Below are 576716 nucleotides of genomic sequence, written 5' to 3'. Positions count from 1 at the left end.
CCATTCTAATGGTTTTTAAGTAATATCTATTATTTTAATTTGTCTTTCCCACATTGGAAGTTTACACATTGTCATATAGCTTTTAACCATTTAAATTTTCTTTTCTGGGAATTAACTATTAATATTCTATGCCTATTTTCTCAATGGGTAGCTTTGGTTTTCCTGACCAGTTGTGTGAACTGTATATAATCTCAACTGCACCTAGGAAGCTGGTGATTTAAATTCATCCTACTTTATTCCCACTCTGTTTACCTCTACTAAGCCAAGCAGCCGAATGCAAGGAAGCTTCAGGTTCTATGGGAATCTCAAAGAAGAGGCCCAGTAGAGGGCCTAGGGAAAGGACTAAGAAGCTGACCCATAGAAAATTTGGAACCCCTCAAATGTCTTTACCCCAGACGAATGTTGACATCAGCCTGGCCTCTTGGCTGAGTCCTCCCTACTCTTGAGTAGAGATTTCTTTCTGGTTTCTTGGCAGAGGGCTAGCAGCAGCTTGTTTGCTGCCTACACCTGCTACACAGCTGTCATGGTAGAGAAGGGTCAATTTCTACTACTTTAGGACTGCCAACACAGCTTCAGTGAATAGGCAGGAAAAAATAATAGCACATCTGAAGGATCCACCAACCAGAAAGGAATATAAACTAAAACTATCAGGTCCTTAACAAAATAGAGCTGCTAGAGGAGAAATACAACTGGAACAAAGTAATATGAACACAGGATTCAAAGTGCTGTATTAAAAACTCTGGAGTCTAAAACCGTTATGTATGAACCAAATACAGTAATAGGCTAAGTGGAAGAGAATATTCACATGGAGCCCTAAATGAATTGCCTGGGGAATCTACTGGACAAACTATTTTAACACCTTGAGCAAAAATTCAAAGGAAGGGTAAAGATAACAGATTTCAAGGACAGAACCAGGAGATCTAACTTATATAGTTCTAGAAGGAGAAAAAAGGAACAAATAGAAGAGAGACACTTATTCTTGACCTAAAAAAAGCCCTGAGTATATGGGTTCAAAGGGCATGCTGAGTTCCAAGCAGATTTTGTGGTAATAAAAGTAAATGATAATTACTCAGTGCTCAACCTGCTAGGCAATATTCTAAAGGCTTCACATTTATTAACTCATTGAGTCCTCAGAATAGCCCTGACAAAGTAGGTATTATTATCCCCCTTAATCAGCTGAGGGAAAAAGAGGTTAAGTAGATAGCCAGATTGTGAACCTAAGAGGTCTGACTCCAGAGCCTTGATTGAACTGCTTCAAAGTACAAAGAGCTGTGTTTAAGTGTGTGCTAAAATTTATGAACTCTAAAGATCAAGATAAAAAAGTCCAGAAGAGAACAAGTTATCAGCAAAAGCAAAAAAGACTGTCATCAGCATTCTCACCTGCAGTAGTTTAAGCCATAAAACTGGGAATACTACTCTATTACTGTACTACTTGAGATAAAAGGACCAAAACTTCTCTAATCAGCCAAAATATTTATTTACCTATCTGGGTGAAACAGATTTGCTGATTAACACAGTTGAGCACCTAACCCCACCCACTCTGTGATGAAAATACTCAAAGAAAAGAGAAATCTAATAGTATTTAATCTTGGTCTTTGCACATGCTATTTCTCCTGCCTGGAATAACTCTTCCCTTTCTTCAGCAAATAGCTCAGATTCTCCTAGAAAAAGTTATCTTTTTCCCGGAAATCTTTTGCAATTCCCCAAGTCTAAGTCTTTTGCTCTTCCAAAATGCTGTAGCACCCAGTACTTTCTTCATTTTAGCACTTAACCATAATATCTTACAATGACCTTCCACTTCGTTGTCTTATTTTCCCCATAAGATTGTAAGCTCTATGAGGGCAGGGGCAGACCTGTCTTGTCACAGTGGTAGCCCCCACGCCTAGCACAATATCTGCAATATATTAGGTTGATGGTGTGACTGAATGTTTATATGTAGTCCAAATTTGCATATCTTTTTTGCCGCTCAGATTGTTCTGGTAGCTATACAGGGAAAGGAAAGCCTTAAGTTTTTCTTCAGTGGATACATCCTATTCAGGTAGACCTATCGGGTATGTGTATATTTCTGTATTCATCTCATGACTTTTACAGAATTTTATTAAATTCACAAAATTTATATGTAAATGTATGAAAATCCATATAGATTCAATTTACACAGGTATATTTACAATGCATTTTATCCATGTTTGCTTCACACTTCTGTTATTTTTGAAAGTAACAGAAAAATTAATAAGAAACTATAGGGATGAATTTGCAAAGTTGGTTAAAAATTGGTCAAAAATTCAGACTGATGCTCTAAAAAAATAGTATTAATTCTATATTTTTCTGTTTCTCTTCAGATTAAAGCTAAAAATTATGACAAGGTTGAAAAGGTGAGTCCTCAAATACTTTGAATTTTATATTGAAGTTTAACTTAAAACCTAGTATGTATAAGACAGATGTAGTAAAATGTTAATAATAATTGAATCTAGATAGTGATTTTTTACAAGTTAATTGTACTTATTCAGCTTTTTTATATGCTTGAAAATGTTCATCATAAAAGTTTTGGAAAAGGAAAAGAAAATAATTATACTCCCCTGACAAATCATGAGAAGCATTTTAATTATCTAAACTGAAAATGGGGAAATTATTTGCTTTTTATTTATAAGAGATAAATTCATAAAGGGAGCTGAATTTGTGTTTTTAATGTTCCATTTCATCTATGTCCATGTGAAATTTATTTAACTGGATTCTGATAATATATTCTTGTATTTAAAGCTATTTCAGAGATGCCTTATGAAGGTTTTGCACATTGATTTATGGAAGTGTTATCTTTCATATGTCCGAGAAACCAAGGGTAAACTACCAAGTTACAAGTAAGTGAAACCAGGATCTTAAGAATGCAAGTCATCTCCAGGCACACAGTTAATCCCACATAAACTCACACCTTCTGTTAGCCCCAAGTGGGAAGAATTATCAGGATTTGAAAAGTCAGGATTTCCTAAGAATTAGTAACCTTGAAAAAAGTGCTTCAGAGAAAGTCACTGGCATGAGTCTTACTCTGGAGAATTGAATCGCCCAAGCCCTTTCTATACTGAAACACTGTATAATTGCAACACCAAACCACTTTGTTGACAGACTTGTCAAATTTTTTCAAAAACCATCTTCATACTTGTGCTAGTACCACTTTTGTGAGGTCACAATGCAATGTGCTACTTAAGTGATCTAAGGGGTCTCTGACATTTGTAGTGATATAAGGGATCTCTGACAATTGTATTGTGAAGTTGCCATCCCCACTCCGAATTATACCCACCTCCCCATCTTTGCCAAATCTAAATAATGGACCTTCTTCTGAGGTGCCATTTTTCTATGTAACTAACAGGCAAGTTATGTCTGTTACTAAAATTCTGTCTTTATTGTCTTTTCCTGATTATACTTTTTGTTATGATTTTTGTGTTTTGAGACAGAGTTTCAGCTCTGTCGTACAGGCTGGAGTGCAGTGGCACAATCACGGGTTCACTGTAGCCTCAACCTCTTGGGCTCAAGTGATCCTCCCACCTCAGCCTTCCAAGTAGATGGGACTACAGGCAAGAGCCACCACACCTGGCTGATTTTTTTTCTATTTTTTTGTAGAGATGGGGTCTCCTTATGTTTGAGACTCCAAACGTAGCAGGGTCTCAAGCATAAGTTAATGTCCCTAGGCTGGTCTCAAACTACTGAGCTCAAGCAATTCTCCTGCCTCAGCCTCCCAAAATGCTGGAATTACAGGCATAAACCACCACACCTGGTCTGTTTATTGTCTTATATTGAAGTGGAAGTTCTTTTTCCCTAATGTACCCTTTACATTTTAACATAAGTTGCATTTTAATAAAACTATACTTTCCAGATTTCTACATTTTACTTTAGAGCTAAAGATCTTAATGTCTCATTAATGAGAGAACCACAAATTTCCACATTTGAATCTGCTATGTATAGAATTATGCAACTTAAATGATATAAAGATAAGTAAGACATGAGCCTTATTTTTGATAAGCTCACAAGCAGTAGATAAAGGAAACAATTTATGATCTTGACAAGCTTAACATCAAAGAACGACTTTATATACTTAAAAGATGTCTTTAATTTATGTTTATAGAGAATGTTCAAGTGTTGTTCTGATCCTGTGATCAGAAGCTACATTTTAGTTATATATACATTTATTATTTATTTATTTATAGAGACGAGGTCTCACTGTGCTGCCCAGGCTTGTCTCCGACTCCTGGCCTCAGATGATCCTCCTGCCTCAGCCTCCCAAAGCATTGGGATTCCAGGAATGAACCACCACGTCTATCTTCAAATAATAATTTATTTTTAATTTTTTTTAGAGACAGGGTCTTGCTCTGTCACCCAGGCTGAAGTGTAATGGTGCATTCATAACTCACTGTAACCTTGAAATCCTGGGCTTAAGCACTCCTCCCACCTCAGCCTTCCGAGTAGCTAGGATTACAGGTGCACGCCACCATGCCCAGCTAATTTTTTTAATTTTTATTTTTTTAGAGACTGGGTTTTGCTATGTTGCACAGGCAGGTCTTGAATTCCTGGTCTCAAGTGATCCTTCTGCCTCGGCCTCCCAAAGCAGTGGGATTACAGGCATGAGCCACCATGTCTGGCCTAATTGTAGATAAATTTTAATAACAAAAAAATTTAAAAACCACGTCTTTCATGTTCATTTCAGAGAAAAAATGGCTCAAGCATATGACTTTGCACTGGATAAAATTGGAATGGAAATTATGTCCTATCAGGTAGAGTTAAAACTTTTTAATGTATGCACTTAAATGTAAGAATACCAAGAAAGATATTAACATTTCATTTTATTTCTTAGATTTGGGTGGATTACATCAATTTCCTAAAAGGCGTGTAAGTATTTGTATAGTTTTTTTTTACATCTACAGTTGATTTAGCTAAAATATAATTTTTAGTTCTTTGAGAAATCTCCATACTATTTTCCATAGAGTTGTTCTTTGGGTAGATATCCAGTAGTGAGATTGCTGGGTTGAATGAGATTTGGTTATAATATAATTGATGGCATTTCTTATCCAATCTCAGGGAAGCTGTAGGATCTTATGCAGAAAATCAAAGAATAACAGCTGTCCGAAGAGTTTATCAACGAGGTTGTGTTAATCCGATGATCAACATTGAACAGCTCTGGAGAGACTATAACAAGTATGAAGAGGTAAATTAGGTCAGAGTAGTTGTTTATTATAAACCAAGCCATTTTAATTTCTATGCATTGTGGATTTGTAGATTATAGCCTTTCTGTATCAGTGTTACACTTTTTTTATTGATTGTAATGAAAGCACTATAATGTTTTTGCAAGGTTTGAGAGTCTCCATATAGTGTTATTTTTTAGAGGATACTCTGAAGAACAATAGTTCTTATAAAACTATTTTTATTCTTTGCTAAGCCATATCCACACATTCATACACACACATACACATTGTCATTGACCTATAAAACAGTACCTTTTGGGAATTATGTTTCCAATAGTACCTTTTGGGAATTATTTTTTGGTTGCTGTGCACCTTTTTCACCTGATTACAGTGATGTGATGATTGGTTTGAATTTGTGAAGTGTGTGGCTACAATCCAAGATCTTTGTGTTATTGGTATCTACTTTTAATAACTGAGCTAATCAATCTGAATACATAAATACACATGCCAAATAAGCTCTAGCATTAAAAGGAAGTTCCTTGGCTGGGCATGGTGGCTTACACTTGTAATCCCAGCACTTTGGGAGGCCGAGATGGAAGGATTGCCTGAGCCCAGTAGTTTGAGACCAGCCTGGGCAAGATGGTGAGAGCCCGTCTCTAAAGAGAAAAAAAGAAAGTTTTTCGTATGTATATTGTGATTTGGAAGAACTATATAGGGTAGTGAAATTGTTCCCTCACAGGCATCAGCTGTGGTTTTCAAACTTTATGGTTTTTGGATTTTAACAGTTATTGAAGATCACAAAGAATTTTTTGTTTTTATTTTTTTGAGACAGGGTCTTACTCTGTCACCGAGGCTGGAATGCAGTGGCACAATCACAGCTCATTGCAGTCTCAACTTCCTGGGCTCAGGTGATTCTCCCACCTCAGCCTCCCAGGTAGCTAAGACTACAGGCATGCCCCACCACTCTCAAGCTAATTTTTTGTAGAGATGGGGTTTCTCCATGTTGCTCAGGCTGGCCTTGAACTCCTGAGCTCAAGCAATTAGCCCGCCTCGGCCTCCCAAAATGTTGGGATTACAGGCACGAGCCACCATGCCTGGCCAAAAACTGTATTTTCCAAAACAAAAAATGTAGTGTGTAGTGAGAAGAGTGGCATTGTTTTATATTTTCACAAATCTCTTTCATATCTAGTGTAATAGAAAACAGCTGGATTTTCATATCTGCTTCCATTTAGTGTGTTATAATACTAAATGTCACGTAGCCTCTGTAAAACTCCTGTATTTTATGAGAGAGGCAAATAATGTCTTAGTGTTATAATGACAACTATTTTGATCTCATGGACTCCCTGAAAGGGTCTTAGAATCCTTGGAGTACTCACTGAGTGGTAATGTTTATCTTTCCTTGCTACTTCTGTTTGTCTTTTTAAAAAGTGTTATACAACAGAACTAGTTAGAAAAGGGCTATTAGCCAGGTGTGATGGCTAATGCCTGTAATCCCAGCACTTTGGGAGGCTGAAGTGGGAGGATTGCCTGAGGCCAGGAGTTTGAGGCCAGCCCAGGCAACATAGCAAGACTATGTCTCAACAAAAAAAATTTTTTTAATTAGCCAGATCTGGCAGGGCACACCTGTAGTCCTATGTCTGAGGCAAGAGGATTACTTGAGCCCAGGAGTTCAAGGTTCCAGTGAGTTAGGATGGCACCACTGCACTGTAGCCTGGGTGACAGAGGAAGACTCTGTTTATAAAAAAGAAAAAGAAAAGGGCTATCAAAGTCAAGCCATGGCTATTCACCCAGATGAATCTGTACATATTTTTTTTTTCTTTGAGACAGAGTCTCGCTCTGTCGCCCAGGCTGGAGTGCAATAGCATGATCTCAGCTCACTGCAACCTCTGCCTCGCCATTTCAAGCAATTCTCCTGCCTCAAGCTCCCAAGTAGCTGGGATTACAGGCGCACACCACCACACCCAGCTAATTTTTTTGTATTTTTAGTAGAAACGGGGTTTCACCATGTTGGCCAGGCTGGTCATGAACTCCTGACCTCAAGTGATCCACCCAACTCGGCCTCCCAAAGTGCTAAGATTACAGGCATGAGCCATGTCATTTTTTTTTCAGTAGAATCTTATATGAAATTATTGAGCCTTTTCAAATGATTCTATCTTTAAAAGTTCCTGATAAATGGAAACTTACTGCCAGCTCATAAGACATAAGCACATCCTCCTTGATCTTGGAAATGTATAATGTGATTGAACCTTTTTTCCCTGCTTTTCATGAGCTGTATGAACCTTTATTAAACAAGAAATCTTTTAAAATAAAAATTTAAAGTTATTTAGTAAATGAATAAATTAACTGTATTGTACTAATTTTTAAGAAACTATACTTAATTTTAAAATATTTTTGTTTTTTTCTAGGGTATCAATATTCATTTAGCTAAAAAAATGATTGAAGATCGGAGTAGAGATTATATGAATGCTAGACGTGTAGCAAAGGTATGGAATTCCATCAGGCTATTTTAATGATTATTATGAGTCTGTTGTTTACAGCAGAGCTTTCCCTGTCTGGTATTACTCTTGATATTTTCAGTCATTAGCAATCTTAACAGCAATTAATTGCAAAGTCTGAGGAGATGACATATTTGAAATGAAATCTCTCTTTGTAAGAACAAAATATAATAAATTGGGTTTAGAAGAAATTGTTTTTTAAAATATGGAAACAGAAGACATAGAGAGAGACAAGGCTCTACTTAGAATTGATGAAGTAATTCTTTTCCCTCTATTATTTGGGTTCATCTGAATATTGTATTACTCTGTGGTCTAATAACATAGCTCTCAGGGACACATTTTGATTGTGTGCATACCTTTCCATTCATTGACACTCTTGGAAGTTAGGAAAAATAGCCTATTAATACAAACTATTGAAATTTTAAAAGACAGTTTCTCCAAAGATGGCAATAATAATGCCACCAGATCTTCAATCCTATTGATCTGTCAACTCTTACATCCTGGAAAGTAACCTCCTAGATCACTTACAGAGAGGGCCCATGGGTGTTTTGTTTACCCACTCCTGGGAACCTGTTCTTGAGTGGGTAATACTCTTATCTTTCTCTCTACTCTTAAATAGTTTTTAGATTATATTAACAAAGTGGTATTTGGAAAAAGTAGGCATCTTGAACAGTCTTCCAAACTGATCTACCCCATCCGCCATATATCTCAGTTGTTCCTGGCTCACCAAAGAATTCTAAATCCTTGTTGTCTAGGAATATGAGACAGTAATGAAAGGCTTGGACCGTAATGCTCCCTCGGTGCCTCCTCAGAATACTCCTCAAGAAGCTCAACAAGTAGATATGTGGAAGAAATATATACAGTGGGAAAAGAGCAACCCTCTTCGTACAGAGGATCAGACCCTTATAACAAAAAGAGGTAACATGATTAACCCTCATGGGACTTCAGTTACATGTATGTTAGGCCACTTGGTATCCCCATAGGTTACTAAAATTTTCTTACCCCTAATCTTTTTTTCTTTTGTTCTTCAGATTCAATAATTCCTATAGATCTATCTCCATATTCACTGAACCTTTGTTTTCATCATATGCAGTCTGCAATTAAGCCCATCCAGTGAACGCTTTATTTCAGATACTATATTTTTCAATTCTATAAATTTCCATTTTAGAAATTTTTTATTTTTTATATTTCTTTTTTATGGTGTCCATTTCTTAGTTGAGATTCCTTGTGTGTTCATTACCATCTTTTTCTTTGTTTCTTAGAACATATTTATAATAGTAGTTATAAAGTCCTCATCTGCCAATTCCAACATCTGGGCCTTCAACCACCATGGAGTTTATTTTCTTTGATTGCTTTTTCTCTTGACTGTGGTTTACATTTCCCTATTTCCTGTTTAAATTTTTTCTTTTAGATATTGTACAAATGTACAAATGAAACATTGTAAAGACTGTAGATTCTGTCATCTTCCTCTGAAGAATGTTTTATTTTAGCAGGAAGTTAAATACTACTGTCAGATTACTTGGACTTTGTGGAGGCTTAGTTTTATACTATGAAGACAGGTCTGTTTTAGTTTTACCATTAATCTCAGATTAAATACCTTATTCTTGGGACATAGTCTTTACTCCTAAGACAATGAAAAGTCTAAGGTGTTTACCCCAACCATCTAATTGGATCGGACTCAAATTCTAAACTTCATCTCCCTTAGTTGCTGAGGTATCTATTTAACTCTTTCTGCCTTCCAGCTTTGTTTTCTGCTGGTCTGTTTGTATTCTTCCCTGTGTATGTACATTTTAGGGATCAGCTGAGGATTTGAGAACATTTATGCCCAGATTTTCGGGATCTGGCTTTCTCCTTTTGGGGATGTCTCCTCAATTTCCAGCTGCTCTCATAGGCCAGAACTCCATGTTACTTCAAGACAGTAAGACTGCAGCATTTGACTTGAGTTCTAGCTATCCCAGAAGTGCACAACATGGGCATGCGTTTGAAGGGAAAAGCCATATTTAAATATGGATCTCACCTAGTGTTGTTCTGTCTTTTTAAGGGCTCAGTCTCCTGATTTCTGCTTCTTTTGGTCATTTCCAGTACATTTAGATAGTTGCTTTTGTATTTGTGTTTTGTTTATTTATAATTTTTACTTGCTGAGGGTTGGTCTGATACAAACTACTCTGTCAGTGCCAGACTCTTAATTTGGAGCTTTATTGAATTCCTCAATCTTGCCTTGCTGTTGCCTTGCTATCTTACTTGCAGGTCTTTGCAAATATTGTTTCCTTTGCCCACTCCATTTTTGTATCTACCCCATCCTTACTCCACTTCACTTATTTGCCTCTGACCAGCTTCATCCCTTCTTCAGGTGTTGTGCTAGATGTCAGTTCCTTAGTGAAGCCTTTCTTGAGTCCCTAAACTATGTTAAGTCCTGCTGCTGTAAGTTTTCAGAGTATACTGTACTTTCATCATCATAATCCTTTTGATCTTTGCTTTCTGTCTGTCCTCCCCGTATACTGCAGACTTCTTGAATATAGGAAGTCTTACTCACTGGTATATTCACCGTGCCTTCCACATTCCCTGGCATATAGTTGGTGCTCAATAAGTATTAACTTAGGCTGGGTGCAGTGGCTCACATCTGTAATCCCAGCACTTTGGGAGGCTGAGGCAGGAGGATTGCTTGAGCCCAGGGGTTCAAGACAAGCCTTGGCAACATGGTGAAACCCCGTCTCTAAACAAGATTTTTTTTTTTTTTTTTGAGATGGAGTCTTGCTCTGTTGCCCAGGCTGGAGTGCAGTGGCGTGATCTCCACTCACTGCAAGCTGTGCCTCCCGGGTTCATGCCATTCTCCTGCCTCAGCCTCCAGAGTAGCTGGGGCTACAGGCACCCACCACCATGCCTGGCTAATTTTTTGTATTTCAGTAGAGACAGGGTTTCACCATGTTAGCCAGGATGGTCTCGATCTCCTGACCTTATGATCCGCCTGCCTTGGCCTCCCAGAGTGCTGGGATTACAGATGTGAGCCACCGCACCTGGCCACAAGATTTTTAAAAATAAGCCAGATGTGGTGGCACACGCCTGGTCTCAGCTACTTGGGAGGCTGAGGCAGGAAAACCACTTGAGCCCAGGAGGTCGAGGCTGCAGTGAACCATATTTGTGCCACTGCACTCCAGCCTACGTGACAGAGACCCTGCTTCCAAAAATAAAAAAAATTAATAAGTGATGGATAGATGGAGGGAACTTGGATGGATGATGGTGCCAGAAATCACTAAAGCTTTTTATTTCTAATTATCATTAATTTTTGAGGAGCCTAATTTGGTTATGATATTTACATTGATAGTTTTACAAATAATAATTATTTTAATTGAATATTGTTTGTTAATTTCTTCCCTTAGTTATGTTTGCTTATGAACAGTGCCTGCTTGTGCTGGGCCATCACCCTGATATTTGGTATGAAGCTGCCCAGTATCTTGAGCAGTCAAGTAAACTGCTCGCAGAAAAGGGAGTAAGTGTTCCTTCCCTATCCCCACTTTGATATTTTTGTGGTTTTGATATAGCAATTATTTACTGAAAAATATAACTGAATTTTGGTAATAAAGCATAAGTATTGAAAATTTAAGTTTACGTTCATATGAATCTTAGTGACACTCATATAATTAGACCTCCTTAGAATTAAAATAAACTGGCAGTTTTTTAACGTATCAAAGTAATGAATCATTTAGAGTACTTGCATGGTTATTTTGTAAGTTAAAATAATGAAAGGAGTTTTTGGAATTTTTTTAGAATCCAGAAATGCATATGTGTTTATGTATGTGTGTGTGTGGATACATATATATGTGTGTACATACATGTATGCTTTCTTAGACACATAAATAAAATAAAGTAGATGTAACTTTATTAATTTTATTCTCTCACAACTATATTAAAATTATTGAAGATGAGCTTTCTTTTTTTTCTACCAGGATATGAATAATGCCAAATTATTTAGTGATGAAGCTGCTAATATATATGAAAGAGCCATAAGCACTTTATTGAAGAAGAATATGCTTCTTTATTTTGCATATGCAGATTATGAAGAGGTAAGTAAAAATGTTTAGAGCCTTCTTATAATTCAATTTTTTAGTGCAGGACTGAACTTTTTTTCTGGCTGCTTGTTTGCCAGGCATATTGCTTTTGGTAGACAGAGATGATGCCAAATGAACAGTTATTAGTTGTCAGCTTATACTATATTTATGCTCAATGGAGATGCCATTGGGGGTGGGAGGTTATAGCCTTTGGATTCCTTGGAGCTCAAATCCTGCTTATTTATGACCATATGTTGATACTCACTTCTTCTGTACCACCTTAGAGTCGCATGAAGTATGAAAAGGTTCACAGTATATATAACAGACTTCTGGCAATTGAGGATATTGACCCTACCTTGGTGAGTAACTTTACAAATCTTTTTTTCCACCTTTACAGTCTTATCTAACAAAAAATAATTTAAATTTATATACAATAAAATTCACTGTTTTTGTTGTATAGTTCTATTAATCTTGACAAATAACATTGAGTATGGGATCCCCACCACAATTAAGATAGAAAACACCTCCACCATCCTCCAAAAATTCCCCCATGTGACCCCTTTGTAGATATAACCCTTCCCTCTGCCCTTACCTCTGACAATTACTGATCTGTTTTCTGCTAGAATTTTTTCTTTTTAATGCAGCAGTATAAAATAGATACAGAGGCACTTTCTCTAACACTTTCTTTGTGATCATGGTTTGAAGTCACTTTATGCCACAGAATTGTTGCTTAATAGATATTTCTTTTTAAATGAGGCGGGAGAAACCGACATCCTGGGAAGAAATTAGACTGAAACTCACTTTATGCTAAATCCTGCTCTATCATAGTGGTTTTCAAAGCCCCAAGTGCAAAAGTGCAGTGATGCTCTCCCATTGGGAGAGGAAGGGGACAGGCTTGTGGGTGTGTCTCTAGAACCTCTGCCTCAAGTCAATTATAGCTACACTACTTTTTCTTGTTAATGATTTATATTGGGATTCCACTGCTATAATTCCTACATTTATTCATCATCTTATAATTCATTCCACAAACATATCTGGCAAATATATTGCTAGAGTCTATGCATTGTGCTAGACTCCAGCAACATTAATGACAAACTAGATGAAATTCCTTTTCTTGAGGAACTCATAGTCCATCCATCCATCCATCAAAACTGGGTAATATAGCTAGACATTATCAATACTGGGCAAACCAGGACCCTACTAATTAGTCATTTGTTCACTAAACAAAACTGCATACTCATGATGTACTGGACACTCTGTAGGTGCTAGGTATAAAATGGCTCATAGTTTATCCATGAAGTTCTATTATATGTTGTTCGGAAAATAGAGTAGTGGGCTTTTAAAAAGAAACCAAGAAAATGTGAAGTTAAACATGTATTGCAGGCTGGGCGCGGTAGCTCACACCTGTAATCCCAGCACTTTGGGAGGTCGAGGCAGGCAGATCACGAGGTCAGGAGATTGAGACCAGCCTGGCTAAAATGGTGAAACCCCATCTCTACTAAAAAACAAAAATTAGCCGGGTGTGGTGGCGTGTGCCTGTAGTCCCAGCTACTTGGGAGCCTGAGGCAGGAGAATGGCTTGACCCCAGGAGACAGAGGTTGCAGTGAGCCAAGATCGCACCACTGCACTCCAGCCTGGGCAACAGAGCGAGACTCCGTCTCAAAAAAAAAAACATGTATTGTAAGACGTGCTTGTATTAAACCAACCCTTGAGTTTTTTAGATATTGACATTCATTAATGGAGTATGTTCTAGTAGTGTCACACTTTTCACTCTTAAACTTTAATTTACATATTCTAGAATTAGATAATGGTGATGATTGCACAACCTTGTGAATATATTTAAAACCACTGAATTGTAAAGGGTGAATTTTGTGCTATGTGAATTATGTCTCAATAAAAAAATAAATTAATTTGCATGCATCTCTAATACCAGAAAAAAATTAGTTTGTGGATTTAAATAGAATATTATCTAAATTCCTACTTTCTAATTTATTGGGTATTGAGGATTGCTTTCTTATGCAGGAAACATACTGTCTAATTTATAGAACACAAATACTTTCTTTTGCATAGGTATATATCCAATATATGAAATTTGCACGGAGAGCAGAAGGCATCAAATCTGGAAGAATGATATTTAAAAAAGCAAGAGAAGATACCAGAACCCGCCACCATGTCTATGTTACTGCAGCACTCATGGAATATTACTGTAGTAAGGTAAATACTGAAATACAAGTGTAAAGATAAAACAACTTCCTTCATCTGAGGTTCGTAAAAGAAAGGTGATTTTAGCTTCTGTCATTAAGCTTTTATTGCTCCATTTTGTAAAGGCAGTCTAAGTGTATCTGTGTAAAATTTTATGGAGCATCATCCAAATCCCCAACTACTTGCTAATTTATGCTTCATTAATCACTATATTTCTAATTTGTGCTTTATTAATCACTATATTAATCACTATTTCGTGATTTCTAATCACTAAACTCCTTTGAATAGTTTCTAGCTCAGCAATTTTTACTTAACATGATTTTAATTTGTTTTAATTCTTACATATTTTGTCATATGTAGGTATAATTTTAATATTCTTTCAAGTGTTTTTTATCTGACATTTCATGGAAATCTGTACTTTACTTTCTTTACTTGTAGGACAAATCTGTTGCCTTTAAGATTTTTGAGCTGGGGCTAAAAAAATATGGAGACATTCCAGAGTATGTCCTGGCCTATATTGACTATCTTTCTCACCTCAATGGTAGGTTGATTCTAGAATCTATAATGATTACTTAATATTAAACCATGTGGAATTATGTTGCTAGATTTCTTCCTTCTTGAATGTATTATAATTTTGACATAGCAGACAGGCACTTGTTAGGCACTCAAGAAATACTTGTGGTATATCAACCATGAATATATTTACTGAGCAATGGTAGATGTTTTTTGACTCTGCAGAACTGTCTTTATTCAGTAAAGTACCATCAGTAGTGGGATAAAGCTTCAGAGTCAGAGTCAGGAGACACAGAGTTGTTTATATTCATCTCTGATGACTCTGGGCAGATCATCTCCTGTTTCCTGGAAGGAAAACAAACAAACAAAAAACCCTCTAGCCACCAAAACTCAAACTCAAAAGATGCCCAAATAGTAAAGTAAAACACTTTGAGGATACTGGGGAAAAGATTCAAAAAGAAACATTTTGGTTTTTAGTATTTATTTATTTATTTATTTATTTATTTATTTATTTGAGACAGAGTCTCGCTGTCGCCCAGGCTGGAGTGCAGTGGCGCAATCTCGGCTCACTGCAGGCTCCGCCCCCTGGGGTTCACGCCATTCTCCTGCCTCAGCCTCCGGAGTAGCTGGGACTACAGGCGCCCGCCACCTCGCCCGGCTAATTTTTTGTATTTTTAGTAGAGACAGGGTTTCACCGTGTTAGCCAGGATGGTCTCGATCTCCTGACCTCGTGATCCGCCCGCCTCGGCCTCCCAAAGTGCTGGGATTACAGGCGTGAGCCACCGCGCCCGGCCGGTTTTTAGTATTTATTTCCCTATTCTGTTGTACGAATAACACTGGCCATCCTTTATTGAGTTCCTACCAGGCACTGTGCTAGATAATTCATATATGTATATCATTTAGTCTAGTTAACAACAGTGCACAATATGTAATTTCTTAACAAAAAAAGATGTAGTATAAAAGTTGGTTTTTTAGCTAGGTGTGGTGGCGTATGCCTGTAGTCTCAGATACTTGGATCACTTGAGCCCAGGAATTGGAGGTCACAGTGAGCTGTGATCACGCCACTGTACTCCATCTAGCCTGGATGACAGAGCAAGACCCTGTCTCTAAAAAACATTTAAAAATAAATGAATAGGCCGGGCGTGGTGGCTTATGCCTGTAATCCCAGCACTTTGGGAAGCCGAGGCAGGCAGATCACCCAAGGCCAGGAGTTTGAGACTAGCCTGGCCAACACGGCGAAACCCTGTCTCTACTAAAAATATAAAAAATTAGCTGGGCGTGGTGGCAGGCGCCTGTAATCCCAGCTACTGGGGAGGCTGAGGCAGGAGAATCGCTTGAACCCTGGAGGGGGAGGCTGCGGTGAGCCGAGATTGCGCCATTGTACTCCAGCCTGGGCAACAAGAGCGAAACTCTGCCTCAAAAAAATAATAATAATAAAGTAAATAAATAAATATAAATAAATACATCACTAAAAGTTGGCTTAAGAAAGAAATATGCAATTATATGTCATGTAAATGATTATAGAATTAGATATCATAGGTATAAATCAGTAATTTTAATATTTCAGAAAAATAGAGCATTCCATTTACCTAAATAATATAAAAGAGTAAAACTTAAATATGATTTTGTATTTCAGCTTAATGATTCTACATTCTGGGAAAAAGACTTAACTCCAAAAAATGAGATAGTGGGGCATTTAATATTCCTCATAAATCTTAAATTGTTTTGCCTAATTTTTTTTTAAAATAGTTACTAGTATATGTATTTTTATTTTTTTAAAAGGAGGATATCTGGTGTTAGCACTATTGTCTTCCAAAATCAGTGTCTTAGATGATTCTTTCATTCATCTATCCATCTATCCATCCATGAAACATTTATTCATTACCTTCTGGTTACTAGAGTCTGGGAATACAAAGATGAATAGGATCCAGAAAAACGTTTTTGTGGGGGAATCCAATGTGTAAATATAATTGCATCATCATTTGATGTTTCACTGTAGCATAGTTCTGAGGTTAGGTGTATAATCTTAAACTTCAGTTTTCTCATCTGCATAATGGTCATAATAAGAATACCTTTCATAGGACTGTTGAGAGGGTAAATGAGTTTTTGCATGTGTTTCACTTATATATAGAATGTTGTGATTATTCCATAAATGTTATGATGAGGGTGGTGATCATTAAAAATGTGCTAAATACTGTAATAGATTCCTGAAGGAAGTACTATGGAAGCACAGAGAAGAGAGTATAATTTAAGTTATAGAGCTATGCTGCACAATTATGGTAGTCACTAGACTATTAGGTATTGAGCACTTGAAATGTGGATAGCCTGGGCTGGGTGTGGTGGCTCACACCTGTAATCCCAGCACTTTGGGAGGCCGAGGCAGGCAGATCACGAGGTGAGGGGTTCCAGACCAGCCTGGCCAATATGGTGAAACCCCGTCTCTACTAAAAATATAAAAACTAGCCGGGCATGGTGGCGTGCACCTGTAGTCCCAGCTACTCAGGAGGCTGAGGCGGAAGAATCGCTTGAACCTGGGAGACAGACGTTGCAGTGAGCTGATATTGCGCCACTGCACTCCAGCCTGGGTGACAGAGTGTGACTCCATCTCAAAAAAGAAAAAAGAAATGTGACTAGGCCAAAATGAGTTGTGGTGTAAGTGTGTAAATACATACCAGATTTCAAAGACTTAGTACAAAAAAAAATGTAAACTATCTTAACAATTTTTCATATTGATTACATGTGGAAATAAGATTTGGATATATTAGGTTGATTAAATATATTAATTTCACCTGTTTTTACCCATTTTATTAAATTCCATATGTGGCTTGTATTATATTGCTGATGGACAGTAGTGTTCTAGAGGGTGTCATAGAGAAGGGCACATGAGTTGGATTTTGAGAGATGAGTGGTAGTTAGCCAGGTAAAGAAAGATAAATGCATTATTCCAGGCAGAGAGCACAACACATAGGCAGGCAGTGTGAAAGTTCTGTGGAATGGTAAAAAGTGTGTCTGGAGCAAAGCTTGGGATAAAACAGAAAAAGATAAAATGTAAGATTTGTTTAACATTTTTTAAAGTATAATATGTTAAATTGAAGAGAGAAGCCAAAAAAATAGCGCCATCTTCTTTGGTCTAATATATTTAATTTCTTGGTTTTATTTTGCTTATGGACATGTAATAAACTGAATAACTACTCTCAGGCAATAAAAAACAACTCCTCTGCTGGGTTAATTTTTCTTTTGAACAGCTTTATTGAAGTATAATTTGTATACTATAAGTCCATCCATTAGGTGTACAGTTCAGTGGTTGTTAGTAGTAGATTCAATGGTTGTTGTTACTGTTAGATTCTTAAGTTTTAAAAGATAACTTAGAGTTTAGCAAGAAGTGTCATTTTCCCACTTCCAGATATAGAGGACCTCCTGAGACTCTTAAAATTTAATACACCTCTGTCAACAATTCTTAATTCATTTACATTTCCATAGTTACCTGCCAACCTAGATATTGTACCTCTGCAAGAGTTAAAGTAGCTAAATATAGCATAGTCCTGGTGCCTCAAAATAAGAAACTCAATTATTTCTAAGTTTGAGTTTGCCATCCTTCCATGTTCAATGTATTTAAAAAATAGCAGTAGTCTGACTAATGTCAGCAGATATGTACTTGTCATTATTTTTAAAAGGCAAATGGGATACCTGGTTCAGACGGCACTGTTATAAATGGTTTTGCATTAGAACTGCAGTATAGTAGAGGAGGGCTGAACTAGAAGGGAAAAAAACATGGCTTGCAGTTACTGCTCTGCTACTCAATCACCAAGAGCCAGATCAAATCTCTTAATCTTTCTGAAGCTCAAGTTTCCTCATCTATAAAAATCAAGTGTGATAATAGTTAAACCTTTCTGCATAGGATTTTTGTAAGGATGAAGTGAGATAATGCATATGAAAATATTGTTGCATCGTAAAAGTGAATTAAAAAAATTAAAATCTTTTTCAATATCCTAGAGGACAATAATACCCGAGTTTTGTTTGAACGAGTTTTAACATCTGGAAGCCTTCCTCCTGAGAAGTCTGGGTAAGCCATTGTGAAAAGTTGTTGATCAGGTTCTAAAGACAGCTTTCTTACCTGAATTGTGGTCTATGGGGTGAATGTTTGCTTGAGTATGAGTTTCAAGAGAAATTTCCTTTCCTTCTCAAGTTTTATTTTACCTATCAGCAGTACTTTTATACCTGTTTAAAATTATTTTTAAATTTCTGCACAGTGATTAGAATTGTTTTTAAGAGATGCCATAGCAATTTATTATCATCTTTCTTGTATACTATATATCCCTAACCAGAAATTGTGGCTCATGTCTGTAATCCCAGCATTTTGGGAGGCCAAGGTGGAAAGATGACTTTAGCCCAGGAGTTTGAGACCAGCCTGGGCAACATAGTGAGACCCAATCTATACAAAAAATGTTAAAAATTAGCTGGGTGTGGTGGTGCATGCCTGTAGTCCCAGATACTGGGAGGCGGAGGTGGGAGCTGGAGGACTGCTTGAGCCCAGGAGGTTGAGGCTCCAGTGAGCTGTGATCACACCTCTGCACTCCAGCCTGGGTGACAGAGTGAGACTCTGTCTCAACAACAACAAAAAAGATACCTCTCTCTCTCTCCCTAGAAATTGATATTAACATGTTAAGAGAGGCATTCTGAAATTTTCACCTCCCTTACTCAAAAGCAAAGACTCTTGTAAATTCAAAGTTTGTTTTACATATTATGTCTCTGACTTACGGTTTTGTCTCGTGTTAGTTTTACCATACAGAGGAACAACACTGTCAAGTGGTACAGCGGAAATATTATAGTAAGGCTTTGGAGTCTTGGGTTCAATATCCAGCTAGATGGCAAATTTCATAGCTATACCAATCTTCACTTTCTTATTAACAATAATGTCCACCAGTGTAGGATTTTTTGTGATAGCCACATATCTGGTATATAAGAGGCACTTAATATATTACTTTAGTACAAAGGTGCATAATGACATTTAAGTAGTCTCAGAGCATTAATTTTAGCTGTTAGAACAACGATGAGGCACCAGTTTTTCCCCAGTGATCCACGTTAATGGGAAACAATAGCGTAATCATATTAGATTTTGGAGTATATTTCTATTCATATATTAGATGAAGAATGTATTCTACATTATAATTCCTGCCACTTAAAATGAAGCCACATTATTCAGGAGAAATTAGAAATCTGTCTAGGTTCCTTTTCCAACTTCTCCACCTAGAGTTTATCCTCTCTAAGGTAAGTCTCATGTTGACCACAAAGAAGCAGCAGCTATACTAAATAAGTAAAAACTCAAAAATGGGCTTAAATACTGAAGTGATAGGTTTATAATTTACTTTGAAATACTTAAGCAAAAATAAGATGAAGCAAATATGGCAAAATATTAGCAATATAGGTAGTGGTATATAGGTATTCATTATACTATTCTATTTTTCTATAGTCTAAAAATCTTTATAATAAAAAGTCACTTTTTATAAGTTAAGGGAAAAAGAGAGAGCTTAAGGCGTTTTTGTAAATGAACTCCCTGCCCTAAACCCAGAATAATTAAAGTATTGATTGTATTTCTTTTCTTGCAGAGAAATCTGGGCCCGATTTCTAGCATTTGAAAGTAATATTGGTGATCTAGCTAGTATACTCAAAGTGGAGAAAAGACGGTTTACAGCATTCAAAGAAGAGTATGAAGGGAAAGAAACGGCTTTACTAGTAGATAGATACAAGTTCATGGATTTATATCCTTGCTCTGCAAGTGAATTAAAAGCACTTGGTTATAAGGTATGTACTTAGGATCAAGATGTGGAGTGTCCTCACTTTTCCAGTGTTTTAGAAGAGTTCATTGATAACCTGCACTCTAAATTCTGAAATGTGAATCTAGTTTTAGAATAGATTTGCAGGAAGCAAGAAAAAAGTTCAAAGATTTTCCTTGGGTTTAGGAAATCCTGAGTGTCAAAGTAGCTGAACAAAATGAGAATTGAAATGGGATTTAATAGTTTCATTCTGTCCCTGAAATTGTCAGTGCCTTATATCTTATATCTGGTGGGCAAGATGGAGGGAGTGTGGAGGGAAGAAAAACAAAAGAAAATCTGAATGTCATCTTAGGTATTACTTTTTTTTCCTAATAGTTCTTATCAAATTGATAAATATGTTTTGACAGATCTTAAACCAAATGTAGTTCCTGTTGCATATTTTGTAAGATATAATGAAGAAATATTACAGCTTGTTAAATCCATAAAGTTCCTTGAGGGATTTGTATTCTTAAAACAGTGCTCCTTCAGTGGCCTTTGGGGGAATTAGCTCATCTATGAATAGAACTCTTCTATACAGACTACTGAGTCATAAGAAAACAAATCTGGCACCTGAACCTGTTCAGGCCACAGGGAGAGATTAATATTTACAAAGCCCCAGTAACAGCCCTTGCTGATAAAACCACTGTTATATCATCTCTTAATCTTTCTGTGACATGTGAACAAAGACTAAGATGGAAATTCACAGAGAAGTCCTTGGTTGATCTCTTTAAGCCAACCACCATTAGGATGTTCCTGACCATCATTCTCCTTTTCCTCACTGCCCTCTTTTAGCCTGGGTCTTGCTCTGTCTGATCCAGATAAAATATTTTGAGAAAAAACTACCCATAATTGATATTCAGACATTTTTGTTAATGGAAGCCCTATTTCTGTGCCAGATGCAGATTCCTGGTATGAACCATAGGATTACTGCTCAGGGATAAGTAGTTTCTGCTTCTAGTTTTAACTACTTCTCAATGAAAAGTCAAAGATAGTTTAAGACTACAGTAAATCCTCATTTAACATCATTGATAGGTTCTTAGAAACTTTGACTTTAAGCTAAATGATACACAGCGGGTCCTCAAATAACTTTTTTGTGTTTAACATGGTTTTGTTATAACCTTGATAAGAAAAAAATTGGTTTTCCTATACATCGTTTCTGTCTTTTTTTTTTTTTTTGAGATGGTCTCACTCTGTTGCCCAGGCTGGAGTGCAATGGTGAGATCATGGCTCACTGCAGCCTTGATCTCCCTGGGCTCAGGTGATCTCCTGTTCAGCCTCCCAAGTAGTTGGGATTACAGGCAAATGCCACCACATCTGGCTAATTTGTGTATTTTTTTGTGGAGATGGGGTTTCACCATGTTGCCCAGGCTGGCCTCAAACTCCTAGGCTCAAGGAATCCACTTGCCTTGGCCTCCCAAAGTGCTGGGATTACAGGCAGCAGCCAACACGCCTAGCCCATCATTTCTCTAAAAGTTGCAGTTTCCTAGAACCTATACAATGTTAAGTGAGGGACTTACTGTACTTTGTGCAATTGCTAGAAAAAGCTATTTCAACTTTTCCAAGATGAAAATGAAAATTAAGGCAGTTAATTAAAATAAAGATCTGCCAGGCACAGTGGCTCACGCCTATAATCCCAACACTTTGGGAGGCTGAGGCAGGCGATCACTTGAGCCCAGGAGTTCAAGACCAGCCTGGGAAACATGATGAAATCCCATCTCTACCAAAAAAAGAGAGAAAAATACAAAAATTAGCCAGGTGTGGTGGCGCCTGCCTGTGGTCCCAGCTATTCGGGAGGCCAAGGTGAGCCCAGGAGGGAAGCTGAGCCTACTTTAGTGAGCCGTGATCAAGCCACTGCACTCCTGACTGGGTGACAGAGTGAGACCCTGTCTTAAAAAAATAAAATAAAAAATAAAAATAAACAGAAAAGAAAGATCTTATAGTGGCCAGGTGTGGTGGCTCACACCTGTAATCCCAGCACTTTGGGAGGCCAAGGTGGGTGGATCACCTGAGGTCAGGAGTTTGAGACCAGCCTGGCCAACATGGTGAAACCCCGTCTCTACTAAAATACAAAAATTGGCCGGGCTTGGTGGCGGGCATCTGTAATCCCAGCTACTCAGGAGGCTGAGGCAGGAGAATTGCTTGAACCCAGGAGGTTGTAGTGAGCCAAGATAGCACCACTGTACTCCAGCCTGGGTGACAGAGTGAGACTCTGTCTCAAAAAAAAAAAAAAAGAGAGTAAGTATTCAGGAGTAGAACTACTTCCTGAATATGATGTTTTCCATCTTGTATTTCTATTTCTACTCTTTTGTTTTTTGGGGAAGGATTAATGTGCTTCTGTGTTTAACGGTGGGTGGTATGGTATGTATGTATCTGTGAGAAAGATTTTTAAAAAGCGATACCCAATGTGTCTACCATTTAGATTTGCTTATATAATTAATACCAGATGTCACCAACTCCATTTCAACAAATTTTGAGAAAGTGGAATGCTTTTATATCCCTTGATGGCGGCAAAAAGGGGTTCTTTTGTTTCTAGACAGACAGAGTAACACTGGGTTGTCTGGAGCAGAGGAGCTCCTCTGAGATAGGGCCTCTGTTCATAGGTGACTGTATTGCTTCCTTTGGCATATCTTGTCTCAGCCCTGGCAGGGCAATGCTAGTGTACTGAAAAGAAGACTGTGGATGGATTTGAGGTCAGAGAGGCCTGCCCTCCCAATCCTCCTCTCTCTACTTCTTATTAGCTGTGTGACCTGGGAAATATCAAAACCTTTGTGAGCTTCAGTCCCTTCTATATAATGGAGATGTTACTATTTCCCTCATTAAAAACAGAATGGCTAAAATTGCCTGATGAATAGTGTCTGCTCAGTAAATATTCCTTGTCCCCTGTAATAAATAGTACATTGGAAATAATTTTTCATTGCATTAGCAAAATCTTAACCGGTGTGATGCCTTCACAAAACAGGAAGTCACTTAATCCAGCTTCTTCATTTAATGAAACTGGTGTTCAATTCTAATGGAAGGGAGGTGTCAGAAGATCTAAAATCTTGAATTTTCCTCCAAATTATCCTGGCCTCTACTTGGTTCCCAGTCTGACTACCCAAAAAAGCTTGTATCTGTCCTACAAATGTCCTGCCTGGCAACACTAAGTTTAATGACTTGTAACTTGTGTGGGGTAAAGTTATGATACACTGAGTCTTAGAACCAAATAGCTTTCCTTGTTGAGTAACAATCTTTACCATCATTAGAGTCCTTGCTTATCCGTCTCCATTTTCTTTCTGTGGTTTTGACCCAGATATTCACACTGTATCCTCAAGGTTATTGCATGATTATTCTCTAGTAGTCCCTTTTTCAGGTTTAGGATTCTTCTGTTCTGCATTTTCAGGATGTCTCCCGTGCTAAGCTAGCAGCTATAATTCCGGACCCAGTTGTAGCTCCTTCTATAGTGCCTGTTCTGAAAGATGAAGTGGATAGAAAACCAGAATACCCTAAACCAGACACTCAGCAGATGATTCCATTTCAGCCACGACATTTAGCACGTAAGCCATGACTTTAGATCCAGTACTGAGACGTTGGTTTGTTTGTTGATTTAAATCCAAAGCGTGGGGGTAAAGTGACATGGCCTCTCAATTGTGGGTTAATTATTAGACTTAGGATCACTATGACAAGTGATTTAGCTTTAATCTTTGAACTAGATTAACTAAGAATGTCCTAAAAACAAAACTTCAATGATCCAGATTCCAGGAACCCATTTTGGCAGTAATACTTGGTTTTCAGAAATGCTGCTATGGCCAGGTGCAGTGGTTTACACTTATAATCCTGGCACTTTGGGAGGCCAAGGCAGGTGGATCACCTGAGGTCAGGAGTTTGAGACCAGCCTGACTAACATGGTGAAACTTTGTCTTTATTAAAAATACAAAAATTTTCTGGGCCTGGTGGCATATACATGTAATCCCAGCTACTTGGGAGGCTGAGGCAGGAGAATCACTTGAACCCGGGAGGCGGAGGTTGCAGTGAGCCAAGATGGTGCCATTGCACTCCAGCCTGGGCAACAAGAGCGACACTCTGTATCAAAAAAAAAAAAGGAATGCTGCTATGTGCAGATTACCTGAACAGCTGGTGGAAACTTTCTTCACTGATAGATTTGGTTTCTTTACTTAGGAATGGGTTAGTAGCCTCTCTAGATTCTTTTTGAACAAGGCCCTTCTGATTAAATACACTGTTGAATAATTGACTTGAAACAGGATTGCTAAACAAATGACTTGTGTAACTCAGAAACACTCTTTGACAAAAACTGACTTTAGTTCAGTCCCTGGTTGTCTTACACAAAGTCACTTGTCTACTTCTCTGCCTCCCAGTGGCCACGGCATTGAGACTGCTGTCTCACCCACTTTGGTTTGGTAAAGCCCTAGAAGTATTTTCAGTGTCCAGAACAAAGCAGCAGACATGGAAGATCTTTATGTGCAAGTCACTTGATTTTAGCTCTGTGTAGAAATTCTTCCATTCCACTTGATTCATACTTTTCTTTTTCTCACAGCTCCAGGTTTACACCCTGTACCTGGTGGAGTGTTCCCAGTCCCTCCTGCAGCTGTTGTTTTAATGAAACTTCTCCCTCCTCCTATCTGTTTCCAGGTTTGTTCACTTATTTTCATGGTAGATACTGGCTCTGTGGGTCATAGTAATTGTGTATAAAGTTACTACTACTTTAACTTGTCAGATTACTGGGATTAAAATTTATTCATGTCAAAAATAGGGTCCTTTTGTACAAGTGGATGAACTGATGGAAATTTTCCGAAGATGCAAGATACCAAATAGTAAGTAACAGAAGCTCCATTTCAGAGTGTCATTCCACGTTGTTGTCTCATAGGCAGTAGAGATTATTATTCTCTGCCACTGAAGTTTTCGAAACCAGCCAGCCAATTTGAAGTGCAGTGAAACCCAGGAGTTACCCAAACCCTCTTTGGCAGAGAAAGGCTTATTCACATTGAATTCCACTAAGTAAAATGTCATAAAACTTTATCTTTTCTATTCATGTGAACATGCACTATCAGGCTTGGCTTATGAAAATTATTAGTTTTAACAGCAGCTTTTGTCTTTTTCTTTAATTATTTAGTATCAGTAGTACTATCCCATGTTTTGCTAAAATAGTAGGCTATGAAATAAAGTATCCACAGTTGAACATACATACCCTTTCATAGTGGAATATGTTTTTACGTTTTGTTGTTTTGTTTTAATAGCTGTTGAGGAAGCTGTGAGGATCATTACTGGTGGGGCCCCAGAGCTAGCTGTAGAAGGCAACGGCCCCGTGGAAAGTAATGCAGTACTCACCAAGGCCGTCAAAAGGCCCAACGAGGATTCAGATGAAGATGAAGAAAAGGGAGCCGTTGTCCCCCCTGTTCATGACATTTACAGAGCACGGCAGCAGAAGCGGATTCGGTAGGGTTTTAAACGCCTCTGCAGAAAACTCCTGTCCAGGATTCCTTTTGCCTCAAGTGGTATGTTTAAAAGAGACAACGCTTTGTTACAAGGTTCTTGGAAACAAAGTTGTATTGTCATTGGTGCCTCTATCACATGGTTCTTGAGAAAAAACAAACCAACCTGTGTGAATTTTAGAATACGGAACAGACCTATGCTCTAAGCAAAATTAGGTTTTCAAAAATGTGAGAACAGTACAAAGTGGCAGAACCACATTTTGTTCCCTCTTCAAGGGTGTCTTGTATGTGCCGCTTGAAGATTTGTGAGTTTTTCAACAGTTTTATTTTAAAAACTGGATGGCTTATGATTGTAAAGCATTTTATCACATTTTCTGAAAACAATTGTTCTTGGTTTGCTTATGTAGAGTCCTGCCTTATTGTTTGTTTTTATTTATGGCAGAATGTATGAAATCCGTTTTGTAGTTTCAAATTTTAAAAGTCCTTTAAAAAATAAAAGGATTCAGAAACATCATGCTTCCTCTGCTTCTTTCAGATTTTATTTACAATAACTACTTATGTTATTTATCCAATACCATTTAAAAATAAATGTCAGGACAAGGAAAAGTCATCTTGTATTTACTGAATGTATTAATCACATACTCTTTCCTGGTCTGTCTTTTTTGGTGCTAACTAAAAACATTTTTAAGAGGCAAATTAAACATTTTAGAAATCCTCAAATATGAATGCATTTGCTCCCCAGTAAATCTGAGGCAGATTAAGATCCTGTTAATACTTTTGTCTCTCTTGAAAGCAACCTAAGTGTGGAAATTCCTTTAACCACCTGCTGTCTTGTTCTCACATAGAGTATCTCTTATCTAAAATACTTGGGACCAGAAGTGTTCAGGATTTTGGATTTGTTCAGATTTCAGAATATTTGCATCATACTTACCAGTTCACCATCCCTAATACAAGAGTACAAATTCCACAAAACTCCACTAAGCATTTTCTTTGTGCATCATGTTGGCACCGAAAAGGTTTTGGATTTTGGAACATGTTGGATTTCAGATTTTCAGATTAGGGATACTCAACTTGTATATTTTCACAGGGGCCCAGTGCTCAAGAACATTTTTTTTTCCATGAGCTAAACATAGATAACATTAAGGAAAATGACATTTATTTAACTAAATTCTAATTACAGTGAGCAAAAACTTGTCATGCAAATTAAGTCCAAAGAACTAGACTTTGCTCTTTGGTAACAACATTACCTCCTCTTCTCATTACTAGTTAAAAACTAAAAAGCAGGAGGGAAACAAAAAGGAGGGGAGGACAAGTATTATGATTATAAAGAAATGATCTTACATATTAGAAACAATTTAGTTTAGAATTTGAATTCAGATGTGATTAAATAATCTGACATTTAAAATCAGCTTCAAATGTCCCATAAAAGTCTTACTTGTAAAAAAAGGTTATGCTGAATCATTTACTCATATAAATTTATATGTAGCAAGGTTATATAAATTGGTCAAAAGTGTGTTTAGTTTCCAGTATTTTCCCATTAAAGCTAAAAATCGCCTCTCAAAACAAAGTCAGCTGCCTCTAATTCAGACTTTCTTATCCTTTCAAGCATCACTTTCAAGTTGTGAGTTTTTTAAAAATATCAGTTACCATCAAAACTTAAGACACAAGTAGGCCAGGTGTGGTGGCTCACTCCTGTAAATCCCAACACTTTGGAAGGCCGAGGCGGGCAGATTATTTGAGGCCAGGGGTTCAAGACCAGCCTGGCCAACAAAGTGAAACCCCGTCTCTACTAAAAATACCAAAAAAATTAGCTGGGCGTGGTAGCCCAAGCCTATAATCCCAGCTACTTGGGAGGCGAAGGCAGAAGAATTGCTTGAACCTGTGAGGCAGAGGTTTCAGTGAGCCGAGGTAGCGCCACTGCACTCCAGCCTGGGTGACAGAGCAAGACGCTCTCCAAAAAAAAGACAAGTAATACCATATGGCATAGACTTTAAAATACAGAGATGTAGGCTGGGCGCGGTGGCTCTTGCCTGTAATTCCAGCCCTTTGGGAGGCTGAAGATTACTTGAGGCCAGGAGTTCGAGGCCAGCTGGCCAACATAGTGAAACCCTATCTCTACTAAAAATACCAAAAAAAAAAAAAAAAGTTAGCTGGGCATGGTAGCACAAGCCTGTAGTCCCAGCTACTCTGCAGGCTGTGGTGGGAGGATCACCTGAGCCCAGGAGGCCAAGGCTGTAGTGGGCCATGATTGCACCACTGTACTCCAGCCTGGGCGAAAGAGTGAGACCCTGCTTCAAAAAATATATAGAGGTGTAGACTTGTTCCTGAAGTGCCATTTTTGGTGGTTAGTATCGGGGGTGAGCAGCGACTATCTGGGGCTGGTGGTGTGGGGGTAAGAAGAATTTACCAAGACAATAGTAGGTAGAGAAAGGTAGATTAGAGAAGGTATGAAAATGCACTGCAAGGTTGGAACAGGCAGAGAAGATGCTTGTCTGCAAAGAGACAAAGGCTTGCTGGGGATTTTATAAGATAGTGCCATGTGCTGAAGAGGGTTTTATGTACTACTGAGAATGCCAGTGTTGCAGTGAGCTAACTTGCAGGTGTCTGGTGATAAGTTGGGTGCAGTACGGCTACATGTCCTGGACCATGAAGAAAGGCAGACTCATAATTTATCTGCTTTTCCCTGCTCCCACCAGCCTGACTCCCTTTCCCTAATTAGGACTCCACAGTTAGTGTTTTGAAGACAAACAGGCCGGGCGAGGTGGCGCACGCCTATAATCACAGCACTTTGGGAGGCCAAGGTAGGCGGATCACCTGAGGTCAGGAGTTCAAGACCAGCCTGACCAACATGGTGAAACCCTGTCTCTACTAAAAATACAAAATTAGCCAGGTATGGTGGCACATGCCTGCAATCCCAGCTACTTGGGAGGCTGAGGCAGGAGAATTGCTTGAACCTGGGAAGGAGATGTTGCAGTGAGCCGAGATCGCACCATTGCACTCCAGCCTGGGCATCAAGAGCGAAACTCCGTCTCAAAAAAAAAAAAAGAAGACAAAACAGTTTCAAATACCTGTAAGTGATCTGCCAAAGTGTTCCCACAGACAATAAAACAAAGCCATGCGAACATGTGTGAAAAACCATTTTTTAGCGTGTGTGCGCGTGCGTGCGTGCACACACGCACACACACACTTGGTGAAAAGTGTCTTTAATCACTTTATTAGTCCATTCCCACAATGCTATAAAGAAATACCTGTGACTGGGTAATTTTTAAAGAAAAGAAGCTTAACTGGCTCATGGTTCCGTAGGCTGTATAGATAGATTAGTGGCATTTGCTTCTGGAGAAGCTTCAGGAAATGTATAATCACGGCAGAAGGTGAAGGGGAAGAGGGACGTTTTACACGGCCAGGGCAGGATGAAGAAAGGGGGGAGGTGCCACACACTTTTAAACAACCAGATTCCATGAGAACTCACTGTCACAAGAACAGCACCGAGAGGATGGTGCTAACCCTTTCATGGGAACTTCACCCCCCTGGACCAACACCTCCCACCAAGCCCTACCTCCAACACTGGGGATTACAATTTGACATGAGATTTGGTGGGGACACAGATTCAAACCATATCAATTATTATTAAGGCTACTATGTATATTATAATTGTTCCTATTGCATTTATTTATAGGATTTTTTTCTCCTAGAAATGATCAGCTCTTTGAGCATAAAAAGGATTCTCATTAGAAGAAAACATTTTCGAATGTTCTAACTGCTAGAGATATGTATGAATTTTTAGTTTTTAAGGTGATTCTGCCTGATATTTGATAATTCCTTTTGTTAAACAGTTCAACAAGCAGCATGATGTTAGACATCTGAACTTACCTTTGGAAATCTAATGTGCAGACTCATGGGATAATCAGTCCTACAATTCCAAGGACTCATATCAGTATTGCTGGACCCAAAGAAATTGCCAAAAGATATCCATCTTTTTCCTGTTTATAAAAGCAATGACAGCATCTCCTCAAGATTCTAGAACTAGACAAAAGTTTCAAGGACTATATGTATGTCCTTCCTAAACAAAAATTAGTCAAACTCTGGCCTTTACCACTAAACTTCAAACAAGAGGTTGCACCTATGTGGCCACATCTAGTACAGTAAAAGGTTAATAGAAACTACTAGTAAACTTTCTGAACAACCAAACTGTACCAAAGAAAAAGAAGGAAAAACACATCATTTCTGTTAGTATATTGACCCTGGTCAATAATTATGAATTTATTTGATATTATAACCCTGTATTGGCCTATAGTTAATAAATGTTGAGTTCAATTTTATTAAACCATAGTCATCATGGTCATAAATTATTATTATTATTTTTTTTAACATGGTAGTTCTTTGACTGTGGCAATGAGCAAGTGAACTTACGTTTTACTTAATAAAAATTTCAGCCAGGCACGGTGGCTCACATATATAATCCCAGCACTTTGGGAGGCCAAGGCGAGCAAATCACCTGAGGTCAGGAGTTCAAGACCAGCCTGGGCAGCATGGTGAAATCCTATCTCTACTAAAAATACAAAAATCAGCCGGGCATGGTGGCGCACACCTGTAATCCCAGCCACTCGGGGAGGCTGAGGCAGGAGAATTGCTTGAGCTTGGGAGCTGAGATTGTGCCACTGCACTCCAGCCTGGACAACAGAGTGAGACTCCATCTCAAAAACAAACAATCAAAACAAAAGAAAACAAAAATTTTCATAAGTCTTTTTGTTTGTTTTGAGACATGATCACAGCATAATCCTCCCACCTCAGCCTCCCAAGTAGCTGGGACCACAGGCATGCACCACCATCCACCATACCCAGCTAATTTTTTAAATTTTATGTAGAAACAGGATCTACCTGTGTTGTCCAGCCTGGTCTTGACCTCCTGGGCTCAAGCAGTCCTCCCACGTCAGCCTCCCAAACTGCTGGGATTAGCCACCATGTGAAGCCCTTCTTTTTTTTATTTTTTATTTTCTTGAGATAGGGTCTCACTTTGTCACCCAGGCTGGAATGCAGTGGCATGATCTTGGCTGAATGCAACCTCTGCCTCCCGGGCTCGAGCAATCCTCCCACTTCAGCCTGCTGAGATGGGAGCACAGGCCTATGCCACCACGCCTGGCTAATTTTTGTACTTTTAGTAGAGACAAGGTTTTGCCATGTTGCCCAGGCCGGTCTAGAGTTCCTGGCCTCAAATGATCTGCCTGCCTCGGCCTCCCAAAGTTCTGAGATTACAGGCGTGAGCCACCTTGCCCAGCCCCTCTTGTTTTAAGGTTACTTTTAAGTCAAGAAAAGTGACACTCCATCGAACCAGGCCTATAGCTTAGTTCTGGTTCTTAAGTTCGGTAGGCAATAAATGTAAGTCAGGTGTGACAGAAACCCACATGAGGGACAGTTTTAAGTAGAATTATATGTTTAGACTTTTAACACATATTTTGTAGAACTCTGGCTATTTCTGAAAGTACCAGTGAACACTTGATCGTTTAATAAACAGAGCTTACCTGGGCTTAAAGATTATCCCCTTCCCCACCCATTGAAGTTGCTTTGAATACTATGACTAAAAAGGCTTTCCATTAAAATAATTATATAATGCAAAATCCAATATAAATACACACTTGCAAATATCATTGTAGTTATTTATTTAGATTGTTTTTAAATGAGATAGTGCCTTTAAATATGACTTCATAGCCCATTATCCATTACCATTCATTCATCCACTCATTTGTTCATTCATGAATTCATTTAGTTCAAATAATATAGAGGTGGAGATGGGGAGAAATCACTGGGGTGGGGGTGGATGTCAGGAAGTAAGCAAATGTAAGACTGCAGCTCTAGTATAGAAGAGATGATGAACATAAACAAGTCTTAGGAGAGGACAGGAAGAAAACCTTCCCTGTAGGCCCGTAAAATGTGCTTGAATGAAGGGAGGTTGGGCGCTACCAGTGGAACGTAACACCACAGCAAATGTGCGCCCACAGGTAGAGGGTTACATGTTCGCCTTTGTAGTTAAAAAAGAAAGGTATAGTCCTTTTCCATGTACAAAGCATTCTATCATTCATTACCAAATGTAATCCTCACAGCAACAGTGTGAATTAGGAGTGTTCCCATTTAACAATGAAAATGCCGAGGCCTTGGGGAGAATGGCTGGTCCAATGTTGTACAACCGGTAAGGCGGCGATAGAGGAGAAAAGACTAAAACCCAGATCTTTCTCTAAATTAGGAGCTTTGTGCACAATCCTGCTACCACCAAATGTTAGAATCGGAAGGGAGCTTAAAGACCAAGTCTAGTCCTTTCATTTTAAAGGAGTTGGGAATGGGCCCTGATTTGCCCCAGCTGGTACATAACAGAGTGGAGATCCAAGCCTTGGTTTCCTGACAGCTCCCAGTCTTTCCACTCTACCACCTGGCCTCAAAATGAAAAGAAACACAAATGTTCTACCTATAAATCAGAGCTCGCCAAAAGGTCACTAGAAATCAAACAGCAAACACCTATTCTCTTTGAAATTCACCAGCAAAGCTGGTGGCAGCAACATTTCCTCTATTCCCAGGAATCTTAAGGCTTTGGAGAAATGAGAATAAGCACCTCCACAAAAACAGAACCGCTGAATAATCCATTTAGAATCTTGGCCAGTATGTGCATACTATAGGCCTATTAAGTCAAACTTATTAATAGCTTTTCTTCACAGAGAAAAAAGTTCATATATACCTACTGACTGCATTTGATCAGTAAGATATCATGTCAGTGTCCTTCTTACCTGAAGTACATTTATGGCTGGGTCATATCGTGACATAAATAATCACATTTTGTAGCTTGCTTTAGACGGAATGCGATTTTTTTTTTTTTTGAGACGGAGTCTCGCTCTGTCACCCAGGCTAGAGTGCAATGGCGCAATCTCGGCTCATTGCAACCACCACCTCCAGGGTTCAAGTGATTCTCCTGCCTCAGCCTCCCGAGTAGCTGGGATTACAGGCACGTGCCACCACACCCGGCTAATTTTTGTATTTTTAATAGAGATGGGTTTTGCCATGTTGGTAAGGCTGGTTTCGAATTCCTGACCTCAGGTGATCTGCCCGCCTCAGCCTCCCAAAGTGCTAGGATTACAGGCGTGAGCCACCGCGCCCGGCTGGAATGAGATTTTTAAAAACACCAGGACTGAGAATCCATCCACCCAACCAAGAGCCAACAAAGTAGTAGTTACTTTAAACATTCACTTATCCATGAGACTACTGAAGAAATCCAAGAGGCTTGGTGATACTGACCTCACTCTCAGTTCTATCCACAAGTAGTAAAGTACTGCCAAATACACTTAGCAATTTCAGGAAAAGACACTTGTCTCCACAACCTGTTACTGAATGCAGCATATAGAATCCATTCGATTCTGGAGGACAACACACTCCAAAGGATGTTTCGTTTTGGAAGGAGAGCTGTAGGGGAAGGTACAGGGGGATGCTTAGCAATGCTTCCTGAGTGACTAAATGAACGAAGTGGATCTCCCTGGCCCTTAGTAATAATCCTATGAGATTCCAGGAAGAAAATTAGCTTATCTTCATAGAGCAACAACAAAATGATTCAATATGAATATTGTGGTTCTGAAGTTTGCTTCCTTCATTCTTGACTTTTGCCAGTTGCAGAACTCCACCAGTGGACACCGAGGTAGTGGGCGGCCAAGAGTCTGTGAAGCCAGTTATTCATGCATCAAGATTTCAAACGGTCCAAATGGAACTCTGGCAATGTAAGAACTCAGGAGGGGAAAAATATCTTGCAAGAATCTACTCTTACAAAAGAAGAGTTTTTGAGATTTAGGAAGAATGACTGCAGGAAGTGGTGATCAGCGCTGTGCAGTTGGGGTTAAGCTCCTCTCCTTCAGCCTTGGAGCGGCAGGAAAAGGCCCCAAACACTCTGAGGCTGAGGCTTCTCTGCCCAGGAACCCAGGATCATACAACCGCCAGGCACAGTGGCCACAGAGCAGCCTCCACCTTAAGGGAACAATTCCAGACACGACCTCATTGAATACACCATGGAAGATGTTATCTTCTTTAAAAGTACCCTCATGGCAGGGCGCAGTGGCTCACGCCTACAATCCCAGCACTTTGGGAGGCCAAGGCGGGTGGATCACGAGGTCAGGAGATCGAGACCATCCTGGCTAACACGGTGAAACCCCGTCTCTACTAAAAATACAAAAAAATTAGCCAGGCATGGTGGCAGGCGCCTGTAGTCCCAGCTACTTGGGAGGCTGAGGCAGGAGAATGGCGTGAACCTGGGAGGCAGAGGTTGCAGTGAGCCGAGATCGCGCCACTGCACTCCAGCCTGGGCGACAGAGCAAGACTCCATCTCAAAAAAAAAAAAAACCCTTACAAGGAAAAAGGCAGGCAACTGCCATCTCCCAGTCACGCATCCCCAGGAACTTGGCTGTATTATATCCTGCCTCAGAGACAAACTCATCTATTGTAGGCCTGGCCTGGATTGCTGCCTTTGAAAACAAGGAAAGGTCAGCAGAATATCAACCAAGGCATGGAATTTCCAGGGAGGTCTCATTTCAAAATGTCATCAACAAGAACCACATGGACCTCTGTGAGAGGGATGATTAAACTAGCCTGAGTTTGAATGAAAGGATTATGTGTACCCAACCTGTAACAAACACCAAGGAGGTAAAGTGGCAGAGGGTCTTGTATGAGCAACAGCCCTTTCCTGATAACTTTGTGGACCGGCGGTTCCTGGAAGAGCTCTGGAAAAACATCCATGCTCGGAAATACCAATATTGGGCTATGGTATTTGAGTCCAGTGTGGTGATCCCGCAGCTGTGCAGTGTTTTTGTTTTTCTGGTTATCTGGTGGTATATGGATGAGGGTCTTCTGGCCCCCCAATGGCTTTTTGGGACTGGCCTGGCTTCTTCACTGATTGGGTATGTTTTGTTTGATCTCACTGATGGAGGTGAAGGGCAGAAGAGTGGGTGGACCCGGTGGGCTGACCTGAAGAGTGCCCTAGTCTTCATTACTTTCACTTATGGCTTTTCACCAGTGCTAAGACCCTGACAGAGTCTGTCAGCACTGACACCATCTATGCCATGTCAGTCTTCATGCTGGTAGGCCACCTCATCTTTTTTAACTATGGTGCCAATGATGCCTTTGTATCCACTGTATCCAGCACACTATCCTTGAACATGGCCATCTTTGCTTCTGGATGCTTGGCTTCCACCTTCCCCAGTCCCTGCATGTCTTCATCATGGGAACACTTGCCATCCAGATTTTTGTCCTGTGGCTCATGCTACAGAAGAAACTAAAGGCACGGACTCCCAAGGGCTATGTGGTGGTCACACTGCTTTTTGCCTTTTCGGTCTTGGAAGGCCTACTGCCTATTAGTGCTGTGGGAGCCGTACTCTTTGCCCTTCTGTTGATTTCTATCTCATGTCTCTGTCCATTTTACCTCATTCGCCTGCAGCTTTTTAAAGAAAATATTCAGAGGCCTTGGGATGAAGCTGAAATCAAGGAAGACTTGTCTAGGTTCCTCAGCTAAATTAGGGACATTCTGATAGACTAGCCTCCTAACTAGTATAAAACTTAAAGACAGGCCGGGTGTGGTGGCTCACGACTGTAATCACAGCACTCTGGGAGGCCCGAGGCGGATGGATCACGAGGTCAAGAGTTCGAGACCAGCCTGGCCAACATGGTGAAACCCCGTCTCTACTAAGAATCCAAAAATTAGCCGGGCATGGTGGCGCGTGCCTGTAATCCCAGCTATTCAGGAGGCTGAGGCAGGAGAATCGCTTGAAACCGGGAGATGGAGGTTGCAGTAAGCTGAGATCGCGCCACCACACTCCAGCCTGGGTGACAGAGCAAGACTCCGTCTTGAAAAAATAAAAAATGAACCAAAGGCTTGGGTGGTGAGGGTGCTTATCCTTTCTGTAATTCTGTGGATGAAAAAGCTTTCTGGGACCCTCTTGAATTATTCGCTGTAACAAATGAAGTGATGTGGTTTCTATTAAAAAAATAATAATGCATTCAAACAAACAAAAATAAATAAATATGAATAAAAGTACCCTCACAAAATGCAGCCAGTCTGCCAGATTACAGTGACCCAGATTCTCCAGTCTCCTGCCTGGGACCCAAAAAGATACATCTGGCTCTACTTTTTTTTGTTAAGGAGAGACAGGGTCTGGCTCTGTCACCCAGGCTGGAGTACAGTGGCATGATCATAGTTCACTGCAGCCTCAAACTCCTGGGCACAAGTGATCCTTTTGCCTCAGCCTCAGCTTGTAGCTGGGAGTACAACTGTGTGCCACCACAACAGGCTAATTTTTTTTGTATTTTTTGTAGAGACATGATCTCACTATGTTGCCTAGGCTGGACTTGAAATCCTGGGTTCAGATGATGCTCCTGCCTTGGCATTCCAAAGTACTGGGATTATAGTGTAAGCCACCATGCCCAGCCCTGTTTTTTGTTTTGTTTTTTTAATTTATCACATCATTATAGATTAGAACCAACATCAGTGCTGATCTGCATACATGTAATTTCTACCTGAGTTTCTATAGCCAGATCCAAGTCCTTGTATAAACCCTGGGACCATCAGCAATCTCAAAAATCCTGAAAGCAGAATGTATTCTGACTCTACCAGGTCTGAAATCCTTCTCATGGAGTATCTGATTTCCTCCCCATCAGTCCTATTGGAATACCTACCCAACTGCTTCTTCAAGTCTTCCTTCAAAACACAAAATCACTGCACTTCCTTACAAAGAAGGATCAGAGAAAACAGCTGCTTGCAGTAAAATGTAGCCCTTCCCCCTGGTTGTGCAGGAGTGGCTGCTGGCCTTCCTGGAGTCTTTCTGAAATGGCTTCCAAGTTTCTTTTCTTTTTTCTTTTTTTGAGACAGAGTCTCACTCTGTTGCCCAGGCTGGAATGTAGTGGTGCTATCTCAGCTCACTGCAGCCTCTGCCTCCCGGGTTCAAGCGATTCTCCTGCCTCAGCCTCCCAAGTAGCTGGGATTACAGGCGCGTGCCACCACACCCAGCTAATTTTTGTATTTTTAGTAGAGATGGGGTTTCACCATGTTGCCCAGGCTGGTCTCAAACTCCTGACCTCAGGTGATCTGCCTGCCTCGGCCTCCCAAAGTGCTGGGATTATAGGCGTGAGCCACCACGCCCGGCTAACTTGTAAGTTTCTCTTAGCTTCCTGTACAGAAGGCTTCAGGTGCCGATATTACTGCATTACTCATACAGTAATATAGTCTTACCCCTTGCTGTTGTGGCAGTTGGTCATTCCAACTTCATGGCTCTGCTTCTAATATAACATCCCTGTCTAAAATGCAGACATACATGTGTACACTTTAAAAAAAAAAAAAAAAAAAAAAAAAGAACAGATCGTCTATGAGACCCAAATCACTCACGCTCAGAGGACATGTCAGGAATTCTGGTCACTGAAGTTCCTTGAAAAATAATGCTCAAACACCAGGGATTTCCTATGACTTCCTCATCTAGGAGATTCGTGAACTCAAGCTATTTTATCTGAAAACAGTTAAATCTAATTCCAGAATTTAATTCAATCATCACATCTGTGTATTGTCTCAGGGTCAATTTTTCAGTAAGAATTCCAGACATTTCTCTTCGTTCACATTACAGTAAACTATTTTTCAATACATTTCCTCCTTGACTTTCAAGGCTTGAAAGTCAAAGACTTTCCTTTCACTAGATCTCATAAGTCATAACTGCTCTCAACCAGATGCAGGAGTAATTTTGTATAAAAGAACAAGCTTTTTAAAGTCCAATAACTGTATCTTTGGGGGAAGGTTAAAAGAATGTTTAAATACAAAAAAGAAAGTAAAAAAAAAAAGAGAGAGAGACAAATAACTCTCCTCTAGAAAAAAGGGCTTGGGAGCCCTGGCTAGGCCAGGCAGGGAGGAAGCAATAAATAGGGGGAGAAAATGGCAATAAGACGTTATATAGCCCTTCTAACAAAAATACCAGAAGGGAGGGGTGAGGGACAAGGCTGTCTGAGGGAGGGCAGGAGGTGAGGCCATGGCTTGGTCTCTTTTGCGCTTGGATGGCCGTCAGCTCAGCATGAGGCATCTGAAAGAACTACCCAGATTGCAGAAGAGAGAGGTCCCAGCCTCCTTGGAAGGACATGATGGGGGAGGAGTGGAGACAACAGCTGAGTGTTACCTGTAAAACTCGAGAACAAAATGCTTCTTTGATTTGTAAACTTGCACTCATAAATACAATCTCTCAAAATAGAATTCAGTGGATTTCTCAACAAGTCTTTTCAACAGTGATACACAATATTCTTCCCTTTGGAATCGGTGCTGTTAAATAGACATGTACTATATAGCCATTTTCCAATGCAACATTAGAGTACAGAACAGGTATTCTGTGGCTAGTGAGTAATACTGCTGCTGTAGGGTGCATACACGTTAGGATCGGACGAGGATCTTACTCAGGATTGCATCGTAGTAGGGACAGAAGACCATCTTGTTATAGTTGACCAGGCGAGCAAATTTAATAGCAACTTCCTCCAGCTCTCTCTGAACTGGACTGAGTCCCCCAGGGACTGTGGGCAATGGCTTCTGATGACCCGAGGCAAGGTAGGTTTCTAAGAAGGTCAGGATTCGAGATTCTGTGACAAAAAAGAAAGTGGTCAGTTGTTTCTTGTCCTTCACCTTACAAACCTTACTGTGCTTCAGTTCTTAGCTTAACCATCACCTCTTAGGGGAAGTTGTCCCCGATCAATACTCCCAGACCAGATACCCACAGCACCTTGCACTTCTGCATATTCATCCCATTTATAATGTTTTCTCTCCCCTCTAGATGGTTAGTTTCATGAAGGTAGGAGCCATGCTCATCTTGTTCATCATGTCTCCTCAGCACTCAGCACAGTGACTGGCATGAGACCCAGCTCCCAGGAGAAGCTCAAACACACTTGGAATGCAAGAATGAATGCATGAGTGGCCAGGCGCGGTGGCTCACGCCTGTAATCCCAGCACTTTGGGAGGCTAAGGTGGGCGGGTCACCTGAGGTCAAGAGTTCGACCAGCCTGGCCATTGTGGTGAAGCCCCGTCTCTACTAAAAATATAAAAAGTAGCCAGGTGTGGTGGCGCACACCTGTTGTCCCAGCTACTCGGGAGCCTGAGGCACAAGAATCACTTGAACCCAGGAGGTGGAGGTTACAGTGAGCTGAGATCATGCCATTGCACTCCAGCCTGGGCGACAGAGCCAGACTCTGTCCCCAAACAAAACAAAACAAAAAAAATGAATGAATGCATGAGTGAGTAAAGGAAGACTGGAGACATGCTCTGCTCTCCGAGGAGCAACACATCCTGAGACCATTGTTAGCCATCGCTGACGATCACATAAAAAGGTGGAAGATTAAAGCAGGAATTACAGGTTCAAAAAAGACTTTTTTCCTACTAAGCCTCCATGAAAGCAGCTCGTGCTTCCTTCTCTGATGCCTGCATGGAAGTCATGGGCATTTGTAAACTTGTCCTACTTGGAGGAATAATTTAGGTTGATGCTTTTCTAGTCCATTCCCCTTCACAATGCTTTTGTACTCTTGTGTATCCTCATGAAAAAAGATTTGATCAAGCCACACTTCTTGCAGATTTTATCACAAAAACAACAGAGACATTTATATGGAATAGACTTTTTCAAACTACATGCCTTGCCTCCTGCCTGGGGAATCCTCTCAGGTGCAAATAACTTATACCCTCCTGAGCCTCACAACACAGACAGAAACTGCTGACAGGACAGGGCCTAACACCCTTACTCTTTTTTTTTCTCGAGACACAGTTTCACTCTGTCGCCCAGGCTGCAGTGCAGTGGCACAATCTCAGCTCACTACACCTCCGCCTCCCGAGTTCAAGCGATTCTCCCCACTCTGCCTCCCGAGTAGCTGGGATTACAGGCGCATGCCACCATGCCCAGCTAATTTTTGTATTATTAGTAGAGGCGGGGTTTCACCATGTTGCCCGGGCTGGTCTTGAATTCCTGACCTCAAGTGATCCGTCTGCCCCCGCCTCCCAAAGTGCTGGAACTACAGGAGTGAGCCACTGCACCCAGCCCTATCACCCTTCTTCTTTTTTTTTTCTTTTTTGAGATGGAGTTTCCCTCGTCTCCCAGGCTGGAGTGCAGTGGCGCGATCTCGGCTCACTGCAACCCCCGCCTCCTGGGTTCAAGTGACTCTCCTGCCTCAGCCTTCCGAGTACCTGGGATTACAGGCACACGCCACCATGCCCAGGAAATTTTTGTATTTTTTGTAGAGACGGGGTTTCACCATGTTGGCCAGGCTGGTCTCAAACTCCTGACCTCAGGTAATCTGCCCACCTTGGCCTCCCAAATGCTGGGATTACAGGCATGAGTCATCACACCTGGCCCTATCACCCTTATTCTTTTTTTTTTTTTTTTTTTTGAGACAGACTTTAGCTCTTATTGCCCAGGCTGGAGTGCAATGGCACAATCTCGGCTCACCACAATCTCCACCTTTCAGGTTCAAGCGATTATCCTGCCTCAGCCTCTCAAGTAGCTAGCATCACAGGCATGCACCACCATGCCTGGCTAATTTCGCATTTTTAGTAAAGGCGGAGTTTCTACATGTTGGTCAGCCTGGTCTCGAACTTCCAATCTCAGGTGAACTGCCCGGCTCGGCCTCCCAAAATGTTGGGATTATAGGCATGAGCCACTGTGCTCAGCACCCTTATTCTTAAGTTAGTTTGGTTCTCTAAGGTTCCCAGGGCTGGCAGCCTCACTGAAGTAGAAATCTTTGTATTGTTCCTACCCAAAGACTGGTTTTTCTTTTCTTTCTTTCTTTCTTTTAGAAACAGGGTCTTGCTCTGTCACCCAGGCTGGAGTGCAGTGGTGAAATTGTAGCTCACTGCAGCCTCAAACTCCTGGGCTCAAGTGATCCTCCTGCCTCAGCCTCCCGAGTAGCAAGGACTACAGATGCATGTCACTAACCTGGCTAATTTTTTTTTTTTAATTTTTTGTAGAGATGGGGTCTCACTATGCTGCCCAGATAGTCTCGAACTCCTGGTTTTAAGTGATCCTCCCCTTAAGGGCTGGTTTTCAATCTGTCGGTAACTGGCTATTACAAAACAACCCAGGCAGCAGGATGAGTAGCAACTTGCTGGCCACAGGTCTACTTACAGGCACTTTCCTGCCTCCCTATGAAGGTTGTGAGTATAAATCTTGGCTGGATGCAGTGGTTCGTGCCTGTTAACCCCAGCACTTTGGGAGGCTGAGGCAGGCGGATCACTTGAGTCCAGGAATTTGAGACCAGCCTGGCCAACAAGGCAAAACCCCATCTTTAGAAGATATACAAAAAATTAGCTGGGTGTGGTGGTGCATGCCTGTAGTCCCAGCTACTTGGGAGTCTGAAGTGGGAGGACTGCTTGAGCCTGGGAGGTGGAGCACAGAGGTGGAGTGCAGTGAGCCGAGATCGCATCACTGCACTCCAGTCTGGAAGACAGAGTGAGACCCTGTCTCAAAAACAAACAAACAAAACTATGTATTCACAGCATACAGCATGATGTTTTAAATGTATGTATATACTACAAAATGATTAAGTCGAGCTAATTAACAGAATTTTTCATAAAGCCATTGCTGTGATAACTAATAGCTAATATTATAGAATATTTTAAATATTTTATAGAATATGCATTAAAATATTTTAATACTTCAAGTTTATTATAAATTTTAAATAGCAATATCTTAATATTACCATTTTAAGTTATTATATTTGATATGTTAATAGTATTACATACTAATATTTAATAATATTTTAATAGTATTTTTAAATAACATCTTCATTTTACTATTCAGCTCTTTTCGTAACAGCTCCTATTTACTGAGCACTTACTATGTGCTGCCAGGCACTACGGAAAGCGCTTCACCTTCTCATCCCAGGGAGTTCCTGCAGCGACCTTGTAAGGTTGCTGCCCTTATTCCTGCTTTAGAGATGAGGAAACTCGAGTGTCAAGTTACACGCCCAAGCTGCCCTGGGACACTGCTTGTGAACCCAGGAGAGTGATTCCAAGGTTGCAGCCCTTAGAACAATGATGGCTGCCTGGTCCTGTGCCCATCTGTTGGGTGGCCCTGGTCTCTCTGTGGTGCTTCATTACACCATCTCCTCACCCATCAGCACCTTAACTCCAGCTGAGCCCTCAGGTTTCTTCAGATGGACTCGTGCTCCAGCCCCTCAGAGGGCACATCCCTGCTGCCTGCCTTCCCCAAACGTACCCATGATCCTGCGAATGGGGTCATCGGGACTGGCCACGGCCTGGATCTGGCCCTTGAGCACGGTCTCCTTGTCCGTGGTGAAGGGAGAGGACCCACACAGGGAGAGGCAGCTGCTCACCTCCAGGCACACCTTCTCCCCGATGGTAGTGAGGACGTCCTTCAGATGGAAGGAGCTGGGGCAGAGGAGGGGAGAAAGGGCCTATAAGTAAAATACACCTCTAACCAGCTCCAACCGCCCACACCCGGGTGAGAATGACGGCACCAATAACTGGATTTGTGTGTTCAAGGGACAATTTGAGACTCTTTTCCCTGCCACCTTACCTCTCAGGCTGTGCATACCTGACCAGGGGGACTTTCTTTCTCTCCCTCTGCTAGAAAGGACAGTGGGAAGGGCAGGGGCTCAGAGTATACCAGGACCAACGACCCAAAGCACAACTTCCTGCTAGCCTCTGTGTGATAAAATCAGCCTGGAATGACCTCAGAATATCTTGATATACCTCTGGAGGAATACACAAGAAAGCAGGCATTTGGTAGCTGTGGGACAAGAGGGAGAGAGAAACTCTTCATTGGATGCCCTTTTGTACCTTTTGATTTTTGAAACATACACATGTATTAACTAATTTTAAAAGAATAAAGAGGCCGGGCTCAGTGGCTCACGCCTATAATCCCAGAACTTTGGGAGGCCAAGGCAGATGGATCAGGAGTTCTAGGTCAGGAGTTCAAGACCAGCCTGGCCAACATGGTGAAACCCCATCTCTACTAAAAATACAAAAAGATTAGCTGGGCATGGTGATAGGTGCCTGTAATCCCAGCTACTCAGGAGACTGTGGTAGGAGAATCACTTGAATCCAGGAAGTGGACGCCGAGATCACGTCATTGCACTCCAGCCTGGGCAACAAGAGTGAAACTCCATCACAAAAAAATAAAAAAATATATAAAAATTAAAAAATTTTTAAAAAATAAAAGAATAACGAAAAGTGAAATCCTAAAGTTAAAAAAAAAGAGTACCTGGATACCCTGGGTCCCCCAGGCTCTCCCAGGGTGCCTGTGGGGAGCCCCCATGCTGGCAGGCATGCTGTGAGAAGGTAACTGCCTCTGTTGTGGGTCTAGATCCTTTGTATGTAGAATTACTGGGGGGCATGGGAGCAAGCCCTGGCACTCACCATTGGCACCAGCTCTGTGCCCACCCCTGGAGGACCAGGGAGGATATGGGAGTGCAAGGCTGGGCTCCCAAGAAAGCACTGACCTGGATCCCACCCTCAGCGGGAGCTTTGACAGAGTAGTTCTCCAGGCAGGGGACCTAGGTGACAGCCCAGAGCTGTACCTGTGCAAAGGCCTCAGGCTAGGCCCTCAGCTGAGCAAACAAGTTTCCTGGCCTCTCAGCAAACTAGTTTGACTGTCAAAACTGTTGAGGCCCTAGTCACAACTTACGGACACGCCCCACACTGCACTGAACACAGCCATGCTTTGTGAAAATTCAGCAGTAAAATTCCTCCATTTTGTAAGGATGAGAATGTTTAGGGGGTACTTCCCTTGAAGAAGTCTCTGAATTGGACCTTGTTAGATAGAGCATTTACTTAGAACCACTCAAAGATATTCTATAGGCTGGAAACCATAGAAGTCACCCAACATGACTCCATGGTAGGAGCGGTCACTGAAGCCTGCACGCGTGCAGATGCGGACTCGTGCTGGGTAAGAAAATGATGCATTACACTGAGCACAGAACGCCTACAGGGAACAAGCAAGGGCAGAACACTTCAACCACATACATGCAGCTCTGCAGGAATATAGCTGGTTTCTCTCATGACCTTCCTCTAGGGCTCTGCTTTTCACTGTTAGTCGGTTATGAAAGCAATTCAGTGGGTAGCAACCAATTTTTTTTTTTAATGGAATAAGAATAGAGTAGAAACAATCAGGCTGCATTAAACACAGTTAGGGTCAGTTCCAGTTTGAGAAGTTTTCGTTTCTGTTACACGTGTGTTAAGTGTGTACTAGGTCACAATGGAAAATGAATTTCTTACTGCAGGTCCTAGTCACAAACATTTTTGTCCCAATTAATGTCTCTGGGTTCCAGTTTCTTCATAAGCTCCAGTAAGAGTTTAATACATTTGAATGGCTTTGGGAGAGGAATAAAGCACTCAACAAACAAACACAAGAACCTTGGAGGTCAGGAGACAAAGACAACCCCATTAAAGAAGGAAGGGGTCAGACAGCATCCTGCTCCCTGCGTAGGGAGAACAAATGAGTTGATGGCACTCAACACCGAGCCAGGCCCCGGGAGGAGCATGCTAACAGGGAATGGAGGGCCGCGGGACCTCTAAGCCCGGGATCTCCAATTCCTCAAGGCAAGCAACCATTGGTACCAGCGCTCCCCACCCTGCTCATGGCTTACCCCCCAGCCCGAGCCACTTCTTCTCTCGCCTCCTAAATGCTCCCTCACATCTACTATGTGCCCCATGCCAAAATTTAAACTTAAGGGCATAAATCTAATTACGTTCCCCCTCTTGCTTCAAATCCTTCAATGGCTCCCTACTGCTCTTAGGACAATAACCCAACTCCTTGGTGTGGCCTCTAAGGCCCGACAGGCTACTCGGCTAGTCACACACATTTTGAAGCCACTATCCTAGAGCTCTGCTAACCCTGCAGCAGATTCTAACTTTGACCCTATGACCCTAAATAAACTCTGCTGGGGTCTTCGCCAAGTGAACCAACTGAGACAGCAAGGTTTCTTCTCAGTTCCTAGAGAGTGGCCCTGGGCTCTGCCTTACAGTGGGAGACCCCTCTGGGAGACTCCAGTCGGCTCTCTGACATCCACTGCGTCCCATCCACGCATCAAAGTTCCACTTACGGCAGGTGCATATCTGTTAGCAAAATCTTCACAATCATCTTGAGTTTCTCAGCAAAGTCGGCCTGGCTGGAAATTCCTGGCGCTGCCATGCTGAAGGTGACCAGCAACACAGCCCCCAGGATGGTCAGTTGTTCCAGCTGCAACTGGAGCTCGTGGAAGCGAGACTGGTCCATTAAAACTGTCTGTAATGAATAGAAGAGGCCATCGCTGAGCTGCAGGTCCAGGTTGGCCAGCAGAGGGCGGGAGCGCCACAGCCCCCACACCTGCCTCTGCAGCTTCCCTCAGGGTTTGCGCTAGTGTGTCAGAGCTTTGAGGGAGTCTGGTGTGAAATAACCCCTCTATCTCAGAGCCGTTCCTCCTGAGCAAGGATGCAGTATAGCGCCCTCACTAAGAACACAGACAGGCCTGGGTGTAAAGCCAGGCTCCGTGCTTAATACCATGACCTCCCCGGCTGGCCGCGGTGGCTCACGCCTGTAATCCCAGCGCTTTGGGAGGCCGAGGTGGGCAGATCACCTGAGGTCAGGAGTTCAAGACCAGCCTGACCAACATGGTAAAACCCCATCTCTACTAAAAATACAAAACTAGCCGGGTGTGGTGGTGCATGCCTATAATACCAGCTACTCGGGAGGATGAGGCAGGAGAATCTCTTGAACCCAGGAAGCAGAGGTTGCAGTGAGCTGAGATTGCACCTTGGTACTTCAGCCTGGGCAACAAGAGTGAAACTCCTTCTCAAAAAAAAAAATAGCATGACCTCATGCATGCATCCCCAACTTTGTCGGGCCTCTGCAGAATGGGGACTCCCACATCACAGGGCTGTTTTAAAGCTGAAGAAAGATGCTACATATAAAGTGGCTGGCAGAGCCAGCACTCGATAAATAAAAGTTATACTTATTGTTAGGAAGAAAAGTATAATGAGGCACAGACCTAGGGTCACCAACTCCTCCCAGTTTGTCTGGGACTGTCCCAGTTTTCAAATGGAAATTCCCAAGTCCTGTGAACCCTCACTCAGTCCCTAGCAAACTAGGACAGCCAGTCACCCTGTACAGAGCAATGGAAGGCCAGGTGCGATGGTGGGTGCCTGCAGTCCCAGCTACTGGGAGGCTCAGGCAGGAAGATCACTGAGGCCGGAATTTCGAGGCTGCAGTGCACTACGATTATGCCTGTGAATAGCCACTACACTGCAGCTTGGACAACATAGTGAGACTCCATCTTAAAACAACAACAACAAAAATCCCAGAGCAATGGAAGGGAGGACTGCCTTGCAGGCAGAGCCTACACTTATTCATCTTGGTATCCGCTCAGCACCCAGCACAAAGGAAGCTTGTAAGAACTGGCGAGTAAATAAAGAGGAAGAGAAAGAAACAGGAAGCACAGAGAGTAGAAGTGACAGAGAACAATCTAAAGCCTCCCGGAAAGCAAGCACATTCCCATGACTGCCTCCCCCATGTTAAAGACAGTCCTGGGTCCTACCATGCCAGCGCCCCCACCCGTGTGGCTGAGGGAAGGAGAAGGGAAAGGCTGCACAGATGGGAATCTGATCTGAGAGTTTACAGGCTCATCGAATGGACTCTAAGGACCTTTCTTGCTGTCAGAAACTGAGATTTGCCAAGTCAAGACATGAACAATGTGGGTCACAGCCAAGAAGTAAAAACCCTGAGGATTGAGAATCCTCTGCTGATACAAATACAATCCCAAGGACTCATCGTCGGCCTGTTTTCTGACTTCACATGGCTTTGTGGCTTCCCAACAGCAGGACGTGAGTTTAGGATGCAGATTGCCAAGGATCAATTCCTGGAGTAGACAGCTGTCCCCAGGGACCATCACCATCTTCCCCACAGCGTTTCTTTTCTTTTCTTTTCTATTTATTTTTTTTACGAGAGGGTTTATTCATAAGACTGCCAAGTGAGGAGGCTGGAGAACAGGTCTCACATCCCCCTCTCCATAGAGAGGGCTTAGGGATATTTATGGGATGAAGAAGCAGGGGTATCTAAGGCCTGGGGAAGATGATCAGCGGTGGGGAAAAGGGAGGTATTGGATGGTCTCCCACAGCTATTTTTAAATAGACATGTCAGGCTGAGAACTTCCCTCCAGAAGAGAACATGCCACAGTTCAAAGGGAACATTTTCCCATCTCCAATTTGACATTCTCTTTAGAGCTTCCTCCAGCACAAAACGGGGAACTCAGAGGCAAGAGGTGAAACCTTAAGCTCACAACTTCTTGAAAGGAAAAATAAGGAACTTATAAGAAAGATATTTAGAGAAGTATCTGGATCTGAGGCTAGTGATAAGAAGCTCACGTACCCCCCAAAAAGAGAGGGGGAGTCTACATAACAAAACAGCTATTTAGAGAAACACTGGGGGAATCCCTTCTTAGTCATCTTCTTAAAGAGGTCTTGCAGTTAGAAGTATGTATTGTGAAAAACATAAAAAGAAAAAAATATTGTTCAGCATGGAAGGGGAAGAAGTTTCTTTAGATAAAGCTGTGAACAACCACACCTCTGTTGTGGTTTCCATCAAGATGAGTAAAAACAGGAGAAAAATTCAGCAGCACAGACTGGAGCCTCATACATTGCTGGTGGGATGGTAAAATGATGCAGCTGCTTTGGAAATCAGTTTGGCAGTTCCTCAAAATGTTAAACTTAAGAGTCACCATGTAACCCAGCAATTCTAATCCTAGGTACGTAACCAAGAGAGGTAAAAACATATGTCCATGCAAAAACTTGTACTGGAATATTCACAGAAGCATAATTTATAATAACAACCCAAATGTTTGTCAACTGATGAATGAATAAACAAAATGTGGTACATCCATACAGTAAAATATATTATTCAGCCTAAAAAAGAAAGGAGGGCTGGGCATGGTAGCTCATGCCTGTAATCCCAACACTGGGAGGCCAAGGAGGGAGGACCACTTGAGGCCAGGAGTTTAAGATCAGCCTGAGTAACATAGCGAGACCCCTGTCTCCACAAAAAACACACTTAAAAATTAGCTGGGGGTGGTGGTACACTCTTGTAGTCCTAGCTACCCAGGAGGCTGAGGCAGGAGGATCACTTGGGCCCTGAAGTTCAAAGTTACAGTGAGCTGTCGTACCACCTAGCCTGAGCAATTCAATGAGACCCTGTCTCTAAAATTTAAAAAAATTTTAAAAAACCCAGAAAGGGAACACTGACACATACTACAACATAAATGAACCTTGAAGACATTATGCTAAGTAAAATAAGCCAGACCCAAAAGGACAAAGATTGTATAATTCCACTCATATTAAGTACCCGGATTAGTCCAATTCACAGAGACTCAAAGTAGAATGGTGGCTGCCAGGGGCCAGAGGGCGGGGGCAATGGGAATTACTGTTTGGTGTGTTTGGTGGGAAGACAGTTTCACAGAAGGAAAAATGAAAATGTTTTGGAGGTGGCTGGTGGCAATGGTTGCACAACAATGTGGATGCACTTAATGCCACTGAACTGGACAACTAGAAATGGTTAAAATGGTAAATTTTATGTTATGTGTATTTTACCACAACAACAAAAAAAACACAGTGGAAAAGAGGACTAAACTACTGCTATATGTGCTACAACGTGAAAAAACATTGGTGAAAGAAGCCAGGCACAAAAGGCTGGTAGTGTATGATTTCATTTAAATAAAATGTCCAGGATAGGCAAATCCATAGAGACAGAAAGCAGATCTGTGGCTTCAGGCGTTGGAGGGAGGGGGGGAGGGCAGTGACCGCTGATGGATGCAGCGTTTCTATTGGAGGTGATGAAAATGTTCTCAATTAAACAGTGGCAATGGATGCGTAACTCTGTGACTATACTAGAAAACACTGAGTTGTACACTTTAAAAGGGAGAATCTTCTGGTACATGAATTATATCAGAATAAAGCTATTCTTTTTATTTTTTATTTTATTTATTTACTTATTTATTTTTATTTTTTGAGACAGAGTCTCGCTCTGTCGCCCAGGCTGGAGTGCAGTGGTGCAATCTTGGCTCACTGCAAGCTCCGCCTCCCAGGTTCAAGCAATTCTCTGCCTCAGCCTCCCAAGTAGCTGGGGCTACAGGCCCCTGCTACCACGCCCAGCTAATTTTTTGTATTTTTAGTACAGAGGGTGTTTTGCCATGTTGCCCAGGCAAGTCTTGAACTCCTGACCTCAAGCAATCTGCCTGCCTCTGCCTCCCAAAGTGCTGGGATTACAGGAGTGAGCCACCGTGCCTGGCCAAAGCTATTCTTTTTAAAAAGTTCAGCAGCACAAAAACAAATATGAGTAGTGAGATGGCTCAGGAGACCTACTTCGGGGAACGGCCTCTGGAGGTGGTCCCACTTCAGAAGCTTCAGGTAAGCGTAATTCTGGACAGCAACAGGGCTCAGCCTGGGCATGTCCCCAGAGCCAGCAGCCATTCCCCCCACTGGCAGGGCGTGTTTATACTTCTGAGTCATAAGGTCCTCTGAGGCTTCTTCCAGCCACTGGGTGACAAAGTCCAGGGAATCTGTGAAAAACAAAGCTGCACACATTACCTTGACACCAAGAAGGGATGCTTCTCGGAATTACTTAAGGGACAATCGATGTCCTGGTGGAGTGATAAAGTATAAAGTATGAACTTTGGAATCAAATAAAACTTGGATCAAATCATAGTAGTGCCAATGACTAACTGAGGGATCTCAGGCAAGTCATAATGTGTCTGAGTTTCAGATGCCTGATATAGGCAAATTTACAACACCCACCTCACAGGCTGTTGTGAGGATTAAACAAGATAATGAATAAGCCAGGCATGGTGGCTCATGCCTGTAATCCCAGCACTTTGGGAGGCTGAGGTGGGAAGACTGCTTGAGCCCAGGAGTTCGAGACCAGCCTGGGCAATGTGGCAAGGCTCTGTCTCTACAAAAGATACAAAAATTAGCTGGGCATGGTGGCACATGCCTGTAGCCCCAGCTAGCTGGGAGGCTGAGGCAGGAGAATCACTTGAGTCCTGGAGGTTAAAGTTGCAGTGAGTGGTGATCACACCACTGTACTCCAGCCTGGGGGACAGAGCTAGACCCTGTCTAAAATAATAATAATAATAGTAACAAATACATGACACCTAGCCAGGCCTTGCCACCCACCTGGTATTTAACAAACCTTCCTTCCCTTCTCTCCCATCCTGACCACTGCATGAGATGGACCCCAAAGCCCTGGCAACTCCAGCTCTAGAGACAGATAGGATGAGACACCAGCTAGAGTTTCCCTGTGTAAAGTATCCTCTACACTGATGATGAGGCTTTTCCTTGTTTAGATCTTAACCTTGTATCAATCTGGCTTCCTTTCAACCTGGGGGAAAGTGAACTCTGTCAGGGAAGCCCCATCTGGCTTTCAGCAGCCCTCCTGCACCCCTGCTTTTCTAAGCTTGGTAATGCAGGGGGCACTCTGAGGGATACAGAGAGAGAGCTGGAGGATCTCACACATCATCTGATAAAAACTGCACCTGTCAGGTCCCAGCAGGTGTTGCAGCTCTGTTAGTGGAGGCTTCCTGCTTCCTTAAAACCAAGTGGGCGGCCAAGGTCACAGCTGTGGTTTGCTCTTCACTGGGGCAGGGGGATGCAGCTCCAGTTTACCCTGAGCTCTCGGTCATGACTCCTGGGCCATCTGGCTTCACCCTCTCTTCTGCTGATAATATTCTCCGTAACCCCCCAGCTTTGGGAAACCCAGGCTTTCATGTTGTGAGTTAAGTGCTAGATGCAGGCACTGTAGCTGCTTCCACCCTACCAGTGAGTCCTCCACTATGCCCCAGCTTCCAGGTCCAGGCCTTAATATTACGGCTCTTCAGGCTACAAAACTCTGCCTAGCGGAGGTTGCAGTGAGCAGAGATCGTGCCACTGCACTCCAGCCTGGGTGACAGAGTGAGGAGACTCTATCTCAAAGAAAACAACAACAACAACAAGAAAAAACTCTTCCCAGTACTCTCACAACACTGGTGAGAGTGTGAGCTTGTGGTCAATCCATTCTGGTCAAAAATCTCCCAAAACCTGTTTCCAACATCTGTAAAATGGGATTAAAAAAAAGGTGCCTGGCTCATCAGCTTACTGTGTGAGGATTACATATGATCATGTACATCCAGCCCTTGGCACAAGCCTGGCACTTAGTAAACATTACCAAACTTCTTCTACTTCTACCTCTACCCTGTCCTTTCTCAACCTGCCCCGGCCCCAGCACTACCTCAGACTCCTCTGCCTGGGGCTGGATGAATCAACTGCATGGGGCATTCACTTAACTAATCTGGTCAGGCAACCCAACCAACCCAGAGACTGCTGTTTTCATCTCCTCGTCAGCAAAGTTAGAGGCCAAATGGAATTCATCATACATTGAATCTGAAGACTGAAATTTACCCAGAATGTCAGTTAGCAATGCAGAGACCATAAAAAGCACCCTAGAAATACAACGTAGTTTTAGATTCTGAGAGTCGTCTGTTTTCTGCAGTCATCGGAGAGGTTCATAAAAATGAGACTCTTCCTGGGTATGAAACAAGAAGATTTATGCATCCAGAACAAAAGCAAAGTTAAATTTCCTGCTGTGCCACACAGGGAGAAGAAAAGTGAATTAACATTCACAGGATGTCTGTCATGTTTTCAAAAATCAAGACCAAGAATGTATTTTACTTCAAACTGGTGTTTTCATCAAAAAACCATTTATAATTTAGGAATTCATTGTTTTTAATTTCTATTCTCATAGCCTACTCACATTCCTTTTGCTTGTGAATTAAGTTTTCTTTTCAATGCTTAACAACTCTAGATGTAGTCCCAACATTTTGTGCTTTTCCTTCTTCAAATTAGACTATTCTCCTACTAAATTTTAGTTTTGTTCTGAAAATAATATTATGCAACAAGCTATGGCAGCTAAAATGAAAAACCACAGACAACAAAAAAAGTACCACAAAATATTCAACATACTTGGTTGCCTCTCCAAAATCTCTTGAAACTTCTTCCTTTCGTATTCAACTGACTGCTGCATGAGATGAGGCCTGATGCTACTGATAGCAAAGTTGGCCATGTCCACTTTCATTAGGTCCAACACAGAAAAAATTTCTCTGAAAGAAAAAAGGATTTAGAAGCAAGCATTTGTAAAGTAAACATAGCATTAAAGGAAAAGAGGACCAGACGCGTGGCTCACACCTGTAATCCCAACACTTTGGGAGGCCAAGGCGGGAGGACTGCTTGAGCCCAGGAGTTCCAGACCAGCCTGGGCAGCATAGCAAATGTGACAACATGATAAAAACTGATGGATCCACATGAAGGGCTTGTGAGTGTTGATTGTACTGTTTTTGTAACTTTTCTGTAGGTTTGGAATTTTTCAAAAGAAAATGTTGAAGGAAATTAATGTATAAAAAATATATCTATGTATCAAAATGATAAGAGTGATTATGCCTCTGAGAGGTAAAATTATGAGTAAATGTCTTCTTTTTACTTTTCTGCATTTTACAAATTTTTTTTTTTTTTTTAAATCCATGAGTACCAAGACTTCAGGAAGTTTAAATTGAAAATAGTTCTGGTCTGGGCACAGTGGCTCACGCCTGTAATCCCAGCACTTTGGGAGGCCAAGGCAGCCAATCACGTGAGGTCAGGAGTTCGAGACCAGCCTGGCCAACGTAGTGAAACACCATCTTTACTAAAAATACAAAAATTAGCTGGGCACGGTGGTGCGTGCCTATAATCCCAGCTACTCAGGAGGCTGAGGCACGACAATTGCTTGAATCCAGGAGGTGGAGGTTGCAGTGAACCAAGATCACGCCATTGCACTCCAGCCTTTGCAACAGAGTGAGACTCTGTCTCAAAAAAAAAAGAAAAGAAAAAAAAGAAAATGCCTCTGAATTGTAGTTGCACGGAGTATGATTAACATATTTCCATACCTGAAAAGGGGCACTATTTCCTTAATGTCCTTTAGTTTCTTAACTTCCTCATCTCGAGCAGGTGCACACAGTGTCCCCATCATGCCAATAATGAATTCTGCCAGCTTGGAAATGTCTAGCGCCCCATTCTCTGCTTCCTGCTTTATCAGATCCAGATCCAAGACTTCTGTTATCTGGTTTCTCAGTCTAGTATGACCAGGCAGCAAGAAAGATAAGAGAGTCTACAAGAGAACACAGCTACGTTTAATCAAAATTCTTTAGACATCATTTCTAATTATATGTAATTTATAACTATCCAAATAAGGGCTTCTCAATTGCTACGTAATATTGCACATATTTTACTTCTTATTCAACAAACCTACAGAAAAACATGTTTACAAATCATTTACAATAGCTACTTAAGCTTCCATTTAAGCCCTAGGTAGCAATTAAATGGATAGAAGAAAAAACTGTTAATGGTGAAAAAAGAAAAGCATGTTTATTAATGTGAGCCTGTGAGCCAACCATAGCTGATGACAATTTCCATGCATACATTTCTTCTTTGATGCTACTGCTAAAGGCGCTGCAAAAACAGTCCCTCCACCTAAAGCTTTCTCTGTCCCAAAGGCTGAGTCACTTTTTGGCCATTATAAATGGAATGTGTCCACACCTATTAAAATTTATAAATAAACTAGATTTTGTGAAATAACTTTGTTGTCTTAAATGCCTTCAGGTTATCATGGTTTGCTTAAAACTTTTTTTTAAAAAAGGGCATTAAGCCAAAAACACTCTTGATCCACCTTCTGGCAAGTACTTTAACTTCTTGATCCTTCAATTTCTTTAAAGTCTTCTGGTGGTGACACAAGAAGTTGAATAAACACTCCTAACACACCAGAAAAGCATCACAATTCACTCTTTGCCTCACCTCTTTGATTTCTCCTACAAGTTTGATAGCATGGTCATATGCTGGGGGATCTTCACTTAGCTGCACACTCAAGCAATCCCAAAACGCTTTATGTACAATCTCCTTTACTCTCTTCTTCAAGCTGGGGCAGTGAAAAAAAAAAGGAGGGGGGCAAAAACCAAAATATTTGAGTTTCAAATCACTTTCAAAAGCACAAATACTATGGGTTTAGGGTAAGATCAATCCCAGTGATTTGGACCAAGGAAAGATTTCCCAGGCATACTTCAACTGAGGGCATACTTTATTTTAAAAGTTAGTGATTTTTTGCAATAAGCATCTCATTGGAAAGAATCGCTCTCAACTAACTGGATAGCCAACATTAATCCAAGAAACAGCATATGACAGTGCCATATAATAAGAATATTGGAAAGTTCAAAGCTGTTAATTTTAGTTCCCTGTTACTAGTAAGTTTCCTAAGATGTTTATAATTAGGTAGTCTAAGATAACAATTTAGGCTGGGCGTTGTGACTTACGCCTGTAATCCCAGCACTTTTGGAGGCCGAGGCAGGCAGTTCACCTGAGGTGAGGAGTTCGAGATCAGCCTGGCCAGAGGTTGCAGTGAGCCGAGATAGTGCCACTACACTCCAGCCTGGACAACAGAGCGAGACTCTGTCTCAAAAAAATAAAATAATAATAATAAGATAACAATTCAGTATGTAGTAGGTTGAAGGACTTTATTTCCTAAAAATATCATATTTCCATGTGATACATGGGACAACTGCTTAACTAGGTACCAAACTGTAACAACTTATATATACAACATAACATTTCATTAAAACCAGTATTGGCCAGGTGTGGTGGCTCATGCCTGTAATCCCAGCATTTTGGGAGGCCAAGGCGGGAGGATCACCTGAGGTCAGGAGTTCAAGACCAGCCTGGCCAACATGGTGAAATACTATCTCTACTAAAAATACAAAAATTAGCTGGGTGTGGTGGTGCATGCTTTATAGTCCCAGCTACTTAGGAGGCTGAGGCAGGAGAATTGCTTGAACCTAGGAGATGGAGGCTGCAGTGAGCTGAGACTGCACCACTGCACTCCAGCCTAGGCAACTGAGCAAGATTCCGTCTCAAAAAACAACAATGGCTGGCGCAGTGGCTCACACCTGTAGTCCCAGCACTTTGGGAGGCTGAGGCAGATAGATAACAAGGTCAGGAGTTTGAGACCAGCCTGACCAACAAGGTGAAACCCTGTCTCTACTACAAATACAAAAATTAGCTGGGCATGGTGGCGCACGCCTATAATCCCAGCTACTCAGGAGGCTAAGTCAAGAGAATCACTTGAACCTGGGAAGCAGAGGTTGCAGTGAGCCAAGATCATGCCACTGTACTCCAGCTTGGGCGACAGAGCGACACTCCATCTCAAAAAACAACAACAACAACAATAAAAATGTCTTTCTGTCTTGAGCACAAAACAAGCAATTCTTCACTATTAAATGCAAAAAAGTACCATCTTTGCAGATATAAGAAATCTCTGTGAAGTCATATTTAGAAGCTTCTTGTGGGAGACACTTGCCAGCACAGCAGCCATTCCTCCTCCTTTTGTTAACAGAATCCCAGTGTTTTTCAGGGCAACAATATACTCTGCCTGTGACAATAAATCATGACTAATCTAATAAGCCCATCACAGCAGTTCATTCCCTTTTAGCCAACTTAAGCTCTCCAGGTTCACTTATAGCAAGGGTAGCATGTGACTAAATTCTGATTAACAAAATATTAGCAGATGTCTGTTTCATGACTCCAGGGGAAGATGTTCCTCTCCAACAAAAGGAGAGCCCTAGTCCTCCCAAACTTTTTGCTCTTGCCAGGAAGGCTGATGTATTATGGGATGCTTGGAGCTGCAGCATTCATCCTGCAACCATGAGGACAGGCTAAGAGACTCTCAGGCACCATCCAGAATCCTGACTTTGGTGAGCTGCTGACAGAAAGGCACTTGCACGCATATTTCCTTGATTCTAAAACAAACTCCCCCCTCCCCAATATTTTAATCTCTCAGAAACTTGGATCTTTCTTAAAATCAATGGCATTTTTATAATTATAATGGGCAGTGTTTCCTCTTTCTTATGACAGCACATTTTTAAAAGGTGCACCTTACAACCAATAGAGTTTTTGATTCAATAAAAAAATGGTTAAGTGCCAGGCACTAGGGACACAGAGAATAACCCACAGTCTTCGCCTTTGCGATGAAACCAACAACTATAGTGCAGTGTGATAGTTTCAAAGAAGTGAATGAAACAAGGCAATGAAAACACAAGATGAGGCAGCTAGATCCTACTGAGTAGGCAGACTTTCACAAAAGATTTTTAGAGCTTTTATTTGATTTTTAGGTTGTTCCTTGTTCAGGAATATTTTTTAGCAATAATGTACAAAAGGAAAAATACGTTTGAATATATTGGTATCAACTGAAGGAAACATTTTCAAAACTGGGAAATGACAGTGTTCTACTAAGCAAGATAATTTAGCAACCACCTTACCTGTTTTCTGGTAATTCAACTGGTTTAATCTGAAAGTCTCCATTTACTACAATTTCATGGGCTAGAGCCATGTTGGTGACACCTCTCGCTGTCTCTAGAAGTTCTTCTACTGTCACAAAGCGAGGAGGACTAGCTGTAACAGAAACTCACTGTAAGAGATTTGCTTCCCTGGATCTGAATTTCTACTAAAATAAGAAAACAGTGGTTCTGGTACCAGACAATAATTTCAGTTATTGCGTCTATTAAAATGTTTGTTCTGGCATTTTCAAACAGCAACAGAATGTTACTTCATATTCATTTTTTACCCTTGAATCCTAAAAGCAGAGATCATTTATTAATACTCAAAACATCTGGTTTTTACTAAGACTGGTCAAAGGAAAATAATTACAGTAAACTGAAACCTAGGAAAACTTAAGTTACAGATGATCATCTGTCCCATAAGCTGAGGGTTTATTTTCTAGTCTTTCTGCCTCCTGTCTACCCTAAAAGAAAAAAAAAAAAAAGAAGACACCAGATTTAAGATCTTCTCTTTTGCTCCCATTAGCAGTTTACTTTTGCACTACCACTAACACTGCCACAAATGAATCTCCCCAAATTAAAATAGCATCAAGGCTAGGCACAGTGGTTCACACCTGTAATGCTAGCACTTTGGGAGGCCGAGGCGAGAGATCATTTGAGGCCAGGGGTTGGAGACCAGCCTGGGCACCATAGTGAGATCTTGTCTCTACAGAAAAATGTAAAAACTAACCGGGCATGGTGGTGCATGCCTGTAGTCCCAGCTACTCAGGAGGTTGAGGCTGGAGGATCGCTTGAACCTGCAGTGAGCTATGATCATGTCACTGCACTCAAGCCTGGGTAACAGAGCAAGACTCTGTCTCAAAAAAATAAAAATAAAAAGTTGTAAAAAATTAAAATACCATCAAGTCCTTTAGGGTGCCGATGGTGCTGTTTAAACAATGCTAAAACCACTATCTTGTACAGGATACTGTGACAGAATATGATAGCTCTGCAGTGGTCAATGGACAGATCAAAAGATGTGTGACACAAGAATTTTCTAGAATGCTGATCCAGTGAATCAAAAACTTTGAAAAAGAGTCATCTCTGATTTCTCTCTTTCCCCTGCTCTGTTATCCAAGTCCTGTAGATTTTACTTCTGTATCGACTGCTGCAACGGCCTCAAAATTTGTGTCCATACTTCTCTTTTGATAAAGCTTGAGACTGATCATTCAGAAAGAAGGTTCTAAACCAAGGAACAAAGGGGAATTCTTACTCTTAAAAGCCTATGATAAGGCAAGGCTCACACCTGTAATCCCAGCACTTTGGGAGATCAAGGCAGGTGGACCACCTGAGGTCAGGAGTTGGAGACCCACGTGGCCAACATGGTGAAACCTTGTCTCTACTAAAAATACAAAAATTAGCAGGGCGTGGTGGTGCATGCCTGTAATCCCAGCTCCTTGGGAGGCTGAGGCGAAAGGATTGCTTGAACCTGGGAGGTAGAGGTTGCAGTGAGCGAAGATCACACCATTGCACTCCAGCCTGGGCGACAGAGGAAGATTGTCTCAAAAAAAAAAAAAAAAAAAAGTCTCTGATAGCAATTCTCAAACTTTAGCCTATCATGGAGTCAGAGGGAGGACTTGTGAAAACAGATTGCTGAGCCCACCTCTCAGGGTTTCTGATTTAGCAGCTCTGGAGCAGGGCCAAAGAATCTGCATTTTTTATTTTTCTATTTTTTTTTGAGATAGGGTCTTACTCTGTCACCAACAGGAGTACAGTTGCACAATCATGGCTCACCCCAGCCTCAACCTCTCAGGCTCAAATCATCTTCCCACCTTAGCCTCCCAAGTAGCCAGGACTACAGGCACATGCCACCATGTCTGGTTATTTTTTCTATTTTTTTAAAGACAAGTTTCGCCATGTTGCCCAGGCTGGTCTCGAACTCCTGAGCTTAAGTAAGTGATCCGCCTGCCTCAGCCTCCCAAAATGCTGGGATTACAGGTGTGAGCCACAGCAGCCGGCCCAGAATCTGTATTTCTAACAAGTCTCCAGTTGATGCTGATGGCTCCAAACACCACAGTTTGAGAAGTACTGGCCTAGAAGATGAATATATTAATTTTATGTGATAGTGATAAGATCTGGCCTTAAAATTAGATAAGTAATGTCACTGGTTTGCCCAGGTTTAAAAGATCTTCTTACATTGGTGAAAAGTTATTTTCTTTCCTTTTTCTTTTGCGCACCAAAAAAAAGAAAAAAAAAAAAGGAACCAAATCGAAGAGCTGGTCATATCCTGCCTGGTAAAAAACTTTATTTGGTCACAAGGGGAAGTTGGGAAAACTCAGAATTCTTCCTCACAACATTCTCAGCATTTCCAAAGAATATGAATAAGAATACAGAATAAATAAATCTGGCTTTGTTGATATTGCTAAAATATAGTAAATATCCAAAATCAAAGCCCAATATATCTTTTCAATTAAAAAAATTTTTTTTAACTTTTAAGTTCAGGTGTACATGTGCAGGTTTGTTATACAGGTAATCTCGTGTCACGGGGGCTTGTTGTAGAGATTATTTTGTCACCCGGTTATTAAGTCTAGTACTCATTATTTTTCTTGATCCTCTCCCTCCTCCCACTCTCCAGTAGACCCCAGTGTCTCTTATTCCCCTCTATGGGTATATTATTAAGATGTCAATTTTCCCCAAATCAATCTATTGGTTAAATGAAATCCCAATCAGAAGGCTTTTTTGTTGAAACTGACAAACTAATTCTAAAATGTATAGGGAAACACAAAAGACCTCGAAAAGCCAAAACTATTTTGAAAAAGAAAAATAAAGCTAGAGGACTGACACTGATTTCAAGACTTATTATAAAACTATAACAAGACAGTGTATTTTTCCCATAAGGATATATAGAAATTCAGGGCAGAAAATCCAGAAATAGACTAATATACACACACATATATATATAGGTGGTCAACAGACAAGGATAGGCCGGGCACGGTGGCTCATGTACTTTGGGAGGCTGAAGCAGGTGGACTGCTTGAGGCCAGGAGTTCGAGACCAGCCTGGACAACACAGCGAAATCCTGTCTCTACTAAAAATCATTTAAGCCCAGGAGACAGAGGTTGCAGTGAGCTGAGATTGTGCCACTGCCCTCCAGTCTGGGTGACAGAGCAATACTCTGTCTCAAAAAAAGAAAAGCAAGGATAGTTTTGTTTGTTTGTTTGTTTTTAATCAAATGGTGCTACAACAATTAAGTATCTATATGTAAAAGAATTACTCTATCACGCCTGTAATCCCAGCACTTTGGGAGGCTGAGGCGAGCGGACCACAAGGTCGGGAGAACAAGACCATCCTGGCTAACACGGTGAAACCCCATCTCTACTAAAAATACAAAAAATTAGCCGGGCGTGATGGCAGGTGTCTGTAGTCCCAGCTACTTGGGAGGCTGAGGCAAGAGAATGGCGTGAACCCGGGAGGCCAAGCTTGCAGTGAGCTGAGATTGCACCACTGCACTCCAGCCTGGGCGACAGAGCGAGACTCCGTCTCAAAAAAAATTAATAATAATTACTCTAGATCCTTCTCTCAAATGATAAACAAAAATGAACTCAAAATGGATTGCAGAGCGGGGCATGGTGGCTCATGCCTGTAATCCCAGCCCTTTGGGAGGCCAAGGTGCAAAAATTGCTTGAGGCCAGGAATTTGAGAACAGCCTGGGCAACATGGCGAAACCCCATCTCTACAAAAAATACAATTAGCCAGGTGTGGTGGCATGCTCCTGTAGTCTCAGCTACTCAGGAGGCTGAGACGGGAAGATGGCTTAAGCCCAGGAGGCAGAAGTTGCAGTGAGCCATGACCCCGCCACAGCACTCCAGCATAGGTGACAGATAGAGACCTTGTCTAAAAAAAAAAAAGAATCACAGATAGAAATCTTTGCGATCTTGGATTAGGCAAAGATTTCTTAGATAGGATACAAAAAACTCAAACTACAAAATAAAAAATGGATAATTTGGATTTTATCAAAATTTAAAATGTACATTCCATGATAGACTCTATTAAGAAAATAAAAAGGTTTTTTTGTTATTTGTTTTTTGAAATAGGGTCTTATTCTGTTGCCCAAACTGGAGAGTGGTGATCACAGTTCACTGTGGCCTCAACCTCCCAAATAGCTGGGACTATAGGTGCACACCCAGTTCAGTAGGGATCTCCTGTATATATACATATGTATAAATATATGCTTATTTTTAAATTATTTCTGTTATCAGTTATCAGAAAATGAAACTTCCACTGTGGGTACATCAATATCAAGCATCAGGTGTTATTATCAAGCATCAGGTGTTATTATCAAGCATCAGGTGTTATTAAACTCCACCAAGGTCTTACCCCTTAAGAAGAAACTCAGAGATTATTAGGGCTCCCAAGTTTTTTAACCTTGCTTTTGCAAAAAATTGTGGGGAAAAGAGAGATCAGACTGCTACTGTGTCTATGTAGAAAGAAGTAGACATAAGAGACTCCATTTTGTTCTGTACTAAGAAAAATTCTTCTGCCTTGAGATGTTGTTAATCTGTAACCCTTGTCCCAACCCTGTGCTCACAGCAGAGACCTGTGCTGTGTTGACTCAAGGTTTAATGGATTTAGGGCTATGCAGGATGTGCTTTGTTAAAAAAGTGCTTGAAGGCAGTATGCTTGTTAAAAGTCATCACCATTCTCTAACCTCAAGTACCCAGGGACACAATACACTGCGGAAGGCCCTCCAGCAGGGGCCTCTGCCTAGGAAAGCCAGGTATTGTCCAAGGTTTCTCCCCATGCAATAGCCTGAGATATGGCCTCCTGGGAAGGGAAAGACCTGATCATCCCCCAGCCCAACACCTGTAAAGGGTCTGTGCTGAGGAGGATTAGTAAAAGAGGAAGGCCTCTTTGCAGTTGAGATAAGAGGAAGGCATCTGTCTCCTGCTCATCCCTGGGCAATAGAATGTCTTGGTGTAAAACCCAATTGTATGTTCTATTTACTAAGATAGGAGAAAACTGCCTTAGGGCTGGAGGTGAGGTGCTAGCGGCAATACTGCTCTTTAATGCACCCAGAAGTTTGTATCCGTGCACATCAAGGCACAGTACCTTTCCTTAAACTTATTTATGACACAGAGACCTTTGTTCACAGGTTTCCTGCTGACCCTCTCCCCACTATTACACTATTGTCCTGCCACAACCCCCTCTCCAAGATGGTAGAGATAATGATCAATAAATACTGAGGGAACTCAGAGACAGGGTGCAGGTCCCCTGGGCCCACTTTTCTTTCTCTATACTTTGTCTCTGTGTCTTATTTCTTTTCTCAGTCTCTCGTCCCACATGACGAGAAACACCCACAGGTTGTGGAGGGGCAGGCCACCCCTTCAAAAATAATCAATGTCTTACCATCTGAAATTTATGAAAACAACAGAAATACATCACATCAAGTCCTCTGGGTGAATTTTTTTTTTTTTTTTTTTGAGACGGAGTCTTGCTCTGTCACGAGGCTGGAGTGCAGTGGCGCGATCTCGGCTCACTGCAACCTCCGCCTCCCGGGTTCAAGTGATTCTCCTGCCTCAGCCTCCCAAGTAGCTGGGACTACAGGCGTGTGCCACCACACCCAGCTAATTTATGTATTTTTAGTAGAGACAGGGTTTCACCATGTTGGCCAGGATGGTCTTGATCTCTTGACCTCATGATCCACCTGCCTTGGCCTCCCAAAGTGCTGGGATTATAGGCATGAGCCACCGCGCCTGGCCGGATTTGTTATTTCCCAATAATTTTAGTCATCTGGGTAATAATAGGCACCGTTACTATGCTGCCTAGTCATGAAACACAGTGGCTGGAGCAAATCAGGAAGGAATTTCACTTCCTCTGGACTCTGTTGAGTACGGCCTTGAACAAGTCACTTAAATCTTGCAGGGTCAGTGTTTCTCCATATGCAAAAAGAAGAGACTTAAGGGTGTGCTATGAAATATAAGAATCCTCCGAATTTTAAACAAGTGCATTCTCAGTGTTTTGGGCATACTTGGAAAAAAACAGCTTGCACCAAGTACTAAGAACCTCACCATTAGGAAGAAGAAAATTTTCAGGAACTGTCCAAGTTAAGAGACTACTTAAAATCAAACTTATCAATGACAGGTATCTGATCATGATAGATAAAAGCTACAGTTCTAAGATATGATCAGGACATGTTACCGATGTACATACAGAGGAATTATTCACTGCATACAAATTATAGGGTTGTGGGGATTTTGTTTTGTGAGAGTTCTCAAATTTACCAATTTCATAAATGAAAACTTGGTAAGGATTGCATAAAATTGCATAAAGATGCAATTTGGTGGACAACACGTCTTCACCTCAATTTGTTAAGAGAACCTGGGTTGTAATAAGAGCCATGAAAAATGGTAAGGTCAACTCAGACATGGTGGTGCACACTTGTAGTCTCAGCTACTAGGGAGGTTGAGGTGGGTGAATCACTTGAGCCCAGGAGTTCAAGGCCAGCCTGGGCAACATAGAGTGATCCGGTCTTAAAAAAAAAAAATGTAAAGATACATGTAACTTACCCTGGAGTTTATCTTACGTGATACAAAGCTAAAGTTGTTGCTAAATTTTGTTATTTTGTTACAGCATTTGCGCACTGATGCCCTGTTAGAGAAACTGAAAACCATATTAGGTTAAACATGACTTTAGAGAGGCTGGCAGACAGATTCCAAAATAAAATGAAGTTCTAATTTAGAATGGTTGTACTCTCTATCTTTACTAAGGTGTCCTGAGATGCCTATACACTCTGAAAAGATGCTGTTAGTTACATAAGTGGACGGACATTTATGGAGGGCAAGATTGCAACTGTCACCCAAACAGCTACTATAGAATGAGCACAGTAAAACCAGGGTACAGATTACCCATAGTACTTATTATGTTGTTGGAAACTGCTTGTTAATTTGTCTTCCTGGTCGCTAGCCTGCAAGCTCCATGAGGACAGAGACAATATGTGCCTGGTTCACTGCTGGATCCCTGACATACAGTATGCACTCAATAAATATTTGACTGACTGAATACAGAGACACCATAATTCAAAGTCTAGTCATGAGCTTTAGAAATGTAAGTTCTCGTGTCATCTATTCATCTAAAGATGACTGGGATCTACTAATTAAATTCACAAGGACCTGATCCAATAAACAAAGGTCCTAAGTGGGAGATATTAACTGGAATAACAATTGATGTTTGTCATCTGAATATAGCATCTTTTACTGGTCAACTAGGTGATTAAACGTTAGAACAGAGGGTATTTTGTGAGAAGAGCATTAAAGTATAAGTAGTAGAAGATTTTAGAGAAAACATTGTTAAGTTACAGTTGACTGATCCTTACTCTGTTTAAAGAACAGATAATCTTTTACAATCAAATCACCACCTCAAATCAGTACCAATAAATTTTTTACAAGCCAGCCATTTTTCCTTTTTCAATATTCTGCATCGGTTACATCAGAATTCTACTCTTTTTTTTTTTTTCTTGAGATGAAGTTTCGCTCTTGTCCCCTAGGCTGGAGTGCAATGGCACAATCTCGGTTCACTGCAACCTCTGCTTCCCAGGTTCAAGTGATTCTCTTGCCTCAGCCTCCCAATTACAGGCACACACCACCACTCCCGGCTAATTTTTGTATTTTTAGTAGAAACAGTGTTTCACCATGTTGGCCAGGTTGGTCTCGAACTCCTGACCTCACCTCAGGTGATTCACCTGCCTCAGCCTCCCAAAGTGCTTATAGGCATGAGCCAATGCGCCTGGCCTAGCAACTCCACTCTTAAAGTATTACTCTGTGTTATAATTTAAAACAATAAATGTTCTCTTTTTGCTACTTACGTTTTAATTTGTAGAATTCCAAATATGATTTTAGAGTTACTTTAAACTCAGTAGCTACAAATTTACAGAGTTTGGGGGAAATGTCTGTAAACTGTTAATTCCATATTTTGTAAATCCTTATTTATGCTCTATGTGTTCAATAATGCTTCCTTACCTGATGCCCAGATAATGAGGTCTTAGCTTTATCTTTTGGGTTTATAGCCCTGTACCTACCTAGCACTACAGGAGAAATAGGAAGGCAGCCAAAAGGAATACCTTAGGGCATTGATTTTAAACCTTATTTTGGTACAGACTACTAAGAGAACTTAATGAAAGCTTCCACGACCTTATTCCTAAAAACATGCATATACAAACAAATGTTGATATACTTTTTTGGTTATTACTAGATCCCCTAAATCTTGATCATAGGTCCCAGGATAAGTATTCTTGCCTTAAGGGCATAACTACACACAATTTCAGATAATGTAGCTTAGTACTGGTTTGACATTAATTTGGAATCATGCCATCAGGCTGACAAGATGCCAAAGGCGAAGCCATCAACCAAAGAATGGCTGAACCTATAAAAGTTAAAATTGTTTAAAAAAATTAAAACCAATCAACCAACTGTTGGGAGAAGCTAAAGCAGGGCTTGCATGTCTCACTTAATGTAAAAGAGTCTTGGAACATGTCCAGGGTCCAGGGTCTAAAACCCCTCATGGCCTTGGGAACACCAAGCTCTGTGCTAAAGGGCAGAAGGCTGCCCTGCAGCACCATAATCTAAGCCCAGGGCATAAAACCCTTCGTGGCTTGAATGGAATCCAGGGCTCAGGGCGTGGCCTCTGGAATGTGTCTAGACTTGCTGGCTCCTTGCTTCTAGCACTCCTAGGCTCATAGATCTATTGTATCTTAAACTAGAACATGTTTCCCATTATCTCAAGTAGCAGAACATGTTCCATATGCTGCAAAGAAAATGCTAAACCGTCACAGCTGTAGATCATGTGCTTGATACACTGCTTTCTTTCAACCCCCACATCCTCACCACCTGCTTCTTTGTTTCATCACCAATGAATAGTGCAGGCTTCCAGAGCTCGGGGCCTTCGCAGCCTCCATACTAGCATTGGCCCCCGGACCCACTTTATGCACTCTTAAACTTGTCTTTTTCATTCTTTTGACTCCACTGGACTTCGTCACCTCCACGTTGGGTCTGGCCATCCCAACAACCAACCAACCAATAAAGGGTGACTGAAGACCTAAACCAAAAGTTCTTCTTTAGCAGAAACTATAGGTTGTAAAGCTATCATGTTAGCCATATACATCTACATTACAGCAATCAATCCTGGCCTCTTTATTTTTTTTATTTTTATTTTTTTGAGAGAGGCTTGTCTCACTCTGTCATCCAGGCTGGAGTGCGGTGACACAATCACGGCTCACTGCAGCCTTGACTTCCCCAGCTCAAGTGATCCTCCTGTCCCCGCCTCCCAAGTAGCTGGGACTACAACCACGTGCATGCTCAGCTAATTTTTTTTTTTTTTTTTTGAGACAGGGTCTTACTTTGTCACCCAGACGGGAGTGCAGTGGCGTGATCTCGGCTCACTGCAGCCTCCACCTCCCAGGCTCAAGTGATCCTCCTGCCTTAGCCCCACAAGTAGCTGGGACTATAGGCATGCACCACCATGCCTGGCTAATTTTTATTTTTTGTAGAGATGGGGTCTCATTATGTTGCCTAGGCTGGTCTTGAACTCCTGGACTCAAGTGATCTTCCTGCCTCAGCCGCCCAAAGTGCTGGTATTACAGGTATGAGCCACCATGCCTGGCCAATCCTGGCATCTTTAAATGCAATAGATGACATAATGTTAGTAGCAATAGTAGTAACAACAACTAATGTTTATTAAGCATTTATTACCTGTGAAGCACTGTTCTAAGTGCCTTATAGGAATTCATTTAATCTTTACTGCTACCCCAAGAAATATTGTATTTTCCTCATTTTAAAGACAGGAAAACAGAAGCTTTCTAACTACACATATTGGAGTCAGGCCTGACAAATGCATGATAGACTGTGCTAGCAACAACATGTTTCCTTGGACACAATTTGACCTAATAGTTGATTTATTAAAATCTATGTGATAATAAATCAGAATAAAATAGGGTCCATTAATGTTTGCTAGAAGAATAGTATGTTGACTAATAAATTGCCCGGGAAGGGCTTTGATCATTTTAGAAGAAACACACCCCAAAACCCAAAAATGTCTGTACTTTTTCCAAATACGTACAACTACTGATCATCTACAATTTAAAGGGATAACATCAATACCGACATTCTTAGACTATGACATTCCCTCTTAAAAACTTGCATTTTTGGACTCACTTCAAAATGCTTAAGGTACTCTTCATAAAAGACGTGAGTTGAGGCAACCACTGGGAATGCCTGAAGATATTGCCACCCTTTCATTTAAGAGGCTTGCTCCTTGCCAGGGATCTGAAATGACTTCACCACACACATTTAGCAAACTGAATCCCCTCAAGCTTGTGGGAACTAAGCCCCCAGGCAGAGAATTAGGGTGTGGTGAACTTACTCACATTTTTTTTTAACCTGCACAAGCACAGTCCTGGCTGGAATTAGCCTCAGACTTTTCAAACACTCTTTCAATACAAGCTGCAATTTATACTCCACCCTCCTATTTCTCAGAGCACTTCAGAGACTGGAGTGTCACTGAGGCTGGAGAAAGACAGGAACGTTCTGGACATTATTCTAAATTGTTAATTTCCCATGCAATTGAAAATCCACAAGTAGCTAGGCTGCCAGCTGAGGAACTGCTATTATTCCTAAATGCTACATTGGCAATGTTATATTATTAGAACCTAGCTCACGGCCACATGCACAAGGAGGCCTCATAAAACCGTCACCTGAAAACAATGACAATATTGCATCTAACCAAAGTCAAATTTGCTTACAGTGAGGTCTCTGCACTCTTTGGGGGCTGGAGGAGTCTGACTTTATTGCTTTTTGTAAGGCTTCATCAGCACCTTCCACAGCATCTTCGAGGCCTTCCTCAGAATCATTGGATTTTGATTTTCCTGCTTCATTTACATTGGACTTGTCAAGGTTTTCAGACATTCTCAATTAAGTTTATTCACTTTCCTAGGAAAGAAAAAAACAAAAAAAAAGAACTAAAAGTATTCTAGCTCTGTCACCAACTAGCAATGTGACTCAGGGCAAATCATTTAACCTCTTTGGGTTTCAGTTTTCTCGTTTGTAGAATAAATGAGCTTGCTAAGATCTTATCCAGCTATATTCTACTTCAATGACTAAACAGATACTTGTAAAATGACATTTGTAATTTATCAGATTTCTGGATCTCACGTAGTAGTTAGTTGGAATATTTTTGTCCTACTCCTAAGTAGCATGTTTCAAGAATACAGGGCCTTAAACTATTAGAAGACACACTCTAAACTACCTGCTGCTACAATTTTAATCAGTGATTCAATCTTAAATTCTTTACTTTCATTCCTAAGAGCAGATAGGTAAACTCCTTGGAAATAATGCTTTTAATTGGGCTTACAAGTGAATACACTGGGCTAAAGGGTTGATTCCTTGATATTATCATGTGAATAAGATACCCAGAGATGACAGAAACTAGAATTTTTTTTTTTTCCAGATGGAGTTTTGCTCTTGTTGCCCAGGCTGGAGTGCAATGGGGCAATCTCAGCTAACTGCATCCTCCGCCTGCTAGGTTTCAGCAATTCTCCTGCCTCAGCCTCCCAAGTAGCTGAAATTACAGGTGGGTGCCACCACGCCCAGCTAATTTTTGTTTTGTTTTGTTTTGAGACAGAGTTTCGCTCTTTCATCCAGGCTGGAATGCAGTGGTGCGATCTCAGTTTACTGCAACTTCCACCTTCCGGTTTCAAGTGATTCTCCTGCCTCAGCCTTCTGAGTAGCTGGGATTATAGGCGCCCACCACCATGCCTGGCTGATTTTTGTATTTTTAGGAGAGATGGGGCTTCACCATGTTGGCCAGGCTGGTTTCGAACTCCTGACCTCATGATCCACCTGCCCTGGCCTCCCAAAGTGCTGGGATTACAGGCGTGAGCCACTGCGCCTGGCCTAATTTTGTATTTTTAGTAGAGACGGGGTTTCACCATGTTGGTCAGGCTGGTCTCGAACTCCTGACCTCAGGTGATCCACCTGCCTCGGTCTCCCAAAGTACTGGGATTACAGCCATGAGCCACTGCGCCCTACAGAAAACAGAATCTTATGAAATGTTTAAGAGGAATGTGTGGGGCAAATATTTTTATTACCTTCTTGCCAGTAATTAGGAAAAAGATTGTGAGTAAGAAGCTGCAAACAACCATAATGTATGCAGTTGGGTGGGCTTTTTATTAGTTGCTGATCAGAATAGCAATAACACTTGACACTGTGCTTTGGAGCAGTTAATAAAAGGTCTGCCTGGGCCTCCCAAAGTGCTGGGATTACAGGCATGAGCCACCGTGCCCAGCCTAAAACAGGCCTAAAACAGGCGGATCATGAGGTCAAGAGATCGAGACCATCCTGGCTAACACGCTGAAACCCCGTCTCCACTAAAAATATTAAAAAATTGGCCTGGCATGGTGGCGGTGCCTGTAGTCCCAAATACTCAGGAGGCTGAAGCAGGAGAATGGCATGAACCCGGGAGGCAGAGCTTGCAGTGAGCCGAGATCGCACCACTGCACTCCAGCCTGGGCAACAGACTGAGACTCTGTCTAAACAAACAAACAAACAAACAAAAAAACCCTGTTTTAATTACAGTAAAAGTTTTAGTCAATTCCTCCACTCTCCCTTTTCCTAGGGTGTTTCTGGGAGAGAAGACACAATGTTTCTGCATTTGCTGAAAATAATTAACATTTGTAACATCAGCACTTGAAGATCACAAAACATTTTCATAAACACTAATTAGACTTTCTTACACACATGGAAGGTAATCAGGTGATCAAAAGAAATGTCAACTGATTTAGGGAGTTTGGCAGACTGTGTTCTGCATATTAGAGAGAGGTGAAGAATCACCTGATAGAATTATGTGAAATTTCAGAGAACTCCATTAAATAGAATGAAGTTACTGGGATTGAAATATTCAGGCCTGTTTTTTTGTTTTTTTTTTGGGGACAGACTCTTGCACTGTTCCCCAGATTGAAGTGCAGTGGCACCATCTCGGCTCAGCTCACTGCAACCTCTGCCTCCCAGGTTCAAGGGATTCTTCTGCCTCAGCCTCCCCAGTAGCTGGGATTATAGGCGCCCACCACCACGCCTCGCTAATTTTCGTATTTTTAGTAGAGATGGGGTTTCACTATGTTGGCCAGGCTTGTCTCGAACTCCTGACCTCTAGTGATCCGCCCGCCTCAGCCTCCCAAAGTGCTGGGATTATAGGCGTGAGCCACTGCACCTGGCCCAGGCCTGTATTAATATGAAAGTTGTTTTCATGTATTTTCCCTTTCGAGACCCATCTTAGCTTCCAACACCCCACTGGAGACACCCATCTCCTCTGTGTCCTAAATCCTATTAGGGTCAGGAAATGCTCCAAGATCCAAAGGATAACATTACCAGCATATTCTGTGAGAAACGACAAACAAAACGCTGCTAATTTTATTATCTTCACATGCTGAGAAGGAGCCCAGGAGGGATGAAGTAATTCATTCTGTGCAGTGAGGAGGAAAGGGAGGATTTCTAGGTCTCTAATGCTCAGCTTAGTAAACTAACCCCATCCTTAAGATTGAGTTCAAGTCCTGTCTCTTCCCAGGACACTTCCCGGACCTCACCAGTGATTGCACCTTTCTCAACTCCTGCAGGGCTGGCTAGTTGACATTTGGCATTTGTCACTGCCTTAAATTCAATTCAAAGCGTGCTTATTTAAATAGAAAGATGCAAATACATAGTCTAGAGGGGGAGGCAGACAGGCTTACAAGGAGCCATAATGAAACTTAAGTGGCATTATGAAATTGCCCAGGGAATATAGCAGAGGAAGAAACTAACTCTGCCTGGGAGGAGATTGAGAAAACCTTCCCAGAAAAGATGACATTTGAACTGATCTTTAAAAGGAGTAGGATTTCACCTAGTTAAAACATGTCTGGAGGGGGAGAGGAGGGGGAGAGGAGGTGAAAAGGAGGGCATTTCACTCAGAGGGCAGAAGCCAAGGCACAAGAAAATGAGAAAAGGAAGTGGCTAGAGATGATGGAAAGATGCGTTGGGGCCAGATGGTAAAAGTGCTAGTTTTTATTTTAAAATTCCCCACCTAGATTTCGAACTTCTTAAGAGCCAGGACCAGTCATATTCCCCACTTATGCTCCATCTGTATATCCCCCAAATAGACACCCACAAGTATCTGTTGATAGAGATGAATCCCTACGTCATCTCTGTGATGTCACTGTATCTGGGAGGCTGGGCGTTGGTTTCAGACATACCTGGGCCCCAATTCTGGCTCTTTACTAGCTGTGTAACTTCAGTGTCCTCCTCTGTAAAACACAGCTACCTACCTGCTCGGTTTGGGGGGAGATGAAACGAGGGATTGTGCACGGCAGGCCTTCTACAAATGGTAACTCTAATTAAAGGGCTCTAGGATGCGGCCACGAACCATTTAATTTGCTTATATCGCGCGCATCCATTCAACCCCCACTGTGTCTAAAAAGAGAGCCGAGGGGAGGAGGATCCTCGCACTTGCCAAGAAGACGGTCATCCGTCGGCGCTGCACGCGGGCCTAGGCTGGACACAAGAGGCTCCCCAGCAGAAAGGGTCTTTCGGCAAAAGAAAAAAGGGGCTCTGTCCCCCGGCGCCGGGAATCCCCTCCTCTGGCACTGAGCTCCACTCGCGCCCGGCGTCCGGATTCCGTTGTAAACAGCTGTTCAGGCCAGCGAGGGAGTGGCAGGGCCGGGAGTAGGGGAGGACGCGGGCGCGCCGAGAGGACAGCCTCGAGGGGTGAGCTCCACCCGCCCGCGGACCCCGCCTCTTCCTCGCCTGCCCCCGACATCCCGGGATGGGATCCGACGGGAAGAGGCGAAGAGATGCCTGCGACTTGGACCGCGCGCCTCCCGGACGGGCCCCGCCAGCCTCCGCCCCAGCTCCCGCTCTCACCTGCCACGGAGTCGGCGTTCTCCCTCCTGCCGCTCCCGCCGCGAATCAGGCGCGGGCTGGCGCCGCGGCGGAAGCCGGAGGGATGCGCGGCAGGCAGGGGCGGTTCAGCCTCTGCCCCTCCGAGGCCGCATCCCTCGCCACGCGGCGGGCGGTCCTCCCAGCCCGACTCGGGTGGGCAGCGGTCAGAGCGGCCGCTTCTCAGCATCAGGAAGGAGGAGACTGCTCTTGGCCGGGAGGCGCCAGCCCAATATAGGGCAGCGCCATGTCTTCGTACGGAAAGGCGGGAGGGTCTTTCCCCTGCTTGCCGAAGGGGTTCAGTAAGCGGTGACTCGCAGCTGGGCGGCGCCGTGTTTCCTCAGGGAGAGGTGGAAAACATGGCCGATGACCGCTCAGGGGGCTCCGTGGCCAGTGGCTCCCAGCCAAGAGTCGCCCGCCGCACGCAGTGAGGCGCCATGTTTTCGTACGGAAACGCGAGAGGCATGGCCGAGTGCCCGCCGATGAGTCTCAGCTGGCGGTGGCTCGAAGCTGGGGATGGCCCGCCCCTAGGCGCCATGTTTCCATACGGAAAGACGGAACGCGCGCCGCATCCCAGCCGCTGGTGCGGGTGACGCGAGGAGAAAGGGAGGCGGAGAAGGCGCGGGTCAGTCAAAAGAAGGAATAAGAAGCCATTGCATCTGAAACCTTCCCCGCCCGTTCTTTGAAATTTAATTTTGCCATCCTGTTTGTAGCTACACAAAGTTTATTCCCCTTCTCTCATTTCCTCAGCTTTAAAAAAAAGTTAGTCCGGGCGCAGCAGCTCACGCCTGTAATCCCAGCACTTTGAGAGGCCGAGGCGGGCGGATCACGAGGTCAAGAGATCGAGACCATCCTGGCCAACATGGTGAAACCTCGTCTTTACTAAAAATACGAAAATTAGCTGGGTGTGGTGGCGCGCGCCTGTAGTCCCAGCTACTCGGGAGGCTGAGGCAGGAGAATCGCTTGAATCTGGGAGGCGGAGGTTGCAGTGAGGCGAGATCGCGCCACTGCACTGCGGCCTGGAGACAGACCGAGACTCTGTCTCAAAAACAAACAAACAAAAAAAAACTACAAAAAAGCAGATGGGGTGACATTGGTGCTTTCAAACACTGCTTCTAAATAGATCACATGTGGGTAGTTATTGCTAACGTATTGAAGGCCGAGTGCAATACCAGACCCTCAAACCATTTACTAACTTGCACATTAAAGTCTTTGCTTTAAAAAAAAAAAAAAAAAGACAAAAACAGAAGTTCTCTGGTGAAGATTCACTTTTTGGAGGAAAAAACACCAAAAACCCTTAAGATACTCAACTAAATGGAACTGTTAAGATCTACAAAGAATGGCTGGGCGCGGTGGCTCACACCTGTAATCCTAGCTCTTTGGGAGGTCGGAGGTGGGTGGATCACAAGGTCAGGAGTTCGAGACCAGCCTGGCCAATATGGTGAAACCTCGTTTCTACTAAAAATACAAAAAAATTAGCCGGGCATGGTGGCATATGCCTGTAATCCCAGCTACTTGGGAGGCTGAGGCAGGAGAATTGCTTGAATCCGGGAAGCAGAGGTTGCAGTGAGCCGGGATCGCACCACTGCACTGCAGCCTGGGTGACAGAGTGAGATTCCGTCTGAAAAAAAAAAAAAAGATCTGCAAAGAAAACATGCAGTTCTTCTGAGTCTAAACTCGTACCATTAAGTCTCTAGTGTTTTTCAGCCCTGACTACAAATACAACTTGGAATCTCAGGGGCAGGGGTTGGAAAAGTATCATCCAAAACTCCGGGGAGGGTGATGCCAGACAAGTTTTAAAAGCTCCCTGGGGAAGCAGGCTAGAACCTTCCTTAAAAGATTAATATGGCTGGGTGCAATGGCTCACGCCTGTAATCCTAGCTCTTTGGGAGGTCGAGGCGGGCGGATCACCTGAGGTCAGGGGTTCAAGACCAGCCTGGCCAACATGGCAAAACCCCGTCTCTACTAAAAATACAAAAATTAGCTGGGCATGGTGGCAGGCGCTTGTAATCCCAGCTACTGGAGAGGCTGAGGCAGGAGAATCCCTTGAACCCAGGAGGCAGAGGTGGCAGTGAGCGGAGATCGCACCCCTGCACTCCAGCCTGGGAGACAGCGAGACTACATCTCAAAAAAAAAAAAAAAGGTTAATATAACCAATTTTCACTTGGTTAGGAGCAAGTGAATGAATATACTCAAGTTCCACCTGGAGAGGATACTGCAACAATACCAAAATCACTGATTTAATTTGGGATATTTCACTTGTAATCTTTTAATGTTTTGTACTGTTTCAATATTCAAAAAATACATATAGACACATTCCATTTTGATCTTTGGCTGCAAGGACTGGAAATTCAAATTACGTTAAGGTAAAGGGAGTTCACTGCAAGGACATAGGACTTGGAGGGAGAAAGGTGGCAGCCACTCTAGAGGTCGGCTACTGCTCCTGTACACACAGGATCCCTCTTGTCACATCTCTGCTTGCTGTAGTCCATTCCACTCTTTATGCTACAGGCTGGTTTCTGTACTTTCTTAATTGACGCGCCTCATAATTTAAATTTACCTATATAGAATTTGATTGGCCAAACTGATTTTTGAACAAAGTTAGTCTCATTAGCCTCCAGGGAAGCTGCCCTTGGATCAGGTGCTCAACCTTGGTCTACTCTGCTAGGATGATGGCAAGACTTACGGTCAACTAGGCATTAGGTGTCTATGTGGGAATGGGTCCCCAAGAAGGCGTCATGGGTGAATGAATGAGAGCACACAGCAAAAGATAATCAACAGTTCTAGTGACTGAGGAGGGTTGCCCAAGGCTTTCAAGGTAGCACTGGACCTGTAGTTTAAAACCTTGACAATGGTTGCAGTAAACATGATCGATTTTTCTTTTTATCCTCCTTATAAGGCCTAAGGTAAATTGATTTTACTAGTATATTTTCCCTGAAATTATCATTCTATTAGAATGTTGCTTCTCCTAGAAGCATGAATGTAACTAAGCAGTTCTGCCTTCCCCTGAAGGTTGTCAAATAAATATGCTATTCAATTATGTGCAAAATAAAGGTTACAAATCAGATAGCACACGGTTGCTCTGCCCACCGTGCTGATCTCACCACAGTTCCAGTAGCTTGTTTCTGAAAACTTCCTCTCACATTTAAATCATAAACTTATCTTCTTTTTCCCCTCACTGTAAAGAGAGCTGCCTTCCCCTTTTTTTTTTTTTTTTTTTTTTTTTTTTTTTTTTTTTTTTAAGAGGGAGTCTTGTTTTGTCGCCCAGGCTGGAGTGCAATGGCACGATCTCGGCTCACTGCAACCTCCGCCTCCTAGGTTCAAGAGATTCTCCTGCCTCAGCCTCCCGAGTAGCTGGGATTACAGGCACCCGCTACCACGCCCAGCTAATTTTTGTATTTTTGGCAGAGACGGGTTTTCACCATGTTGGTCAGGCTGGTCTCAAATTCCTGACCTCAGATGATCCACCTGCCTCGGCCTCTGAAAGTGCTGGGATTACAGGCGTGAGCCACCACGCCCAGCCCTTCCATTCTTACCTATCCAAAAAAACGGAGTTATTCCCTGAGTTATTAGAACTGGTATCATAGGTATTTTATAGATATTAGTCCTCAACCTTTATCTACTTAGACTAGGCACTATCAGTTATACCTAAGGGGGAAAAAAAAACATTACTGACATACTAACATATTGGTGCATCATTTCAGTTTTCCCTACCTCTCATTAAAGTCAGTTAAAAGACAAAATTCAGTATTTAATCTTTTGGCTCTATTACTATTAGGATGAACAACTTCAAACTGTATTATATTGCTTGTCTATTTATCAAATACAGTTGACCCTTGAACAATGTGGGGGTTATGGGCATCAATCCCCCTGCACAATCAAAATTCTACATATAAGTTTTGACTCCTCTAAAACTTATTAGACTACTGTTGGCCAGAAGTCTTACCAATAACAGTCAATTAACACACATTTCGTATGTTACATTATATATAGAGTGTTTTTTGTTTTTTGTTTTTTGTTTGAGACATGATCTCGCTCTTTCACCCAGGCTGAAGTGCAGTGGCATAATCATGGTTCAATGCTGTTTCAACTTCCCAGGCTCAAATGGATCCTCCCACCTCAACCTCCCAAGGAGCTGTACCACAGGTGCATGCTACCATGCCTAGCTAATTTCTTTTTTTGGGGTGGGGTGTTAGAGACAGGGTCTCTCTACATTGCCCAGGCTGGTCTCAAGCAATCATCTCGGCTTCCCAAAGTACTGGGATTACCGTTATGAGCCACCGTGTCTGCTCTAAATACTGTATTCCTACCTTAAAGTAAGCTAGAGAAAAGAAAATGTTATTAAGAAAGTCACAAGGAAGAGAATATATACTATTCAAAGTGAAAGTGGATCATCCTAAAGGTCTTCATCCTTGTCATCTTCACATTGAATAGGTAGAGGAGGAGGAAGGCTGGTCTTGCTGTCTCAGGGGTCACAGAGGTGGAGGAGGTGGAAGGAGAGGAAGGAGAGGCAGGAGAGGCAAGCACACTTTGTATAACTTCTGTTTTTAAAAATCCAAGTGGACCTGCGCAGTTCAAACTTGTGGTGTTTAAAGGTCACCTGTGTATCTTCACAGTGCACTCATTCCAAATAATGATTAACTTGGTTAAAAAGGTATTAAAAACTTTAGCTCTAATGCCCAATTTACAAGAACTATAGGATACAAAGGAACATGATAAAGGACAGCCCAGACTTGTCATCAGAAAAATTCAGACTGAGGAAAACTCAAGAACAACTGACCAAGTTTATTTAACAATAGAGACATACACACAGACAAAAAGACAGAGAGGGGAAAGGTGGAAGGAGAAAGGAGTACTTACATTTTTATTTATTTATTTATTTTTTTGAGACAGAGTCTTGCTCTGTCACCAGGCTGGAGTACAGTGGTGCGATCTCGGCTCACTGCAACTTCTGTCTCCTGGGTTCAAGGGATTCTCCTGCCTCAGCCTCCTGAGTAGCTGGGACTACAGGCGCGTGCCCCCACGCCCAACTAATTTTTGTATTTTTAGTAGAGACGGGGTTTCACCATGTTGGCCAGGATGGTCTCGATCTCTTGACCTCGTGATCCGCCCATCTCAGCCTCCCAAAGTGCAGGGATTACAGGCATGAGCCACCGTGCCTGGCCAAACTTACATTTTTTTTTTTTTTTTTTTTTTTTTTTTTTGTGAGACAGAGTCTCACTCTGTCGCCCAGGCTGGAGTGCAGTGGTGCATCTCAGCTCACTGCAAGCTCCGCCTCCCGGGTTCACGCCATTCTCCTGCCTCAGCCTCCCGAGTAGCTGGGACTACAAGTGCCTGCCACCACGCCCAGCTAATTTTTTTGTATTTTTTTTTTGTAAAGAGGGGGTTTCACCGTGTTAGCCAGGATGGTCTCGATCTCCTGACCTCGTGATCCGCCTGCCTCGGCCTCCCAAAGTGCTGGGATTACAGAACTTACAGATTTTTAAAGAGAGACTTAAACACACTAACCAATTGCAATTTATGGACATTATTTGAATCTCCATTTGAATAAACTGTCAAAATCATTTGAGATCATCATAAGATTTCAACACTAACTGCAAACCTGATTGATATTAAGGAGTTGTAGGTTTATGTGAAGGACAATGGTTTCATGTTTTTTTTTTAACGTTCCTTTTTGTCATACACACTGACATTTTATAGAGGAAATGATATGATATCTGAAATTTGCTGGGATGAGTGAGGAGTGAGGGAGGGTACAGATTAAACAAGATTGGCCATGAGTTGGCAGTTGGCAGTATTAGTTAATGGGTACAAGCAAGAGTTCATTACTCTATTGTCTCCACTTTCATGTATGTTTGAAATTTTCCACAATAAGCTTAAAAAATTTTGTTTTCGGAAGCATTAGGACAGTCTGATTTCTGATTTGTCTACAACTTAAGGTAATCAGCAAATTCTTTTTATTATAACCTAAGTTTCTATCTTGCATCTTTAAGGAGTACCTTTCAAAACACAAACCCCACTCCTATTAACATGTAATTATCGTTTTCTTTACTGTTTAATGCTTTCTTATATAAATACTGCAATGTCATCTAAATCTCTATTATGTTCTATAAAGCACTGAGCACAGTAATTATAAATCAACTCAAGTACTTAACAGCAATACACCATATGACTAATAGCTTCTGACACACGAAGTTATACAAAAAAATTTTTATTAAGTACAGTTTCAAATTTAGAGCTTCCACGCTTACAAATGTGATTGGATATTTAGGATACATAATTTATTCTTAAAATACACAACTTATATACAGATATTAAAAACTCAGTCTCCAAAATGCTCAATAAAGATGTCTGGGTGACACTTATAGAATTGACCTAGCAATTTTTTCTTCTCTTTGGCAGAAAGTTTTGAATCCTCATCAAGAGTTTTTAGTAAATTCAACAGCTCATCTTTGGTTGTCTTCTCTGTATTGTTGGAATAGTCACGTTGATCAATTCTCTGGCAATAAATATATCCTTAAAGTTTAAAAGTAAAAAGTTCAGTTAATGACTCAATTCCTCATATTTAAGCAGAAAAATCAAGCAATATTCTTGTCTTTATGTTTTTCTTCCCCATTTTGTAATATGCACTGAAGATGGTAAGCACTGCTGACTTTCTAACACTTGTAAAGTTGCTTTGTATGAATAACTCTGAGGAGAATGTTTTAAATTTGGTTGAAATTAAAGTCCAACTACTTATAGCAAAACATTTTCAAAAAACACCTGAAATTTGTCTTTGGAAGATCATGAAAATAATATTTCTCAGATTACCTGCATCTCTATTTGGATCTCTTCCGTTCTGTATGGCCATAAGCTTAACACTTACAATTTTATGTAGAGTTCCAGGAATCTTAAGAAAAAGAAGGGACATGGGACATTATTCAAATGCATTTTAATCTAGTGATCTATTACATAAGCTCAATTTAACTACTTTCACAATTTTACCTTAAAAACATCTTTCTGATGATCCATTAAAAAGAGTACCAGAAGATCTGTTTTGCCTTTGGATAAATTTTTATTGTCAACAATAGCTTTTGAGAATATCCTTTTCACAACCATTCGGTTGTCACTCTATAAAAATAAAACAAATATATCCAATAGTATATATTTAAGAGACAAGTTTAATATAAAAGGGAATATTAAATATTAATAGCTATTATACATTTCAGCATACTTGATGCTGAAGATGGAATAATCTAATACTTAACCTGTAAGTATTAAGGATATTAAATACAACTAACAGTTAAACAAAAGACTTACTTCTTTCTGTAATTTAAACTCAGAAGGATTTGCTGCAACAGCCATGAAATACAGTAGTCTTCTAAATTCTTCTCTATTTTGGAAATCTAAAAGCTTTAGAAGGAGCTGGGTAGCTTCTAAAGCTATTTCCGTCTTCCCATTCACTTTAGCCAAAAGAAAAAAACTGCTTTTAATTGACCAAATATGACTATATTAAAGGGAACAAAACTCAAGTTACAGTTTGAGTTAAAAAGTGCACTTATTCAAAATTATTTCCAAAAGCAAAAGCAAGACTAGGAATTAACAATGAATGGTGAATACCATAAAGGCAGCTTGTTCTCAAATTGGCAACTAACAGCCTAAGTCCCTGTCATATAATATCTTCTGGCATTAAATCTAACTCTTAGCTTTGTGGATAAAATCCCATTCTGTTTTTCATTAATTCAGTACATTTGGGAGTATACCATGTGTACAATACTCATGTATCCAACTCTCCTTGAGAAAAATAAGAGAAATTTTCTGAAACCTCCAATTTGTTTCCAACAAATTATGTGGCTCATTGGTAGAGAGACAAAGCAGAGAGTCTGCCATTTTGAAGAGATTGAAAGGGGAGTAATGGTGGTGCTGATAACTCTTCTAAAAAAAGAGAATTGCTGCTTTATGCTTAAGCTTCCGGTGAATGAGAGCAGCATTATACTCCTGGGTAACCAGAAGTTTCTGCATAACTTTAGAGCTTGTTAAAGCCTCTTTCCAAATGACCCCTAGAAGTTTTTGAACAAACATACTTTCCATGAATTAATCCAGATCCACTCCCAGCTTGTAGTAGTACTATTCTGGTTCAGTTTGAGAACTAACTTTTTCTTGTTTCCTCCAAAAGATAAATGCTAGTATCCAGTTAGATCTTACTTACCTAAGAGTTCTGCAATTCCATTATGAACGTCAGATAAGTGATTTAACAGAGGTTCCCTACTACTGTAATATCTGCCAATGGCATCAAACAGAAGTTCTTTCACTAAGTCTGTTCGGTCTGGTTGCTCAGGAAAGCTTCTGCTTATTTCCACCACCATTTGGTCTGGAAGGTATTCTAAACAGTCAATTGCTGCCGAGAGCCACTCATCTTCCCTATAGGGGAGAGGGGAAGATTATTTAAAAGGCAAGGGAAGATTATTTAAAAGGCAAAGAATAACAAATATACACATGGTACCTAATTCAGTAGCTATTTCAAGCCATCAGGATAAATTTCTACATGAGCTTAAAAGATATGTGTAGTTCTTTTTAATATATAGCTAGATCACGTATCACATTTACAAATTCAGCTTAATGTTTTCCCTTTACTTTTTCCTTTTTCACGAAAACAAACTCTCCACCACAACACAGAGGTGAAAAGAGCGTACAAATTCAAACTCTACTCTTGCTCTTCACATTTACGATGGAGACCCAGAAACTCCAAGTTACTTGCTCAGGCCTCAGGCAGGACTAGATCTCAGATCTGAGTTCTGGGCCAGTATTTCTCCAACACAATGTTGCTTACTTCAGACCTCTGTCTATGATCTATTAGCTCTCCCTTTAGCTAGGACAGATTAAAGGAAGAAACATTTCAAAATAATTACACATCAGGCCTGGTGCGGTGGCTCACACCTGTAATCCCAGCACTTTGGGAGGCCGAGGCAGGTGGATCACATGAGGTCAGCAGTTCGAGACCAGCCTGGCCAACAGGGTGAAATCCCGTCTCTATTAAAAATGCAAAAATTAGCTGGGTGTGGTGGTGCGCCCCTGTAATCCAAGATACTTGGGAGGCTGAGGTGGGAGAATTGCTTGAACCCAGGAGGCAGAGGCTGCAGTGAGCCAAGATTGAGCCACTGCACTCCAGCCTGGGCAACAGAGCGAGACCTCATCTCAAAAAACAAACCAACAAAATAATTAAATATCAATTATCATCTACAGTAAAATCCTGCTGGGTAACTTCAGAAAAATGTTACATTTCAAGAAATAAAGTAGTAAACTTTTAATATTCCATTTTTTATATCTATCTATCTATCTATCTATCGTTAAAAAGCAATCAATCATGTCCTCTACTGCCATACTGCCATGGACTCAGGACAACTAATTCAGCCAGGTGAGGTATCTCAGGCAGGTCATTTCACCTCTCTTGACATCAGCTTCAACTTTATATGATAAGATGATCTTTAAGGTCACTTCTAGCGCAAATTCTGATTTTGTATATAAAAATTACTAATTACAAGGCTGGGTGCAGTGGCTCACGCCTGTAATCCCAGCACTTTGGGAGGCCAAGGTGGACAGATCACAAGGTCGGGAGTTCAAGACCACCCTGGCCAATATGGTGAAACCCCATCTCTACTAAAAATACAAAAATCAGCCAGGCATGGTGGCGTGCGCCTGTAGTTCCAGCTACTTGGGAGGCTGAGGCAGAAGAATCGCTTGAACCCGGGAGGCGGAGGCTGCAGGGAGCTGAGATCATGCCACTGCACTCCAGCCTGGGCGACAGAGAGACTCTGTCTCAAAAAAAAAAAATTTAGTAATTACACAATGTTTCACATGTTCCTTTAGGTTATAGAAATGTGTTATATCTGCAGAATTCAGTAACACATATGTTGGGATTAACTTTTTCATATAAGGCTTTAAGCTGCCTTTTGGCATTCAACTGTTTATAGTATTAATAGTTCTTTGGAACGTAGAATTAGTGAAGTACTGAAAATGTAATTGTATTCCTTTCAAACATTTTCATCTCCTTAATTAGACTGGAACACTATCTGCTAAGGCAAAATAATAAAAAATTAAGCTAGAAAAATCTGATAACTTATTTTAACCGACAATAATTTTTATAGAAGAGCCTCAAAGTTATGAGTAATACAGAACTCGTCTTTAAGGAAAAAAAAATTTTAATTCCCTCAGCACCTAAAGTTAAGCCTTCAAACCTTAGGATTTATATTCAAGAGAGGAGTAACTGGAATGAGAGAGTTACTTTCATTTTTTTTTTTTTTTTTTTTTTGAGACATTCTCACTCTGTCACCTAGGCTGGAATGCAGCAACATGATCTCAGCTCACTGCAACCTCTGCCTCCCAAGTTCAAGTGATTTTCCTGCCTCAGCCTCCCAAGTAGCTGGGATTACGTGCCACCATGCCTGGCTAATTTTTGTATTTTTAGTAGAGTCGGGGTTTTACCATGTCGGCCAGGCTGGCCTCGCACTCCTGACCTCAAGTGATCCACCCACCTCAGCCTCCCAAAGTGCTAGGATTACAGGCATGGGCCACCGCACCCGGCCTTATTGTATTTCTTTAATACAACTAGTTAACTAAATACATATGTAACAGGCATTCTAGATATGTAATCAAAGGATCTCAATAATCTGTCAAATCTGTTTCTATTCTTCCAGGTCCCTTTGAGGAAATCTTGAGAGTCCAGACAGCTCTACATTTTAACAAAGATAAGAAGCTAAAGCATAATCATTTTTTTTTCACTTAATGTGCAAGTTACATGTGAAACAAAAATGAATATGAAAAATGAAACAAATCTTTTTCTAATTTTGACTAATGTAATTTTGTTCTTCACATTCTCAAATACTGATAATATCAACTAACAATGCATATCTGATCCTATAGAAAAAAGAATAGAACAGATTACCTTAAAACCATTATCTCAATCTACCTACAAACACACTCAAATTATTATATGTATTTCCACATACTGAGAGTCACTATAAGCCTTGAGAATCCCTCGATCCAGATAGTTACTGCTGTTGACCATGGTGGACTGCCTCTTAGGTTGAGGAATTTTAGGTACAGCCTCTTGCTGTTTCAGTAAGGAGTCAAGAAGTGGAAGGTCTACAAGTTGTAGTAGACGCCCAATTGTTTCTTCTTGCCACACTTCATTAATAACTACACAGGAAAAATGACAAGGTGAAAAGTAACAATTAATAGTTACTATATGCTCACCATAATATTTTTCTAAGCAGGTCTAAGCTAGTAAATTTGTGGCCAAAAAGAAAGAAAAAGTCAACCTTACGAAGTGCTTTCTTATAACAAAGTAAAACAATCCAAGATTTGTTTAGAGTGTAGGAGAATAGGCTTTGGACAACAGGAATTCTTTTCATTCTTTGTACTGTAAAAAGCAATCTGTCAGAGATAAGAGATCAAGTCATGTAACATGTTAATAAGGACTCTGGAAGAAAGAATGATTCATTCAAGCTAAAAACTTGTTTGAAACTATTGGTTGCAGATTATTCCACTCAGGGTTTCCACAACTGGAATGGGGGAAAGGGTGGAAATTAAAGTCATTAAACTATATTCCATTGCTACAGACAAGGAAGAACCGAAGAATTCTGTTAATGTTTTAATGTAATTTTCAAATTTTACTTGACCTAATAAAATCTTAGGAAAAGAAACATCGGAGAGCATATTTTCAATACAAATCTGCATGCAAAACATCTCAGATCTGAACCTTTGCCAGCTGATCGGACAAAAGTCAGTGTTCAAGAGTTCTAACACTGATCTATTTGTTAAAGATAATAGACTTCTGTTAAAATTGAACATAAACAGCTTTAATACATAGTGCACTCTTTCTCTGTACTTTGAATATTTAAAATCTAATAAAGATTAAGATTAAAAAATTTTAAATAACTTTGAAGTTTGTCTTCTACTTCTTACTTTGCTTCATCCTTAGCTTACCTTGTGGAGACAAGGTTGCAGAGATATTTACATGAGGGGAGTTGGCAGGCTTTAAACTCAGATTTTCCCACAGGTCCTCTAAACTGGCTGATCTGATATCGGATGACTTAAATAATGCATCTGCATACCTAAAATGAATTTATTTCAGAAATGAACATTTACTAAGCCCACAGAAATATTTTAGTATTTGAGAGCTAAGAGTTTTCTACAGAGTTATGCATTTCAGAGCAAAAACACAACAAATCCAAATTCTAAGAGTAGAATAAATTATAAAAACACCCACCTTCTTTCTCAAGCATAAACATATTCTGTTCTCCTTTGAATATTTTCTTAGATTTAACTAATTCAATGACTAAAATCTTAGTCACCAGTTTAAAAATGCGATCAAACATAACTGGACTTCATTATGCTTACTGGGTTTATCAGTTATCTTTTTGTGGGGCATTCTTTGGTGAACAGTACTTATCGTTTTCTAAATACAGATCTACAGCCCTTTACCTGCAATTCTGAAACCCAAAAAGCTTTGAAAATCAAAGGTTTATTTAGAGCTCATATCATGACAAAATCTGTCCCAAGACTATGATAGCTTTAATTTATCCCGGTAGTATATTCTTTTGTTTACCACGGAAATATCATTATGCTTGATTACCAGATGCTGTCCCAGATGCCTCCAGGGATGGTGAACCACATAAATGTACAAGATAACTTTTCTAAATGCTCCAAAGTTCCAAATTCCTAAATGCATCTGGTCCCAAGGATTTCAGATAAAGTGTGTGGACCTGCATCTGAAAGTTTTGACTGTGCCTTACTTTATCCTCATATTTCCTTTCTACACAAAGAGGTAAATTTTATCATGTTTTAGTTTGGGTCAAAACATGTAAAAATGGGCCAGGCGCAGTGGCTTATGCTTCTAATTCCAACACTTTAGGAGCACAAGATGGGAGGATCACTTGAGCCCAGGAATTTCAGACTAGCCTGGTCTTGAACCATAATGGGATTCCGTCTCCACAGGAAAAAAAAGAAAAGAAAAGAAAAGAAAAAAAATTAGCCAGGCATGGTGGTGCAAGCCTGTAGTCCCAGCTACTGGGAGGCTAGGATGATCGCTTGAGCCCAAAAGGCAGACAATGCAGTGAGCTGAGATCACACCACTGCACTCCAGTCTGGGTGAGAGGGTAAGACCCTGCCTCAAAAAAGTACACACACACGAAAATGAATACACTAAAACTCTGACTTTAGGTCAGATCTGATATAAGAGCTTCAATTATACCTCTGTGTCACCACTGCACAGTTTAGCTGAGGGTAACAAAGGGGAAAGGGTAAAGTTGGTTTACTTCATGACAAATAGCTGTAAGTTCATTATGCATTATCACCCACATCCATTTCAATCACTGGATTCCACAATTCTGTCTCCCCAGTTTCCCTTTAAATAATTCCTTCTTCTCTCCCACCGCAATCTGGGTTTCTCTCTGCCTGCCTTCGCTATGTTCTCATACCAAGTGGTATGAGAACACTTTTTACACTGCAACTATAACCTGAAGCAGGAAAATCAAAGTGTGTTGACTGCTTCTGCTAAATATAAAATATGACTAGGAGACACCCAATAAAGCTAACAAAATTTCATCGCACTTTATCAAATTTACCCACAGACCCATATTTTAGCCACATTTACTGCTAAAAATGTAATATAAAGCCAGTAGGCATCTCATAAAAAGGTAGACAAAATCCTGCCAATATTCCCGTGATAATCTAACATTATATACCAACCTGGCAGGTGAATATAGTTTGTTCTCTTTGCCTAACTGACTGTCTTGGTTAGGTATTGTGGTGAATCTATAAAGGCTGCAACTACTATCTTCAAATGTAGGTTTTTTGTCTTTTCCAAAGACTTTGGTTGGAACTGCTTCAAATACTTTGTAGTCCATAAGCGCTTGACACACTCTCACCACTTTGGCTCGAGGAATATCTACATCACCAAAATACTTATTCTGAATTAGGTGAGAAAAAATGACATCCACAGCTTCTGAACCAACAAAGCAGTCATTATGTCGTTTTAAACGGTGCCTTCGTTTTTTCACTTCCACTTGTGTTTGAAGAGTGTTTATGATGCTGCTCCATACATACGTGGCTCCAAATGGCTTCTGAGCTACACTGAAACCTAGAAGGAGAAAAATCATAGAGAAACTGGGATTTAGTACCTTGTTCATTTGTAATAAGGTCTAAGCAATCCTTAGGCAAAAATGTGGTAATTTCCAAAGTTATTGATAAGGAGCAATTATGAGGGTAGCTTACTGAAATACTGTTTTAATAGCGATTCATTTAAAAATTTGGTACTTATATGCCAAACACTGTTCTATATGCTAAGATGCAACAGTAAGCAAAATAAGATTCCTGTTCTCAGGAACTTAAGACTTTGTAGGAAGATAAAGACAATCCATACGTGTTAGATCAATGCTGAGAAGAAAAATAAAGCTGGATAAGATAAAGAATGCGACTTTAAATGGGATGTCAGGATAGACCTGTGTGATAAGGTTATACCTGAGCAGAAACTCAAGTAAAACCAAGAAGCAAGAAGCAAGCTGTGCAGACATCTGGGGAAAGAGCAAATGCCCTGAGGTGGGAGTGTGCTCTGGTAGGATAGGAGGGAGGTCCGCACAGCCAGAGTGGTGTGGGGAGGGAGAGAAGAACAGGAAGTTAGATCAAGGAGGGAGAGGGGCTGGAGTTTGAGACTGGGAGTTAGGAGGACACATCAAGTAGGACCTTGTGGCAGTTACCAGTTATGTATAAGGATTCTATTACACATCTTATGTAAATTATCTAACCTTCAATAGCAACCTATGAGGTACGTATCATTTCCATTTGAGAGATGGAAAACAGAGTCACAGAGGTTACATGGCACTTCCAGATATTATATTGAAAGAGGTAGTACTGGGACTTAGCTCATGTTTTATATGATTTTGAAGTACTTATGAGTCATACACACACACACACACACACACACACACACACACACAGAGTCATGCATCACAAAACAACATTTCTGTCAACGATGGACCACATATAACAGTGGTCCTATACAATTATAATGGAGCTTAAAAATTCCTGTTCCTATCTCTTGCTGTACCTTTTCTATGTTTAGATACACAAGTACTTATCATTGTGTTACAATTGCTTACAGCATTCAGTATAGCTCTGCAGGTTTGTGGCCTAAGAGCAACAGGCTACACCACATAGCCTAGGTGTGTAGCAGGCTATACCATCAAGGTTTGTGGAACTATACTCTATGATGTTTGCACAACAATGAAATCACCTGACAATACACATTTCTCAGAACATATCCCCGTCATTACACTACGCATGATTGTATACACACACACACACATACACATTGATACACACAATCATTGCAGGAATAAACTAATATTTTTAAAGCCTCCTATTATGCAGGCTTATGAGTTAAATACTTTGTATGCGCGGTAAAGTAACAATTTGGTTCCTGCCCTATAGGAGCTTATGACCTATTGCAAAGACAGAGTACGCACAGAAGAAAGCAAGATTTTTGCCAAACACAAAAGGAGAAAAACAAACTTTCAAAAATATCCTATCACATTTTTCCTCATTGTAATTAGCAGATATTTGGAAATCAATAGGAAAGAAATCAGGTCTTGGGTTTTTGTAAACCGATGGAATGGATTCCAGTGAATCACTCACTTGGTGGCTGGCTGGCTCCCTCCCTTTTTTCCTTTCATAAAGAGTAGGCCCTTTAATGTGTTACACTTTTCAGTGATCCTCTGAAAATTCAGCAGTCTTAATTTAAGCCCCCATTTATGTTAAGTATATTACTTCCTTTATTTTTAGATATTTTGGCAGAGAAGGTGAAGTTATTACTTCCTTTAAGATCGTCTAGAAAGGAAAACCATATGCATGAGTACAATGGTAAGGAAAAAAGGGAATTATAATTAAAGAAATTGCTACTTGAAATTATCTTCCTACTTTTTTAGGCAAAATAGAATGTTTAAGATGAAGAAAGCATAAGATAAGCTCCTGAAGGACATTATTAAAACTCCTTTACAGCCTGCCGAAGGTGGTGAAACCCTCTCTACTAAAAATACAAAAATTGGCCGGGCGTGGTAGCAGGCACCTGCAATCCCAGTTACTCAGGAGGCTGAGGCAGAGAATTGCTTGAACCTGGGAGGTGGAGGTTGCAGTAAGCCAAGATAGTGCCACTGCACTCCAGCCTGGACGACAAAGCAAGACTCCGTCTAATAAATAAATAAATAAACAAAAACTCCTCTTAGTGCACTAGAGCCATAAATTATAAGTGGGTCATTTGAAATTCATCTCTTACGTTGCAATAAATATAAGGAGTACACTGAACCACTACACTGATTTCACTTGTAGCATAATTCTGTAGCTACTAGCAATTTAAACATCTTTATAGTGAAAATGAATAGCATATACACAAATACACAGTCCTTTATTGTTTATTTGTATATTTCTAATACCAAAAGTAGATGGGTAATTTACCACCTACCCATTATTATAACGTTGGTTTAAAATGATCAGCAAGATTTTTTTTTTTTTTTTGAGACAGAGTCCCTCTCTGTCACCCAGGCTGGAGTGCAGTGGCGTGATCTCGGCTCACTGCAAGCTCCGCCTCCTGGGTTCATGCCATTCTCCCACCTTTAGCCTCCCAAGTAGCTGGGACTACAGGTGCCCGCCACCACGCCCGGCTAATTTTTTGTATTTTTTTTTAGTAGAGACAGGGTTTCATCGTGTTAGCCAGGATGGTCTCGATCTCCTGACCTCGTGATCCACCCACCTAGGCCTCCCAAAATAAGCAAGATTGTTTTTAATTGTCAAAATTGTATTTTAAATTTGAAGATATTTCATAAGCCAGTACTAAACAAAGATGGAAGTAATTGTTGCCAGTCTTCCAAATATAATGTGAGCTATTTCAGGAACTGAATTATGGAGAATTGACTAAATAAATCAAGCTGGAATTAGATCTACTCTTGGTACAGTATTTAGTCTCTGTTGAACAGAGCAAGAATGAGGCATTTGATGGAATCTCAGAGTAAGTCCAGGTCATTTCTGGTATCCAGAACTCAGGAGTAGTTGTACTATTTCCAGCCACAATGCCTAAACATTGTTAGCGACTAATATTCTTAACTTCCTAAAATACCAGAGATTATAAATAAGATTTAAAATAAACAATTTCTGCTTAATTTTTCAAATCTTTATTATTAATAGCTAACATTTGAGTATTTACACTATGACAGGCTCTGTCTTCTCGCATTTAATTCTGATAAGCTTCTCTGCAAAATGATTATTAATAATCCTATTTTGAGGAAATTGAGGCTCTGTGAGTTAAATGTGCCCACAGTTACACAGCTGATAAATATATACTAGTGTTTCCTAGTACTTAAACATAAATATATGAAAAGTCAGCCATCAGATAAGTTGTTTAAGCATTAACCTTTCACTGGAAACTTGGATTAAGTGAAACAGCTTTAAGAGAGCCAAGAGATAAAACAAACTCTAAGAACCCTTAACCAAGCTATTTAAAAACAGTAGTCACTACTCATAAAATAAGGCAGGATATCATAAATTCTGTAATAAATACTACCACAGTACACAGGGTAAGACAGGAAAAGGAAGACATGCAAGATTCAAACTTCAATCAGACTGCCTTTTAAGAACCAATGAGACAGACTTTTGGACTAGTGATAATATAAAGATGAAACACATAAGTCATAACACTTGAGCTATAAGTAGGTTAGCACACAAATCCTAAATGACAAGGCTGAGTCACTTATTAATTACAGATCAGTAAGACAGCTGAAGAGGGCGGTGAGAGGGGATATTTGGCCTCAATGAGTAGAAAAGGCTAATCTTCACAGAAGAATTAAGAGGTAAAGAATAAATTTCCCCATATTAACTTGTGGGAAATCAGGAGGTTCTGCAGGTTGTATAACACTGCATAAAAGATTAAAGAACTAGTTAGAGCAGGAGAGTAGACACCTGTGAACCACAGGTTTCCAGAGTCCTCCAGGCATGATACAATGCAGCCCTCACAGGTCCCCTCTGTTCTCACTGACCATTAATTCCCAACCATTGCATCCTGGGATATTTCCCTTCAAGCACCACCACCCACAAACTAGCTCATGTTCATACAGATGCTTTCATACACAATGTACCCTGGACTTGACAAGTAAATGTGCCAAAACCCATACCAGGATAACCTGCTTTTTAAAATGCTGACTTCACCAGCTGAACATATATGGTTTGAAACTTATTTATCGTCATTTAAAAGCTGAAATGAATATTGGTATAGCAGATCATGGCCCAGTAAGATGACTTACTGTGATTTCTAAACAGGATTTAAGAGACCAAAAATAGACAATGAATGTTTTTTAAGTCTTGCAATCAGAATTAAGGGTTCAGCTTGTCCTCAAACCTCACTTTCATATGAGCTAAACAACCTTTTAAAATCCATCACTATCTACATCTTGATGCTTCCTTACATTTGGTCAAGCATTTTCTTTTTTTTCTTTTTTTTTTTTTGAGATGGTGTCTCACTCTGTCGCCAGGCTGGAGTGCAGTGGTGCGATCTTGGCTCACTGCAACCTCCAACTCCCTGCTTCAAGTGATTTTCCTGCCTCAGCCTCCCAAGTAGCTAGGATTACAGGCACGCGCCACCACGTGCAGCTAATTTTTTTTTGTATTTTTAGTAGAGACAGGGTTTCACCATGTTGGCCAGGATGGTCTGGAACTCCTGACCTCGTGATCCACCCACCTCGGCCTCCCAAAGTGCTGGGATTACAGGTGTGAGCCACCACACCCAGCCTGGTCAAGCATTTTCTAAAAGCATCATAACAAATGGAATCAAAGAGTTTAGAGATCAGCTGTAAAAACTCTGGATAAGAGACAATCTCTGTAAGTAGGTTTCTTTATCTACTGATAAAATAGTTGAACACAATATTTTAGGTTAGTTTCAGGTCTAAACTGCCAGGGCAGGCACAGTGGCTCATGCCTCTGACCCCAGGACTTTGGGAGGCCATGGCGGGAAGATTGCTTGAGGCCAGGAGTTCGAGGTTACAGTGGGCTAGGATCGCACCACTGCACTCCAGCCTGGGTGACAGAGTGAGATCCTGTCTTTAAATAAACTGATTATAGGAATGTAAAGACTGAAATTATATCTCCTCCATTTAGATAAGGACATTGAACACCAAATATGGCAGATCTATAGGCAAGAAAGGAAGCATATGGACAAATTTGACCCTACCAGATACAAAACCTTTTGGAAGGTTGCCTAAGGAGGCTCAGGAATAATTTGATTATCTAGCCTTCAACACATAGTCTCAAGCACTATATAAATCTAGGCTAGTTAACCTTCATTTTTCAAGCAGTCTCATCCTTATTTGCTTGAAAACAATAGCTATTTTTCAAAAGCTGCCCTTCACATGTATTTGAACTCTACCATAAAAAACGTTTACCAAAAGTAAAAGTTAAACTTCTAAGATAATATTGAACACTTATATATACGTGTAGTACCAGTAATAATCATCCTCACTTCTAAGAATTCACACTAAATAACTGAGTCATAATAATTCCCTAAAAATGTAAAGAAATTACATTTACCCAAAAATTAGGGATAATCAGCATCAACCATAATCCACCCTGTCAGCAACCCTAGTCCTACTGTGAAAACCTATGAAAACCTATTTAAAGGGAAAACAATTGTATAATCACTTCAAATAGTAAGATTATATTAAATCTTTAGAAGTAGATCAATATACACATTATAAAATTGGATCCCAATGTAAGGTAAACATACACACAGAATTAATAAAACACACTACCTCTTAATGAACATATAACAAATTTGTTTCCATTCTCGGTCTTTAGACTGGACTTAAAAAAAAAAAAAAAAAAGGAACTGAATCCAGACAGTTGATGTTTCTCCATAAAACTTTTAAGAGATGGTGAGCTAGTGCCCGATTTCTTTCAGATTTCCTAGCGGTTTACAGAGGTTTAAATTATTTAATTGCCTTACAGATTGCCTCAATATAATACAATTGGTTAGTCAATATTTGTTAGTTGTTAATTATTGCTAACTACTAAAAAACTTACTTTTTTTTCTTTTTTGAGACAGAGTCTCACTTTGTCATCCAGGTTGGAATGCAGTGGTGTGATCTCGGCTCACTGCAACCTCTGCCTCCTGGGTTCAAGCGATTCTCCTGCCTCAACCTCCTGAGTAGCTGGGATTACAGGTGTGCGCCACTACACCCAGACAATTTTTGGATTTTTAGTAGAAATGGGGTTTTGTCGCATTGGCCAGGCTGGTCTCAAACTCCTGGCCTCAAATGATCCACCTGCCTCAACCTCCCAAAGTGCTGGCATTACAGGTGTGAGCCACTACACCCCGTTCATAAAAAAAATTTTTAAAGGAAGGTTAACCCAGTGGTTCTCAGTGGGTGATTATACCCCCAACAGGACATGTCTGGAGACATTTTTGATTGTCACAATGAGTGTGGGTATTGCTGGCATCCAGTGGGTAGAGGGATGCTACTAAACATCTTACAATGCACAGACAGCACCCACAACAAAGAAAACGTCAGTAGTGCCAAGGTTAAGAAACCTTGGGTTGACTGAATACTGTTCAGACATGGAAACTTGAGTTAACGCAGCAGACACAGTGCTAGGTGCTGTGACTACAAAGAGTTAGACCAGTGTGGACTCTGCAGTCCCAGGGACCTGAGTTCCGTTGTTGGGTCCATCATTTACTAATAACACGATCTTGGGCAAACTGCCTAACTTTTCTGTTGCAAAACAGAGCTAACTCCACTTCTCTCACTCATTGCGAGGATCATGAGACAATATGTTAATGTGTCTCGCAAAATGTCCAGAAATTAACAGATGTATCACTAAAAACAAAAGGAGCAAACTGTCACAGTCTAGAAGAGTAGATTCATTACATGACAACTGAATGTAATATAATATCTTGGATGGGATCCTGGAAGAGAACATTAGGCAAACACCAAGGGAATCTAAGTGTGGACTTCAGTTAATAATTATATGTATCAATATTGGTTCATTAATTATGACAAATGGACCATACTATTTAGTGAATCTAAAATTTTATTTTAAAAGTAGAAAGAAAAGGGAGGTATCTTTCTTCCTCTTCCTTCCTCTGAACTCAGAGGACACAGTCCCCAACCTTAGGAGTTTACCTTTTATTTACTCCTACTACCTGGATGATAATGTCAAGTTCTGAATAGTATTCAATCACATAAAGGCCAACAGGAGATGAGAAGACAAGATGTGACACATACCAGAGGATTTAACTTTTCATCAGAAAATAACACATCTATAAATCCTAGACCATTTAGGATTTAAGAGAATTTTAAGAAAGATTTTTTCAAAAGAGGTTTTAAAATATTACTCACACAAAGAATTGTCAAGACAACAAAGAAAAAGGACATTTGTTGGATAGTAACCAAAACCTCATGAAAATATTAATAGATAAATGTAAAGAGAATTGTGTTTATGGTGTTAAAACTTGACAGTTGTGACTGAGTGGAAAAATTTTCTATACTATGATCCCAAGATTACAACACTTTTACTGGATATTGGTTCTGGTAGTCCAAAGTTTATTTTCCTGCTAGTTGGCATTAGAGGCGTCATGCTGAAGACTGCGATTGCCTCTGAAAAGAAGGCTGCAGGTAGGTAAAAGAAGTCTACCAACAAGAAAAATTTACAATATCTACGAGAATTATCAGCAAAAGCAGACATTGGTCTCTGCTTTAATTCACATACATTAATGAGACAGCATATGGGAAGTACTTTGAGCTCCCTGGAAAAGTGATACCAGGCAAACTCAAAGAATTAGGTTACAGTATAAAGGGATAACAGGATAACAGACTACTTTCTTGTTTGTCGTATTAAAAGACAAGTGTTTTTGACATACTGGCTGAAGACTGGCATATAGATCTCATTTCTTGTACATAAATCAGGTCCCTGGTCATTACAGCCCCTTTAAGGTAAGTGAGAGTTACTAATCGGTGGAGAAACAAAAGTACAAAGCTGCCTGCCAGAGCACACAGAAAGAGAATGGCAAAGAACCAATAACCGTGTGCTCCCACTACCTTGCTCACTGGAACTATGACAAGGCAACTAAAGGGTGAAAGAAAGGCTAACAAATGTTACCAGGTCGGGATTCCAGCGGTAGCAAGCAAAACGAGTGAGAACAACAGCGGGCCCCTCTCCGTCCACTGCAGCTAGTGTGCCGAGGACAGTGTTCCTTTGATTCCTGATAACCAGCACTTCAACTCTTCCCTTAGAGAGTTATCTACTTAATTTCTGAATACATACTTCCTTACACCATCTAAGAACCTGTTCACAAATGCCCAAAGCTCCAGAATTGGTATTTCAGCTATTAGAGAAAACAGGGTACCATGTTTTTATTTTAAGCAGGTGACATTTGGGAATTTCCTTCACTGAGTAAGTGGGCCCAAAAGATTTCTCAAGACTGTTTTCAATGTCATTTGGTTTTAAATTCCCAAATGTCTTAGCATTTGTCTTCTCTTCACAACATAAATCAAGGAGACATTCTCAATGTGGCCACTATGTGCTTACCTGAATCCTTTACATGGAAGCAGACTAAGGTCAATATTATGATTTTTCTTAGAAAAGGACAAGTGAAAAATGGTTCTCTACCATAATCTGTCGTTAGCATTTTGAAGATTAAAATGAGCATTAGTGAGTAAGTCAAACACAAGAGTGGGGCCACTGAGAAGCACCCATTTGACCCAGAGGAAGGAATCACAGTTTCACTGGTTGGTGTTTTTACAAATGAAAGGCTTTTGTCAGAAAGGGAACTAATTCCTACGACATCCCAGACTGGAGCTCCAGAAAGGGGAAAAAGTTGTAACTTAACCAAAAGAAAAAAGCCAAGGGTTATCTGAGTATCTTAACAGTTATCTGAGTCACCCCTATTAACTGGGTTGTAGATCTGCTATAACCAGCATTTTAGAAGTGATATCCGATTCTCTTCATGTGTTTGAACATTTAAAGAAACCAGAATCCTAAATCAACTGCCCCCAAAAGACACGATTAGGCCCGTGGCAGAATTTGCCAACTTCCCTCCTAATTTCATGTAACTGTTTTTTTAGCCAAAAACTTCTATTCACTAAAATACTGCTTATACATAAAGTGTTAATAAATACCTTTTATGCCAAATTCCTGCCAGTAGAACTCACATAAACCTCTCATCCCTCCCAGGAAGAGTCTGGGGAGACAAGCTGACTCTTGACTCCTAGCAGTCTGGAGAACAAAGTGGGCAAGGGAGGAGCTCGGCCCCTGGCCATACTGTGTCGTCAAGGTTTGTGGTTGAGACAGGGGGCAAAGAACTACACAAATTCCAGATACCACACTTGTCACCGGTAGCACCGCGGAGCATATCCCGGAGCTCCCCGGCGCGTGCCTGGCACGTTAGCGGGCGCACAGACCAACGCGCGGTCAAGTTGAGAGTCTGGGTAGAAAGAAAAAAGCTGGGCTGTGCGGGCGGGCTCTGCCGCTTGCAGCCCACCAGCCAGAGAGGAACTCGATCCGCCCGCTCGGCGGGGGCGTTGGCCAAGTGGTCGCAGCTGTGCTGTGCTCGCCCAGCCGGCCGTTGACAGGCGCAGGCGGCCGAACGCCCCACGCCGCCCGCCCCGCGCCGGGACCCAGCCCGCGCACCCCAGCCCGCCCCGCGCCATCCCAGGCGGCAGTCCTCGGCACCTACCCGGAGGCCTGTGCGCGGGGCTGTGGAGAGCCGAGAGGTTCAGCGCAGCAGCCTTCTCCTGCACGGTGGCCATGGCCCTTGCTCCCCGGACGCCAACTCCTCCAGCAGCTTCACAGCTCCCTAGCTCCCTGAGCGCCCGTCTGTTAACTGTGCGGGGCGTGGCTCCCTGCAGGCCCCGCCCCCGCTGCCGGTCACGTGTCTCTCTGGCAACCACTGAACGTAGCCCGCGGCGCCAGCGATCCAAGTTTCCTCGGGCGCGATGCCACGCGAGCGGTGGTCGGGGACAAAGCGGTTCCCTGGGCCGGCACTACGCGGCCCGCGGCTCACACCAGCGGGATTCGAACCGCGGCCTGCCGTAGATTAACTCGGGACCAGGCCGGGCGCGGTGGCTCACGCCTGTAATCCCAGCACTTTGGGAGGCCAGGGCAGGTAGAGCACCTGAGGTCAGGAGTTCGAGAGCAGCCTGGCCTACATGGCGAAACCCCTTCTCTACTAAAAATACAAAAATTAGCTGGGCTTGGTGACAGGCGCCTGTAATCCCAGCTACTCGGGAGGCCGAGGCACAAGAATCGCTTGAACTCAGGAGGCGGAGGTTGCAGTGAGCCGAGATCCACCACTGCACTCCAGCCTGGGCGACACAGCGAGACTCCGTCTCAAAAAAAAAAAAAAAAAAAAAAGAAATAGAAAAAGTCGGGAACCTGGCAAGCTGCCTAACTGCTCTGTGCGTCGGTGTCCTCACCTGTGATGCGGGGGTAGGTTTAGTACCTGCTTCACTGAGATGTTTGTTTGTTTTTTAACGAGGTTTATAGGAACCAATTCAGGTTCAGCATTTAGTAACTGCGTCCGGAACGTAAGTGCTTAAAATTATGTCATAGTAGTAGTAGTAATAGTGATAATAACAATAATAATCGAGTTTTTCAGACATCCCTACCTGTGCAGAACAAACAAATCCTATGTGGCCCAGGAGAGCAATGTCTAGAGGTCACAGGAGGGCAGCAACGAAAGACCCTGGGACTGGCTGCCAGGAAATCTGTGCTGCCTCCAAAGGAACTGTGGGTCGGGTGGGTAGGGACAGTTTGCTGCCGGTTGGAGTGAAGGTGAGGAGAGAAAAGGAGGAAGGGCTATTAATGGGACACATCTTAGTTACTTGGAAGTTGAAGCCAGGCCAGGGATCCAATGCTGGATACCTCTGAAAGGATGAGTGGTCTTAGAGACCAATAATCCAATTGCCAGACACTTGCCCTTTTTTTTTTCTTTTTTTTCAAGTTTGGGAATTTTGCAATGATTTTCAAAACGATTATGACGTCTTCTTAGAAGGAGGATGCTTGTGTGATTTAGGTGTAAATTAGAATGGTGTTTAAGTGGGAGTTCATTATTTAGCTTATTGGAAAGAGCTTCTACATGGGATTGTTTCAGAGAATACATACTAAGAAGCTGCCCCTGGGGACTTGGGTTTGTGGGTGGGAGGTGGGGGCCAGTTGCTGCTGCTTAGTGTTAGAAAAAGCTGGCCAGGCACGGTGGCTCACGCCTGTAGTCCCAGCACTTTGGGGGGCCCGAGGCAGGGGGATCTTCGAGGTCAGGAGTTCGAGAACAGCCTGGCCAAGATGGCGAAACCCCTACTAAAAATACAAAAACTGTCCGAGTGTGGTGGCAGGCACCTGTAATCCCAGCTACTTGGGAAGCTGAGGCAGGAGAATCGCTTGAATCCAGGAGGCGGAAGTTGCAATGAGCGAAGATTGTGCCACTGCACTCCAGCCTGGATGACAGAGTGAGACTCCATCTCAAAAAAGAAAAAAAAAGGTTGCCAACCAGTTGGCAACCTTTTTTTAATGTGACCTCTTCCCCTGATGGTAGTAAAACCCTGCTTTACTTCTGTTTAAGGATTTTCTTTGTAATCTCTCAATTGGCTGCTACACACAGAAAGAGGATGCATTCAGGGCTGGTTTCAGGCACCCAGTATACCAATGAACTTTATCCCGTGCTGTATAACTGAATGAACACACAAGTCCTCCCTCACTGCATGGGAGGGGGGAAAAGCTCATCTGTCTCAGAAGACAAATCTTGAAAAACACTAATATTTGAAAAAGCTTGGTGACCTCAGTGACCATTTTGATACTTTATATAACATTTCAGAGAGTTTTTCACCAGGTTATGCAATAATTGTTTACCTCTTCTGGAATGCTGAAATGTTCATCTCTACTCAGATACTTTCTACAACCATGGGATAGGAAATGCCTATCCCTTTTCCCACTTTCTTCCCTGGACAGATTTTTCCAGGTTACCCGGGTGTGTTTTTTTTCTCTGAGCACCTGTGGCACTTATCAAATGCATTACTATTCATCTCCTGCTTGTATTGATACTCTCTGATTATTACAGCACACACATATCTTTTTTTATTATAATTTAAGTTCTAGGGTACATGTGCACAACATGCTGGTTTGTTACATATGTATACATGTGCCATGTTGGTGTGCTGCACTCATTAACTCGTCATTTACATTAGGTATATCTCCTAATGCTATCCCTCCCTGCTCCACCGACCCCACGACAGGCCCCAGTGTGTGATGTTCCCCTTCCTGTGTCCAAGTGTTCTCATTGTTCAATTCCCACCTATGAGTGAGAACCTGTGGTGTTTGGTTTTTTGTCCTTGCGATAGTTTGCTGAGAATGATGGTTTCCAGCTTCATCCATGTCCCTACAAAGGACATGAACTCATCCTTTTTTTATGGCTGCATAGTATTCCATGGTGTATATGTGCCACATTTTCTTAATCCATTCTATCATTGATGGATATTTGGGTTGGTTCCAAATCTTTGCTATTGTGAATAGTGCTGCAGTGAACATACGTGTGCATGTGTCTTTATAGCAGCATGATTTATAATCCTTTGGGTATATACTCAGTAATGGAATGGCTGGGTCAAATGGTATTTCTAGTTCTAGATCCTTGAGGAATTGCCACACTGTCTTCCACAATGGTTGAACTAGTTTACAGTCCCACCAACAGTGTAAAAGTGTTCCTGTTTCTCCACATCCTCTCCAGCATCTGTTGTTTCCTGACTTTTTAATGATCGCCATTCTAACGGGAGCACACACATATCTTAATTGCCTAAGAAAATTGGAAAATTGCCGGGTGTGGTGGCTCATGCTTGTAATCCCAGCACTTTGGGAGGCCAAGGCTAGCAGATCACCTGAGGTCAGGAGTTCGAGACCAGCCTGACCAACATGGAGAAACCTCGTCTCTACTAAAAATACAAAATTAGCCAGGCGTGGTGGTGCATGCCTTCAATCCGAGCTACTTGGGAGGCTGAGGCAAGAGAATCACTTGAAACCGGGTAGTGGAGGTTGCAGTGAGCTGAGATAGCGCCATTGCACTCCAGTCTGGGCCAACAGGAGTGAAATTCCATCTCAAAAAAAAAAAAAATTGGAAAATTGTCCAGGGCATGGAGCATATTTTAACCTCTTGGACTTCTTTCAGCATTTGTGCATTGCTGGGCAAATAGTAGATGCTCTGATTGTCCCCATCAAAATACAGAGCTTTAAAAAATATCAGTTTCCTACTTTTTAAAGTTTAAAGTTTAGTAACTTCTAATAGAAAAAGTTCTTTTAAAAATCCCACCTGGGTGGTGGCTCATGCCTATAATCCCGGCACTTTGCGAAGTTGAAGCAGGTGGATTGCTTGAATCCAGGAGTTTGAGACCAGCCTGGGTAACATGGCGAAACCCCATCTCTACAAAAAAATACAAAAAATTAGCAGGGCATGGTGGTGTGCGCCTGTAGTTCCAACTACTTTGGAGGCTGATGTGGGAGGATCGCTTGAGCCCAGGGAGGTAAAGGTTGCAGTAAGTCAAGATCGTGCCACTGCACTCCAGCCTGCGTGACAGAATGAGACCCTGTCTCAAAACAAAAACAAAAACAAAAACAAAAACCCTTTCATAACTAACAAGTATCACAATCACACAGTTTATGACGTGAAAGGAAATTTCTTTCATCCCTTTCTGATTAATCAGTGCACAGCTGCAAAGACTTTGGCCTTTTTTGTTTTCAGTGCCATAAAACTACCAGCAGCATACACCCAAGCTGTAATCTTTGCATAGTATTTTTTATTTTCACTTACAGAGTGCTTTAAAACCACTTTTATTGATTATTTCACCAACAAGTGTGTCAAGTCAGTATATGTTTAGCATATGGGAAAAACTTCACTTGATCTAAGCTTGTCTAAGATCAAACTTGTCTAAACCTATCAAGAGGTAGGAAACAGAGCAGAAAGTTTATGATTCACTAGTCTGTTCTGGTGCAATCCAAAATTCACCCAAAAAAATGTTTAAAAAACCACCAACCCACTTCCTGTTTCTGTGGCACTGTAAAACAGTGATGAGTAAAAACTCTTCCATAGTTTTTTTAACTTTGTTATTAAGATGGCAATATAATATCATCCTTTCACTGTTAAAACATCCAAGTTGTAATCTTTAAATTTCCATCTCATATTTTTGCTGACTCAAATTTCAGGCTCAGGCCAGGTGCAGTGATTCATGCCTGTAATCCCGACACTTTGGGAGGCTGAGGTGGGTGGATCACCTGAGGTCAGGAGTTCAAGACCAGCCTGGCCAACATGGCAAAACCCCGTCTCTACTAAAAAATGCAAAAATTAGCCAAGTGTGTGGTGGGCGCCTGTAATCCCAGCTGTTCAGGAGGCTGAGGCAGGGAGAATTGCTTGAACCCAGGAGGCAGAGGTTGCAGTGAGCCAAGGTCATGCCACTGCACTCCAGCCTGGGCAACAGAGCAAGACCGTGTCTCAAAAAAAAAAAAAAAACAAAAAAAAAAAACAGAAACAAAACAAAAAAAAAATTTAGGCTTATACCCTAATCAAGGCTCAACCTACCAAAAATTGCCATAGTAGTAGACTATTTGAGTTTAGGAAACTTGCCCCTCTCATATACACTCCCAATTTTGGTGCCAAATGGTAGGGCAACTGGGCACTGAAAACAGAAGGGAATAAAACCTGTTTTCTAGAAAGGATGATACATAGCAAGATTTTCCTCCATCAAATAAATTTTGAGCAATAGTACATTACATGATGGATGTATTTGGAAGGGCAAAGGTAGCCTTGATACTAGCCTTGAGGCTGACTTTTTTATTTTTATATCTTTACTTTTTTTTTTTTTTTATTGAGACAAGGTCTTGCTCTGTCACTCAGGTTGGAGTGCAGTGGTGTGAACACAGCTCACTGCAGCCTTAACCTCCCCGGCTGCACCTCAAGTGATCATCCCACCTCAGCCACCCGAGTAGCTATAGTCACGCCTGTAGTAGTGCACCACCATGCCCGGCTAAATTTTCAAAAATTTTTTGCAGAAAAGAGATCTCACTTTGTTGCCCAGGCTTTCAATATTAAATATACACCACACTGAAAATATTCTCTTCTGTCCCTTAAGAAAGAAGATTTTTCTCAGAGATAGTTTGCATTATTTGGTACACATTTGTTCAAATGACTGCATTTCAACAGGTTTACATCCATCTGCTCATAATTTGGAAGATATAATTTAGATTTGGATGTCCTTATGATGGCCTTTTAGATGCACTCAAAGACCCTGGGTCTATGAAGACTTTAGAAATACTCAAAAACACATTCAAAGAGAAAGTTTTCTAATGATAGTGTGTATAGAAGCCATTAAAAATGTAGCTTTCTGTCCCCCACACTGTGTTCTGATTTACTACTTCTGGGGTAGAAACCCTGAGAATCTCTGTTGTTTTCTCTTCCGTTGTGATAAAATACACAAATTTGCATCTTTTTTTTTCTTTTTTTGAGACAGGGTCTCATTCTGTCTTCCAGGCCAGAGTGCAGTGGCTTGATCACAGTTCATTGCAGCCTCAACCTCCCAGGCTCAAGTGATCTTCCCACCTTCGCCTCCCAAGTAGCTGAGACTACAGTCATGTACCACCATGCCTGCCTATTTTTTTCTAGTTTTTTTAACCTTCTTTTGTAGAGACGGGTTCTTGCTCCGTTGCCTAGGCTGGTCTTGAACTCCTAGGCTCAAGAGATCTTCCCCCTTGGCCTCCCAAAGTGCATGAGCCACTGTGCCTGGTCTGCATATTTTTTTTTTTTTGAGACCGGGTCTGGTTCTGTTGCCCAGGCTAGAGTGCAGTGGTGTGATCTTGGCTCACTACCACACCTCTGCCTCCCAGGCTCAAGCCATCCTCCCACCTCAGCCTCCCGAGTAAAATTAGCCTGACTAATTTTTGTATTTTTTATAGAGACAGGGTCTCACTTTGTTGCCCCTGCTGGTCTTGAACTCCTGAGCTCAAGCAATTATATGAGGGGTAATCGCCTTGGCCTCCCAAAGTGCTGGGATTATAGGCATGAGCCACAGCGCCTGGCCCCTGCATCATTTTTTTTTTCCCCTGAGATGGAGTCTTGCTCTGTTGCCCAGGCTGTAGTGCAATGGCACGATCTCAGCTCCCTGTAACCTCCATCTCCCAGGTTTAAGTGATTCTCCTGCCTCAGCCTCCCGAGTAGCTGGGATTACAGGTGTGTACCACCACGCCCAGCTAATTTTTGTATTTTTGGTAGAGATGGAGTTTCACGTGTTGGCCAGGCTGGTCTCAAACCCACCCACCTTGGCCTCCCAAAGTGCTGGAATTACAGGTGTGAGCCACCACGCCCGGCCCTGCCCCCACCCCCCGCATCATTTTTAACATACACTGCAGATGATTACAATACAGAATTTCAAAGAAGCACATTTTGAGGGATATTCTTCTTAACACCTCATAAAGTTTCCTTTTACCTAATAAGGATTTTTTTCACAGAATGTAAATCCCAAGACAGGAGAGATTTTTATCTTTTCTCGTCACTGCTATATCCTTAGTAGTTATTAGTTCAGAATCTGGTTCATAATTGGCTCGCAATAATTTTTGTGAATGCCTGAATAAATAAAGTATTTATTTTAGATACAGTAAGTTTCAATTTAAAAAATTTCAAATATACAATTTTCTGTATACTATATATTTATTTGATATAATGGTATATCCTAAGTTTTCTTCAGAAAGAAGCATAAAATCTTTAGTGTTAATTTCTGTACATGTTTACTTGTACATGTATATTTAAATCATAGAAGACTGAAGAATAAATTAGTCTTAATAATGAATTACCCCTCATATAATTTCGAATACAAGACTTTAAAAGTTTTCTTATTTGTTTGAATCTATGGGTGCTATGGAAGAATTAGAATAAATCATATTCACCATAGGTATTTTGCACAAGTATTCCAGTTATCCGTGGTCCACCCCCTTTTACCTTTGTATAAGTCATAAATGAATAATGACCCTTCTCATGGGGTACATTAAAGGTCTGTTTTACTCTTTTGTTTTATACAAGCTTCAATTAATTACAAACTAATAGATATGATGACCAATATTTACAACATAATGTCTACAGTAAAGTTCTGTGACATTTTGAGCTGGTAAACTAATAAATAAACTATGACAATTGTAATTTTATTGAGGCCCCCAGAATTTGGCTTAGATCAATTATTTTCTCTTTTACAAATGGAGTTTCTGCTTTTCACCTTACAAAATAGATATAGCTTTATTTTTCTTTTGAGCTAACATGTAAAGTCTGAAAAATTACTACTGAATATTTAAAGCTACAAAAATTTTAAAAAATTTCAGATATTGATTTATTTATTTGAGACAGGGTCTCCCTCTGTCACCCAGGCGGGAGTATGCGGCAGGATAATAGCTTGCTGCAGCCTTGAATGCCTGGGCTCAAGCAGTCCTCCCAGTGATGCCTCCCAAGTAGCTAGGACTACAGGCATGCACCACCACACCCAGCTAACTTTTTAAAAAACATTTTGTAGAGACAGGATCTCTCTATGTTGGCCAGGCTGGTCTTGAACTCCTGAGCCCAAGCAATCCTCCTACCTTGGCATCCCAGAGTGCAGGGATGACGAGTGTGAACCACCGTGCCTGGCCCATAGGTATTTGACTTCCCTTAAAAAAAAAAAAGAGACCAGGCACATGGCTCACATCTGTAATTCTGGCACTTTGGGAGGGTGAAGTGGGCGGATCACTTAAGCCAGAAGCTTTAGGTCAGCCTGGCCAACATAGCAAAACCCCATATCTACTAAAAATTCAAAAATTAGCTGGGCGTGGTGGTGCACACCCATAATCCAAGCAATTCGGGAGGATGAGGCACAAGAATCGCTTGAACCCAGGAGGTGGAGGTGGCAGTGAGCTGAGATCATGCCACTGCACTTTCGCCTGGGCAACAGAGAAAGATCCTGTGTCAAAAAAAAAATAGAAGAAGAAGAAGAATTTGAGTTACTGTTAATAAATTGTCCAACAGTCAATATCCAGTCAAGAATAACCATAGTTCTACAGTGAGCCGTGATCACACCATTGTACTCTAGCCTAGGCAAAGAGCAAGACCCTATTTCAAAAACAAACATGCAAACAAACAAAAAACAGAATAACTATAGTTGAGAGCCATAGCCACACACTCAGAGCTGAGTACTTGGCTTCCAGAACATGATTCTGAGGATTTCTTTTATCTTGCTGGTTGTTATTTCTTGGTCTCCTTTCCTTTGACATCTCCTCTTCTCCCTGCCTATTAATGTTGAAGTGTCCCAGGGCTCAGTCTTTTGTCCTCTATTCACTCCCTCAGTGATCTTATTCAGTCTTGTGGTTTTTAAAACCGACTGGATATGGTGGCCCATGACTCTAATCCCAACACTTTGGAGTCTGAGGCAGGAGGATCACTTGAGGCTGGAAGTTTGCGATCAGCCTGAGCGACAGTATGACCCTGTCTCTACAAAAAATAAAAAATTAGCCATCCAGCCTGGGGAACATGTCAAAACCCATCTCTACTAAAAATAAAAAGTTTGCTGAGCATGGTTGCACACACCTGTAGTCCCAGCTACTTGGGAGGCTGAGGTGAGAGGATTGCCTGAGCCCAGGAGATAGAGGCTGCAATGAGCCATGATCGTGCCACTGCACTCCAGCCTGGGTGACACAATGAGACCCAGTCTCAACCAATCAATCAAAATATTTGAACACTCCCAAAATTATATCTGTACTCTAAACCTTTCTTTGAACTTCACCCTCATTATCCTACTGCCAACTCCACTACATCTCCACTTGGATGGCCAGTAGGCATCCCAAACTTAACATGGTCCCACACTGAACTACTTATTTTTCCCTTCTAGGTCTGCTCCACGGGAAACTTTCTCCAGCTCAGTTAAAGGCAGCTTCCACTCTAGTAGTTCAGGCAAAAAAACTTGGAGTTATTCTTGACTCCTCTCTTTCTCTCATACCCTCCACCCAGTTCATGAGGAATCTGACCATGTCCCACAACGTGTATTCCTACCACCCTGGCCTGAGTAACAGTCACCTCTTACCCAGATTACTGCAGTACCTTCCTAATTGGTCTTCTTGCTTTTTTTCCTTGTTATGCCACCCTTTTTAGTTTCCTAACAAAGCAGCAAGAGTAGTCCTTAAAACATAAGTCACGGAGACCATCCTGGGCCACATGGGGAAGCCCCATCTCTACAAGAAAGACAAAAATTAGCTGGGCATGTTGGTGTACGCCTGTAGTTCAGGCTGCCTGGGAGACCGAGGTAGGAGGGTCACTTGAGCCCTGTAGGTGGAGGCTGGAGTCAGCCATCATTGCCAGCCTGGGCAAGAGAGTGAGAACTTGTCTCAAAAAAGCAAAACAAAACAAAAAAAATTAAGTCTGATTATTATTCTTTTTGGTTCAAAACCCAGCAAAGACTGCCTAACTACCCTTCCCTCATTCCATTCCAGCCACATTAGCTTCCTTATCTGTTAACACCTCAGGCACACATTGCTACCTTTAAGGCCTCCAGACATCTGTTCACTCTGCCTTAAATTTTCTTTCTTCCAATAACCATGGCTAACTCATATTCTTCAAATCCTGGTTCAAATGTCACCTTATCAATGAGGACTTCCTTAAGAATCCTGTGTAAATATTGCAACCATGATCCCACCTCCCACAGCTACCCCTCAGCACTCCAGATACTCCGTATCCTGGTCTTCTTCTCTTTTCCACGTTTCTTATCCCTTTCAATACATATACTGACTTAAAAAAATTATCATATCTATTTTTTACTGTCTGTCCTCTCCCTCTCCCAATATAATCTCCATGTGGTCAAGACTCATGACGTATCCCAAGCACCTAGAACAGTGCCTGGCATACAGTAGGCATGCAGTGAATCTTTGATGCAATAAGGAATGAAAAGCAGATGATTTTCCCTTTGCTACCAGGATTTCTTACATTGCAGAATTGTCCCACAAGTTCCATTTTGAGTTTTTTTTTTCTTTCTTTCTTGAAAGAGGAGAGGTCTATACAAGTCTAATTTTGCTTAAAAATAGGAGAAAGAGATCCTCCTTGGGTCCCCACATTATACATTGTTGTGTTGTTGAGTACCTTCTCTCAGATCTTTGGCCAGAGAGCACATTGGCATAAATTTACATGACCAGGTCTACAGTCTAACGTCCTCAGAGTTTCTTTCTTATGTTTGGTAAAATCTCTGTATCAGGATCAGCTTTCCAGCTTTTCATGTGGTCTAGCTTTCACTCATATATATATGGTGTTTTCATTGTCTTTCCTGTTGTAATTTCCTCCTGGGTGAGGAAACACCCTTTCACCTGTTGGCTGGTGTTTGATGTGGGCATGCTTAGACTCAGGCCTTCCAACTCCTGTGACTTTCAAAGGCCTTTTGAGTTTGGAGAGGGTGTGTCAGTTGGACTGCCCCCTAAAGTCGTGTGACCTATCCTTTCTGCCTCTCATTATTCCTTTAAGTTAGGGGTTGATAGTTAGATTCTGTCAAATCTATATTTACTTCCCATACAAATATCCTGCTTTCTTTGCAAGAGAAGTTAAACATCAGATCTGGTGTCTTTTTTCACTCTGGTGTGATTCAATACTCTGTTTAGCAGACATTTTAAAATGTGGAGCATTTGGTTGACATCCTCTTTATTGATGCAGATTTTTTCCCCTTTGTTTATTAAGTTCATTTGGCCTTTTCACTTGTAGTTTGGCAGGGGCCAGTTATAAATTGGTGCTTGAAAATCCTGAGGTATATACTTCCAATAATTCCTGGTAGGCATGTGTTCAAAAGTTTTCCATCTCTTCTGCACTTAGGAATAAGCTCTCTAAGTGATTTCAGTATGCAGGTAGATTGGGGGCTGCTGGAATAGATGATCAGTGAGACTTACATGAGGGTTTAGAGGAAAGGTGAAATCTTGCAGTGGTAATAACTACACCTCAGAACCCTTAAGCAGCATCCTTAATGCATCACCATTTAGCTGTTTTTTTTTTTTCCTGGAAATTCTTTTTGTTTTTTTGTGTTTTTTTTCCACCAAAGCCTAAAGGCATTACCCAAAATATCAAGATACTGCAGATACCTGGTTATCTTCACTGCTTGTGAGGTGTTTCAAATTAGATTTTTGTTCCTTGTAATTTTTCAGTGTTTCAAGGGAACCATTTTTTTCTAGGATTCACCATCTATTACTATAATTTCATGAGTTCCTTATATGGAGTCTAATCATTTATGCATTCAAAACATATTTATTGAGGTCTTATAATGTGCCAGATACCAGAGGTGGATTCAGGTTCTGTGGAGCCTGAAACTTACTACAAATTTGTGGGCCATCTTTGAAAAAAGAAGAAAGGTTGGTCTGATGGGAGTGGATTATCAGAATTTATTAACATTAATGTTACTAAAATTGGTTTATAGCCCCCCACTGCTAAATTTGACTGGCTTTTAAAAAACAGAAAAACAAAAATAAGGAAGGGAAGGGAGAAAAAAAAAGAGGGGAAGGGGGGGAGGGGCAAGAGAGGACTATGAAAACAATGACAATGACAGTGGTAGCAGTTTTGATAAAAGTACAAATTCAAAATTAGGTACAGACTTCTGCTTCTAGGAAGATGTAATAGAAATACATTTCCCCATTCCTTCTACTAAGTACAACTAAAAACCCTAGTTACTATCTATAAAACAAACATACCTGGACTCTGAAGGATGGAGAAGAGAAGACAGACCGAGGCACAGCCTCAAGACCCAAGACAGGCCTTGGGACCCGAGAATGACGTGGTGATAAGTTTTCTTTTACCTTATATATCCAGACAAAGCTGAAGAAGCCAGCAACCTGAAAACACCAATGGGCACAGACAGAAGAACCTGCTCGCTCCAGCCAGAGACGTATGAGGACTTGTAGGTAAGAGGATTGTTTCTAGTCCTGGCTCTGCCATTAACAAATGGTAACTTGGTAGATAACTGTTTCTCCAGCTCTCCGTGGTCAGCCAGCATTATGATTGAAAGTTGGGAAAGGAAAGGAGTTGTGTTTTAAGCAAATTTTAAGAGTTTACTTTTTTATTGCTTAATATAGAAATAACTGCATATTGTAGAACATTTGAAATGAAAGAAATGTATAATGAAAAATTTCAGAGCCGGCCCGGTGGCTCACGCCTCTAATGCCAGCACTTTGGAAGGCCGAGGCAGGCAGATCATGAGGTCAAGAGATCGAGATCAGACTGGCCAACATGGTGAAACCCTGTCTCTACTAAAAATACAAAAATTAGCTGGGTGTGGTGGTGGGTGCCTGTGATCCCAGCTACTGAAGAGGCTGAGGCAGGGGAATCACTTGAACCTGAGAGGCGGAGGTTGCAGTGAGCCGTGATTGTGCCACTGCACTCCAGCCTAGTGACAGAGCAAGATTCCATCTCAAAAAAAAAGAAAAGAAAAAAGAAAAATTTCACTATTTAGAATATTTAGAAATAAGCATTATTAACATTTAAGGCATTAAAAAATTCTTTTAAATGATGTGTTATGCAATTGAGGTCATACTGGATATAAAATTTTGCATTTACATTTTTTGCTTAATGCTAGAACATATTACAAACTTTTTAATAAAACATTTTTATAGGCTAGGCATTCTTTTATCACATAAATATACTGAAATTCACTTAACCATTTAAATAAATATATATATATTTTTTCAAAGTAATTCATATTAGCATTTTTGTGGTATTTAAATACCTGTTACTTTTAGTTTACATTTCTTTGGGTCATTGACCAAAATATTTGACAAGGCCTTTGGAAATATAAAGGGTCATTTGGATGTGTGAAATTGGGCATTCTTCCTATGTTTTTAGCTAAGGTCTGTAACTAACGATCTGTAGTGGTGGGATTTTAATAAATGGCATAAATAATTAAGACAGCCTAATAGAAGTAAATTAAGTAAATATTAAAAAGAAACTTATAAATTAGGACTTGGACAATTTTGGATTGGAACTGCAATTTTGCTTCCTTTGTAAATCTTGTTTTCTGGTGTGTGTGTGTGTGTGTGTGTGTGTGTGTGTTATGAGACTGTAAGTGAAGCCTCCATGTAGTGTAATTCCTCATAATTAAATAAACATTTATTGGGAAGCACTTTCAGAATGACAGAGTAAGGACTTCCAAAAACTTATTTCTCCATAAAAGCAATAAGATCACTGGCAGACATTCTCTAGTTTTTCAGAACTCTAGAAAAAACCAAAGACATTTAACAATCTGAGGAGTGCTTATTGAAGAAAAATGGTGAAATCTCAGACAGTGAGATTTGTAGTGTTTAACTTGCCCTATGTCAATTCCCCCCTCCCCAGCTCCATGGTAGTCTTGAAACCCAGCAATCTTGAAACCACAGTATCTGTGAAAAGCAGCAGCCTAGCAGCCGTGGCCTGAAATGGTTATATCAGTTGGGGCAAACAAGAAGCTGGCTAAAAAAAAACTTAAAAGGAAAATCTAGCAAGTGAGATGTCCATAGGGGCTTTGAAAAATTCTGTGGGGCTGGTGGCCAAGATGGTGTATTAGAAGCAGCTGCGGTCCGCAGCACTCATGGAGAGGAATGAAAGGGGCAAGTAAATACAGCACCTTCAACTGAAATATTCAGGTACTCTCATTGAGACTGGTCAGGGGAACAACTCAGGCAGGGTGGGGCAACGGCCCACCTGGGAGTGACACAAAGCCAAGGGAACCCTCACCCTTAGCTGAGGGAAGTGGTGAGTGATTGTGTGGCCCTGGGAAACCGTGCTTCTCCCACGGATCTTTGCAACCTGTGGATCAGGAGATCCCCTCGTGAGCCCACACCACCAGGGCCTTGGGTCTGATACACAGAGCTGTGTGGCGTCTCAGCAGAGCAGCCACTCAGGCACATGCAGAGACCCAGGAGTTTTATATACTCTGGCCCCAGGATCCCTGGCAAGGTGGGAGGCCTGTACATATCCCTAGGAAGGGAGCTGAATCCATGGAGCCAAGCAATGTAGTTCTGCGGGCCCCACTTCCACAACACCTTACAAGATAAGACCCACTGACTTGAATTGCAGCCAGCCACTGGCAATAGGGTAGAGCCTGCTGGAGATGGAATAGAGCCCTCAGCGGGAGGGGCAGCCACCATCTCTGCTGTTTGGTTGACTCAACCATTCCAGCCTGCGGGCTTTGGAGAGTCCAAACAGTCCGGACAAGCTCAGCTCAGCACAGCTGCTTTGTCAGATTGTGACCAGACTGCTTCTTTAAGCCGGACTCCAGTCCATTTCTCTTCACTGGGTGAGACTTCCCAGTAAGGCCCTCCAACCAGCCCCATGCATTTTCTATGGACAGAGATCTGATCTGTCCCTGGGACAGAATGCCTGTGGGAGGAGAGGGCCACCACCTGAGTTGCCTGGACGACTCAGCCATTCCAGCCTGCGGGCTTTGGAGAGTCCAAGATGATGGAGCAGAGGCAGTTCCCAGCACAACAAGGCTATCTTATTGAAGTATGGCCAGAATGCTTCTTTAAGTGGGACCCTGATCCACTCCTCCTTATGGGCAGGTCCTCCCAGCGAGGGCCTCCAGCCACCTCTGCCCATGTTCTACTGCCAACCAAGCTTAATTTCTCCCTGGGACAGAGTCCCTGGGGAGCAGGGCAGGCTGCCACCTTGGCTGTTTAGGGTTATCAGACAGTCCAGCCTATGGGCCCAAATCAATTGGGGACCAAAGGGATCCGCAACACAGCACAGTTGCTCTACCAAAAAGCAGCTAGACTGCTTCTTTAAGAGGGCCCCTTATCCCATTTCTCCTAACTGGGTGAGACCTCCAATTGGGGTCTCCAGCCACCTCCTATAGGTGCCTTCAGGCTGGCAACAGGTCAGTACCCCCTGGGACGAAGCTTCCAGAGGAAGGGGTAGGCTGCCATCTTTGCTGTTTCGCAGTCTTCACTGGTGATGTCTCCAGGTACAGGAAAAACTGAGGCAACTAAGGTCTGGGGCAGACCCCCAGCAAACCACAGCAGCCCTATGGAAGAGTGGCCAGACTGTTAAAAGAGAAAACAACAACAACAATGACAATACCCACAAAAACCCCACGCAAAGGTCAGCAACCTCAAAGATTGAAGGTAGATAAGTCCACAAAGATTAGAAAGAATCAATGCAAATACTCTGAAAATTCAAAAAGACAGAGTGTCCCTTTTCCTCCAAATGACCACAACACCTCTCCAGCAAGGGCTAAGAACTAGGCTGAGGCTGAGATGACTGAAATGACAAAAGGAGGCTTCAGAATGTGGATAAAAATGAACTTCACTGAGCTGAAGGAGCATGTTGTAACCCAATGCCAGGAAGCTAAGACTCATGATAAAACAATGCAGAAGCTGACAGCCAAAATAGCCAGTTTAAAGAGAAACATAACTGACCCAACAGAGCTGAAAAAAACACTACAAGAACTTCACAGTGCAATCACAAGTATTAATAGCAGAATAGACCAAGCAGAGGAAAGAATCTGAGAGCTTGAAGACTATCTTTCTGAAATAAGACAGGCAGACAAGAATAGAGAAAAAAGAACGAAAAGGGATGAACAAAACCTCCAAGAAATATGGGATTATGTAAAGAGATCGAATCTATGATGGATTGGGGTACTTGAAAGAGACAGGAAGAATGGAACCAATTTGGAAAACATACTTCAGGATATCATCCAGGAGAACTTCCCCAACCTAGCAAGACAAACCAACATTCAAATCCAGGAAATGCAGAGAACCCCAGTAAGATAAGATACTCCACAAGAAGATCATCCTCAAGACATATAATCATCAGATTCTCCAAGATCTAAATGAAAGAAAAACTGTTAAGGGCAGCCAGAGAGAAAGGCCAGGTTACCTACAAAGGGAATCCTATCAAACTAACAGCAGACCTCTCAGTGAAAAGAGATTAGGGGCCAATATCCAACATTCTTAAAGAAAAGAATTTCCAACCCAGAATATCATATCTGGCCAAACTAAGCTTCATAGGCAAGGGAGAAAATGGGCTAAATGCCCCAATCAAAAGACAGAGAGTGGTTAGCTGGGCATGGTGGTGCGCACCTATAGTCCCAGCTACTCAGGAGGCTGCAGCAGGGGAATCACTTGAACCCAGCAGGCAGAGGTTGCAGTGAGCTGAGATCATGCCACTGCACTCCAGCCTGGGTGACAGAGCGAGACTCCGGACACAGAGTGGCAAGCTAGATAAAGAACCAAGACCCGGCCGGGTGCGGTGGCTCACCCCTGTAATCCCAGCACTTTGGGACACCGAGGCGGGTGATCGAGACCATCCTGGCTAACACGGTGAAACCCCGTCTCTACTAAAAATACAAAAAAAATTATCTGGGTGTGGTAGCAGGCACCTGTAGTCCCAGCTACTTGGGAGGCTGAGGCAGGAGAATGGCGTGAACCCAGGAGGCGGAGCTTGCAGTGAGCCGAGATTGTGCCATTGCACTCCAGCATGGGCGACAGAGAAAAAAAAAAAAAAAAAGAACCAAGACCCATCAGTATGCTGTCTTCAAGACACGACACCCATCTCACATGCAAAGACATATATAGGGATGGAGGAAAATGGAAAACAGAAAAAAGCGGATTGCAATCCTAGTTTCTGACAAAACAGACTCTAAACCAACAAAGATCAAAAAAGAAAAGACAGAAGGGCATTACATAATGGAAAAGGGTTCAGTTCAACAAAAGAGTAACTATCCTAAATATATATGCACTTGATATAGGAGCACCCAGATTCATAAAGCAAGTTCTTAGAAACCTTCAAAGATTAGACTCATACACAATAATAGAGGGAGACTTTAACAAAGCTGCCTGACTATATTAAACAGATCATCAAGACAGAAAATTAACAGAGATATTCAGGACCTGGATCAAGTTGACCTGATAAATATCCACAGAACTCCCCACCCAAAAACAACAGAATATACATTCTTCTTATTGGTACACGGCACTTACTATAAAATTGATCACATAATTGGAAGCAAAACAACCCTGAGCAAATGCAAAATAACTGAAATCATAACAATCTCTCAGGACCAATGGTCAATCAGATTAGAACTCATGATTAAGAAATTCACTCAAAACCACACAAGTACATGGATATTGAACAACCTGCTCCTGAATGACTTTTGGATAAATAATGAAATTAAGGCAGAAATTAAGAAGTTCTTTGAAACTAATGAGAACAAAGAAACAATGTACCAGAATCTCTGGGACACAGCTAAAGCAGTGTTAAGAGGAAAATATATAGCACTAAATGCCCACATTGAAAAGCTAGAAAGATCTCAAGTGAACAACATAACATCACAACTAAAAGAACTAGAGGACCAAGAGCAAACAAACCCCAGAGCTAGCAGAAGACAAGAAATAACGAAGATGAGAGCTGAGCTGAAGGAGATAGAGACATGAAAAACCCTTTGAATAATAAAAAAATCCAGGAGCTGTTTTTCTGAAGAAAGTAATAAAATAGATAGACCGCTAGCTAGACTAATAAAGAAGAAAAGAGAGGGCCAGGCGCAGTGGCTCACACCTGTAATCCCAGCACTTTGGGAAGCCAAGGTGGGCAGATCACGAGGTCAAGAGATCGAGACCATTCTGGCCAACATGGTGAAACCCCGTCTCTACTAAAAGTACAAAAATGAGCTCAGCGTGGTGGTGCTCACCTGTAGTCCCAGCTACTCGGGAGGCTAAGGCAGGAGAATTGCTTGAACCCGAGAGGCGGAGGTTGCAGTGAGCCAAGATCGTGCCACTGCGCCACTGCACTCCAGTCTGGTGACAGAGCAAGACTCCATCTCAAAAAAAAAGAAGATTCAAATAAACACAATCAGAAATGATAAGGGGAATATCATCACTGACCCCACATAAATATAAACAACCATCAGAGAACACTATAAACACCTCTATGCACATAAGCTAGGAAATCTAGAAGAAATGGTTAAATTCCTAGACACATACACCCTCCCAAGACTGAACCACAAAGAAATTGAATCACCAAATAGACCAATAACGAGTTCTGAAATTGAGGCAGTAATAAATAATCTACCAATCAAAAAAGCCCAGGACCAGATGGATTCACAGCTGAATTCTACCAGAGGCATAAAGAAGAGCTGGTACTGTTTCTACTGAAACTATTCCAAAAAATTGAAAAGGAGGGACCCCTCCCTAACTCATTCTATGGGACCAGCATCATCCTGATCCCAAAACCTGGCAGAGATGCAACAAAAAAAGAAAACTCCAGGCCAATATCCTTGATGAACATTGAAGCAGAAATTCTCAGCAAAATACTGGCAAACTGAATCCAGCAGCACATCAAAAAGCTTATCCACCATGATCAAGTGGGCTTCATCCCCAGGATGCAAGGTTGGTTTAACATACGCAAATCAATAAATGTCATTCATCACATAAGCAGAACTAAAGACAAAAACCACATGATTATCTTAATAAATGCAGAAAAGGCCTTTGATAAAATTCAACATCCCTTCTTGTTAAAAACTCTCAATAAACTTGGTATTGAAGGAACATGACTCAAAATAGTAAAACCCATATATGACAAACCCACAGCCAATATTATACTGAATGGGCAAAAGCTGGAAGCATTCCCCTTGAAAACTGGTACAAGACAAGGATGCCCTCTCTCACCACTCCCTTCAACATAGTGTTGGAAGTTCTGGCCAGAGCAATCAGGCAAGAGAAAGAAGTAAAGGATATTCAAGTAGGAAGAGAGGAAGTCAAACTAATTTGTTTGCAGATGATGTGATCCTATGTCTAGAAAACCCCATCATCTCATCCCAAAATCTTCTTAAGCTGATAAGCAAGTAAAGCAGAGTCTTGGGATACAAAATCAATGTGCAAAATTGCTAGCATTCCTATACAGTAACAACAGGCAAGCCAAAAGCCAAATCACAGATGAACTCCCATTCACAATTGTCACAAAAAGAAAAAAAATACCTAGGAATACAGCTAACAAGAGAAGTGAAGGACCTCTTCAAGGAGAGCTACAAACCACTGCTCAAATAAATCAGAGATGACATAAACAAGTGGAAAAACGTTCCACACTCATGGATAAGAAGAATCAATAACATGAATATAGCCATACTGCTGAAAGCAATTTATAGATTCAATGCTATTCCCATTAAACTACCATTAACATTCTTCACAGAATAAGAAAACAACTATTTTAAAATTTGTATGGAACCAAAAAAGAGCCCAAATAGCCAAGGAAATCCTGAGCAAAAAGAACAAAGCTGGAGGCATCGCATTACCCAACTTCAAACTATACTACAGGGCTACAGTAGCCAAAACAATATGGTACTGGTACAAGAACAGATACATAAACCAATGGAACAGAATAGAGAACCCAGAAATAAGACCGTGCCCCTACAACCACCTGATCTTCAACAAACCTGACAAAAACAAGCAAGGAGGAGAAGATTCCCTACTTAATAAATGGTGCTAGGAGAACTGGCTAGCCATATGCAAAAAACTGAAACTTGACCCCTTCCTTACAACACATTACAAAAATCAGCTCCAGATGGATTAAGGACTTAAATGTAAAATCAAAAACTATAAAAACCTTAGAAGAAAACCTAGGCAATGTGCCATTCAGGATATGGCATGGGCAAAGATTTCATGATGAAGATGCCAAAAGCAATTGCAACAAAAGCAAAAATTGACAAAATCTAATTAAACTAAAGAGCTTCTGCACAGCAAAAGAAACCATCAACAGAGTAAACAGCCTACAGAATGGGAGAAAATTTTTGCAATCTATCCATCTGACAAAGGTCTAATATCCAGCATCTATAAGGAACTTAAACAAATTTACAAGAAAAAACAACCGCATTAAAAAGTGGGCAAAAGACATGAAGAGACACTTTTCAAAAGAGGACATACATGCATCCAACAAACATGAAAAAAAGCTCAACATCACTACTTATTAGGGAAATGTTAATCAAAGCCATAATAAGAAACCATCTCATACCAGTCAGAATGGCTACTATTAGAAAGTCAAAAAAACAACAGATGCTGGTGAGGTTGTGGAGAAAAAGGAACACTTTTACACTGTTGGTGGAAGCGTAAATTGGTTCAACCATTGTGGAAGACAGTGTGGTGATTCCTCAAAGACCTACAGGTAGAGATAGCATTTGACCCAGCAATTCATTACTGGGTATATACCTAGGGGACTATAAATCATTCTATTATAAAGATACATGGATATGTATGTTCATTGCAGTACTATTCACAATAGCAAAGACATGAAATCAACCTAAATGCCTATCAATGAGACTGAATAAAGAAAATGTGGTACATACACACCACGGAATACTTTGCAGCCAAAAAAAGGAACAAGATCACGTCCTTTGAAGTGACATGGATGGAGCTGGAAGCCTTTATCCTCAGCAAATGAACACAGGAACACAAAACCAAATACCACATGTTTTCACTTATAAGTGGGAGCTGAATGATGAGGACACATGGACACATGGGGGGCAAACAACACTCACTGGGGCTTGTTGGAGGGTGGGTGGTGAAAGGAGGGAGAGCATCAGGAAGAATAGCTAATGGATGCTGGGCTTAATACCTAGGTGATGGGATGATCTGTGCACAAACCAGCATGGCACACGTTTACCTAACCTGTACATCCTGTACCTGTACCCCTGAACTTAAAATAAAAGTTGGACATAAAAAAAAACACCTCTGTGGCTCATGCCTGTAATCACAGCACTTTGGGAGATCAGGGTGGGAGGATCGCTTGAATCCAGGAATTCGAGACAGCCCGAGTAACATGGCGAAAACCCATCTGTACTAAAAATACAAAAAATTAGCTGTAGTGGTACACACCTGTAGTCCCAGCTACCCGGGAAGCTGAGATGGGAGAATCACTTGAACCCTGGAGATCAAGGCTGCAGTGAGCTAAGTTGCACCTACTACACTCTAGCCTGGGCAATAGGAGTGAGACCCTGTCTCAACAACAACAATAACAACAACAGGAAAAACTGGAATATTCTGGAGGCCATGTGCATTTTGCACACTGTACACATGTCCAGAAAAAAACCTGAGAAGGTTCTAATCTCTCACCTCTGGCTGACTTGTAGGTGCTGCAGAAGAAGGAAGTGAAGATGAAGGCAGAGTTATAAATTGCCAAAGCATTGATAGCATGCCCAAACACACATAGAGATCCTTGGTAAAGGGCAGAAGACTTATTGGTTCAAAGCATTTAAGGAAATGTCTGTGCAATCATTGGCTGGTCACTAAGCTAAATGAGCAGAGACTTCTGTGGCCACACATGGTAAATACTACAAACTTTATAGAATTATACCAGGAAAGTTACTAAACAAATAACAGCAGCAACCAGAACAAACACAAACTACAGCAAAACCTGGCTTGAGGTGGGTATATATCCAGATTTACCACATTATAGTGCTTAAAATATTTAATTATCAACAAAAATTAAGACATGCAAAGAAATAAGAAAGGAGAACAAATGTACAGGATAAAAATTATCAGTAGAAACTGACCCTGAGGAAGCCCAAAGACTTCAATTCACCCATTATAAATATATTCATGGAATTAGAAGAAAAGATGTTTAAAGAATTAAAGGAATGTATGAGAACAATGTCTTACATAATACAGGATATCAAGAAACAGAAATTATAAAATAGAGTTGGGGCCGGGCACAGTGGCTCATGCCTGTAGTCCCAGCACTTTGGGAGGCTGAGGTGGGCAGATCACTTGAGGTCAGGAATTTGAAACCAGCCTGGCCAACATGGTAAAACCCCGTCTCTACTGAAAATACAAAAATTAGCCAGGCGTGGTGATGCATGCCTGTAATCCCAGCCATTCAGGAGGCTGCGGCATGAGAATCACTTGAACCCAGGGGGCAGAGGCTGCAGTAAGCCGAGATTGCGCCACTGTACTCCAGCCTGGGCGACAGAGCAAGACTCTCTTAAAAAAAAAAAAAAAAAAGAGTTTGAAAGCATAATAACTCAAGTGAAAAATTCACGAGAGGGACTCAACAGCATATTTGAGCTGGAAGAAGTAAAAATCAGCATACTTGAAGATAGATTGATTGAAATTATCCAATATGAGGAATAGAAAGAAAAAGAAAGAAGAAAATGAGCAGAGCCTGAGAGACCTGTGGGACATCATCAGGTGTATGAAGATGCCCATAATGGGGTGGCCAAGAAAGAAAGTAGAGAGAGAAAGGAGCTAAAAGAATATTTGAAGAAATAATGACTAGAATGCCATGGTCTGAATATTTTCCCCAAAATGTATGTGTTGGAAACTTAATTCCCAATGCAACAGTGTTGGGAGTGGGGGCTTAATGGGAGGTATTTAGATCATGAGGTCTCTGGCCTCATGAATGGATTAATGCCACTGTAAAAAGGGTTTGTGGGAATAGGTTTACTTTCTTTCATTCTTTTGCCATGTAAAGGCACATTGTTCATATCACCTTGCCCTCCACCTTCTTTCATTCTAAGGCACAGCAAGAAGGCTCTCAACAGTCACCAGATACAGGTACCTTGATCTTGGACTTCCCAGCCTCTAGAACTACGAGAAATAAATTTCTGTTGTTTATAAGCTACCCAGTCTGTGATATTTTAATATAGCAGCACAAAACAAAGACAAAATTCACCACAATTTGATGAAAAATATGAATCAACACATTTAAAAAAACTCAATACTAAGCTGGTTTTGGTGGTGTGTGTCTACAGTCCTAACTCCTCAGGATGCCGAGGTGGGAGAATTGCTTGAGCCCCAGAGTTTAAGACCAGCCTGGGGAACATAGCAAGATCGCATCTCTAAAAACAAAAACAATTGTATAAAGCAATAGTCAGTAATTATAAAACTGTGTTGCTCTTGTTGCATAAGGCAATAATCAGTAGTTTTAAAACTGTGCTGATCTGCGTTGATGGACTTTCAATGTATAAAAATAGATTTTATGTAACAATAGCACAAAGGAGGGGGAAGTGAACAAAGTGGAACTATGTTGGAGAAATGTTTTTATATATTATTTAAATGAAATTGTCATTAATCTGAACTAGGCTGTTTTAAGTTAAGATGTTAATGATGATTTACAGATAAACCACTAAGAAAATAATTCAATAAATATATAGTTAAAAGTCCCAGGGAGTCAGGCATAGTGACTCACACCTGTTATTTCAATGCTTTGGGAGGCTAAGGCAGGAGGATTGCTTGAGACCAGGAGTTTGTGACCAGCCTGAGCAACAGAGTGAGACCTTATCTCTACAAAATAAAAATAGAAATAAAAAATGGCTGGACATGTTAACATGTGCCTGTAGTCCTAGCTACTTGGGAGGCTGCTGAGGGGGCAGAATCATCTGAGCCCAAGAGTTTGAGGCTGCAGTGAGCTGATTGGGCCACTGCACTCCAGCCTGGGTGACAGATTGACACCTTGTCTCAAAACTGAACATAAAGCTCAGGGAATTAAGATGGTACACTAGAAAATCTATTTAGCACAAAAAAGGCAATAATGGAAAATGGAAAAAGAAAAAAGACATAAACCTTTAGAAAACAAATAGCAAAATGTCAGAAAGAAACCCTACTTTATTATAATGACATTAAACATGAATGGATTAAAAACTCTACTCAAAAGACAGAGATTGGCAGAATGGCTTAAAAAAAAGCATGATCCAACAATATACTGTCTGCAAAAGATACAGGTTAGATTCAAAGACATGGATAGGTTAAAAGTAAATAAACATTATCAGGCAACTAATATGTACTTAACAGTGTGCTAGGATTGAGGTATAAAAAGAGAAATAGGACACTATTACCTGTTTTCAATTTCCATATGGTGGGAACAGCTAAGATGTCTAAAAACAATTCCATGGCCATGTGAGAAGTGATAGAAAACAGGATGCTCAGAATTATTTGGGATCACAGGAGGAGTTTCTCAGACTGTCTGAGGGAAAATAGTAGTCTTCTCTATGGAGCTATGTTAAACTTGAGTGTTAAAGGATGTTTACTGGATAGAAGAGGAAGGGGAGGAGGAAGACTTCTTGGTAGGCAGAAGAAATATGGTCAATAAAAGCATGAAAGCATGCTTAAAATGGCGTGCTCAGCAAAAACAAAGAAAAAAACTTGTGTAGCTTCAGAGTTGTGTCTATAATTATAGAGATGGGAGATCTAATGGGAAACTAGGTAGGAAATATAAGGTGGGCCACATCATGACCAGTCTGGTAATCAAGGAGACAAATTCTGGTGACAGTGTGCAGATTAGATTGGAGGATTACGAATCTGGGGGCAAGCCAGATGCGGTGGCTCACGCCTGTAATCCCAGCATGTTGGGAGGCCAAGGCAGGCAGATCACAAGGTCAGGAGTTCGAGACCAGCCTGGCCAATATGGTGAAACCCCGTCTCTTCTAAAAATACAAAAATTAGCTGGGCGTCGTGGCATGTGCCTATAGTCCCAGCTACAGGCTGAGGCAGAAGAATCGCTTGAACCCAGGAGGTGGAGGTTGCAGTGAGCCGAGATCGTGCCATTGCACTCCAGCCTGGGTGACAGAGTGAGACCTTGTCTTAAAAAAAAAAAAAAAAAGAATCTGAGGGCAAGGAGACCAGTGAAGCATGAAAGAGACAGGTGATAAGGACTTGGTCTAAAAAGTACTATTAGTTTGTACTGAAGGGAAGTTAGATGGAGGTGGGGAAGGGAAAGTTGAACAGATTTCTTCCTTCCTTCCTTCTATGCGTATTTCTTCTGCACCTATTAATTGATGTGTATGGTGCTCAGTGAATGTATAGAACTAGGTGGATGATTAGATGTGGTCAGAGAATGAAAGTATCAAAAATGATTTCTATTATTTCTAGCTCAGTCAACTGTGGATAGGGAGGGTATCCTCACTTTTAAAATCAAGGTAAAAGAATTAGAGGAAATTTCCAAAGAATTTAATTTATCAATATATCAAACTCAAGACCTTTTATAACTGATGGCCATTAATTTTGGTAAAAAACACATAGTATAGACTTTTACCCTCTTAATCTTTATTTATTTATTTATTTATTTATTTATTTATTTATTTATTTATTTATTTTAGACAGGGGCTCACTCTGTCACCAGGCTGGAGAGAAACCACATGATCATGGCTCACTGCAGCCTCAATCTCCTGGGCCCAAGCAATTCTCCCTCCTCAGCCTCTCAAGTAGCGTAGACCACAGGCATGAACCAACATGCTGGGCTAATTTTTTCTTCTTTCTTTTCTTTTTGTAGAGATGGGGGTCTCCCTATGTTGCCCAGGCTGGCTGTTTAACTATTTTAAGTATACGGTTCAGTGGTGTTAACTATTTTTCACTTTCTTGTGTACCAGATCTCTAGAAACTTTTTATTTTGCAAAACTGAAAGTCTGTATCCATCCCACAACTCCTTTTTTCCCCTCTCCCAGCCTCTAGGAACCACAATTCTGTTTCTATGATTTTGACTACTCTATATACCTCCTATAAGTGGAATCATACAGTATTTATCTTTATGTTACTGGCTTATTTCACTTAGCATAATGTCCTCAAGGTTAATCCAGGTTGTAATATGTGGCAGGATTTCCTTGTATTTTTAAGTCTGAATAATATTCCATTGTATAGATATACCATATTTTCTTTATCTGTTCATCTGTCAATGGGCATTTAGGCATTTTTGTAATTGTGAATAATGTAATTAATATGGGTATGCAAATATCTCTAGACCCTGCTTTCATATCTTTTGGATATGTATCCAGAAGTGAGATTGCTGGATCATAAGGTAATTCTATGTTTAGTTTGTTGGGGAATATCCTTACTGATTTTCCATGGTGACTGAACCATTTTACATTGCCACCAGCAATGCACAAGTGTTCCAGTTTTTCCACATATGCACCAACACTTATTTTTTTTTCTTTATACAATTTTTAAAAAATATATAGAGTCTCACTGTGTTTCCCAAGCTGGTCTCAAATTCCTGGGCTCAAGTGATCCTCCTGCCTCGGCCTCCCAAAATGCTGGAATTACAGACATCAGCCACTACTCCCTTCCCTCCACTCCCCTCCCCTCCACTCCCCTCCTCTCCCCTCCCCTTCCCATCCCTTCCCTTCCCATGGCCATCCTAATGGGTGTGAGGTGATACCTTGTTGTAATTTTGAATTGCATTTCTTTAATGGTTGGTGATGATGAGCATTAATTCATATGCTTGTTTGTATTTGTATATCTTTTTTGGAGAAATACGTGTTCAGGTGCTTTGCTTGTTTTTTAAATGGGCTACTTTTTTTTTGTTTTTGAGTTGTAGGAGTTCTTTATGTATTCTGGATATTAACCTTTTATTAGATGTGTAATTTGTAATTATTTTCTTTAATTCTGTAAGTTGCCTTGCACTTTGTTCTTTCCTTTGGTATGCAGGAGTTTTTGAGTTTGATGTAGTCCCATGTATCTATTTTCACTTTCATTGCCTGTGCCTTTGGTGTCATATCCAAGAAATCATTGCCAAGTACAATGTCATGAAACTTTCCTCCTATGTTTTCTTCTTCTAAGAGTTTTATAGTTTTAGGTCTTATATTTAGGTCTTTAATCCATTTTGAGATAAAATATCTTATATAGTGTAAGGTGAGGTTCCAACTTCCAACTTTCATGGGTGGATATTGTTCTATCAGCACCATTTGTTGAAGACACTGTCCTTTCCATATAGTGTGGTTGTGGCACTCTTGTCAAAAATTATTTGTGCAAAAGAACAGAAGAAAATTCAGTTGACCATATACATGAAGGATTATTTCTGGGCATTCTATTCTGTTCCATTGGTCTGTGCATTTGTCTTTATGTCAGCACCACACTGTTTTAATTACTATAGCATTGTAATGTGTTTTTAAGGGAGGAGACCACCCCTCATATTGTCTTATGCCCAATTTCTTCCTCCAAAGAAAGAAGAAGTAAAAACTAAAAGGTAGAAATGGAATCCACAGGCAGATAGCGCAGCACCACGCCCTGGGCCTGGTAGTTAAAAATCAACCCCTGACCTAACTACTTGTGTTATCTATAGATTTCAGACATTGTATGGAAAATCATTGTGAAAATCCCTGTCCTGTTCTGTTCTGTCTGATTACCGGTGCATGCAGCCCCCAGTCATGTACCCACTGCTTGCTCAATCGATCACGACCCTCTCATGTGGACCCCCTTAGAGCTGTAAGCCCTTAAAAGGGACAGGAATTGCTCACTATGGAAGCTCGGTTTTTGAGATGTGAGTTTTGCCGATGCTCCTGGCCGAATAAAGCCCTTCCTTCTTTAACTTGGTGTCTGAGGGGTTTTGTCTGTGGCTCGTCTTGCTACATTTTGAACAGACTGCAATATTGATAGGGTCATTACTTCTGGTATTTAGCAGATGATTTAATAGAAATTCATCTGGGGTCCTGCTGTCATTTATGGCAGCAGTCCCCAGCCTTTTTGGCACCAGGGACCAGTTTCATGGAAGAAAATCTTTCCACAGACCAGGAGTGGGGGTGATGGTTTTGGCATGAAACTATTCCACCTCAGATCATTAGGCATTAGTTAGATTCTCCTAAGGAGCATAAGATTCTAGATCCCTTGCACGCGTGGTTCACAGTAGGGTTCTGCTCCTATGAGAATCTAACGCCGTGACTGATCTGACAGGAGGTGGAGCTCAGGCAGTAATGTGAGCAATGGGGAGTGGCTGTAAATAGAGACCAAGTTTCACTTGCTTGCCAGCCACTCACCTTGTGCTGTGTGGCCTGGTTGCTAACAGGCCACAGACTGGTATCGGTTCACGGCCTGGGGGTTGGGGACCCCGATTTACAGGATATTGAACTAATATTTCTCTTCGTGTTTAGAAAAAGTAAGCTAATGTCTGGGTGCAGTTGCTCATGCTTATAATCCCAGCACTTTGGGAGGCTAAGGTGGGTGGATCACTTGAGGTCAGGAGTTTGAGACAGCCTGGCCAACATGGTGAATCGCTGTCTCTACTAAAAATACAAAATTTAGCCAGACTTGGTGGCTGATGCCTGTAATCCCAGCTACTCAGGAGCCTGAGGCAGGAGAATCACTTGAACCTAGGAGGTGGAGGTTGCAGTGAGCCAGGATCATGCCATTGCACTCCAGCCTGGGGGACAGAGAGAGAGACTTCGTCTCAAAAAAATAAAAAATAAATAAAAAATAAAAGCTAACTTTGTGTGTGTGTGTGTGTGTGTGTGTGTTTTAAGATGCAGTCTCGCTCTATCACCCAGGCTGGAGTCCAGTGGTGCAATCTCAGCTCACTGCAACCTCTGCCTGCCGGGTTCCTGCCTCAGCCTCCCAAGTAGCTGCGATTACAGGCATGCACCACCACACCCAGCCAATTTTTATATTTTTAGTAGAGATGGGGTTTCACCATGTTGGTCAGGCTGATCTCGAACTCCTGACCTCAGGTGATCCACCTACCTCAGCCTCCCAAAGTGCTGGGATTACAGGCATGAGCCACCACACCCGACCAATGCTGATCATTTTTCTGTATACCTGCTAGTCATTTGTATGTCTTCAGAGAAATGTTTACTTAGGTCCTTTGTCCTTTTAAGAATTGTTTTCTTACTACTGATTTGTTTCCCTTCTCTCAAGATTACTGTCCTGTGCTGCACATTGTTCAATGTTTGAAAACAATTTTCACTTCTTTTGTCCTCACTTTTAAGTAAAGCAGAAAGATACATCTGGCCCTGTTAGTCCATGATGGCTCAAAGTAGAAGTTGCCATTAGCATTTTTGCCTTTATCCTAACAACAGTAGGTAGCACTGATGGATTTCCAGTGGGACTCACATGATCAGAGTTGTTTGAAAATCAGACGGCTTTGTGGAGAATGGACTAAAGGAAAGCAGTTGGGAAGGGGGAGGCAGCAGTTCAGAGATTATTATAGTAGTCCTGGCATGAGATGATGGTGGTTTGGACCAAAAAGAAGACAGAGGAGAGAGATAGGGAAAGGTAAGATTTATTTAGGAACTGACAGGATACAATTCCCTTTGTGAAGTTCAAAGAATATGACTCAATGGCAAAGGTCTCTACTACTGGTCTTTATAGTCTGTGCTAAAAGTTAATCTGTGAACATCTGAAAATCCTACAGCAGAAGAGAAGAGTGTAAATAAATGATGTTCTTGCTTCTGGATAGACTAGAGAGAGAATTTTAAGCCCATCAGTGATGACTATCTGCAAGGCTTTCACCTTTTCTGTGCTGTAGCTGACACCTCAGTCAGTGGTTGTTATGGACCTCATGTTTGTGTACTCCTGCAATTCTTATATTGAAGCCCTAACCCCCAATGTGATAGTATGTATGTATGTATGTATGTATGTATGTATGTATTTATTTATTTATTTTGAGACTGAGTCTTGCTGTGTCGCCCAGGCTGGTGTGCAGTGGTGCCATCTCGGCTGACTACAACCTCTGCCTCCTGGGTTCAAGAGATTGTCTTGCCTCAGCCTCTCAAGTAGCTGGGACTACAGGCGCCCACCACCACACCCAGCTAATTTTTGTATTTTTAGTAGAGATGTGGTTTCACTATGTTGGTCAGGTCGGTCTCAAACTTCTGACCTCAAGTGATCCTCCCACCTCAGCCTGGCAAAGTGCTGGGATTACAGCTGTGAGCAACCCTGTCCAGCCCCAATGTGATAGTATTTAGAGATACTTTTGAGAGGTAATTAGAGTTTATTGAGGTCATGAGGATGGGGATCTAATTATGGGATTAGTTCCCTTATAAGAAGGTACACCAGAGGGCTTGCCATCTCTCTGCCATGTGAGGGCTGTCTGCCAGCAACTGACCCTGCCAGCCTTGATCTGGGATTTTTAGGCTCCAGAATTATGAGAAAATGAATTTCTGTTGTTTAAGCCACCCAGTCTATGGCATTTTGTTATGGCAGCCTGAGGAGACAAAAATAGTGAGGCTCTCAGCTATAGCAGCCACAGCGATGACTTTTCTTTTTCTTATCTCTTTTTTTTTTTTTTTTTTTTTTGAGACAGGGTCTCGCTCATTCAGGCTGGAGTGCAGTGGCATGATCGTAGCCCACTGCAGCCCTAATGTCTCGGACTCAAGTGATCCTCTTGCCTTAGCCTCCCAAGTAGCACCACCACACCCGGCTAATTTTTAAAATTTTTAGTAGAGACAAGGTCTTGCTTTGTTACCAGACTGGTCTTGAACTCCTGGGTTCAAGCAATCTGTCCACCTTGGCCTCCCAAAGTGTCGGGATTACAGGTATGAGCCACCATGCTGGTGGACTTCTTGTATTTCTCATTTGGATGGCAGAATATTTGTTCATGAGCAGTATGGGCACAGTTAAAGCAAGTTTTTGTTTTGTAGTGCCTTTAAAATATGCTTTAATATGTAATCTTTTTGATAGTGGATTGTTTGCAAACTCCTGTAATAATGTTAATGCATTCACATTAGCGTCAGCTATGAAAAACCCTAACTTCTGACTTCTACTTAAGTCAAATATTATCTTCTAACAAACTCAATGGAGGACTGACATTATAAAGATCTTCTACTGAGTGACCCATAAACAGTTCTTAAGTCATTGATAAATTCTAAGTAAACAAGGTTAATTTTAAAACTTCATTCTAAAGCCAGGTTCTTTCTGTTAGCCTGTTGCTAGTGTTTTGAATTCTCTTGCTTCACTGCTCCAAGATACCTGCTCTCTGATGATAGCCCATTCACTTCCATGGATTAAATAGAAATTCAAAATACAAATTAGGAGAATGGACTCTGGTATGTTGTGAAGTAAGCAGAGTGAGGAGAATTAAAGAGTGATATGAAAATAATTGGTAATGTAAGAGAGGTGCTTTCCCTTAAAAACAGAAAGGGAGGCTGGGCGCAGTGGCTCATGCCTGTAATCCCAGCACTTTGGGAGGCCAAGGTGGGCAGATCACGAGGTCAGGAGATTGAGACCATCCTGGCCAACATGGTGAAACCCTGTCTCTGCTAAAAATACAAAAATTAGCCAGGGGTGGTGGCGGGCACCTGTAATCCTAGCTACTCAGGAGGCTGAGGCAGGAGAATGGCTTGAACCCGGTAGGCGGAGACTGCAGTGAGCCGAGATCACGCCACTGCACTCCAGCCTGGTGACAGAGCGAGACTCCCTCTGGAAAAAAAAAAAAAAAGAAGAAAAGGAAAGCAGGGAATGTACCACTGACAACAGGGTATTTTGACCTATTTTAAGAGGCCAGTTTGAAAACACTTTAAACTGATTCCAAGTAAACTCTCATTTATATATTCACCCATCTATGCAACACACACCTATTAGGTACCTATGGAGTGAAATACTTTGTGCTGTTGGAGATATAAAGATGAAGACTATGTACATAGACTCTAAGCATTTCAAAATTGACTGGCGACACGACGTCTCTAATTAATTTTACACTAGTGTCACAAGATGAACTAGATTGCTAAGGTGTGTGTGTATGTATAAAATAGCTGATTAATGGTTTTGAAATGAATCTTGCAAGATAGTGAAAAATGTAGTAAGACCTTTCCATTCTTACTATTCTGCTGCTCTGATCTTCTGGTGCTGCTAACTGAGACGCTTTGCATTTCTCCCAACATTCCGGTCTATCTAGAATCAAAGAATATTAATAGCTTTAAAAGACTGTTTCTTACTTCACTTTCAGGATGAGAAAACAGATTCAGATTAGGTTTCACATGGCATGCCTGAGGATCGAGCTAGTTTCGTGGCAAAACTGGAGGAGAAACCATCCTCCTGAAAACAAAGCATTATGCCTTCTTTGTCAGCCAGCTCTGTTGTCTTCCTAACCGCTGAGGTTCAGCTAATCATTGTTTCCATGAAATCTTCCCTTACCCTCCTCAAATAGATAAACTCCCCCTACCAGAGTGTTTTGTTCATGAGTCCATCTCACAGAAACTTTATTTTTTTAAGACAGGGTTGCCCAGCTTGAGAGCAGTGGTGAATCATAGCTCACTGCAACCTTGAACTCGGGCTCAAGCAATCCTCCCGCCTCAGCCTCCTGAGTGTGACACCACCTCAGGCTAAAAAATTTTTTTTGACAGTACTTTCTTCCCCAATTATTCTATTGGAGAATCTCAAGCCCCAGATAGAGGAATGTATGTCCTGGTCCCTGAGCTCTTTCTGCATGTGAGGGCAAAATGTAAAAAATGATGGCTACTGCATTTCACTTTGATAAAATGTCAGCTATTTTTGTTGATGTAGTCATTTTCTTCTGAAGTTGCAATTCTCCTAAAGTTGTGTCTTTATTACAAAATCCAACGAATACTTTCCTGTTCTTAACCTTTTTAATATTCCCTGTGACTTTTTTTCATATGTCCAGTTATTTGCCAAATGTTTAATGAGAATATACTATGTTCCAGACAGTGCATGAGATGATGGGGATGCAGTGGTGAGCAAAACTCATAAGTCCTATTATCAGATGATAGGACCCAGCAGCAAAGAAAGTCCAGCAATCACACAACCACAACAAAGCATCATAAATGCTATGCTGGAGGAACTGAGGGCACTTAATCTGGTCCATTGGATTAAAACCTAATCTGGGCCGGGCACAGTGGTTCACATGTATAATCCCAGCACTTTGGGAGGCCAAGGCAGGAAGATCTCTTAAAGCCAGGAGTTCGAGACCAGCCTGGGCAACAAAGAGAGACTCCATCTCTACAAAAAATTTTAAAATTAGCTGGGTGCAGTGGTGTGTGCTTGTAATCCCAGATACTCAGGAAGCTAAGGCAGGAGGATTGCTTGAGCCCAGGAGTTCAAGGCAGAAGTGAGCTGTGATGGTGCCACTACACTCCAGCCTGGGTGACAGAGCTGAGATCCTATCTCAAAACAAGGGAACAAACAAACAATAAAACCTAATCTGGTTCAGTAGAAGTGAAGTTAAAGTGAAATCTGAAGACTGAGATGTGAAGAAGACTAATTCAACAGGAGGAACAGGAAGGACTGGAGGCAAGGGAAAAACCGTATACTTTCAGGGAATTTAGATGCCCTCAGGCCTGGGCCACCATGGGGGAGGGCAGGCAGGTGAAAGATATTCCTGGATGCGGTTTTAGAAAAACATTTCTACTATGCCCTTTATTTTTTAATCTATGTCTTAAATTTTGTTGTTGTCTTATTCTAAATACCTTAAGGAGTAAAATTAAAAGAAAATCTATACTTTAGGTGAAAATAGTAAACTTTGCCCACGGGTAAATTATATGCAAGACACATTATTTCTGTAAAGCAATATCTTGACTCCTGATTAACATCATAAAATAGATAAGGTTTAACAACAGACCAATTGGTAATTGTATCTTCCTTTTATTTGAAACCAGTCAGCTCTAAATTATTCATCCTACCTAAAGAAGAGATATATACATAACCTAAAATGATCAATAACCCATATCATTTTTTTATTTCACTTTAGAATGTGCTTTGTAATTTAAACATTGGTATACCAAATTTAGGAATTCACTTAAAGCTATGCTACAGAAAAGGAACAACCCATAGTACCAAATCTTGTAACCCATCCCATATTGAACTGAAAGCATGTTTTAGGCCAGTATCAAGACTTAGTATGGCCAGGTGCAGTGGCTCAGGCCTGTAATCCCAGCACTTTGAAGGCCTAGGTGGGTGGATCACTGGAGTCCAGGAGTTTCAGACTAGCCTAGGCAACATGGTGAAACCGCATCTCTACAAAAACTACAAAAATTAGCACGGTGTGGTGGTGCGTGCCTGTAGTCCCAGCTACTTGAGTCTGAGGTGGGAGGATCCCTTGAGCCCAGGAGGTGGAAGCTGCAGTGAGCAGTGATCGCACCACTGAACTCCAGCCTGGGCAATGGAGGGAGACCCCACACCACCTTAAAAAAAGCCTCCACTGAGAGTAGCTTATCTCTTTCTTTACACTTTTCCCTATTGTTTTGAGTTTTTAAAAAACAAGCCAGAGTAGCTTTACTATTTTACGAGTAATAAAATATTTCTATTTGGAAAACCAAAGAGTAGAAGTAACCTCTTTCACTTCTTCCTAGAGAAGGTTCAGGTTCAGTTTATAGAGTGTGTCTGAGACAAAGTATAGTAAAACAAACAAAACCAGACAGTAGGCCAGGCGCAATGACTCACGCCTGTAATCCCAGCACTTTGGGAGGCTGAGGTGGGCAGATCACTTGAAGCCCAAAGTTTGAGACCAGCCTGGGCAACATGGCGAAACCCTGTCTCTACCAAAAATACAAAAATTAGCCAGGCGTGGTGGCTCGTACCTAAAATTCTAGCTATTTGGGAGGCTGAGGCTGCAGTGAGCTGAGATCGGGCCACTGCACTCCAGCCTGGGCAACAGAGCAAGGCTCTGTCACAAAAACAAAACAGAACAAAGACAGTAACAAAACATTAACAGAGCAGTGTAGTGTATGTGCTGTCATTCAGGTTTATATAGATCACTTGAATAATGACTATTTTCTAAAATATTTTGAGGAAAATACTAAAATGAAAATATTAAAATTTCAGCAAACAATGGAGAATAAAACAGATGTCATAGAACCAAAAAAAATTTTTCAGACTTTACTGAGATGATAAATATTTGATGCAGATCATTTATTACAATATTTATTTTCTAGCTGTATAAAGGCATGAAGATTCAGTGCTTTTATAATCCAAACTACAAGAGAGCAAGCACATTTGACAGTATCTTCACTTGAAATACTTAATATGCTAGAAATATTATATGAAGATTAAGGCAGAATCTTACTCAGAAAATCAGCTCACTAGTCCAGTCAGGACACGTTTTTATTTTTTTAACTTACTCAATAGTTGTATAGAGATGACAGAAATAGCTTGATATTATCAATTACTTCTAGCTATGGACTATTTTCAGATAAACAAAACTAGGAAGATGTAAGTTAATGGATTTATAAGTTAATGGATTTATACTTTTTTTTTTGATGGAGTCTTGCTCTGTCACCAGGCAGGAGTGTAGTGACGCGATCTTGGCTCACTGCAACTTCTGACTCCCTGGTTCAAGCGATTCTCCTGCCTCAGCCTCCTGCGCAGCTGGGATTACAGGCACGCGCCACCACGCCCAGCTAATTTTTGTATTTTTAGTAAAGATGGGGTTTCACCATGTTGGCCAGGACAGTCTTGATCTCCTGACCTCATGATCCACCCACCTCGGCCTCCCAAAGTGCTGAGATTACAGGTGTAAGCCACTGCACCCACCTGGCAGATTTATAACTCTTTATAGGTGGAAAAGGACTAAAAGAGTTATATCTTAAAACAGAAACTCTTAAATATGGTCTGCCATTGTTAGCTAAGGATGCATATTCATCAAATACTAACTTAAAATAATCTGAGAAAATAATGGGTGGGCCCTATGCCATTTGTAACTAATAACTGTTTAGTTTGTGTGAGGAATCTGTAACATGATGATGATTTTGCCTATATGATACCTGTTTTCAATTCTTAAAAAAACAAAAGAAACAACAACAAAAAAACCCCAAACATTCTGATTTTCTTGTTTAAAAAAATTGTTTTCATTTTAATGATCTGAGTTAGTAACAAACAAATGTACAAAATTGTCTTTCACATTTCCATACATTGTGTTATGGACCAAATGAAAACGCTGGACTACAAATGCAGGTTTCTTTATATCCTTAACTTCAATTATTGTCACTTATAAATAAAGGTGATTTGCTAACACATGCATTTGTGAACACAGATGCCAAAAATTATACATGTAAGTTAATGCACAACCAAGAGTATACACTGTTCATTTGTGCAGTTATGCGTCAAATGCGACTGACACAGAAGCAGTTATCCTGGGATATTTCACTCTATATGAAAAGCATCTTGGAGAAATAGATTGAAATACAGTTTAAAACAAAAATTGTATTCTACAAATACAATAAAATTTGCAACTTGCACATCTGAAGCAACATTTGAGAAAGCTGCTTCAATAACCCTGCTGTTATATTGGTTTTATAGGTATATCTCCAAAGTCATGGGTTGGGATATAGCTGCTTTAAAGAAAATAAATATGTATATTAAAAGGAAAATCACACTTTAAAAATGTGAGGAAAGCTTTGAAAACAGTCTTAATGCATGAGTCCATCTACATATTTTCAAGTTTTGGAAACAGAAAGAAGTTTAGAATTTTCAAAGTAATCTGAAAACTTTCTAAGCCATTTTAAAATAAGATTTTTTTCCCCATCTTTCCAATGTTTCCTATTTGATAGTGTAATACAGAAATGGGCAGTTTCTAGTGTCAACTTAACTGTGCTAATTCATAAGTCATTATACATTTATGACTTAAGAGTTCAAATAAGTGGAAATTGGGTTATAATGAAAATGACAAGGGGGCCCCTTCAGCAGCCACTCATCTGAACTAGTAATAAACACCAACACAAAATGATTTTTTATATTAAATTTTTTTTAGATCTCTAAAGGTAGGAAAATCCAATCTTTCTTAAAAATACTTTCCTGGGTTGTGGCAACATGTGCTTTACCTCTTTAACTCTACCTAAAACCTAAAGTTATTTCTATAGTATAAATTTCAAACTCCCTGGCAAGGAATGTAAATGCTAACCAGCTAGGTATTTATAGTCATGCGCCGCATTACAACTTTTCAAAGACAGACCGCGTATTTGACAGTGGTCCCGTAAGATTATAATACCATATTCTTACTGTATGTTTTCTATGTCTAGATACACAAATACCATTGTGTTACAACTGCCTACAGTATTCAGTACAGTAACATGCTGTACAGGTTTACCATATAGCCTGGGTACGTTGTGGGCTATGCCACCTAGGTTTGTGTAAGTACACTAGGATGTTCGCACAACGGAATTGCCTAACAATGCATTTCTCAGAATGTATCCCTGCTGTTAAGCAACGCATGACTGTATTTAACTTCATACAAAGCGATAACTCATGGACGGCTGTCATAATAACATTTCCACTTTTCTCTAAGGCCTGAGGTTGACATCTTTGCCTATGCTCTATGGATCAAATGAGAGAAGATGATGCATCTACACAATAGGGTCTCTTTGAGGCAGTATCATAGACTTGGCCTCCCATATTATGAAAACCTTTGTTGTACTAAAATGAATACAACTGCAAGCAGTTTGAGGGCAACTGCAGTGCCAAAGGAAATGGGTTATTTTCTATGGGAAATGTAAGATTCATCTTAAGGAAACATCTTTGTTTGCCACGAGGCATATCATGAAGAAAATGTGGCTAGTGAATTCAAACATCGATTCCAAGAGCTACCTAAATTAAGGTGGCTTTAAAAAATATTTAAATTATCAATGATTTAGGAACGTAGGCTGGAAGAGTAATATAAAGATGTATATTTACAATGCCACATTAGGAAATGTAGTTCCCTACTCTGCACTTTGGAAACGAAAGACATCAATTCTGTCCAGAGTCAATACTATCATATGGCTGCTTCCTACTCCTCTCCACTTGGAAAATTCATTTTATGATGCTCCCACTGTTGATACTCTGCATCTCTCATATGAGTTAGGCAAAATGAATCTAATAGGTTACTTTTGTTTTCAAAATAAACCACCCAAACAGGTTTTTTAAAACTTTCAAAAATGGAACATTTAACCCTTGAGAGAAACTTCCATTACTGAGTACCTAGTCTAATGGCAAGTACAGTATTAAGGATTATTGCTTTTAATAAGATAACCATCAGAAATAAATATGTAAGCTTAACTCAAATACTCATTTTTCACCCAATGCTACAATGTTTTATTCTCAAATCAAATCACATTACCTTCAATTCTTTGCCAGTTTACTGAGGTTTTAAGTATAAAAAGTTGGCCTGTTAACTCAAAAGCAAGACAATAGCAATATCCGCGTGTCTTATTTGGGCATTGAGCAGTAACACTGCTTTCTTGATAGGATTTAAGGCACTAAATGGTGGTAAAATAAACAAAAGGATGATGATTAACTTCTTTAGAATCCTAAAAAAGGAGATAGTTTAGAATGACACTAGTACATCTTTTTCTCAAACAAATAAGGCATCCTGTTGGCAAACACAAATAAAACACAAGGTCATGTTGAACCTAATACATTCACTGTCTCAGCTAAACTACTTGAAACGCTACCTATCAAACCTAAGAAAGCTACAATAGTGTGTATAAAGGCTGGAAAGGCACCAAAAGGAGAGCTCTACAACTTCCAGTTCTAAGAGTTAAGGAAGCTGTGTTTAACACTGCAAATAGTCTAATTATCAGTTTTATTCTTCAAAATGTAAATGTAGTTAGATTTTTACCTCAACAAGTTAATCAAGTGCTAGTTTAGTAAGAAGTTTATTTTATGAATTAGAAAATTACTGCAGTGTCTAACACAGCCCTATTTATAAAGCTAAACTAATTCTAGTACTGAATGCATATTCTGGATAACACTGAAGCAAATCTGTATGAAAAAAATGGTTACCTCAAGATAGAATTCACATTAGAAATTCAACATATAACTAAGATTTACTGAAAATAACAAAAGGTGTTGTAGAGATATATCAAACGTAATTATAACCACAACATTTTCCTTGTGAAAAATACAACTATCAGTGAAATAAAATGTACAATTGAAAATTTTCCAAAGGAAAAAACAGTATAAACGAAAATACTTTTCTTTGCGATAGGGAAAATAGTATGTCATTGTTTTTTTATCACAATATAATTTGACACAAAAAGCAGTCAGAGAATTGCACCAATTCCACATCCAGTTTCCTGAACATGTTAAGAGTAAAAGGAGTCTGTAAAGCAGAATAGTTTCCAAATTTTATATTTTAAATTGATGATATTCTTATACAGGATGTCACACCACACCAGACCTCTTTACATAATGTACAGTATTTCTGGTTTTGTGGCCAGATGTGAGTACAAACATATGGTTTCTGCCACTTCTCTGTCATTCTGGTGTTTAGCCGGAGTCAGAAAAAAAAAATCGTTACTTTAAGTGTTACTTCTCTAGCAATAAAAAAAAATTATACTTAGTGCATGCTTCATCATTTGTCAAAAAATGTTTCTGAAAATATGACTCAAGTTACCCAATGGTTTACAAAATAGAAAAATCATTCATTAGGGTAAAAATGTGGTGGGATTTAGGTCCATTTCCAGAGGACTAACTTCGTTCCTAAAGGCCGCACCACTGTCCTTCAGCAGAGGTGGTAATGACAGTTCCATGATGGAAGCGGCCGGCCTGCAGAAGGCCACTACTTGACATCTGATTATCTTTGACCACCCCATATCTGCCATTTCATTAGTGCTATAAAAAGATGGGATTTTTGTGGAAAAGTCAGGAACATTTCTGCTGTACATGATTTAGAAGTTCTCCAAATTTTTCAAAGAGGTCCTCCACCCATTTTACATTTTTCATACAAAGTTGAACAATTTCCTCCTGTCCTAAATCTTCATTTTTTTTCTGCACCGAAGAAATCTAAAAAAAGAAAATCGCCAAATTAGCTTATACTTATCACATCATATTTAAGTTCAACTACAAGTACTGGTATTTTATTTTTTTCTTAATCCTATCCATGGAGAATGATTATTTCAGCTAAATTTGGGTGAGATCTCATCCTCTCATCTTTGGCTCCAAGGTGGCAGAAAGGAAGGCTAGAAAAAGTACTTCAGACTTTCTCCATTTCTTCCAATTACGTTAAAAGTCAAATGACAAATTTTGGAGTCGATTCTGCATTTTAGAGCATTGTAAAAACAGTGAACCTATGTTGCATCACCATCTTTGCTTTCTCTTTTGCTATATAAAGGTTAGATTTATGAGCATCTTTCCATACCAGACTACTGTCAAACACATTAGATATAGCCTTGGACCCTTTATAATGAAAAGAAGTGATAGTGCTGGTCAAATAAGGTAGTATTGTCTACAACCATTTAGCATGGCTGTGGAAATTAATGCTTATATCCCATCCATGAGGTGATATTTTGTCATGTATAATCTCTGAACAACTTAAAAGCTACAATTAAATTTTAACTTTCAGTTTTTCATGCCAAGGCACAAAACCCCACTTCTCTGCAATTAAGTGGGATAAGGCCATTCTAAGTAATAAGTAAGGCAGTGAGATGTCAAAGCAGTGACTGAAGTGAATTAAAGCAAGATCATCATACACTGTGAGAGAACAAAATGCAATAAAACATCATTTATTATGGCGATGTAAAGCAAGCACCAACAGCTTCAAAACATTACCAATTATAGCTCCTACAAGAGGTGGTGAGGCTCGGGTAAATCTGAGCACAAAACATAGCAGAGAGACTCAGAACAATAAATCAAGTCATTATTTACAGAATACATAGACAAAATACATACACACATGTATTTCACAACTCTCTTTAAAACACTCCAAAATACTATGGCTAGAGTCTCCTTAACATTCTGAAAAACATTTTTTTTAAGTAAATGAGAAGAAATTACCTCATCCTTACATATCAGATAAACATGGTACTTATAATGATGGAGTGAATGATACAAAGAATACAACTGTATTTTCTCTGGATCGACAGCAAACTCCTATAAAAAGAAAAAAGTTTATAGATACATTTCATGGAGTATCTGAGCTAAGAACACTTTGAGGAAAATACTAGATCAAAAGTCTCAATGGCAATGTTGAAAATGACATATATGGGTAGGTATTCAGTTGGGTTAATATGGAGAGACTTATTCAAAATAAGAATTTAAATTATATTTTAAAATCTTATTCTTTATCCTGCATATAAATATGCATTATTGAAAAAACTTAAGCATTATAGGAAAATTTAAACAATAAACATATGAGATGATTTATAAAATAAAAGCTCCCTATAATCTCCTGCTTCAGAGCTAAACAAAGCTAATGGCATGTTATATATTTTTTAATGTTTTCCCCCAGGTATAACATGTATGTTAATAACACTAATTTTGTAATGAGAAGGGAATCACACTATACATATTGTCTAGCAACTTTTCTTCTTTCTTCCAACGTGTTTTTTGACCTAACTAATAATTGGCTATCTTTTCATTTAGTACATATAGCTGTCCCTCCCCATCCTCCCCAAATACAAACTATATGAGGGTAAGGACTTTTAACCAGTTTTCACTGTTGTATCTCTAGTACTTAGAACTGTACTTGGCATACTATAGGCACTCAAAAAAATTTTTCTGAAAGAATGAACAAATCTATCTCTTCTTTATAAAAAGCACGTAGTATGACATTACGTGGCTCTTCATTTATCTAACCTCACACTGGTGGTACATAATTGGATTGCTCTTACAAACAATTCCACAATGAGCAAAGGTATGTATTTTTATGCATTTCTGAATCTATTTCTACAGAATACTTTTTTTTTTTTTTTTGAGACAGTGTCTCATTCTGTCACCCAGGCTGGAGTGCAGGGGTGCAATCACAGCTCACTGCAGTCTCAATTCCCTGGACTCAAGCGATCCTCCCACTCAGCTTCTCAAGTAGCTAGGACTACAGGTGCATGGCACCATGCCTGGCTAATTTTTTTTTCTCCCCCCAGGGTAGACATGGGGCCTTGCTTTGTTGCCAAGACTGGTCTCGAACACCTGGACTCAAGTGATCCTCCTGCCTCAGCCTCCCAAAGTGCTGGGATTATAGGCTTGAGCCATTGTGCTTAGCCCTGAATACATTTTTGCTGTGAAGTTGATATGTTGCCAAACTGTTTTCTGAAAAGGTTATAACAATTTATACTATGTTTGAAGATGAACAAATTCCAATTTTAATGACTTTGCAGATATGAAATAAACATTTCATCTTTTTATGGAATGTGTTCTGCACACTTACTTATCTATGTGCATGCATATACAATTAAAAATATACCTATATTACAAGTAATGCATATGTTAATGAGTTTGAATTAGCCATTTCACAATGTACACACATTTCAAAACATTTTGTACATAATATATGCAATTTAAAAAATGAAAAACTACCTACAAATATATAAACATGAGCACGAGATGATTTCTTCCATATTAGTCAATTTAAGAAATTTGTGAGCACATATTATATGCCTGATACTGTGCTATAGAAAAACAATAAACCACCATGCGTCCCTGTTCCTCAGGCCAGTGACGCTTATTCCTACCTGAAAAACCTTCACACTTAATGACAACATAGTAAAATATTTGCTTGTTTCAATGTTTTAAGTAGGAATTGTATTAACAATTGGAAAAGGTATAGTTACATTAATAATCAATTACACTTACTTGTGCAGATTTGGTGGTTGTTTTAGAAGTCCTTAGAGTTTTCTTATTATAGGCTTTGCCATTCATTTTGATTTTAGAAATAGCAGTTCCTCCACTCTTTGCTTTAGAATCTCGAGTAATTATTGTTAGTTCAGGAAAACTTTCCAAAGCATTCTGGAAAACAATGAAGCAAAATAACTGACACCAGAAGAAAACTAACCTAAACTACTTCTAGCTATCTAAAATTTAGAAGTGTGTGTGCACACAAACACCTATTTGCAGAGAGGTGTGTGTGCACACAAACACCTATTTGCAGAGAGGTGTGTGTGTACTGATGGGATATGCATACATATACATACACAGGTTGGGGTTTAAACATGGTCATAAGCTCTTTGCAGCCCTTCCTATTGGATATGTAATCTATTTCCCTTAAATCCCTTAAATCTGAGCCAACTCTATGACCTGCTTATTTAAGCAACAGCACACCACACTGGGAACCCTTAACAGGGCCAAGAGTTCTTTCTAGTAATGTCTCTGGCTTCAAGGCAGGAGAAAGGAAGACATACATGTTTCACTAAAGCCCTACCACTTAAACCACTGCTTGCCCCGTGAAATGTGGCTGGGCCTTGCTATAAAGAAGTCATCTGCCTCTGGTGAAGATGACGACAGAGGAGAAGCGGCACTGTAGTGCTTCTCTGGCTTCACTCTTCTCTTGCTTATTTTGACTGCAAGACAAGTACTTGTAAGATAAGATCCTAAAACAGAGCATGATGGGTTTTTTGACAGTGGTTATGTGGCAAAACCAATTCCACTCCATCCTTTAAAAGCCACTGGTGGCCAGGAATGGTGGCTCATGCCTGTAATCCCAGCACTTTGGGAGGCCAAGGTGGGCAAATTACTTGAGGCCAGGAGTTCGAGACCAGCCTGACCAACATGGCAAAACCTTGTCTCTACTAAAAATACAAAAATTAGCTGGGTGAGGTGGTGCACACCTGTAATCCCAACTACTCAGGAGGCTGAGGTAAGAGAATCGCTTGAACTCGGGAGGCAGAGGTTGTACTGAGCTAATATCATGCCACTGCACTCCAGTCTGGGTGACAGAGAGAGACTCTATCTCTAAATAAATAAATAAATAAATAAATAAATAAATAAATAAATAAATAAGCCACTGGCCTATTTATGCCCTTACCTACTTGGCAAATCATTCTGCCTGACTGAAAAGCTACAAACAATAACTGAATGATACTTGTGGCAACATTTAACTAGTTTGATTATGACTTTATAAAAATTAAATCGAGCTCCTACCATCATTTATTATTTTGACACTAAAAATGTTGAAGTCCTCCTATTATATTTATGATTCAGAATGCAGTCCAAATTCGATAAGCGCAAGTGTTTTATAAACAGTTACAACCTTTAAAGCCACTCTTCTCCAAACTCATCTATTGTTTCCAAGCACCTGGTATTGGGGCCCTGAAAACAGTACTGTTTTGTTTTTTTTTTTTTTTGAGATGGAGTCTTGCTCTGTCATCCAGGCTAGAGTGCAGTGGCGTGATCTCGGCTCACTGCAAGCTCTGCCTCCTGGGTTCACGCCATTCTCCTGCCTCAGCCTCCCGAGTAGCTGGGACTACAGGCGCCTGACACCACGCCCGGCTAATTTTTTGTATTTTTAGTAGAGATGGGGTTTCTCTGTGTTAGCCAGGATGGTCTCGATCTCCTGACCTCATGATCCGCCCACCTCGGCCTCCCAAAGTGCTGGGATTTCAGGCGTGAGCCACCGCGCCAGTCCCGAAAACGGTACCTTTTTAAAAACAGGCAACCTAAATTTTTCTTAGTATAAGTGTAGAAGGGCACTAAATTTCATTTGATAGAAACAATAACACTTTTGGCATTTTCTACCACAGTGAGCTACCATCACGTTCGAGCTTCGTTCCTTTCTCAGATTATTTGTGCACTTATCATGTACTCTGGTGTTTTCTATTTAAAACATGCACCTTGACAATTTTTGGATCCAGAATTATTATTTGCAACAAATAGAATTTAAAGTCTAAAGATTCTAAATTTGGAAACAACACACACTAAGTCAGTGGAGATGAAAGAAGAAAATTTAAATCTTTCCAATGACCACAAAATGCTTAAGATGATCTGAAGTACACAGATTTCAGAAAAAGGCAGAACATCATTACCTTGAAAAAGCTTCAGGACTCCTAACATCACCAAGATCAACATAGGAAAGCACACTAATTATTTCTAAAGAACAGAAAAATCTTTCTTTCTCTACTATTTGTAATATTTTACTTCAGATCAGTCTAACTCTTAATATTATGTAATTTTGCTTTGAAATGCAAATTGCTAAGGCTGGGCATGGATTACACCTGTAATCCCAGCACTTTGGGAGGCAGAGGCAGGCAGATCACTTGAAGTCAGGAGTTCAAGACCAGCCTGGCCAACATGGTGAAATCCTGTCTCTACTAAAAATACAAAAATTAGCCAGGCCATCCCAGCCACTCCAGAGACTGAGGCAGGAGAGGAGGAGGTTGCAGTGGGCGGAGATCGCGCCACTGCACTTCAGCCTAGGAGACAGAGCGAGAGTCTGTCTCAAAAAAAAAAAAAAAAAAAAAAAAGCAAATTGCTTTATATGACAATTATCAAAATTAATAACTAATAACAGAATTAGAAATCTTGTTAGAGAACTGGTTTGACATTTCAACAGTGATTAGCCAAACCTGGTAATTTTTAAGATTTAGTAAATCTTTAGAAAACACCTATCTAAAAATGTTCCCTTGTCTCCACAAAATATAGTATTTCACAAGAGAATATTTCATTTATTTAAAGGCAGCAGTTAAGCAGAAAACACTGGGCTAGGGCTGGGTGCCGTGGCTCATGCCTATTAATCCCAGCACTTTGGGAGGCGGAAGTAGGCGGATCACTTGAAGTCAGGAGTTCGAGACCAGCCTGACCAACATGGTGAAACCCTGTCTCTACTGAAAACACAAAAATTAGCCAGATGTGGTGGTGCATGCTTGTGGACCCAGCTACTTGGGAGGCTGAGGCAGGAGAATCTCTTGAACTCAGGAGGTGGAGATGGCAGTGGGCTGAGATCACACCACTAGACTCCAGCCTCGGCGAAAGAACAAGACTCCATCTCAAAAACAAAAACGAACAAACAAAAACTGGACTAGGAGTCAGGAGACCAAATTCTTAGTACTGGATTTCTTACTAGCTTCTAAATTTTTTTTCTTCCTGCGAATACATGGCAGTGAAGAATACATGACTACTATGATAGTTTTGTGTCATTTAATTTTGAATGCAATCTAATGGCCTCAGTTTTCACCTAATTGAAATGAAGTCAATACTCACTTTTACATGGAGTTCACATAAAACAGGGATGTGAACAAGTTATACAAATGTATAATATTGTTACCATCAATTAAAAAATGTTCCCTAAGGTAGATATAACCAAATGATTCTTGATGTGATATTATACTTTGAATAAGAAAGGCTACGGAGTAATCATTCTGTGATTCTCTCCCATGTGCACGTTAATAAATTTGCATGCCTTTTCTCCAACTGAAATAAAAAGCTCGGCCGGGTGCAGTGGCTCACGCCTGTAATCCCAACACTTTGGGAGGCCAAGGTGGGCGGATCATCTGAGGTCAGGAGTTCGAGACCAGACTGGCCAACATGGTAAAATCCTGTCTCTACTAAAAATACCAAAATTAGCCAGGTGTGGTGGTGGGCACCTGTAGTCCCAGCTACTCAGGAGGCTGAGGCACAAGAACTGCTTGAACTCAGGAGGCAGAGGTTGCAGCGAGCCAAGGTTGTGCCACTGCAATGTAGCCTGGATGACAGAGCTAGACTCTGTCTCAAAAAAAAAAAAAAAAGAAAAGAAAAGAAAAAAAGCTAGAAATTTTTAAACTACCAAGTTAGCTTCTATGAAAAATTATCTGAGTTGAGTTTAGATTAGCTTTTTCTATATTTCTGATAACACCAAAACCAACTTATATTGCCAAGATATATTAACATATAGAATTATATACATTTCCTACCCTTATAAAAATCAGCGTTTCCTCTGATATTGAATAAATGAGGCAAGTACGGTGAATTTTGATAACTGTGCTAAGGAAAAGCTAATTTTAATTACAGACAAAATGTAAAAATTTTGAAAAGCGTTAAAAGAACATTTGGAAATTATTTTATAGAAGATATAATAGATAACTATAAATGCCTAAAAAATAAATTTAAGTGGAGAAAAGCAAGTGATTAACACTAAGCAGACAAACTAAATGGACTTACAATGAATAAAAGCCAAATTTTCATTAGGTGAAAAATGTTGTAAGTGAATAATTTTCATAAATTTCCTTCCTATTATACTTAAGACTATGACTGCCATTGAGTTTTGCTAATAAGTCATCAGAAGGAAATACCTTGAATGATTGATCCAAATGAAGATTCAAAAGAAGTCTCTTTCGGTTATCATTTAGCATGCCATCTATTTTTTTCATATGAGGTAAAAGTAGCTCATCTGAAACAACATTATAATTTAACAGGATAAACTATCAATAAATATTTTTGAAAAAAATCCAACTTTTTCTCAAAACATTTATATATTAAAATACACTAAATTCATTGGCATATGTAAAATACTGATTGCAAAAAAATTGGACATGAAGCTTTCTGAACAAAGGTTAACTTGAAAAGTAGGTTTATAGTAGCAAGTGAGAAAGAGGCAGCTCAGTATGATGATGGGATGAGCACTACATGAGGATCCAAAGTTCTAAGTTTTAGCTGAACTACAACTGCTGGATAAACTAGAACTGGATTTTAACTGAATAGAACTGATATGTGGCAGCTATGTGACGAATAGGCAAGCTGCCTAATTCCTCCAGACCTCATTTACCCTCTGAACAATCTGAACAATTACAAAATACAAACTGATCTAACAAAACACTGAGTATGACCAAGGGATATTAAGTCACTTTAACTTGAAGCAAAGAAAAAGTAGGGGAAGAAAAATGATCAAAACCCAGTACCAAAAATATGAATCAAAATAGTTATTTTAGAAAAAGAGGGGAGAGTAAAATTATGACAAAGATTCCTATTCAAAGCTTTTGGCTTTCAGTGTCACCACTCTGAACTTTAAGCTCCATTAAGAAAAGTACTTTTAGAATATAATTAGTTTTGGTGTAGCATTAAACATTTTAGATTATTAGATTCTTTCTTAATTTACCAGCATAGTACTTTATTATATTTTATAATACTAACTGCCTCTAATAACCTTCTGAAAAAAAACAACAACCCAGAATCCAGGTCACAAGTTTCACAGCTAAGTAAAATGATTGTTTACATAGTCTTTCTATTAGTGATTCAATCTGTTCTAATACTGTATTTACATTCTACAAAAGTAAGTTTTAAACATTTGTGATTTAAAAATAATCTTAAAAAATTTTCTCCCCTTAGAGAAAAATCAGAAAACACTGATAAGCAATTTTTAAAAATCTTTCAAAATACAACTATACAGAAATGACTACTACAAAGAGAAGCATATTTTATGATGCAAGGAATATAACATTTAATAGCAAAAATGCTGACCTGGGATTAGCTGAGTTTTAATCATGGTTCTTCAACCTCTAACCTGTTCTTTAACTTTAATCTCTTTTGAACTTTAGTTTACAAAATAAATGTTTCAGACTAGGTAATATCTAAAGTCCCTTCCAGCTCCTAATTACTTGAAAATGACTGATATACAGGTTACTGTCTCTGATTAGGTGGTAAGAAAAGCACTAGACCAGAAATTAGAAGACTTTAATTTTAATCCTTTCTCTGCCAGTTTCAAGTTTGTGGGCCCTTAAGCAAGTCACTTAACCTCTCTGAACCTGTCTTAATCCACAAAATGGCTGTCTAAGTTGTTTTAAGGTTAAATTAGAATATATGTCTAAGTATGTGAACATAATAAAACAGTATATAGTCATGCACTGCATAATGACATTTTTGACAATGACAGACCACATATACAATGGTGGTTCCATAAGACTATAATGCCATATTCTTACTGTACCTTTTATTTTCTTCTTTAAAAAAAACTTTTTAAAAATTTCAATAGCTTTAGGGGTACAGGTGGTTTGGGTTACATGGATGAGCTGTATAGTGGTGAAGTCTGGGATTTTAGTGCATCCATCACCCAAGTAGTGTACATTGTACCCCATAAGTAGTTTTTCATCCCTTACCCCTTTCTCACCCTCTCCCCTTCTGAGTCTCCAATGTCCATTATACCACGCTGCCTTTGTGTACCTATAGCTTAGCTCCCACTTATAAGTGAGAACATGTGATATTTGGTTCTCCATTCCTGAGTTACTTCAGTTAGAATAATGACCTCCAGTTCCACCCAAGTTGCTGCAAAAGACATTATTTTGCTCTTTTTTATGGCTGAATAGTATTCACTATATTTTCTTTATTCACTCATCGGCTGATGGGCACTTTCCATATCTTTACAGTTGTGAACTGTGCTGCAATAAACACATGTGCAGGTGTCTCTTGGGTATTATTTATTTTCCTTTATGTAGATACTCAGTACTGGGACTGCTGGTGAGAATGTAAATTAGTGCAACTGCTATGGAAAACAGTATGGAGATTTCTCAAATAACTAAAAGGAATAATATTAATTGGTATAACCCAGTGCATTTACTGGTTTAATACTAATTTTAACTGATTAGAAAATAATTGCTATGATGTATCTTTTACAAAAGATACAAGTATATGATTTTAATCTTTATGCCACTTTTATCTGGTTCATCTTTCCAATTATTGGAAAATAAAATATACTGACATACAGACCTTTCATGTAATACTAACACTTAGTAAACTATTTATGAGGATGATTAGATTCTAGAATTGGAAGAAACTGGTTAGAAGCTATACAATTTTCCCATGAGTAGAAAGCAATAAAAGTTCAAATATTCAGAGAATGCATGAAAAGATATGACCATTTTATGGAATTAAGATGCTATATATTTAACTGACAATTTATAGGTATATATTACACAAGTCACATATAAACATATAACTAACAGACAAGATTTCTTTTTTTAATTCCAGGAAGTACTACCAAGGAAGTACTACTTAGAAGACTGTACCATTGCTCTTCTCTAAGGCTTGCATTGTGTCAGGGTCCAAGGCAATGCTAACAAGCAATTCCATGTAGCTCTTAAAGGTTTCCTTCATTGCTCTTGTGTTCAAAAAGCGAGTGACAAAGGGAGCGGGAGGTTCAAATTCTGGGAGGGAGAAAGGGTTAAATATTAAATTTTCCTTCCTGACAATTTTAAAAACACTTTTCTCTATAACGAGACCCTAGAAGCAGATTGCAGATACAATTTCTTCAAATTCAAGACTTTCTCACCTTACCTTTAAAAGGTCTGAGGTTCTCAAAGCTGGTTTGCACATGACAATGACTGAAGAGCTTTGTTAACAATAGAACAAAAACCAGATTGCTGGACTTCCTAAAACAGAATCTTTGGTAGTGGTGGTGGTCGTGGTAGGGTGATGAAGCTTAAGTATTATGCTCTTAAAAAGCTTCCTAGGTGATTCGTGTGTGTGTGTGTGTGTGTGTGTGTGTGTGTGTGTGTGTGTTTTGAGACAGAGTTTCACTCTTGTTGCCCAGGCTGGAGTACAATGGCGCCATCTTGGCTCACTGCAACCTCCGCCTCCTAGGTTCAAGCAATTCTCCTGCCTCAACCTCCCGAGTAGCTGGGATTATAGGTACACACCACCATGCCTGGCTAATTTTTTTAGTAGAGAGGGGGTTTCACCATGTTGGCCAGGCTGGTCTTGAACTCCTGACCTCAGGTGATCTGCCTGCCTCAGCCTACCAAAGTGTTGGGATTACAGGCGTGAGCCACCACGCTTGGCCCTTCCTAGGTGATTCTGAAGCCCAACACCAGAAAAAGTAGACTGGGTAAGAAACTATTTGTCTTCTGCTGGATCCCACCACAGACATCTGCTGCTAGGTGGTGCTACTGTAGTCTTGATGGTTTCTCTGTTTAGTAGTAAAGAAATTGTATGACATCCAATGTATGAGTAATACATAGATTTCCTTTTTATTCCTAGACATAAATTACTATAAAATTCTTGCCTAGGATGTATTAAAAATGTTTAAAGTATGGCAGGTGCAGTGGCACGTGCCTGTAATCCCAACACTTTGGGAGGCCAAGGTGGGAGGACTGCTTGAGCCCAGGAGTTTGAGACCAGCTTGGGCAACATAGTGGGACATCGTTTCAATTAAAAAAAATATAAATTAGCCACGTGTGTGGTGGCATGTACCACTATTCCCAGCTACTCAAGAGGCTGAGGCGGGAGGATTGCTTGAGTCCCGGAGGTTGAGACTGCAGAGAACTGTGACTGCGCCACTGCACTCAAGCATGGGAAACAGAGTAAAGACCCTGTCTCATAAAGAAAAAGAAAAAAAGAAAAAAATCATTTTAATGTAAACACAGCCTGTGCACAGAGAAAATTTCATTCAAATCCAATGGAAAGAACTATGACATTAACTTGTTGGGTGCAGTGGTGCACACCTGTAGTCCCAGCTACTTGGGAGGCTGAGGTGGGAGGATTGTTTGAGCCTGGGAGTTCAAGACCAGCCTGGTCAATATAGCAAGACTCCATCTAAAAAAAAAAAGTTTGTTTCAATTTTGACTTTTTGTATTCAAATATATAATCAAGTCACACCCTTAAATAGCAGTTTTTAAAATATTTTTAATGTTGTGGGTATATAGTGTGCGTTTATGTGTGTGTATGTGTGTGTGTGTGTGTGTGTGTGTGTGTGTGTGTGTGTGTGTATATATATATATATATATATATGGTGTTTTTTTTTTTTCTTAGAGATAGGGTTTCACTATGTTGCCCAGGCTGGTCTTGAACTCTCAGCCTCAAGTGATCCTCCTGTCTCAGCCTCTGAAAGTGCTGAGATTAGCTGTAAGCCACCGTGCCTGGCCTATAGTAGGTGTATGTATTTTAAATAGCAGCTGTTAAAGTAACTGTACCCCAGGGGGGACCCCAAGACCCTTTTGGTGGTCTCTGATATCAAAACTGTTTTCATGATAATATTAAGATACTATGTACTTTCTTCACTGCATTGCCATTTGCAAAACTACTACTGGGTAAAATTGATGGTGCCTTACCCCACGAATCAAGGCAATGACAACAAACTGTACTAACAGTAATATACTTTGCATGACTTTGTCATGTCACTCACTACCATGTATTTGGAGGGGGAAAAAGTTTCACTTAGGAATAGTCCTAGGGGCTGGGCATGGTGGCTCACACCTATAATACCAGCACTTTGGGAGGCCAAAGTGGGAAGATTGCTTGAGGTCAGGAGTTCAAGACCAGCCCAGGCAATATAGTGAGATCCTGTCTCTACAAAAAAAAATTTTAAGTTAGCTAGGTGTGGTGGCATGCGCCTGTAGTACTAGCTGCTTGGGGGCCTGAAGTAGGAGGACTGTTTGAGCCCAGGAGTTCAAGGCTGCAGTGAGCTAAAAAGGTGCCACTCTACTCCTGCTGGTGATAGAATAAGACCCCATCTCTTAATTAACAACCAGAACAGTCTTAGGGCCAGGTGAGGTGACTCATGCCTATAATCCCAGCACTCTGGAAGGCTGAAGCAGGACAATGGCTTGAGGCCAGGAGTTTAAAACTAGCTTGGGCAACATAGTAAGACCCAGTCTCTACAAAAAACTTTAAAATTAGCTGGGCATGGTGGTGCATACCTGTAGTCAGTCCTAGCTACTTGGGGGACCGAGGTGAGAAGATTGCTTGTGCCAGAAGTTTGAGGTTACAGTGAATTATGATTACACCATGCACTCCAGCCTGGGTGACAGAGTGAGACCTCTCTCTAAATATACAAAATTTAAAAAGAGCCTGGGCAAGGCTGGATGCGGTGGCTCATGCACGTAATCCCAGCATTTTGGGAGGCCGAGGCGGGTGGATCACGAAGTCAAGCATTCAAGACCAACCTGGCCAACATAGTGAAACCCCATCTCTACTAAAAATACAAAAAAGTAGCCAGGCATGATGGCGGGCGCCTGTAATCCCAGCTACTCGGGAGGCTGAGGCAGGAGAATCGCTTGAACCTGGGAGGCGGTGCAGTGAGCCGAGATCGCGCCACTGCACTCCAGCCTGGACGATAGTGCGAGACTCCGTCTCAAACAAACAAACAAACAGAGCCTGGGCAACATGGAAAAACCTTGTCTCTACTAAAAAATACAAAAAAATTAGCGCCTGTAGTCCCAGATACCCAGGAGGCTGAGGTGAGAGGATCACATGAGCCTGGGATATTGAGGTTGCAGTGAGCCTTGTTTGTACCACTGCACTCCAGCCTGGGTGACAGAGTGAGACCTTGTCTCAAAAAAAGATAAAACAAAATAAAAATTAATAGTCCTTGACGAAGAAGTAATTATTAATTTTATGAAATTTCTATTCTTGAATAGATGTCTTTTTAATATTCTGTGTGATGAAATAGCAGGTACACATAAAGCACTTCTGCATAAATATAATGGGTATGACCAGGAGGAGCACCCATACAGTTGTGTGAGTTACAAGATAAACTAGCCATTCTTTCCCCCAAGAAAACAAGATTTTTATTTGAAAGAATGACTGACAGATACACTATGCCTATCCAGACTTGGGTATTTGGCAGACCTTAATTTATTCTTAAAAATAAATTAAGAGAATCTGCTCATTCAAGGAAAACAACTGATGGTATTTGTTGCCAATGATAAAATTTGAGATTTCAAGTGAAAATTAGAGTTCTGGACATCTTCTATCCCCACTGTGAGTCTGAGCTTCCCAATTTGTAAAGACTTCATTAATGAGATCATTCATAGAATTGATGAGTGCTATTTTTTGATAGTGTAAAATGAAATATCTGACCTTAAGAGCTAGAACCATAAAACTCTTAGAAGAAAATGTAGGAGTAAATATGTCCTTGGATTTGGCAATGGATTCTATGTGAACAAAAGCTGAGTAACAAAAGAAAAAATAAGTAAATTGGGCTTCATCCAAATTTAAAACTTTTGTGCATCAAAGGATATTATCAAGAAAGTGAAAAAGACAACCTACAAAATGGGAGGAAACATTTTCAAATTATGTATCTGATTAAGGGTTTAATATCCAGAATATATTAAAAAACTCCTACAACTTAACAACAAAAAGACAAATAACCCAGTTTAAAATGGGCAAAGGATCTGAATAGACATTTCTCCAAAGAAGATATACAAATGGCCAATAAGGACATAGAAAAAATGCTCAGGACATGGAAAAAATGCTCAACATCATTAGTCACTAGAAAAATTCAAACTGAAACCACAATGAGATACCACTTCACACTTGCTAGGATGACTTTAAAAAGACGCACACACAAACAGAAAATAACAAGTGTTAGCAAAGGATGTGGAAAAATTGGAACCGTCATGCTTTCCTGGTGGGAATATAAAATGGTGTAACCATGTGGAAAACAGTTTGATGGTTCCTCTAAAGGCTAAACATAGGATTATTATGTGACAATAGTAACAATTCTGCTTCAGGTCTATGCCTCCAAAATTGAAAATAGGAACTTAGATACTTGTATGCCAATGTTCATTACACCAATTATTCAGTTAGCCAAAAGGAGGAAATAACCCAAATACCATCAATAAAATGTGGTGTAAACATACAATGGAATATTACTTAGCCATAAAAAGGAATGAAGTTATGATATATGCTTTTACATGGATGAACCTAGAAAACATTTTGCTAAGTGAAAGAAGCCAGACACAGAAGGAAAAATATTGTATAATTCCACCTATATGAGATATTTAGAATGGGCAAAATCACAAATACAAAAAATAGGTTAGAGGTTACCAGTAGCTGGAGGAAAAACAGATTAGAGGTTACCAGTAGCTAGAGAAAAAAGAGAATAAGTAGTTGTTGCTTAATGGTTACAGTTTCTGTTTGGGATGATAAAAGTTTTGGAAATATAGGTGAGGGTTATACAACAGTGTGAATGTAAATAATGCTAATAAATTGTACACTTAAAAATGGTTAAAAAGGCAAATTTATATTTAACCACAGTGTTTTAAAGTGTGAAAAAAATTAATTATTGGAAGATCTATATCACTGAGCTAACTAATATTTTCACATGACCAATGAACAATGTTATAAAACCATGCATGGATGAGAGATATGTAAAGTTAAGACAAACCAATAGATTTTAATGTAATAGCATGAAAACTCAAGAAACTACTACTTGTCAGTATCAGGAGTATCTATGAGTATCTGAGAAGGCAATTGAAATCCTCCTCCTTTTCCTAACTACATACAGGAGGAGTATTTCCATTGCTTTCTCAGTTAAGTACGGATATTCTTGATACTTTAGCCAAAATAACATATAATAACAAACTGAATGTAGAAGCAGATATGCACTTATCTCACTAAATACTGTTAGTTTTGGAAAGTATAGTTGTTTTAAAAAAAACACCTCACATTAATAAGTAATGGGTTCATTTTAAATAAATATTTTAAAACTTTGAATTGGTATTTAGTAAATTTCAATAGATTTAGCACACATAAACCAAAGTATCTGGAATCCTCAATGTGTTTGAAGATTCCATTGGAGTCCTGAAACAAAGAGTCTGAAAATCACCAGCCTATGAATATATGTTTATTATCAATATTTGACTTCTTAAGAGAACTAAATACATTCTTTAGCCTGAGAATGTAAAGCAAGGAACAAAAAGGCCTAAAAATGTTTGCTTAACTATTAGTGACACCTAGTGGTCACTCAAATTACCAAGGGAAGAAAATGTTACCTTGTCATTTGAAGAAACTATAATTGAGAGCAAATTCAGAACAAACGTTTTGATTCTAAGCAGTAGGCAAGACTGCTAACTGCAAAAATTATGTATAATGCCTTCTATGCATATTCAAGGCACTGAATTTCCTTACCTATTCTGATTATATATTTCTTTTTTCTTTTTTTTGAGATGGAGTTTCGCTCTTGTTGCCCAAGGCTGGAGTGCAATAGCGCAATCTTGGCTTACTGAAACCTTTGCCTCTTGGGTTCAAGTGATTCTCCTGCCTCAGCCTCCTGAGTAGCTGGGATTACAGGTGCCTGCCACCACACCTGGCTAATTTTTTTGTATTTTTAGTAGAGACAGGGTTTCACCGTGTTGGCCAGTCTGGTCTCAAACTCCTGACATCAGGCGATCCACCCTCCTCAGCCTCCCAAAGTGCTGGGATTGCAGGCATGAGCCACCATGCCCAGCCTGATGTATATATTTCTAAACAACCATTTACAAATAGCTTTATTTTTTATTATTATTTTTTTAAGCTATGGGGTCTCGCTATGTTGTCTAGGTTGGTCTTGAACTCCTGGGATCAAGCAATCCTTTCTCCTGAGCCTCCCAAGTAGCTGGGTGTGTAGATGTGCACCACTGCACTTGCCCACAAATAGCATTTACAAACAGTACATTTAGACTGGGCACAGTGGCTTATGCCTATAATCCCAGCACTTTGGGAGGCCGAAGTGGGAGGATTGCTTGAGCCCAGGAGTTTGAGATCGGCCTGGGCAACACAGTGAGACCCTGTGTCTACAAAGATTAAAATTTAAAAATTAGCTGGGTGTGGTGGTGCCCACCTGTAGTCCCAGCTACTCAGGAGGCTGAGGTGGGAGGATCACTTGAGCCTGGGAGGTCGAGGCTACAGTGAGTCATGAGTGCACCACTGCAGTCCAGCCTAGACAACAGAGTAGACCTTGACTCAAAAAATAAAAAATAAAAACGGTAAATTTAAAGTAGACTTCAGCACTGAAGAATTTTTTTTATTATGGTTCTATTTCTAATCAGATAATTTCTAAGATAATCTCTCAAGCAATGATACTTGTAATGTCAGAAACCATCCTGGACATCAACTTCAACCATAGCCCCAACAACTAATTCACCATTCAAGTTCTGCCAAAATTACATCCTGAATATCTCAAAACTGTCCCCTCATCTCCATCCCTGCTGCCACTACTTAGGTTCAGACTCAATTTATGCCTGAATTATGTCTTGTAATTCAAATTTAAATTTCACCATATTGTTTCCCCCTTATAAATCCCTCTAAGGACTTTCATTTGTTTACAGGATCACAAGCTTTTTAGCTTTATTATGGCATACAAGGTCTTTCATCATCCCTTCCTCTTTTCTTAAATTCTACTTTATGTTCTAGAAAAATAGGGGCCAGCAACCTTTTTCTGTAAAGGGCTATAGGTAAATATTTTAGATTTTGTCATATGGTCTCTGTAGAACTACTCAAATCTGCCACTGTAGTGGGAAAGCAACTGTATGGAAATATGCAAATGAATCTATGCGGCTGTGTTCCAATAAAACTATAAAAACAGGCTGAGGGTCAGATTCAGTCTGCAAGACATTTGGCAACCTCTGTACTACACTACTAAACCACCTGAAATTTCTTACATATATTGTACACCATGCTTTGTGTGCTGGTATATTCTTATGTATTACAACTATCTCAGTTTTAATTTCTAATATAGTAAATATCAATAGATATACCTACATAAATGCATTTTAGGATCCTCAATAATTTTTAAGAATGTAAAATGGTTCTAAGATCAAGAAGTTTGATAACAAATTATTTCAACCTTTACATTTTATAAAACAAGAAAACTAAGAGAGGATATCCTACCTTCGTTATAGGTACATGATTAGCTAGTGGCAGATATATAGTAGTAAGCATTTATTAAATAATGTAGTGGCATACGTTATTAAATATATTACTATATTATAATTTGAGTGCCCCTTTCCTAGGCTTAGTTATTCTTTTCTTCTAGCATAAACTTAGACTCAAATGTTTATGCTAGGTGGGGCGCAGTGGCTCATGCCCGTAATCCCAGCACTTTGGGAGGCTAAGGCAGGAGGACTGCTTAAGCCCAGGAGTTTGAGACCATCCTGGGTGACAAAGCAAGAGCCCATATCTTAAAAAGAAACATTAGCTGGGCATGGTGGTGCACACCTATAGTCCCAGCTACTTTGGAGGCTGAGGTAGGAGAGTTACGAGCCCAGGTGTTCGAGGCTGCAGTGAGCTAGGATCATGCCATTGCACTTCAGCCTGGGCGACAGAATGAAACCTTGTCTCAAAAAAAAAAAAAGTTTAGAACTAGATGATTCTTAGTAATCATCTGATCTAACCTCCATCTTATCCAGAGTTGAGATAACTGGCATTACTAAGGTAAGTTCTGCCTTTTCTATTTACAAGGCTGCATGTGTGGGCCAACTGTGCTTCAGTTGGTATGTTCAGGGAATGTGAACTTACTTTCATAAAAACCTAAACAGAATTTATTAGGTAGATAAATTCCCTGAAAAGTAAATACATTTTGAATTGTCAGCATCCTGCTCCTCACCACTCATGTAGATAATCTAAAGTTATCAGGGTAGCCATTTCACGGAAAACTCACCCTCATCGTCACTACTACTAGTATGGATCTCAGGAGATGAGTCAGATTGGGATGATGAAAATTCTTCTTTCCATTTTTTCCGTTTCTTTGGTGGTGGCTCAGCCTTTACTTTTGGCTGTTTAACTTTGGGTTTCACGGAAGGGGCTTTTGTAGTTGTAGTTTTTGATGCTAGAGGATCAGAAGTTTTACTGCTACTACTTGGCTTAGCTTGAACAGTTCTGCAATGTTATAAACAAACTTCATTAACACACTGAAATCTTGTTAAACTAAAATAAAATAGAAAAATAAAAGAGAATCACAGGAGAAGATTATCTAATTACTCTCACCAATACCTTCAAAATATACAGTCCAAGTCCTATATACATCTCAATGGTGATTCCCATAAAATTTTCTTAAAATACATTCTTTTCACCAGAAGCATTCAATATTCAGTTATTAAGGGACTTTTAGTTCAGTCCTTATTTCTACTTCTTCATTGCCCTCCTTGATTTATGGACTTATTTCCCAGAGACTATGAGGCTGTACAACAGATGATCAGTGGGCTTAGGAAGGTAATGAATGTTATAACCGTAATTGCCATATCTAGCTCTGACCCTAAGAAACTCTCACAGGCTCTGGTGGTGTCAGGTTTTGATGTAGAAACCCAAATGCGGCGCGGTGGCTCATGCCTGTAATCCTAGCACTTTGGGAGGCTGAGGTGGGTGGATCACTTGAGGTCAGGAGTTCAAGACCAGCCTGGCCAACATAGTGAAACCCCATCTCTACTAAAAATACAAAACCAGCTGGGAGTGGTGGCGGGCGCCTGTAGTCCCAGCTACTCGGGAGGCTGAGGCAGGAGAATCGCTTGAACCCGGGAGGTGGAGGTTGCAGTGAGCCAAGATCACGCCGCTGCACTCCAGCCTGGGCGACAGAGCAAGACTCTATCTCAAAAAAAAGAAAAAAAAAAAAAAAAGAAAAAAAAAGAAAAAAAAGAAAAACCCAAATGCATCTGTCCTAGAGTCCCTCGAGATTTGCTGTATGCCAGCTGGGTATGGTGGCTCATGCCTGTAATCCCAGCATTTTGGGAGGCTGAGGCAGGCAAATTGCTTGAGCCCAAGAGTTCAAGACCAGCCTGAGCAACATGGTAAAATCCCATCCCTATAAAAATTAGCTGGGCACAGTGGTGCACACCTGTAGTCCCAGCTACTTGGGAAGTTGAGGCAGGAGGATCACCTGAGCCTGGGAGGTCGAGGCTGCAGTGCCGTGATCATGCCACTACACTGCAGCCTTAGTGACAGGGTGAGACCCTGTCTCAAATAAAAAAGATTTGCTCTCTTCCAGGTCTGAAGATTTGAGTGGATAAAATTCCATCATAAAAATAAGGTAAGCTGCTTCCAGTAGGTGGGAATGTTAATGAAACTGGACCTACTTGGCACTGGAGTAAGAACATCTACGGTCATACCTGCTTCTCATGCAGACCACAGGGTCAAGTCAGTTATCTTCCAGATTCATGCTCCAGACAACCCAGAGTCACATTAATACACAATAATAATTCTACTGTGTACACTTGTACAGTAATGTAGTTCTTATAGTTTTTTTATCAATAATTATTTTAAATTTAATTTACTTCATTATATTATTTACATTTTATAGATGAAAAAGGGAGCTTCAGGAAAGCTGTCTTCTCTAAGTCACATAAAGCTGGACTCAAACTTTTTGCCTCTACAATTTTTTTTCACAATACTGGGATGACACCAAAAGGACTTAGGGAAAAGAAAAGGGCACCCACCCACCACAGATAGCCATGAGCTTTACAGTGCCCATCTCATGCCTTCAAAAGAATCACTTATTTCATCAGGCACTGAAATTTTTTGACTTGTGTATAATAAAAAAAATCTATTTAATTGATATGCTCCTTTGTACATTGGTATCATCAATAATACACCTATATATATGCACAAATATATCACCTAAGAAAACAAATACCTGATAGTTTGTGAAGGTTTATTTCTTGGCTTTTTAGAACACACTCTGACATATTCCTTCTTGTTTGCATTTTCAATGAACTTCACATATATTCTTTTGTATTTACTCTTTGCATCTCCAAAATATCCAAGATACTGAGGAAGGAAACACTTTGAGTTACATAATTGAACAATCTAGATACAAATGCTACTTTGTTTGTTCAATTGACTATCCCATAGCCAACCTTCAAGTTTTCTAAAATGCAGCTCTGGCCAGGCTAATTTTACCCTCAAAAACTGATCCCAGGCTCATTATTGATTTCATATGTACAAGCAATCTCATTTGGCATATTCTTACTTCCAGCTACATTAAGTATGACAGAATAACTTCCATCAGTCTTCTGGTAAATCAGGATATTTGACTAGTAGAATAATCAATATAAAGGAGCCTCTGAGTCAATCTGAACTCTTCATAGGCTAACATTAATCCCTTTCCTTTATTAAAAAAAAAAGTTAAACAATAGTACAAGGTCATTTAATTTTAAATAGCTGATATTTAACAAATGACTTTATTTTTATATTAGACTATCAAAGAGCATCAATATTCTAGTTCAAATTATATGCTACTTTATATCAAAAATATTCAATATAAAATACTTCTATATTTAAATCATTGTTTTTCTCAGGACCACTGTCAAAATAAGGCTAATGTAAACATGCATTTTACTTACACTATTTGTAGCAGCAAATTCTCTTTGACCATCTCGAATTTCAGGAACAAATTTCTGTAATAAAGCTTTTTGTACTTTCCAAATAGCTGGAGGTTCTTTTCCTGTTTTTAAAGCCTCCTGTAATAACCAGAATTAATGATACTTACAAAACACAGCAACATATTTTAGATCTTAGAATATTAGAGATGAAAGGAATCTGAAAGGCCTACCCTAGCTCAACCTTTTATCTCACCTCTCTATCTGATATTCTGCAATAATTCTTATAAGCTGGTTAGGTTATTCAGTCTCTGCTTAAATTATTCCAGAAATAGGGAGTTCATTAGCACACAAAGTAGCCCATTACCCATTTGTGCAGCTAAAACTATTGGAAAGTTTTCTGCTAATGACACTGTCCTATGTTACATATGCAATTTTATAACTATGTATATATACATATCTTAAAAGACCATAAACAAATACATTAAAATATTAAAAGTAGTTAACTGTGAATAGTGAGAATACAGACACTTGAATGTTGGATTCTTCACTGCACTTTTTAACGTCATTCCCATGTTTTTTAAAAAGGCAAAAGTGGCTGTATGCAGTGGCTCATGCCACTGCATGAGGATTACATGCCTGTAATCCCAGCACTTTGGGAGGCCAAGATGGGAGGACTGCTTGAGGCCAAGAGTTTGAGACCAGCCTGGTCAACATAGCATGATCCCATCTCTATTTTAAAAAATACATAAAAAGGCAAAAAAGCAAAGCAAGCAAACAGAAACCCCAAAATATGTTATTTTAAACACAGCTACAACTTTCTTACATAAAATTATTACATTCTCTTCATGGTTATACAACTTGAAATTATGAAATTAAATCTAATTCTACTTTTACATGATAGTTCTCTGTTATTTTTGTTTAAACTTTTAAATTATATAAATAACGATTTTCTCCAAACTACTAATAATGAATTGGGAACCTTGAAAAAAGTCAACATTTTAAAACTACTATAATTACTAATACTGAAATGCAACTGACTACATTTGTACAGAAATACGTACAACTAAGTTAAGGTTAAAATTATCTTCAATGATATCTGACATCTACTCTTAATATTTTGATTTTATCAAACACTTATAATGCATAAAACTTCCCATAATTCAAAGTAGATGCATGCTATTGAAGTCATAATGAAGGCTATCGCAGGCACACTAACTAAACTATGACCTTTACACTGGTGAACACTGACATCACCTTAAAAGTCTCTATGTCTTCTATCTTTACCACAAATTCATCACGCTCTCTGTATTGGCCTTCTCCTCCGCTTTCTGTGTCCTCCTCATCTGTAAAACCTTCTATGGCAACAGTGTCCTGTCCTTTTGCAAACTGGTCTGAAGGAAGACCATCAAGTTCAATGGGCTTTGAGGATTCTGAAGAGCTTATATTTTCCAGAATATTTACTGCATATGAAGTAGAGTGGAGAGGTTCTTGCTTAACTGCACCCACAGTGGTTGAGGAAGTAGTAGCAGTACCAGTAGTATTGGCAGTTGGGCTAGTAGTTGCCACCTGTAGGGCTTCTGAAACAAAACCAAGCAAATGCAAATCAGTATTACAAATATTTAAACACTTGTTTTGTGTAAAACTCAAAACAGTTTAAAAAGAAAGACTTGATTATTTTGTAATCAAACTGGTTGAAACAAAACCACAGGAAGAAATTAGACAACAGATGTTAATTTCCAAGAATCAAAGATGTGAGAATTAAGTCTAGATGACAAGTAGACTGCAAACCTGCAACTATCTACCTATCCTCCCGCTGCCAATTCCATGTAAGTAGAGCAAAATTATTTTTAAAAGAAGAGGCTGGGTACAGTGGCTCACACCTGTAGTCCCAGCCCTATTAAAAAAATAAAAAATTAGCCGAGCATAGTGTTGTGTGCCTGTAGTCTCAGCTAATCAGGAGGATGAGATGCGAAAATTGCTTGGGCCCAGGAGTTCAAGGGTTACAGTGAGCTATGATAGTGCCACTGCACTCCAGCCTGGGTGACAGAACAAGACCCTACTTAAAAAAATAATAATAATAAAAATAAAGACATGAAAGTGATAGAAGATAAGGAAGGGTCGGCCAACCAAAACTGTGACTCTTCATAGAAGATGAAAAACCAAATACATGTGGGAAAAAAAAAAACCCAAAACATTCTGAAACAGCACTAGAAGCTATCAAAATTAAAATGATTATAAAGTAATACTATGAAAAACTGTATGCCAACAAATTAAATAACTTAAGATGAAATGGATAAATTCCTAGAAAGACACAAAATACTAAAAAAGATTGGGGCCATGCACGGTGGCTCACACCTGTAATCCCAGCACTTTGGGAGGCCAAGGCGGGCAGATCACGAGGTCAGGAGTTTGAGACCAGCCTGACCAACATGGTGAAACCCTGTCTCTACTAAAAATACAAAAATTAGCTGGGCGTGGTGGTGCGCGCCTTTAATCCCCGCTACTCAGGAGGGTGAGGCAGGAGAATAGCTTGAACCTGGGAGGCAGAGATTGCAGTGAGCCAAGACTGTGCCACTGCACTACAGCGTGGGCAAAAGAGACTCTGTCTCAAGGAAAAAAAAAAAAAAAAAGACTTGGGAAGAAATAGAAAATCTGAATACCCCAATACAAAGTAAAAAAAAAAAAAGTAATTTTAAAACATCCCACAAAGAAAAGCACAGGCCCATATGGCTTCACTGGATAATTCTATCAACAATTAAAGAAGATATCAATCTTTTATAAACTCCAAACAATAGGAGGAAACACTTCCCAACTCATTCTGTGAGGCCAGTATTATTCCAATACCAAAACCAGACAAAAACAGCATGAGAAAACTATAGACTAATATCCCTTAGTATATAAATACAAAAACCCACAATGAAATACTAGCAAATCCACCAACATACAAAAAGAATCATACAATATGACCACGTGGGATTTATCTTAGGAATGCAAAGTTAATTTAACACCTGAAAATCAATGTAATACACTGTGTTAATAGAAAACAGCATAGGAGCACAGGATCATTTCAATAGGTGAAGAAAAAGCATCTGACAAAATGTAATGCCCTTTTATGATAAAAACATTCAACAGCCTGGGAACTTCCCCAGCTTTACAGAGGACATTTAGAAAAAATCAGTAACTAACATCATACTTAGTGGTGAAAACTGTATATGCTTTCCTCCTAAGAAGGATATCTGAAGAAGCAAAGCTATATTTGCAGATGATATGATCTTGTATATAGAAAATCCCAAGGCCTGGGCGCAGTGGCTCACGCCTGTAATCCCAGCACTTTGGGAGGCTGAGGCGGGCGGATGACCTGAGATCAGGAGTTCGAGACCAGCCTGGCCAACATGGTGAAACCCCATCTCTACTAAAAATACAAAAAAATTAGCCAGGCATGGTGGTACACACCTGCAATCCCAGCAACTTGGGAGGCTGAGGCAGGAGAATTGCTTGAATCTGGGAGGCGGAGGTTGCAGTGAGCCACGATCTCACCACTGCACTCCATCCTGGGCAACAAGAGCGAAATTCCATCTCAAAAAAAAAAAAAAAATCCCAAGGAATATACTAAAAAACTATTAGAACTAAAAAATGAGTTCAGCAAGATTGCAGGGTACAAGACCAATATATAAAAATCACATGTATTTCTATACATTTGCAGTGAACAACCCAAAAAATAAAATTAAGAACACAATTCCATTTCTAATAGCATCAAAAGTAATATTTAGGAATAAATTTAACAAAAGAACTGCAAACTTACATTGTAAAAACTATAAAAACACTGTTCAAAGAAATCATAGAAGATCTGTATAACTGGAAAAACATCCCATGTTGATGGATGAGAAGACGCAACACTGTTAAGATGGCAGTGTTCCCCAAACTGACCTATGGAATCAACCCAATTCCTATAAAAATCTGAGCTTCATTTTTTACAAAAATTGACAAATTGTTCCTAAAATTCATATGGAAGTGAAAGGGACCCAGAATAGCCAAAATGATCTTGAAAAAAGAACAAAGTTGGCAGACTGACATTTCTCAATTTCAAAACTTACCATAAAGCTATAGAAATACAGACTGTGATACTGACACAGACATAGATACAAATCAATGGAATAGAATGAAAGTTCAGAAAGAAACTCCTATACTTATGAGCAAATGATTTTCAAAAAAGGTGCCAGAACCATTCAATAGAGAAAGAATAGTTAACCATCCTACTAGGATGATTATAATTAAAAATATAGACATTAACACATGTTAGCAAGAAAGTGGAATGAATGGAATCCTTATAGATCACTGATGAAAATGTAAAATGGTACAGCCACATTGGAAAATAGTTTGGCCATTCCTCTATTAACCATGCAGATATATGACTGAGGAATTCCACTTCTGGATGTGTACCCTAGAGATAATAAACATCCATACAAAAATCTGTAAATGAATGTTTACAGATTTATTCATGATAGCCAAAAACTCTATCAATGGATAACTGAATATACAAAATGTGGTATATCCATATTATTAGGGAATAAAAAGGAATCAGATACTGATACATGCTACAGCATAGATAAACCCTGAAAACATTATGCTAAATGAAAGAAGCCAGTTACAGAAGGTCACTTATTATAGGATTCCCTTTACATGAAACATCCCAAATAGGCAAATCTACAGAGAGAGAAAGATTTGTGGTTGCCTATAGCTGGGTGTGGGTATGGGAATGGACTCCTTAATGGATACAGGGTTTCTCTTTGAATGATACAAATGCTGCACAAGTCTATGAACCACTGAACTGTACACTTTAAATGGGTGGATGTTATTGTATATGAATTATAATTCAATAAAACTATTAAAAAATACTTCAAATACCACAGCTGATAGAGGAACTTTGGGCTAAGGAACAAATATAAATAACATGTAAAATTCCAGTGGTAAGTCTGAATAATACTGATGAACTAAAATAATCACATATACAACAATAAGTAAATAAAAATGGGAAAGCCAGGCCAGGCACAGTGGTTCATGCCTGTAATCCCAGCACTTTGGGAGGCCTGGGTGGGCAGATCACTTAAGGTCAGGAGTTCAAGACCAGCCTGGCCAGCATGGTAAAACCCCGTGTCCACTAAAATACAAAAATTAGCCAGGTGTGATGGCAGGGGTCTGTAATCTCAGCTACTCGGGAGGCTGAGGCAGGAGAATCGCTTGAACCTGGGAGGCGGAGGTTGCAGTGAGCCTAGATTGCAACACTGCACTCCAGTCTGGGTGACAGAGCAAGACTCCCTCTCAAAAAAAGAAAAAAAAAGGGAAGGCCAGTGATCCCCTTAATTGTACTAAGCTGTAGGCAGAAGGGGTGTTTGACCATAGGCTAAAATGCAAAAGCTGTACTCTGAAGAGAGTGAATTCTACTTGCCTAGAGTGGTGGAGGAGCTGAGAGAAAACCAAAGCAGGGCCTGAGGCAAATCCAGACTTCCAACACAGAAAAAGTGGAAATGCAGACTGGCAGGGGAAATCCATGAACTAAAGTGCTTGACAAATAAAGACCTCCTTGTTGCTACCAGCCAGCCTACCTGTTCTTGTCCCAAATTAAAGCTATTCTCATATATTTATACATTTCCCACTCAAGGGAAAAGACCTGTTGAGGAAATACAGATGAATATTCTAATCACGTTAGGAGCCCATACTATGTTATTTTATCCTAACATATTTCTATAATGCTATAGTTACATTGTCATACTTTTCTGTCACAAAAATATGTATGTAAATGGAAACTGATTTGTCTTGTAACTGAAGGCTCAAAATGTTAAACATTTCTAACATTATACAATTGCATAGTTGATCCAAATTATACTATCTTTTCACATTTTGACAAGTATTAAATGTAAAACTCATGCTTCTGTTGGACATGGCACTTAAAAATTATTCATACATGGATACATGGACAGTACTTATTGAGATAGATTTTACAACCAATTTTATTTGTCCTTCACTTTTATTGATATAAAAACTTAGAAACCATGTTCATATAAATAATGGGTAAATTAAGGAATAAAAGTGACTTTGTTATAGCAATGTCACTGACTTCTACAAATACTTTCTAAGTTATATGTCAAAACAAGTCACATAGTTATCTGTGAACAAAAACAGAGATGCTGCAGCAGACTCTGAGAAAAGGAAATACTAAAGGTATTTTAGTATTTAGTCTGCTTTAGTCAGATAATCCCAAGGAGAAGCTATGAGATACAAGAATGAATGAAGGGTAAACTGGGAAATATATAAGTAAATGTAAACAAATGACTATTTAAAAGACTATTAATGATGATAGAATTAAATATGTAGTAACAATAACATTTATGTCAGGAGGGGATTAAATGGAGCTCCAGTGTTAAAAAATCTGTATTATCCAGAAAAAGGAAGATATTGACAGATTTGGAGAAGCTAAAAGTGCATGTTGTAATTTCTATTGTAACCAGGAAAAGAAAAGAAATATTTCACCAAAATAATCAGGGAGTGGGCACCTAGATAAAGGTATGAATCAAGCAAGATGGACCACATGATTATTGAAATGGATGATGCCCCCAGAATTGGGTTTCATTATGCCAATCTCTGTACTTTTGTATATGTTTGAAAATTTCTATGAAAAAAGCAAAATTTTTTTAAAAAAAGAATGTATAACTTCTAGTAGAGGGAAAGTTCATCAATACTTTATTTATATGCCCTTTGTAGGAAGTTTTAAAACAAACCAAAGAATAGTTTTGTTTTGTTTTTTTAAGAGATAGCATCTAGCTCTGTCACCCAGGCTGGAGTGCAATGGTGTGATCCCAGCTCACTGCCCCCTCAAACTCCTGGGCTCACCCGATACTCCTGCCTCAGGCTCCACATTAGCTAGGACGACAGGCACATGCCAACATGCCCACCTAACTGTTTTTTTGTTTTTTGTAGAGATAGGCTCTCACTATGTTTCCCCAGCTAAAAAGTATAGTCTTTAGAGATGCATACATAGATGGTAAAATTATATTAAGTAAGGAAGTGATTACCATCCAAGTCAGTTAGTGATTTGCTCTAGAGGTTAAGAGTGAGTTTAATTTAATACTCAATTAATTTCGATATTTTCTTGCTTTCCAGTGAATGACATTTAACACTATAAATTTGCTTCTTCACATCACACTCTGGCCACATCCTATTAGTTTCAGTATACAGTGCTCCACTGTCCATTCCAATTAGTTTGTCATTTCAGTTTTGGTTTCCTTTTTAAGCCAAGAGTTATTTGGAAGGGTGAGTTTTTCTTTGTTCCTTTCTTTGTTCTTTCTAGAAACGGCTGCACTGTACCCAGGGAATACTGCTTGAATAATGTCTGCATTTTCAAATCTGTGGAAGTTTTGTTTTGTATTTTTCTTTATGCATGTTTGATTTTCACATGTGGGTTGTATTTCGCAAGAAAAAATGTTCCAAAAGAAAACATAGATATGGAAAAATACTAAAAAAATGCTAATAACAACATTAGTATGACAGTATTAAAAACAGAAATCATTAAGTGGGAAAAAGAGATTTTATTATGATAAAAGGAAATTTAACTGTAGTAAAATTTTATGCACTGAATTACATGGGTTCAAAATATCAAGTAAACAGTATTAGAAAAATAATATAACATAATGGAAAACTTTAACACACCTTTCTCAGGAATCAACAGATCAAGCAATCTAAAAACAAATAAGGGTAGAGAGGAGTTTTAAAACTTTTTATTATTATAAAATTTTAGACTACACAAAAGTAGAGAATACAAACCCTACTATAACCCAGCTGTAACAAGCACAAACATTTTGGTTCATCTGTTTAATCTATCCATCACTCCCTTTTATATTTGCTGGGCTATTTTAAGCCAAATTCCATACATGTCATTTATCTCCAAAATATACACACATATAAACATTTTCTTAAATAACCTAATATCATTTATTAAATAAAAAAGATATAAAGGATTTGAACACTATTAATGAAATCTATTAGTACTTAGTATTTATAAAAAGTGGAATATCTATAAAAATGGACCATTTACCAAACTACTAACAAAATTTCCATAAATTTCAAAATGTGAACATATTCCCTGAACACAATACAAAAGAGTCAAATTAATAATTAAAACAGGGGGAGGAGCCAAGATGGCCGAATAGGAACAGCTCCGGTCTACAGCTCCCAGCCTGAGCGACGCAGAAGACGGGTGATTTCTGCATTTCCATCTGAGGTACCGGGTTCATCTCACTAGGGAGTGCCAGACAGTGGGTGCAGGTCAGTGGGTGCACGCACCGTGCGCGAGCCAAAGCAGGGTGAGGCATTGCCTCACTCGGGAAGCGCAAGGGGTCAGGGAGTTCCCTTTCCTAATCAAAGAAAGGGGTGACGGACGGCACCTGGAAAATCAGGTCACTCCCACCCGAATACTGCACTTTTCTGACGGGCTTAAAAAACGGCGCACCACGAGATTATATCCCGCACCTGGCTTGGAGGGTCCTACCCCACGGAGTCTCGCTGATTGCTAGCACAGCAGTCTGAGATCAAACTGCAAGGTGGCAGCGAGGCTGGGGTAGGGGCGCCCACCATTGCCCAGGCTTGCTTAGGTAAACAAAGCAGCCGGGAAGCTTGAACTGGGTGGAGCCCACCACAGCTCAAGGAGGCCTGCCTGCCTCTGTAGGCTCCACCTCTGGGGGCAGGGTACAGACAAACAAAAAGACAGCAGTAACCTCTGCAGACTTAAATGTCCCTGTCTGACAGCTTTGAAGAGAGCAGTGGTTCTCCCAGTACGCAGCTGGAGATCTGAGAACGGGCAGACTGCCTCCTAAAGTGGGTCACTGAACCCCGAGCAGCCTAACTGGGAGGCACCCTCCAGCAGGGGCACCCTGACACCTCACACTGCAGGGTACTCCAACAGACCTGCAGCTGAGGGTCCTGTCTGTTAGAAGGAAAACTAACAAACAGAAAGGACATCCACACCAAAAACCCATCTATACATCACCATCATCAAAGACCAAAAGTAGATAAAACCACAAAGATGGGGAAAAAGCAGAACAGAAAAACTGGAAACTCTAAAAATCAGAGCGTCTCTCCTCCTCCAAAGGAACGCTGCTCCTCACCAGTAAGGGAACAAAGCTGGACAGAGAATGACTTTGACGAGCTGAGAGAAGAAGGCTTCAGACGATCAAATTACTCTGAGCTACGGGAGGACATTCAAACCAAAGGCAAAGAAGTTGAAAACTTTGAAGAAAATTTAGAAGAATGTATAACTAGAATAACCAATACAGAGAAGTGCTTAAAGGAGCTGACGGAGCTGAAAACCAAGGCTCGAGAACTACGTGAAGAATGCAGAAGCCTCAGGAGCCGATGCGATCAACTGGAAGAAAGGGTATCAGCAATGGAAGATGAAATGAATGAAATGAAGCGAGAAGGAAAGTTTAGAGAAAAAAGAATAAAAAGAAACGAGCAAAGCCTCCAAGAAATATGGGACTATGTGAAAAGACCAAATCTACGTCTGATTGGTGTACCTGAAAGTGATGGGGAGAATGGAACCAAGTTGGAAAACACTCTGCAGGGTATTATCCAGGAGAATTTCCCCAATCTAGCAAGGCAGGCCAACGTTCAGATTCAGGAAATACAGAGAACGCCACAAAGATACTCCTCGAGAAGAGCAACTCCAAGACACATAATTGTCAGATTCACCAAAGTTGAAATGAAGGAAAAAATGTTAAGGGCAGCCAGAGAGAAAGGTCGGGTTACCCTCAAAGGGAAGCCCATCAGACTAACAGCGGATCTCTCGGCAGAAACTCTACAGGCCAGAAGAGAGTGGGGGCCAATATTCAACATTCTTAAAGAAAAGAATTTTCAACCCAGAATTTCATACCCAGCCAAACTAAGCTTCATAAGTGAAGGAGAAATAAAATACTTTACAGACAAGCAAATGCTGAGAGCTTTTGTCACCACCAGGCCTGCCCTAAAAGAGCTCCTGAAGGAAGCGCTAAACATGGAAAGGAACAACCGGTACCAGCCGCTGCAAAATCATGCCAAAATGTAAAGACCATCGAGACTGGGAAGAAACTGAATCAACTAACGAGCAAAATAACCAGCTAACATCATAATGACAGGATCAAATTCACACATAACACTATTAACTTTAAATGTAAATGGACTAAATGCTCCAATTAAAAGACACAGACTGGCAAATTGGATAAAGAGTCAAGACCCATCAGTGTGCTGTATTCAGGAAACCCATCTCACGTGCAGAGACACACATAGGCTCAAAATAAAAGGATGGAGGAAGATCTACCAAGCAAATGGAAAACAAAAAAAGGCAGGGGTTGCAATCCTAGTCTCTGATAAAACAGACTTTAAACCAACAAAGATCAAAAGAGACAAAGAAGGCCATTACGTAATGGTAAAGGGATCAATTCAACAAGAAGAGCTAACTATCCTAAATATATATGCACCCAATACAGGAGCACCCAGATTCATAAAGCAAGTCCTGAGTGACCTACAAAGAGACTTAGACTCCCACACATTAATAATGGGAGAATTTAACACCCCACTGTCAACATTAGACAGATCAACGAGACAGAAAGTCAACAAGGATACCCAGGAATTGAACTCAGCTCTGCACCAAGTGGACCTAATAGACATCTACAGAACTCTCCACCCCAAATCAACAGAATATACATTTTTTTCAGCACCACACCACACCTATTCCAAAATTGACCACATACTTGGAAGTAAAGCTCTCCTCAGCAAATGTAAAAGAACAGAAATTATAACAAACTATCTCTCAGACCACAGTGCAATCAAACTAGAACTCAGGTTTAAGAATCTCACTCAAAACCACTCAACTACATGGAAACTGAACAACCTGCTCCTGAATGACTACTGGGTACATAATGAAATGAAGGCAGAAATAAAGACGTTCTTTGAAACCAACGAGAACAAAGACACAACATACCAGAATCTCTGGGATGCATTCAAAGCAGTGTGTAGAGGGAAATTTATAGCACTAAATGCCCACAAGAGAAAGCAGGAAAGATCCAAAATTGACACCCTAACATCACAATTAAAAGAACTAGAAAAGCAAGAGCAAACACATTCAAAAGCTAGCAGAAGGCAAGAAATAACTAAAATCAGAGCAGAACTGAAGGAAATAGAGACACAAAAAACCCTTCAAAAAATTAATGAATCCAGGAGCTGGTTTTTTGAAAGGATCAACAAAATTGATAGACTGCTACCAAGACTAATTAAGAAAAAGAGAGAGAAGAATCAAATAGATGCAATAAAAAATGATAAAGGGGATATCACCACCAATCCCACAGAAATACAAACTACTATCAGAGAATACTACAAACACCTCTACGCAAATAAACTAGAAAATCTAGAAGAAATGGATAAATTCCTTGACACATACACTCTCCCAAGACTAAACCAGGAAGAAGTTGAATCTCTGAATAGACCAATAACAGGATCTGAAATTGTGGCAATAATCAATAGCTTACCAACCAAAAAGAGTCCAGGACCAGATGGATTCACAGCCGAATTCTACCAGAGGTACAAGGAGGAAACTGGTACCATTCCTTCTGAAACTATTGCAATCAATAGAAAAAGAGGGAATCCTCCCTAACTCATTTTATGAGGCCAGCATCATTCTGATACCAAAGCCAGGCAGAGACACAACCAAAAAAGAGAATTTTAGACCAATATCCTTGATGAACATTGATGCAAAAATCCTCAATAAAATACTGGCAAACCGAATCCAGCAGCATATCAAAAAGCTTATCCACCATGATCAAGTGGGCTTCATCCCTGGGATGCAAGGCTGGTTCAATATACGCAAATCAATAAATGTAATCCAGCATATAAACAGAGCCAAAGACAAAAACCACATGATTATCTCAATAGATGCAGAAAAGGCCTTTGACAAAATTCAACAACGCTTCATGCTAAAAACCCTCAATAAATTAGGTATTGATGGGACATATTTCAAAATAATAAGAGCTATCTATGACAAACCCACAGCCAATATCATACTGAATGGGCAAAAACTGGAAGCATTCCCTTTGAAAACTGGCACAAGACAGGGATGCCCTCTCTCACCACTCCTATTCAACATAGTGTTGGAAGTTCTGGCCAGGGCAATTAGGCAGGAGAAGGAAATAAAGGGTATTGAATTAGGAAAAGAGGAAGTCAAATTGTCCCTGTTTGCAGATTACATGATTGTATATCTAGAAAACCCCATTGTCTCAGCCCAAAATCTCCTTAAGCTGATAAGCAACTTCAGCAAAGTCTCAGGATACAAAATCAATGTGCAAAAATCACAAGCATTCCTATACACCAACAACAGACAAACAGAGAGCCAAATCATGAGTGAACTCCCATTTACAATTGCTTCAAAGAGAATAAAATACCTAGGAATCCAACTTACAAGGGATGTCAAGGACCTCTTCAAGGAGAACTACAAACCGCTGCTCAATGAAATAAAAGAGGATACAAACAAATGGAAGAACATTCCATGCTCATGGGTAGGAAGAATCAATATTGTGAAAATGGCCATACTGCCCAAGGTAATTTACAGATTCAATGCCATCCCCATCAAGCTACCAATGCCTTTCTTCACAGAATTGGAAAAAACTACTTTAAAGTTCATATGGAACCAAAAAAGAGCCCGCATTGCCAAGATAATCCTAAGCCAAAAGAACAAAGCTGGAGGCATCACACTACCTGAGTTCAAACTATACTACAAGGCTACAGGAACCAAAACAGCATGGTACTGGTACCAAAACAGAGATATAGATCAATGGAACAGAACAGAGCCCTCAGAAATAATGCCGCACATCTACAACTATCTGATCTTTGACAAACCTGAGAAAAACAAGCAATGGGGAAAGGATTCCCTATTTAATAAATGGTGCTGGGAAAACTGGCTAGCCATATGTAGAAAGCTGAAACTGGATCCCTTCCTTACACCTTATACAAAAATCAATTCAAGATGGATTAAAGACTTAAACGTTAGACCTAAAACCATAAAAACCGTAGAAGAAAACCTAGGCATTACCATTCAGGACATAGGCATGGGCAAGGACTTCATGTCTAAAACACCAAAAGCAATGGCAACAAAAGACAAAATTGACAAATGGGATCTAATTAAACTAAAGAGCTTCTGCACAGCAAAAGAAACTACCATCACAGTGAACAGACAACCTACAAAATGGGAGAAAATTTTCGCAACCTACTCATCTGACAAAGGGCTAATATCCAGAATCTACAATGAACTCAAACAAATTTACAAGAAAAAAACAAACAACCCCATCAAAAAGTGGGCGAAGGACATGAACAGACACTTCTCAAAAGAAGACATTTATGCAGCCAAAAGACACATGAAAAAATGCTCACCATCACTGGCCATCAGAGAAATGCAAATCAAAACCACAATGAGATACCATCTGACACCAGTTAGAATGGCAATCATTAAAAAGTCAGGAAACAACAGGTGCTGGAGAGGATGTGGAGAAATAGGAACACTTTTACACTGTTGGTGGGACTGTAAACTAGTTCAACCATTGTGGAAGTCAGTGTGGCGATTGCTCAGGGATCTAGAACTAGAAATACCATTTGACCCAGCCATCCCATTACTGGGTATATACCCAAAGGGCTATAAATCATGCTGCTATAAAGACACATGCACATGTATGTTTATTGTGGCATTATTCAGAATGGCAAAGACTTGGAACCAACCCAAATGTCCTACAATGATAGACTGGATTAAGAAAATGTGGCACATATACACCATGGAATACTATGCAGCCACAAAAAATGATGAGTTCGTGTCCTTTGTAGGGACATGGATGAAATTGGAAATCATCATTCTCAGTAAACTATCGCAAGAACAAAAAACCAAACACCGCATATTCTCACTCATAGGTGGGAACTGAACAGTGAGATAACATGGACACAGGAAGGGGAACATCACACTCTGGGGACTGTTGTGGGGGGTGGAGGGGGGAGGGATAGCATTGGGAGATATACCTAATGCTAAATGACGAGTTAGTGGGTGCAGCACACCAGCATGGCACATGTATACGTATGTAACTAACCTGCACAATGTGCACATGTACCCTAAAACTTAAAGTATAATAATTAAAAATAATAATAATAATAATAATAATAAAAACAAAAACTACTAGGAAACAGACAAAGAACCCCTGACCATTCTTCATAAATCCTGGGCTAAAAAGGAAATCAAAACTGAAATAATAAGCCAGTTCGAAAAGAAAGTGAGAGCATTATAAACTGAAACCATGAGATATGGTCAAAGTGTGGTGCAAAGAAGAAAACTGACAGCTTAAATGCCATTCATTAGATAAAAAATACAAAAATAAACTAAGTATTAAACTCAAGAAGCCAGAAAGAGATGATCAAATTATACCCAAGGAATAAAGGGCAAAAGAATTAAGATAAAACCAGACATTAAGAAAAAAAAGTAAAAAATAACAGGAGCAAAAAAATAAAAGTAGTTTGGTTCTTTAAAAAGAACCATTTATTAGGCAAAAACCTTTCACAGACTGACAAGGAAAAAATGCAAATAATCATTTAGAGGAAGAAAGAGGGTATAACTACAGAGGTAGAAGAGACTAAAACTTAAGGATTACTATGGACAACTTTACAACAAAGTTTACAATCTAAATGAATGATTTTCCTAGAAAATGTAACTTTCTTAAATTGACCTAGACAGACCAAGCGACCTCAAGAAAAACTGGAAAGACAGTTAGTTAGATCTATTCTTAGAAAGTTTTATCAAATCCCTATTATGTATGATAAACTTTCAAAGCTAGGATGAACAGAAAAAAAACCTCCCAGTTTAATTTGTATGACCAACATAATCCTGAATACAAAAGTGAGTCAGATTAAGACAAAAAATACTATAAGCTAATCTCACTTATGAATCTAAGTGTAAAAATCTCAAATAAAATACTAGCAAGTTAAATCTTTCAACAGATTAAAATAATCTGTCATGACCAAGCAGGGATCATGATAGTCCCTAAGCAAAACTATACAACACAAAAGCAACAAAACTTCAAGAAAAACCCTAACTTTCTGGCCAGAGGAATGGGTAAAGAAGCCTTGTGCAAGGCTAACAGTAAGGGGAAAATCTGTTTCTTTTTTCTCTTTTTTGTTTCCAACTCTGTCCAGAGAGAGGCCCAAGTCACAGAGCTGAAATGCAGTAATAATGAATCAGAAATCTAAAATCCTAACAGAATGCTTGTCTTGTTGGCAAAAGGAACCTAGAAACAAGGCCCCTAAGGCATCAAGAGAATAGGGAGAATCCCTGTTCCTTCATTTCTTTCACTGCATTGCCCCAAGGGCAGTCCCAGTTGCAGAGAATTATGTCAAAGCCTGGGAAGATAAATCTCAAAAAAAAAAAAAAAAAAAAATCTCAGTCTTCTAGGCAACAGACTAGGAAAAGGGACCCTGGGATCTGGACAGTGTAGGGAAAAATCCCAGGGAAAAGGGAGCTGGAGAATGGGATCTTCTCATTCTATGTATGGACCCACACAAATCAGCGTTTCATACCTAGGATGCACAAGTGTAAGACAGACCAAAACTAGCAAAAGAAAGGCTTTGAGATCTGAACTACAACATAGTCTACAACCCACCCAAGTTCTAGGCTAACTGCTAAAACAGACCTACAACAGCAAAGCAAAAGCCTTGAAAACAGAACTGACACTGGAAACACCATTCACAAAAAGTAAGACAGAACTTATGTTCTGACTGCCTGCTAAAACAGAACAAAATAAATCAATATTCTTCAGAGGATGTTAATAGAACCTACAGTTTTACAATACAGTACTCAAAATGTCCAAGATAAAATCCAAAATTACTCAGTATACAAAGACCCAGAACATCCCAGAATGCCAAATAAATTTCAGAGACAAAGAACTAAAACAAACCTTAAAAAAAAATTAAAACCCAAATTTTAAGTTTTAAAAGATCTTCAAGGAGCCCAGAAAACTGATGGTGGTATTACACATTTTTTTAAGCTTTCAACACATTTCAGCCAAGTCCATTTTATCCAGAGATGCAAACAAAACTGAAGGGAAACACCACTTTTGGTTTCATTACATTCTTGAGATCTGGGTGCCTGTGAAGTAGGGGCTGAGTGCTGTTCGTCAGTTTGGCCTTCATTTTGAAAAAACATACCAGTCACTTTGAATGAAATCAAATTGTAACTAGACTATATAGCTCTAACATTCTACTTCCACTGACTTGATAATAGTAAATTACTTGATACAGATTCAGAAACATTTTAGTAGTGCAAAAACTAGTTTTATACTACATTTTAATTCAATCTGAAAGGAGTAAGGAATGGTGAAAATAGCACCTAACCCTAGTTTCAGGATTCAAAACTAGGGATGGGTTTTTATACTCCATTGGTCTTTTTAATGCAAATATAGAATTCAGAGTGTTAGACAACTGTGTACCATCTTGCCTAAAAGAGCCCAGGATTTAGTTTATGTTGATACAAGATACAGTTCCATTAGTTTTTTTTTTCTTAATCCAACTCCTATACTGCAAGTAAATATGTAAATAATTCTTACTTTATAATTATTTTATCACAAACTTTACTAGAAAACTTTATTATTTTAGAGCAAGGAATATGCCCTTTAGGCATCTGAATAATTTAAAGTCAAAAAACAGGAGGAAACAGGTGCAACTAAAGACATCTTCATATGCTCAGAATGGCTACAGCAGTCCACAAAAAACTAACAGCAAGCCTATGTTCCAGAAAATATTACAAGTATTTGGAAACTAGCATCAGTGGAAGATATACTCACGTTTAAGTTATTTACCATGGAACTGTGAAATGTGGAGTACCACAGGCTCATCATATATCTCTGTGACTTCATTTAAACTGTTTGGGACTGTGCAACCTATGTGCAAAAGTCAGAATTCTACTCACAAAATTAAAATCAAAACCTGGCTACTTTAACTCACGATCACCTCAATGTTCTACTTTTCTTTTACATACCCTCACTCATTATTTGAGTACCTGCTACACTTCAGGTCTTGCAAATACAAAGATGATTGCAGTATAATAACTACAATTAATGACTCAGGTTGTGCATGACGTTCTTTATGTCCCTGAGTCCTCTCAAAAACCTGAGAGGTTACTATATACTGACTGTATCACCATGTCCCATTTTACAGATGAGGAACATGCCCTAAAGTCACAGCACTATGATTCTAGAATTTGAACCCAAGGTGATTTAACTCTAAAGCCTAAATTCTCAACCATAACCCTTCACTAGCTTGAAGGAACTCACTTTCTAATGAAATATACAAATGTAAATGAACACATTAAAACACAAAAGTAAATGCTTTCATTGAAATTTAAGAGCTGTGGGAATTCAAAGGATAGGAGCACTAATTCTGTCTGGAATAATGTCTACAACATGACTTTGAAAATAGTCTTTAAAGATCAATAAGTATCTTCTAGACTAAAAACTGGAGAAGAGAGTAGTCTACAAAGAGAAAAATGTGTTCAAAGGTTCACAACTGTAGAAGGGGGAGAGACATCCAAGAAACAATGAAAAATTCAATTGTCACAGCAGAGGGACAGTGGAAAGAGAGTAAAACATGGAAAAAGGAATTTTTACATATAATCTTTATTTTTCCCATGAAGCACAGAGGTGTTTTGAAATAGAAGTAACAATCAGCTTTCCTTTTTTATAAAGTTGAATCTGTTGACAATGTGGAGGATGGACTGGCATAGAGACTGGCGAGAAAAAATTCTAGGCCAGGCGCAGTGGCTCATGCCTATAATCCCAGCACTTTGGGAGGCCAAGGTGGGAGGACTGCTCGAGGCCAGGAGTTCAAGACCAGCCTGGGCAATACAGCAAGATCCCATCTCTACAACAGATTAAAAAAAAATTAGCCAGGCATGGTGGCATGTGCCTATAGTCCCAGTTGCTCAGGAGGCTGAGGAAGGAAGATTGCCTGGGCCCAGGAGTTTGAGGTTTCAATGTGCCAAGATCACACCACTGTACTCCAGCCTGGGTGACAGAGCAAGACTCTGTCTCTTAAAATAATAAAAAAAGAAAAAAAAGAAAAGTCTGTAATGAGTAATCAGTTGCAATAGTCCAAGTGACAAATGATAGCTTTTTTCAGATGAGGCAACAGGGATGGTGATAAGACAACTTCAAAGACCTAATAGTAAGGATCGGGTTTATGATGATGATTTTAACTAAAAATGAGATAACATATCTCTGGAAGAAACTAGTTTTAGACTCATGTTTTAGAACAGAGATTTCAAAAGGTTCATTCTGGGAATGTAAGAGGGAATATAATAGCGATTGCAAAGCACTCTGAACTGGGTGAGACGTTATAAAACCATATTAGGATTAGACACATCCATGGTAGTAATGTCTTTGAATCTGAGACTGACTTTCTATCATGTTAATTTCCCTGTGTAATGAAATGAGAATTCTTTAGAAATGTATTATCAGATATTTATGCTAACAGGTTATTTGGATACCAGCTGTCTCGTAACACTTTAGTAGTTAAAGGTAGTCAAGTCCAGAGAGAAGCTGGGAAGTATGTTACAAAACAAGGTTTAAGTCTTAAAGCACCACCCTATTTATCCTAAAGAGCTGAGAAAGAATGTAGGCTCTAGAACCAGAAAAACCTGGGTTCAGATTCCAGCTCTGTCACTTACTAGAGGTATGGGCCCACATAATTCATTTATTCTCAGTTATATCATCTGTATATTGGAGATAACAATGTGTATCTCACAACATTGCTACTAGTTCCTGGCACAGAGGTGGTAGTTATATTATTGTTACAAATAAATTTTTCCTTGGCATGTTTCTTACAATAGAAAATACCATACTTACTGCCAATTGTTTACATAAGTCATTGCTTCTTAAAATATGCCAAATGTCCAACAATGATAGACTGGATTAAGAAAATGTGGCACATATACACCATGGAATACTATGCAGCCATAAAAAAGGATGAGTTCATGTCCTTTGTAGGGACATGGATGAAGCTGGAAACCATGATTCTCAGCAAACTATTGCAAGGACAAAAAACCAAACACCACGTGTTCTCACTCAGGTGGGAATTGAACAATGAGAACACATGGGCACAGGAAGGGGAACATCACACACCAGGGCCTGTTGTGGGCTGGAGGGAGGGGGGAGGGACAGCATTAGGAGATATACCTAATGTTAAATAACGAGTTATGGGTGCAGCCCACCAACATGGCACATGTATACATATGTAACTAACCTGCACGTTGTGCACATGTACCCTAAAACTTAAAGTATAAAAAAAAAAATTTCCTCTAAAGCTCCCTTAGCCACAGAGTAAAGTGAAACACATACCCAAAGATTTGGGTATATAATCTGAAGCCAGCATAAAATTTTTAAGTTTTATCTTAATTATATTAGTGTGCATGCTGCACATAACCACATTTAATGGTTCAGATTTTAACTCTATAACATCCCTGTTGCCTCATCTGAAAAAAGCTATCATTTGTCACCTGGACTATTGCAACATATTTAAACATAACCATATTTAATAATAAAATGTTAATCTTCAGATAAAATTGGCAAACTAAGAAAATGTACCAGGTTTATACTACAGCAATGCCCACAATACAGTGCCTCAATTACCTCAAGATGTCTCAGATTAGATGGCATACTGTACAGATTATGCTGCCTTTGGCAAAAAGCCAAGAAAAAGCAGAACTACTTAACCTAAAACATAGACCTTTCCTATAGGCAAGAAAAATTTAAAAAATAAGTCCTTAAGATACCTACCTATACATTTTGTCCTGAAAATGTACTTGCAGACCTGCTTTAAGTGAAAAAAGCTTAAAATGTGGGCTATAGCTGGAAAAATAGAAGAAAGTAATAATTATGAATCTAAATTGTAAAACTTTACCTGTTTTCTTCTTTTTATCAGAAGTAGCATCCAAAGTAGTTAAGGGAGTAGAGACGCTTTTATAAGCATCTTGACTATATCCAGGATCATCTTCATCAGAAGAAAATGAAGATAAATGTTCCAAGTTTTTAAGTTCATTATCAACTTTATCTGATGGACTGTTACCGCCAGTTTCAGACACTAAAGGTGTGGGTGTTGTAGATGAAGGCTTGGGAAGTGGTGGGGGACAAAATGTACGAACCATCTGGGTCCCTGGCCGTCTAGTCCTGTTAGGCATTCGTACAGCAAGAGTGGAAAACTGCTGCTTGGGCCCGGATTTCAGAAAATCTAAGAAAGAAGCAATAAATCCTGTTTTGACTTCTGGTTGTTTTTCCTCCACCTCTTTGATCTTCTGTCTCATTTTTTCTTGATGCTGATAACCATCATGGCAGCTTTCTGAGGAAGGAGGAGTATACGGTAAGTAAATATCTGTTCCCCTTGGATTCTGGCGTTTGCCTTGGGCAGGTCTTTTCAGCTGTTTCTGATTACTGTTGTCTTCCTCTTTAACTTGCCCTTTTCCTTTAGCTCTTTTCTTTTGAAGGTTAAAATGCATTAAATCTTGGTTTTCTTCTTCAATCTTGACACTGACTGCATCCCCAGATTGGGCCATGGCCAACAGTGCAAGTGCACTCCTAGCTGGGTTCATTGACACACCACTGTCGTCACCCCCTAAGGTAAATTCACTCTCTGATGTAGCATTCTCTCCACTTATACTTCTACTACTAGAAACAAACTCTTGGTTTCTGTTATTATTTAATGTACTATCAACAGGAGCTTCACTGTCTTCTTCAGATTCAAGATTGGTAGCAGACTGTTTCTTGAATGGGCCAGAACTTTGCTCCTGGACTTCATGACTTGGTCCAACCACTGCTGAAGTTACTTTAGTTGGTATATTTTGACCAGGTGTTTCAATGTGCTGTTGATCAAGAGTCATTTTTGACTGAAGGGCAGGTACTGGTGAAAGGTTCACAGTAACCTGATTTCCATTTAAGGAAGTATCATTTATATTCTGTGGCTTTCCTACTGTAGCTGTCATAGAGTTAAAATCTGAAGTCACATGCCTGACATCTAATGACTGCTGAAAATGAGATTTAGAATCACCATCTTCAACAGCCTGCATGGTTTCATTTGAAGTTGACTTGGAAAAATCAGTAGGTGTAACTCCACAAGCTGCTGCTGTAGCTGCTAAGATATCATCTACATTTGATAAAATATTTCTTTCATCACTAAGAAGCACTGCCTCTGGGAAACACATCGATCCAAGAGAAACAAACTGATTCTTTGAATCATGTTGATTTGTTTCACTAAAATGGCCCTTTGTTGTTAGATGTTGTTGTAATGGTTTTGAAGACTCAGAGAGGTCCATTTTCATAACTTCAGAATTTTGAGGATGGAGTTGCTGCTGAGAATGATCACCATTGCTTTGAATAACATGACCTTCCATCTGAAGGAAGGGATGTACTATTTGTTGAGGGCTTTGAACACGCTGTGCTTGTAAAGATGCCTTTACTTGACCTAAACCTGCCTGCAGTATTGACTGCTGAAGAATTTGTAAATCACAGGCAGAATCTAAAAGGACCTGTGTATTAGGAAGAGATGCCTGATGGCCATGCCCTAAAGCATGATTTGGAATTTGAATCTGAGATGAAGCATTAATTATTTGATCGTGCTGTTCCTGGACCTTGGACTCATGCACCTTAAGTATGAGAGGATGTTGCTGCTTTAAGTCTTTAGTATTCAACCTTATTTGTGGAGTCTGTATTAAATTAGTTGAGTTCTTAAGATCAAGGGTAGCTGCATTATTGACTTGGCCAATTTGTTGGTTAAGTTGTGTCACTGAACCAACAACACTTTCTTCTTTTTTTGATGCTTGCAGAGCAACCCCAATAACTTGATCTTCAAGACGGGAATTACTTCTGATTACACTCTGAGAATATCTGTCATCTGCCTTTGACACCTTATAAGTTGATTCTTGAGCATTAATTTCTCCATCAGATAGCCTTTGGGTTGATGACTCAAGAGATGCTTGTGGCTGCAACACCTGTAACTCTTGCATTGGAAAACCATCTTCTTGCTTTGAAGATGGATACACATCTGAGTCAAGCTTTCTTTCAGCATAAGACTTTGGGTCAGGGGAAGTTATGTTATTTTGTAATGTCTGACAATGAGTAGAGGATGCAAAAGATGATGACTGGACAGCAGGCAAAAACTTCTGGGACTGGGGAGATGATGACTCTTGAGTCTGAACATTTTGGGAAGAATGCATAGAAATATAATTCTGGGTCGGGCTAGAGTCTGGCAAATTCTGAGCCCGAGAGGCAGAAGAATAAGAAAGAGAAGGGGCTGTTAATGTTAGGGACTCCCCTGAAGCATAGCTTTCTGAAAGACTAACAACTGACAAAACTTGTGATTGAGATGAATAGCTAACCTGTGTCTGGCTAACTGGTGATAAACCCTGAGAGTGACCAGATGAGTAACTTTGAGACTGACTTACTGAAGACAGATCTCTTGTTTGAGCAGGGTAATTCTCATTTGTAACTGAAGACAATACCTCTTGCTGATTAGATGAATAATTAAGCGTCTGATTTTCAGGAGTTACAGTCTGAGATGACCCAGAAAAAGTCAATGTTTTATACAAGGGTGGCAATTTCTCAACCTTGCTGGACCTATAAACCTGTGAATGAACAATAGATGGCACATTATGTGGCTGTACTAAACCGTAATTTTGGGACTGACTAACTGATAAAAGGCTTGGTAGCTGCGCTGTAGAATAAATTTGTGCTTGGCCCGATATTACAGAACTCTGATTATGTAAAGGTTTGGAATAGCTTAGTGTTTGCACAGGAGGAATTATACTTTGAGGTTTAGGGGTCTTGGTTGATGTCAGTGGTTGTTCTGTAGAACAGCTTTTTATTTTTGTAGTAGAAGGAGGATACCCTGATGATGGAATCGCAGATGAGTAAGACTGAGCAAGTTCCACTGAGACCTGGGAGGTCTTCTGTTGTAATCCTCCGTTGCTCACCTGAGTGGAATCTCCAATTGGGCTACAGGATAAAGATGACTGCCTGGTTGTTTCCTGAAAATTAACTACACTTGAATTTGATAGATAACTATGTAAGGAGTGCTGTGAACCAGTCAGTTGTGCCTGAATTGACTGGGTACCTGAAGGCCGCTGATGGTGTTTAATAACACTACATTCTCGAAGAAGAGCTCTTTCAATGGAAGCAGTAGAACTAGTAAAGAGAGTTGAACTGTAGGCTTGAGGAGTCTGCTGGGATCCCCCAAGTGCTGAAGGCAACAAACTAAATTGAGGTTGTAAAAGATGGGGTGCAGACTCTTGAGCTGAGCGGTATGTTGAAGACTGAGGTGGTATGCTGTTACTTAATACAGAACTGCCCAGGCGCTCAAATGCCAAAGCAGTTGGAACAGTTCCCTGGGAAGTCTTGATTTGTAGCAAAGGGTCATGATGACTTAAAATTCCATTTGATGTAGTGTTAAAAGTTGAATCCTGAAGCACCAAAGGTGAAGTGGTAGCAAAGTTTCTATTGCTGAAGGTGGTGGGATGCTGATAAGCAGAGAGAGATGGTGGAAGTGTTCCAGTGCTTGGCAAAGGTCCAGTAGCAAACAGCTCAGTTGCTGCTGAGGAATGCATGCCTATGAAGAAAAGGCACAAAGATTTTTATGTAATTATGGCACAATTACTTTATGTTTTCATAGTAATGACTTACATAACCCTCAACTCATCAAAATGTCTTAAGACTGAAAAACCTGACCAGTTAGTTCTGCATGTAAATTTTGAAAATTACATTTCAAAATAGCTAGCTTCTTTCTTTCTTTTCTTTTTTTTTTAAGAGACAGGGTCTTACTCTGTTGCCCAGGCTAGAGTGCAGTCTTGCGATCATAGCTCACTGCAGCCGCAGTGTCCCAAGTAGCTGAGACTACAGGCGCATACTCCCAAACCTGGCTAATTTTTAAATTTTTGTAGAGATGGGGTCTTGCAATGTTGCTCAGGCTATCTTGAACTCCTGGGCTCAAGTGATCCTCCTATCTCGGTCTACCAAAGTGATGGGATTATAGGTGCAAGCCACCACGCCTGGATTAGCTAGTTTTCATAGAGTAAAAATGAAGTTACAATGATATCAGCAATTCATATCTGTAATTGTTATATAATTTATATATAGTTTGATAAGGTCATAGGAAAATGAAGAAATCAGTAAAAATGTACATATCTCTAGTGATTAATTTATCCCAAAGTACCAACACAAAATACCAATGGACAAACCAAAATGTACATAACATTAAAATGGAAAAAAAAAAGCTAAATTGCCTACATCTAACATGATAAATAAATATAAAAAAACAGTGAACTGCAGTTTCTTTTACCAAAATATATTCACTTTAAAAATCTCTTGCATTTCAAGCTTTCACTTCCTATGAACAACTTCCCAATCATAATAGATGCATGTTTATCATGAAAAGTTGATCAGAAATTAACAAAGTACTGTCAGAAAGAGACTGTTAACATTTCAGGACAGCATTTTAGCCACATATAGCAAAAGTAAAAATGGGTTTACCCTTGTGATCTGAAAGTTCTATAGAAATTTATTCTAAAGAAATGAGTGCATACAAAAATATTTGTACCAGATATTCATTATAGTTATTGTTTACAGTAAGTAGAAACAACAAAAAGTCCATAAACAAGGGATCAATCAAATAATTATGGCATACCATAATAATACTATTGCCATAAACATTAAGGTGGATACATATGTTTTGACATAGAAGGATATCCAATAAAAATAACAAACTGTTAATTCCTCTTTGAAAAGTTAGGAACTATCACTTTCCACTTTATATACCTTTTTACTATTTAAATGTTTTATGTGAACCTCCATTAAATTTTTTTTTCATTTTTGGAAAAATGGGGAAAACAATTCTCTGGCTCTTTGAAAAATATTTTCCTACTTTCCATTAAATATCCAAAAAGAATTATTACTACAAAGATAGAAAATATCTAGTGGCACTTGAAAGAATAAATAACACTTAGAAATGTTTAAAATAATACACTGAACTAGAATAGACTTTTGAGATAACATAGTTCAACTCCTTTGTTCTAGCAATTAGGAAACTGGGGTTGACAGGTGATGTGACTTGCTGAGGGTCAAGTGATATTCATGAAACTCTAATCAATTGACTCTACTGCTCTTTACCAGAGATCTCCTATTGTTCTTTTGTGTGTGTTGCGGTGGGGGGTTTAAAACATAATAAGTAAACAGTAATAAAGAACCGACATTTAACTAAATGTAAAGTTACAAATAATGGATTGATTCAGTTTTAGTCGTTATTATGAGGTGTTTTATGTCACATATGTCAAATCATGTTTAAAGAACCAATTGTAATTACATAGTGACTGACATTATCACAGTTATGCCTAGAATGAGGAAGAGGCTAGTTAGAAAGGACAGAGAATATCTGGGGCTTAAAGTGGTAGTAAGGAGCTTCTATTTCTTGAAATCCTTCTATCCAGTAGAGTGATAAAAGATCTTTCTCACTTCACTTACTTCTGCATGATTTATTAGATTAATGTAGAAGGGAGTCACAGAGGCTAGCAAATTCCCCACAGTATGCCCACAGACGATATTTTGAAATGCATCTAATGATCATATTGTAATCTCAAACATGCCAAAAGATGATGTTCCTTATCCTAACACACTAACACTAATACCTTCTTCCAACTAATGGTGTATTTATATGTTGTGTATGTTTTTGTCTCAATTTCATTTTTATTTCCCATTTAGAGTACATTAGTTTAGGTCCAGTTTAATGTGCTCAAAAATCCATTAAATTCCTTTTAAATGGCCGTATGATAGTAAAATCAGTCGTGCTCTAAGAAAAAATAAAAATAAAAAAACTTCTACCTACTAACCTGGGAGTCCAAGCCCTTCTGAATGCAATTCACTTATGGGATCAGATACAAATTGCAAAAATGAATTGTTAAAAATTGAATCCTAGGCCGGTCGCTTTTGGGAGGCTGAGGCAGGCAGATCGAATGAGGTCAGGAGTTTGAGACCAGCCTGGCCAATGTGGTGAAACCCCGTCTCTACTAAAAATGTAAAAATTAGCTGGGCGTGGTGGTGCATGCCTGTAATCCCAGCTACTCAGGAGGCTGAGGCACAAGAATCACTTGAACCTGGGACGCAGAGGTTGCAGTGAGCCAAGATTGTGCCATTGCACTCCAGCCTGGGCGACAGAGTGACACTCTGTCTCAAAAAACAAAACAAAACAAAATTGAAACCTAAAAAACCACAAAAACTTTAAAAACAAACTATACAAGAGTAAAAACACTTCACAGAAATATTAACAGATTTTCTTTTGTTTTATTTTAAAACTTCTTCAACTCTCAAGTTTCAGCATGAATATACTGATAGGAAAATCTAACTAAATACATGAAATATATAATTATTTCAGGAAGTAAAAAATAAAGCTATGTTTTAAAATATTATTTTATTTCACCAAATCATTGATTATCCCCTTAGAAGCAGGAAAAAAAATGTTGCTAAGGCAAACTGAGAAACTTCTATTAGTGGAATTTACATCAGAATGTTAAAATACTATTTCCTATACCTATCCTTTAAAAACATATTCTCAAATAAACTATGACATTTCTTAAGACAAAACTCCAAAAAAAATTCCTGTCATACTACAAAAAACAGAAATATATAGATATAATTTCTGATGAGAAACGGTTGAAAAGTAAAATAAGAAAAATGAAATAGAAAAGCACATTATAGACCTTGTAATTATTGCTGGAAAATGGGCACATCATAATATCAACTTGTAATGTCTCTTATTAGTGATTTAATCTATCCAATTAAGGATAACTTTATATAAAACTAACAATGAAATGAGTCCCAAGATTTTTTTTACTATAACACCTACCCATTCTGAAGTCACTAAAATAAATTTTAATCTTTGCTTCTTTCAAGTAGACAAGTAATTGCTAGATATAAACCTTATATGAGACCTTCTTTAATCATTATCTACCCCTCAATGTCAACTTACTAGTTTTTGTCAGAATGCTAAAACTAAATTTCTGCCAGTAATAAATTCTTGAATTTTATCCACCTGAAAATTTTGAAAAATTCCAGGTCTTAAAGTTCAGTGGAAAATCAATATTGTAACAAAACTCCCAGCCACAATGACAAGGCCATCAAATGTATATGTTTCATCAGCATTTTTATAGGACTTAAAAATTCTAGAAACAGAAAATCACCTGTCTGCCAGGATGGAGCCCTGAATTGTGGTAAGAGAGTAGTTCCTGAAGCAGCAGCCTGAGCAGTTCGGGATTCAGCAGTAGACAGAAAATTCATCACTGAAGACTCTTTAGTGTTACTGCTGGCACTGTTCACACTAGTATCAAATATTCCAGAAAGACCTAAATTTGAAGATAAAATATATCCCAAAGTAAAAAAAAAAAAATTTACTTGTATAAATTATATTCCTGACTCTATTTTAAAATTTCTGAAAATTAAGGCCAAAACATTCTACAACCCCAGATGGTTTTATTTTGATAGTAAACATATTAATTTGACCAAGCATATTTATAATTTAAAATCTCCAAAGATGCATGAAAGAAGATCTTTTAATTTATTAATTATATAAATATTCCGTTGGTAAAAACCAAAGCTTTGGTCGGGCGTGGCGGCTCATGCCTGTAATCCCAGCACTTCTGGAGGCCGAGGTGGAAGGATCACAAGGTCAGGAGTTTGAGACCAGCCTGGCCAATATGGTGAAACCCCGCCTCTACTAAAAAATACAAAAATTAACCGGGCATGGTGGCAGGTGCCTGTAGTCCCAGCTACTCGGGAGGCTGAAGCAGGAGAATCACTTGAACCCGGGAGGTGGAGGTTGCAGTCAGCCAAGATCACGCCACTGCACTCCAGCCTGGCCGACAGAGCGAGACTCCATGTCAAAAATAAAAACAAAAAACAAGCTTTTACTCTCATTTCATTTCCCATGGCATGAGTATGTCCTATACATTCAGAACTCAACACATGAAAATTGGTTTTTCTTCTTATTCACTAAATGTACCCAGACTCGTAGTATAATTCACAAGAGAATTGTTACCAGTAGGCTGAGGTGTGGGAGCATATCCAGGAAGCTGATGAGAGGCTGCAAAACTCTGTCTCTGAAGGAGATCTGTTTCAGAGTGTGAGGGATGTCCTTCTTCATAGCTTAAACTAGAGGACATTAAAAATCAGTGACCAAAATACACAGTCCAAACCATCTGATAAAAAAAACTTCTAGAAGAACAACTATAAAAGTAGTAGAAACCTTTGACCAATTTCCTGACCTATAGATTCGTGGATCAAACACAGTCTGACAATACTATCACAATGGAGGAAATATATTTAAGATGCATTAGTAAGAAAAATAATACACAGTATTTTCTTTAATTCAATTCTACCTCAAACAAGAGTCTTTTTACTGGGAGAGGTAATGTGGTACAGAAGAAAAAGTAATATCCTGGACAACAGAGAGGTGAATTCATTGTACAGGCTCTACTTCTGGCTTACAGTGTAATTTAAATAAGGGACTCAATTATTGTTGGACTAATTTCATCTGTATAAAAAAAGGACCAGATGAAATAACCTCCATAACCTCTCTAATTATAGTATTCTATGGAATAACAGATAATTCAAATAAATAATTAATACTATTTCCCAATAACTCACTGAGAAAACTTCAAGCTCAAACATTTTCAGAGTAGCCCAAAACAAGATTTTTCCCCCTCTTCTTGGAAAGGAAAGGTTATGTTTTTATTTTGAATATTTTAAACCCATAGAAAGAAATCAAAAATACAATGAACACCATATACCTGTCCCTTAAGATTCAACAACTATTAAGATTTTGTAACATTTATTTTCCTCTATACACACATACCCACTTTTCTTTTTTTTGCTAAACAACTTGAAAATAACTTGGAGATATCATCAGTTGCATCTCATAGGAATAAGGACATTCTTATATAACCAGATATCATTATCAGACTTAAACACATTTAGCATTAATTCAATAATCATGTAATATATAGGTCATATTCCAGTTTCCCCAATTATTGCCAAACATCTAAAAGTTTTAAGCTCTTTTTAACTAGGATCCAATCAAAATTCAGTAATTTCATTTGGTTATTTCTCTAACTTAGTATCAGTGCCTTCACCCAACCCCTAATCCCAAATCCCTTGACCTTTTGAAGAATCCAGGGCAACTAAATTATAAGATGTCCCAAATTCTGGATTTGTCTTAAGAAGACAGGGTCTCTGTCACCCAAGCTAGAGTGCAGCAGCTGGATCATAGCTTATTGTAGCCTCCAACTCCTGGGCTCAAGCAATCCTCCTGCCTCAGCCTCCCAAGTAGCTGGGACTACAGACATGAGCCACCACACCTGACCTGTTGTGTACTTCTTATTGCATCACATGAGGAGGCACACAGTGTCAGTTTGTCTCATTACTGACGATTCTGAGCTTGAAGTCGTTAAGGTAATGTATCCTTATTAATGTCTGCAACACAGCCTGTTGTGGTGGCTCATGCCTGTAATCCCAGTACTTTGGGAGGATGAGGCAGGCGGATCACTTGAGGTCAGGAGTTTGAGATCAGCCTGGCCAACATGGCAAAACCCCATCTCTACTAAAAATACAAAAATTAGCTGGGCGTGGTGGCATAGGTCTCGAATTTCAGCTACTCTGGAGGTTGAGGCACGAGAATCACTTGAACCCAGGAGGCAGACGTTGCAGTGAGCTGAGATTGCACCATTGCACTCCAGCCTGGGTGACAGAACAAGACTCTGTCTGCAAAAAATAAATAAATAAATAAATAAATAAATAAATAAATAAATAAATAAAAAAGCGATGTATCAACATTCCAGTAGTTTTGCATCTTTGTCAATACTTGATCTTTTCAGTCTTCTTAATTTTAGCCATTCTAGGTGGGTTCAGTGGAGTATCACTGGGCTTAATTTGCATTTCTCTGATAACATACGAGGAGGTGCATTTTTCTGTATGTTTGTAAGGCTATTCTTTTAGCTTCTCTAGTGAAGTTTATTCAAATCTTTAGCCCTTTTAAAAGATCTAGGTTGTCATCAATTTCATTACTGGGTATACATCCAAAAGGAAACAAGTCATTCTACCAAAAAGACATTGACTTGCATGTTCATTGCAACATTATTCACAATAGCAAAGACATGGAGTCAACCCACACGTGCCCATCAACGGTTGACTGGATAAAGAAAATGTGGTACACAAACATCTTAGAATACCACACAACCATTAAAAAGAACAAAATCATGTCCTTTGCAGCAATATGGATGCTGCTGGAGGCTATAATCCTAATCAAATTAATGCAGGCACAGAAAACCAAATACCACATGTTCTCATTAATAAGTGGGAGCTAAACATTGCGTACTTGGAAATAAAGATGGCAATAATAGAAACTGGGGGCTACTAGAGGAGGGAAGAAGGGGGTAAGGACTGGAAAACAAACTGTCAGCTACTATGCTCAGTACCCAGGTGACAGGATCATTTGTATTCCAAACTTCAGCATCATGCTGTAACAAACCTGCACATGTACCCCCTGAATCTAAAATAAAAGCTGAAAATAAAACCAAACCTGGGTTGTTTCCCTTCTTATTGGGTTTTAAGAATTCTTTACATACCCTGGATCAAAATTCATTCTCAAATATATGTATTGGGAGTATTTTCTCCCAGTCTATTGGCTTGCCTTTTCATTCTCTTTCATTTTCCAGTGTCTTTATTTATTCCTTTTTTTTTTTTTTTTTTTGAGACAGGGTCTCACTCCGGTCACCCAACCTCAATTGCAGTGGCATGATCACGGCTCACTACAGCCTCCACTTCCCGGGCTCAGGTGATTCTCTCACCTCAGTCTCTCGAGTAGCTGGGACCATAGGCGTGCACCACCACCACCAGCTAACTTTTTGTAGAGACAAAGCTTGTCCATGTTGCCCAGGCTGGTCTGGAACTCCTGGACTCAAACAAGCAATCTACCCACTTTGGACTCCCAAAGTGCTAGGATTACAGGTGTGAGCCACCACACCTGGCCTCCACTGTCTTTAAATAATGAGGTTTTAATTTTTGCTCAGTGTGAATTATCAAGATTTTTTGTTTTATAGTTTGTGCTTTTGGTGTCCTAAGAAATCTTCACCAACCCAAAGTCACTAATACATTCTCCTATTGTTTTATTTTGTAAGTTTTAATGTTTTTGCTTATATGTTTAGGTCTGTGACTCATTTTGAGATCTTTTTGTGTGTATGGTATGAGGTAAAGTTCAAGGTTCAAATTTTTCACATTTTCGCTTTTTAAAAATTAGGTATAATTTGCATAGGTAGAATTCACCTTTTCTAGGGCTTTTTTAAATGAGATGGAGTCTTGCTCTGTCGCCAGGCTGGAGTGCAGTGGTGCGATCTCAGTTCACTGCAACCTCCACTTTCCGGGTTCAAGCGATTCCCCTGCCTCAGCCTCCTGAGTAGCTGGGACTACAGGCACCCGCCATCACACCCGGCTAATTTTTTATATTTTAGTAGAGATGGGGTTTCACCATGTTGGCCGGGATGGTCTTGATCTTCTGATCTCGTGATCCACCCGCCTTGGCCTCCCAAAGTGCTGGGATTACAGGTGTGAGCCACCGTGCCCGGCCTTTTTTTTTGAGACAAGAGTCTCACTCTGTTGCCCAGGCTGGAGTGTAGTGGTGTGATCTCGGCTCACCACAACCTCCACCTCCTAGGTTCAAGCAATTCTCCTGCCTCAGCCTCCTGAGTAGCTGGGATTACAGGCGTGCACCACTGCGCCAGGCTAATTTTTTTTTGTATTTTTAGTAGAGACGGGGTTTTGCCATGTTGGTCAGGCTGGTCTTAAACTCCTGACCTCAGGTGATCTGCCCACTTCGGCCTCCCAAAGTGCTGGGATTACAGGCGTGAGCCACTGTGCCCAGCCCTCTAGTGTGTGTTTTCATACCTGCATAAACAAACCACAGAAACCAAGGGAGAGAACACTTCCATCACCACAAAGATTCCCCCTGCCTCTCTGCAGTGAACCCATCCTACCACCAAGTCCCCAGATCTGTTTTCTGCTTCTGTGATTTTGCCTTTTCCAAAATGTCATATAGATGGAATCATTTAATATGTAGTCTTTGTGTCTGGCTTTTCACTTAGTGTAACACCTCTGAGATTCATCTATGTTGTTATTTCTATCAGTGATTCATTCCTTTTTATTGCTGAGCAGTATTCCATTGCATGGTTGTACCACAGGTTGGTTTGTTTTTTAAAACCTTCTCACCAGTTGAGAGACATCTGGGGCAATCATGAATATAGCTGCTATACACATGTGCATAAGTTTTTGTGTGAACATAAGTTTTAATTTCACTTGAGTAGAGAGATGGCTGAGTTATACAGTAATGTATCTTTAACTCAGATAAACTGCATGTTTTCCAGAGTGGCTATAACATTTTACATTCCCACCAATAATGTATGTCTAGTAACTCTGCATCCATATGGGCCCTAGGTATTGTTAGTTTGTAAGTTGTTACTTAAAAAAAAAAATAGGCCGGGCATGGTGGCTCACGCCTATAATCCCAGCACTTTGTGAGGCTGAGGTGGGTGGATCGCTTGAAGTCAGGAGTTCAAGACCAGCCTGGCCAACATGGCAAAACCCCATCTCTACTAAAAATACAAAAATTAGCCAGGCATGGTGGCACAGGTCTGTAATTCTAGCTACTCGGGAGGCTGAGGCATGAAAACCAATTGAACCTGGGAGGCGGAGGTTGCAATGAGCCGAGATCACACCACTGCACTCCAGCCTGGGTGACAGAGTGAGACTCTGGCTCAAAAAAAAAAAAAAAAAAAAAAATTAGCCATTCTAATTGATGTACAATAAGTATCTCACCATCTGCCATGTAGAAATCTTTAGTAAAAGTACTACTGAAATATTCTGCCCATTTTTATTGGGTTGTTTTCTATTACTGAGTTTAGAGAGTTGCTTATATATTCTGGAGCAAGTTCTTGGCCAGTTATGTTTTGCAAATATTTTCTCCCACCCGGTGGCTTTCATTCTTGCAACAGTATCTTTAGAAGGGCAAAAGCTCTTAATTTTGATCAGTTTTTAATTTATCTATTGTACTTTTGGTGGTGTACCTAAGAAATCTTTGCCTAATTTAAGATCTCAAAGATTTTCTGTTTTCTTCTGGAAGTTTTATAGTATTAACTTTTCCATTTAGGGCTATAATCCATTTGGAGTTAATTTTTTATACGTGGTGTAAAAGGTTGATACTCATTTTTAAAATTTCAATGTGCGATGGTTCCAGCACTATATATTGAAAAGATTATTCTTTACCTATTGAATTGTCTTGGCACCTCTGTCAAAAACCAATAAACCATATATATGGGTTTCTATTTCTTGACTATAGTGTTACACTGACCAATGTCTGTTCATATAAATCAATCCACAAATAACTATATTTTTATACAACTGTGTTTATAGTGTCTTCAATTCAATAACACAAATCTTCCAAATTTGTTCTTTTTCCAAAATTGTTTTGCTGTGCTAGGTAGTTCCACATACATTTGAGTTAGCTTGTCAATTTCTATGACAACAAAAAAACTGTATTGAATCTAAACATCAATTTGGGAAAAACTATACCATCTTAAAAGTACTGAATCTTTTAAGCCATGAATATGGTACAGCTGTTTCTGGTCTTTAATTTCTCTCAACAATCTTTTGTAGTGTTTAGTGTATAATTCTTACATGTATTTTGTTAAATTTATCCCTAAGTGTCTTTTGCTATTCTGTTCTAAATGATTTTGTAAAAAAACAAATTTGGAATACAACTTTCATACCATAAAGGTCACCCTTTTAAAGTATGCTAATCAGTGGTTTTTAGAATATTCAGACTTGTCCAACTGTCACCACAATCTAATTTTAGAATATTTTGATCATCCCCCCCAAATAAACGTGTATCCATGAGCAACTGGTCCTATTTCCCTCCTCTCTTCTGCCCCTGGCAATCACTGATCTACCTTCTGTCTCTATGGATTTGCCTATTCAAAATAACTCATAAAAACTGAATCATACTACCTGTGGCCTTTTATGACTGGCTTCTTTCACTAAATATGTTTTCAAGGTTCACCTTATTACAACATGGATATATCAGTACCTCATTCCTTTTTAGGGCTGAATATTCCATTGTATGGATATACCACATTTTGTTTATCCATTCATCAGCTGATGGACATTTGGGTTGTTTCTACTTTTGGGCTATCATAACGATGCTATGAACATTCATGTACAAGTTTTTGTATAGATGTATGTTTTAATTTCTCTTGGGTATATATATCCAGGAGTGAAATTGCTGGGTCAAATGAAAACTCCATGTTTAACATTTTGAGAAATGGCCAAACTGTTTTCCAAAGTGGCTGTACCATTTTACATTCCCACCAGCAAAGTATAAGTTATAATTTCTCAACATTCTCACTAATATTTATTATCTGTATTTCTCATCTATAGTAGACATCCTAACAGGTGTGGAGTGGTTCTGATTTGCATTTACCTCATTATGACTAATAATGTACAGCATCTCTGCATGTGCTTACTGACCACTTGCATCTTCTTTGGACAAGTGTCTACTCACATGCTTTGCTCATATTTTAACTGGGTTATCTTTTTATTATTAAAGTATAAGAGTTCTTTAAATATGCTGGATACAAATCCCCGATAAATCTGATTTTTAACATTGTTTTCCATTCAGTGGTTATCTTTTCACTTTCTGATGGTATCATGTACAGCACAAAAATTTTTTATTTTGAAGTCCAATTTATTTTTTCCTTTGTCACACTCATGCTTTTGATAGCATATCTAAGAAATAACTTGTAATCCAAGGTCATGAAGATTTATGCCCATGTTTTCTCTAAGAGTTTTTTAGTTTTAGCTTTTACATTTAGGATGACAGATCCATTTCAAATTAATTATTTTATATGGTGTGAGGTAGGAGTCCAGTTTCATTCTTTTGCTACTCAAAGTATAATGTAGAAATCCCTTAATACAAAAACCCAAATGCCCAACTGCTATTTTCAAAATACTCTTACGATTTTATATGCTTTTAAAATGATCATAGCAATCATTCTCTATATTAAAACAAGCTACATGTGTATTTCCTTACTCTGGCGGACAGAGCCCAGAAGCAATGACACTCCAGCAGCAAAGAACATACCTAGTGCCCAGATTGGTTTCTCGTACCATTCTCCAAGAAAAAGGAACCAAGGCTCCTTGGAGAAATGGCTGATTCTAGTACTGGGGCAGGAAATATACAAGATGAGTCTAGAGTATCTTGTAGTGCCAGAAAGTAAGAAAGTGCTAAAAAGAAAGGGGGCAGAAAGGGAGGGAGAAAAAAAGAAAAGACATTTATGTCAAAGGAACACACAAGCTATTTGAAAAGAGTTCCCAATGACCAAAGCAGGAACATTTTGAGCAACAAAATAGTACTGGCTTGTAACCCGAAGTATAAAATATATATCCATGGGTCCATACTGATAAACGATTGAATAAATAGAGAGGAAGAGACAAATTCCCCTTGAAGAATTCCCAATTAATTTATGTAGATTCTCTACCCTGAAGGAGGGAGACCATAACTCCCCACTCAGGTGTGGACTGCACACAGTGACGCCTTTCCAAAGAGTATAGTATTGAAAGGAGGAAAAAAAGAGTAACTTTACAGTGTAGAAACCTGACAAGAATCGACCAGGTGATAAAGGCTTTATCAGTAGTGATAAATCACGTTGATAGTATGTACCACTGACAGGATGTGATGAAAGTGACACTTTGCCCCTGTGGTCTCCCTCCTCAAAACCAGTAACACCGGTCTAAACATGAAAAGAAAAAACATTAGGCAAATTCCAAAAGAGGGGTATCCTACAAAATACTTGCCCAGTACTTCTGAAAACTGTGAAGGTTATCAAAAGCAAAGTAATAAGAGGTTGAGGCCAGAGAAGTGCTTGATACCAGACTGAGCAACATAGCAATACTCAGTCTCTAAAAAACTTTTAAAAATTTGCCAGGCCTAGTGGTGCTTGCCTGTAGTTTCCAGCTACACATTTCGGCCCAGGAGTTCGTAGGTGATCATGCCACTGAACTCTAGCCTGGATGACAGAGCAAGACTCTGTCTCTAAAAAACAAAACCGCAACAACAAAAACAACAAACTAAGCTGGAAAAACTGTCACAGATAAGAGGAGACAGAAAAAGACATTAAGTAAATCTATGGAAATCTGCATAAACTATAGGCTTTAGTTAATAATACTGTATTAATATTGGTTCATTAACTGTAACAAATGTCCCATACCAATGCAAGATGGTAATAATAGGGAAAACTAGGTGGGGGGTGTATGGGAACTCTATACTATGTTCCTGATTTTTCTGTAAATCTAAAACAGTTCCCAAAAATGAAGTCTACATTTAAAAAAATGTAAGCCATGCTAAATCTAAACACAACTTCCTAAGCGTTAGAATAATTATTGATCTAATTTATAAATATCAGGGGTTTTTGGGGGGAAGAGGGTGTTCCTTATAAATCTTTGCTAACTCCAATCACTTCTTGAACAGACAAGGAATTATTATACCTAACTGGTTTCCTTGCCTCTGCTCTTGCCCCTCCTTCCCCTCATCCTCAGCCTGAGTCATTCTCTTAAAAAGGTAAAATCAAATCATGAAAAACTTTCCAACGGCTTCCCACCTCACAAGAGCCACAACTTCTTACAAAGTTCTCAAGGCACTACATGATCTAGTTGCTGCTCCCTTACACCTCTGATTTTAGCTCCTATTTTTTACTCCCAGCCAGACAGGTCTCTTGCCTCATCCCTCAAACTCACTCCTCATTTCCCCTTAGGTCTCTGCTTAAATTTCACCTCTCAAGATTTCCCTGACCACCCCATAAAAAACAACATCCTTACTCTGTCCTCTCTCTCCACATGCCCTAACCCTCTTTATTTTTCTCCATGCATTAATAAACACTCAACATACTATATGTATTTACTATATATAGTATGCTAGTTTGCCCAGTATGCACTGAAAGGTAAACTCCTTAAGGACAGGGCCTTTGCTTTATTCACTGGTACATCCCAAGCACCCAGAATAGTATGTGGTACACAGCAGGTAGTCATAAATAATTACAACCCATGTACAGTTTCGGAAGAGAAATCAGCTTCAAGTTAGAGCTCAATAATCTCTCAAACTTCTACTGAGTGCCTACTTGACTGGGCAGGCATCCTGTTAAGGACTAGGGATTCAAAAATGAAAGATTAAGCCAGTAGGTCACTCCATGCTAATTAAAAACTGAATTATCTGAGACTTAATATTATTAATTTTAGGCATTATATCAGGATTTCATATAAGGCCAAAACCTACTTGAGCTACCATCTAATGATATTAATTACTGAAGCACAAAACAAGAGAGCTCCACATCATAAGTCACAGAAAGCAATACAGAGAAATGCTGGTTTTTTTTTTTTTTTTTTTTTTTGAGACAGAGTCTCACATTGTCACCCAGGCTGGAGTGCAATGGCACGATCTCAGCTCACTGCAACCTCTGCCTCTGAGGTTCAAGCGATTCTCCTGCCTCTCCCAAGTAGCTGGGACTATAGGCCGGTGCCACCACGCCCAGTTAGTTTTTGTATTTTTAGTGGAGATGGGGTTTCACCATGTTGGCTAGGCTGGTCTTGAACTCCTGATCTCAAGTGATCCGCCCACCTCGGCCTCCCAAAGTGCTGGGATTACAGACATGAGCCACCACACCTGGCCATAAAATAGGGTTTTTTAGTATCTTGTGTTCAATGGGATAAAGATTACATTTGACATTAAGTTAGCTGTGAATAAAGCAACAGTAGTTAACTGAATTAAGAAAATATTAATAAAATCTCATGCCTCCCTCAAAAAGTTAAACATCATTACCACATGGCCCAGCAACTCTACTCCCATATACCCATGAGAATGGAAACATGTTCACACAAAAACTTGTACATAAATGTTCATAGCAACATTATTCATAATAGTCAAAAGGTGGAAACAATCCAAATGTGCAAAAACTAATAAATGAATAAACAAAACGTGATGTAGTCAAACAAAGGAATACTATTCACCCACGAAGAGGCACAAAATACTGATACATGCTACAACCTGGAGGAATCTGGAAGTACTATGCTAAATGAAAGAAGCCAAACACAAAAGACCACATATAATTCCATTTAGAGTCATGCCCGGCCGGGCGTGGTGGCTCACACCTGTAATCCCAGCACTGCGGGAGGCCGAGGTGGGTGGATCACCTGAGGTCAGGAGTTCGAGACCAGCCTGGCCAGCATGGCAAAACCCCGTCTCTACTAAAAATACAAAAATTAGCTGGGTGTGGTGGCATGCATCTGTAGTCCCAGCTACTCAGGAGGCTGAGGCAGGAGAATCGCTTGAACCCGGGAGGTGGAGGTTGCAGTGAGCTGAGATCACGCCACTGCACTCCAGCCTGGGCAACAGAGCGAGACTCTGAGACTCCATCTCAAAAAAAAAAAAAATAGAGTCATGCCCAACATAACAATGTTTCAATCAACAGACCACATGTACAACTTACAATACCTTATTTTTACTGTACCTTTTCCATGTTTAGGGGTGTTTAGATACACCAATACTTACCATTGTGTTACAACTGCCTAGAGTATTCAGGGCAGTAAGATCCTGTACAGGTTTGTAGCCTAGGATTGACAGATCATACCATATAGCCTAGGTGTGTACAGTCTACACCATCTAGGTTTGTGTAAGTATACCCTAAGATGTTTGCACAGTGATATAATTACCTAACGACACATTTCTCTGAACATACCCCTTTTGTCAGGTGATGCATGGCTATATATGAAATGTCCCAAACAAGCAAATCCATGGAGACAGATTACTGCATTTGCTAGGGTCTGGGGAGAGGGGAAACTAGGAAAAGACTGCTACTGGGTATGTGGTTCTTTATTAGGTAATGAAAATGCTCTAGAAATTAGATAATGGTGATGGTTGTACAACCTTGTGAGTATTCTAAAAATTATTGAATTGTACGATTTAAAATGGTCACTCATCCATGTAAATTGTATCAATAAAAATTATATTCATCCAGCCGAGCGCGGTGGCTCATGCCCGTAATCCCAGCATTTTGGGAGGCCGAGGCAGGCGGATCACCTGAGGTCGGGAGTTGGAGACCAGCCTGACCAACATAGAGAAACCCTGTCTCTACTCAAAATACAAAATTAGCCGGGTGTGGTGGCGCATGCCTGTAATCCCAGCTACTCGGGAGGCTGAGGCAGGAGAACTGCTTGAACCCAGGAGTTGGAGATCACACCATTGCACTCCAGCCTAGGCAACAAGAGTGAAACTCCATCTCAAAAAAAAAAAAACAAAATTATATTCATCCAACCTTAGTGATCATTTTTAATTTTTCATGAACTACGCAACACTACCAAAAGAAGGTGGTTTCTAGATAAGCCTTGCTGTCATGCATGTATTCAATCTTTTATGGTTGGCCCATCTCCATATACCATATAATAATGTTTTTTAAAAATCTGTGCTTTATGGTTTTAAAATCAATTTCAGAAGGTATTAATCTTAGCAATAATAATCTGATAGTACTGGTCTGTTGAGATTGTTTATTTTTTAATCAAAAGCCAGAATTTCTTTTTTATAATCCTAAAAGGAAAAAGCATGCCTCAAAACATGGTCTTGATTTGTAATTCCACGTTTGGACCAGTATAGACTCGTCTTTGAATATAGGTACATTTATGTAAGATAGGACCTACTGTGGCCCAGCATAGCCCTTCTTAATCCCCAAGCCCTGGGTAGTCGTGGTAGGGAGAGAATAGTAAACTTTTACCATCACCTTACAAACTCCAAGTATTACCTCAGCTAAATCCTAGAGGAGAATGAACCAAGTCTCAATCTTCATATTCCCAGCCCTAGCATAAAACAAATCTTCTATCTCCTCCCCACACTCATGAGTAAGGTATGAAATTGAGGACAAGGAAGGTTAGAATTTTGCAAAGGGAAGTATCATCTTCTTTCCGTCACTGTCACATTTTAAAAAAAAATTATAATTTTCTCAAATAACCAAAACAGGCCAGGTGCAGTGGCTCACACCCATAATCCCAGCACTTTGGGAGGCCAAGGCTGGAGGATTGTTTGAGTCCAGTAATTCAAGATCAGCCTGGGCAACACAGTGAGACTCTCTACAAAAAATAATTAGCTGGGCATAGTGGCACCTGTAGTCCAAGCTACTCAGGGGGGCTAAGGTGGGAGGATGGCTTGAGCCCAGCAGGTCAAGGCTACAGTGAGCCATGATCAGGCCGCTACACTTCAGCTTGGGGAACAGAGCAAGACTGTCTCAAAACAAAAAACAACAACAACAAAAATTGAAACAAACCAACAAAGATTAGTTATCAGATTACCACTCTCTACACTGTTTAAGTGTGACCATTTTTTAGTCAACTTCACTATAACAAAGAAAATTAATTTCTAAAGCAGATATAGCTGAGGCAAAAAATTCATCTAAAATGTCCACTCATGCAGTGAAGATGGTATATGACTGTAAGATAAAATGCTTTTAAATATATGCTCTTATGGTTTATACCCAGATATTAATAACATATAAACCTACTCCTTGGGTAGCCTACTCTTATGTTTATGATGCTTAAGAAATAAAACACATTCCAGGTTTAAAAATCAATTAGCAAATGTTTCACGAAATATGTTAAATCTGAGAAAACAAGCCAGTACTTGCACACAAGTAATAAGTTACTTAAGCACTGAATAAATGATTTTGCCTTAAGTAGTCATATCACTTTGTTCTTTTTGTGTTAAATAATTTGGTCACAAATACCTAGAATATAATAAAAATAGAATTCTCTTTAAGCTTTGAAAATATTGTTACAGTTTTAGGTATATCAGCTTTTCATAGTTGAGAAAGATAAACATTCTGGATTGGAAGTTAGGAGCCCCAAATTCCAGTCCTGATTCTGCAAATAAATGCTACAAGACTTTGAGCAAAGTACATAATCTTGTAGAATACTTGTTTTCCTACTTATAAAGCCTAATGTTCTTTGTAGTTCTAATATTCTCAGTTAAGATAAATATTTTTACTTTATTTAGCACACAGTATTCTTTGGTATAAAATCCGAATAGAAATAAACACTAAGTCCACTGAATTAAATCTGTGTGGAACTCTAGCATATACCTATCCCATTCATACCTAAATGCCAAATATTTTAAAATCTTTGTTTTAGCTAATCCAGTTTGATAATTTAAAAGCAAAAACATGTAGCCTAAGAATAATCAGCTCTTATTAAGAAATTATTTATCATGAATTTGAAAAAATAAACGAGGGAACTTTGAAACAACTGTGTAACAGCTGTATAAAAGCATAGCTCTGCAAACAGGCCACAGGATTCAAATCCAGTTCTATATAAATTCTGTGACTTAGAGGCTAGCCACACAGACAATTAGTTAGACTTAACCAAGTCTCCGTTTCCTCAACAGTAAAATATGGGTAATAGTAACACCTACCTTCATCAGGTTGTTGTGAGAGTAAACAATAAAGCACATACGGTCAGCAGCAACTAGCACAGTCCAGCAACTGGCGCATAATGAATGCTGAATCAATGCTACTATTGTTGCACCTAAAGGTAAGTTCTGCATTTATACAACTGACATTTACTGACTGCCAAGTGTTATGCTAGGAACTAGAGAAATAAAAGAGCATAAGTAAATAAACATAACACAATCTGGGAAGACTTCCTCTAGGACATGACAACTGAGTATTAAAAGGACGAGGAAAGACCGGGTGCGGTAGCTCGCACCTGTAATCCCAGCACTTTGGGAGGCCAAGGTGGGCGGATCATGAGGTCAAGAGATCGAGACCATCCTGGCTAACACGATGAAACCTCGTCTCTACTAAAATAAATACAAAAAATTAGCTGGGCATGGTGGCGCGCACCTGTAGTCCCAGCTACTCGGGAGGCTGAGGCAGGAGAATGGCATGAACCCAGGAGGCAGAGCTTGCAGTGAGCCGAGATCGCGCCACGGCACTCCAGCCTGGGCGACAAAGCAAGACTCCATCTTAAAAAAAAAAAAAAAAAAAAAAAAAAAAAGGAAGAGGAGAAATTATCCAGGGAAAGCAAAAGAAAAGAAGGTTCCAAGAAGATAAAAATCACATATATGAAGACCTAGAAATATCCCTAAGATGGCACATTAGAACTGTAGTAATTCAGCATGGTTGTATTGGAGAACAGGGATATGAGGTAGACAGGAACCAAACTATGGAATATTATATACCAAAATAAGGATCTCACATTTTATCTTCAAGGGAATCAAGAGCCTCTCAAGAATTTTAGTAAGAGTTAAATTTATACTTTTTTGAGACAGGGACTTGCTCTGTTGCCCAGGCTGGAGTGCAGTGGTGTGATCATAACTCACCCTAGGTGTGACCTTCCAGGCTCAAGCAATCCTCCCACATCAGCCTTCTGAGTAGCTGGGACCAAAGACGTGCGACACCATGTCTGGCCAGTTTTTTAAATATCTTTTTATAGAGACAAGGTCTCCCTATATTGCCCAGGCTGGTCTTGAACTCCTGGACTCAAGCGATTCTTCCACCTCCACCTCCTAATGTGCTGGGATTAAAGGCGTGAGCCACTTTGCCTGGCCTAAAGAATGGTCTGTAACCAGGCGATGCTCATCAGCATCGCCTGGTTAGTTTTTTCAAACTATATACATCCAGATCTCCCTTTCAGAAATTATTGATTAGTAGTTCTGACATGTGACATGGGACCCTATAAGTTCACTTTGAAAAGTTCAAAAGAATCATTATCTTAGATAATCTGATAAATACTGTGCAGAACAGAACAAACCTTAAAGAGAGAAGGCCAAGATCCTACTGCAGAAATCCAGGTAAGAAATTATGAGGGCAAAACAGTGGCAATAGCTAGATACTTAGGAATTCTTAAAAAATACAATTGAGAAGACTTGCGGGGAAGACAGGAATCATGAATGACAGTGAGCCACCCATAAGGCTGAACAAACATGGACGGTTTCAATTTTGAAAGCACTGAGTTTGAGGTGTTAAAGAGACATGTTGTGAGAAATAATTGAAAGAGGGCTAATGAATATTCCTACTTAGGACTCAGAAGAGAAATCTGAGCTGGAAATAAAAAATTGGGGATCGTTACAAATTGAGTGTTTTTTGAAGTCATGGAAGTAAATGAAAATGTCCAAGAGTGAGTCACATCAGAAGTGGGCTAAGGGCAGAAATTATAGAGACACTGCTTTACACATATGACCAAAATACATTAATTTCCTGCTTCTCAAGGATGTTACTTATCTGCAAATCAAAATTCCTTGCAACTCAACTGAAGTACCACTCTTCCCTCTTCCACTTAAGATATCACAGAAATAAATGAGTAACAATACTATTATAGGGTGTATTAGTCCATTTTCACACTGCTATAAAGAATGATGTGAAACTAGGTAACTTAAAAAGAAAAGAGGTTTAATCGACTTACAGTTCAGCATGGCTGGAGAGGCCTCAGGAAACTTACAATCATGGCAGAAGGTGAAGGGGAAGCAAGGCATGTCTTCACAAGGTGGCAGGAGAGACAGCAAGTGCAAGGGAAACTGCCACTTTTAAATTGTCAGATCTCACGAGAACTCCTTTACTATCGTGAGAACAGCATGGTGGAAACCACCCCCATGAGCCAGTTACCTTCCACATCAAGGTCTCCCTTGACATGTGGGGATTACAATTTGAGATAAGATATGGGTGGGGACACAGAGCCAAACCATATCATAGGGATCAACTCTATCTTATTTAAAGACAATGAGTAATCATTCATAACTTGGTACTTTTTTATTTTTTTATTTCTTCTAAAAAATAATGGGATACATGTGCAGAACATACAGGTTTGTTACACAGGTATACATATGCCATGGTGGTTTGCTGCACCTACTGACCCATACTCTTAAGTTCCTTCCCGTCTTCCCCCACCACCCCCAGGAGGCCCTGGTGTGTGTTGTTCCCCTCTCTGTGTCCATGTCATAACTTGGTACTTTTAAAATCAATTACCTGAGATGCAGATTTAAGGGAAAGGTAGAGGAAGAGGAAACCATAAGGAAGAATAAGAAAGTTTAACTAAAAACTTAAGAGGAAAACCAGGAATGTCTCCAAAAATCAAAGGAACTGTAAGTTTCAAGAAAGGAGGACTAACTGCTGCAGTAAGATTAGACAGCTAGAGAAACCGTTTGAGGAGACAGTAATAATAAATCAAGCACAGCTATAACACACATATTACATATACATTACCTATACAATTATTACATTGTACTATCTCCTCCCACAACCCCTCGCGCTACAAAGTTCTGTGGACCAGAAGGCTAGGACCAAAACAGAAAAAGCCAACTGGAACAATAAAGTAGTTATAACAGTGGCATGAGGGAGGTAGGAAAAGGTATGGAACAGGAAGAAGAAAGTGCTTGTAAATCCTAATTTATGGCCTAGATCTAAAATGTCCATTTTGATTTTTACTCTATTTACCTTTGATCTTAAAGTTTTTGTTTAAAAATTCTCATTATATTGGCAGTGTAGCTGCAGAACATTTCTAAGGTATCCATTTCAACATGCTCAACATTATTTTCAAGGGAAAATTTCAACTTAAGTCTCTATGTCTTTACTGAGTATATGCATGCAAAAGGTAGGAGTGAAAGGCATACACAATGACAAAGTTCCTGCCATCATGACCTATTGTTAACTATGGGGTATTAAACCGCATACAAGTGTCTAGCCAATTCTACAAAATAGAATAAAACAAATATATGGCAGAGCAGGGTAAATTAATTTATTCAACAAATATTAGATATTATGTACCAGGCAATGAGCAAGGCACTGGGGATATAATAAAAGGATAAGTCTTTGAAGAGCTTACAGTTTAGTTGTGAGACAGGGTGGTAAATAAAAGGAAACCAACTAATAAAACAATTATAAACTCTATCAAATGAATAAAGAAGAAAAAAGTCTAAATATAGAGATTATGGGAGAAAGAGGACACAGTAATCAGCAATGCCTCCTGAAGAAGGGATCTTAAGCAAGCCCTGCCCCAAACCAAAGGAAGAGAAAGAACAGTTAGGAAAAGGCCTGAAGTGGGAAGAGTCTGGAACATAGAGAAGCTGAAAGAAGACCAGCATATTGTGAGTGTACTAAGGGAAGTGGGTGAGCAGTAGGAGATCGTGGAAAGGTAGTAGTTAACGGTCAGACATGGAAAACCTTGTGGGCACAATGAGTCTGGATTTCATTCCAACTGCAATGGAAAACCAAAGGATTTTTAAGCATGGGAGTGTCTAAATTACATTTTTTTAAACATAGCTACCTGCTACACAACTTCCCTTAGTTTCCGAACTAAAATCGATACCAAGGGAATCCTAAAATCAAAATACACCTTATAATGTCATGACCACACCCCCCCCATACACACGACTCCCAAGTAGCTCCAAGTTTCATGAGAAATTGCTTTTAAAATAAATGTTAAAGGATCTAGAGTTTAGGACAGGCGCAGTGGCTCACGCCTGTAATCCCAACACTTTGGGAGGCCAAGGTGGGTGGATCACCTGAGGTCAGGAGTTTGAGACCAGCCTGACCAATGTGGCAAAACCTCGTCTCTACTAAAAATACAAAAAAACTGGCCAGGCATGGTGGTGTGCGCCTGTAGTCCCAGCTACTTGGGAGGCTGAGGCAGGAGAATTGCTTGAACCCAGAAGGCGGAGGTTGCAGTGAGCCAAGATCGTGCTACTGCACTCCAGCCTGGGCCACAAGAAGGAAACTCTGACTCAAAAAAAAAAAAAATGATCTAGAGTTTAATGAACTTGGCTACCAACTGCTGAATAATCTCACGTCATCTTTTAGTTTAAAAAAAAATCAGTGAAAATATCAAATCGATAAAGCTGTTGATGATAAAAGATACTTCCCTTCCTTGAACCCAATTTTAGAGAAAATAGAGGTAGAAGAGGCAGATGAGTCAAACATGCTAAACTTTTCAAGAAATGAATGAGCAATAATAAAAAAGACAATCACAAGTGTGGCACAGACATGGGGAAATTGGAACATCCATATATTTCTTTTCATTTTTTGAGATGGAGTCTTGCCCTGTTGCCCGGCTGGAGTGCAGTGGCGCGATCTCAGCTCACTTCAACCTCCGCCTCCTGGGTTCAAGCGATTCCCCTGCCTCAGCTTCCCAAGTAGTTGGGACCATAGGCGTGTACCACCACGCCCAGCTAATTTTTATATTTTTAGTAGAGATGAGGTTTCGCTCTGTTGGCCAGGTTGGTCTTGAACTTCTGACCTCACGAGATCTGCCCGTCTCAAACTCCCAAAGTGCTGGGATTACAGGCGTGAATCACTGTGCCTGGCCCATATATTTCTGATAGGAATACAAAATGGTACAACCACTTTAGGGGAGAAAAATTTGGCAATTCCTCAAAATGTTAAACATAAATTTGCAACAGTTCCACTCCCAGATACTTACACCGGAAACATGTTCATACAAAGTGTTACATGCAAATGTCCATAGCAGCATTATTTGCAATAACCAAAAAGTGGAAACAACCCAAATGTCCATCAAAAGAGTTCGGATAAACAAAATGTGCTATGTCTATGCAATGAAATATTATTCGGCCATATACATCATTAATGATCTTTACCAAAAATCCTATTTTGTACAAATGATACACTCAAGTTGGTTAAACAGAAGATGTTTGTTTTCACTAAGAAAGGTCAAATTAGTAGTATGGAATTTCCTATCTAGTGGGGTGGCAGAGTATATTAAAAAACCAATATATCAGTTCCAAAGAGTATTCACAACAAAAAGAGACAGATGTTGGCATTTGTAACTGATGCCCAAGAAAAATACTGCCAAAGTCAAGGCAGCTAAGAATTTCTGTCTGCTGTTTCACAGGGAAATAATGAAATGTGATGGTGATATGGCATATGCTTGGCTACATCCATGATAACAAGAGCCACCAAGGCCTGGATTGGACAACTCCAAAATTGCATTTCATCATCTTCTTTTTCTATTTGTCATCATTTGCATTATCAATCTTTCTTCTGGACAAAGACAAGATTTTTTGGTCCCAAGTTTTCCCCTTATTTCCAATATTTCAGTATTTTTTTTGTAATGCTTTCCTTTTCTTTTGAGAAAGTGTCTCATTCTGTTGCCCAGGCTGGAGAAGAGAGGTGATCATGGCTCACTGCAGCCTTGACTTCCTGGGCTCAAATGATTCTCCTGCCTCAGCCACCTGAGTAGCTGAGACTCCAGATGCATGCCACCATGCTCAGCTAATTATGTATTTTTTGTAGAGACGAGGGTCTCCCTATGTTGCCCAAGCTGGTCTCATACTACTGGGCTCAAGGGATCTGTGCCTGCCTTGGCCTCCCAAAGTGCTGGGACTACAGGCATGAGCCACCGTGCCCAGCCTATGCTTTTCTTTTAAAAGAAATACATCCATCAAAGCAAATTATTTTGTGTTTGCATGTACTAACTACCTGTAAATACCAGGCATGTTTATTTAGGAGACAGACAAAAGTGGTTATATGGGCCCTGGATGGTTATCTCTTATTTTGGCTACAAAGGAATGAATAAAAATGAACTAACATATAGCTGGTTACTTCTCAACATGTAACACAGTTCATATTTCCATGATTCAAATGTATGGGTGCTACGAAATGTTTTTTTCAGCTTTTTCAATGTATCCTTTTGTTTGTGGCTTAGTCTTTCATTTACCAAATTAAATTTTCTCCCTTGTTTGAGAAAACCGTAGAGTCAATTTTTCACTACAACACAATTTTATGTATTATTATTAACATAGTCTATTATTTCTGGCATTAGATAAAGGAAATCTGTCCAAAAATACATTTATCACAATTCACATCTGAATATGAACTAGAATTACAAATGTTTTCATATCTTTGGTTTAATACAAGAATTTAATAACATTTTAGGGTAGAAAAGAATATGTTCAGATGAATCAAAATCCAAAATTGTATTACTCATTTTATACTCAATGTGCTGTTCTTTCCTTACAAACTTTTAGAAAAGTCATCTGAAATCATCTAGAAGCTTAAAAAGTTTGATGCTTCTGTTTTCCTAAGGAAATGTCCACAAATTTGTAAGCCAAAGACTTATAATAAAACCAGTAGTATTTTATCCTGTTGTAACGGTACTATACTACTTATACTATTTTAATTGTACTATACTATTAGAAGATTGACTTCAAGTACTAAAACCAATGAAATATGTATAGGTTGCCTTAAAATATCCTACCTATTGTAGTTATATCAAAAAAATTTAAGTCTTTATCTTTCAGAGTTCTCTTTCATACTATGGTTGAAAGAGATACATAGCCTGAAATTTGCTTTGAAATGATACATGGGAGTTGGGAGAGAATGTAGGGATATGCATGAAAGAAGACTGACCATGTGCTAAAATTGTTGAAGGTGGGTAATGGATACTCAGGGGTTCATTATACTTTTCTCTCTAAATTTGTTTGGTTTGAAATTTTCTGTACAAGTGTTGTTGTTGGCCAGGCGCAGTGGCTCATGTTGATAATCCCAGCACTTTGGGAGGGTCAGGCAGGAGGGTCACTTGAGCCCAGAAGTTTGAGACCACCCTGAGAAAATAGCAAGACCCCATCTCTACAATGAACAAAAACAAAAATATACCCGAATTTAGCCAGGCATGGTGGCACATACCTGTAGTCCTAGCTACCTGGGAGGCTGAGGTGGGAGGATCACTTGAGCCCAGAAGCTTCAGGTTACAGAGAGCCACTGTACTCTAGCCTGGATGACAGAGTAAGACCCTGTCTCTTAAAAAACGGAGTTTTGCTCTTGTTGCCCTGGCTGGAGTGCAGTGGCGCCGATCTCGGCTCACTGCAACCTCTGCCTCCTAGGTTCAAGCGATTCTCCTGCCTCAGCCTCCCAAGTAGCTGGGATTACAGGCATGCACCACCACACCTGGCTAATTTTGTATTTTCAGTAAAGACAGGGTTTCACCATATTAATCAGGCTGGTCTTGAACACCTGACCTCAAGTGATCCACCCGCCTCAGCCTCCCAAAGTGCTGGGATTACAGGTGTGAGCCACCATGCCCAGCCCAAATTTTTTTAACTTAAAAAAAAAAAAAAAAAAAACTAAAAAATAGTCTTTTTTATAGTAGAGAAAATCAACTTTAAGGTGGCTAATTCTTGTTCTGCATTATTAATTCACAACAAAGGCTAATGTAAAGGAAGAAATTATAATGAATTTTAGAGGAGTATATATTTTGAAACAAGTTACACACCAAAAAAAATTATAACATATTAATCAAATGTCATAACACACAAGTTTACTATCTTTTAAATTTTCCCTAATAAGCATATCTGTTAAGAGCAAATAGTAGACATACTGTGAAATATGCTTGATATCTATGAAGATGGTGCTAACATGACCTTCTTAAAAGGCAGCCCAGTAGATCAAGATTAATTAGCTGGTATACTAGATTAGCTTTTAAAAGCAAGTTTGGAACTTTCAACTCCTATGCCTTATTAAAACACAACTTACGAGTCTTAGAAACAATTCTAATCATTACCATGTTAGAGGATCAGATTTGAGTCAAAAACTTGCTGTTTAAAAAAAAGTAATACAAAGGTATTAACAAATAGCAAAAGACCATCTCTAAGTTTTGGGTTTCTTGAGGAGTTGGAGTTTCTGGCATAGGCACAGTTCTACTTAATTCCCATCCTTCCGAAGGGTTCACACTTTTACTTTGACATCATTCCACCAGTCCCTTGTGGCTCTGGCCAAATCAAACTCTGACTTGAAGTAGTTTAATGTCTAAAGTTTTAGTGAGAATAGTACCAGCTGCTTTACCAGAGTAATGTTCATCTTGCAGTTTTGCTCAACCTGAGAAATGTTTTAAAACGTTAAGCCATCTAATTTAAGCAGATCCAAGCAAAAGTATTTTAGCTTATCCACATATTTGTGTTTGCTTCACTGGGTCAGACAAATCTGGTCTCAAGTTACTTAAACAGGATCAGTGATCACACAGTAATGAGAATGATGGCATTAGGCCATATGAAAATTTCATTATTTTATGTTTAGTTACACCCCATAAATGCCTACATGCCTAGCAACATAGGACAAGCTACACGGTCAGGATCCCTAAAGAGTTGTTAACTTACAGAGGCCAAATTTAAACTCTGAAATATTAGACAAGTAAAAGTAGAATATCCCCCATTAAACATATTCTTTATTAAATCAGTATTCATTGAACAGTTATTATATGCCAGGCAAGTGGGGGAAAACACAGCTGAAGTTCTACTGTCAAAAAACACCCAAGCTAAAGGACAGAGACTACAATAAACAAGAACAGAGAAGTATTTATATCAAGGATTGATAAATGTTATGAAGAAACCTTAAGCAGGGTTGATGGTGATGGGGGTGCATACCATTCTTTTGAGGGTACTAGCAGAGGCCACTGATCAACATGAGGAAGTCACGCAGATTATCTCAGGGAAAAGTGGTCCTGGCACAGGAAAAAGCACAAAGACCCTAGATAAGAGCATTCCTAACACCATTTTAGGAACAGTGAAAAAACTGTGTTTCACTCAAAGGTAAAAGAGAAGATGGTTCTGCAAAAAAAAAAAAAAAAAAAAGAGTGGATATGCTGAAACCAGGCCCACATCCTCTCATTTACCTCTTCATATTATACAGCATCCATACACATATTCATATTCACGGCTAGCACATTAAGAAATGCTTACTACTGGCTGGGCGCAGTGGCTCACACCTGTAATCCCAGCACTTTGAGAGGCCAAGGTGGGTGGATCACAAGGTCAGGAGTTAGAGGCCAGCCTGGCCAGCATGGTGAAACCTCGTCTCTACTAAAAATACAAAAATCAGCTGAATGGGGTGGCGCATGCCTTAATCCCAGCTACTCAGGAGGCCAAGGCAGGAGAATCGCTTGAACCTGGGAGTTGGAGGTTGCAGTGAGCTGAGATTGCACCACTGCACTCCAGCCTGGGTGACATAGCAAGACTCTGTTCCCCTACAAAAAAAAAAAAAAAAGAAAAAGAAATGCTTACTATTGCCTTGACTGCAGAAAGGCCTAGACTGGAAAGCCCTGGCTAGACTGGCCTGAGTCAATGTAAGGAAACTGTGTTAGTAGCAGCCTAGTAACAAAGTCACCCAGCATGTAGCCGAAATTAAAACACCAGAAGCAGCAATAGGGATAAACATTAAACAAAGAAATAAGATTTCCTGTAAGCAAGTTAACCCAAGGAACAGATAAGTTTTTTACAAAACTTGTAGTCTCATTTGAATTAGGGGCAAAAGAAACTTACTGGGGCTGGGTGTGGTGGTTCATGCCTGTAATCCCAGCACTATGGGAGGCCAAGGCGGGTGGATCACTTGAGGTCAGGAGTTCCAGACCAGCCTGCCCAACACAGTGAAACACTATCTCTACTAAAAATACAAAAATTAGCTGGGCGTGGTGGTGGGCATCTGTAATCTCGGCTACTTGGGAGGCTGAGCCAGGAGAATTGCTTGATCCCAGGGGTGGAGGCTGCAGTTGCAGCAAGCTGAGATCGCGCCACTGTACTCCAGCCTGGGCGACAGAGCAAGACTGTCTCACAAACAAACAAACAAACAAACAAACAAATAAAAAACTTACTGAAGCACCCTGTTTCCCAAGGTAACATTTTTTCTTCTCATTTCAAAAGTTAGCACTTCCAAGTCATTGTTCAATCATTTCAATGAGCCTGCCCAGTCCACTTTGTTTGTAAATCTGCAACGCCTCCTCCATCCACATCCCATTCTGCCTAATTCTGCTTTTCTTTTTCTGGTATCACCTCCCAACATACTAGATAATGTACAGTTATGTTCATTTTCTAATTAGCTGTCTCAACCCATTCACCTCAGGATCTTGGTTTTGTTCTCTCATGTATCCCAAGCCCCCAGAATAGTGTCTAGAATATGAGAGGTGCTTCAGTTAAAATCTCTGAACTACCCATACCCTACGGCAACCATTCAGTCTGGTATAAGCCCATGTCCCCAAGTTTTCTGCAAAAACTTTTGGCAAAAGTATGCTCTGGGAAAATGATTCTAATTTTTTAAATAATGGAAAATATAACCTCCCAGCATAAATGTTAAATCCCAAAGACCCAACATCCTTCTTCAAAGTATTCTATCATTAAACCTCTTTCTGACTTCATTTGCCAATTCTATTTAATCCTATACCCTCAACTTCCCAAAAGGATTTTTCCCTGAAAGCTTATGATTAATAGCACGGTCTCTGAAGTTACACCTCCTGGGTTCAAATCCTGCCTCTGCCACTTACTAGCAACGATATTGGACAAATTAATAAATCTCTCTTTGCTTGAGTTTCCTTGTCTATATAACGGGCTAACAATAGTACCTACATTCTAGAATTATTATGAGAAGTTAAATGAGATAACACTATAAAATTATTAGGCCAGTGCTCAGCACATAGTAGGCATGTAATAGACACTATCACCTACAATGGCAAAGGCTCAGTTCTCAGCCCTTCATTCTTCACCCTCAAAGACCTTAATCTCTGAGATTCCACTATTGTCTCTATACACATGTCCAGTCAGACTCCTAAACTCACCTGTCTGGTCTTGTCAGCTAAGGAAAAATACTTTGGGGAAAACAGAAGCGTTGGAACAAAGGAAACCTGGTGGGACTTTAGATCTGGTGCTCAAGGAAGTTCTTTGCGAAGAGATGATATTTAAGGAGATAAGAATGTCAAGAAGCCAACACTGACAAGATCCAGGTCAGTGGTTCTCAAAATCTCCTCACTGGACAAGCAGCATAAGAATCACCTACAAACTTGTTAGAAATGCAAATTCTTGAGCTCCACCCAAGACCTATGGATTCAGAAACTCTGGAGTTGGGCCCAGCAACCTGTGTTTCAACAAGCCCTCTGGGTGGTTCTGAAGTACCACTGAGCTACAGCAAGATCCTGCCAGGGAAGGGAACTGCCAGGCTTGTTCCTGCCTTGCGACATTTGCACTTGCTGCTTCCTCAGATCTCAGGGAAGTGCACTTCCTCTAGGAGAAAATTTTCTCAATAATTTGCCTGCCCGACTCCTTCACCCAAGAATGTAAACTCCACAAGAACAGAGATTTTATGTGGATTTTTTTGTTGTGTTTTTGAGACAGGTCTCACTCCCTATGCCCACACTGGAGTGCAGTGGCACAATCATGGCTGACTGCAGCCTCCACCTCCCAGGCTCAAGCGATCCTCCCACCTCAGCCTTCTAAGTAGCTGGGACCACAGGCGCATGCCACCATGCCAGGCTAATTTTTGTATTTTTGTGGAGACGGGGTTTCACCATGTTGCCCAGGCTGGTCTCAAACTCCTGAGCTCAAGCCATCAGCCCATCTCAGCATCCCAAAGTGCTGGGATTATGGGCACAAGCCACCACGCCTGGCCATTCCCTATCCTTTAGAGTGGAGAGACTAAACTCCATGATCTGTCATCAGAAGCCCTCTAAAATCTAGTACCAACGCTCTGTGGTACAGTGTTACTCTGGTGAGCTCCCCAATGAACCACACCTTTGTGTAGTTTCCCTCCCATGACAATTCTGCAATGGACCAGGGACTGCTTTGACCAACAGACTGGCAGAAGTGATGCTGTGCCAGTTCAAGGCCCAGCCCTTAACTGGCCTAGCAGATTCCATTTCCTCCCTCTTAGAACACTTATTCTTAGGAGCTCCTTCTTTGTACTAATCCCTTATTCCACTATGCAACATTAGCAATAATTCAGATCAGTTTGTATGCAATCTACTTGACAAATGCTACCATGATCCCCTTGAACTCAATATAATTTTCCCCACTAAGTCCCTGAATTATTTTTGTACCTCTGGAATAGTCTGGCAAGTATTAATAGCAGTTATTTCATTCATTCATTGAATGTTTAATGGCACAATGCATCAGACATTTTTCTCAGTGCTGACAATAAAGTTAATAATCTATATGCTATCCTATATGCTAGACATCACTCTAAATACTTTTCTAAGTTTTTCCATTTAATCTTCAAGAATTCTAAGTGTCCTCATTTTACATAAGGAAACTGAGGCACAGAGAGGTTAAGAAACTTGTCTAAGATCATACTGCAAGTGGTGGAGTCAAAATACAAACTCAAACATTATAACTCCAGAGCTTATGCTATCAACTACTATACTAACCTGCCTTGTACAGATGTGAACAAGACAAAGAGCCCTGTTCTCATGGAACATGCATTCTATCAGTGATGGTTAGTGGTATCGGGAAAGGGTGGTAATAAACGATACATATAAATCAACAAAATTACTCCAGAGAGTGAGAATGCTCTGAAGAGGTAAAACTGTCATGTGTCAGTGATGTGCAGTTACTTTAGACAGGGCAGTCAGAGAAGGCCTTTCTGAGAAGGTAACATGTGGGGAAAGACCTAACAATCAGCAAAAGCAGAAGCAGCAAAGCAAAGACCTGCAAAGAAAACTTCAGTTAAAGAGAATAGCCGGTGCAAAAGTCCTAAGACACAAATAATCTTAGCATGTTTCAGGAACAGAAGTAAAGCCAGTATGGCTGAAGGATGGTGGTGGGAGGGGAATGACATGAGGTTGGAGAAATTAGCTGAGGCTTAGATCATGCAGGGCTTTGTAGGCCACGATAAGTCATTCGATTTTTTTTTTTTTAAGATGGAGTCTTGCTCTGTCACCTAGGCTGGAGTGCAGTGGTGTGATCTCAGCTCACTGCAGTCTCCGCCTCCTGAGTTCCAGCTATTCTCCTGCCTCAGCCTCCCGAGTAGCTGGGACTACAGGCACCTGCCACCATGCCCAGCTGATTTTTGTATTTTTAGTAGAGACAGGGTTTTGCCATGTTGGCCAGGCTGGTTTTGAACTCCTGGCCTCAAGTGATCCTGCCTCAGTCTCCCAAAGTGCTGGGATTACAGGTATGAGTCACCACACCTGACCAAGTCATTGGATTTTACTGATTAACACTGGAAGGTTCTAAGCAGGGTAATGACATTACCTGACCTATACTTTTGAAAAGTTAATTCTGGCTGTTGCATACTTAATAAATTACAGAAGGCCTAAAAGGAGGCAAGAAAAGCAACAGGAGGCAACTGCAATTATCCATGCAGGAAATTATGGATATGGAGATTGAACCAACAGGATTTGCTGAGGGACTCAATATGGGAAGGAATGAAATGAATCATGGATGGCTCTAACCTTCTGGACATAAGCAATGGAGTAAATGGTGATAATAATTACTGAGGTGGGGAAGGCTAGAGGAGGCCCAGGTTGAGAGGGTGACAATCATGTTTTGGATATGTCATTTTGGAAATACCTATTCAATATTCAAATGAAGATGTCAGATGCTAGATATGAATCCAGAGATGTAAATTTGAAAGTCATCTCACATATATGGCAACTACACCTAGGGTCAGTGGAGAGAAAAGAAAAAAGGACAGAACTCCAAGTTTCTGAGCACTTCAACATTTAGAAGCCAAGCAGAGAGGAAGCAAGTGCATTACCCTCTCACCCTCCAGATCACAAGTTCTTTCAGAGGCAAGACAGTGTTTTTTTTTTCATTTTTGTGGCACCCTGCAGAACTCAGCTGAGAAACAGAAACTGAGAGATGGCCACTACATTTTAATGAGTGATTGCATGCTTGTCACTTGATTTCTCAAGCTTTCACTGCAGAAATATAACTCAAGGAGATACAGGTAACACTGCCTTAACAATTGCAGGTACTCAAATATTTGTTTAATGAATAAAAGAAAACTGTGTTTTGGTAGACATACTTTAGTACTCATTGTTCCAGAGAACATACCAAGGAAAGGAAGAAACAAGTAGTAGCCCATATCCCCACCCTGCTAACCAAAGATAATCACAAACTTACCCTTCATCTTGGTCCCAACTACAGGGTAGAGGGGGAATGGCATTAGAGGCTGCAACAGGAAGAAAGGGGCTTCCAATTCCCACACTGAAGCAGAGTTCTGGCTTTCATGATATAAGTATGTATTAAGCACCAACTATATGCCATGGATTAAAGTAAATACTAAGTACTACAAATATAACAGCAAAACACATAGGGGTTCTTCAAATAACCTCCATTCTGAAGAAGATACGTATTACATAAACAATACATAGGTATATATTTCTAAGAATATGAAAGTAAAATAAAATATTCTGTGAAAACATATACCATTGCACAAAGCAACAAGGAGTGAGGGTTGAAAATACTGCAGGTTTCTCACATGAGATACCTTAACAAGTCAGTCTGGGAGGTGGGGATAGGGTGAGAGTTATCTAAGTGAAGGTAAGACGATGTATGAAAACCTTAAGGTAAGAAGGAATTTAGGATGATTCAAAGAATTTAATACAGGCCAGTGCGAGGCATGGTGGCTCACGCCTGAGAGGCCAAGGCAGGAAGACTGCTTGAGGCCAAGAGTTCCCGACCAGCCTGGTCAACATAGCAAGACCTCATCTCTACAAAAAATTTAAAAATTAGCCAGGTGTGGTGGCACATGCCTGTAGTCCCAGCTACTTGGGAGGATCACCTGAGCCCAGGAGGTCGAGGCTGCAGTAAGCTGTGTTCATACCACTGTACTCCACCCTAGGCAGCAGAGTTAGACCCTGTCTCAAGAAAAAATAAAAAAGAAAATAAATTAAAAAAAATTGGTCAGTAAACGCAGAGCCATACAGAGCACATTACAATGTGTGTGTGTGTGTGTGTGTGTGTGTGTGTGTGTGTGTGTGTGTGTGACAGGTTCTCACTCTGTCGCTCACACTGAAGTGCAGTGGCACCATCACAGCTCACGGCAACCTCCACCTCCCAGGCTCAAGCCATCCTCCCACCCCAGCCTCCAGAGTAGCTGGGACCACAGGCGCACGCCACCATGCACGGCTAATTTTTTCTATTTATTTTTTGTAGAGATAGGGTTTCACCACGTTGCGTAGGCTGGTCTCAAACTCTTGGGCTCAAGCAATACTCCCACCTCAGCCTCCCAAAGTGCTGGGATTACAGGCGTGAGATATCACGCCTGACCATATTACAGATGTTTAAAAATGTGACCCTAATATGTAGGAGTAGCCATGGAAAGGCTTTAAGCAAAGGACCAAGAGCAAACTTGTAGATCTGTGTTTTTAAAAATCACTCTGGATGGTATAAGAAGAATGAATTGAAGAGAGGAAAGAAAAGGTCCAAGATGACTAAGTTAGGAAGCTACCACAGTTGTCCAAGTGAAAAATAATGGTGGCTTGGACCAGCTGGAGCAGTGGATACAAAAGAAGCAGACAGTTTCAAGACATTAGATTCAAAACAGTAGGTCTTAGTGACTGAGCACACACAACTCCCACCATCTGGCCTGGGCAACTAAGTGGACAGAGGTATGACTACTGAGATGGGCCTCACTAGAGAAGCAGAGGTGTGATGGGTGGGGAAAGCATATCATTAAGCTCAAGTAAAAGGTCAAAGAGGTAGTTGGTTATGTGATCAGGTTTTCAGAAGAGTCTGAGGTCCTGAGAAGAGTCTGCTCAAATATGGGCATCTCCACTGAGATAGTATTTAAAAGCATGGACGTGGATGTGAGTCCGCAGGAGAAAGCAAGGAATGAACAAGAAATTTATCAATCCCAAGCCCTGAGGAAACAGTAACATGCAGAGATTAGACAGAAGAGGAGTAAACACCAGTGAAGAACAGGAAAAAGCGTTGGGCCAGAAAAGTAGGAGGAAAACCAGGCAAGTACAGTGCTATGGAAGTGAAAAGGAATGTATTTCAACTAGGTAATGGTCAACGGTGACAAAGAACACTTAAATAAGGATATTAATGATGCTTAGGTTTCCAGGCCAACTCACAGAAACTCATTTCACATATAGGTGGATTACAGCATTCCACTATCTTACAATAAAGCAGTGCAGTACACTGGTTATCACATAGGCTCCAGATCTGCAATGCCCAGGTTTCAATCACAGCACCACTATTTACTAGCTATGTAGCTGTAGGTATAAATTACTTCATGTCTCTATCCCTCAGTTTCCTCATCCATAAAAGGATGGTAAAAAGAATGCCTACCTCAAAGGATTTTTATAATGAATTTTGATAAATGAATGTATGTATTCATTTATTCATGATAAATGAATTTTGATAAATGAATGTACGTGTGACTTAAAACAGCTAGCACAAATTAGTTGCTAGTGATGTAAATGACAGCTACTATTACTTACAACACGGTTTCCATGGGAAAAAACTTTCTGAACTCTAACAGTGGAAGTTTGTCTGAAATAACCTTTCATTAACTTGAGATTGTTCTTACGCCTTACAAATTATGATCTATAAGGCCTTTTCCCAAAAACCTTGAGGAAAACTCTAGATTTGAAATGTATCAAACAAATGTCCATCATATAGAAACTGACAGGTTTTAGAAGAGCTAATCATTACTTTGGTTTTTCAGAGGAGTATTTATCATACTCATTATACCTCATACTAAAAAAAAGTATGCATTAGGAATTCTAAAAACTGGTGCCAAAAGTTATTTCAAGTTAGAAAGGCAAAAAACAGGCCAGGCACGGTGGCTCACACCTGTAATCCCAGCACTTTGGGAGGCCAAAATGGGCGGATCACCTGAGGTCAGGAGTTCAAGACCAGCCTGGCCAATGTAGTGAAACCCCATCTCTACTAAAAATACAAAAATTACCAGCCTGGCCAATGCGGTGAAGCCCCATCTCTACTAAAAATACAAAAATTAGCCAGGTGTGGTTAGCTACTCAGGAGGCTGAGGCAGGAGAACTGCTTGAACCCGTGAGGCAGAGGGTGCAGAGAGCTGAGATCACGCCGTTGCACTCCAGCCTGGGCAACAAGAGCGAAACTCCATCGCAAAAAATAAAATAAAATAAAATAAATAAACCTATTTAAATACAAAATATTTCCATTCCCTTACTTTCTGGTGCATATTCAAATACGAACACATCGATTATCACCATAAAACAGCCTGCCTCTTCCTGTTGTGACCAAGATATAAGTATCAAGTACAGAATGCGGCAATGGATCTGCAGACTCTTGATGACCTTCTTATTTCCCAAGCTATGCAAAGGTATTTACAACATCCAAAACTGCACCCCAAAAGGTATTTCCAACTGCGTGGTGTTCAGCAAAGGACATGTTCATTCATTTAGTTCCTAAAACGAACTGAAATTAGCATAAATAAATGAAGATTTATATGGCCAGTCCTTATCCCTGTACTTTCCAAGTACCTAGCAAGTACTCTGAGAAATATTCAAAAATCTTTCTATAAGCCCCATTTAAGGTATAATGCTGGAGTTTCCCACTCTATTTTTCCACTGTTAGTACAATAAAACTACCTAATAACTAACAGAGCTGTTGTATTCAAAAAAGTATTGTTTCAAACTCATGAAAAGCTGTTTATCATGTACCTTCCCATCAACTGATGAAAATGATGTATTTCAAGACCAAGAAGGCATAAAGTAGGATGTTAGATCCCTGTCGGCAACAACTGAATGTCATTACCATCTGTCAGCTTCTGAATAGGTTACAGGAAACAAGGTGACAGACAGGCTAATTCTTTATGGATAAGTATCCATATTACATCATCACAACTAGTACTCATTTGCACCTTCACAAGAAACTGCCACAAAGGGGAACAAAAACATTCAACTGATATGTGCATTATGAAAAAGCTTTTTAAAATGGTATAAAAATATAAATAAGCTTCTGAAGTGTAGAATATTTAGACTTACAAGGCATATTTCAGATTTGCCATTTTTGATATAACTGAAATCAAAGGGAATATTTGCACAGTTTGAGGAATAAAATGAGGTATAATTCAGAAGTGTAACTCTGTACAGATGGCCTGATCCCAATACAAGATGTTAACAAAGCAGGCTGGCGGGGGAGGGGGGTAAACCTGCATTTTCTATGCTGTATTTTAGCTGATTCCCCCCACCGCTTATTTTTTAAAAAAGCAGGGGGAGAGGGCATGAGGGGTAATATTTAAGATTCAATAACTTCTAGTAAACAGAAAATAAATCTCCTTTAGATTATGTGTGCCAAGTGAATCTACTTACTGTTTTCAAGTGTGTTTGGGAAGTCATTTCGTGTTACTCTGATAAATAACATTTGGAAAATATGACAAGTAGATTTTAGTTTCTTGCCTCAGAAGTATTCTACTAAAAGAAGTAACTAGGTAGTATTTCAGTTCCATTTACCTAATAAATATTTTTCATTTAAAAGATAAAAAATGCGGCACAAATACCTATCATGCTGTTCAATGATGAGAAAGTAATTTTCATTTGTAAATTATCCTAGTCAATGCAAAAAGCTACTTGAAAAAGATAGTCAAATTACCATCAGCAAGAAATAATGGGTGAAGTGCCAAACGTCTTTCATGAAACTCCTTAAAATGGCTTACTTGTATGTAATACAAAATTATGGCTATTTCTGAAAGGTTTCAGCATTTAATTACTTAGCTCCAAATTGGCACATCACATTATTTTTGTTAACTCCCAAGTCTTGAAAACAAAGGGCCTAAAATTTTCTGAGAAAGCTTATATTCCTATTCTTGAAGCAAATTTTTCTCATTCTTTCACAATCGTCCCAATGGACAATCTAAGACAAAGACCAGCTACCCTTCACACTTATTTGCTCAATCATGAACGTAGAACTTTCGTAAAAACAAAGAAGATAACCTGGAACACGGTAATGTATAAACTTAAAACAAAAGTTCACTTCTGTCGTGAAAAATAATGAAGAAATCTGATGAGATCATAAAGCCACGAAGCTTCCTGTTGGTAGCTGAGGATGAAGTCATTAGCAACCCAGGATTCCCTGGTCCATGTAATCAGAAGCTGCACCTACCAGATTCTGTATTGTTCGGGAGAGGTGGCTTTAAAACACCCCGCTCACCAATTCTCCAAACCAGACCACGCCTTCCAGTTATCATTCAAATGGGACCGTTTCACAGTGTGGCACTACTACACATTTCCCGCGAGCTTAAATATCAAGTAGGAGTCAAAATTTTAGATTCCCTTGGTCATGCAAGATGAACTCTTGAACCCCACGCTACATAATGCACCCGGACCTTAAAGGCCGAGATGGAGAAGCATGCTTTGGTTCTTCAACCTTTACGGCCTTCACTACCCCCACCCCAACCCCCGCCCCATTTCTTCCCAACTCTCAGTCACCCCGAGGCATAGAAGGCAAAGAAAGATTCCTTACTTCCTGCTGTTGTTAAAAGGGGAGGAAACCTAAGAGCAACTTTGAACGCGTGGAAGAAAAATCGCCTAAATCTTGGCCACCAGCGCAAACATATGTCACCCGGCCCTGGAGCCGCGTTCGCGCCCTGCCGGGCCCCCTCTTCTGCCCTGCGCCCCGGGGATTCTCCCGTAGCCCAGCCCTCCCGGGCCCCCCAGTGTCTCCGGGACGCGGTTCCGCGACTCTTCCTCTCCCGCCTCCGCAACCCTCACACGCCGGAGTCCCCAAGACCGCATTGTCGGCCACCCAGGTTCCAATACAATGGATCGCCACTGCCCCAAACTCTCCGGCGCCCCCTTCGGACCCCCGGCGCCAATCCTGGGTCTCACAGATCCCGAGTTCAGCCACGAGCCCAAACTTCACCATGTGAGAGCCCAGGACCCAAGAGGTGACGGAGCCCCACGACTCCCGCCCAGCTATTCCTTCACCCGCCGTCCCCAGGCGCGAATCCTGCACCGGGCGCCCCCACCTACCCGCGACCACCCCGTAGGAGTCATCAGCCGCCTCCCCCGAGCTGGCCGAGGGCGAGCGGAGGGCTCCCCGCCCGGCCCAGACCTCTGGGCGGCGCTGCAACCGAGCGAAGGCCCCAAACGCATCCCCGGCCTTTCCTGGTCCACCGCGACCCCGCCGCCCACCCTCCCTACCTGGCCTTGAGGCTGGGGCTGCTGCCGCTACTGCAGCTGCCACTGCTGCAGCTGCTGCTGGCGGCGGCGGCGGCGGCTCGGGGTTCGTACGCCCAGGCTGGGGCGGGGGGCTGCGCAGCGGCGCTGGCGGGGACGGGGGCGGCGGGGGGCGCGGGCGGCGGCGGCGGCGGCGGCTCGGTGAAGCCCGAGGTCGCGTAGTTCCTGTCCATCGTGGGGGTGGCGTAGGGAGGGCGGGCAGCAGCGGGGGATCCTCCAGGGCTCCGTGTGACGGGGGCGGGCAGGGAGAGGGGGCGGGGGAGGAAGAGGGGGCGGCGGCGGTGGAGGGAGCTGCCCCCTCACATGGCCCCGGCGAGCAGGCGGGAGAAGGGCGCGCTGGCGAGTCTGGGCCGCAAAGACCCGGGCCGCGGCGGGCGGCGAGGCCCCAGCTGGGCGTCAGGGAAGCGGAGGCACCCGCGGCCGGGACTCGCGGCGACGGCGGCGGCGGCGGCGGCCGCTGCGCCCCATGTTGGTGGATTTCCCAGGATGCACCTCCCGCCCCCCTCCGCCCCGCGGCCTTGCCCCGCCTCCCCTCTGAGCCCCGCGCTTGCCGCTCGCGGGGCTGGCGGGCGGCCGCGAGGCCTCCGCCACCGCAGGACGCTTCGCGAGGGACAGTTGGGGCCGAGAAGGCGCGGGTCCTGCGGGGCCCGGCCGACTTCAGGGACTCCGAGGGGCGCCCGCCAGCCGGAGCCCGCGAACCGCAGACTTCCCGCCTTCCGCAGCCCGGAAGGGAGCTGTCCGCACTCGCCGCGGCCCGCGTGGGAAGGGACCGCGCCTGGCTATCGCCCCGCGCGGGGGAGGGGAAGTGGAGTGGAACCCAGCGTAGGGCGCTGCTCAGGGGTAGCCGGGTCAACGCTTTGCTTGGAGCTCACTATTTGACCCTTCGGGTTATTTTGAGGGACTCCAGTACTCAGTTCCCTGATCGCGATTTCTTTCTCTGCGCCCCAATCCAGAAACAGCTGAGCGAGCTCTTTTGCAGTTCCGCTTACTCCCTCCCCAAAGCTTGCTGGGCTAGAGGACCCTTTTCCTGCTGTTAGGGGAGATTTATATTCAAAGAGATTCAAATTCAAACGTATTATTTTCCAATCCTCGCTGAAAGGGCCTTTCCCAAGGGCTCTTATTAACTGTCCCCACCCCCACCTTGGGGATTTTTCTCGCTCTGGGTTTCAGAATCTTCTATCCCAAGATAGATAACCACCTCTTCATTGATTAATCCAACTACCATCTGGATGACTTTAATTACAATAAATTTAAACTCACCATGCACTCTGATGTTGAGGGGTTTTGTTTGAGACTTGGAACTTCAGCAGGACTCTCTCCCCAAACATTTCCTATCTGATCTCCAAGCTGCTTGGTGTGCGGTAATTTAATGACTATTTGCGGTTCTTCTGTTGCATAGCAGAGTTGTATTTCTTGTAATAACTCACAAGTATTGAAACTAGGGAATCGTACAAATCATCGTTTGGCCCTTGGGCCATAAATTTAAAGGTTAAAATAACAGTAAAATTTCTATTTAATGACCACCTCCTTTTAAAAATCAATATTGGTTTAACACCTATTATGTGCTTAGCACAGAAATCTATCCCTCAAGATAAGCATAACATAAAGGTTTAAGCAAATCAGCCGTAGTGAAAGACCTAATAAACTTGATACGCTATCTCTGATGACCATTGAAAAAGTTTAAACTTTGGTAATAATCTGGTGTTGGATCTGCTATGCCTTGCGAGATTAATTTTGTTCTGGAAGATCCTGTTTTCCTCCTGGCGCCTACATCCTTTTGTTCCTATTCATTCCTTTTTGCAAGTCTTTCTGCACCTGTGATGCTTGGAGCCTGGTCCCCGGGTGGGGAAGCAAGGAAGTGAGTAGTCGTTATTTACACATGAATTCAAACGTGTAGGCACAGCGACTTTGCCAATTTTATGTTAATTACAAAATGCATTTACTGAGGATATCTTTGAAAAGTGGTTTTTCTTTGAAAAGGAATTTGCGAACTAATCTGAGTTCATGCAGAGAAGTAACGTAAATCTTCATTACATTTATTTTTCTTCCTGCAAACTGGAAATGTGGGATCTAAATTAAAAAGTTTTCACAACTAGCTATTATATTTATAAGTACTTTTGTGAGCGCTAAAGTTTTGTCTCTATGAAAAGTATAGGAAATGGAGTGGCATGCTATAAATGTTTTATGACACTTAGTTTGAGATACCCACAACTGGCACTCAGAGTGAGTTACGCAGGCAATACCAAACAAGTGGCAATAAAACCTTTATAGTCCCTCACACCATTATGTAGTTTGTTTATGTCACATAAATCAGGGAAAGATATTAAGGGAAAATTCTAGTGAGTATTTTTAGTAATATTACTCTGTCACCATATGTTCCTTTGCCATTTAAATGAAATTTCCTTAGTTCACTCTAAATCAGTACAATTATATTTATTTTCAAATGTTACATGTCTACAAATAACATCATTACATTTTTTATCAATACTATTTTTAATTGACAAATCATAATTGCATACATTTATGGGGTACAATGTGATGCTTTGATATATGTAAATAAATCTTTTAAAAATTTTGTACACTTGATGATACTATCTGAAGAATGTCTTCTTCCCTACTGAAAATATACTTCCAGCTCTGTGAACGTTTCGGGATCTCTCAAATGATTCGTAACCAAGCTGCTTCAAGTCTGATCTAGGTAATGTCAAACTCTAGAATGAGCATTGTTGGTCCCGTGTTTTTGTTTGTTCGTTTTTTCAGACAGTCTCGCTCTGTCGCCCAGGCTTGAGTGCAGTGGGGTGATCTCGTCTCACTGCAACCTCCGCCTCCCGGATTCAAGCGATTCTCCTGCCTCAGCCTCCTGAGTAGCTGGGAATACAGGCGCATGCCACCACGCCCAGCTAATTTTTTTGTATTTTTAGTAGAGACGGGTTTCACCATTTTGGCCAGGCTAGTCTCGAACTCTTGACCTCAGATGATCCGCCTGCCTCAGCCTCCCAAAGTTCTGGGATTACAGGCGTGAGCCACCGCGACCTGTGAAATACGTATTGATTTTCTAATGGGATGGGAGTTAGGGTGGAAAATGTGGGGAGATTGTTCATGGGCATGTTCTAAGGCATGACTAACTCTAGACAATAAACTCAGAAGGAAGTGGGAGATGGAGGTGAGGAAGAAGGAAAGAGTTTTTTTTGTTTTTTTTCAGACAGGGTCTCGCTATGGTGTCCAAGGCTGGTCTTGAGCTCCTGGCCTCAAGCAATCCTCCCACCTCAGCCTTCCAAAGTGCTGGAAGATTCCTTCTTAAGTGTAGGATTTACTCCAATTCATCTTAAAACCAAACTGCCTTTGATTTAATCAATTTTCAAATCTTGCCCCGATTTTAGAATTGAGATAGAGTGTTTTGGTTTTTCTTTTTTGGGGGGGAAAGGAAAGGAATATGTAAATGACTAATTGGAACTTCTGAATGGGCATTTTTTTTTCTTAGATAGCGTCTTGCTCTGTCGCCCAGGCTGGAGTGCAGTGGCGCGATTTCGGCTCACTGCAAGCTCTGCCTCCTGGGTTTTACGCCATTCTCCTGCCTAAGCCTCCCGAGTAGCTGGGACTACAGGTGCCCGCCACCACGCCCAGCTAATTTTTTGTATTTTTAGTAGAGACGAGGTTTCGTCGTGTTAGCCAGGATGGTCTCGATCTCCTGACCTCGTGATATGCCCACCTCAGCCTCCCAAAGTGCTGGGATTACAGGCATGAGCCACCGCATCCAGCCTGAATGGGCATTTTTAAAGTAGCTTACATATTTATTCATTCAATAGATATGTATTTAGAGCCTAATACAGTGCCAAGCATAATACTAAATGCTGTGAATACGAGGGTAAATTTAATACAACGCCTGTCTTTATGGAACCTGTAATTTATGAGGAAAAGAGGCAGACACACAACTAATTGTAATGCAATAGGATAGTGTTAAATATAATAGAAATTGGAATAAAGCACCAGAGGACAATTGAAAAGGAAGTAATTGATTTTGCCTCTCAAAAAAAAAAAAAAAAGAAAATAAGTATTTCAACTGGTAGAAAGATTGTAGTTCTATTGAGTACATAGTTCATTGCCTTCCTTTTGTAGTTGAGGAAGCTGAGGCCTGGTATTGAGTGACTTGCTTTAAGATGATGGAGGGAATCAGTTGGGGTGAGACCCAGGAAACCCCATCTTCACTGAGGTGGCCTTGTTCATTAGCTTGTTGGGAAATGCAGAATTTGGGGTTGCCTAACTAGAAATGTAGTCAGTAAGTCCACACATTCCTATGTTATAAATAGACCAACCATCAAGAAGAAAGATCCAAGAAGGTCAAGTTTGTGGTTTCACTGAGAATACAAGGAATATGTGTGTGAGAAGTGATTTGAACAGGGAAAGAAGATATGGTTTTAAATTTTTCCCTTCTCTTCTGGCATTGAGGGAAACTATAAGCCCTGTCTTTGCCAGAGCAGCCCTGGTTTCCATCTCTTAGGTCAACATCATAAATTAAATTAAAACATCAGAAAGGAAATAAAAATTAGCCAGGCATGGTGGTGCACCTGTAGTCCTGAGAGGTGACAGCGTGCTGGCAGCCCTCGCTTGCTCTCGGCGCCTCCTAGGCCTTGGCGCCCACTCTGGCCACACTTGAGGAGCCCTTCAGCCCACTGCTGCACTGTGGGAGCCCCTTTCCGGGCTGGCCAAGGCCAGAGCCGGCTCCCTCAGCTTGAGGGGAGGTGTGGAGGGAGAGGCGGGGGCAGGAACCGGGACTGTCCGGGGCGCTTGCGGGCCAGTGCCTGTTCTGGGTAGGCGTGGGCTCGGCGGGCCCCCCACTCGGAGCTGCCAGCCAGCCCCGCCAGCCCTGGGCAGTGAGGGGCTTAGCACCTGGGCCAGCAGCTGCTGTGCTCGATTTCTTGCCGGGCCTTAGCTGCCTCCCCCGGGGGGCAGGGCTCGGGACCTGCAGCCTGCTATGCCTGAGTCTTACCCCCTGCTGTGGGCTCCTGTGGGGCGGAGCCTCCCCGATGAGCGCCGCCCCGCTGCTCCATGGCACCCAGTCCCATCGGAGGCCCAAGGGCTGAGGAGTGTGGAGCACTGCGTGGGAGTGGCAGCCAGCTCCACCTGCTGCCTGGTGCGGGATCCACTGGGTGAAACCAGCTGGGCTCCTGAGTCTGGTGGGGACTTGGAGAACCTTTACGTCTAGCTTAGGGATTGTAAATACACCAATGGGCACTCTGTATCTAGCTCATCTAGTGGGGACGTGGAGAACTTTTGTGTCTAGCTCAGGGATTGTAAATGCACCAATCAGCACCCTGTCAAAACGGACCAATCAGCTCTCTGTAAAGTGGACCAATCGGCTCTCTGTAAAATGGACCAATCAGCAGGATATGGGTGGGGCCAGATAAGAGAATAAAAGCAGGCTGCCCGAGCCAACAGTGGCAACCTGCTGGCATCCGTTTCCACGGTGTGGAAGCTGTGTTCTTTCGTTCCTTGCAACAAATCTTGCTGCTGGTCACTTTTTGGGTCCACACTGCCTTTATCAGCTGTAACACTCTCCGTGAAGGTCTAGCTTCACTCCTGAAGCCAGGGAGACCACGAACCTACGGGGAGGAACGAAGAACTCCAGACGCGCCGCCTTAAGAGTTGTAACATTCACCGCAAAGGTCTGCAGCTTCACTCCTGAAGCCATCCAGACCACGAACCCACCAGAAGGAAGAAACTCCGGACACCCTCCGTTTAAGAACTGTAACACTCACTGCGAGGGTCTGTGGCTTCGTTCTTGAAGTCAGTGAGACCAAGAACCCGCCAATTCCGGACACAGTCCTAGCTACTCCAAAGGCTAAGGCTGGAGGATCACTTGAACCCAGAATTTCGAGGTTACAGTAAGGAATGATCATGTCACTATGCTCCAGGCTGGGCAACAGAGCAAGACTCTGTTTCTAAAGAAAAATTAAAATAAAAAAAGTTAGAAGGAAACTAAGTCCCACTATAATTTTCTCTGTCTCTGAGGCTTGACCCTATCAATCATCTTTTGACTCTGCTCATTGTTGTCTGCCATACCCCTCCAGGGAGACAGCAATGGAATCAGGAAAGCTGCTGTTTAACCCTGCTTCTCTGGAAGCTGCAGCCTCACTAGGGGGTGTCCCTGAAAGAGCTTCAAGAAACATACTTGATCATCAATTTTGTGCGGAGAGGTAGTTTTCTGAGCTACGGATATGGAGGGACTTTGGGGCACTGATGAATGGTTTCGTTGATCAAGGGCCTGCAGTAAGCAAGGTTGAATGATTAGAAACCAGGAGGTCTGGGAAAGGAGTACAATTTAAGTATGAACTGGAAAGACAAGGCTGTGGCCTTGTCATGAAGTCTTTCACTGAGAGGACATTTTATCTCCCTAAATAGATTACAGGAGATTTAAACCTGTAGGTGAGAGTGATTCTCATAAGAATAACTGATACATATTGACAATGTATGTCTTAGGTCCTGTGCTAAGGGCTTTATGTGGAATTGTCACAATCCTCCTAAGATCCTTAAGATGTGGATATTTTTTATTATTAATCCGTTTTACAGGAAATTGAAGCTTAGTGAAATTAAGTAACTTTCCCAACATTGTACAAGCTAATATAAGACAGTGATGCAGGCAGGGCCTGGTGGCTCACGCGTGTAGTCCCAGCACTTGGGGAGGCCCAGGTGGGCGGATTGATTGAGCCCATGAGTTCGAGACCAGCCAAGGCAACATGGCAAAACCTGTCTCTACAAAAAATACAACAAGTAGCTGGGTGTGGTGGCGTGTGCCTGTATACCAGCTACTTGGGAGGCTGCAGCAGAAGGATTACCTGAGCCTGGGAGGCAGAGGTTACAGTGAGCTGTGATGTTGCCATTGCACTCTAGCCTGGGCAAGAGTGAGACTGTCTCCAAACAAAAAAACAAACAAAAAACCACAATGATGCAAGTGGAGCTTCAAATCAGCAATTTGACTCCAAACCAAATAGGCTTGGTTAAAGGAGTTACTGCCAGATTTCTCCTCTAAAGAGTTACTACATTTTACTTTGTAATCAATAAGTATTTCGTGGATACTTGAATATTGTGTAAATTCCTGAGGCCGGTGCAGTGGCTCACTCCTGTAACCTCAGCACTTTGGGAGGCCGAGGCGGGCGGATCACCTGAGGTCAGGAGTTCGAGACCACCCCGGCCAACATAGTGAAACCCCATGTCTACTAAAAATACAAAAATTAGCCGGGCATAGTGGCGGGCACCTGTAATCCCAGCTACTCAGGAGGCTGAAGCAGGAGAATTGCTTGAACCCGGGAGGCGGAGGTTGCAGTGAGCTAAGATCACGCCATTGCACTCCAGCCTGGGCAGTAAGAGTGAGAATCTGTCTAAAAAAAAAAAAAATTCTCAAGGCATCATTCTTTCACCTCTGCTTTAAGCATATGTATTACTGAAACAAGCATGTTCCGTAATCCCCCTCGAAGGACGTGCGACAGGGGTGTGGCTTGCCTATTTGATTGCCACCACTGCTCAAACCCCTGATGGGAGGGGGAGCACGCAGACAGGCAGGTGCAGGAGCGCAAGTGGGTGTGTGTTACCGTGTGCCCTTTTAGCCTTGCCGTCTGCAGACAGCTTGAGTGTTAGCCAGCTCAATGGACCCTCTGCCTTTCTGCAAGAGCAGAGGGCCAGTGTGACAGCTTTCTGTATCCTGAGCTCTTGTCCAGCGTCCCAGAAGAATGAGGTCACACACAGGCTTGAAGGATGAATGTGGGGTTTTACTGAGTGGCGGAGGTGGCAGTCAGTGGGATGGATGGGGAGCTGGAAGGGAGGATGGAGTGGGAAGATGATCCCCTAAAGTTTGGCCATCCAGCAGCCAAACTCCTCCCTGACTGCCCTCAGTTGAACTCCTCTTGGCGTTCAGACATTCCTCCTCTTCTCTCTTTCCCTGCTGTGCTGTGCCACAGCTCATCTGCTTGTCTCCTTGTCTCCTCGTCTGCTTGTCTGCTCATCTGCTTCTGGAGCCTGGGGTTCCAGGTTTATATGGGTAAGAGATAGGGGGCATGGTGGGCCAAAAGGCAATGTTTTGGGCATGAAAACAGGAATGCCTGTCTCCATTTAGGGCCATGGTCTACAGGCTTGAAGGTGGGGCCTTTGCCAGGGAACCACCCTCTTCTACGCAGAATTTCCCGATCTCCCTGTCTCCTGTTCATATCATTAGTTTCCTATGGCTGCTGCAACAAATGACCTCAAACTAGGTGACAACAGAAATTCATTATCTCACAGTTCTGAAGACTGGAAGTCTGAAATCAAGGAGTTGGCAGGGTCATGCTCCCTCTAGAGGCTCTGCTATACACATACAGAGGACCAACTGTAGTGATTTTTCTAACTTCATCATTCCTTCTACATCATTAGTTATCATTCTTCAAGAAGGATTGTTCCTCATCCCTGTTAAAAAGAAAAGCCTCAGACAAATTAAATTTAATAGAGTTTAATTGAGCAAAAAATAACTTGGATTGGGCAGCCCCTGGATCAGAATAGGTTCAGAGAGGCTCCAGCACAGCTGTTTGGTGGAAGAAGATTTACAGACGGGAAAAGGAAGGTGATATACAGAAAATGGAAGTGAGTATTGATATCATTTGGCTCTGTGTCCCCACACAAATCTCATGTTGCATTGTAATTCCCAGTGTTGGGGGAGGGACCTAGTGGTAGGTGATTGGATCATGGGGGCGGGTTTCCTCCTTGTTATTCTTGTGATAGTGAGTTTTCACGAGATCTGGTTGTTTAAAAGTGTGTAGCACTTCACCCTTTACTCTCTCTGTCTTAAGCTGCCATGTGAAGAATTGCTTGTTTCCCCTTTGCCTTCTCCCACAATTGTAAGTTTCCTAAGGCCTCTGAAGCTTTGCCTCCTTTACAGCCTGCAGAACTGTGAGTCAATTAAACCTCTTTTCTTGATAAATTACCCAGTCTCAGGTAGTTCTTTATAGCAGTGTGAGAACAGACTAATACAAGTATAAAAACAGCTGATTGGTTACGGCTCAGTGTTTGCCTTATTTGAACATGGTTTGAACAGTTGGCCACCCTTGGTTGGCTAAAACTCAGTGATTGGCACAAGAATAGGTACAGTCTGTTTACACATCCAGTTAGGTTATAGTTCACCATGTACGGAGAAATTTTTAGGCTGACCTTAAAATATGTAAGGCGGCAGCTTTAGGCTAAACTTAATTTAACATTCCTTGTTTATTTATATCAATATGTACTCATGGATTTTTATTTTATTTAGCAGATTTGTAAAGGATTAACTCAGCAGGTGTGGGTTGTTCAAACCCTGTACATTGCAAAGAAAAGTTTGGCCCTTGCCTAGTTTCAAGGCTCTTAATAAAGAGTATTTTTGTTTAGTTAAGGCCTTGGGCCACACCAGATCATTCATGCTAACAATGCGATTTATAGTGGGCACTTTGGGCCACATAATATCAGCTTGACCTCTAGAGGGACTGGAGAATTCAGGTCAGCCATAGGAGCAATTACTATGACTATGCAATTGACCCCCAATAAAAACCCTGGACACCAAGGCTTAGGTGGGCTTCTGATTGACAATACTTCACGTGTGTTGTCACATAGTATTAATGTCCGCACAGCTCCACTGAAAGAGGACACTGGAAGCCTGCATCTGGTCTTTCTTGGACTCTGCACTATGTGCATTTTCATATTGTTGATTTTAATTTGCATCCTTTTACCATAATGAATCATAACCACGAGTATAACAATGTGTCTGAGTTCTTTGAGTTCTTGTAGCAAATCATTGAAATTGAGGGTGGTCTTAGGGGTCCCCAACCATAGGATTATAATCCATTACCACATTTGTTTATTTTGATGTTCAAATAGTCCCAGATTTGGACCATCATCCAAACATATAAGTACTTTAGTATACTTTCTCACAATAGGGAGCCATGAGAACATTTTAAGCAGGAGGATGAGTTGATCAAAGCTATGGAAAACATTCTCTTGCCCTTCCTAATGTCCCACTCTAGTCTACATCTTCAGCCTGGTTGGAACTGGTATGCCAAAAGACCCTTTATAGATTTATACACACATACTACACACACACACATACACACACACACACACTAAGAAAAGAAAAAAAAAACATTTCATTACCTAGGACAGTCTCATTGTACACCTGTTGTCCCAGTTGTTTGAAAACACAGCTTGAGGCAAATATTTTTCAGAGGGTTTGCCTCCAGAGGACTGAGCCCCAAACTAAGGGTGGTAGAGCATGTATCCTCAAGCCTCAGCTTCTCTTTGCTACAGCCTGGCCTAAGACACCAAAGCACACTCTGCCCTCTGCACAGCTGGTTTATATCCTCCCCCTTCCCTTAGGTACTTCTCTGTTCCCTTTATCGCAAAGCCCCAGATACGGTGGTGATAAAGGAAGGTTGTTGGGAGAGATCTAGACTTCACTTAATTATCATGCATGTTAATTTTTTTTTTTTTTTTGAGACAGGGTCTTGCTCTGTTGCCCAGGCTGGTGCAGTGGTGTGATCTTGGCTCACTGCATACTCCACCTCCCAGGTTCAAGCAATTCTCATGCCTCAGCCTCCCAAATAGCTGGGATTGCAGGTGTGCACTACCACACCTGGCTAATTTTTGTATTTTTAGTAGAGACGAGGTTTCACCATGTTGGCCAGGCTGTATGTTAGTTTTAGTATATGTAGTCTAACTGATATAGTTTGGCTATATGTCCCCACCCAAATCTCATGTGGAATTTTATTCCCCATGTGTCAGGGGAGGGACCTGGTGGGAGGTGACTGGATCATGGGGGTGGATTTCCCCCATGCTGTTCTCTTGATAGTGAGTGAGTTCTCATGAGATCCGATGGTATAAAAGTGTGGCACTTCCCCACTTGCTCTCCCTGTCTCTCCTGCTGCCATGTGAGATGTGCCTTGCTTCCCATTCCCCTTCTGCCATGATTGTAACTTTCCTGAGGCCTCCCAGCGATGCAGAACTGTGTGTCAATTAAACCTCTTTTTTTTTTTTAAGATGGAGTCTTGCTTTGTCACCCAGGCTGGAGTGCAGTGGTGCAATCTCGGCTCACTGCAACCTCTGCCTCCTGGGTTCAAGCAATTCTCCTGCCTCAGCCTCCTGAGTAGCTGGGATTACAGGTGCGTGCCACCACACTGGGCTAATTTTTGTATTTTTATTAGAGACAGGGTTTCACCATGTTGGTCAGGCTGGTCTCAAACTCCTGACCTCGTGATCTGCCTGCCTCGGCCTCCCAAAGTGCTGGGATTACATGCATGAGCCACTGCACCCAGCCACCTCTTTTCTTTATAAATTACTCAGTCTCAGGTAGTTCTTTATAGCATTGTGAAAACAGACTAATACACTAGCTAAACATGTCATTGCTTAATATCAGGTTAAATTTTGTCGCAGGGATTTTTCTGTTTCTTAAGATCCAAAAAGGTAGACTCAAGCTCTTGTGGAAATCCAAAACCCTCTCCCAAATATATACAAATTCTTGAGAGGCTTACAGTCTCTTGTGCAATATGTCTTCAGCTTTCTGCTTCCATGAACGCTTTCTGTGTTCAGTGGAAACATTGAAATTCAGCCTCTTCATAGAGTCCCCCCTCCACCAAAATACACTCACATAGAACATTTATGAAAGTAACAAAGTGAACACTGGACTATTCATTACACCTGTTTAATTTTATCGCACCATCAGTCTGTTCATGTATACTCATTTTGCTCCTGCTCATGGAATATCGTTGCTTACTCACAACTTTAAAAACTCAGAGGAACATTGCTCATGGCATGTTGTAACAGACCCCTCAAATGCCCACGTCACATCCCCTGACTCAATTCTGAGACAGCTCTAAACCTACTTCACACTCACAGCATCTTTCCTCAAGATGCTGCCATGTGTCTTTCTACATTCTGCTTTATCTTTTCTTTTCTTTTTCTTTTTTCGTTTTTCTTTTCTTTCTTTCTTTTCTTTTTTTTTTGAGACAGTGTATCACCTGATGCCCAGGCTGGAGTGCAGCAGCTCAATCAAAGCTCACTGCAGCCTTACCCTCCTGGGCTTGAGAGATCCTCCTGCCTCAGACTCCTGAGTAGCTGTGACTACAGGCACACGCCGCCACGCCTGGCTAATTTTTTTTTTTTTTTTTCCTGTAGAAACAGGGATCTCCCTGTCTTGCCCAGGCTACTCTCCAACTCCTGGGCTCAAGTGATCGTCCTGCCTTTGCTTCCTAAAGTTCTGGGATTACAAGCATGAGCCATGGTGTCCAGCCTTTTTTTTTTTTTTTTCTTTTCAGAGACAAGGTCACACTCTGCTGCCCAGGCTGGAGTGCAGTGATCATAGCTCACTGCAGCCTTGAACTCCTGGGATCAAGTGATCCTCCTGTCTCAGCATCTGGAGTAGATGGGACTACAGGTGTGCATCACCACACTTGGCTAATTTATTTTAATATTATTATTTTTGGTAGAGACAGGGTCTTGTTTAGTTGCCCAGGCTGGTCTGGAACTCCTGGTCTTAAGCAATTTGCCGTCCTTAGCCTCCCAAAGGCCTGAGCCACTGTACCTGGCCTTTATTTATTTATTTATTTATTTTATTTTATCATTTTTTTTTTTTTGAGATGGAGTCTCGCTCTGTCACCAGGCTGGAGTGCAGTGGCGCGATCTCAGCTCACTGCAACCTCCGCCTCCTGGATTCAAGCAATTCCTCTGCCTCAGCCTCCTGAGTAGCTGGTACTACAGGTGCATGCCACCAGGCCCAGCTAATTTTTTGTATTTTAGTAGAGATGGGGTTTCACCGTGTTGGCCAGGATGGTCTCAGTCTCCTGACCTCGTGATCTGCCCGCCTCAGCCTCCCAAAGTGCTGGGATTACAGGCATGAACAACCACACCTGGCCTATTTTTTTATTTTTTTAAGAAACAATGGTCTGGGAGCAGTGGCTCACGCCTGTAATCCCAGCACTTTGGGAAGCCAAGGTGGGCGGATCACCTGAGGTCAGGAATTTGAGACCAGCCTGGCCAACATGGTGAAACCCTATGTCTACTAACAATACAAAAATTAGCCAGGTGTCATGGCACATGCCTGCAATCCCAGCTACTTGGGAGGCTAAGGTAGGAGAATCGCTTGAACCCAGGAGACAGAGGTTGCAGTGAGCAGAGAGTGCACACCACTGCACTCCAGCCTGGGCAACAGAGTGAGATTCTGTCTCAAAAAAAAAAAAAAAGAAATAAATAAATAAAGAGGGAGGGAGGGTGCAGAGGCTCACGCCTGTAATCCCAGCACTTTGGGAGGCTGAGGTGGGTGGATCACCTGAGGTCGGGAGTTCAAGACCAGCCTGGCCAACATGGTGAAACCCCATCTCTACTAAAACCACAAAAATTAGCTGGGCGTGGTAGCACATGTCTGTAAGTCCCAGCTACTTGGGAGGCTGAGGTAGGAGAATCGCTTGAACCCAGGAGGTGGAGGTTGCAGTGAGCCAAGTCTGTGCCATAGCACTCCGGCCTGGGCGAGAGAGTGAGACTTCATAAAAAAAAAAAAAAAAAAAAAGAAAAAGAAAAAAAAAAAGAAAGAAGGAAGGAAGGAAAGAAAAGAAACAGTGTCTTCCTTTGCCACCAGGCTGGAGTGCAGTGGCACAATCACAGCTCACTGCAACCTCAATCCTCCCACCGCAGTTTCCAGAGTAAGTGGGACTATAGGTGCATGCCACCCCCCACCAGGTTAATTAATTAATTATTTGGTAAAGATGGCTCCCATTTTGTTGCCCAGGCTGGTCTCAAACTTCTGGCCTCAAGAGAGCCTCTAATATGCTGGGATTATAGGTGTGAACCAGGGCACCCAGCCTGCTGCTTTTTTTTTTTTTTTAAACACCACTGAGCTCTCTGGAGTGCATCTCCTTCCCAACACACCCCACAAAGCAAAAGAAATCCTCAATTAATAGAGAATGGAAGTCAATGGGTAACTGCTGCAGTCTCCCAGCTTCCAGGTGGGCTGTTCTAGGAGGCATTCTGCGCCCTTCTCTAGGAGGCAACCTACACCTCTAGGAGGCTCACAGAAGTGAGCACTTGTTGCCTACAGCAGCAACTTTAATAATGTACCCCTGGCTTGTCCATTTTCGCTGTCTCTCTCCCTGTTCTGTCATCCTTGCTTCCTTCCAAATAAGCTACCTGCACCTAAATCCTTGTCTTGGGTTCTGCTTTTGGGGAAACATTGCTTGCATTACTGTTTGATATATAATTTTAGTTTTTGTATTTTAACTTTTTAGGGATGTCCTTTCGTAAGGGGCTTTCCCTCAAGTCTAATTACTTATTGGGTCTTCTGTCAGCTGTGGGTTGATAAAGGGACAAGGTAAAGTAATGTTGCTGAAAGTGCTAAAAGCTACATCCTAAAAGAATATTCAAGAGGTCAGAACTAGGACAATATTAAAGAAGTTATCAATATAGAGGGTGAAATAGGTGAACTTGGTCTTTTTTGTTCTTTCATTTTTTGAGACAGGGTCTCACTCTGTCACCCAGTCTGGAGTGCAGTGGCGCCCTCACACTTCACTACAGCCTCAACCTCCTGGGCCCAAGCGATCTTCCCACCTCAGCCTCCCAAGTAGCTTGGACCACAAGCATGTGCCACCACGCCCAGCTAATTTTTTTATTTTTGTAGAGACAGAGCCTCCCTATGTTACCCAGGCTGGTCTCAAACTCCCAGGCTCAAGTGATCCTCCTAACTTGGCCTCCCAAAGTGCTAGGATTACAGGTGTGAGTCACTGCACCAGGACCATTTTTTTTTTAAACATTGCAATCCTTCTAAACAAAAGCTTATATGCTACTTCAGTATAAAAAAGTGATACAAGTGGAATCCCGAGGTGTATGGGTCCTCTCTCTTGCTCCTCACCCACAGCTCCCAAGGCACCTGATAGAACTCTGAAGGCCCTAGGCAAACAGTTTGAAAACTATTGCGCTAGACAAGCAGCTACAGCCCAGCGGGAGAGCAAAGGAGGACACAGAAATGAGAGTTGCTAGGCCAGGCGTGGTGGCTCACGCCTGTAATCCCAGCACTTTGAGAGGCTGAGGCAGGCGGATCACCTGAGGTCAGGAGTTCGAGACCAGCCTGACCAACATGGAGAAACCACAACTCTACTAAAAATACAAAAACTTAGCCGGGCGTGGTGGCGGCACATGCCTGTAGTCCCAGCTACTCAGGAGGCTGAGGCGGAGGCTGCAGTGAGCCAAGATTGCGCCATTGCACTCCAGCCCAGGCGACAGAGCGAGACTCCGTCTCAAAAAAAAAAAAAAATTAGCTGGGCGTGGTGGCGCATGCCTGTAATTTCAGCTACTTGGGAGGCTGAGGCAAGAGAATCGCTTGAACCTGGGAGGCAGCGGTTGCGGTGAGCTGAGATTGCGCCATTGCACTCCAGCCTGGGCAACAAGAGCGAAACTCCATCTCAAAAAAAAAAAAAAGAAAAAAGAAAAAAAAGAAATGAGAGTTGCTGATATGCAGGAAATAGGAGGGTGATTCTTGGTGCTACAATTTTTATCTGTAAGGTTTCTCATTTCAATAAAATTCTGATAACTATATTTCAATCTATTATATTTACATGCCATAATTTAATCCTTCAGCTGTTGTTGGGTGTTTGTTTCCAGTTTTTTGCTTTATGAACAATATTGCAATAAGCAACTTTCTGCGTACATCTAATTCATTTGATTTCTTTAGGGTATAGTCCTAGAAGGAGACTTTCTTTGTCATGGAACATGAATGCTCTCCCCTCTTTTTTAGAGTCAGGATCTCGCTGTGTCACCCAGGCTGGTCTTGAACACCTGGGTCACACCATCCTCCCACCTCGGCCTCCAAAATTGGGGGGATTCTATGTGTGAGCCACCAAGCCCAGATCCTCAATGCTCCTTGATGTCTTTGATGCCCATTGTCAAATTATTCTCCAGAAAGATTGTTATCAGTTTCCCTACCATTCACAGTATATCAGAGTACTGTTTTGAATGCATATGTGCCAGCACCAAGTGCATGAATACCTTTGAAATTATATTATTGAAAATAAGGTTGCAGCTGGGCATGGTGGCTCACGCCTGTAATCCCAGCACTTTGGGAGGCGGAGACAGGTGGATCACGAGGTCAGGAGTTCAAGACCAGCCTGGCCAACATGGTGAAACCTTGTCTCTACTAAAAATACAAAAACTAGCTAGGCATGGTGGCGTGTGCCTGTAGTCCCAGCTACTTGGGAGGCTGAGGCAGAGAATTGCTTGAACCCTGGAGGCAGAGGTTGCAGTGAGCTGAGATTGTGCCACTGCACTCCAGCCTGGGCAACAGAGTGAGACTCCGTCTCAAAAAAAAAAAAAAAAAAAGAAAATAAGGTTGCAACAGCCATATTTGTGTCATTTATTACGGTTTTGATAAGCTTAGAATCATAACTGGGGACCAGGCATAGTGGCTCATGCCTGTAATCCCAGCACTTTGGGAGGCTGAGGCTGGCAGATCGCTCGAGTCCAGGAGTTTGAGAACAATGTGAGTGACATGGCGAAACCCCATCTCTACAAAAAATACCCCAAATAAGTATAAAAGTTAGCCGGACATGGTGGCATTTGCCTGTAGCCCAGCTACTTGGGAGGCTGAGGTGGGAGGATCACATGAGCGTAAGAGGCAGAGGTTGCAGTGAGCCAAGATCACACCACTGCACTCCAGCCTGGGCAACAAAGTAAGACCCTGTCTCAAAAAACAAACAAACAAACAAACAAACCATAATTGGTCCCTTTTTTCTCTACAGTTAGTGCTAGACAGTGCTATTGTTACACAAAGTCCCTTTGCCTCAAGCTCTACACCAGACATCCTCTTGACCTGAGCATCTTCACCTTCTGTGCCATCTTATTTAGAGTGACAACACTCTGCCACGTTTTCAGACACTTATCTATCAAAGTCACTAAAGTTCTGTGGTTCTTCTCCAGCTATTACATTTAAGTTCCTGGACAAATGAATAAACAAACAAACAAAACCTGAGGCCAAGAGAAATTCTAGTTGAAGAACATAACCTAATGGGAAAAATTAAGTTAGAGGGGCTGAGATTATGAAAGTTCCCGTGAATGTCCTCATAAACTAAATAAAAACTAAAGATATACTCTTTGGATAGACAGAATAGCATAGTGGATAAGGGCAAAGACTCAGAAGCCAGGCTGCCTTGATTCAAATATTGCTTCTGCTAACTACAAATTGTGTGATCCTGGTAAAGCTACTTAACCTTCCTGTGCCTCAGTTTCCTCCTTTGTAAAAGTGGGTAAAAATATCTGCCTCAGAGGGATGTTGAAAGAATTAAATAACTTAAAATATGCTTAGAACAGTGTGTGGTACATAGTTTCTTTCTTTTTTTCTTTGTAACTATTTATTTTGACATAAAGAAGGTTAAAGAATAGTACAAAGAACTCCCTTATATCCGTTATTAACATTCCCTAAATATCAATATTTATATTAGCTATCAATCACTCTCTGTCTTACCATTCTATTCAACATTGTACTGGAGGTCTAGCCAGAGCAATAAGGTGAGAAAAATAAATAAAGTACATATAGGACAAAAATTAAAAAGTAAAACACTTTTTATTTGTGAATGTCATAAAAATCTGAAGGAATCTAAATTTGAAAAGTATAACTGATTGTCTTAGTTCATTTTGTGCTGCTATAACAAAATATCTAAGGCTGAGTAATTTAAAATAAACAGAAATTTATTGAGTCATGGTTCTGGAGACTGGGAAGTCCAAGATTGAGGGGCTGGCATCTTGTGAAGGCCTTCTTGCTGCATCATCTCAGGGCAGAAGGCAAAAAGACAAGAGAGAGAGAGAAAGGAGAGAGAGAGAGAGAAGGGGTTCAAACTTGAACCTGCCATTTTATAACAAACCCATTCTGAAATAATGAACTTGCTTCTGCGATGATGGCCTTAATCCATTCATAGGGTTAGAGCCTCATGGCTTAATCACCTCTCATTAGGCTCCACTTCTCAATAACGTTACATTGAGGATTAAGTTTCCAACATATGCTTTTTGGAGAATACGTTAAAAACATAGTATTCTATCCTTGGCCCCCCAAATTCACATCCTTCTCACAAGCAAAATATATTAATTTTATCCTAATAACACCAAGTCTTTTTTTTTTTTTTTTTTTTTGAGACGGAGTCTGGCTCTGTCGCCCAGGCTGGAGTGCAGTGGCACAATCTCGGCTCACTGCAAGCTTCGACTCCCGGGTTCACGCCATTCTCCTGCCTCAGCCTCCTGAGTAGCTGGGATTACAGGTGCCCACCACCACGCCTGGCTAATTTTTTGTATTTTTTAGTAGAGACAGGGTTTCACCGTGTTAGCCAGGATGGTCTCGATCTCCTGACCTCGTGATCCACCTGCCTCAGCCTCCCAAAGTGCTGGGATTACAGGCGTGAGCCACTGCGCCCGGCCAACACCAAGTCTTAACTCATTCCTGCACCAGTTCAAAAGTCCAAAGTCCAGAGTCTCATCTATATTAGATATGGGAGAGACTTATGGCACAATTCATTCTGAGGCATACTTCTTCCAGCCTTGAGCCTGTGAAACCAAACATGTTCCACTATGCACTGTCCTAATGGGGACTCTGTGATGCCTCCAGGATACTCTCTGCTGTGGCTCTGACCCTGCACCACATTTCTGCCTGGGACCCCAGGCTGTCCGAGATATTCCTTGAAATCTAGGTGAGGGCTGCCATGGCCCATAGCTTGCACCCTCTTGGCATCTGCAGAGTTGGCACACATGTGAACACTGCCAAGATTTAGAGCTTGTGCCCTCTGGAGCAGCATCACATGCTGCACCTGGCCACACTTGAGCCAGGGCTGGGGTGGCCAAGCAGTGCTGTGCTGGAATGCAGGGAGCAGAGACTTGAGGGAATGCAGGTAGTAAATGCTGATTATCTGCTGGTGCTTCTCTGGAAAGCTCACCCTCAATACCCTGCTCTTGCCTGTGATGGGAGGGGCAGCCCCATTCTCCCATTGTCTTTGTGGGATAAATAGCATCTGACTCCCCTCCATCCCTACTAATCCCTTTAGTAAACAGTTGCTTTGCCACACCCTTGGTTTGCTCTTCTAAACATGACTTTTCACTCTTTACATGGCCAGGCTGGACATTTTCCAAGTCTTTCTATTCTGCTTCCCTTTTAAATGATAAATGCCATCTTTAAATCATGCGTGTCCACTCTAAATTTACCACATATAGTTAAGAGAAGCCACGCAGCTTCATAATGCTTTGCTTCTTAGATTTTACTTCAGCCAGATGTCCTAGTTCATGGTTCTTAAGTTCTGTCTTCCATAAAGCCCTTGAGCATGGACACAATTCAGCTAACTTGTGTGCCACTTTATAACAAGGATGACCCATTTTCCAGTTTCCAATACCTTGCTCCTCATTTTCATCTGAGACTCATCAGAATAGTCTTCACTGTCCACATTTCCACCAACATTCTGGTCACGACCATTTAAGCAGTCTCTAAGAAATTTCAGACTTTCCTAACAGCTATCTCTTCTTCTGAGCCTTAATGCTCTGTACAGGTTTTTTTTTTTTTCTAGGCTTCTCCTCCAAATTCTTCAGCTTCTACCCATTACCCACTTCCAAAGTCACTTCCACATTTTCAGGTATTTGTTATAACAATACCCCACTTCTCCGGTACCAATTTTCTATTTTTGCTTTTTTGTGCTACTGTAACAGGATGCCCAAGAACAGAGATTTATTTGGCTCATGGTTCTGGTGGCTGGGAAGTCCAAGACTGAGAGGCTGGCAAGGGACTGCTTGCTGTGTGATCTCATGGCAGAAGGTAAGAGGGCAAGAAAGAGAATTTTACAATGAACCCACTTCTACAATAATGAACTCACTTCCACAATAACATCACTAATTTATTCATGAGGGTGGAGCCCTCAAGGCCTAATTGCCTGTCATTAGTTCTTACTTGCCAACACTCCTGCATTGGGGATTAAGTTTTCAATACATGCTTTTGGGGGAACACATGCAAACCATAGCACTAAAAGTTGAATTTAGCAAGATCGTAGGATACAAGTTCAATAACCAAATATTAATTATATTTTTATATACTAACAATAAGCAATTGGAAAATAAATTTTTTTAAAATCAAGGTATAATTCGTGTACCATAAAACTCACCATTTAAAAGTATACAATACAGTATTTGTTGCTTTTTGTTTTTGAGATGGAGTCTCCCTCTGTTGCCCAGGATGGAGCGCAGTGGCACAATCACGGCTCACTGCAACCTCCGCCTCCTGGGTTCAAGCGATTCTCCTGCCTCAGCCTCCCGAGTAGCTGGGACTACAGGCATGCCCCATCACGCCGGGCTAGTTTTTTTGTACTTTTAGTAGAGACGGGGTTTCACCACATTGGCCAGGCTGGTCTTGAACTTCTGACCTCGTGATCTGCCCATCTCAGCCTCCCAAAGTGCTGGGATTACAGGCATGAACCATTGTGCCCGTCCAGTGGTTTTTAATATGTACTTAAAATTGTGTAAACATCACCAGTATCTAATTCTAGAGCATTTACATCACCCTGAAAAAAAACCTCTTATCTATTGGCACTTGCTCATCATTTCCCATTCCGCACAGTTCCTGTCAATGGCTAATCTACTTTCCATTTTTATGGATTTGCTTATTCCGACATTTCATATAAATGGAATCACCCGATATATGTGGGCTTTTGTGTCTGGCTTCTTTCACTTACTGAAATGCTTTCAAGGTTTACCAATGTTGTAGCATGTGTCAGTACTTCATTCCTTTTTCTAACTGAATAATATCCCCTTGTATGTATATACTACTTTTTGTTTATTCACTCATAGGTTGATGAACATTTGGGAGTTTCCACTTTTTGGTTATTACGCATAATGCTGCTATAAACAATTTTTTATGTGAACATACGTTTTCAATTCTCTTGAAAACATAATTGGAATTCTCTTGGAAAGAAAGTTGGAAAATTAAATTTTAAAGATGTCATCTAGAACAGTGTAAAAAGACATTAAGTACTTAAGGATGAATTTAACAAAATAGACGTAACTCCTATATACCGAAACCTATAAACATTGCTGAGATAAATTTAAAAGATCTTAATACATGAGAAAACATACTATGGGCTGGGCACAGTGGATCACACCTGTAATCCCAGGATTTTGGGAGGCTGAGGCAGGCAGATCATTTGAGGTCAGGAGTTCGAGACCAGCCTGGCCAACATGGTGAAACCCTGTCTCTACAAAAAGTACAAAAATTATCTGGGCATGGTGGCATGCACTTGTAATTCCAGCTGCTCAGGAGGCTGAGGCAGGAGAATCACTTGAACCTGGGAGGCAGATGTTGTAGTGAGCTGAGATCGCACCGCTGCACTCCAGCCTGGGCAACAGAGCAAGACTTTGTCTAAAAAAACAAACAAACAAACAAAAAAACTATGGATTGTTTAATACATGTAAGTTTTTCTATAAATTAAATGCAATTCTAGTCAAATTTTCAGCAGTCTTTTGATTTAGAAATTGACTAGCTAATTCCAAAATGTATGCAATGTTAAATGTATTAAATAGCCAAAAATTTTTTGGGAAAGAACAAAGTTTGAGAACTTAGACTACTTCTTTTGAAGACTTATGACAAGGCTACAGTCATCAAGATAATATGATATTGATATAAGGATAAACTATGATCAGTAAAACAGAACCCCATATGTGTGATCAATTGATTTTCAGCAAAGGTACCAAGATAATTCAGCGGAGAAAGGACAGCCTTTTAAAGATGTGTTGCTAAAACAACTGCATAGTTGCATGGAAGAAAATGAACTTCAGCTCTTACCTGATAAACATAAAAATTAGACTTACATGTAAAAGCTGCATTTATAAAGTGACTAGAAGAAAACATTAAAAAGAAATCTTCTGGCTGGGTGCGGTATCTCAACGCCTGTAATCCCAGCACTTTGGGAGGCTGAAGTGGGCAGATTGCCTGGGCTCAGGAGTTCGCGACCAGCCTGGGCAACACAGTGAAACCCCATCTCTACTAAAATACAAAAAAAAAAAAAATTAGCCAGGGGTGGCAGCATGTGCCTGTAGTCCCAGCTACTCGGGAGGCTAAGGCAGGAGAATTGCTTGAACCTAGTAGGTGGAGGTTGCAGTGAGCCGAGATGGCGCCACGGCACTCCAGCCTGGGCGACAGAGCGAGACTCCGTCTCAAAAAAAAAAATCTTCACAACCTTGAGTAGACAATGATTTCTTAAACATGAATTCACCATCTTCTTGGTTTTGCTGGCTTTCCAAATAAATCTGGCTTTTCCTCCCACCAACCCTCATTTCTCGTGTCTGGTTTTTGAGCAGCAAGCAGCCAAACATAGGTTCAGTTACAAAATTTGGCACCCAATGTGGGGCTGTGTGCCCTCTGGTGGTCTAGCCTGCCTGGTTTCCATGGATGGAGCAATTGGCTGCAGCAGTGCACCAGGGCTTACCTGTTCATGTTATCAGGCAGAGCAGCAACCGCTTATGAGTGCTAGTTGCTGCTCATGGCTAGCTGCCTCTGTGGCTGGGATTCCAGGAGTGTCCTAGCAGCAACTGAGAAATCTTTTGTCTTGGGGACCCTCTCTTCTGTCCCCTTCATGGAATCAGCAGCCTGTAACACTTTGGTGGTGCAAGTGGTATCCAAGGGAGTTGATGGGCCCCAAGACTGGGTAAGTCAAACCAGGGCACACACGGGGAATCCTCTGTCTATGCTATTTGAGCTTTTGTGTCATTTGGACATAGCATGGGTTGCTTGTGTATCATTTGGTGTAAGATAAGATTCTTGATAACATTTCTGCAGTGCCCCTTTTCAGGAATGAGTTTGGGAGTGTTACATTTGTTTTGGTTTCTATGTGTTTATTAGTTTATTATTATTATTATTATTTTTTTTTTTTTTTTTGAGATGGAGTCTCGCTCTGTCACCCAGGCTGGAGTGCAGTGGTGCGATCTTGGCTCAATGCAACCTCCGCCTCCCGGGTTCAAGTGATTCTCCTGTCTCAGCTTCCTGAGTAGCTGGGATTACAGGCAGGCGCTACCACACCTAGCAAATTTTTGTATTTTTAGTAAAGACGGGGTTTCACCATGTTGGCCAGGCTGGTCTTGAACTCTTGTCCTCTGGTGATCCACCTGCCTCGGCCTGCCAAAGTGCTGGGATTACAGGCATGAGCCACCGCGCCCGGCCTAATTATTATTTTTAAATTTTATTTTATTTTTATTTTTTGAGATGTAGTCTCGCTGTGTTGCCCAGGCTAGAGTGCAGTGGGGCAATCTCAGCTCACTGTAACCTCTACCTCCCGGGTTCAAGCAATTCTCCTGCCTCAGCCTCCCGAGTAGCTGGGATTACAGGTGCGCACCACGATGCCTGGCTAATTTTTGTATTTTTAGTAGAGATGGGGTTTCACCATGTTGGTCAGGCTGGTCTCGAACTCCTGACCTCATGATCTGCCTGCCTTAGCCTCCCAAAGTGCTGGGATTACAGGCATGAGCCACTGTGCCTGGCCTTAATTATTATTTTTTAAAAGAATTTCAGGCCGGGCGCAGTGGCTCACACCTGTAATCCCAGCACTTTGAGAGGCCAAGACAGGCGGATCACCTGAGGTCAGGAGTCTGAGACCAGCCTGGCCAACATGGTGAAACACCGTCTCTGCTAAAAATACAAAAATTAGCCGGGTGTGGTGGCTCGCGCCTGTAATCCCAGCTACTCCAGAGGCTGAGGCAGGAGAATTGTTTGAACCGGGAAGGCGGAGGTTGCAGTGAGCGGAGAATACACCATTACACTCCAGCCTGGGCAATAAGAGTGAAACTCCGTCTGAAAAAAAAAAAAAAAAAGGAATTTCAGTTAGTTTATCTTGAGACATAGCTTACATTAAAATTATATTAAAACAAGCTTTAATTTTGAGCCATACATTGATGGATTATTTTATCACAAGTAGTTCTTTATTTCTACTCACATTATTTTATTTTATTTTCACTTTATTTTATTTTTTACTCTATTGTTTTACTTTTAGGTTCAGAGGTACATGTGAAGGCTTGTTATATAGGTACACTTGTGTCATGGGGGTTTGTTGTACAGATTATTTCATCACCCAGGTATTAAGCCTAGTACACAATAGTTATTTTTTCTGCTTCTTCCTTCTTCCCACCCTCCACCCTCAAGTAGACCCTAGTGTCTGTTGTTCCCTTCTTTGCGTTCATGAGTTATTTAGCTTCCACTTATAAGTGAGAACATGTGGGATTTGGTTTTCTCTTCCTGCGTTAGTGTGCTAAGGATAATAACCTCCAGCTCTATCCATGTTCCTGCAAAAGACATGATCTTGTTCTTTTTCATGGCTGCATAGTATTCCATGGTGTATATGTACCACATTTTCTTCATCCAGTCTATCATTGATGGGCATTTAGGTTGATTCCATGTCTTTACTTTTGTGAATAGTGCTGCAGTGAACATTCGTGTGCATGTGTCTTTGTGTTAGAATGATTTATATTCCTCTGGGTGTATATACCCGGGAATGAGATTGCTGGGTTAAATAGTTCTGTTTTTAGTTCTTTGAGGAATCGCCATACTGTTTTCCACAATGGTTGATCTAATTGACATTTTCACCAACAGTGTATAAGTGTTCCCTTTTCTTTGCAACCTCACCAGCATCTGTTATTTTTTGACTTTTTAATAATAGCCATTCTGACTGTGCGAGATGGTATCTCATTGCGGTTTTGATTTGCATTTCTCTAATGTTCAGTGATATATTTTTTTTCTTATATGCTTGTTGGCCACATGTATGTCTTCTTTTGAAAAGTGTCTGTTCATGTCCTTTGCCCACTTTTAATGGGATTATTTTTCTTTTCTCTTTTCTTTTTTTTTTTTTTTTTTTTTGAGATGAAGTCTTGCTCTGTCACCCAGGCTGGAGTGCAGTGGTGCAATCTCGGCTCACTGCAACCTCCGCCTTCCAGGTTCAAGCTATTCTTCCACCTCAGCCTCCCGAGTAGCAGGGACTACAGGTGCATGCCACCATGCCCAGCTACTTTTTGTATTTTTAGTAGAGACAGGGTTCCACCATATTGGCCAGGCTGGTCTCGAATTCCTGACCTTGTGATCCACCCACCTCGGCCTCCCAAAGTGCTGGGATTACAAGCGTGAGCCACTGCGCCCAGCCTGATTGTTTTTCTATTGTAAATTTAAGTTCCTTATAGATGCTGGATATTAGACATTTGTCAGATGCATAGTTTGCAAGTATTTTCTCCCATTCTGTAGGTCCTCTGTTTACTCTGTTGATAGTTTCTTTTGCTGTGCAGAAGCTCTTAAATTTAATTAGATCCCATTTGTCAATTTTTGGTTTTGTTGTGATTGCTTTTGGTGTCTTTGTCATGAACTCTTTTCCCATTCCTATGTCCAGGATGGTATCACCTAGGTTGCCTTCCAGGGTTTTTATAGTTTTGGGTTTTACATTTAAGTCTTTAATCCATCTTGAGTTGATTTTTGTATATGGTGTAAGGAAGGAGTCCAGCTTCAAACTTCAGCATATAGCTAACCAGTTATCCTAGCACCATTTATTGAATAGAGAATCTTTTTCCCATTTCTTGTTTTTGTCAGCTTTGTCAAAGACCTTGTGGTCATAAGCGTGCAGCCTTGCTTCTGAACTCTCTATTCTGTTCCCTGGGTCTATGTGTCTGCTTTTGTACCAGTACCATGCTGTTTTGGTTACTGTAGCCCTGTAGTATAGGTTGAAGTTGGGTAACATGATGCCTCCAGCTTTGTTCTTTTTGCTTAGGATTGCTTTGGCTATTTGGGCTCTTTTTTTGTTCTGTATGAATTTTAAAATAGTTTTTTTCTAATTCTGTGAATAATGTCATTGGAAGTTTGATAGGAACAGCATTGAATCTGTAAATTGCTTTGGGGAGTATGGCCATTTTAGTGATATTGAATCTTCCTGTCCATGAGCATGGGATGTTTTCCATTTGTTTGTGTCTTCTTCGATTTCTTTGAGCCATGTTTTGCAATTGTCATTGTACAGATCATTCACCTCCTTGGATAGCTGTATTCCTATGTATTTTATTCATTTTGTGGCAATTGTGAATGGGATTGCCTTCCTCAATTTGGTTCTCAGCTTGGCTGTTGGTGGTGTATAGGAATGCCAGTGATTTTTATACATTGATTTTGTATCCTGAAACTTTGCTGAAGTTGTTTGTTTATCAGCTGAAGGAGCTTTTGGGCCGAGACTATGGGGCTTTCTGCATATAGAATCATGTTATCTACAAACAGGGATAGTTTAACTTCCTCTTTTCCTACTTGGATGCCCTTTATTTCTTTCTCTTGCCTGATTGCGCTGGCTAGGACTTTCAGTACTATGTTGAATAGAAGTAGTAAGAGAGAGGAATGCTTGTCTTGTGCCAGTTTTCAAGGGGAATACTTCCAGCTTTTGCCCATTTGGTATAATGTCAGCTGTGGGTTTGTCATAGATGGCTTTTATTATTTTGAGGTATGTTCCTTCAATACGTAGTTCATTGAGAGTTTTTAACATGAATGGATGTTGAATGTTATCAAAAGCTTTTTCTACATCTATTGAGATAATCATGTGGTTTTTTACTTTAGTTCTGTTTATGTGCTAAATCACATTTATTGATTTGTGTATGTTGAACCAAATTTGCCTCCTGAGGATGAAGCCTACTAGATCATAATGGATTAGCTTTTTGATGTGCTGCTGGATTTGGCTTGCAAGTATTTTGTTGAGGATTTTTGAATCAATGTTCATCAAGGATATTGGCCTGAAATTTTCTTATTTATGTGTTTCTCTGCCAGGTTTTGGTATCAGGATCATGCTGGCCACATAGAATGAATTGGGGAGGAGTCCCTCCTTTTCAATTTTTTGGAATAGTTTTAGTAGGAGTGGTACCAGCTTTTCTTTATACATCTGGTAGAATTTGGCTGCAAATTCTTCTCATCCTGGGCTTTTTTTGGTTGGTAGGCTGTTTATTCCTGATTCAATGTAGGAGCTTGCTATTGGTCTGTTCGGGGGGTCAATTTCTTCCTGGTTCAGTCTTGGGAGGGTGTATATGTCCAGGAATTTATCCATCTTTTCTAGGTTTTCTAGTTTGTGTGCATATAAGTGTTCATGGTAGTTTCTGATGATTATTTTTATTTCTGTGGGGTCAATGGTAACATCCTTTTCATCATTTCTTTTTTTTTTAATTTGAGACAGAGTCTCACTCTGTTGCCCAGGCTGGAATGCAGTAGGACCGTGTCAGCTCACTGCAACCTCCGTCTCCTGGGTTCAAGCAATTCTCCTGCCTCAGCTTCCCAATTAGCTGGGATTACAGGTGCCCACCACCACACCCAGCTAGTTTTTATATTTTTAGTAGAGATGGGGTTTCACCATTTTGGCCAGGCTGGTCTCGAACTCCTGACCTCAGGTGATCCACCCACCTCAGCCTCCCGAAGTGCTGGGATTACAGGTGTGAGCCGCCTTACGTCTTACCAGCGGTAAGACCAGCCTGGCCAAGATGGTGAAACCCTGTCTCCACTAAAAATACAAAAAAATTAGCTGGGCGTGGTGGCGGGCGCCTGTAGTCCCAGCTACCCGGGAGGCTGAGGCAGGAGAATGGCGTGAACCCGGGAGGCGGAGCTTGCAGTGAGCCGACATCACGCCACTGCACTCCAGGCTGGGCAACAGAGCAAGACTCCGTCTCAAAAAAAAAAAAATTTTTTTTTGGTAGAAAAGTTTATAAAGAAAAAAATAATCGTATATAAAAAAGGATCCTGTATGGTAAATATTTGTCTTAAAGTAATATGGTTATTTAAAAAAGAAAAAAATGTAGGACAAATCAGAGTGTCCAAGCAAGTCATGGGTGTTGTGTATAAGCTGTGATAAGGTTTGTGAAGGGGGATTTACAAAAGGAATTTTGTATGTGACTAAGTTGACTACAATTTAAAAAGAATTATTCATAATAGTCCTTCTAATATTGGTCCCCTATATTAAAATAAGATTTTCTTAAGGTATTAATTTGATCTTAGTGATTTTTTTTTTTTTTTGAGACGGAGTTTTGCTCTTGTTGCCCAGGCTGGAGTGCAATGGCGCCATCTTGGCTCACTGCAACCTCTGCCTCCCAGGTTCAAGTGATTCTCCTGCATCAGCCTCTTGAGTAGCTGGAATTACAGGCACCTGCCACCAAGCCCAGCTAATTTTTTGTATTTTTAGAAGAGACAGGGTTTCACTATGTTGGCCAGGCTGGTCTCGAACTCCTGACCTCAGGTGATGCACCTGCCTCGGCCTCCCAAAGTGTTGTGATTACAGGCATGAGCCACCATGCCCGGCCAATCTTAGTGAAATTATAAGACATTTTGATTTTTAATTCTGAAACTGTTTCTTTTGAAAACTTTTCAGATTCATATCTTAGAAGTTCAGCTTTTGTTGTGTCTCACTGCTTTCAGCTTATTCTCCTCTTGAGAAGGCCTGAAATGAGAAATCTCTCCTTCTGCTTTTTTATCAGCTTCTGTAACTTTTTTCCTCTGGTTCTAACTGTTGTTGTGGCCTGATGCTGAAAAGTGGTATCTTGAAGGTCTGAAAAAGCAATGCTTTCCTCCAGTATAGCTTGATTCTGTACTCTTGACTTTTCTTGATATGTCTAAATTTTTAAATGTAATTAGGAAACTTCTCATGCAATTACTAAGAGTCATGTATTCCCTTGCTATGCTATACTCATAACTTTGAAAACACTCTTCCTGTGTCTGATTAAGTTCAGGTACTCTATTCTTCAGGTTTGATTTCTAGGTTATCTAAATGGGCTTCTCATAAGGAGAAGCAATCACACTGCAAATGTTTTCTCTTTGCCTTTCTGGCAAATGGCTTAAGAAACAAGATTTTGCATTTTATTAAGATAATTCCTGGCCTGGCATGGTGGCTCATGCCTGTAATCCCAGCACTTTGGGAGGTCAGTGTGGGCAGATCACTTGAGGTCAGGAGTTCGAGACCAGCCTGGACAACATGGCAAAACCCCGTCTCTACTAATAATATAAAAATTAGCCAGGTGTGGTAGCGCGTACTTGTAGCTACTCGGGAGGCTGAGGCAGGAGAATCCTTTGAACCTGGGAGGTGGAGGTTGCAGTGAGCCGGGATAGTGCCACTGCACTCCAGCCTGAGCGACAGAGCAAGACTCTGCCTCAAAAAAATAAAAATAAAATAAAAAAGATAATTCCTATATTGTCTGTATTAATTTTTTGCTTCCTTAGGAAACTTGAGCTTTAAAAGAGTTAAGGCCAATCACAGTGGTTCATGCCTGGAATTCCAACACTTTGGGAGGCCAAGGCAGGCAGATCACTTGAGCTCAGGAGTTTGAGACTAGCCTGGGCAACATGGTGAAACCCTGTCTCTACAAAAAAATATTAAAAAAATAGCTGGGTGTGGTGGTGTACGCCTGTGGTCCCAGCTACTCAGGGGAGCCTGAGGTGGGAGGATTGCTTGAGGCTGGGGGGCAGAAGTTGCAGTGAGCCGAGATCGTGCCACTGTATACCAGCCTGGGCAAGAGTGAGACCCTATCTCAAAAAAATAAAAATAAATAAAATGGTTAAAATTTGTATCTTCATGTCACTTTCTGTATTGCTCTTGAAGTATTTTGACTGTCACTCTTGATTAAATGAATAACTATTCTGTTTTTATCAAATATTTTGAGGCTTTTTACATCTTTGACAAATGTCCTCAAAATCAAATAAACATTGCTAATTCTTTCAACATGTAAAGCTTTTACATAAGTCAATTTTGTAACCTTGCCTTTTGGTTTTTGGTTTTTGGCTCTTTTGTTACTTAAAAGGGTTTTAAGGGTTAAGTGTCTACTCACTTCCATTCCCATCTGGCTTAGAATGATTAATTAGCTATAAGTTTTTTTACTCTAAGTCCCTTGGCCATAGGGATCCCACCAAGGGACATGATGGACCTGGGTCAGGTAGCCACACCATCCTGGCAACAATATGGGACAAAATAAAAGTTTAGCCATTGATGCTGCCTCTGGCATATCTTGATCAAAAAACAGAAATTTAAACTAAAAAATGAAGTCCTAAGCACCCCACCAATCGAATGGATCCCCCTTGACCAAGTGAACCCCCAAGAAAAAAAACTTAAAAAAAAAAACATAGTTCCCAGCCATGAGAGGACAGGAGGTCAGACACACTTCATTATACCCTTTTCCTTTTATGGTTTAGACACAGCAACTGACCAGAGTTAACATTAAAACATAAACTCTTTGTGGCAATAAGATACCAAAGTATAAATAGGACCTAAGGCCATGCCAGGCAAGAGTTAAGTCTCCACTCCAAGGAAAACATGGGTCATATGTTACATATATGTTTGTTCAATATGCATGTGTCAGGACCACCTTCATAAATATTTATAGTTCCTTCTGTAACCTGCTAAATATGTATATTTAGCCAACCTGTCAATATCCCCACAGGGGCCCTGGTTACAATTGAGAGTGAGGAACAGGTTTATTTACTTACGGATATGAGGGCCACATATTCTATAGCTAGTACCTATCTATGCCCTGATTCACAGAAGACTATGATGGTTATGAAAATGTCAGGGAAATCTATGACTTGCTCCTTCCTTCAACCTTTAGATTGTCATCTTGGAGACCATGATCAATGGGAAAAACTAAAAAAAAAATGAACCAAACTCGAAATAAATAATTTAGCAATTGCCAAATATGTTAAGACTCTAGGCACTATACTAAATTCTATTCATGAGTTTGCTTCTAGCAGGATCACTTATTCCACAAACATGGCCCTCCATCCTTCTCAACTGGGAGATCAGGTCCTCCTAAAAACCTGAAAGGAACAAGGACCTGAACGTCAGCTTGCTACCAGGTCAAATGGTTTGGTTTCACAGTTGCCCCACATGAACCTTGTTCAACAGGGAGTAGCCAGATGAGAGACAACATCCCATTGTCCCTAATTCCACAAGACTGTGGAATGAGCCTTTCACAGTGGGGAATTGTAACAGTGAAATAGCAAAGAACTAACATAACTAACTCAATTTTTGTTTAAGTGGCCTTCCACCATTCCAGCTAATTTTAGAGCACTGAAATAATATGCAAAAACAGTAATCATGTAATTTTTACAACTAAGTCTGGGATTAAAGGGTAAGTATCTAAACAACTAACTATGTTTTGTTAAAGATTTACAGGAGCATTGTGAACTGACCAAGGGCAAAGAAGTTTCCAACCTCCTCTGACCCTTGCTGGTGCCCAGATATCTGCAGTCCTCGGTCACCTCTTGATCCCAACCCCCTCCTCTTCGCTTTATTCCCCTCCCATAAAAACTCTCCAGCCAACCTGAAAATTTAAGATGGTGCTTTAGCATACAGTTCACCATCTTGTCAATTTTGCTGGTTTTCTGAATGAACCTGGTTTCCTCCCATCAACCCTTGTCTCTTGTGTCTGGCTTTCTAGCAGCAAGCCGTTGAACCTGGGTTCAGTTACACTTATGCTGAAAGTAGAACAGAGAAGGAAATGGAAAATAGTGGATCAATCAAGGAAGTACAATATTCAGCCAATATGAATCGCAGAAAAAGCAGAGAAAACAAAGGTAAGGAAACTAGCAAAAAATTACACAGGAGTATTTCCTAGAATTGGAGGGCACAGATCTCTAGAATAAAAGGAGGTATTGGATGCCATGAACAATAAATGAAAACTTATCCCAAGCCTCAGAATCATAATTTTTTTTTTTTTTTGAGTCAGGGTCTCACTCCGTCACCCAGGCTTGAATGTAATGGTGCAATCTTGGCTCACTGCAACCTCGGCTCACTGCAACCTCCACCTTCCAGGCTCGGTTGACCCTTCTGCCTCAGCCTCCCGAGTAGCTGGGACCACAGGCAGGCACCATCACGCCTGGCTAATTTTTTTTTGTATTTTTGGTGGAGATGTTGTTTCACTATGTTGCCCAGGCTGATCTTGAACTTTGAGCTCAAGAGATCTGCCTGCCTCAGCCTCCCGAAGTGCTGGGATTACAGGCATGAGCCATCGCACCCAGCTATTTTTTTTTTTTTTTTGAGACAATGTCTTGCTCTCTTGCTCAGGCTGGAGTGTAGTGACCCAATCACAATTCACTGCAGCCTCAACCTCCCAAGCTCAGGTGATTCTCCCACCTCAGCCTCCAGAGTAGTATGGAGTTTGTACCATCAAGCTAATTTTTAAAAAAATTTTTTGTAGAGACAAGGTCTCACTATGTTGCCTAGGCTGGTCTCAAACTCGTGGGCTCAAGCCTCCTAAAGTGTTGGAATTAGAAGTATGAGGCACCATGCCTGGACAGACTCATGAATTTGAGATCACCAGGGATGAAAAGATTTGAAAGGTTCCAGTGGGAAATAAAGGGTCATGTGCAAAGTCATGAAATCAGAATTATTGTTAGAATTCTTGATTGCAATCAAATGCTAGAAGACATTAGAGGAATATCTACAAAATGCCAAGGGAAATGATTATTAACCTAGAACACGATACACAGCCATGTTATAAATCAAATGTGGGGTAAAGAAGACATTCAGGGATATGCTAGGACTGTGGGTTTGATCTGATCTTCTTCAGCTCCTTTCCATCTGGGTGAATCTGCCTTGGTCAGCTAAGGAGTAGGACCAGTTTCCCAAGCTGCTCTCAATTTATTGTCTCTGATATAAGCACTTTAATCAGTTTATGGCTATTTAATGCTAGGAATTGTAGAAAAATGAACAGGTAAAATTAGTAAATAGTGAGACATTACAAGGTTTTCAAGAAACAATAAGATATTAGCATTAGTTGTTATATGATATTTATATGACTTTACAATTGAAAGACTTTTTATTTATTTATTTATTTTTTGAGACAAGGTCTTGCTTTGTCACCCAGGCTGGAGTGTGGTGGCCCAATCTTGGCTCACTGCAACCTCTGCCTCCCAGGTTCAAGTGATTCTCCTGCCTCAGCCTCCCAAGTAGCTGGGATCACAGGCTTATGCCACCATGCCTGGCTAATTTTTGTATTTTTAGTAGAGATGGGATTTCACCATGTTGGCCAGGTTGGTCTCCAACTCCTGACCTCAGGTGGTCCAACCACCGCAGCCTCCCAAAGTGCTGGGATTACAGGCATGAGCCACCATGCCCAGCCTGAAAGACTTTTTAAATATGCTTATATGAAAGGAAAGATCATATGGAAGGCACATGAAGGCCTAGAAACTGGCACATGATAGGGCCTTTGGTGGACAGAACCTAAAGTGATTCTCAAGGCTTGCTCACTTCTGGTATTTACTCCTTTGTAGAATCTTCTCCTGATGAGTTAATAAAACCCATGACTTCTTTCTAACCAATAGAAGGTGATGAGATGTCACTCTTGTGAAGATGTTATATTATATAAGGCCTCATTTTATAGCAGGCACACTCTAGAGGTCTCTTTGCTGGCTTGACAGAGTGAGGGCCATGAGGAGGAAGCTGATGTGGCAAGGAACTACAGGTAGGTTCTAGGAACAGCAGGCAGCTTCTGGAGCTATGGTTGCCTTATTGTCTCCTGCCCATAAAGGGTTTCAGTCTTACAGATGCATCAGAATGAATTCTGCTAATAATTCAAGAGAGACTTCACAGTGGAGTTTTCTATAGTAAAGCCTCCAGATGAAAACACCTTGACTCCAACCCTGGCCAACACCTTGATTCCAACCCTGTCAAAGCTTAAGTAGAGGACTCTGCTAAGCTGTGCCTGGACTCTGACTGATAGAAACTGTGGGATGTGTGTTGTTTGAAGCTGCTAATTTGTGGTATTTTGTTATGAAGCAATAGAAAACTAGTATAGTGTTCAATACATGCTAACTCGCATTGCCTAGAAAGACAAATATCATATTATCTTACTTATATGTGGAATCTTAAAAAGTCATACTCCTAGAGCCTGTAAACCCAGAAACTCCAGAGGCTGAGGTGAGCAGATAATGTAAGCCCAGGAGTTTGAGGCTGCAGTGAGCTGCAGTGAGCTATGATTGCACCACTGCACTCCAGCCTGGGCAACAGAGTGAAACCCTGTCTCTAAAAAAGAATTAGAAAGTCTTTCTCATTCCATTGTCTGGATGTGCCACAGTTTATTTATCCATTCACCTACTTAAGAACATCTTGGTTGCTTCCAAGTTTTGGCAATTATGAACAAAACTGCTTACAAACACCTGTGTGCAGGTTTTTGTGTGGGCCTGAGTTTCCAACTCTATTGGGTAAATAGTAAGGAGCATGATTGCTGGATGATATGGTAAGAGTATGTTTAATTTTGTAAGAAACTACCACTGTCTTCCAAAGTGGCTATACCATTTTGCATTCCCACCAGCAATGAACAAGAGTTCCTGTTGTTCCACATCCTCACCAGCAGGATGTTTTGTGGTGGTAGTGTTTTAGATTTGGGGCATATTAATAGGTGTGTAGTGACATCTCACTGTTGCTTTCATTTGTAATCCCCTAATAACCTATGATGTCAAACATCATTTCATATGCTTTCTTGCCATCTGCATATCTTCTTTGGTGAAGTGTCTTAGTCTTTTGCCCATTTTTAAATTGACTTGTTTGTTTTCTTGTTGTCGAGTTGTAAGAGGTCTTTGTTTATTTTTGGACACATTTTATCATACATGTCTTTTGCAAATATCTTCTCCTGGTCTGTAGCTTGTCTTCTCATTCTCTTGATAAAAGTAATTTTAAGGAGTATAAATATTAACATTCATGTCTAACTCATTTGGATCCAAAAAAATTTAAGGTGGTCTAAATGTTTAACATTAAATAATACTGAATAATAATCAATGTTCACTTATGTGTATGATACTTCGTATTACTTCTTTTAAGCTGGAAGTCTTGCTATATTACTCTTATAATTTAGCATAACATTACTACTGATTTTTTCAATTATGTATAGATATAGCTCAAAAAATAACTTTAGTATTAAGGAGTAATATATTTGCCTCAAACACTATATTAAATATTTAAATTTTGTTAAAGAAAATACCACTTTCACAACTGCAACTAAATTGTCTAAATAGAATGCTAGCCCCATTGGGTGAAAGATATACATTGACATCATGCTATAAATATTGTTTTGAAAACACTCAATGTGTTGTTCAAATTTAATTAATATAATATCATATTTCATTATATGCCATTATATGAGGAAGAATGCTTAAATGAAACAAGCAATAAATACTCACTTGGTATAAAGTTTATTTGCATGTGTAAAAAGTGTATATAACAGGAAACCTCTTAAAATAAAAACATAGTAAAGTTTTAGGAAAAATATGAATTTAGAAAATGGGTTGCTTTTTCAGATCACAAAAATACTGATATATGTGTACTAAATTACCTTAAACTGTTGAGGTGTTAGAGAAACATTTTTCAAAAAACAAAAAAAGTTGGAGGTTGGAGGAGACACAAAATATAGAAGAATGAAGGTACTGATATATGTCACACATGTTTTAAAATGACCACACAGGCAGAATCTACAAAAGAATCAAATTCTTTAAAAATACAGAAATGCTAGAGATTCCCCTAATAGTGTTAATGGCATACATAACATTCCAAATCAAATAACTAATAAAAATTTAATTCACATTCAATTAAAACAAAAACAATATGAGTAATGTGAAATTGAGTTTTTGTTAAGCACTGACAAATATTTAGCATTAAAAAGTCTCTTGTACGTCTAGGAAGAGTACACACACATAAATTATCTGAGAAGTAGAAAAATATGGATTAGAATTTTAGAGGCAAACTTGAAACCTAAGACATGGAGGACACTGTTGCTCTGCAGGTTTTAATTGTTCTGAGAGTTTTCTCTATGTATTTGTTCAGAGGGCATTAAAAGATGCAAAACTTGGGGCCAGGCACAGTGGCTCACGCCTGTAATCCCAGCCCTTTGGGAGGCTGAGGCGGGCGGATCACCTGAGGTCAGGAGTTTGAGACCAGCCTGGCCAACATGGCAAAACCCCATCTCCACTAAAAATACAAAAATTTGCAAGGCGTGCTGGCAGGTGCCTGTAATGCAGCTACTCAGGAGGCTGAGGCAGGAGAAATCCTTGAACCTGGGAGGCGGAGGTTGCAGTGAGCCATGATCACTCCACTGCACTCCAGCCTGGGTGACAAAGTGAGACTCCTTCTGGAAAAAAAAAAAAAAAAGATGCAAAACTTTGACACAGCAGTCCAGTGTGGTGGCTCATGCCTGTAATCCCAGCACTTTGGGAGGCCGAGGTGGGTGGATTCCTTGAGCTCAGGAGTTAGAGACCAGCATGGGCAACATGGTGAAACCCTGTCTCTACAAAAAACACAAAAATTAGCCAGGTGTACCGAGGTGCACCTGTGGTCCCAGCTACTTAGGAGGCTGAGGTGGGAGGATTGCTTGAGCCCCGAAGTTCAGGCTACAGTGAGTTGTGATTGCACCACTGCACTCCAGCCTGGGTAGCAGAGCAAGACCTTGTCTCAAAAAATTAAAAATAAAAATACTTTGACATAGTCAAAGTTTGTGCTCTCTTTAATTTTTTTCATTATCAAAAGAGAATATTCTATATGGAATTGTCTGTCCTACCAAAGGTATGACCTTGTAAATGTGTATTTGTCTTTTCAATCCAATTCTCCTTTTATATCCATATTTTACTCATTTCTTAATTGTAATAAAGTGGAAAACTGATCTAATTATATATAAAACCTTGTGTCAAAATAGATTTAATGATTAACACTAATCAATTGCCAGGAGACAAAACACAAACAAAACAGATAAACCAAACAAAACTAAATCTACCACCAAACTTACAACAGGAATAGAAAATGGTGAAAGCAACAGAAATATATGTGACTGATACAATGTTGAGATACTTTCCCTTCAATCATTATAAGCATTTGTCAATAACAGTTCTATCATATTTTCCTTTTTATATTTAAAGTATCATGATCTCCACATTGGATGCTCTATAAATATCACAATCTTAATGATGAATTCTAGACTCATTCAAGTTAGAGCAACTGCTTTACACAAAATGATAGCAGTAGACAAATCTAGGCAGCTGCTTGGGTGGGGTGGGGTTCTCACAGGTTCTGAAGCTAGCTTGCAGTTAGAATTTTGGGAGTCAATAGAAGTAAATGAATTCATGAAATATTTCAAATTATGATTCAGTGCAAGATACATACATATCTTATAATTCTATTCATCATAAATATTTTCATATGTATATGAGAATACATCTAAATATATGTAACATGTACATATATAAATGTATGTATATATGAGAAATGCTTGTAAATTTCTGTCCCAAACTTAGAATTATGTACAAGATCCCTGAATTTCATAATTCGAGGCAGTGTAATTTTATAGGCATGACATGGGACTAGAAAAGTGTGCTCACTCATTCTAAACCCAGTTGTCACCAACCTGCTAGATTCTGGGCAAGTTGTTCTTCCATGCCTTAGTGTGATTATGGCAAAGTAGAATTTGCCTGTAGCCCTTTAAAGAGGATTAAAATAAGTGCAAAGTGCAAAGTCACATGAGCAAAAGTGCTTATGTAAAGCCAAGACACAAGGAATAGCAAGATTTTTATATGCAACGTGGGTAACTTTTAAAAGCAAGTTAGATTTCCTAATTAAATGTAAATGTTGCTAGATGATTTATTTGCAACAAGCAACAAAGAGACTGAGAATCTAAAAGGATAAAGTCTTTGGCAGTCTGTAATGATTAAGGACTTACTTTTATCTGCCTTAAGATGATGCATCTTAAAAGAGAGACATACACTCACATATGCACTGTAATATGATTTATGCTTTCTAAACTTTTAATTTGGTAGGAACTATCAAACATGTGGGTTTGCAGTCTCACTCCTGTAAAAATTATAAAACAAAATAAACAATGATCATTTTATAAGTGATCCTAAATGATAAGAAAATGTAATAGCCTGGCAAAAACATAAAGCACAGAAATTTCTATTCTATTTTTCAGGAGTATGTTATTTCTTGAGCTCCTGGAAGAGGAAACAAACTCACATATACCTACATACCCACCCAGATAAATTTGTGTGCATATACTCCAGAAATTTATAGCTTATATGCTGCTACATTCTTAAGGAAAAACTGGTTATACATATGATTTAGAAGAAGAGACAAAGAATGGGTTTATATGATTATGGTGTTTTCCTTTTGTGTTCAGACATATTAAGAGATGCAAAAGGTTTCTGGTAACATTAATCAATATTATTTTAAGAGCAGAAAAGCAAATTACTTTTTCCACATTCTCAAACTATTACTTATGAAGTTTAACAAATTTCAAAATAATCATATGTAGTTATACAGAGAGATAATTTTGCAACGAAGATGGGAGTATTTACTAATCAGTAACAGGGGCAACTTCATTAAGTTCTAGTGTCTCCTAGATTTTAGGTCTGTTTATTTGATAGCATAACAACCCTTGCAAATCCTTTTCATTGCAAACTTGTATCTTCTGAAGAACTAACTTCATAGCAAATAGTATTTTTTAGAAGAAGAAAACTACTGACCCCACTACCTATAATAAAACATGACTGACAGCAAGAGTTAAGAACTAAACTCTGCAAAATATGATGACTGCTGTGCAATAATTTAACATATAAAACCAAGTGATTATATTAAGGTCACAGATTTATACTGAAATGTCAAATTCTGTGAAGTATTTCTAACCCCCCGCCAAAAAAATCCTAAGAAAGAGTAGGTCCAATATCTTTTTGGATAATCTTTTTTTTTTTTTTTTTTTTTGAGATGGAGTCTCACTCTGTCGCCCAGGTTGGAGTGCAATGGCACAATCTCGCCTCACTACAACCTCCACCTCCCGAGTTCAAGCGATTCTCCCACCTCAGCCTCCCCAGTAGCTGGGATTAGAGGCACCCGCCATCATGTCTGGCTAATTTCTTTTGTATTTTTGTAGAGACGGGGTTTTGCCATGTTGGCCAGGCTGGTCTCAAACTCCTGACCTCAGGTGATCCGCCCACCTATCCCTCCCAAAGTGCTGGGATTACAGGCGTGAGCCACTGCGCCCAGCCTGACTTTGGATAATCTTAATGGTTAGACATCCTTGCTTTTTTAATATTCAACACAAGAAATCTATAACCTTTATCTGTACAAAGGATCCAAAGAGTTCACTAATTCTACCTATGCTCTTTATAAGAAAGATTTTTTTTGAACCATTAAAACAAACATTACAAAAAAGTGCTTTCTTCTTAACTGCAAGGATATAGAGTCAAAAAGTCTCTTATCAAGCTGATAATGATCAAGTTCAGGTCCAAGATGCAGACAGAACTTCTGTGGTACAGTACATGGACTTATTCTTCCTTTATTCCTTGCAGTTTGTCATAAAAAGTTGGATAGTCATGTCTTTTGTGGTCTTCTTCTTCTTCTTCTTCTCCTTCTCCTCCTCCTCCTCCTTCATCTCCTTCTCCTTCTTCTCTTTTCTTCTTCTTTTCTTTCTTTCTTTTTTTATTTTATTTTTGAGATGGAGTCTTGCTCTGTCGCCCAGGCTGGAATGCAGTGGCGTGATCTCAGCTTACTGCAACCTCTGCCTCCCAGGTTCGAGCAATTCTCCTGCTTCAGCCTCCCAAGTAGGTGGGACTACAGGCATGCCCCATGACGCCTAGGTAATTTTTGAATTTTTAGTAGAGACCGGGTTTCACCATGTTGGCCAGGCTGGTCTCGAACTCCTGGCCTCCCAAAGTGCTGGGATTACAGGCATGAGCCACCATGCCCGGCCTATCAAATAACACAAATTTCTTATACCAAAATGACAAGGTAGTCAGTGAGATGGGAGAGACATAGATTTTTTAAATACCCTAAATCCTTTTGTGTGCCCAGGATATGGTGGTGGTGGTGAAACACTGTGTTTTCTGGTCAGCGCCACTGCCTGTTCATAAGAAGGTAATCCTGCATCCTCCACAGAAGGCGGCAATGGAGACAAGGCAGCCTCCTCAGGTCTTCTGAAAATGATGGAGGGAGTGTGCCTCCCCCTTTCATAGACGGCTGAAGAGCTAAGCAGAGAGACAACATTTAGGTCTAGGAAAGGTAGCATTTTTAGGTTGAGAGGACAATATTTAAAAATCCAACCAACTATCTTAATAAACATTAAACACAATGTATTAATATAACAGTTTTATTTTACCCCCAGACTCTGAAAGTCTTGGTACAGTGGAAAGACCAAGAGCTTTGAGTCAGACATGGGTTTGAAATCTGATCCTGGGCCGGGCGTGGTGGCTCACGCCTGTAATCCCAGCACTTTGGGAGGCTGAGGCGGGCGGATCATGAGGTCAGGAGATCAAGACCATCCTGGCTAACATGGTGAAACCCTGTCTCTACTAAAAATACAAAAAAAAAAAAAAAAAAAAAATTAGCCGGGCATGGTGGCGGGTGCCTGTAGTCTCAGCTACTCGGGAGGCTAAGGCAGGAGAATGGCGTGAACCCAGGAGCAGAGGTTGCAGTGAGCTGAGATCACGCCACTGCACCCCAGCCTCGGGGGACAGAGAGAGACTCCATCTAAAAAAAAAAAAAAAAAAAGAGAAATCTGATCCTGTCATTTCCTAACTATGTGACCAAAGGCAAGTTACCGACCTCAATTTTCTCCTCTCTATAATGGGTCTAGTATCAGCTGTCTCCACAGAGTTGGTTTGTGTGGATTGAGCAAGATGCATGGAAAGCTTCTAGCAGTGTCTGGTGCACTAGAAAAAGGACTCAAAACAAGTGAATTCCCTTTTCTCTTACTCCTGGATTAAAACTTTTTGAAAGTATGATGTGAAACCAAAACCAAATTCAGGCTTTGTTGAAAGGTGGCGCAATTCCAGACCAAGGAAATAGATGTCACAGAGGTAATCACAATAGGCTGATGCCTGTCTCTCTCCTCCATTCCCTCCTGCAGTCCTGCTGCCTGGCCAATCCTTCCTAAGCAGTACTTTCTTCACGTCATTCTTCTCCTCAGAAGCCAAACCCGCAGCATACTTCCAGCTGAGTCAAGTTCTAAGTCCCGTGCCTTCTCTTCAAAGCCTCTCTTACTGCAGCCACACCTTATTTTTTACAGCTCTCTGCTCTACCAAGGCAGCTTCTTTACACTCCCCTGCATGGGCAGTAAGTTCTCAGCCCTTCTCTGTGCTTTCACTAGTATCGTTCCCTTTCTCCAAATATCATCTTTTCTCCCCTCAGCTCTAATCTAAGCCTAACACTTAAAAAAAAATATATGGCTTAGTTCAAGTCTCACCATTTTCACTAAACCTTGTCAGCCAATGAAATGCAACATGGGCCTGGGGTCTTAAACCTATGGTTTTCCTTTCTCACTTGTGAAGTACAAATTATGATTTAGACATTAATAAATCAATCTATTTAGGCTATTTATAAAGTATCTATACATACATTAACCTCCTATAGTTATGGCTAATGAAATAATTAAAATGCATAGGGGATGGATAAGCCATTCTCCATGATGTGCTTATTTCACATTGCATGCCTGTATCAAAACATCTCATGTACCCCATAAATATATATACCTACTATGTACCCACAAAAAAAGGAAGAAGGAAAAAAATGCATAGATAACCCCTAACTTCTAGTCAATATTTACAATATTCTTCCCATCAAGAAATAGTTTAGCAGGCCCAAAATACTGCCAACTTTTCCAAATTAAATCAGTCAATATGTCTCTTAGAGCACCATTTTTCCTTTTGAGGTAATAATGAGATCTGAATTGGAAGGGAAGGAGAGAGAAAAATTGCGAGAAAGAAGAAAAGCAAAAGGTCTGTGTAAATCTAGGAACTGGATAATTGGCCCTTCAATAGTTGAGAGGTGACTGAGAGGATCACAAGTTTACTTAGAGAGCTCAACACAATTCCTCCTCTGTCAGAAATCTGGAATGTATTCATGGTAGGCAGTCACTTGCCACATTCATTAGCTCATGATGAAAAGTTCTATTTGTTTGCTTACAAGATAAAGGAGGAGACAGATATTTTATTTGAATAAATAAATTTTTACATGTTGACTTTCAAAATTTAATGTATGGAAACAATGTAATAATTACATCAGTCATTAAATATCTACACAGTGCTTTCTTACACATCACAATCTTACATGACTGAAATCAGAAAGTATGCACTAATAACATCTCAAACTGGCAACATCCTATGATGCCTGTTTTCCTCCACAAAATATAGGAACTAAGAAATGAAAAGGTCTTTTCATTTCTTGGCTTATTATTATTATTATTATTTTTGCGACTGAATTTCACTCCTGTTGCCGAGATTGGAGTGCAATGGCACAATCTCAGCTCACTGCAACCTCCACCTCCCAGGTTCAAGTGATTCTCTTGCCTCAGCCTCCTGAATAGATGAGATTACAGGTGCCCGCCACCACACCCGGCTAATTTTTGTATTTTTTTTAGTAGAGACTGGTTTTCACCATGTTGGCCAGGGTGGTTTTGAACTCCTGACCTCAGGTGATCCACCTGTTTCGGCCTCCCAAAGTGCTGGGATTACAGGCGTGAGCCACCGCTGCCAGCCTCTTGGCTTGTTTTTACAGATGAATGAGGCAAACTTTTCTGACGATGATCTTATTTTTTATTCTTTTCTTTCTCAGCTTCTTTGTCCCTCCCCCTACTTTCAGATTTGCAAAATATAGAAACAAATAACTCTGCTGGAAGAATTTCTTGGGACAATAGATGAAAAGTACTTTAGTAAGTATTTACCAGTTAATGCTAACATAAGAGAATGTCTAGTAAACCAAGTTTGGAATATCCTCTGAAACTCAGAGAGTTGCTGAGGGGAACAAAGTGAGACAATGGATATAAAGATGATCTGTGAACAAGAAGCATTACACTGTGCTAATGTTAAGTATAACTAATCGTACTTTTAAAATAAAAGGTATCCAGGGTTTTAAATTTTATAATAACACACCCGGAAGACATGTCATAATCACAGTGCCACTTTACTTCCTGCACTCGAATTCTGCTCCATCCCTTATGCAGGGAAGAAGCTAGAAATGTTTCAGGGGAAAAAAAAGGTAAAAGGTGAAAAACATAGTGACGCAGAAAAGTTGGAAAATGAAGAAAAGCAGGGGAGAGAAGAAAGTGTAAGCACGAGGACACTAAATAATGACTGTGCTATTCACAGTCATTGAGTGAAACTATTGCATATGAGGACATACGTGAACTTTTTTGAAAAACATTGTGAATGAGGTGAAAAAGAAGAAAAGAAGAATGTCTAAAGACAAATTTTGCCTATTTCTTCATTATCTTGTGGATTACTCCCAGCTTGTGGAGAAAGTCACACTGAATAAAATCTTAGTGAAAAGTCCTAGAAAGACCTTGCTCATTTCCTGTCTGCTAAATAGGGGAAATGAATAGAGGTCTGCTAAACAAATTCTTCCTTACTTTCTCTAACTTCTCAAATTTTTTATAGGCTTTATAGGGACAAACTCCTTAGTTCATGCCCATAATTCACATAATGCATTGGGGAACTTTTCAAGAATTCCAGCATGGGGCTAGAATGACCATTTATGTTCCTCTTCTGTCTTTGCTGGCAGCTCCTCTTCTTTCTGCACCCTTATTGTGGGCATCCTTCAGGGGCTTTGTCCTTTTCCCTTCTGTCCCTTTACTTTATTTTTTTATATTTTTATTTTATTTATTGAGACGGAGTCTCGCTCTGTCTCCCAGGCTGGAGTACAGAAGCGCAATCTGGGCTCACTGCAACCTCTGCCTCCTGGGTTCAAGCGTTTCTCCTGCCTCAGCCTCCTGAGTAGCTGGGATTACAGGCGCGCACCACCACGCCTGGCTAATTTTTTGTATTTTTAGTAGAGACGGGGTTTCACTATGTTGGTCAGGCTGGTCTCGAACTCCTGACCTCGTGATCTGCCCGTCTCGGCCTCCCAAAGTGCTGGGATTACAGGCATGAGCCACCATGCCCGGCCAACTTTATTTTATTTTATTTTTTGAGAAAGGGTCTTGCTCTGCCACCCAGGCTGTAGTGTGGTGGCGTGATCTTGGCTCACTGCAACTTCAATCTCCCCGGCTCAATCAATTCTCGCACCTCAGCCTTCCAAGTAGCTGGGACTACAGGCATGCACCACCATACTAGGCTATTTTTTGTGTTGGTAAAGATGGGGTTTCACCATCTTGCCCAGGCTGATCTTGAACTCCTGGGCTCAAGCCATCCATGTGCCTCGGACTCCCAAAGTACTAGGATTATAGGCGTGAGACACTGTGTCCAGCTCCTTTATTACACTTAGAGAACTTACCTACCCTCATGACTTCACCTTTAATCTTCCAATAGGTGAATCTTAATTTCACACCTGTTGCCTTAAATTCTTTTTTTTTTTTTTAAGACAGAGTCTCACTATGTTGCCCAGGCTGGAGTGCAATGGAGCCATCTCGGCTCACTGCAGCCTCCACCTCCCTAGTTTGAGTGATTCTCCTGCCACAGCCTCCCGAGTAGCTGGGATTACAGGCACCTGCCATCATGCCCAGCTAATTTTTGTATTTTTAGTAGAGGTGGGATTTCACCATGTTGGCTAGGCAGGTCTTGAACTCCTGACCTCAGGTGATCTGCCTGCCTCGGCCTCCCAAAGTTCTGGGATTACAGGCATGAGCCACCACCCCTGGCCAAATTCTTACCCTTTCTTTTTTTGTTTTCCAAGTAAAAAGACTTTGTGGCTGGTATGTACATATATATATATATGTATACATATACACATATTATATACAATATATAACATTACATATAATATATAAAACATTAAATTTTCCATTTTAATCATTCATAAGTATACATTTCAGTGGTATTAATTCCACTCACAAGGTGCAACTATTTCCATTATCTATTTCCATAACCCTTTCATCACCCAAACAGAAACTCTGTACATAAGAAACAATAACTCCCCATTCCCCTTGCTATGATTTGAATGTTTTTGCCCCGCTCAAAACTCATGTTGAAACTTAATCCTCAATGCAACAGTATTAGGAGGTGGGGCCTTTTGGGAGGCTTTTAGGTCATGAGGGTCCTGCCCTCATAAATGAATTAATGCTGCTATAAGAAGGGGTTGCAGGAGTAGTGCCCTCTCTTTCTTCTGCTCTTCTGCCATGTGAGGAATAATGTTCCTCCCCTCTAGAGGATGCAGTGTTCAAGGCACCATCTTGGAAGCAGAGACTGGGTCCTTATGAGACATACAACCTGCTGGTCCCTTGATCTTAGACTTCCCAGCCTCCAGAACTACAAGAGATAAATTTCTGTTCCTTATAAATTACCCAGTCTCAAGTATTCTGCTATAGCAGCACAAATAAACTAAGACATCCCTATCCTCCCAGCCCAAGGTAATCTCTAATCTACTTTTTGTCTCTGTGAATTTGCCTATCCTAGATCTTGCCTATCCTAGGCATTACATATAAGTGGAATCATACAACAGTTGTTCTTTTGTGTCTGGCTTCTTTCACTTGGTATCATGTTTTCAGGGTTCATCCATATTGTAGCACGTATCAGAACTTCATTATTTTTTATGGCTGAATAATATTTCATTGCATGGATATACCACATTTTGATGGACACTTGGGCTATTTCCATCAACCCTTTGGTTATTTGAATAATGCTACTATGGACATTGGTGTACAAGTATCTGTTTGAGTTCCTGTTTTCAATGCTTTTGGATACAAATCTAGAAGTGAAACTGCTGGGTCATACAGTAATTCTACATTTAACTTTCTGAGGAACTGTCAAACTTTTCCACAGTGGCTGTACCGTTTTACATTCCTACTGGCAATGTGAATATGAGGTTCCAATTTCTCCATATCCTCGCCAATACTTGTTATTTTAAAAATTATTATTCCAGCTATTCTAGAATAGCTGGAATTACAGGTGCATGCCACTGCACCTGGCTCTCACTGTGGTTTTGATTTAATTTCCCTTTCCTTAATATCTAACAACATTGAACACCTTTCAAGTGCTTGTTGGCCATTCATATATTTTTAGAGAAATGTCCATTCAAGTCCTTCACTAAAAAAAACGTGGGTTATTAGTCTCTTTGTTGTTTTATCCTTTCTTGAGCTATCTTTAAAATATAAACTATTTTGGCCGGGTGCAGTGGCTCACACCTGTAATTTGCCATTGCACTCCAGCCTGGGCAACAAGAGCGAAACTCTGTCTCAAAAAAAATAAATAAATAAAATATGAACCATTTTGTCCTGTCAAATCCAAATTTTGTTTTCTTGCTCCCAGCTTCCATACATATATTTCTTCAGCACAGAAGCTTAGGTTCAAGTCATATTGTTCCAACATTCCCAAGTTCTTTCTTTATTTTTTTTTTTGAGACAGAGTCTCGTTCTGTTGCCAGGCTGGAGTGCAGTGGCGGGATCTCGGCTCACTGCAACCTCTGCCTCCCAGGTTCAAGCAATTCTCCTGCCTCAGCCTCCCGAGTAGCTGGGACTATATGTGTGTGCCACCATGTCCAGCTAATTTTTGTATTTTTAGTAGACACGGGGTTTCACCGTGTTGGCCAGGATGGTCTCAATCTCTTGACCTCGTGATCCGCCTGCCTCGGCCTCCTAAAGTGCTGGGATTACAGGCATGAGCCACCGCGTGTGGCCCCAAGTTCTTTCTAATCAGGCATCAAGTTCTACGACTTCTTTTTCCTTGAAGACAGGTTCAAACTCATTACCTCACATCTGAATTGCCATGCTAGCATCCTTGTTGGTTTTCCTCTGTCTTCCTGTTTCTCCCAGCTCTAGTACACATTACTTAAGAAAACCAGACTATAAGAGCCATGGGGGCAGACACTATGCTTGTTTTACTCACCGCTGTGTTCCTAGAACCTAGTATATTACCACATTCTCAAAAACCTTCCCCAAAGGCTATTTTTCCTTTTAATCCTCTGCTTAAGTGGTCCACCTCATGTCTGGCAACTCAAATGTAAATTCGTGGCTGCCATTCCAATTATACAACATTTCCCAAGTCACTCACTACTCTTCATCACAGGTCTTAAATCTCTGGTCAAGGGCTTGGCCCCATGGCTCATGCCTGTAATCCTAGCACTTTGAGAGGCAGAGGCAGGAAGATTGCCTGAGGCCAGGAGTTCCAGATCAGCCTGGGCAACATAGTGAGATCCTGTCTCTACAATTATTATTATTATTATTATTTTTTATTATTAAGACAGGGTCTCTCTCCCATTGTCCAGGCTGGAGTGTAATGGCATGATCACGGCTCACAGTAGCCTCCACTTCCTGGGCTCAGGTGCTCCTCCCACCTAAGCCCGCCTAGTAGTTGGGTATAAAGGCACACACCACCACACCTGGCTAATTTTTTTTGTATTTTTAGTAGAGATGGGGTTTTATCATGTTGCCCAGGCTGATCTCAAACTCGTGGGCTCAAGTGATTTTCCTGCCTCGGCTTCCCAAAGCTGGGACTACAGGCATGAGCCACCGTGCCTGGCCTTGGCTTACAATTATTTTTTTAAAAAATCTTTGGTCAAGACTATTTTGCTTATCATCTCCTATATGAGCCTTGGTAGTACCTGTCTTTGCTCCTGTGGGTCCACTTTCTTGAAACACCCCTTCCTAGTTAATTCCTCTAAAACCCATGTCCGCCAAAGTGACTAGTTGTATCCCACACTGATGGTATGCCTGCTTGACTTGACATTCCTAGCCATTTATAAGAACAGTGTTATCTTTTTTTTTTTTTTTGAAACGGAGTCTTGCTCTGTTGCCCAGGCTGGAGTGCAGTGGCACAATCTCAGCTCACTGCAAGCTCCCGGGTTCACGCCACTCTCCTGCCTCAGCCTCCCAAGTAGCTGGGACTACAGGCACCCGCCATCACGCCCGGCTGATTTTTTTTTATTTTTATTTTTAGGAGAGACGGGGTTTCACCGTTTTAGCCAGGATGGTCTCGATCTCCTGACTTCGTGATCCGCCCGTCTCGGCCTCCCAAAGTGCTGGGATTACAGACGTGAGCCACCGCACCCAGCCGAGTGTTCTCTATCTTACAAGTTTATATCCAAGTTGCTTTTTTGTTATGTAGTTGCCTCACTCAAATGGTAATCACTCCATGTAATCTCCTTTATGTGCCATAATACACTATACAAATACTGAGAGTACTAAATGAGAAGGTAGTGTGAAAGTGGTGTACAGTATATGGTTAGCAACAGCAGGTGATGTGGAAGATGGTTATAAATACAGCTAAGGGAGATTTTTTTTATTTTTATTTTTATTTTTTTTACAAGATCATAAAGGTCAGGTAAGCTAGGGAGATTTCATAGGCCAAATAAAATTTTTGTAGATCTACCAAATTTGAAGAAAACTTATTTGCAATATAATACTTTCTGATTATACTATCTATATTACCTTCTGATAATATGTTTTAATTTTATATGAACACTGGAGAATCTGCAGTTCATTTACAGTCTAGACATATTTTTAAAGAAATACAAATATTGGATGGGAATACATAAACATTCCAGTGAAAGCTTTTTAGAAAAATCTTAGTTTGCAAATTCATAATAATAATAGCTGGGCCGGGTGCAGTGGCTCATGCCTGTAATCCCAGCACTTTGGGAGGCCAAGGCACGAGGATTACTTGAGGTCAGGAGTTCAAGTCCAGCCTGGCCAACATGGTGAAACCTCGTCTCTACTAAAAATACAAAAATTAGCTGGGCATGGTGGCAGATGCCTGTAATCTCAGCTACTTGGGAGGCTGAGGCAGGAGAATCGCTTGAACCCAGGAGGCAGAGGTTGCAGTGAGCCGAGATCATGCCACTGTACTCCAGCCTGGGTAACAGAGCTAGACTCCGTCTCAAAATAATAATAATAATAATAATAATAATAATAATAATAATAATAATAATAGCTAACATTTATTGAGTACTTGCTACTCTTGCTACCAAGCACTCTCTTAAGTACTTTTTGTGTATCACGTCATTTAAATCCTGTAAGTCCCTTATGACATACATACAGTTATTATCTGAGCTACCATACTACACAAACCAGAGGGTACCATTCATACAGTAGCCCATGTGAATGGCAACTCTCTGGAACTATGTAGTGTGGTGGCTCAGATTATTACCTTCAATTTACTCACAGAGAAACTGAGGCAGAGTATAAGTTTAAGTAACATTTCCAAAGTCAAACGGCTAGTTAGTGGCGTACCAGGGTTTTGAATCCAGGCAGTCTGGCTCCAGAGCTCACACAGTGAACCACTATACCATATCTATTTCTAGGATAGGGAGAATACACCTTGGTGGTCTCTTCCAGAAACAGGAGCTGGGCTAGGACTAATGTATTTTAGAAAGGAATCACATCTTACTATATTTTAGAATTTAAAAAAACTTCATCAAACATAAATGAAATGCTGTAATAAAACATTTTGAAGAGACTCTATTAATGATTTAAAATTACTGCGCTAGATAAGCCAGTCAAAAATAGACTAATACTGTATGATTCCACTTACATGAGGTGTTATTGTAGTAAAATTCAGAGACAAAAGGTAAAATAGTGGTTGCTAAAGCCTAGGGAGAGGGGAGAATGGGAAACAGTTTGTTCACTGGGCACAGAACTTCACTGTTGCAAAATAAAAAAAAAAAAAACAGAAAAACGGGAGATTGGTTGCACAACAGTGAATCAACTTAATACTACTGAACTGTATACTTAAAAACGGTTAAGATGGTAAATTTTATGTTACATATATTTTACTATTTTTTAAAAATGTACTGCACTGGAAATATATTTAAATTATATTGTTCAGTGCCAAAGGCAAGTTGCAGAGGAGGACATGTAACGAACATTTCTTTTGAAAACATAAAATATGTTATTAGGTTGGTGCAAAAGCAATTGCCAGTACTTTAAATGGCAAAAACCGCAATTGCTTTTGCACCAACTGAATAGTATATGCATAGAAAAAAATCTGGAGTTTTACATACCAAATTCATAATAGTGGTTATTTTTGAAAAGTAGGATTATGAGGACTTTCATTTTTTATATTATACCTTTCTATAATATTTGAATTTTAAAATAATGCATGTATTACTTTTGTAGGCAAAAAACAGGATAAAATCTTTTTAAAGACCTCAGCCTCCATAATCAGCACATTTTCAGATGCTCTTATCACAATGGAAATGATTTTTTAAGCAATTAACACCAGATGAAATGAAACAACCTACTTTAAACTTTCTTCTGGCTGGGCACGGTGGCTCATGCCTGTAATCCGAAAACTTTGGGAGGCCGAAGCAGATGGATCACTTGAAGCCAGGAGTTGGAGACTAGCCTGGCCAACATGGTGAAACCCCGTCTCTACAAAAATTAGCTGGGTGTGGTGGCACACGCCTGTAATCCTAGCTACTCAGGAGACTGAGGCAGGGGAATTGCTTGAACCCAGGAGGCAGAGGTTGCAGTGAGCCGAGATCACACCATTGCACTCCAGCCTGGGCAACAGAGCAAGACTCCATCTCTAAATAATAATAATAATACACTTTCTTCAAGAGAAAATATTTTTATTAAATTTTAGAGGAAAATGTATCTTTTATATTTACTAATTTCATTTACATGTGTATATATGTAAAAGCTTCTTTTTAGTTTTTAATTAATTAATTAATGTTTTGAGACAGAGTTTCACTCTCGCTGCCTAGGCTAGAGTGCAATGGCTTGATCTCGGCTCACCACAACCTCTGCCTCCTGGGTTCAAGTGATTCTCCTGCCTCAGCCTCCCGAGTAGCTGGGATTACAGGCATGTGCCACCACGCCTGGCTAATTTTGTATTTTTAGTAGAGACGGGGTTTCTCCTTGTTGGTCAGGCTGGTCTTGAACTCCTGACCTCAGGTGATCTGCCCGGCTTGGCCTTCCAAAATGCTGGGATTACAGGTGTGAGCCACTGCTCCCAGCCAAGCTTCTTTTTAATAAATAACTTTAAAAACTCTAATTCTGACAATATAATCAAGGGCAAAAAATTTGTTCTCATCTTTGGCAAAATAAAAAAATATTAAGGAACTTTAAGAGGAATCACAGTCTATTCCTTTCATTCCTCTTTTAGATGAGGAAAGATCTTAAAAAAATCAAGGAATTTGCTTCAAGCTCCATAAATAGTGGCAAAATTAACATGAGAATTTTTGCCTCCAAATTCCTAGTTTGGTGCCCTTCCTATACATGTCATTCTATTTTCATTTTATATCTGGATATGAAACAATGAAGAAAAACTTTAAACCAATTAAACAGTTGTGATTAAAGTCTTCCAGTTTCTTATAGGCCTATTTTTATATTGTATTTAGACTTGAATAGTTGTACAATCCTCTTTTAAAATGGACAAAAACTCTAAATATTTAACCAATTAAAAATAATTTTTGATGCCATGTTGTTGTAATTATCTTCTGTTTTTTACTGACTGCCAATAGAATTTTAGAACCACTACAGAATTAAGTATTTTGAAAAGATCTTCACATAAATTTGGAATACTTAACATTGGTTCATTACTATTATCTAACATGTAGCTATATCCAAATTTTCTCCTAAATTTTCCTTTTTGTTGTTGTTGTTGTTGTCCAGGCTGGAGTGCAGTGGTGCAATTATGGCTCACTCCAGCCTTGACTTCCTAGGCTCAGATGATCCTCCCACCTCAGCCCCACAAGCAGATGAGACTACAGCCTCAGGCCACCGTGCCCAGCTAATTTTTGAATTTTTTTTTATAGAGATAGGAGTCTCACTATGTGGCCCAGGATGGTCTTGAGTCTTGAACTCCTGGCCTCAAGTGATCCTCTCACCTTGGCCTCCCAAAGTGCTGGGATTATAGGTGTGAGCCACCATGCCAGGCAAATTTTCCTTTTTAGCAATTCATTTTTTTGGTCTAGGATTCAGTCCAGGATCACACATTGCATTAATTGTCATGTCATTTACTTTAATTTGGAACAGTTATTTCTTTAGCCTGTCTTTGTCTTTCATGACACTGACATTTTTTGAACAATATAGGTCAATTGTTATGTAAAATTTAAAGTTTACTTGATATGAATTGAAAGCTATTATTAATTTAGAAGACAAAGAGTCTTCTAATATATATGATAAAGAATACTTTCTATTCTTTTGGAGGGATACAAAAACACTGCCCATTTTGCTGAAAAGATAAGTAAAATGATCGTTATCATAAAAGAAAGTAACATGATCGCCACCTTGAGCTTGTTCATAGAATTTGAAAGTGTGAATAGTGATAAATAAGTATCAATTTCTAATAGCCTGTTTAGCATCTGCTGCTTTTTTTTTTTTTAATAAGATTGTTTCTACGCCTACTCAGCCATACTTACTGGGAAGATAATCAGTACTTTTTATTTCAATAGGGATGCTGAGCTTCTATTATGCAAACAATTATGGCCTTTATGAATCTTTCTGAAGCTTTATCAATGTGCTATTATCCTCAATTGGTAAGCATTTTATTTTATTAACTTCAATTTAAAGTGTTAATAAAAATAGTTGAATTTAAAAGCCAGTTACACTGTTTCTATTTGGGTAGCCATGTGGATCTGTTAACTCTGTGACTCAGCGTAAACTATAGGACTTCTTGCCTCTGGAAATAATGTGAAGACACTGGTATCTGCCTCTTGCTTAAGAAGGAAATACTGAAAAATGAAGCTGACCTATGTGAAACTTCTTGTATTCTTTCGAAGGACCTTAGAAATAGCATCATTAGGTTGTTTATGTAAATGTTAAATTAGGAGACCAGACAATTGCCACAGACTGGGAAGACATGACAGCTAAATGCAATGTGGTAACTTGACTGGATCCTGCAGCAGAAGGAAAACACCAGTGGGAAAACTGCTGAAATCAAAGTCTGGAGTTTAGTTAATAGTCATGAACCAATGTCATTTTCTTAGTTTTGATAAATCTACTATGGTAATACAAGATATTAACAATGTGGGAAATTGGGTGATGGATATGTGGGAACTCTCTGTATTAACCTTTGCAACTTCCCTATACATCTAAAATTCTTCCAAAATAAAAGGCTTATTTAAGAAAATAGGCAGCCATTTGCTTGACCCATTGTTAAAATAATAATATAGAATGTCTAGTGATGAATTAAATAATTTCACTTAGTACTTACCATGGATGTTGTAGCCTATTACACTTAGTGATACAAAGATAGTAGCCAAGTAATCCAAAAATAACCAAAAATACTCCAGCAGCAATTAATCCAGTCAGAAGGCCCATAACATCTATTTTCTCTCTGTTGCCATCTTAAAATAAATCATTAAAATAACATAAATATAACAACTATATAGCATCACCTATGATTTCAACAAATTTAATCCTGGTTCTAAACACATTATACAGCATCTAATCATTGATGTTGACTTCTTTCAAGTCTTTGTGCTAGAGAATCTACCTGAAAAAAATTTAAATGACACTTCTAATAGCCCTAGTTATGGTTATTCTTTTATTTATTAAAATATAAATATATTTATTTATTTAAAATATATATATTTTTTAAATATTTAAAATATACTACTTATATTTTAATAATATTTAAAATATACTATTTATATTTTAATAGTATTCAAAATATATTTATATTTTAATAATATTCAAAATATATCTATATTTTAATAATATTCAAAATATATTTATATTTTAATAATATTCAAAATATAATACTTATATTTTAATAATATTCAAAATATAATACTTATATTTTAATAATATTCAAAATATTTTGTTATTTAAATTTATTTATTTAAAAATTATTTATTTAAAAATATTTGAAATATCCATTTATTAAATGGATAATATTCAGCATTAAGTGGGATAAACATATTCACTGCTCAACTAGACATACTTTGGTATTAACCACTGAGATAATATTTATTAAGCAACTCAGGGTAGCTATGCAACATAACCTGCCATGGAGGGGGCCCTACCTAAGAGGAATGAAAGAATAGCTGGCGAAAAAAACACCTGACTAAAATGCAGCTAGAGATGATCAATACAGATGAGATAAAGATCTCCCCTCTCTACAAGTTACTTAATTCGATCCAACAATCTTAATTTATCTAGCATAAATGTTCCATCTGCCTTTAATGGTAAAAAAGAAAAAAAGTTAAAATAGCTTACATCTTGAAATGAATAGAATCTGCTTTTATTCTGTGCAAGTCTTGACTTAGCTGAGCTGTTTAAAACAGCTTTAAGCCCATTATCTCATTTTCCTAGTATCTCACCAAACTTGATTTTCAGTGTATTAAATAGATGAATCTGTCCTTTTCTGTCTGAGATAGCCCGGTGCATAGTTGAGAAATCTCCTTGGATTTATAAGGTATGTATGTTGCGCAACAACCAAACTCAAACAATAAAACTAAAATGTATTACAACAGAGAGAGGATGAGAAAAGCATTAAATTTGATCAATTCTTGTTTTACCTGATTTTGTGGTTGGTCCTTTAGCTGAATATTCCTGCCAAAATGCAATCTAAAAAAAAGGTAAAATTCCCAAGTTTATTCAATATCTTTATTATCACATTTCATTTGGTCCTAATGACCTAGACTAGGGGTAGTAAACTCTTGGCATGCACCATAGGTAGGAGACCAGTTCATTCAAGCTGGAGGGTGTGACTCACTCTAATTAAATCACTACCACCCACAGCTGCCTCTGCCATCTCTCTAATTGTCAAGGGATTACTGCCAGTCCCAGCTCTTTACTACTGTGCCTACTATTTTCCCTTCACCTGACTGGAGCCCCCACTAAAGCATTGGGGGAAATTATTGCATTAGAGAGTAGGTGAAAGTACCAAAGGTAGAAGTTGAGGCTGTGGACCCACTATCATGATTGAACAGGAGACTGAAGTTTTCTATGGGAGGTAAGCCCTCAGTTTGTCTCAGGAGATTTTTTTTTTTTTCCGGACAGGATTACTCTGTTGCCCAAGCTGGAGTGCAGTGGTGTGATCATGGCTCACTGCAGCCTTGACCTTCCAGGCTCAAACGATCCTCCCACCTCAGCCTCCCGAGTAGCTGGAACTACAGGCGCCTGACACCACGCCCAGGTAATTTTTTCTTTTTTGCAGAGATGGAGTTTCATCGTGAAGCCCAGGCTGGTCTTGAACTCCTGGGCTCAAGTAATCCTCCCACCTCTGCCCCGCAAAGTGCTGGGATTACAAGCATGAGCCACTGTGCCCTTCTGGGAGATCTTATTGAAAGGTATTTATTGATTTGGGAAGACATTGTTGAGACAATTTTAAGTTCAGTGCTACTTGAGAGAATAGAAATGAATTTTAAGGAACTATGATAAAATTATAAAAGATTTGTGAAAAACAGAATAAAATTCCAACAGACACAACTACACAGTATATGCTTCGTTTTCCTCCTTAATAGAAACAGCAAATACTTGTAGGGAAGGATACCTGGGGAGGTTCTTATTGAACAAAAAGTAAAATAGGACTCTTAAGAAAGGGAAAAAGGAGCTAGGGTTATGAAATCTACAAAAGTAAAGAATTTAGGGCCAGGCATGGTGGCTCATGCCTGTAATCCTAGCACTTTGTTAGGCCGATGGAGATGGACTGCCTGAGCTCAGGTGTTTGAGACCAGCCTGGGCAACATGGTGAAACCCTGTCTCTACTAAAATACAAAAAATTAGCCAGGCGTGGTGGCATGTGCCTGTAGTCCCAGCTGCTTGGGAGGCTGAGGCAGGAGAATGGCTTGAACCCGGGAGGTGGAGGTTGCAGTGAGCCGAGATTGCTCCACTGCACTCCAGCCTGGGCGACTCCGTCTCCAGATAATAATAATAATAATAATAATAATAATAATAATAATAATCATCATCATCATCATCATCATCATCATCATCATCTCAGTTAGTTAACATTTTTCAAGACTATGCCAGATTATCACAGGCACAATGCCATCTGTTTTGTACCTTATCAAGATTAACAGAATTTAGTTATATTCTAAGAAAGAACTTTTAAAAATGTTTCCCTCAAATTACACTGATAGACCAAATAATATACTTCCGAATACAAGGGCTATATGTTTTGTATCCTCAGGTTCAAGGAGAATACCTGGCACATAGCAGACTTCCAGTAAATACTTGAAATACAAATATGGGTCATCAAAAAAGGTAAGGTCACCGATAGGACAAATTACTCAGTCATAAATGATTGAAGCCTGAGTTAGAGCACTAACCATAAAATCTTGGAGTTAAATTCACTCCGCCATAAATGATTGAAGCCTGAGTTAGAGCACTAACCACAAAATCTTGGAGTTAAATTCACTCTGCCCCATGATTACTTTTAAATATAATAAACATTAAACACACAAAATCACAACAGTCAATAATTTACTAACTACTATGAAACCAGTTAATTAGGTGTAAAGCCAAGTCTAAATAGGTTAATTACCATTTTAAGGAAGTAGAAAGAGATAGCAGGTACATAATCCTGATTGTGTTTAAGGCATAAAATCTCTAATAACTGAAAGTGCCACTTTCTTAAGTACAATTTAACATTTCCAGCCAATTAACATAATCAACCACATTACCGTTTTATCTTCATCCACAAAAATCTCTCTGGCTTCCTCATAATTGCAAAGTTCTTCATTGCACTCTCTTTCTAGGTTGCCGGGAGTGAAGAGCTCCAGATCAAATCTATTATACAGAAGGCGTCTATGTATGAAAAAGTTTGCTTCTTCTTTTGATGTAAACACTAATAAAGTAATGAAAAAGACTTAAACATTGATCAAATATAGTCAAAAAATTCCTGTTTTAATTGTGGAAAAAAGTGAATAGTTCTCTTGATGTGGCTAAATTATACCAAACTTTTTTGTAAAGTTTTAAAATCTAACCCAAAAAAAGAAAGAAAAAGCATCAGTGAAGATAATTTCTGATAAATGTGAAATACAAAGTTAGCATAATTCCACTGGAGTTGATTATGTCCAAAATTAATAGTATAAGTAAAAATTATTTAAATATCTCTTTTCCCTCCAGATAATTATTTTTCCAACAATTGACAGGTCTGTTTCTAAAGAATTGGTTCCCTATTATCTTGACTGAGAAAAATTAGTGGGGCATCATGGACAACATATTGAACTGAGAGTTAGAAGACAGCTTTTTGTTCTGATTTAGCTTAAGTTATCAGGTGTGTATTCTGAGATAAGTCACTTATATTCTTTGGGCTGCCATTTCCTAATTTATAAAATTGGGAATTAAATAATCACTAAGATCTCTTTAAGTTATTAATTATTATTATTATTATTATTTTTGAGAGGGGGCCTCACTCTGTCACCGGGCCTGGAGTGCAATGGCACAGTCTCAGCTCACTGCAATCTCCGCCTCCTGGGTTCAAGTGATTCTCTTGCCTCAGCCTCCCAAGTAGCTGGGACTACAGGCACGTGCCACCACGCCCAGCTAATTTTTGTATTTTTAGTAGATATGAGGTTTCACTATTTTGGCCAGGCTGGTCTTGAACTCCTGACCTCATGATCCACCCACCTGAGCCTCCCAAAGTGCTGGGATTACAGGTGTAAGCCACCGTGCCTGGCCAAGTTCTTAAATTACAAATTAATACTTTTATATTAAAATTGCTGTATTCAAGTTTATGCTAAAACTTATAAAATTCTAAACTTCTAAATTAATAAAACTATAAGCTAATTATAAGATTTAACTAAAGACATTTAGTCCTTTCCAAAGTAGCAGCTCCCTCTACGGTACACCCCAAATACGTGTCTATAATGTTTTATAAGGTTCCCTTTACATTTGACGGGAAGGTAAATGGTAAACACTACAGGTTAAGAACAGGCTGACACAAAACCAAAGCATCCAACCATGGTAGTATTTTCAAAACCCACAAACTTTAAACTTGTTCTGGTGTCACACAAACAAAGCTTAAGAGATTTTGCTTCAGATCATATTACTGAGACTGGAATTCAGAAACTGAGAACTACATCACAATGCTTAAAAGAATTTAAAAGTGCGGATACTTTTCACTGCTCACCATTTCTAAAGAAAGAATGTATTAAAGTAGGCAATTGAAAGACTGTTCATGAGAGATCATGGTCTGGAAAACTCATACTGATTTTTGAGTGACCTCAAGTTGTACATTTATTTTTGGCCCTTTGAGAACAGTCACATTTTGTCCAAGATATTTTTTCCACAAATGAATTATCTTTCCAAACAGGTCTGAATGTTCTAAAACTATTTTGTCTAATATGGTAGCCATTAGCCACAGATGGCTATTGAGCACTTGAAATGTAGCTTGTGGCTGGGAGTAGTGGCTCATGCCTGTAATCCCAGCAGGCTGAGGCAGGTGGATCGCTTGAGCCTAGGAGTTGGAGACCAGCCTGGGCAACAAGATGAAACCCCGTCTCTACAAAAAATACAAAAATTAGCCCGGTGTGGTGGTGCACGCCTGTAGTTCCAGCTACTCGAGAGGCTGAGGTGGGAGGATCACTTGAGGCCAGGAGGCAGAGGTTGCAGTGAGCTGAGATCATGTCACTGCCCTCCAGCTTGGGTGACAGAGCAAGATCCTATCTCTAAATAAATAAATAAACAAGAAATGTGACTTGTCTGAATTGAAATGTGCTGTAAGTGTAAAATACACACAAGGATTTCAAAGACTTGGTGTTAAAAAAAAAAAGAATGTGAAATGTCTCCATAATGTTTTATATTGCTTATATTTTAAAATGGTGATATTTCAGACACAAGATTAAATTAAATACATTCTTAAAATTAATTTCACCTATTACTTTTTAGTTTTAAAATGTGGCTATTAGAAAAATTTAAATTATGTATGTAGTTCACATTATATTTTGGGGGAGCAGCAATATTCTACAGTGTCCATTTCTATATTATAAATAATAGATAGGGGCTATTTGAACCAAGCAGGAAGCTACAATGGGATAATTGGTGATAGTTGTTTTAAAAAGTATTCTAAAAGGTAGATAGAGGGGCTAGTGTGATGAAATATTTCTATTCTGTTTCCTCCTTTGTCTTCTTGTAGATTTTATATTACCACCAAATGGACATAGAATGAAAAATTTTCCAAGCCTCCATCACCCCTCACTGGGATTCCTACAATGGTCTTCCATGGGTCTCCTTGCTGCTCTACCATCTGTTTTTAACATAACAGCCAAAGAGGGCCCTTTAAAAGACAAGATAGACTGTTCCTACTTTGCTTTTTAAAAACCTTCTAACAGCAATTCCACCCCCTGCAGAGTAAGAGCCAAAGTCATTACAGTGGCTTACAAGGCCCTTCTCTGTCTGGTCCCCAAGCCCTTACCTCTCTAACCTCATCTCCCACCACTATCCCTCACGTATTCTGTTGTAGCTATGCTGGCTTCCAACACACCTGGTTCTCTCTGGCCTTTGTACTTACTGTTTCTTCTGAACAGAACTTTCTTCTTTCAGTTTGCTCTCTCACATCCTTCAGGATTTTGTTCAATGCTACCTTGAAACCCCATCCCTACCCACCCCTGGCACTCCCTGTCCACACTCTGCCTTTCTCCATAGTACTCATCACCATCTGGTTTTCTATATGCTTTACTTATTTGTTACCACTCTGTTCTCCTCACTAGAAGAAAAGCTCCATTAAAGCAGGGATGTTGGTTCTTGGCCCATAAGAGGTGCTCAAAAAATTACTGACTGAATGAACAAACTCAACTTTGCTATAGTGGGAGGAAACTCTTGGACCTAAAGTCTACCAGTTGAAGCAATTCATAGGTATAGTCTGGTGTTTCTCAGCTCGGCATAGGTTTAAAGTATAAAACTATTGATTAAGCAACCCATAGCCTGCCTCACTTAGCTATACTTACTGCATGAAATCTAAGTTCAGAATGGAGAATTAGATATCTGCCTCTGTATACTTCTCAAATATGTCCAGATCCTTACATTTTATTGGCTAAAAAGAGCAGTGCCAAATTTCTCATGACAGTCTTCTGTTCCAGTAGGTTGAGTTATTAAAAATACAACCCCATGGAACTCAAAAGCTACTTTGATAGAGGAAACAGAAAAAGGGAGAGCCACAAACATTTTTATTTTTCCTGAAATAATATTTATGCCAATATCATAAATATGATATTTATGATTAATCATGCTATTATGATTAACACTGTATTAAATCCGCCTTCCAGGGGCTGCTGCTTGCCACTTCCCTGAGTGTGCAAGTTCTGATTCTGTCACTGACTGACTTTTGGTGCCAGATCAAATTTTTCCCTGCATCCCTTAGGATCTCAGGAGAAATATTGTCTTTTGTTACTGGATTCTAAGTAACCCTGAACTTGCTTTTAATTGAAAGGAAGCAAACTTCCCTGCCCTTGAAACACCCTTGGCTTTTAGCAAGAGCTCCTATTTTCCCCTTGACCATGGCTGGAGGATGCAATGGCCTTGGCTCTGCTTCCTTAGATTCTCTACCCTTCTCTATTTTTCCTGTCTTAGACTATCCTAAGAGGCTGTCCATGCATTTCACTGCTATAAATTCACCAACCCAGATATTCCGTTCTTCTCCTCACTTCTATCTCCTCATGTTTTCTAAATAGCTCCTTTTCAGTCATTTCAACTCTACCGTCATGCTTTATCAGATTTTAGGGCCAGGCGCGGTAGCTCACGCCTGTAATCCCAGCCCTTCGGGAGGCCGAGGTGGGAGGATCACCTGAGGTCAGGAGTTCAAGACCAGCCTGGCTAACATGGTGAAACCCCGTCTCTACTAAAAATACAAAATAAATTAGCTGGGACAGTGGTGCGCACCTGTAATCCCAGCTACTCGGGAGGCTGAAGCAGGAGAATTGCTTGAACCCAGGAGGTGGAGGTTGCAGTGAGCCGTGATCACGCCACTGCACTCCAGCCTGGGAGACAGAGCGAGACTCTGTCTGAAAAAAAAAAAAAAAAAAAGAATTTCACCAAAGGTCCTTTATTTCCAGTTACTTTTCATATCTCCATTTATTATAGCCCATTTGCAGATGGAAGGCATTGGCTTCTCTGCCATACAACTCTCTTGAGGCAGAGTTACTGCTACTCACTCTTTCCTCTGCTCTCAGTTCTGTGTTCTGGCTTCTGTTATACAGTTGATGGAGATCGTCTGTTTAACAAACACCCTGCCTCCCACACAGATGAAGATGTCCTCCAGGGCAGAGATTGCAGTCTTTCATTTCTATGTCTCCACCACACAGCACGGGGCCTGGCACTTAGCATGTGTTCATCAAGTGGTGACTGACTGAACAAGTTGTCTTTTCAAATGTGTCGGATCCCTCATTCACATTTCCACAGACATCTCCAGCCCTCCACACTCAAGTATGATCTCTAAATTCCTTCCATAGCTTGTGGTGTCCTTGAGACTGTCTTTTATTTATTTATTTATTTATTTGCTTTTATTTTTATTTTTTGAGATGGAGTCTCACTCTGTCGCCCAGGCTGGAGTGCAGTGGCACGATCTCAGCTCACTGCAGCCTCTGCCTCCCGGGTAGCTGGGATTATAGGCACGTGCCACCAAGCCAGGCTAATTTTTGTATATTTAGTAGAGACGGGGTTTCACCATGTTGGCCAGGCTGGTCTCGAACTCCTGACCGCAGGTGATCCACCTGCCTCGGCCTCCCAAAGTGCTAGGATTACAGGTGTGAGCCACCGTGCCGGCGAGAGTGTCTCTTATACCCGTGTCATGTGAATGAATGATTGCACTCACAATCATTTTAGGGAAGAGCATCTGATTATGGAACCTTATAAGTGCAACCTTCTAAGTGGACTTACATATATGGTGCAGCTTGAGAGGGACTAAAAAGGATCCTCTTCCAAAATCTCTCCCTCTCTCTCTAGCTAGCCTATCCAGTTGCTAGAATTCTGTCATCAGAGTTTCACGCCTTTGGGTTAATGGATTGTTCTAGCTCAACACACACAAACACAGCTGTATTAATCATTAATAAAGTCAGTTAGGAGTACTAGTGTAACAGATCCTTCCCAAATGAAAATGAGCTGAGAATCGGATCTGATGAGAAGGGATAAGAGACAGGAATGTGTGGGGACGTGGATCCAGAGTACTGACACTGAGTGGGGAAGCACCATGAATAGTCAGGGAGAAGGATGCTGAGAGACAGAGGCTTTTTTTTTCTTCTGGTTTTACTAGGTTAGGCTTTTAAGATATAGGCAGGAAACAAACTGTTAATGATCTGAAACCTAAAAACTGTGGACTTCCAGGTTAGCAAGCCCCAAACCTAATCTTTTCTCAACTAGCTGCTTTTATCTAGACAACTAGACCATCTGAAGTCAAAAAGGACCTCAGAGATCATTTTACGCCCCACCCGCATCACTTTTACAGATGAAGACATTCAAGCCAAACGGGATTAAGTTATCTCGCCCAGGGTCTCGCAAGTCCAGACTAGATCCTGGACTCCCCGTTCGCCTCTCCAGGAAGAACAAGTAATTATGCTTATTATAATCGCCACACAGCTTCATCTAGAGAAATGTCACTCACTGATTTTCAGAAGCTGAAATAGGTTTTCCATTCAATTAACCACAAACTAGGTCTTACGTATATACTTATTAAAGGAGACTCACAGACATCAAATTCTATAAATTGCAGTTAAAGAACATAAAAAAACACAACCTTGCCAAATATGCCACAAATTAAACTAAAGGATATTTTAGTGTTTCTATGATTGCTGGGGGTATGTAATTTCAAATACTGCACTTTCTCACTGAGATCTGTGCTATGCGGCTCTGGGTTCCAGGGACGTTTTAGTGCTTACCTTCTTCTCCCGCATGCTTAGAAGCCTTTGGACCTCTTGCGCAATGAGGAAACCCCAGGGTAACTGTGGGCAGTTGGCTGAGTAGAACCAGAAGCGTAAACATAGTCTGGCAACTGTCAAACAAACTAAAACAAACAAAAAAAAATATTAAAAAAAAAAGGCCCCTAGCTCAGCACTTTGAGTTTCTGTCGAACTGAATCACCAACCTGTTGTACTCAAAGCCTAGGCGCAAGAGCGCCCGGCGCGCGGTTTCGGTCGCCGGAACCCGACGCGCGCCCAGGAAGCAGCCCCTGAGAGCGCCTGGGACAAACGCCGTGCCCAGTGACCCTGCCGAGGGCTGATCGGGCACCTGTCGCCGCGGGCAACCCTCGCTATGTGTTCGAATCCAACCCAGTCCGCCGAGGTGGCCCCTTCCAGGTAACCCCCTCCCCGCCGAGGTCCTGCCGCCAGGCCTCGTACCTGTGTCCCCCCGCACATGTTCCAGCAGCCCCCGGGCCAGAGGCTCTTCTTGGGGCGGTTCCTTCGGCCGCCAGGCCCTCGGTCTCCGGCGCCCTCAAACCTCGGCGACGCTCCGGGCCTCGCTCTCCGCAGGGTCTGGATGGCCCCCGCGCGCAAACCTGGGAAGGGCCTGGGGTTCGCAGAGGGGCGCCCGGGGAACACGCGCGGGGTGAGGTCCTGCCTCGGTCCGGGGAGGCGGCCGACGGAGGACGGGAGGAGGCGGCTACCTGGGGACACCTGGCCGCGCCCCACCTCCCGGGGGCCGGGCCTACCTGCGGCGAGCGGGCGGGCAGTGGGCCGGCGTCTCCCGGGAGCCCGCGCTGCGCTCTCAGCCGCCCCAGCTTCTGCCCCATCCCCGGGCGGGCCAGCCGCCTGCCGCCAGTTCTGGCCCCGCCTTGGCGGCGCGGGTGGCTGCTTTTCGATTTGTGTCTGCACTCGGCGTTCTCAATGATCCTAATTCAGGAAGCATTTCGGTTCTCAGTCTTAAGCAGAGCGCCCTCGGCGCGTCCAGGGCTTTTCGCTTTGGGTCCCACTGGGCCAGGAGTCCTGTGGTTACCTTAGGTCAACTGTTCTCAAAAGGGTGGTCCGGGGACGAGGACAAGATATTCATCAGACAAAATACCCTTTATTCGTGATAAGAAATGGAAATGACCTTACAAGTAATTGATTACATTGGTTCTCCAATGGTGGTCCGCCAGGTCTGGGATGTCTCCAAGATCTTTTCCAGGGGTCTCTGAGGGCAAAACTATTTCCATTATAGTAACAATAAATGATTTGCCATTTTCACTTTCATTCTCTCAAGAGTGTACAGTGGAAATTTCCAGGGGCTATTTGAAGTGTAATAACGTCATCATTCTGTCTCCTAATAGAATACCTGAGTGAGCGTGCTTGTATTTTCTGGTATTTTCCATAGTAGTATGTTTACATTATCAGTATGTACATTTTATAGAGATTTATGTAGATTTATAGAGATTAATAAAATTTGTTCTCAGTACTTGTGAACTTAATTTTTTTTCTTTCCTTTTTTCTTTTTCAGAGTAGGGGGTCTCACTTTGTTGCCCAGGAACTCCTGGGCTCAAGAGATCCTCCTGTCTCATCCTCCAGAGTAGCTGGGACTACAGGTGTCCACCAACTCTCTTGGCTACTGCTTTTGTACTTTGATTAGTTCTATTTGTTCATATCTACTAGGATAGCTATAACCTCATTTTTCTGAAGTAATTATCTTGAAATCTTGATCTTTTCCTTGAGTCTATGCATAAACATAACAAAAAGTAAGCTTTGTTGTCTTGATTTCAAATAATATTTTGAAAATTTCTCAGTTTTAATGTTAGATAATAAATATCATTAGATAAAATTCACATAAGTGAAAGCTCTTTGGGGTCCTTGATAATGTAAAAGAGCGTAAAAAGGTCTTGATTAAAGACTTCAAAAACTGCTGCATCAAGTAATGAAGGCAGCAGGTGGACAGAGTACCTATGCCAGGTGATGGTCACATCCTTCTTTATCCAAAGAACGTGCTTAACAGTTCTTTGAAACACTATTTATGCTTTGGTCGAAGTGGTCTGGCACTTGCTGGGGACCAAGGGAAACATTTTTTCCCCCTTCATTTTTTTTTTTTTTTTCTTGAGACAGAGTCTTGCTCTGTCACCCAGGCTGGAGTACAGTGGCACAATCTTGGCTTACTGTAACCTTCGCCTCCTGGGTTCAAGCGATTCTCCTGCCTCAGCCTTCCGAGTAGCTGGGATTACAGGCATCCACCACCACGCCCGGCTAATTTTTTGTACATTTAGGAGAGAGGGGTTTTCACCATGTTGGCCAGGTTGTTCTCAAACTCCTGACCTCAGGTGATCCACCTACCTCGGCCTCCCAAAGTGCTGGGATTACAGGCATGAGCCACTGTGCCCGGCCTCAAATTTTTGACTAATTCAATTTTTACCAAATTCTGTTTTTCTCCTCCCAAAGGATATTGTCTATTTTATTATTATTATTGATAATCAACTGAATTATTCCTAAGTTTTCTGCAGAAATTTTGTTTTCACTGATTCCTTCTAGGCAGTGCTTTTCCTTTCCCTTCTTCCAATCCCTTCCTCTTCACTTTCCATTTGTCTACCTCGTGGTCTAAACTATTTCTATGATGGATTCTTCTTTCCCTCTTATTCAAGCAATTGGGATCAGACTATGAAGAGGCCAGACATGGTTTATTGTGGTTGAACACAAGAATAGGAAACATTTTCACTAGAACACCCATTTTCCTGTTTATTCATTGAGTCAACCTACAGCACTGAGACCTCCTGGTGGGGAGATGGACACCACAGCTTCTGTTGTGGAGGAGAACTTAATCTGACTGAGACCTATATCTGAGAATGTGGGCCTGTAAAGTTCTTATCAAGTGCAAGAACTGACTTATTCATTTTTGCATTCTCGACAGTACCCAGGGGAGTGCTTTCTACATTGTTCGTGCTGAATACATTTTCATGGAGTGGAAGCAATTTATCTTCAGGTAGGAAAAGTGCTTCATTTCCCACTACTTTGGGGAGAGGCCAATGGTCAAATGCCTCATGCTATGGAATCAGCAGTTGTGAACTTTGATGACATTCCTTGGTAAAATGAGTCTGCCCACATATCTGGATATTTGGACCAAAACAAATGAGGCCTTGTGCTGACATCAAATATCAGAGTTTATAGACAGAGAGGGAGGCAGACAGAGAAATGAAGTCTGTTTCTCAGTAGTGAATTACATCCCTGTGTGTTTCCCTGTAACATTGAGTCCTAGAGAATGTTACAGCATTTGGCAGCATGCACACAAACTTCAGTCACTACGGAGCTGCAAGATATTTTGAGGTTAGATGGCAAAGAGAGAAATGAGAAAAGCCAGTAACAACAATGCCCAAGAGAGCTGATTTCTTCTATTATTTCCTTGCTGTATTAATTTTATTTTGTGCCATCTGCTATTTAAAGTTATAATATTCTTGGTCGGGCACGGTGGCTCACACCTGTAACCTCAGCACTTTGGGAGGCCTAGGCGGGCAGATCATGAGGTCAGCAGTTTGAGACCAGCCTGGCCAACACAGTGAAACCCCGTCTCTACTAAAAATACAAAAAAAAATTAGCCAGGCATGGTGGCAGGCACCTGTAAGTCCAGCTACTCGGGAGGCTGAGGCGGGAGAATCGCTTGAACCCAGGAGGCAGAGGTTGCAGTGAGCCGAGATCGCGCCATTGCCCTCCAGCCTGGGCAACAAGAGTGAAACTCCATCTCAATAATTATAATAATAATAATGTTATAATATTCTTATGCCTTTCTTCCAAAGCATTTTAAGTGTTCTCACAGATGGTATTTTTCTTATACTGGCTATCTGTGGAGTTGGGCTAGATATTATAATTCTCATTTTACAAAGAGGGATATTGAAGCATGAAGTAAATGAATAGTCATCGGCCAAGTAGTAGCTTGGTTCTTGACTCTGGGTTTTTTTTTTTGTTTTTTTTTTTTTGAGTTATTATCAAGCAATAAAGGGCAGTAGGTAAAGAATTATTTAGTTCAGAGGGAATAAGAAAAAAAATTGGAGCAATGAGATTAATGGACTTGGATTAATGTGATAATGCATCTCTGAATTTGAGCACATACCCGCCCACTTACCTGTGTGAATTCAAGAATGAAATGAAAACTCACTTTACTGTGTGGGCATGAGGATGGACTCAAGGACTGTGACAGGAGATGTTAAGATTGCAGCCATGAAGCTCTGTAAGTAAAGTCACCTCCACATCCTTAAAGGCACATCGATGACTATCATTAGCCTCTTGAAGAGATGCAACTTTATTAAACTTGCTGTTGCCGTGACATTTTAGCCTTGACATTTCAACATCAATTGTTTGCTGTTTTAGTTTATCTCAGTATAGTCAGCAAGTGAGAAATGAAAGACTCCTACTGTTCCAGGTTGATTATATATCTACATGCAGGTATTTTCAGATTCAACAAATCAGTAAAGGGGTTAAGAATTTTATTTTAAACATTTGCTTAAAGCCCTTTAAGGACACTTTTGAACAGAACTTTAATTCTACTATTTAAGAACAATGATTGTTAATAACAAAAAAGTTAAATAAAAGAACAGTGTGAGGGGTCATCTGATTTCATGTCACACTGTGAGTAGTAATAAGGCCTACGTGTCATGTTTAAAATATATTAATCTTTATAGCTCTTAGAGCGCACCGGAGCTGCCCCCAGGGACCTATGACAGGGACTTGTGTCATGGCTGGCCACAGAACTGTCACTCTGTGTACTGATGTTGGCATTTTTACACCTATTGTACACTTATCAGCCTTATTTTCTCATCATAGTCTTACTTTCTGATTGCCACACAATTTTTGGCCTTTTTTTTGTGAACTCATATTCAAGTGATCATGATATTCTAAGCAAAGATTATTTGGCATCAGTTGCAAAACTATACTTTCCAAACACATGTGAAAAAGGAGTTTAAACAAATTAGGCATTTCTAGCTATGCAATTGACGGTGTTTAAGAATCATTTGTTAATTCTGCATCAGAGGCCAAGCGCTCACGCCTGTAATCCCAGCACTTTGGGAGGCTGAGGCAGGTGGATCACCTGAAGTCGGGAGTTCGAGACCAGCCTGACCAACATGGAGAAACCCCATCTCTACTAAAAATACAAAATTAGCCAGGTGTGGTGGTGCATGTCTGTAATCCTATCTACTTGGGAGACTGAGGTAGCAGAATCGCTTGAACCCAGAAGGTGGAGGTTGCGATGAGCCGAGATGGTGCCATTGCACTCCAGCCTGGGCAACAAGAACAAAACTCAATCTAAAAAAAAAAAAAAAAAAAAAAAAAGTCTGCATCAGAAAAAGATGATAATGAAGTGTTAATGTTGTCGGTACTGAAAGACACACATTACATGGAAGTTCTATTAGGAAATATACCAACCAGGATCTGTTTATCCTCCTTTGGTGAAGGATTCTCCTTTGTTATTTTATGTACCGCCCTGGCTTGACACTCTTGAATGAAGTGTAAACTGAGAGTTTTGTTTTGTTTCGCTTTTCTGGAGACAGGGTCTCACTCTATTGCCCAGGCTGGAGTGCAGTGGCAGTTTCACAGCTCACTGCAGCCTCAACCTCCTGGGCTCCAGCGATCCTTCTGCCTCAGCCTTCAGAGTAGCTGGGACCTCAGGCACATGCCATCATGCCTGGCTAATTTTTGTATTGTTTGTAGAGACAGGGGTTTTGCCATGTTGCTCAGGCTGGTCTGGAATTCCTGGGTTCAAGGGATCTTCCCGCCTTGACCTCCCAAAGTGCTGGGATTACAGGCATGAGCCACGGCACCAGGCTTAACTGAGTTTTGAAGTATAAAATATGGATTTTAAAGCGTGGTTTCTTTTACTGATGCTTACTAATGGCTTTAGTAAAGTTTATGGATGTTCCTTACCCAGCCTGGACACTTCAATCCTGACAGTCCCTTGAGAGCCAAGGAGCAACATTTACCCATGTTTGTATTTTTGCTGCTTAGTACCTCACCTGGCTGGCATGTAGCAGGACTTCCTGGTTTTTAAGTGAATGAAACAATAAATAAGTTCTAGTCCTAAGTCTGCTTCTCCCTAGCTAGATGACTTTGAACAAGTCACTTCTCTGAATTCTCTCTACCTCTTCTGAGACATTGTGAGTTTGGTCTGCATGAACTCTAAGATTCCTTCCTGTTCTAAAATTCTATTTAAGTAATTTTCTAATTATTCTTTCTCATTCTGGATAGTCTTGAATTACTTGCTTTTATATAATTTGTATATTATATAAAAGGCAATCAATCATATACAAATAAAAATTTTAGAATTTATCTGTAAACACAAATTATATATTTTATAAGTTTTTCACCCACAATTATATAAAATGGGAAGTTGATGGGAAATCTCTATGTGACAAAAGATACAAAAACATTTTTAGGGGCTGGGCGTGGTGGCTCACACCTGTAATCCTAACACTTTAGGAATCTGAAGCAGGCAGATTACTTGAGGTCAGGAATTCGAGACCAGCCTGGCCAACATGGTGAAACCCCGTCTCCACTAAAAATACAAAAATTAACTGGGCATGGTAATGCATGCCTGTAATCCCAGCTACTCTGGAGGCTGAGGCAGGAGAATCATGTCAACCTGGGAGGTGGAGGTTGCAATGAGCCAAGATTGCGCCACTGCACTCTAGTCTGGGCAACAGAACGAGACTCTGTCTCAAAACAAAACAAAACAAAACAAAAACAAACAAACAAAAAACATTTTCAGGGAGGCTGAGGTGGGAGGATCACTTGGGCCCAGGAGATCAGGGCTGCACTGAGTTATGATTGCACCACTGCACTCCAGCTTGGGCAATAGAGCAACATCCTGTTTAAAAAAAAAATTTTTTTTTTAGACTTATCTTCATTGGCCTCTGTACTGTGATAATTCGATTTGATTCCTGTGTTATCAGGTGATATTATTACAGAATTTTTCTGTTATCAGAACTTCTACTTTTTTTTTTTCCAATTTTGCTGTTTTTCTTGGGTTTGTACTGAATTTGTATATCTTTCTTGTAGTATATCTACTATTATTTCCCTGTTTTAGCTCTGCCACTGCCTCAAATTTTTTTTATTTTCTCTTTATCTTCAGAATTTATTTATTTATTTGTTTATTTTTGAGACAGAGTCTCGCTCTGTCGCCAAGGCTGGAGTGCAATGGCACAATCTTGGCTCACTGCAACCTCCACCTCCCGGGTTCAAGCGATTCTCCTGCCTTAGCCCCCTGCGTTGCTGGGATTACAGATGCCCACCACCATGCCTGGCTAATTTTTGTATTTTTAGTAGAGACGGGGTTTCACCATGTTAGTCAGGCTGGTCTCAAATTCCTGACCTCAGGTGATCCACCCGCCTCGGCCTCCCAAAGTGCTGGGATTACAGGCATGAGCCACCATGCCCAGCCTATCTTCAATATTTTAAGATTTAGAATTTTAAAATATTGGGAATATTGATCTGTCTTTCATCCTTTTTCCTTTTCCTTTTTCTTTTTTTAGAGATGAGGTTTCACCATGTTGGACAGGCTGGGCTAAAAATCCTGGCTTCAAGTGATCCTCCCACCTCAGCCTCCCAAAGTGCTGGGATTACAGACATGAGCCACTGTGCCTGGCCCTGTTTTTCATCTTTAAAGAGAACAATGTCTTTTCTTTATTTTGAGGCATGTATTGAACCTACTATGAGGTTGTTTAGATAGATACAATAAATACTGAATGAATTAATTCTTAAGATGGTACCAATTTTTATCATTATATGCTTTTCTTATTTTCTTCTATTTTTGTTTGTAGGTTCCCTTTTTCCTATTTCACAATTTTACGTTTCTTTCTCTTTTCCTTCCCTCTTATTTCTTCTAAGTCATTACTTCAAAAAATTTTTTCTTATGATTCTCAATGCTTTCTTGTTTTCTTTCCCTAAGACGTTTCTATAATTTTCTTAGGTTTAATAATATGAAATTGCCACTTATGTAAATAAAAAAAACAGCCAAATATCAGCAATTTCATATGGTTCAACATAATTGCTTTCCTTAGGACCTGGCAGATGCTAAATTAATACTTACTGAATGAATTAGTAAATACATCCTCCTTTTCATCATTTTTGGTCAAACTATTCCAGGACATTTATATTGCAGAGCTCAAGGGCCTAGATAGCATTAGGCAAAAGGCTCCTTACCAACTGTGGACTCAGAAGTCTTTAGTCATAAATGATCTTCCCAAATGTGCTGATTCTGTTAGTCCATGTCATCAACATGCTACAGATAAACCTGAGGATACCCTTGTGAGCAAGCATGTGGTTACCTACATCAATGTTATTCTGTATGTATTTGCATGAATGTTAGTAAACATCAATTTATGGAGTATGCATCTTTTTAACGTCTCAACAAGCTGAACTATGGTAGAAGAGAAAAGAAAGTTTGTTCAGACATTGTGGAAACTGAAAGGAAGGTTAAGTTTCTTAAAATACATTCCCATTTCAATCTCATTAGCAGTAAAATGACGTATGTGTTATTCCCAAACCATTTACCTCTGGTATTCCCCTCCCTTCAATGGGCCTTTGAGAATTTATGCACAGTGAAATAACAGCTGAGCCCTGAAGAAGAGATGTATTAATTAAGGAAACATTTCGGGTTTCCTGAGTTGCTGATGACTGCCGTTGCCCATCCTGTCCACGGAGATTTTTAGTTCAAAATGTTCTTAGTACTTTAATATGTTAACTAGCCCATCATTTCTAACAGTCAAATAAGATCTTTGTTTAATGCATTGACAAACAGGTGCAGAAATTTTACTAGCTTGCACAAGGAAATTTAGTAAGTGAATCAGGAGGAGCATTGCAACTGGGGTTTCTGGTTTCTGTCCAATAGGATTTCCACTTTACCCCCTTAGCATTTGAATTTACTTAATCATTCAGTAATTGCACTTATGATTCATACCCTATGACTTATGAAGAGATTCTTTTGTTCTCTTTCAGTCATGAAAAGGTGAAATTCAAGATCTGACTCTGACATGTGGCATCACCTTTTCAGGAAATAAAAGATATACTTTTTTCTTTCTTTTTTAAAAAGAAAATTGCAATTTTTAAATAGCAAAGCAATTTGTGCCTTTGTAAGACATCCAAATAATATAGAAGTTTATTAGTAAAATAAGTAAAAGGACTTTTTTAAACTGTTAACGTAAGTCTGCACAAAGCCCAAGACTTTTAAAAATGACCTCTGAAGAACCACTTAAATACTTATGTCAGGAAATTTTGTTGTCTTAAGTTGATGATTTTTTTGGACACATTTAATATTGCGAATATTTTCTTTGTATAGAGTCTGTTGTAATGCATAATGTTTTAAAACTATGTTTTTAGAAGTTTGTTGCCACTCTCACATCTTACTTCAAAATAAATTCCAGATGACTTTAAGAATTAAATGAAAAAGTGACCCCATAAAAGAATGAGAAGAAAATATGTGTGGATAATATCTTCTCCTGGAGTGAAGAAGAACTGTCTAATAACAAAAGCAAAAGAAAAATTATAAATGTAAAGATTGATAAATTTGACCTCATCAAAATTAAACATTTTCAGACATGGTAAGACACTATTAAAGCAAATGACAAATTGGGAAAATATTTGCAACATATATGACAGATAAAGGGTAGAGATCTTTACTCTTTAAAGTACTGAAACGAATCAGCAAGAAAAAAATCAGTTAAAAAACAGATATAACACATAGACAATTCACAAAAGAAGAAATAAAAATAGCAAATTAGTAAACCTCAGAAAATGTTCAGCTTCACTAGGAATCAAAATGATAAAAATTTAAATAAGTTTTTTTGTTTTGTTTTGTTTTGTCAGTTAGATTGACAAAGAGAAAAAAATAATGACACATTCAGTTCTGGGAAGGGTGTGGTGGAAAGGGCACTCTCTGTTCACTACTGGAATAACCATTTTAGAAGGCAATAGTAATGCACTTCAATAAGTGTGGAGACTCTGTTCTTAAACTTAACAAGAGATTATTGCCTTATCCATTTCAGGAACTTAACTATTACACTTTTGTGTTGCTGATTTATAAAGATATCTCATGAGTAATTCTCTAATTACATATTTAATGCCTCTTCAGCTATTTCTATATTCTACTTATCATTTTCTACATATATTAAAAAGTTAAGGATGAGTGTGGTGGCTCACACCTGTAATCCCACCACTTTGGGAGGCTGAGGCATGAGGATTGCTTGATACCAGGAGTTCGAGACCAACCTAGGCAACATAGTGAGACCCTCATCTCTACAAAAAAAACTGAAAAATTAGTGGGGCGTGGTGTCACATGCCTATAGTTCCAGCACTTGGGAGACTGAGGTGGGAGGATTGCTTGAGCCTGGGAGATCGAGGCTGCAGTGAGTGATTGCACACGCCACTACACTCCAGTCTGAGTGACAGAGAGAGCTTCTGTCTCAAAAAAAAAGTTCCAGTTCATTCTTCGGTTTTTAAAAAATAACAAGTTGACTTCAACAAAGTGAACTGAGTTCCCCTCTACTTTCAAATGACTTTTTGAAAAGTTAAGAAATACTCCTATTATTTTCTATTACAAAAGCAATATTTATATTTATTATAGAAAAATTAGGAGATAAGGAAAGAGAAGAAAAATGCCTAATTCCACTTCCTAGTTTACCATTTGGAGTACATCATTCCAGGCCTTCTCCCATCCATACATATATGTATGTATTATACAGGTTATCAAATGAACTTCCAGAAAGCATTATAAATGTATATGTCCACCTCCATATAATGATAAATGACAAGTATTGTCCCTTTTCAAATAATGGACATAAACATTTTAAGAAAATGGTTTAAAAATAGCCTCTTGGTTATGTATAGTGGCTCACGCCTGTAATCCCAGCACTTTGGGAGGCTGAGGCAAGAGGATCACTTGAGCCCAGATGTTCAAGACCAGCCTTGGCAACATGACAAAACTCTGTCTCTACAAAATACAAAAATTAGTCAGGTGTAGTGGCACACACCTGTTGTCTCAGCTACTTGGGAGGCTGAGATGGGAGGATTGTTTGAGTCTAGGAGGTCAAGGCTGCAGTGAGCTGTGTTCCAGCCACTGCACTCCAGCCTGGGTGACAGAGTGAGACCCTATTTAAAAAAAAAAAAAACCTCTTATTGCTTTAATTAGCATATTTTTACACACTCATTGGCTATTTGTAGTTCTTTAAGTTCCCCATTAGTGTTTTTTGCTGAGTTGCATTTCAGCCGAGTGTAATCCCAAGATTGTGGAAACTCTTGTTTTTATTTGGGCCTAGTCTATTCTTGGAATTTCTACAGAAAAATAATCATTTTATCTATGGTTTGTCCTGTATGGAAATCGTAATCATGATAATTTGAATAACAGAGGTTACTCAAATGTTTCCTCTTTGCATTTAAGACCATATTAAATATCTTTTCCTGAAAAAAAAAAAATCACTGTCCTAATGATACCTCCTTAAGTGCTCTGGGGGACATAAGAATGAATGGTAATATAAAAAACATTTTTTAATTGAGATAAAATTTACATAACAAAATTTACCATTTTAACCATTTTAAAGGGTACAACACAAGGGCTTATGGTTTATTTACAATGTTGTGCAACCAACACCGCTATCTAATTATGGAACATTTTCATGGCCCCCAAAAGAAGCCCTGTACTCACTAAACAGTCACTCCCCATTTCCCATTCCCCCAGCCCCTGGCAACCACCAACCTACTTTCTGTCTCTATGGATTTGCCTATTCTGGACATTTCATATAAATGGAATCATACAATACGTAGTCTTTTGTGACTGGCTTGTTTCTCTTAGAATAATGTTTTCAAAGAGAACATACGTGCATTATAGCATGTATCAGTACTCCCTCCTTTTTATGGCTAAATAATAATCCATTGTGTGGATATACGGCGTTTTGTTCAACCTTCATTAGCTGATAGACATTTGGGCTGTTTCCAATTTTTAGCTATTATGAATAATGCTGCTATGAACACTCATGTACAAGTTTTTGTGTGAACCTATGTTTTCCATTTTCTTGAGCATATACACCTAGGAGTGGAACTGCCAGGCCATATGGTAACTCTATGTTTACGTTTTGAGAAATATGTAACATTTTTAAGGCTTAATATGTGTGTGGTACTTGGCTAAGCACTTGACTTGCATTTTCTTATAGAATGCTCACAACTTTCTGCAGTAGACCCGATTATTATGCCCATTTTACAGATGAGGGCACTATAGCTCAAAGATGTTAAACAACTTGCTCAAGGGCTGACAGCTAGTTAGGACAGAGCCAGGATTTGAGCTAACATAGTCTGGCTCTAGAATCTGAACTCTTTACTACTTTTACTGCCTTAATACACTTACGGCCCGAAAGGGCAGAGGACAGCACACAAGTAACCAAACAAAGCCAAATGAAGTAGAATTGTAAGACCCATGTAAGGTACTTAGAAAATTGCATGCGGAAAGTGCAACAGAGGAGGGAGCATTTGAAGCAAACCTCAATTGGTGAGAACAAATTCAAGAAGAGGAACTGGAGTAAAGGCCAACTAGGTGAAAGGACTATTACAGGATTGGCAAGTTAGTTTCACCGTAAGTGCCAGTTCTAGTTAATTGGTAGTGGCAGTGAGTAGCACTATGTAGAGATACTGTATCTCAGCTCAGTGGGAAAGCCTGTGATGATTAATTAACAATATCTGCCATGGGCAGGGGAGGGGAGATTTGTAGCACTCGTGATATGAATTTTCATCACTGGACTATTATGATATGGAGATGAGAAATTATGGTTCATATTTTGGAAAGCATGACTGTATGATTTTGACTGGATCATAGGGTATGGGTAGGGAAAGTGGAGTCTTAAATAAGATTAGCAATATGTGGTGAGGCTGTATGACAGAGTGTTTTAAATGACAGACTGAAGAGTTTGTACGTGAGTCAGTAGGTAGTGAGGAGTCATGGAAAATTTTTAAACAGGAGAATAGTGTCATAGGAACCCTACTCTAAGAAGATTAATCTGGCAGGGGCATACAGAATGAATTGATGTAGTGAATGAGTGGAGACAGAGACTGTTCAAGGCAATGTTAAAAAATTTAGTGGATGATACCTGGTCAAAACAGGGGACAACCACTTTTTCCCATTAATTTGATAAAGATTAAAATGTAGGTATGAGGAAATGAATACTCAAATAGTCTACTGGTGATACATTGGTTTAACTTTTCTGGAGGGCCATTTGGCAACACATGTAAAAAGCCTTAAAAATGATTCAGTCCTTTTAACCCAGTATTTAGCAACTTATGCCACAGAAGTAAGCCTGGATGTATGCAAAGATGTAGCTCTGAAGACGTTCATTGCATTGCCATTTTAAAAATCAAATGTATGTTCATTGCGTTGACGTTTAAAAAAACAAATGTAGCTCAGATACTGGCTGTGCAGTTTCTCTTCTCGTCACTAGCTAACCTGAATCAAGACTTGGCAATTACTTACATTCACCATAGAGAACTCACTATATGAAAACCATTTAGGGCTGAGCGTGGTGGCTCACGCCTGTAATCCCAGCACTTTGGGAGGCAGAGGCAGGCGGATCACTTGAGGTCAGGAGTTTGAGACCAACCTGGCCAACATGGTGAAACCCTATCTCTACTAAAAATACGTAAAATTAGCCAGGCGTGGTGGCAGGCGCCTGTAGTTCCAGTTACTCTGGAGGCTAAGGTAGGAGAATCACTTGAACCCAGGAGGCAGAGGTTGCAGTGAGCCGAGATCGCGCCATTGAACTCTAGCCTAGGTGACAAGAGTGAAACTCCATCTCAAAAAATAAAAAGAAAAGAAAAAAAGAAAGAAAACCATTTAGTCAGCAATGTTGAATGTACTAAAGATTACATAGGGGAGATGTAAAAGAGGCTTTAATAACATTGAAAAGCGCTTAGTACACAACTTGAAGAAGTCCCTTAAACGTGTCTTCCCTCTCCACAGCACTGAGCTGGAATCCTCATTGCTGTGACCCTTCTCCCCACAGCACTTAGTCCTTATCCTTCTTTTCTTCTCTCTTTCACTGTACAGTTACTTTTTTCCACTTGACTTTGGGCATCAGAGTCTATCCTGAACAGGCCTCTTTTTTAAAAAGCTGGTTTCTCTTTAGAAAAAATTGTTGTAAATATTTGTGGAAAATATAAAAATTACTCATGAGTTTCACAAAACACTGGGAACAGTTATATGTTAAAAGAAGAGGGGAGATTTGTTAAATACATTTTGGTACAACTTGTTACTACCTAAAACTTGTTGAGCTCTCATGGGCAACATGAGAATCCCTAGGTAATTGTGATCATTTCCATGGTTTCAGATATGACTAATGTGCTGACAACTCTCAAATTTATATTTCTAGCACAAATCTTTCCTCTGTGTTCCAGACATATTATCTCACTTTAGGTTAATATATCTATACTTGATGTCTCAAAGATACCTGGAACTTACCGCATTAAACCTAATCCTCATCTTCTTCCCTCTAGTCTTCCCAAACTCAGAAAATGGCAGTACCATCTGAAAAGTTACTAAAGTCAGAAGCTTAGTAGGCATCCTTGGTTCTTTCCTTCTTTCACACTTCCTTCCATATCCAATTGATTAACAAGTCTATTAGCACTGCCTCCAAAATAGTCATCAACCTCTTTTTATACCCATTCCTTACCCCACTCCAGAAGAAGTTTCCATGCAGAAAGGATAGCGTGTATAAAAGCATAGAGATCTAAAAGGGCAGGATTGTCTGAGGAAACTGCAGGTGTGTAAGGTTGGTAAGTCTATGTGGTTTCAGGGAGATGAGTCTGGAAAAAATGTTCCTTAGAAAATGGGAGAAGATGGGATTCAAGAGCTAAGGTGGCAGGTTTGGGTGAGGACCTATGTAGAGATCTGGTGCAAACACTTACCATCTCTTTTCCAAAATTCTAGCAAAGGAAAGATGATACCAACCAAAGGAAACATAACACACAGTTTTAATAAGCAAAAAGAGGTAACAAACCTTTTTCTTTCTCACCCAGAAGAATAGGTCTTGCTAAGTGTACATTACCAAAAGTATTATGGTTATGAATAGGCTGGGCGCCTATTAGAAAAGCAAAATAGGCTGGGCGCAGTGGCTCACGCCTGTAAATCCCAGCGCTTTGGGAGGCTGAGGCAGGAGGATCACTTGAGGCTAGAAGTTTGAGGTTACAATGAGTTATGACTGTGCCTCTGCACTCCAGCCTGGGCAACAAAGTAAGACTCTGTCTCAAAAAAAAAAAAAAGCAAAAATAATACAACCACTTTTAGTTATGGATGAATTTATTTCATCTCAAAGGCTTTATGTTGGCAGATTTTAACTTTGGAGGAACACCCAGCACGTACTTGCTTTCTTTTTTTCTTCTCCTTTTCAATGTTAAAAATTTAAGATATAAATCATATGCTATAAAATTCATCTTTTTACATGTACAATTCAGTGATTTTAGTATTTTCATAAGGTGGTAAAACTATCACAACTGTGTCATTCCGGAACATTTTTGTCACATTCAAAATATAACCCCCACTCATTAGCAGTCATTCACCATTCTCTCTCTCTCCAGAAGTCCCTATTAACTACTTTAATCACCCTTCTGTCTGTGTGGATTTGGCTATTCTGAACATTTCATGTAAATGAAATCATACAATATGTGGTCTTTTGTGATTGGCTTCTTTCACTTAGCATGATGTTTTCAAGGTTCATCCACACTGTAGCATGCATCGGTACTTCATTCCTTTATATGGCTAAATAGTATTTTATTTTCTGGATATACTACCTTTTATCTATCCATTCATCACTGATGGGCATTTGGGCTGTTTTCATTTTTTGACTATTATGAATAATGTCATTATGAACATTTGTTACAAGTTTTTATGTGGATGTATAGTTTCATTTCTCTTGGATATATACCTACAAGGGGACTTGCTAGGTCATATGGTAACTCTGTGTTTAACTTTTTATGGAACTGCCATGCTGTTTTTCCAAAGTGGCTGCATGATTTTACATTCCCATTAGCAATGGATTCTAATTTCTCCACATCCTTGCCAACACTTGTTATTGTCTATTTTGTTTTGTTGTTACGGCCATCTTAGGGGCTTTCTTTCTTTTCTGCTCTCTGAAGTCCTACCTCACTTGCTGGTTGAAACCTAGTATTTCACTTTTCATTCTCTATTTTAAATAATCTGAGGGTGATTGAAACTGCCAGGCTGCACAGTGTTTTAAGAATCCAGAAATTTCTAGCTAGCCTGCAATATTAGGAAGTTCTGGTAACATCGGGCAACAATTGGTTGGAAATTAGTAGGGCCCGTCAATGTTCACCATCTTCCACTGTCTTACACCTGAGTTGCTTTTTATGTTTATCTTTTTTACCTGGTTCCATAGATAACTGAATTTGAGGCTCCTGGTTAAAGCCATCTGACATAACTTAATTGTCAATGTTGAATCTCAGGGCAATAAATAAGGTACTCTAAAAATAAATCTAACTAAGGAGGCAGGCATAGAAACTTTATGAGGAAAATTATTAAAACTTCACTGAAAGAGATCAAAGAAGACCTAAATAAATGAAGAGAAATAACATGTTCAAGGATGGAAAGATTCAATTCTCCTTAACATAATCTAATTCAGTATAATACAATGAAAATTTCAACAGAATTACTCATGGAAATTTGACAAAATAATTCTAAAATCGATTGGAAAAGTAAAAGGCTAAGAATAACTTAAGACACTCCTGAAGAAGAATATGGTCGAGGGAGAGTTGCTCTACCAGATAATCACATGATTTACAAAGCTATAGTGATTAAGATGGTGTGATATTAGACTAATAATCAGTGGAACAGAATATAGAAGCTGGTAACAGAAACATGGACAATTTACAATTTATACATGAATAGATTTGGCATTGCAAATTATAAGGATTAAAGAAATATTAAAGAAATCATTCTGGGACAATTTGTTATCCATATGGGAAAAAATTCAGTCCTCACATGATATATAAAAATAAATTTTAAGCTGCTTAAAGACTTCATGTAGGCCAAAGCACAGTGACTCATACCTGTAATTCCAGCACTTTGGGAGGCCAAGGTGGGAGGATTGCTTGAGGCCAGGAGTTCAAGACCAGCTTGGGCAATATAGTGGGACTCCATCTCTGTAAAAAAATTAAAAAATTCATTGCATGTAGTGATGCACCCCTGTTGTCCCAGTTACTCAGAAGGCTGAGGGGGGAGGATCGCTTGAGCTCAGGAGGTTGAGGCTGCAGAAAAAAAAAGAGACTTCATGTGAAAAGCAAAACTTTAAAACATTTAGAAACAAATATACGAGAATATATGACATCAAGAGAAGAAGGAATTTTTAAGACACTAGAAACACATCCTCAATGAAAAATATTGATAAATGATATTTTTTCAGCAAAGGACAAACTGAAAAAATTGAAAAGACAATTCACAAAACGGAAGAAATAATTTCAAAACAGAAAATTGGCAAACAAAGATATTCAAAATATATAAAGAACTGCAAATCAATAAAAAAAGACAAACAACCTAATTAAAATATTCAGAGGAAAATTCAGAATGGCCAATAAATATATAAAAACATGCTAAATGTTATTATTCCTTATTATTCCTTTTTTCTAAATGTGATTTTCTTTGGTGACAAAGCCATAGGTATTCGACTGTGGTTTGTTGCCTACATTCATAAGTGAAAGATTTGTTAAATTTCAGTTACAGTTTGGTATTTTTTTTCTTTTTCTTGTTTTGAGACAGGCTGTCTCTCTGTTGCCCAGGCTGGAGTGCAGTGGCACAATCTCAGCTCACTGCAAACTCCACTTGCAGGCTCAGGCAATCCTCCCACCTCAGCCACCTGAGTAGCTGGGACTACAGGCATGCACCACCATGCCTGACTAATTTTTTTTTTTTTTTTTTGGAGATGTAGTTTCACTCTTGTTGCCCAGGCTGGAGTGCAATGGCATGATCTCGGCTCACCACAACCTCCGCCTCCTGGGTTCAAGTGATTCTCCTGCCTCAGCCTCCCGAGTAGCTGGGATCACAGGCATGCACCACCACATCTGGCTGATTTTTTTTGTATTTTTAGTAGAGACAGGGTTTCTCCATGTTGGTCAGGCTAGCCTTGAACTCCCGACCTCAGGTGATCCACCCGCCTCGGCCTCCCAAAGTGTTGGGATTACAGGTGTGAGCCACTGCGCCCGGCCTATGCCTGACTAATTTTTGTATTTTTGGTAGAGATGGGGTTTCACCATTTTGCTCAGGCTGATTTCGAACTCCTGGCCTCAAGCGATCCTCCCACCTTGGCCTTGCAAAGTGCTAGGCGTGAGCCACCGCACCCAGCCATTCATTAGATTAATTTATTAATAAAATAAAACTACTGTTGATGAGAAGAAATGAAAAAATCTGACACTTCCAAGTATTAACAGGGACATAGGCCAATGGGAACTAAAAATCACTGCTAAGTGGAGGAAAATTGTTAAAAATATATCCAGAAAACCATTTGTCATTATTTCAAATTTGAAGATGCCCATAACTTACCACTCAGCAACTGGAGCACTCACACCCCCATTCAGTAGAAGACAGGTACAAAAAATATTCTGGCAGCATTGTTTGTAATACCAAAAAAGAAAAAAAAAAAGGATCAACCATCAACAGAAGAATGGATAAATAGAATATATTTTGGTAGATTCATCTGATATGGTTTACATGTGTTGCCCCTACAAATCTCATGTTAAAATGTGATCGCGATGCTGGAGGTAGGCCTAGTGGGAGATGTTTGGGTTATGAGGGTGGATCCCTCATGAATGGCTTGGTGCTGTCCTCATAGTAATGCGTTCTCACTTTATGTTTTCATGTGAGATCTGGTTGTTTAAAAGAGTCTAGCACCTCCTCCCTGTCTCTCCTGCTTGCTCTTGCCTCATGATATGCCGGCTCCCCCCTTTGCCTTCTGACATAATATAAGTTTCCTGAGGCCTCACCTGAAGCAGATGCTGGTGCCATGCTGCTTGGATAGCCTGCCTAACCATGAACCAAATAAACCTCTTTTCTATATAAATTACCCAGTCTAAGGTATTCCTTTACAGCAATGCAAACAGACTAACACACACCTAATGGCATGCAATACAGTACTGAAAACAAATATGCTAAGGCAGTATGCATCAATGTATATAACAATTCTTAACAAATGAAATATTGAGTGAAAATGAAAGTTAGGAACATGTATGTTTATTATGTTTGAAGCATGCACAAAACTAAACAATGTCTTGATTAGGAGTACATTCACATGCAATAAAACTATAAGGATAAGCAAAGAAATGATAGAAAAGAAATTTCAGGAGAGTGACTAGTTAACTTCTGAGCAAGGGAGAGAAGATGTAATCAGGGAAAGATAAAGAAGAGGCTCCAATGTTATGCTTTATTTCCTAAAATAATAGGTTGTGGGTACATCTAGGTGTGTGTGTGCATCACATAAAGTAGTAAATCAAATCTCAGAAGAGGTTTTTTTTTTTTGTTGTTGTTGTTGTTTTGAGACAGAGTCTTGCTCTGTCACTGTCCCATGTAGCTGGGATTATAAGGGCATGCCACTGTGCCACCATGCCCGGCTAATTTTTGCATTCTTAGTAGAGATGGGGTTTCACCATGATGGCCAGGCTGGTCTCAAACTCCTGACTTCAAGTGATCCACCCGCCTCGGCCTCCCAAAGTGCTGGGATTATAAGTGTGAGCCACTGTGCCTGGCCTCAGAAGAGTTTTAATGAAGTAAGGATGCTGGGAGAGGAATGAGTTAACAGGGAATTGGGGTTGTGTAGAAGTATAAAATGGAGAAGGGGGGAGTTAAAGAAAGACTTGACTTAAGGATTGTATCCAAAGTTGGCCATTGCTAAGATAGTGGCTCTATTTCTTTCCATTTGAATCCTACAAAAAGAAAATTGAGAAACGTTACATATTTTCTCTTATTATTCTATATTAGGGGTTTCTACTCCTCAGGGCATAGAAACTAAAAGGGTGAAAACTATAATAAAGTAATTTCCTTTTTCCCTCTTTAAAGGGCGTGCTGAATTAGAAAGAGCACTGGTTTAAGAGTCAGGAACCCAATTTACTAGTTTTGCTCTGTTTTAATTAATCGTGTGACTTTGGGTAAATAATTTAGCCTAATTGAACCTCAGTTTCCTAAAAAGATGATTTCTAAAGCTTAGCTTTAAGTTCAGTTATTCCAATGAGTTAGAGAGTCTCTCAACCAAAAAGCAAGTAGTCATGTACATTTATCATTTTAATAAAGATATATTCTATTAATTTGGAAAAGCTGAAGACAGTATTAATTTTCCTCCCACAGTCTTAATGAAGAAATAAAGAAACTAATTTTCCATTACCATTCAAGGGGCAATCCACTCCTTCACAGATTGTGAAATTAATGTAACAGATCCAACCAACTGAACAATCTATGCATCTTTCTTCCCCTCTCCAATTCCAAGCCTTGGAACTGTATTTTACATTAAAAAGTTTAAAAGTTAACTAAAAATTAATGCAGTTTTAAGACTGCAGCTTACATATAATATAATGAAGTTAGAGCAAAATATCTGCAGTGTCCAGTATCTTTGAGTAAGTAACATTTATTATTACCTATGTCTGAAGCACAGCAGATGTTGTGATCTTTACTAATTATAATTTCCCTAATTAAAATAACTTGTACCTACGATGCATGCTTTTCCTAAGTTATTCAGGATGGTAAGCAGATATTAAATCATTTATCTTTACAACATATCAATGAAGCTAGTAGGAGCAAGTATTGTTCTCATTATTTAAAGGAGAAGATTAAAAGTCAAGGATTAGGTCATGATCACACAGTAATTTTTTTGTCATGAACATTAAGACGAGAACCAAAGAAATGTATATATTCCTCCCCCATCCACCTTCCTTCCTATTTAGGGGCAATTCTCTGTTGTGTTTAACTCTTGTGGGATGCAGGGTCTGCCTTCCACTACTGAAACCAAAGAGCGGGGATGTTTCTTTTCCCTGGCTTGTTGCAGCAAGGGTAAGGGCACATTATCTAGGCTCCAGGATCTGGAAACTCCAACTCAGGGATTGACACAGATGCAGAAAGAATTTAGGAATTACTTGTAATGCTCAAGACAGCAAGTCTACAGTCCAGTCCTGTGTGTGACCCCTCTCCGCCCCCTAGCGTCCTAACCAGACTCTTCCTCTATTATTGTCTAGGTTGTGTCTCTTGCTACTTAGGCTCCTTTAGCTTCTGCCATTTTCTGGATCTACTCCTCCATGCTTCTTATTTTGTGAGCTCACAATATCCTTCCAATAAATTCTCTTCTGCTTATGTTAGCCAGAGCTGATTTCAGTTGCTTGCACACAAGAACACAGGTTCCCTTAACCTTACTTCTGTTGAAGGCATCATATTTTATCCCTAAATTGTCCTGGATGCTTATGATGTTTAAGTTTTGCATTACATTTAAACGTTTCTCTACCATATTAGTTGAAGTTTAGCTGCAAAATCATAATGAGCTTGTAAATATGGCCTTTAGGAGAATGTCAAACACATATTTTTTACTGGGCCTAATTAATAAGGTTAAAATGGAATTCTATCTATTATATGCTGCAAGAAAAAGCAAGATACAGGACAGTATGTATAGAATGATTTTAATTTTATAGACCTATATGTGAATAGAAAAAAGTACTGGCAGAATAGATAATGAAAATATTAATAGGAATAATGTCTGAGTAGTAGGATTATAAATTAGAGTTCTGTGTGCTTTATTTGGCATTAAACAATTAACATATATTATTTCATAATTATGGAAAACCATAATAATTTAAAAGTTTGTTTCTTAGATAAACTTACGAAGGTAGAAAAATATTTCTTATCTTATAAAAGCAGGAAGAATAGTATTCATCACTTGGCTTCAACAATTATCAATTTATGGCCTTTTTTTTTTTCTTTGAGACGGAGTCTCGCTATGTCTCCTAGGCTGGAGTGCAGTGGCACAATCTCAGCTCACTGCAACCTCTGCCTCCCAGGTTCGAGCGATTCTCCTGCCTTAGCCTCCTGAATAGCTGGGACTACAGGCACATGCCACCACGCCTGGCTAATTTTTGTATTTTTAGTAAAGACTGGGTTTCACCATGTTGGCCAGACTGGTCTCAAACTCCTGACCTCAAGTTATCTGCCCACCTCGGCCTCCCAAAGTTTTGGGATTACAGGTGTGAGCCACCGCGCCCAGCCCACATGGCCTGTCTTGTTTTATCTGATGTGTTCCTTACTCCCCACTCATGCTAAATTATCAGCATAGAAAGACTTTTTTTCTTATAATTGGTTATTCCTTCTTTTCCGTATGTTATTTTCCCTTTTAGGAATTCTTATTCAATGACTTTTTCTCCCACACATCTATTCCTTATTCTGATATTTTTTTTCCTTTATCCTTTCTTTAATTTGGTTAAATTTCTGAGTTTGCCTCCTGATCTACTAATTCTGCTTCCAACTTTGTTGTACACATGCTTTTAATTTTGGGAATCATGTTTTAAATACAATCTTTTCTGTTCTCAAATTGTTTCATTTTTATAAATGTTTATTTTGTTCTCATAAATGCAATTTATTCTTGGATCTTATGGAGAAAAAGAATCAGAAAATTTTCTAAACTTTTCTCTAAACATGCTTTTCTAGTGAATTTATTTTAGAGGGAGCCATTCTTCTGATTATGCTCGGTCAGGGTGGGCAAACTAAAGTTGCCTGTTTTTGTACTAAGTTTTATTGTAATACAGCCACATCCATTCATTTACATAGTACCTGTGGCTACTTTTGCACAATTCAGGCTACAGTAGTTGCTTTCTTGCTACAGTGCAGGACAGAGTTGTGACAGAGGATGTATGGCAGGGGTGTCCAATCTTTTGGCTTCCCTGGGTCACACTGGAACAAGAAGAATTATCTTGGACCATACATAAAACACACTAACACTAACAATAGCTGCTGAGCTAAAAAAAAAAAGTTGCCAAAAAAAAATCCCATAATGTCATAAGAAAGTTTATGAATTTGTGTTGGGCTGCATTCAAAGCTGTCCTGGGCCACATGCAGCCCACAAGCCATGGGTTGGACAAACTTTATGTATGGCATGCAAAACCTAAATATTTACTATCTGGCCCTTTCTAGAAAATATTTGTTGGCCTCATTTCTAGGTAGCTCTTACTCTTGAATTTCAGAATGTTTTCCATGGGTCTAGAGATTTTCCTTTATTTCCTTTCATTATCAGCAGGGGTTAGTGGTGCAGGCCGAAAGAGTGAGGGTCGTGATCAATTCAGTATACCACTGGAAGCTATACGAGTAAACAGCAAATTGTTTTCATAAATGCAGGATGTTGGCAAACTGACAAACTGCGTCCACTGCCCAGAAGGAATGCTGAGGGCAGTCACACCCAAAGTGCAGTGCTTCTTGTGATTAGGCATATTTGAAGCCTGTTAGCAATAATGTGAACCTGTGATCAATCAAACAGCTGACCAATCGTTACCTCCTCCTCCCTGCTCTTTCTACCCAATAAATAGGAAGGGCTGTAGAAGCTCAGGGTGGCTGCTCTTGCTCACTAGAAGCAGGGAGCCCTCTTCTTCTTCCCTGGACCCCTTCTTAAAAACAGATTATTTTGTCTTAAGTTTTCATTTCTGCATTCGTCTTCCTTCACTCAGACCCATAGTAGCAGTGGCAAACCGCGGCAGGTTAGTACCAGAATCAAACAGATGCTTTTTCAAATTCTGTCTGCCTGGGGCCCATGTCAGACCTATCAGATCAGAATTCTTAACTGTGCCGGCCTTTTTGCTCACATAATCCTGAGTAAGAATTTTCTAACCATTTTGCCTTTAAGGCCAGCTCTGTGATTTGGACCTGGGGAGGCTAACCACCTGAAAGAAGTCTATTTGGAAGACTTTTCTCTCGTTTCTTTCTTTCTTTCTTTTTTTTTTTTTTTGAGACAGGTCTTGCTCTGTCACCCAGGCTGCCAGGCTAGAGTGCAGTGGCATGATCTCAGCTCATTGCAACCTCCGCCTCCTGGGTTCAAGCAATCCTCCCGCCTCAGCCTCCCGAGTAGCTGGGACTACAAGTGTGCACCACCTCGCCTGGCTAATTTTTATATTTTATGTAGAGATGGGGTTTCACCGTGTTGCCCAGGCTGGTCTTGAACTCCTGGGCTCAAGGGATCCCCCCACCCGCCTCAGCCTCCCAAAGTGCGGGATGATAGGGGTGAGCTACCATGCCTGGGCAGTGACTAGCTTTTTTCTCCATGATTTTTCCTGTGTCTCCTTTGTGTCAACACCAATCAACAGGAATCTAAGTGTTATTTTAAGAGGTTTGGCTTTCACAAAAATAGCTACATTCAATAATGGAAATAAACTTGGATTTTTAACCTCCTTTAACTAGTTTTCTGCTTACAGCAAAGATTATACACATATTAGTCAGGAAGTTCACATAGGGCAATGTGAGTTAAACCCATTATTATCTTGGGTCAAATTAGTTTACTACTTCATAACAAGAAAAGAGGACTTTCCAAAAATGAGTCTTAGATCCTGCAAAGGCCACAAAATGAACCACAGATTTGGAATTAGCTATAGCTTGTTTAACTTTGGGAAAAGTATTTGAAATCTTTGGGCTTTAATTATTGGCATTGTAGTTTGAATTGAGAATTTTATTTCCTTCTTGCTCTAAAATTCTTTAATGCTATACTTGAGTATAGGCCTGTGACTGGTCAGCTCCAGTTGAGTCTCCACAGAGAAGCACTTGGTGGCTCAGAGGGCTAGTCAGGAGCAGGGGGGAAAGGCATAAAGATGTGGAAATTAACTGAAAAATAATACCATAGCTTTTCCCAAGACTGGTCTAGGTCTCTCTTGCTATGTCTTGTGGAATTTTTAACTGACTTCATATGGATGTTTCAAGCCGCATTTGGCCAAAATATCAATTTGTATGGTAGATAAATCTGATCTGAAGGATTTTCTTCAGAAAATTACCTCAAGTTGGCTTTGTGTTTTATATTTTTGTTTAACTTAGACCCACATTTTGGATATAGTTTCTTACACTTGACTTGACTCACTGAACTCTATGAATAAAGGGGCCCAGCAAGCATTTTAGTATATTTTATAGCAGTATAAGTTTTAAGAGCTCTTTCATCCTTTTCCTACTTATGTGGAATGCTTATTAATGTCACAGGGATTTACTATGATTGAAATAAAGGGAGTCTGTGACCTTGGAAAGTTTGTAAGCAGTCTTTAGGTGCATAAATGGTATAACTTGTTTATGAACATCAAATAAAAGTTCAAATAGCATTAACATGAAAAGCAGAAAATAAGATGTGGAAGATATGTCTATATCATTAACTGAAGAGAATTGAAAGAGAAATTAAATTAATTATCTGGGTAACTGCCTCATTTTTTCACTCTTAAGGCTGGGACACTATTGTTAGAAACTCACTCTACTCAGCCTGAGTAATGGAAGAGCCTTCTTTGAGATACAAGGTTCTGTATGTTCGAATTAGTGTATCAATGATTGCAGAGATAGAACTACTTTCTGATGACTTTTTTCTGTTCTCTTAAGGTGGTTTGTCTCTGTATCCACTCCTTTATTCTGCAGTTTGAGTCAGGGAAAGAACAGGTAAGTGTTTAATCTATATTCTGAACTAATTTTGAAGGAAGAAGCAGGTGAAGGTTGGGCAGAGGATGAACATTCACTACATACTTTGGCATTAGTGGAGTCTCTTTTTAATGTAAATACTCAATGAAGAATATTCCTACTTTGAATCAAAAGCATCCAAACAGGGCTTAAGTAAACCTTTGTTTTGAGGTTATAGACTAAATCTTTTTTGTTTGTTTGTTTTTACATTAGAGACTATCATAAAACAAATGGACTAAATCTTTAACCACAGTATGAAAATAAGAAGAAGGAAGAGAATATGGAAGGCTCAGGGCAACCTATTCACTATTTCTGGGAAAATACTTGTCTTATTGCACAAAGGAATAGTTCAGTATTTGAAACCATAGGCAAAAGGTAGGGTCAGTTGGCTATTAACGTGAAAACTGAGCTAATTCAAATCTCCTGGCCACCTCTAGTGTTTTAAGCACTCACTTCTAGTTTGTAAAGAAAACTCCTGACTATGAAAAGTTACTAGAAATTATATCTTTGGCTGGCACCAGTGGCTCACACCTGTAAACCCAGCACTGTTGGAGGCTAAGGCAGGCAGATCACCTGAACCCAGGAGTTCGAGACCTGCTTGGGTGAAACCCTGTATCTACTAGAAATACAAAAATTAGCGGAGCGTTGTGGTGTGCGCCTGTAGTCCCAGCTACTCGGGAGGCTGAGGCAGGATAATCACTTGATCTTGGGAGGCAGATGTTGCAGTGAGCTGTGGTTGTGTCACTGCACTCCAGCCTGGGCAACAGAGTGAGATATTGTCTCAAAAAAAACGAAATGATGTTTTCAATTTGACAAGAATACCAGGTTTAGGTTGGGTGTGGTGGCTCAAGCCTGTAATCCCAGTATTTTGGGAGGCCGAGGTGGGTGGATCACTTGAGGTCGGGAGTTCGAGACTAGCCTGGTCAACATGGTGAAACCCTGTCTCTACTAAAAATAAAAAAAAAATTAGGTAGGTGCTGTGGCATACACCTGTAGTCTCAGCTATTCAGGAGGTTAAGGCAGAAGAATCGCTTGAACCTGGGATGGGGAGGTTGCAGTGAGCTGAGATTGTGCCACTGCACTCCAGCCTGGTGACAGAGCGAGACTCTGTCTCAAAAACAAACAAACAAACAAACAAAACACCAGGTTTAATAAATTACCCACAAAATGATTACATACTGCACTTTTAGATCATAATTTAGTTAAAGATATCCAGACATGATTAGCAGTCTAATCTTCAAATATAAAGAAAAATCTATAGCATTATGTCACATTATACTATCTAGGATAATTGATTAATGCATACTATTTCAGGCATGGCAATATAGGATAGCTGCCATTTCATGGCACTATACAAAGTTCAAGATCTAGTCAAGCTAAAGGTATAAAAATTCAATTTTATATGTTCCCTTATGGAATTGACTAAATAATTGAATCCTATGAACTAAATTGATAAGTGATTTGTTAATATTTACTAAAAGGTGCATGCTGTTTAGTACATTAGTCTATTAGTGAAGACAAACTAGTATCAAAAATTATGGTAAATACTGGCCAGGTGTGGTGGCGCACGCCTGTAATCCCAGCACTTTGGGAGGCCAAGGCAAGTGGATCACCTGAGGTCAGAAGTTTGAAAAGACCCTGGCCAACATGGTGAAGCCCCGTGTCTACTAAAAATACAAAAATTAGCCAGATGTGGTGGCGCACATCTGTAATCCCAGCTATTCAGGAGGCTGAGGCAGAATCGCTTGAACCTGGGAGGAAGAGGTTGCAGTGAGCCGAGATCACGCCACTGCACTCCAGCCTGGATGACAGAGCAAGACTCCATCTCAAAACAAAATAAAACAAACACAAACAAACAAACCTTATGGTAAATACGATGGCTCAGGCCTGTAATCCCAGCACTTTGGGAGACCCAGGCTGGCAGATCACTTGAAGCCAGAAATTTGAGACCAGCCTGGCTATCATGGTGAAACTCTGTCTCTACTAAAAATCCAAAAAAGAAAAAAAAAAAAAAGAAAAATTAGCTGGGCATGGTGGTGCACACCTGTGGTCTCAGCTACGTGGGAGGCTGAGGCATGAGAATTGCTTGAACCTGGGAGGCAGAGGCTGCAGTGAGCTGAGATCATGCCACTGCACTCCAGCCTGGGCAACAGAGCAAGACTCTGTCTCAAAAAAATTATGGTAAATAGTTTCAGAAAACAGGGATAATCTGAAGCTGTGATAGCCAGGTACAAGAGGTTCTCCTCCATAGCAGTAGTTATTAGTGAGTGGTTCACACACTTTAGTGTAATAATCACCAGGAATTGCTTGTTAGAACAATCTTTATGATGTAGGATGAGTTTCTGTTAGGAAGAATTCTGTATACAGTATATGTAAGCTCATCAATTGCTTGTTGATGCTTGTAACTTGCTTTTATATTTTGGTATACAGCTTTTTCCTTGATCATCTATCACTTTACAGAAGTGTACAATCTTAGCAAAATGGTGTCATGTCATATTAACCAATATTCTCACAATTGGTGATACTAATGAAGACTCTGAGGGATGAGAAGATGATGACAACATTTTTGATTCACTAAGATTAAATTATGGTTGGTGTGTTTTTATATTTTAAGAACATTTTCCTGTGTTTTTTGGTCATGCCTTCATGATATTAGTAACTTTTTATAAATAAAACTTTGAATTAATTAGACATTTCATATAGTAATAATACCAGAAAAAAAGAGAACGAGAGAACTATAAATGTTAGTGCAGCAGGCAGTCATCTATGAAGTATGATATTTGGAAGGACCTAACTGATAGAAAATATCTTTTTTATAGGCTGTTACTGTGACTGAAATTTGGCTATCAGAGATATTGATTTGCATATGATTAACAGATATTGAGTTTTCACTGTGTATCTAGTGCTTTATATTCATTGTCTCAACTGACTCTCATAATAATCCAATAAAATATGTAATGTTTTATCTCTGATTTAAAGATGAATAATTTAAGGTCCTCTTCTCTATGTTCTCTTCCTGGGTGATCTAACCGAGTTCCATGGATTACACACATTATGCTATTCACTTCCAAATTTGTATTTCCAGCTGAGACCCTTCTTTAAGCTTCAGACTCAACATTTCCAGTTGCCCTTTTGACTTTTCCATGTGGATGTCTCATAGATACATTAAACTTGACATCTGCAAAAATAGAACCACCGATTTTTGTAGCAGATGCTATTGATTGCCTACTTAACTCCATTTTCTCCTTCTTTGTTATTGGCAGAGTTATAATTTTGTTAGTGTTTGTTTTTTTTTTTTTGAGATGGAGTCTCACTCTGTTGCCCAGGCTGGAGTGCAGTGGTGCGATTGCCGCTCACCACAACCTCTGCCTCCCAGGTTCAAGCGATTCTCCTGCCTCAGCCTCCCAAGTAGCTGGGACTACAGGTGTGTGCCACCACGCCGGGCTAATTTCTGTATTTTTAGTAGAGACGGGGTTTCACTATGTTGGCCAGGCTGGTCTTGAACTCCTCACCTCATGATCTGCCCGCCTTGGCCTCCCAAAATGCTGGGATTACAGGCGTGAGCCACTGCGCCCAGCCAGTTAGGATTTCTGTACCCCTACCCACCATGTGGATTGGGGAAGATGGCTCTGTCTCCAGCTCTAGGAGTAACTCTTGATTTATATAAGCCAGCCATGGATATCCCATTCCTTTGTCAGTGATTGGTTTAAGATAGGCATGTGAATGAGTTTGAGCCGATGAGATATGAGCAGATGTCTGCCAGAAAGTTTCTGGAAAGATTTTTCTCCCTTTAAGTAGTCACTAGACTACCCAGCCTTCTTCCTTTTTATGTTGTTGTATATAAATGTGATGCTCAGAACTAAAAGCAATCTCGCTGCCTATATGAGGATGGAGCCAACACTGGAGGAGGGCAAAACAAAGAGACTAAGGAATAGAGCAAGTGATTTCACAAATCACATCAGGAATCCTCCATCTCTTGACTTCCTATTATCTGAGACAATAACTTTATTGACAACTCAATTTAAGTTGAATATTTCTGTTATTTGCAGCCGAGGCATCCTGATAACAATTTTTTTGCCCCTAAAGTGTTGACTTTCCTCCTCCATTTTATTAAATGGTTATACTATCTACTCAGGTGCTTAAGCAGGAACCCTAAGACTCATTACTTCACTCTTCTTCTCCTACTTCGTCCTAAATCCTTGACTAGGCCTGCAACTTGGAGGAGAGGAATAAGAGAGAGGGAAAGAGAAGTATACTATTACTCTGAAGTTTCCATCTTAATTAACTGAAAGGATGGTGCCATCATTAACATAAGTAAAGGGGTCCAGAAGAGGTGTTAGTTGAGGGGGCCAAAAAAGATAAATTTTATACATATGTTGAGTTTGTTTTATTGCTTTTCATTAAATTTTGAATTAAAAGCTCAAAAGAAAACCTATTCTATTAGGAAAAAAGCAAAAGTCTTATTAAGAGTATGCCTAATCTCAATTTTATAATAAGAATAACTTTTAAAAATATATAGATGAAGTCTCACTGTGTTGCCCAGGCTGAAGTGCAGTGGCTTGATCATAGTCCACTGCAACCTTGAATTCAAGAATAATGTTTGACTTTTTCTCCCATGTACATTATATCTAAAATAAGGTTAAATAAAATAAATAAATAAATAAATAATAAGTTCACATAAAACCTCTCCCATGGTGTATGTAGTACATCTTCTAGATAATTATTTGTAGTTGATTAATCCATCATACTAATATTGACACTTAAAATTCAATAGCTAATTGACATGTTACTATATTATATACAAAGTAAAAAGCTAGAGTGAAAATTCAATACATACAGCAAATTTTAGAAAGATTTCAACTACAGTTTGTGGTGCTATCAATTATTACATGAAAATTTTAATATGCAACTCTGACTATAAATATTTATCCATTAATATTTATTAAATGTATGTTATGTGCCAAGCACTGCGCTGAGGTTACAGATACAAAGATGAATATGATACATTCTCTGCCCACAAGCATGGAAAGAAATAACTATAATGAAATGTGGTAAGTGCTGTAACTATAACAAAGTTATAAGCACTTGTTTTTACTATAGCATTTAAGTAGGCTGCAGAAACCTATTCATTTACTTCGTGCATATAAGTTATTCTTTGATGTAGATATTATCTCCTGTTATTCTCCTAGGGAGTCACTGTGCTTATTCACAACCAATTCTAACCAGCTCTAGGTCTAATAGTGTAGGATATGAAAACTGATTACAGAGAACCTAGTTTGGGAGACATGTAAATATGCTTACTCCCTTTACTACATCAAGTAAAAATGACATACTTTCATTCTGACAATTATGGTTAGGACTGGATTAAGACAGTCTGAGGCTTTAATCTATGTTAAGTGTAAAAATAATTCCAAATTGTAATAAAGATTCACATTCTATTCATTAAAAAAAACCCACAGGCTGGGCATGGTGGTTTATGCTCAGGAGTTCGAGACCAGGCTGGGAAATATGATAAAACCCTGTCTATACAAATAAATACAAAAAATGGGGCCAGGCATGGTGGCTCATGCCTGTAATCCCAGCACTTTGGGAGGGTGAGGTGGGCAGATCAGTTGAGGTCGGGAGTTCGAGACTAGCCTGGCCAACATAGTGAAACCCCATTTCTACTAAAAATACAAAAATTAACTGAGCGTGGTGGCGCAGGCCTGTAATCCCAGCTACTCAGGAAGCTGAGGCAGGAGAATCACTTGAACCTGGGAGGTGGAGGTTGCAGTGAGCTGAGATTGTGCCACTGTATTCCAGCCTGGGTGACAGAGTGAAACTCTGTCTCAAAAAAAAAAAAAAAAAATGAAAAGAAAAAAAATTAGCCAAGTGTGGTGGTGCACTCCTGTGGTCTTAGCTACTTGTGGGGCTGAGGAGGGAGGATCGCTTGAGACCAGGAGGTAAGGCTGCAGTGAGCCAAGATTGCACCACTGCACTCCAGCCTGGGTGACAAAATGAGACTCTGTCTCAACGCCCCCCCCCAAAACAAACAAACAAACAAAAACGCAAAAACCAAACAAAAACCCACAGACTTTGTAGTGAAAAAAAAGTGTTTAATTTGCATATATGTAAAGTTACATTAGATTAACTAAGAGGGGAAAATGGGGACAGAAAAAAGGGAAACAAGAGAGCATGTGGTAGAAAGAGGAAGAACTTCCCATTACCTGTGCTTGGAGTTAGATGCCTGATTAGCCACTGAAAATATCTTTGCTTACTCATTCATGAATTCATTTAACCAATTTATACATACTGAGTTCCTAAAAATTGTAATGACAATAATAACGAATAATAAGATGGGGCACAGTGGTTCACGCCTGTAATCCCAGCACTTTGGGAGGCCAAGGCAGGAGGATCACTTGAGCCCAGGAGTTTGAGACTAGCCTGAGCAACACAGGGAGACCCCTGTCTCTACAAACAAACAAAATAGCTGGGCATGGTGGCGTGCGCCTGTGGTCCCAGCTACTCAGAAGGCTGAGGTGGGGATCACTGGGGCCCAGAACCCCTGGGGCCCAGGAGGTTGAGGTTGCAGTTAGTGGTGATTGTGCCACTGCACTCCAGCCTGCGTAGTGAGCGAGACCTCGTCTAAAATACTAATACAACAGCTCATACTTTTTGAATGCTTACTATCGGCCAAGCACAGTGCTATGCACTTTGTGCACCTTATCTGTCATATTTGTATCTTAGAGGTAGGTACTACAGGTTGGGTGTCCTTTCTCCAAAATGCTTTGGTGTTTCAGATTTCAGGGTTTTCGGATTTTGAAATATTTGCACATACACAACAGGATATGTTGGGTTAGAGACCCAAATCTAAACACAAAATTCATTTATGTTTCCTATGCACCTTATGCATATAGCCTGATGGTGATTTTATACAATATTTTTAATAACTTTGTGCATGAAACAAAGTTTTGACGGCAGTCTGTCATGTGAAGTCCAGTGTGGCATTTTCCACTTGTAGCATCACGTTGGTGCTCAAAAAGTTTCAGATTTTGGAACATTTAGGATTGCAGATTTTTGGATTAGGGATGATCATACTGTATCATTACTCCCATTTTACCAATGTGGATTTTGAGGCACAGAGAGGTCAAATGCCTTGCCCAATGTCCTGAGCTAGTAAATGGCAGAGTCAGGATTTGCACCAAGCCATTTGCTCTTAAGCACTGTGCTGTGTGCCATCTACTGTGCTAGCCATTGGGGATTTAAAAGTAAATATGACAAAGTCCCTGTCCTCAAAAAGTTCACAGTCTATTAGGAGAGAGAAAGTGTATACAGACAATTGCAAGGGCCTATGATAAATACTACAATAAAGATATGTAGAGTCGAGTGATTGCACCAAGCAGGGAATGATTAGTTCTACTTAGATGGGAGTGGAGAGTTGATGAAATTTCAAAGAGGGGACCTGTGAACTGGAATTTAAAGGATGAGAAAGTGTTTTTAGATAGGCCTAGAGACAGTAAAGAGCATCCAGGTAGAGGAAGCAGCATGTACAAAGAAAGGCAAAGTGAACTGCTGGTTGTGGCAGAGTCAGGATATGCCAGGCAAGTGGAGGAAGATGTACAGAGTTCTAAACTTGTTTTTTGTTTTTTGAGACAAGGTCTCTCTCTGTCACCCTGGCTGGAGTGCAGTAGTGCAATCATAGCTCACTGCAGTCTCAAACTCCTGGGCTCAAGTGATCCTTCTGCCTCAGCCTCCAAAGCAACTGGGACTATAGATGTGTGCCACCATTCCTGGCTCATAGATGCAGTTTCTAACTGCTGATAGAAACAGTTAGGTTTCTTTAAATGTTCACATGTATCATGACTTGAAAGTGATATCCCCAAAGTGAAAATAATGGTTAAGTCCTTTAACTTTTTAAGTTGTTACTTTTTTTTTTTTTTTTTTTTTTTTTGAGGCAGTCTCAGTCTGTCACCCAGGCTGGAGTGGAGTGGTGTGATCTCGGCTCACTGCAACCTCTGCCTCCTGGGTTCAAGCGATTCTTACGCCTCAGCGTCCGGAGCAGCTGGGATTACACAGGCACCTGCCACCATGCCCGGCTCATTTTTGTATTTTTTGTAGAGACGGGGTTTCTCTATGTTGGCCAGGCTGGTCTCAAATTCCCAACCTCAAGTGGTCCACTCACCTTGGCCTCCCAAAGTATTGGGATTACAGGCATGAGCCACCACAGCTGGCCGAAAAACCCCTTTATAAGGGCATCACATCCTATTCTCCCCTCATGACTCAATCGTCTCCTAAAGGCCACACCTCATAACACACTTGCTTTGGAGATTAAGTTTCAACATGAATCGTGGACAGGACAAAAACATTCAAACCATAGCACTGATCATTGGGGAAATTGCATGGGGTTAGGAGGGCATTCAGAGGTGATTACATTCAACTCATTAGCCTCTCTACACCTTAGTTTTCTAATAGGCAAAAAGTGCATAGTAATAGGATTGTTGTGGAGACTAAGATGAGATGATGTATGTAAAAACACTTAGCTCATTGTCTGGCACATAGTAAATTATCGTAAATATTAGTTATTATTAGAGTATAGCTGTTATGGTTGGTAAATACCAAATTGAAAGGTCATAGTCCATTTATTCATTCATATGAATTTATTTGGCATTTACATGCCAGGCATTGTGCTAGATTCTGGTAAGCAAGTGAACAAAATTCATCTCTGTTTTCACGAAGCTTGTGTCCTAGGATACAGTTAATAAATATACCAGACGAGATGGTGATTGTGCTACAGAGAATAAAACAAGGTGGGGTCAAAGTAGGGGATGTGCATGGGTGTTACTATGGGGTAGTTAGGAATGCTTTCCCTAAAAAGGTGACATCTGGGCAAACGCTTGGAGAAAGGGAAGGAGTAAAAAGAATTCCAGACAGATTTTTACTGGAAAACGTGGTTAAAAATTTGAGGGCGGGGGGCCGGCTGCGGTGGCTCATGCCTGTAATCCCAGTACTTTGGGAGGCCAAGGCGGGCAGATCACCTGAGGTCAGGAGTTCAAGACCAGCCTGGCCAACATGGTGAAACCCCGTCTCTACTAAAAATACAAAAATTAGCCAGGTGTGGTGGCAGGCGCCTGTAATCCCAGCTACTCGGGAGGCTGAGGCAGGAGAATCGCTTGAACCCGGGAGGCGGAGGTTGCAGTGAGCTGAGATCGTGCCATTGCACTCCAGCCTGGGGGACAAGAATGAGACTTTTTCTCAAAAAAAAAAAAAAAATTTGAGGGCAGGAACCACTTCTTTTACATTTTGGTAGCATGCAAAAACAATGTAGGCCTGAAACATATTACATTCTTATTGAATGACTATTCAACATAACATACTGAAACATAGCATTAGTTAGGTGCTTAAAATAGGTGTGATTATCAGTATAATTAGAACTGCAGTTTTTTTTCTATTTCACTTTAAAAATTAAGCAACTTTTCTTTTCTTTTTTTTTTTGACAGGGTTTTGCTCCATTGCCTAGGCTGGAGTGCAGTGGTGCAGTCTTGGGTCACTGCAGCCTTGACCTCCCAGGCTCAATCTATCCTCTTGCCTCAGCCTCCCAAGTAGCTGGGATTACAGCCGCACGCCACCATGCCCGGCTGATTTTTGTATTTTTGGGTAGAGACGGGGGTCTCACCATGTTGCCTAGGCTGGTATCGAACTCCTGACCTGAAGCAATCCTCCCACCTCAGCCTCCCAAATTGTTGGGGTTACAGGCATGAGCCAGTGAACCCTCACACCCGGCTAACATTTATTTTTTGAATTAGTAACACATTCACATGAAGCAAACATCAAAAAGTATAAAAAGCTATTCAGTGAAGTCTCCCTCTCTCTCCCGTTCCCATCCACACACTTCCCATTGCTCCCCACAGGTAATACTTACTCATTTTTCTTTCATCTTTCCAAAGACTTTTTTTTTAAAAAACGAATATATCGGGAGGCTGAGGCAGGAGAATGGCATAAACCTGGGAGGTGGAGCTTGCAGTGAGCCGAGATCGCGCCACTCCACTCCAGCCTGGGCGACAGAGCGAGACTCCGTCTCAAAAAAAAAACCAAAAACAAACCGAAAACAAACAAAAACAAAAAAGAATATATAAGCCAATACATGTTGTACTTAAGGAAAAACATCAAATATCCAGGTATCTTTTCCGAAGCTTGTATTTAAAAAGAAAATAAAATCAATCATATTTTGCCCCAGATGCTCAAGATTACCCACGTATCTTAGGCTAATGACCTTCAAGCCGGAAGTGCCCTAGGGCGGGAAAAGGTGAACCGGAAGGGCCAACAGGAGCTAGAGGCGCGCTTCGCTGAGGTAAGTCGGAGCAGTCACAAGCGTGTAGTTGGGCTGTTTAGGAAGCAGCCCTAATCTTTTCATGCAGGGTCCACTTACGGGTTTGCCCTGCACCTCCAGCTGCGTAACCTACCCTTCCTTGCTCTGGTTGCCAAGGGGCTGCTTTGGCCTGGAGCCTCCTGACTGCTGGGCTGTGTCTAGAATCTTCCACGCTCCCGACCCAGGAGAAGCAGCCACACTGAGGCATCCATCTGGATCTCTGCTTGGGCAGGATTGAGACTGCGGGTGAGTCATGAGGGTCTCGTCTGTTCATCGTGGAGAAGCGCCTTCTGTACATGTGCCTTGCGTGGTGGTGGTTTTTGTTTTAAACCTCATATTTGCCTTATGAATGCAATGCAATCATGTCGATTGTTCTTCTGAAAATTTTCAAACAACTCTGACCGCTCAGAGTTAGCAACATTTGGAACTGTTATTGGTGAATCTCGACTTTTTCTTTGGTGAACGTTACTTTTTGCAGAATGTTTTAAGTATAGTGCGAAAGTTCTAGCGCAGTTGCAGAAGTGTGTAAATTCCCAGGGACATTTCTCTATTTTTTCTTCATTCTGCTGGTGATTTTGTTTCTCCCAAACTGCCTTGCACGAGCAAATTTAAATGGAATCTCACTGGGAATGAAATGACTGCCCTGCTAATCCTGATAATGCTGAATTCTAGATATAAATTATTTGGTCGGGGCGGTGGCTCACATCTGTAGTCCCAGCACTTTGGGAGGCCGAGGCGGGCGGATCACCTGAGGTCAGGAGTTTGAGACCAGCCTGGTCAACATGGTGAAACCCCGTCTCTACTAAAAATACAAAAATTAGCCGGGCGTGGTGGCGGGCACCTGTAGTCCCAGCTACTCAGGAGGCTGAGGCAGGAGAATTGCTTGAACCCGGGAGGCGGAGGTTGCAGTGAGCCTAGATCACTCCACTGCACTCCAGCCTGGGCAACAGAGCGAGACTCTGTCTAAAAAAATAAAATAAAATAAAATAAATTATTCATGTCATTGCTGCAATCTTCCACTTCACTTTGCTGCTGAAAATAAGTGACAACCCTTAAGTCATTTATGGGAACCTTTATGATCAGTGCACTTCTTTTAGAAAGAAAATGTGAAGATTCCACGGAGTCTTCTGCTTATATTGAGATCCTCGAATTGATGATTATTGGTTATTTTGCTTTAGTTGTGATAAATTCCTATGGCTCTCTTTGTTTTATACCTTGAAGAAAAAATCTATACTGAAATATCCCAACCTGAGAATCAGCAAATACGCTGTGGATGGAGTTTCCTCTGTAGTCCTTCACTGGTGTCTTCTCTCAGCCATTTCTTCGGCCAATTTGAGTCTTTACAACTCTCCCTGGTTTCAGGGTTGCCTTGGGGGTAGTTGTTAAGTTTTGGAAAATTAGATTCCCCACTTTGATGATTTATAAAGTGTGTTAATGCAGCTTGAGAAAACGTTTTAATTTCCATACGGCTTCATATCGTAGTGTCAGGAAGGAAGCGAATGACAGATTTTTAAATTCCGAGTGTCCACCAGGCGGCAGCATAGGGTTTTTAGTTTCTTTCGCTCTGGCCGTGTATCCCGTAATAACTGTACAGGTGCGGTGATAGTGTTATTCTAATAGTAATAGATATCATATGTGGAATGCTTATTACACGCCAGGGGCTGGAAGTTATCTCATTTAATCCTAAAAAAACAAACCCCAAACCCTGTACCGTAGGTATTCCCAGTATTCTCCTTACACTTCATGGGAAAACCATGGGAAAGAGATTAAATAACAATGCAAGGCTGATTACACAGCCGACAAGTGGTGGAGCTAGAATTGAAACCCAGATGCTTAACCACTACTTCATGCTAACCAAATTAAAGTTATTGCAAGTTTGATCAAATTGTGAAGGATGCTATAGTTAAGATGAGAAATCTGACTGAGTTTTCTGAAGGAGGTGAAAATTGGGCACTGTTATTTATATAGTGTACCTCAAGACAGTTGGAGGTACACCGTTTCCAAAAGACAGTATTTCCTAAATTGTGTTCCAGGGAGCACTAGTCCTGTGAGATGCTTCAATAAAAAAAGGTTTCTGTGGCCAAAAATACTCTTGGAATTCATTTAAGGACTCTAAAATGTCCTGCAGTGAAGGAACTTGTTTAACCTAACTTTTTTTGAACTCACAGCATTCTTAAACTTCTCTGATTACAGCCGACATTAGTCAATGCTTAGCTTTACCATATGAGTAAATACTTACACATGAGTCAATACTTACCTTTACCATAAGCAGTGTACACTTATGTTTTTTATTTTATTTTTTACTAGTCTAGCCTTTCATTAAAAAAAAAATTCTGGTCAAGACCCATTACATTGATTTTTTGACTCATGAATGAGTCACAGTCTACAGTTTTACTGCACTAGACCGTGGGGTCCTATTTTTTTGTGCTGTGCTTATTAATGGAACACACTTTGGGAAATTGTGTTAGAGCTATAGTTGAAAGAAGTCATCGATTCAATGGTAAATGTCTTTGTTGATGGATTATGTTCTTTTATCAGTCCTGGTAACAGTTGAATGAGAACAGTGGTGGGGATTGTGTGTGTGTGTGTGTGTGTGTGTGTGTATGTGTGTGTGTGTGGTTTTTTTTTTTGAGACAGGGTCTGGCTCTGTTGCCCAGGCTGTAGTACAGTGGCGTGATCTTGGCTCACTGCAGCCTCCACCTCCTGGGCTCAAGTGATCCCTCACCTCAGCCTCCTGAATAGTTGGGACTACAGGAGCACACTACCGCAACTGGATACTTTTTGATTTTGTTTTTTGGTAGAGATGGGGTTTCACCATGTTGCTGAGTCTGGTCTTGAGGTCTTGAGCTCCTGAGCTCGAGCAATTGCACTGCCTCGGCCTCCCAAAGTCCTGGGATTGCAGGCATTAGCCACCACGCCTGGCTGAGAACAGTGTTTTTTTAATTGGGAAATTATTCTTTACAATCAGTTTAGGCCACTAGTGAAGGAAGAACATATAACAATTTTGTAGATTAGAATTTTCCAAAGTATGTTCTTTGGAATACATGTTCCCCAGAATATTAGCTTGTCTTATGAATTATGAAAAAAAGTGTTTCAAGATCAAGGTAAACTTGGGAAATACGGATTAAAGTTAAACAGGCTCCAACAAAGCTAATGGGACTGCTTATCTCTGAAATGGGGAGTTAGTGTATGGGATTTCCCAGATTTATTTGACTGTGGAACCTGTTTTTAGAAATGTATCTTGTGGGCCTTGTGCCCCTTAGAACATACTTTGGGAAATAATCATGTAGATAATTAAGGCAGAAATGTTTTTGTTGTAATGTACATTTAGGTGAAAATTTTTATTGTAAATTATTGATGTCATTTTCCTAATTCGTTTATTTGCTAATATTGACATGACAGAGAAACACATCAGGAAGTCATTCAGCTTTCTTAATTTCCTGATGACCCATGGAAATTTTCTGTTAGTAACAAGAAAAACCTGTATGAGATTTTCTGGCACTGATTAATTTCATATAAAACTAAAACTTATTTTCAGTTAAGTTCAATGAGCAGTACATTTCTAGCTGTGTTGGATTCAACTTTATTAAGCTATTTTGGCAATTCTTGTTTCATATTTGAAAAAAATTGGAGTTTAGTTTAGTTAAAAGTTGTGTTTTATAAAATCCTTAAAGGATTTTGCTACATTTTATTTATAAGGTGGCTCAAATTAGTGTTTATGTACCTGTTCCAAAGGTCTCTGGTATGTTGCCTTAGATTGGTTGAATTTATAGTACATTTAGTAGCTTATTTTATGTTATAGTTTCATAATGATCTTTACGGAGATAATATCTAATTCTCTCAATCTCTTCACACATATACAGTTCATGTTTTAACTATTTTTAAATTTCTAAAATTTATATATATAATCCTCCCTCTGTTTCTTAAAACAAGGAGAAATTTGGTAAAGATTTTAGTATGAACAGAGAATGTTTTACTCATAATAGTGTAAATATTTTAAGAAACTAAAAGTGGTTTTTGTAATTTTATATAATTTATAGCAATTTAATAAAATGTTTATCAAGTATTCACTATGCTCTCAAGGCTTTTCCTCACTTGGAGGTTAATAAGCCTTCTTCAAACATGAAACAGTTAATGAAAAAATAACATTATTTATGGGCAGTATTATAAATGGATAAATAAAGTGCAAAATTATGTGGAATAGACAATAACAGAATGGGGCAATATACAGAATAAAGTGCTAACCATATGATCTGACAATAAGTATAGTTCGGAAAAGGAGAAATTGGTGTGAATGGGATTTGTAAGAAAATCTTCAGAGGAGATGGAATTTGATCTGATTTTAAAATATGTTTAAACAGAGAATATATGGCAAGGCATTTGGTATAATAGAGCAGAATATGTGATGGTATTAGTTTAGCCTCCTTAACATAACATAAAAGACCCCCTAAGACTTGCCTGCTTCTCAAGCCTCATCTCATCTTCTCTCAGCCTTACCTGTTAGACTTCAATCTCCCTACACTACTTTTAGTTCCTCATTTAAAATGATGTTTCTTCCATCTCTGCCTTTACTTATGCTGTTTTTCCCTCTAAAATACCCTTATCTAATTTTTCATTTTACTAATGTCTTGTCTTTTAAGATTTTAAATCTTAGCCCAGAAGTCACCTTCCTCAGGCTGACTGACCTTCCCAAGCCACCCCTGATTTTCTCATGCTGGGTGTCCATCTTCACACATGATCACATTGTATTATAATTATTTTGTATATCCGTATCTCTCTACTAGAGTTCCTTGAGAAGAAGGTGTCGTATTTATTTTTTGTTGAGACAGGGTCTCATTCTGTCACACAGGCTGGAGTGTAGTGGCACGATCATAGCTAGCTGTAGCCTTGACTTCCCTGGCTCAAGTGATCCTCCCACCTCAGCCTCCTGAGTAGCTGAGACTACAGGTGTGCACCACCACACCCAGCGAATTTTTTTGTTTTTTTGTAGAGATGTGGGTCTCACTATGTTGTCTAGGCTAATCTTGAACTCTTGGCCTCAAGCGATCCTCCTGCCTTAGCCTCCCAAAGTGCTGGGATTACAGGACTGAGCCAACAACCCCAGCCTGGGTGTCTGTATTTTTAAAAAAATCACTACGTTTTGAATATAGAAGAGACTCAATAAATGTTTGTTAAATGAACGAATACATTTTTCTTTGTTTCCTTTATTTGCTTACATTAATATTGGATTTAGGTTTCTTCTTCTGGTATTTTGAAGTTTATTTAACAAGGTCAGGTTTACACTTGATTTTATAACTGATCTCTTTGGAAACTCAGTGATTTTTGTACTGTGGCCCTTTCACCTTATCCTTCACTGTAGTCGCTAAGAATGAGAGGAGTATTATTCCCTTTTTTTCCCCCTAAGGCTAAGCATTTAATCTTTATGTTTCTAAAAATCCTTCTCCATTAACTGTTTTTGGAATTATAAGTAGCCTAAAATCTCATCTCCATAGGTTAATTAGATCAGAATTTGACAGCTAGAATTGCACTAGATACTATCTTATCTAATTTGCTGTTGAAATTATAACTATTTTTGCAATGGGATAGTATGTTTAAAAGTTAACAATATAAAAATTAAACTTAGTTTAGCATTCTTATTTTAGAGATAAAGTGAATGAGGCTTGGGCACCATGACTTTGAACTCTTTGAACACTTATAGCACCCTTTTTTGTTTATCTACCATGTCTTTTGTATTATGCCTGGTGTTACTATGCCTTGAGTTAAACTAATTTGTATAAGTGCTTTGTCCATTTTTCTAGATTGTAAATACCTGGAGATTAAGATTAACTCGGCCAAGCACAGTAGCTCATGCCTGTAATCCCAGCACTTTGGGAGGCTGAGGTGGGAGGACCGCTTGAGCCCAGACTAGCCTGGGCAACATAGTGAGACCCCATCCCTACAAAAAATACAAAAATTAGCTGGGTGTTGTGGCATGTGCCTGCAGTCCCAGCTACTTGGGAGGCTGAGGTGGGAGGATCTCATGAGCTCCGGAGGTCGGGGCTGCAGTGAGCTGTGATCACACCACTGCACTCCAGCCTTCATGACAGAGCAAGACCCTGTCTCAAAAAAAAAAAAAAAAGATTTGTACCATCAAATTTGTATCATCTGTAGTTCCTTAAACAGAAAGATTTATTGAATTACATCATTGTTATTCTTTATTGTCTGTATATGAGAAGTCTAATTAATTTTTAAAAATCAGTATATGGATACTCTTCCTTTATTGCTCTTCTCTAGTCTTTCCAGCTTTGTGATATCCTTCTAAAAGTTTATCTATCACAGTTATAGGAAACACTCTGATTGTACATGCTGCCTTCTTTGATTCATGGTTTTCAAGTATCCTTCTCTTGCCTTTTCCAAAGGATATGAGTGATCTATTCAATTCAGTATAATCAATGCAACAAAAATTAATTTAGTGCCTGCCTTTTGTAAATTATTATATCTGGCAGTATGAGAATACAAAAGTGTGGAAGACTTCGCCATTGGTCAAGGAATTTGCAGTATAACGGATAAGGCAACTTTTGCTACTACAAGATAGAATCTGATGAGTGTAAGTGTAATCAGTTCCAGCTTGGCACTTGTGCTATATGGGACATAAAAGATCTTTCAGTTCTTTACTTTTGGGGGGCATACCTTAGGAAATGTAATAGTTATAATTTTATTAGATTATAAAAGGTCCTGATGGAGTTAAGGATGTTCTCAATGAATCTTGTAGCAATCCCAGATCATATAATTCATGTTTATATGTTTTTAGATCATATTTTGATTGTTCTGTATCTTTTTTACTCTACACATGCACCAGCTTGTGTATAATTAATGGGTATAATTTTTCACACAAAGATTCACTTTTTGTGACAAATGCCATCCATATTTTACATTTACATACTAAATTAATAATTATGTATGAAGGAGACAGGCTTATAGGACTAATTTGCCATTCTTTTCAAGTTATGAGAGTATTCACAAGAATAAAAGACAATATGATGAAACCAACTTATGTGATATTTAAGAAAAAAGCAACTTGAAACTTATGGTTCTTTACCAAATAATTTTTTTGGGAAAAATGTTTTTGTTACTGAAAAATCGAAAATTTTTTATAGTTGTAAATATAAAAAAGACAATTGTGTTTATATTCTTTGAATGTTTTAGCTAATGTCAAAGCCTACTGGTTGTTATTATGTGAAATGATAGTGTGAAACTGATGCTGTTATAGTATAACAATAAGGACGTGGCTCATGTATTTTATGTACACATGCATTCAACTGTAGTGACAAATGGCTTCATGCTGTGTGATTAAATGCATATTAGCGTTTGCCCTAGGCATTTGGTTATTACCATCTTTACTTCATTACATTACCACACTGTATGGCCATATAATTTATAAGATAATACACATCACTTTGTTGCTGATAGGAATTATTCTGTTTTATGGATGGTGTCCTTTAATTTTGCCTTTCATGGATTATAAAATTGGTTAATATCTGCTGAAGTGAATCACTGGAGAAGCAAATAAAGATGTTGGCCTCAGGTCAAAGTGTCATTTGTGATACTGGCAAAATCTTACAGGCTCATTTATCCCTGTACATGATTGATAACAGCATGGGTTAAATGGAGAAAGCTTTGCTTCCATTAAAGGATCATCATGAATGAAGACCTCCCACTTAAAAGTCAGGCATGATGAGAAGACAAGAGACTATCTACAGGTCAAATTAAATAACTTAAATAATTTAAGTAGAATGACAGTGTAATTTGTCCATTCTGTGTTATTACTCTGACCCCTATCAGGATTATAGGCTAACTTACTTTCCACTGTAGAGTATTTAAGATGTAATTTTTAATAAATACTTCCAAAGACATAAAAGCCTTTATATCTCTTAAACTGTGAAAAATATAGATTTTTATTATGTACTTTTGAAAAAAAGCTTTTAAAAAAGCTTGTAATACTTATATAAAATAAATAATATGATGAATGCTGAAATGATGCTTTAAGCATTTTATAATATTATATTGGCCTTATTTTAAAATATATTTTAATAATGAAATATTTATTAATAACAAGTATGTTATAAATATAAATAATATATTTATTATATATTATAATTATATAAATAATATATTTATTATATATTATAATTATATAAATAATATATTTATTATATATTATAATTATATAAATAATATATTTATTATATATTATAATTATATAATAAATACTTGAGTATTATAAATAACAGATTTATTGTTATAAATTACTATAAATAAATGAACTACTTACAAAAGTTCATTAGTAACTATTTTATGCCAAATGTTAAAAATAAAGATTCAGTAAGCATTTCTTAATGGCAACCCTTCTATATGGAATCACTGTTGGAGTTTATTCAAATTGTGTTTCAGGATAGGGGAAGGCGTATGCATTTTTAGATATTTCTGTAATAAAAGCAGTACTGAAGTGTAAGAATATTTTGATCTGTTAAAAGTAAAATATAGATGAAGCTTCAAATTAAATATTACATGTCTTTTTAAAATTACAAAAACAGCATGTTTTATACATATAAGCATTTACATTTCTTCTTCACTGGTTTCTGAACCCTTATGTAAAACCAGGTCTTTACATATGTTACCTTAATTTAATCATCACATCCTGTGAAATAAGTATTATTATCCCTGGTATTAATAGATGAGGAAACTGAAACCTCCTCTGTGTGAGAAGTCACACAGCTAGTAAGAGGAGAGAATTTTAATCCATATCTGTTGTGGATTCTGTTATAGGAAGCTACAAAAATGCATATTTCTTTTTCAAAAGCACATAACAAAAATCTGTACTTTACCACAAAACTTCAAAACTGGTGCACTTCTGCCAGGCATGGTGGCTCATGCCTGTAATCCTAGCACTTTGGAGGCCGAGGCAGGAGGATTGCTTGAGCCTAGGAGTTCAAGACCAGCCTGGGTAACATAGTGATAGCCTGTCTGTCTCTAAAAAAAATAAAAAATTCACTGGGTATGGTGACACATGCCTACAGTCCCAGCTACTTGGGAGGCTGAGGTGGCAGGGTCACTTGAGCCCTGGAGGTCAAGGCTTCAGTGAGCTGTGATCACGCCACTGCATTCCAGCCTGGGTGACAGAGTGAGATCCTGTGTCAAAAAAACAAAAACAAAAAATAAAAGAAAAACTGGTGCATTTCTCACCTTGTCAAGCTGTCTGTAACAGCATCGTAAAACTTTTTTTGACAGTGAGCCACTGTAAGAAATACATTTCACATTGTAATCTGGTATACTTATATGTATTTACATTTACATAAAATTAAAACAAGAGTTTTATAAAACTTACCATATGTGAGGAGATTGCTGGTCTATTCTAGTTTAATCTACACTGTTCTGTTCTTTTTTTTTCCTGAGATGGAGTCTTGCTTTTTTGCCCAGGCTGGAGTATAGTAGCGCTGTCTCAGCTCACTGCAACCTCTACCTCCCGGGTTCAAGTGATTCTCCTGCCTCAGCCTCCCAAGTAGCTGGGATTACAGGCGCCCACCACCACGCCTGTCTAATTTTTAGTAGAGATGGGGTTTCACCGTGTTGGCCAGGCTGGTCTCGAACTCCTGACCTCAAATGATCCGCCTGCCTTGGCATCCCAAAGTGCTGGGATTACAGGCATGAGCCACCGTGCCCAGCCTGTTCTGTTCTATCATTATAAGAAACTAAACTGATTTCATATATCTTAGTCTAAGGGTTCTGTACCAACTTAAAACATATACAATAAAATTTACTCCTCCATTATATGTTATTTACACTGCTTATAGAAAAGGAGAATGAAGAGGACAAAATCATTTATACTTTTCTTAAAATAAAGTTTGTTCAGAAAAAGATCTCTCCTGCCATTTCTTCCTTTTCAGAGCAATTACTTCAAGCTATTTTAGCTGATACTTTAGACATTTACTTCCATATCTTTAAATAGTATGTTTGTAAATGATACTTCTTGATTTTCCAGTTTTACCCATTATCTAATGCCTTCCCATGATGGAAACTAAGGATTTAACTTTCTTTTGTCTTTTGCTCTAACTTCTCCTTCTTCACATCCTCCATAAACGGTTGTAGCATACTTTTTATTATATCAGCAGAGTAATAACATAATCATAAATGTGGTTCACAGCTGAACTATTGTAATATTCTGTGATTATTTTTCCTTACCACCTTGGATTGTCTTATTTTTCCCCATTGCTTTCTTTTTTTTTTTTGAGACGGACTTTCACTCTTGTTGCTTAGGCTGGAGTGCAGTGGCGCGATCTTGGCTCACCAAAACTCTGCCTCCCAGGTTCAAGCGATTCTCCTGCCTCAGCCTCTTGAGTAGCTGGGATTACAGGCATGCACCACGACGCCCGGCTAATTTTGTATCTTTTAGTAGAGACGGGGTTTCTCCATGTTGGTCAGGCTGGTCTTGAACTCCCGACCTTAGGTGATCTGCCCACCTTGGCCTCCCAAAGTGCTGAGATTATAGGCGTGGGCCACTGTGGCTGGCCTGCTTTCTTTTTAATGTATTAATTACTAATTCAACCCCAGACTTCTCTCAGTTACCTAAAACTTTTATGAGTAACTTAAAAACAGTTGATAATCTATTAATACCATTGTGTTGAGGAAGTTGCTGCCAGAGCCTATTAAACCACTTTAATCTGGACTGGTTGCTCTCTGTCTTCGTACAGGTGTCCTCTTGCTGTCCTCCACCGTGCTAGGGTTCCTTTCCTCTCTTTCTTGCCTATGCAAGATTGCTATAGAATAAATATTTGTGTCTCCCCCAAATTCATACGTTGAAACCTAATCCCCAGTGTGGTAGTATTTGGTGGGGCCTTTGGGAGGTGATTAGGTCATGAAGGCAGAGTCCTCTTGAATGGGATTAGCACCCTTATGAAAAGACCCCAGGAAAAAAAAATAAAAATAAAATAAAAATGCCTCAGAGAGTTTCCTCACCCCTTCCACCATGTGAGGACACAGGAAGCAGGACCTCACCAGACACTGAATCTGCTAGCACTTTGATCTAGGACTCCCCAGCTTCCAGAACTGCGAGAAATAAATTTCTGTTATTTATAAGCCACCTGGTCTGATATTTTGTTATAGTCATCTGAACAGATTAAGACAAGGATCCGCTGTTTCCTGGATCCCATGCCTTTCTCTTCCTTAAAGAAATCCTTAAGGAGCTTCCTGAGAAAGGGTGCATAGAAGGTAAATTGTTTTGGATACTGCATATCTGAAAATATCTTCTATCTTCACTGTTGACATGGCTGTTAAAATTCCAATCTGGTAATCATTTTCCCTTTAAACTGAGGGCTTAGTTTCTTTATTCTAGCTTCCATTATGGATATTGAAAATTCCAGTGTAATTCTTGATCTTTTTTATGATTTTTTTTTTCCTTTCTGGAAGCATATAGGATCTTTTCATTTCCTCTAGTGTTCTGTTATTTCACCAATGATGTGTCTTGGTGCTGGCACTTGATGGGTTCTTTTAATATGTGAAGTTATATTTTTTAATTCTGGGAAAATTGATTTAGAAACTTTTTGATGATTTCTTCTCCAATTTCTTTGTTCACTCTTTCTGGGACTTTTAGGGTACAGTTATTGGGACTTCTGGATTAATCCTCTAATTTTCTAATCTTTGTTTCTTCAATTTTCTATTTCTTTGGTTTTTTGCTTCTTTTTGCAAGACTTCTTTAACTTTGTCTTCTAATCCTTTTATTGGATTTTTCATTTCCACTATCTTAATTTTTATAAGAACTGTTTCTGTGAAGCATCTTTTTTTTCATCAATGTAATATACACTCATCTCTTCATAAGAAAGTTGATGCTGTACTGAACACTATGGATAAGAAAATAATTTTTAAAAGAGTGTTAGTAATATTTCTTTTGAAAGAGTTTCCTTTGCTTAATGTTTGCTTCCTCTGAATTGGCTTTTAAAATTTCAGTTTGTTTTAATCTTTGTCTTTTAAATTAGACACTTTCCCTTAAAAGTCTATTGGTTTTTCACTCTTTGCTCTGTATTTAAGAATGGGGCACCAGAAAGTGAATTGGAGGTTATGTATGCATGGATATAGCCTATTGACTATGGTCTTCATCTTAGGGTTACCTGACTAGAACATTTTGTGAGGAAACTCCTGTTATCATATTATTTGTGTCTTTTCTCTTAGCCTGGTCAAATTCCCTAGAACAGTGGTCCCCAACTTTTTGGCACCAGGGACTGGTTTTGTGGAAGACAATTTTTCCACAGACTGGGGCTGGGGGAAGATGGTTTCAGGATGATTCAGGCACATTACAACTTATTGTGCACTTTATTTCTATTATTTTTACATTGTGATATGTAATGAAATAATTATACAACTCACCATAATGTAGAGTCAGTGGGAGCCCTGAACTTGTTTTCCTGCAACTATGCTGTCCCATCTGGGGGTGATGGGAGACAGTGACAGATCATCATGCATTAGATTCTCATAAGGAGCATGCAACCTAGATCCCTCTCATGCACAGTTCACAACAGGGTTTGTACTCCTATGAGAATCTAATGCTGCCCCTGATCTGACAGGAGGCAGCTCAGGTGGAAATGCGAACAATGGGGAGTGGCTGTAAATACAGATGAAGCTTCACTTGCTCTCGTGCCATCGCTCACCTCCTGCTGCGTGGCCTGGGGTGTTCCTAACAGGCCACGGACCAGTATCAGTTTGTGGCCTGGGGGATGGGGACTTCTGCCTTAGAAAACACACACTTCCTTCCAATCTGCTGCCTCAAGAGCTATCTGGCTGTTAGCAGCTATTGGAGCTGTGGAGAAGAAAGACTGGTGGGTATCTCAACATTTAATATACACATTTTTCCATATAGTAGCCACCCCTGACCCTTTCTCAACTGCACCTGGTATCCCAATAAACCCATTCCAGAGGCTCAGTTTTGTCATCATCAGAACAACTTCCAATCTTCTGCCCAGGTCAGAGAGGGTTCTGCCTAACCAGAAAGAGAGAGGGAATCTGTGGGTCTTCTTAAACACACTTTCAAGTAATCATCCTGTTTTTGGCTTCACCTTTACCTTCACCTTTAGAGGTACCTGGTATCAGCAGACTCTGTTGGCAGGGGAGGGGAGAAAGAGGAGAGAGTGATGTAAATCAAATTGCTTCTCAGTTTTCCTAGCTTTCTCAGGTGCAATAAAGATTTCTACTTTTTTATCTGTCTGCCAAAAAACAGAGTTTTATTGTTTTTGTCTTAGATACCATTCTGTTTGTTCTAAGGCTTATGCCTTAAATCACCACTGTCATTTTAGTGGAGTGGAACTAAATACCACTGTTCAATCCACTATCTTTAATTAGAAGACTCTGAGTCCTGTTTTTATTATTATTGATGTTTCTAACAAAGTGTTAACATAAATATTTTTGTTATAAACTCCACAAACACTTTTTCTTTTGAGACAGGGTCTCACTGTGTTGCCCAGGCTGGAATGCAGTGGCATGATCTTGGCTCACTGCAACGTCCGCCTTCTGGGCTCAAGCAATCCTCCTACCTCAGCCTCCCAAGTAGCTGGGACTGCAGGCATGCACCACCACACCTGGGTAACTTTTAAAACTTTTTGTAGAGATGGGGTCTTGCCATGTTGCCCAGGCTGGGCACAAACTTTTGAGAGGCACTATAATATAGTGGTTAAGAGTACAACCCTGGAACCAGATTGCTGGGTTCATGTCCTGGTTCCACCTTCCTGTATATCCTTGGGCAAGTTACTTAATCTCTCTATGCCTTAGCTTTCTCATTTAGAAATGAAAATGGTAACAGTAAACATCTCATAAAGTTGTTTGGAGAACTAAATATGAAGTGTTAGAAGATAGTTTTGCACGTATTAAGTGCTCAACAAACATTAGCCGTTATTATTTAAGTGGCTACATATATTCAATTAGATAGTGATAACTTAATTGGCTATTTTTCTATTACTGAACATTTAGGTTGTTTCCAACTTTTCTTTCTTGTTTTTTATTAGTAAATATTTTGTTGTAAACATCCGTTAACATAAAACTTTTTCTGCATCTAGGATTTTTTTCTTTTGAATAGATTCTTAGAAGTTGAGTCAGCATAGAATAGTGTATGACTTTTGAGACATTCTAAATTGTTTTTTGAAAGGATTGCTTCCATTTACATGTCTACCAGAACTATTTGAATGCCTCTTTTACAATTTTTTTTCTTTTTACTAGCACAGTACTCTTATTTTTAAAAAACTTCGGCTAATTTTATAGGTAAATATGTTATTTTATTTATTTATTTATTATTATTATTTTTTGAGACAGAGCCTTCCTGTGTTGCCCAGGCTGGAGTGCAGTCGTGCAATCTTGGCTCACTGCAACCTCTGCCTCCTGGGTTCGAGTGATTCTCATGCCTCAGCCTCCCTTGTAGCTGAGATTACAGGCATGTGCCATCATACCTAGCTAATTTTTGTATTTTTAGTAGAGATGGGGTTTCACCATGTTGACCAGGTTCGTTTCGAACTCCTGGCCTCAAGTGATCTGCCTGCCTCGGCCTCCCAAAGTGCTGAGGTTACAGGCGTGAGTTACTGCACCCAACCTCGTGTTATTTTAACATATACTTTTTTTAGATTACCATTGAGGTGTTCACTTTTAATCCAAAGAAAAAAGTGATTATTTTTATTTTGTATTTTAGCTCATTTAGAGATGTATGGTAAGCTGTTATGGAAAGCTCTTGTTTATTAACCTGTATACCTTCTTCCCTTTTCCTGATAACAGTACCTCACATTTCCTTAAGTAGTCCTTCTCACTTTCTCAGGCATGTGATATTTTTGAGATTAACCTGGATTGACCTCACTTCTAGCTCCAAAGATTACTCTTGTTGAACTGTGCGTCTGTCATTCTCCTAAGCTTATTAATTGGTTCAGGAATGGGAAGGTAATCCAAGTAGGCCTAAATGGGAACTTTAGGACTCTTGTCAGGACACAAACTCTCCTTTTCTTGGTGGAAAAAGATACAAGGAAGTATTTAGCCCCAGTAGCTGCCTATAGCCTTTTGGCATTATGAATTGACAGCCTATTGAGAATGTAGCCAATATTGAGGTAGCATAGGCAAACATTAAAAGATAACAATCCAGGTGCTGGTCACATTACTGGCCTGAAGTCAAACTTAATTTTAGACTTTTTAGTCAAATAAGCCAATACATTTACTTTTTGTCTTAAAGTCAGCTTAAGTTGTGTTTTCTATATTTGAAACAGGAAGTACCCTACTCACTGAATTAGCAGAAATGGCTAGAAAAGTGCTTCCTCCTTTTTTTTTTTTTTTTTTTGCCCCACATGAAGGCATAATTGGAAAATGATAACATAGTATTTGTATAGTGCAGAGAGGCAAGTGGACAAAGCTACTCTTCACTGGTTGCAACCAGCCCTAGGTGTTTTGGTCTTCCCAGGCTGTGCCTAGCAATTTGCAGTACTGAGAGAATCAATGACTATTAATACCTGTAACATATTCATGGAACATGAATACTTGTAATGTATTCATGGAACATTGTCCTAGCACATCAGTTGGAACTCTGGCCCAGAGATTATTTACTTAAGACCATAGGATTGATTACCATATGCTTTGCTTATTTGCTCCTTCCATAACACTCATAACTCCAGTTATACATTTTTAAAGTTTACCAAGTGGAGAAATACGTAATCTTCTTAATTGCTTGTCCTGGTTCATATTTTGGGAATATTTGCATATTTTTGGGTATTTAGCATCCGTTTTCTCTGATTTTTTTTTTCTTTTGAGAGGAAGTCTCACTCTTGTCCCCCAGGCTAGAGTGCAATGGCATGATCTCAGCTGACTGCAAGGTTCAAGCAATTCTCCTGCCTTAGCCTCCTAAGTAGCTGGGATTACAGGCGCCTGCCACCATGTCTGGCCCATTTTTGTATTTTTAGTAGAGACGGGGTTTCACCATGTTGGCCAGGCTGGTCACGAACTCCTGACCTCAGGTGATCCGCCTGCCTCAGCCTCCCAAAGTGCTGGGATTACAGGTGTAAGCCACCACTCCCGGCCTTCTCTGATTCTTAATACAAAAGATTACAACTGGCCTCAAGTTTCTCAGTTCCATTGTTAAGGCCAGATTACAGTGCTTACAGTTTTGCCTAGTTCTTTAACTCAGCATTTGATAAATTAAACAAGAAAACAAAAAAATATTTTTCTAGACAAGATTTAAATTTCCAGTACATATTTTAAAAACATCCAGTGACCAAATGAGCATTTGCATGCTCATGTTAATGTGTTTCAGTGATTGTCACACTTTAGTAATTTGTTAAAACACAGGATTGCTGGGCCTTAACCCCATTTTCTGACTCAGTAGATCAGAGAAAGGTTTGAGAATGTGCATTTCTAACAAGGTCTTAAGTGTTGCTGATATTGTTGGTCCAGGAACTGCACTTTGAAAACCACTTATTTATTTCATAATAATATGAAATGTTTTTGTTGTTGTTTTAACATGTTTTTATTATTAAGCAGATACGTAATATGGTTTTCTGCTCTTAACATAAAGAGATACTATTCCCAGATTCCAAAGATATTTGGCAAATGATTTTGAATGTAGAGTATTTAAGATAAATAGTGTATATATAGCAAGAAACACATACCAAGTCACATAACAAATGCACTTTAAAGTGTATTTCTGATAAATGAGTAACATTTTGACATTGACTTCCCATAGAAAATAGAAGGAACAGTTTGATGAAAATATTTTAGCCTTCTTTATTAATAAAAATCACAAATACAAATGTAGCAAACTTCTTAAATCACCACCTTAAATCTCTTTTGTAATATGTTGGAATATGAGTAATAGATAAGATCTGTTCAAAGAAATATACCTTTCTTATAAAATATTAGTAATGTTTAAAATATTATTATAAGTAATAATAACTTCTAAAAAGTCTCAATAGTATAGAAAGTGAAATCTGATGTAGTTGTAGATTTTTCCTGTATTTTCTTCAGAATTATTTATTAATTTACCCTGTTAGGGTTGTTAATCCAGCTAAAAATCTATTGTAAGCCTTCAACAGTGCTGATCTTTTAAAATATGAGCCTGTATTTTTGCATTAAACTTAACATTTATTGTCAGATTAGGAAACAGTTTTAGAAAAACTGGTTTTTATTTCTTCAAGGTTACACAGTGATGGCTGGGTGTGGTGGCTCACACCTATAATCCCAGCACTTTGGGAGGCTGAGGTGGACAGATCACTTGAGGTCAGGAGTTCAAGACCAGCATGGCCAACATGGCAAAACGCCATCTTTACTAAAAATACAAAAATTAGCCGGGTGTGGTGGCACATGCCTGTGTCCCAGCTACTTGGGAGGCTGAGGCGGGAGAATCACTTGAACACAGGAGGTGGAGGTTGCAGTGAGCTGAGATCTGAGATTGCACCACTACACTCCAGCCTGGGTGACAGAGGAAGACTCCGTCTCAAAAAAAAAAAAAAAAAGAAAGAAAAAAAAGATTACATACAGAAAGTAGTCAAGTTTTTTCTCAAGTCTAAGACTTCTAACTTTAAGTTCAATTATATATATATATATATATATATATATATATATACATGTGTATATATATATGTGTGTGTGTGTATATATATATATATATATATATATTTTTTTTTTTTAACCATACTCTGTAGGAAGAAATACTCTGTAAACCTCAGAGAAGCAATTTGAGGATCAAAGGAAAAATATAAGGGAAATTGCTTTGTTAGGTAAGGGGTTGTATATATACATATGTATATATATATGCTGTGGAGTTGGGGGAGTGAATGAAAGAAGAGTAAAACAGTTCTTGCCTTTCAGAAACATCCCATTGGAGAGGCATATTGAACATACAAAGAATTGGAGAATTCTTGTTAAACTATAGGGTTGAATTTAAGCACACAACATGGATTTAGAAAATGGAAGGGTTATTGTGGTTTAGAATAGCCAGGGAAGGGTTCCTGGAGAAAAGAGGCCTTGAAATGGGCATAAAAGATGGATAGATAAGTGGAGTGAGTAAAAAAATTATTCTAGGTACAGAGGTGAAAATGAGCACGGATTAGTAGGAGACAGTAAGGAAAGTGTAATAGAGGAAGTCTTTTGGGGGCAGAAGATTAAAGTTGAAAAGGGGGATGAAACTAGAAAGTGGGGAACCCTGAAATATTAGGCACAGGAATTTGGGCTTGATTTGTATACAAAAAGAACTCTTTGAGTTTGGAAATTGATGAGGTTTAGGTGATGTTTTGCAAAATAATTCTGGAGAAAATATGCACAATAGATTGAAGTGGGAGAGAAGATTAAATAAAGGGATAACAGGAAAAGGTGATTATAATTCATGTCTGAGGTAATGAGGGTCTGACTAGATTGATAGCAGTAGGAGTAGTGATGCAGAATGAATCTAAGAGCAAATTAGAAGGAAGAACAAACCGGTCCATTTAGAGATTAGATTTAGGGGATGAAGGAGAAAGTGAAAGTGACAGTGTAGTTGACAGAGAAAGTGAACAAGAGGTGGAGAAGCAGAGAGAGAGAAAGAGAAAGATGTCAAAGATTTTGTGAATGTTCATTGGAGATTAAAATAGAATACATGATACTACTGACCGCAATGAAATTAAAAAGATTTGAGAGAGAAGAAAAAGTACAAATTTTGATTTGTTAAATCTGATGTGAAAAAATGCAAGTGAGTACTTTAGAAATTGCTGAAGATGAAGTGGGAGTCTTTCACATGGCAGTTGTGTGATAGAACTTTGGAGCTGGAAGTAAATTAAGAGATAAAATAAGAAAGTAGGTACAAAAAGGGCAAAGCATGTGAAAACATAGCTACCTATTAACAGATTTGTTAATATTAAAGGATTCCCAATCTGTTGCTCTTTGAATGAAGCAGAGGTCACTAACTAAGTACCCTCAGGGACTAGGTGAGATAAATTTATTTAATATTCAACTAATATTTATTTAATCTCATGTATTATGCTATATCTGGTCATGTCCTAGGTGCTGAAGACACAGCATGGCCAAAGTAGAAGAGATTTTGACCTCACAAAGCTAGTATTTTAAAGGAGGAGGTATAATAAATAAAATTAACACATAATCAACATAAGATAATGTAGGATAATGTTAAGTGCTCTGGAGAAAATAAAACAGGATAGATAATATGCTAAAGAGTGATTAGGTGTGGTGCTTACTGAAGAAGTAACATTTGACCTGAGACTGCAGAAACATAAAGGAAATTCTGTATAAAGATATGGATATAGAGCATTCCAGACAGAAGGAACAGCAAGCCTATAGGCCTTAAAGCTGGAATAAATTTGGTATATTTTTGAACTGAAAGATTTATTCAGTGTCTATTGTGTGCCAAATATTTTGCTAGGCTCTGGGGGATACAACAGTGGCTAAAGTGACAACACTGGCTCCCAAAGCTGAGTGGCAAAGAAATCATCTACATTTGATGCACCATCTGGTAGACAGTTCTATTGGTAAATTGATGTATTTAATGTAAATGATAAACTATATAAACATATAATTTTTAAAATGTTATTTTTTCCTCATATTTTTTGTCAGAGAATATTTAAGGCCTAGATAGATACCACTTTTTCCAAAACACTCACCTTAAAACCTTCCTGTGGACAGAATTAATTGCTTTGTCATTTGTATTTTTATAGGCACTTTGTACATGTTTCTGTTCTAGTGCTTATCACACTGTTGGTTTCCATGTCTGTCTCTCCAACCAGATTGTGAACTCTATCCTGAAGTACTTGCATTGTGCTGTACCTATGCTAGGAAGCTAATCAGTGTTTCTTTAATCAACTGCTCTATGAAATTATAAGAAATAATAAATCATTGTTTTACATAATTAAGTTGGGTATTATTTGTTATACAGCCATAGATTCAATGTTTTTATTTTTTTATTTTTTTAATTCTGCTGTCCACATTGTTTCTTTTCTCCAAATTCCTTTTCTTATATTTGCTTTTCATCTCTTCCATGGTTTTCTGAAATGCCATCATGTATTCTTTGAGGACCAATGTTATTCAAGGTGTCCTATGCACTAGAGTTTATATAATTAAATAGGAGGTGAGTTTTGAAATCCTTTTTAGAACTTTAAATTAAACATAATAGATTGACCACATCCATTTATTTTTCTCACGTTCATTAAAATGCATAAAAAGGGTTTTAACTCACAGAGACAAGAGAGAATAGACAATGATTTAACAGAATCTGTCAGAAAGCAAATAGAGGAGCATTGTGACTGACTTAAAAGTTCAGAAGTTTGCTTAGCACTTGGAAACAACAGGTACTTTGTAAGGCAAGGAATAAGACTTGGGAATAAAAAGGGAGACTTGTTGAAAATATATCTATAGAGTACTTGAACCTTTCCAGGTCTCCTTCCCTGCAGAAGATGAGAAGTTTGTGTGCTGGAAAAATGGATCCATGGCAATTCTAGTTAGGAGTACACCAGATAAAGCAAGGGAAAGGGATGACGCATGGGGCTGAAAATGAAAATTAAGTAAAAATCTTCTCATTGAACTGTGGAATCCTTACTTTCTACTATCATCTTCTATCAGAAGGCATACTGCCAGATAAAACCCCCTACCGTCTTCTCTTAAACTTCAGGACAAGAAAATGGAGAGTTCTCTGGGGAAAATGAAACACCTGAGAGAAAACATGTCTACATATTGACATTAGGGAGGTGAACCCCTAATGAAAAATCTGTTTTGTTACCTGATCACCCAGTAGTGAAACCTATCAATCAATAAGCCCTCCCTCAGTGCTTCTATTCATTTTTTTTTTTTTGAGACAGCATCTTGCTCTGTTACCCAGGCTGGAGGGCAGCAATGCGATCATAGCTCACTGTTACCTCGAACTCCTGGGCTCAAGTGATTCTCCAACCTCAGCCTCCCAAGTAACTGGGAGATGTGTGCCACCATGCCTGACTTTGTGTGTGTGTGTGTGTTTGTGAAGATGGGGGTCTCACTGTATTTCCCAGGCTTGTCTTGAACTCCTGGATTCAAGTGATCCTCCTGCCTCAACCTTCCAAAATTCTGAGATTACAGGTGTGAGCCACCACTTATGGCCCCATTCAATTTTTAATGTATCATTCCACTTTTTAAAAATAGCTTTTTCATTGAGATGTAGTTTCCATATCATATGGTTGACTCATTCAAAGTGTGCAATTCAATAATTTTTGGTATATTCACAGTTGTTTATCCATCACCACAATCAATTTTAGAACATTTTAATACCTCAAAAAGAAACCCCATACTCATTAGCAGTCATTCACTATTCCCCTGCAATCCTGCTTCAACCCCCCAACCTAAGCAAATACAGATCTACTTTATGTCCTGTGGATTTGCTTATTCTGGACATTTCATATATGTTGAATCATTAAATATGTGGCCTTTTGTGATTGACTTCTTTCATTTAGTGTAACATTTTCAAGGTTCATCCATGTTGTTGCATGTGTCATTACTTCACCCCTTCTTATTGTGGACTAACATTCTATTTTATAGATATGCTACATTTTATTTATCCATTCACCAGTTGATAGGCATTTGAGTTGTTTCCATTTTTTGGCTATTATGAATAATGCTTTTATGAATATTTATGTGTAGTGTTCTCTTGGGAATCTAAATGGAATTGCTGAGTCATATGGTAACTTTATGTTTAACCTTTTGAGGAACTACCTGGGCTGTTTTCTGGTTGCACCATTTTATATTCCCACCAGCAGTTTATGAAGGTTCCAATTTCTCACATCCTTGTCAACACTCATTATTATTTGTCTTTTTGATTATAGTGTGTCATTCTATTTTCAAACTTCAATAGTTCAAATAATAGAATAACTAACACCTTTATAACCTTACCTAGATTTCACCAGTTATTAAAAATCTGCTATATTTGTTTTATCTCTTTATATACCTCTCTTTCCTGAACCTGTTGAAAGTAACTTGTAAGCATCATGATACTTTGCTCTGAGATACTTGAAGCTTGTATCTCCTTAAACAAGGACAAGTATGTTCTGCTTTATAGCCATCTAAGAAATCTAGTATTGATTCAGGAATATTATCTCAATATACTATACTCAATATTCAAATTTCCTCCTTTTTCCTCCAAATGCCCTCAATAGCTATTTGTTTTTTCTATCTAGGATCTAATTAAAGTTCCCACATTGCATTTGGTAGTCATTTTTTTTTGTTGTCCTTTAATCTAGAACAGTCCCCCTGCTTTTGTTTTTTATAATATTGACTAATGCATTACTTATAAATATAAACAGACAGCTGGGAATCGTCTGACATTTGAGAAAACCATGAAAGAGATGAAAACCAAATGGGAGAAAAGGAACTTGGAGAAAAGAGACAATGTAGAGAGCAGAATAAAAAAAATTAAACTAAAAATATTGAATCTGTGGCTGCATAGCAAATCACCTCCAACTTAATGGTTTAAAATAACAGTGATTTATTATTTCTCATAATTTCGTGAGTTTGTTGGAATGTTTTTCTGCTGGTCTTGCCTAGGCTCTGTTGCAACTGCACCTGAGTTTGTAGATTGTTGTGGGGGTTAGCCCCAGCTGGGACATTTGGGATGGCTGGGCCTCCTCTCTCCATGTAGTCTTTGATTCTGAACTTCTCGTTCTTTGTATAACATGGCATGGCAGGTTCAGAGCAACATTTTCAAAGAGCAAAGACTTCAAGGCCTACTGACCAAAACAAATTGTAAGGCAATCCTAGTGGAGACATAGATTTCATCTCTGGAAGGGAGAAGTGACCCTATCACATTTCAAATGAGATGATGGGAGGAATTTGTCACCATTAAGCAATTTATCAGTTTACCTCTTTTACATTTCTCACACAAGCAAATCATGTTCACCTTCGTCCCAAGACTTCCAAAAATCTCAACCCCAAACAGTATTGGGCTCAAAGTCCATCGGTTTGAATGTGGTTCATGCTCTTTGGCTGCAGCTTGTCAAGTGTAGCTCCTCTTGATCCAGAGATCTATGGACTAAAAAATTATTTGCCTCTTACACATTCAATACACAGTGGTGAGACAGGGACATGATAATCACAGTAGATGCTTTCATTCAAAAAGGGGAGGAATAGTGGCATTTAGCAGTCACTAGTTCATGGCATTTCTGAAATGCAAGTGGGCACAAGTTATCAGGGGCATGGGATGTTTCTTGATTAGGTCTCCATTCTGCAACCCGGGAGTGGTCCCCTAGTACATTGTTTTCATCTTGGCCATACCTCTGGATTCTTGGCTTAGCTGTTTGAAAGGCCTTTCCTTTTCCATAAAACATGGCCTCTGTTTGCAAATGGGTGGTTGTTTTAGTCTTGTTTTCTACCCATTGTTCTTTGATGATCCAAAGGCCTCTTCATTTTTAACTGTGTCAGTCCCTTTTAGTCCAAGCTGGCAGTGCTGCTGCCAGTACAATTTTTAAAAAACTGAAACCAAACAAACACAAAACTTTCTGTGGTTTCTATGAATCTTTTCTCCAAAGCCAATCTTTTTAGGACTGATTTCTCCTACCTTGGGCATGTCAGGATGCTCTAAGATAACGCCCTTGAGATCCTTGTATAAGGCTGCCTTGAATTTTTCCATGGTCTTAAAATGTTCTTAACATTCTTACCTGTGTTTTGATATTTATTTGAGCTATTTCTTACTGTGAAAACTTTTGTTGATTGGATGTTAAACGATTTTATTTTCCAACCCAGCACATCTTGGGCCTTTTTGTATAGTATATCCTCCAAAGTTGACTTATGAACCTGAACAATTTCTTTTTGACTTCATCTCTCTCCCCGTATTTTCAATATTCAGCTAAAAAAAAGTCAGTTTACACTTCCAGTATTCTGCCTAGAAGTCACCTTAGTCAGATCCACAATTTGATTAGGTACATTTTCTATCTTTCAAGTTACTGCAGACAATGCTTTGTCCAGTTATTTCTGGACGTCTTTGCAGACTCCAGTAACAGTTTCTTTATTGCTTTTCCAGTTTCCATAAACAGTCTCTCTGCCACCCTCTTTGTGATTGTGGAATTTTTTTCATAGCATCCTTGTTTTGTTCTAGAAACACAAGAACCTCTCTTACCTGGTAATTATTTATATATTGTTACATATTGTTTAATGGGCACAAATTCTTCCCATCGTGTATCTACACCCCTTTACCATGTGATCTTGTTTCTCCCATCTAGAATTGGAATCAATTTCTTCACCCCTTTGAATCTAGGATAGCTTTATGAAATGCTTTAGTTAATAGAATGTGGCAGAATTGACACTGTATGAGCTCTACAGTGTAGGCTTCAAGAGGCCTTGCAGTTTCTACCTTTGAACTCTTAAAAATACTCCCCAGAGATCACCATGCTATGAAGAAGTCTGGGGTGAAAACCATGTGAAGAAAGAGACCCATAAGTTCCAGCATTTCCAGCTGAGTTCAGCCCTAACTAAGCAAATCTAACAACTGAATAAACTTGTATAAAACAGCCTATATAAAACCAGCAGACAAACAACCCAGCCAGTCCACAAAATGATGACAAATAATAAATTACTGCTGTAAGCCATTAAGTTTTGGGTGGTTTGTTATACAGCAATAACTAATACAGAAATCAGTGCTGGAAGTGAAAGGATACCATAATACAAATCTAAAATATATGCCACTGGCTTTGGGAGGTTACAAAGATTCCAGATATAAAATGTGTTGTGTAATAAAATAGTTACATATTGTAATGGTTGCTCAGCAATATGAAGGGACCACTTTAATTAGTGAGATCAAAATGACTTCTTGGAGGAAGAGATATTTTAGTGGATCATTGAAGGATGGGTAAGATTTTGACAGATAAAAATGAGAGTAGGGATATACATGGAAGAGAGCAATTGCTGAGTCATAGAGATGTCTAGTGGATTGTTTAAATGGCCACAATTTCTCCCCTCTCTATAGTAACACTCTTTGAAATGCTCCTTTTGTGTCTTCCTACATCAAAAGATGGAGTATATTTCTCCATCCCTTGAATCTTTGCTGGTTTTGTGATTTGCTTTGTTGAATAGAATGTGACAGGAGCAGTGTTACTCCATATCTGAACCTGGGTCTCAGAAAGCCTTGAATGTTCTGCTCTTCCTCTTGGAACCCAGTCCAGCCACTATATAAACAAACCAAGTCTACCTTACTATATGAGAGGTATGTGGTCCAGTTGTCCTTGTACCACAGTGGACAGCGAATCCCTAGAAACAGACTTTTCAGACAGACAGCTGATCACAGACTCATTAATAAACCCAGCAGAGAACAGAGGAACCACCTAGCTGAGCCCAGTACAAATTAGCAATCCTAAGAATCCTGAGCTAAATAAAACAAAAGAAATTTAAATCATTGTTATTTTAAGTCATTATGTTTTGGGGAGGTTTGTTACACAGATAAAGGGTGTATATCTTCAACGTAATACTAACAAACTGTTTTCCAAAGTGGTCTTACCTGTTTACACACTGATGGTATCTGGGAGTTCCTATTGGTTCATTTCTTTACTAATACTTGGTAATGTCAAACTTTTAAATTTTTGACTGACCTGGTATGTTGTGGAATCTTGGCATTTTAATTTGCATATCCTTGATTACTAATGAAGCTAGTACCTTTTCCTGGGTGTATTGGCCATTTGGATATCCTCTTTTATGAAGTACTTGTTCAGACATCTTGCAGATTTCTCTATGTGTTTGTCTTTGTCTTTGTCTCTTTTCTTTCTTTTATTTTTTTGAGATGGAGTCTCACTCCGTCGCCTATGGTGGAGTGCAGTGGCACGATCAAGGCTCACCACAGTCTCAAACTCCTGGTCTCAAGTGACCCTTCCACCTCAGACTCCCCAGTAGCTGGGACTACAGGGGTGCACAACCACACCTGGCTAAGTGTATTCTTCCAGAATAAATTTTCATTTGCATCTGCAAAGTTCTTATGGGCATTATCAATCTGGAAGCATTTTAAATTATATTAATAGATTGAGGTTTCTTTCACTATCCAATGAAGCAGCTTTTATTTAAAAATTAATATGAAATTAAACTGTTTACAACTTTCTGGGATAAGACTTTTTTTCCTCTTTGCTTTCTTTTTTTATTTTATTTTATTTTTTATTACTATACTTTAGGTTCTAGGATGCATGTGCACAACGTGCAGGTTTGTTACATATGTATACATGTACCATGCTGGTGTGCTGCACCCATTAACTCGTCATTTATGTTACGTATATCTCCTAATGCTATCCCTGCCCACTCCCCCAACCCCATGACAGGCCCTGGTGTGTGATGTTCCCCTTCCTGTGTCCGAGTGTTCTCATTGTTCAATTCCCACCTATGAGTGAGAACATGTGGTGTTTGGTTTTCTGTCCTTGTGATAGTTTGCTGAGAATGATGGTTTCCAGCTTCATCCATGTCCCTACAAAGGACATGAACTCATCCTTTCTTATGGCTGCATAGTATTCCATGGTGTATATGTGCCACATTTTCTTAATCCAGTCTATCATTGATGGACATCTGGGTTGGTTCCAAGTCTTTGCTATTGTGAATAGTGCCGCAATAACCATACGTGTGCATGTGTCTTTATAGCAGCATGCTTTATAATCCTTTGGGTATATACCCAGTAGTGGGATGGCTGGGTCAAATGGTATTTCTAGTTCTAGATCCTTGAGGAATCGCCACACTGACTTCCACAATGGTTGAACTAGTTTACCGTCCCACCAACAGTGTAAAAGTGTTCCTATTTCTCCACATCCTCTCCAGCATCTGTTGTTTCCTGACTTTTTAATGGTTGCCATTCTAACTGGAGTGAGATGGTATCTCACTGTGGTTTTGATTTGCATTTCTCTGATGGCCAGTGATGATGAGCATTTTTTCATGTGTCTTTTGGCTGCATAAATGTCTTCTTTTGAGAAGTGTCTGTTCATATCCTTTGCCCACTTTATGATGGGGTTGTTTGTTTTTTTCTTGTAAATTTGTTTGAGTTCTTTGTAGATTCTGGATATTAGCCCTTTGTCAGATGAGTAGATTGCAAAAATTTTCTCCCATTCTGTAGGTTGCCTGTTCACTCTGATGGTAGTTTCTTTTGCTGTGCAGAAACTCTTTAGTTTAATTAGATCCCATTTGTCAATGTTGGCTTTTGTTGCCATTGCTTTTGGTGTTTTAGACATGAAGTCCTTGCCCATGCCTATGTCCTGAATGGTATTGCCTAGGCTTTCTTCTAGAGTTTTTATGGTTTTAGGTCTAACATTTACGTCTTTAATCCATCTTGAATTAATTTTTGTATAAAGTGTAAGGAAGGGATCCAGTTTCAGTTTTCTACATATGGCTAGCCAGTTTTCCCAGCACCATTTGTTAAATAGGGACTCCTTTTCCCATTTCTTGTTTTTGTCAGGTTTGTCAAAGATCAGATGGTCGTAGATGTGTGGTATTATTTCTGAGGGCTCTGTTCTGTTCCATTGGTCTATATCTCTGTTTTGGTACCAGTACCATGCTGTTTTGGTTCCTGTAGCCTTGTAGTATAGTTTGAAGTCAGGTAGCGTGATGCCTCCAGCTTTGTTCTTTTGGCTTAGGATTGCCTTGGCAATGCGAGCTCTTCTTTGATTCCATATGAACTTTAAAGTAGTTTTTTCCAATTCTGTGAAGAAAGTCATTGGTAGTTTGATGGGGATGGCATTGAATCTATAAATTACCTTGGGCAATATGGCCATTTTCACGATATTGATTCTTCCTATCCATAAGCATGGAATGTTGTTCCATTTGTTTATGTCCTCTTTTATTTCATTGAGCAGTGGTTTGTAGTTCTCCTTGAAGAGGTCCTTCATGTCCCTTGTAAGTTGGATTCCTAGGTATTTTATTCTCTTTGAAGCAATTGTGAATGGGAGTTCACTCATGATTTGGCTCTCTGTTTGCCTGTTATTGGTGTATAAGAATGCTTGTGATTTTTGCACATTGATTTTGTATTCCTGAGTTTGCAGATTCAGTTTGCTGAAGTTGCTTATCAGCTTAAGGAGATTTTGGGCTGAGACGATGGGGTTTTCTAAATATACAATCATGTCATCTGCAAACAGGGACAATTTGACTTCCTCTTTCCCTAACTGAATACCCTTTATTTCTTTCTCCTGCCTGATTGCCCTGGCCAGAACTTCCAACACTATGTTGAATAGGAGTGGTGAGAGAGGGCATCCTTGTCTTATGCCAGTTTTCAAAGGGAAGGCTTCCAGTTTTTGCCCATTCAGTATGATATTGGCTGTGGGTTTGTCATAAATAGCTCTTATTATTTTGAGATATGTTCCATCAATACCGAATTTATTGAGAGTTTTTAGCATGAAGGGCTGTTGAATTTTGTCACAGGCCTTTTCTGCATCTATTGAGATAATCATGTGGTTTTTGTCTTTGGTTTTGTTTATATGCTGGATTACGTTTATTGATTTGCATATGTTGAACCAGCCTTGCATTCCAGGGATGAAGCCCACTTGATCATGGTGGATAAGTTTTTTGATGTGCTGCTGGATTCGGTTTGCCAGTATTTTATGGAGGATTTTTGCATCGATGTTCATTAAGGATATTGGCCTAAAATTCTCTTTTTTTGTTGTGTCTCTGCCAGGCTTTGGTATCAGGATGATGCTGGCCTCATAAAATGAGTTAGGGAGGATTCTCTCTCTTTCTATTGATTGGAATAGTTTCAGAAAGAATGGTACCAGCTCCTCCTTGTACCTCTGGTAGAATTCGGCTGTGAATCCATCTGGTCCTGGAGTTTTTTTGTTTGGTAGGCTCTTAATTATTGCCTCAATTTCAGAGCCTGTTATTGGTCTATTCAGAGATTCAACTTCTTTCAGAGATTCAGCCTTCTGCTGGCTTTTGAATGCATTTGCTCTTGCTTCTCTAGTTCTTTTAATTGTGATGTTAGGGTGTCAATTTTAGATCTTTCCTGCTTTCTCTTGTGGGCATTTAGTGCTATAAATTTCCCTTTACACACTGCTTTAAATGTGTCCCAGAGATTCTGGTATGTTGTGTCTTTGTTCTCATTGTTTTCAAAGAACATCTTTATTTCTGCCTTCATTTTGTTATAGACCCAGTAGTCATTCAGGAGCAGGTTGTTCAGTTTCCACGTGGTCGAGCAGTTTTGAGTGAGTTTGTTAATCCTGAGTTCTAGTTTGATTGCACTGTGGTTTGAGAGACAGTTTGTTATAATTTGTTCTTTTACATTTGCTGAGGAGTGCTTAACTTCCAACTATGTGGTCAATTTTGGAATAAGTGTGATGTGGTGCTGAGAAGAATGTATATTATGTCGATTTGGGGTGGAGAGTTCTGTAGATGTCTCTTAGGTCCACTTGGTGCAGAGCTGAGTTCAATTCCTGGATATCCTTTTTAACTTTCTGTCTCATTGAGCTGTCTAATGTTGACAGTGGGGGTGTTAAAGTCTCCCATTATTATTGTGTGGGAGTCTAAGTCTCTTTGTAGGACTCTAAGGACTTGCTTTATGAATCTGGGTGATCCTGTATTGGGTGCATATATATTTAGGATAGTTAGCTCTTCTTGTTGAATTGATCCCTTTGCCATTATATAATGGCCTTCTTTGTCTCTTCTGATCTTTGTTGGTTTAAAGTCTGTTTTATCAGAGACTAGGATTGCAACCCCTGCTTTTTTTTGTTTTCCATTTGCTTGGTAGATCTTCCTCCATCCCTTTATTTTGAGCCTATGTGTGTCTCTGCACATGAGATGGGTCTCCTGAATACTGCACACTGATGGGTCTTGACCCTTTATCCAACTTGCCAGTCTGTGTCTTTTAATTGGAGCATTTAGCCCATTTACATTTAAGGTTAATATTGTTATGTGTGAATTTGATCCTGTCATTATGATGTTAGCTGGTTATTTTGCTTGTTAGTTTACGCAGTTTCTTCCTAGCATCGATGGTCTTTACATTTTGGCATGTTTTTGCAGTGGCTGGTACTGGTTGTTCCTTTCCATGTTTAGTGCTTCGTTCAGGAGCTTTTGTAGGGCAGGCCTGGTGGTGACAAAATCTCTCAGCATTTCCTTGTCTGTAAAGTATTTTATTTCTCCTTCATTTATGAAGCATAGTTTGGCTGGATATGAAATTCTGGGTTGAAAATTCTTTTCTTTAAGAATGTTGAATATTGGCCCACAGTCTCTTATGGCTTGTGGAGTTTCTGCTGAGAGATCTGCTGTTAGTCTGATGGGCTTCCCTTTGTGGGTAACCCGACGTTTTACTCTGGCTGCCCTTAACATTTTTTCCTTCATTTCAACTTTGGTGAATCTGACAATTATGTGTCTTGGAGTTGCTCTTCTCGAGGAGTATCTTTGTGGTGTTCTCTGTATTTCCTGAATTTGAATGTTGGCCTGCCTTGGTAGGTTGGGGAAGTTCTCCTGGATAATATCCTGAAGTGTGTTTTCCAGCTTGGTTCCATTCTCCCTGTCACTTTCAGGTACACCAATCAGACATAGATTTGGTCTTTTCACATCGTCCCATATTTCTTGGAGGCTTTGTTCATTTCTTTTTACTGTTTTTTCTATAAACTTCTCTTCTCGCTTTGTTTCATTCATTTGATCTTCAATCACTGATACCCTTTGTTTCAGTTGCTCAAATCCGTTGCTGAAGCTTGTGCATTCGTCATGTAGTTCTCGTGCCATGGTTTTCAGCTCCATCAGGTCATTTAAGGACTTCTCTACACTGGTTATTCTAGTTAGCCATTTGTCTAATCTTTTTCAAGGTTTTTAGCTTCTTTGTGATGGGTTTGAACTTCCTCCTTTAGCTTGGAGAAGTTTGATCATCTGAAGCCTTCTTCTCTCAAATCGTCAAAGTCATTCTCCATTCAGCTTTGTTCCTTTGCTGGCGAGGAGCTGCGTTCCGTTGGAGGGGGAGAGGTGCTCTGATTTTTAGAATTTTCAGCTTTTCTTCTCTGTTTTTTTCCCATCTTTTTGATTTTATCTACCTTTGGTCTTTGATGATGGTGACATACAGATGGGGTTTTGGTGTGGATGTCCTTTCTGTTTGTTAGTTTTCCTTCTAACAGTCAGGACCCTCAGCTGCAGGTCTGTTGGAGTTTGCTGGAGGTCCACTCAAGACCCTTTCAGGTACACCAGACCCTGTTTGCCTGGGTATCAGCAGCGGAGGCTGCAGAACAGCGAATATTGCTGAACAGCAAATGTTGCTGCCTGATCGTTCCTCTGGAAGGTTTGTCTCAGAGGGGTACCCGGCCATGTGAGGTATCAGTCTGCCCCTACTGGGGGGCCTCCCAGTTAGGCTACTCAGGGGTCAGGGACTCACTTGAGGAGGCAGTCTGTCCGTTCTCAGATCTCAAACTCTGTGCTAGGAGAACCACTACTCTCTTCAAAGCTGTCAGACAGGAACAGTGAAATCTGCAGAGGTTGCTGCTGCCTTTTGTTCGGCTATGCCTTGCCCACAGAGGTGGAGTCTACAGAGGCAGGCAGGCCTCCTTGAGCGACGGTGGGCTCCACCCAGTTTGGGTTTCCTGGCTGCTTTGTTTACCTACTGAAGCCTCAGCAATGGTGGGCGCCCTTCCTCAGGCTCACTGCCGCCTTGCAGTTAGGTCTCAGACTGCTGTGCTAGAAATGAGCGAGGCTCCATGGGTGTGGGACCCTCCGAGCCAGGCGCAGGATATAATTTCCTGGTGTGCCGTTTGCTAGGACCCTTGGAAAAGTGCAGTATTAGGGTGGGAGTGACTCGATTTTCCAGGTGCTGTGTGTCATGGCTTCCCTTGGCTAGGAAAGGGAATTCCCTGACCCCTTGCACTTCCTGGGTAAGGCGATGCCTCACCCTGCTTCCACTCTCACTCGGTGTGCTGCACCCACTGTCTGACATGCCCCAGTGAGATGAACCCAGTACCTCAGTTAGAAATGCAGAAATCACCCGTTTTCTGCGTCGCTCATGCTGGGAGCTGTAGACTGGAGCTGTTCATATTTGGCCATCTTTCTCCTCTTCTCTTTCTTTGTCTCTCCCTCCCTTTTCTTTTCCTTTACGCTTTATTTGCTTGACACCAAGGCACCTCTCCTGTAGAAGGTGGGTTACTTTTGGTTCAGCCTTACCTGAGAGTTTAACTCTTTTGAATTCTACTTAATGTAGTGAGTCTCTTATTAGACTTTGGTAAGCCCTAAGTTTGAATTCCATACATTTTAAATCAGACTCCATAAGAGCTATAGTTTAATTTTGCTTCATTTGCCAAATGCCCACAGGGTAAAGATAGCTGTTAGTGCTTGGTCTGCTTCTTGGTTCTTGGTCTCTTTCAGAATTTAGAATTTGATTCCATAATTTTTTATTATCTTTTCAGTCTTTGATGCTTTTGAGAAGATTTTAAAATGTTTTATTTAGAATTTTTAGTTATTTTTAGTAGGAGGATTGGTCCAAATAACATATCTCATCATTTTCAGTAATGGAAATTTTCCTTTTAGAAAGTTTCTTTCAGGCACACTGCTGTTAATTTTATGTGTCAACTTGGCTAGGTTGTAGTACCCAGATATTGGGTCAAACAGCAGTCTACATAATGTTGTGAAGGTATTTTATGGCTGTGATTAACATTTAAATCAGCAGACTTTGAGTAAAGCAAATTACTCTCCATAATGTGGGTGGGCCTCATCCAATCAGTTGAAGGCCTTAAGAGAAAAAGGTTAGGGTTGTCCAAGGAAGTGGGAATTTTGCTTCCAGACTGCTTTTGGACTTGAGCTACAACATCCACTCTTTCCTGAGTCTCTAGCCTGCTGGTCAGCCCTAAAGATTTCAGAGTTGTCAGCCGCCACAATTGTGTAAGCCAGTTCCCTAAAATCTCTCTCTCTCTGCGTGTGTGTGTGTAGGTCTGTGTCTATATATATGTGCATATGAGTCTTTTGCACATATATACATACACCCCCCCATATATACACACACATACCCATCCTATTCTGTTTCTCTGGAGAATGCTTATTAGTATAATACTTATCAGAATGGCTAAAATAAAAACAATAGTGATAACAGCAAATGCTGGTGGAAATTTGGAGAAACTGTATTACTTGTACATTGCCAGTGGGAATGGAAAATGGTACAGCCACTCTGGAAAATAATGTGGCAGTTTCCTTTACAACTAAAAATGGACTCAATATTCACTCAACCCAACAATTTTACTCTTGGGCGTTTATCTCTAAGGAATGAAAAATTATGGTCACAGAGAAATGTGTACATAAATGTTTATAGCACCTTTATTCATAATAGTCACAAACTGGAAACTACTAAAATGTTATTCAGTGGGTGAGTAGTTCAGTAAATAATACATTCATACCATGAAATACTACTAAACAATAAAAAGGAATGAATTACTGATACATGTAACAATCTGGATGAACCTTAAAAAAAAAGCTATAGGTTACATGATGTGTGATTCCATTTATGAGCACTCTTGAAACAACAAAATTACGGAGATAGATAACAGATTAGTATTTTCTCAGAGTTAAGGATGGGGGAAGAGAGTGGGTATGACCACAGAGAAGCTGCTTGAAGAAGCTTGTATTGATGCTAGAGTTCTGTATCTTAAATTGAGGTCATAGTTATATGAAGCTATAAATATGATAAACTTGCCAAAAGCATATATACACACAGACACATGCACACAAATAAGTACATGTATAACTGGTAAAGTGCTAATAAGCTCCGTGGATTGTACCAAAGTCAGATGCACATTTTTAATATTGTACTCTTGTTATACAAGATGTTAACATTTGCGGGGGTTATTGAGAGAATGGTGTATAGGACTTCACCGTACATTCTTTTGCAACTACCTGTGAATTGATCATTGTTTCATACTGAAAAGTTGAAAAGTTTCTTGCAGCCTGACTCATACATTTTCTGGGTTGAGAAAAATATTTAACTATCTTGGTTTTTAATAAAAGGCAATTTTTCCAGCCTTCGTCTTCCAACTATGTTGAGTTTAAAGATTGCATGTTACTATTCATATCATCTTTGCAAAGAAGCTTTATGTCAAGGCAAAGTTTAGGAAGCAGAATGTGTATCCCAGCTTTGGCATGAAGCAACTTGCCTGCAACATCATGAACCCAGCCTTTAGAAGATGGGTCTTTAGGGGAAGAAAATTTAGCCTTTGAGGGTACTCAGCTACCAGAAAAAGCTTCAACCATAGGGAAACAGAATAATACCATTTTTGCTAAGTGTTTTTTTGGTCAACATTAGAGTGGAGTGATGACACAACTGTTATTCAGTGCTGAAATTGGAGGATTATGGGATACAGGTTGTTATATTTTTATGGTAACTATGCTTTTACTTGAAAAACCTAGATAATTTTTTTTCAGTTAAGACCTTTTTACATTACAGGAAATAAATATTAATATGGAAAGCAACTTCAATACTGAGTCATCATCTACTTTTACTCTTCAAAGTTCTTCAGAGACATTGTTTTCTATTCAGCTATTAGATTTCAAAACAAGTTTACTGGAGGCATTAGAAGAATTGCGTATGAGAAGGGTAAGCTCCTTTTTAAAATGCTTTTGTTAAATAAGAAAACTTGATTTTGTTCAGTTTATTGTTTTTTAAAGAATAAAAAGCCTAAAAAATCCCTCTTGTTTAGAAATAAAATATATAGTCCAATTAATGAAGTAAAAGAGAATAGGACAGATTAAGTAAATGATCAGGGAATGGGAAATAAGAATTTGGAAACTAAAGCACAAAATAAAAGAAGAGTTTTCAGATTAAGTACTTGATAAGTCAGCTAGTATTTATTGAGTCCCTGGGAGTGCACAGATAGCACCCTCTTTAGACACATGGCTGATGAAAAATAATCGCTCTTGGGGAGATTACATTTTTGTTAAGGTTATTATATAGATGCCTATGAAATGATTAAATAATGAAACAAGGCAGTATATGATTAAGTGACAAAATAAATGTATGTAGTAAATATTCTGGGTTGAAAGAATCAAATATCTTTATTTTAAAAAGTGATAACTGTGATTTTTTCTTAAAGGATATGTCTAGTATAAAATTGTAAAAGATGAGGCAGGTGGATCACTTGAGGCCAGGAGTTCGAGACCAGCCTGGCCAACATGGTGAAACCCTGTCTCTACTAAAAATACAAAAAATTGGCTGGATATGGTGGCGCATGCTTGTAGTCCCAGCTGCTCAGGAGGCTGAGGCATAAGAATTGCTTGAACCCAGGAGGTGGAGGTTGCAGTGAGCCAAGATCACGCCACTGCACTACAGCCTGGGTGACGGAGCAAGACTCTATCTCAAGAAAAAAAAAAAAAAAAAAGGAAAAAATGTTGGTTTCAGCAGGCTATCTATATTGTGCAAATCCCATTAAAAAGCATTTTATTTCTGAGACTTGTATGGGTCTAAATTTTAACTCTATATAGGATAGATTGGAGCTTGGAAGATTCTCGAGAGAAAAAAAACCATAAAACTATTGCAATAAGGATATAGAAATGAGTTCACTAGGACATATATATGACCATGAAGATAGAACAGAAGAGGCAGAAAGAAGAATCAATAGAATTTACTGACTTTCTGAAAATAAGCTATAAATGAGAGAAAAAGATCTGAAACAACATTTTTATTATATAATAATACAAATATTGTTCTAGGATTTTAAAATATTGAAATTTATTGTTACAATAACAAAATTTAAATACCACAGTGTTCATCCTATTTAAAGCTACTTATTATTGTAATAAAAGTCTGTTTTAAGATGAAATTCTGCTAAAAATGGTATTTTGGGTAAGTATTATAAAGAAGTGTTTTTGTAAAATTAGCTTAAAATGTTATCTTTCCTAAGTGAAACAACTTTTGGTCACTATTTAAAACTTAGTATTCTGTTTTATTATGTTTTAAATTTTATACTTTGGTCTGTTTATATTTCCAACTTAAAAAATATGCTTCCTTTAAAAATTTTCTGAAAAATTTCAGATTAGAAAAGGAATAGCGTTTTTTTTTTCTTTTATTACCCAAGAAAGCTTCATTTTAAAATTTAGCTTTCAAACTCTGTGCTTGTGCCTTCAACACTTTCACAAGGATTTTCTGCTCCTTGATGAAGAAAGCATGTTTGATCCTGTCATGGACACAATTAGCATACATGGAACCACCATAGGCTCTGCTGACACATTTTTTCAAGATAACCTCATAAGAACTTTAGGTCTCACAGCACAAACTCCTTGAAATCTACTTGGAGGCATGCCACGTGGAGATTTTGGTGCTTTCCTAACCTTCTTGGTATAAAGGTAAACAATTCTATTACCAGGGGTTTGGGACAGCCTAGTTTTGTTAGAGGCTGTATTGTAGGAAAGCCCATGATGATACGTCAAATGCTGGACCATTTTGAGTGCATCTAGATGCCATCCCTGGATGAAGAGGAAAATGTTTTTAATAATCAAATGTAAAAGTATATAATACTAGCAATCAAATTCCTCATTGAAAAGAGAGCTTTCTTCTTAAAAAGGGGAAAAAATCCCTTACTTTCATTAGAAAAAGACTGTTACTGTTTTTCCCATTTACCCTGATGGCGGTACTTGACCTGTATTCCTAGATTTCCCCCTCAACATTTTAGTAGGAAAATTTCAAACATACGTAATACTTGAAAGAACTTTACAGTGAACACCCATATACCCATTGTGGTAGACAGAATATGGCACCCAAGCATGTCCATGTCCTAATTTCAAGAACCTGTGAATATGTTACCTTATATGGCAAAAGGAATTTTGTAGGTGTGATTAAATTAAGCATTTTGAGATGGAGGGATTATGCTGGATTATTCGAATGGGCCCAGAGTACTCATAAGCATTCATATAAGAGGGAGACAGGAGAATCAGAGTCTGAGAAAGAGATGTGATAGTGGAACTAAAGGTTATAGTCGAAGAGAAAGCGACTGGAAGATGTTATGCTGCTAGCTTTGAAGATGGAGGAAGATGCTATGAACAAAGGAGCATATGTAAGTGGAAGCTGGAAGAAGCAAGGAAATGGATTCTCCCCCAGAGACTGTAGAAGGTATGCCGCCCTGCAGATACCTTGGACTTCTGACCTCCAGAACTGCAACAGAATAAATTTGAGTTGTTTTAAGCCACTAAGTTTGTTGTTATTTGTTACAGTAGTAATAGTAACCTAATGTACCTACTAATCAGATTCTATGCTTGATCTCATAGTATATCTATCTGTCATTGGTCTTATTTTTGGGATTCATTTCCAAATAAGTTGGAAATTATATGCTTCAGTATGTATATTATTAACTGGATTTTAATAATATTTGTTTATTTTTTCTTTCAATATAAAATTTATGTAGAATAAAATTCTTCACCCCTTTTCATCCAGAGGCAGCCCCTGTTCTAATTTTTTTCACTAAAGATAAGCTTATCTCTGTTCTAGATTTTTATATAAAGGGAATCATTCAGTATTTTTTTTGTGCAAGTTTTTTTTAACTCAGTGTAGTATTTTTGAGATTTATTCTTGTTGTGTGTGTTTGTAGTCAGTTCGTTTTTATCATTGAATAGTATCTATAATATAAATGTACCATAGTTTGTTGTTTTCATTAACATAGTTATGGATACCTAAGGGATTTTCAGTTGTTGTTTTTTATGAATACAGTTGCTATTCATATTGCTGTGCATATTCTTGTACCAGACATTTTGCAGGCATGTGTGATAAGCAAGAACAGATCTTATTCAGGAACTACTTATGAGATACTGATTTTGTCTCATGCCCTCCCAAATCTTTATTGCAAATTTTTAATACTTCTCATTAATAGTTTCTGAAGAGATCTTTTTATTTAGCATTTAAAACAGAGTGCAAAAAGATTGATACAATTAAAAATGAATAATTATATTTAGTTTTTGAAGATAAAAAAGTGGAATTAAAACACTGAACCACAGTTACTGTTAAGCCTGGATGGGACTGATTCTTAGGTCCTTGTATCGTTCGGAAGATATAAAGATACTGACCAACTACAGATATTCTTCAGTTAAGTAGGAATATTAAAATTTTAAGGGTAATGACTAAATAAATAGAAATAGGCTTTACATCTTCCCAAATGGTAGACAGAAAATATACAATTGTAATAAATTATCTTGGACTTGATGTTGTAAATAACCTTTAAAAGGATATATATAGATATAGATATATATGGAGATATATAGAGAGATATATATAGATATATATGGAGATATATATATAGATATATATATGGAGATATATATATAGATATATATATGGAGATATATATATAGATATATATATGGAGATATATATATAGATATATATATGGAGATATATATATAGATATATATATGGAGATATATATATAGATATATATATGGAGATATATATATAGATATATATATGGAGATATATATATAGATATATATATGGAGATATATATATAGATATATATATGGAGATATATATATAGATATATATATGGAGATATATATATAGATATATATATGGAGATATATATATAGATATATATATGGAGATATATATATAGATATATATATGGAGATATATATATAGATATATATATGGAGATATATATATAGATATATATATGGAGATATATATATAGATATATATATGGAGATATATATATAGATATATATATGGAGATATATATATAGATATATATATGGAGATATATATATAGATATATATATGGAGATATATATATAGATATATATATGGAGATATATATAGATATATATGGAGATATATACACAGATATATATATGGAGATATATACACACACATATATATGGAGATATATACACACACATATATATGGAGATATATATATACACATATATGGAGATATATATATATACACATATATATGGAGATATATATATATACACATATATATGGAGATATATATATACACATATATATGGAGATATATATATACACATATATATGGAGATATATATATACACATATATATGGAGATATATATATACACATATATATGGAGATATATATATACACACACATATATATGGATATATATATACACACATATATATGGATATATATGTACATATATATATATATATATATATATATTTTGAGATGGAGTCTTGCTTTGTCACCCAGGCTGGAGTGCAGTGGCACGATCTCAGCTCACTGCAACCTCCGCCTCCTGGGTTCAAGCGATTCTCCTGCCTCAGCCTCCTGAGTAGCTGGGATTACAGGCATGCACCACCACGCCCTGCTAATTTTTGTATTTTTGGTAGAGACAGGGTTTCACCATGTTGGCCAGGCTGGCCTCGATCTCCTGACCTCGTGATCCACCCACCTCAGCCTCCCAAAGTGCTGGGATTACACGGGTGAGCCACCATGCCTGGCCTCTGAAAGGATAATTTAAGGTCTTAATTATTTTCCTAAGCTTTTATCCTGATAAAAAATGTCGAAGCTGACTGGGTGCGGTGGCTCACACCTGTAATCCCAGCACTTTGGGAGGCTGAGGTGGGTGGATCACGAGGTCAGGAGATCGAGGCCAGCCTGGCCAACATGGTGAAACCCTGTCTCTACTAAAAATACAAAAATTAGCTGGGCATGGTGATGGATGCCTGTAATCCCAGCTACGTGGGAGGTTGAGGCAGGAGAATCGCTTGAATCCGGGAGACAGAGGTTGCAGTGAGCCAAGATCGTGCCATTGTACTCCAGCCTGGGTGACAGAGCAAGATTCTGTCTCAGAAAAAAAAAAAAAAAAAAAAAAAAAGTTGAAGCCATCTTCTGTGTACTCTGGAAACTGGTCCAGCTAATTGACATTCCTGGAATTCAATGCTAAAAAGTCTGTTAATGGTAAACTCTTTTAGCCTTTCCTTTTTCTTTTTCCAGAAAAATGTCTTTATTTTGCCATGAAATTGTAGATTACATTTGTGTTCTGTCAGTATTTTAAAGAGATTTTGTTGAGTTCTTTTGCTGCTATTTAGAAGTTTTCTGTCAATTGAATTTTTCCTCTAGGTAATCCATCATTTCTATTTGCTCTTAAGATCTGTTTGTCATTGATGATCTTTATTTTTAATGTGTCTATGTGTGGATTTATCTATATTTTTAGAGATTCATTTTGATGCCTGAATGTTATGAAAAACTTCAGCTGTGGTTTTTTTGAGTATTGCCCCTTATTTTCTCTATTATCTTTTTCTTGAACCCCAAATAGACAGCATATTGGCCCATGTCATTCTATCCTTTCTGACTCTTAACTCTCTTATATTTCTTCCTATTTGCCTCTCTGTACTGAGTTCTGTGTAATTCATTTTGTTGTTTTCTAATTGTCTCTTCAGATGTTTTTACCTGCTATCTAACCTTGCTTAGAGTTTTTAATTTCAATGATTACCTTTTTCATTTCTAGAGTTTCCTTCAAAGGATCCCCAAATTTAATACAGTGCTAATCAAAACCTAATGCAGTGGTTTTTAGAGCTTGGTAGGATGATTCTAAAGTTATATATTTAAGAAAAATGCATGAGAATAGCCAATAACATTTTCAAAAGAGAAGAATGAAGTTCTACTTGCTCTAGCAGATATTAAACCATGTTGAAATGCTGTAATAATTTAAAATGTGACATAGTTGCAGGAATAAATAAATCATTAAAAAGACAAGTCAATTCAATGGGTGAAAAGAACAATAGTCAGTAAGTGGTATTAGGAGCATTCATACATACCTTATACACAAAAATAAAACCCAGGGCTGGGTGTGGTGCCTCACACCTGTAATCCTAGCACTTTGGTAGGCCGAGGTGGGAGGATCACTTGAAGCCAGAAGTTTGAAAACAACCTGGGCAACATGATGTGACCCCATCTCAACAAAAAATCTTAAGAAATTTTATTTGGGACCCAGGCATGGTGGCTCACACCTGTAATCCTAGCACTTTGGGAGGCTGAGGTGGGCTAATCACTTGAGGTCAGGAGTTCGAGACCAGCCTGGCCAACATGGTGAAGCCCCATCTCTATTAAAAATACAAAAAATTAGCTGGGCATGGTGATGGGTGCTTGTAATCCCAGCTACTCGGGAGGCTGAGGCAGAAGAATCACTTGAACCCAGGAGGTGGAGGTTGCAGTAAGCCAAGATCATGTCACTGCACTCCAGCCTGGGCTAAAGAGTGAGACTCTGTCTCAAAAAAAAAGAAAACAAAATTTTAGCTGGGTGTGGTGATGCATGCCTGTAGTCCCAGCTACTTGGAAGGCTGAGGTAGGAGGATCACTTGCCAGAAGGTCAAGGCTGCAGTGAGCTGTGTTTGTGTCACTGCACTGCAGCCTGGGTGACACGGCAAGAGCTTGTCTCAAAAAGAAAAAAAAAAAAAAAAGCAGAAAAGAAAAACTAAATGCAAAGAAAAACACTCTACAAATACTAGAAAACATAAGAAACAATTCTTATATTCTTGGGCATAGAGATTATCCTTCATAAAGGAAAAGATGGCTGGATATGATGACTAGATTCTTAGCTCTTACGGGATAATAGCCATCATAAAGTTAAAAAAAAGTGACTGGCCAGGCACAGTGGCTCATACCTGTAATTCCAGTGCTTTGGGAGGCTGAGGTGGGAGGATCAATCACTTGAGGCCAGGAGTTGGAGGCCAGCCTGGGCAATATAATGAGACCCTTTATCTACAAGAAAAATTTTTAATTAGTTGGACATGATGGCATGTGCCCATAGTCCTAGCTACCTGGGCAGGAGGCTGAGGCAGGAGGATCACTTAATCCCAGCAGTTCGGGGTTACAGTGAGCTGTGATTGTACCACTGCAGTCCAGCATGGATGACAAGCAAGACTTTGTCTCTTAAAAAAAAAGTGATGCAGAGAAAATATTTGCAACATGCAAAACAATAAAAAAATCAATATCTTATTTACAAAATATTCCAAATCAAAACAACCCAACAGAAAAATGAACAGGATGAAGAAATACAAGTAATCATAAAATGTACAAAAATATGCTTAACTTTACTACTAATAAAATAAATGCAGATTAAAACAAAAATGAGATAATCAGTTTTTGATTCCCAGATTGGAAACATACTTAGATTGATGATTTCCAGCATTGGCTGGAGTTTTCAGGAATGAGTACGACTGTATTTTTTCCTTTTTGATGTAAATTAATATAGATAATGGATAGAAATTCAGTTTTATCTGTTTAAACTGGAATTTAAAATTTCACGATCATTAAGTCTGAACAGTTTATATTTTTATCTAGGATAATTTTTTGTTTGAGCTTACTTGGGCAAATATTTTGCTACAGTGATATTTACTATACTGTTGTAATGGGAAAAATTATAAACAGTCTAAATATCTGTGAACAGGCAGTAAATAAATGATGCTGTTATATTTGTGGCTCCCAATGAACCATATTTCATGTCCTTGAGTAGAGCACTCCCACATTAACTTAGCCCAGGTCATGTGACTTTCTTGGCCAACGAAATATTAGCAAGCATGTTACTAAGCAGAGGCTTGGTAAGTACTCTCACACTGGGGCTTTTTCTCTTAGAACAGATCCTCTTGGAAGCCAGAGCTATGTCATAAAGTTCAAAATAGATTATTTAATTATGAGAAGCTACATGGGGAAAGACACTGGAGTGTGAGCGGAAGTCACTGTCATTTCAGCCCTAGCCAAGCTACCATATAAATGCTTCTGCATGAATGACCTTATCCATAGCATGTGAAGCAGACCTGTCTTGCTAAGCCGGATCATTGTACAGAATTGTGAGACCTAATAAAATATTGTTTTAAATTACTAAGTTTTGAGGGTGGGGGCAAGATGGCCAAATAGAAGATTCTACCAATTGTCCTTCCTGCAGGAACACCAAATTTGACAACTACACAAAAAAGCACCTTCATACAGACCAAAAATGAAGTGATCACAGTACCTGGTTTTAACTTCATATTGCTGAAAGAGGCACTGAAGGGAGTTGGAAAGACAGTCTTGAATCTCCAACTCCACCCCTCCCCCAGCCCCTGCAGTGGCCACATGATGTGGAAAAACAATCTGTGCGGTTCAAGGAGAGTGCAGCAATTGTGGGAACTCAGTGCTGCCAACACCAGGCGGAACCCAGCCGGTGTCTATGGCGGGTGCATTCAGGCTAGCCCTAGCCAGAGGCGAATGACCCATCCCAGTGGTTTGAACTTGAGTTTCAGCAAGCCTTGCCGCTGGGGGGTTTCCAAATAACACCAATCTAGGCCACAAGGACTACACTTCCTAGGCAAGTCCTAGTGCTGTACTGGTCTCAGAGCCAGTGGACTTGGACTGGTCTCGGAGCCATTGGAGAGAGCATGCGACCCAGTGACACACCAGTCGGGGTGGCAAAGGGAGTGCTTATGCCACCCCTCTTCAACCCCAGGCAGTGCAGTGTACAGCTCCCAAAGAGACTCCTTCCTGCTTGAAGAGAGGAGAGGGAAGAGGTAAGAGGATTTTGTTTTGCAACTTGGATACCAGCTTTGCCACAGTAGGATAGGGCACTGGGCAGAGTTATCAGGCTCCCATTCCAGGCCCTAACTCCCAGACAACATTTCTAGACACATCCTGGATTAGACAGGAAACCTGCTGCCTTGAAGGGAAGGATTCAGTTCTGGCAGGATTCACTACCTGCTAACTTAAGAGCGCTTGGGCCTTGAATAATCGGCAGCAATAACCAGGTAGTACATGCTGTGGGCCTTGGGTGAGACTCAGACATGCTGGCTTCAGGTGTGATCCAGCATATTCACAGCTATGGTGGCTATGAGGAGAGACCCCTTCCACTTGAGAAAAGGAGGGGGAAGAATAAAGGGAACTTTTCTTGCAGCTTAGGTACCAGCTTGGCTACAGTGGGGAAGAGCACCAAGTGGGCTCTAGGGGTTCCCAATTCCAGGCATTGGCTCATGGACAGCATCTCTGGACCTACCCTGGGCCAGAGGGGAGCCCACTGTCCTGAAGGGTGTGTCCTGGCCTGGACTTGGGCCTTAAGTGAACATCAGTGGTACCCTGTCAATACTCCCTGTTGGCTGTGGTGGTGGTGGCCATGGGGAGAGATTCCTCTGCTTTGGGAAAGTTGAGGGAAGAACGGGAAGAACCTTGTCTTGTGGTTTTGGTGCCAGCTTAGCCACAGTGGAATAGAGCACCAGGTGGATTTCTTAGGTTTTTGACTCTGGGCCCTGGCTCCTGGATGGCATGGACCTGCCTAGAGCTCAGGGACAGTCACTTCCCTGAAAAGAAGGATACAAGACTGCCTGGCTTTGCCACCTGGTGATTGTAGATCGCTAAGGCCTTGAGTGCACACTGGTGGTAGTCAGGTAGTGGCTATAGCAGGCCTTGGGTAAGACCCAGTGCTGTACTGGGTTCAGGTCTGACCCAGTGCAGTCCCAGTGGTGGTCGTCACAGGGGTGCTTGTGTCACCTGTCCCCCAACTCCAGGAAGCTCAGCACAGAGAGATAATCCATTTATTTGGTAGAAAGTGAGAGTAGAGGCCAGGAGCGTTGGCTCACGCCTGTAATCCCAGCATTTTGGGAGGCTGAGGCAGGCGGATCACGAGGTCAGGAGTTTGAGACCAGGCTGGCCAACACAGTGAAACCCCGTCTCTACTAAAAATACAAAAAATTAGCCGGGCGTAGTGGTCGGTGCCTGTAATCCCAGCTACTTGGGAGGCTGAGGCAGGAGAATGGCTTGAACCCGGGAGGTGGAGGTTGTGGTGAGCCAAGATTGTGCCATTGCACTCCAGCCTGGGCGACAGAGCAAGACTCCGTCTCAAAAAAAAAAAGAAAAAAAAAAAAGTAAGAGGAGAGAATGAGTCCCTGCTTGGTAATTCAGATAATTCTTCTGGATCTTATCCAAGACCACCAAGGCAATACTTCTGAGTCTACAAGAACTACATCGTTATTGGGCTTGTGGTGCCCCCTAGTGCAGATGCGGCTGCAGTGACAAAAAACTTAGATCACAACACTCAGGTCCCTTCAAATACCTGGAAAGCCTTCCCAAGAAGGATGGGTACAAAAAGGCCAGACTGTGAAGACTACAAAAAATACCCCACTCTTCAATGCCCAGACACTGACGAACACTCACAAGCATCAAGACCATCCAGAAAAACATACCTCACCAAACAAACTAATAAGGCAACAGGGACCAGTCCCAGAGAAAGAGAGACATGTGAACTTTCAGAGAAGTCAAAATAGCTGTTTTGAGGAAGCTCAAAGAAATTCAGGATAACACAGAAGAATTTAGAATTCTGCCAAATAAATTTAATAAAGAGATTGAAATAATTAAAAAAGAGTCAAGCAGAAATTCTGGAATTGAAAAATGCAATTGACATACTGAAGAATGCATCAGAGTCTCATAATAGCAGAATTGATCAAGCAGAAGAAAGAATTAGTGAGCTTGAAGACAGGCTGTTTGAAAATATACAGTCAGAGAAAAAAGAAACACACATACAAAATCGAGAAAATAGCCTCAAAAGGGCAAATCTAAGTGTTTTTGGCCTTAAAGAGGACGTAGAGAGAGAGAGGAGTAGAAAGTTTATTCAATGGGATAATAACAGAGAACTTCCCAAATCTTTAGAAAAATATCAATATTCAAATACAAGAAGGTTATAGAAAACCATGCAGATGTAACCCAAAGAAGACTACCTTGAGGCATTTAATAATCACACTCCCAAAGGTCAAGGATAAAGAAAGATTCCTAAAAGCATCAAGATAAAAGAAACAAATAACATACATGGAGCTCCAATACATCTGGCAGCAGACTTTTCAGTGGAAACCTTACAGGCCAGGACATATTTATGGTGCTGAAGGAAAAAAGGTTTTACCCTAGAATAGTATGTACAGTGAAAATATCCTTCAAACATGAAGGAGAAATAAAGACTTACCCAGATAAATAAAAGCTGAGGGATTTCATTAACACCAGACCTGTCCTACAAGAAATGCTAAAGAGAAGTCTTCAGTCCAAAAGAAAAGGATGTTAATCAGTGATAAGAAATCATCTGAAGGTAAAACTCACTGGTAATAGTAGGTACACAGAAAAACACAGAATATTATAACACTGTAAGTGTGATGTGTAAACTACTTATATCTTAAGTAGAAAGATGAAAAGATGAACCAATTAAAAATAATAACTACAACAGCTTTTCAAGACATAGACAGTATAATAAGATATGAATGGAAACAACAAAAATGTAAAAAGTGAGGAGACAAAGTTAAATTATTGAGTTTTTATAAGTTTTCTTTTGCTTGTTTGGTAATTAGCTTGTTTGTTTATGCAATCAGTATTAATTTGTTATCACTTTAAAATAATGGGTTAAAGATAGTATTTGCAAGCCTAATGGTAACCTCAAATTGAAAACCATACAAGAGATGCACAAAAATAAAAAGCAAGGAATTAAAAAATACCACCAGAGAAAAATCACCTTCATTGAAAGAAAGACAGGAAGGAAGAAAAAAGGAAAACCACAAAACAACCAGAAAAAAAAAATAACAAAATGATGAGAGATAGTCCTCACTTATCAATAATAACATTGAATGTAAATGGACTAAATTCTCCAATAAGAACATGTAGGATGGGTCGCTTCCAAGATGGCTGAATAGGAACAGCTTCGGTCTACAGCTCCCAGGGAGACTGATGCAGAAGATGGGTGATTTCTGCATTTCCAACTGAGATACCTGGTTTATCTCGTTGGGACTGGTTGGACAGTGGGTGCAGCCCGTGGAGGGCGAGCTGAAGCAGAGCGGGGTGTCGCCTCACCCAGGAAGCGCAAGAGGTCAGGGGATTTTCCTTTCCTAGCCAAGGGAAGATGTGACTGTACCTGGAGGAACAGTACACTCCTGTGCAAATACTGCACTTTACCATGGTCTTCGCAACTGGCTGACCAGGAGATTCCCTCCTGTGCCTGTCTCGGCAGGTCCAACGCCCATGGAGCCTTGCTTGCTTGCTAGTGCAGCAGTCTGAGATTGACCTGGGATGCTGAAATTTGGCAGGGGGAGGGGCATCTGCCATTGCTGAGGCTTGAGTAGGTGGTTCTGTGCTCACCGTTTAAACAAAGCAGCAAGGAAGCTTGAACTGGGTAGAGCCAACTGCAGCTCAGCAAGGCCTACTGCCTCTCTAGATTCCACCTCTGGTGGCAGGGCATATCTGAACAAAAGGCAGCAGATAGCTTCTCCAGACTTAAACATCCCTGCCTGACAGCTCTGAAGACATCATTGGTTCCGCCAGCATGGTGTTCAAGCTCTGATGACAGACAGACTGCCTCAAATGGGTCCCTGACCCCCTTTAGCCTGACTGGGAGATCTCCCAGTAGGGACCAACAGACACCTCATATAGGCAGGTGCCCCTCCCTCTGGGACGAAGCTTCCAGAGGAAGGATCAGAGAGCAATATTTGCTGTTCTGCAGCCTCCACTGGTGATACCCAGGCAAACAGGGTCTGGAGTGGACCTCCAGCAAACTCCAACAGACCTGCAGCTGAGGAGACAGTCTGTTAGAAGGAAAACTAACAAACAGAAAGGAATAGCATCAACATCAACAAAAAGGACGTTCACACCAAAACACCATCCGTAGGTCACCAACATCAAAGACCAAAGGTAGATAAAACCACAAAGATGGGGAGAAACCAGAGCAGAAAGGCTGAGAATTCCAAAAACCAGAATGCCTCTTCTCCTCCAAAGGAACACAACTCCTCGCCAGCAAGGGAAAAAAACTGGACAGAGAATGAGTTTGACAAGTCGACAGAAGTAGGCTTCAGAAGGCCAGTAATAACAAACTTCTCCGAGCTAAAGGAGCATGTTCTGACCCATTGCAAGGAAGCAAAAAACCTTGAAAAGTTAGACAAATGGCTAACTAGAATAACCAGTGTAGAGAAGAGCTTAAGTGACCTGATGGAGCTGAAAACTACAGTACGAGAACTTCGTGAAGCATACACAAGCTTGAGTAGCCAATACGATCAAGCTGAAGAAAGGATATCAGTGATTGAAGATCAAATTAATGAAATAAAGTGAGAAAACAAGATTAGAGAAAAAAGAATGAAAAGAAACGAACAAAGCCTCCAAGAAATATGAGACTATGTGAAAAGACCAAATCTACGTTTGATTGGTGTACCTGAAAGTGACAGGAAGAATGGAAACAAGTTAGAAAACACTCTTCAGGATATTATCCTGGAGAACTTCCCCAACCTAGCAAGGCAGGCCAACATTCAAATTCAAAAAATACAGAGAACACCACAAAGATACTCCTTGAGAAGAGCATCCCCAAGACACATAACTGTCAAATTCACCAAGGTTGAAATGAAGGAAAAAATGTTAAGGGCAGCCAGAAAGAAAGGTTGGGTTACCCACAAAGGGAAGCCCATCAGACTAACAGCAGATCTCTCAGCAGAAACTCTACAAGCCAGAAGAGAGTGGGGGCAAATATTCAACATTCTTAAAGAAAAGAATTTTCAACCCAGAATTTCATATCCAGCCAAACTGAGCTTCATAAGTGAAGGAGAAATAAAATCCTTTACAAACAAGCAAATGCTGAGAGATTTTGTCACCACCAGGCCTGCCTTACAAGAGCTCCTGAAGGAAGCACTAAACATAGAAAGGAACAAACGGTACTAGTCCCTGCAAAAACATGCCAAATTGTAAAGACCATCAATGCTATGAAGAAACTACATCAATTAATGGGCAAAATAACCAGCTAGCATTATAATGACAGAATCAAATTCACACATAACTGCATTAACCTTAAATGTAAATGGGCTAAATGCCCAAACTAAAAGACACAGACTGGCAAACTGGATAAAGAGTCAAGACCCATCAGTGTGTTGTATTCAAGAGACCCACCTCACGTGCAGAGACACACATAGGCTCAAAATAAAGGGATGGAGGAGGATATACCAAGCAAATGGAAAGCAAAAAAAAAAAAAAAACCAAAACAAACAAACAAACAAAAAAACAAAAACCAGGGGTTGCAATCCTGGACTTTAAACAAACAAAGATCAGAAGAGACAAAGAAGGCCATTACATAATGGTAAAGGGATCAATTCAACAAGAAGAGCTAACTATCCTAAATATATATGCACCCAATACAGGAGCACCCAGATTCATAAACCAAGTTCTTAGAGACCTACAAAGAGACTTAGACTCCCACACAATAATAGTGGGAGACTTTAACACCCCAATGTCAATATTAGATCAACGAGGCAAAAAATTAACAAGGATATCCAGGACTTGAACACAGCTCTGCACCAAGCAGACCTAATAGATATCTACAGAACTCTCCGCCCCAAATCAACAGAATATACATTCTTCTTGGCACCACATCGCACTTATTCTAAAATTGACCACATAATTGGAAGTAAAACACCCTCAGCAAATGTAAAAGAACAGAAATCACAACAAACTGTCTCTCAGACCACAGGGCAATCAAATTAGAACTCAGGATTAAGAAACTCACTCAAAACTGCTCAACTACATGGAAACTGAACAACCTGCTCCTGAATGACTACTGGGTCCATAACGAAATGAAGGCAGAAATAAAGATGTTCTTTGAAACCAATGAGAACAAAGACGCAATGTACCAGAGTCTTTTGGACACATTTAAAGCAGTGGATAGAGGGAAATTTATATCACTAAATGCCCACAAGAGAAAGCAGGAAAGATCTAAAATTGACACCCTAACATCACAATTAAAAGAACTAGAGAAGCAGGAGCAAACAAATTCAAAATCTAGCAGAAGACAAGAAATAACTAAGATCAGAGAAGAACTGAAGGAGATAGAGATACAAAAAACCCTTCAAAAAATTAATGAATCCAGGAGCTGGTTTTTTGAAAAGATCAACAAAGTAGATAGACTGCTAGCAAGACTAATGAAGAAAAGAGAGAAGAATCAAATAGTCGCAATAAAAAATGATAAAGGGGATATGACGACTGATCCCACAGAAATACAAACTACTGTCAGAGAATACTATAAACACCTATACGCATATAAACTAGAAAATCTAGAAGAAATGGGTAAATTCCTGGACACATACACCCTTCCAAGACTAAACCAGGAAGAAGTTGATCTCTGAATAGACCAATAACAGATTCTGAAATTAAGGCAATAATTAATGGACTACCAACCAAAGAAAGTCCAGGACCAGACGGATTCACAGCCGAATTCTACCAGAGGTACAAAGAGGAGCTGACACCATTCCTTCTGAAACTATTCCGATCAATAGAAAAAGAAGGAATCCTCCCTAAATCATTTTATGAGGCCAGCATCATTCTTATACCAAAGCCTGGCAGAGACACAATAAAAAGAGAGAATTTTAGGCCAATATCCCTGATGAACATCAGTGCGAAAATCCTCAATAAAATACTGGCAAACCAAATCCAGCAGCACATCAAAAAGCTTATCTACCATGATCAAGTTGTCTTCATCCCTGGGATGCAAGGCTGGTTCAACATATGCATATCAATAAATGTAATCTATCACATAAACAGAACAAATGACATAAACCACATGATTATCTCAAGAGATGCAGAAAAGGCCTTTGACAAAATTCAACAGCCTTTCATGCTAAACACTCTTAATAAACTAGGTATCGATGGAACGTATCTCAAAATAATTAGAGCTATTTAGGACAAACCCACAGCCAATATCATACTGAATGGGCAAAGACTGGAAGCATTCCCTTTGAAAACTGGCATAAGACAAGGATGCCCTCTCTCACCACTCCTATTCAACACAGTATTGGAAGTTCTGGCCACGGCAGTCAGGCAAGAGAAAGAAATAAAGGGTATTCAAATAGGAAGAGAGGAAGTCAAATTGTCTCTGTTTGCAGATGACATGATTGTATATTTAGAAAACCCCATCATCTCAGCCCCAAATCTCCTTAAGCTGATAAGCAACTTCAGCAAAGTCTCAGGATACAAAATCAATGTGCAAAAATCACAAGCATTCCTATACACCAATAACAGACAAACAGAGAGCCAAGTCATGAGTGAATTCCCATTCACAATTACTACAAAGAGAATAAAATACCTAGGAATCCAACTTACAAGGGATGTGAAGGACCTCTTCCAGGAGAACTACAAACCACTGTTCAAGGAAATAAGAGAGGACACAAACAAATGGAAAAAACAAACACTCTATACACTGCTTTAAATGTGTCCCAGAGATTCTGGTACATTGTTTCTTTGTTCTCACTGGTTTCAAAGAACATCTTTATTTCTGCCTTCATTTCGTTATTTACCCAGCAGTCATTCAGGAGCAGGTTGTTCCATGTAGTTGTGTGGACCTACACACAACTGAAGTTTGAGTGAGTTTCTTAATCCTGAGTTCTAATGTGATTGCACTGTGGTCTCAGAGACAGTTTGTTGTGATTTCTATTCTTTTACATGCTCATGGATAGGAAGAATCAATATTCTGAAAATGGCCTTACTGCCCAAAGTAATTTATAGATTCAATGCTGTCCCCATCAAGCTACCACTGACCTTTTCACAGAATTGGAAAAAACTACTTTAAAGTTCATATGGAACCAAAAAAGAGCCCGCATTGACAAGACAATCCTGGGCAAGAAGAACAAAGCTGGAGGCATCATGCTACCTGACTTCAAACTATACTACAAGGCTACAGTAACCAAAACAGCATGGTACTGGTACCAAAACAGATATATAGACCAATGGAACAGAATGGAGGCCTCAGAAATAACACCACACATCTACCACCATCTGATCTTTGACAAACCTGACACACATAAGCAATGGGGAAAAGATTCTCTATTTAATAAATAGTGTTGGGAAAACTGGCTAGCCATATGCAGAAAACTGAAACTGGACCCCTTCCTTACACCTTATACAAAAATCAACTCAAGATGGATCAAAGACTTAAATGAAAGACCTAGGACCATAAAAATCCTGGAAGAAAACCTGGGCAATACCATTCAGGACATAGGCGTGGGCAAAGACTTTATGTCTAAAACACGAAAAGCAATGGCAACAAAAGCCAACATTGACAAATGGGATCTAATTAAACTAAAGAACTTCTGCACAGCAAAGAAAGTATCATCAGAGTGAACAGGCAACCTACAGAATGGGAGAAAATTTTTGCAATCTACTCATCTGACAAAGGGCTAATATCCAGAATCTACAAAGAACTCAAACAAATTTACAAGAAAAAAGCAAACAACCCCATCAAAAAATGAGCAAAGGATGTGAACAGACACTTCTCAAAAGAAGACATTTATGCAGCCAAGAGACCTGTGAAAATATGCTCATCATTGCTGGTCATTAGAGAAATGCAAATCAAAGCCACAGTGAGATACCATCTCATGCCAGTTAGAATGGTGATCATTAAAAAGTCAGAAAACAGCAGATGCTGGAGAGGTTGTAGAGAAATAGGAATGCTTTCACGTTGGTGGGAGTATAAATTAGTTCAACCATTGTGGAAGACAGTGTGGCGATTCCTCAAGGATCTAGAACTAGAAATACCATTTGACCCAGCCATGCCATTACTGGGCATATACCCAAAGGATTATAAATCATGCTGCTGTAAAGACACATGCACACGTATGTTTATTGCGGCACTATTCACAATAGCAAAGACTTGGAACCAACCCAGGTGTCCATCAATGATAGACTGGATTAAGAAAATGTGGCACATATACACCATGGAATACTATGCAGCCATAAGAAAGGATGAGTTCATGTCCTTTGTAGGGACATGGATGAAGCTGGAAACCATCATTCTCAGCAAACTATCACAAGATCAGAAAACCAAACACCACATGTTCTCACTCATAAGTGGGGGTAGAACAATGAGAACACATGGACACAGGGAGAGGAACATCACACACAGGGGCCTGTGGGGGGTGGGTGACTAGGGGAGGGATAACATTAGGAGAAATACCTAATGTACATGACAGGTTGATGGGTGCAGGAAACCACCATGGCATGTGAATACCTATGTAACAGAACTTCACATTCTGCACATGTAATCCAGAATTTAAAGTATATATAAATATATATAAATACATAAAGAACATGTAGCGTGGCTGAATAGATTAAAAAAAAAGACTCAACAATCTGTTACCTACAAGAGACACACTTCACCTATAAAGTCACACATAGACTAAAAATAAAGGGATGAAAAAGATATTCCATGCAAATGGAAACCAAAAAAGAGCAGGAGTAGCTATATTTATATCAGACAAAATAGTTTTTGTTTTGAGAAAACAAAGAAGGTGTTTTGAGGGACAAAGAAGGTCATTATATAATGATAAAGGGGTCAAGTCAGAAAGAGGATATAACAGTTGTAAAAATATATGCATTAACACTGGAGCACCCGTATGTTTAAAACAAATGTTACTAGAGCTAAAGAGAGAGATAGACTTTCATACAATAATAGTTGGAGACTTCAACACTCCACTTTCAACATTGGACAGATCATCCAGACAGAAAGTCAACAAAGAGACACTGGACTTAATCTGTACTGTAGACCAAGTGAACCTAATAGGTACTTATAGAACATTTCATCCAATAGCTGCAGAATACAAATTATTCTCCTCAGCACATGGATCATTCTCAAGGTTAGACCATATGTTAGGCCACAAAACAAGTCTTAAAACATTTAAAAAATTGAAATAATATCAAGTATTTTCTTTGACAACAATGGCATAAAACTGGAAATCAATAATGAGGAATTTTGGAAAGTATGCAAACAATGGAAATTAAACAGTATGCTCCTGAATGATCAGTTGGTCAATGAAGAGATCAAGAAGGAAATTGAAAAATGTCTTGAGACAAACGATAATGGAAACACAACATACCAAAACCTATGGGATACAGCAAAATCAATAGTAAGATGGAAGTTTATAGCTGTAAGTGTCTACATCAAAAAAAAAGAAAAACTTCAAATAAACAACCTAATTATACATCTTAAGGAACTAGAAAAGCAAGAGCAAACCAAACCCAAATTTAGTAGAAGAAAAGAAATGATAAAGATCAGAGCAGAAATAAATGAAACAAGAAAAACAATACAAAAAAGCAACAGAAAGTTCTTTTTTTGAAAAAATAAAATTGACAAACTGTTATCCAGACTAAGAAAACAAGAGAAAAGACCCAAATAAATAAAATCAGAGATGAAAAAGGAGACATCACAACTGATACTGCAGAAATTTGAAGGATCTTTAGAGGCTATGAGCAGCTATATGCCAATAAATTGGAAAACCTAGAAGAAATGGATAAATTTCTAGACACATATAACCTACCAAGATTAAACTATGAAGAAATCCAAAACCTGAAGAGACCAATAACAAGTAATGAGGCAGAAGCTGTAGTAAAAAGTATCCCAGCAAAGAAAAAGCCTGGGACCCAATGGCTTCACTGTGGAATTTTATCAACCATTTAAAGAAGAACTAATACCAATTCTACTCAAACTATTCCAAAAAAAAGTAGAGGCAGAAGGAATACCTCCATAATCATTCTACAAGGCTGTTATTACACTGATACCAAACCAGACAAAGACACATTACAAAAAAAAGAAAGAAAAAGAAAACTACAGGCTAATATCTCTGATGAACATTGATACAAAAATTCTCAACAAAATACTAGCAAACAGCATTCAACAACAGATTAAAAGTATCATTTATCATGACCAAGTGGGATTTATCACAGGGATCCAAGGATGTTTCCACATATGCAAATCAATGTGATATAGCATATCAACAGAATGAAGGACAAACATATAACTATTCCAATTTATTCTGAGAAAACATTTGATAAAATTCAACGTCCCTTCATAATTAAAAACCCTCAAAAACTGGATATAAAAGGAGCATACCTCAATACAGTAAAAGCCATATATGATAGACCAAGAGCTAGTATTATACTGAATGGGAAGAAACTGAAACCTTTTCCTCTAAAATCTGGAACATGACAAGGATGCCCACTGTTATTCAACATAATACTGGAAGCCCTAGCTAGAGCAATCAGACAAGAATAAATAAAGGGCATCCAAATTGGAAAGGATGAATTCAAATTATCCTTGTTTGCAGATGATATGATCTTCTATTTGGAAAAACCTAAAGATTCCACCAAAAACTATTAGAACTGATAAACATATTCAGTAAAGTTGCAGAATACAAAATCATCATACAAAAACCAGTAGCATTTCCATATGCCAACAGCAAGCAATCTGAAAAAGAAGTCAAGAAAGTAATCTCATTTACAATAGCTACAAATAAAATTAAATATCTAAGGAATAACTTAATCAAAGAATTGAATGCTCTCTACAATGAAAACTATAAAACATTGGTGAAAGAGATGGAAGAGAACACAAAAAATAATGGAAAGATATTCCATGTTCATGGTTTGGAAGAATCAATATTGTTCAAATGCCCATACTACCCACAGCAATCTACAAATTTAAAGCAATGCCAATGAAAATATTAATGGCATTCTTCAGAGAAATAGAAAAAAAAATTCTAAAATTTATATGGAACCACGAAAGACCCAGACTAGCCAAAGCTATCCTGAACAAAAAGAACAGAACTGCAGGAATCACATTGCCTGACTTCAAATTATACTACAGAACTATGGTAACCAAAACAGCATGGTACTGGCATTAAAAACAAACACATAGACCAATGCAACAGAATAGAGAACCCAGAAACAAAGTCACACACCTATAGTGAACTCATTTTCAACAAAGGTGCCAAGAACATACATTGAGGAATGACTGTTCAATAAATGGTGCTGAAAAACCTGGATATACATGTGCGGAAGAATGAAAGTAGACCACTATGTTTCCGTATACAAAAACAAAACCAAAATGGACTAAAGACTTAAATCTAAAACCTCAAGCCATGAAATTACTAAAAGAAAATATTGGGGGAAACTCTCCAGGACATTGGACTGGGCAGAGATTTCTTGAGTAATACCCAGAAGCACAGGAACCAAAGCAAAAATGGACAAATGGGATCACATCAAGCTGAAAAGCTTCTGCACAGCAAAAGAAACAATCAACAAAGTGAAGAGAAAACTCACAGAACGGGAGAAAATATTTGCAAATGATCAATCTGACAAGGGATAAATAACCAAAATACATAAAGAGCTCAAACATCTATATAGGAAAAAATCTAACAATCCAATTTAAAAATGGGCAAAAGATCTGAATATTTCTCAAAAGAAGGCATACAAATCGCACACAGGTATATGAAAAGATGTTCAACATCACTGATCATCAGAGAAATGCAAATCAAAACTACAATGAGATACCATCTCACCCCAGTTAAAGTAGCTTTTATCCAAAAGACAGGCAATAACAAATGTTGTTGAGGATATGGAGAAAAGAGAACCCTCATACACTGTTGGTGGAAATGTAAATTAGTATAACCCCTACGGAGAACAATTTGCAGGTTTCTTAAAAAACTGAAAATAGAGCTACCATATGATCCAGCAATCCCACCACTAGGTATATACCCAAAGGAAAGGAAATCAGTGTATCAAAGAGATATCTGTACTCCCGTGTTTATTGTAGCACTATTCACAGTAACCAAGATTTTGAAGCAACCTAAGTGTCTGTAAATAGATGAATGGATAATGAAAATGTGGTACATATACACAGTGTATATGAATGTATAACTCAGCCATAAAGAAGAATGAGATCTTATTACTTGCAACAACACGGATGGAACTGGAGGTCATTATGTTAAGTGAAATAAGCCAGGCACAGAAAGATAAACTTTGCATGTCCTCACTTATTCGTGGGAGGTAAAAATTAAAACAGTTGAACTCATGGAGATAGAGAGTAGAATGATGGTTACTAGAGGCTGGGAAGGGTAGTGGGAGTGGGGTTAGGGGTGAGCTGGGGATGGTTCATGGGTACAAAAAAAAATAAGACTGAATAAGATCTAGTAACTGATAGCACAATAAGGTGACTATAGTCTAATAATTTAGTTGTACATTTAAAGATAACTGAGAGTATTAACTGGATTATTTGTAACATAAAGGATAAATGCTTGAGGTGATGGATGCCCTACTTACCCTGATGTGATTTTTTTTTTTTTTTTTGAGACACAGTCTTGCTCTGTTGCCCAGGCTGGAGTGCAGTGGCACGATCTTGGCTCCAGGCAACCTCTGCCTCCCAGATTCAAGTGATTCTCGTGCCTCAGCCTCCTGAATAGCTGGGATAACAGGTTTGTGCCACCATGCCCTCACGGGCTAATTTTTGTATTTTTAGTAGAGATGGGGTTTTACTATGTTGGCCAGGCTGGTCTTGACCTGGTCTCAAGTGGTCTGCCCACCTCGGCCTCCCAAAGTGCTGGGATTATGGGTGTGAGCCACTGTGCCTGGCCCTGATGTGACTTTTATGTAATGTATGCCTGTGTCAAAATATCCTATGGACCATGTATATACACACACACACACACACACACACACACACACACACACACACAGCCCTACTATGTACCCACAGATATTAAAAATAAAGAATGTTTTAAAAGTTTAAAAAATCATGAAATTTTGGGGAGGTTTAATATGCAGAATTGGATGATTGAATCAAATATGAAGAATATTTTGTTGCTATTAAAAAAATAAAGAGCCAGGTGAAGTGGGTGCACACCTGGAGTTGCAGCTACTAGGGAGGCTGAGGTGGGAAGAGTTAAGAGTCCAGCCTGGGGAATATATATATATACATATATACATATATATGTATATATATGTATATGTGTGTATATATATATATATGTGAGAACATGTGGTGTTTGCTTTTTTGTCCTTATGATAGTTTGCTGAGAATGATGGTTTCCAGCTTCATCCATGTCCCTACAAAGGACATGAACTCATCCTTTCTTATGGCTGCATAGTATTCCATGGTGTATATGTGCCACATTTTCTTAATCCAGTCTATCATTGATGGACATCTGGGTTGGTTCCAAGTCTTTGCTATTGTGAATAGTGCCGCAATAAACATACGTGTGCATGTGTCTTTACAGCAGCATGATTTATAATCCTTTGGGTATATACCCAGTAGTGGGATGGCTGGGTCAAATGGTATTTCTAGTTCTAGATCCTTGAGGAATCGCCACACTGACTTCCACAATGGTTGAACTAGTTTACCGTCCCACCAACAGTGTAAAAGTGTTCCTATTTCTCCACGTCCTCTCCAGCACCTGTTGTTTCCTGACATTTTGATGATCGCCGTTCTAACTGATGTGAGATGGTATCTCACTGTGGTTTTGATTTGCATTTCTCTGATGGCCAGTGATGATGAGCATTTTTTCATGTGTCTTTTGGCTGCATAAGTGTCTTCTTTTGAGAAGTGTCTGTTCATATCCTTTGCCCACTTTTTGATGGGGTTGTTTGTTTTTTTCTTGTAAATTTGTTTGAGTTCTTTGTAGATTCTGGATATTAGCCCTTTGTCAGATGAGTAGATTGCAAAAATTTTCTTCCATTCTGTAGGTTGCCTGTTCACTCTGATGGTAGTTTCTTTTGCTGTGCAGAAACTCTTTAGTTTAATTAGATCCCATTTGTCAATGTTGGCTTTTGTTGCCATTGCTTTTGGTGTTTTAGACATGAAGTCCTTGCCCATGCCTATGTCCTGAATGGTATTGCCTAGGTTTTTTTCTAGGGTTTTTATGGTTTTAGGTCTAACATTTAAGTCTTTAATCCATCTTGAATTAATTTTTGTATAAAGTGTAAGGAAGGGATCCAGTTTCAGTTTTCTACATATGGCTAGCCAGTTTTCCCAGCACCATTTGTTAAATAGGGACTCCTTTTCCCATTTCTTGTTTTTGTCAGGTTTGTCAAAGATCAGATGGTTGTAGATGTGTGGTATTATTTCTGAGGGCTCTGTTCTGTTCCATTGGTCTATATCTCTGTTTTGGTACCAGTACCATGCTGTTTTGGTTCCTGTAGCCATGTAGTATAGTTTGAAGTCAGGTAGCGTGATGCCTCCAGCTTTGTTCTTTTGGCTTAGGATTGCCTTGGCAATGCGAGCTCTTCTTTGGTTCCATATGAACTTTAAAGTAGTTTTTTCCAATTCTGTGAAGAAAGTCATTGGTAGCTTGATGGGGATGGCATTGAATCTATAAATTACCTTGGGCAGTATGGCCATTTTCACGATATTGATTCTTCCTATCCATGAGCATGGAATGTTCTGTTTGTTTCCTGTTGTATTTTGTTGAGCAGTGGTTTGTAGTTCTTCTTGAAGAGTTCCTTCACATCCCTTGTAAGATGGATTCCTAGGTATTTTATTCTCTTTGAAGCAACTGTGAATGGGAGTTCACTCATGATTCGGCTCTTTGTTTGTTATTGGTGTATAAGAATGCTTGTGATTTTTGCACATTGATTTTGTATCCTGAGACTTTGCTGAAGTTGCTTATCAGCTTAAGGAGATTTTGGGCTGAGATGATGGGGTTTTCTAAATATACAATCATGTCATCTGCAAACAGGGACAATTTGACTTCCTCTTTCCCTAATTGAATATCCTTTATTTCTTTCTCCTGTCTGATTGCCCTGGCCAGAACTTCCAACACTATGTTGAATAGGAGTGGTGAGATAGGGCATCCCTGTCTTGTGCCAGTTGTCAAAGGGAATGCTTTCAGTTTTTGCCCATTCAGTATGATATTGGCTGTGGGTTTGTCATAAATAGCTCTTATTATTTTGAGATACATCCCATCAATACCTAATTTATTGAGAGTTTTTAGCATGAAAGGCTGTTGAATTTTGTCAAAGGCCTTTTCTGCATCTATTGAGATAATCATGTGGTTTTTGTCTTTGGTTCTGTTTATATCTTGGATTATGTTTAATGATTTGTATATGTTGAACCAGCCTTGCATCCCAGGGATGAAGCCCACTTGATCATGGTGGATAAGTTTTTTGATGTGCTGCTGGATTCGGTTTGCCAGTATTTTATTGAGGATTTCTGCATCAATGTTCATCAGGAGTATTGGTCTAAAATTCTCTTTTTTTGTTGTGTCTCTGCCAGGCTTTGGTATCAGGATGATGCTGGCCTTATAAAATGAGTTAGGAGATGCTTGAAGGCAGCATGCTCCTTAAGAGTCATCACCACTCCCTAATCTCAAGTACCCAGGGACACAAACACTGCGGAAGGCTGCAGGGTCCTCTGCCTAGGAAAACCAGAGACCTTTGTTCACTTGTTTATCTGCTGACCTTCCCTCCACTATTGTCCTATGACCCTGCCAAATCCCCCTGTGCAAGAAACACCCAAGAATGATCAATAAAAAAAAAAAAAAAAAAGAAAAAAAAATGAGTTAGGGAGGATTCCCTCTTTTTCTATTGATTGGAATAGTTTCAGAAAGAATGGTACCAGCTCCTCTTTGTACCTCTGGTAGAATTCGACTGTGAATCCATCTGGTCCTGGACTTTTTTTGGTTGGTGAGCTGTTAATTATTACCGCAATTTCAGAATCTGTTATTGGTCTATTCAGAGATCAATTTCTTCCTCGTTTAGTCTTGGGAGGGTGTATGTGTCCAGGAATTTATCCATTTCTTCTAGATTTTCTAGTTTATTTGCGTAGAGGTGTTTATAGTATTCTCTGATGGTAGTTTGTATTTCTGTGGGATCAGTGGTGATATCCCCTTTATCATGTTTTATTGCGACTATTTGATTCTTCTCTCCTTTTTTCTTTATTAGTCTTGCTAGTGGTTAATCAATTTTGTTGATCTTTTCAAAAAACCAGCTCCTGGATTCATTGATTTTTTTGAAGAGTTTTTTTGTGTCTCTATCTACTTCAGTTCTGCTCTGATCTTAGTTATTTCTTGCCATCTGCTGCCTTTGGAATGTGTTTGCTCTTGCTTCTCTAGTTCTTTTAATTGTGATGTTAGTGTGTCAATTTTAGATCTTTCCTGCTTTCTCTTGTGGGCATTTAGTGCTATAAATTTCCCTCTACACACTGCTTTAAATGTGTCCCAGAGATTCTGGTATGTTGTGTCTTTGTTCTCGTTGGTTTCAAAGAACATCTTTATTTCTGCCTTCATTTCGTTATGGACCCGGTAGTCATTCAGGAGCAGGTTGTTCAGTTTCCATGTAGTTGAGCAGTTTTGAGTGAGATTCTTAATCCTGAGTTCTAGTTTGATTGCACTGTAGTCTGAGAGACAGTTTGTTATAATTTCTGTTCTCTTACATTTGCTGAGGAGTGCTTAACTTCCAACTATGTGGTCAATTTTGGAATAAGTGTGATGTGGTGCTGAGAAGAATGTATATTATGTCGATTTGGGGTGGAGAGTTCTGTAGATGTCTCTTAGGTCCACTTGGTGCAGAGCTGAGTTCAATTCCTGGATACCCTTTTTAACTTTCTGTTTTGTTGATCTGTCTAATGTTGACAGTGGGGTGTTAAAGTCTCCCATTATTATTGTGTGGGAGTCTAAGTCTCTTTGTAGGTCTCTAAGGACTTGCTTTATGAAACTGGGTGCTCCTGAATTAGGTGCATATATATTTAGGATAGTTAGCTCTTCTTGTTGAATTGATCCCTTTGCCATTATATAATGGCCTTCTTTGTCTCTTCTGATCTTTGTTGGTTTAAAGTCTGTTTTATCAGAGACTAGGATTGCAACACCTACTTTTTTTTGTTTTCCATTTGCTTGGTAGATCTTCCTCCATCCCTTTATTTTGAGCCTATATGTGTCTCTGCACGTGAGATGGGTCTCCTGAATACAGCAAGCTGATGGTTCTTGACTCTTTATCCAATTTGCCAGTCTGTGTCTTTTAATTGGAGCATTTAGCCCATTTACATTTAAGGTTAATGTCATTGTGTGTGAATTCGATCCTATCATTATGATGTTAGCTGGTTATTTTGCTTCTTAGTTGATGCAGTTTCTTCCTAGCATCGAGGGTCTTTACAATTTGGCATGTTTTTGCAGTGGCTGGTACTAGTTGTTCCTTTCCATGTTTAGTGCTTCCTTCAGGAGCTCTTGTAAGGCAGGCCTGGTGGTGACAAAATCTCTCAGCATTTGCTTGTCTGTAAAGGATTTTATTTCTCCTTCACTTATGAAGTTTAGTTTGGCTGGATATGAAATTCTGGGTTGAATATTCTTTTTTTTAAGAATGTTGAAGATTGGCCCCCACTCTCTTCTGGCTTGTAGAGTTTTTGCCAAGAGATCCGCTGTTAGTCTGATGGGCTTCCCTTTGTGGGTAACCCGACGTTTCTTTCTGGCTGCCCTTAACATTTTTTCCTTCATTTCAACTTTGGTGAATCTGACAATTATGTGTCTTGGAGTTGCTCTTCATGAGGAGTATCTTTGTGGTGTTCTCTGTATTTCCTGAATTTTAATGTTGGCCTGCCTTGGTAGGTTGGGGAAGTTCTCCTGGATAATATCCTGAAGTGTGTTTTCCAACTTGGTTCCATTCTCCCCATCACTTTCAGGTACACCAATCAGACGTAAATTTGGTCTTTTCACGTAGTCCCATATTTCTTGGAGGTTTTGCTCATTTCGTTTTACTCTTTTTTCTGTAAACTTCTCTTCTCACTTCATTTCATTCATTTGATCTTCAATCACTGATACCCTTTCTTCCAGTTGATCGAATCAGCTACTGAAGCTTGCACATTTTTCACATAGTTCTTGTGCCATGGTTTTCTGCTCCATCAGGTCATTTAAGGTCTTCTCTGTGCTGTCTATTGTAGTTAGCCATTCGTCCAATCTTTTTTCAAGGTTTTTAGCTTCTTTGCGATGGGTTCGAACATGCTCCTTTAGCTCGGAGAAGTTTGTTATTACTGATCTTCTGAAGCCTTCTTCTCTCAACTTGTCAAAGTCATTCTCCGTCCAGCTTTGTTCCTTTGCTGGCGAGGAGCTGCTTTCCTTTGGAGGAGAAGAGGTGCTCTTATTTTTAGAATTTTCAACTTTTCTGCTCTGGTTTCTCCCCATCTTTGTGGTTTTATCTACCTTTGGTCTTTGATGATGGTGATGTACAGATGGGATTTTCGTGTGGATGTCCTGTTTGTTAGTTTTCCTTCTAACAGTCAGGACCCTCAGCTGCAGGTCTGTTGGAGTTTGCTGGAGGTCCACTCCAGACCCTGTTTGCCTGGGTATCACCAGCAGAGGCTGCAGAACTGCAAATATTGCAGAATAGCAAATGTTGCTGCCTGATTGTTCCTCTGGAAGCTTCGTCTCAGAGGGGCACACGGCTGTATGAGGTGTCAGTTAGCGCCTACTGGGAAGTGCCTCCCAGTTAGGCTACTCGGGAGTCAGGGACCCACTTGATGCAGTCTGTCCATTCTCAAACTCCGTGCTGGGAGAACGACTACTCTCTTCAAAGCTGTCGGACAGGGACATTTAATTCTGCAGAGGTTTCTGATGCCTTTTGTTCATCTATGCCCTGCCCCCAGAGGTGGAGTCTACAGAGGCAGGCAGGCCTCCATGAACTGTGGTGGGCTCTACTCAGTTTGAGCTTCCTGGCCACTTTGTTTACCTACTCAAGCCTCAGCAGTGGTGGGCGCCTCTCCCCCAGCCTCGCTGCCACCTTGCAGTTTGATCTCAGACTGCTGTGCTAGCAGTGAGCCAAGCTCCGTGGGTGTGGGACCCTCCGAGCCAGGTGCAGGATATAATCTCCTGGTGTGTCGTTTGCTATGACCATTGGAAAAGTGCAGTATTAGGGTGGGAGTGACCTGATCTTCCAGGTGTCATCTGTCATGGCTTCCCTTGGCTAGGAAGGGGAATTCCCCAAACCCTTGTGCTTCCCGGGTGAGATGATGCCTCGCCCTGCTTTGGCTCATGGTCCGTGGGCTGCACCCACTGCCCTGCACTTACTGTCCGACAAGCCCCAGTGAGATGCACCCGGTACCTCAGTTGGAAATGCAGAAATCACCCATCTTCTGCATCGCTCATGCTAGGAGCTGTAGACTGGAGCTATTCCTATTTGTCCTTCTTGGAACCTCCCCCTCAGAACTCAATAGATTTAGCAGCTAATTATACACAGCAGAAGATAGGATTGTAGAACTACATGACATTAGAAAATATCCAAAATGGATTAAACCTACCACCCAGAGTTTCAAGAAGCTCTGTGAAGCCCAGTAGGATGAATACACAGAAAATACCCAGATACATCATGGAAGAACTGAAAACCAAACAGAATCTTAAAAGCAGCCACAAGTGGAAAAGATTAATTATATTCAAAGCAACAACACTAAGATGAAGATGGATAGTGGGCTTCTCAGTAATAATTACTCAACCTGGAAGACAATAGAATGGCACCTTTAAAATGTTAAAAGAATAACTACCAACCTAGAATTCTATTCCCAGCAAAAAAATCCTCAAAAATGGAGGAGGTGTGAATCTTAAATGAAATTTTCTAAGTGAGAGAAGCCAGATTCAAGAGGCTATATATTATAATGCATTTATATGACATTCTGGAAAAGACAGAGCTATAGCAATGGAAAATAAATCAGTGATTACTAGGTATTGGAGGATAGGAGAGGGGTTTGCTATGTGGAATGCATGAGAAATTTAGGGGATGATGTAACTCTTCTGTATTATATAGTAGTGGTCTACCACAACATTCTTCTGTCAAACCTGTAAAATGACACCAGAAGGAGTAAACTGTACTATATGCAAATTTACAAGGATGTGCAGGAGAATTCTAGTGTGGAATTTATACTATGAAAATGCAACAAACTTTCACAAATGCGTAACATAAACTTCAGTGAGCAGAGTAGGGGGAAAAGAAGTGACTTAACTTTGGAAAATGGCATTTTGACTGGATGCTGTAAGGCTAAAGACAAAAAGAAAGGTACATAAACAATGTCTCTACTTGGTAAATTTGTTTCTTGGATGGGTGCATGTCAGCAATTCTGAAACTACAGGTATACTAGAGTTGAACAAATAAGCAAATAGATACTGAGAGGTAGGTAGATTTTTTCACTGTTGAAAGAAGTGACAAATAAGCCAAGGGGAAGGCTAGAATGAGCTCTTTGCTGCTGCGTTAGAGTTGGAGATACCTCATGCCAGTTAGAATGGTGATTATTAAAAAGTCAAAAAACAACAGATGCTGGCAAGGATGCAGAGAAAAAGGAATGCTTTTACACTGTTTGTGGGAGTGTAAATTAGTTCAACCGTCGTGGAAGATGGTGTGGTGATTCCTCAAAGATCTGGAGGCAGAAATACCATTTGACCCACCAATCCCATTGTTGGGTATATACCCAAAGAAATCTAAAACATTGTTTTATAAAAATACTAATACATGCACACGTATGTTCATTGCAGCACTATTCACAATAGCAAAGACATGGAATCAACCTAAAAGCCCATGAGTGATAGACAGGATAAATAAAATATGGTATATACACACCATGGAATATTATGCAGCCATAAAAAGGAACGAGATCATGTCCTTTGCAGAGACATGGATGGAGCTGGAAGCTGTTATCCTCAGCAAAGTAATGCAGCAACAGAAAACCAAACACTGCATATTTTCACTTGTAAGTGGGAGCTGAATGATGCAAACACATGGACACATGGTGGGGAACAACATACACTGGAGCCTATTAGGGCAGGAATGGGGAGGGAGAGCATCAAGAAGAATAGCTAATGGATGCTAGGCTTAATACCTAGGTGATGGGTTGATCTGTGCAGCAAACCATCATGGCACACCTTTACCTATGTAACAGACCTGCACATCCTGCACATGTACCCTGGCACTTAAAGTTGAAAAAAAAAAAAAGAATTGGGCTGGGCAGGGTGGCTCATGCCTATAATCCCAGCACTTTGGAAGGCCAAGGCGGGTGAATCACCTGAGGTCAGGAGTTCAAGACCAGCATGGCCAGCATGGTGAAACCCCATCTCTACTAAAAATACAAAAATTAGTCGAGTGTGGTGGTGCACTCCTGTAGTCCCAGCTACTTGGGAGGCTGAGGCAGGAGAATTGCTTGAACCTGGGAGGCAGAGGTTGCAGTGAGCTGAGATCACACCACTGCACTCCAGCCTGGGCGACAGAGCGAGACTCCAGCTCAAACAAAACAAAACAAAACAAACAAAACAGAATTGGAAATATCAGTATGAATTCATGGTTTAATTATATACAGATAGATAAATATAGACGTCTGTGTATACATGGGTTAGCGTATATACATATATTTTCTAGCTTTGTCTCCCGAGAGGGCCTAGAAGAACTGACACCCAGATCTTGGGATCTAAATATTATTATCTAGTAAAAGGAACCAGGACTCTTAGTAAAAGGAACCAGGAGACATGACCTATTTCAGGGCTGGGCATCTTGCAGTGCTGGAAAGTGAGGAAGTACTTAACGTAATGTCAAAAGGATACATAAGACAGCCCGAAAGAGCTCCCACGGTTAAAACTGGAGCAATTTGAACCACAAAATAATGATATTATTGGATCTCCTATTAATATTAATAAATGATTAAATAAATAGATAAATTGGGGAGAGAGGAGTTTATTTATTTATTTAGTATTATTTTTTTGAGACAAGGTCTTGCTCTGTTACCTAGGCTGGAGTGCAATGGTGCAACCATGCTTCACCGCATTCTTGACCTCCTGGGCTTAAGCAATCCTCCTACCTCAGCCTCCTGAGTAGCTGGGACCACAGGTGGCACCATCATGCCTGGCTAAATTTTAAATTTTATGTATAGATGAGGTCTCCTTATGTGGCTCAGACTAGTCTCAAACTCATAGCCTCAAGCGATCCACCTGCCTCAGCCTCCCAAAGTGCTAGGATTACAGGCGTGAGCCACCACACTCAGCTGGGAAAAATATTTTACAAAAGAATTTCAGCTATTAAATGTAGGAGGAAAAGGAGAAATAGAAAAATCACCCTTAGAAAAATCACAGTAATAATTGCTGCAGGCCAGGCACAGTGGCTCACACCTGTAATCCCAGCACTTTGGGAGGCCGAGGCAGGTGAATCACGACATCAGGAGTTCAAGACCAGCCTGGCCAAGATGGTGAAACCCCATCTCTACTAAAAATACAAAAACTAGCCGGACGTGGTGGTGGGTGCCTGTAATCCCAGCTACACAGGAGGCTGAGGCAGGGAATTGCTTCAACCCAGGAGGCAGAGGTTGCAGTGAGCCGAGATGGCGCCACTGCGCTCCAGCCTGGGGGACAGAGCGAGACAACGTCTCAAAAAAAAGAAAAAAAAATTGCTTCAGGCAGTATCCACTGATGAATGCCAAATTTGATGGCTGAAACTTTAAGGAGAAACAAGGTAGTTACATAGTGACACAATATTTTTTCTAAATTATTTAGTAATTTACTGTAGTGATTTTATGTCTTGTTCAAAATTGTTTGCTATTCCTCCCTCTGGGAAGCAGAGCTTAATTCTATGCCCCAACACCCCACCCTATTGTGGAATAAGTGACTTGTTTCTAATGACTAGAATATGTAAGGGGAAAATACTAGGTTTACAGTGGAGATACCTGGAAGACACTACCTTAACTAAGTGATTAAAGTGAAAATCTCCAGAAATAATTCATGTTGGTATCAGTGATTCACATGAATATCAAATATTCATGATGCAATGTGATGAAAAGGGAACTTTATTCTCTATGACATTCTTCCCCCACAGCTAGTATAATTATGAAAAAATATCAGACAAGCCCCATTTGAGGGACATTCTACAAGATACCTCAATAATATTCTTCAAAAGTGTCAAGGTCAGTAAAAACAAGGAAATACTGAGAAACTGACAGAATGGAGGAATCTAAGGAGACATGATGACTAAATGCAATGTGGTAACCTGGACAGGATCCTGGCATTTATAAGACTATAAATTTTTCTGAACATGGCTTCAGCTGGATCCTAATTTTTATATATTGTATTTTTATTCAAATTATTTTGTAATTTTTTTATAATTTCTTCTTCAACATATGGGCTACTTAGAAGTATACTTCTTTTAAGAATATTTGGGTATTTTATTTTTTGCTAACTTAAAAAATTGATTTCTAGCTTATTTCTATTGTATCACATAATATAGTCCATATAATTGCAGTCACTTAATATATGTAGAGATTTGCTTTCTGGCCAAGCCTATAATTGATTTTGGTAAATATTCTAACACTGATGAATTTGAAAAGAATGTGTTTTCTGCATTTCTTAGGTGCAGTGTTCTGTGAATATGAATTATATAGATCAACTTTGTCAATCTTGTTAAAATCTTCTATATTATTACTAATTTTTCTGTCTATGTTTTCCATACTTTTTTCTCTCCATGTTTCAGTCTAGCTATTTTTTTCTGTCCTTTCACTTTAATAATCCTCTCTTCAAGTTGTCTAATCTGCTGATAAACTCAATCTATTGAGTTCTTAATTTGATTTATTATATTTTTCAGTTCTAATATTTCCATATGGTTTGTCTTTTATAATTTTCAGTCCTCTGTGGAAATTCATTTTGTTTTATATTTCCTTGAGCATGTTAATCACATATATTTTAAAGTCTATGTCAATAAATCCAATATCTGGACTTCTTGTAGATCCATTTCTATTGTCTCTCTTTTTCTCTTAGTTTTTGGTCATTTGACCCTATCTCCAGTGAAGTAGAGTAAATTTTGATTCAGTGACTGACTTTGTGCATGAAAAGTTGTAAAGGAAATTTGAGGCTTTGGGTGGTATTAACTTTCTTTAGAGAGATTTACTTTTGCTTCTGGAAGTTGGAGTTGGGCAGATTATGTTACTAGTCAGAGATTGAGCTGCCTGGAAGCTGTTTTCGTCTTTGTGAGGAGTAATTTATTTCCACTTTGTACTCTAAAAGTGTAGCTCTTTGGGGTTCCAACTAAAATTCTAGGATATTTGCCAGAGTCCCTCCTCCTTGGCGGGCCCTGAACACTAAGCCTATCCTCATAAGACTGCTGGTGGATCTGCCTGTTTCTCAGCCTCTAGTGAACTATCAGATGCTGATTATCAGGATCACTTCTTTAAGGTTCTCTTCTCTGTATGATCTTGGAGATGTATTCTACATCATCAGTCTTTTTGCAGGATCATGAAATTGTAGAAATTTAGAGATGAAAGTGACCTAATTATAGACCAACCTTCTAGACCAACCTAAAACCCAGAAACTCATACTCACATCTCCCCATTCCTTCTCCAGTGCTCTTCCATTAACATGTATAATAAGTTAGCTGAAATGAATAAAGTTAACGTAAAATTGAGCTATATTGTAAAGGGTTAGATAGCAAAATGTCTTTAGTTGTAATGAGCAAAACACAGTAAGTGTTTTATAAGCTAGTAGGTAGGACAACAAGATATAGTAGTCTCTCCTTATTTTGTGGGGGATAAGTTCCAGGACCTGCAGCAGATGCCTGAAACCTCAGATAGTATCAAACCCTGTGCAATATGTACTGTTTTTCCCGACATGTACATACCTGTAATGAAGTTTAGTTTATAAATTACGTATATAAGAAGTTAACAACAGCTAAAAATAGAACAATTATAGCAATATACTATAATAAAAATTATGGAAATATGGTCTCACTTTCTGCCAAAATATCTTATTGTATTATATTAACCTATTTTTGGACAATGGTTGACTGCGGGTAACTGAAACCTCAGAAAGTGAACCCATGGATAAGGGGGGATTACTATAAAGTTAAAAAAAAAAAGACATCTTCTTACTTCACTAAACTATATTTCACTACTTAACTGTATAGTAATTAATAAAAGTAAGGGGATATTATTCATTTTTTTCTGTATGAGCCTAAAATGGTAATGATAATATTTGAAAAAAATTGAATGTTTAAAATTTATAATGATTTACAAATTAACAGTCCGAATCAACAAAATAGTTTATATTGAATCCACAATGTCTGCATTTTAGAAGTTAGACATCGTTTTTGATACATGTCCTTAACACATAGATAGAATTACTGATAAGGAGTGGGGATGCACAGTAATAGCACAGGAGTAACAAGTCACAGACACCTTCCTTCAGAATTCAGGCAGTTCGCATGTGATGTGAGTAGGGTAGGAATTATGTTGACCTGGAAAGCATATATCTTCAGTTCAACCTACATCTGCCATTCAGCTCCAAGTAATTATTGGCATGTAGAAAAATAAGCTCTGTGCTATCCATCTTTTTCAATTATTGAAGAAAAACTAGAAATACAGATTTCAACATGAAATCTATTGAATTCTAAAAAATCGGAAGTAAGTTGAAAGTTTTAAAACAAAATATATTTCTGAGCCAAATCATCTCTACAATGGGGATTAAAGATCTCTACCACAAATCTTTTAGGCTTTTAAATTATGCATTAATTCGATAACCTTTTATAAACCATTTCTCAATCTATGCCTTAAGAGAATTGAAAATTTAATGGGCATCACATGCCATGCAAATTAATAACTATACTATCACGTAGTATGTATTATGTATCATAATAGAATCATGAGCAAAGTATTAGGGTAGTTCAGAAAGGGCACATTAAATTTGTTAACTATCTAAAGAATAAATTTTTGAATTCTAAATTAGCAGTAAATAAAAGTCAGTGGAGTTTTGGGTGGTTTAAAATAAGAAAAGTATGAGGGAAAACTGGGTAATTAATGGTATAATATGTGGTAAATAACATTAAGCAGCATTTCAATACCCCATAAAATTAAAAATGGTATGGATAGAATCATACCCCTTTCTGATTATTATGATTTGTAGAATGTATATCTTTATACCCCATGGAAAACTGATAAAATGGGTGTTAGCCACATTGCAGAAAAATAGCATTAGAATATATTTGTACTAGAGTAGGATTTTATTAACTTTATGCTTTCTATTATAAATTATTAAACTTTTTATTAGAACTTTAATTTTTTCTTCCATCTGTCTTTAAGCAGCTTTTAAAAGTTATAAAAATTCTTATTAAATGTCAATGAGAAAAAATATTAAATTTAATAAAAAATGTTGTCTCTAACTTCAATAAAGTACCTAGAATACAGAATCTTAATAAAAGTGTTTATTTTTTATTAGATGCCTTAGGACTACAAGGATATAAGTGTTTTTACAAAAACAATAAAAGAGGAGTAATTTGATGGTTTATTTACTCTTTATAACCTTTAGAAAGTGTCATGCCTTTTTTAAAGTGTTTGCTTCAGGCAGTAGTTTTACAAGATGGGCTATGTATTGGTCAGGCCTCTTCAATTCTTGACCCTGAACAGATTTAGGTACATACGCCAGGCACGTGTCCAAGCAGCCAAAATTGTAACTGGGTACTTGTACATTCCTTTTCAAACTGATAATCCACCTCCTACGAAATTGCTCAACTCAGTTTCTCATGTTGTCTAAGAAAATACTAATCACTCTTCCAGATAGTTTCTTGGTCTGAAAAGTACTCAAGAGAAATATTTCTAACATTCATGGGCTAGCCTAAAAGTTTATATTTACACAAATCTCTTTCTTAATAGTATTTGAACCATGATTTTCACATTGGTCAGCTTAATCTATTACAAAGATTTCTGATATAGAAAATTATCTATTAATATTAGAAAATTCATAGCAATTCTTACATTCTTTTGTTTTTCATTCAACAAATATTTCTAGTTTTTATTTTGAGATGTTTTACCAAATAACCAGATTGTGCTTGCATATTTTACATAGGTAAAATGATTTTGAATGGTTTCCTAAATTTGAGGGGATATAAAGATTAACTTCTGAAGTTTTTGAAGGAAAGGAATATATATCATAACAATCCATACTGTTCTGCAGCATCCACAATCTCTTCAAGGTAGTGTAATGCAACATTTAAGAGACTTTGGAGACAGATGATCTGAGTTTGAGTACTGGCTCTGCCATTTACCTCCTGTGTGACTTTAGCCAAGCTATTTACCCTCTTGCTATCTCAGGTTCCTTATGTATAAAATGGCAATAGTAAGAGAACCTACCTCATTATATTATGTCCAGGATTCAATTAATCAATAAATAAAAAGTACTTAGAACAATATCTAGATCATGGTAAGGCCTCAGAACCCACTCTAACCACTGAAAGAGAAGTGGTTAAAAGAGAACCAGACCTACATGATGAAAACAGTATCTTATACATTTTCAGTCCAACTGCTTTGAGAAGAGATGCATGTTTTATGTACACTCCTTCCCAAAACAAATGTATATATGTACATTTATTTCCTTTTTCAATATGTTTTAATAATAGAAAGGTATTACTGTAAGAGATTGTAATCTCTCCTCATTTATGTATCTTGTAGTATATACTGTTGGTATGGATTTCCTCCCTTCTTCCATGTTGGAAAAACCCTAAATGTGTCATAGGGTCCACCTCTCATGACTGTGAGTCAGATAAGTCCTCACTTTAATCACCTGTAAAGATCCAATGTACTTCCCCTGCCAATGACTGGCTTAGGAGAGGGTATGTGACCCAGTTATGGCCAATGAATTATTAGGGAATGTGTGTTGGGAAGCTTCTGGAAAAGCTTTTGTTAACCTTTTTTTAAGAGAATACACTTTTTCTACTGCAAGATGTTCTCTGACTTGTCGTTAATGCCTAAAATGAAAGTAACCATTTTGCAACCATGAGGGGTGGAAAGCATGATGAAAATCACTGATAATGGCAAAATGGAAAGATGAGCAGAATCATAGTATTGATGATATTGTTGAGTGGGCCACTGAAATAATCAATTGTAGAAGCACTCTACTTTTAGACTCCTGTTCATGTGAGATGCTAACTCCCATAAGCCATTGTGAGCTGGATTTTGTTGTTGTTACTTGCGGCTAAAAACGTTCTAAATGAGACAACTTTCATGAAAGTCTATCTTTGAGTAACATAGCATAAGTGTATATATGTGTATGTATGTATAATAAAGCAAAGGACATAAAAGTGAGTCATAGGCTGGGCACGGTGGCTCATGCTTGTAATCCCAGCACTTTGGGAGGCCGAGGCGAGCAGATCACGAGGTCAGGAGATTGAGACCATCCTGGCTAACACAGTGAAACCCCGTCTCTACTAAAAATACAAAAAATTAGCCGGGCACTGTGGCGGGTGCCTGTAGTCCCTCCCAGCTACTCGGGAGGCTGAGGCAGGAGAATGGTGTGAACCCAGGAGGCAGAGCTTGCAGTGAACTGAGATCGCACCACTGCACTCCAGCCTGGGCGACAGAGCAAGACTCTGTCTCAAAAAAAAAAAAAAAGTGAGTCATAGAAAAATATTTCATTTAAAAAGCACATATTTTATATGTTAATATCTACTCTTTGGTTTCTCTCCAACATGTTGTTATGAAAATTGTCAAACATACAGCAAAACTGAAAGAATTTTACAGTGAACACTCATATAACATTAATATTTTTCTATTTTTGCTTTATCACATATCTATCTATCCCTCTTTTGACTTTATTCTGTTGATTTCAAAGTAAATTGCAGACATCAGTATACTTCCTCCTGATATTTAAAATGAATATCATGGGCCAAGTGCAGTGGCTCATTCCTGTAATCGCAGCACTTTGGGAGGCCGAGGCAGGCAGATCACCTGAGGCCAGGAGTTTGAGACCAGCCTGGCCAACATGGTAAAACCCCATTTCTACTAAAAATATAAAAATTAGCTGGGCATGGTGGCATGTACCTGTAATCTCAGCTACTTGAAAGGCTGAGGCAGGAGAATTGCTTGAACCTGGGATGCGGAGGTTGCAGTGAGCCAAAATTGCACCACTGCACTCCAGGCTGGATCTGGGTGACAGAGCGAGACTGTGTCTCAAAAAATAAAAAATAAAATAAGTATCATTACAAAGAGTTTATTATTTCTCTACAGCTTTTTTCCTTACATTAAAGTTTATATACAATGAAATGTACACGTCTTAGCTGTACATTCAGTGAGTTTTGACAGGTGAATACACCTGTATAATTGAAACCTTATCAAGATATAAAATATTTTCATCAACCCAGAAAGCTCCCTCATGCCTCTTCCCAGGCAAATTCTATCTTTAATGCCCACTCCAAGAGATAATTACTCTCTTGATTTGATGTGATTATAAGTTGCATTTTAAATTTTGGTTTCTGCATATTCATTGTTAAAATATAGAAATGTGACATTGTTTTTAGTGTGTTAATCTTGTATCCTGTGACCTTCTTAAATTCACTTACTATTTTTGGGAGTTTTTTTTGTAGGTTCCTTAGTATTTTCTATGCATACAATCATATCATCTGCAAATAGAGGTAGTTTTATTTTTTCCTTTCCAATCTGTTTATTTATTTGTGTATGCCTGATAGTGGCTAAAACTTTCAGTATTATATTTAATAAGAGCGATGAGAATAGACATCCCTACATTGTTTCTGATCTTAAAGGGAAAGCATTCAGTCTTTCACCATTAAATATGATGCTAAGTGTACGGTTTTTGTAAGTGTTCTTTACAAAAAGCAAGGATAATATTTTTATTCCTAACTTGGTAAGAGTTTTTATCAAGAATGGATGTTGAATTTTGTTAAGTGTTTTTTCTGTGTTGGTTGATGCGATCATATGATTAGCGTATTGATGTAATAAATTATACTGATTGATTTTCAACTGTTGAACCAGCTTTGCATACCTGCAATAAATTCCACTCATATAATTTTTAAATTATATTGTTGGATTCTGTTTGCTAACATGTTATTAAGGATTTTTGCATCAAAATTTGTGAGAAGTATTGGTCAGAGTATTCCCTTTGTGCTGTCTTTGGTATTGGTATTATGGTAAATAGGTCTGATAAAATCAGTTAGTATGTGTTTCCTCCTCTTCTGTTTTTCTGGAAGAGACTGTGTAAAAGTGGTGTTAATTCTTTAAATATTTGGTAGTATTCTCCAGTGAAACCATCTGGGCCTGAAGATTTCTTTTTGGGAGGCTTTTTATTAAGAACTCAACTCCTTTTATAGTTATAGGGCTATTTAGATTGTCTGTATTATCTTGGTTGAGTTTTGATAGTTTGTGGCTTTCGAGACATTGGCCAATTTCTCTAAGTTGTCAAATTTCTGAGTGTAAAGTTTTTTTGTAGCATTTGCTTATTATCTTTTTAATAGTTATGTTTTTGTACGTGGTCTCTTTTAGCTCTTTGACCATATTTAAAATAGTTTGATTAAAAGTTTTATGTAGTACATCTAATTTCTGGGCTTCCTAAAGTATAATTTCCATTAATTTTTTTCCCCCATATAATGGGCTACACTTTGCTTTTACTTTGCATGCCTTGTAACTTTTTGTTAGAAACATTTTGGATATATGGCAGCTCTGGAAATCAGACTCTTCTCACTTTCTAGGGTTCCTGCTTCTTGTCTTTGTTTAGTGTGTCTTTGAACTAATTTGCCTTTGAACTAATTTGTAAGGTCTGTTGTCTTTGTTGTGTGTGGCTACTGACTTTGCTGTTATATTAGTGGTCAGCTAGTGATCGCAGAGATTTCTTTAAATATCAAAGGAAACAAAAAATCTCCTAGATTTTGCAGAAGGGCTCTGTGTGTGTGTGTTGAGGCACACCTTCAATACTTAAACCAGGCAGTTTTCAACTCTGCCTGTTATTCAGCAGAAGCTTCAGATTTCTCTAGTGATACCTTATGTTTATGATGTGGGCGAATTCAGGAGTATTACATTATTTCAAACAAAACCAGAGAGTATTTCTAAATGACTGCTTCCTGCTTGGCATTGGGCCTTCCCACTTGTCTTTGGGTCTTTTCTTTGTCCTGCTTCCCAGAGAAACTCTGTCTTTGCAGCTCTCCTTGCTGTATCTCCTTGTTCTTTTTACTTGATGCTTATTGGCATGGTGGTGGTGGTGGAAGATAGGGGAAGAAGGGCGTTCTCTGATATTCTCATTAAACCTTAGTCTTAGGTGAACCTGAGTCTCAGGATGAGATCTTCATGAGTGTTTGGTCCCTCCTTCATATGTAATGCTGGGCCTAGCATGTATTCCTGCCCCTCCCACAATGAAAGAACTGTTGTTGCCTTGTTCTCCCAGTCCTCCTCTTCCCAGCTGCTGCTTAGAGGAGATAAGGAAGATAGGTCTGCCTAGGTAGAATTTTTAGTGATGACTTTTGGTCCCCTTGCCCAGCTGCAGAGGGTTTCCACTAGTGCTTTTAGCTATAGTTTCTGTTGCCCTCCCCTCTGCAGATTAAGGGTTTTGATCTGTAGAGGAAATAGGGAAGATGGTTTGGGACTGCTCTTCCCCTACATAGCCAGTGCTGCAGGGGAAAACTTTTATAGGATTTTTCTCAACCTTTTCTGTAAGCACCTGGTGGGTTTCCTAGAAGAAAAGCCTGCTAGAAAGTACAAACCTCCCTATTTCAGGAGATTCATATTTTTACAGTAGCCTACATTCTACCTTTAGCAATTTATTAAGGACTTTTCGTTGAAGCTTCTTACCAGTCCTCAGTAGCTTATGTCCCAGGTAAGCAAATGTCAGGGTTCTGTTTCTCTAGGCACCTGTCTCTATCCAGATTTTGGGCACTTGATTGATCTGGGACCTCAGTTCTATGATGGACTTGTCTATTTAATTTGCAGTTTGTCTAGATTTTTTTCTTGTTGTAAAGGTGGGAGTATGCTATTTCTATATCTCTCCAGAAAGAGCTGAAACTGGAAGTTTTAAAGTCTTTATTTTTATAGCACTTTTCTTTTTCTTTTTGACTTAGGAAGCAGAAATTCATTATGAAGAGCAGATTGGTAAAATTATTGTGGAGACACAGGAACTTAAATGGCAAAAGGTGAGTAATATGATTAGGCTTTGTGTCCCCAGCCAAATCTCATCTTGAATTGTAATCCCCGTAACCCCCACGTGTCAAGGGAGAGACAAGGTGGAGGTAATTGAATCATTTGGGCAGTTTCCCCATGCTGTTCTCCTGATAGTTCTCATGAGATCTAATGGTTTTATAAGGGGCTCTTCCCTCTTCGCTCAGCACTTCTCCTTTCTGTCACCTTGTAAAGAAGGTGCCTTGCTTCCCCTTCGCCTTCCATCATGATTGTAAGTTTCCTGAGGCCTCCGCAGACATGCTGAACTGTGAGTCAATTAAACCTCTTTCCTTTATAAATTACCCAGTCTTGGGCAGTTCTTTGTAGCAGTATGAAAGCTAACTAATACAGTGAGTATTTTTTTTCTCTCAGATTAGTATTTATAGCATCTATTTTAAAATGTATTCTAATCCTTATTGCCAAGTTAATTTTTAAATTTTCTAACATATTCAGGTGTTAGTGGATTATTTTAAAATCTCAAGAAAATCCCAACTAAAACTGTTGGTAACATTTAGGCTTCCAGAAAACTGAGAATAAGAATTTTGTTCAGGCTTTTTGATACGGCACTGTGAATAACTCTGAAAACTATTTTACATCTGAGAAACACATTGTGTGTTATAGGGGAGTGAGAATATTTTGAAAACAATGAAACCTCATAACTCGTCCCTTATTTTTCCAGGGTGTTATTACATAATGTAACCAAATATTAAAAAATAGTAGCAGCTCTTATTTTCTCCATAGCTTTATCTGTATTGAAGCATTTATGATAGTGCTTCTCATGCTGTTCCATCAGAGTAATCTTAACAACTAAAACCTGAAAGTGTAATTATGCTGATTTCTGTTCTCATTGTTTGGTAATATTGAAACAGGAATTGGGGGTAACATCAGAATCAGAAGTCAGGTGATAGTGGATAGACCAAACTAGAAATAATTGGAATTTCAAGGCTAGACAGATCCAAAGGTTGTGCAGATTGTGGGAGTAAAATCAGGGTTGAATTATATGAAGGACAAGTCTGAAACAGACCTATCTGTGGAGGGAAAGAATATGGAGGGAAAGAATAGGTAAATACTAAGTACAACTAATTTCAAGCAGATTTTAAAATGTAAAGTTATATCTTGTTTTTGCATAGAGCTAACAGCATAAAGTTATCACAGTCCCTAAGGTAAGTTTAATGAACCCAATTTAATGACCAACTGCAGTGGCTCACGCCTGTAATCCCAGCACTTTGGTAGGCCAAGGCAGGAGGGTTACTTGAAGCCAGGAGTTCAAGACCAGCCTGGGCAACATAGTGAGACCTTGTCTCTATTAAAAAATACATATATTAGCAGGACGTGGTGGTGTGTGCCTGTAGTCCTAGCTCCTCGGGAGGCTGAGGTGGGAGGATCACTTGAGCCCAGGAATTTGAGGCTGTAGTGAGCTATGTTTGCGCCATTGCACTCCAGCCTGGGTGCAGAGCGAGGCTCTGTCTCTAAAAATAAATAAATAAATCCAATTTAAAATGTCAAGAACATATTTTTGGTACTTAAGCTTATTCTAAGGTTTATGTGGAAATAAACATACAAGAGTGGCTGGGAAATTTAAAAAGAAGGGAATGAAATAGTCATACTTGATTCTTAAACATAATATAAAGCTGTCATAATTAAAATAGCTTGGTGCAGTATACATAGTTATTTAGTAGAACACAACAGAATCTAGAAATAGATCCAAATACATAAGATAATTTAGTGAATGTTAACGGTGGCCTTTAAATCAGTGGGGAATAATGGATTATTCAAGAAATGGTATTAGAGCTGGATTCCATCTGAAGAAAAAGCCAGATTCCTACCTTTACCAACTTTTAGAAAAACAAGAACTTTCATATGTTGTTAGCAGTGTAAATTAGAACTGCCTGGTTGCATTCCCTCAAATATCACCAAACAACTTGTTAATAAAGCAGGTATGTTTATTGAAACTCATTGCAGTAAGTGAAAACACTACTTTTACAGAGTCTTAGTATTTCAAAAGGTGCAAATCAGTATTGGACTATGTAGAGGGTTATAGGGTCTAGGTGCAAGCAGATTTAGGCAGATCTTTTAAGGGAGGATATTGATGGGGATTGGGCAAATTTTGTAATGCAGTATTTTAGGATTGTGAATGTGGCAACATTGAAGCTCTTGAAGCTACTCTTGAGAATAAATAGTTGTTTGATAAACCAGATGTTTACCCAAATAAACTATTGTCTCAGATAAGTTGTTTTGCAGCAGTTGCCTGAAACAAACAGTGATATAATTTATTGGTTTTTATAGTCTTATATTTACTGGGCAAAGGTTTCCTGGAACAAAAAACTAAGTTGTGTTGACACAGGTATTCTCAGTTCTTACTCTGAATATCTCTGTTATATTGATGCAGGTGGTTTTAGTTCTCAGTCCCCTTTTGCTTCTTCAACCTGAGCTGGAAAATAAAATAAACTATTATTATTTAGGATGTGATCAATCAAGATTTATGCTGCTTGATGAAGAGTCATGATGGCATGTAGGTGGTTTCTGGTGGTGTGTGTGTGTGTGTGTGTGTGCGTGTGTATCAGTTTTTCCTTTTGTTGGATCATAATTTGTTGGATCACTTTATAGGACAGTGGCTATGCAACAGTACTTAAGATTCCAGAAGTTACACTTCTGAACACACCAACGTGGAAAAACACTAAAGAAAAGTTTGTTATCAGAACTTGTAGATCACTTTAAAGCCAGCAGCTAGGAATACCTATATTAAACCAAGAGAACAGAGGCCATCCCCAAATCAAAAATTTCCATTAGTAATTGGACTCACACCATAGAGTGGCCAAGAATGTAGGGAGCAATATTAAGGATAAGGACCTTTGAAACCATCATGGTTAATAAATAATATGTTTTTACTCACTTAAGGGGCTGGATTAAGAAAGGGGAAAGAAAGTACCTCAGAAAATAAAGAACAAAAGCCTGCAAATAAAAGCATTGCAATCTTTAGCTCTGATTATCTAGGTAGGGTGTTAGCAAGCTTTTTTTGTAAAGAGCCACGTAGTAAATATTTCAGACTTTGTGGACAGTATGGTCTCTGTCACAACCATTCAACTTTGTTATAGTGTAAAAGCAGCCATGGACAGTACTTACATGAATCAGTGTGTCTATGTTCCTATAAAATGTTATGGACACTAAGATTTATATTTTATACAATATTCAGGTGATTTGAAATGTTATTTTTTTATTTTTCTTTTTAACCCATTAAAAATATAAAAACCATTCCTGGCTCACAGGCCATATAAAAACAGACTCTGTAGGTCTTGGGTAGAGGCTGTCTTGATCCATACCTCTTGAATGGTAGCTGTTTCTTTCTGAATATGTCTGCTTCTGAAGCTTTCTCAAGACTCCTTAGATTTAAATTTCTTGATGGAATGGCATTCCATGTATTAGTGAAACCTAGTGTCTGTTCATCTGGGAGACATGAATTCAAGGATCTATTCCCCAGGGGTTAGCTACTGTGCTGGCAGTTCTTGGTAGGATTATTTCCAACATGGTTTCAGGATATTTGTTTTTTCTTTCTGAGGTCATTTCTAGAAGACATTACCTCTGAGCTTTTGGTCATATAGAAGAAAAGCAACTGTTATCTGTTTGTGATAAGACTCTGAAACAGATTACATTAGTCCCTTGGAGTGTTTTGCCACATTTGTCTGAAGTAAAGAAATGTCCAAAATCAGGGGAGAAGTAGCCAACTTCATAGGGCAAACTCTTAACAAGTTTATATGGTAAAAGCCAATGAATATAGGGGAGTATGGACTTCATGGTGTTATGAGTTAGAGGTAACCTTCTTGGTCATGGAAGTTTAAGAGTGTCAGATACAGTGTGCCATTAGTCCTCTCTACTTTTCTTCAAGTTTGAGGATGATGGGGGCAATGAATTTCTAAATAAATGACAAGGTTTTGCAAAGTTCTGTAATGACAGTCCCAGTAAAATGAGTAACCCTGTCCCTGGAGATAGATCCTCAGGTTGGAAACACAAAATCAAGTAATTTGTTTTTCTACTCACAGAACTGTAGCTCTCTGGCAAGAAGTTTTAGTTCATCCTGAAAAGATGGAAGCAATGATGAACATACTCAGAACCTGTTCTAGGGGTTAATTTTAGGAAATCCATTTGAAAGTGTTTATAGGGACCCTAAGGCTTGGATTTACAAGGATAACAGTTTTACCAAGACAGTGCTAATGACAGCTGTACACCAGAGACATCCTCAGCAATTTTAGTAAAATTTCACCACCAATGCTGATTGAATATAATGTTCAGTTTGTCCTTGCTCTGAGGGGTAATTTCCTATAAAATTTTTACAAAGTTCCATTGAGGTCCTCTGGTGCCACCAAGTGTCTGTCCTGAAAGTGTCCTGAAAGAGATTTTCTTTTTGTAATTTATTATCACATTTTTTCTTCAGACTCTGGAGCCAGTTGTAGGCATTCCAAAATAGGCTTTTTAAACTTCTTCAAAGATTTGGCTTTTTGGATATCATGGGGGCCGGGACTGTATGTCATAAAGATTAGCTAGGGTATTTCCTCTAGCCTTAACGTTATCCCTTTCAGTGTGGCTTTATGATAACCATCCCCTAAGGAAGCATTAGAACACTTAAAATGGTTGACTACTTGAAATTGGGATTCCTACTGAGATCGGAAACCATAATTATTTTTACAGTATTCCAAAATCATGGACAACACCAAAGGCATAGCTGCTATTAATGTTAACTCTCTAATGTCTTGGCAACTGGCAAGCTTTGCTGAATAGAATAAGTTCTGTCATCTGGGCTGGTTTAACCTCTGGTAAGGAGTCATGATTTAGGGGTCAGTTGAGACTGTTGCAATATATCCTGCCTGATATTTTTTCCATTTCACTTTCAAAAAATGACCTATCAACAAACAAGATTACATGTAAATTTAATCCGGGGGGAGTTTCTAATAAATCTGTCTGAAGCACAGTTATTGCTTAGACAGAGACTGAGTCGTCATGGATTTTCCTTTCTTTGGGTAATGGAAAAACAATACCAGGCTTTTTGTTAAACTTGTCTATGAGTAACACTTATTAGAAATAGAGATCAAAGAGATATACTTTATATAGGAAGTTATTGATTATCAAAATATTTCTTGAAAGAAAGTTTGGTAGGTGCTCTGTTCAATCCCCATCTCTTTACTACATTAGTATATTTTTTCATTAAGATATAAAAGCATTTTAACCTGTTTCTATTCAAGCATTTATATATGCTATATATAAAATGAAGTGTATATATACATATTTATAATGAATAACATAAAAAGTAAATTAGTATATACATGTACATATATGTAAGCTTAGGTAAGATTATATGACAGACTTATTGGCAATTTTAGGGGGCAATTGTCAAATAGTATTATTGTATAGTTTGTGCAAATTAAAAATTAAAGAGAAATAAGCAATGAGTTTTTCTTTTTCAGTTTTCATGCCTCTTATTTTTTATTTAGATCTTTATTTTAATTGAAAAATAAATATTGTATATATGGGCTACAATGTGATGTTTTGATACACCTGTGTATGTATATGTTGTGGAATGGTTATATCAAACTAATTAACATATCCATCACTTCAATGCTTATTTTTTTATAGTGAGAATATTTAAAATCTACTTTTACCAATTTTGAAATATACATTATTATTAACTATGCTTACTACATGCTGTGCAGTAGATCTCAAACTTATTCTTTCCATCTAACTGGAACTTTGTACCCTTGATCAACATCTCCCTTCCCTCCACCCCAGGCCTCCACCTCCCTAGCTTCTTGTAACCACTATTCTACTCTCAACTTGTATAAGTTTGACTTTTTTAGGTCCCATATATAAGTGAGATCATGTGGTATTTGTCTTCCTGTTAGTAGACTTTCAGGTATTATAGCACTGGGTGGAAATGTGTGGGGGAGAAAGTAATAAAAGTTCATAGGAGGTGAACCTGCTTGCTGAGAAATGTGTTTTTAGTAAATAACAAGGATTGCGCAGCATGAGGTATCATGAAGTCTAAATAAATCCTTAAACCACATTAGTAGAAGCCTCTACTAGTTTGACAGCTGCTAATACTGCCCTTGATAAGGAGCTGGCTTTTGCCACTAGGTCTAAGGGAAGACTGTAATAAACAATTAGACCCTGATGACTCCCATGGTGTTCTGTTAGAGCATTAAGGGCTTGTCTACACTGCTGAGGTACAAATAGGTAGAAAGCTTTATGACAATCGGAAGACCCAGAAAGGGGCGCTGTTAAAGTTTTTGTTTTTGTTTTTTTCAATAGGTTTTTAGGGAGCAGGTAGTGTTTAGTTACATGAATAAGTTCTTTAGTGGTCATTTCCAAGATTTTGGTGCACCCATCACCCGAACAGTCTACACTGTACCCAGTGTGTATTCTTTTATCCCTCACCCCTCTCCCAGCCTTTTGCCTGATTCCCCAAAGTCCAATGTATTATTCTTAGGCCTTTGTGTGCTCATAGCTTAGCTCCCTCTTGTGAGTGAGAACATATGATATTTGGCATAAAGTCTCCAATTTCATCCAGGTTGCTGTGAATGCCATTATTGCATTCCTTTTTATGGCTAAGTAGTATTCTGTGGTATGTGTATACCATATTTTCTTTATCTACTTGTTGATTGATGGGCATTTGGACTGGTTCCATATTTTTGCAGTTGCAAATTGTGCTGCTATAAACATGGATGTACAAGTATTTTTTTGGTATAATGACTTCTTTTCCTCTGGGTTGAAACCTAGTAGTGGGGTTGCTGGATCAAATGGTAGATCTACTTTTAGTTTTTTAAGGAATCTCCACACTATTTTCCATTGTGGTTGTACTAGTTTACATTCCTACAAGCAGTGTAAAAGTGTTCCCTTTTACCACCTCCACACCAACATCTATTATTTTTTGATTTTTTGATTATGGCCATTCTTGCAGGAGTAAGGTGGTATCACATTGTGGTTTTGATTTGCATTTCCCTGATCATTACTGATGTTGAGCATTTTCCCATATGCTTGTTGGCCATTTGTATATCTTTTTTTTAAGACTCTGGATATTGTTCTTTGTCAGATGTATAGATTGTGAAGATTTTCTCCCACTCTGTGGGTTGTCTGTTAACTCTGCTGATTATTTCTTTTGCTGTGCAGAATCTTTTTAGTTTAATTAAGTCCCATCTATTCATCTTCATTTTTGTTGCATTTGCTTTGGGTTCTTGGTCATGAGATAGATGGCAACACAATAATAGTGGGGGACTTTAATACTCCACTGACAGTGCTAGACAGATCATCCAGACAGAAGGTCAACAAAGAAACAATGGACTTAAACTGTACCCTAGAACAAATGGACTTATCGTATATTTACAGAACATTCTACCCAACAACTGCAGAATATGCATTCTGTTAATCAGTACATGGAACATTCTCCAGGAAAGACCATATGATAGGCCACAAAACAAGTCTCAGTAAGTTTAAGAAAATCAAAATTATATTAAGTACTCTCTCAGACCACAGTGGAATAAAATTGGAAATCAACTCCAAAAGGAACCCTCAAAACCATACAAGTACATGGAAATTAAATAGCCGGCTCCTGAATGATCATTGGGTCAACAATGAAATCAAGATGGAAATTTAAAAATTCTTTGAACTGAATGAAGTTAGTGACACAACCTATCAGAACCTCTGGGATACAGCAAAAGTGGTGCTAAGAGGAAATTTCATAGCATTAAATGCCTGTATCAAAAAGTCTGAAAGAGCACATACAGACAATCTAAGGTCACACCTCACAGAACTGGAGAAACAAGAACAATCCAAACCCAGCAGAGGAAAAGAAATAACAAAGATCAGAACAGAACTAAGTGAAATTGAAACAAGAAAAACAATACAAAAGATAAACAAAAAACTGATTCTTTGGAAAGATAAATAAAATTGATTAGTGAGATTAACCAAGAAAAGAGAGACGATCCAAATAAGCTCAACTAGAAATGAAACAGGGGATGCTACAACTGATACCACAGAAATACAAAAGATTATTCAAGGCTGCTATGAACACCTTTATGTGCATAAACTAGAAAACTTAGAGGAGACGGATAAATTCCTGGAAATATACAAACCTGCTAGATTAAACCAGGAAGATATAGAAACTCTGAACAGACCAATAACAAGCAGTGAGGTTGAAGTGGTAATAAAAAAATTATCAACAAAAAATGTCTAGGACCAGACGGATTCACAGCTGAATTCTGTCAGACATTCAAAGTATTGGTACCAATCCTGCTGACACTATTTCAAAAGAGAAAGAGGGAATCCTCCCTTAATCATTCTGTGAAGCCAGTATCATCCTAATACCAAAACCAGGCAAGGACATAATAACAACAACCTACAGACCAATATCCCTGATGAACATAGATGCAGAAATCCTCAACAAAATACTAGCGATCCAAATCCAACAGCAGGCTGTGCATGGTGGCTCACACCTGTAATCCCAGCACCTTGAGAGGCTAAGGTGGTGGATCACCTGAGGTCAGGAGATCAAGACAAGCCTGGACAACATGGCAACACCCCATCTCTACTGAAAATACAACAATTAGCCAGGCTTGGTGGCAGGCGCCTGCAGCCCCAGCTACTCAGGAGGCTGAGACAGGAATTGCTTGAACCTGGGAGGTGGAGGTTGCAGTGAGCCAAGATCACATTACTGCACTCTAGCCTGGGCAACAGAGTAAGATTCCATCTCAAAAACAAACAAAAAAAACAAATCCAACAGCATATCAAAAAGATAATCCACCATGATCAAGTAGGTTTCATACAAGGAATGCAGAGATGGTTTAACAGACGTAAGTCAATAAATGTCATATATCATGTAAACAGAATTTAAAAGAAAAATCACGTGATCATCTCAGTAGACACAGAAAAAGTATTTGGCAAAATCCAGCATCCCTTTATGATTAAAACCCTCAGCAAAATCATCATAGAAGGGACATACCTTAAGGTAATAAAAGCCATCTATGACAAACCCACAGCCAACATTATACGGGGAGAAGTTGAAAACATTCCCTCTGAGAACTGGAACAAGACAAGGATGCCCACTTTCACCACTTCTATTCAACATAGTACTAGAAGTCCTAGCCAGAGCAATCAGACAAAAGAAAGAAAGGGCATACAAATTGGTAAAGAGAAAGTCAAACTGTCGCTGTTTGTGGATAGTATGATCATATATCTAGAAAACCCTAAAGACTCATCCAAAAAGCTCCTAGAACTGGCAAATCAATTCAACAAGGTTTCAGGATACAAAATTAATGTACACAAATCAGTAGCTCTGCTTTACACCAATAGCAATCAAGCTGAGAATCAAATTAAAAACTCAACCCCTTTTACAATAGCTGCAAAACAAACAACAACCAAAAAAACATAGGAATATACCTAACCAAGGAGATGGAAGACCTCTACAAGGAAAACTACAAAACACCACTGAAAGAAATCACAGATGACATAAACAAATGGAAACACATCCCATGCTCATGGATAACTAGAATCAATATTGTGAAAATGACCATATTGCCAAAAGCATCCACAAATTCAATGCAATTTCCATAAAAATACCAGCATTATTCTTCACAGAACTAGAAAAACTAATTTTAAAACTCATATGGAACCAAAAAAGAGCCTGCATAGCCAAAGCAAGACTAAGCAAAAAGAACAAATCTGGAGACATCACATTACCTGACTTCAAACTATTCTACAAGGCCATAGTCACCAAAACAGCATGATACTGGTATAAAAATAGGCACATAGATCAATGGAACAGAATAGAGAACCCAGAAATAAACCCAAATACTTACAGCCAACTGATCTCTGACAAAGCAAATGAAAACATAAAGTGAAGAAAGGACATCCTTTTCAACAAGTGGTGCTGGGATAATTGGCAAGCCACATGTAAAAGAATGAAGCTAGAACCTCATCTCTCACCTTAACAAAAATCAAATCAAGATGGATCAAAGGCTTAAATCTAAGACCTGAAGCCATACAAATTCTAGAATAACCATAAAAATTCTGGAAAAACCCTTCTAGACATTGGCTTAGGCAATGACTTCATGACAAGAACCCAAAGTTATTTTTAAGCCACAAAATTTAAGTTCCTGAGGGAGATGTTCCATTATTGAGCACGTAAGTTATATAGAGGTGGGGGTGATTTCAGAAATGTTTGGAACCTGTTGTCTGAAGCAGCCAGTGAAACCCAGAAAAATTCTTAATTGTCTCTTAGTAACCAGCCTTGGAAAGTATTGAATCGTTTATAATTCATCAGGAGTGATACATTTACCCCCTTGAGATTAATCATACCGTAAATAATGTGCTTTGTTCTGACAAACTTCTAAACTTTTTTTGGAATTTTCACGACCTTGCTAAAAGAGTAAGTTGATAAATGGAATCAGTCTTACAACTCTCCACATCTTTAGAACGTCGAAAAAACTTGTCCCCATATTATGCAAGTGTAGTGTTACAAGGAAATTTAATATCCTTGAGGTTCCTCAGTAAATCCCTGACGCATCACTATCCAGGTAAATTTTTGACTTTCCCAGGAAAAAACAAATAGGTGTTGACTATCTTGATCTAAAGGGACAGTATAGAAAGCACAACACGTATCTATAGTGGTTAAAAAAAAAAAAAAAGTAACTTCGAGTAGCACTGAAGATAACATAGTACTTGGGCTCAGTAATACAAAGAAGTGGGTAAAATGTTTATTTTATTTATGGTCTTAAGGTCTTGAACAAATCTTTATCCTCATTCACTGGGTTTTTTGACTGGGAAACAACAGTGTTTAAAGACTGACTCATTTTTACTGTGACTATTTTTATACCAGTCATACTTCATAAGGTATGACTCATCTTTTCTCTATTAGGCCTTTGGACTATTGGCTTTAGTTCTTCTTTAGCATCTGGTTTTAGAGGTATTTTGTAAACTTAGGTAGAGGTTTAGATGGGTGGATCTGAACCTTACTGCCAATATCAGTAAAACTTTTTTCCCACAAAGTGCTACTTCATGGAGATCTTCAATTTGGTTTGATCATACATAAAGTTACCAGTAAGTCAACATCTAAATTAGCTACGATCTGATTATGAACAGGAAAGTCATCAGGGATCTGAGGGAAAAGAAAAGGAAAATAAAAAACAGGAGAGAACTTAATTTTGCAATTCTGTTTACATAATAGATCCCTATCTTTTAATTTGATGGGCATGATGTTGTAAAGGAAAATAATATTTCTCATTTGGGGAACCGAGGTTGGCAGTTAACAGGCTGAAACAGGGAGAATATCTGTGGATTATTTGAGATACCCCTATCTGTGTAGCTCATTGGCTTCAAGAGAGAGGTTACTTTTAATATTTAGAGAAATTTCTCTTTGCAAGTTTGAGAATAAAATGAGAAGTTGAATACACGATTTCTCCCCATAGCAGTGTCATTGATTTGCCCACTGATTATTTTCCTTTATTTTCTTAGCTAGACCATGACAATTATTTTTCTAATGTACTTTCTGCGTATAAGTACTTATACGTGTCTTTACCAAGAGGCACTCTCCTCTAGTGCTTGATGACCGCAGTGGGAACATTTAGTTATTTTATTTGTGAAGCCATTAGTTTATTTTATTTGTGTTCTAAGCCTTTTTTTTGAAGATGTAGATTTGGAGATCTAGTAGTAGAGCTATTTCCCATTACAAATTTGTTACATATTAAATTCCCTGGTTCTGTATTTAAGGCTATTCACAAAAATTGAGGAAAGAGCTGGAAGTCAACAGCTTCAGAATCTACTCCTCAAGGAACCTATCCCTGAAGTCTCCAGTGGACTCATTCTTTCCTTCCTTCCTTGCAGGTGTGGTTAGAGTCACCTTTATTTTCACAGGAAGAACTTTGGGGATAGCCCCTGAAAGATTTAGTCAAACATCTACAGTTTTTCTAAATCTGCCTGGTTTCCTAAATGGTTTGAGACTTCCTAAGTCATTCTTGTGATGTTCTCACTTTGCCTTTTTCATTCTTTTTTTTTTTTTTCAGCTGATATAGATCTGGGTACAGACAGTATTATTTTTTAAAATTAGCTATGGGAATTAAAATATTTTTGATTACTAACTGCAGAAAAACAAAGTTGTATGAGAATAAAAATGTAATCATGGCATACCATGTGGCTCAATATTGCATAATAATTACATAGTCATAACAGTGTAAATGCTGACTATCAATTTAAGCCAATTTTGATATAACTCTGTTGGAAGAATAGAGGAGGAGCTGTGGGATAATAGCTGTATGAGAAAGTTAAACTTCCAACTATCATAATAGTGTCACAGGATCGTTTGGGTGTCACTTCACAAGCCAGAAAGCTCTGTGGCTGGCAGTGCCTCTGCTTGAGTTTTGCTCGCACCCGCTGGACTTGTTCCATTCACTTGACCTGGCGGGCTGCACTCGGCTTGCGATACTGGCCCAGATCCCATGCCTGCCAAGAGCAAGCCAGGCACACAGTGACGAGGGGTGTGTGAGCGAGTGAGCGTGGGGTCCGGCTGCTGCACACAGCCAAGCATGCTGGCTGCTGCGGCAGGGCAGCCAGCTCTGTGTGAGGCTGTGACTGGAGCAGACGTACTGCAAGTGGCTTCCACTGCAGGCACCAGTGTCTGGATGAGGGGAATGTGGTGGTGCCCAGAAGCTTGGAGATGCTAGGAACCACAGAGCCCAAAAGAGGGTGTTACCACTACTCACAGCTCTCACTTGGGGAGCCCTGAGGTCTGGGCTTGCAGAAGGGCTCCAGCTCTTCTCTTCCTCTAGTCACCTGCAGTGTGGCAAGCAGTGTGGTGTATTTTAGCCTGTTTGTGTTACAGCTATTTCAGTCCTGCTGCCCTGCTTCAGCCCGCGGCTCCTGGGCTGGCCTAGCCCCACTGCTGTTTCCCGTTGAATGGTGCGGCCACCCAGCACTGGCAGAGGCTGGGAGAGCTATAGCGTTACAGCCCCTTTAGCTCCCACCTGCAGCTTGGCAAGCCCACCAGGAAAGTGTTACAGCTTCTTTTGCTCCTGCCATCTGGTGGGTTCTGAGTTCTTGTCCCATGTCCAGGAAGAATGAGGTTACACTGACAACTGGAGGGTTAGCAAGGCAGAGAAGAGCTTCACTGGGTGACCAAACAGCTCTCAGTGGAGAGGAGACCTGAAGTGGGCAGCTCCTTTCTGCAGGCAGGTAGTGCAGATGAGTGTCTGAGTCTGGCTGAGTCCAGGGTTTTTATTGCCTCAGAGTGGAGGAAGTGTGTGTTTATTGGCCCATGGGTGGGCCCAGAAAATACCACTTGATTGGCCAAAGGGATCAAGGAAGTTCTCACTCCTCTGCCACCACTTCATCCAAAACTGACAGCCCTGGTCCCCAGGCTTCAGGCTATCCCTGGCTTGAAGGTGGGTTTTCACTAGGGACATCCCTTCCTGCCAGGAGCACCTCCTGTCACCATCAACATGCTGTCTGTAGTGCCCAGGCTGTCCATCCCAAGGGGCACCTGTGGGCCCGCGCTGAGCCACCCTCAGCCCTCTGGCCTCCCTCCTGTGCTCATTGGTGCCCTAAGTTTCACCTTCAGAAGCAGCTTCCAGAGGGGGCCAAGGCAGCCAGGGTCTGGCATGTCAGCGCTGCCCCGAGTGTGCGCATACTTGTCCTGGTTGCGACATTGCCCAGGCTTGGCTATCAGGACATGTCCACAACTTTGCTCCACAGTGGAGCAGACATGGAGAGCAGGGAGAGGTCAGGGAGTGGAAACAGGTACTTTAAGCTTCAGCTTCAAGGGGGCTTCCCCTACCTGCCCGCCACCACACAGAGAATGCAGAGTGCAGGGATACCTGGGTTTAGAGCTGTGGCTGGGCAGCTGTAGCTGCACCTGGGAGCACGGGCTCCTGCCCCGCCAACTTAGTAGGGCACAGGGCTCCTGCTGGGATCACCTGTTCCCAGCCCCCACTGACTTTGCAGAGCCGTAGCCTTGGCCGCAACCTCCCTTGCTGCAGCTGGCATCCTCACAGTGGTGGCACCAGATGGGCCACTGTTCTCATCAATAACAGGTCACAAGATAAACTTTTAAAATTGCTAACTCAATGTATTATTTAGAAATCTGGAGCAAACAACAGAAAAATTTGAAAGTGGTTGCCACTTTTAGACTTAATTTTTAAATGATGAGAATTATTAACTTTGATAAAAATAGAAGAAGAATGTTAAAGTCATCTAGAATAGAAAGAACAGAACGTGCAACTTCCACCAAAAAGGTGGGAGAAGGAGAAAAAAAGAAATGGAATCATATGTAGATTTTTTTCCAGAAATTCTCTTGTGGTAGTTTTGGTTTGTGAAAAATTATTCCAGGGAACTTAAAGGTGTATATGTTGCCAGGTAAGCATTTCTGCTTAGATGATAAAACTGGTTTTTGTTGTTGTTGTTGTTGTCATTGTTTTTGAAACTCTAACAGTCTGCTTGTATACTAGGACTGTTAATTTGTTAATTTTAATTACTTTTGGTTAAAAGATATTTTTCTTGAAGAAAGATTTGGAGCAAATAATATCCAAAGTTTAAAAGTTTTAGAAGCAATGTTTTTTTTTTTCATGAAAAAAGCAACAGGAAGCAAAAATTTTTATATGATGATTCTATGACAATTAAAAAATTATAAAATTGGGCTGGGTACAGTGGCTCATGCCTGTAATCCTAGCATTTTGGGAGGCCGAAGTGGTGGGTCGCTTGAGTCCAGGAGTTTGAGACTAGCCTGGGCAACATGGCAAAACCCTGTCTTTACAAAAAGTGCAAAAATTAGCTGGGCATGGTGGCAGACATCTGTAATCCCAGCTACTGGAGAGGCTGAGGCAGGAGAATCACCTGAGCCCGGGAAGGTTGAGGCTGCAGTGTGCTGTGATTGTGCCACTGCATTCCAGCCTGGGCAACAGAGTGAGACCCTGTCTCAAAAAATAATCATAAAATTGGTTTAAAGTTGCATTCCAGGAACACAAAATAATATATGTAGAAGGTATGGTTGACTTTAAATTGTGAACCTAGTTAAGATTTAAAGCTGAAAGAGAGTTGCTAGAATTTGTGTTTTAACTTGTCATAATTTTTAAAACAGGAAACTCTTCAGAATCAAAAGGAAACATTGGCAGAGCAACACAAGGAAGCAATGGCAGTTTTTAAAAAGCAGGTAATTTCATAAGGATAGACAAACACTACCATTTTAAATATTGCATTTCCTCCCCCTCCTATGAATATTATGGCAAGCTGTTCTCCATAGTCACCAAAGACAAAAAGGAGAACAAGGTATTATGGGAAGTAGGAAATGAATAAAATCATTTTTAATCACAACTGACAATAGAATGTAAAGTAGTAGCATAAATTTGTTGAGGGAAATTGGGAAAACTATTTTCTTGGAGATGGAAATATATTTTCATCTGTCCTGAATAATTTAGGTGAATGGGATGTGTGTGTTATTGTTCTTTCTCTCCCCTTTCCTTTCTTTTATTAGAACTTCCTAGGCTCTTGCCTCTTCCATAGTACCGCTTTACCCAAGTAGAGTTATAATGTTATGATCAAAATCTGAGATGCAAGTAGGGAGATGACAAGGATTAGAAGAGATGATTATTATGCACTGTAGCCTCCATAAATATCAATCATCAGTAACTAAGAAATAGTAGTACAAAAATGAGAAAAAAAATCAAATGAATCCTTGTACATACCTTCAGCTCATTTCAATTCTGTAGCTTTTCTTGACTAAAATTTCTCTTCAGTTCCTACCAAGAGAATATTATAACAGTTTGAGAAAATGTGCTCATGTAAAATATCCTCTGAAAGTTTCCTTATCTCTATCTCACATCATTATTTTTTCTTCCTTTTTCCTTTCCTATTTTTATCTTCATCTTTATAATACAAGTGTGTGTAGATGTGTTAATTTTTTTAAGCAAATGACAGACTTTCTTCCTTTAATCTGAGATAGGCCTAACCAAGGTTATGGGAGTTTTAACTGAAGGTTAAGGAAGCAAAAGCCAAAAGTGTAGCATAGTATTCTCTAGGAAAGAGCAAGTCCACATCTCTGCTGTCACAAAGGACTTTGGGCAAGATAAGGATACTCAGATATCTGAAGGGTAGAGGAGAAAGTGCTCTTGGGTTCTTTGTTTTTTTCTTTGTGTGTGTGTGTGCTTTTTAAAAGAAGGGGATCTTGAATGTGAGGAGTGTGAAAAAGGAAATAGGGAAGTTCCAAAGAAAAATTTCATTTCTTGAAAATTTTGCCTAATACCCTTGTGTTCCTTAGAATATTTCATAATTTTCCTTTGGTGTGTGTACTTTAGTTTTTCTGTTTTAAAATGTCATTATTTTTATTTATTTATTTATTTAGAGATAGTCTTGCCCTGTAGCCCAGGCTGGAGTGCAGTAGCGTGATCTCAGCTCACTGCAATCTCCAACTCCAGGGCTCAAACGATCCTCCCGCCTCCCAAGTAGCTGGGACTACAGGTGCTTAAAAAAATTTTTTTTTAAAAGTTTTTTGTCAAGGAAGTCTTACTACATTGCCCAGGCTGGTCTCAAACTCTTGGGCTCAAGCAATTCTCTTGCCTCAGCTTCCCAAAGTATTGGGATTACAGGCATGAACTACCATGCCTGGCCTTTAAAATGTCATTATTTTTTTAAACAGGTCATAATTTGTTAGGCTGCACATGAGTTAAAAAAATTCTTGAACATAAATACTGTCAATGATAATACAAATGATTCTGATTTACGAAATTGTACCTTTGGAAAATGATATAAGCTGTGATTTAGGAGTGGATGGCAAAATATTCAGATATTTAAGAAAAATTTCTGGAGGAAAAAAACAAAACTTTCAAAGATAATTGGTATCTCTAATCAGTGTGATTAAATTGCTAATTTTGAACTGGGTGTGGTGGTGTGTGCTCTAGTCTCAGCTACTTGGGAGACCGAGGTGGGAAGATCCCTTGAGCCCTGGAGTTGGAGTATAGCCTGGGCAACATAGCAAGACCTCATCTCAAATAAATAAATAAATAGTTCATTTACTTTAGTGACTGGCTTTTTTCTCGTTTTATATCATTATTATTTATTTTCTGAATCTGAAAATAACATATTCACATTATTTCCATTTCAAACAATATAGATGTGTAAAGTGTTTCTTTAGTCTCAGTGACCAGTATAGATCACTGTTAACAGTGATCCCTTTATTTTAATTTTTAAAATTGTTTATCAGTTGCAGATGAAGATGTGTGCCCTGGAAGAAGAAAAGGTATTTATAATTTTTTTAAAATTTTCTGTCTATTAAAAAGTATTTACTTTTACAAAATAATTTAAAACATAGCTAGATGCCTTTTATTATCCATTGTTTACCATAAGAGAAAAGAGCATTAGTAACAAACTAATAGAGATGGTTAACTGCTTAAAATCTTAGAAAGGACCCAAGATAATCATGTTACTTCACTTCCATCATTTACAGTTCAGAATATAGAGGCCTAACAAGATTAAATGACTTGCCAAAGGTCTCACTTTGAAGTGGCAAAATTGGGACTAGAACCCAGATCTCTTCAGGCCCCAAATTAATGTTCTTCCCATTCCACTGCAGTGTTTCTATTAACCATGATGTTTTTAGTGCTTTTTCAATGGAACTACTGTCTTTAAAAAATATGGAAATGACTTGCAACTGGGTGCAGACCAACTGGCAAAGGGGATAAAGCTCCAACAAACCTAGAAATTTATCTGACGCTAAATATTTTCTCTAGCTATTTAATAGTTAATACATTTTTTATTATATCAATGAACATACCATTAATAATAATCACTTATGGTTTATTTTTAGCCAAAGGTCTTCTGTAAAAAATTCTCCCATATTTTTATATTCATTAGATAAATACCACCTGTATCTTATTAATTAGAATATATTTATTCTAGTTGTATGAATTAAATAATTATAAAGTGTCTGCAAGTTCTCAGGTAGGATGCTCTACTGATAAAATGATTTGTCATTATAATAAGACATTCTATTTCATGATAATTGTAACCATATAAAGGCCTTATTATAATTTTATATTTTGAAATCTTTAGAAATGTAATTTGTAGTACAGATGGAAGGTTAAAGCCTGTGAAATATTTGGTTTAAAGTAGAGATTTTGGTTCTTTTTATATATATATATATATATATATTTTTTAATCTAAGTTCTAGGGTACATGTGCACAACGTGCAGGTTTGTTACATATATATACATGTGCCATGTTGGTGTGCTGCACCCATTAACTCGTCATTAACATTAGGTATATCTCCTAATGCTAACCCTCTCCGCTCCCCCCACCCCACAACAGGCCCCGGTGTGTGATGTTCCCCTTCTGTGTCCAAGTGGTCTCATTGTTCAGTTCCCACCTATGAGTAAGAACATGTGGTGTTTGGTTTTTTGTCCTTGTGATAGTTTGCTGAGAATGATGGTTTCCAGCTTCATCCATGTCCCTACAAAGGACATGAACTCATCCTTTTTTTATGGCTGCATAGTATTCCATGGTGTATATGTGCCACATTTTCTTAATCCAGTCTATCATTGAGATTTTGGTTCTTGAGCTCTTATATTTTACCCTTTGTATTATTATTTACATTAGAAAGTATTGAAATACAGTTTTTTACTTAAAGGGTTCTTGAGCTCTTATATTTTACCCTTTGTATTATTATTTACATTGGAAAGTATTGAAATACAGTTTTTTACTTAAAGGGAAAATATCAACTTGCTACAGAAATAAAGGAAAAAGAAATAGAAGGATTGAAGGAAACATTAAAAGCACTACAGGTAAAAATAACTACGTATTGTTTAAAAAGTAGTTTGGTATTTTAGCATTATATCAGTAAAATGCCTTTAGATATGTAAGCTACAAAGCAAAGCTGACAAAAGTTTATATCTAATATATTACATAATTTAATACTTTTTCCTGAGAGCCTTGTTTTAAATTTAGTTTTGCTTTACCATATTTTATTTTAAAAAGAAATATTAAAATAATTTTTAGTATATCTTATTAATATAGTTAAATAGATACATTTTTAACATTTTACACATAAGGAAAATGAGTAAGGCATATATATTGTGACTGATTTACCCATGGTCCTTAAAAATTAAAATAGCATTGAATTTTTGCTATGTGCTAAGTACTGTGCTTATTTTCTGCAAATACAAAAACTAAGAAAACATTACCTTTGCCCTTAAGTTGTTCGTAGTCTCTTAGAGAATACAGAAGTATTTAACTAATGATGATTCATTCAATATATATTGAGGGTCTACTATGTGCAAACACTTTTCTCAGCATTGAGGATACAGCAATGATAAACAAGACAAAAATCTCTGCCCTTGTGAAGCTTAGTCTAGTGGGGAAGACAAAAAGTAAAATGAAGTAACTAGTGAAATAATGATTGTTGGGAAGACGATATTCATGCCATTTCAAACAGATAACATTAATTACAAAGAGCAAAATATATTTTTACATTAGAAGGATCCTGAAGGTCACCACTTCAATCAAGTGATCGAGTCTAGCAATGTTAATAATGAAACAGCTTTTCCATGGATCCACTGTTATTATGCAATAAGGAGGACCGAACTTCACCTATGTAATTTTCTTGCCAAAAATATTTGAAATCTAATTATGATAAAAACAATTAGACACAATCACAATGTGTGGCACATTCTATAAGACATCTAGGCTGGACTCAAAAAAACTTCAGTGTTGGCTGGGCGTGGTGGCTCATGCCTGTAATCCTAGCACTTTGGGAGGCCGAGGCGGGTGGATCACGAGGTCAGGAGATCGAGACCATCCTGGCTAACACGGTGAAACCCCGTCTCTACTAAAAATACAAAAAATTAGCTGGGCGTGGTGGCGGGCGCCTGTAGTCCCAGCTACTCGGGAGGCTGAGGCAGGAGAATGGCGTGAACCCGGGAGGCGCAGCTTGCAGTGAGCTGAGATATCACCACTGCACTCCAGCCTGGGCGACAGAGTGAGACTCCGTCTCAAAAAAAAAAAAAAAAAAAAAAAAAAAAAAATTCAGTGTTAGACAAAGAAACAACAGACACTGGGGCCTACTTGAGCGTGGAGGATGGGAGGAAGGTGAGGATCAAAAAAGGACCTATTGGGTTCTGTGCTTATTACCTGGGTGATGAAATCATCTGTACAACCAACCCCCGTGACACGCAATTTACCTATATAACAGACCTGCATATGTACCCCTGAACCTAAAAGTTAAAACCAAAACAAAAAAAACTTCAGTGTCATGAAAAAAGAAAGGGGAGCTACTTTTGATTAAAATAATAAAGATAGACCAAGGTAGCAGATCACTCAAAGTCAGGAGTTGGAGACCAGCCTGGCCAACATGGTGAAACCCCGTCTCTACTAAAAATACAAAAATTAGCCACGCATGGTGGCAGGCGCCTCTAGTCCCAGCTGCTCAGGAGGCTGAGGCAGGAGAATCGCTTAAATCTGGGAGGCAGAGGTTGCAGTGAGCGGAGATTACGTCACTGTACTCCAGCCTGGGTGACAGAGCAAGACTCCATCTCAAAAAAAAAAAAAAAAAAAAGAATAAAGAGATATAACAACCAAGTGCTGTAATATGTGAACTTTCATTGGATCCTGGGTCAAGAATAAAACCAGCCATAAAAAATTGGAGAGGACAATTGGGATATTTGAATATGACCATATATTAGCTTATGTTATTGAATTATTATACTAGGTATAATAATATCATAGGTATAATATTATGATCATATAAAAGAAAGTTCTTATTCTTAGAAAATGTATGATGAAGTATTTAGGGTGAAATCACCTATTAGCTGCAACTTACTTTCAGATAGTTCAGAAAAAACAAAAAGTATGTGTATGTATAAACACAAAGGAAAGTATGGAAAAATGTTAACATACATCCTAAGCTAGGTGTGGTGGCTCACGCTTGTAGTCCCAGCACTTTGGGAGGCTGAGACTGGAGGATTGTGTAAACCCATGAGTTCGAGACCAGCCTGGGCAACATAGGGAGATCCTGTCTCTATAAAAAACTGAAAAAAAAAATTAGCTGGGTGTGGTGGTGAGCACCTGTAGTCTTAGCTACTCAGGAGGCTGAGGTGGAAGAATTGCTTGAGCCCACAAGGTCGAGGCTGCTGTGAGCCATGATCAGGCCACTACACTGTTTCAAAAAAAAAAAAAAAATCCTTGTGTTTTTTATCAACAAAAAAGTAGTGATCAGAAACTCTAGGGAAAACATAACTGTATGAGAAAGATATAAAGCAAGTTAAAATTTGGGATGGTTCTGAGCAATTGATGGAGTGTAAGAAGAGAAGAGGCCGGGCATGGTGGCTCATGCCTGTAATCCCAGCATTTTGGGCGGATGGATTGCTTGAGCCCAGGAGTTCAAGACCAGCCTGGGCAACGTGGCAAAACCGCGTCTGTACAAAAAAAATATATATGCAAAAATTAGCCAGATATGGTGGTGCACGCCTGTAGCTCCAGGCTACACAGGAGGCTGAGGTAGGAGAATCACTTGAACCCAGAAGGTTGAGGCTGCATTGAGCTGTGATTGTGCCACTGCACTCCAGCCTGGGTAACAGATTGAGACCCTGTCTCAAAAAAAAGATATTTAGGTCTTGACCATAATTAAAAAAAAGAAGATACTTAGGTCCTGATCATAATAAAATAGTTATTCAAGTAGCACACTGGACCTATATAGAAGGAAATGTTGTATTAGTACCCTGTTAGACTCATGCATTAAATGATACCTATATTGATTGTAATAATGTAAACACTGTTGGTTTCCATTTTTAGAATTAACCTATAAATGAAGCATGGAAAACTTAATTATGGTTACCAAATAAGACTTAAAATGTTATTAAGTTTGTTAATACAAAAATAATGATGTAGCAAGAAGTTGAGGTTGATAATCCAGCAATAATCTTTCAAGCTGATGAAACAAGAAATAAAGGTCCAAGTTTACTATTTGAAGTTTACATAGGTATAAAATTTAGTGATTCTAACCATACCTCACATATCCAGGTTAAAATGATACTAGTAGCTAAACATTTTTTCTTACGATTTGGAAAAATTAAAAATAAAATTTTATAATTGAGAAAACAGAAATGACCATTGTAGCTCATGTAAAAACTCCTCTGTTTTCTTTTCATTTTTTCAAGTTTCAATTTTCTTATGTTTTTAAATCTAGGACTAGTTAAAAAAAAACAAAAACAAAAAAAAAACTTAAACGCTTACTTCAGCCCAGGGTCTTTTTTTTTTTTTTTTTACAACCAAACTAAAAATTACTACATGGGAACATCAATGCAACAAACAACGAAAATTTTTAAACTGAAGCCACACACTTATAGTTAATAATCACGGTAAGGGACATTGCCAAAGAGCAACTGATGCCTCAGTGAAGTTTGAAAGAAACTCTACCTACTGTGAAGGCAGAGAAGAAAGAGGCAATCAATTCTGCTTCAAAGAAATCTGCATAGAAATGGAAAATGCTAACGTCTTTACCACAAGTGAAACTGCAAAGCCTCAACACATTCAACTCACTCCACAGAGCACCAAATGTTAAATTGGAGCCAAGGTAGGATTGAACATTTAATTTCCAGCTATGCAACTTGCCAAGCACAACAGTTCAGGTGTGGAAACCAGCTGTAGGCAAGCTCTTTTTTTTTTTTTTTGAGATGGAGTCTCACTGTGTTGCCCAGGCTGGAGTGCAGTGGCGCGATCTCGGCTCATTGCAACTTCTACCTCCTGGGTTCAAGCGATTCTCCTGCCTCACCCTCCTGTGTAGCTGGGATTACAGGCGCATGCCACCATGCCAAGCTAATTTTTGTATTTTTAGGAGAGACGGGGTTTTGCCACGTTGGCCAGGCTGGTCTTGAACTCCTAACCTCTAGTGATCCACCCACCTTGGCTTCCCAAAGTGCTGGGATTACAGGCGTGAGCCACCACACCCGGACAGCAAGCTCTTTTAAAAACATTATACACCATAAATTCTAAAACAGAACACTTCTGTGTTACTGTTTGAGTTTCAGAAGGGTACCACAAGGCATCAGGGTCTTTGAAAGTCACTTACGGCAACAGTTGCATCTTCCCAGCCTTGGTAGCCCCCTTTCACGGTTCTCTAGCCTCTGGACACACTGCGGCACACCACTTTGTAGAATGACTTCTGACATTAAATCCAGTCATGGCCTTAGTGACATGAGGCACCTAATTTTTTTTTACAGTCTCTTGAACTGGACATACTTATATCTTTTGCCTAATTTTTTTTCTTGGTGTATCTTGAAAAATACTACATTTTTTTCCTACTAAAAGGTTGTCAGTAAGAGAATTTGTTCATCTTGCTTAAGTACTTTGTTCTTTTAACATTCCTTCTTAAATTGTTTTGTTGTCATTCATACGTATTTAATTATCTGGACAATATAGAAAGTATATTTTTAATTGTTTTTTTAATTATACTTTAAGTTCTAAGGTACATGTGCACAATGTGCAGGTTTGTTACACAGGTAAACGTGTGCCACATTGGTTTGCTGCACCCATTAACTCATCATGTAAATTGGGTATTTCTCCTAATGCTATTCCTCCCCCAGGAAGGAAGAGCATGGAATGTTCTTCCATTTGTTTGTGTCCTCTTTTATTTCGTTGAACAGTGGTTTGTAGTTCTCCTGGAAGAGGTCCTTCACATCCCTTGTAAATTGGATTCCTAGGTATTTTATTGTCTTTTGTAGCAATTGTGAATGGGAGTTCACTCATGATTTGGCTCTCTGTTTGTCTGTTATTGGTGTATAGGAATGCTTGTGATTTTTGCACATTGATTTTGTATCCTGAGACTTTGCTGAAGTTGCTTATCAGCTTAAGGAGATTTTGGGCTGAGACGATGGGGTTTTCTAAGTACACAATCATGTCATCTGGAAACAGGGACAATTTGACTTCCTCTTTTCCTAATTGAATACCCTTTATTTCTTTCTCTTGCCTGATTGCCCTGGCCAGAACTTCTAACACTATGTTGAATAGGAATGGTGAAAGAGGGCATCCCTGTCTTGTGCCAGTTTTCAAAGGGAATGCTTCCAGTTTTTGCCCATTCAGTATGATATTGGCTGTGGGTTTGTCATAAATAGCTTTTATTATTTTGAGATGCGTTCCATCAATACCTAGTTTATTGAGAGTTTTTAGCATGAAGGGCTGTTGAATTTTGTCACAGGCCTTTTCTGCATCTATTGAGATAATCATGTGGTTTTTGTCATTGGTTCTGTTTATGTGATGGATTACGTTTATTGATTTGCATATGTTGAACCAGCCTTGCATCCCAGGGATGAAGCCGACTTGTTCGTGGTGGATAGCTTTTTGATGTGCTGCTGGATTTGGTTTGCCAGTATTTTATTGAGGATTTTTGCATCGATGTTCATCAGGGATATTCGTCTAAAATTCCCTCTTTTTGTTGTGTCTTTGCCAGGCTTTGGTATCAGGATGATGCTGGCCTCATAAAATGAGTTAGGGATGATTCCCTATAGAGAGTATTTTCAAAGCAAAAGAAATTCCTTCATATGGCTGACTTTCTATGCAAGAGGCATAAGGATTTATTTTGCCTTATTCAACCCAGAACATAGTACAGGTAGATGTATAGGATACCTCATGGTCTGCTGAACATGATACATGAATAGAGTAGAGCAATGAAGATACTTGTGATTTCTCCCAACCCCCCAAGTTGAAACTTAAATAAAATTTCTGTTCAGTTAAGGATCTGATATAAATCCACTAGGCAAGGAAACCTGTTAACCACCGTGTAGCAACTTCCCTCCCTCCTTTAGTTTGCTAGTTACTTACTTCTCTTTCTCCCTTTTTCCTTTCATAAGATCATACTCTGGTATGTGCTAGGCACAGGAATAAGAAACCAGATAGTGCCCTCTCTTATGGAGCTCATAGTCAAGAGACTCTACTTACTGAATTCCAACACAGAACACAAAAACCATATTCCAAAAAGACCAACTAATTTAGCTTTAGTGAATTCTTTCAATGTGTTCCATTTCTATTTAAACATAGTACCTTGTTAGTTCATTTCAAAGGGATGGGCTTGGAGCAGGGCAACCTTCTTACATCTAAATTACCTGACAAATAAAACTTTACTTATGAAAACAGTATGCTTAGAGGGCTTAATAAAGATACTTTGCTGATTGTCCTGTAGATTTTAAGTAAACTATTTCTATTAATGACTTATTACATAGTCCTGTGGTAAGACGCTTTCTTTCTCAGCTTCAGTTTTCCTTTAGGTAAAATGAAGAAATTGAATTCCATTAGTATTTCCCAAACAAGACCATTTTGTAAAACAGTGTCTGCATTCTCTACCCTGGATAATAGAAGTGAGGAAGTGGAGGAGAGAGTTTCATTCACGCTCTCAGAAGAGGCATGAATAAAGAGAGGATAGGTAGATGTCGTAAAACCCAGATTGGGAGTAATGGGATAGATGATCTCTAAGATGTTCAGCTCCAAAGCTCTATTTTATTACTTTATTTCATTAAATTTAAACTTACTTAATTTTATATATTATATTAATTCCTCTTATAGAACCAAAGCGATATTTAATATATAACATGTTATTTCTAGTTTTGAAGCCTAATTTTATTAGGCCATACCTAATCACATGGACAAAAGGAAATTAGATTTCTGGAGCTTTGAGTTTATACATTTATGCATGAGGAATTCTTAGATATTTGGGTAATTTTATAGTCTGGAGAAAGATAGAAGGAAATGTAATAAAAAAGCAAAGTTCTGAAAGTTGAGAAGGTGAAAAATGCATCCTTCTCAACAAATGGTGCAGGAACAGCTAGATATCCATATGAAAAAAATGAATCTAGACACAGATTTACACAAAATTTAACTCAAAATGGATCACAGACCAAAATGTAAAACACAAAGCTAAAAAACTCCTAGAAGAAAACGTAGGAGAAAATCTAGATGACCATGGGTTTGCTGATGGCTTTTTTTTTTTTTTTTTTTTTTGTGAGACGGAGTCTTGCTCTGTTGCCCAGGCTGGAGTGCAGTGGCGCTATCTTGGCTCACTGCAAGCTCCACCTCCTGGGTTCACGCCATTCTCCTGCCTCAGCCTCCCAAGTAGCTGGGACTACAGGCACCTGCCACCACGCCCAGCTAATTTTTTGTATTTTTAGTAGAGACAGGGTTTCACCATGTTAGCCAGGATGGTCTCCATCTCCTAACCTCGTGATCCGCCCACCTCGGCCTCCCAAAGTGCTAGGATTACAGGCGTGAGCCACTGTGCCCGGCTGACTTTTTTGATACAACACGAAAAGCATGATTTCTGAAAGAGTTAATAAGCTGGACTTCATTAAAATTAAAAACTTTAGCTACTCTGTGGCTTGTCAAGAGAATGAAAAGACAAGCCACAGAGTAGGAGAAAACATTTGCAAAAGACACCTCTGACAAAGGACGGCTATCCAAAATAACAAAGACCTCTTAAAACTGAACAATAAGAAAACAATCTGATTTTAAAATGGGCCAAAGATCTTAACAGACATCTCACCAAAGAAGATATACATACAGATGGCATATAAGTTTATGAAAAGATGTGCCACATCATGTGTCATCAGGGAAATACAAATTAAAACAACAAAGATACACTACTCACCAACTATATGACATTCTGGGAAAGGCAAAATGATGGAGGCAGTAAAAAAATAAGTGGTTGAGGCCAGGCACAGTGGCTCACACCTGTAATCTCAGCACTTTGGGAGGCTGAGGCAGGCAGATCACCAGAGGTCAGGAGTTCGAGACCAGCCTGACCAACATGGTGAAACCCCATCTGTACTAAAAATACAAAAATTTGATGGGGTGTGGTGGCAGGTGCCTGTAGCCCCAACTACTTGGGAGGCTGAGGCAGGAGAATCGCTTGAAGCTGGGAGGTGGAGGTTGCAGTGAGCCGAGATCACACCATTGCACTCCAGCCTGGGGGACAAGAGTGAGACTGGTCTTGAAAAAAAAAAAAAAGTGGTTGCCAGGGGTTGAAGGAGGGAGAGATAAAAAGACAGAGTACAGAAGTTTTTTAGGGCAGTAAAAATACTCTGTATGATAGTCTAATGGTGGACACATGTCATATACTTGTCCAAACCCATAGAATGTACAATACCAAGAGTGAATTCCAATGTAAGCTGTGAACTTTGGGTGATAACGATGTCAGTGTAGGTTCATTAATTGTAACAAATGTACCTGTATTAGTCCATCCTCACATTGCTATAAAGAGCTACCTGAGACTGGGTAATTTATGAACAAAAGAGGTTTAATTAACTTACAGTTCTGCAGGCTGTATAGGAAGCTTGACTGGGAGGCCTCAGGAAACTTAAAATCATGGCGGGCGGGGAAGTAAGCATGTCTTACCATGGCAGAGCAGGAGACAGAGACTGCTAAGGGGGAAAGTGCTACACACTTTTAAACAACCAGATCTCATGAGAATTCCGTCATGAGGCAGCACTAGGGGGACGGTGCTAACCATTAGAAACTGCCCCCATTATCCAGTCACCTCCCACCAGGCCCCTCCTCCAACAACGTGGGGATTACAATTTGACATGAGATTTGGGTGGGGACACAGAGCCAAACCATATCAGTACCCCTCTGGTGGGGGATGTTAATAATTGGGGGTTATGTATGTGTGGGGCAGGGAGTATATGGTATATCTCTTTACCTTCCTCTGGATTTTGCTGTGAACCTAAATCTTCTCTAAAAAATTCTTTTAAAAATCATTCTCAGTCCTACAGCTTTCTAAATTGAATTACAATAATTTTTATTACTAAAATATTTGTGTGTTTTCTTTTCTTATAATTTAAGAGTTATTTTGTGACGTGAAAATTAATATATTTTTTGGGAACAATTTAAGTCATTATCACTTCAAGTATTACCTTCCCCAACGAGTCTTTATATTTTCTCCTTTCAAACTCCTAAGAAGATATATTTTGAATCTTCTCATTTATCCTCCATGTCTTTATACCTTATATACTTTCTATTTCTTTATGCCTGTGAGCATCTTATGTAATTTTCTTTCTTTTTGAGATGGAGTCTTGCTCTGTCATCCAGGCTGGAGTGCAGTGGCGCGATCTTGGTTCACTGCAAGCTCCGCCTCCCGGGTTCATGCCATTCTCCTGCCTCGGCCTCCTGAGCAGCTTGGACCACAGGCGCCCGCCACCACTCCCGGCTAATTTTTTGTATTTTTAGTAGAGACGGGGTTTCACCATGCTAGCCAGGATGGTCTCGATCTCCTGACCTTGTGATCTGCCCACCTCAGCCTCCCAAAGTGCTGGGATTACAGCCGTGAGTAATTTTCTTAGATATATCTTTTAGTTCACTAATTCTTCAACTATGTTTTATCTGCCATATAACTTATGTTTTAAGTTTTTTATTTATAATGACCTTTTTCTTTTATAGATGTTCTATTTGGTGCTTTTAAAAATCTGCCTTTTTCTAGTGTCTTATATTTTTTCATATTTCTTATTTATCTTTTATGTCTCTAATCATTAAAATATTTTTAATAATATCTTTGAGATTCTTCTGTTATTTTTAATTATTGGTGTGTACAAGTCTTCCTGTTTGCAGTGGCTACCAGCTAATGCTCCTTCATTGTAAATCTTCCTTTTTAATGTGGTTCATACATTTTAAATTGTGAGCCCCTCTTTAGTGGAGGCTGTATTTTTCTGATGAACTTGTGGAATTCTTCCTACAGAGCTCTTTTGCATTTGCTTCTGTTCTGAGCCTCAAGGGTTTCACAGAACAGTTTCTGGTTGTTACCTTAATTTATCATCTAGGATGTACATACCATGCAGGGAGTATATATTATTATTAGGACTTTATACCCTTTTGTACTCCAAGTTTAGGTTTTTCTGTTTCTCATGGAATAATTTTTGGTTTTGGACCAGTGATCTAGGCAAAGACATTTTTTTGTGTTGGTAGGTTAAGTTCTTCTAGTCTTCCTTTCTTGGAATTAGCTGTTCTTCTAGATTCCTTTCTCTATACCAGTGTGCTAGATCCCTTGGCTTTGTGCCCACATGGATATTAAAACCCTGACTTTGCCATGACAGCCTATATCTGTATGTAGGGGTTTCTGGATTACCAAAGCATCACCTTGCATACTTACAACTCTGACTATGGGTTTTCTGTCTTATTTTTGATGTCTGACAATTTCCTTATCTTTCTTTTGAACTTCAGCTGTATGTTAACTTTTTTTTATTGATGCTATATATTTTTCAAACATTTCATATTAGTTCATTCCACAATGTTTTTAAGAATCACTTAAGTTTTTTTCTTTTGAAAGTATCATAAACTTTTAGAGATATTGGAACTACAATACAAAGAACTTATTTTCCTGAATGATTTTAGAATAATTTGCCAAACTGATGCTCTATCATCTCATTACCATAGTATATCATTCTTACAATCAGGGACATTCTCCTGTAAAACCATAACACAGCAATCAAAATCAGGAAGTTAACATTGGTACATAACTGGAATGTTCAGGACTCATTCAGTTTCACAAATTGTCCCATTAAAGTATTTTTATAACAAAAGGATCTAGTTTAGAATCCTATGTTTGTATTTAGTTGTCATAGCTCTTTAATCTCTTTCAGTCTGGAAGACTTTCCTAGTCTTTGGTTGAATTTTATAACTTTGACACTCTTGAAGATTACAGACCATTATTTTGTAGAACGTTCCTCAGTTTCTGTTTGTACAATGTTTCCTCATGGTTAGATTCAGTTTATGTATCTCTGGAAGGAATATCACAGAGGTAATGCCATATTCTTCTTATTGAATCCTATCAGATAGTTCAATTTGTTTTATTATTGGCGATGTTCACTCTGATAATTTGACTGAGGTAGTATCTGACAAGTTTCTCCACTGTAAAGTTAATCTTTTCTCCTTTGTAATCAGCGTGTTTTGTGAAGAGAACTTTGAAACTATGTAAATATGTCATTTCTCACCAAACTTTTAATATATTTATTTATATCAATATAGACTCATAGTTTCCTGTTTTGTACAATGGATTAAAATATTTGACTATCATTTATTTTTATCAAATTATTCTTGGTTTGGCCAGTGGGAGTCCATTCAAGCTGGTTGCTGAGTATTTTTTGACATGTCTTCATCATTCTTTCAGCATTTTTCTGCTTTCAGATAAAAATAAAATGTACCAGGATCACCTCATACTTTACCTGATCTTGCCCTGGAAAAAACCATTTCTCCATGTTACCCTGGTTCCTGTTAGTAGAAAAAGGTATATAGAAACCAAGATCTGAGTGCTATTGCAATTATTGCTGTTGGAGTGTCATTGTTCTCACACCCCCTCAGTCGACAGAGCTAGGAAATATATGTATATATTTACATACATATACACATACACACATATACTTACAGTTATATGTATTTTTATATCAATCTATGTATGTATATTGAAAACCATTAATTTGCACTGCTGCAAATTACAATCCCAAACTACAAGGATTATTTTAGTTTATTTCCTTTATTTATACTTTTCTTATCTTTCAATGAGAAATCTGACTTTCATTATCACTAAGACGTTGACTTATTTCATAAAACACCCTGTTACATAACCAGTCCACCATTCTGCTGCCCCCTCTTTCCTTATGTGGATGTCCTCCTTTTCCTGCTTGGATTCTGACACCTTCAGCTGGGTTGCCCTTTTGCAGGGTCACCCTCCTCACCTTACTTAGTTTCTGACTCCCCACAGTAGACTGCCCTCCCTTACATGGGAAAATCCTCTTTTCTCCATTCAGGCCTGTTATTCTGTTCCGGAATGCTCTAGACACAACCCCCTCACCACTTCCTCACATACCTTATTGTACCTAACCTAATGGACTTCAGAGCTGAACTGTTTAAGAAGAGGAAGGGGTTAAATGTTTTAAGCACAGTATTTGGGGGACTTTATTCCCAACTAAAATAAATTCAATAAATGGAAAATTAATGGGAAAATAAGATTTTTTTCTCTAAAGCGGTGTGCTTTTCAGTCAGCTTTTCTTATAATTTTCCATAAAGTGAAGGATAACTATAATAGGAAAACATTTGCATTTTATTTTTGAAGCTGCCTTCTATAGTTAATGCATTAGCATCAGTATAGTTTTGTTCTGATATTAGAAGTATGCCTATATGTGATATTAACCAATTTTTAAATAATTAAAATATTAAATATAGCAACTATAAAAACACTACATGTCAATCCAATTATATTTTCAAATTCATCTATGTGTCAGAAATGCAGCTATGTGGGAGTTTATTAGTTGGGCAATGCTCTAGAGGTATTGATAAAATATAGCTGTGGATTGTAATTGAGAAAGAATAAAATGCAGAGATAATAAGGTGTGTGAAGAACGGTGGCCTGAAATAATGTGGTAAATTTGCTCTAGATGTAGTTTTATCTTTGACTGATGGTAGCAGATAATAAATTCAGGATTAGAGTAATACATTGTCTTCTGAATTTTGTCTTTTCATTTTTTTCCTCTTATTTTTCTAGATGACCTCAAAACATTTCCCTTTGCTTTTGTGCTGAATGCCTTAAAAAGTACTCTGATCTCATCCAGGCTCGTGTCTTTAAAATGGTATCTACATACAGAAGACTTCTAAATGTACATCTCCTAACCCCTAATCCATCCTACATTAACTATTTGCCATCTCTGCTTGGATCTCTAAAAGACACCTCAAACTTGACATGTTTAAAATTAAGTTTCTAAAATCCTGCCTCCTGAAAACTGGCTTATTTAATCTTTTCCATCCTTGTTAATGACAACTCTCTTTTTCCAGTTACTGGTTTTTTTTTTTTTTTTTTTTTTGGCTTTCCCTCAGAGTGTATCTAGCATCCAACCACTTCTTATTTCATCCACTACTAACACCCTAGTCCTCCTTCATCATCCTCTTTCATCTGGATTATTGCAGTAGCTTATTAAGTGGTTTCTCTTGCCACAAACTCTGTTCCCTTCTAATGTGAATGTAATAGAGTGAGTCTTTAAAAAGCTAAGTCAGGGCCTGGCGCGGTGGCTCACGCCTCTAATCCCAGCACTTTGGGAGGCTGAGGCAGGCAGATCACGAGGTCAAGAGATCGAGACCATCCTGGCTAACATGGTGAAACCCTGTCTCTACTAAAAATATAAAAATTAGCCAGGCGTGGTGGCACACACCTGTAGTCCCAGCTACTCGGGAGGCTGAGGCAGGAGAATTGCTTGAACCTGGGAGGCAGAGGTTGCAGTGAGCTGAGATCGCACCACTGCACTCCAACCTGGTGACAGAGCAAGACTCCATCTCAAAAAAAAAAAAAAAAAAAAAAGCTAAGTCAGGCTTTGTCACATTCGTCCTCAGAACTCTGTAGTGGCTTTCCATCTCATTAGTTGTAAAAACCAAATCCATATCACACATAACGAGGTCTACAATGATTTGGGTCCCCTTGCCTTCCCTTGCCCCTCTCTGAACTGCTCTTCTTCACCTTGCTTATTGTCTTTCAGCCACATGGACTTCCTTGCTATTCTTTAAACACACTAGGCCTTATTCCACATTAGGGAACTTGCTGAAATATTCTTTCTTACTTCTATCCAGGTCTTTACTCAGAATTTGCTATCTCAGAAAGGAGTTTCCTGACTGTCCTGTGTAATCGTCTTCCCTGATTTATCGTTTTTCTTTAACACCTATCAATATCTAATATACTATATATTTTAACTTATATTGCTGATTTTCTTGCCCAGAATTTAAGCTGGGCAGGAGTTTTTTTTTTTTTTTTTTTTTGGTCCAGTGTTGTACCCCCAATGTCTATATCAATGCTTTACTTACAATAAGCATTCAACATTTATGGAAGAAATAAATCATATACAACCCATCCATTAAAATAAAATAAAATAAAATCAGCTCATTCATGGCAGTAGGCTAAAAAATTTATTTCATAGGAAATGTGTAGTAATTATTGTACTTTTGCTTAAAGTTTAAAAAATATAAGTAGGATTTAAGAAGATGAACACTCATACATGGCTGGTTGGCATTTAACTTGGTCAGCCACTATATATATATATTTTTTTTGACAGAGTCTCATTCTGTCACTCAGGCTGGAGTGCACTGGCGCAGTCTCAATTCACTGCAACCTCCACCCCCCGGGCTCAAGCAGTCATCCTGGCCTCAGCCTCCCGAGTAGCTGGGATCACAGGCACACACCAGCGTACCCAGCTAAGTTTCGCTTGTTTGTTTTCAGACTTTCACCATGTTGCCCAGGTTGGTTTTGAACTCCTGGACTCAAGCAATCCAACAGCCTCAGCCTCCTAAAGTGCTGGAATTACAGGCCTGGCTTTTGTAACAGTTTAAAAAAGCCTATAAAAATTAACAAATCTTAGAAATTCTGCTTCTTGGAACTTATCCTAATAAAAAGAATAACTTTAAAAGTCTAGATACAAGCATGTTTATTTCAGAATATTTCATAATAGTAAAAGACTCAATTCAGTAAACCTATAAACATGAGTGATTAGGTAAGTTATGGTAAAGTTAAAAAATGGAATACTGTGTAGCCATTAAAAAGCTATATTGTACATTAATTTGTCACAGAAAAGTGTTTATTATATATTAAGTAAAATGGATTATAAAATAGACGTTTATTATCAGTTTCTACTGGCTCTTTTTTAAAGTATAAATGTATGTTTTTAAAAACCTGGTAGAGTGGGGCATGGTGGCTTACACCTGTAATCTCAGCACTATAAGAGGGCAAGGCTGGAGGATCTCTTGAGCCCAGGAGTTCAAGACCAGCTTGGGCAACATAGTGGGACCCTGTCTCTAGAAAAAATTTTAAAAATTAGCCAGGTGTGGTGGCATGTTCCTATAGTACCCAGCTACTTAGGAGGCTGAGGTAGCAGGAGGATTGCTTGAGCCCAGGAAGTTAATGCTGCAGTGAGCTGTGATCATCCTAGTGTATTCCAGCTTGGGTAACAGTGTGACTGTATCTTAAAAACAAACAAACAAACAAACAAAACCTGGTAGTACCAAAGTGTTAATGACTGTTATCTGTGGATTGTGAGATGATCTGTTTGTTTAAAACAGTTGTTATGCTTGTTCTTTAAAAACTTTTCCTCAGTGAAGGGCTAATATGAAGTAACAAACTCCCCTAGACTGCTCTCTCTATCTCTCTTGCTTTATTTTTGTCTTAGTGGTTATCACTCTCTAACATGCATACCTTTTACTTATATTTGTCAGTCTATCACCACCCCCACTAGAAAGTAAGTTTCTTAAGGGCAGGGACTTTGTTTTGTTCACTGCTATATTCCAGGAGTCTAGGAAAGTATCTAGCATATAGTAGGTGCCATAAATGTGTGTTGAATAAATCAATAATGGTACATAGAAGATACATGCCACATTTTATAGCACGCACTTTTGATATCAGAGGAATTTGTGTAGATAATTAAAGTATTTTAATGAGATTTTTCCCCCTTATTTTTCAAGGTTTCTAAATACTCTTTACAGAAGAAAGTGAGTGAAATGGTAAGGAAATTACAAAACATATTTTCCCCCATCTGGATTAGTACTTAGGGGGATTGGTGTTTTTGGGAATAAAATGTGACATTTATAGTGAAAAAATTAATTGTTGAAACTGAATATTACTGTCTCCAGTAATATGAAAGGGGATATTTGCAATTTCACATGTTGCATAAATGAATTATTTCACAAATTTATTTCGAGATTACATAGTACTTATACAGGTTGAGCATCCCAAATCTGAAAACTCAAAATTTGAAATGCTTCAAAATTGGAAACTTTTTGAGTGTCAACATGATGCTCTAAGAAAATGCTCATTGGAGTATTTTGGACTTTAGATTTTTGCATTTGAGATGCTTAACCCGTAGGTATAATGCAAATATTCCAAAATCCCAAAATATCCCAAATATGAAACACTTCTGGTCCCAGCATTTCTGATTAGAGATATTCAACCTATATGTTTAAAATAAATTTTACACAGTTCCCAAATTATTGTTAGGGTCTTATAGTAAAAACAAATAACAAAACTCTAAAACCTCTTATTTTAATGGTATCTTTTCTAGATATTTATGTAAACATGTAATTATTAATTATAGTGTGAAAAAATTGAAATGTATGAAGTAGTATTTAGGATATAATATTTATCCCTTATCAGTGTACACTTGGGATATGGTACTGATCCTATATTGTTCAACAAATATTTATTTACTGTGCATTCCTCTTTTATAGTCTGTTAAAAACTAATGTTTTTGCTTTTTACAGCATAACATTTTAGGGAATATTTACTTTGATATTTTTCCCTTCTAGCTCTATTTTATTCAGAAGGATTTTTTTTTCTGTGTTTTTGGTTGAGCAAAATTTTCCTATATCCACTCAAATTGTCAAAGGGCTTTTTGGGTGGGGCTATGCTATTCAGTCTTCATTCTTTGGAGCAGACTGTAAAGCAAGTAAAATTAATTTTTGAGTAAGGCTTATATATTATATACATGAGAAGTAAGAAATGAACTATCACCCCTTCTGACATTACATAGAAAAACATAAAGTATTTTGCTTCTTGAAATTGTTTGGTGTGTTAGAAAATAAGAGTCATAGACTGCTAAGCTTGATTGAATAAAAGATGTGAAAATTCTGTTGCTATTCAACTGGAAAGAATAAAAATAATATTGTCAGACTATTTTAAACCATGATTTTAATTAAGAAGCTGAAAAACTAGATTCTGGTTTAGCTTTAAGTACCATGACATTTGTACTGAAAGTCATCTTCAACGCTACAGTGGTTTTACACAAAATATAGTGAAATTGAATAATGTGCCCTTTGACCTGGGAGATAAGGCTACAAGTTAAAGATCAAAGGCAACATAAAATGTGTTTTATTTTATTCCACTTTCAAATTTCATCAAACAGATACTTACAATCTTTAAAAAAAAACATGGAAACATGTATATACTTATTCTAGTTTTTGGTCACTTCTAAGCTTTTTGTTATTGTGAATTACAACATTTATACTTACTAAAATGATATTTCAGTTATAGTCATAATATTTTTTCTGACAGTTTAAAGCATTGCATCACTTTTAATTTAAAAAGTTTTATATGTTGGTATATATATTTAATATTTTATATTCATTCTGGCAGAACATTTATATTTTGGATTTAAAAGTTAGAAGTACCCCTTTTTCTAAGCATTCTTACTTATATTCATTTTACATTATTCCTGTTACATTATTATTATATAATTCAGATGACTTGTTCTTTATTCAAAGTGCGGTATAGTATTCAGTAATTCAGTTAATCTTATTTTATTCCAAGCAGTACATTATTCTTTTATGTTATTTGGTTCTATGGGCAAGACAGGAAACAAGATAGCCACTAGTGTGAAGGCACGACTTTGGGGAGCAATAAAGTTAGGGTCCTAAAAGAAATAACTTGAAAAATACTATTAAGAAAATTTCAAGTTTATGAGCTCCTATAGGTAAGTCCTTAACTACTAGTAAGTTTCTGTCTTCTGTGATTCAGTAAGCTGATTTTCTTTTAGAGGTGGTGATAGGTTCTGAGATAAATTAACATAATCACAAATCAAACGATTTTTCCATCCCTAAAAGTACCTCCCCTTTGAAAAAATCACGATCATTACCAATTAAAAGGATGCAATAAAAACATGTGAGAGAGAAATCTTAGGACATTACATTCACCATCATTGTGATCTGGTCATTGATACAAATTTTTCCTGCTGTGTTTAGTGATTACTACATAGATGACCATGTTGGGTAATAATTGAATTTATCGGTGTCTGTGTTGTAAAACTGAATAGCTAATATAGCTTAATGAAGGAAGTAAACTTATCAAACCATTGTCGTATTGTTTTTCTCTTCTGTATATCATTTTCCTCTAAATAAAAGATTTACAAGAAAGCCTTTTTCTTTATGAAGTTAAAGCAATTTCAATATTGAAAGTTTTGATAGATTAAGAATAACCACATACTTTCTTTCCCAGTAGAATATTTTTAAACTGAAGACTTATCTGGAAGTAACTTCATAATCATAAATATTATGTATATATGTACACACATATATTAGCAGCATGACTTTAGGTTTTTAAAGTAATCTATGCCTCATATTTGCAACTGAAAAGGTAAGGATATCTTAAGAAAGATGCCATAGATTTTTGAAAATTGAGTTTTATAACTCCATTGATTTAGTTTGGGTTCATATTGAAGAAATTAGAAGATTAGTTACAAAATTGTAAATGAGTGTGTTAAATTTATATTTTGATTGTTATCTTTTCCTCTAAAGTTTACTCTTAACAAACTGATTGTTTTAAGGGAAACTAATTTTATCTCCAGAAGTTTTCAAATCAGTCTCCTTAAGTAAATAGGAAAAGGGAGAAATGTGAAGCTGTGCATTTTATCAGTAAATATATTTCTAAAAAGTTGTGTGTAAATATTTTTACATTATTCCCATTTTAAATGCTTCAAGGCTTTAAAGTAAGCTTTTAGACTACACACATACATATAATTATGGATATGCTATTTTTCCGCTAATCTTGACTTTCATAGATTAGATTTGTTTAAAATGAGGTGTACATGTGTTTAGGAAGCAATGAATGCTGACATTTTTTGTAGACTGTGTTTGCATTTGATAGTAAAACTACGTAAAAGAAAAAATAATTTGAGTCGATTCATGCAGATAGAAAAACCAAACAATATGTACTTAACTATTTCTTAATCATCTCAATAAAATAGCCTTATAATACATTAAAGTTTTAATAGTAAAAATCAATTTATTTGTATTCTTTAAAATATTCTTACATCTCTAAAGTGTTATTACCACTTACTTTTTGTTGTTGCTTTTCAGAGAATTTAAACCATTTGTTGATAGTCATGAAATTAGTGGCAAACTGGACAATGGACCTCTTCATCTCATTTTCAAAACTAAATCAGGGTAGTAAACTACGTTCATATAGGCATATATGGGCTAATATGCTGTAGGTGCCTATGTGATTTAGAAGTCTTAATGTTATATATCATGGCCATTGAATAGGCTAATGTGTTTGAAAATCAGAATTATGTCATGCAAACAAATGCAATGAAACTGCATTTTCATTAAATTCAATTTTTGCCCCAAAGAATGTTGGAAGAGTGTATCAGAAATTACTCTAATGTATATAAAGCTCTATGCATGAAATCTCCTTTGATCTTTGCTACATTTTTAGTTAACAGAATTGTTAACCTTTGTAGGCATTGACTACCTATTTTATTCATCACTTTTTAGCTGAAAGGTTAAGAAAGCTTTTGTGGGATCATGTATTATGCAGTAGAGAGTATTCTAATGAAGGCTACGTAAATATTGATTAGAATCAAAAATCAAAACTTCCTTGAATTGGCCGGGCACAGTGGCTCACACCTGTAATCCTAGCACTTTGGGAGGCCAAGGCGGGTGGATTGCCTGGGTTCAGGAGTTCGAGGCCAGCCTGGGCAACACAGTGAAACCCCGTCTCTATTAAAATACAAAAAATTAGCTGGGTGTGGTGGTGCGCACCTGTAGTCCTAGCTACTCGGGAGGCTGAGGCAGGAGAATTGCCTGAACCTGGGAGGTGGAGGTTGCAGTGAGCCGAGATCGTGCCACAGCACTCCACCCTGGGTGACAGAGAGAGACTCCATCTCCAAAAAAATAAATAAAAAATAAAAACTTCCTTGAATTGAAAAAATGCCATTAACCCAGTTTTCAGTGAAATTGTGTTAGGTTTCTAGACATCTGCTGAGAGCTAATATAATTCTCTCAATCAGAAATTAAGGGGTATTTTAGAAGAAAGCAATATGGTTCATTATTGCTCACCATTACTAATAATAGTAACTACCCAGGTAGGCATAAGCTCTCCAGGACTAAGTACATTTATCAACTTGTTTGCATTGATAACTGCTGCACAATTAAATAAGTAGTTAAAAGCCTGATGACATACATGAGAAATTTTCAACTGATATATCATAATTATTACCAATAATATATCATGTTTAAAATCATTAAAAAATAGCTTTGAAAAAGTTAAGACTGTCATCAGACTTGCCAAGATAATATAGTTAGGTACAACTTAAATTGTAATGTGTGTTCTTCGTGTGTGTGTCTGTGTGTGTGTGTATATATATATATTTTTTTTTTTTTTTTGTGACGGAGCCTTGCTCTGTCACCCAGGCTAGAGTGCAGTGGCGTGATCTCAGCTCACTGCAACCTCTGCCTCCTGGATTTAAGTGATTCTCCTGCCTCAGCCTCCCCAGTAGCCGAGATTACAGGTGTGTGCCACCATGCCTGGCTAATTTTTGTATTTTTAGTAGAGACAGGTTTCACCATGTTGGCCAGGCTGGTCTCGAACTCCTGACCTTGTGATCCGTCCACCTTGGCCTCCCAAAGTGCTGGGATTACAGACGTGAGCCACCATGACCCAGCCCTTCGTGAATATTTTTTAAAAGGCCATGCTTATTCTAAATAAAAGTTAATTAAAACTACCAGTTAAGGAATAATAACAATCATTTTATTGTGATTTTTATATGATGGGCTTTGCTTTTTAGTGCTTTATTTATATTAATTCATTTTATCCTCACAGCAACCTTATGAGTGAAATACTATTATAAACTTCTTCCTAAAAATAGGGTAGATAATTTACCCAAGGTCACCCTAAGTTGCAGAAACAAGATGTAAACATAGGCAGACTAGCTTTTGACCACTGTGCTCTACTACCTGTACTTTGGTTTTTCTTTTCTTTTTTTATTTTGAGACGGAGTCTCACTCTAGTGCCCAGGCTGGAGTGCAGTGGTGCAATCTTAGCTCACTGCAACCTTTGCCCCCAGGGTTCAAGTGATTCTGCTGCCTCAGCCTTCCAGGTAGCTGGGATTACAGGTGCCCGCTGCCACATCTGGCTAATTTTTGTATTTTTAGTAGAGACAGGGTTTCACTATGTTGGCCAGGCTGGTCTCGAACTCCTGACTTCAAATGATCTGCCTGCCTCCACCTCCCAAAGTGCTGGGATTACAGGCCTGAGCCACTGTGCTCGGCCTGTACTTTGGTTGTGGGTTTTTTTTTTTTTTTTTTTTTTTTGAGATGGAATCTTGCTCTTTTGTTTGCCTAGGCTGGAGTGCAGTGTCACGATCTTGGTTCACTGCAACCTCTGCCTCCTGGGTTCAAATGATTCTCCTGTCTCAGCCTCCTGAGTAGCTGGGATTACAGGCGCGCATCACCATGCCCGGCTAATTTTTGTATTTTTAGTAGAGACGGGGTTTCACCATGTTGGTCAGGATGGTCACGAACTCCTGACCTTGTGATCTACCCGCCTTATCCTCCCAAAGTGCTGGAATTACAGGTGTGAGCCACTGCGCCTGGCCTGTACTTTGGTTTTAAGCAATAAGAAATGGCTCTGGTTAACTTATGTAAAAGGAAATTTAGGGGAGGCATTCACAATCAACCAGAGAATAAAGAATTGCTTGAGAATGAACAGGGGACCCAGAGTAATTCCAGAGTTTGTGAGGCAGGATGTAGGGACCCACAACAGAGGTCTCATATCAGTTCAGATAGGATCACTACTGAACTTCTCTAGTTTTAGATAGTCTTTTTGCTCAAGATTCAAATTCCAAGAAAGTAGCTATCAATTGGTTTATTTTGAGTAATATGCCCTTCTGTTAATTAGGGAAGAATAGGACCCCTGAATTTTAGTCCTGTTGTAATGTTTAGTCCATGTTGTAATGAAGTTTAGTCCATGTTGTAATGAAGAAAAAGTATTTCAATAAAGTAAATAGTGGTGCTGTTAGGTAAGGGAAATGGATGCTGGCTAGGCAAAATCAAATTTTTACTATTAAAACTCTATAAGACAACAACAGTTCATTCAGAAAACAATTATTGAGTGCCAGTTCATGGGCCTATACTGTTCTTTGTTTAGAACTGCTCATCATAGAAAGTGAAGCAGTTGGGAAAAAAAATGAATGAAAGTTGTGAAACCAATTAATGATTCTGCTAATGTCAAGTGAAGATAAAAAACTTCTAACAAGTGTTATTGATTTTATTAACATAATATTTTTTAAGAGTTAAAAGTCATATCGCAGGTATGGTAAGAGTAGTTCCTTTAGCTGAAAGCAGTAGAGGCCCATATAATATTATATAAGTAAGGTCTAATTTTTACCAATTATGTCTCCAGTTTAAGTAGACTATCTACTATCATATGTTGCCTCCCTGTCACTGAGAGATATCCTTGTCATTTCATTTCTTTTTCTCTTTTAGCGATGGGGTCTTGCTTTGTCACCTGGGCTGGAGTTCAGCGGCTGAGCATAGCTCACTGCAGCCTTAAACTCCTAGCCTCAAGCAATCCTCCCACCTCAACTTCCCAAGTAGCTAGGACTACAGGCATGTGCCACCATGCCCAGATAACTTGTTTTATTTTTGTAGAGATGGGGTCTTGCTATATTGCCTAGGCTGGTCTCAAACTCCTGGCCTCAAGCATTCTTCCTGCCTCATCATTTCATTTCTTAATGCAGTGAGAAGGTACTATATTAATTAAAATCAGTCTCAGAAAAATTACTTGAATTTTGGTAGTGTACATTGAAATTATTCTAGCAAATTGAAAGGGCAAAGAATCAAAACAGTGATCTAGATAGGTCCTGATTATTCAAATGATTTAGAGAAAAAATACCTCGTAAAGTACCAAAAGTATTGCTTTTTCTCCTCACTTTTCTTAGTGTTAGGCTGATTAACATTTTTTATAAAAATATTTTGAAAAAGAAATTGCAAACAAGGGAAACATAACCTGAAGTGACTATTTTGCTACAGGAAAAATATGTTTGCTTTAGTTTTACATAGATTTAGAAATATCTCCTAACAAATATTTCCTCCTTACAGTTTACTCAGAGAGTACTTTTAAATGACATTTATTTATGTTATATTACTAACAACAGTGGTTTACCACAATATATTTTACATATTTGTTGTGTGTGGCGATGTGTGTGTGTTATATGTATAACATTTAAAATTACTCTTCAAAATAGGAACAAAAGGTCCAGTTACATCTTCTGGCTAAAGAAGACTATCATAAGCAACTGAGTGAAATTGAGAAATATTATGCCACAATAACAGGTCAATTTGGATTGGTAAAAGAGAATCATGAAAAGTTAGAACAAAATGGTATGTGCTATCTTATTTAAATATACATATTCAGTAGAGAATGTTTGAATGGACTTATTTACTATGAATACATTGAATATCTATGATAATACTGATAATAGTAAATGGCAGTTAATAACTGTTACCTAAATTAAATAACATATATATTGCATTGTTACTGTTTTCCCTGTTTATCTTAATGATACTTTCTTTGAAATATACATTGAATATAATGCTTTCTTAAATGTCTTTCATGTTGCAGTACGGGAAGCAATACAATCAAACAAAAGACTTTCAGCTTTAAATAAAAAACAAGAAGCTGAAATATGCAGTTTAAAGAAGGTATGATTGATACAGTTTCACACTACTAAGTAAAAATTATAATATAAAATAGTCTTATGCGCTATTACTAGAGGACAGTTGGGTAGAATTTTTTGGTAGAGGATAAATTGTTTTCAATACAGATGCATAAATTTTGAGTTATGATTCCAGTAAAGGTAATTAGTGCATTTGTTGCAATCCATTCAAAATATTATTTCTTTGACTTGTGACCAGTAGCATGCATTTTTATGATCACATGAATACCTTATAAGGATTCATTGTATGTCATCCTTATTAGCACCATTCATTCAATATTTATTGAGTGACTTTTATATACTGGGTGCTATGTGGCACTAAGGATACAGCTATGAAGAAAATAAAACATGTTTCTACTTTTACGAAAGTTAGAGTCTGGTGGTGGAGTTAGATGTAAAACAAATAATTACACAGACTAAATAATGTAAAACTATTATAAATGAGCAGAAGAAAAAGTGAAAGATGTGATGACATCACAGGTGACTTTATTAGATTGGGGGTAAGAGGGTGAAGGAGGGAAGGGAGTAATGTTTCAGGCAAGGGGAATAGCATGTGCAAAAGCTTTGAGACAGGAAAGAGTTTAGTATATTTGAGGAACTAAAAAAAGTCTGATATGGCTGGAGCATCATGAATGAAGCTGTGAATCGAACATTTATTTGTTGCTTACTGAGATTCAGTATCCGCTTGCCTTCTTCCTAACCTTATCTAGATTTTTGTTTTGATGTCTCCAGCTTTAGAGCTGAGCCCCAAATTGGCAGGAGAACACAAACATATTTCTTTCTTCTGACCATAGGCATTGGTTCAGGTATAGATAAATGACTTTAGCTAGCTTCTGATTATAAACCAGGAAGAACATAACCTCTATTGTGGCTGGCAGTCAGCCTACAATAGGCTGAGAAAAGCCAAAAAATAGGAACCTGACAATGTGGATGCCAGATTGGTATGACATAAAGAAACCTGTTCTTTGATGACATTATTGAGTAACTGGATCAACCAACCCTGCTTCTTGTCCTACCTCTAGACATTTAAATTATGTGAACCAATAAGTTCCCATTATTTAAGCCAGGTTGGTTAGGGCCAATTCAGTTTTCCATGATTTGCAACTAAAAATATTCCAACTGACACAAAGGGAGAGTTGGTACAAGAGGAAGAAGTAGGTAAGGCTTTGTTCTTTCTGTAGAGAATGATATCTGTTTTCCTTTTCCCACTCCCTTCCAATCCCTCTCTCGATACTGCTTTGAATCATTTTAGGACCACCTCCCTACCTCTGAGAGAATTAAGTACCTATGCTTACTGGCACTCCATAAATATTTTGAAACAATATTTACTGAGTACCATTTAAAATGCACTTAATTTGTAGTTATTTATTATATTGGCATGCAAAAAAATCTTCTGTTTGCCCCTCCAGATCTATACTTACCTTTTGAAGGCTTATGTATATGGGTTGCATCAATGGGCTTCCACGTCTTCTGACTTCCTGTTGAGCTGGGCCAGTGGAGAGCCTAGGCAGGAGATGGGAGGAAGAAGAGAGTGAATCAGGGTATTTATTCCCCCTGTTCCTTCCCTCTGAGATAACTTCAGGCTGGCCATGTGCCTCAACAGATCACTACTTCTCTCAAATTGGCGTAATCTACATGATACTCTCCCTTTTGGGGTTCCAGTAACCTCTCTTCTTGACCTTCTGGGTCTAGAGGTGGTGACAGCTACAGTGCTGCTAGTCAGTGGAACTTGAGCCATCCCTTGTGGTTCTTTTATATCCTTCGTGCACCTTTGCAAATAAACCCATCTTCAGGTTATCCTAGTTGATGTTTGCCATCTGTTTCCGTTGGGATTCTGACATACACTTGTTTAGGGTAAAACATTAGTGAGGCCAAAGTTAGGAATTCAATTTTGTATAGGCTAGTTGATTCAGTACAGAGAAAGTTGTTTCACAGTCAAAGATTGCACTCTAAACCTCACCTATATTTTTTAGTTGTATATTTTGGACTCAAGGGATAAATGAATATGAATGAAATGAATACTAATTTGGGTCAATGTTGTCATCTTGACGCTAAAGGATCCTATTTTTAAAAGGAAAAAAATACCAAAAATTGAAGCATTTATACCTTTATATATACATAGACTTTCACTATTTTAATATAATTTAATATATTTTAATTAATAAACTATTTTTAGAGCAGTTTTAGGTTCACAGCAAAACTGAATAGAAAGTACAGAGTTCCTGTATACTTCCTGTCCTCACACATGCACAACCTCTCCCACTATCACATCCTCACTAGCATTTGGTGTTGTCAGTGTTTTGGATGTTGGTCATTTTGATTGGTGTGTAGTGGTATCTTGTTTTGATTTGCAATTCCCTAATGACATATGATGTTGAACATATTTTCATATACCTACTTGTCATCTGTGTGTATTTTTTGTTAAAGTGTCTGTTCAGGCCTTGGGCCCATTTTTTAATTGGGTTGTTTGTTTTCTTATTGTTGAGTTTTAAGAGTTCTTTATATATTTTGGATAGCAGTACCTTCTAAATGCTAAGCCAGAGTTTGAAGACCATTAATATTATAATACTATTGACTGTGATATGTATATCTTCACTGTTACAACTGCCAATAAATTGGTTATATATTCCTTGGACTTCATTCTTATACCTGAGGGATCAGAAAGTAAAAGCATAGGTGTATTTCAGTACAGAACATTAGGATGGGTGGTGATAATCATGTTTCTGGCCCTTAAAAGTCTGTCTATTTAGCAAACTACTTAAGAGTACAATTAATATATATGTAGAAAACATTTCTTTTTAGATACATCCTCGAAAATTAGAGGTGGCTCTTTTTAATATAAAGAGAAAAAGCTATAATTTAAAAAATCTGTTTGGAATCCCAAGTAAGAATTATTAAAAGGACCACTCATTTCTATCAGTATAAACTTCAAATACAAATATAAATAACTATTAAATCAGTAGGTGTGAATAAACACATTTTCATTGATGTCTCTTTGGTTCATTTATGTGTTAATATTTTTAACAATGACTTTAGTAATTAAATAACATTCATATTAATTTGGTGATTAAAATATTAATAAGCCTTTATACAATTAGTTTATGCATTCTTATGAAAATATGCCTCATAAATTCTGTACTAATTTTTTGCATTAAATGAAAACAGATGTTTCATTGTAACATAATAGACTATTATATTTCTTTTTTCTTTCGACAGAGTCTTGCTCTGTTGCCCAGGCTGGAATGCAATGGCGCAATCTCGGCTCATTGCAACCTCTGCCTCCTGGGTTCAAGCCATTCTCCTGCCTCAGCCTCCCAAGTAGCTGGGACTACAGGCATGCACCACCATGCCTAGCTAATTTTTGTATTTTTAGTAGAGACGGGGTTTCACTGTCTTGGCCAGGCTGTTCTCAAACTCCTGACCTCAAGTGATCTGCCCGCCCAAAGTTCTGGGATTACAGGTTTGAGTCACCATGCCTGGCCTGCCTATTATATTTCTAATGCACAATTTAAGACTCTGACCTATGGATGTAGATGAGGCTCATGTAGATTCATGGAGAGATACCCTTAGTGGATTTATGTAAGAAGGCGCAGAATGTCTTTCTATGCGTGAGAAGAATGGTGTTGCTCATGAGAACACTAGCCTCTTTCTCTCAGGTCTTGGGGCCTAGGCTAGGGCTACCTAAATGTACTAACATGTCATGCAGTAGTGGCCTCTGTCACTCTAGAAACTATTAGTGTCAGTGTTCATGCTGCAAAGTTGTTCTTGGAAGACAGACTGTTATAGAAGGGTAAAGTGAGAAAATTTAATTACCTTTGCGACTTCAAAGTTCAAGTAACTGAAAGGGTGAGAATTTTAAAATACATATTCAGAGCCAGTTTTTAATATTGTAGACATTCTAAGTACACTAATTTTAAATTTTATGTGTCTTATGTAGCTTTGATTTTTAACTTTGGGAAAAGCTTGTTTTTTTGTTAACTTTCAGAAGAGAATCAAATTTTATAACATTGGTTATATCACTTATTTAAAACTTCTAATCACTAATTCTCCCAAAGACAATTTCCATTTTTATTATACTGTTCTATGATTTTGTCCAGAACAGTTGTTATTGGTTTGTGATAAGATGGAATTTCTTTTTTTTTTTTTTTTTTTGGAGCAAAGTTAAACAGACCAAACTTAGTGGTTAGATAAAAACTAGGTATTACCATTCTGAATGCTGAGTTCACCATTATGGCAATCATGAAGAATTCCTGATACTATCTATGAGCAGCATTCATAACCTCTGCTGTTTGTCTGAGTAAATGTCAGAGCACTCAAGGAGATAGTGATATTAAACAGACTACCCCATACCAGAAAGGGAGGGGTGAAGGAGAAAAGAGCGCAATATTTATGACTGCAGGAACTATAAGTTGTAATTTAATGAGATCAAAGCATTGCTGTTTATTTGCTGCACTAATAGCTTTGAATAAAATGGTTAGAAAACAGACAGTGTACTAAAAGTTCAGGATATTTAAAGGCTTATAAAGTCTATAAAATCAAAAGCATGTTTTTCAGTGGAAGATCTTTTCCTGAGGTCTCTGATTTTAATTTATTATGCTCTTGAGATTAAGTAATTAATATATAAAAGAAAAAGAAAGATGTAAGAAATTACTAGTTTTTACTTTTGTCAGTCATATACTGATTTTCTATACCCTTCTCCTCCCCGCCTCCCTATTGTCTTATAGCAATAATTGTAATAGGAATTGATGCATTTTAGAGTATCTCCTACAAGACTTAGCTGATTATAACAGCTCCATGTTTTCAATTGTTGAAAAATGTAGAAAAACATAGACATTTGTCGCATTTTGTAATCTTGAAGAGGAAAAAACTTTTAGAAAACCAATCTTTATGTAGAGAATTAAAAGCCATTTTATCCAAATATAAGTTTTACCCATATACCTGTTATCAATAGGACATTGCGTTTTAGGAGTGAACCTAGAACAGATCACTAGTGTAAAACAAGCTATCAATAATTTTTTTTTTTTTTTTTGAGACAGAGCCTTGCTCTGTTGCCCAGGCTGGAGTGCAGTGGTGCAATCTTGGCTCACTGCAAGCTCCGCCCCCCAGGTTCACGCCATTCTCCTGCCTCAGCCTCCTGAGTAGCTGGGACTACAGGCACCGGCCACCACGCCGGGCTAATTTTTTGTATTTTTAGTAGAGACGGGGTTTCACCGTGTTAACCAGGATGGTCTCGATCTCCTGACCTTGTAATCCGCCTGCCTCTGCCTCCCAAAGTGCTGGGATTACAGGTGTGAGCCACTGTGCCTGGCCGCTATCCAATAATTTACTTTCTAAGTCATGTGGATATCTATTTCATCCAGGGGTATATTGCTTTAGGAAAAAATATAGGAAAATCAAAATTGCAAGGAATTATTGCTGGTTTTCCTTTGAAACTTATCTTAGTGCATAAGAAAGCACCTTTAAAGCAAGCTGTTAGAAACCCTATTGTGTAAAGAAAGGTGTACATTATTTTAAAGCCAATATGATTAGTATCTTTTTTAAAAAGTAGACTCAATTGACAACCCCACTGCTGGGTATACACCCAAAGAAAAAGAAATCAGTATATTGAAGAGATATCTGCACTCCCATGTTTGTTGCAGCACTGTTCACAATAGCCAAGATTCGAAAGCAACCCAAGTGTCCATCAACAGATGAATGGATAAAGAAAATGTGGTACCCATACACAGTGGAGTACTATTCAGCCACGAAGAAGAATAAGATACTGTCATTTGCAAAAACATGGATAGAACTAGAGGTCATTATGTTAAGTGAAATAAGCCAGGCACAGAAAGATAAACATTACAGTTCTCATTTATTTGTGGGATCTAAAAATCAAAATAATTGAACTCATGGAGATAGAGAGTAGAATGATGGTTACCAGAGCCTGGGAAATGTAGTGAGGGGCGGGGTGGGGGGAAGATGGGTGTGGTTAATGGGTACAAAGAAATTAGAAAGAATGAATAAGACATAGTATTTGATAGCACAACAGGGTGATTATTGTCAGTGATAATTGTATATTTAAAAATAACTAAATAGTAATTGGATTTTTTATAACACAAACGATAAATCCTTCAGGGGATGGGTACCCCATTTTCTATGATGTGACTATTACACACTGCATACGTATATCAGAACATTTAATATACCCCATAAATATATACACCTATGTACCCATAAAAATTAAAAATTAAAAAAATCAGTTGAGCATAAAAGATTTCCTTTTGTTATTCTCATGTTAAACTCTGTACTAGAAAACAATATAAATATCAGTCAAACATCCTATAAATATGAATTTGGATGAAATCTTTAGGGTTCTGTAGCAGATATTTTACCTTTGAATTAATTTCATAATTTTTTAAGACGTTAATTACTGAAACAACTAGATTTATTTTTATATCCTTCAGTATCCATAGTTGTTTTAATTATTATCTCATGTTTTTGAATATTTTTCCACAGTGGAAATTATGAATTCAATAAGTTATTTTGTTCAATAAGTTAAGTCAAAGACCATCTGGCCTATGGACTTGAATAATTATTTATTATACTTGTTTTCTACTGTGTACTTGCATCTGAACTTATTCAAAATTTACTTATTTTAAACTCACAGTTTAGGGCTGCTGGTTACAACACTGAAGGTTTTTCTCTAGCCATAAAATATGCTGTTAACATATTTAACATAATGTTTACCACTCACCGTCTACTAACCTTTATTTTGGCAGTATTGGTAATAAAACTGCACTTGTCTGTTCACACTTAAATCAGAAACATCTATGTGTAACATGGTGATGTAAAGGGCTGTGGTTGTTACCTTGAATGGAGTAAAGTAGCTAGTTCAATCAGTGATTGAACTGTCACTATACTTACACATACCACTTTCTAAGCAACCTTGCTAATTGACCATGAACCTTTGTGTCATTAACAATAGTATGCTTGAGTGATATGACTGCTCTCATCAAGTATTTTTTTTTGCCATTTACTTTTATCCTGAGTAAATCCAATCTTTGATTTTATCAACTTTTATATTAGACAAAGGTAAATCGCATTTTTCTTTATATCATGTTCATTACTCTTTTCTACTTACATTTATTATAATTTGTAGTTTCTCTTAGATCTTTGAATCTATTAAGGTACTACAGGATATTTAAGTATGAAACATGGTGCATTTTCTTGAGGAGCTTATGGTCTATAGGAAAGCCTTTATTGTTACCGGCTATGAGATAATTAATCTTAATTATTTAAATACATAAAGGAATACTTAAATATTCATGCCATTTATTAGTACTTGAGAGTACTTTATTTTACCAGTAGGGAAAATAATTCTACATCACAGTGCAGCTGTAGCAATTACAGAATCCCTTGAATTCGGCTTAGTAGAAGTAATAGGTAACAGTGCCTTGCACGTGGTAGATGCTCAAATACTGGTTGCATGGATTATTACATGCCAGGGACTTTTTATTTATTATCTCCATTTTATAGATGAGGAACTTAAAGCAAAATGAAGTTATTAAGTAAGTTGCCTAAAGTTATACAACAAGGAAAAGAGAGCCAAGATTGGAACACAGACAAATTTTGTCTGTAGAACCTCTGATCTTAACCATTCCACTGATAATAATAGCAGCACAAGCAATTCATTCACATAAGTTTTTTCTCTCCTGTATTCTCCATTAGGAATAATATATTTATTAAAAGGGGACATTGTTGGGGGGTGGTTCCAAGATGGCTGAATAGGAACAGCTCCAGTCTACAGCTCCCAGTGTGAGCGATGCAGAAGACAGGTGATTTCTGCATTTCCAACTGAGGTACCAGGTTCATCTCATTGGGGCTTGTTGGACAGTGGGTGCAGAGCAGTGGGTGTAGCCCACCAAGAGTGAGCTGAAGCAGGGCGAGGCATCGCCTCACCAGGGAAGTGCAAGGGGTCAGGGAATTCCCTTTCCTAGCCAAGGGAGCTGTGACAGACGGCACCTGGAAAATCGGGTCACTCCCACCCTAATACTGCGCTTTTCCAATGGTCCTAGCAAATGGCACACCAGGAGATTATATCCTGTGCCTGGCTTGGACGGTGCCACACCCACGGAGCATTGCTCACTGCTAGCACAGCAGTCTGAGATCAAACTGCAAGGCAGCAGCGAGGCTGGGGGAGGGGCACCCACCATTGCTGAGGCTTGAGTAGGTAAACAAAGCGGCCAGGAAGCTCGAACTGGGTGGAGCCCACCACAGCTCAAGGAGGCCTGCCTGCCTCTGTAGACTCCACCTCTAGGGGCAGGGCATAGCCAAACAAAAGGCAGCAGAAACCTCTGCAGACTTAAATGTCCCTGTCTGACAGCTTCGAAGAGAGTAGTGGTTCTCCCAGCACGGAGTTTGAGATCTGAGAATGGACAGACTGCCTCCTCAAGTGGGTCCCTGACCTCCGAGTAGCCTAACTGGGGGGCACACCCCAGTAGGGGCAGACTGACACCTCACACGGCCGACCGTGTGCCCCTCTGAGACGAAGCTTCCAGAGGAACAATCAGGCAGCAACATTTGCTGTTGAGCGATATTCACGGTTCTGCAGCCTCTGCTGGTGATAGCCAGGCAAACAGGGTCTGGAGTGGACCTCCAGCAAACTCCAACAGACCTGCAGCTGAGGGTCCTGACTGTTAGAAGGAAGACTAACAAACAGAAAGGACATCTACACGAAAACCCCATCTGTACGTCACCATTATCAAAGACCAAAGGTAGATAAAACCACAAAGATGGGGAAAAAACAGAGCAGAAAAGCTGAAAATTCTAAACATCAGAGTACCTCTCCCCCTCCAAAGGAACGCAGCTCCTCGCCAGCAATGGAACAAAGCTGGATGGAGAATGACTTTGACGGGTTGAGAGCAGAAGGCTTCAGACAATCAAACTTCTCCGAGCTAAAGGAGGAAGGTCGAACCCATCGCAAAGAAGCTAAAAACCTTGAAAAAAGATGAGATGAATGGCTAACTAGAATAACCAGTTTAGAAAAGTCCTTAAATGACCTGATGGAGCTGAAAACCACGGCACGAGAACTACATGACGAATGCACAAGCTTCAGTAGCCGATTCGATTAACTGGAAGAAAGAGTACCAGTGATTGAAGATCAAATGAATAAAATGAAGTGAGAAGAGAAGTTTAGGGAAAAAGAGTAAAAAGAAATGAATAAAGCCTCCAAGAAATATGGGACTATGTGAAAAGACCAAATCTATGCCTGGTTGGTGTACCTGAAAGTGACGGGGAGAATGGAACCAAGTTGAAAACCACTCAGCAGGGTATTATCCAGGAGAACTTCCCCAACCTAGCAAGGCAGGCCAACATTCAAATTCAGGAAATACAGAGAATGCCACAAAGATACTCTTTGAGAAGAGCAACTCCAAGAAACATAATTGTCAGATTCACCAAAGTTGAAATGAAGGAAAAAATGTTAAGGGCAGCCAGAGAGAAACATCAGGTTACCCACAAAGGGAAGCCCATCAGACTAACAGCAGATATCTCAGCAGAAACACTACAAGCCAGAAGAGAGTGTGGGCCATATATTCAACATTCTTAAAGAAAATAATTTTCAACCCAGAATTTCATATCCAGCCAAACTAAGCTTCATAAGTGAAGGAGAAATAAAATCCTTTATAGACAAGCAAATGCTGAGAGATTTTGTCACTACCAGGCCTGCCCTACCAGAGCTCCTGAAGGAAGCACTAAACATGGGAAGGAACAACCAGTACCAGCCACCGCAAAAACATGCCAAAATGTAGAGACCATTGATGCTAGGAAGAAACTGCATCAACTAACAAGGAAAATAACCATCTAACATCATAATGACAGAATCAAATTGACACATAACAATATTAACCTTAAATGTAAATGGGCTAAATGCTCCAATTAAAAGACACAGACTGGCAAATTGGATAAAGAGTCAAGACCCATCAGTGTGCAGTATTCAGGAGACCCATCTCACGTGCAGAGACACACATAGGCTCAAGATAAAGGGATGGAGGAAGATCTACCAAGCAAATGGAAAACAAAAAAAGACAGGGGTTGCAATCCGAGTCTCTGATAAGACAGACTTTAAACCAACAAAGATCAAAAGGGACAAAGAAGGCCATTACATAATGGTAAAGGGATCAATTCAACAAGAAGAGCTAACTATCCTAAATATATATGCACCCAATACAGGAGCACCCAGATTCATAAAGCAAGTCCTTAGAGACCTACAAAGAGACTTAGACTCCCACACAATAATAATGGGAGACTTTAACACCCCACTGTCAACATTAGACAGATCAACAAAACAGAAAGTTAAAAAGGATATCCAGGAATTGAACTCAGCTCTGCACCAAGCGGACCTAATAGACATCTACAGAACTCTCCACCCCAAATCAACAGAATATACATTTTTCTCAGCACCACATCACACTTATTCCAAAATTGACCACATAGTTGGAAGTAAAGCACTCCTCAGCAAATGTAGAAGAACAGAAATTATAACAAACTGTCTCTCAAACCACAGTGCAATCAAATTAGAACTCAGGATTAAGAAACTCACTCAAAACCGCTCAACTACATGGAAACTGAACAACCTGCTCCTGAATGACTACTGGGTACATAATGAAATGAAGGCAGACATGAAGATGTTCTTCGAAACCAACGAGAACAAAGACACAACATACCAGAATCTCTGGGACACATTTAAAGCAGTGTGTAGAGGGAAATTTATAGCAGTAAATGCCCACAAGAGAAAGCAGGAAAGATCTAAAATTGACACCCTAACATCACAAGCAAGAGCAAACACATTCAAAAGCTAGCAGAAGGCAAGAAATAACTAAGATTGTAGCAGAAATGAAATAGAGACATAAAAAACCCTTCAAAAATATCATTGAATGCAGCAGCTGATTTTTTGAAAAGATCAACAAAATTGATAGACCCCAGCAAGCCTAATAAAAAAGAAAAGAGAAGAATCAAATAGACACAATAAAAAAGGATAAAGGGGATATCACCACCAATCCCACGGAAATACAAACTACCATCAGAGAATACTATAAACACCTCTACGCAAATAAACTAGAAAATCTAGAAGAAATGAATAAATTCCTGGACACATACACTCTCCCAAGACTAAACGACAAAGAAGTTGAATCCCTGAATAGACCAATAACAGGATCTGAAATTGAGGTAGTAATTAATAGCCTACCAACCAAAAAAAGTCCAGGACCAGACAGATTCACAGCCAAATTCTACCGGAGGTACAAGGAGGAGCTGGTACCAGTCCTTCTGAAACTACTCCAATCAATAGAAAAAGAGGGAATCCTCCCTAACTCATTTTATGAGGCCAGCATCATCCTGATACCAAAGCCTGGCAGAGACACAATAAAAAAAGAGAATTTTAGACCAATATCCCTAATGAACATCGATGCAAAAATCCTCAATAAAATAGTGGCAAACCGAATCCAGCAGCACATCAAAAAGCTTATCCACCATGATCAACTGGGCTTCATCCCTGGGATGCAAGGTTGGTTCAACATATGCAAATCAATAAGTGTAATCCAGCATATAAACAGAACCAACGACATAAACCACATGATTATCTCAATAGATGCACAAAAGGCCTTTGACAAAATTCAACAGCCCTTCATGCTAAAAACTCTCAATAAATTAGGTATTGATGGGATGTATCTCAAAATAATAAGAGCTATTTATGACAAACCCACAGCCAACATCATACTGAATGGGCAAAAACTCGAAGCATTCCCTTTGAAAACTGGCACAAGACAGGGATGCCCTATCTCACCACTCCTATTCAACATAGTGTTGGAAGTTCTGACCAGGGCAATCAGGCAAGAGAAAGAAATAAAGGGTATTCAATCAGGAAAAGAGGAAGTCAAATTGTCTCTGTTTGCAGATGACATGACTGTATATTTAGAAAACCCCATTGTCTCAGCCCAAAATCTCCTTAAGCTGATAAGCAACTTCAGCAAAGTCTCAGGATACAAAATCAATGTGCAAAAAATCACAAGCATCCTTATACACCAATAACAAACAGAGAGCCAAATCATGAGTGAACTCCCATTCACAATTGCTTGCAAGAGAATAAAATACCTAGGAATCCAACTTACAAGGGATGTGAAGGACCTCTTCAAGGAGTGCTACAAACCACTGCTCAATGAAATAAAAGAGGACACAAACAAATGGAACAACATTCCATGCTCATGGATAGGAAGAATCAATATCGTGAAAATGGCCATACTGCCAAAGGTAATTTATAGATTCAATGCCATCCCCATCAAGCTACCAATGACTTTCTTCACAGAATTGGAAAAAACTAAAGTTCATATGGAACCAAAAAAGACACGCATTGCCAAGACAATCCTAAGCCAAAAGAACAAAGCTGGAGGCATCACACTACCTGACTTCAAACTATACTACAAGGCTACAGTAACCAAAACAGCATGGTACTGGTACCAAAACAGAGATATAGACCAATGGAACAGAACAGAGCCCTCAGAAATAATACCACACATCTACAACCATCTGATCTTTGACAAACCTGACAAAAACAAGAAATGGGGAAAGGATTCCCTATTCAGTAAATGGTGCTGGGAAAACTGGCTAGCCATATGTAGAAAGCTGAAACTGGATCCCTTCCTTACACCTTATACAAAAATTAATTCAAGATGGATTAAAGACTTAAATGTTAGACCTAAAACCATAAAAACCCTAGAAAAAAACCTAGGCAATACCATTCAGGACATAGGCATGGGCAAGGACTTCATGTCTAAAACACCAAAAGCAATGGCAACAAAAGCCAACATTGACAATTGGGATCTAATTAAACTAAAGAGCTTCTGCGCACCAAAAGAAACTACCATCAGAGTGAACAGGCAACCTACAGAATGGGAAAAAAATTTTGCAATCTACTCATCTGACAAAGGGCTAATATCCAGAATCTACAAAGGACTCAAACAAATTTACAAGAAGAAAAAAAAAACAACCCCATCACAAAGTGGGCAAAGGAGACGAGCAGACACTTCTCAAAAGAAGACATTTATGCAGCTAACAGACACATGAAAAAATGCTCATCATCACTGGCCATCAGAGAAATGCAAATCAAAACCACAATGAGATACCATCTCACACCAGTTAGAATGGCGATCATTAAAAAGTCAGGAAACAACAGGAGCTGGAGAGTATGTGGAGAAATAAGAACACTTTTACACTGTTGGTGGGACTGTAAACTAGTTCAACCATTGTGGAAGACAGTGTGGCGATTCCTTAAGGATCTAGAAGTAGAAATACCATTTGACCCAGCCATCCCATTACTGGGTATATACCCAAAGGATTATAAAGCATGCTGCTATAAAGACACATGCACACGTATGTTTATTGCAGCACTATTCACAATAGCAAAGACTTGGAACCAACCCAAATGTCCAACCACGATAGACTGGATTGAGAAAATGTGGCACATATACACCATGGAATACTATGTAGCCATAAAAAAGGATGAGTTCATGTCCTTTGTAGGGACATGGATGAAGCTGGAAACCATCATTCTCAGCAAACTATCTCAAGGACAAAAAACCAAACACTGCATTTTCTCACTCATAGGTGGGAATTGAACAATGAGAACACATGGACGCAGGAAGGGGAACATCACACTCCGGGGACTGTTGTGGGGTCGGGGGAGAGGGGAGGGATAGCATTAGGAGATATATCTAATGCTAAATGACGAGTTAATGGGTGCAGCACACCAACATGGCACATGTATACATATGTAACAGACCTGCACATTGTGCACATGTACCCTAAAACTTAAAGTATAATAATAATAAAATAAAGAAAATGTGGCACATATACACCACGGAATACTATGCAGCCATAAAAAAGGATGAGTTCATGTCCTTTGTAGGGACATGGATGAAGCTGGAAACCATCGTTCTCAGCAAACTATTGCAAGGACAAAATCCAAACACCGCATGTTCTCACTCTCAGGTGGGAATTGAACAATGAGAACACTTGGACACAGGAAGGGGAACATCACACACTAGAGCCTGTCATGGGGTTGGGGGAGGGGGGAGGGATAGCATTAGGAGATACACCTAATGTAAATGAAGAGTTAATGGGTGCGGGAAACCACCATGGCACATGTATGCATACGTTACAAACCTGCACGTTGTCCACATGTACCATAGAACTTAAAGTATAATAAAAAAAATTGTCGATTCACTCCAATTGATGAAGAGATGAATAAAAATTAAAAGCTTAAAAAAATAAAAGGGGACATTTTTGACAATTCATGCTCCTAAACTACCAGCTCCTTATATTCCTTCACTCTGCAGAACTGCAGACTAGCATGTCACCACCTTGAAGGTATTTGATATTCTGCTGCTTTTGGGCTTTTTCATTCAGCCTTCCCCTTTCTCCAACCAGAGGATCCTTTTCTATCATCTTTACCATGACATGCCCAAATGTATTACCTCTATACCTTCACCCACTCCATTAGACTGTTCCCGCTTATGTGGAATTCCCTGCATGATGTTTCTTTTTCTTCTGTTTATATTAAGTCATTACTTCACCTTTTCTTTAAAACTTAAACCTTTCAACTGTAGCCATCCCAAGGAGGTACATGACCCAAAGCATACTGGTGTTGCTTTTCTTCTTTACCCCCTTTGTATTCTCTCTCTCTCTTTTTTTGAGTCGGGGTCTCACTCTGTTGCCCAGGGCAGAGTGCAGTGGTGCGATATCACAACTCACTGCAGTGCTGGTGAACACCTGGGCTCAAGCAGTCCTCCTACCTCAGCCTCCTGAGTAGCTGTGACCAGAGGCATGCCACTATGCCTGACTAATTTTTGTTTTTTTTTAGAGATGGGGTCTCACTATGTTGCCTAGGCTGGTCTTAAATTCCTAGGCTCAAGTAGTCCTCCTGCCTCAGCCTCCCAAAGTGCTGGGATTACAGGTATGAGCCATCACACCCAACCGGTATTCTCATTTGTAATATAAATACAATAATATCTGCTTTTCCTGTTTTATATATGTATAATAAATATAAAATTATAAAATGTATGAAAAAGCACTTTGAAAAGATGTAGAAGCTCAATATTGAAGCAAATAAAGGTAGAGCCTTTGTGGTTGAAGGAAGGGTTGGAAGAATCCTGGAGCTATACCTGTTGGCTTCTCTTCTCTGTTAGCAGCCCTGGAGGGGTACCATGGAACTGCTAAAACTTCTCAGGGCGTGATTTGAAAGTGGTTAACTGGATCCAACCTGTTTTTTTTTTTTTTTTTTTTTTTTTTGGTAGAGAGAACTGACCCAAAGAGACTGGGTGAATTAATGTCAAGCAGCTTATAAAAAAGATTTTCCACCTTGCCTCACTTTGTTTTGCATAATGGTTGTAATCAGTAGTATTCTAAGCAATCTGTAATTTTTATAACATTAGCTGAAACTGTTCTTGTAACTGACATTGTGATAATTCCCCAACATTCATTCCACCTCATTCCGTCTCCAAGCCAATTAATATTACTCTATTCCTCATGGCAGTGTTTGGTTCAGGAATGAGCATGTGATCCAATTCTGGCAAGCAAGAGGTAGTTCAAGGAAACATTTTCTTTCTCTTTAATGAGTCCCAGAATGATACAATTGCCATGTAATACCTGAATTGGCCTCTTGTTAATAGTCTAAGGAAGAGGCCCAAGAATGGAAAGTGGAGACATGAAAATAACTAGTCTATATTGAACTATATCGAGTATCCAGGTCAACCAGCCTGCCTAACTTTGTGGTCCCTGTTATAGGATAGTAAATTTCCTGATTATTTTGTGGTTTAGTTATGGTTTTCTGATATTTATAGCTAAAGCATCCTAAGTGTTACTGACACTTTGTGTTTTTCATTACCAAATACTGTGTTTTGTACAAATTTATGGATGTTTAAAACATAAAATGATTGGTTTATGACATTTATGTCATAGTTAACTTTTCCAAGGTCGTCTACTCTTAAAATAAATTCCTCTGACTCCCTGATTATCTTTTTCCTCCATTCTTCCAAAACTCTGTAAGGATAGAGTTTTGGGATAGAGTTTTGCTTTTCTCAAAGTCTTTGTTTCAGTGAGCTCAGACTTTAGTCAGCCATTCACTTCATGTGCATGACGGCATACATAGTTTTTCAATCTCACATTTCTCTTAATCTCTGGTTCTATATGTTCAACTACCTGTAGATCATCTCCTTTTGTGACTTATTGTAACTTCAGGGTTAACAGGTCACACATTGGGTTCTTCACTCTCCCATCCACTCTACCTCTGAAAAAAAAAATTCATGCAACTCTCCTTTCAAAGGAAGCTATCTTGCTGCCTGTGAAGGTGAATCATGACTGATACATAGAAACTTTATTTGAGGGAATTCCTCATGTTCAGCCTTTTGTAATTTGAAAAAAATGTAAATGAAGGACTTTTTTGAGAATAGTTAACCTATGGTTCAGGCTTAATAATTTGTATTTTTTTAGCTTTTGAAAGAATCTGTCTCAGGACATTTTCTGTCTCTTATTTTGTGTAATTTTAAATATACTTTTTGTCTCTTCCATCAGTGAAGCACACTTTCTATTTCCTTTCCATTTTTGTGTTTCTTCCTTTCGCATTTCATGGTCCCCTTTTCCTTTCTTCCAGTTTCACTTAGTCACTCTAGAATCATCTTTGACTCATTTTTGACTCATCTTTTTCCTTTATTCTCTTTGTTCAGTCTATTATATTTTTTTTTAGAATGTCTCATATTTTTTACTTTCCATTTTTCAATACTATAGACACTCATCATCTCATGCCTGGATTAATATAATAGCCTCTTAGCCAGTGTTCTTTTCTCAAGTTTTTATTCATTCTTTTTGCCAGACTAAGTTTACTAAGATACTGATTTAACTTCTATGTGCCTGACACACAGGAGGTACTTGGTATATGTAGAAGAAATGATAAATAATTCTCCTTTGCCTACCAAATCAAGTCCCAGGCTTCTTTAATTGGCTTTCCAGAGCTTTCATGATCTGGTCCATTCTACATGTTCAATATTGTTTGTTATTGCTTCTTAACAAGCATCTTCCATTCTATTTTAGCCAAAATTCTTTGTTGCCATTAGCATAATTCTTAGTTCTTTCTGCCTTTTGGTTTTGTTTTCCTCTACATCCCTTCCCATACTTGAAATGCTTTCTCTCAATGTACTTGTACTAAACAGGGTTGGACCAGGAAAGAGGTGGCACGGTGGAATGGTAATTGAGAAAAGATTAATGAACTACGTAAATGAAAGCTATTTACGTAGTTGTAGACAGAGGTAAGGGAAAACAACAAGGGATGGTGAAGCACCCCACAGATAAAAGTAGTGGGAGAATGATTAGCACACCTGTACCTGAAGAGATAAGGGAATGAAGCAGATGCTGGAATCTGGAAAGAGCTGTAGCTATAGCTGCAGAAGAAAGCCTAAGGCAGAAGCTGTGGGGTTTTTTTTTCTTTTTCTTTTTTTTTTTTAAAGAGACTAGGGTAGGGGGTGGGTTTTTATTTTTAAGAGATGGGGGCGGTGGGGGGTCACTGTGGCGCAATTATCGGTCACTGCAGCTTTGAACTCCTAGGCTCAAGTGATCCTCCAGCTTCAGCTTCCTGAGTAGCTAGGACCAGAGGCATACACCATCATGCCTGGCTTATCTTTTTATTTATTTAGAGACAGGGTCTTGCTTTGTTGCCCAGAATAGTTTTGAACTCTTGGCTTCAAGCAATCCTCCTGCCTTAGCCTCCCAAATCACTAGGATTAGCTGTGATCTTTGGTAAAGATATAGAGGTATTACCAATTTGTGGTTAGTAGGGAGGGAGCTGGTAAAATACCTCATTCTCTTTCTCTTTATAGCCTACTGATCTACTAGTACCTCCCACAGATTTAACCCAATCAGGAGCCAGAAGGCAGAGAGTTTGCTATACCCACAGATATCAGCCACATAGGGCACAGAGCAGTGTGGAGAAAGGGTGGGAAGTGAATCAGGAGTGATAAATGGAGGATATCCACTATACTACTCATTCTTCAAGGCCCAGCTCAAGGTCTACCCCCTTCATTCAAACTTTGGTTCATTCCTTCGATATATACTAATTGTTCTCTTTATGCCAGACATCAATTTGTCTGCCTGCTTTTCTAAGAATAGAGCCCTATCTCTTGACTCACGTGGTTACTTTAGCAGTCATTTTATGCAGTGTACATATCCAAAGGTGATATTTGAACTAAGACCAATGAGTCCTTTCTCCTGGATTTTGAATTTGGAGTTAGGATATACTTGGGTGAGTTTTTCCCTGGGTGGCTAAAGCTGTAACATGTAGAACTTTGAAGGTATTAGTAGCCCTGTTTTCTGCTGCTCCTCTTTCAGCTTCCTTTTGGGTTTCCTCCTATCTCAGTTGACTTTATTTCTCAGCCTTATATACTGGCTTCTTCTCTAATCTATGAATTTTTCTTAGGATTGAGTCATTTTCCATTTTCTATCCTCTAATAACTCTCTATGTGATAGTACCTGTTTTTACAGCTTAAATACGATTTTAAAACTACAAAAAATGTTTTTATTTTACGAAAAATAGAAAATACTAATCACATAATGAAGAAAATAAAAATTTCCTATAATCTTGCCACTCTAATAAATCAACTTACTTCTACAAGAGTCAAAAGTTTGTTGTTTATCCAGTTCTTAAGACCTTTAAAAAAATTAAGTAGTCAGGATTCTTAATTGCACACTGATTTAGTCAGCAAAGGAATTTATTGGAAGGGCATTGGTTATCTCGGACTTGAAAAATGATTACAAACAAGGGAGGCTATGCAGTATCCAAGACTATAGCATAAAACCAGCTTCCACTTTTGAATACTGTATATCACAGCTTATACCATCATTGCTGACCATAGTGGATGCTGCTGATGCTGCTGCTGCGGTATCACTCACCCATAGAAGCTTGAAGTTACTACACTTCCCTGACTATCTACCAACAGATGGATTTGCAGTAGTCCTTGTTTTTTTGTGATAACTAATCCAATATCCAAGACAGGTGCATGAGATTAGCAGAGCCTAGCCTCATGCTTATAAAGCTGGTACCTGGCATCTTTGCTTCTCTGGTAGGCAGCCGGCTCTTATAATGTAGAAAAACTGGCCGGGCGCGGTGGCTCACGCCTGTAATCCCAGCACTTTGGGAGGCCGAGGCGGGCGGATCAGAAGGTCAGGAGATCGAGACCATCCTGGCTAACATGGTGAAACCCCGTCTCTACTAAAAATACAAAAAAAATTAGCCGGGCGTGGTGGTGGGCGCCTGTAGTCCCAGCTGCTCGGGAGGCTGAGGCAGAAGAATGGCACAAACCCAGGAGGCGGAGCTTGCAGTGAGCCGAGATCGTGCCACTGCACTCCAGTCTGGGCGACAGAGCAAGACGCCGTCTCAAAAAAAAAAAGAAAAGAAAAGAAAAGAAAAACTGCCCACTGCCTACCTGAGAAGCAAAGATGCCAGGTACTAACTTTATAAGGGAGTTCAGATACTGTGTAGCCGAGACCGAAAATCAGATTCTTGAGTATTTAATATAGTCAATATACACAGAAGAACAGCACAATCAATTGCACACTAATTCAAAAGTTGGTATTTCAAGATTTTAATGTGTTTAATTGGTATCTGCTAAACTCAATGAACATGTGACTTCATAAATGAAGACTGCTTTTACATCCTTCAGTTCCACCCTCCACAACACTGCCAGAGTTATTTTTCTAAAATGCAAATTTTGTTATGTCATTCTTCTACTCAGAATCCTTCAGTGGTTAATTCCCCATTTTGTTTTATAGTATAACATTCAAACTCTGTAGCGTAACGTACAAGTCCTTCTCAATACTTGAATCCTGCCAAATTTCTAGACACAACTACCAATATTCTACTCTGTCCCCTGAAATAACACATTAGCTCCAGTCATATCTTATTAGTTCTGTTTCCCTGAAAAATATCGTTCTCTTTCATGTTTCTGTGGCTTTGTGCATGTAGAACCTTTTGCCTGGAATGCCTACCCCTTTGTTGTCTTCTTTGCAAATTGATCTTTAAAGATTCAGTTCAAATAGCACCTTCACATGTAATACCGTTTTGATACAGTTTATGTTTTTTATTCATTTTTCTAATATAGCACTCATTACATTGTATTGTAATTATTTCTTACATAATTTTTCCTATTAGAGGCTAATAAATTTGGGAATTGAGATTTCCTTGTTATCTTTTTATCTCAGAAGGTATTTGTTTAATAAATAATGGAAACACTGTACTTCTGGTTAGTTAGTTGATTTTGTTAGTACACTCCTTTTAAGATTAAAAGTCATGCAGTCAATCTCTTTATGATTGATTAACTTTGCCTGATCCACAACCGCAGATTATGTTCCCACCTTGGCTAATCTTGCAAGGGAACTTGCAAGGGAATTATAACAAATTATAATTATAGGCTTAAGGATGAACTTTGAAACTGTCAGGAAAGTACCTTGTTTTAGTGAAATATGTGTACTGAATTTTCTGTTTGATATGTTTCTTATTAAGGAACTAAAAAAAGCAGCCTCAGACTTGATAAAGTCCAAAGTCACATGTCAATATAAGATGGGAGAAGAAAACATCAATCTAACAATTAAAGAACAAAAATTTCAAGAACTTCAAGAAAGACTCAACATGGTATTTTATTAAATGTATTTGTTTATAACATTAATATTTTCAATAAAACTTATGAGAATTTCAGAATTGTAACACAAAAATACTCCGCCTTTGCAAAGTCAATATGCATAGTTAAAGGTATTATTAATCTGTTTTTTTATTAATTTTTGCCATAGACTTTAGGACAATAAGATTTGGCTAGAACTATTTTATTTCTACTTGAATATGGTTTTGAGTAATCTTGTGGTACAGTGGTATCTCCAGGACAGCTTTGGAGATGAGTTTATAGTTTTTAACATTTACAAGTTTGCACCAAGCTTTGTTGGTATATAAAATCTTCTTCAGTTCACTGAAGTCACTGTTTAAACCACAAACAAATGTGGGTACTTTGGGCCAGGTGCAGTGGCTTACGCCTGTAATCCCAGCACTTTAGGAGGCTGAGGTGGGTGGATCACTTGAGGTTAGGAGTTCAAGACCAGCTTGGCCAACATGATGAAACCTCGTCTCCACTAAAAATACAAAAATTAGCTGTGCGTAATGGTGGGCATCTGTAATCCCAGCTACTTGGGAGGATGAGGCATGGAATCCGCTTGAACCCAAGAGGTGGAGGTTGCAGTGAGCCAAGATCGCACCACTGCACTCCAGACTGGGTGATAGAGCGAGACACAGTCTCAAAACAAACATACAAATAAACAAACAAAAAAACAAATGTGGGTACTCTGGGGGTAGGAATAGGTCATAACACTCCAAAATTTGTTTAGTACTGAATTGAATGTAGAATTTGCTGAATTTTATATCATAACTTTAAAACTATTCAAATTTTAAAGGAATTGGAATTAAATGAGAAGATTAATGAAGAGATTACCCATATTCAAGAAGAAAAACAGGTAAGCAATCATAAGCTATTTGGAAGCCAGTAAATATTCTAAAAATCAGATAAAATGTAAAAAATAAGTGGAATCATGCATAGCACATAGTAGGCACTCAGTTAATGTGTATTAAATGTACATGTGTATACTTTTTAAAATCAGTCTCAATATACTTTCATTAAAAAATACCTTAGTTTTTTCCTTGATAGATTAGACCAGTGATACCCTAACAAATAATTATTGAAGTTTATTTATGTGTAGTGCATACTTTTTCAGGACATTATACTCTCATTTGAGTCTATTTGATGCTTACAATTATTCATTTTTTAAAATATGTGTGAAAGAATATTCCTCCTGTTTCTGTTTTCTCTTCTGCTTTTCCTCCATTTGACTCTGAATGTATGCCATGACACCCTAGCCCATTATGACATTTTATAATATTATACCTCATATGACATTTTAGTAGTGATATATTTACTGTTGGGAGGTGGCAAGCCAAAAAATCTTTATTTTAGTTTTGAATTCTTCACATGTGTCTTAGAATCCACAGTTTATTCCAAAAAACTTTGTTAATTATTTGAGGGACTCTTGGAAATAATGTAATAGAAATTTTAGATACCATTAGATGTGCCATTAGTTTAATATAAAGTATTGAAATTAAACTATAAATACAGTGAGTTAGGAAACTAGAAAATGTATGTGAAGAATGATTTTAGAAACATACCTATCTTAAAACTTTTAAATTGATATATTTGTGTATTTTCAAAGGATATCATCATTTCTTTCCAACATATGCAGCAGTTACTTCGGCAACAAATTCAAGCTAATACTGAAATGGAGGCAGAATTGAAGGTGCTAAAAGAAAATAATCAGGTTCGTTCTATCTGTCTGTCTGTCTGTCTATCTATCTGTGTTTTAGTATATTTTCACTAATTAACTTCCTGTTTAGTTTATTTTTCTGTCCAGTTTTATTGAGATTATTTTGAATTCTAGGGGTAAGATATTGACTTCCTTCAACTTGTTTTCAGTGTCTAAAGTAATGAACATATATTATTCACATTTATGTCACTAGTGAAATGTTAAATTTTATCAAGTATCTGACTTAATTTTGCAAAATGAAAAATCCACTCTGTTACAACAGAATGAATAGGATTTTTTTTTTGTCTTAGAATTGTGGTCACAATCCAACACTGAAAATAAAAGGTGAAAGTGTCAACTCAGTTTAAGAGAGCATTCAGCCAGCTCTCAGAAGTTTGGGGTAGATCTCTCTTCACAGGAATATGATAAAATTGGCGCTGTTACCACAACAAACACCTCATCATCCTCTTTCCAGTATATATAAGGAAATGACTGGGAAGGAGAAGACATTGTTGGCCATTGATAATTTGGGAGTGCAGGGTTCAAAAAAGAGGCTTTTTCTCTTACATCCCTAGCAGAGGCAGGCGCATTTCCCCTTATAAAGCTGAGTGAAGAAATGTACAGGAAAATCTCTTGTAGGGATTGAGATACAAGAAGGGGAGACTGCCTTTTGTTCCCTGGCTAGATGCTTGAAATGCTGTAGAAAGGTGAAGGTCCACTCTAGTGTTACCAGTAAAGTAAAATGTGATAAGTTCATGTGGAAGTGGTTGGCACGTATTTCTTTTCTTTTGTTTTGTTTTGTTTTGTTTTTCTTTCTTTCTTTTTTTTTTGTTTGAGATGGAGTCTTGTTCTGTCACCCAGGCTGGAGTGCAGTGGCATGATCTTGGCTCACTGCAACCTCCACCTCCTGGGTTCAAGCGATTCTCCTGCCTCAGCCTCCCGAGTAGCTGGAATTACAGGTGCCCACTACCACAGCCAGCTAGGCATATGTTTCTTGAAGTTTGGAAGTTTACCAAGAACATATCAACTGATGCCCAGTTTTGGTCTACAAATTTCAAAAAGGAAAGTTTTTAGAGTAATCTGTGCTAATGGAGCTTGAAGTGTATTATTCTTAAAAAACCTTAGTGGTTCTTTGGCTTCACATGAAGGAACCATGGAGATTAGTGGAGGAGCAGGAACTGCCCTGTAAGCCACTGGGCCAAGTGATGGGATGTCCAATTCAGAAAAGGGGTTGGGGATATGTTCCACTGGGGTGGCCAGTAGAAGATACTTCTATCCTTCTAAAGGGGTTCAGGGTAAAGCTGAACATTTCCCAAGAAAACTACAATTACCTCCCACATAAAAACTACCATCAGTCAAGGCCAGGGCCAGTTTCATGAGTATGTGACCAGTGCACTGGCATCATAGGGACCCACACTCAGAATGGCCTTCTGCTTCAGGTTTAATGTTTCATGGTCACTGTCTTGAAGATTTTATTTTGAATTTACATTCTGTAAATGAAGTCTAATGGTAATGGAGCATGTGCTAGGGGCTTGAATCCTCAGCTCAGGTATTTCCACTACCTCCCAGGACTGGTTCTTGGCTGCTGGCTCTTCCGCCCTCTGGGGACCTACGTCCTGCTTTGCCTCCTACTCCTCGTTCCCGTCCTGCCACTGGTGCAGTTTGACTGGGTCACATTTGGGGGAAAGGTCTGTGTTCTACTGTTGACCTTTACTCTTTTGTTGGGGTGTAGGTGCAGGCAGGGAGGGCCTAGGTTGTGTGCATGTACCCCACAGTATTTTGGGGTGAGACATAACAACAGTTGTCTTTGTTGCAGGTTGGCAGTGCCTTCAAGTGTTAGGCAGGTGACTTGGTGGGGGTCTGCAGGGAGGATGAATCCCCAGTCCAGGTACTGAGTGCATACCTCCTGGCAGTTGCAGTCCCTTGAGAGTCACCCATTTGCCATGGGTTGGGGTGAAGGCCCCATGGGAAGGGAAGATTCTCTTCCCCACCCACGTCCAGGACATAGTAGATGGGTCTAGCAGCTGGCAGGACAGGGAACCTGGTAGCTGGTGGCTCTCACTCATGCTGAGTTGTGTGATGAGGCCCTTAGGCACCTTATGAGGGTCTGTGTTTGCCTGGTAAGTATCCCCAAGCCTAGGGGATCATGATATTAAATAGAAAATAAAAAGCACCATGACAAATTGAAAGAGAGGGAGGGTCTGCAAAGAAAAGAAAAAGTTGTATATTTTAGTACCTTTAGTAGCACTTTTTTCCCTGTGTTTTTCATTTTGTACCAGGCCCAACAAATTATGCAGAGTCTATCATTGAATGGAACCAAATTGAACCTGAGCAATGCAACATTTATTAATATCTCCTCACCATTGATGTTCTATGGCTTATCATGTAACGAAAGTTTTGCCTTCCTTATTTCTCTTACGTGTCCCAAATACTATAGAAGAGGGAGGGAGAGGTGGTATCCTAATGTCAGACCTCTCCCTTCTTTTAATCCCTTCACCTATTCTGATATAAGACTAGCAAAAAAAGTTTCTCTGAAAGTCCAGCTGTTAGCAAGTACTAACCTCCCATCTCCCCTGCCCACTCTATAGTTAGATAATTGGAACTATTTCTCTAATATGTTGAACCTTCTCCCAAGCAACATATGATATAATTTAACTAGGTTCTTTATGAATAGCTGTTACCAAGAGCATCTTCTAATCCAAATAAATGAGCTGAAACATAGATTTTTAGGCCAAACACAATATTAAAGATCATCTAATCCAACCATTTCATTTAATGAAAAGAGAGACCCAGGAAATGTACACAGTGTGGTTCAAAGCCTCAAAATTAGTGACAAAATTAGGATTAAATCTGTCGTGATTCTAATCCAGCACTATTTCTATAACATACTGTTAAGATATTTTTCCTAGATCTATGACAGCTTATCTAGCAATTTTGTTAGATCAGTTATACTAAGATCATAACTCTTAACTTGCCCCTTCATGAGCTCTAAATCCAGTACTTACATACTGCTGAATTCTACAGAGCCTATATACAGTTACGTGTTTCTCTGAGTTAATGGTGACTATAAATATAATTCCAGGATATTTTGACTGTGACTACCAATCATTAGATAATCAAATGCTTCTCTCTTTTTCTCTCAAATGCCTTTCTTTTTAACTGCCACAAGTATTACCTGAACCTTGATAGTATATAGAGAAGCTAGATTTTATAAAACTAAAATTTTAAAGTATTGTCAAAAACAGAATTGTCAGCTTTTTATTTTGGTAAGTAAAGATATTAAAAATGCAAACAATACAATCTATCATTACTATCATTTTATGAAAGAGAACATTTTAACATCAAACATATATTAAGGACATAATCTCAGGATAAAGGATAGTCCTTTATAAGAAAAGACATTTGATGACCTTATATTGACATTTTTTGCCATGGACTAGTGAATGTTTTGTCATGGATCAGTACTTGTCTGCAGACTGGTATCTGAGAACCACTGAAATATAGCATAACAAAATATTAATGTTGAACTGTTGCTGAGGATTATGTTGCATAGATATCTCAGGTGTTTTCTTGAGGAGCATTCTCATTCTACCTGTACTAAAAGGGATCATTACTCTTGATAATGGCCAACTGTTTTTCAGTGCTCTGCAATCATGCTGTCATCTGTCTTACTTTTCTAGTAGTAAAATTTAGAGCATAGAAAGCTAAATTCTCATGATAGGAAATATTTTCTATTGTGATTTAATTATAGTTTAGTCCAGTTATAAGCATAGTTATGTTCCTGTAGTCATAGTATTAACAAGAATAATATATTTAGTTTTTTTCATAGTATTTTTTCATAGTATTAACTAGGGTCATTTAGTTAGTTTTTGGAAGATTAAAGCATTAGCAAATGGCTTCATTGTGAACTTTCACAATATCAATTTTTTTCAGAGATGGTTTTCAAAAGAGAGAGGCATTTGGATTATCTAAGTTATTGGTAGTCATAGTCAAAAGATCCTGGAATTATATTTACAGTCACCATTAACTCAGAAAACACATAACTACATATTTATGACTACCATAGGCGCTGTAGAATTCAATGGTACATAAGTACTGGACTTAGAGCTCATGAAGGGGCAAGTTAAGAGTTGTGGTCTTAGTGTAGCTGATCTAACAAAATTGCTAGATCAGCTCTCTCTGTTATCCAGATGCAAAAATACCCCAAATAATTTCCTAATAGAATATACTATACTTAATCTTAGCCAAAAGGCCAGGAAACAATCCCTGTTAGAATATAAACTCCATGGCCTGGCACAGTGGCTCACGCCTGTGGTCCCAGCGCTTTGGGAGGCCGAGGTGGGTGGATCACCTGAGGTCAGGAATTCGAGACCAGCCTGACCAACATGGTGAAACCCCACCTCTACTAAAAATACAAAATTAGATGGGTGTCATGGCACATGCCTGTAATCCCAGCTACTCGGGAGCCTGAGGCAGAGGAATTGCTTGAACCTGGGAGGCAGAGGTTGCAGTGAGCTGAGATTGCACCACTGCACTCCAGCCTGGGCAACAAGAGTGAAACTCCGTCTCAAAAAAAAAAAAAAGAGTATAAACTCTTTAAGGACAGCAACATTTCCACTGATGTAGCATAAAAAGCTAAAACAGTGTCTGGCACATCATAGCAGCTCATTAAATTTTCTTAATGACTGAAAGATGAACATGAATAAACTCATAGTCTTTCTAAGTTTAGATATTGCCTGGTCAGGACTTCTAGTTAAGCATGTTTAACCCCACATTACATATTTTTGAAACTGCAATAAAATGACACTAATATATCCACAAGGACAAGGAAATGGGGAGGAAACAGTAATAGTACTAAAAAGTGGGAACCAGATGGACAATGGTAATTTACTTAGCACAAGAGAAGAAGTAGAAACGAAATCAAAGGTGCAGAAATGGTCAGGATTTGCAAGTATCATGTGCCTCTAGAAGTACAGTATGCAGCTGAAGGCAGAAACTAAATCTATATAAGAAGCCATTGCAATCCCATATTTTCTTTCCCACCCTGCCCAAGTAGACAGTGCTCCTCTCCTACTTTGCAGAAGATTGGAGGTTTCTGTTGGAGAATCTGAGGAACAGCTGAGGTTTGGGGGGAAGGGGATCTAGTGGTTTGCTGGAGCCAGCTTTTGCCAGTGGGGGCTGGTTGTTAGATATTAAGGAATTTTGTGAACTGGTTGTTAAACCAATGGTAGTTTGAAATTAACTATGATGTGAATATTTAACATGAATGAAAATGGCAAATGCCTCAAATCAGGCTTTTTTTTTTTTTTTGAGAGCTAGTTTATCAGTTTACTACTACGAGTATGATATTGACAAGAGGTTGGAAGTCTGAATTCTAAATGGTGAGACCTTCCAGCCCAGTATCCTCATTGAGAGGGCAACTAGCCTAACTCTCTGGCAGAAAAATGGAAGATTCCTTTCAGGGGAAGCTAACCTGCCCGAGAGAAAAGACTATAGCTGCTACAGTTAAGCTTTCCCAGTGAAATAGCTCAGCCAGATCAATCCACAGTGAAACCTACCATTTGACAAAACTTTCAGCCAGCATTTTAATACCTCATTTTTAAATATGAATAGGTAGTTAAGGATTACTGGACATTTGAAGAAAGCCTCTGATATGGTTTAGATATTTATCCACCCAAATCTCATGTTGAGATGTAAACCCCAATGTTGGAGGTGGGACCTGGTGGGAGGTGTGTGCGTCACGGGGGCAGATTCCTTATGGCTTGGTGCTGTCCTCAAGATAGTGAATGATCTCGTTTTCACGAGATCTGGTTGTTTAAAAGTGTGTGGCACCTGCCTGCCTTGCTCTTGCTCCTGCTTTCACCATGTGATGTGCAAGCTCCCACTTCACCTTCCACCATGAGTAAAAGCTTCCTTAGGCCTCACCAGAAGCAGATGCCAGTGCTATGCTTCCTGTACAGCCTGCAGAACCATGGGCCAATTAAACTTCTTTTCTTATAAATTACCCAGTCTCAGGTATTTCTTTAACAATGCAAGAACAACCTAATACAGCCTCCAATATGAAAAACAGACAAAACAAATAGGATAATGAAAAAACCTTGTAGAAACTAAGAAAGTATGTTTAGTTAAAGGGAATATGTTAATCTACAAAACAAGAATTTTGAGTTTATAAAGAAACTCAGAGAATAAACGAGAGCCCTTTAGATAAATATATTAGCAGACATAAAAAGTACAAAGGAAAGGTTGGAAGATAATACTGTCTTCTAAAAAGTAGAACCAAAAGACAAAAAGATGGAAAACAGGAAAGGAAATTGGGGGGTCAGTTCAAGATGTCTGGTGAGTGTCAGAGAGAGAAGAGAGAAAATAGAGGGAGAGGAAATGACCAAAGAATTAATACAAAAAAGTCATCCAGGCCTGACAGATGTAAGTTTATCTTGCCCAATACCAATGCATATCATTATGAAATTTTGTACAACACATAAAGAAAAGATTCTAAAATTGTACAAGAAAGTAGGTAATATACAGGGATTAAGAATGAGAGTGGTAACACAAGGTTTCAGACTTCTCAGTGGCAACACTGGAACGTAGAAGACAATAGAACCATGCCTTCAGATGTTGGGAAAAAATTGATTTCTGAAGCAGAGTTGTATTGTATTTAGCCAAACAAATTGCCGAGTATTGGTAGAATCAAGACATCTTCAGACATATAGGGTCTCAAAAAATTTACCACCCTATGCCTCCTTTATCAAGAAGTAGTAGAATGTTTGTGCTACCAAGACAAGGGAGTAAACCAAGACAGGAAACTATGGGATCTGGGAAACAGGAGACTCATGACAGAACTGAAAAAGGGTATCCTCAGAGATAACCTAATTTGTATAGCTGACAGAGAGAAGTAGGTCAAAATTGTAATGAAAGGATGGATGTCTCCAAAAAACTGAAATCGAGAGAATACCTGAAGTAGGTAGTTTCCTTTAGATAGAGTTATTGGGTGCAGACAAGAAATGATTGATATTGCTAGTGCACTGTTTTAAGAGCATGATGTTCTTGGCCAATTATTATTACTAGGATAGAGACTGTGGTTTATTCTCCCATATCTTCTCTAAAGTTTTATTTGTTTATCTTCTAAAATACAGTATGTTATCAATAAAAAAATTTGTTAGAATGTTAAAGTACTAAGCATCTATTATACACACTATAAATATTTAGAAACTACTCTGTTTTATAGTTATGCACCACATAACAATGTTTTGTCAGTGACAGACCACGTGTAAGATGGTGGTCCCATAAGATTATAATGGAGGTAAAAATTCCTATCATCTGCTAGTATCATAGCCATCATATTGTCATAGCACAACACATTACTCACACGTTTGTTGGTAATGCTAGTATAAACAAACCTGCTGCACTGTCATATAAAAGTGTAGTACATACAATTATATGTAGTACATAATACTTGATAATAATGACTGTTACCAGTTTATGTATTTATTATACTATACTACTTATCATCATTTTAGTTTACTCCTCCTATTTATTAAAAAAAAAAGTTGGCCAGGCGTGGTGGCTCATGCCTGTAATCCCAGCACTTTGGGAGGCCAAGGCGGGCGGATCACGAGGTCCGGAGTTCAAAACCAGCTTGACCAACATGGTGAAACCCCGTCTCTACTAAAAATACAAAAATTAGCCAGTGTGGTGGTATGCACCTGTAATCCCAGCTACTCAGGGGGCTGAGGCCGGAGAATCGCTTGAACCTGGGAGATGGAGGTTGCAGTGAGCCGAGATCGCGCCATTGCAGCCCAGCCTGGGCAACAGAGCAAGACTTTGTCTCAAAAAAAAAAAAAAAAAAGAAAAAGAAAAAGAAAAAAAAGTTAACTGTGAAACAGCCTCAGGCAGGTCCTTCAGGAAGTATTCCAGAAAAGGGAGTATTATGATAGGAAATGACAGTTCTGTGGGTATTACTGTCCCTGAAGATTTTCCAGAGGGAAAATATGTGGAGGTGGAAGACATAATATGGATAATCCTGACTCTGTGTAGGCCTAGGCTAATGTGTGTGTTTGTGTGTTAGTTTTTTTTATAATATTTACAGTGGCTTTATTAATATTCATTAAAAACTAGAAATAGCATAAATGTTCAACCCAGAGGTCAATGTGTAAACAAACTATGGTGCATCCATACAACAGATTACTCAGCGGTAAAAGAGAACCAACTACTGATTCACACAACAAAATGGATGAATCTCAAATGCATTTTGCTAAGTAGATGAAGCCAGACTCAAAAGGCTACATACAGTGTTGTTCCGTGATTCCATTTATAGGGCATTCTACAAAAGCCACAATTAGAGAGACAGAAAACAGATTATTGATGGTCAGTGAAGAATAGGGGTGCTGCAAAGTGGCCCAAGGGAACTTTTGGAAGTAATAAAACTGTTCTCTATATCTTCTGGGAGTTACATGAACATATGTATTTGTTAAAATGAACAACTGGGGAGGGGAAATGGGAGCTCCTGTTTAATGGATTCAGAATTTCTATTTGAGATAATGAAAAAGTTCTGAACATGGATAGTGGTGATAGTTGTACAACATTGTGAATATACTCAGTGCCACTGAATTATACACCTAAAAATGGTTAAAATGGTAAATTTTATGTTACATATATGTATTTTTAACTTTTAGGTTCAGAGGTACATGTGCAGGTTTGTTACATAGGTAAATTGAGTCTCACATAGGTTTGGTGTACAGAGTATTTCATCACCCAGGTAATAAGTATAGTACCTGATTGGTAGTTTTTTGATCTCCCTCCACCCTCAGTAGGCCCTGGTGTCCATTGTTCCCTTCTTTGTGTCTATATGTGCTCAATGTTTAGCTCCCACTTATAAGTGAGAACATGTGGTATTTGGTTTTCTGTTCCTGTGTTAGTTTTCTTAGGATAATGGCCTCCAGCTCCATCCATGTTGCTGCAAAGGACATGATCTCACTCTTTTTATGGCTGTGTAGTATTCCATGGTGTATATGTACCACATTTTCTTTCTTCAGTCTACTGTTGATGAGCATTTATGTTGATTCTGTGCCTTTGCTATTGTGAATAGTGCTGTGATGATGTGTCTCAGTTTTTGACCAAAAAATTTAAAAAGGAAAAATATAAAAATTTAAAAATAGAAAGCTTATAGAATAAGGATATAAAGAAAGAAAATATTTTTATACAGCTGTACAATCTGTGTGTTTTAAGCTAAGTGTTATTTCAAAAGAGTCAAAAAGTTAAAAAAAAGTTTGTAAAGTCAACTAAGCTTGATTTATTATTGAAGAAAGAAAAAATTAAAAAAATTTAGTGTAGCCTAAGTATACAGCATTTATAAAGCCTATATTGGTGAGTAATAATGTCCTAGACCTTCACATTCACTGACCACTCCCTCACTGACTCACCCAGAGCAACGTTCATGGTAAGTACCTTATATAGTTACATGTGTACCATTTTTAATCTTTTATTTTTTTACTGTACCTTTTCATTTTTACTGTACCTTTTCTATGTTTAGATATCCTTAGTTATAAAAATACTATTGTGTTACAATTGCCTACACTAGTCAGTGCAGAAAGATGCTGTACAGGTTTGTAGCATAGGAGCAATAAGCTATACTATATAGTCTACGTATACCATTAGTAGGCTATACCATCTAGGTTTGTGTAAGTACACTCTATGATGTTCATACAGTGACAAAAATCACCTAATGATGGAATTATCAGAACATATCCCTGTCTATAACCAACACATGACTGTATATACCTATAAATTAAGGACCTGTTACTTTTATAAAAATATCTATGTTATCCTGAAACAGAGGCAATCAAAATAGATATTCACTGGGTACTCTTAAAATGCATAGCTTCTTATGAGCAAGAGGAGAATCTCCATGTTAAAATTGTAAAATTCGTATTAGATATGTTGCCATAATTTTACATAATTTATCTTTGCATACTGATATTCTAGATGTAATTGAGAATTCTCTAAATAGATGGAGTACTATGAATAATATGGAATTCAAATGAGATGGATTTATATATGTAATATGGAAAGTAAGCAAAACTTTTTTTTTTAAAGAAAAGCAGATGACAGAACAGTGTATGATATGGTCTCATCTGTATTTAAAAATATATATATATTTTACGTACTTTTATGGTTATATAGACAATTTCTGGAAAGATATACAAGAAACTGCTACAGTGGTTACTTCTGGGGTGGAAAACTGAGAGAATAACTTTACTTTTTTTAAAAAAAAAAATCCTTTTGTGTGGCTTGACATTTTTAACCTGAATGTGCATAGCTTTGTAAACAACTTAAAGATTCCAAATGTATTAGGCATGTAGGTAGGAGTTCTATCACTGTTTATCTTTTTATAGAAATTTACTTGGATTATCAGCAGACATTGGAAAAACCTAATAATATTGATGACACTGATTTAATAGCTTTAAAAACCTAGTCTTAGAAAACACATGGTAGTATTTTTACTCTATAAGTTTATTTTGTGGGAGGGAGAGTGTGGTAGTGATTCTGTTATGTTAGTTCAATGAAGTAATTAAGTTAATATGGTAAATATTTAAGTTATACTTAAAAAGTGTTAATTTGAAATTAAAATTAAAATTGTATTTAAGAGTTTTCTAGCCAGTTAATTTCTAAAATAAACAGATAATGGAAAAAATGTTCTATGGTAGTTAAATTTCTTTAGTAGAGTTAGGCTGGATCGTGCTACATTTCATACTTTTCAGTGCTGTACTTTATATTACCTTTTCAGCACATTAAAACTTATGCAGTGAAACTGAATAATGGCAATGTTTTTATACTCTTTTATAGCCATTTCTTTATCAAAACCTCCCCCTATTTTCTGTTAGCTAAACTATAAGCACCTTTCCATTAATTTATGAAAATTATTGTTGAGATAGCACATTATCACTGATCTGTATGGCACTTTCAGCATGTTAGAAGCAAAGGTCCAAGCAACATAAAACACATCAGAATTCATTAATGTGGTATTGATTATTTTTTGGATAATTAATTTTATTGCAGACCCTTGAAAGAGATAATGAGCTGCAAAGGGAGAAGGTAAAAGAAAATGAAGAAAAGTTTCTTAATCTTCAAAATGAGCATGAAAAAGCACTAGGAACTTGGAAAAGACATGTAAGTTTATTAAATAGAAAAATATTAAAATATTTTAAATAGTTTTAGACATTTAAAATAACTATAAATGCTAAGAAAATATTGCAAAAATATTAGAGGACTAAAATCAGACACATTTTTTTCTTGGTCTCATATTTCCAAAAAGGTGAATGCTTTTTAAAAGCTAAATTTAATGAAATTCCCTGTAATGCTTTTATGCATGGAAGACCACACAAATACATGTTTGTGTATATATGCATGCATATATATATATATACACACACATATATATATATAATTTGAGCCCCCATGTGACAAAGAAAAATTAATTTACTTTTTCATAAAACCATTGCATAGTATTTTAGTAAATGATTAAAATAATTATATATGTACTATTATTAACTGATCTATTTTGCTTTCCTCAGCAGTTTTGTTGAGATATATTAGAGCCATGTTTAGAACATGTGTGCAGTAGTTGACTTCTGTAGTATTACCATTTTATCATATTAACAACATATCATAAGGGTTGTTGTATTCTAAACATGGCTGTTTCCTTAAATCATATTTTTTTATTTTATAATAATTTTTAATTCAGCAAGGTAGATAATAGTGTAAGATGAGGTGAAATCAAGTTGTGAAATATAAAGGTTCACTTTAAACATTGGTGGACCCCAAGATTGATTATTCTATGCTAATATCAATTTTAATTGCATTTTAAATTCTTTTTAAATAAATGACAGAGTAGAAAGTCACTATGAGTTTATGAAGCTATATTTTGGGAAGGTATGATTATGTTTTAGACTATTGTGCTAATTATACTATGCAATATATTATAGTAATGGATATCTAAATACCAGCTTGATAATATTTTCTGTAGATTATTTTGTTTGATTCAAATTATTACATAAGTAACTCTTGATTTGATTCACTTGAAACTAACATGTTTTCTTTTCTTTTCTTTTCTTTTTTTTTGGTGGGGGACAGAGTCTCACTCTGTCCCCCAGGCTAGAGTGCCGTGGACGGATCTCTGCTCACTGCAAGCTCTGCCTCCTGGGTTCACACCATTCTCCTGCCTCGCCTCCTGAGTAGCTGGGACTACAGGCACCCGCCACCACGCCCGGCTAATTTTTTGTATTTTTAGTAGAGACAGGGTTTCACTGTGTTAGCCAGGATGGTCTCGATCTTCTGACCTTGCGATCCGCCTGCCTTAGCCTTCCAAAGTGCTGGGATTACAGGCGTGAGCCACATCGCCCAGCCGGAACTAACATGTTTTCTTAATTTATAGTTTGGAGACATCAAGTCTTCACTGATGGTTTTGCTAAGGTTTACTTAAATCTAAGAAAAGTTTTGTATTTAATTTTATCAGAATACTAAAAAATCGTTAAATGGTATACTAGTACAGTTTATCATTAGGCAACAAGCATAGTAATGTTCATTTTAGCATCAGTTAATCTACATTTTATCCATGTACCTTCTTTTCATCCCCAGTGTTTAAAAGCCCATGGAAATGGTGCTATCAGGATAAGGAAAACTGTTTAAGTGAAAAGGAAATATAAACTTAAATATGCCAAACTTGCAAAAAAAACCAAAAAGATCAGTTTAGCTAAGAAAATTAAACATTCATTTTCTCTGAGACTACAACCATGCTCCTCTCTCAAGAAAAAAAAGAAAACTATTAAGAAAAATAAGCAGTTTCACTGGTGAGGCCTCAATCTATAAATGTGGATAAAGTCGGTTTTATCTTAGAATTTTTAAGTTCTGCAATCATTTTGCTTCCATTATGATTTGGTACTCAACAGAATATAGATAAGTAAGAAAAAGCTGCCTTGGTTCGATAAGAGTTTTCTTCAGTGGGAGATCACATTTACTTTTTAATTGTATTTCTATCTGTAAGTTTTTCACCATTCTTGAGTGAAGGGCAATAGTAGTGTGGCTACTGAGATTGGATCAAGATAGGTTAAAAAAACAAAGATACTGATAAAAATAAATTGGAATCATGTAAACTGCTGTTTCATATTTGGTCATTCAAAAAAATAAACAGTGAAAGAAAATACTATGCTAATAAAACTTGCATATTATTAGATAGTATATTTAAAATTCATTGAAATATTAAAAATAACAATGTTATGTATATCTTTTTATTTTGACTAGATATATAACCAATGGTTGTTATATAGACAAAAAAACAATAAGTGAAAATGTTCAGAAATTAGGGAAAGGGAGGTCACAAAAAGAATTCAATTTGGCCGGGTGTGGTGGCTCATGCCTGTAATCCCAGCACTTTGGGAGGCCAAGGCAGGTGGATCACCTGAGGTCAGGAGTTCAAGACAAACCTGGCCAGGATGGTGAAACCCTGTCTCTATTAAAAATACAAAAATTAGCCGGGCGTGGTGGTGGGCACCTGTAATCCCAGCTGCTTGGGAGGCTGAGGCAGAGAATTGCTTGAACCCAGGAGGTGGAGGTTGCAGTGAGCCGAGATCGCACCACTGCACTCCAGCCTAGGCAACAGAGTGAGACTCCATCTCAAAAAAAAAAGGAAAAAAAAGAATTCAATTCACAACACTTATTGAGCATATACTATGTGTTAGACACTATTCTAGGCACTGGGTTTTCAAAGATGCCTAAAATACAAGGATTATCAAAAGAGCTTACACTCTGCAGGGACAGATAACTATGGAATTAATCACAATAGTGCAAGGTACTTTTTAGCATTATTAACAAAGTACTATGAAAGCACAAAATAAATCATTTTCTTTAGCTGGGCTGGAGAAAGTTTTAGAGAAAAGATGACCCTAGAATTTGGCTTCAAAAGATGGAATAGGATTTTTTGGGGGGGGTGTCGGGGAAGATGGAGTCTCGCTCTGTTGCCCAGGCTGGAGTACAGTGGTGCGATCTCGGCTCACTGCAACCTCCACCTCCCGGGTTCAAGCAATTCTCCTGCCTCAGCCTCCCGAGTAGCTGGGACTACAGGCGCAGGCCACCATGCCCGGCTAACTTTTTGTACTTTAGTAGAGATGGGGTTTCACTGTGTTGCCCAGGCTGGTCTCGAACTCCTGAGCTCAGGCAACCCACCTGCCTTGGCCTATCAAGGTGCTAGGATTACAGGCGTGAGCCACTGTGCCTGGCTGATGAAATGAGGTTTAAGCATAAGGTTCCCATCTCCACCCTTCCCATTCCATCCTGTTGGCATTTCATTTAAAAAACAATAGAACAATCGGCTGGGCACGGTGGCTCATGCCTGTAATACCAGCACTTTGGGAGGCTGAGGTGGGCGGATCACGAGGTCAGGAGATCAAGACCATCCTGGCCAACACGGTGAAACCCCGTCTCTACTAACAATACAAAAATTAGCCAGGCATGGTGGCACATGCCTGTAATTCCAGCTACTCGGGAGGCTGAGGCAGGAGAATTGCTTGAACCTGGGAGTCAGAGGTTGCAGTGAGCCAAGATCGCCACTGTGCTCCAGCCTGGCGAGAGAACAAGACTCTGTCTCAAAAAATAAAAATAAAAAATAAAAGAAATAGAACAATCATGGAGGCATGAAAGTCCATTTTCAAGGACCATGAATAGTCTGCTCTGATTTAAAAATGGGATGTGTGAAATGTGACATTGGAATATAGGTTGAGATCAGCTTTTGAAGACTTCCTTACTAGGAGATTAGAATTTAAGTAATGGGAAGCCATTGAAGGGTTTAAAACAAATAAGTGACACAGGCAGATTGTGTTTTAGAAAAATAATTCTTGCAACAGTATGGAGGATGGCTGTATGGAAAGAAATCAATAAGAAGAATGTTGTAATAATCTAATCATGAACCTATGAGTCTGTGAATTAGGACAGTACCACAATGAAGAGGGATAGATGCAGGATGAATTTTGGAAGTAGACTTGGTATGGTTAGTGACATTTTATATATAATGGATATTGGGAGGGGAAAAGACATCAAATAGTCTCAGGTTGGTATAACTCATAGAATGATAATATCATTAACTAGCTTAAGGAATGTGAAAGGAGAAGCAGATTTTGTGGATGAAAATAATGAGTTTAATTTGAGAACTGTAGAATTTATGGTGCTTTTAGGACATCTAGCTTGAAGTGCATACTATCCATTTGGAGATGTTAATCTACTCCTAGGAGAGAGGTTGGGGAGGAGATATAGATTTAAGATTTATTAGCATAAAGGTGAAATTTGAAGTTATAGGTGAAATAATGTGGAAAGAGTGGAACACTTGAAGGAAGAGTGCTTAAGAAGAAAGAACCTTGGGTTTCTTATCCCAGGAAGCAAGAAAAAAGAAGAAAGAACCTTGGGAAAAGCCAATATTTTGTGAGTGGGGTGTGTGTGTGTGTAAGAGAGAGAGAGGAGAGGGGTGTGTGTATGTGTATGTGTGTGTGTGTGTTTGGGGGCAGGAGGGGAGAGGGAGCTGGTAAGACAGGTAGGAGGATAAAGAGAGAGTACTAGCATGGAAGTCAAGAAAGGAAGCTGTTTCAAGAACAGAGTAGTCAACATGGTCAAATGCTACAGAGCTATTAAATGATGTGAGACTTGGAAAAAATCCTTTTGCTAATTTGCAGGTGATATTTGAGAAAACAGTAGAACAATGAGGGCAGAAGTCAGGGTATTAAGGAGTGATGGGAGGTTAGAATTTGAAAGTAGCAAGTATAGACTTTAAGAAATGAGAAAGACAGGGCCAGGCTCAGTGACTCATGCCTGTAATCCCAGCACTTTGGGAGGCCGAGGTGGGCGGATCACAAGGTCAGGGGTTCGAGACCAGCCTGGCCAACATAGTGAAACTCTCTAAAAACACAAAAATTAGCTGGGCGTGGTGGTGCAAGCCTGTAAGCCCAGCTGTTCGGGAGGCTGAGGCAGAAGACTCGCTTGAATCCAGGAGGCGGAGGTTGCAGTGAGCCAAGATCACGCCACTGCACTCCAGCCTGGGCAACAGAGTGAGACTCCTTCTCAAAAAAAAAAAAAAAAAAAAGAAAAAGAAAAAGTGAAACAGACAGAGGAACTGGGTCAAGGAGGAAAAATATTAGGAATGTGTGTAAAGCATATTTGTAGGCTGACGAGAAGATGCTGGTGTAGTGTGAGAGATTGAGAATAGGAAGAAGAAAAGAGAAAATTCCTAGAATTAGGACTTAGGAAGATAGGAGAGGAAGGAATGAAGAACACATGGAGAGTTTAGCCTTGGAAAAGAAATACCTTGCAGAGATAGATTTAAAGATGATTAAAAATAGATGAAATGAACAGAAAGTAACATGAGTTTACACCTACTGGCCTCTATATAGGGCTTTATAGAGGAATATTAATTATAAAAATATTAGGAATAGTAATTATAGTATTTATAATAAGGAATATTACAAGCACTAGTGGAATTTGTGGTAGGAGTTTTAAAATTGTTCAAGAGAAACTTTTATAAGAAACTTTTAAACTTTTATAAAACCACAAATATACTTTTCCATGACAAAAGGATATTTTTCGCCTCAGTGGAACTTACCTTGGCTCATATTTGAGGCTTCTGTGAGAGTACTCCTTTCCCCAAAATCAAGTTTATGAAATTTTATAGGGAGTGAAAGTCTAATTTATGGATATAAATATACGGCTGACATGTCAGTTTCTGTGGTACCACTTAGTGCTTAGTACTCATCTAGTGGAATTCAAATCTGTATGTGCAATTTGTAACAAGAAAATTAAACTTTAAGAAAACAATGGAAGTATAATGTTTGTAGAATATAAAATTCATAAATTCTTATTTATGAATTTAATTTTTTGTTTTTTATGAATTTAAATAAATTTTTTTATGAGACAAGAGGTAGTTTAATATTGTCATTAAGGACACGGTCCTCAGATTTAGCTTTGGAATTAAATCCTCACTGCCATTTTGTATCTACTTGATCTGGGACAAGTTACTTAACTTCTGTGAGCCTCGTATTTCTTACCTGTAAATTGGGCATAATAATACCTCATAGGGTTTTGCTGAGTATGCAGTTATGCTTATTAAGTAGTCAGCCCAATTCAATAAATGGTAGCTCTTAATATTAGTAATGACTTTGTGATTGTTTTGATTCTTTGACTATTTCCTGAAACTTTTGTTAATGAAATATTTTCAGACAAAACATATTTATATACTTGATATACTTGTTTATTCTGGTTCCTTTTTTATAATAGGCTGAAGAACTTAATGGAGAAATTAATAAGATTAAAAATGAATTATCATCCCTTAAAGAAACTCATATTAAGTTACAAGAACATTATAACAAATTATGCAATCAAAAAACATTTGAGGAAGACAAAAAGTTTCAGGTAAAATTTAAGTATGTTGTGGGGTACAAACTATCAAAGAAATTAAGACTGTCACTATGATTTTTTTCCCTGTTTTATACTTTAAGTTTCTCAACTTTAAAAAAATGAGTATATGCATATGGTCTCTAATACATTTTTAGTTAATTTTTGTATACAGTATGACATAAGAATTGAAGGTCATTTTTTTATATGAATTTCCAATTGTCCCAGCACAAATATTTGTCGAAAACACTATTTTCTCTCCCACTGTACCTTAGTACTTTCTTTGAAAATCAGTTGATCAAATATATATGGGTCTATTTCTGGACTCTTTATTATGATCCATTGATTATATGTCTATACTTAAGCCAGTACAACACTGTCTTTATTAATGTAGCTTTTAAAGAAGCTATAAAACGTAGCTAAGTCCTTCAATATTGTTCTTTTTCCAAAAAAGCTTTTTCTATTCTAAGTCCTATATTTTCTTATCACTTTTAGAATCAATGTCTCAATTTCTGTTTTAAAAGTCTGTGGGTTTTATTTGGCATTGAGTCTTCCAGTCGATGAACATGGTATAGCTTCCATTTATTTGGATATTTTAAAATGTCTCTCAGAAATGTTTTGTAGTTTTTATCATATAGGTCTTGGAAATTTTAGGTTAAATTTATTCCTGGATATTTTATGTCTTGGGATCCTAATGTAAACAGTGCTTACAATTTTTATAATTGTTCTTTGCTTATATATAGAAGTACATTTTTTTCAAGACAAGGTCTTACTATGTTGTCCAGGCTGTACATGAACTCCTGGGCTCAAGTGATGCTCCCACTTCAGGCTTCTGAGTAGCTGGGATTACAGGGATGAACTGCCATGCCCAGCTTAGAAGTACAATTGGTTTTTGTATATTGACCTCATTTTTAAATTAAGTTATTGTTATAATAGTTGTTTTCGTTGAACTTTGGGGGTTTCTATAATATATGATCATGTTGTCTGCAAGTTTAAGACAGTTTTACTTTCTTTCTAAAATGCTGTATGCTTTTTCTTTTTCTCAATTTATGCACTAGCTAGGACCCTCTAATCTAATGTTGAATAACAATTGTGAGAGTGGGCATGCTTGCCTTGTTTCTCATCTTAAATGGAGACTAGTCTTTCACCATTTCTTATCATTTTAGCTATATGTTTTTGTTTATACTCTTTATCAGTTTGAGAACGTTTCCTTTCATATCTGGTTTGCTGAGCTTTTATCACAAATGAGTTTTTATCATGAAAGGACATTAAATTTTGTCAAATGCTTTTTTCTGTGTCTATTAAGATGATTGGGTTTTTTTTATTCTTTTCATATTAATTACATCAGTTGACTTCCAGATGTTAACCTGCATTCCTGGGATAAACTTGAGTTGATCATTATATATTATCCTTTTTATATATGGCTGGACTTAAATTGCTAGTGCTTTGTTAAGGATTTTGTATTGATGAGGAATGTAAGTTTTGTTTGTTTTTTCTTTGCAATATTTGAACTGGTTTTTGCGTCAAGAGTAATACTGGTCAAGTAAACTCAGTTGGAATATATTCCTTTCAATGTATAGAGTTGGTATGATTTCTTTATTGAATGTTAGGTCTAATTCACCAGTGGAGCTATGTAGACTTTCTTGGTGGGAATATTTTAAATAACAAATTCAGTATTTAAATTATTTACAGGGCTATTCAGATTCTCATTTCTTCTTATGTTGGTGTGCAGGAAAGAGTTAACATAGCACCCCTGTGAATGCTGTACTTAGAAAGACCTCCTAGCAAAGTTGGCCCCTGGCTGATGCCTGGAAACTTGAATTTTGGGAGGATTCTCACCATTTCCTAACAAGAGTGGCTCACTGTACCTAAACTATTAGTACAAACAATGTGGTTTATTCTGAACAACTGCTTTCTTTCTGGGATTCTAGAATTTTGGCACATGCTACATAGAGGGTACCTGCATGAACAGCACCCTCCCCCAAAAAACTTTGGGTGCTGAGTCTCTAATGAGCTTCCCTGGTAGACAGCAATTCACATAAGTTGTCACAATTCAATGCTGTAGGAGTTAAGCTTGTCTTATGTGACTCTATTAGAAGATGACCTTTGGAAGTCTGGTTTACTCCAGACTGCAACTCATGTGCCTTTTCCTTTACCTATTTTTCTTCGTATTATTTCTCTATAATACATCTTAGTCATGTGTATGGGTATATATTGAGTCCTATGAGTCCTCCTAATGAATCTGATTTGGGGTGTTGTGGGACCCCAAAAGAGCCAGTTGGGGTAATTTTTATCTTTCAAAGAACTTGTCCTTTTCATAAGTTGTCAAATTTATTGGCTAGGGTTGCTCATAATATTCTCTTATTATTATAGTCCTCTAGGATCAAATTGATGCCCCTCTGTCATTCTTGATATTTGTAATTTGTATCTTCTCTCTCTCGCTCTCTGTTTGTCTTGATCATTTGAGTTAGAAGTTTTCAGTTTTATTGATCTTTTCAAAGAACCAGGTTTTGGGCCAGGTGCAGTGGCTTACTCGGGAGGCTGAGGCAGGGGAATCCCTTGAACCTGGGAGGCAGAGATTGCAGTGAGCCGAGATCGTGCCACTGCACTCCAGCCTGGCAACAGAGTGAGACTCCGTCTCAGGAAAAAATAACAAACAAAAAACAGGTTTTGATTTCATTCATTTCTCTCCCATGTTTATTTATTTGCTATTTCATGGATTTTTGCTATTAATTTTCTTATTTCCTTTACTCTGCTTACTTTGGGTTTAATTTGGTTTTCTTCTAGCTGCTTAAGCTTGAAACATAGATTATTTACCTTTCTTCTTTTCTAATATAAGCACTTAAAGCTATAACATTTCCTCTTAGCACTGCTTTGGTTCCATCCCACAAACTATGATATGTAGTTTTTTCATTTTCATTCGGTTAAAAAAACTATATATATATATTTTAGTAAAGTATACACAACATACACACACACATATAAACATGAAGCAAAAACTGACAGAACTGAAAAGAGAAAGATAAATTCACAGTTATAATGAAAGATTTTAACATTCTTCTCCCACTAATTGATAGAACAATTATACACACATACACACACACACACACAATCTGTAAGGATACAGAAGACTTGGACAATACCAACTAACTTGGCCTAATTGACATTTATAAAACATTCCACCAACCGGCCGGGCACGGTGGCTCACACCTGTAATCCCAGCACTTTGGGAGGCTGAGGCGAGTGGATCACCTGAGCTCAGGAGTTCAAGACCACCCTGGGCAACATGGCAAAAGCCCGCCTCTATTAAAATAGGAAAAATTATCCGGGCATGGTGGCACGCGCCTGTAGTTCCAGCTACTTGAGAGGCCGAGTCACGAGAATTGCTTGAGCCTTGGAGGCAGAGGTTGCAGTGAGGCAAGATGGCACCACTGCACCCCAGCTTGGGCTACAGAGTGAGACTCCGTCTCAAAGAAAACAAACAACAAAAATAAACCTTCCACCAACCAACAGCAGAACACACATTCTCTTCAGCAGCACATGAAATATTCACCAAGATAGGCAATATACACAAAAAATAAGTCTTAGTACATTTAAAAGGGTTAAAGTCTTACCTAGAATGTTCCCTGACCACACCTAAATTAAATTTGAAGTCACTAACAGAAATATATTTGGAAAATTCTCAAATGTTTGGAAATTTAACAACATATTTCCAGTGGGTCATACTCATACCCATATCCATGGGTCAGAGAGAACCTCACAAGAGAAATCTTAAAATTTTTGAGCATGGACAACATAGCAAAATCCCATGTATATATCTCTGTGTCTGTCTGTCTATCTGCCTGCCTGCCTGCCTATATGTCTATTGAAAGAGAGACAGGGTCTTGCTCTGTCACCCAGGCTGGAGTGTAGTGAGTGGTGTGATCACACCTCACTGCAGCCTCAATCTGCCAGGCTCAAGCAATCCTCCCACCTCAGCCTGACTATGGGTGCACACCACCACACCAGCTAGCTTGCTGCTTCCTTTCTTCCTTTTCTTCCTTTCCTTCCTTCCTTTCCTTCCTTTCCTTTCCTTTCCTTTCCCGTCCCTTCCCTTCCCTTCCCTTCCTTTCCTTCCTTTCCTTCCTTTCCTTCCTTTCCTGATGAGGTTTCACCATGTTGCCCAGGCTCAAAATATTTTAGGATTTTTCTTGTGGTGTCTCCTCTGACCCATGGGTATTGAGTATCACCCATTGGAAATATGTTGTTTAATTTCCAAACATTTGAGAAAATTCCAAATATCTTCCTATTAATGATTTCGAATTTAATTTGGTTTTGGTCAGGGAACATTCTAGGTAAGACTTTAATCCTTTTAAATGTACTAAGACCTATTTTTTGGCCAAGTGTATTATCTATCTTGGTGAATATTTCATGTGCTGTTGAAGAGAATGTGTGTTCTGCTGTTGGTTGGTGGAATGTTTTATAAATGGCAATTAGATAAAGTTGGTTGGTATTGTCCAAGTCTTCTCTATCCTTACAGATTGTGTGTGTATCTGTGTCTGTGTTCTATCAATTAGTGGGAGAAGAATGTTGAAATCTTTAATCATAACTGTGAACTTATCTTCCTCTTTTCAGTTCAGTCAGGTTTTGCTTCATGTGTTTGTAAGTCCTGTTATTAGCTATATGATTTATGATTGTTATGACACATTTATTGTTCTGATTTCCTGATTGACCTTTTTATCATTATGAAATATCCATATTTATCCTAGTAATATCTCTTGTCTTAAGGTGTGTTTTGTCTGATAATAATATAGCTATTTCATCTTTTGATTAACATTTGTATTATATATCTTTTTCATCTTGTTACTTTTTTATGGGAGTAGTCATATTTCCTTTTCTTATGTTGAATTATAACATGAGGAAATCTTTAATGTTCTCTTTTTTTTGAGAACTGTTGATTGTATTTTGTTACTGTAGTAAAATGTACATATTGTTTGCTATTTTAACCATTTTTATGTGTATAGTTCAGTGGCATTAAGTACATTCAGAAGTGGGCATGGTTATGTACCAGTAAAATTATATTTACAAAAACAGCTGGGTGCAGTGGCTGATGCCTGTAATCCCAGCACTTTGGGAGGTTGAGCCAAGTGGATCACTTGAGGTGAGGAGTTCGAGACCAGCCTGACCAACATGGTGAAACCCCATCTCTACCAAAATGCAAAACTTAGGCAGATGTGGTGACGTGCGCCTGTGATCTCAGCTACTTGGGAGGCTGAGGCAGGAGAATCACTTGAACCCAGGAGGTGGAGGTTGCAGTGAGCTGAGATCCACCACTGCACTCCAGCCTGGGCAACAGAGCGAGACTCCATCTCCCTCTCCCTTCCCCGCAAAACAAAACAAAACAAAACAAACAAACAAAAAAACAGGCAGCAGGCTGCATTTGGCCATTTGACTGTAGTTTGCCAATCCTTATTCTAGAGTTTAATTTATCGTGTATACTTTCCAATAATATTATACCAAAGTTTATAAGAAACTTGCAATACTACATTATCATTTTCTCCTTCCTGTCCTTTGTGTTGTTGTTATCATACATTTTACTTCTATATGTTATAAAACCTACCATATATTATTTATTTCAGAGAATTATCTGACAAAGAAAATTAAAAATGAGATAAAGTATCTTTTCTATTCACCACCACATTTACCACTTCTGTCACTCTTTATTCCTTTGTTTAGATCCACATGTCCACCTGGTATATTTCTTCAACCTGAAGAACTTCCTTTTAACGTTTTTTTTTTGTTTTTTTTTTTTTGCATATCTGCTGGAATTCTTTCCAGCTTTTGTTTGTCTGAAAAGGTGGTTTATTTCTCCTTAATTTTAAAGAATATTTTCACTGGATATAAAATTCTAGATAATTTTTCTTTCATTAATTTTAAGATGCCATTCCATTTTTTTTTTTTTTTGGCTTGCATTGCTTCTGGCAAGAGGTCTATGACAATTCTTATATTTATAACCCATCTTTATAAGTGTCTTTATATCGGCTGGGCACGGAGGCTTACGCCTGTACCAGCACTTTGGGAGGCCAAGGCGGGCAGATCATGAGGTCAGGAGATCGAGACCATCCTGGCTAACACGGTGAAACCCCGTCTCTACTAAAAATACAAAAATTCGCCGGGCGTGGTGGCGCATGCCTGTAATCCCAGCTACTCAATAGGCTGAGGCAGGAGAACGCTTGAACCCGGGAGGTGGAGTTTGTGGTGAGCCGAGATCGCGCCACTCCAGCCTGGGCAAACTCCGCCTCAAAAAAAAAAAAAAGTGTCTTTATATCTCTGACAGCTTTTAAGATTTTTCCTTCATGTCTGTTTTCAAGCAGTTTGATTATGATGTACCTTGGTATGGTTTTCTTGGTGCATATCTTGCTTGGAATTTATTGAATTTCTTGGCTATATATAGTTTTCATTAAATTTGGAGAAGTTTTGGTCATTTCTTCAATTTTTTTTTCTGTCCCCCTCTACTTTCTGGGACTTCAGTTACACACGTTAGACTGCTTAATATTGTCCCACAGGTTACTGAGGATCTACTGCATATTTTTTCAGTCTTTTTTTCCCTCTCTGCTTCAGTTGGGATTGTTTCTGTTGTTATGTCCTGAAGTTCATTTGTATTTCTTTTTTAAATGTCTAATCTGCTATTAAGCCTATTCAGTGAGTTTTTAATTTTATTTACTGTAAATTTCATCTCTAAAATTTCCATTTGGTTCGTTTTTTTCTTTTGGGATTTAAAATTTTTCTCTTCATTATGTTCGTATCATTGTCCTTTAAATCCTTGAACATTTGTAATAGCTGTTTTAAAGTTCCTTTGCTAATTCTATTACCTCTGTCATTTCTGTATTTGTTTTGATTACATTATAAATAGTGACATAACAGGTAACATTTTCCTGCTTCTCTCCCTGTCCAGTAAATTTTTATTGTGTTAGAACATTTTGAATTTTACATTGCTGATTGCTAGATTTTGCTATCTTTATTTCAAGAATGTCAAAGTTTCACAGGAGGTTAAGTTACTTGCTGATAAGCTTCATCATTTTGAGGTTTATTTTTAAACTTATGGAAGCATCTAGAATAGCCCTAGAATGGCATGATCCTGCTGGGGTCTCTACAAAATGTCCCAGTTATTCAGTAAGTTCATTCCTCTCTGGCTTGTTGGAACTCAGAGTTTACCTAGACCTGTGGGAGCTCTGGAAATTGCTCAGCTTGTGGCGCCCCTGCAAGTCTTCATGGACTTTTACTACTCACATGTCCAACTTAATATCCAGCAACAGATTAAATAGCAGATGCCTGGAGCTCTTTTTCTGGGTAGCGCCTTCATCTTCAGTACATTGCCTCACAAATTACAGCCAGTTTAGCCTCTCTAAATTCCGATGTTTGTCTTCCCAACTCAGACCATCTTTTTTGCAAGAGTGCCCCTTCCTTGTGCTATGGTGTAGCAAGTGTCTAGGCAGTAAGCCTGAGTAATCATAGGGTTCATCTCACTTTTTCCTCTTTCTCTCAGAGAACGCAATTTTCCCTGTTTGTAGTTCATTGTCTAAAAACTGTTGTTTCATACACTGTATCTAGTTTACTAGTAATTTACAGTGGGAAGGCAAGTCAAGTTCTCTGGTATGGCTGGAAGTCTAAATTTTAAAGATCATACAATATACGTTCTAGGGAAGTATACTATTTTTAAAGAGCTCTGTAATTAGTCCTTAAAGCAGATATTTTTATTTTTTTATTATACTTTAATTTTTAGGGTATATGTGCACAACCTGCAGATTTGTTACATATGTATACATGTGCCATGTTGGTGTGCTGCACCCATTAACTCGTCATTTAACATTAGGTATATCTCCTAATGCTATCCCTCCCCGCTCCCCTCACCCCACAACAGGCCCCGGTGTGTGATGATTCCCTTCCTGTGTCCATGTGTTCTCATTGTTCAATTCCCACCTATGAGTGAGAACATGCGGTGTTTGGTTTTTTGTCCTTGCGATAGTTTGCTGAGAATGATGGTTTCCAGCTTCATCCGTGTTCCTACAAAGGACATGAACTCATCCTTTTTTATGGCTGCATAGTATTCCATGGTGTATATGTGCCACATTTTCTTAATCCAGTCTCTCATTGATGGACATTTGGGTTGGTTCCAAGTCTTTGCTATTGTAAATAGTGTCGCAATAAACATACGTGTGCATGTGTCTTTATAACAGCATGCTTTATAATCCTTTGGGTATATACCCAGTAATGGGATGGCTGGGTCAAATGGTATTTCTACTTCTAGATCCCTGAAGAATCGCCACACTGACTTCCACAGTGGTTGAACTAGTTTACAGTCCCACCAACAGCGTAAAAGTGTTCCTATTTCTCCACATCCTCTCCAGCACCTGTTGCTTCCTGACTTTTCAATGATCGCCATTCTAACTGGTGTGAGATGGTATCTCATTGTGGTTTTGATTTGCATTTCTCTGATGGCCAGTGATGATGAGAATTTTTTCATGTGTCTTTTGGTTGAATAAATATCTTCTTTTGAGAAGTGTCTGTTCATATCCTTCGCCCACTTGTTGATGGGGTTGTTTGTTTTTTTCTTGTAAATTTGTTTGTATTCTTTGTAGATTCTGGATATTAGCCCTTTGTCAGATGAGTAGAATGCAAAAATTTTCTTCCATTCTGTAGGTTGCCTGTTCACTCTGATGGTAGTTTCTTTTGCTGTGCAGAAGCTCTTTAATTAGATCCCATTTATCAATTTTGACTTTTGTTGCCATTGCTTTTGGTGTTTTAGACATGAAGTCCTTGCCCATGCCTATGTCCTGAATGGTATTGCCTAGGCTTTCTTCTAGAGTTTTTATGGTTTTAGGTCTAACATGTAAGTCTTTAATCCAGCTTGAATTAATTTTTGTATAAGGTGTAAGGAAGGGATCCAGTTTCAGCTTTCTACATGTGGCTAGCCAGTTTTCCCAGCACCATTTATTAAATAGGGAATCCTTTCCCCATTTCTTTTTGTCAGGTTTGTCAAAGATCAGATAGTTGTAGATATGTGGCATTATTTCTGAAGGCTCTGTTCTGTTCCATTGGTCTATATCTCTGTTTTGGTACCAGTACCATGCTGTTTTGGTTACTGTAGCCATGTAGTATAGTTTGAAGTCAGGTAGCGTGATGCCTCCACCTGTGTTCTTTTGGCTTAGGATTGACTTGGCAATGTGGGCTCTTTTTTGGTTCCATATGAACTTTAAAGTAGTTTTTTCCAATTCTGTGAAGAAAGTCATTGGTAGCTTGATGGGGATGGCATTGAATCTATAAATTACCTTGGGCAGTATGGCCATTTTCACGATATTGATTATTCCTACCCATGAGCATGGAATGTTCTTCCATTTGTTTGTATCCTCTTTTATTTCCTTGAGCAGTGGTTTGTAGTTCTCCTTGAAGAGGTCCTTCACGTCCCTTGTAAGTTGGATTCCTAGGTATTTTATTCTCTTTGAAGCAATTGTGAATGGGAGTTCACTTATGATTTGGCTCTCTGTCTGTTATTGGTGTATAAGAATGCTTGTGGGTTTTGCACATTGATTTTGTATCCTGAGACTTTGCTGAAGTTGCCTATCAGCTTAAGGAGATTTTGGGCTGAGACGATGGGGTTTTCTAGACATACAATCATGTCATCTGCAAACAGGGACAATTTGACTTCCTCTTTTCCTAATTGAATACCCTTTATTTCCTTCTCCTGCCTGACTGCCCTGGCCAGAACTTCCAACACTATGTTGAATAGGAACGGTGAGAGAGGGCATCCCTGTCTTGTGCCAGTTTTCAAAGGGAATGCTTCCAGTTTTTGCCCATTCAGTATGATATTGGCTGTGGGTTTGTCATAGATAGCTCTTATTAGTTTGAGATACGTCCCATCAATACCTAATTTATTGAGAGTTTTTAGCATGAAGGGCTGTTGAATTTTGTCAAAGGCCTTTTCTGCGTCTACTGAAATAATCATGTGTTTTTTGTCGTTGGTTCTGTTTATATGCTGGATTATGTTTATTGATTTGCATATGTTGAACCAGCCTTGCATCCCAGGGATGAAGCCCACTTGATCACTCTACAAGCCAGAAGAGAGTGGGGGCCAATATTCAACATTCTTAAAGAAAAGAATTTTCAACCCAGAATTTCATATCCAGCCAAACTAAGCTTCATAAGTGAAGGAGAAATAAAATCCTTTACAGACAAGCAAATGCTAAGAGATTTTGTCACCACCAGGCCTGCCCTATAAGAGCTCCTGAAGGAAGCACTAAACATGGAAAGGAACAACCAGTACCAGCCATTGCAAAAACATGCCAAATTGTAAAGACCATCGAGGCTAGGAAGAAACGGCATCAACTAACGAGCAAAATAACCAGCTAACATCATAATGACAGGATCAACTTCACACATGACAATATTAACCTTAAATGTAAATGGCCTAAATACTCCAATTAAAAGACACAGACTGGCAAATTGGATAAAGAGTCAAGATCCATTAATGTGCTGTATTCAGGAAACCCATCTGACGTGCAGAGACACACATAGGCTCAAAATAAAGGGATGGAGGAAGATCTACCAAGCCAATGGAAAACAAAAAAAGGCAGGGGTTGCAATCCTAGTCTCTGATAAAACAGACTTTAAACCAACAAAGATCAAAACAGACAAAGAAGGCCATTACATAATGGTAAAGGGATCAATTCAACAACACCTGTATCCAACTGTTCTCATTGTTTAATTCCCACCTATGAGTGAGAACGTGCGGTGTTTGGTTTTCTGTCCTTGTGACAGTTTGCTCAGAATGATGGTTTCCACCTTCATCCATGTCCCTACAAAGGACAAGAACTCCTCCTTTTTAATGGCTGCATAGTATTCCATGGTATATATGTGCCACATTTTCTTAATCCAGTCTGTCATCTGTCATTGATGGACATCTGGGTTTGTTCCAAGTCTTTGCTATTGTGAATAGTGCCACAACAAACATACGTGTGCACGTATCTTTATAGTAGCATGATTTATAATCCTTTGGGTATATACCTAGTAATGGAATTGCTGGGTCAAATGGTATTTCTAGTTCTAGATCCTTGAGGAATGGTAATTCTATATTTAACTTTTTGAGGAACTGCTAAAAAATTTTACTAAATAGTGGATATCTTTCTAAGTCCGTAAAAATAGATCTACATCACAATTTCCATTGTGTGACTAGGACGTGCCATAATTAATCTGTCCACTTCCCTATTGGGCATCCTTGTACAAATATCTTTGTGTATGTTTGTGACTATTTCTTTAGGATAAACTTCAAGAAATGGTATTGCTGGGTCAAAGAGCTTTCTCACTTATAATTTATTTATTTATTTATTTTTTTATTTTTTATTTGGAGATGGAGTCTTGCTCTCAGGCTGGAGTGTAACAGCATCATCTCGGCTTACTGCAACCTCCGCCTCCTGGGTTCAAGCAATTCTCCTGCCTCAGCCTCCCGGGTAGCTGGGACTACAGGCATGTGCCACCACACCTGGTTAATTTTTTTTTTTTTTGTATTTTAGTAGATATGGGGTTTCACCTTATTAGACAGGATGGTCTCGATCTCCTGACCTTGTGATCTGCCCACAGCCTCCCAAAATGCTGGGATTACAGACTTGAGCCACTGCGCCCGGCCCTCTCACTTATAATTTTTGACACATATTGTCAGATTGCTTTCCGGAAATGTTGTACCAGTTTATAGTCCTACCAGCCATGTATGAGTACCTGTCTTCTCTAGCCTTCTTAATACTTTGTCAGCTGTACTTTGCATTTTTGTTTTATTAAACATATTTTATATGTTTATCAGTTATATTCCTTTTGTTTTAGTTTATATATTCCCATTTGCAATTAAACATGCTTAAGCCCCTCCCATTTTAAAAAGTAAACAAATAACAAAAAAACTTTTTGATCTCACACCCATTTCCAAATACCCTAAGTAAAGTCTTCTTTGTAGAGCCAAGTTTCTTGAAAGATTGGTTTAAACTCATACTTTTTGCTTTCTTACTTCCCATTCATCCTTCAACATAGGGCAATCTGGGCTGGGCATGGTGGCTCATGCATGTAATTCCAGCACTTTTGGGGGCCAAGGCAGGTGAATTGCTTGAGTGCAGGAGTTCAAGACCTGTCTGGAGAACATAGTGAGACCCTTGTCTCTACAAAATTTTTTTAAAAATTAGCGGGGCATGGCGGTGCACACTGGTGGTCCCAGCTACTAGGGAGGTAAGAGGAGCACTTGAACCTGGGAAGCTGAGACTACCATGAGCCATGATCACACCAATGCACTCCAGTCTGGAGGACTGAGGGAGACCCTGTCACAAAACAAATAAACAAACAAAAACATAGGGCAGTCTGGCTTTGCCCCTCTGCTCCATAAAATGGATATTATGGCCAGGCATAGTGGCTCACGCCTGTAATCTCAGCACTTTGAAAGCTCGAGGCAGGTGGATCACAAGGTCAGGAGTTCAAGAGCAGCCTGGCCAACATGGTGAAACCCTGTCTCTACTAAAAATACAAAAATCAGCCACATGTGGGGGCATGCCTGTAATCCCAGCTACTCAGGAGGCTGAGGCAGGAGAATCACTTGAAACCGGAAGGCAGAGGTTACAATGAGCTGAGATCACACCACTGCACTCCAGCCTGGGTGAAAGAGCGAAACTCCATCTCAAAAAATAAAAATAAATTAAAAAATAAAATAAAATAAAATAAAATGGACATTACATCCATTCCCTTTGGATATTACACTTTTCAGTCCCTTTGAAGCATTTGATACTATTTCTTGCTTGAGTTATCTTTTCCTTTTCTTCTATTATATTTCGTTCATCTGATTTTTTTTCTTTACCTCTCAGGCCACTTTTTTTATGGTGGTAAGAATAATAACTATTATAATAGTTATACCATTAATTGAGCACCTATGCACTGTGTGTATTATATATATAATTTAATCTTTACACCATTCCCCCCCACCCCGCCCAAGTGAGCTGTGTCCTAGAGGTTCATTCTTTCTTTTTTTTTTTTTTCAATTTTATTTAAGTTCCATGATACATGTGGAGAATGTGCAGGTTTGTTACATAGTTATACGTGTGCCATGGTGGTTTGCTGCACCTATCAACACCTAGGTTTTAAGCCCCGCATGCATTAGCTATTTGTCCTGATGCTCTCCCTCCCCTTGCTGCCCCCCACCCGGACAGGCCCCAGTGTGTGTTGTTCCCCTTCCTGTGTCCATGTGTTCTCATTGTTCAACTCGCACTTATGAATAAGAACATGCGGTATTTGGTTTTCTGTTCCTGTGTTAGTTTGCTGAGGATGATGGCTTCTAGTTTCATCTATGTCCTTATAAAGGACATGATCTCATTCCTTTTTATGGCTGCATTGTATTACATGGTGTATATCCACCACATTTTCTTTATCCGGTCTATCATTGATGGACATTTGGACTGGTTCCGTGTCTTTGCTATTGCGAATAGTGCTGCAATAAACGTATGTGTGCATGTATCTTTATAACAGAATAACATATTCCTTTGTGTATATACCCAGTAATGGAATTGCTGAGTCAAATGGTATTTCTGGTTCTAGATCCTTGAGGAATCACCACACTGTCTTCCACAATGGTTGAACTAATTTACATTCCCACCAACAATGTAAAAGCATTCCTATTTCTCCACAGCCTCACCATCATCTGTTGTTTCTTGACTTCTTAATAATCACCATTCTGACTTGGCGTGAGATGGTATTCTCATTGTGGTTTTGATTTGCATTTCTCTAATGATCAGTGATGTTGAACTCTTTTTCATATGTTCATTGGCCCTGTAAATGTCTTCTTTTGAGAAGTGTCTGTTCATATCCTTTGCCCACTTTTTGATAGAGTTGTTTTTTTCTTGTAAATTTGTTTAAGTTCCCTGCAAATTCTGGATATTAGCCATTTGTCAGGTAGATAGATTGCAAAAATTTTCTCCCATTCCGTAGGTTGCCTGTTCACTCTGATGATAGTTTCTTTTGCTGTGCAGAAGCTCTTTAGTTTAATTAGATCCCATGGCTTTTGTTGCAGTTGCTTTTGGTGATTTCATCATAAAATCTTTGCCCATGCCTATGTCCTGAATGGTATTGGGTAGGTTTTCTTCTAGGGTTTTTATGGTTTTGGGTTTTGCACTTAAGTATTTAATCTATCTTGAATTAATTTTTGTATAAGGTGTAAGGAAGGGGTCCAGTTTCAGTTTTCTGCATATGGCCAGCCAGTTTTCCCAGCACCATTTATTAAATAGGGAATCTTTGCCCCATTGCTTGTTTTTGTCAGGTTTGTCGAAGATCAGGTGGTTGTAGACGTGTGGTCTTATTTCTGAGCTCTCTATTCTGTTTCATTGGTCTGTATGTCTGTTTTGGTACCAATACCAAGTTGTTTTGGTTACTGTTGCTTTGTAGTATAGTTTGAAGTCAGGTAGCATGATGCCTCCAGCTTTGTTCTTTTTGCTTAGGATTGTCTTGGCTATACTGGCTCTTTTTTGGTTCCATATGCATTTTAAAGTAGTTTTTTCAAATTCTGTGAAGAAAGTCAGTGGTAGTTTGATGGGAATAGCATTGAATCTATAAATTACTTTGGGCAGTATGGCCATTTTCACTATATTGATTCTTCCTATCCATGAGAATGGGATGTTTTCTGATTTGTTTGTGTCCTCTCTTATTTCCTTGAGCAGTGGTTTGTAGTTCTTGAAGAGTTCCTTCACGTCTCTTGTTAGCTGTATTCCTAGGTATTTTATTATCTTTGTAGCAATTGTGAATGGGAGTTCATTCATGTTTTGGCTCTCTGCTTGTCTATTGTTGGCATATAGGAATGCTGGTGTTTTTTGCACATTGATTTTGTCTTTATGGCATTTTTGTTATAGATGACAAAACAGCCTCACAAAGTTTAAATATTGTTGTAGGCAGCCTCTAAAATGGCCTAAAGTGATTCCCACCTCCTGTTACTCATTGCTCTTTTATAATCCCCTCCACTTGAGTGTGAGCTGGATTAATGACTTGGTTTTAATGAATGAAATATAACAGAAGTGATACAATGTCACTTCTTTTTTTTTTTTTTTTTTTTTTTGAGACTGAGTCTCGCTCTGTGGCCCAGGCTGGAGTGCAGTGGCGTGATCTTGGCTCACTGCAAGCTCCGCCTCCCAGGTTCCTGTCATTCTCCTGCCTCAGCCTCCCAAGTAGGTGGGACTACAGGCATCCGCCACCACGCCTGGCTAATTTTTTTTGTATTTTTAGTAGAAACGGGGTTTCACCTTGTTAGCCAGGTGATACAATGTCACTTCTGAGATTACATTATAAGAAAACTGTGGTTTCTGTCTTGGGTGCATGTGTGTTTATCCTTCTCCCACCCTCTCAACCATAATGAAAAGAAGTCTAAGCTATCCTGTGAAGAGAGGTCCTGGATAATAAAGACCACCTGGAAGAGAATTTAGGCACCCCAGCCAACAGCTGCCACCAACTGCCAGCAATATGAGTGAGACTCTTCCAGCAACAATTAAGGCTTCACATGATGGAGCTGTAGATGATAGCTTGATTGGAACCTCAAAAGAGATGCTGAGTCAGAACCATCAAGCCAACCACTCCTGAATTCCTGACCCATTGAAACTGTGGGATGTTTGCTGTTGTAAATCACTGACTTTTACTGTTTCTCTCAATCTGTTTTACAATTTTCTCTCTCTTTGCCTCTCCCTTGGAGATTTTCATCGGCATTTTATCCTTTATTTTCTTTTCCTCTCAAAATACACTCTCTGTAAGCAGTGTATTTCTTCTCCTCCCCTTCCCCTCCCTCCCTTCCCCTCCCCCTCCTCCTTCTCCTTCCCTTCTACTTTTCCTCCTCTTCCTCATTCTTCTTCTCCTTCTCCTTCTTCACCTCCTCCTTTTCCTCCTGCTTCTTCTGCTTCTTCTGCTCCTTCTTCATCTCCTCCTCCTCCTTCTGCTCCTTCTTCATCTCCTCCTTCTCCTCCTCTTCCTCATTCTCCTCCTTTCTTATTCCTTCTCCTTCTTTCTTCAACAGGGTCTCCCTCTGTCACCCAGGCTGGAGTGCAGTGGCACAATCATAGCTCACTGCAGCCTCAAACTCCTGAGCTTAACCACTCCTCCTGCCCCCGCTTCCCAAGTAGTTAGGACTACAGGTGTGTGCCACCGCACCCAGCTAATTTTTAAAAATATTTCATAGAGATGGGGTCTTGTTATGTGGCCTAAGCTGGTCTCAAACTCCTGGCCTCAAGTAGTCCTCTCATCTCAGCCTCCCAAAACACTGGGATTACAGGCATGAGCCATTTCACCCAGTCCAACTTGTATATTTTTGGTTGTCATCTATCTGCCGATGATTTTCAAATCTACATTTATAGCATTTATTAGGCCAATTTTCCCATACATCTAAATGTGCATTAGAATACTAAAAGAAAACTCAGCAAACACCATTCTGGATATTGGCCTTGGGAAAGAATTTATGACTAAGTTCTCAAAAGCAACTGCAACAAAAACAAAAATTGACAAGTCGAGCACAATTAAACTAAAGAGCTTCTGCACAGTAAAAAAACAAAACTATCAACAGAGTAAATAGACAACCCATGCAAACAATGTATCTGACAAAGGTCTAATATCCAGAATCTATAAGGATCTTAAACAAATGAACAAGCAATAAACAAATAACCTATTTAAAAAGTGGACAAAAGACATGAACAGACACCTCTCAAAAGAAGACATATGAGCAGCCAACAAACATGAAAAAATGTTCAACATCACTAATCATCAGAGAAATGCAAATCAACACCACAAAGAGATAACATCTCACACCAGTCGGAATGACTATTAAAAAAAGAAGAGGCTGGGCACGGTGGCTCATGCCTGTAATCCCAGCACATTGGGAGGCCAAGACGAGTAGATCACCTGAGGTCAGGAGTTCAAGACCAGGCTGGCCAACATAGCAAAACCCCATCTCTACTAAAAGTAAAAAATTATCTGGGCACAGCAGCACATTCCTGTACTCCCAACTGCTTGGGAGGCTGAGGCAGGAGAATTGCTTGAACCCAGGAGGCGGAGGTTGCAGTGAGCTGAGATTGCATCACTGCACTCCAGCCTGGGCGATAAAGTGAGACTTTGTCTCAAAAAAATAATAATAAATAAAAAATAAGGTCAAAAACAACAGATGCCAACGAGGCTGCAGAGAAAAGGGAAAACTTATATGCTGTTGGTGGGAATGTAAATTAGTTCAGCCACTGTGGAAAGATTGCTCAAAGAACTTCAAACAGAACTACAATTTGACCCAGCAAAACTATTACCAGGTATATAGCCAAAAGAAAATAAATCGCTCTACCAAAAAGACACATGTACTTTTATGTTCATTGCAGCACTGTTCACAATAGCAAAGACCATGGAATCAACTTAGGTGCCCATCAACAGTGGATTGGATAAAGAAAATGTGGTACATATACACCATGGAATACTACACAGCCATAAAAAAGAATACAGTCATGTCCTTTGCAGCAACATGGATGAAGCTGGAGGCCATTATCCTAAGCAAATTAACATAGGAACAGAAAACCAAAGACCAATTTTCTTATAAGTTGGAACTAAACATTGGGTACTCATGAACATAAAGATAGCAACAATAGATCCTGGGGACTACTAGAAGAGGTAGGGAGGGAAGAAGACAACAGTTGAAAAACTATTGATTACTATGCCCACTACCTGAGTGATGGGATCAGTCATACCCCAAAGCTCAGCATCATGCAATATAGCCATGTAACCAACCTGCACATGTATACCCTTAATCTAAAATAAAAGTTGGAATTATTTAAAAGACAAAAGTAATAAATAAATACAGGTTCATTAGATATTGCCACTTTAATGTATTACTAACTCTTCATACTCAGTAAGTTCAAACTGAACTCATGATATTTTCGTCCAAATCTACTACTACTCCTGTTTTCTCGCTCAAGGAATGACATCCACCAGTCATCTACTTACCTAATCTGAACTACGGAAGTCAATCTTGACTCACCTTCTCCCTCAGCCTTCACATCCAATCATTGACCAAGTCCAATTAACTTTAGTTCCATACATCACCAATGGGTTCACAGCTCTTCATCTTTACTGATATCACCTGGACTGCTGCAGCACTCTCCTGATGTATCACTCTGCCCCGTGTGTTCTCTCCCTTTAATTTAGTGTTTTTCAGACTTCTAGGTGCAACTTATCAGTGGTTCATGGAAATTAGTTTGGTGGGTTGTGACCAGAATTCTTTTTAAAATGAAATGAAATAGCATAGAAAACATTAGAGTGTATAATAGTAGGTACTGTTTGATGTGCCTATTGAGTTATAAAACATATTTCTCATTGCTGGTTTCCATCAATGAAGTTTCAAAAATGTTAGTCCATTTTTTTTGTACTGTAGCCAAAATGGTCTTTCCAGTCAGATCACATTATTCATTCCTTGTTTAAAACCCTTCAGTGACTTCTCAGTGTCTTCCTGGTAGAGTTGAAACTCCTTAACATGCCAATGTTAGGCCCTTAATGACCTCGGCCCAGCTTACCTCAAGCCTCATTTATCTTCATTCTTCTCCCTACATGTAAGCTCTAGCCAAACGAAATCACTCATAGTTCCATAAATATACTCTTAATCTTGCTTGCTCTTAAGTATCGCTATATGCCATTTATTCTTTCTGGAGTGCCTCCTTATCCCCATCTATGACTCCATATCATACTTCACGTATGTTTAGCTAACACCTTCTCCAAGAAACCTTCCTTGACTCCCAAAAGCAGGGACAGGACTATTCCTGCATGTGCCCATAGTAACCTGCATTTATCCATATCAGAGCACTTACCACATCCTATTAAAGTTGCCTGTTACTTATTTTCTTATCTTCATACCAGACTGTAAGTTTTTTGAGGACAGGGACTGTATTTTGTTCATCATTGTATCCCAAAGCCTAGTACAGTGCTTCACATGTAACATGTGCTCAATATATAGGGGAAGAAAAAGCATGTTGGACTGATTCACTGTTTTAAGGATACATAAAAATACTGCTTCACCTGGCATGGTGGTGAGCACCTGTAGTCCCAGTTACTTAGGAGGCTGAGGCAGGAGGATAGTGTGGGCCCAGAATTTTGAGGCTTGTCGTGCACTATGATCGCACCTGTGAATAGCCACTGCACTCCAGCCTGGGCAACATAGCAAGAACTCATCTCTTAAAAAAATAAACTACTGCTCAAAACAATTTGCCTGCCATGTCTATCTTGTTTTTAGTAATGGGGTGGTTCTTCTATTACATATAATGTGGTATTATATAATAATGTGGTATGCATGTTTGAAAATGTATAAAGATCTCCATTTTGCTTAAATATGATAGACTATATAAAATGAATGTAAAGTGATATCGTTATAAAGAGTATGGTATATTAAACTTACTAAAAAATCATTTGACTTTCAAATAGAAATTGCTGAATGGTTGAACTGAAACACAGATTCCACATTTATCACATTTGCTCAAATGTTTTATACTTGTAGGCAATGTTTTTAAAAGAATCTCTTCCATTTTACACTAGAATGTTCCAGAAGTAAATAATGAAAACAGTGAAATGTCAACTGAAAAATCAGAAAACACCATTATACAGAAATATAATACTGAGCAAGAAATAAGGGAAGAAAATATGGAGAATTTTTGTTCAGATACTGAATACAGAGAAAAAGAAGAAAAAAAAGAAGGCTCATTTATAGAGGAAATAATTATAGATGGTAACCTTAAAATTATATTGATATTTTCTAATTTGTATGTTGATATTTACAGTAAATATTTTTGGGAAAATTACATTCTGCCTCCCCTCTTCATGACTTATTCCTAGTCTTTTTGGATTCTGGTTTCTGCCTTCACTGTTTTGCTGAGAATGTTCTTGGAGTCACCAGTAACCTTCTGATGACCAGACCTAGGGCATTTTTCTTAATTCAGATAACCTTTCTGTAACCATTGGAATAATTTATTAATTCTTCCATCTTGAAAAAGTGTTGTTTAAAGCTGATACTGATTGGAGGTGTTCAAACTCAGGCTGAACAACCACTTGGTGGAGATGTTGTAGAGAGAATGACTGGACTTCTAAAAAGTCCTTCAAAAACCTGAAATTTATATTCTAGGTTAACTATACTAAAAAGTTGAAATCTTTGTTAGAATATAGATGAATAAAATTAATGTCTTGATTAAGTAGATATTCTATATACTTGTCCAAAACTATTCAAGAATTTAAAAATATTCACTGGGTAATGAATAAAAGTGATGATTGTCAGTCCTGAAGAAGCCAGCTAGCAATTTCTAGATACTGCTGGACCTAGGTAGTAATAGAAATTACAGCATAATCTGTTAGGATAAATTAATTTTTATCAGCTATGTATTTATGTGGAATTGTACTAAGTGTCCTAAATGAAGCAAATAGACTAGAAAAATAAACCATTTTTTAATACCTCAACTTACTTTCCGTTTACAAAACCAAAAATACTTTGCTATTATGAAATTAAAGTTTAATATGGGTAAAGCCAAATATTTAGCATGCTAAAGATATATTTGATACAATAAAGGGAACCCAGTATTTAGGTAATATTGATGTCATTAAGTTTGTATAATTATTGACCCATAAAATATTTAAGGTTAAATATGTTTTTATAAAAATAGGTGATAAATATGTCTTATGAAATCAGCCTTTAGTGTATAATATAAAATTTTACTGTGTTCCCATCATGACAGATTTACAGCTTTTTGAAAAAAGCTTCAAGAATGAAATTGATACTGTTGTTTCTCAGGATGAAAATCAAAGTGAAATCTCCTTAAGCAAAACCCTCTCCTTAGATAAAGAAGTAATTAGTCAAGGACAAACCTCGAATGTTACGGACAACAGAAAATCAGTTACTACAGAAATAAAAGACAAGATATGCTTGGAAAAAGACAATGGATGTACAGAATTTAAATCACCAAATAATCATTTTGTAGTGTTAGATACAGCAATAGAAACAGAAAAAATACATCTAGAAAGAACCAGAGGATTAGATGTTCACCATACAGATGTAAATCTGGAGGTTGAAAATAACAAAACATCATTTAACAGTATTTTAAATGAGACAGCACACAATACATATCACAATAATAATAAAGATGTTTCTGAAAATGAGCCATTCAAACAATTCAGATTGCTTCCAGGGACTCGAGAACATGCTCTAGAGAAGGAAATTACAAATAGTGACCAAACCAAAGCAGATTTGGACTCGTCTCTAGATATAAAAAAAAATCCTGTTCCATGTCAGAAATATAGTTTACGGAATTCAAGTAATGTTATGTTAGATGATAAACAATGTAAAATAAAACAAATACAACTGTTAACTAAAAAAAGTGAGTGCAGCATATTACTTTCTAAACAAACTTCAGATTTTCTGCAAGTCTGTAATGATACTTTAGAGAAATCTGAACTAACTGTTCCCTGTGATATAGTAATCGACCACCATGTTTCATATGCTGCTTTTAGTGCTAATTCAAAACTACTTCTGAAGAACTCAGATAAAAATGTCCATAGTATGTCTATGTTGGTGAAACCTAACTCAAGCCCTGGGGGAAAAACTATGTGTAAAAATATGAGTGATATGCAAAACAGTCAATTTAATAACTGTTTGGGATACTTAGAAAACACTAATGTGAACATTTCCCATCTTCATCTTAACAATGAGAATAGTCATGCTTCACAAGCCAAAGATGTGAAAACTGCTGTTCACATGAAAACTTGCACAGAAACAGAGTTTTCCAATAAAAAGAATCAGATTGATGAGAATCAGGTAACTGAAGCCACAAAAAATGACCTCTTCCTTTTTGTGAGCATTAATGAAAGACAGCATACATTGTTAAATAATACAGAGAAAACAGAATCATTAAATGACATTGTTTCAGGAAAAATGTTCAGTGAAGGACAGCTGGAGGAATCACATTCATTTCACATAGAGCCATCTGGAGATTTAGTAAACAGAAGCGGAAGGTCAACCTTTGATCTTTCAACTTCAGATAAAAAAACTGAGAAAACTCCAGTATACATGAATTTTTCAGACCCCGGTCCTTGGTCAAAAGTAAATCACATTGAAAGTCAAACAGCGAGCAGTTCGACCCCTTGCATTTCTTTGTTGCTGAAGGAGAGACCACTAGATCCATCAGAAAACAAAAAGATCATTTCAATGGCTCTTTGTAAAAATATTGGTGTGGATGATGTTGGAAAGGATATTGGACCAGGTAAGAAAACAAAGTAATGTTTTAATTCTCAAAATATTTTTCTACTTATTCTTGATAAATGTGTACAGTCATATTTTGTAAATTTTGTTTTAAAAGTTCGTCTTATTTTAAATTAGGAACAACTTAATATTCTTTTGTTTTTAACTTTTAGAGCAAATACAGTGAAGTAGTTAAGGCTTCTGCCAAGTGTGAATATTTATTGCTCTTCTTTCTATATGCTCTTCATTCATCCTTAAAAACTTCCTTCCCTTAGAACATTTTAGTTTCTCTCCTATGTTGTCTTTCTTTGCCCAATTTTCTCTCCCTTTCCTTAATTTTTCTATTTTTATCTGTCCCTTCACCCACACCAGAAATCCGGCTCTTCCTTCTGTTTTATAAGTAATAATGAGGCATAACATTAATATATTTCCTATGACCAGTATTTGTCAGTTGAAAACACTTTAAATTGAATCCCTTAACATATATTCATGCATTCAGATGTTAAAGAGAATAGAGAGATTGTTCTGTCTTAAAAACTGCCATATGAAATGGCATAATGTCCAAGTTTTATTTTAAAATACTCCAGAAAAAATGGGGGGAGAGGTAAATGGATGAAATACATATGACTTAATATTGATGGGTATCGAAGTACATGGCTGTCTATGTTTTTGTTTTGTTTTTTGCTTTATTTATTTATTATTTTTTTGAGATAGAGTCTTGCTCTGTCACCCAGCCTGGAGTGCAGTGGTGTGATCATAGCTCACTGCAACTTTAACCTCCCAGGCTGAAGGAATCCTCCCACCTCAGCCTCCTGAGCAGCTGGGAGTACAGACATGTCACTGCACCCAGCTAAGTTTTAAAATTTTTTGTAGAGACAGGTCTCACTTTGTTGCCGAGGCTGGTGTTGAACTTCTGGGCTCAAGTGATCCTCCTGCCTCAGCTTCCCAAATTGCTGGGAGCCACCACACCCGGCCTGAAAATTTTTCACAGTATTTAAAAATAAAAACATACTAGATTATCATGAATTGGTGCTGTATAAATATAAATTGAAAATAAAAAGCAGTATTTAAGAAGTATGATCATGAGGAAAATGGTTTTTTAATTGTTTTTATTTTTGGGACAGCATGTTTTCTTTTAATAGCAATCTCATAGTCAAAAGTTGCTAAGGTTGTTAAAGGCATTCTTATATTTTAAGGGAACTTTGTGGGTTTAACATTGTGCACTTAGACACCTTAAAAAGATGCAGATTCCAAGGATAGCTTTTATATGGCCCTCAGATTTAACAGGCTTCTTTTAAAAAGGAAATTGAGAAAAATTTAAAGAGACTATTTGGTGATTAAAAACAAAAACATATCTTGTTTACTACTACCAATGGGAAATAATGTAGGCGAAAATCAAATAACCAAAACACTGTATAACCTCATTTCCCAAACTGCAATTTTTCAAGGTCACAAAATATATTACTTAAGATTCCATTAACTTTTAATTAGGTATTGCTTTAGGTGCTGGTCTAAAAATCTACCATTTTTTTTGAAGTCCTTTCTTGTAATTAAATTTCAGTGATATATAAGATACAAAGGGTGATATCTAAAATTCTGTAGAAATTCAACTTGTAAAATACTCTTAAATATGCCATCAGTATCTTTTAACCTTCATAATTTACATACTTCTCTAACTCATTTCTATCAATTTATTAAAGCCCAATGTGACCCCTTCTAAACAGCCCTTTGTTGGACTTCTCACTGTGGCCAATTTCTTTAAATAGTTTATAAATCTGGTATGTAGTTGGTTCTGACTTTTTCCATTAATCTGAGTTGGTAAAATATTCACTATACAAATGCTTACATGTGTGGGAAATACAGTAACCAGGGGAATAATGATAACATTTTATGAGTTATTTTGTTTTAGAAGGTATTTATACCATTTCTTTCACTGCTTTTAATGTGGAATTACAGTAATCAGGTTTTAGAAAGTAGCAATAATAAAATCTTGTTTGTTTTCAGAAATGAAATGCCTAATTTAAGAGCAAAGTCTAGGACAACTGCAAAATATTCAACATTAAAATAGAAATTTGTTGCTTTTTAAATACAAAAGCATAGGATCAGAAACAAGTTCAGTCACTAAAATGAGTACCTAGAGAAAAATTCAGTTGTTGCCATTTCCTCTTTATCAATCAGATACTACCAGCATTAACAGAGTTGCTGACACTTTGAATAACTGGAGTATCCATCCAGATCCCAAGGGAGAACCCAGTGAAGAGAAGAATGCAATGGCAAAGACTTTTTATGATTCCTCTTTTCCCACAGAACATGTAAGTCAATTAAAAATATTGCCGAGCAGACCTTAGTGAGCTAATTCTACAGATATGTGTAGAACTGTACGCATCTGGATGCTTTAAGACCTAACTGATCTCCAAAATAATATCAAGAGGGCAACATGGCACCATTTTTCACAATTAAGGTTGATAGAAAACAGCAGGAAAAAGTCACAGTGTATAAATCAAATAGATACAATCCAGCCTGTTTGGGGAAGGAGAGTGTGAGGCATCGGATATGTACTTCTATTTCTTACTCATCTAAATTTGGAAATAGTGGTATTTGAGCATTTAAAATTTTATGTTAATAAAAGGTTATGTCTAAAAGTAAGCTAATCAAGTCCAATTGTTTTTAATAATCCTTAAGTAAATTCACATTATTTTTGGAAACTGAGATGGAAAGAATTTAAAACTATTTCAATTAGAACACGTGTGAAAGGATCAAGTATCCATGTGATACTGTATGGATATATGTATTAAAGTATTTGTAGAAATTATATGGCTTCCAGGAGTCTATTTGTCATATAGAAAGCAACTAACTATAGCAGGAAGGTTATCTGGTTAAATGTGTAAGTTTTATATCATAGTGTATAGAACTTTAAGCAAGAAAAAGGTTGTAGTGTTCAAACTATTAAACAACTTTCTCTTTAGCATATACAAAATGAATATTATAGTACTAACACATCCTTAACAAATAACAGCTTTTAACAATGTATTTTATTTTCCTTTCTAAATAGGAGAAACCTCAAGTGAGATAGTATAACTCTTCTGGGAGAGTTGAGACAAAAATCAGGAACTATCCTTGATATGGTTTGGCTTTGTCCCCACCCAAATCACATTTTGAATTGTCACTCCCACAGTTCCCATGTGTCATGGGAGGGACCCAGTGGGAGGTAATTGAATCATGGGGGCGGGTCTTTCCTGTGCTATTCTCATGACAGTGAATAAATCCCACAAGATCTGATGGTTTTAAAAATGGGAGTTTCCCTGCACAAGCTCTCTTCTCTCTTGCTGCCGCCATGTAAGAACTGCCTTTTGCCGGCCGGGTGCAGTGGCTCATGCCTGTAATCCCAGCACTTTGGGAGGCTGAGGTGGGCGGATCATGAGGTCAGGAGATCGAGACCATCCTGGCTGACATGGTGAAACCCTGTCTCTACTAAAAATACAAAAAAAAAAAAAAAATTAGCTGGGCTTGGTGACAGGCACCTGTAGTCCCACCTACTCGGAAGGCTGAGGCAGGAGAATGGCGTGAACCCAGGAGGTGGAGCTTGCAGTGAGCCGAGATCACGCCACTGCACTCCAGCCTGGATGACAGAGCGAGACTCCATCTCAAAAAAATAAAAAAAATTGCCTTTGCCTTCCACCATGATTATGAGGCCTCCCCAGCCACATGGAACTGTAAATCCATTAAACCTGTTTTTCTTCCCAGTCTTGGGTATGTCTTTATTAGCAGTGTGAAAATAAACTAATACAGTAAATTGGTACCAGGAGCAGAGTGTTGCTGAAAAGATACCCGAAAATGTGGAAGCAACTTTGGAACTGGGTAACAGGCCAAGGTTGGAACAGTTTGGAGGGCTCAGAAGACAGGAAAATGTGGGAAAATTTGGAACTCCCTAGAGACTTGTTGAATGGCTTTGACCAAAATGTTGACAATGATATGGACGATGAAATCCAGTCTGAGGTAATCTCAGATGGAAATGAGGAATTTGTTGAGAAATGGAGCAAAGGTGACTTGTTATGTTTTGGTAAAGAAATTGGTAGCATTTTGCCCCTGTCCTAGAGATTTGTGGAACTTTGAACTTGAGAGAGATGATTTAGGGTATCTGGCAGAAGAAATTTCTAAGCAGCAAAGCATTCAAGAGGTGACTTGGGCGCTGTTAAAGGCATTCAGTTTTATAAGGGAAACAGCATAAAAGTTTGGAAAATTTGCAGCCTGAACAATATGATAGAAAAGAAAATCCCATTTTCTGAGGAGAAATTCAAGCTGGCTGTGAAATATGCATAAGTAACAAGGAGCTGAATGTTAATCTCCAAGACAATGGGGAAAATGTCTCCAGGGCAAGTCAGAGGTCTTCACGGCAGCCCTTCCCATCACAAACCCAGAAGCCTATGAGGAAAAAATGGTTTTGTGGGCGGGGCTCAGGGTCCCCGTGCTGTGTGCAGCTTAGGGATTTGGTGCCCTGCATCCCAGCCACTCCAGCCATGATTAAAAGGAGCCAAGTCACAGCTTGGGCCATTGCTTCAGAGGGTACAAGCCCCAAGCCTTGGCAGCTTCCATGTGGTGTTGAACCTGCGAGTACACAGAAGTCAAGAATTGAGGTTTGGGAATCTCTTCCTAGATTTCAAAGGATGTATGGAAATGCCTGGATGTCCAGGCAGAAGTTTGCTGCAGGGGCGGGACTCTCATGGAGAACCTCTGCTAGGGCAATGTGGAAGAGAAATGTGGGGTCAGAGCCCCCATATAGAGTCCCTACTGGGGTGCTGGCTAGTGGAGCTATGAGAAGAGGGCCACCATCCTCTAGACCCCATAATGGTAGATCCACCAACAGCTTGCACTATGTATCTGGAAAAGCCACAGACACTCAATGTCAGCCCGTGAAAGTGGCCAGGAGGGAGGCTGTACCCTGCAAAGCCACAGGGGTGTGGAGCTGCCCAAGGCCATAAGAACCCACCTCTTGCATTAGCGTGACCTGGCAGCCATGCTGGATTTTGGACTTTCACAGGGCCTGTAGACCCTTTGTTTTGGCCAATTTCTCCCATTTGGAACAGCTGTGTTTACCCAATGCCTGTACCCCACCCCTCCTTGTATCTAGGAAGTAACTGACTTGCTTTTGATTTTACTGGCTTATAGGTGGAAGGGACTTGCCTTGTCTCAGATGAGACTTTGGACTTTTGAGTTAATGCTGAAGTAAGACTTTGGGGGAGTGTTGGGAAGGCATGATTGGTTTTGAAATGTGAGGATATGAGATTTGGGAGGGGCCAGGGGCAGAATGATATGGTTTGGCTGTGTCCCCACCCAAATCTCATCTTGAATTACAATTGGTCTCACAATTCCCACGTGTTGTGGGAGGAACCTGGTGGGAGGTAATAGAATCGTGGGGGGGGCCGGTCTTTCCTATGCTGTTCTTGTGATAGTGAAATATTCTTGTGATAGTGAATAAGTCTCATGAGATCAGATGGCTTTAAAAGTGGGAGTTGCCCTGCACAAGCTCTCTTTTGCTGCCACCATGTAAGAATTGCCTTTCGCCTTCTGCCATGATTATGAGGCCTCCCCAGTCATGTGAAACTGTAAGTCCGTTAAACCTATCTTTTTTTTTCCAGTCTCCAGTATCTTTATTAGCGGCGTGAGAACGGACTAATACACCCTTTTCACTCTTTCCTAATTGAGCTCATAAGCAACAGTATAGTTTCCACTTGGTGTATGTGTGTATCATTAAAATATGGTGACTAAAGGGCAGTAACTCTGGCATTGGAAAATCTAAGTCTTAACCTTGCCCAATTGGGTAAGTCATAGAATCAAAACAAACATGAAGCTTGAGGGCATCAAAGCTAAACATCCATTTCTAATTAGGGTGAATCCTTAACCCTTATAAGATAGCTGTTCTACTTTCAAACAGTGGAAATTTCACATCTCACTTGAAAGCCCATTTTTATAATTAATCTAATAGGGGAGTTCTTTTTGTCTAATTCCTAATGTTCTATCTGCAACTAATGTTGCTTTTAAGAATTTATTTTTGGGCCGGGCGCGGTGGCTCACGCCTGTAATCCCAGCACTTTGGGAGGCCGAGGCGGGCGGATCACGAGGTCAGGAGATCGAGACCATCCCGGCTAAAACGGTGAAACCCCGTCTCTACTAAAAATACAAAAAATTAGCCGGGCGTAGTGGCGGGCGCCTGTAGTCCCAGCTACTTGGGAGGCTGAGGCAGGAGAATGGCGTGAACCCGGGAGGCGGAGCTTGCAGTGAGCCGAGATCCCGCCACTGCACTCCAGCCTGGGCGACAGAGCGAGACTCCGTCTCAAAAAAAAAAAAAAAAAAAAAAAAAAAAAATTTATTTTTGGCTGGGCGTGGTGGGCTCAAGCCTGTAATCCCAGCACTTTGGCCAAGGTGGGCGGATCACAAGGTCAGGAGTTTGAGACCAGCCTGGCCAATATGGTGAAACCAGGTCTCTACTAAAAATACAAAAACTGTCCGGGTGTGGTGGCAGGCACCTGTAGTCCCAGCTACTCGGGAGGCTGAAGTTGCAGTGAGCCGATTGTGCCACTGCACTCCAGCCTGGGTGACAGAGTGAGACAGTGTCTCAAAAAAAAAAAAAAAAAAAAAAGAATTTATTTTTATAGAATTTTTAACTTTTTCATTGGCAAGGTAATTTTTTTTACAGATGAAACAGTGACATAAATGTGAAATAACTTTCCAGGGTCATTAAGACACAATATGTGGTGGACCTAGGCTAGATATTGTGGCTCTTAGTCAAATGCTATATTATACTTTCTTAACTTTCACAATAGAAAAAATGTTTCTTCTGAAAGATTGATGCATATAAAACAAACTCAATTCACTGGCTGAATAGACATTTTCTAAGTGCTTATTACTATGTGCCAAGTACTATGGTAAGCTTCATTGTCCCAGCTTAAAGCTTGATTGCAAATTATGTAATGTGGGGCAAATTCAAAAGTAGATCTCCTTATAAATTTAATAGACCACAGTCACACCCATTCCTTTGCATATTGTAAAGGCTGTTTTGGCATGGCACTGAGAATTGAGCAGTTGTAAGAGGCCATTTGGCCCACAAAGCTGAAAATATTTACTCTGGCACTTTTTGGAAAAAGTTTATCAACCTCTGTTATAAATGAATTTTATGAAGACTTATAGCCAAAAAAATAGTTTTATTTTTCAACATATTTTATGTACAGTCCACATCAATTCTGTTAAATTCAGGGAAGGTATTAAGTACCAATCCACTTTCTCTCTATGGGTCCAAAGTAACTTGAAAAGATGGTATGTTTTTCATTCTTGTTTTCAGCATTAGATTGTTAGCCTACTGCAATCTTGATTATATCCAGGAATGAGGATGGAAAACCAGAGTAAGCAAAGCAAGCCACTTACTTTTTTTTTTATATATCCAATGAATTAGATTCATTTAAGTTTAATTTTAAAATATAATCACAGGCAGAAATAAAAGGACTAGTACCAAGCTAGGGGAAATTTTTAGGCCAAAAATTAGATTTTGTAAGTCAGGCTGAAAGAGAAACAGGTGATAAATTTCTAAAAAGGATAGGAGACGAAAGAACGAAGATACAAGGCAATATATCTGAAAACAGCTAGAACTAAAATTACTGCGGTAGGCTGCAGAACCCTCAGGTAAGTTAAACAGGACAAGTTTTGTTAAGCGCAAACATTAGCTAATCTACACTGTATCTTGTTTCTCTAAAGCCAATCCCTGCTCCTACCCCTCTCAGCAAGTGGGTAGTTAAGGGGAAAGAAACTAAAGCAAGTAAACGTGTCCTTCCTTTCCATCATCAAGATAAAAAAGTCAAAGAATCAGGATTTTGGGAAACTGTTAATTTGTACTTGGATGCCAAATACACCAAAATGAACCCAGCACTTTGATGGCAAAATAGGAAATATTTATGTAGGTTTTTATCCATTACTAGTTATTCTTTCCAGTAATAGCATCTGGGAACTAAAAGAAGCTAATGAGTAAACTGAAGCCCAGAAAAATTAAATGACTTGCCTAGGTTCTCTTAGCAGTCCTGTGCAGACACTTTTGGAAGAACAAAGCCAATCAGATAAATATGAACAAAGAATCACCCCAAAGATCAGAGGTAAAACTCTCTGAGGGGACCAGTGGCTGACTATAGGATTTCAGGGAGGGAGCCAAACAGAGCAATCCAAAAGGAACACTCCTTAGGGAGCCGTGAACTTACCATTCTAAACATTTAAGTTCATTAAAAAAAAAAAAAAAAAAAAGTATTACTAGGTCGGGCAGGGTGGCTCATGCCTGTAATCCCAACACTTTGGGAGGCCGAGGCAGGTGGATCATGAGGTCAGGCGTTCGAGACCAGCCTGGACAACATAGTGAAACCCTGTCTCTACTAAAAATACAAAAAATTAGCTGGGCATCGTGGTGGGTGCCTGTAATCCCAGCTACTCGGGAGGCTGAGGCAGAAGAATCGCTTGAACCTGGGAGGTGGAGGTTGCAGTGAGCTGAGATGGCGCCACTGCACTCCAGCCTGGGCGACAGTGCAAGACTCTGTCTCAAAAATAAAATAAAATAAACTTAGTACTACATAATCTAACACTGAAAATGACAATGTTACTAACATGCCACTTTTACTGGTCAAATTGAAAAAGATTTTAATGTAAGGCAGTACCCAAAGATCTTCACAAAGATTTATGAACAAATGATAATCACTGCAGCCTAGTTAACAGTGACCATTTTCTTACAATTTAAATGTCCAGAAATAATTTGCAGAACACAGAATATGATGGAGCTATCCTCTTAACAGACTTAAGAACAGGAGGAAATGCTAAAAATGTTTAACATAGCATATAAACCAATAAAAATATGACCCCAGTATTTAAAAAGTGTATACAGAAAAGAGACCAGAAGATTTACACAAACTCTTTAATGGTGGTTGGGATCTTGGGTGATTTTAATGTAATTCTTATCCTGTTTCATATTTCTAAAATACACGTGTATATCCCTTTCAACTAAAACACAACACAGTATGGCTCACTCCTGTAATCCTAGAACTTTGGGAGACCGAGATGGTCAGATCACTTGAGCCCAAGAGTTAAGAGAGACCAGCCTGGGCAACATGGCAAAAAATACAAAAATTACCTGGGTGTGGTGGCACATGCCTGTAGTCCAAGGTACTCAGGAGGTGAAGGTGGGAGGATCACCTGAATCCAGGGAGGTCAAGGCTGCAATGAGCTGTGATTGTGCCACTGCACTCCAGCCTAGGTGACAGGGTGAGACCCTATCTTAAAAGAAAGCCCACCATAATTGTTATTTTGAAAACAATTCAGTATTCCTTTTGTTTTATCTATTATTTATTTTTGAGAGAGGGTCTCACTCTGTTGTCCAGGCTGGAGTGCAATGGCATGATCTTGGCTCATTGCAACCTTCACCTCCTGGGCTCAAATGATCCTTGCACCTCAGCCCTCCGAGGAGCTGGGACTACAGTTGCATGCCACCATGCCCAGCTAATTTTTGGTAGAGATGGGGTTTTGCCATGTTGCTCAGGCTAGTTTTCGACTCCTGAGCTCATGCAATCCACTCGCCTCAGTTTCCCAAAGTGCTGGGATTACAGGTATGAGTCACAGTGCCTGGCCCAGTATTCCTTTTGAAGAGAAAATTTTATCTGGGAATCTCTCAAAAACATCAAAGATTGTTTTGCATGAAATTAACTCGAATTAATTTTTGGTAGGGATAAACTGGAAACAAACATTCAGTAGTAGGAGATATATCAAACATCCATAAAAGGGAGTATTTTGCAGCCATAGACAATTGTTTTTAATGACCTAAGAAACTGCTCACAGAGGAAAATACATAAAATTCTATAGAATGATCAAATAGGCTAAAAATAGAAAAAAACGCTAGCAGCAAATAATACCAAAATGTCAACAAGCCTCTCTGGATAAGGGATTACTAATGATTTTTAGTTTCTTTCTACTTTACTCTATTTTCTAAATTTCCAGTAAGTATTTTAACATCAGAAAAGAACCTTAAAATGAAAAAGTTATTTAACACACTATTTTTAAAATTACCCAATACAGTGTCTTGAAAACATGCCAACTTCCAAATATCTCACTGCCCTTCCTGTTTCTTCAACAATGGTGTTCTGAAGCATGGGAGGAAACATGAAGTAGTAAAAGGCAGTTTTTGTACACTTTACTTCAGTTATATATTAGAGATTTTGAAGATCTACTACATAAGCCTACACATTCACATTGTATACTTTTCTGGTGCCAGAACTACTAAGGTAGTGGAAATCAGCCAAGAGATGGTGGTTTTACCACATACTCATAACTGCAGAGGCTTTACAGACTCTTTAAAATCTTTTGTATAATAATTTCGAAGGTAAAATTAGTTTATCTTTCCCAGGTGAAAACAAAGCCTCTGATATCAACTCCACTACAAAGCCATTTGCAGGCAATCAAGACGACTAAAAATACTTCTGGTGATGATGACTGGCAGAGCCTCATTACGAATCAACTAAATAAAAGTGAAAATTTACTAAGTTTAGAAAATGACAACCAGCCAAAGAAAAGAAAAGCAGAAGAGACGTTGGAAAAAAACAACAGATTAAAATAATGTAGATAAGTGCTTTCAGTAGTGAAATTATGTAACTGAAATTCTGGTATAGTTTTTACTAGAATAAAATGACTGTTGTATTTAAAGCTCTACAGTTTGTCTTTGCTTTTCCAAGTTTTTCTAATGTGAAGAAATTGTATTACTCTACTTCTGTCTTCTCTCTGTATATTATCCTTTCTTTAAAGTGCTCATTGCTTCTTCAATATCCTTTTTTAAAGAACAGAATTTATGTATTGTATGACAGACATTGTGACCCCTTGTAATTTATTACTTCATATCCTCTGGAGTTTGTGATTTTAGTATAAATTTGAGACAATAACTGTCCAGACTAGGCAAATTTTTTTAGTTTATAATGTTTTACTATGATTTAGGGCTTTTTTTTCAAAGAACAAAAATTATAAGCATAAAAACTCAGGTATCAGAAAGACTCAAAAGGCTGTTTTTCACTTTGTTCAGATTTTGTTTCCAGGCATTAAGTGTGTCATACAGTTGTTGCCACTGCTGTTTTCCAAATGTCCGATGTGTGCTATGACTAAAAATTGAAAAATTAAACACAGTGTTAGTCAACCTTTTAGCCTCTGGTATTCTTTTATAATACTACAGATTTGAATCCAGTTAAAAGCAAGATTAAATATACCTAATTTAGAATAGTAAGAGAATTTAAGAATTACATAATTATTTAAAAAAAATCTTTACCATATTGATCCTAAGCCTTCTAATTCTCCTGAGCAACTATATAAAGCAGACATAAAAGTCATTAGTATTCTAGCCAATGCTCAGCCATTAAATGAAATGTGCTGGAAAATAGGACTCTTTCATTAAATAAGCTAATCACATTCAGTCTGAACTTTAATAAAATTATGATAAATAGCAACTATTTAACTACAGTCAAGTGATAACACCACCTTGGTTCTCTAAACATTTAAGTGAAATAATCGGAACAAACTAAATCGTTCTATAAAATGCTGCAAAGCATTAAATATCTTACCTGACAACTACTTTTCTCTGGGTCTGATCAATTTTGCAGTAGACCATTTTAGTTCTTACGGCTGAAAAAAGATGTTTTATATCGTATGTTATATGGAAAATTTCCAAGAAAAATAGCTAAGGTATGAAAACTGTGACCAAGTAAGCCATAATAAAACTTTATACTGTTTTCCAACATTATACACTGTTTAAATCTAATAAGCAAAACAGTATGGGGCAACCAAAAGAAAGGTCATGCATTTGTCCTATGGCTGCTGGGACAATCTATATTAAATAAATACTGCATACAGTTTTTTGCTGTTTTTTTTTTTTTTTTTTTTTTAAAGAATGCTAGGTGTTCTTCCCCTACCATCTCATATAGGGGAATAAACTAATTTCCTACTAAGTTATTACTTCTTCATAGAAAACTTAGAGCATTAGGGGAAAAAAGGTCAATAGTTCTGTACCTTTTATTAATCTTAATTGCATAATCCCAACTTTCAAATTTAAAAAGCTCAGAAAAAATTCCTGAGCAGTTAAGTTGCTTTATAATCTAATTGTTGGGGAAGAAGTTCTTGTTTCTAGGCTAATCATAAAAAAACTGGTAATGGTTAACACTTGAAAGATCACTTACTATGTGCCAGGCACTGTGCTTTACCTGTATTAATTCATTTAATTCTTACAACCACAAATGAACCCCTACATTCCTGTTTCACAAAGGAAGGGCCTGGTCTTAAATCCACATCTAATACTAAAATCTGTGCTCTTAACCACAGTGGTGTATTGCCTAAACGTCTTTGTTCTACGTGATTTCAAGGGATAGAATATAGCAGTTTATATTTCTACTAAATTTTCACCCTACAACAAATATATCCACTAATCTACTAAATACACATCTGCTATAAACAAATCTTTGTTGTGTAAGGCTCAGTTTCCAGATAAAAATCTTACTATGATCCATGTAGTAGATGAGAAATTCTAGAAATAAATGAAAATGTTCTGTCTGCCTTACCGTCAATAACAAATGCTTCAACATCATCAGCTCCAATCTGAAGTTCTTGCTGCATTGTGTCAAAAGAAATTTCCTTATTTTCTACTGCCATTCCCATAAAAGTAAGTAGTCTCATTTTTGCCATATTCTGTTCATGTAACAGGCCTAGAAAACAGAATAGTGAAGCCTGATGAGTGTTCATACTAATTAAAGACCTGCACAATTACATCTCATGTTAAGCTGTGGAAATTATTTTTACTTTTGTAATTGTGGAAATTATTGTTTGAGCACTTATATAGAACAATTTTGACAAAGCTTCTTATATTTGCAAACTATAAACTGACTCCACAGAGTATTAAAAACAATTTTTCTATAGTACCATAGGTGATAGATTCAAAGTTAAGAATCGGCCATAAAATGATTATTTTTAGACCCTAAAAGTTTTGCACATTTTACATTTTTAAATAGTTATACATTTTAGGAGATAAAATCTACAAAGTACATTTCATAAGAACAATTTCTATTTAGTTAAATTACCTAAGCTTATTTTTCACACTAATAGCTCTTCATTTAAACACAGAGGATTTCTTATCTACTTATTAGTTTTTTCTGTGTTACTATTACTGGTAAACCTGAAGTTTTAAAATACTTTCACAAACATTTTCAGTTATGAAAACATTCCATTTTGCTTCAGGTCACTATTTAAAAATCAAAACTACTTACAAACCAAAACTGTCAAAGTGTGTGTGTCATTTAACATTTATAGGCCAATACAGTTAGTACTAGATATAATTAAAGAATACCATTAAAAGTGATACTTGTTCTTTATAAGACAAAAGTAGAAAATTGCACAAATAATTCAAATTTTGCATTATAATTTCTAATGAAACATGCTGTTGTAATTATTCAAATAACAACAATGTGTTAGGCCTAGAAGAAAACTTAAGGAATTACCCAGTCCTGATCCTTTCACTTTAAAAACAAAACTGAGGAGCAAAGAGATTAAATGGGGACTTATAGTCAAAAAATAGCAGTGCTAGGCCTAGAATAGGTTCATTTCTAAAATAAAGGGCTAGAAATTTTAAAAATTAGGAATCCTAAATATATAACCTAGTCCTAAGTAGGAGCAGAATTCTAACATAATATCATATATACTTGTTTTGATGCTAACTTATTAATTATAAAACTAAGTTTCTAAAACTAATCTAGATTTACATGTTCCTTTTCTCTGAACTTTTGAACTATGTAAAATCAGCAAATGATCAATCAAGTGCCCTGTAATAAATTCAGAGCTTCAAGTCTGTATTGTTTAAAAAGTTCACTCTCTAAACACTCCATAAATAAATTTTAAATTTATAACATTCATATATTAGTGGAAGATTAGGGAAGCCCATTAACATAGGACATGATCATCTGTTAATTAGCTGTAATTATGATACAGGCTTCCTATTTGGCACAGATTCAACAAAAACATGATCACCATAACTCAAATGAATGAGGTATACAAGGAAGTATTGCTAACTGGGTTTAATGGAAATCTACAGGCGCCAAGAAATCAATTAGTGCACATTAACCCTAATTAACAATGCAAATTAGATGCCGATTAACTTTCTGAAGCAAAAGGTAGCAACTGGATAACACCAGATTACATGTGGACATGTTAGGGCAATTCAGTTGACACAAGATAATGCTACTGTTGGCCTAAGTTGTCAGTGTTAATAAAGGAAAATGTTCTGACAAACTGATTGCAACTTGTGGAATCTAGATAGTTGTCACTAGGCTTTCAGCTGTAATAAATGTTTAATTATAGAATTAAAATAAAAAATATACACATTAATATAAAGATGTTTTCTGAAAAGCATATAAACAAATTTCTAATAGAATACTGATTTGCATAGATGTTCAAGAAACGTAAGGCAAATGAAGGAATTTGAATTCTAGCTGGCACAATAAATTAGCAATGTTAACGAATTTTTTCTTATCAATGAATAAGTATTAAAGATTTTTTTCAAAAATTCCTTAACATTCTCAGTTCTATTGGCATGGACAGACAACTCTCTTTCAATATAAAGTGATAGAAACTTCTGAAATTTCTATTATTTTAAATACTCCTGAAATTAAATCTATTTTACTGCTTATCTTTTCTGCAGTTACAATCTTACCATAAATGAAAAAACTTATCAGAGGAATGAAGATTATTTCTAGGCTGAATTCCATAAAACCGTTATCTATTTTACATGTGAAAACTTGCATCTAAAAACACTTTAAATTGATGTTTAAAGTAACAAAGAACCAAACTTAAAACCCTTAGGACTCTTGTTCTGAAAAATCAAACTACTAAGGCAGTGAAGTATGAGTTAAAGACTTTGTAGGAAGCTGTGCTTTGTTTCATAAAACTAAAATACTACCATCAAAGAGGAAGTCACAGTGTACTGTGTCATATTTCAATTTTAAAGTTATAAAAAATCTAATTTTATGGAAACATTTATTCATTACTAATATGTCAAAACCTTAATGCAGTAATAAAAAAAGTGCATCATTGAGCAATTTCTGCATTGTCACTGACCCCTGTCTTAAAATGCTGCAATATAGAAAACCCAGTTTTAATGCATGCAATAGCTTATGAACCAGTGCTCCTTTGAAACAGTCAATTACACATCAATGGGGGAGTGTCAAAGTGTTAATTACTACTCCTTTTTCCTTGGTGCGTAAATAAAGAGGTTGCTGACATTAACATTCCATCACATAGCTTCATGCCACAAAACAAATTAACTGGGACAGAATGTGGTTTTCTGGGTCTAGTGCACCTGGCAAAGCTTTCTACACAAACACACTTACATCTACTTTATCTTGGTGTATTTCAAATGCCTTATTATGTTCAGAATAAGTCAATCTTCCCCAATTCCAATGGAGGCACACAATTTACAGGTGACAAGCATTAATGATTACCAAATTGAAGACTATCAAAATAGACCATACATTCATCTGTATCGTCAAGAACCAGGAAGACTAGTCTCAAAAACAAAAAAAAATTCAGTCTTAATATGGAAAATATAATCAATCTCTAATGTGTTTTGATTATTGCCTAGTAGGAGAACAAAGCACCTTAGTTTCACAGTTGACTCCAGTGTAAAGAAACTGGTAGTTTACAACATTTAAAACCTGTTCAACTGCAGATTTTCTGAGTTTTCTCTTTGTATTTTAGTATGTTAAAAACATGCTCCAGAAGGAAATTAAAATATTGAACATATGTAGGGTTTGCTCAATAAGGATGAATAAGATTTGATTCAATTTGACAAACATTTACTGAACTGATACGCTAGACAAGAAAATTCAAAGATAAAAATAATAAAGACTATGCTGTTTTCAACAAACGTAGTTAGAAAAGTCTTACTATCATGTAAAATTACATTTCCATTTCTAATTCCATCTTTCAGATCTAACTGGCAATACTATATACTTTTGTAATTTGTTAATGGCGGGGGTATCCAAGCATAAAATAGTATAGTAGGGGGGAAAAAACTATTTGTTACCATTCTGTGGCTATGGCTTAAAAAAAGGGACCAAAAATACAAATCACCATATATCTAAGGAATAAAGTCTTCTACAAAGAAACAATATTATTTTAAGAATAATGTTTAGCTTAATAAAGTACCTTTAATCATCAAATTTTATCAGCTCTTAAAACATTTCTGAAAGTTACCATTATGATCAAAGTAATGGTAATTCTTTCAGTTGCTTTTCTGCTCACTCCTCCATCTCTAAATTTTAAAAACAAATGTACCAATGGAACTATTTCTTCAATCTTCTCCAAACACCCGATTGTTGATATAACTTTACCTCAAAGAATCATGGTACAGAAGAGCTGGAAGGGCCTAAAGTTCAGCAAGCTCTTAAATGAGACAAAAAGGTTCCAAGTCATTTTCTCTCTCTTTTTTTTTTGTTTTTTGAGATGGAGCCTCACTCTGTCATCCAGGCTGGAGTGCAGCAGTGTGATCTGAACTCACTGCAACCTCTGCCTCCCGGGTTCAAGTGGTTCTCTTGCCTAAGGCTCCTGAGTAGTTGGCACTACAGGTATGTGCCACCATGCCCACTAATTTTTGTATTTTTAGTAGAAATGGGGTTTTGCCATGTTGGCCAGGCTGGTCTTGAACTCCTGACCTCAAGTGATCCACCCACCTCATCCTCCCAAAGTGCTGGGATTACAAGTGCTAAGTTGTTTTCTTTTCTTTCTTTTTTTTTTTTTTTTTTTTGAGACAGACTCTTGCTCTGTTGCCGAGGCTGGAGTGCAGTGGCACAGTCTTGGCTCACTGCAACCTCCGCCTCCATCTCCCGGGTTCAAGCTATTCTCCTGCCTCAGCCTCTCAAGTAGCTGGGACTACGGGCACCCGCCACCGCGCCCGGCTAATTTTTTGTATTTTTAGTAGAGACAGGGTTTCACCATGTTAGTCAGCCAAGATGGTCTCGACCTCCTGACCTCGTGATCCGCCCGCCTCGGCCTCCAAAGTGCTGGGATTATACCTCTAAGCCACCGCGCTGGGCCCCGAGTTGTTTTCATACTCCCAGTTTCATTCTCTTTCTATCACAAATGCCACCTCCTACACCTTCTTGGTTTCTGATTCTCAATTCATTCTAAGTAATATTTTAAACTGTCTACCTATTTTTGTGCTGTTCTATCATACACGACTCCTTTTAGGATAATCTACAAATAAGGCCACAGCCATACTTGCTGGAACACATAGTACATAACTGTTAGTGTATCATGTTCCCACCTCTGTGCCTCAAAGAATAAACCCCAAAACTTACCAAGTGAATCAATGAAGTCTTTATTATTCTGATAAAACTTGACATATGATGCCAATTTAGCACTCACAAAAATGGTTAAAAGCTATACAGATAAGAGACAAAAAAGATACCATCAATACAGAATTCAGATTTATTGTAAGATATTCTAAGATATTGTAAATATTATTTTAAAGATACTGACTCCTACATTTTGTTCAAGGCAGAAATATCATTCTGTTTCATCAAATTACCAAACCATCTGCTTTCACATGGCTCACTTTTAAAATGAAATAATCAGTAAATACACTGAGCTCTAAATTATCCACACTGAAAGATGATGGCTAATGGCATAGTCCAGATGCACAACAGTCCAAAATATATTTATACTTGCATTTGAAAAATGTTCATGTGTTTTTAAATATCAGACTTATATTCCTAAGTGGGGCTAGGAACAATATATATGTAATAAAAAAGAAACTTGTATTATCTAAGTCTATAATGATGAGTAAGTGAGAAGATGAAAGAAAGGGAGGTAGCCGGGCACAGTGGCTCACGCCTGTAATCCCAGCACTCTGGGAGGCCGAAGTGGGCAGATCATTTGGGGTCAGGGGGGTCAGGAGTCGGAGACCAGACCAACATGGCAAAACTCTGTATCTACTAAAAATACAAAAATTAGCTGGGCCTGATGGCATGTGCCTGTAATCCCAGCTACTTCTCCTGGAAGCTGAGGCAGGAGAATTGCTTAAATCAGGGAGGCAGAGGTTGCAGTGAGCCAAGATCATGCCACCGCACTCCAGCCTGGTGACAGAGTGAGACTCAGTCTCAAAAAAAAAAAAGAAATTAAGAAAGGGAGGAAGAATAGGACTCTGCTCAGTGGATGAAGAAAAGCTGGTCCTAAATATGTCTGTTCCTGATATAAAAAGAATACATAGTTCTTAATCTTTCCATATCTTGCCATTAGTCACTTTTATTAATGCAAAGAAAAAGAGTCCTGCTTCAGTATGTAAAATTTAGGAAAGGAGAACATTTTTCACATTAAAGGATAAACTACTTACATCATGAATAAGCTCGCCTTCCAAAAACTTGACTGGTTTTAAAGTAAGAAGGTGGTCAAAAAGAAATGCATTTGGATCTTTCAATGCTCGTACAATACACCTTAATTAGAGAACAAAAATGTAAGCTCAGGGTTTTGAAATCCTGGCTTTTCATTGAGTTTTTGCAGATCATAAAATATACTTAATTCGGCAAAATATCTAACAGTCCAAAACATATAAACAACATTAAAAAAGCTACAGGATTGGGTTAAGACAGGCCAACACATTTATCAGGTTCATCTGTTTTAACAAAATGAAATATATTAATTGTAGATAAAAACATAGCTGGAGAGAAAGCACCAAGGTAATCAAATAGTAAGCAGCAGCAGAACCACATGCCAAGACACTAAGTGCTTCACTTGCCTTACATCTCATTTATTCCTCACAACAACCTAGGAGACAAACAGTATTACTCTGCCCCCTTTATCAACTATGAAGCAGTTCAGAAGTGCTCATTAAGAGGTGGAGTAAGAATGTGAATGGAGGCAGCCTGACCTCAAAGTCAAGGATCTTTACCACCAACTTCCCTTTTTACCAACTCCTATCATGTAGAGGTCCACACAAAGCAATGACCAAAAAAAGAAGTTTCATAATCCTTATTACATAGATTTAGAAAACTGATTCTATTCTTGTTACCAGTTAGATCTAAGACTGTTAAAAGCCCTTATACTCATTAGCAATGGGTTAATTTTTGGCAAGCCATCAACTTTCCACCTATAACCTTAAAATTAGGGTCAATTGGCCCAAGATTAGGTTCTAATTCTTGGGTTGGGATCATCATCCCCATACCAGCAATACCCCCCCCGCCAGGTAAACGCCATGCAGCTACTTCATATTCAATCCACAGTTCTTCCAATATCAAACCTTGAATTTTAGTATCTACATTAGAATCACCAGGAAATACACACTATCAAATGGCTCTGGATCACTGGTAGTTGCAAACATGATTTCAGTTACTTAATTTAATATTGTAGCTTACCTCTACATCGCTGTCAAACCCTCATCAGAGTAACGTTTAACATTACCTGTGGGCATCAACTCGAGCCTGGGAAGCATTGTCCTCTGTGTAACTTCCGAGCAATTCCACCATGACTTTTGAAGCAGCATCACTAAAAAGAAATATTGCTTTAGGAACTTGAAAGCATTACTGCTATTCATTCATTTAAAATATTTTTAAGAGGCAGGTACTGTGCTGATGACATTATAACGGTGACTAAGAGAGACAAAGTCCCTGTCTATGGGAAAAGTCATAAAACCTTCCTTTTAGTAGGAAAGATGGACAACTAAGGAAAAGTAACTAATAAGTGCTATGAAGGAAATAAATGGTGATTTAATCAAAGCAACAAGGGCAGAAAACGGAAAGGCCGCTTTATGTACAGTGGGAAAGCAGTCTCCCTCAGAAGAGATGGCAAGTAAGCTGAGACCAAAATGATGTAAAATATCCTTTTCTTGGCCATGAAAAGAGCTGGGTTCATGAAAGGTGGGGTAAGATGACTTTCCAAGCAGAGGGAAAACCAAGTATAAAGGCCCTAGGCGCAAAAAAAGTTTTGTGTCCCAGAAACTGTTAGGACAGTATGGCTGAAGTTGAGACAATACCAAATATTTAAATAACTCTACTTAAGATACCCTTCCAATTAAATTATTCTTACAGTTATATACATCAGTTTCACTGGAGTAAATAGGGCAAAATAAATAAATGCAGTCATTCAAACTGGACTTTTAGAAAATGTTTATCTTTACTCCTCATGACTTCTTTAAACTGTGGAATCTTCAGCTTATAGAAAGCTTTGCTAACTAGGAGGAAGAGGTTTTTCTTTTCCTTTTTTCATTTTCTAAAAATACTTACTCCCCACATCTGAGTTTAGCCTGGGCAAAATCAGCAGGAACTGTATCATTTATTTTAAAATGGTAAATGCTATCTAAAACTTCTTTCAAAACTAAGGTTTACTAAGATTCAGAAATACCACTGTAGGCATGGCTAAGTGGTAACCCGCATCTTAAATGTAGTGATATAAATGCCTAGGCACAGTGGCGCATGCCAATAGTCCCACCTACTAAGGAGGCTTGCTTGAGCCCAGGAATTCAAGGCTGTAATGCACTACAATTGCACCTGTGAACAGCCAAATACCCACTGTACTCCAGTGTGGGCAACATGGTCAGACCCTGTCTCTAAAAATAAAAAATTAATACTGAACTCAACCTGGAAGAGGCCATGATCCAAAGGAGCCAGAGCAGCTAAAAAAAACTGTTTATTGGTGGTCTGAGCTTTGAAACTAGAGATGGTAGTTTTAGAGAACATTTTAAGAAATGGAGCACACTCACAGGTTGTGTGGTAATCAGAGACCCCCAAACAAAATGTTCCACAAACTCTGGTTTTGTGACTTACTCTTGTGTTGAAGAGGTGGATGCAGCAATGTGTGCTCAACCACACAAGGCTGAGGAGTGCAATGGAACCAAAGACAGCTGTTTCTAGAGAGAGTTCTGTAAAGCCCAGTGCCCATCCAACAGTGAAGAAAATTTTTGTTGGTGATGTTAAAGAAGATACAGAAGAACATAATTTGAGAGACTACTTTGAAAAGTATCGCAAGATTGAAACCACAGAAGTTACAGGAGGACTGGCAGAGTGGAAAAAAGAGAGGATTTGCTTTTGTAACTTTTGATGATCATGATAAAATTGTGGTTCAGAAATAACACTCTATTAACAGGCGTTAGTGAAGTGAAAAGGGCCCTTTTTAAACAACAGATGCAGTTGTGGAGTGGATCTAGCAACTTTATGGGTTGTGGAGGAAACTTTGGAGATGGTAGTTTTGGCCATGGGTAGAAACTCTGGTGGAAGAGGAGGATATGGTGCTGGGGTGGTGGCAGCAGAAGTAGTTATGGAGGAGGGGTTGCTGGATATAATGGATTTGAAGGTGATGGTGGCAACTACCGCAGTTGTCCTGGTTTTGATAGTAGAGGCGGGTATGGTGGTGGTAGATATGGTGGCAGCAGTGGAGGATATGATGGTTACAATGAAGAAGGTAATTTGGGGAGTGGTAATTACGGTGGTGGTGGGAACTATAATGATTTTGGATATTACAGTGGACAATGACAACCAAATTATGGACCCATGCATGAAAGGGGGCAGTTTTGGTGGATAAAGCTTGGGCAGTCTCTATGGTGGTAAATATGGTAGCACAAGGTTCTAAAAACAGCAGAAAAGGGCTACAGTTTTTGGCAGGAGTGCAAGCAAGGAGAAGTCAGAAAAGCTGCAAGTTACTTTGAGGCAATCATCCAAATGCATTAGAGGAACTGTAAAAATCTGCCACAGAGGAATGATGATCCACAGTCAGAAAAGTTACTGCAGCTTAAACAGGAAAGCCTTCTTGTTCAGGACTGTCATAGCTACAGGTTGCAAAAAGTGCACTATTGATTAATGCAGTGTAGTGTCAATTAGATGTACATTCCTGAGGTCTTTTATCTGTTGTACCTTTGCCTTTTTCTTTTCATTACATCAGGCATGTTACCCTGTAAATTATGGTAGTGTAGTGGTACCAGGAATAAAAAACTAAGGAATTTTTAACTTTGCAATAAAAATTAAAATTAAAAAGTATAATGACTTAACTATAAAAATTCAAAGAAAAACTTTTAAAAAACCACATCTTACTCATTAGTTATCTTGTGCCACACTGTAAGCACAGGTGCAAGTCATTTTCCAGTTTTAGCAACTACAGTATACTTCAACCTTCTCAGCTAAAGAAATCTTTTTAATCCACTTGAAGCACACAGCATGGTGTCTGACATGTAAGGGCTTAGTTACCAGTAACACCCTTTAAAATGCACAACAGGCCTGGTGCGGTGGCTCACGCCTGTAATCCCAGCACTTTGGGAGGCGGAGGCGGGAGGATCACAGGGTCAGGAGATCAAGACCATCCTGACTAACACGGTGAAATTCTGTCTCTACTAAAAATACAAAAAATTAGCCGGGCGTGGCGGCGGCAACTGTGGTCCCAGCTGCTCAGGAGGCTGAGGCAGGAGAATGGCATGAACCCGGGAGGTGGAGCTCGCAGTGAGCTGAGATTGCGCCACTGCACTCCAGCCTGGGCGACAGAGCAAGACTCCATCTCAAATAAAAAAAAAAAAGCACAACAAACACCATGTGCATCAACCACCAATATAAATAAAGTCATGAAGGGGGCACCCATAAACTTGAAGCATTTTTACTTAACTGCTAGGTAAAATCTCAGAATTTTACTGATTAAAATATGTATTTTATGTGTTCTAAAGAAGAAAACCAACTCTCAACATTTAGATTGGCAGAATGTCAGAAATGTCGTGTTTAAACAAGTATCCCCTTCCAGTTCCCTACTGTGGGTAGCATTTATCCACTCAGTGCCCAATAAGTGCTATCTTCTTGGGAATGCAATGGTTTACAGATGAGGTTCCTTGCCTTCACTTAGCCTACAACCTTACTTTCAACTAAGGGTGTTAAATGCTAGGATACAAGTAGAGGGTGCTGTAAAAGGGAGGCACTAACCGAAATATGAGAGGGGTGTTTCTGGCAGAGACATGAAGCTGACTATAGTAAGACTACTTAGACAAGGGGTAGGCAAACGTTCTATAAAGGGCCAGAGAGTAAATATTTTAAGCTTTGCAAGCTATATGGTATCTGTTGTAACTAAACTCTTGGCAAAAGCAGGCACAGACAATATGTAAATGAATAGGCATGGATGTAATACCAATGTTATGGACCCTGAAATCTGAATTTCATATAATGTCCACATATCATGAAATATTACCCTTTCTTTGATTTTCTTTCTCAATCATTTAAAAATGTTAAAACCATTCTTAGTACACGGGCTATAGAAGAACCAGTGCCAGCTCCTGGTCCAGACTGGCAAAGAGCATGGTGCTTTTATACCTGACATAGGCTCGCTGGGTCTAGAGTGTGATAAGCAAGAGGAAGGACATGGGTGGAGAGATGGAATATTTACATTAACACAAAGTTTTTTGTAGTCTGCCACTGCACCATCCAAAAATGATGAGATGCTTCACCACATTCACCAAGCTCATGCTACAGCAGTAGGTTGAAGCCCATGTTGGAAAGGCCCCACCTTTCTTTTTTTAGAAAAAAAGCCAAATTTCACTTTTTAAAAAGTTCAAAGATGAGGGAAAACTACTTTTAATCTTTATAGTTATCTTTAACTTTAGGTCAAATTTATAGAAATAGATTTATAGCAACTCTGTGGAGAACAGAGTAAAGCAAAATTACTGGCCCTACTTCTCTTTAAAAAACATCCCCACCTACTTATACTGTCTGTTAAGTGATATGTTAGTTCATTACTTTTGAATACCTCTTCTTACAATCCACAAGTGCCTCATAAAGTAGTCTTAAAAGGGTGTGCTTTTTTTCAGTGGTGAGATTCCAGTCAGAAATCCATTTTCTAACCTACAAGAGATTGACAAAAGGAGAAAACTGAGTAACACATATAAAGTATAACATATAAAAGTACATTTCTGGCTGGGCGTGGTGGCTCACGCCTATAATCCCCAGCACTTTGGGAGGCCAAGGCAGGAGGATCAACTGAAGTCGGGAGTTCGAGACCAGCCTGACCAACATAGAGAAACCCCGTCTCTACTAAAAATACAACATTAGCCGGGCGTGGTGGCGCATGCCTGTAATCCCAGCTGCTCAGGAGGCAGAGGAAGGAGAACTGCTTGAACCCTGGAGGCGGAGGTTGCGGTGAGCTGAGATTGCGCCATTGCACTCCAGCCTGGGCAACAACAGTGAAACTCCGTCTCAAAAAAAAAAAAAGTACATTTCTTATAAGCAGAACAACTATTCCACACAGTAACTCACTTGATCCAGCTCAGTTGGGATGTACTGGATGGCCCCACAAGATGCTGCCACTTTAATAAGGCTGCAATACACTGTGTATCTTACAGGAGTATTCTTATCCATCCCGTGGAAAAGGTTGCTTAACCTGGTTGGTTAACAAACAAATAAACAATGTTTGAAATCAGCAACCAGTTTTAAGTTGAGGTTAGCTCTCACCACAAACCTGTGGCAGGTACCGTTAACAACTTCATATTACAAAGGAGGAAACTAGGGCACAGAAAGGTCAAGCCACTTGCCCAAGGTCACAGCTAATATGAGCCACAGCTGAGAGTCAAGTTCCAGAATTCCTGCTCTGCACCATTAAAAGTTAGTAACATGAAAAAAGCACCTAGAAAAACTGAGTTTCTTTCAGATCTTAACTTACAACTGCAGTCTCAGAGACGGGCGTTCACCTTCGCGAAATTTGACCAGCTTTTCACATAGGCTTTCAATCAAAGCTTCTTGCTTGTCTGGTTCCAGGATCAAGAGTAGGGATACCACACTGTTCATCACACTTTCAACATCTACACAAGTATGGATAACACAATCAACAGTGATACTACAATACTCAATGCGTCTAGTTAAATATGCATTTCCAGTGTTTTAATACAATGAAGACCATCAAATGTAAGACACTTTCGCATTCAGAAAGCAACTTGTATATTTTATTAAAGAGGAAGGAAATTGATACCTAAGATGTGGTTTCTTTTTTTTTTTTTTTTTTTTTTTCAGATGAAGTCTTGCTCTCTTGCCCAGGCTGGGGTGCAGTGGTGCGATCTCGGCTCACTGCAACCTCCGCCTCCCAGGTTCAAGCGATTCTCCCGTCTCAGCCTCCCAAGTAGCTGGGACTACAGGCACCCGCCACCACGCCCGGCTAATTTTTGTATTTTTAGTAGAGACGGGGTTTCACCATATTGGCCAGGCTGGTCTTGAACTCTTGACCATGTGATCCACCTGCCTCGGCCTCCCAAAGTGCTGGGATTACAGGCGTGAGCCACTATGCCTGGCCTATGATGTGGTTTCTAACTAGTAAAACAGAGACTGATTTACATGTATATAAAGTTTCAATTTTCACTGTCATGATATTCAATCATTTGGAAGTTACTGGTATGATTTAGGACTAGGATACTTTCTTAATTAAGGAAAACTTTGTGTATACATATAGGAAATCAGAAATTAAAGCTGTCAGCTCTCTGCTTGAATTAGTTATTTTTAAGTATTACAGATATTAATCATATCCCAAATTTAATCTAATTTTTTTGTATATGTGCTGCCGAAATCAGCATCCAAGTTTGATCTCTAAACCTTAACTAGAGATTTCCGAACTCAACAATTCTGAAAATTTCCCATTCTATCTCAATAAACAGGAAACTGGCCTAATAATTAAATGGCTATTAGATTACTTGAAACTGTATCCCATTTGATGTTAATCTGAAACTTATGAACAGGAAAGAGCTTCATTTTTTTCATTTTATTCTAAGACTATAAGCATTTAGTGTAATAACACTTAAGAAATACACCTATGTATAAAATAAAGGTTTTCTCAAAATAGGTTTACTTTATAGGTATAATAGATTACACAAACTGAAAGCATGTGTGAAGGTAAGATTGAAAACAACAGTGCTTAGACTCTGGTTAACAATGTATTGTATAGTTGAAAGAGCTAGAAGAGAACTGTTGAATGTTTCCAACATAAAGAAAAGATGTGTGATATTCCAATTACCCTGATTTGATAATTACACATTGCATACATGTATCAAAATATCACCTGTGCCCCCAAAATACATACAACCACTACCTATCTATTTAAAAGTCCTGTAGTCTGAAATTCAAAACATATAAATACAGTCAGCCTTCTGTATCTGAGGGTTCCAAATCCTCCTTGCCTCAGATAATGAGGGACGACTCTATAATTCACAAGAAAAATTTAAAAGATTTTATTAGGAAATATTAGAAAAAAATTAAAAACAAACCTTTATCATCCTCCTTCAGACACACATCACAGGCTTCAATAATTTGAGCTAAATCAACATGAAGTCCACCTTCCGAGTTCTCTTCTGAAATCTCAGCTCCTTTAGATTTCAGATAAGCACGAAGCTCAGCAGCCTGTTGAGGATTGCTCTATTATAAAACTGACTACGAATGACAAAGCACAATCTCAAATTCTGTCCTCTTTCTGAAAAACTAAAACGGAAATACTGTATTCAACAACTATTTCAAATAATGTTGAAGACCCCTCCCTCACCTCATCCATCTTGGCAATCCCACAAGAGCCACAGGTTTTCCTCCATGAGGTCCAGTGGCTCCTTAGACACACTACAGCCCCCATGGATCACCTTCAGAATTTCTCTCATGTAGTCTGCACCCTGCTGGACTTCCAGCATACAGCAAAAATCTTTTTGATAATATAACCCAAAGGGTTTGGTGGGGGTGTGGTTGCTGGGGAGAAGAAATCAATCTGACTTGGCAGATTTCATTTTTTTGAAAGAAATGAACAATAGTATTGCTCTCAAGTACACACATAACCACAGCTACTAGAAAAGTTACAGACATTACCTTGGCAAAAGGGTAATCATTTGTTAATCAGTTGAGAAGCTATTTGAGATAAGCATTTTGGTTCACAAAAGGGCAATGCGGTGAATGCTGCCTTAAAATTACATCGAACTGGATCTGTTATGTAACTAATCTCTTAAAATTAAAAATGCATATCTGAGTCAGCATGCATCTTCGGACCTATAAAAACACAACTACAATAGCACATTCAGTCACTTGGACATTTCCTACCCTACTACCGAATTATATATATTTATTCCATTTTTCTTCTGGGACTCTTTATGGCAGCCAAACAAACGCAGTTTTTTTTTGTTTTGTTTTGAGATGGAGTTTCACTCTTATTGCCCAGGCTGGAGTGCAATAGCATGAGTGCAATGGAGCGATCCCGGCTCACTGCAACCTCTGCCTCCGGGGTTCAAATGATTCTCCAGCCTCAGCCTCCCAAGTAGCAGGGATTACAGGCATGCGCCACCATGCCCAGCTAATTTTGTATTTTTAGTAGAGGCAGGGTTTCATCATGTTCGTCAGGCTGGTCTCAAACACCTGACCTCCGGTGATCCACGGGCCTCGGCCTCCCAAAGTGCTAAGATTATAGGCGTGAGCCACCGTGCTCAGCCTGGTTTTAAAGATAATAAAATGAGGATGTGCAACAGGAATATGAAAGGATACCATTAGTAAATGCACAGGCATTACATTTTCTAGACCAAGCCAAAAAAAAAAAATTCAAAGCCATCAAGATTTTTAAACCCCCAAGTATATTTAGTTGCCTCAGGAAAGTATTAAACCTGCAGATCTGACGGTACTATCCTTTCAGGTAACAAGAACACAGTAACTTCATAGAAGAGTTGGTATTATAAGCAAAATTAAAAAAAGAAAACAAACTGTCACCATGTCAGAGAAAACAAAAATACCTCCAGAAATCATGCTTCATGCTTCTCTATGGAGGAAACAGATACACAGCAAACTTTTTCTAAGAACTATTGAACCACGTTTGCTGTTTTTCTGTCATCCTCACTGCCACAAGTGGTTGTGGAAGCAGCATAAGCAAAGGAAAACAAAAAAAGATAAAGAATTCCATTTAACTCTAATCAAGCTGAGAATTTCACCAAAGTTAAACTAATCCTGAGCAATTTCATATTTCCCTGAAAGGACTGTCTACAGCGATACTGATGTTACAAGAACAGAAGCAGAGCCTGAGAAAAGACACTTTAAGATACGATCAATGACAAGAACTTCCTCCATTCACTTTGTATGTTAAAAAAAAAAAAATTCCAAACACTTTCTCAGTTAACCTAACAGCCAACTGTTGGTAACATGCTTCCATTTCTAATCAGGTATCTTTTTGTCTTTCATATCTTCCTATCTGTGCTTAACCTCCCCATCCTTGACCTTTTCTCCGCCTTTTGCATTTTCCCTTCTTACTTTGCTCTTCAGAGCATCGGAACTGCATTCCTACCATGGGGCGGGGGGAGGAGAGAGGGGGAACTCACTCCCGCAATTCTGTAAGTTGTCTTAGACAAGTAAACTTCCATGCGAAGTTTATGATATCCAATCATTTGGAAGTTACTTCCGTGTTAGTGGAGTAACAGAAATAAAACGACAAAGTTAGGACTTCACAGAAGAATTTTCAGCAATACAAAATTAACTTAAAGAATACGATGTCGTGTTCAACTCCTACCAAATAAGGTTAAACTTTTGTTATGGGGAAAATGAGAACCATCAGCCCTGTATACCAAAGAGCAAACGCCAAACGGGAAATTTAAAAATATCAGGATGGTCCATCAGGTGTATGCCTCACAGAATTTAAGAGCTGAACTGATACCATACTTCCGGGGTACAGAACAACTCTCACCCTCATACAAGTAGGAATAGAAAGCAAGTGTAAAATACGGGTCGTCTTCGCCTGTGATCGCACAGTAATACGGGCGTTTTGATCTTTTTTTTTTTTTTTTTTTTTGAGAGGGACTCTCGCTCTGTCGCCCAGGCTGGAGTGCAGTGGCGCGATCTTGGCTCACTGCAAACTCCGCCTCGCGGGTTCAAGCGATTCTCTTGCCTCAGCCTCGGCAGTAGCTGGGACTACAGGCGCGTGCCACCGCGCCCGGGTAATTTTTTTGTATTTTTAATAGAGACAGGGTTTCACCGTGTTAGCCAGGATGGTCTCGATCTCCTGACCTCGTGATCTGCCCGCCTCGGCGTCCCAAAGTGCTGGGATTAAAGGCGTGAGCCACCGCGCCCGGCCCGGCATTTTGATCTTTAGCACAAAATTACTTTTCCCTACCCTGCTTATGCTAACTACAGATTCACCACCTCCCACTCCGAATGTGGCTGCATTTGACGGACGGAAGCAGACATCATTCCTCATCAGTCTAAAAGTACTATGTCGTCAGAAATGAGTCCCGACGCCGACCAGGGAGCTGGCGGTGAAGCGTCGGGCCCCGCGCTGGGACCGCCGGCCGGCGAGCTGGTGCGAATCGAGGCCAGGAACGCGCGCCCCAGCCACCGGCCTCCCCATTCTCGCGTGTAGAACAGCTGCGGGTGTCAGCCCCGGCCGCCCGGCCCAGGCTCGGCAGCGGTCCCTTGCGCTACTAGGACATCCCCCACCCCACCGTGGCGGCACCCGTAGACCGAAGCACACCTGATCTTCTTCACTGATGTCGATGAAGGCCGGGACGCTCATGGTGCAGGCCCGGGCACAGCGGACACTCCACTCGCAAGACCACGCCGACCGGAAAAGGGAACTGGGCCGCGCGACGCTGCTGGCGCAACTGCTTCCGGGTCACCCTGAGCGGCGACCTGTTGGGGCGGGGCCTTGAGAGCCAATCCTATCGCGCGCTCTCGCCGCGGAATGCAGCAGGGCGTGGCAGACGCGCTCGGGCTGGCCTAGTGGGTGGGACTTACTGGGCCTCCACTCAGCGACGCTTGTCGCGGCCTCCAGTTTTCAGGCCCGTGTAGCTAACTGCATTGATGTTGCCTCCCGCTGGCGCCTCCCTAAGTCCACCTTCCCTTGAAATGTTAAGCTTGTTGGGTCTTACCAAGTATGGATGGGTTTGTGTAGACCTGAAACTCTCCTGTACTGCTGTTGGGAACATAAAATGGTGCAGTCACTTTGCAGAGGAGCGGCAGTTTCTGAAAAAGTTCAGTATCCACCCAGCATATGACCCAGCTATTCTTCTACCCAAACTGTATGTCCGTACAAAGACTTGTACAAGAATGTTCATTGCCGCTTTTAAAAAATAGCAGCTTTGGCTGGGCGCAGTGGATCTCACGCCTGTAATCCCAGCACTGTGGGAGGCCGAGGTGGGCGGATCACTTGGGGTCAGGAACTGGAGACCAGCCTGGGCAACATGGCAAAACCCCGTCTCTACTAAAAATACAAAAATTACCGGGGCATAGTGGTGCGCGCCTGTAATCCCAGCTACTCGGGAGGCTGAGGCAGGAGAATCACTTCAACCTGGGAGAAGGAGGTTGCAGTAAGCCCAGATCATGCCACTGCATTCCAGCCTGGGCGACAGAGCGAGACTCCGTCTCATAAAATAAATACACAATTCAGTAGTTTTTAGTATTTTCAGAGTTGCACAACCATCACTACTATTTAATTTTAGAACATTTTCATCACCTACAAAAGAAACTACCCATCAGCAATCACTCCCCAGACCCCCGGCCCCACCTCTCTCCAGCCCCTGGCAAACACTACATTTTGTCTCTATGAATTTGCCTTTTCTGGACATTTCATGTAAGTGGAATCACAAAATACACGGTGGCCTAAGTCAGACTTACTTCATTTAGCATAATGTTTTCAAGGTTCGTCCATGTATCCCTCCTATATTCCTATTTATTGCTTATAATATTGCATTGTTATGGATATACCACATTGTGTTGATTTGTTCATCAGTTGGTGGACACTTGGGTTGTCTCCATTTTTTGGCTATTATGAATAATGTTTCCATGAACGTTAGTGCACAAGATTTTGTGTGTACGTATATTTCTCTTAGGTATGTACCTATGAGAGGAATCAGTGGCTTATTTAGTAAATTTATGTTTAGCTTTTTCAGGAGACAGTTTCCAAAAAGTTAACACTTTATTTTCAATAGCCAAAAAAAAGGAAACAACCCAAATGTTCATCAATAGATGAATGAAGTGGATCAAAAAATTGTTATACATCTGCTTAATGGAATACTGCTGTGCAACAAAAAAGGATGAATTATTGATACATGCAAAAACACAGATGAATCTTTTTTTTTTTTCAGTCTCTTCAGCCTGGGTGACAAAGTGAGTGAGACTCCATCTCTTAAAATAAAAGCTTGATTTTTTTTCTTTAGTTGACAATCCCAAAATAATTCAAAATAATTTTGTTCAGTTAATCATCATACTGTATGATTCCATTTATATAAAACTCTAGAAAGTAGAAACTATAATGACAGCATTATAGATTGCTGTTGCCTGGGGGCAGGGATTGGGTAAGGCGGGGGGAAAGATGGATACAGAGGGGCTTGAGGAAGTTTTTGGGGGTTATGGATGTGTTCATTATTTTGACTGTGATTGTGTCATGATTGTATACATATATAACATTTTTCAAAGTGTGCAGTTCAAAAATGTGCAGTTTATTGATACCACAATTATACTTCAATATAAAATAAATGCCAAGCAAAGGAAAAAAACAAGGTTGAGGGGATAGAGGACACAAAACATCTGGCTAGACTAAATTTGAAAGGATTCATTCTTGCATGGAATAGCCTTAACAATGTGGAAAGTGAAACTGAAGGCAGGGAACCTGTGTCATGTTCACCCTGCATTTCCGCACCCACCTCAGTGCCCAGCCCACAGCAGATCATCAGGAAATACCAGTTGATTCTGAAGGAATAATCCCTGGGCTCCTCCCCTCGCCTTATTATTGCAAAGTTCGAGGAATACAAACTCAACAATACAATACCATTTTATCAAATATTTAAAAGACTTGTCTCTTTTTTACTATTGTTATTTTTTTTTTCATTCTGTGATCCTTGTGAAGTAAAAGAACACCCAGGGAAATTCTTGAGAGAGGATATGGACAGTTATTTAAAACTTTAAACTTTCATTCATTCAAAATAAACACACACACACACACACACACACACACACACACACACACACGATGGAGGTGTGGTAGGCCCGAGTAGTCTTGGGAAATGCAACATTTGAGTAGGAAATGCGGAAATGCCTGTCCTCAGTTATTTAAAACTTTAAACTTTCATTCATTCAAAATAAACACACACACACACACACACACACACACACAGGATGGAGGTGTGGTAGGCCCGAGTAGTCTTGGGAAATGCAACATTTGAGTAGGAAATGCCTGTCCTCACCTAGGTCAGGATGAATCTTGTGAGACAAAGTAGCAAACCTAAGAAGGAATGTTTGCTCATTCTGTTTGCCAGAGAATTTCGCAAAGCCCCTGACTCAGTGAGTGAGGGCAACCCTCTGGAAGAATACCCTAAAGATAAACAGGATAGAGCACAGGTCCCCATTCTCTTGCCTGAATCACTGCAGTTTTAGAAAACATAAGTTCAATGATCCTAGCCTCTGCCTCTTCATGTGCATGGGTATAATGCACACCCATGTCTGACAGCAATAATGATTATGTCTCCATAATCTATAACCAGATGGACCCTGGCACCCAAACCATGATGTGATTTCGCTCTAATGTAACTTCTGAGCACATTTAATGTAACTTCTGAGCACAGGCAGAGCCACCACTGATGTACACAAACTGTGTGCGGAAACACTGCTTTGGAGCAGTTTAACAGAAACTCTCTGGAAGACTCTCTGGGTTGCAATCCTCGGTAAGACCTCTGAATAAAACTAACTTTAATTCTTTAAAAGCTTGGCTGGTGCGGTGGCTCATGCCTGTAATCCCAGCACTTTGGGAGTCCAAGGCAGGTGGATCACTTGAGGCCAGGAGTTCCAGGCCAGTCTGGCCAACATGGTGAAACCCTGTCTCTACTGAAAATACAAAAATTAGCTGGGACCTGGTAGGCTGAGGCAGGAGAATCACTTGAACTCAGGAGGTGGAGGTTGTAGTGAGCTGAGATCACGCCACTGCACTCCAGCTTGGGCGACAGAGTGAGACTCCAAAAAAAAAAAAAAAAAAGGAAAAGGAATCACCAGGGAGTTGAACAAAGCCCCACCATCTGCAAGGCAGTATTATCTTAGTTTAATTTTTACCTGAAAAATACAACCAAATATGTACAGTTTTTCTTTATTGTTTAATTTGTCTATGTTCCCTTTGTTATCTCCTTTCTGATTAAAAATTCCGGAAAATGTGGATTTAACTATGTTTTTAAGTATTCTATTTGCAAGAGCCATATTAATATATTTGCTTGAAATTGTATTATTGGAGCAAAGTTATATTTTTTACAAGAATGCTTTGCATGACAGTAATATCTAAAATTTGTTTTCAAGTCTGTATCAGCATCTCAGAATGAGGCAATTATTCATCTGATAAACGAAAGTATATTTTTATGCTAAAATAGTATATGTGGCCAGGTGCGGTGGCTCATGTCTGTAATCTCAGCACTTTGGGAGGCTGAGGCAGGCAGATCACCTGAGGTCAGGAGTTCGATCAAGACCAGCCTGGCCCCCATCTCCACTAAGAATACAAAAATTAGCTGGGTTTGATGGTGGGTACCTGTAATCCCAGCTACTTGGGAGGCTGAGGCAGGAGAATCGCTTGAACCCGGGAGGGGGAGGTTGCAGTGAGCTGAGATCGCGCCACTGCACTCCAGCATGGACGACAAGAGCAAGACTGTCTCAGAAAAAAAAAAATAGTATATGTAGTTGATTACCTAAATACTAAGACTATGTATAGAGGGTAATCCATTCTAAATAGGTGTCATTTATAGTATATTAGCACATCATACTTTTACTGAGTTGATGAACTATGAGCTCTGAAAAAGTGGGGATGTGTTCATTATTGCATCCCATCCCTTTTTTATCAACGTGCCTGATAGATGGTGCAATAAGTATTTGTTGTATTAGTGAATGATACTCTAAATGTTAACTCGCTAGATAGATTTGCGACAAATCTTTGAAAATTGCTTTAAATTTTAATTTTGAATGAAAAAAATTTTAATTTTGAATCAAAATGAGTGATCACAACATTCTAGGAACCCATGGAAAAGATTTTTTTTAAGCATGGCAAAGACTGTCAACCTGACATCCGCCCTCTTATTCCTTAGCAGCAGAACTAAGGTGTAGTTGTAGGTGCCACAATGCACCCTTCTATGATACGAAATTGATAAGCTTTCTTATAGCTAGGTGTAGCTGGTGAGATGTGGATGGAAATTTTGAGAGCAGCTTCTGGCAAAGCTCTTTCTTGGAACTGACTCTTTTGCCCTTGCCCCCCACCGCCACCCTCCACTTTTTTTTTTTTTTTTGCCTAAAACATGGACTTGATGGTGGGTGCTACAGCAACCAAACTAAAACCAAGACGTGGCCTTGGTGGAAGCCATGTGGTGGAGAGGAAAGACGGAAGGAGCCCATATCCCTGATGACATTAGGAGAGTGTGATGCCAGCCCATGACGGCCTACCCATGAATTTATTTTACATAAGAGGAAAATAAACCTCCATCTTGTTTAATGCACTATTATATTGTTTTTTTCTTGTATACAGACGAAACTAATCTTGATTGACACAGAGAAAAAAGTTTGAAGTCTAAAGTCATAATTTTGTAAATAAAAGGTTTATGTTAGTGCAAGTTAACAAATTTGTATAATGCATATTGATGGTGGGAATCTTGGAATCTCTCTTAATGCTGTTGCAATGTAACATTGAATTTACAAAGCTACCATCTTAGGATCTCAGAGATTTATAGCTAATAATTAAATTGTATACTAGCGATGCAACATATGATTGCACTGACTTTATAGGTGAAACAAAGGATATTTAAGGCAGTTGATTGGTGACTTACTGAAATATATTGCACCTGAGCAGTAGATCCAGCAGTAGAACTCATGCAGCACCTTAAATCTCAAACACTTTGACCATTAGAAAGCATTCATTTTTACATTAGTCTTCGTATTAAAATTCATGAGGTTAACCTCCTCACTTCACGTGATATAAGCATTTATTGAAACATTCATAAATTTGTTGAATCTGAGGAAGACATATTCATCATTCACGCTTTTAAAATGATTTCAGCAAGGCTTGTCTATACCAGAGTAGAAAACTTAATGCGCTAGGGAAAAGGTTTAGCAACTGCAAACAATGCAAATGCAAGAGTAATTTTATGAGCTAATAATTTTTATATTTTTGGGAAAAAAACTTTATTATTTTGAGCTCCTGTAGGCGCCATACTAACCACAACTCTGTGAGAGTTTGTTGTTGTTGAGATGAAGTCTCTGTCGCCTAGTCTGGAGTGCAGTGGTGCAATCTCACCTCACTGCAACCTCTACCTCCCGGTTCAAGCGATTCTCCTGCCTCAGCCTCCCAAGTAGCTGGGATTATAGGCGCGCACCACCATGCCCAGCTAATTTTCGTATTTTTAATAGAGACAGGGTTTCACCATGGTGGCCAGGCTGGTCTTGAACCCCTGACCTCAAGTGATCCACCAGCCTCAGCCTCCCAAAGTGCTGGAATTACAGGTGCGAGCCACCACACCCAGCTAATGTTGTTTTGTTGTTTTGGTGTGTGTGTGGATGTGTGTGTGTGTGAAGATGAAGCAATAGAGGCTCAGAGGAGTTAGGCACCTCTGCTACTAAGAAATGCAGAGCATTGGCCAGCAATTCCTGTTCAGGTCTGTCTCATTTAATAGCTGCTGTTCTTGTCTCTTTCCTTTTTGGTGATTTCACTTTAAAAATAGAATGTAAGACTTCTTTATGTAAAACATATACTTTTAAAATAAACTTTTGTATTGAAGTATAACTTATAGTCAGATGCACAAATTATAATAAGCCTACCATTTGGTGAGTTATCACAGTGAACATACGCAAGTACTCATCATTCAGGTTTTTTTTTTTTTTAAAAAGAGCATTCATTAGCCATCAGGGAAAGGCAAATGAAAATCACAGTGAGATAACACTTTATAAAAAAAGACAATAGCAAGAATGGCTATCATTTAAAAGTTTTTCTCTTTTTTTGTTGTTGTAGTGACAGGGTCTCACTCCTATCACCCAGGCTAGAGTGCAGTGGTGCAATCTCAGCTCAGTGCAGTCCCCACTTCCCAGGTTCAAGCGATTCTCCTGCCTCAGCCTTACAGTAGCTGGGATTACAGGCCCCGCCACCACTCCCGGCTAATTTTTGTATTTTTAGTAGAGAAGGGGTTTCATCATGTTGGCCAGGCTGGTCTCAGACTCCTGACCTCAGGTGATCTCCCCACCTTGGCCTCCCAAAGTGCTGGGATTACAGGTGTGAGCCACCACACCTGGCTAAGCTTTTAAATGGAGGTATACTTGGAGGAGGCTTTACCCTTTTGCCTTTCCCCTTCTTCCTACCTTGGATGTAGACGTGGAGCTGGAGGTGGGGCAGCCATTTTGCAGCCTGGTGGTAACACGCTGAGGAGGCTGCATTCTGCATGCTAAAGGATCACCTAGAAAGCTACAAGGAACCTGGATCTGTTCATTACAGAACTACCTTTTCAGCCTTGTGGAATTTACCTCTAGATTTCTCGTTTTGCAAGGAAAGTACACCTTATTTGCCTAAGCCACTATATGTCAATTTTGTTTTGTTATGGACAACAGATGTGGCACCAGAAGTGGAGTGCTTTAAGTAATAGAACCTAAAATTTGGCATTGGCTTAGTGAAAGAAGTCAGGCTTTGACAATGAGCACAAGGATTTCACAGGCTAGAAAGAGCCTTGTTATATGACATCAGAACATTCTTCATGGAAACCTGTCTCCTTTTGTTTCTCAGAACATAAACCATGATGTTTTATGTTGCTGTCAGGGGAAAAAGTAGATATAATTTATGTTGACAGATCCTGGTTACTTCTTGCCACTTTCAGCAAAGTCCCAAAGGATAGGGGTAAAAAGCTACTTTGTAAGCAGAGATGGTTAGTAATACGCTAGGGTGAGAGCCACTCTGCCTAGAGCCTCCAATCTCAACTGACTGAGAACTCCTTGCTCTAGAGCCCTGTAGGTTGAAATGCCAGTTTATGGCCCCTGCCTGAAATTGGCAAGGCTAGCTGCAGCAAGTGAATAAAAACAGGGCTTCAGGCCTTTCTAAAGAATCTCCCTGTAGGAGTTCTCAGCCAGAATACATCTGAACCTACTAATAACAATTAGATTAAACATCTTTTCCCACCAGGGCCTATGGTTTCAAATTGCCCCAAAAACTGTTAATCTAAGGGCAAGAGGAATGCAGAACACGTTGTCTGGTAGGTAGAAGAAAAGACTTAAAGACTCTAGGAAAGATCTTTGGCTATGGCTAGTGCTGCGTGAAGCTTACAGGAAGCTTTGCACATTTTTTATTTTTTTTTGAGACAGAGTCTCATTCTGTTGCCCAGGCTGGAGTGCAGTGGCATGATCTTGACTCACTGCAACCTCCTCCTCCTGGGTTCAAGCGGTCTCCTGCCTTAGCCTCCGGAGTAGCTGGCACTACAGGTGTGCGCCACCACGCCCCGGTAATTCTTGTATTTTTAGTAGAGATGGGGTTTCACCATGTTGGCCTCGCTGGTCTGGAACTCCTGACATCAGGTGATCCGCCGCCTTGGCCTCCCAAAGTGCTGGGATTACAGGCATGAGCCACCGTGCCTGGCCGAGGCTGATTTTTAATGGATGTTGGTAGAAGACGAAAGATCCATGGATCAGAGACAAAGGGCTTTATTACAGCAGAGCAAGCAACAAAGAACAACAGTACACTGCATCAGTTTCCCTAATCTCCAAGTCCCACAGGGGCTATGTGGATGTGCCCAGACATGTGTCCACACACACTGTAGGCTGCATTACAGATAAGGAGCCACAAGCTTAGGGAACCCAAATATTTTATGATGACCAGTAAGTTTGCCTGCCCTTTGCTCGGTATGAAAACATCTCTATCATCCTAGGCTGTCTGCTGTACAAACATCCTTGAAAACATAGTCCGAAACAAAAAATAGTGATTCTGATTTCAAGATATATAGAGATACAAGAGACCCATGGAAAATTGTCTCTCTGCAGCATATTAGCAAGGAAACTCCAGATTTGCTGGGCAACAGCCTTTGGTTTTTCAACACCTAAGGCCACTCCAGGCCCCTAAACTCACACTAATTAGAAGTAGGCTGTGAAGGCTCTGTGACGCCCCTGGGAAAGGCATCCTTTCCAAAGCTCTTATCAGATGAGGTCATGGATAATAATGAACTCCCAGGATTCCTTCAGAGGGCAGAACCAGGGGCTACCAGACATGCTAACTGATAGGGTTTGGATCTTTGTCTGCTACAGATCTCATGTTGAAATGTAATCCTCAGTGTTGGAGGTGGGGCCTGGAGGGAGATGATTGAATCATGGGGTGGATCCCTCGTGAATGGTTTAGGACCATCCCCTTGGTGATCATTGAATTCTTGCTCCATTAGTTTACACGAGATCTGGTTGTGTAAAAGCGTGAGATTGCCCCTTCTTCCTTTCTCTTGTTCTTGCTCTCACCGTGTGACATGCCTGCTCCCACTTCACCTTCCACCATGACTGAAGGCTTCCTGAGGCCCTCACCAGAAGCAGAGCACATGTTAGTGCCATGCCTGTACAGCCTGCAGAGCTGTGAACCAGTTCAACCTGTGTTCTTTAGAAATACCCCATCTCAGGTATTTCTTTATAGCAATGCAAAAACAGCCTAATATACTAACCAAGATCTTATCACCACCAAGGCAAGGATTCCTCATTCTCTCTGCCAAAAGCCATGGTTTGAGAATTGCTGCGACTGCCATGCGTTTCCCAGTGTCTTGTTCTCACTTGCAGCTGTGACTCCTTCCTGCTCCTTCCTCTTATCCAGTCAGTGTATTGGAGACAGTTACCTTATCTTTTAGTGTTAAGTTCACTATGCCCTGAGGAAACACATCTGGATCTGCACATCGTTCACTAAGATTATGAGCCAGATGCAATATTTGGATGAGTTGTTTTTTTTTTTTTAAGATTGTCTCCCTTTTAGACAGAGAGTGAGCGTGTTTTATTTGTATGAGGCATGCTTGCATTATGTTAGATGGGATAATTTTCTTGTGATTGTTCCTGTGTTGTTATTAAATTTAAGTATAGGCCAGGTGCAGTGGCACACGCCTGTAATCCCAGCACTTTGGGAGGCCAAGGCAGGCGGATCATGAGGTGAGGAAATCGAGACCATCCTGGCCAACATGGTGAAACTCCATCTCTACTAAAAATACAAAAATTAGCTGGGCGTGGTGGCGGGTGCCTGTAATCCCAGCTACTTGGGAGGCTGAGGTAGGAGAATCACTTGAACCAGGGAGTCGGAGGTTGCAGTGAGCCGAGATCGTGCCACTGCACTCCAGACTGGTGACAGAGCGAGATTCCGTCTCAAAAAAAAAAAAAAGTTTAAGGATAGAAGGCTAGGCGTGGTGGCTCACGCCTGTAATCCCAGCACTTTGGGAGGCCGAGGTGGGTGGATCCCTTGAGGTCAGGAGTTCGAGACCAGCCTAGCCAACATGGTGAAATCCATCTGTACTAAAAATACAAAAATTAGCCTGGTGTGGTGGCAGCCACCTGTAATCCCAGCTACTCGGGAGGCTGAGAGGCAGGAGAATCACTTGAACCTGGGAGGCAGAGATTGCAGTGAGCCAAGATTGTGCCACTGCGCTCCAGCCTGGGGAACAGAACAGAGTGAGACTCTGTCTCAAAAAAAAAAAAAAAAAAAAATCCCTGGCTGGGCATGGTGGCTCATGCCTATAATCCCAGCACTTTGAGAGGCCAAGGCGGGCAGATCGCTTGGGCCTAGGAATTTGAGACCAGCCTGGACAACGTAGTGAGATGCTGTCTCTACAGAATTTTTTTTTTTAATTAGCTGGGCATGGTGGCACTGTTAAGGAGGCAGCTCTAAAAGAGCCTGATGCAGGTGTTTCTTGGATTTAAATTTGAGAAACACTGGCCTATTGAATACAATCCCAACTGCTTACCATAGTGTATACAGCACTCACGTGCCTCAATGCCTACACACACACAAACACACACATACACGTTGAACTGTTTGTACTTCCCCAAATGCAGCAGCCTGTTCGGATCCTCAAGCCTTTGCTTGCACTTCTTTCTTTACTGTGACGTTCACTGTCCAATGTCCACTGATGTATGCACAATAACTTTCAAGACTCAGATTAAGCATGCTGCTCTAGAACACCTTTTATGCCCACTTCCCTCTCTCCCTCTCCCCAGGGGAATGAAGCACTCCCTGTTTTATCTGCCCTCTGAATTGATCTCTACGGCATGCCTCTCCCTGCCAGCCTATGAGCCCTTAACAGCAGTGCCCCTGTGTTATTCACCCTTATAGCAAGGGGCCTAGCACAGTGCTTGATATTCGTGAGATGGCTTAAAAATATTGGGCCAATCAAAGAATAAAAATATTACCTTCTTGAAATCAAGCCAAATACCACAGTTCATCTCTAACTCAGTAGATCTCTAGCTATGAAAGTTCTTTTCAAACTAAAAAAGGCAAAAGAAGGGGCCTTAGTAAGGCAAAATATATCAAATTTCTGCTGATCCAGAAGCTCCATGAACAAGCAGGATTAATATTTCAAGATATGCGCTCTAGGATTTTCTTCTAAAGTCTCCGGAGATCAAGATGAAATGCCCCTATCCAGACGGTTTCCCTCTCCAAACTATTAACATCAGAATTAATCTTATCTGGCAGTTTTTCTTTCTTTCTTTTTTCTTTTTTTGAGATGGAGTTTTGCTTTTGTTGCCCAGGCTGGAGTGCAGTGGCACAATCTCCGCTCACTGCAACCTCTACCTCCTGGGTACAAGCGATTCTCCTGCCTCAGCCTCTGGAGTAGGTGGGATTACAGGTTCCCACCACCACACCCGGCTAATTTTTGCATTTTTAGTAGAGATGGGGTTTCACCATGTTGGCCAGGCTGGTCTCGAACTCCTGACCTCAGGTGATCCACCCACCTCGGTCTCCCAATATCTGGCAGTTTTTCATTACAGAGAAAGTGTGTTGTAAAGCACAGTTGTTTTGGAGGTAGAAACAATGCAATTACACTTGAATCTGAGGCAAACACACAGTCCTTCTTGCTTAGGAGTTTTCTTTCCCTTTTCCTTAATGATAAAAACATGTCACTTCTTTGGTTTTATCTCCTACTCCCATATACAACCTAATGATGCTATTAAAAATTACTTGTAATTCCTCAAATGCAAAGATTCTCCCCATCTCTCTCTCTCTCTCTCTCTTTTTTTTTTTTTTTGAGATGGAGTCTTGCTTTGTCACCAGGCTGGAGTGCAGTGGCGCGATCTCCGCCCACTGCAAGCTTCGCCTCCCGGGTTCACGCCATTCTCCTGCCTCAGCCTCCCGAGTAGCTGGGACTACAGGCACCCGCCACCATGCCTAGCTAATTTTTTGTATTTTTAGTAGAGGCAGGGTTTCACCGTGTTAGCCAGAGTGGTTTCGATCTCCTGACCTTGTGATCCACCCGCCTCAGCCTCCCAAAGTGCTGGGATTACAGGCATGAGCCACCGCGCCTGGCCTCTCCCCATCTCTTTCTGAAGTTGGTTGACTTATATGTGGTTGTCAAGCCTCTCTTCACATATGGCCCCCTGGATGAAGCCTAAGTGTTTCCTGTCTGCTGCTTTCATCTACACCCTGCCCCCAGCCCCTGTTTCCTGCGCTGCTCCTTAGCTGGGTTCCCATCATGCCTCTATCCTGCCATTACCCTGTGTATTGCAATGATTTCATTCACTTCTCTCTCTCCTAGGCCAAAGGGACTGTGTTCCACCAGTGTAGCATCAGTGTCAGAGCAGCAGTTCCTTAATGAATGTTTTTGGAATGTACTGTACACGTCTTATGTGTCAGATACCATTCCAGATGCTTTTGATACACGGGTGGGCAAGACCAGCAAAGGGCCCTGCATTATTTGTGGGGTTTCCATTCTAGCAGAGGGACACAGACAAGAAAACTTATAAAACAAGCAAATCCTATAGTATGTGAGAAGATAGTAATTTCTATGGGAGAAAAAACTAGAACAGGGCCAGGGGAAGCAACAAAGTAGGAGTTGCAATTAAGGGCCAACTTACCCAGCAGAGGGGAAGTCTGAATGGAGAATGTAAAGGAGGTTTCATTTGCTACCTGTAGGGGACTCAGCAGGAATTTCTTTGTTCGGAAGGTGGTAGTGGGAGGTTTAAACCCAAAAGGGTGTTCCAGGCAGAGGAAGAAGCCACGTGTCCAAAAGCATGCAGTCTTGAGAGTTGATGATGCGGGGGTGCTGGTGGGAGCTCTGTGAGGCCGGGGGAGTGCGAAGGGCTGCGTGAAGTCATGGAAGATGAAACTGGCGAGGATCAGGGGCCAGGATGCGGAGGGACTCACGTGTCCCGCTAAGGAGTTTGCACTTTACCCTGTAGACAGCCAGAATCCTGTTGATGATTTTATGCAGGGGAATGACATGTTTATATTTATTTTGAGGAAGATAATTCTGGCAGATGTACTGGAGTGGTGAGAGACTGGACAAGTCACTTAACCTCTCTCTTCCTCTGTTTTACCATCTATCAAAGAAGATGAACCATATCTGCTCTGCTTACCTCCTAGGACTTTGGTGAGAAATAAATGAGATAAGAGATGTGAAAACACTTTGAAAAGTATATGGTACTGTAAAAATGCAAGCTGGTGCTGTTGTTATTTCAGCTGTGCTGTGTTTGGGAATGTGGTTTTAGAGAAGCCCACAGAATAAAGGAGAGAAGCAGAGGAACAACCCCATTCCTATCTCCCTAGAAGAATCAAACCCAACGATACCTTAGTTTAGTAAATGCCTATTTCATCGCCCCACTGTACAAAGAACTAAGGAACTTTTACAGAAATGAGAGAAAACCAACTTCGGGGGAGATTAGTCTGGAGAGATGCAGTACCTCCAGGAAAGGAAAACATACCCACTCAAAGAAAACCCAGGTACATGAAGATATGATCCAATGCAAGAAGAAGAAGCTAGAGAGGGATGGAGAATAGGGGCATTTGGACTCCCTAAAAGAAAGTGAAGCCCTGGCCAGGCGTGGTGGCTCACACCGTAATCCCAACACTTTGGAAGGCCAAGGCAGGCAGAACACTTGAGGCCAGGAGTTGGAGACCAGCCTGGGCAACATAGTGAAACCCCGTCTCTACTAAAAATACAAAAATTAGTCAGGCATGGCGGCACATGCCTGTAGTCCCAGCTACCAGGGAGGCTGAGGCAGGAGAATCGCTTGAACCCGGGAGGCGGAGGTTGTGGTGAGCTGAGATTGCACCACCGCGCTCCAGCCTGGGCAACAGAGTGAAACTCCATCTCAAAAAAAAAAAAAAGAAAAAAAGGGGGTCGGCTGGCTGCAGTGGCTCACACCTGTAATCCCAGTAATTTGGGAGGCTGAGGCGGGCAGATCATTTGAGGTCAGTAGTTCGAGACCAGCCTGGCCAATATGTCAAAACCCTGCCTCTACTAAAAATACAGAAAGCCGGTGTGTTGGCACATGCCTGTAATCCCAGCTACTCGGAAGGCTGAGGCAGAGGAATCACTTGAGCCCAGGGTCGGAAGTTGTAGTGAGCCAAGATCATACCAATGCACTCCAGCCTGGGCGACAGAGTGAAACTCCGTTTCAAAAAAAAAAAAAAAAAAAGAAAGAAAGAAAGGAAAAAGAAATGGAAGTCGTATAATTTGCCCTAATTAGGTGATGATTTGCTGAAAACACCTCTGTTGCTCCACTCCTTTAGATGAGGCAGAGTGGGAGGAGAAAACAGGAAGACATTTTACCAGGTAGAAAACTTTATAACTGGTTGCATGATGCAATCCATTTTTTTTTTCCAAAAGCAATGCTTTATAAACAAATTATGACATTTTGATATTTTCAAAATCATGAGTTTCTTGGTAACAAACATGAGTAAGCCTCATTACAGAAACACCTTGGCTCAGTCTACCGAGTGCTTTTCCCTTCTCTGGTATTTGTTGGGTATAAACAGATCCTAGGCATATTAAATTATAACCTTTTTTTTTTTTTTACAATTCAATGTTTTTAATATATTCACAGGGTTGTGCAATGAACACCACTATGTTTTAGAACATTTTCATCATCCCCAAAATAAAGCCTACACTAATTAGTTACTCCCCATTAAATTATGTCCTTAGGCTTCTTTTTGAAGTCAAGTTTGAGTAATAATATCCTTTGAATAATATCTTTCTATCTCCTACTACCTCAAGTAATTCCATAGATGTACTATTATTACGTTTTCCATTGTATGTACATTTGTAAATTCCTTTATAGATTATGACAAGGTGTATATCTTTGTAAAAGTGGCAGAACCGGCTGGGCACAGTGGCTCACGCCTGTAATCTCAGCATTTTGGAAGCCCGACGTGGGCAGATCATGAGGTCAGGAGTTTGAGACCAGTCTGACCAACATGGTGAAACCCCATCTCTACTAAAAATACAAAAATTAGCCAGGCGTGGTGGTGTGCACCTGTAATCCCAGCTACTCAGGAGGCTGAGTCAGGAGAATCGCTTGAACCCAGGAGGCGGAGGTTGCAGTGAGCTGAGATTGTGCCACTGCACTCTAGCCTGGGCAACAGAGTGAGACTCCACCTCAAAAAAAAAAAAAAAAAGAGTGGCAGAACCCTCAGTGTTTGAAAGTAAATCCTGCATTGGGATAGAGCCGCCCATGCCGTACACATCCATTGCCACCCATGTTGTACATTATATCCCCAGAACTTAATTTTTTTTTTTTTGAGACAGGATGTCACTCTGTTATCCAGTCTAGAGTGCAGTGGTTTGATCGCCACTCACTGTAACCTCTAACTGCTGGACTCAAGTGATTCTCCTGCCTCAGCCTCCTGAGTAGCTAGGACCACAGGCACTTGCCACTACACCCAGCTAATTTTAAAATTTTCTGTAGAGACAGGGTCTTGCTACATTGCCCAGGCTGATCTGAATTCTGTGCCTCAAGTAATCCTCCCACCTCAGCCTCCCAAAGTGCTGGGATAACAGGTGTGCATCACTGCACCCAGCCAAATTTATTCATCTTATAACTGAAATTCTATACCGTTTGATCAACATCTCCCCATAAGCGTTTGAGTCAAATGAGTGCCAGATATTTTTGTTGATCCATCTCTCCCACCCACTAGGCTTACTCCTTCACCAACAAGAGTGTGTTTATTCCCTCTGTATCCTCAGTGCCATGCACACAGTAACCACTTAAAAAATATTTAACCAAAATAGCACACAAGATACATCAATGATGACTGCAAGGTGTTGAGTCTGGTTTACTGAGAGAATGGTGTAACTCTTGAGAGACAGTTAACTCTTTAGTTGGAAGATCTTTACACTTAATAAGCATGTTATTGTTTCAAATATTTTTAATTTTTTAATCCTTTTTTTTTTTTTTTGCGATGGAGTTTCGCTCTTACGCCAGGCTGGAGTGAAGTGTCGCGATCTCAGCTCACTGCAAACTCTGCCCCCTGGGTTCAAGTGATTCTCTTGCCTCAGCCTCCAGAGTAGCTGGTATTACAGTCACACACCACCACGCCAGGCTAATTTTTGTACTTTTAGTACAGATGGGGTTCGGCCATGTTGGCCAGGCTGGTCTCGAACTCCTGACCTCAGGCAATCCACCCAATTAGAATGACCCAGAACACTGGCAACTCCCAATGTTGGCCAGGATGTGGAGCAACAGAACTCTCCATACCATTGCAAATTGCTACAGCTACTTTGGAAGGCAGTTTGGTGGTGTCTTAAGAAACTAAATGTATTCTTGTCATATGATTCAGCAGTTGTGTTCCTTCATATTTACCCAAATGAACTGAAAACACAAAAGCCTGCACACAAGTGTTTATAGCAGCTTTATTCGTGCTGCCAAGCCTTGGAAGCAACAAGGATTTTCTTCAGTAAGTGAATGGATAAGCTGTGGCACATGCAGACAATAGAATATTATTCAGTTCTAAAAAGAAATGAGCTATCAAGCTATGAATAGGCATGGAGGAAACTTTGATGCATACTTCTAAGAGAAAGAAGCCAATTTGAAAGCTCTACATACTACATGATTCCAACTACATGACATTCTGGAAAAGGCAAAACAATAGAGACAATAAAACCTCAGTGGTTGCCAGGGGCTGGGTGTGGGGCAGGGATGAATAGGAAGAGCACAGAGTGTTTAAGGCAGTGGAAATACACTGGATGATACCATAATGGTAGATACATGTCATTATACGTTAGTGCAAACCCATATAATTTACAATACTAAGAGTGAACCCTGAAGTCAACTAGGGGCTTTGGGGGATTATGATGTGTCCATGTAGGTTCATCAGTTGTAAGAAATGTACCACTCTGGTGGGAGGTGTTGATAATAGACTAGGCTGTGATTGTGTGGAGACGGGTGGGGATATGGGAAATCTCTGTACCTTTTTTTGGATCTTGCTGTGAACCTAGAACTGCCCTTAAAAAATAGTCTTTTAAGGCGAGGCTCAGTGGCTCACGCCTGCAATCCCAGCACTTTGGGAGGCTGAGGTGGGAGGATCACTTGAGGCCAGGAGTTGCAGACCAGCCTGTCCAACATAGTGAAACCCCATCTCTACTAAAAATACAAAAGATTAGCTGGGTGTGGTGGTGCACACCTGTAATCCCAGATACTAGGGAGGCTGAGGCAGGAGAATAGCTTAAACCCAGGAGGCGAAGTCTGCAGTGAGCAGAGATCGAACCACTGCACTCCAGCCAGGATGACACAGTGAGACTCTGTCTGAAAAGAAACCAAAACCAAAACCAAAAAACAAAAAAAAAACCTCTTAAATAAATGAATCACAATTCCTTAACATCATCAACTATCTGGTCAGAGTCCAATTTTTCTTATTGTTCAATTTTTACAGTTTTTTGAACAATGATGCACTAGAATTTAAACCTTGTGATTGATTGGTCATTGAATCTCTTTTAATTTATAAATTGCCCCTCCATCTCTTTTTTTCTTGCAATTTAGTTCAGTAGAATATTTCACATATGAATTTTATAAATTGCACCTATCTAGTATTGTTTCTCCCCTGTACTTCCTGTATATATATGGTTATTAGGTCTAGAGTTTTGATTAGATTCATTTTGGTGGTTTTTTTTTTTGTTTGTTTGTTTGTTTTTGAGATGGGGTCTCGCTCTGTCACCCAGGCTGGAGTGCAGTGGCACAATCTCGGCTCACTGCAAGCTCCGCCTTCCAGATTCAAGTGATTCTCCTGCCTCAGCCTCCTGAGTAGCTAGGACTACAGGCGGGTGCCACCACACCCGGCTAATTTTTTGTATTTTTAGTAGAGATGGGGTTTCACTGTGTTAGCCAGGATGGTCTTGATCTCTTGATTTTGTGATCTGCCCACCTTGGCCTCCCAAAGTGCTGGGATTACAGGTGTGAGGGATGTTTTATAGGTAATGGTTTGTGGGTGTGTAGTTCTACCAGGAGGCACCTATGCCTGGTTATTTTAGTTTTTGTGATATTAGCAGCCATGAATCAACATTATCTAGACCCATTAATCCATTAGGCGTTGCAGAATCCTGTAATTAATTAGGGGTTACCTTGATTTTTCTAATTCCAGAATTCCTTCATCTTTTATCAGCTGAAATAATTCTACAAAAAGAAACTTGCTGTCATCAACTACTTGATTACTCTGGGATATAGTTCACCCAAGAAAAGTAGGATAAATTCTTCTTTCTTTCCCTTTATCTACCAAATTCTAAATAGTAAATTGATTCCCCAGCATTCTTCAAAGGTAACAAGGAAGGTCTTTTTAACATAGCAGTTTAGGCCTGCGCAGTGGCTCACGCCTGTAATCCCACACTTTGGGAGGCTGAGACGGGCAGATCACCTGAGGTTATGAGTTTGAGACCAGCCTGGCCAACATGGTGAAACACTGTCTCTACTAAAAACACAAAATTAGCCAGATGTAGTGGCGCACTCCTGTAATCCCAGCTACTCGGGAGGCTGAGGTAAGAGAATTGCTTGAGCCTAGGAGGCAGAGGTTGCAGTGAGCTGAGATCATGCCATTGCATTCCGGCCTAGCTGACAAGAGTGAAACTCTGTCACAATAAAATAAAATATCAGTTTAAATTCACAAATTTATGTATATTTGATGTATTTCCATCCATTGGGATTACTGGCCAGTGGGAGCTTTTTCAAGTTGTCTCTTGGGTCCTTTTAAGAGACCTCAGGCATCTTTGAAGGCATTCTAACTTTCACAGAAAGATATTGCAGGCTCATCCTGTAGATTTCCAACCGTGGACCTGGAATCAGCTATTTCTCCAAGAAGGTTTGGGTCATTTTAGAGGAAAATGGTATTTAGAAACCACAATCTGAGAAGTAGGGGAAATAGGACTTCATTGAATTAAATTTTTTTTTAGGTTCAATATAAAATCCTTTGAATAGAGCCCCATCCATTTGTAAGGATCCACAGACTCCTGAAGATTTTTTCCCTAGAGAATTACTACTTTGATAAAGCATCATATTCTTTGAACACGTGAGTTTAAAAAGAAAACTTACTATATTGAAGAAAATAATAGCAATAACATTAATTTGCACTTAGGGCTTATGATAGGCCAATTGTGTGTGACACCCCCATTCCCACCAGAGATGTCCATAACTTAATCCCTGGAAACTTTGAATGTTATTTTATATGACAAAAGAAATTTTGCGATTTATTAACTTAAAGATCTTGAGGTGTGGAAATTATCCTGGATTATCTGGGTAGACGTTATACGTAATCCCAAGTGTCCTTACAAGAGGGAGAGAGATGGAGATTTGACAACAGAAAGGGAAGGCAATGTGACAACGGAAGCAGGGATTGAAGTGATGTGGCCACAAACCAAAGGACGCCTGAGCCTCCAGAAGCCGGAGAGACACAAAACAAACTCTCCCCTAGAACCTCCAGAAAGAAACAGCCTTGTGGACATTTTGATTTTAGCCTCCTAAAACTCAATTTAGACTTCTGTCTTTCAGAACTAGGAGAGACTAGGCCGGGCTTGGTGGTTCACGCCTGTAATCCCAGAACTTTGGGAGGCCGAGGCGGGCAGATCACGAGGTCAGGAGTTCGAGACCAGCCTGGCCAACATGGTGAAACCCCGTCTCTACTAAAAATACAAAAATTAGCCGGGCATGGTGGCGGGCACCTGTAATCCCAGCTACTCGGGAGGCTGAGGCAGGAGAATCATTTGAACCCAGGAGGTGGAGATTGCAGTGAGCCAAGATCATACCATTGTACTCCAGTCTGGGTGACAGAGTGAGACTCTGTCTCAAAACAAAAAAACAAATAAAAACATAGAACTAGGAGAGAATAATTTTCTGTTATTTAAAGCCATTATATTTGTAGCCATTTGTTACAGCCACAATAGGAAAGAAATGCAGAGCCTCATCCTAAAATGAGAGATGGGAGGTAGGGCAGTGTATTTTGGAGCATAACAAAAAAATTAAGAAAAATTGTGCACCTTAGAAGGTTCCTGGGATCTAGCGCAGGGCTTGTGTTTAGGTGAAAGTAAAAGGACTAATTAACAAGGCGGTTGTTAAACTTCACCTTTTACACCTGTTTTAGCAACTTGAACTTTTGCTCAAGCAGCTCTGGAGATAACTTGCTAGGAGGTTCCGCTGCAGGAGGTCAGGTAGCAGGCCTCCAAGCCAGGTTTTAAGAAATATGTGAAGCTCACAGGAGCAGTCAGCTGCTGATATGATGGGATTTGGCAACCCCACGGTGTTGTGTGGGGTTGACCTTGGGATGGGTGAAGAGCAAAGGCTTTCAGACTCACTACTCTTGGTAATAACAAATGCTGTTAGCAAGTAATAAAAGAGCATTTCACCAACAATCAGTAGTGGAATAATTCAAAACATATTTTTGTAAAGAAAGGAGCGGTAATGGAATTGTGTAATAGTGGGAATGAAGGAGCTCAAACCATTGCTTTTTAAGGGGGATTCAGAGGCTGATGCTGCAACCTTCTGCTCTGTGTGGTTTACATGAGAAAGCAGGACTCATCCTGCTGATCTAACGCTTCATAAACTCTTATCTCTGACTTATGGTCTCTAAGACAGACATTGTACACACTGGCTGCATTTTGCTTCATGCTTCAAAAGTTTAAATAAATAAGCCTTCACTTCAATTCAGCAGCTATCAGGGAAAATGATATTGTTTTTACTCATCCTAGCAAGGGGAGGCACTTCTGAAGTACCCACGCTTTCAAGCAGAACGAGAGCATTTCTGCCAATGAAGCGTGTCGTGCGTTCCCAAGTCACAGCCTAACTTTTTATCACAAAGGAAAGATGAATGTCCCAATCTAAACTTTGGCTGCTTGTTATTTTTGCTATGTATGGCCAGTGGTTTCCGTCGAATCAGTATGAGAAACACTTTTGATAATGATGTTTTTTTTCTCCTGGATAATTGAAAGTTGTTGATATTTAGGTGAAAAAGTCAGAATACTTTGTCAGATGGGTTGTGCAATTTATGAGAGAACAACAAATTCACACTGGTGTTGAGTGGCCTGGAGGGGCCACGGCAAGGTTACTGTACTTAGGAAGAAGAGAAATGGATGTTCTTTAAAAATCCCACTAAGTTCCTTTCATAAAAGTGTATCAATCCCCATTAAAAAATGCAACATGATGACTTTGACTTCCTTTGGCAAAATAACCATGAGAGTTTGCCATGAATCGGACATCAAAGAACCAATAAATTTAACGAGTAGTTTTCAGCACTAAAGACTCACTAGTTGGTCTGTTTCGCTATTATTACGCCTATGTTAAGGGGAAAAAAAGAATCTTGATTCTGATTAAGAACATACTACCTCTCAAGCTTCAATACAGAGAATATGCCTAACACCTAGCTCATAAATAGGTAGAATAGTGAGGTAAACTCTTGTGGGCAAGGATAGGCCTATGGTGCTTAGATGGTTGTCATTAAAAAGTCACTGCTTTTGGCTGGGCGCGGTGGCTCACGCCTGTAATCCCAGCACTTTGGGAGGCCAAGGCGGGCAGATCACAAGGTCAGGAGATCGAGACCATCCTGGCTAACGCAGTCAAACCCTGTCTCTACTAAAAATACAAAAAATTAGCCGGGCGTAGGTGGTGCACTCCTGTAGTCCCAGCTACTCGGGAGGCTGAGGCAGGAGAATGGCGTAAAACCCAGGAGGCGGAGCTTGCAGTGAGCCGAGATCTTTCCACTGTACTTCAGCCTGGGAGACAGAGCGAGACTCCATCTCAAAAAAAAAAAAAAAAAAAAAAAAAAAAAAAAAAAAGTCACTGCTTTCAGTTAGATAGTCTTTTTTAGATGTTCTCTGAAATGCAAAGGATGCTATTTGAAGTCACACATTGTCAGGTTTTTTTCCTCTGGGAAAACAGTAAGCAAGTTAGGAAGCGTTGGGAAACACGGGTAAGAGGAAGCTGTCAGATGGGGGCAGTGCTGGATTGTCCTGAATCTTCCCAATATCGTGGTGATTGCAAAGTCAGATGCGTGTGGGGCATGCAGGTAACTTACGTGAGTGATGTGGGCCTAATCAGTGGAAATTGTGACAAACTGAGTAACAAACCTTCTCTAAAGAGTCCAGCATCGGCCGGGCGCGGTGGCTCACGCCTGTAATCCTAGCACTTTGGGAGGCCGAGGTGGGTAGATTGCCTTAGTTCAGGAGTTCGAGACCAGCCTGGGTAAAACGGTGAAACCGCGTCTCTACTAAAATACAAAAAATTAGCCGGGTGTGGTGGCGTGCGCCTGTGGTCCCAGCTGCTCAAGAAGCTGAGGCAGGAAAATTGCTGGAACCCGGGAGGCGGAGGTTACAGTGAGCCGAGATCGCACCACTGCACTCTCGCCTGGGTGACAGAGCGAGACTCCATCTCTTAAAAAAAAAAAAAAAAAAAAGAGTCCAGCATCTTCTTAGCTATAACCACCGTTGCCGTGCACACTATCAGATGTGAATATGGGCTTAGTCCTGTTAGAGCTTCTGATTTTCTTCAGAAAAGCTGGGAATCCATATCTCTGTACATAATCCTCAGATTTTTGAAACATAAACAACTAACTCCAGTATTCTTAAAACATTGTGAAGACTAAATAAAATATATCTGTAGGCTGAATCAGGCCCTTGAACCACCATTTTACAACCCTTGCATTAGCTTAGGAAAACCTTTTACATTTTTGAGAATATGCAGTTTATTTATGAGAAAAAGACAGGACTCATATCTTCTACACAGAATGCCCCAGGTAAGAATGAAGAAAAGAAATAATTACTTAAAAGGGAATTTTTAAAAATACTTTTTAAAAAAAGTTCCTTTTGCCTTTAATTTTAGAGATTCTGCTCATGTTCAAATTTACTTAGGTTGGCATGTTTCCTTCCCAATCCTTCAGTGAGGTTGTTTCATATAGTTATTTTGTTTTGTTTTGAGATGGAGTCTTGCTCTATTGCCCAGGCTGGAGTGCAGTGGTACGATCCCAGCTGATTGCAACCTCTGCCTCCCAGGTTCAAGGGATTCTCCTGTCTCAACCTCCCAAGTACCTGGGATTACAGGTGCCCACCACCACGCCCTGCTAATTTTTTTTTTTTTTTGAGACAGAGTCTCACACTGTTGCCCAGGCTGGAGTGCAATGGCATGATCTTGACTCACTGCAACCTCCACCTCCTGGGTTCAAGCAATTCTTCTTCCTTAGCCTCCCAAGTAGCTGGGACTACAGATGCAGGCCACCACGCCGTTAATTTTTGTATTTTTGTAGAGACAGGGTTTCACCGTGTTGGCCAGACTGGTCTTGAACTCCTGACCTCAGGTGATCCGCCAGCCTCGGCCTCCCAAAGTGCTAGGATTACAGGCGTGAGCCACCGTGCCTGGGCTTGTTTTATATAATTGCAATAGATTAGATTCTTTGGTCATATTCTTCAGAAGATCCCCAGCTTCCTAAGTGAGTTTTTAAAGATTTGCATACATTAAGGTTCACCCTTGGTGCTGTGAAATTCTGTGAGTTTTAACAAATGTATAGCATCATGTATCCACCATTACTCTATCATACAGAATAGTTTTATCACCCTAAAAAAATCTCCTAGGCTGGGCACGGTGGCTCACGCTGTAATCCCAGCACTTTGGAAGGCCGAGGTGGGCAGATCACATGAGGTCAGGAGTTCAAGACCCACCTGGCCAACATGGTGAAACCCTGTCTCTACTAAAAATACAAAAATTAGCTGGGTGTGGTGGCACACTCCTGTAGTCCCAGCTACTTGGGAGGTTGAGGCAGGAGAATTGCTTGAACCAGGGAGGTGGAAGTTGCAGTGAGCTGAGATCGCGCCATTGCACTCCAGCCTGGCGAAACAGCGAGACTCCGTCTAAAAAAAAAAAAAAACTCTTGTGTTTCATTATTCAAATCATTTTTTGGCCTACTTACCATGAGCCAAACCTAAAACAGTATACAGAGCTGAATCTAAAGTGATGCTATTTTATTTTATGTTATTTTATTTTATTTTATTTATTTTTGAGGCAGAGTCTTGCTCTGTTGCCTGGGCTGGAGTGCAGTGGCACTATCTCGGCTCACTGCAACCTCTACGTCCCCGGTTCAAGCAATTCTCCTGCTTCAGCCTCCTGAGTGGCTGTGATTACAGGTGCAAACGACCACGCCTGGCTAATTTTTGTATTTTTAGTGGAGACAGGGTTTCACCACATTGGCCAGGTTTGGCTCGAACTCCTGACCTCAAGTGTTACACCCGCCTCGGCCTCCCAAAGTGCTGGGTAAAATTATACTATTTTAAATATTAAAAATTTACTTTCAGCTGCAACAACAACAACAAAAAATGTATTGGCAGAGTTCAGTTGCAGGAAACAGGACTAACTTATTATTTTAAGCAGAAAGGGATTTAATACAGGGAATTATATACTAAAGTTGTAGGTTCTAGGTTGGACCCTAGAAGCTCCCAGCACAACACCGAAGAACTGACTCAAAAGGGAGCTGCATCTGCTCCACTCGGGAAGGTGGGGATCATCAGGCCCCTGTTGATTTGAAGAACACAGAGCTGGAGCTGCACTCTTGAAATCAAGAAGCCACTGCACAGCCCTGCAATTGCCTTTGACCTTCACTAATTTAAAGGCTGTCCCCCGTTAATTTGCTTCAGTAAATCCCAAGGTCTCCATACCTGTGATGGCCAACAGCTTCAGCCAGAGCAGTAGAAAGATGGCTCCCTCCTCACTTCTGCCTTGCAACTCCACACAGTGCATCTCATGGACAGAGCCTAGTTCACATCCAGAAGCCCTGGCGCAGTGGGTTGAAGGCTGGCTCCCCAGAAGACTGGTCCACCGGGAACCCAAGAATGTGACATTATTTGGGGAGAAAAAGGCCTTTGCAAATGCATTTATGTTAAGAATTTCAAGTGAGATCATCCTGATTACCTGAGTGGGCCCTAAATCCAATGATAAGTGTCCTTACAGGAGACAGAAGAGGAGAAGACACAGAGAGAAGGGAAGGTCATGTGAAGACAGAGGTGGAAATTGGAGTGATGCAGCCGCAAACCAAAGAATGCCTAGCAGCATGGGGAACTAGGAGAGGCAAGGAAGGAATCTCCCTTAGAGCCCCCAGAGAGAGCACAGCCCGGCCAACACATTGATTTTGGACCTCTGGCCTCCAGAGCTGTGAGATAATACATTTCTATTGTTTTCTTTTCTTTTCTTTTCTCTTCTATTCTTTTGTTTTCTTTTCTTTTCTTTTTTTTTTTTTTTTTTTTTTTGAGATGGAGTCTTGCTCTGTTGCCCAGGCTGGAGTGCAATGGCAATCTCTGCTCACTGCAACCTCTGCCTCCCGGGTTTAAGTGATTCGCCTGCCTCAGCCTCCCGAGTAGCTGAGATTACAGATGTGCGCCACCACACCCAGCTAATTTTTGTATTTTTAGTAGAGATGGGATTTCACCATCTTGGCCAGGCTGGTCTTGAACTCCTGACCTCGTGATCCACCCACCTCAGCCTCCTAAAGTGCTGGGATTACAGGCGTGAGCCACTGTGCTGGGCCATTTCTATTGTTTTAAGCCACCTAATTTGTGGTAATTTGTTACAGCAATGCTAGGAAATCACAAACTTAGCTTCAAGTGACTCTAGGAGCTGTCATTTCTGCTTCCTGGCCTCTGCTGTATAAGAACGCTACTATTTAGAAAGAACTTGGACTGATGCTGAGTGCTGAGTGCTAATCTATCGTGTCTACCACTTGGAAATTGGAAGTTACATGGATCGGGATGGAACAAAGATTTCTTCCGAGCATATCTGTTTGGTCATAGCTAAAATCAAACCAGTTTGTTTACATTTATAAAACCACAGATTTAGCCTTGATGTTTATCCCTTAAATGAACTGCCTCCAACCACGCACACATAAAGTACAATACCAATAACAGTGCCCTCCTCTTTTAAAAATGTTGTATAAAGATGGGCCAAGTCTAAATTGGCTGAATTTATCTTGATATTTGAAGTGTCAAAAAGCATCTTATTTTTTCCAAAAAAAAAAAGGGGCATTATTTCCACTGCTACTTGCACAGCAAGCTTCAACGGTAATGACAGAGTGTCTCCCGAAGTTAAATGTGAGGCCTTAAATAACAGCTGATGAAAATACCTTCTGTTTAACACATGCAATCATATGTCATGCTTTTGGCACCATATAAGTTTGGTTAAATAGTGTTTATAATGTTACAAAATAAAAGAATCATTTTCTCAGGTTGTCCCAGTAAAATGCGGTTAAGTAGGCCATTACATAACAAATTATTATCTCATGTAACCATCGATAGTGTTAAAGGTAGGATTTTGTTTCTTTTTTTCCTTTTTTTTTTTTTTTTTTTTTTTGAGACAAAGCATTGCTCTGTCACCCAGACTGGAATGCAGCAGCACGATATCGGCTCACTGCAACCTCTGCCTCCCAGGATCAAGTGATTCTCCTGCCTCAGCCTCCCAAGTAGCTGGGATTACAGGCATGCGCCACCACACCCATCTAGTTGTGTGTGTGTGTGTGTGTGTGTGTGTTTGAGACAGAGTCTCGCTCTGTTGCCTAGGCTGGAGTGCAGTGGCACAATCTTGGCTCACTGCAACCTCCACCTCCCAGGTTCAAGTGATCCTCCTGCCTCAGCCCCTTGGTACCTGGGATTACAAGCACGTGCCATCATGCTTGGCTAATTTTTGTATTTTTAGTAGAGACAGGGTTTCGCCATGTTGGCCAGGCTGGTCTTGAACTCCTGACCTCAGGTGATCCACCTGCCTCAGCCTCCCAAAGTGCTGGGATTACAGGCATGAGCCACCTCTCCTGGCCTTTTGTGTGTTTTTAATAGAGACAGGGTTTCACCACATTGGCCAGGCTGGTCTCAGACTCCTGACCTCAAGTGATCCATCCGCCTTGGCCTGCCAAAGTGCTGGGATTACAGGTGTGAGCCACTGTGGCAGGCCAAGGTAAGACTGAATTTAAAGGAGTGGATTTAAAGGAGCTTCTCATCAGAAACTAAATGGGGTACCAAAACTGAGAGAAGGAATGGAGTTTAGAATCTTGTGAAATTCCAAAGCTCAAAAAGCCAGGAGATACGTGTGGGTGGATCTTCAAACAGAAGAGACAGTAGCATAACTAACATAACTGAAGTCAGGATGTGGAGCCGAGAATCTGAGACCACAGAGCGAAAGATGACACAAGTGATGAGACAATCTGGGACCCAGGAGGCTACTGCTGTTTGTGCCTTCTTTTCATGAAGAGTTAGGTCATGGTGCCTGGTGAGTTAAACAAAGGGCCAAGGTAGAAGGGACACCCTTGGACAACCAATGCTCCAATAAAATAATACATTTTTGATAAATATAGTGGAAAACTTACTGAGGTGATAGACATTTTTTAAGCCATGTGGATAGTATCCACCCAATAATAAGCAATTTAACACTCAAGATGCTAAGTTCAACGTCTAACTACAAACCAATGAAATTCAGAAGCCTTGTATGTTTAACAAAGTTGCAGAATAGATGACACCTATACCTTGTGATTTATAGCTAATTGGCTGGCTGGCTGGCTGGGAAACCTCCGTTTCCCAAAACGTTCCTCCCATTTACCATTCTACCACTAGAGATTTATTCCTCAGGTCAAGGTATCACCGCAAGCAGCCTCTTTTAATATGCATATAAACCACACTGAGGATTAACATGTTGGTTACGATAACAAAGGCCATTTATATAGAGCTGTGCAGTTTTCAAAGCATCATCATGTACGCGTTCTATATCACTTTTCTAACATCTATGGGGAGGGGTCAATGAGGAAATTGGAGCTTTGATAGGGATATGGGAGGACTAATTTGGAAGCTTGGGGCATGGTCAGAGGTGACAGCTTGGCTGGGGAGACACATCAAAGGGCTCCAGGCATCGCAAGGGTGGTCAGAGCCACCAGGGGTCTGAGAACACCAGAGAGGGAGCGCTGCAGACAAGAGCACACCCCCGATGACTTCACTACTTCACTACTTCAGTGTCTGTGCCCTCGACTCACAGTGAGCTGCTGCCCTATTTGCTGCGCTGCTGTATATGACTTTGATCTGCTCTCTCAGTGCCCTTAGCAGCACCATGGTCCCTTCTATTTTCAGAGGCAAATCCAGCATAGATTGATTTCCAGTGGTGAAAATGGGACAATGTTTTTGTGATGGAAGAGTGTAGTGGAGGCTATTATATTATGGCTACAACGCTAGTATTTGATGACTTAATTCATGAACTTTTCTTTGACAATTTATGCTTGGAGTTCGAAAGACTTTTTTGTGATCATCTCAGTATTTTAGTAGCAAATCATATTCTCTAAGTACTAGTTATTGGCAGGCATTCTTGTGGCCTTTTGGGAGTGAAGAGACCAATAAAAATGTATTTTTTAACACAAGGTGAGCCTTAATAATGGATAAAACCATTGAAGTGAAGAAAAGGCAAAAAAGGAAGCTATCCATGTTAAATAAGCAAATGCTAACAGCTATGAGCAGCAATTCTCAGGTTAGTGGGCATTTTTTTTGGAGCTGTGGCTTCAAATGAGTTTCAACATAAACACTACTTTGAATAGTTGATAAAAATGGAGTATGTGGGTTTACATATTGATTTGGTCGTGCTGATAGTCTTATTAAAGCAAGGCTGTAGAGGCCAGGTCACATTCTTTCCATGACATTTTAATGAGCAGTTTAGGGAGGGTGGTTGGCGTGGTGATTGTAAGTGGGGACAAGTGGCAAAGATTAACTCAGTATTCATTTTGCCTGACTGCAGAATTTAATACCTCACTGTTGCTGGTACTGTCAACACGTGGTAGAAAATATAAATTAGATTGTGCTCTACACAGACTGTATATAATAATTTCACTTGTTAACGTATTTTTAAAGGTTTTTAGTTGTTAACATTTCTTTTCCACATTCTTCTATAAGGATCATATATTATTAATAGCATGTTTATATTTTTATTAAAATATAATCCACATACTATAAAATTAACTTTTTAAAAATGTATAGTTCAGTGTTTTTTTCAGAAGGTTGTGCAGTTATCACCACTATCTAATTTCATTTTCATCACCCCCAAAAGAAACCCTGTACCCATTAGCAGTCATTCCACAAGAATATTTATATTTAATTGACCTACATATAAAAGGCTAGAGAGAGGTTATCCAGGAACACATCATCTAAGAGAATCAAGTGCTTAAGAAGTCCCCTTAAGATGGTGTGAGGCTGCCATTTTCTCTGATGAGCCAGACTATTCCAGGGTCTCCACTTTTCAAATTCTTGCCAATTTTATTTTTATTAACTGTATGCAAATCTCAGCTGCTGCCAGAGCAGAGAGATCAATATGGACAGTGAATAACTTTATGTGTAAGAACCTCATTTTATATCATTCTTTTTCAAAAAAATCTTTTCCAAATTTTAATTTATTTTATTAGTTAATAAAAATTTAATAACCTCCTTGCAAAGTTGTGGGCAGGATTTGGGAAGTGGTAAGTAAAGAAATGAAGGTGATATGGTACAAAGCCATTAAACGAACTATGACTGCTGCTTCTAACAGCACTAATTTGTTCCCCCATGTAATGAAATTCATAGATACGGAAACATTTTGTACTTCACTCATTATCTATTTTTCAGAGGAAGTGCATAAAATCCTAACATGAAAAATACTTTACAATAAGAGATAGTATATTGCTCTTAGCAAAAGCTACAATTTATTGTCATGTAGTTGACAGTAGATACCATTGTTTGCTTATTTTACAAAGTAGATGGCAATAAAATAAGACATGGCTGTGATGTAATATTAAAAAAAGTAACTGAATTTTTGCCAAGTTGAGTAACAAAATTTTAAAGGACTTATTTTGTACATCTGAATATAATGTGAATAAGAATATCCAACTTTTGCCTGGGCATGGTGGCTCATGCCTGTAATCCCATCATTTTTGGAGGCCAGGGCCAGAGGACTGCCTGAGGCCAGGAGTTTGAGGCCAGCCTGGGCAAACATAGGGAGCCCCATCTCTAGAAAAAACAATTTTAAATTAGCCAGGTGTGGTGGCACATTCTTATTTAGTTCTATAGGAGGCTAAGGTGGGAAGATTGCTTGAGCCTAGGAGTAGGAGGCTGCAGTGAGCTATGATTATTCCACTGTACTCCAGCTTGGGTGACAGAATGAGAAGAGGAAGAAGAAGAAGAAGAGGAAGAAGAAGAGGAAGAAGAAGAGGAAGAGGAAGAGGAAGAAGAGGAAGAAGAAGTTTTTATTTCAAATATGTATTTATATATATACACTGAGAAATAAGGTACATTTGTTTGAGTTTACATTCACTTGGTAACCAGTAGTTAATTACTGAGCTCCACCATTTCTAGAAGTATTTCATGAGTTTTATGGTGTGGCAGTTTTTAAAGATGGCCACAAATTCTTTGACACTTATCCCTTCAAGAGATGGGGTCTGTATCACTTCTGTTTGAAAATGGGCAGGCTTATCACTGCTTTGACAAAAAGTACAGGAAAGTGATGGTATGTGACCTCCAAATCTACATCATAAAAGGTCATACAGATTCCCCCTTGATCACTGATGCCGTGGCTCTTGTAAGAAGTCACACCCCTCAAGCTTCCATGCTGAAGAAGCCCCATGAAGGCATTTTCGTCGACAAATGTAGCTGAGCCTTGCCTTACAGCCATCCCTCATGTCCTCATGTCAAGTCTCCTGACATTTGAGTGACGCCATCTTGGATCCTGCAGATAAGCTCACCCACCAGCTGAATACTTCCAAGTGACCTCTGTTGACACCACATGGAACAGCTATACCCTGGTCAAAATCCTGACCCACAAAATTGTGAGATGTAAGAAAAAGAGCTATTGTTTTAAGCCACTGAGTCTTGTGATCGCTTGTTATGCAGCAATAAATAACTGGAACTGAGGGTCATCTGTTGGTATCCTTTGCCACACTACTGACCCTTTGAATTGATTATACCAGCTGAGTGGGCATTCCCTCTCTCCCTCATAGCTCTAAATGTTCCTCCAACAGGAAACCTTCCCAGAAAGAGACAACTATTTAGCTCTAGCCTGCTCTCCCCTCCCTCGTTCCCTGCTGCATTCTCCATCATTTTGTTTGCTTTGTTGCAGTTGCTGAAGGGCTTTCAAATTTATGCCAGACATTAGTTGTTTTAGTTTCTCAATGATTCAAATGATCTGGTCTAAGGCTTACATGAATGGATTTGGAATTTTAGAAAAAATAGTAACTTGAAAGATTTAAAAATTATTTCCACTTACATTCACCCAATGTAACATGAATGTTCTTGAAGTCTCTTATTTCATTAAACTGGGTATTCAACTACAAAGTGGAGTGGGAAATTCAGGTCGTTATCCTTGACCTGTACTCTTTTTTTTTTTTTTTTTTTCTTGAGACGGAGTCTCACTCTGTCGCCAGGCTGGAGTGCAGTGGCATGATCTCGGCTCACTACAACCTTTGCCTCCTGGGTTCAAGCGATTCTCCTGCCTCAGCCTCCCAAGTAGCTGGTACTACAGGCATGCACCACCATTCCTAGCTAATTTTTGTATTTTTAGTAGAGACGGAGTTTCACCATGTTGACCAGGATGGTTTCGACCTCTTGACCTTGTGATCCTCTTGCCTCGGCCTCCGCCCAGGCTTTTTTTTTTTTAGATGGAGTCTTGTGCCCAGACTGGAGTGCAGTGGTGCGATCTCAGCTCATTGCAACCTCCGCCTCCCGGGTTGCAGCAATTATCCCATCTCAGCCTCCTGAGGAGCTGGGATTACAGGCGCCCGCCACCATGCCCAATTAATGTTTGTATTTTTAGTAGAGTTGGGGTTTCACCATGTTGGGCAGGCTGGTCTCGAACTCCTGACCTTAGGTGATCCACCCGTGTCGGCCTCCCAAAGTGCTGGGATTATAGGCGTGAGCCACTGCACCTGGCCACTTGACCTGTACCTTTGAAAAACGGAAACAAGATATCAGAAAACTAAGATACCAGTTTTCTACCTTTCTAAATTAGTATACCTCTTGCCCTAAAGGGAAAAAAAGAATAATCCATGAAATCTGGCCCACAACAATAGCTTCTAGGCTAGCCAATTATTTTTTAAATTTGGGGAAACTTTTTCATTCATATCTTGGCTGCAGGTTTAAGAATCATTCATCCCTAGCTACAGGTATACCATGAATGAGGTAGGAATGAGTTACATTGGAGAAAGAAGCCTCCTGGATTAGTGGCTAAAGCCTCAGGATATGGGAACATATATGGTGAATCCACATTGCCTCCCATCCTTCTTTGAGAACACAGTGATGCTTTGAGTAACTTTGTATATATCTTGTCAGAGGCACAGCTCAGTATCTTTTTTCTTTTCTTTTAACAGTACAGTTTTGAGTTTCTGAATGATGGTTGGTGAATAAAAGCCAAATTTATGTAGGTATAGGAGCTACCCAACTGAATGTGTGTGGGGGAGAGAGGTCAAGGTTATTGGAAGAAAAGGGAGAGAGGGAGAGAAGGCGGTAACGTGAAAATGAACAAGGCCATTTTCTCTTAACCCAAGACATCACACTTGCTGCTCATCAGTGAATGCTGGGCTTCTTTTTCCTCTCCTGATTGCATTTCCTAACGAAGGGGAATATATGTAGCTGCCAAAACTTTAACTTTTCTCATCAGGATTTTGGACCATTTCATAAACTCTCCAGTGAGCCTACATGAACCCCACTGGAACTCTAGGATATGACATCTAAAGTTAGAAAGGACCTTTCTCTGCTTCTCCAAGTGCAGTCCAAGGGCCAGCACCATTGGCATCACTCAAGAGCTTGTTAGAAATGGGAAATTTCTGGCCTCAAATCAGACCTGCTAAGACAGAATCACCTTTTTAAACACAAGGCCTAAGTGATTTGTGCGCACATGCTATGTTAAAGCATGACAGGCACAGATCTAGTCCATCTGCTGGCTGCACCATTCAGGAACCAAATGGAATGAATGTTGGCTTAACCTGATAATGAAATTATCATTATAAATACAGGTAAAAAGAGTTTAAAGTTCAATTTTTAAGTAGGAAAACAACAACTTTATAAGCCAAAAATCAAACCAAACCAAACAAACAAAACCCACAATGAAATGATGATAAATCAAATAAGATGAGTGTAGAAGCTTTAATGGGAAGAATTAGCAATAGTCTCAAGATAACATCAAGAAAACAGCTTGGTGGCGGATAGGGATCCCCATATAGCAGCAGTCTCCAACCTTTTTGGTACCAGGGACCAGTTTCGTGGAAGACAATTTTTCCACCAATGGCTTGGAGTGTGGAGGGTGCTGGGATAGTTTTGGGATGATTCAAACACATTACTTTTATTGTGTACTTTATTTCTATTATTATTACATTGTAATATATAATGAAATAATTATACAACTCACCATAATGTAGAATCAGCGGGACCCCTGAGCTTATTTTCCTGCAACTAGACGATCTCATCTGGGGGTGATGGGAGACAGTGACAGATCATTAGGCATTAGATTCTCATAAGGACTGCGCCACCTAGATCCCTCTCATGCACAGTTCACAGTAGGGTTCATGCTTCTATGAGAATCTAGTGCTACCACTGATCTGACAGGAGGCAGAGCTCAGGAGGTAATGCAAGCAATGGGGAGTGGCTGTAAATATGGATGAAGCTTTGCTTGCCTGCTGCTCACCTCGTGCTGTGGTGCCTGGTTCCTAACAGGCCACAGATCGGGGGGGGTGGGGACCCCTGCCATATGGGACAGATTGAGAACCACTGGTCCAAGGGAACAGGATACTTGGGGATGATTACCTACAGTTTGTAAACAGAGGATGTTTCTCTCCTGATTTTCAAACAGCCCTGTCCTTTTGGATTCCTTAGTGAAAATTCCTAACCAGTCACAGATCAGGAAGTCTACAAAAGAATTCCAGTGCTGATGTATTTGTTTGTTTATTTGTTTGTTTCAGTACAATTTTGTTTGAAGCAAGTAAACTATGTTTTGGACTGTTGCAGCAGGTGTTTTTTTTAAATTTTCATAAAAGGAGAACTGCTGAGTTCAGAGGAAATGAGTACTCTTTTATTTAAATTTCCTGAGATTAGAGGAAGAACATATTGCCAAACAATGCTTCTTCACTTCAAAACCTCTCTCCATAAATTATTTGAGGATATCTTATTAAAAGTCTGTAAAATTTCCTATTAAGAACAGTTGATTGCAGTCCAGACCATCATAGCTTTGGTGCTTTCCCTGAAATACCACAGCTGTCGGGAAGAAATATATTTTGAGACAAAAGGTTTTGTTTCCCCAGCAATAAATTATTTCAGTGATATCTCAAGATAGATAAAACTTTCACTTATGTTTGAGTGAAGGAAGATTCTACTGATAACTTGTTAAAAATCTATAAAAAGAATATAAGAATGTAGATGTAGATAGCAAATTAAAATCAGACTTCCTTTAAGTTTAGCAAAGCAATTATTTGTAAAGCCAATGAAGATTATTATTATGGATAATGAAATGATTTACTGGAAACTGTGGAAATGACATTCAATATAGCCACATCTCTGCACAACATCAAGCTGGTATTTTCAACTTTAACCTTGGAGCCATTAGGGAAAAAAAAACTTACCTCCAGTAATATTTTATGTAAACTGCTAAAAAAAAAAAAAAAAACCCTACAAATAGTGGTGTGGATCCTGGGTGAGGTAAGAAATACCTTGTTTGTAGTGCTGAGGTAATAATCTATTGATTTCAGGGGAAATGGGCTCTTCAAAACAAAGCCATTCTCCCTAATTGTGATAGGGTAACCCCCTTGCTTCTCTCCACCCAACTCCCCATCCATAAACAAAAGGGCTTTTCTTACCATAGTCATAAGAAAATGTATTTTATGAAATACATTCATTTTCAGAGCTGCAAATTTCCTTTTACCCACTGAGAATAATGACATATACCAAGCATGTTGCTAAAGACTTATTTTATTTGAAAAAAATTTCCTGTGAACCTTTTCAGGGGACACAGGACTCATAAAACATTTAGTAGGCTGATAGAACTTCTTTTTCTTTTTTCTTTCTTTACTTTTCCTTTTTTTTTTTGGCTTTTGTTTTCAAGGCTGGTATAAAGCCAATGACAAAAATTTGTTATGTCTTCACCATTTCCAGAGTGATGTTAGTTAAGAAAGATCCAGTCCATTTTTTTGTCCCGTCCCTGAAAGTAATTCTATTGACTTCTGATAAATGCAGACCTTTGATATTTAAGTTTTGAATTTTAACAGGAGATGGAGTTGGGCGGGGGATTGAGACTTTACATAGTTCAATAATCACATAACTCACCAACTTTGATGATAATACCAAAGTGGTACAAAATGCTGTAAAACCTTGATCAAACAATAAAAATTTAAAATGTCTGATGAGGCCGGGCTCAGTGGCTCATGACTGTAATCCCACACTTTGGGAGGTGGAGATGGGAGAATACCTTGAGCCCAAGAGTTCAAGACTAGCCTGGGCAACATGGCAAAACCCCATCTCTACAAAAAATACAAAAATCAGCCAGTATGGTGGCACAGCCTGTAGTCCCAGCTACTTGGGAGATGGAGGTGGGAGGATCACTTGAGCCTGGGAGGTCAAGGCTGCAGCGAGCCATGATCGTGTCACTGAACTCCAGCCTAGGCAACAGAGTGAGACCCTGTCTTAAAAAAAAAAGTATGATAAAGTAATCCTAATTATCCATTCATTTTGAGTTTAGAGATAATGAATAAGTTGTGTCAACATAGTGTTCATAATTTTTTTCAGAAATTAAAAAGCTGAGGGACGCTTTACAACTTTTTAAAATAAAAAGTATGTATCTGAAGAATACATAACCTACAAAACCTTCCTCTTTAGTAGGGTATCTGAAATTTAAAAATGATGCAACTATGTACTAGAGTGCATATTATCAGCGGTTTTGTGTTTGAACAACTTCATTTTGCCTCGAATAAAGGATCTGCGCATGGTGAATGCATGCTGCCTTCTAAAGCCTGCAGTCGTTAAAAGAACATTAATCATTTAAACAAGGTCACAAGCAACAAAGGCCAACGAGGGTTCAAAGTTTACAGGTCCAGGGATTTATCAGGTAGAAATAGGCTACATTTCAATATTTTGTAAAATATCCTTTTATGAAAGAGCTATCAGTCATGGTACAAGGCTGGTAAAACTCTGGTTATTTCAGTGAACAAAATGAATGGTGATAATGAATCAAGAGACCCTTTATGAGTTTATATTTCTGCAGGACCACCATGGCTTGAACATACGTTTTCAATTTCTATAAGGATGTGATTATTATGTGGGAATGTCTTCCTCCCCCTGGCTAAAGCCAAAGATATATCAAAATTGCATCCACTTCTGATAGGCAGATTAGGCTCCCTTGATAGGCAGAGCTGGCATTTCTAAATACCATGCAAATTATGATTTTCCATTGAGTTGGGTGATAGTTTAAATTATTTTTATTGGAGAGGTCTAAAACTTCAGTTTTGGTTTATATTTAGTATGTTTAATTGCATCAGCTTTGTGGATGGTGCCTTAAAAATTAGTCTGAATGGCCGGGCACAGTGGCTTATGCCTGTAATCCCAGCACTTTGGGAGGCCGAGGCAGGTGGATCACAAGGTCAGGAGTTGGAGACCAGCTTGGCCAACATAGTGAAATCCCGTCTGTACTAAAAATACAAAAAAATTAGCCAGACATGGTGGCGTGCACCTGTAATCTCAGCTACTTGGGAGGCTGAGGCAAGGAGAATCACTTGAATGTGGGAGGTGGAGGTTGCAGTGACCCAGGATCATGCCATTGCACTCCAGTCCAGGTGACAGTGCAAGACTCTGTCTCAAACAAAAAATAAATAAGTAAAAAAATTAGTCTGAATGTATTGCATTTCTGATCCAAGTTCTAGAGTGAGTATTGTCCCCAGTTGTTGGTGGCTCCAAATATACATTTTCCCATTCCTTTGAAATCTTGGTTTTCGTGGACTTCTAACGTTTCAAGTTCAGAGAAGAAACAAATGTTTCACTTTCCATTGCATTTAATCAAAGAGCATTTTGTCTCTGAGTTTATTTCTTACCAAATTTGCATACCACAGAATTCACCCAAATAAAGTGTACAATTCAGTCATTTTTAATGAATTCACAGAGTTGTGTAACCATCACCATAATCGATTTTTGAACAGGTCATAACCCCAGAAGGAAACTCTATACCCACTAGCAGTCACTCCCATTTTTCCCCAAATTCCCCCAGCTCTGGGCAACTACTTGACGTGGTTTGGATGTTTTGTCGCCTCCAAATCTCTTGTTGAAATGTAATCCCCGGTGTTGGAGGTGGGGTCTGGTGGGAGGTGTTTGGGTCATGGGGGAGGATCCATCATAAATGGCTTGGTGCCCTTCTCACGGTAATGAGTTCACTTTATGGTTTTCACTCAGAGTTCACTCAAGAGCAGGTTGTTTAAAAGAGTTCAGGCCAGGCGCAGTGGCTCACGCCTGGAAGGCCGAGGCGGGCAGATCGCTTGAGCGCCACAGTTCGAGACCAGCCTGGGCAACATGATGAGACCCCCATCCCTATTAAAAAAAAAAAAAGCCAAAAATTAACCAGGCGTGGTGGTGTGCACCTGAGGTCCCAGCTACTTGGGAGGCTGAGGTGGGATGATCGCTTGAGTCTGGGAGACGGAGGTTGCAGTGAGACTGAGATCACACCATGGTACTTCAGCCTGGGTGACAGGAAAAAAAAAATAAATAAATAAAGAGTTTGGCCCCGTGGCCCCTCCCCCACCTCTCTCTCTTGCTTCCTCTACCGCCAGGTGATGCCTGCTCCTCCTTCACCTTCTGCTATGATTATAAACTTGCTGAGGCCCTCACCAGAAGCAGATGCTGGCAGCACTCCTGTACAGCCTGCAGAACCGTGAGGCAAAATACACCTCTTTTCTTTATAAATTACTCAGTTTCAGGTATTACTTTTTGTTTGTTTGTTTGAGACAGTCTCACTCTATCACCCAAGCTGGAGTGCAGTGGCTCAATCTCAGTTCACTGCAACGTCTGCCCCCTGGTTCCAGCAATTCTCCTGCCTCAGCCTCCCGAGTAGATGGGATTACAGGGGCCCACCACCACGCCCAGCTAATTTTTGCATTTTTAGTAGAGACGGGGTTTCAGTATGTTGGTCAGGCTGGTATTGAATTCCTGGGCTCAAGTAATCCACCGCCTCCACCTCCCAAAGTGCTGGGATTACAGGCGTGAGCCACCACACCCAGCCTCAGGTATTCCTTTATAACAAGAAAAACAGACTAACACATCACTAATCTACCTTTTGTCTTTATAAATTCACTATTCTTGATGTTTCACAGAAATGGAATCATACAGTATGTTGTCTTTTTTTTTTTTGAGACGTAGTCTTGCTCTGTTACCCAGGCTGGAGTGCAGTGGCGCAATCTCGGCTCACTGCAAGCTCCGCCTCCCGGTTTCACGCCATTTTCCTGCCTCAGCCTCTCGAGTAGCTGGGACTACAGGCATGCGCCACCACGCCCGGCTAATTTTTTGTATTTTTAGTAGAGACAGGGTTTCACCATGTTAGCCAGGATGGTCTCCATCTCCTGACCTTGTGATCCGCCCGCCTCAGCCTCCCAAAGTGCTGGGATTACAGGCGTGAGCCACCGCGCCCGGTCATGTTGTCTTTTTTGACTGGATGTTTTCATTTAACATAATATTTTCAAGGTTCATCCATGGTAGCATGCATTGGTATTTCATTCCTTTTTATGGCCAAATAATATTTCACTGTATGGATAGACCATATTTTGTTTGTTCATTCATCAGTTGATGGAAATTTAGGTTGTTTTCACTTTTTGGCTATCATGAATAATGCTGCTGTGAACATTTATATGCAAGGTTTTCTATGGATATACATTTTAATTTCTCTTAGGTATATGCTGAGGAGTAGAATTTCCAAGTCGTACAGTAACTGTATATTTAACATTTTGAGGAACTGCCAAACTGTTTTCCAAAACAGTTGCACCATCTCACATTCCTACAAGCAATGTATGAGGGTTCCAATTTCTCCACATCCTCCATGAAACTCATTACAGTCTTTTTCATTATAGCCTCTCTGACTTCACTTGTACTATTGTTACAATGTCAGAATTGTACACTGAAAAAGCATTAGGCTAGAAAAAGTATTTACTTGGCCAAAAAAAATTATTTGATTAGAAAAAGCATTTAACAGAGATAACACATTTATATGGCACTTTTAACTTTTCAAGAGTTTCACATCTTTCAGTATACTGTAAAGGATTAAAACCCCACTTCCAGAGTTAACTACACCCCTCCCATTCCATGAATCCATTGGAACCTAGACGTTTGCTGTCGTAGTCATGGTTAAGAGGCTACAGGATGTGCCAAATTAATACCATGTTTGGTAAATGGAGATGTTATAAAGGTACTCACCAATGCTGTGTAAATACTGTTGGCAATATGTGTCAAAAATGTAAGTTCAGGGGCTGAACAGGGTGACTTATGCCTATAATCCCAGGACTTTAAGAAGCTGAGGCAGAAGGATCACTTGAGGCTAGGAGTTCAAGACCTGACTGGGCAACATAGGGAGATCCCATCTCTACAAAAATACAAAAATTAGCCATGTGTGGTGGCAAGTGCCTGTAGTCCCAGTTACTTGGGAGGCTGAGGCAGGAGAATCAGTTGAGCCCAGGAGGCTGAGGCCACAGTGAGCCATGATTGCACCACTGCACTCCAGCCTGGGCAACAGAGCAAGACCTTGTTTAAAATATATATGTACATATACATAAGTTTAGTCATTTTAAAAATTAGCCATGTAAGATTCTGGGATTCTCAGAAAGTCTAATATTCACTGGCTGCATGATATTTCTTCCTATAAATGGATCATAATTTATTCAAACATTTCTTAATTTTTGGATGCGTAGGTAGTTTCCAAACTTCACTATGATAAGTTGTGTTGCAGCGAACAGTATAGCAATTTCTGTCATGACAAATAAAGAGTTGATAGACTGAATTTCCTATTGCTGGCTTTGGCTTCATGAAAATCAGTCTGAGATTATCTTGAGACTGTGTAGAGCTGACACAAAACAGACTGAGCTTTACTTAGCAAGGGACTCATCCGAAAGACTCCTATGAGCCACTAAACAGGGGCATTCCAAGGACCCAATTTATCTGTCTTGAAAGGTTAAGCTCTCATGTTGACCCTGCCAAGATTCAGACCGGTGCTCCCAAAAAGGCTGTATATTTTGGGGCTGCTGTTGGCCCTGAGTAGCCATGCTGTTTAGCTAGTGTGATTTCTCTATCTTCTAATTGGAAGGCAAGGACTCTGTGATCCAACAGAAATTTCTCTTCCCATTTGAGACTATGCAGTATAGATCTCTCTTTACTTCCAAAGAGGTAGATTTGACCATAATGGAAAGACTGGAAAAAAATTACATATGATATGGAAGAAATAGCATGTTATACTTCAACACATAAGTCAAATACTAGAAGTAGCATACTAAATGGAACGAACACAAGATTAGGAAAAATTAGGAAAGCTTGGGTCGGTCCTGATCCTGTCACTTACTAGCTCAGTCCTCTGTTTATGTGGGGTTCTGAATTGGCAGATTCAGCGCTTCTTGGATATCCCTCCCCATTCTCTTCCCACCCCTTGAACTATAACTTAGTGTTCTCAGGGGTTCCTGTCCACCCGTGGCTCTAGGCTCTGTTCTTTGACTGCTGCTTTGCTTATTCTAACGTTTCACTCAGATGATCTGCCTACTCCCAAGGCATCAGCCACCTGTTTGAGGCCTCCCCAAGCAGTACTAAAATCCTGTTCCCTTAAACGTGTCAGCAGTCTCTCTCCTCAGTCTCCCAGCCTTGGCTCATGCCCTACAGGGACTGCCACCCAGCCCCCAGCCTCTTTTCCCTGGCTAGCCTTCCCTCACCTTTTCACACTCAGGGTGGATATTATGTCCCACAGCAGGGATCTTCCAATACTTTTGCTCTCATATCTACCGAATTTATTTTGAAAAGCAACGCACCCCTTGCACAATTTATGTTGATTGATCATCAGAAAGTGTTACCATACATTTAGATAGTTGCAAAGAACGTAATTTCTGACTTATTGTAAACATTGGCATTTAAAAATAAACTGTTATTCTCATAAGTATATCCAATGGATATTTTTTTTTTTTGAGACCCAGTCTTGCTCTCTTGCCCAGGCTGGAGTGCAGTGTTGTGATCTAAGCTCACTGCAACCTCTGCCTCCCGGGTTCAAGTGATTCTTGCGCCTCAGCCTCCCAAGTAGCTGGGACTACGGACGTGTGCTACAATGCCGGGCTAATTTTTGTATTTTCAGTAGAGACAGGGTTTCACCATGTTGGCCAGGCTGGTCTTGAACTCCTGACCTCAAGTGATCCACCCCCCCCTTGGCCTCCTAAAGTGCTGGGATTACAGGCGTGAGCCACTGCACCTGGCCTTTGAACTTTTATTTCGTTCTGCTTCCCCTCAAAGAATTTCATCATATGTAAATTATTTTAACCTCAAAATTCTTTCATTGATCATTCCTTCATATTTATCTACCATAGAAATAGGTAAATGGAAATGAAACATTTTTAAAATTCCTATAATCATAAACCTCTATGAGTTAACATTTTTCTTCTCGATAAAGGCTTCATTACAATTACATGGTCATGGCCAGCTAATTTTTGAATTTTTTTTAGTAGAGATGGGGCTTCGCCATGTTGGCCAGGCTGGTCTGAAACTCCTGACCTCAGGTGACCTGCCTGCCTCGGCCTCCCAAAGTGCTGGGATTACAGGCATGAGCCACCATGCCTGACCCAGATAGACATTTATAACAATTTATAGATCCATGGATGACTATTACTTATTACTAAAATGAAACAGAATTTCTGCAATATTTCTATTCTAATTTTTCTTTTGTATGTAAGCATCAAAAAACTTCACTTACAAATTGAAGAAAAGAAGTTTTATTTGGGCAAAGTCTTTTAATACTTTAAACTCTTTCCAAACTAAGGGTTACAAATAACATAATTATCTAGCATCAAAATTTTTAAAAAACTGTTCTATTGGCTAACAACTAGATTATATCCATTTTAATTCCGTAGAAGGACTTGTGCTTCAGCTGTTGGAATAATTTGACTTCTTAGTTTGGGAGGTAAGCCCAAAGTTTGGCCAAAATTTATCAAATGATTATTAATTATATTTGTTATTCTCTTGATTATGATGTTATGATGTATCCTATTCAACCATCAGATTCAGAAAGGGTTGGGAATATCAATTTTTCTATTTCAATACTCCTTTGTTAATGCTTTTTTTGGTCTAAAATTATTTTATATTGCCACATGCTTTCAATATATTTTTACCAAATATTTGGAGCTTCAGATTATATTCATTTAATTTATGGAAATTACCCTATACAACCTAATTGGTAAAACCAGTGGTCACTCTTAAAGTAGATGCATTTGGTCTTTCTATGTGAAAAGAAATCAGCTGTTTTATGGTCTATTTGGCTTTGGTTATGTGAGTGTGTGTTTTATTTAATGACATCATAACTGACCTGGCTGTTCAGTTAATATTCACATTTCTCTGACTTTATAGCTTCTTGTGTCCTGCTGGCATTTCTGAAGGGCAATTATTGTCTGGAAATTGAACATCAGAGTGAGTTCATTTAATCTAAAAACGAATTTCTTAAGTTTTTATTATTATATGGTTTATCCGATTCAGTTAAGACTGGTAAAAGAATGAGATGCAACAATAGAATTGCACTGATCCTATGTTGATGTGATTAAACTATATTGATTGCATGACAACCAACTTCGAATAATCAGAATAGTTATAATGAATAGGTGCTCAACAAATGCTTGCTGAGTAAATGAATAATGAGTAGAAAAACCCCAAACAGATGTCTGAATGGTTGCTTGAAAAGTTTCCAGTAAACTATGTCTATTCCAAAATTTGTCACTGTTTCTAAATCTTCCAAATAGAAAACTAATAGTAGTAATTCTCACAAAACTAATAATAGTAATTCTCATAATACTATGGGATTGCTATAAAGATAAAAGTGTCACTTTGGGAGGCTGAGGTGGGCAGATCACAAGGTCAGTAGTTCGAGACCAGCCTGGCCAAAACAGTGAAACACAGTCTCTACCAAAAAGACAAAAAATTAGCTGGGCATGGTTGCAGGCACCTGTAATCCCAGCTACTCAGGAGGCTGAGGCAGGAGAATCGTTGGAACCCAGCAGGTGGAGGCTGCAGTGAACCGAGATCACACAATTGCACTCCAGCCCAGGTGACAGTGCGAGACTCTGTCTCAAATAAATAAATAAATAAAAGTGTGTAAAGTTCTTACACAAACATGGAAATCTGTATCTAGAATTAAGTTAAAAGACTTAGTTGATACCTTTCTAAATTTGAGACTGGGGAATGACATTATTTCCTAGTCTTCTAAGAGTGTAAGTTAGATATTTCTACAGTTGCTACAGAGGGCTTTGATTTTAAACAACCAATTCAAATTCTTAGTACAGAGGCCCAGAACCTATGTTAAAACAAACTCTGCTTGATTTTTTGGCACTTTGAAGTATTTACTATTTTTTGAACAACAATAGAATTCAACCCAGCACATTTAACTGTTTAATTAAATCTCATCTAAAATGGTTGTTTTACAATCCTGTTAAAAAGTGGGCAACTGGCTGGGCGCAGTGGCTCATCCCTGTAATCCCAGCACTTTGGGAGGCCGAGGCAGGCAATCACTTGAGGCCAGGAGTTTGAGACCAGCCTGGCCATCATGGCAAAACCTTGTCTCTACTAAAAATACAAAAATTAGCTGGGCTTGGTGGCTCACACTTGTAATCCCAGCATTTTGGGAGGCTGAGACGGGTGGATCACCATTGGTCAGGAGTTCGAGACCAGCCTGGCCAACGTGGTGAAACCGTGTCTCTACTAAAAACACAAAAATTAGCTGGGTGTGGTGGTGCATGCCTCTAATCCCAGCTACTTGGGAGGCTGAGGCACAAGAATCACTGGAACCCGGGAGGCAGAGGTTGCAGTGAGCCGAGATCACACCACTGCACTCCAGCCTGGGTGACAGAGCCAGACTCCGTCTCAAAAAATAAATAAATAAAAATAAAATGTTGCAATAAACCTTTTCAGCAGTTGCTTAGATTGGGTTTCTGAGAAGCAGATTCTGAAATGGAGGTTTGCCTGCAGGAAGTTTACTGGGGATTACTCTTGGGAACAACACCTGTGAGGGGGTGAGGGTAGCCAGATTGGGCAGAGGGAGAAATTGACCTGCAGTGCTGGTGCTGCAGAGACCTCCGTTGATCCTATGGGAGTCGCGGAGCTGGGATGGCCTTTCAGGGTTGTCCTGAAATGAGGCACGTGAGCGAGGCCTTTATATTTTATCACCACCTCCCACCCCTACCATTGACCCATTATGGGATGGAGGCTGCCCCCAGGGAGGGAGCATATTTAGATAAAGCAGCTTGTTTTGGCCCAGGGCAATTCCTACAGATGGAATCAACTGTGAGCTGCCAACAGCCATCACTCTCAGCAGCTGCCACGGTCCTGCAGCGGGGATCTGGGCAGTGTACCACAGTATTCACTACAGTAACAGTGAGAAGAAAGAAAGGAAGGAGGAGAGGAAGGAAGGAAAGGAAGGAAGGTTTCATGAAAAATTAAATACTGAGTTTCTGTATTTCAAGAAAGTTGATGAACTTGTAACTTGCACATAATGTCTGTGAACATTTACTATTATCGAGTCCGTAGTGATATCATCGACTAATGAAAACCAGAAGACACAACTCTGCTGAAGAAAAGTTAGTGATTATTTTAAGACGATAACACAGGCAATTGTGGAAGTTGTATTTATGTGTCACTCTTCAAAGGAGGGGTCCCCATGGACCAGTACCTGATGGACCGGTACAGGTCCATGGCCTGTTAGGAACCAGGCTGCATAGCAGGAGGTGAGCAGTGCTTGAGCAAGTGAAGCTTCATCTATGTTTACAGCTGCTCCCCATCACTCGCATTACCGCCTGAGCTCCACTTCCTGTCAGATCAGTGGCAGCATTAGATTCTCACAGGAGTGCAAACCCTATTGTGTACTGTGCATGCCAGGGATCTAGGTTGTATGCTCCTTATAAGAATCTAGGTCGGGTGCTGTGGCTCACGCCTGTAATCCTAGAACTTTGGGAGGCCGAGGCAGGCAGATCACCTGAGGTCAGGAGTTTGAGACCAGCCTGACCAACATGGAGAAACCCTATTTCCACTAAAAATACAAAAAATTAGCTGGGTGTGGTGGTGCATGTCTGCAGTCCCAGCTACTCGGGAGGCTGAGGCAGGAGAATCACTTGAACCCAGGAGGTGGAGGTTGCAGTGAGCCGAGATCATTCCACACTCCAGCCTGGGCAACAAGAGCAAAACTCTGTCTCAAAAAAAAAAAAAAAAAAAAAGAATCTAATGCCTGATGATCTGTCACTGCCTCCCATCACCCCCAGATGAGACTGTCTAGTTGCAGGAAAACAAGCTCAGGGGTCCCACTGATTCTACATTACAGTGAATTATACAATTATTTCATTATGTATTACAATGTAATAATAGTAGAAATAAAGTGCACAATAAATGGAATGCAGTTGAATCATTCAGAAACCATCCCCCGACCCCCATCCATGGAAAAATTGTCTTCCACAGAATGGGTCCCTGATGCCCAAAGGTTGCGGAGAGGAGTCACAGCTTTAAAGCATAACTTTTCATTTTGTTAAACGAATTTTGCTTCTTTTGATCTGAGCTATCTTGGCCTGGGTTCCCCAGAAAGTGGCACCTAAGATAAATACTTACTCTCAGATATTTCACTGGTGAATGTGGTTTGCCAGCAGGAATGAGAGACAGGAAGAGCAAAGGAGGAAAAGAAGGAGCGTCAACATGAAGAAGTGTTACCACTACACGTGACTCATTATTCAATCTCATGGGACTGCCTGAAGAGCCACATTCAACACATCTCCAGGCAGCCCTTCAGAGGAAGAAAGCGGTAACATTTAACAACTGACCCCTGGCCAGGCATGGTGGCTCACGCCTGTAATCCCAGCACTTTGTGAGGCCAAGGCGGGCAGATCACGAGGTCAGGAAATCGAGACCATCCTGGCTAATGAGGTGAAACCCCGTTTCTACTAAAAAATACAAAAAAATTAGCCGGGAGTGGTGGCGGGCGCCTGCAGTCCCAGCTACTCGGGAGGCTGAGGCAGGAGAATGGTGTGAACCCGGGACGCGGAGCTTGCGGTGAGCCGAGATAGCGCCACTGCACTCCAGCCCGGGCGACAGAGCGAGACTCCATCTAAAAAAAAAAAAAAAAAAACAACAACTGGCCCCTGTTCCTTGTTGGTTAAAAGTTCCTTCCAGGGACCATTACCTCCTCTCACTTCCAAGCTGTGCGTGCATGCCAAACATTCTGCCGAGATGTTCACAGAGAAGCTTGGGGAAAGAAAGTAGGAAACCGAAACCAAAGGTGCAGAGCTGAGGTGAAAGACGGTTTAGATGCTCCGATGTGATGACTGAGCAGAACTGATGAGGCTGAAAAAACTGAAGTAGTGCACAACAGGTACCTGGTATATATATATATATATATATATATATATATATATTTTTTTTTTTTTTTTGGGCATGTGTAAGAACTATACAGCAAAATCTGTTAATGTGTTGGCTCCATTAGATGAATAAAAACTTTACAGTCAAGTGATGATACCTGATGTTAGGGACTGAATCAGATATTTCTCTTTTATTTTCTTTCTTTCTTTCTTTCTTTTTTTTTTTTTTTTTTTGAGACAGAGTCTTGCTCTGTGGCCCAGGCTGGAGTGCAGTGGCACGATCTCAGCTCACTGCAACCTCCGCCTCCCGGGTTCAAGCATGAATCAGATATTTCAAATAGAAACCCAGTTAAATTCATTTCAATGGTGGTTCCACTTTTTAATTCAATTCATGAAATCAGTAAAATATTTGAAAGTTCATTTGGTCAAAGGTGAAACATCTGCCATTATTCTAAATGTTTTTAAAATTAAGTTTAAAAATCCATCATTGAAGATAAAATTATTTATGTTTCTGGCGATAATACAAATAAGAATTTTGGTGGAGCACAGTATTGAGGTAGAAACAAAACTTGTGTTAAATTAAGGAACTTGCCAGGCACAGTGGCTCACGCCTGTAAACCCAATACTTTGGAGGCTGAAGTGAGAGGATTGCTTGAGGCCACCAGTTCAAGACCAGCCTGGGCAACACAGCAAGATCGCATCTCTAGAAAAAAAATTAGCCAGGTGTGGTGACATATGCCTGGAGTCCTAGCTACTTGGGACGGTGAGGTGGGAAGATCGCTGAGCCCAGGAGTTTGAGATGACAGTGAGCTATGATTGTGCCACTGCGCTCCAGCCTGGGTGATGGAGTCAGACTCTGTCTACATAAATAAATAAATAAATAGATAGATAAGAAAAGATAAACCACTGACTAACACACAATATTTATAATACATATACCTGAAAAGGGACTTGTATCTAAAATACATAATGGGCCTTTAGAACTCAATTATAAGACAAGAAAACAATTTAAAATGGACAAACATGGCCAGGTGTGGTGGCTCACCCCTGTAATCTCTGCGCTTTGGGAGGCCAAGGCAGGTGGATCACTTGAGCCCAAGAGTTCAAAATCAGCCTGGGCAACATGACGAAACCCTGTCTCTACTAAAAATACAAAAATTAGCCAGGCATGGTGGTACGTGACTTTAGTCCTGGTTACTTGGGAGGCTGAGGTTAGGGGATCACTTGAGCCCAGAAAGCCGAGGCTGCAGTGAGCTGTGATTGTGCCACTGCACTCCTGGGGAATGAGAGTAGACCCCGTCTCAAACAAACAAACAAACAAACAAACAAACAAACAAGGCAAAAGATTTGAATAGGAACCTCATTAAAGAAGATATATGAATGGCCAACAGGCATATGAAAAAATACTCAACATCATTAGCATCAAAGAAAAGCAAATTAAAACCACAATGATATGGCATTACTCATTTGTTAAAAGGGCTAAAATAGAAAGACTCACAGTACCAAGTGTGAGTGCAGGTGAAGTAATTGGAATTCTCTTCACTCCACCTGTGCACTGATGGTGGGAGTGTTGAAATGTATAGCTGCTTTGGAAGATAGTCTGGCTGTTTCTTACAAAATTAAACATTCTTTTTTTTTTATGACACAGCAGTTCTGCTCCTAGGTATTTATTAACCATAATCATAGCAGCTTTATTTATAATTGTTCAAAATTGGAAAACGAGTGAATAGATAAAGAAATTGTGCGCTATCCATACAACTCAGCAATAAAAAAGAACGAACTACTGAAGTATGCAACTACATGAAAGAATCTCAATACATTATGTTGTCACACCTGTAATTCTAGCACTTTGGGAGGCTAAGGCAGGCAGATCACTTGAGACCAGAAGTTCGAGACCAGCCTGGGCAACATGGCTAAATCCAGTCTCTCTAAAAAAAAAAAAAAAAAAAAAAAAAATAATAATAATAATAATAATAATAATAATAATAAAACAAAAATTAGTCAGGCACGGTGGCTTATGTCTGTAGTCCCAGCTACTTGGGAGCCTGAGGTGGGAGAATCGTTTGAGCCCAGGAGGTTAGGCTGCAGTGAGCCATGATCAGACCACTGCACTTCAGCCTGGGGGACAGAGAAAAATAAAAACATTACGTTGGCTGGGCGCAGTGGCTCATGCCTGTAATCCTAGCGCTTTGGGAGGCCGAAGTGGGTGTATCACAAGGTCAGAAGTTCGAGACCAGCCTGGCCAATATGGTGAAACCCCGTCTCTACTGAAAATACAAAAATTAGCTGAGTGTGGTGGCGGGTACCTCTAGTCCCAGCTACTCGGGAGACTGAGGCAGGAGAATCGCTTGAACCTGGGAGGCAGAGGTTGCAGTGAGCTGAGATCGTGCCACTACACTCCAGCCTGGGTGATAGAGCGAGACTCCGTCTCAAAAAAACAAAAACAAAAACAAAAACAAAAATTATGTTGAGTGAAAGGAGCCAGATCCAAAAGACTATATTGTGTATAATTCCATTTATATGAAGTTCCAGAATAGGCAAAACTTATTTACAGTAAGGGAAAGGAAATAATGGTTCTGAGAGGGGGACATGCGGTGGTGAAACTAATTATGGAAATGACTTTTCAAAAGAATTATTTGTAATATGGCTGGGCTTGGTGGCTCATGTCTGTAATCCTAGCACTTTGGGAGGCCGAGGCGGGTGGATCACCTGAGGTCAGGAGTTCGAGAGCAGCCTGGACAACATGGTGAAATCCCCTCTCTACTAAAAATACAAAAATTAGCCGGGCGTGGTGGTGCATGCCTGTAGTCCCAGCTACTCAGGTGGCTAAGGCAGGAGAATTACTTGAATCTGGGAAGCAGAGGTTGCAGTAAGCTGAGATCACGTCACTGCACTCCAGCCGGGGCAACAGAGCAAGACTCCATCCAAAAAAAAAAAAATTATTTGTAATATACTCCATAGCTTAATTGTGTTGGTAGTGTCATGGGTGGGTGCATATGTCAAAATTTATCAAACTGTATACTTAAAATAGTTCTTTTATTATAGGTAAACTGCACCTCATTGAAGTTGATTGAAAAGGCATTTTATAAATTGCTAATTTTATAAAATAGGGTTAAAATATTCACAAGATTTACTTTAAAAAATATAACTGATAATATCTTCCATTTAGTATACTTTATTCTGTGCTTTAACAGGCACCTCAGGACCTGTAGAGAAAGCATGTTTTTTTTTATTTGTTTGTTTGTTTTGTTTTTTTGAGATGGAGTCTCACTCTGTTGCCAGACTGGAGTGCAGTGGCATGATCTCGGCTCACGGCAACCTCTGCCTCCTGGGTTCAACTGATTCTCCTGCCTCAGCCTCCCGAGTAGCTGGGACTACAGGCGTGTGCCACCATACACAGCTAATTTTT

At 39.4% G+C, this 576716-nt stretch overlaps 7 protein-coding genes, 2 long non-coding RNA genes and 4 pseudogenes across 34 annotated transcripts in view, besides 29 other annotated features; 6 read left to right on the top strand and 7 right to left on the bottom strand.

Annotated features, from left to right (window-relative positions):
• Nucleotides 1–26174, top strand: part of CSTF3 (cleavage stimulation factor subunit 3) — a 76897-nt gene extending 50723 nt beyond the window's left edge. The window contains exons 4-21 of the mRNA NM_001326.3: nt 2340–2372; nt 2758–2855; nt 4694–4760; nt 4841–4875; nt 5065–5191; nt 7574–7651; nt 8419–8581; nt 11041–11150; nt 11608–11724; nt 11994–12068; nt 13780–13923; nt 14350–14452; nt 18418–18487; nt 20031–20226; nt 23617–23770; nt 24769–24863; nt 24985–25045; nt 25469–26174. Of these exons, the coding sequence (NP_001317.1) occupies nt 2340–2372; nt 2758–2855; nt 4694–4760; nt 4841–4875; nt 5065–5191; nt 7574–7651; nt 8419–8581; nt 11041–11150; nt 11608–11724; nt 11994–12068; nt 13780–13923; nt 14350–14452; nt 18418–18487; nt 20031–20226; nt 23617–23770; nt 24769–24863; nt 24985–25045; nt 25469–25671 (1929 nt within the window). The 3' untranslated portion in view covers nt 25672–26174. The remainder of the gene's footprint in view (nt 1–2339; nt 2373–2757; nt 2856–4693; nt 4761–4840; nt 4876–5064; nt 5192–7573; nt 7652–8418; nt 8582–11040; nt 11151–11607; nt 11725–11993; nt 12069–13779; nt 13924–14349; nt 14453–18417; nt 18488–20030; nt 20227–23616; nt 23771–24768; nt 24864–24984; nt 25046–25468) is intronic.
• A 5129-nt stretch (nt 26175–31303) lies between these two features.
• LINC00294 (long intergenic non-protein coding RNA 294) lies at nt 31304–34608 on the bottom strand. Its single transcript, NR_015451.1, has one exon. It is a non-coding gene; the product is annotated as a long intergenic non-protein coding RNA 294 (long non-coding RNA).
• Nucleotides 34040–35683, top strand: PIGCP1 (phosphatidylinositol glycan anchor biosynthesis class C pseudogene 1; annotated as a pseudogene).
• On the bottom strand, nt 37195–71186 carry TCP11L1 (t-complex 11 like 1). 10 transcript variants are annotated; one of them, XM_011520207.3, is made up of 10 exons: nt 70556–71186; nt 66822–67008; nt 56033–56165; nt 53523–53643; nt 52619–52839; nt 51663–51799; nt 49032–49228; nt 44747–44928; nt 41899–42071; nt 37195–38284 (listed from the first exon to the last, which is right to left on the bottom strand). In XM_011520207.3, exons 2-10 carry the CDS (start codon nt 66982–66984, stop codon nt 38082–38084), a joined length of 1530 nt encoding a protein of 509 aa, XP_011518509.1. In that variant the 5' UTR covers nt 66985–67008; nt 70556–71186; the 3' UTR covers nt 37195–38081. The 10 variants fall into 10 exon arrangements, with proteins under 10 accessions (XP_011518509.1, XP_016873478.1, XP_011518507.1 ...); XM_017017989.3 differs by having other exon boundaries at nt 49032–49243; nt 70966–71186; XM_011520205.3 differs by having other exon boundaries at nt 49032–49243; nt 70371–70754.
• Nucleotides 42006–42507: an enhancer, noted in NCBI's record as "H3K27ac hESC enhancer chr11:33089797-33090298 (GRCh37/hg19 assembly coordinates)". NCBI's record gives its function as "activates a minimal SCP1, AML or CMV promoter by ChIP-STARR-seq in primed H9 embryonic stem cells {active_cell/tissue: H9 hESC(primed)}" and the evidence as "EXISTENCE:reporter gene assay evidence [ECO:0000049][PMID:30033119]".
• Nucleotides 48737–49936: an enhancer, noted in NCBI's record as "MED14-independent group 3 enhancer chr11:33082368-33083567 (GRCh37/hg19 assembly coordinates)". NCBI's record gives its function as "activates an origin of replication core promoter dependent on BRD2, BRD4, P300/CBP and CDK7 cofactors, and independent of MED14, by STARR-seq in HCT116 cells {active_cell/tissue: HCT116}" and the evidence as "EXISTENCE:reporter gene assay evidence [ECO:0000049][PMID:35650434]".
• Nucleotides 49063–49112: an enhancer, noted in NCBI's record as "active region_4573". NCBI's record gives its function as "activates an Ori minimal core promoter by ATAC-STARR-seq in GM12878 lymphoblastoid cells {active_cell/tissue: GM12878}" and the evidence as "EXISTENCE:reporter gene assay evidence [ECO:0000049][PMID:35858748]".
• Nucleotides 60397–60897: an enhancer, noted in NCBI's record as "OCT4-NANOG-H3K27ac hESC enhancer chr11:33071407-33071907 (GRCh37/hg19 assembly coordinates)". NCBI's record gives its function as "activates a minimal SCP1, AML or CMV promoter by ChIP-STARR-seq in naive H9 embryonic stem cells {active_cell/tissue: H9 hESC(naive)}" and the evidence as "EXISTENCE:reporter gene assay evidence [ECO:0000049][PMID:30033119]".
• Nucleotides 70366–70685: an enhancer, noted in NCBI's record as "active region_4572". NCBI's record gives its function as "activates an Ori minimal core promoter by ATAC-STARR-seq in GM12878 lymphoblastoid cells {active_cell/tissue: GM12878}" and the evidence as "EXISTENCE:reporter gene assay evidence [ECO:0000049][PMID:35858748]".
• Nucleotides 70786–71185: a silencer, noted in NCBI's record as "silent region_3231". NCBI's record gives its function as "represses an Ori minimal core promoter by ATAC-STARR-seq in GM12878 lymphoblastoid cells {active_cell/tissue: GM12878}" and the evidence as "EXISTENCE:reporter gene assay evidence [ECO:0000049][PMID:35858748]".
• Nucleotides 71166–71515: an enhancer, noted in NCBI's record as "active region_4571". NCBI's record gives its function as "activates an Ori minimal core promoter by ATAC-STARR-seq in GM12878 lymphoblastoid cells {active_cell/tissue: GM12878}" and the evidence as "EXISTENCE:reporter gene assay evidence [ECO:0000049][PMID:35858748]".
• Nucleotides 71166–71783: a biological region, named in NCBI's record as "H3K27ac hESC enhancer GRCh37_chr11:33060521-33061068".
• Nucleotides 71236–71783: an enhancer, noted in NCBI's record as "H3K27ac hESC enhancer chr11:33060521-33061068 (GRCh37/hg19 assembly coordinates)". NCBI's record gives its function as "activates a minimal SCP1, AML or CMV promoter by ChIP-STARR-seq in naive H9 embryonic stem cells {active_cell/tissue: H9 hESC(naive)}" and the evidence as "EXISTENCE:reporter gene assay evidence [ECO:0000049][PMID:30033119]".
• DEPDC7 (DEP domain containing 7) lies at nt 77176–94880 on the bottom strand. 2 transcript variants are annotated; one of them, NM_001077242.2, is made up of 9 exons: nt 94730–94880; nt 84709–85099; nt 82945–83072; nt 81966–82155; nt 79169–79380; nt 78280–78422; nt 77965–78090; nt 77791–77869; nt 77176–77496 (listed from the first exon to the last, which is right to left on the bottom strand). In NM_001077242.2, exons 1-9 carry the CDS (start codon nt 94800–94802, stop codon nt 77303–77305), a joined length of 1536 nt encoding a protein of 511 aa, NP_001070710.1. In that variant the 5' UTR covers nt 94803–94880; the 3' UTR covers nt 77176–77302. The 2 variants fall into 2 exon arrangements, with proteins under 2 accessions (NP_001070710.1, NP_631899.2); NM_139160.3 differs by lacking the exon at nt 94730–94880 and adding an exon at nt 94173–94641.
• Nucleotides 94606–94665: a silencer, noted in NCBI's record as "silent region_3230". NCBI's record gives its function as "represses an Ori minimal core promoter by ATAC-STARR-seq in GM12878 lymphoblastoid cells {active_cell/tissue: GM12878}" and the evidence as "EXISTENCE:reporter gene assay evidence [ECO:0000049][PMID:35858748]".
• On the top strand, nt 94968–154420 carry LOC105376615 (uncharacterized). 2 transcript variants are annotated; one of them, XR_931167.2, is made up of 4 exons: nt 94968–95481; nt 106868–106959; nt 153992–154033; nt 154304–154420. It is a non-coding gene; the product is annotated as an uncharacterized LOC105376615 (long non-coding RNA). The 2 variants fall into 2 exon arrangements; XR_931168.2 differs by lacking the exons at nt 153992–154033; nt 154304–154420 and adding an exon at nt 144283–144430.
• Nucleotides 94986–95035: a silencer, noted in NCBI's record as "silent region_3229". NCBI's record gives its function as "represses an Ori minimal core promoter by ATAC-STARR-seq in GM12878 lymphoblastoid cells {active_cell/tissue: GM12878}" and the evidence as "EXISTENCE:reporter gene assay evidence [ECO:0000049][PMID:35858748]".
• Nucleotides 98878–98927: an enhancer, noted in NCBI's record as "active region_4570". NCBI's record gives its function as "activates an Ori minimal core promoter by ATAC-STARR-seq in GM12878 lymphoblastoid cells {active_cell/tissue: GM12878}" and the evidence as "EXISTENCE:reporter gene assay evidence [ECO:0000049][PMID:35858748]".
• Nucleotides 99208–99267: an enhancer, noted in NCBI's record as "active region_4569". NCBI's record gives its function as "activates an Ori minimal core promoter by ATAC-STARR-seq in GM12878 lymphoblastoid cells {active_cell/tissue: GM12878}" and the evidence as "EXISTENCE:reporter gene assay evidence [ECO:0000049][PMID:35858748]".
• Nucleotides 108856–109357: an enhancer, noted in NCBI's record as "H3K27ac hESC enhancer chr11:33022947-33023448 (GRCh37/hg19 assembly coordinates)". NCBI's record gives its function as "activates a minimal SCP1, AML or CMV promoter by ChIP-STARR-seq in naive H9 embryonic stem cells {active_cell/tissue: H9 hESC(naive)}" and the evidence as "EXISTENCE:reporter gene assay evidence [ECO:0000049][PMID:30033119]".
• Nucleotides 130488–217947, bottom strand: QSER1 (glutamine and serine rich 1). Of its 9 annotated transcripts, XM_047427611.1 has the most exons (14): nt 217424–217947; nt 183489–183601; nt 182635–182796; nt 175199–179015; nt 163029–163057; nt 156579–156901; nt 155346–155462; nt 154637–154770; nt 152672–152889; nt 144321–144458; nt 141615–141712; nt 137209–137361; nt 135415–135510; nt 130488–134424 (listed from the first exon to the last, which is right to left on the bottom strand). In XM_047427611.1, exons 1-14 carry the CDS (start codon nt 217630–217632, stop codon nt 134284–134286), a joined length of 5748 nt encoding a protein of 1915 aa, XP_047283567.1. In that variant the 5' UTR covers nt 217633–217947; the 3' UTR covers nt 130488–134283. The 9 variants fall into 9 exon arrangements, with proteins under 9 accessions (XP_047283567.1, NP_001070254.2, NP_001402966.1 ...); NM_001076786.3 differs by lacking the exon at nt 163029–163057 and having other exon boundaries at nt 175323–179015; NM_001416037.1 differs by lacking the exons at nt 137209–137361; nt 163029–163057 and having other exon boundaries at nt 175323–179015.
• Nucleotides 163650–163800: a silencer, noted in NCBI's record as "fragment chr11:32968504-32968654 (GRCh37/hg19 assembly coordinates)". NCBI's record gives its function as "represses an EF-1alpha promoter that drives an FKBP-Casp9 reporter gene in an ReSE screen in K562 erythroleukemia cells {active_cell/tissue: K562}" and the evidence as "EXISTENCE:reporter gene assay evidence [ECO:0000049][PMID:32094911]".
• Nucleotides 210975–211164: an enhancer, noted in NCBI's record as "active region_4568". NCBI's record gives its function as "activates an Ori minimal core promoter by ATAC-STARR-seq in GM12878 lymphoblastoid cells {active_cell/tissue: GM12878}" and the evidence as "EXISTENCE:reporter gene assay evidence [ECO:0000049][PMID:35858748]".
• Nucleotides 217175–217574: a silencer, noted in NCBI's record as "silent region_3228". NCBI's record gives its function as "represses an Ori minimal core promoter by ATAC-STARR-seq in GM12878 lymphoblastoid cells {active_cell/tissue: GM12878}" and the evidence as "EXISTENCE:reporter gene assay evidence [ECO:0000049][PMID:35858748]".
• Nucleotides 217655–218274: a silencer, noted in NCBI's record as "silent region_3227". NCBI's record gives its function as "represses an Ori minimal core promoter by ATAC-STARR-seq in GM12878 lymphoblastoid cells {active_cell/tissue: GM12878}" and the evidence as "EXISTENCE:reporter gene assay evidence [ECO:0000049][PMID:35858748]".
• Nucleotides 219022–219596: an enhancer, noted in NCBI's record as "OCT4-NANOG hESC enhancer chr11:32912708-32913282 (GRCh37/hg19 assembly coordinates)". NCBI's record gives its function as "activates a minimal SCP1, AML or CMV promoter by ChIP-STARR-seq in primed H9 embryonic stem cells {active_cell/tissue: H9 hESC(primed)}" and the evidence as "EXISTENCE:reporter gene assay evidence [ECO:0000049][PMID:30033119]".
• On the bottom strand, nt 252638–280969 carry PRRG4 (proline rich and Gla domain 4). 3 transcript variants are annotated; one of them, XM_006718314.4, is made up of 6 exons: nt 280896–280969; nt 280126–280250; nt 273937–274100; nt 271828–271876; nt 270519–270651; nt 252638–257462 (listed from the first exon to the last, which is right to left on the bottom strand). In XM_006718314.4, the coding sequence occupies exons 2-6, from the start codon at nt 280226–280228 to the stop codon at nt 257231–257233; spliced, it is 681 nt and encodes a 226-aa protein (XP_006718377.1). In that variant the 5' UTR covers nt 280229–280250; nt 280896–280969; the 3' UTR covers nt 252638–257230. The 3 variants fall into 3 exon arrangements, with proteins under 3 accessions (XP_006718377.1, NP_076986.1, XP_006718376.4); NM_024081.6 differs by lacking the exon at nt 280896–280969 and adding an exon at nt 280585–280831; XM_006718313.4 differs by lacking the exons at nt 270519–270651; nt 280896–280969 and adding an exon at nt 280585–280831.
• Nucleotides 280135–280194: an enhancer, noted in NCBI's record as "active region_4567". NCBI's record gives its function as "activates an Ori minimal core promoter by ATAC-STARR-seq in GM12878 lymphoblastoid cells {active_cell/tissue: GM12878}" and the evidence as "EXISTENCE:reporter gene assay evidence [ECO:0000049][PMID:35858748]".
• On the top strand, nt 280173–508037 carry CCDC73 (coiled-coil domain containing 73). Of its 4 annotated transcripts, XM_047427029.1 has the most exons (23): nt 280173–280542; nt 283052–283123; nt 305744–305800; nt 308249–308408; nt 316032–316145; nt 316281–316409; nt 350500–350649; nt 392611–392682; nt 407814–407885; nt 409932–409967; nt 411433–411507; nt 427184–427222; nt 434737–434872; nt 435114–435193; nt 455786–455914; nt 456721–456780; nt 457531–457635; nt 468676–468786; nt 474928–475062; nt 494629–494818; nt 495816–497336; nt 499493–499626; nt 507738–508037. In XM_047427029.1, the coding sequence occupies exons 7-23, from the start codon at nt 350515–350517 to the stop codon at nt 507945–507947; spliced, it is 3240 nt and encodes a 1079-aa protein (XP_047282985.1). In that variant the 5' UTR covers nt 280173–280542; nt 283052–283123; nt 305744–305800; nt 308249–308408; nt 316032–316145; nt 316281–316409; nt 350500–350514; the 3' UTR covers nt 507948–508037. The 4 variants fall into 4 exon arrangements, with proteins under 4 accessions (XP_047282985.1, NP_001008392.2, XP_047282986.1 ...); NM_001008391.4 differs by lacking the exons at nt 280173–280542; nt 283052–283123; nt 305744–305800; nt 308249–308408; nt 316281–316409 and having other exon boundaries at nt 316096–316145; XM_047427030.1 differs by lacking the exons at nt 280173–280542; nt 283052–283123; nt 305744–305800; nt 308249–308408 and having other exon boundaries at nt 316133–316409.
• Nucleotides 280205–280254: an enhancer, noted in NCBI's record as "active region_4566". NCBI's record gives its function as "activates an Ori minimal core promoter by ATAC-STARR-seq in GM12878 lymphoblastoid cells {active_cell/tissue: GM12878}" and the evidence as "EXISTENCE:reporter gene assay evidence [ECO:0000049][PMID:35858748]".
• Nucleotides 280675–281054: a silencer, noted in NCBI's record as "silent region_3226". NCBI's record gives its function as "represses an Ori minimal core promoter by ATAC-STARR-seq in GM12878 lymphoblastoid cells {active_cell/tissue: GM12878}" and the evidence as "EXISTENCE:reporter gene assay evidence [ECO:0000049][PMID:35858748]".
• Nucleotides 317601–317720: a silencer, noted in NCBI's record as "silent region_3225". NCBI's record gives its function as "represses an Ori minimal core promoter by ATAC-STARR-seq in GM12878 lymphoblastoid cells {active_cell/tissue: GM12878}" and the evidence as "EXISTENCE:reporter gene assay evidence [ECO:0000049][PMID:35858748]".
• Nucleotides 317731–317780: a silencer, noted in NCBI's record as "silent region_3224". NCBI's record gives its function as "represses an Ori minimal core promoter by ATAC-STARR-seq in GM12878 lymphoblastoid cells {active_cell/tissue: GM12878}" and the evidence as "EXISTENCE:reporter gene assay evidence [ECO:0000049][PMID:35858748]".
• On the top strand, nt 352098–352531 carry RPL34P2 (ribosomal protein L34 pseudogene 2; annotated as a pseudogene).
• Nucleotides 352138–352490, bottom strand: LOC124902803 (60S ribosomal protein L34-like; annotated as a pseudogene).
• On the bottom strand, nt 504494–526927 carry EIF3M (eukaryotic translation initiation factor 3 subunit M). 2 transcript variants are annotated; one of them, NM_006360.6, is made up of 11 exons: nt 526829–526927; nt 523614–523746; nt 522026–522164; nt 521623–521746; nt 521117–521211; nt 516809–516892; nt 515745–515844; nt 514711–514792; nt 509926–510069; nt 508936–508996; nt 504494–508479 (listed from the first exon to the last, which is right to left on the bottom strand). In NM_006360.6, exons 1-11 carry the CDS (start codon nt 526868–526870, stop codon nt 508359–508361), a joined length of 1125 nt encoding a protein of 374 aa, NP_006351.2. In that variant the 5' UTR covers nt 526871–526927; the 3' UTR covers nt 504494–508358. The 2 variants fall into 2 exon arrangements, with proteins under 2 accessions (NP_006351.2, NP_001294858.1); NM_001307929.2 differs by lacking the exons at nt 521623–521746; nt 522026–522164; nt 523614–523746.
• On the top strand, nt 517992–518987 carry HNRNPA3P9 (heterogeneous nuclear ribonucleoprotein A3 pseudogene 9; annotated as a pseudogene).
• Nucleotides 523952–524051: a silencer, noted in NCBI's record as "silent region_3223". NCBI's record gives its function as "represses an Ori minimal core promoter by ATAC-STARR-seq in GM12878 lymphoblastoid cells {active_cell/tissue: GM12878}" and the evidence as "EXISTENCE:reporter gene assay evidence [ECO:0000049][PMID:35858748]".
• Nucleotides 526564–527216: an enhancer, noted in NCBI's record as "H3K27ac hESC enhancer chr11:32605088-32605740 (GRCh37/hg19 assembly coordinates)". NCBI's record gives its function as "activates a minimal SCP1, AML or CMV promoter by ChIP-STARR-seq in naive and primed H9 embryonic stem cells {active_cell/tissue: H9 hESC(naive and primed)}" and the evidence as "EXISTENCE:reporter gene assay evidence [ECO:0000049][PMID:30033119]".
• Nucleotides 526772–526921: an enhancer, noted in NCBI's record as "active region_4565". NCBI's record gives its function as "activates an Ori minimal core promoter by ATAC-STARR-seq in GM12878 lymphoblastoid cells {active_cell/tissue: GM12878}" and the evidence as "EXISTENCE:reporter gene assay evidence [ECO:0000049][PMID:35858748]".
• Nucleotides 527082–527141: a silencer, noted in NCBI's record as "silent region_3222". NCBI's record gives its function as "represses an Ori minimal core promoter by ATAC-STARR-seq in GM12878 lymphoblastoid cells {active_cell/tissue: GM12878}" and the evidence as "EXISTENCE:reporter gene assay evidence [ECO:0000049][PMID:35858748]".
• Nucleotides 536049–536249: a silencer, noted in NCBI's record as "peak1246 fragment used in MPRA reporter construct". NCBI's record gives its function as "represses an SCP1 promoter by STARR-seq MPRAs in K562 erythroleukemia cells {active_cell/tissue: K562}" and the evidence as "EXISTENCE:reporter gene assay evidence [ECO:0000049][PMID:32103011]".

This window comes from Homo sapiens, chromosome 11 (genome assembly GCF_000001405.40).
Source record: "Homo sapiens chromosome 11, GRCh38.p14 Primary Assembly".
Classification (NCBI taxonomy): Eukaryota; Metazoa; Chordata; class Mammalia; order Primates; family Hominidae; genus Homo; species Homo sapiens.
The sequence above is the reverse complement of the archived record's forward strand: the minus strand, read 5'-3'. Positions and strand labels throughout refer to the sequence as shown.

What these genes read in the sequence shown, in the direction of transcription:
- TCP11L1 (XM_017017989.3), bottom strand. Translation starts at nt 66,984, where the DNA reads ATGTCTGAAAACCTTGACAAGTCCAATGTAAATGAAGCAGGAAAATCA. An exon ending in GAAATAGTGCCCCTTTTCAG is followed by an intron (nt 51,800 to 52,618) that starts GTATGGAAATAT and finishes TTTTTCTTTCAG; the next exon opens with AGAAATTTTTTCTGTGTTGG. An exon ending in TCCAGAGGCCGTTCCCCGAA is followed by an intron (nt 44,929 to 49,031) that starts GTAGGTCTCCTG and finishes TATTCATTACAG; the next exon opens with ACAGTTTTAATGGACCAGTC.
- DEPDC7 (NM_001077242.2), bottom strand. Translation starts at nt 94,802, where the DNA reads ATGGCCACCGTGCAGGAGAAGGCTGCTGCGCTGAACCTCTCGGCTCTC. An exon ending in TGGAATTGCAGAACTCTTAG is followed by an intron (nt 78,423 to 79,168) that starts GTAAGTAAGATC and finishes TTTTGGCTAAAG; the next exon opens with TGAATGGGAAGACGGAAATA. An exon ending in ATCAGAAAGATGTTTTTAAG is followed by an intron (nt 77,870 to 77,964) that starts GTAAAATTGTGA and finishes CTTTTTCTTAAG; the next exon opens with ATTCCTGGAACTCTACATAA.
- QSER1 (XM_047427611.1), bottom strand. Translation starts at nt 217,632, where the DNA reads ATGGACAGGAACTACGCGACCTCGGGCTTCACCGAGCCGCCGCCGCCG. An exon ending in AATTTGCTGCTACAAATAGT is followed by an intron (nt 154,771 to 155,345) that starts GTAAGTAAAATG and finishes TTCCTTCCTCAG; the next exon opens with TATCTTGGATATTTTGGAGA. An exon ending in ATCTGATATGTAAGGATGAG is followed by an intron (nt 134,425 to 135,414) that starts GTAATTTCTTCT and finishes TTCTTTTTTTAG; the next exon opens with ATTTCTTCGGTGCAGAAAAA.
- PRRG4 (XM_006718314.4), bottom strand. Translation starts at nt 280,228, where the DNA reads ATGTTTACGCTTCTGGTTCTACTCAGCCAACTGCCCACAGTTACCCTG. An exon ending in TTGTGGATGAAGATAAAACG is followed by an intron (nt 271,877 to 273,936) that starts GTAATGTGGTTG and finishes CCTTTTTTTTAG; the next exon opens with ATTGCATTTTGGCAGGAATA. An exon ending in AGGACCAACCACAAAATCAG is followed by an intron (nt 270,652 to 271,827) that starts GTAAAACAAGAA and finishes ATTTATTTTAAG; the next exon opens with ATGGCAACAGAGAGAAAATA.
- CCDC73 (XM_047427029.1), top strand. Translation starts at nt 350,515, where the DNA reads ATGGAAAGCAACTTCAATACTGAGTCATCATCTACTTTTACTCTTCAA. An exon ending in TGAAAAGTTAGAACAAAATG is followed by an intron (nt 434,873 to 435,113) that starts GTATGTGCTATC and finishes TTCATGTTGCAG; the next exon opens with TACGGGAAGCAATACAATCA. An exon ending in TGCTAAAAGAAAATAATCAG is followed by an intron (nt 457,636 to 468,675) that starts GTTCGTTCTATC and finishes ATTTTATTGCAG; the next exon opens with ACCCTTGAAAGAGATAATGA.
- EIF3M (NM_006360.6), bottom strand. Translation starts at nt 526,870, where the DNA reads ATGAGCGTCCCGGCCTTCATCGACATCAGTGAAGAAGATCAG. An exon ending in AAGGCGAGCTTATTCATGAT is followed by an intron (nt 514,793 to 515,744) that starts GTAAGTAGTTTA and finishes TTATCTGTATAG; the next exon opens with CTTTTAACCATTTTTGTGAG. An exon ending in AGACTTCATTGATTCACTTG is followed by an intron (nt 510,070 to 514,710) that starts GTAAGTTTTGGG and finishes TCTGTTTTCTAG; the next exon opens with GCCTGTTACATGAACAGAAT.